At 45.0% G+C, this 576716-nt stretch overlaps 6 protein-coding genes and 2 long non-coding RNA genes across 50 annotated transcripts; 5 read left to right on the top strand and 3 right to left on the bottom strand.

Annotated features, from left to right (window-relative positions):
- The first annotated feature begins 148472 nt into the window (after nt 1–148472).
- LOC102089571 (sodium/calcium exchanger 1) lies at nt 148473–304288 on the top strand. Of its 12 annotated transcripts, none has more exons than XM_065058894.1 (11): nt 148473–148493; nt 180739–182574; nt 277026–277132; nt 279756–279776; nt 280580–280597; nt 280706–280720; nt 281418–281486; nt 282327–282457; nt 283610–283709; nt 288920–289195; nt 291603–304288. In XM_065058894.1, the coding sequence occupies exons 2-11, from the start codon at nt 180776–180778 to the stop codon at nt 291977–291979; spliced, it is 2913 nt and encodes a 970-aa protein (XP_064914966.1). In that variant the 5' UTR covers nt 148473–148493; nt 180739–180775; the 3' UTR covers nt 291980–304288. The 12 variants fall into 12 exon arrangements, with proteins under 12 accessions (XP_064914966.1, XP_064914959.1, XP_005508855.2 ...); XM_065058887.1 differs by lacking the exons at nt 148473–148493; nt 277026–277132 and adding exons at nt 148504–148568; nt 277460–277563; XM_005508798.3 differs by lacking the exon at nt 148473–148493 and adding an exon at nt 148504–148568.
- Nucleotides 304289–306618: 2330 nt separating this feature from the next.
- On the top strand, nt 306619–328140 carry GINS1 (GINS complex subunit 1). Of its 8 annotated transcripts, none has more exons than XM_065058917.1 (7): nt 306725–306877; nt 306957–307021; nt 307122–307217; nt 307617–307707; nt 308229–308345; nt 309237–309311; nt 309392–309566. In XM_065058917.1, the coding sequence occupies exons 1-7, from the start codon at nt 306803–306805 to the stop codon at nt 309509–309511; spliced, it is 639 nt and encodes a 212-aa protein (XP_064914989.1). In that variant the 5' UTR covers nt 306725–306802; the 3' UTR covers nt 309512–309566. The 8 variants fall into 8 exon arrangements, with proteins under 8 accessions (XP_064914994.1, XP_064914995.1, XP_064914989.1 ...); XM_065058918.1 differs by having other exon boundaries at nt 309384–309566; XM_065058921.1 differs by lacking the exon at nt 309392–309566 and adding an exon at nt 328114–328140 and having other exon boundaries at nt 306726–306877.
- On the bottom strand, nt 308686–327030 carry LOC102094490 (ninein-like protein). 17 transcript variants are annotated; one of them, XR_010471696.1, is made up of 18 exons: nt 326860–327030; nt 326460–326596; nt 326239–326376; nt 326019–326162; nt 325801–325939; nt 325010–325120; nt 324302–324391; nt 322406–322502; nt 321794–321936; nt 320595–320731; nt 316565–316672; nt 315792–315861; nt 314348–314590; nt 313219–313431; nt 312309–312425; nt 311967–312215; nt 311310–311496; nt 308686–309290 (listed from the first exon to the last, which is right to left on the bottom strand). XR_010471696.1 is itself a non-coding variant. In XM_065058899.1 (16 exons), the coding sequence occupies exons 1-16, from the start codon at nt 326917–326919 to the stop codon at nt 312027–312029; spliced, it is 2136 nt and encodes a 711-aa protein (XP_064914971.1). In that variant the 5' UTR covers nt 326920–327030; the 3' UTR covers nt 311571–312026. The 17 variants fall into 17 exon arrangements, 7 of the variants coding, with proteins under 7 accessions (XP_064914971.1, XP_064914973.1, XP_064914975.1 ...); XR_010471697.1 differs by having other exon boundaries at nt 311981–312215; XR_010471699.1 differs by lacking the exon at nt 316565–316672.
- A 2588-nt stretch (nt 328141–330728) lies between the features above and the next one.
- On the top strand, nt 330729–338045 carry EIF4A3 (eukaryotic translation initiation factor 4A3). Its single transcript, XM_065058914.1, has 12 exons — nt 330729–331042; nt 331199–331271; nt 331943–332009; nt 333020–333082; nt 333541–333673; nt 334759–334839; nt 335257–335398; nt 335976–336114; nt 336616–336731; nt 337294–337401; nt 337488–337615; nt 337843–338045. The coding sequence occupies exons 1-12, from the start codon at nt 330871–330873 to the stop codon at nt 337857–337859; spliced, it is 1239 nt and encodes a 412-aa protein (XP_064914986.1). The 5' UTR covers nt 330729–330870; the 3' UTR covers nt 337860–338045.
- A 2079-nt stretch (nt 338046–340124) lies between these two features.
- On the bottom strand, nt 340125–377802 carry ATL2 (atlastin GTPase 2). Of its 6 annotated transcripts, none has more exons than XM_065058908.1 (14): nt 377607–377802; nt 362478–362758; nt 357818–357952; nt 356317–356421; nt 355428–355478; nt 353312–353368; nt 352166–352258; nt 351748–351886; nt 350717–350844; nt 348504–348560; nt 347197–347268; nt 344170–344601; nt 342741–342755; nt 340125–342639 (listed from the first exon to the last, which is right to left on the bottom strand). In XM_065058908.1, the coding sequence occupies exons 1-14, from the start codon at nt 377665–377667 to the stop codon at nt 342532–342534; spliced, it is 1734 nt and encodes a 577-aa protein (XP_064914980.1). In that variant the 5' UTR covers nt 377668–377802; the 3' UTR covers nt 340125–342531. The 6 variants fall into 6 exon arrangements, with proteins under 6 accessions (XP_064914980.1, XP_064914983.1, XP_064914984.1 ...); XM_065058911.1 differs by lacking the exon at nt 342741–342755 and adding an exon at nt 372400–372490 and having other exon boundaries at nt 340125–342111; nt 377607–377735; XM_065058912.1 differs by lacking the exon at nt 377607–377802 and adding an exon at nt 370085–370233.
- A 35307-nt stretch (nt 377803–413109) lies between these two features.
- Nucleotides 413110–492619, bottom strand: SYNDIG1 (synapse differentiation inducing 1). 3 transcript variants are annotated; one of them, XM_005508800.3, is made up of 4 exons: nt 492179–492574; nt 477918–478486; nt 467333–467470; nt 413110–413667 (listed from the first exon to the last, which is right to left on the bottom strand). In XM_005508800.3, the coding sequence occupies exons 2-4, from the start codon at nt 478395–478397 to the stop codon at nt 413509–413511; spliced, it is 777 nt and encodes a 258-aa protein (XP_005508857.2). In that variant the 5' UTR covers nt 478398–478486; nt 492179–492574; the 3' UTR covers nt 413110–413508. The 3 variants fall into 3 exon arrangements, with proteins under 3 accessions (XP_005508857.2, XP_021152007.2, XP_064914987.1); XM_065058915.1 differs by lacking the exon at nt 413110–413667 and adding an exon at nt 443564–444647 and having other exon boundaries at nt 492179–492614; XM_021296332.2 differs by lacking the exon at nt 467333–467470 and having other exon boundaries at nt 492179–492619.
- LOC135579160 (uncharacterized) lies at nt 492391–501464 on the top strand. The gene is made up of 3 exons (XR_010471705.1): nt 492391–492521; nt 492860–492939; nt 501231–501464. It is a non-coding gene; the product is annotated as an uncharacterized LOC135579160 (long non-coding RNA).
- A 23309-nt stretch (nt 501465–524773) lies between these two features.
- LOC135579159 (uncharacterized) lies at nt 524774–574726 on the top strand. Of its 2 annotated transcripts, XR_010471695.1 has the most exons (5): nt 524774–525042; nt 530533–530642; nt 538374–560165; nt 564518–564581; nt 574263–574726. It is a non-coding gene; the product is annotated as an uncharacterized LOC135579159 (long non-coding RNA). The 2 variants fall into 2 exon arrangements; XR_010471694.1 differs by lacking the exon at nt 538374–560165 and having other exon boundaries at nt 524889–525042.
- The last annotated feature ends 1990 nt before the right edge of the window (nt 574727–576716 follow it).

Raw genomic sequence — 576716 nt, 5'->3', positions numbered from 1 at the left:
CTGATGTGCTGGTGACATCTCGGGGAGCAGAGGCAGCCTGGTCCAGAGCAGTGGGCGCTACCCAGGCTCTGGGAGGCCTGTGTCTGCTCCTGATTCTGTTGCCCACCCCAGCCCAGGAGGCTTTCATTTGTCTGTTCCCCAGATTTTAAACTAAGCAAACAGTGACACCCTAGTTTGTAACCACATTGTCATCAGGTTATTACTTTTCTTCAGAAAAAGAATGCCTAGCATAAGGCTCAAAAGATCACAGAATCACAGAATCAGCTGGGTTGGAAAAGACCTCAGAGATCATTGAGTCCAACCCTTGGTCTAACTCTAGTCCGTTTACTAGATCATGGCACTAAGTGCCATGTCCAATCTCAGTTTAAAAACCTCCAGGGATGGTGAGTCCACTACCTCCCTGGGCAGGCCATTCAAATGCCTGACCACTCTCTCTGTAAAGAATTTCTTTCTAATATCCAGCCTAAATTTCCCCTAGCAGAGTTTAAGCCCATGCCCCCTTGTCCTATTGCTAACTGCCTGGTAGAAGAGACCAATCCCCACCTGGCTATAACTTCCCTTCAGGTAGTTATAGAGAGTGATGAGGTCACCTCTAAGCCTCCTCTTCTCTAGACTAAACAACCCCAGCTCCCTCAGCCTCTCCTGATAGGTCTTATGTTAAAGTCCCTTCACCAGTCGTGTTGCTCTTCTCTGGACCCGCTCCAGCACTTCAATGTCTTTCCTGAACTGAGGGGCCCAGAACTGAACACAGTACTCCAGGTGTGGCCTCACCAATGCAGAGTACAGGGGAAGGATCACTTCCCTTGTCCTGCTGACCACGCTATTTTTGATACAGGACAGGATACTGTTGGCCTTCTTGGCCACCTGGGCACACTGTTGGCTCATGTTGAGCTTCCTGTCAATTAGTACCCCCAGGTCCCTTTCTGTCTGACTGCTCTCCAGCCACTCTGTGCCCAGCCTGTAGCGCTGCAGGGGGTTGTTGTGACCAAAGTGCAGCACCCGGCATTTGGCCTTATTGAACTTCATCCCATTGGAATCAGCCCATTTTTCCAGTCTATCCAGATCCTTCTGCAGAGCCCTCCTGCCTTCCAGCAGGTCGACTCTCCCTCCCAACTTGGTGTCATCAGCAAATTTGCTGATGATGGTCTCAATCCCCTCATCTAAATCATCAATAAAGATGTTAAACAGGACTGGACCCAACACTGACCCCTGGGGAACACCACTAGTGACTGGCCGCCAGCTAGATGCAACCCCATTCACCAGCACTCTCTGGGCCCGGCCCTCCAGCCAGTTCTTAACCCAGCGTAGAGTACACTTGTCCAAGCCATGGGCTACCAGCTTTTGCAGGAGTATATTATGGGAGACAGCGTCAAAGGCCTTGCTGAAGTCCAGATAGACCACATCCACGGCTTTCCCCTCATCCACCAGGTGAGTCACCTGATCATAAAAGGAGATCAGGTTGGTCAGACAGGACCTGCCCCTCCTAAACCCATGCTGGCTGGGTCTGAACCCTTGTCCATCCTGAAGGTGCTGTGTGATTCCATTCAGGATGATCTGCTCCATAACCCTGCCAGGCACCGAAGTCAGGCTGACAGGCCTGTAGTTGCCAGGGTCAGCTCTGCAGCCCTTTTTGTGGACTGGGGTAACATTGGCCAATTTCCAATCATATGGGACCTCCCCAGTGAGCCAGGACTGTTGGAAGATGATGGAGAGCGGCTTGGCAAGTTCTTCTGCTAGCTCCCTCATCACCCTAGGATGGATCTCATCTGGTCCCATAGACTTGTGAGGATCCAGATGGCTCAGTAAATCACCAACTATTTCCTCCTGGAATACAAGGGGCCTATTTGGCTTCCTATCTCTGTCAACCACCTCCAGAGATGAGTTGTCCTGAGGGCCACCTGTCTTACTGGTAAAAACTGAGGCAAAGTAGGTATTAAGTACTTCAGCTTTCTCCTCATCTTTGTTAACTATATATCCCTCAGAGTCCAATAGAGAATGGAGGTTTTCCTTGGCCCTCCTTTTGTTATTAACATATTTGAAGAAGGACTTTTTATTATCCCTGACAGAATTGGCCAAATTAACTTCAAATTGCACTTTTGTTTCCCTGATTTTTTTTTCTGCATGATCTAGCTATTTCCATAAATTCTTCATAAGTAGCCAGCCCTTTTTTCCACAGTCGGTAAAGCCTCTTTTTATTTCTGATTTCATTCAGAATCTCCCTGTTTAGCCAAGCCGGTTGTCTTCCCCGCCGGCTAGCCTTTCGGCACACTGGTATAGCCTGTTCCTGTGCACTGAAAACCACCTGCTTGAAACATGTCCAGCCCTCCTGGGCCCCCTTGTTTTTAAGCATTGTTTCCCAGGGTATGCTCTGAACTAGACTTCTGAATAGGCAAAAATCTGCCCTCCGGAAGTCCAGCGTAGAGGTTTTGTTAATGGTTCTCCCTGCATCTCTGAGTATTGAAAATTCTATTATTTCATGGTCGCTATGCCCCAGGCGGCCTCCAACCACTACATCTCCCACCAGCCCTTCTCTGTTTGTAAACAGTAGGTCCAGCGGGGCCTTACCCCTGGTGGGCTCATTTACCAGCTGATGGAGGAAATTGTCCTCTGTACACTCTAGGAAATACCTAGACTGCCTCTTCTGTGCAGTATTGAGCTCCCAGCAGATATCCGGCAGGTTAAAGTCACCCACAAGAACAAGGGCCGTCGATTTTGAGACATCTGCCAGCTGCTTGTAGAATAATTCATCTCCTTCATCGTCCTGGTTGGGCGGTCTATAACACACACCCACGAGGATGTCAGCCTTGTTGGACTTCCCTCTGATTCTGGTCCACAGGCACTCAACCTTGTCACTGCTGACCTCAAGTTTAACAGAGTCGAGTGACTCTCTAACATATAAAGCCACCCCTCCACCTCTCCTACCCTGCCTATCTTTTCTGAAGAGCTTGTAGTCACACATAGCAGCACTCCAGTCATATGAGTCATCCCACCATGTTTCTGTGATGGCAATTATGTCATAGCTTTCCTGCTGCACGATGGCTTCCAGCTCCTCTTGTTTATTGCCCATACTGCATGCATTAGTGTACATGCACTTCAAGTGGGCTGCTGATTTCCCTCTTAATTCAGGCTTTCCATCCTTAGGCTGATCTTTGGAGAGCCCAGTTTCAATCCCTTCCCCCTTCAAACCTAGTTTAAAGCCCTCCTGATCAGCCCTGCCAACTTATGGGCTATAGTCCTCTTGCTCTCCCTAGAAGGATGAAGCCCATCTGATTTGAGGAGACTGGGTACCACGGAGCTTGGCCCATGGTCAAAAAACCCAAAATTTTGACGGTGACATCAATCCTTAAGCCACCTGTTGATGAGATGGGCTTTTCTGCTCCTCTCTTTATTTAGTTCCTCATCCATCCCAGCTAGCACAGGAACTGAGGCAAATATCACTTGTGCTCCCGTCCCATGAACTGACCGACCCAGTGCTTTAAAGTCTTTTTTAATTATCTTGGTACTTCTTCTGTTGAAGTCCTCGCTGCCAGCTTGGACTATTAACAGGGAATAGTAGTCCGAGGGCTGAATCAGGTCCGGAAGTCTTCTATTAATGTCCCTCACCCTTGCCCCAGGAAGGCAGCAGACCTCCCTGTGGGATGGGTCTGGGCGACATATAGGGCCCTCTGTTCCCCTCAGAAGGGAGTCGCCGACTACTACCACTACTACCACTCTTCTTTTTTTTTTTCTTCTTACAGCTGCAGTTGTAATTCTTTTTGTTGATGAGGTCCATCCAGAGGGGTCTCCAGGTGGATCTTCTTGGCTGTCCTCTGCCTGATTTTCAGGGTCCAGGGCCTCATATCTATTTGTCAGGGGCACCAAGGGTGGTGATGGGGTTCGAGAGAGGGCTCTTTTACCTCTCTGATCAGGGACCTGTTTCCATTCCCCCCCATCAATTAGATCTGCTGTATTCGCCTTATGGCAGGAGGGACAAGGCTTTGCCATCTCCTGTTGCACACCCTTAGGAGTCAAAAGAGCCTGACCCCACCAGTCTATTTCTTCTTCACTCTCCCTAATGCTCCTTAGTCTCTCCACATCTTCCTTAAGCTCCGCCACTAGGCACAGTAAGTCATTGACCTGGTCACATCGTACACAGGTGCCTCCCATACCATTCTCTGGTACTAATGCCAGGCACAGACACTCTGCGCAGCCAGAAGCCTGGGTGGCTGCATCCTTCTTGGCAGGTAGTGTCTGTGTAGACACACTCTTTGTATTAACGGCAGCAACAGCTTTCCTTTTTCTAGAAACCATTACTACCCTTAGTTAAATTGGGGACAAGAAAACAAAATGAAACCCTGGGCAAACTCACCTACAAGAGCTAGTTGTGTCCAGTCTACCTGCCCTGCCACCTCCTAGTCTGTGTCACCAGAAACAAGTGAGAGGTCTAACAAGTGAGAGGTCTAACAGCGAGGAGTGACAGAACCTCTGAGCCCTACTGCACGAGCAGCCCCAGTCGCTGCTGCAGCGCCGTGTGGGTAGTGCTCACCTGCCTCACAACCACGTTCACCTCCCAGCACCTGGCGGGCAGCGACTCGTCGCTGCCCTACCGGAGGCTTTTTCAAAGCAAGGGGGAGGGGTGTGACTCGCGTCACCGTGGTAACGGCCGCGCCACGTCAGCCGGTTCCGCAAGGGCTGCCGGGGACTCCCCGGGTAGTGGAATCGAAAACGCGACCAGAAACCCTTCTCTTTACCCTCTCTTACCTCTGTAGCTTCGAGATTTCGCTCCCGGCTCCGGCCGAGCTGGCTGCAGTAGCTGATCCGAGGAACTGAGATGAGTCAAGGAGCTCTTGTCCAGCTGTTCAGACCAGACTAGGAAGACCTAGTGTGGCAGGTTTGCACTACCAACCAGCTAGGTCCTATTTGCTGTTCAGAGAAGCTGGTTGCTTCAGCGACTCCTTGTGCCTCCTGTGCCTGGTAGCAGGAGCAGGGCAGAGCTGCCCTCTTCTACAGCACCTTCTGCTCCAACGCTCAGTGTCCTTGTGTGAAAACAGGGTGGCAGGGGAGGATGCTCCAAGCTACCAGGTGTTTTCAGAGTGAAAGATCCAAATGTCTCCTAGGTCACCTCCAACAGCTGGTCGGAACCACCTGCCCACCAAGAATGCCCCTCGGTCAAAGGCACCTGTGTCTCAGCGCTTTGGGCCAAGCAAATCAAACCAGGCTAGATAAATCTGTTTCAAACTACATGGGATTCAACCCAGATGCTGAAAGTATGCCCCTCTAGAGCAGTCTCTGATGCCCAGCTCCAGTGCTGAGTTTGTCTGCACAGCACTGGTGTAGCTGAGCAGCTGCTGCATCCTCACTGCTCTTGGGAGCCCATCCACAGACAGAAGACAGAGGAAGCCAACAGAAGGACTCATTCAATCTTGGCATGCTTGCTGCAGAGCATGATAGGTCAGAGCTGCATGATGGTATGGAGTCAGTGTGCGAAGTGTTTCCATCTTCTTTCTGTAAAAAGAAAAATTATTAATAATGTATAAGACGTGGAACTCAAGCTCACCAGTGCTGCCATTAAATACAGGGTTGGGACATGTCACCCAGTGCATACAGCACATAGTCTGATATCCTTTCCACAGGCATGATAGTTCTGCCTTAAGGTTCTTTTTTGTTTCTTTTTTTTTCTGACATAGCATTGATTAAAACCCTGACCTGTGATAGCAGGAGCACTTTTCTCCCAAAGGAGGAAGCTAAACAGCTGAGTTAAATTTAGGTCTGCCCTCAACCTTGCTGACCACCAAACAGGGTCAGTGCATATGATATCATTACTGATAACTTGCACAAAACCAACTGCAGATGAAATCAATGGCAACTCATTTTCAAATAGCCTATTTGCAAAGGTTAAATATTACCTTACTGAAATGGACAGCTATAGATTTATTTCTTCTGACCCTTTCAGTCAAGGTTGCCACCCCTCTCGTCTCATGTGTGGGATATATTAAGGCTCTCAACTTCCAAAATACATTTGATTATTGACAAAGAACTACTCAGCAGATGGGGAGAAGAAAAAGAAACGGTAGTATCACTTTTCCCTTTTATGAAGGTGAGAATGCACCTGTCTCATATGCCAAACTTGTTCCTTGTTATTAACTTGGCAAAGAGCTAGGCAACTCTATCCTGACAAAATCTCCCAGCTAGCAAATATCCTTCTTAAGTTAGTGGGAATATTTCCATGTGCTAAATCAGAACACAACTGATGGGACTATATAGTCATACCACTTTCATGTAAAAGGCTCCCCTCTACTCAGAGCAGGACTGTGGTGAGATTGAAGATGTCTTTCTTTCCTGGCTACTTTTGAAGCTTACCCTGCTTTAAGGGAAGAAACCCCCCAGTTTCCTTCCTGCTTAAACTTTAGAATAACTGTTCATGTTTTCATAACTACATTTTCAATGCTGCAGGGTCTTTCTTTCACAATTTCTTTATGTTGCAAGTAGAACTGAAAAGTATTTAAGTTATCTTGCTCAACCCACAATCTTTCCTTCTTCCCCAACCCCCTTCCCACCCTATTAGCACTGTTTTATCTCACCAGAAGTTGGTGGCGTTCACTTACAATGAGCTCAGTTTAGGGGGTTCAGAATCATCTCTTAACAACAAAATTAAATCTTTTGGGTCAGCTAGAACTGACTGATGAATAATAAAGGGTGATTCTCTGCCCTGCTGAGGCACTCACTTTGTTAGCCATAGGTTGGCCCCTGCAGATGTGGTCCTCTTTGCCCTGAATAGCTGCATGCATGCGCCTCTTTGCCCTGAATAGCTGCATGCATGCGCTGGTTCCTCTGGGGGGCACAACCAACGAGTCTCAATTGTGTCAGATGCTCCGAAGTTAGAACAGTCTGCTCCTTTAGGCACAGGTCCTTCAGTCAAAGCTGCTGAAGTGTTTCTGCCATTGAAGAAATCTCCTATGCTGCCACTTCTCCCTTCACACCAGAAGGCTGTTCCTGCAGCATTAATGAAGACAGGAAAGCAGATCCTGTCACTGTGGGAACTGAGGGTCCCTGGATGGACTCGGCTATGCAGTGTATTGATGGCCACATGGAACAGGATCTGCTAAGCACTTCTCAGGCCCACCTCTTCACAGCTTATGAATTAAAAACCTACAGGTCTCTTCATTTCTTAGGTTCGTGATAGCACAACTCGCCCAGCATGTGTGTGTAGTCTTCCCTTTACAGTCTGCCCTCAAAAGCTCACCACTGGTATCATTCACAGTCACTATCTCATTAAAGATGGCAATTATTTATTAACGTCTAATTGGCAGCAAATAGCAAGGAAAATAAACAGAATTATTCCAGTTATTTTGCTTGTTTATCAGCAAACATTTTGAGGAGAGTAACAAATAACTCTAGCCCTGTCACTGAGTCAAAACCTGCTCATGATGTCATTAGTGAGCTCTACTTGTTCTGCTGCTGTCAGTGCAGTGTTTGTGAAATAAATGCATACAGGCTTAGCTAATATCACTGCAGCAACACACTCAGTCAGCTGGGAGGCTGGGGAGAAAATGGGGCAATAATTTACTGAAAGAAATTACTATTTCTGTTCAAAAGCATCCATGCCATGCTTGTGGCTGCTGCACTCTTACCTGAAGGCTTGACTGTCTGATGCGGTTTGGAGTCATGTCAGTTAACTATAAAGTTTAAATAATTGCTATATTTAGAGAGCGCTTTAAGGTTTATCACTGGAAATGTTAATAAAAGCTCAAGACAGAGTCATCCTGCTTTTTTTTTTTTTTTTTTCTCTTGTGGGCTGTTACTCTGTGCAAGAAGCCTTCCCCTGCATGACTCCGATCCCTGAGTAAACAAGGTTAAAGCATGTAAATGAGAGGGTCTTCAAAGGTTTCTGAGAGAATCTGCCTCAGAAACTTCTGGAGATTTCCTGGTTGCTATGAAGCTTCAGGAAACACCTCTGAAGAGGCTCTTACTCCTTCCTTGTGGTTTGCATGCGATGACTCTCGCATGATCCTCTGTGGGCTCAGATGAAATGCAGTCAGCTCGAATTCTGCACTGATATGCCTACAAGCTGAGGAAGAGAGTGGTGTGTCAGTTGGGTCTGTACTGCTTCAGGAGATGCACAGTTCCAGAGGCCCAGGACAGCGTTAAACACAGGATGAAATTTTTCAGGGCACTTAAGAGATCTGGGACCTCAGCTCTCATCACAGTACAAAGATTCGATGATTCACAGTATATGAATTGCCTTGAAACTGCAACCCCTCTTCACTTATGGTTCAGAGGACATGCAAGCCACGGGGGTGGTCTTCCCATTCACATTGCCTTGTTCCCAGCCTCCTCTACTTGCAAAGAAGAGGAAGAAGGAGAGCAGGTGAAATGAGAAGGAGAGAAGGGAAGATGGCCAGGGGAGCCTTCACTTGTCATATGCAAGGGAAGATGTTCCTTATGAGGATCTGAGAAGGAAGAGCCAGCTGGATTTGTCCTGTTGTCATCATGTCCTTGGTGTCTCTTCATACACAACTTAGTCTAGTGAATTTAGGACACAGACATGCTCATCCTACTCTTCAGCCAAGGATCGTGTCACAGTAGGCTCTTGCAGGAGGATGAAGTTGCTAAACTCTCAGCATAGAAATATTTTTTTTTTCCTCTTTGATGATCTGAGCTGAACCCTGCTGTCTTTCTGCATTCTCACCTTGCCATCAGAGCTGGAATGATGTGTCTGCCTCCTTTTTCTTCATCACCATGACTGATTTACACAACCTTGGCTTTACTCTAGTGTCCTGCTAACAAACATTGAGCCAAGTCTTGAGCTGAGGGTGGAAAGGACTTGTGCAAAGAGCAAAGTAAACTGGGGTTACAGGGGAGCCTGTAATAACTGGTGTCAGAAAAAATCCCATGGGGATGGGGATCGCAGCTGCCAGAAGGGCAGCAGAGAGCTGGTAGCCAGACACACACTCCAGGGAATTATGCCTATGGGAATTAAAGGGTAAGCAGAAATAAATGACTGATATACCCTTCACACAAGATCCCTGAATTAGTGTGCCTACTGAGGACTTTTGAGACAAGCTGGATGGGATGGAATGGGATTTTCCAGTTGTGTAGTTTCATCCTAACTCTACTGGTCTAAGACCAAGGTCAAAATGCTATGCCAGGTGATGAGCCGTTTTACATTATAGCCTGTTCTGTCCTGGTACACCCTGTATAAAGGGTTTACGGGTCATCTGAAGACTGTTCCCACAATGACACAACTATACGTTATTACAGGCTCTGGGCTTTCATATAAATCATTTTTGGATTGAAATATAGAGACACTAAGTGATTTGAGAATATAATCTAGCGATGCTGGTTTTGGTTAGAGATGTTGTGCCTTGCAATCAGAGGAAAACTTGCTGATTGAAATTTTGATAGAAAGGGATGACCAGAGAGTGGAAGATGTGGAGAGGTCTCTGCTTTGACAATCCAGAATTAGTGAGAGAGGAAATGTTGCCTCTGTCTTTCGAGTCTGGAAGACTCTCACACTGCATGAAGCCTTAAGTCTCTGTTGAAACTGGACCTCAGCAACACAGTGCTTGCACCTATTTTAATGCAGATCTACTTACCACCAATTAGCCATTTAGAACTGCTTTGATTTCAGGTCAATGTCACTTCATTGAGCACTTGTGAATGTCAGATTGATTTAGCTGCACTGCTCATTTATATATTTCTTTGCAAGAGAAGTTGAAGTACTTAACAAAGCCTTTGGAAAGCCTGTGGAAACTGGAAAAATTACAGAAGTCAGGCTGCAAGATGAGGATCACTGCCTAGCAGGAAGCTGAACATCATCTGTGAGTCACTGTGTGTGCTGAACTGCCAGAGGTTTCAGTCTGCATGTGAGTCATGAGCCTTGGTGCTGGATTTATGTGACCTCCTCACAGGAGCCAGTAATGTAAACTCACCTGCAAGCCCTGGCAAAGCTTTTCCCATAACAGTATTTTACACCCAGGTTTCAGAAAGCTGTGCTTGCTGTCCTTCAGCAAAATAGCACTTAGCTCAAGGAATGAAGAAGTAAATACCTACCTGTAAAAAAGAGGTGAGAATGGCTCTACCTGAATGTTTCCCTGGCCATCTGCTTTCAACTCCTCCCCAGTCTTTCGCTGCTGCTCCACCACTTCTGGTCCCTGGCACTTTCTACTTGCCCAAGGCTCTTAGTGGATCTCTTAGTAGTTTTGGACCAGGATTCATGAGAAAACCTACTTGCTACGAACAATTTGTTTTACTGGGGGAAGTATTAGAAATGCTACAGTGTTTTTAAAAGAACTTACAATATATTAGAAAACAACAACAACAAAAAAACCCCACAAAAAACAAAAAACAAAACAAAACAAAACAAAAAAGCAATCAAAAATGCATTAAATATTAACAGAATCATGAAGAAGATGGCATCTCCCTCCTCAGTACTGCTTATCCTAAGAAACATAAATCAGTATTCATCTAGCTTGGCTACCACTGCAAAGGAAGTATGATCTGGAGAAAGTATGGTCTTCATTTACTTATTTGTTTAGAAATAGTTTTGTTTATTCCCATCTCAATTTAATTTGCTCTCTATATATGTTGGAGCCCTCATCATCCACTTGAATCTGCATCTCTGCAGAAAATTAGAGGATTCAATGGCTGGCCAGCCATTTCAGGCACAAACAACCTTTCACAGCCTGGGTTCAGGAGATGCTCCCTGAGAACAGCTCTTGTGGCCATTTGTCCATGAAAGGGCCATGCAGGATTGTCCCTGGTGCACGGTTCCCAAGATGCTGAATTCAACACAACTTGGACATGATATTGAATTTTATCAAGTCAGATTATGGCGCTGCTTCACACTCACAATCACTGAGTCTGCTCCTCCACATATATGCACCAGAGAAGGCAGAGACCACCACCAGTTCCCTTTAATATTAGCAGTGGAATGTGGTAATTACCCCAAGTAACTGCTCTAAGTTGATATGGCAGCATTGTCTTGCAAGAGCCTTTTCTGCATGTGATGCCATTATAATCTCACTTTTCAGAAGAGAAAAACAAATTGTGAGAGGTCGACCCTCACCACAACTGGTAGGCAACATCAAGACTAACAAGGCTCTTGTTCATGTCACTCCATCTGGGACAACCTTTTCCCCTTCCTCTTTGAGGCTGACTTTCCATCTCACTTTTCTTCACTTCCCTGTCTCCTGAGTCCCAAACTGAAATATCCATCAGTTCTCTGAAAAGCTCATGCAAATTAGAACAGCTTATTGGAAAAATACTACTCCGAGAGATTTCTCAACCCCCCAGTTGCTTCTTCTGTCTTCACAAGAGGCCTTCTCTTGGTGCTTTGTTATTTCTCTTAGGAAGGCAGGATTTCCATCTTACTAGCTGGAAAAATGCTGCTTCAGCCAAGATTTCCACAGTGATGAATAACACAACAAAAACAACAAGCCCTCACATTTTAGAGCAGCACATTAGAAAAATCCATTTTGGTGGAAGAAGGTATTGGGCAAGAGAGTAAAAATCCCTTAGAAACCTCCTTTGTGGATGCAAAATCTGCTTGGTAAGCTGTTTAAAGATCAGCACTTAGTATGTGTCAGCCTCCAAAAATGCTAAGTACCTCATTACAGGCTTTTGCACTGAATTGCAACAGTGACCATGTATTTCCGTTCCCTGCTCAGGCAGTCCTGTGTAGGAGAGCTGAGCAGTGACAGAGATGACACAGATCCAAGCACTGTACTCCTCGTGGTCCCAGTGCTCCAGAGGGGAAGGCAGGGGACCATCCATCTCTGCATCCCACCACATGGGTATAAGCACAGACTGGGTGCAGTGAACCCTATTCCTCCACAGTAAGGCCATACACAGCTGAGCAAATGCACGTACGAAAAAGAGCACCAGTCACCCTAGAAGGAGAGCTGAGCAAGAAAACTCTCACAGGAAAACAAGAGATTGTATATTGTATATTGTATTATTTTAGTCAAAGGAGCAAGGCAAGAAATGAGAGCTTGGACAAATTAGAATTAGAATACCAAACTGGGTCCAATGACAAATACTGCTTTTCCCTGACCTTGATTTTCAGACACACTTGCACCAAAAATGTTGAAACTTCTTATTTAAAGGCATTTACTTGAATGGAAGAAAAAAATCCAGATCGCAGGCACAACAGGCAGGGTTCTCTTCAGATGCCGGCCATGGTCAGAGAGACCGAGACCCTCCTGATCTCCCACTTTCACAGGGAGTATGATGTGTATGGGATGGAATACTTAGTTCGTCTATTTTAGTCACCTGTTCTGTTTGCCCCTCCTTGCAAATATGCCCCTCTCACTTACGGGATGTGAAAAATTTATCAGTAACCTTGGCTGCCATAGCAATAAGTCTAAACCTGGGCCTCTTCTGCATACCCTTGCTAACGTTATCAGCTCCAGAGCGAACAGTGTCTAAAAAAAATGAAGCCAAATTCAGAAAAATGCAGTTGCTTAGAAGAACCTGGCTGAAAGGAAAATTCACTAAAAGAGAAACTCATCTTGTTTTTAACAAAACCAGGACACAGAGTTACTGACTTATTTTTTCTGCTGCTAGGACAGTTATTGGGAAGGGAAATACCAGCTTGCCATGAGAAGTCACTGCACTTCGTCACCAAAAAGACCATCCTGTCTATGCCACCGTAACCATAACACATCAAACTCCGGCAATGTGTAACCTTTTTGGAAAAAAATAAATTTTTTCCCTTCTCTGGAGAAGAATGCAGATTGGTTTGAGTTGAACATTAGTATCAGTTATGAAACACATCCACTGGCAAGGGAGTTGGTGATAATATTCTTAATTTCAGATAACTGTAGTGACCATTAAGACACCTTGCATTTTCTTTTGATAGATTTTTTCTCTTTGCTGATTTAAACTCCTTATTTCCATACGATGCACTGCTCATGGTCATAGGAAAAGTGGTGGTGGTGTTAAGGCAGAGTTTGCTGGAATTCCTGGGCTCCTGTGTTTCGAACTGCTAAGCCGAAAATGAACATCTGCTGCTGAAGTGCTTTTACATTATTTTTTAAAATATATTTCAAGACGTTCCAAGTAACCATCCATTTTCAGCTGTACCAGAAGAAATATTTCTGAAAACATCTGGGAATTGTCAAGATGATACAGAAGTAAGGACATATTTAAGAATCACTAAGCATTTATAATTAACTAGAGCTGTTACTGTGTTCAAAGACCCAATATTTGTTAAAAACAGACATACACACACAAACTCACAGAGGCCTATAACTAACTCATCTCTGTGAATACTCAAAGCCAGGAGGTAAGTTTGCTATAACTCACATTTTCTGCATTCTCTAAGAATACCTTGCTGCCTGTGGGAAACAGGTCCATCAACCTGCTCTGGAGAAGTGCAGGACTCTGCAAAGCTCACAGTGATGGAGCAACACTTGGCATTGGGAGTTCCACCGTGATCACACCACTGGTACAGTCTCTAAGCTGATAGAAGAAAGATGGGACCTGACTCAACTCTGGCAGAAAGACCTTCTCACGTTTTCTGGAATTAATTTTTTTCTGTACAACATATATCTAAAACTCTGAGAAATTTATTTCTCAAATAAAAAGTCCATATCTGATTTTGGCTTCAATCAGCCACAGAACCAGATGGAACTCTATCACATTTTCAGTGAAATGTCCCCATTTAAAAAAAAAAGCAACAACAATGATAACAATTCAGGAAACAGGCAAGCATCAATTCAACCACTTCATTCCAGAGAAGTCCACTGGAGACTCTTAATCCTCCTGTAAGTAGTTAATCACTGCTGACAGCAATTAGCCATAAAACAAGGACTGGAAACATAGAAAAGTAATTAATAAACATGCTGCTGCATCTTCGTTGTATCAGCAGAGAAAACAAGCAATGCCATGAATTTTGTATTTTGTGGACAGGCAATGGGAAACTACTGAAAACACAGGCTGTGTGGAATTCCTTGTGGTGCATTCAGTAGCAATTAGTGGGAATTTTGGTTTGGGTTCAATTTAAAAAGCCTTTTGGCACATCTTTCTCCCTGTGTTTTGTGAGACCAGTGATATAACTGTCTTTGTGTCTTCTTTGATTATTCCTCAGCATCCTTTCCAGGAGGATATCCATCTGAACTTTCCCTAAAGAACTCCTCTTGCTTGGGACTCCCATCTCAGACAACAGGAGAGCCCGAAACATCTCTGCATTTGTGTCCTGGGTCCCTTCAGACAAACCAGCCTACTTAACCACCTTCATTCATTCTTCAGTTCCTACTCACCCCTCCAGGTAATTCAATCAGAAATAAGCTCATGTGATTCAAACTTACTATTTCTCCTGCTTACCAAGTCAAAAATAGCACTGTCTTTGATGGACCTTTAACTTATTGGGAAATAAACCTCTCAGCTCTTGTACTCACTTATCTTTTTTTTTGCCTTCCCACATCCAGGATGTTCACATCTTCCACCACACCTGGCAGGACTCAAGTCCTGAATAAGTGCACAAAACTGCATTTTCCAGAGCAGAATTGAGAGCAGCACCACAGAAGTGTGATCTGGCTAAACTGATGCAAAAGAAAAGCAAAAAGAAAGCAAAATCATAGAATCATAGAAAAGTTTGGGTTGGAAGGGACCATCAAAGGTCACCTAGTCCAACCCCCCTGCAGTGAACAGGGACATCTTCAACTAGATCAGATTGCTCAGAGCCCTGTCCAGCCTGGTCTTGAATGTTTCCAGGGATGGGGCATCTCCCACCTCTATGGGCAACCTGTGCCAGTGTTTCACCACCCTCATTATGAAAAATTTCTTCCTCATATCTAGCCTGAATGTCCCCTCTTTTAGTTTAAAGCCATCACCCCTTGTCCTATCACAACAGGCCCTGCTACAAAGTCTGTTCCCATCTTTCTTATAGGCCCTTTTTAAGTACTGAAAGGTTGCAATAATATCTCCTCAGAGCCTTCTCCAGGCTGAACAACCTCAACTCTCTCAGCCTGTCCTCAGAGGAGAGCTGTTCCATCCCTGATAATTTTTTTCGGTACCTCTGTTAAGAAGCTGTTTCTGCGGCTGGAAATGGCAGGGGCCATGTCTAGATGTGGGTGTTCTGCAGCCTGTACTGTAGACAGAAAGGAAGCAAAGCAGAAGAGCATAAGGCAAGCTTCTATTTGCCAGCCTTGGCTGTGATGGCAATGGACACTGCTGATTCACATGCTTCTCACAGCTGTCTTTTGGCTCCGTCTTGCTCCTGGGAGTGAAGGGAGCTTTCCCTTTGCTGTGAGCTTCGACTGGGCTGGACAGGGCAGCTGGCTTGCAGCCCAGTGATAACTCTGACAATGCTGATGAGGGTTAAGTTTGCAAAAGCTGGTAATGGAGCATGCTAGTTCATAGCAATTACAGGTGTGCTGGTGGGAAGAGGTCTCTGCAGGTCTCCAGTCCAATCTCTTGCTCAGAGGAGGATTATCTCCAGCACTTGGTCAGGTTGGTTGTGTCTTTGACTTGGAAACCTTCAAGGACAGAGATCACTTACATTACTTAAGCCCACACACAGATGCTTTACTGGTTGGGTCTAGAGAGGAAAAAGGACTAGATAAAACCTTTTGTACAGATAGCACAGTGATCCATCACAAAGCACAAGTCCTCCACTGTTATGTGTTGCAATGGAACCCCATGGGGAAAAATCACAGCTGTTTTGATCTTCCTGGAAACCTGTGGTCTCATCTGCTCAAGAACTTATTCATTCTCACCATGGCTAGTGCCTGCGTATCACAAGCAGAGAGGGATCACAGCAAGTCAGTGTCTGTGCCAATTTGCAAGGGAGTTTGTCAGCAGTCTCACAGAGGGCTCCAGCAAGGTTCATTTAAATATGCAGAGCACACAGAGCAGAAGGAGAAGACTGGAAATCTGTCTGTATGAACATCACTGAAAAGGAAGCAACCATCATAATTAGCTGACAGCAAAACTCAAATGCTGTTCTCCTTGCTTAAACTTCAGACTTCGTTGGCAGTTTAACTGATTTTCTGTGTGGGGGTGAGGTGTGTTGACACAGGCTGGATACCAGGTGCCCACCAAAGCCATTCTGCAACTCCCCACCTCAGCTGGACAGGGGAGAAAAAACATGATAAAATGCTGTGGGTTGAGATAAGGACAGGGAGAGATCATTCACAAATTACCATCACAGGCAAAACAGACTTGACTTGGGGAAACTAGTTTAATTTATTGCCAATCAAATCAGTGTTGGATAATAAGAAATGTAATCAAATTTTGAAACACCTTCCCTGCACCCTCCCTTCTTCCTAGGCTTAACTTTACTCCCAATTTTCTCTGCCCCCCCCCGCCCAGCAGCACAGGGGAATGGGGGCTGTGGTCAGTTTATCACATCCTATCTCTGCTGCTTCTTCCTCTTCAGGGAGGACTTCTCACATTCTTTCCCTTCTCCAACCTGGAGTCCCTCCCATGGGAGGCAGTCCTCCACAAACATCTCCAACGTGAGTCCTTTGCATGGGCTGCAGTTCTTCACTAACTGCTCCAGCATGGGTCCCTTCCATGGGGTGCAAGCCCTTCAGGAACAGACTGCTCCTGTGTGGGTCCTCCATGAGGTCACAAGTCCTGCCAGCAAACCTGCTCCAGCATGGGCTTCCCACAGGGTCACAGCCTCCTTCAGGCATGCACCTGCTCCAGAATAGGGTCCTCCCTGGCTGCAAGTGGAGATCTGCTCACTGTGGACTTCCACGGCTGCGGGGGAACAGCTGGCCTCACAATGTTAGGTACTATGGGCTGCAGGGGAAACTCCGCTCCACCACCTGAAGCACCTCCTGCCCCTTGTTCTTCACTGACCTGGATGTCTAAAGAGTTGTTTTTTTCACGTATTCTCACTCCTCTCCTTGACTGAAAGTGCACAGGGTTTTTTTCCCCTTTTTTAAGTATGTCATCCCAGAGGTGCTACCACCATCGCCGATGGACTCGGCCTTGGCCAGCAGTGGGTATGTCTTGAAGCATTCTGCCATTGGCTTTGTTGGACATGGGGGAAGCTTCTGTCATCTTCTGACAGAGGCCACCCCTGTAGCTGCCCTGCTACCAAAACCTTGCCACACAAACCCAAAACAAAGGGCAGTGACCATGGCATATTGATCCCAGTCGGTATTACCAGCACTGCCGGGCAACTCCACGCTGCCTTCCCACTGACAGAGGTATCAAATAGCTGCCAGACAAGCAGATAAGCCTTGTGCATATTCCTTCTGTGCTTGCAAGAAGCACAGGGACCTAAAACTTGTGCCCCACAATAGTCGGGGTCAGCCACCCTCTTTTAAGAGGCAAATTAATTGCCAGTGGAGAGCACAGAAGATTTGTGCCAAAACAGGACTAAGTCATAGTTTAGAGCAGGAGAGGACTGCGTTATCCCACTATGGTTCTTGTTCTTACACAAGAAACGAGCTTGGCTTTCTCTGGTTCTTTGTTAATTCACTTGCCATTTGAGAAGATCCAATTAGTTGCAAATTGCACCAAGCTCCAAGAACACCAGCGGAGTTCAACAGGCTCAGAAGATACACTGCTGTAATACTGGCTGCAGAAGTGAATGCATGCATTAAGGAGCTGAGTATTAAGGGCATTTCCCCATTAAGTGTGCTGGATGCCCCCATCCCTTGGTTTTCAGAAGTAACTAGCACAAAGATTAGACTTGCAGCCATTTGTCCGCAGAGGAAAAGAAGCAGACGTCACCTGGAAATCTGCCATGTGGAAAAGGTTGGAGGAACAAATTGTGCTGCTGAGGACAGCAGGGGAAGCAAGTAGCAGAAACTTCGTGCTCAGACAACTTTGCTTGGCTGTGAAAATCTTACAGGTTTTGGGGAAAATGAATGCTTGCACTGAATTGCACCTTTTCCTTCATTTTAAAACAACAACAACAACAAAAACCTTGCAAACCTTGAGGAAAGACAATCTACTTCAATCACATTTAAAGCTGATGGATTTAAAAAAAAAAAAAATTACACCATTGATGTTTTGCAGGAACTAGGATTTAATGCAGAATGATAGTGGTGTTTGGGTTGCTTAAATTCTGCATGGCCCATGGTTTTGTCCAAGTTCCTCCAGATATCCAGGCCATCAGCTTTTCTTCTCTCATTTCCCTACCTTATTACAGCTGCAGACTAGGGCTTCCATTTTGTGCCAAGCCTAGTGAAGAGGACTTCCTATTAGCAATATGGTGAGAAGAAGCTGTTTCCATCACACGTAAAACTTGCTCCATGGGTTACAGAGTATAGGCAGGAGTGTCCCACTAAGCTCTTTACAAATGACAGATCTCTAGTTTTGACCCCAGAATCAAAGGACGAGGATTTGTGCATTGCTGCTGCTCTTTTTTCTGTCTTTTCTGATTTTATTTTTTACAGAAATCACATGAGTTGGATATGCTTTGTTAGACTTACCGTATAAACAAGCTGACAATTTCCCATTAATTCAATTACCTAGTAATACTTCAAGCCTTTCCCAGCTGCTGAAAAAAACCCCAAAACTAAAGAAATAAATAGTAGGACAAATACAGGGAGGTGACATATGTTGTTTTCAACTCCCTATGCAAAGGAAATTATCTTATTATTTATAACGGCACTAGCTCCCCAGGCCCTGAATGCTTTTTATTTCTTACTAAATTATAGACTAGGACTTACTACTTTTGAAAACTCTGCCTGTACTGTCTCAGCTGACTCACAACACATACCTACCATGTAAAAAGAAATAAAGGAAGAAACAGGATGTAGATAGTGGAAAACCATCAGTTGATCATCAGTTCAGGCGATAATAACTGGAAGGTGTTTGGAAGATAATTCACCAGGAAGTGGTGGTTTCCTTTTACTAGTGCCAAAGGGGAGAGAAGATGGAAAAGAAACTGGAGGAGAAGGAAAGAAAGAAGGCAGGGAAGAGAAATGCTATTTTGAAAATAATAATATTAAGAAGAAAGAAACAAAAAGGTTTTAAGAGATCAAAAAATTGCATGTAAATCTCTGATTATTCCATGCAAATGCTTTAAGGTACTACTAGAAATTTCTTCACAAGGTATTCTTTTTGAGAACAGAGCCAGGTAGAGATATTCTTACATGTCCTAAAAGCAACAGACTAAATGAAACTTTCACAGAGAAGTTATGTGCAGTGCTGTGCCAAGGCAGTTATCATGCATCCAGCTGTGGAGTTGCAGATTTGCTCCTCAGAGATGATCCTACAGAATCAATTATCCACAAGCAAGAATCCATTATTGTTGTTACTGAATATCCAGTGACACAGTCAGTCAGCATGCATGTTTGCTTCTTTCAATAGGATCAAATAATTCAATACGTAGTTAACATTTTATATATTAATAATATTCCCTCCTGCTTTAAGAGGCAGAACAGGAATCTTATTTTTTAATTTATTGAAGGTACTATGAAGTGTAGGTAGAGGGCAGGGGCAGGAGCTTTTTCCTGGGCACAGTATGTGTTGCAATCACCCCAACTCCCCCATGGCATTTATAGGTGGGTTTCCACTAACCTCACTCTGGAAGGACTGGCCCCACAGTCAGATCCTAGCAGCTCTGGGAATTTCCACCCGTCAACTGACCTTTGGGAAAGCTGTCCTGTGTACACCTGCAAGCCTACAGTAAACATGAGCTAACTTCCTCACTTCAGCCCTGATCTCCAGCAATTTGGCTGGGTGCCTCCCCACACAAGGATGATGCTGAAAATCTGTCCTCCAATTGCAGTTCAACCCAAGGTCCAACTCTGAGTTCATGCTCATGGCATGAAGTAGCAGTTATATTTACAGAAGACTTTTCTTTGGCATTTTGTACAGTTGTCCTGAACTATAGTGTTTTGTTTTTCAACTTTCCCTGTGTTTGCCAGGAAGCTGGATCTCAATACTGGCATCACTCTAATTTACAAAATTAGTGAAGCATTTTTAAAGTGACGGGTATGTGGCTGCTCTGTAAATGTCAGATATTAAAGAATTAATTGTTACTCTCACTCCCCTTCTACCGTGTACAGTTCTGTACTTAGAAAATAGCATTTTCTCTAATTTACACTTACTGAAAAAGAGTTCTTAAAATCCTGGCTTTTTCAATGCCAGAAGTCTGGTCCTTGGCTGAGGTTGATTAAGGTCAGGTTCCCTAGCACCCATTAGCTCCCGTGGAAGACTAATACTGCACACAATTTACCTGAGGAGTTTTGATCCTAAACCCAGGTGATCTCAATGGCAGACTAAAGAGCCAAAGCAGCAATATCCTCTGATCATGTGGATATTCGACTGCCAAAAGTGCTCTTGCCCAATGTGAGAGGAGGGTAAACTATTAATGCTTTTCAAGAGGTATCCTCAGGATATGATGGATGTGTGACTGGACCAAAACCTTCTTGATGGTGCATTTTAGAGGAAAGTCAAGCCACCACTGTTAGCTAGAAGAGACACTCCTAGAATCACAGAATAGAATCATAGAATTGTTCCAGTTGGAAAAGACCCTTAGGATCATCTAGTCCAACCATAAACTAAGCTAACTCTCGCACTAAACCATGTCCATAAGAACCTCGTCTAAATGCCTTTTAAACACCGCCAGGGATAGTGACTCCACCACTTCCCTGGGCAGCCTGTTTCAATGCCTGACAACCCTTTCTGTGAAGAATTTTTTTCCTAATATCCAATCTAAACCTCCCCTGGTGCAACTTGAGGCCATTTCCTCTTGTTCTATTTCTTGCTACTGGGGAGAAGAGACCAATTCCCTCCATGCCACAACCTCCTTTCAGGTAGTTGTAGACAGTGATAAGGTCTCCCTTCAACCTTTTCTCCAAGCTAAACAGCCCCAGTTCCCCCAACCACTCCTCATCAGACTTGTGCTCCAGGCCTCTCACCAGCTTTGTCACCCTCCCCTGCACTCTCTCCAGTACCTCAATGTCTTTCTTATGATGAGGGGCCCTCTTACTCCTACTTGCTTCTTTGGTCTCTGTCTTACAGAAGCCTCACAAAATATAGAGACAACAGTGCTGTTTCACCAGCCCAGCCCCAGAACATGAATTCAAGGCACAGAGATTGACCCTTGATTGACCTCGAGGAGGCTCATATGCTGTGGGAGAGCCCCTGGTTGAAGTAGGAGTTTGAATTCTCATCTGCTGCCTTCAGCAGGTTATTCTCTACCCCTAGACTGTGGCTAGAACAAGGGCAATCCAAGACAGTCTAGCATGTGACAGAGTTACCCCAGTTGCAGAGTATGCCCATGGCTTCCTATACTTTTTCCATGTACCTTCGAAAAGAGTCCAGATCTGTTTCCTCTGTACTCTTCTGTTAGGTGGTTGCCAGTGCCAGAACCTTCCCCTCCCCAGGCTGAACAAGCTCAGCTCCCTCTGCCTCTGCTACCACACTGAGTGCTCCAGCTCTGACCAGCTCAATGACTTGATCCAGTACAACAGTGTTGTCCTGTGCTAGGCAGCCCAATACTGAGCACAGCGTCCACATGTGGCCTTGCCAGTCTACAACTTGTTTACCAGGATACTCATCTCTTCCTCCGCAGAGCTGATTTATAATCTGTTAGCTCTGGTTTGTCCTGCTTCCTGCGGTGGTTGGGTTGCAGCTGCAGGGCTTGGCTTTTGCTCTGATTGAACTTCCTGCCAGCCTAATTCCCATCCTGTCTAGGTCTCTCTGGACAGTAGTCCTGTCCTCCAGCATATCATTTGCACCTCCCAGTTGGGTATTATCATGTTTTAGAGCACACTCTGTCCCATCATCCAAATCATCAGTAAACCCCATATTGACCCTCTCAGAAACGTCACTTGGAAGTAATTGCCACTGAATTTCAAGCTGTTGAGCCTGACAAGCTCTCTGAGCCTGACAGACTATTCAGGCCCATAAACTTGCCTAATTCCAGTGCAGAGCAGTCTCATCTACCATGTCTCAACCTACATGTAACCCTTCTCATCAGTCTCTTCAAAACAAAGAAAAATTTGAGTATGTACAACATGAAGAGTTATGTCCCTTTTCTGCACCCTACAAGACCAGTTTTCTTGGCAAGAGTCCCATTCTCTACCAGTAACAGAACTTCAAATGGCAGGCACAAATGTATTGTGTGTATAATTGTGTGTTTACTTCAGTGTGCTCACATACAAAACTAAAACAAATAGAAGATAAAAGTAGGAAATGACCATTCAAAGTTTTGCCCAATTTTTGTCTGTAGATGAGAGATGTTAAAGTTGCATTGAAGGAGACTTGTTTGTTTGTTTGTTGTTTTGTTTTGTTTTGGTTTTGTTTTGGTTTTGTTTTCAAGGAGGAGGTGAGCAGCCTTTCCGTTTAAACAGTCTGACAAGTTTTGCTGTTGGGCAGGAAGGAGAAGAGGCTCTTGCTTCCACATCTTTTTTTTATTCACTAACAGGAGAACACAGAAAAGTTGACATTTTTTTTCTGACAAATCCTTAGAGTTAATCTGTTTTATTTTAGTTGCTGGCATTGGAAAAATTGAATCCCCACCCACTCAGTTCTCGCTTATGCTATATTAATAGTTTAAGACATTTCAAATTTGCTTCATTCCCAACCATAAGCTGAAGAAAAAAGATGTCGGAAAGGAAGTTACAGATTTGAGCTCTTCTGCTGTCAGTTCTCCCACGCACACACCTGTGCCGCACTGCTGGTCTGCAAGTTATTGAAAGGGTCTCCCAGGGAGACTAAACATACATCTAAAAAAGCCCGCTGAGAGATTTTCATCCATTAAGACAAGCAAAAAAAAATCAGTCAGGGAGAAAAATAAAAGTAAGGAGAGGTGGTCCTCTTAGCGAGAAAGCCTGAGAAGCTGTATGGTAAAAATATCAGTGTATGTTCTGGCACCTTTTCCTTTACCAGAATTTAGCTTTTCTGTTTGTTTCCTAACTTCAGTAGTAGTAATGTGCAATTTGAGTTTATTTGACCAGAACTGTAATGAATTCATCCAGCCATTGTCTATTCTGACTGCCGCAAAGCATATAGCTGTTATCTATAGCTGACAACATGCAGGTTGGACAGCCTGAGGATGAGCACTATGGGAAAGAGCTTGGACTAACTTGAAAGGTAAATTGCCTCATCCAGGTGCTGCCAAACCCCAGAATTTTGATTCACTGTTGAATGCTAGGTGCAAAAAAATTGCCTGAATAGTTTGTCAAAAGTAGACTTAGCAGCTGGTCCTATAAACATCCTCAAAAGCCTTTGTAGGAAGTAGATGCTCAGGATGATAAGGAAAAACACTTTTAATTCTGTTTTCCAATCTATGTCTGCTGAGAGCAGGAGAACAACCACCCAGACTGATGCTGGCATCCATCCTTAAATCCCCACTACTAATATCGTATAACTTTTTGCCTCTATCTGCGTTGGAAGGGACATCTGGAGGCCTCCAGACCTACCTTGCCTTTGGAGTAGGATGATTGCCAACACTGGATCAGGTCTGTTATGGTTTTGTCTAGCCAAGTCTTGAAACCTTCCATCACTGGACAGCCCAGCACCTCACCAAGTGCTACAGCTTTTCTAAACACTCAACATAATTTTCAAATAAGACTCAGGGAAGCTGAAAGTGACTACGCCCTAAAAAGGCTAAAAGTGAGAGAGCCCTAACCAAATAAATCTCTTAGAGGTTAGGATGCACATCAATGTATCCAAGTGAATTCCTCCTTATTTTTTTACAGAACAGCCCAATGAATAAGTAACCCAAGAGATGGGAAAGCAAAACATTGCTTTTTAATGGACACTGGAGATGTTTTTCATACATGTCTTCTCTATGAGAAGAATTGAGATGTGATTTAACTGAATAAAATACCTCTCAAAATCTTCCTAGGCTTATTTGAAAAAAATATTCAAAGAAATGAGAAAATTCCTTAGTGGCAGCTAGACTGTTGAAAAGCTGTATTGGGGGAGGGGCAAGGGAAGAAAAGAAGAGAAAAATTTTGGAGAAAATCTTTGAAGTAAAGCTCAAAAAAATACCAGAGATCCTTGTTACAATGGAAGGACACACAGAATGCCAGATGTCTTTCTGTAGCATCTCTGTTTCTTGGTGACTCAGACCAAGAAACAAAAGGTTTGGCTATCAAAATTGAACACAACTGTTGCATTATTTTACTAATTTCAAGGCCTGTCTGATCAATAAATGTGCTCTGAGTTTAACAGAGTTCACTAGAAATAAGTTATGCTACATACCAGAATGAGGTTCATGCTGTAAAACAGTAACGTCATGACCAAAGGGGATATTGCTTAATCAGCTCATTATTTTTTCTCAAAAGCAATGGGAAAATTAGCTGACTGCAGTATGGATACATCTGTGTTTCCAATAGTTACAAGACAAAAATTTTTGAAGTGGTGAAGTTTTCTAGGCTAATAGTTCCTTTTTTATAAAATGACAGTGTATTTTATGCAGTTGATGTAGACTTTTAGAGCTACAAAATCTCTAAAAACAACTTTTGAAGTAAGGGTATGAACCTTTCTAACTCCAGGGCAGAAGCCATGTGACAGAGTCAGGAGGAAGAATGCTTTGGGGAGGGGACAGTTTCCAGAAGGACCTGTCCCAGTGCTGAGCAAGACGAGCTCCTTCATCCAGGGCCACTTAAATCCTAGGAGCACCTCTGTCTGGCATGTTCCTTTGACCATACCAGCACCTTCAGAGAGCAAAGTCAGTAGGATGCAGAGAGTTTCTTGCTGTGGGTAATGGCTGCCTTCTGAAAGTTGGAACATGGCACGTAGTTCAGCAATGCCTGTGTTACTCCAGCAGGTTTTACTTGGCTCTGGCAGGTGTTACCAGAATTAGTGCAATCTGTTTTTGCAGCGAAGAGATTCTTGCCATTAGAAGAATTGCCATTTCCTCCCACTCATGAGGCTTCCTCTGTAGAGTGAGCTGTTAGCAACAGGGCATGGGCTGAGAGTGGTTTTCCAGACATTGTACACCATCTTTCCACATCCCAGTCCAAGGATGGGGGGGACATGACAGCTCCCACTTACTGACACTGAGGGGTGTGCACTTTCCCTACCATTCTTCACTAATTCATCTAGATGTAGAAGGTTAAAAGTGAGTGTGGTTTAGGGCTTCAGTTATTTGTTTTTAAATCAGTGCAATTCCTTAATCCAGTGCCATCCATACTCCTTGTTGGGAGGATGATAAACATTTGAGAATGAATGGAATGCCCTAAAGTTGATAAAACTCAAATACAGATTTTCTGTGGTCCATATTTGCGGCACCATGGACATAAAAACAGTATCTTTGTCTGTAGCCCTAGAGTCCACCAGACAATCTCCTGACCTTTGCATAGCACCAGCTATGATGCTCAGGCCAGTCATTTTAAGGTATAACTCAGCTATTCACATCTGCCTAATGCATTGTTCCCAAACAGCTCTGAGTCTGGACTTGAAGGCATGCACAAAAGGAGATTTTGTTATGCCTACTGGGAGATCACACCAATCCTCCTTCTTGCCAGAAAACAGGCTTTATTTCTCATTTGAACTTTCCTGCCTTTCATTTCCAGACATTGTTTTTGTTCAGGTTTTCACTACTAGATTAATAAGGCCTGTAATACCTGATATTTTCTCCTTGTGAAGTTGTCATACCCTGTAATCAAGCTACTTTTTCATCTTCTTTTCAAAAATCAGACTGAGTTCTTTAAAAATTACTGCAAAGTATCTTTTTTTTTCCCCAGAACCATACCCTAACTTTCCACAGTTGCTTTTAAAGAGCAACAAATATGTTGTGCAATCATCCCACATCCCAGAGAGCAGTCCTATTCAGGAGTCCTCTTAGGTAAAGGCATGACCAGGAAGCACAGTATTCCAAATAAATTTACCTTATTGTTGTGTTAACATTCGAGGGCTTTGACTCGTAATCCCTTTTGGGTTTTACCTGCTATTGTCAAAGGGCTTCCTGTCTCTATCTGTGTGCACCAGCCCTCTGCCACGAACAGCGAGGTTACTGCTTCAGCTACATCAGTTGTCAGCCAGGCACACTGCCATAAGCTTCAACCTTAAGCTGTGAATTTACTCCCAGAATGCCACCCTGTCATAGAGATACCTCCACAAGAAAAGCATTTTGGACAAGGTAGAGCAGTCATCATCTGTACGTTCCAGGTATCCTGAGACTCAGGAACAAAGCAAATTATCACTGTATGAAAGATTAAAGCCTTCAGTGTTGGAAAGTAAAATGTGGGAAAGCAAGATGTGTGGTTCCAGCCACCTGGATGATAAAGGAAGATCAATACTAACATGGCCATCTGGACGGTCAAAGACACAATACTAACATAATAATATATAAAGGGCCTTGGACAGATTATTTTGAAGTACGTTTCTCATAATTGTAAAAAGTTATAGCCCAGACTCATGAGAATGGTATCTTGGGCCGGATAACCGCCCCCAAGTGTATGGGATGTGTGAATGTCCTTGGGCCTGGTCTGTGAATGAGTGGGAACATAACCAAAACAAACATAACATGAGTGTGGTGTGTTTTTAATGACAATTATTGGAAAAACATCTTATGTAAGATCTTAGACCTGGCCCTTATCTGTAAATCCTATAAATTGTCACTGGCTTATAAAGAGAGGGTCTCAGCCTGGCTCAGCTCTCTGCTCGGCCCGGCTCTGCGCTCCTTCCTGAACAAAATCTCTGACTGTACATGCATCTCTGTCTGCGTCCCGGTGTGCGTTGTCCCTAATTGCCGCACTTCAGAGCTTGGATTCAGCAGAGCAATTACAAACACATTTTACTTGTCAATACAAGGCTACTAAACAAAGAGCTCGAGCATTTGGCAAAAGGTGAGCAGAGAAATCATTGCTGAAACCCAGCAAAATTCCCATGTACATTTTTTTCCTAAAACCCTGCAAGCTGACCAATCTATTTTACTCTTGGTTTCAATTTTTCAAGGACTAGGAGAAATACTTCAGAAAGTTGTCTCATGCAGACCAGCGTCATTTAACTGAGAGGGTTAAGTGCAGGATAGGACGTTGTGGCAAAGCTGTCTGTCCAGAACACTCTTGGAACATATTTACTTAGCAAATGCAAGACGCAACTACAATGATCTTTCTCTTAGTGGTTAAAGAGAATTAAACATCTGAGAGAAGAGCAATGCTTTTTACTTTTCTCAACATTTAATAATATGGAAGGGCTAAGAAGCTACAGCAAAGACCATGCTGATCCCAGCACGGTAGACACGGGAGACAATCCATGGGACTCTCCTGGCAAAAGAAAAGAATGCTAGACTGACAGATACGCTACATCTACAACCTAGAGTAGACTTTCATGCAAAAGGTTTAATGGAACAGAAACATGTTTCCTCTTGTGCAGGCACCTTGTAAAGTACCACAGTCCCAAGCATAGTGGTTCATCAAAAAAATGTTGAAGGATGTACTGGAGAAGGAACGGGATGATCCTAGGCCCTGCTACAGCACACAACAGGCCTTTGTTGCTGACACAAGGTCAAGATAACACAAAAGACGGCACCATCTGAGCCATTAAGCTCTTTTCTATGCCAGTGTACTGTTTTATGAGCAACACCACAATTCCTACATTTGGCAGGACACTTCAAAGCCAGCCAACCCGCCAAGAATGAGATTTGTTTCACCCAAAGCAGAGCACTGGTAAATTACCATATGAATCTTATAAATGGCTACTGAAACACTGGAAGAACCTGGATGGGAAAACCTGATTTAAAATCCAGTTTGCAGTCCAATATGTACTTAGATTTTGGCTCTCCAAATATGAGATAGTTGTACTGCCAGATAAAACTTATAGGAGTCTGTCTTCTGCCATAATTGAGTTTTTGCCTAATCATTCAAAAGAAAATTACGGAGCATCACTTATGGGGGGAAAGTGTTGTTTCTCTCTTTGGCCATTTCCTCCAGATCCTCTGTCTCAGGGAAAAAAAAAAAAAAAAAAGAAAAGGAAAGAGGAATTTCTATGCTTGAAATCACTCCAATGTTTTAAAAAATAGTTTTGTCAGAAGTTCAGGATAGTAGTCCAGTATATATCACATCCTTCTAACCAGAGACAAGACATTGTGGGAGATACTGATTGGTGAGTGAGCCCAGACCTGAGAAAATAATGTTATCGCTCTATCTTAATTTTCTGCTTCTTGACAAAACAAATATATGCTGTGGGAAATATTGACTTTTCAAAGAGGTTGCAGTTTCCCTCCCTCAGGAAGGCTGAAGTTTTCCCCAACCAGCTCTGCTCAGAGTAGAATTTATGGCACTATACCTTTTCCACCTGGGTTTATCTATCAAAGCTTTGCCTCTTTCTACACAATTAAAAGCATCTCTTAATTTGTTATGCAAATGTGTGGGGAGGAAAAGAGCTCATATATCCAAGAAGCATCATAAAAAAGATATTTTAAACTCTACCAAATAACTTTTATGTCTTCAAAGCAATATACAGCCCTCCACACTTACATGTTTTTGCTATGTTATGTACACAGGCCTACTAATGACATTTTAATCTCTTGATTAAGAAACCTTTTCCTTCTCATCTACAAAGAAAATACTTTCTCCAAAGTGTTTTGGAACCTTAAATATAAAGGTACAGGGAAAAGGGATATTCAACATAATACTACCAGGTAAGCAAGCTGCAGCTGTTTATACCTTGCCTGAAATGCTGCTCTTCATCTGGGTTTATAATAAACATTTCAGTCCGCTCTGATAATTTAGAGTCCATTTGTTGGTTTCAGCCCAATTTGACAGAGACACGTTTGGTTTTTTGTTGCTGTTGTTAGTTTTGTTGTTGTGGTTTGTTGTTGTTTTTTGTTTTGTTTTGTTTTGTTTTGTTTTTTCTTTGTGTTTTTTGTGTTTTTTTTTTTTTTCTTTTCTAAAACTGCTCTTATCCCAAACCACGAATTTTGCCTTTGTTTTCTGATTCTCCTCTCTGTCCCACTGGGGGTGGGGGGAGGGTGAGCAAGTGGCAAGTAGTTTTAGCTGCTGTCTGGGGGGGATCTGGGGCTAAACTACAACGTACCTGAAAGAAAAATTAATTTCCCTGCCAGACTGCAGGGAGAAACACTCCACAAGGTCCATGTGGGGAGACAGGCATGTCACCGTCACCTGGTTTACTCCCTCGGAGGTAGCAGCTGGTAGTGGCCAGTCCTGGAATAGCCCTGGAATAGCCCTGGCTCTCTCTGCACCAGTACAGCTGTCCCAGAGGCCATGATGGGGAGAGAAGTTTATTGCTGTGGAATAGAAATCATTTTGCAATAGATCTGCTGCTGCCTGCGTAGAGTGAGAAGAGAACTGATGGCCCAAAAGCAGGGTTAACACTCACTGATGAGGACCTGGGAGGAAGGAGGAAAAATCTATGACCAGGGAGATGTAAAACCTTCTGACAGCACCGTTCCAGGATGACGACAGGGAAAGGATGGCAGCTGGTCAGCACAGGAGCAGCACAGAAAAAGGATCCTGATCACCAGCTACCAATCCAGAGTTGTCCATGGGCAATCAGGTCTCTGCTGGACTAAATGAGGTCTGTCCCATGAAGGAAGAGTCCCTTTCTAGCAGAAATGGGCCCTCAGCATGGAAAGGCAACACCTTGGGCACAGAAGATCAGGAGCCCCTTGATTTGGGTTCCAGGAAGTGTGTTAACTCCTCCATTACACAAGGACAATGGAGAACAGAAAGAAATTTCGCTATCCACAAATGCATCAGTTGCTGAGGGATGGTGAGCATGAGCAGACAGCACTTTCAGCAAAGAAGTTGCATTGTCCAGGTATGGCCATTCCAAAAATTCAGGTCCCCTACCACACATACCATTTGCAGCTTTGAAAACATTGTCCATGTTTGCAGGGGATAAAAGGATGCATATTTTTCACTAACAGCTCAGCAGATGTTCTCTCTCAGTCCTGAAATTAGCTGATTACTGTTCAAAAATCTGGGTGAGATGTACCCATCCTTCTAGTCACATGCTGCCAGTTCCTAATGTAAAGCACATATACAAACTGAATTCATCAGAACTGATCCTGTGCTTGTACTTTCACAGATATTTCATCCTTCCTCCAGCCTGTCCACACTTGCCTCTCTCCCACTCCCTCTCCTTCCCAACAACAGTAGGCACAAAATCATAAGAAAAAAAAAACAAGACAACACAACATATAAAACAACAGAGCAACTTAACTGGACCAGATGGCATCCACAAGAAACTGAAATACAAGCAAGCATCAATTACTGCGATATTCAGCCCTCATAAACTTTCAACAAATATGTTCACATAAACAAGATCCTACATGCTGCATCCTAATTAATTTTCACATTTGTACAAAACCTCTTCCAAGAACATGAAAAAATTTTAAAGAACACTTGCTCAAAATGTTTGTTTCCTCGAGTAACTGAAAGAAAATTCTAGTTTGTCTGTTTCAGAAGAATGCTTGAAAAGTCTTCTCAATTTTTGTAATGAATTTGAAGGAAGGCTGATTTTACAGGTGTGACTTTCTCTCTGGAAGGGGGTCCTACACACTTATGTGAGCATAAAATTTGTTTTTGCTTGGCATTACATGTGAATTAATGAAGGAAAAAGAGAATCTGGATGCATCAGCAAGATCCCAAGCCAAACTGCAGAGGAAAAACAGGGTTTTTCAAATAACTGATTCCTTGAGTCAGTAGCTGAAATGAGGAGGTGGGAAGTTGCAAGACTTTCAGGATGAAATCTAGTCTGTTCTGCAAAGCAGAGTGACTTTGGCTAGGCTGAATGCAGCCTTTGCACTGGTGTTGTTTCCTGCCCCAGCTTCAGTTGTTGGCACTCAGCCATTTGTATGTAATTGATATGGAGTAAAATCTTCAGCGAGTATCACAGATGGTATTAACTAGGAAGACACTGTAAAATCACTTGTGAAGAGCTTAGGGCTTTTTCTCACTCTCAACCTAAGTATATATAGATATATATACTTTCCTCTCCAATGGCTGGCTGAAAAGTAGAATCATTGTTTTGCTCTTTAAAAACTTTAGCTATTATCTCTTAGCTGTCTGTCTTTAAGGCAACAAAATTATCTATAAATGTCCCCCTTCACCATCAAAACTTTTCATCTGAAGGTGCTCTGATATTTCTTACTTAAGAGAGTTGCACACAAAGGGCCCTTTTGCCCATGGTCCCAGGAAAAGGGAAGAGGAGGCAACCACTTCAGGGTTATCCTAGCAGTAACTATGTAGCCATGACTATGTAGCTATGACTTTGTGGTTTGGTTCAAAGCACATCACTTTCCCCATCCTGATCACCACTAACAATAAGTCTTTGTTTTACCTAACCAGTTTGGTGCAGTCTGTGGCTTTTCTGTGTAAATCTGATACAATGAATATCTGTGTGCTTCATGGCTGTGTAGGAGTTTGTAAACTTACATACTTCGGCTCCAATAAAGTCTTTTGTTATAGAAATTACCAGAATGGAGCTAAGGGTTGTGAGAGAGACAATGGCTTCTATTTAATACAGCAGAAAGACCATAAACTCTTATTTCTAAGGAGATGGAAAATATGGGTACATCAGTTTAGAGGAGGAATTGTCAAATATGACCTAGCTGTCAAGGAAGATGAAAGCGGACCGGTATGCAACATTCCACGTGAGGGAGACTGACAAAACTGGTATGAGCAACAACTGCAAAATGCCATGTAAGTGATTAGACAACTGTGTTTCTTGGATAATTTAATCTAGGTACTATTGAGCTCCACTTTGAACACTAGAAAGATGTTGGATTAAGAGCTTTGTTGTTTTTTTTTTTTCCCTGACCTGAGTGACACTTGGATTTGCTCTGATACTAGTGGTGCTACAGCCAAGTCATAAAACCAGGCCATGCTTGTTGCAGCTTTTTTCCTTATACATGTGAGAATTCTTCTCAGACCATGCGGTTGGTGAGCTCCTCTCCCCATCTAAGCTGCTGGCAGTCACCCTGTTCAAAATTGGCATACCTACTTTGCAGTAATTTCTCTGACAGCAGAGTTGTGGGGTTTTCTCTCTCCCTTTTTTTTTTAATTTTTATTTTATTTTCTGGTAGTTCTGCCTTTGTGTTTCTTGGGAAACTTCTTCTGTGAGGCTCAGGGCACCAGTTCAAATCACAAGTACACTGGGTCACAGAATCTTGAGCAACCTATGAAGACTTTAATTGCTTCTCCAGAGACTCTTCTCTAAAATGTGACACTTTCCCAAAACAGGTAATAAGTAAATAAATAAGCAACAACAAACCACACAAACAAACAAAACCAAAGTAACTAAAGAAACAAAAGGCAAAAGTCATTGAGATCTGAGTGACACTGCTTATCTTGTTGCTAATCCATCTCCCAAGAAGATGGGAACTCCCACCAGCCTCTAAAGTACCAGCACGTAAAATTAACATGCAGTATTTTAGATAGAAATAGGCAGAATATAGAGTATAACGAGGGGATAATCCAACTAATAGTTAGGGAGAGGCCACAGGTAGCAATGGTCCCCATTGCTGAATCTACAGGGATGGGAACCACAAATCCCTGGGAGATTTGTAATGGCCTACACAGAGATGTCCTCCCTTCACAAACGTTTGGGCTGGAATATGTACTTAAACCAACTGGTGTTCAGGAAACAGTGGCAGACGGAGAGCTGTGAGAGCCAAGGGAAATCTCCCCTGGTACCATTCCTTAAAAGACCTCCTATTCACTTGGAAGAAGGCTAAAAACAAATGGCTATGTTTATTGGCCATGAAATGTCTCCTAAGCATGGACAGTAGATAAGATGGGTCTCCACAGAGGACATAAAGCCATTGTGATTTTTTGAAAAGGGAGCAGGAGAGTAGCACAAGGATGGGATGCAGTGGCTAACAGAAGCTCAGCAGCTTCCTCAGCACAGCTATAGCCAAGCACTCACTTGCATTGCATCAAGCTTGAGTCACCATTCCCGGAGGTGTTTAAAAGGCGTATAGATGAGGTTCTCAGGGACATGGTTTAGTGTAAGAGTTGGTTTATGTTTGGGCTTGATGATCTTGAGGGTCTCTTCCATCCAAAATGATTCTATGAAGCTACACATCTGCTGCGTGAAAAGATTGTGAAGAGCTGTTTCTAGGATGGGAGTGGTATTTGATAATGCCGAGGTGTTACTGTGCATTCCTGTGAAAGAAAAGGAGATGGCAAAAGGCCTTGCAGGCAAAAATACAGAGACTGCAGGCAGCAGATCAGACCCTGTCCTACATGGAAAGATACTGCTTCCTTGCCCATCCCCAGATCCCTGCTGGAGATGCTCCCTCTGTCTGCAAAGCCTCTGCTTCAGATATCGGGTCAAGGTTTCCTCTTCCAACCTCTGCCTTCATGTTCACAGCTGCCAGCACAGGGAATGGAGCTGCAAATATTTTGTCAAAGGCTCACAGGCAGCAAGCACTTTTTTCGATCATCCTCTTTGCCAGCACACCATGAACTGCAGCTGCTTAAGTAAAAATGAACATGTTTCTTCCACAATGGAAAACTCAGCCATACAGCATCCTAATCCTGATAGGCCACACAGCTCAGGGCCTATAGTCACCAGTGTCAGGGCTACCTGTGCATTAGCTCCATTAACTGTCACACAGACACATGGCTAATACATGATAGGTCTTACAGGGATCAGTATTTCTGGGAAGAAAGTGAAATAATTTCTTTCTCAGGTCAACACCTCATCTTTACTTACCGTCAAAGCTTTCGTATTAACCCTCAGTTCAATTCCAACAAGCTGGTAACATACCTAAATAGCCTATACTTCAGGTGCATAGTGGCAACCAGCAGTAACATGAGAGCGTGTATGTTTACTGTGCACGGCAGTGAGTGATGGGGAAATTTCTGCTCTGGATTGTGCTCAGGTGTGTTGACCAAATTAGGTTTACAGCAAGCATTCAGCAGTGTTATAGGTATCCTAGCAGTGCTTGCAGTTAGGGTGTCAGCTGTGCATAAATCTTCTCGTTTGACTACCCAACCAGTGTCACAGCAATGAACAAACAAATTTGGAACTTTCTTGAAGGTAATTCTCATGCATTTTCACACAATACCTGTTTGCAAGCATATGCAAGTTTCAGACTGCTCTGCACTGTAATGCACAGGCACACGATCCAAACGGTGGGTCCTTTGTCGTTCAGGCAGCCCACAGGCTGTAAAAGTTGCCACAGTGGATCAGGATGGCCATATCCATATTTCACTGCCTTGGACTCCACAGCCAAATTTTGGGTTGAATCAGCTGGAAGCAAATCTAAGCGCAGACAGAAGATGTCTTGAAGATGCATAAGTCTGCTAGGCTTCAGGAGAGAGATGAAGGGGACATCAACAGGACAGTTGTCTGCAGATGTAGTTTCTCTGTAGCACACAGCCAAAAGCATTTTGTTTATGACAAGTGCTGCTTTTTGTAGACTGGGGATCTCTTTGGGAAGGCCAAGCAGTAGACCTGCCCAGACTGCTTGGAAAGGACCTGAGAATTATGTTACCTACATTACTTTTGGAGACAGAACCCAGAAAGAGGGACAGTTACAGCCCACAGTGTCTTTGTTTCAACTCCCCTCATCCAAGCAGCATCAGTCAGAAATGCTCTCTGCCTCTCACTTATTTGTCCTTTCAGTGCTATAACTAATGGCTTCTACCTAATCTGGGTGGAATGTCTCATCCCTATCCCAAGGACAGGGACTGCACCACTTAAGTATTGGTCCTCCATACACAGATGAGCACGCTGGACTCCCTTCTTTCAAGACTAAGGCCTGAGCTCTCATGGTCCTGGTTGTCCTTTCCTAAGGACCAGCAAGACAACCCAAGAGATAATAGAAAAATCTCTGCAACTTATGGCTTCTGCCTAGCTCTCCTCTATTCTACCTGTAATTCATTAGCTGAGCAAAGTTGCTCTCCATTTCTTCCCCATCTAAGATCTCAGGCATCCACCTTCCCTTTCCTAGCAGGACCATAGGGGTGCAGGAGATGGCATGAGACACAGCTGGCACTCATCAGGACAGAGAGAGCTCCCAGGCCCATTGCTTTCCAGGCAGAATTTAATCCAGGTTTAAGGTCTATGAATGTGGAACTAAGGTCCCAAAGCTCAATGGGACTTGGGATAAGAGGCTTGCACAAGTATACTGCAACAAGGACTGGAATTTACTTATGAGAAGGTTTTACTTCAGTTCTACTTTTGCCAGGGCTTGGTAATAGTTTGGAAAAGCACACTCACCTAGAGCCAGCCAATGCAATTAGAAATACAAGAAAAGCCTGATTGCTTTTCCACGCATGAAACATTAAGAAAATTAAGGCATTTCTTTCCAGTCCAAGTATTGACTGTAATTACAGATAGCAGGCAGCCTTAGCTGCTATAAAATATTGAAGTGGTTTTATATTGCTACTGCTATAGTTTACTATTTAGGGACAGGAGAAAGGTTCCATTTAATGAAGTGCAGTTTCACAGAACAACGGAAAGGAGGCCTATTACTGTGTAATGCTGCTGCCCTTTCCATTATTAGCCTGAAAGCACTTGTCAGATAAATAGAAACAGGTTTAAACTTGCTTTATTATTTCTAGAATGTTAATTTGCCCTGAGCAGCTCACCCTCTGGGTGATCTCTGCTTGGAAGAGAGATTCCTGTCTGACAAAACTATATTTAGCATATTTTAGTTTCTCAGAATTTCAACTGGCTCTCATGGTATGACCAGGGCAGTCATGGTTCAGGGAAAATATGTTGCCCTGCAAGCGTTTCCTCACTGTTAAGCCTTGTCCTTCAGCTGTTGGCATCAGGCAATAACTAAGAATTCAGCCACTGTCCAAAATCACTATGCTGTCTCCTAGTTTTGCAGGTGAAAGCTAGCCTTGGAGATACTGGCAAATCTGTAACCCTGGAGAGGTCAGATGGCCCAGAAACAAGTGACCAAGGGCACCTAAGGGCACCCAAGAACACAGACCCCAAAAACTTCTGTGGTCCAACTTTCCTAGCTGTGAAACAGCATCCCTTTATTTCATACTTATGAATGAGAGGCACGTTAGCAAAAAACATGGGCTGCTGAGAGGCAAATAATGATAGTCCCGTCACAAAACACAGGCAGGGATTAGTAATATTGAGAGCAGGTGAAATTTCCCAGAAGTCATGTCAAATTCTTTTGCATGTCACAGCAGGTCATGGGCATGACCAAGGAACTGCTGGGCTGAGCGGGTTCTGTCAGAAACGCTTGCCCAAACAACAAAACCAACCAATAAAACAAAAAGAAACAAGAAAAGTAAAAACCAGTCAACTACTACCACCAAAAAACACACAAGCAAACAAAAAAATCCAGGCAAAACCCACTAAAATAATCAGTGACTCAAACTGAAAAGCCACCAAGAAACAATTAGGTTGGTGCAAAAGGAATTGTGGTTTTTGCATTGTTGAAATTCACCATTTGATAATGGAATACATTCTTAAATAAATGTGGTTATGTTATATGCAATTTTAATGTAGTTTTCCCACTTTTTTTTTTTTTTTCTTGCTACTGACTTATTCCTTGCTATTTGTTTTATATTTATTTAAAACTGTGGAAATTATATTAGACAAAAAGGAAATTGAAGCGATTTTCGTATTCGAATTCAAAATGGGTTGTAAAGCAGTGGAGACAACTCGCAACATCAACAATGCATTTGACCAAGAACTGCTAATGAACTTACAGTGCAGTGGTGGTTCAAGAAATTTCACAAAGGAGACAAGAGCAGATCCTCTTACAACTACACGAGAAGTTGTCAAAGAACTGAGAAGCTGCCAAAGAACTAGATGTTGACCATTCTATGGTTGTTTGGCATTTGAAGAATATTGGAAAGGTGAAAAAGCTCTAAAAGTGGGTGGATCATGAGCTGACTGAAAATAAAAAAAGTCGTAATTTTAAAGTGTCATCTTCTCTTATTCTATATGACAACAATGAATCATTTCTTGATCACATTGTGACATGTGGTGAAAAGTGGATTTTATATGACAACCAGCAACAACCAGTTCAGTGGTTGGACCAAGAAGAACCTCCTAAGCACTTCCCAAAGCCAAAGTTGCCCCCCAAAAAGGTCATGGTCACTGTTTGGTGCTCTGCTTCTGGTCTGATCCACTACAGCTTTCTGAATCTCAGCAAAGCCGTTACATCTGAAAAGCATGCTCAGCAAATTGATGAGATGCACCAAAAACTGCAATGCCTGCAACCAGCATTGGTCAACAGAAAGGGCCAAATTCTTCTCCATGACAAGGCCCAACTGCACGTTGCACAACCAAAACTTCTAAAGTTGAATAAATTGGGCCATGAAGTTTTGCCTCATCCATCATATTCACCTGACCTCTTGCCAACCAACTGCCACTTCTTCAAGCATTTTGACCACATTTCGCAGGGAAAATGCTTCCACAGCCAGCAGGATGCAGAAAATGCTTTCAGAGAATTTGTTGAATCCCAAAGGACAGATTTTTTTTTGCCACAGGAATAAACAAACTTATTTCTCATTGGCAAAACTGTATAGATTGTAATGGTTCCCATTTCGATTAATAAAGTTGTGTTTGAGCCTAGTTATAATTATTTAAAATTCATGGTCCAAAACCGCAATTACTTTTGCACTAACCTAGTATGTTTCACTTCTAGGAGGTGTTAAACATGGCAAGGCCTTCCAGCCCTACCCAAGATGACTCGGCCACAGTGTCAGCACTTTCCTGGACCTGCCACCCTGGGCAGCAGTTCCCTTAGGGGAAGGAACCTGCAGTTTCCCTTCCCTCCTTCAGGCTTGTGGGCAAAAGGAGATTGTCAGGCATCTCCTCTGCCCCAGGGAAGGAAGCAGCAAACACCTGGCACTCAAGAACTGCTTGGGGTAGAGACAAGAATAGTCTAGTAGGATACTCCTAGTATCCTAGCGGTAAAATAGCTTACTTACGATACTCCCCAGGTTGCCGTAGCTGCCATGTGAAGAAATATAACAGTTTTCTGGCCCAAATAGGTGTGCACAGGATCACACTGCAGGAATCTCAGACCCAAAGGGAACAAGCCAAATGGTCTGCAGCAGGGGCCAGTCAGCATCCGATTTTTTAATTCAGATTACACTTTTCACTGCATCATGCTCCACTGACTTAGTGAAATTTTTTTTTACTTCCTCAGCTCACAGCATGACTTCAAATGTGAAAGGAAAGTACCAGTTAAAATTCCTCAGAAGCAGTGCTTGCAACTGTATCTCACTACAGCTTTGTATCCATACTGTTAGAGAAAGTGAAGGTCAGCCTCTGGACCTTAGCAGTTTCAAGGCCTATTAGAGAAAATTGCCTAAGCTAAGGTTAAACCTGAATGTAATTAGTTCCAAGCCTTGAAGGAGTAAAACCTAGATACTAGAACAGACTAAAGTAGTATTTAATTACAAGATACCTTTGCTGACAGTCAGATTAGCTTGAAACTGGCTATAGTTATGCTTTTTGCTCTACTAAAATTATTACAAAGAGTCTACTAAATTACTAAAGTCTACTAAAATTATTACAAAGAGTCATATGCAAAAGCAGAAGGCATTACTAATATCCTTTGATTAGCAAAATTAAAGAACTTCTTACAACACAAGTTCTTGTTATGTCTTTTGTACTCACAGCTTCCTGCAATAAGTAAAGCAGACAGCTAGCCAAAATGAACTGGGATTCATTCATGTGTACACTTAACACAGAGCAGATGTATATCCCAAGGGCTATTCAGGGCACTATCTTCCACCATTTCAGCATCTTTACTTACTTTATTCAGGCTACAGTTACCTTAAAAGTCAAAGGTTTCAAAATTTCTACATCCAAATGGTCCAGCGAATACACGAGCATTCTCTTGCAATGACATCCTAATTGCTCAGTCAATAGACATCTCAACAGAAGCAATTAACACATCTCAAGTCTTTATTTCCTTGCTATCCAATTAACAAAACCTAGAAGCTTTTTCTTTGTCAGAAGAAAATTGCTGCTATTTCCCTTAATTCTAAATCAACTTAAAAAAATAACTAAAAAATCAGTGATTGTCACAGCTCTTACAGCTACAGTGTCTCCCTGCTGTTTGAGGTGCCAGATCATCCTTACCATGTCAACAGCCTGGAGTGTGGGGTGGTCTACAGCCCAGTCAATTTAAAAGGGTTAGTCTAGGCAAGCTAAACTTGTACTGGGAAAGTCATTAGAAATAAAGCTCTAGAAGTCTCAAAAGGTCTCTGAAATACAGAGATCAGTGGTTTCAGAAAAATCCCAGGGTTTAAAGAGTGGAACCAGCTTTCAGTGTGGTAAGAAAATTGAGGGTTGTAAAAGTCTGGCTGAGAAGGAGCAGGTCACAGATCTAGATACTTGTAAGAAGTTTTATGACCCATCCCTCTGCCTTTTTCACCAGAACTTTTGAAAATACCTTCCTTTTTTCTACTGCTGATGATATTGATACCTTCCAGACTTTTGAAAGTCCAAGGACCTTTTTTAGAAGTTAGTCAAAGTCTTTGCTGTACCCTTCTTGCTGACCTCAAATGACCTAGTGGCCCAACACCTCTGCATAGATTTTTTTTCTAGAAGAAATGCCATGACCCCTTCTAGAGGATAAATCAAGTTGACTTACAAGTATGTTGGCCCAAAATGGAGGCAGAAAATTATTTTTTGAAGATTATCATCTGAATGAAAAAGCAGTTGTCAGAGCAACTAGGTTTGCCACAGAAAGTGTTAGCTTTTGGAGCAGTTGTCTTCCCTATTAAAGAAGCAGATCTTTTGTAGTCATCAAGAAAACCAAAACCAAAACCAAAACCAAAACCAACCAACCAAACAACCAAACAACACAAAACAAAAAACCCACAACACCCTCTGAAATACCAAAAACATTAATAAAGTAATTTCTACACTCCATTAGGGACGTAGCCATGGTAAATAATGAGTTTATTTTGTTTTCTCCCACTGGCAAATTACCTTTTAAATTTTAATCACTTTTCTAAAGCAGCTGCTATAGTTGTTCTTTTCCTATAATGCATTTATATGCTGTATATTAACTTCATTGCCAGTTTTGATACATATAAAATTGCATTGCACTGAAAATATAAATAAAGCACAGCAGCATGCCTGCTGGAATACAAAACACAGCAATGATTTCATCAGTACATCAGAGGAGATCTCAGAATGCTCTCCTTCCTAGCCAGCATTTCTCCTGAGAATCCAAGGCAGATTTAATCAGAGCTGAGCACAAGGGAAAAGTTTTGGTGCTGGACTTCAAATACATCGTGAAACATATGAAACAGAATTTTCTGCTCTAAAAAGATCTCATGTTGTGCTTTGGGGAATAAAAGACATGCTGATGTGTACAAATGATGAAAACCTGCATAAAAGAATATGTTTACTGCTCTCCTCCATAATAAATGTTCTGCTGATTTAGTTGCTGTTGTAAAGTACATCACAAAAATGATTAGACACTTCTCTGGGTAGCTTGTCTGATAAATCCACCCACAGGCATGTCCTCAGGGTAGCCAAGTAGTTACAAAACTGGCATCACCATCATCATTTGGGTTCGTGATATTTTATTTACTATTATAAACCCTATTTGCAGCAGGTAGTGTGAATAAAGAAGCCCACACATGGGATGGAGATATGTAGCTGTTCAAACGAGCTTTGCAAAGTATGCCAATGAGCACCCATCCCTTGCCGCGATTGAGAGACGGGATGCAGTTTGATGCAAACAAAATGTCCCCTTTATTAGTGTGCTTCACATACATTTATACTTTTCCTCAGCAACATGCTGCAAGCTGATTGGTGTCTCTGTTACCGCGTTACAACTGATTGGTCTACACTGTACAGACTGGCTGGTGCTAGGGCATTTTCCCAAACAGTTACTACCCCAACCAAAACAATCTTCCCTAGACAGAAACAAGAGCCCCTTTTTTACAGGACAACCTTATTAACTTGTGAACCTTGTCTGAACATAAAATCAACACTCTCCACTCCTTCTAATTAAGATTATTGCCTCTATCCTTCCCATGGCCTGTGACCCACAAGCTCCAGCACATCTCCTTTTACCAATTGATAAGTGCTGGGAGTTTTGCTGAGGCCAGCCAAATCCTGTCCCACAATCCCTGACACTCCAAAGGCAGCAGTTCAGCACATAGCTGCTGCCCAGAGACATGGTAGATAGTGTAGAAAGAGATAGGTGGCATTTGTAAGGCAGCATTTGGGCATGGAACAAGGTAGGTCTGCAGAGGCATGTGGCTTAATCAAAAATTGCATCTTTTTCTTAGATTGCTTTTGGCAATGTACACATGCTAAAGAACAGACTTCTTTTTGTTTGTTGTTTGTTTGTTGGTGTTTTTTTTTTTTTGTTCATTTGTTTTTTAAAAAAGCTTCACCACTTATATGTTGAAAGACACTGGCAAAATCTAGAGATATCTGAGCATCCAACTTCACAGTGAGAAATAAGTTGCATCCACAAATGTGCTAGGGTTGAATGCGATTTGAGTCTTGAAGCCCCTTTTACAAATGTTAGTTCATCATGTTTGCCCATCATGGGAACAGCTTCTTTAATCTTGCATGCTTTGCCTGCCAGTCTTTGCAGGACCACGTGTAACAAGTGAGTGTGTTTCCTGACCCAGCAAGAGTTCACCAAGTGGCACACTTTCCTCCTGGTCCCTGGATTAAATTATACAGACATACCTTCCTTGTGGACTTCCCAGTATTAAGTATTTCGACACTGCAGGACAAACCATTCACAGACAGAACCAAAAACCTCAAAGGGCTATACAATAAATGGCAAACATGCTACAGCTGTATTGCCTTCCCCAAGCCAAGAGCAAAATAGCTGAACAGCAGAAAAAAAAAAAAAAAAAAAAAATCAGGAACAGATTTAAAGAAAGAGGAAAAAGAAGAACACTCCCCATGTCTCAAGGCAGTATTGTAAGACCCTGCTGTTAAAGGAGATACTGAAAGTCTTGCAAGGTAGTCAACCAAACATCTGTGTAAATGTCTCTCAATTTGTAGAACAGGTTCTAATACTGACAGCAAACACCATCTAACAGCTGTACCGACTCCCTCTAAGAGGCCTCTGCTTATTGCAAATGGTGACAGGTAAGTGTATTTGGGGAACAAAGGGAAGCCAGGGCCACCAGAGCTCACAGATAAGCAACTGGTGGCTGAGAGGGGAAACAGCAGCACATGGAAAATCTCCTTATGGGAGAGGGTGAAAGTGATGCTTGTCTAAACATAACAGGACAAGGAAAAGAGATAACACAAGAATTTAAGGAAGCTCTGAGTGGGAGAAGAAAAAGGTTGAAGGAGAAAGCATCTGTACTCAATTTTCCACAGAATAACTTCAGCTCCCCAGCATCTGGGAGCCTGGTCACAGTCCTCCATTCCTGATAGCCAGCAGAAAATGTCAGGCTACAAGACTCACAGAAGAAACTGTCACAGTAAAAAAAGCCATGTTAAGACCCTCAGTATTGTCATTCACACTCTGAATTTTGGGGTTGCAAGGACCCATCAAGGTGAAAGCAGTCAGGAAGAAAGCCTATCCCACCACTGAAGGACTCATCCTGCAAATCCTGAGTACAAGAGTCCTTGCCCACCTCCTGGAGTTTAAGCAGAGGTTTCCTCTGAGATAGTGCAATGACAATAGAGACTGCTCACACAGCCTCTACTCCCAGGTAGCTCTGGTGTGTTGCTTGCCTGAGCCCCTGGAGAATCACTGCTGCTTGGATCTTGAACAAGGCAAGACCAACAAGTAGAGGCAAGTTTCACAGTTGAGACGCTTTGAGGCCCTTGGCAAGGTGTCTGGATGTCTTCACCAATGACATAGAGAGTGGGATTGAGTGCACCCTCAGCAAGTTGGTGGATGACACCAAACTCAGTGGTGTGGTTGACGTGTCTGAGGGACAGGATTGCCATCCAGAGGGACCTGGACAAAATTGAGAAGTGAGGCCATGCAAAAGTCATGAGGTTCAACAAGGCCATGGGCAAGGTCCTGCACCTGGGTCAGGGCAACCCCCAGTACCAGTACAGGCTGGGGGATGAAGGGATTGAGAGCAGCCCTGCCAAGAAGGACTTGGGGGTATTGGTGGATGAAAGATTGGACATGAGCCAGAAATATGTGCTTGCAGCCCAGAAGGCCAATCCTATCTCAGGCTGCACCAAAAGGAGTGTGTCCAGCAGGTTGAGGGAGGTGATTCTGCCCCTCTGCTCTGCTCTGCTCTGGTGAGACCCCACCTGGAGTCCTGTGTCCAGCTCTGGAGCCCTCAGTACAGGAAAGACATGGACCTGTTGGAGAAGGGCCAGAGGAGGCCACAAAAATGATCAGAGGGCTGGAACAGCTCTGCCGTGAGACCAGGCTGAGGGAGTTGGGGTTGTTCAGCCTGGAGAAGAGAAGGCTCCAGGGACACCTTATTGCGGCCTTTCAGTACTGAAAAAAGGCCTATTAGAAAGATGGGGACAGATGTTAGTAGGACAAGAGCTAACGGTTTTAAACTAAAGGAGGAGATTCAGGCCGGACATGAGGCATCTTGTCCCTTGAGAGAATCAACAGCAACTCCCAGTTTGGTATCATCAGCAATCCTGCTAATGGTATATTCAAGTCCTGCATCCAGATCATTGACAAATATGTTGAACAGAATTGTCCCTAGAATTGAACCCTGAGGAACACCACTGGTGACTGGTTGCCAGGCAGATGTAGACCCATGTACCACAGCCCTTTGAGCCCTGCCATTCAGCCAATCCTTTACCCAATGCACTGTGAACCCACTCACTCCACAGCTGGACAACTTGTTCAGAAGGATATTATGAGGGACAATATCAAAAGCCTTAAAATCCAGAGAAACTATGAGGGACAATATCAAAAGCCTTAAAATCCAGAGAAACTACGTCCACCACCTTCCCTTCATCAACTAGGCAGGTGACCTTATTGTAGAAGGATATCATATCAGTTAGGCAGGACTTTCACTTTGTGATCCTATGTTGACTGTGCCCTGTGATTGCATTGTTCTTTAAATGCCTTTCAATAGCACCCAATATAACCTTCTCCACAGTTTTTCCAAGTACTGAGGTTAGACTAACAGTCTGTATTCTCCTGTGTATTCCCTTGTGCCCTTCTTGTAACTTGGAATAATACTGGTTAGCTTCCAGTTAGCAGGGACCTCCGTAGACCTCCCATCTTGTCCTCCTGGAGAAGACTCCAGGAATTTGGAAAGGGCCCTTTGTGATCACCTGGACATAGACAAAGGATTGACTCCTCATCTCAGAGCAATTTCAGCACAAGTTTTGAGGAGCGAGAGCATGACCACTTTCAGATCCGGGCCAAGCCAAAGGACCTGGAGTACTTTATACTAAGGTAAGGCCATCTTAAAAACAGTCAAAATGAAGTTGCCTGTGGACATGGGTACACCCAGGGTCTAGAGCAAAGATTTACCACTGCCTGACCAGAGAAAGGTGACCTTGTTCACAGACTTAACTCACACACAAGTGTTTTGCATGATCTGTGCCTCTATCACAGATATTCAGAGTAGAACATGTTACATCTTTGTTTCGTTGGCCTGATCTCCTCTCCAACTGAAGTACTGTCAACACCAACAGAAAACAAGTATTTAACATATGTCTGTTACTTGACGCTAACCCTTTAAGATATGAAGGGATCTTTCCCTCCATGAAGAAAATGAAACTAAATACACCAAGCTTAATCAAGGCACCAGAATCTCTGTCTCTACAAGGTCGGATGGGGTTGCCGTTACATGGTTATAGACTATCTAATGCATGTTTCACTATGTCTGTTGTCCTTTAGTGCAAGAACAAAAAGAATTTAAAACAAAACAAAACAAAACAAAAAACAAATGAACAGAACCAGAACACCAAAAAACCCCACACAACACACATTTCTTAAAGCTGTTTTTTTTCCTTTTGGGGCCAAAGTAAAGCCTAATATAGATCTCAAAGGAAAATGTTTCTTCTTTCCTCTAAGCAAGCAAGTAGACCTAGAATTGCTCCCTGCAAAACTCACATTTTGTAGCTTTTCTGACATATTCATTTCTGGGTTAAAAGAAGCTGAAAAATCAATTGCTAAAATAAAACTTCAATAACATGGTCTCCCGTAGATACATTAGTTTCAGGTCCCTCCTTAAATGGAGTTTCTCTTGAGAGAGATATAGTATCAGACAGAAGAATAAGGTTCATCTTTATTAAGGTATCTGGTGAGCTACAAAGGAGAATACTGAGCTTTCATAGTAAAGATGAATAACGGTAGCAGGAGGTGGCAAAATACTGTATCACACTGTCCTAGTTAATACCAGAATGGACAAATCAACAGGATGATAAATTGCATATTTTCACATCATTCTGCAGCTGCCCATGATTCTATCTAGCTTAATATTTTTGCAAAGAATCTGCCAAAAGGCATGTTCTGCTGGCCTCTACAGCCATGGACTGTGTAATGACCCTAATTAACAACTGCCACCAGTTTGCTTGATGGCATTTCTCTAAAGCTTTTGCACTCTGCAGCCTATGATAGCAGGGGTTATTTGCATTGCTAGTGCACTCAGGAGGAGGATAGAAGAGTAAAAATAAGAGAGTTCTTCTCATCTCACCCAAGAAGTAGGTGGCAAAGACTTAGAAGCTGAATTTAACTAGGCAAGAGCGAATCCAGAGCTCCATAGTGCTGAGCACTAATCAGTTCAGAGAAGCAGTCTCAAACTCCAAGAATTCAAAGCCTGGGCCTGTCAGGCTGTGCGGTTGTCCTGAAGATTTATTTTTATTTGTGGAACCTAAGAAGCAGCAATATTTTGCTGATCATAGAACACTAGAGCTATGCTATAGATCGTGACAAGACTGTCAGCTACCTAAACCATACACCCTAGTTCTCCAAAACATACTTAGTGCCTACTTACATGGCAAGTTCAGGTTGTAGCTACACCTACTCCTCTCCCCTTTGGGTTCATATATGTATGCTTGCAACGCTTAGGGTTAAACTGGCTTGCAGCCAGCATTTTGGTTCATATATTGCACATGATTTAGATAACCCATGTAGCCCCTGTGAAACTTCTGAGTCTCAACTCAAATCTCTTAACACTCACTAAATACTCCATTAGTATCTGGCACGTACAACACACTCCTGCAAGCTGTTCATTTCTTCTTCAACAGGAACAAGCAAAAGAGCCACAGACCGCGTGTTTTCTGTAGCTGTTGTGACTGAGATGTTCACTGGAGCAGTCTGATGGAAGGCACTGAAGTAGCTTTGGACATGCTTGTGGAGGGGCCTCATGCAAGAACTAGTTGGCATTAATGTGTATTTTAAATGGGAAAGAACGGGAAAGTGTGTGGAATAAGGGTCAACAGACTGAAAGCAGATAAGAAACAGCTGATGGTCACAGGCTGAAGGTAAAGATGGGCAAGAGAGAAAGAGGCGTACAGAACAGGTCTAGATAAATCTTCATCAACAGAAGGACAGACAGAGGTATAAGAGGAAAAGAGAGAAGCAGTTGAAGGACATGGGAAAGAAGAGACAGAAGGGTTGTCAGGCATTGGAACAGGCTGCTCAGGGAAGTGGTTGAGTCACCATCCCTGGAGGTGTTTAAAAGACATGGTACTTAGGGACATGGTTTAGTACTAGAGTTAGGTTACATTATGGTTGGACTAGATGATGCTGAAGGTCTCTTCCAACTGAAATGATTCTATGATTCTAAATGATTCTATCATTCTAGACACCAGAGGAGCAACAAGAGAACAGAATGGGAAGCAACAGGGCAGCAGGCAAGGGAACCAAGAAACAGTTCTAAGGGCATCTCAGACAAAGAACAAAGAATTGACATGTGTGGGAGACAACATCAGAAGAGAGGGCAGAACATTGTTTGTGCTCAGTCAGTGGTAAGGTACCTCACTGCCACAGCAGAGATTTCCAGAGGGCTTGGGATTTCTCTTCCCTTTGCAACAGATACCCTCCAAAACATCATTTGATTTTTGCATGGCAAGAGGTGCTATCCAGGCTGGCAATGGGGATGAGAACATTTAGGAGATTCTAGCTTATTTTCCAAACACCCCACCTCCAATAGATGAATCGGGGAGGAAAGTAACTCAACAACATTAGTAAGTGATGGATAACAGTAAAGCTAACACACTGTGCCTAATAAAAAAACCCCTATTGCTGCATTGGCACTATGTGAAACAAGAAAGCCTCCTGCACCCCTGACAGCACAATCTTTTGAAAAACAGCCTTTCTCAACTCTTTGATTTTGTATTTAATTCTACATCCCTATTTTGAGAACAATACCTCACTTTTAAACACTGCACAAAGCAGCTTGTATGTAATTCTCCATATCAAAGATAAAGGCTGAAGGGGTCAGCTTGAGTTCATTGCTTTGGTGCACCAAGGTAAATTTAGTTACCCAAAGAAACTCTGTAGAACAATCAGGAGAAACAACTTTGAGCTGAAGGAGAGTCACCAGGAAATCATTCAGACTGAGAAGCACACACAAAAATGTGGCCCACCTAACCCAGCATGCCTGCATTTCCCAGCCCACCCTGAGAAAGAAAGAGAAGGGAGGCAGCAATTACAACTTCAAGGGAGGCAGCAATTACAATTTTGGCTCCAGTGCTCTGGCACAAATTCCACAATCATTCAGAGCAAGAGGGAAGTATTCAGTGTGCAAGCAGCAACTTCACTGTCATTGCAGCAATAATTTAAGGAACTTGTCCCCTGTGTGTGACCTCCAGCTGTTTTGTTTAAAAATCAGTCTAAGCATTATGGGCCTTGTGCAATAATAGTCTTAAGAGCATGGGTAGAGTGACAATTAGCTGGGCAAAAAAGCATCTTAGGAGCCCCTGTCAGTACTAGTATACCACACCCATGTACTCTGGTAACAACAGGCCTCGAGTGATTAATGCCTTAGAGGGAAATTTAAAGCCTCCCCCCTCCATTTCTAGAAACTACGTTTCACCTAAGCAAAAGCACCCATGCTGGGACCATGAGTAATCAGCAGTGCTTTGGAGTTTGAGATTCAAGCTGAACACCCGGGTAACAAAGCCCAAACATGTAGTTGCAGCCATCCCCGTAGCACCCCCAAGACTCAGACAGACAGCTCAGACCTCTTCAAACGACCAGAGAAAACTCATAGAATCATAGAATGTCCTGAATTAGAAGAGACTCACAAGGATCATTGAGTCCAACTCCTTTTCTTGCATAGGACAACCCCAAAATTCACACCATGTGTCTGAGGGTGTTGTCCAATTGCTTCTTGAACACTGTCAGACTTGGGGCCACGACACCTCCCCAGGGAGCCTGTTCCAGTGCTTCACCACCCTCTGGGTGAACAATCTTTTCCTAATGTCCAACCTAAACCTTCCCTGGCACATCTTTCTGCCCCTCCTCCACACCTTGTAAGGGAAGTGTGGACCACAATAAGGTCTCCCCTCAGTCTCCTCTTCTCCAGGCTGAACAAACCAAGTGACTTTAGCTGCTTCTCATATGGCTTCCCCTCAAAACCATTCGGCAACTTCATGGCTCTTCTCTGGACTTTATAACCTTTTTATACTGTTGCATCCAAAACTGCATACAGTACTCATCTCCATCTCCACTGGGAAAGTGCTGTTTCTGCAGAAGGGGATACATCCCAAGGACAGGTAGTTTCCCCTCTAAACCACGTGTATTCTAAACCTGGAAGTGATAACCTAACTGATAGCATCCTACAGACTCAAGGGAAGTTAGGTATGTGAACGAGAGCACAAGCAACAAAGCCACCACTCAGCATGCCTCACTCCTGTACACACATTCTCATTTTGTCCATAAATATGTCAGTACCTGTGAGTGTGTATAGCAATTTTTTTCAAAAAGATTAGGAGTTGCCTGGCTGGAATAATGGATTGAGTAGAGCTGATTGAGAGAAAGGGCTAAGTCACCCTTGCAGAGGAGGTCTGAGCTGACTGGGTGTGCTATTTTCAGGAGGGGCCCATTGCCTAATCCTGGAGCTCTTTTGAAATCCTCAACTGCCATAAACAGAGATTACCAGCGTGACATTACCAAAACAGAGGTTACTAGTGTGATGTTCGACAGTGCTCAGCATGTGGCCTAGGTTTTCAAACAGACTTTGGCATGTGCCTGGTCACACTTAGTAACACTTCAACACAAGTGAGTCTTTTTGTAATTTTCCAGTTATTTCCATATATGTCCCATATCATATGTACTCCTCAGCAATACCTATCATTAGCTGAAACTCCCTTGGGCCTCACTGTCTGTTTTTCCTTGCAGAAAGATATATTTTGTTGGCTACCTGCTACAAATTTTTGTGCCTCCAAGTTGTGCAGCAGCCTCAAAATACACACTTTCATTCAACAAAAAAACCCTTTGGCAGGAAACAGAACATCAGCTGACTAGTAAAATTTGAAGTTGAATGCAATCAGTGGTCAGGATGGCTGTATCTCTTTATTTGTTCCAAGCAAGCAACAGAAGTGACCAGGTTTTAAGCAACAATGAAGCAGATTCACCATGATAACTCATGCATAACTTTGCATTTCTATTCACATTCCTCCCAGATGCTGTGTCACTTCTCCTTCCACATGTCCTTTCCCAGGAATGTTTCCACATTATCATATGCCCCCAGCCTATTCCCCACAGGATATCAACTGCTGGGAAAGGACCCCCAGAACAGAAGTCACCCTCCTGAGCCTAATGATGCCTTTGTGGTCCCCCCCAGCTCCGTCCAGGTAGAGGTCCCACATATCTCAGCACTAAGAGATGGGCAAATTCCCACCACCCTCTTGCCTGTGCCCTACCTTATGTCAGGTAATCAGGCCAAGTTCACCTCTGTCAGCCTCCCAACATCTGTCTCAGTGGCATACATGCATATACTTATTGAAGACAGCAAAGACAACTGTGCTGAGTCTCCATGCACCAAGCAGCTGCTGTTTGCCTCAGAGGGGCCTGCAGTCTGTCTGTCTTCTCTGGAGCTTGTAGGGACCCTGTGGCTATTTAAACCATGTGGATTTAAGCTTTGTCTCACTGCTGATAAACAGTTCCTAGCAGGTATTCACAAGCATCCCTTTTTAGGGGATGCAGAAGCCTTCACACATCTAGAACAACATCTGTTCCTTTGTCTTAGCAGTGATTCCCTGATTTTGATGGACACTGCCAGACCACCTCTTCAGACCCCTTCTCCTAAGGCGTGCTCCTTCAGCACAAGTTCATTTTAACAGAATTTGGATGTGCTATGAAAGAACAAGGATAGCCACAACAAAACTGGTAGCACAGGTCCAGGTTTCTATTGTGTTTGCATCATCTCTGGTTGTACTGGGCATGTGTGCTGGTGTGAACTGATAGTTGCAAAGTAGAAGCTCTACTCAAGCTGGATGCACAACTTGGAGCCCCTGAACAAGCCAGCCTTCAACCACCATCAAAGTAATGGACCAAGATGAAGTTGCACAGCCACATTTCTGGACTGCTCTTGCTGCCACCATGGATTCATCTTTCTCCCACCAGGCCACCTGATGTGAGTGTCAGCTTTTTTTCAGGTTGTGCACCAGGAACACAGGCAGCAGGTGGAAATGACATACTTGAAGAAAGGACAAGTCACACAGGATAGAGGCCAGCTGTACAACTTCAAAAAGGCTAGAAGATATTTGGACAATGCAGCAACAGGAAAGGTACAAACTTCTATAAGGAATTCTCTTTCCTTTTCTAGTTCCTTAAAAAGCCACCATGCCAATTAGTGGAAGTAATTCCAGCATATTTGCATGCTTTAACTTTTTATTTTCTACTTTTCCCCACTGCAATACTCCCAGCTTCTCTCTGTGTCTCACAAGACATTTGTTGTTGATCTCCCCTTTCAGTTGGAGAGGGTGCAGCCTGCAGCTCACCTTGCTGCTGATCTGGGCAACTGCCAGCTGACCTAACACAGCACTAAGCTTCTGAGTCAATCAGGACTCTTTCTTTGGCCAGTAATTTGCCCAGTATTTGCGGGAAATTCATTAGCTCTGGGAACTCTGCTCATTCATTAGATCAATCAAGTTTGTCAACTACAATCAGGAATTATTGGGAGTGGAAGAAAGACCAGATAGACATAATGATCGTGCAAGCCTTATTTCTTTAGTAAACCAATCTCAAACATAGTACTGCTAAAGCTGGTGAGCTGTTCTAATTAACAATAGCCTATTAATCCTTGTAGCCCCTCTGGACCACTGCTGGAAATCTCAAGGCTTGCTTCTAGCAATGTGCTGGCATGTGTACCCCTGGGTACCTGACTCAGCAGTCCTTCACCCAGGATGTAAATTACAGCACAATCACTAAATTTATTCAAGTTCGTAGAGTGGTGAAGTACCCACTCAGTATCTCTTCTTGCTATCAATCTTGTCACCTTGGCAAGCAGACTCAAAATGGCAGCTATGCTGTCATGAAGTTAAAACAAGAACTGTCGCATCATATCTACCTTCCAGAGGCATATTTTAATAAGGAAAAAACAAAGATGCAGCAGTAGGGGGGTTACAAATCACCCTCTCAAACCAGTGTAGATTGAGTTACCTGTTGAGAGGACATACACTCCACCATAGACACATATCCATGGCTAATGTGGTGATCTTGCACACTGGGTTTAAATCCTTCCATGAAGCCACAGACAGAAGGAGTATGGAGATGGAATAGCCACTCTTCATTGTCCCCAAATTGCCCCTGTCCACTTTTCCCTCATCATCTAAATTTAGAAGCATTTCTAGATAGCAGAGGTGATGAATTGCAGGTTTTCATAAAGAAGATATTTTCATTGTTGTTCTCCCAAAATAGAAAGAATTTCAGACAGTTTTAGGACTTTCACTGAAAATTCAGTTCTGAAAATATTCCCTAAAATGCCAGAGCACCTCCCCCTTCTTTGAAGAGGCAACTGGAAAACCAGATGCCCTTATCCCATAGGTGTAACTGAGACAATGCTCTCCTCAACCACACCGGGTATAATTAGGCTTTTATTCATTATTAGAGAATGATGACTCCCTTTTTAGCCCCAGAAAATGAGATAATGTGTGCCTGGGTGAGAGGGCTAGGATCAGCTCTGGATCCATTTCTAGACAGAGGCTCTGCACAGCAAAGATACTGGGAAGTCAAGGAAACTCAAGACAGATGTATGTAATGCTAACTCTTCTGACCTCCTGCTGTCTCTCTTTGGTCCCCTTCTCCAACCAGACTCATTGCAACCAACAAGACAGATGATAGCGCTCACTGTCCACAGGCCTACAGAGCACCAGGAGCTGTATAGACAGCTGCTACAGCTCTGCATATTAAGGAGTTCCAGACCTACCCCATGGACTTTGTACACTGTGCTGCAGTACAGCAACATCTAGGAGGACAAAACCTCCTCAGAAAGCTCAGAGTCACCATTCCTGAAGGTGTTTAAAAGACATTTAGGTGAGGTTCTTAGGGACATGGTTTAGTGCCAGTGTTAGTTTAATGGTTGGACTCAAAGATCTTTAAAGGTCTTTTCCAACCAGAATGATTCTACAATTCTGTTGCAAACCTTCCTTGAGGAGACCCCGGAAAGGCTGTGCTCCTTAATGGTTATGGTGTTTGCCTGCAATTCTAGACATGTTGCTGCTACAGCCCAGTCCACCATGACCATGTGATTACAGTGTTGGTGAATAAGGGAAGAGAGACTGATATAATCTACCTGGACTTGTATAAAGCATTTGATACTGTCCCACACAACATCCTCATCTGTAAAATGGAGAGACATGGATTCGATGGATTGAGCACTTGGTAGATAAGGAACTGGCTGAATGGTCACACTCAAAGAGTTGCAGTCAATGTCTTGATGTCTTGGTGGAGACCAGTGATGAGTGGGGTCTCTCAGGGGTCTATATTTGGATCAGCATTATTTAACGTCTTTGCTGGGGACATGGGCAGTGGGGTCAAGTGTACTCTCAGCAAGCTTGCAGAAGACACTAAGCTGAGTGGTGTGTTTGATGCTTTAGAAGGAAGGGATGCCATCCAGAGTGACCTTGACAGGCTTGAGAGGTGGGCCCGTGCAAAACTCATGAAGTTCAACAAGGCCAAGTATCCAAGTATAAGGTCCTACACCTGGCTTGCGGCATTCCCAAATATGGATACAGGCTGGGTGATGAGTGGATTGAGAGCAGCCCTGAGGAGAAGGACTTTGGGGTATTGGTGGAAATAAAACTGATCATGACACGGCAGTATACACTTGCAGTGCAGAAGGCTAATCACATCCTGGGCCACATCAAAAGAAATGTGGCCAGCAGGTCAAAGGAAGGGATTCTCCCCCTCTACTTGTCTCACATGAGACCCAACCTGGAATACTGCATCTAGTTCTGGGGACCCCCCCATAAGAAAGACATTGACCTCTTGGAACAAGTCCAGAGGAAAACCACAAAGATGATCAGGGTGCAGAAGTTCCTCCCCTATGAGGACAGGCTGAAAATCCTGGGATTGTTTAGCTCCAGGGAGACCTTATAGCAGCCTTCCAGTACATAAACAGGGAGCCTACAGGAAAGATGGGGAGACACTCTTTATCAGGGAGTGTAGTGACAGGACAAAGCATAATGGTTTTAAACTGAAAGAGGGTAGACTTAGATTAGATATAAAGAAGAAATTATTCACCCTGAGGGTGGTGAAGCACTAGAACAGGCTGCTCAGAGAAGCTGTGGATACCCCATCCCTGGAAGTGTTCAAGGCCAGGCTGGATGAAGCTTTGAGCAACCTGATCTACTGGAAGGTGTCCCTGACCATGGCAGGGGGTTTGGAACTAGCTGATCTTTAAGGTCCCTTCCAACCCAAACCATTCTATGATTCTATCACCCAGGAAGAACTCAGACACACAGCTTCCCCCTCTTCAGCATTGTCTCCTTCAGCATGTTCATCTGGGGGTCCATGTAGTGATACTCCAGCTGACAGCATCAGAAGCCTTCGTGTACATTTTACTGTGGGGAATAATAATAATATAATTAAAATAAAACTGAGTAATTACTTTGTCAGAAGCTTGAGTCCAGCTGTCAGAGTATTCCTGTCCTCTGTTAAACTGGACTTTCATATTTAATAAGAAGTTTATTTACACATTTTTACTGTCACAGTGTGACAGGGAACTTGGGTCCTGGCTGACAACCTCATTTTTCATTTTCAACTATTTCATGCAATTGCAGCAAACTTGAGAAAGAGGCCAAGCCTGTCTAATTCCTACACACAAATTCCACAGCGTTCACTTCTGTTTCTCCTTCATTATTTGTCTCTATTACAGAATTAGATCGGAAAGACGAGTATATCCACTTCCATAACGCTTCAAGTTTGCAAAACATTTCCTATCACATCAGAAAAACTGGAAGATTATTGGAACATTAGATAATTCAACAAAAGACAAGATCTGATTTCCTTCCAGCACTTAAACTCTTGATCTTGCAATAAGTGTTATTTTTTAAAGGTGTTTTTTTGTTTTGTTTTGTTTTGTTTGTTTGTGGGGTTTTTGCTGTTGTTGTTTGTTTGTTTTTAATTATCAATATTTATCACCGTAGTGCACTCCTGCTGGAATGAGTATTATGTATTCTGATACATGTTAGGTTCGCACAATGCATTATGAGGTGACAAAATTAATGTTAAGAAATAATTTAAATTCTAGAAGACAGCCTAGAAGGATGCTTTTGTAATAAGAATATGCAACTGCCCAACAGTAGGAGTGTGTTTTTGGTTTTTGTTTTGTTTGTTTGTTTTTTTAAACCCTGCTCATACTAAATCCATCAGCAAGTAGAACATGCAACTTCTCTACTTACTATTAGCCTGATTTGAGAAAGAAGCAGTCAAAACTGGAAACCAAATTGCAATACAGATTATGAACTACATAACAATCAGAAGTCCCACACCACAACACCACAGCTTTCCCAGACTCATGCTAAACACCTGCACAGAAGCGAGCAGCAGAAGGAGCAGAGAGCTGTGACAGGAACAAGCCTTCCTCAAAGCAGAGAACTTGGCTGCTCCCAACTTCCACAACACCATTTCAAAGCCTCCAACTAAAGACACGGAACCAGCCCAGGTTATCTTTCACTGCTTGCTCTGCTACCACCAAAAAATATTCAGATTTGTTTTCCACAACCTTCCTAAATTCCTGTTCTCTGCAAGTCCCCCAAAGAGTCACCCAAAGGTTGGGAATGTCAGAGCATATGTGTGCTTTAAAAGCATCTTTCTGCAGGTCTGCATGAGAGAAGCAGTTGTACTGCACAACATCTGTTTTGATCCATAGGGGTTTGCAACGCCTTGGTTTGCTCTCCGGGTTTGGCCTGATGCCAGCTGTACCTGACGCAGGTATTTAAGATAAGAATTGTGCAATGACACCTGTCCTATACTCATCCAGATCCCAAAAATGTCCTGGCTTCACGACAGCTTTATGGTTGTTTTTCACAGAACTGATGAGCTGGCAATGAAGCTTATAGACAGGAGAGAGCTTAGTGCCAGGCCTTTGACAGGATAAATCCCCTAAGAAATCTGCTTTCTCAGCCCTAAAATAACATCATCTTCTCAACCCCATTCACAGTCAATGAATTCCTGATTATTAAAAACAGCATCCCCCCCCCCCCCCACCCCTGCTGTTACTCCCCCCTGAGGTAAGGGCTTGGTGCTATTACGGCTCACACCTACTTATTAATAATTAGGATCAAGTGCATAAAGACACACACCTATATCATAGAGATATATAATTTGTTATCAGGGCAATGATCAAATTAAATCATACTGAAACATGCTTCAGTTAAGCTGGAGATCATCAAAACATTTGTAGCTTTGGATGTGTAAACATGACTTATACTTTTAAAAGTCTCTTAGGGCACTTAAAATTGCTGTCTCATTTTTCCTCAAGAGCTAATTTTGCCAATGTGAGCTTTCTGAAGAGAGACCTAATAGGACTAGTTCATTAGTCTATCTGAGCTGCTGGAAAGCTCCCCACTTCCCATTCACCAGTTCCCTGCCTTGCATGAAGACTGTCCTTACCGTGTTTGTGCTGGTCCACGAGGAAGGATACCCTTGCAGAGGATTGGTTATTGGCCAGAGGAGCAGGAGGTGGTCTTCAGAGAAGAACAGGGATGGTGCTTCTCCTCTGCACACTGGGCTGAGGAAGTTTGCCCTGGGAAGGGCAGCAAGGATTCATCTTATTGCAGCTGAGCCAAAGGGATCCTATTATCATTCAACTCATCTTCCAATGCATGGACTACCCTAGCTCCTCACTGGTACTGTGTGGCCTATACTAGGACATCTCCTGAAGATTCAGGAGCAGCTGATACCTCTCTCCAGTCAGGTGGAAAGTGATATTTTAAACAGTCATTGAGCAAGGGACTGAGGAACAGATCTGCTCACTGAGAGTTTCCCTGGAGCATTTGTATCCTGGTCAGTATGGAGCCAAGCCTTTGTCTTGATCCACATAGCCTGTGGACACTCTGCTTCTTGGCCATTCTTGTTTACTGGGCAGTTCCATGTACCTCTGGCAGCAAACATCTGAGTATCAGGTGAATTTCAGTGATGGGAGACAAAAAATGCACCATGGCAAAAACAAAGCAACAACAACAACAACGAAAAAGAGGCTCCTGGAATATGTACATTCTTGGCTTTTCTGCCTGGAGAAGCAGCTGATCAGTCATAGGATTTGGTGGATCAACCCTAAGTAATTTGCATATTCCTAAATCCCCCAAGCCCAGACACTGGCCTGTCCTTCCCAAGGTACTACATGTCTCTACCTCCTAGCTGCCAGGGGGAAGCTGTTCCTGCTGGCAGAACCCTGCGGCTTCCTGAGAGACCCAAGCACTGCCAAGAGGCAGGAATTCTTTCCCTCCCAAGCTTTCTCTGTGCTGCCAATACAGCAGACCAATTGTTTACCCCTTACTCCCAGTCTGAAAAACGTGTTGAGACTAAAGAATTCAATCAGCAGAGCTTGTGGGGTGAAAAAAATTCTACATCTTTGCAAGGACATGTCCCAAAACAAGGAACATGTCTAAATTTATATTTATTTATGCCCTTCTGGGGACAGGCAGAGAAGAGCCATTTTAAGCCAGCCTGCTCCAGCAGGGGGATTGGACTAGGTGATCTTTTGAGGTCCCTTTCAATCCCCAACATTCTCTGATTCTGTGATTCTGTGATTACCCTTTAAAATATTCACAGAAATACAAGATACACAGATTTCTTTTGACCACTTTCCTTAAGTGGTCTGCAATATTTTAGATGTGATCAATCGCTTTTCTTAAGCTCCTTACTAAACTCCTACAGACTTTCTGAAGATCTCTCTATAACATTTTTACACAGAGAAATCTGCCCATTAACATTCAATGCACATTGCTATATTTAGTCTTCAGGAAATATGACACTCGTTCCACAGGAAGACTGGAAAAAAATATAACAGTGGCCTAATTCTTTATTCAAAACCTGTTGCTAAGGCATTTCAATTGATTTTCTTCTATATAATGTATTTCTAAAGCACTGTAGTAATAAATTTATGATCCAAAGCAAGAAGAAAAATAAGTTTTGCTAGCAAACCTGAGTTGGGTCAATCAATCATTATGAAATAAAATAAGAAAAAAAAAAGGTCCTTCTTACTGGCCTGATGAAGTGATGCACTGCAGTTCCTCAGAGCTGTGTAGGCCTCCTGCAAATTAAACAAAATTCATCAGAAAGGCTTGGGACAGGTTTCTTGAGAAGCTAAAACAGTAAGACAGCAAGCATCACTACATCTGCTATTTGCTGATATCACAGGCTTTCCTTCTACCAAGTCATGCATGGGAAGGCCTCACAGTTTGAGGGGCAAGTTTAGAGCAACTTGTTCCTTTTCACCAGGCGCTGGACAGGAGCTTCAAGTTACAGGAGAGGATTCCAGCAGCAAGCCCAGCCTCCCATCACACTTGGCCAAAGCCAGCTCTGCACTCTGCCAAGACTGACCCATAAGCACCTAAGTCCAGGAGCGAGGTCTTTAGGAAAGCTACTCTGATAGAATGGGGCATGGAGGGGAGGCCATCACCTCTTTGCAGATAAGGCTTTTTGTGGATACCAAAACTTATTCAGCAGTCAGACTCTCATAGTTAAAAGCAAGCCTTTCAATATAGGTAAGAGCACCGCTCCAAGGACTCCCTGACATTTCAACATGCAATGTGAATGCTTTTCCACAATTTCCACAGTTCCAATATGCAATGTGAATGCTCACAGATGCAACACGGCACTTAGCAGAGTCACTCTCAGCCTCTGTTCTCTGCTTCTTTATACTTTGTTCCCCACAACCATTCATTTAGTGGCCCTACCAAGAAGGTACACCTGCAGTCCACTTCCAAATCTGAATATACAACAAAAGCAAATGCAGGTGTCCCACCTCATTCACATATAATTTTTAATTTAATCACCTACACTGTTTCAAAACATTCAGAAGTTTAAAAATAAAATTAAACCTACCTTAATGTTACTTGGTGGAGATTAATCATATGTACTACAAGATAACACAGACAGCCTCATTAGTACTGTTTACAGTGCCCACCCATGACATGACAGAGGAAAGACAAGAAAGAATTTATCTCCCATAAACAAAAAAAAATAAGCACGTGTGAGAGTTCAGCACAAAATTCTGACCTATGAAGAAATCTTATTTATAAAAAGTATATAGTGCTACTAGAGAGTGCCCAGAGGGGGGCCACGAAGTTGGTGAAGGTTTTAGAGGGGAAGTCGTATGAGGAGCAGATGAAGTAATTTGGTTTGTTCAGCCTGGAGAAGAACACTGATTGTGGTCCACACTTTCCTCACAAGGGGTGGAGGAGGGGCAGGTGCTGATCTCTTCTCTCTGGTGACAAGTGATAGGACCCAAGAGAATGGCAGGAAGATGTGCCAGAGGAGGTTCAGGTTGGACATTGTGAAAAAGTTCTTTAGTTAGAGGATGATGGTGCACTGGAACAGGCTCCCCAGGGAGGTATCATGGCCCCAAAACTGAGAGTGTTCAAGAAGCATTTGGACAGTGCCCTCAGACACATGGTGTGAACTGTGAGGTTGTCCTATGCAGGGACAGGAGCTGGACTCAATGATCCTTGTGGGTCCCTCCCAAATCAGGACATTCTATGGTGCACCATGACAGAAAGAGACCATTCCACAAATTGCACAAGGTTCAGCTTTCTTAATAGATAATATAATTCCAGCAACTTCACCACTCCCCAGCTAGGTTACACAAGCACAATTCTTCTCCATCTCTATCTGGGGCCATGCTTTTCAACCCCAGCCCAAGGTTTCATAGACTTCTGAGGGACTGCAAGTGGTAACTAATAAAGCACATACATAGGGCCTACATGTATCCAAATACCCCTAAGTGGTCTGACCCTCTTCTTGGACAGATTTAGCATTCCAGAAATCAGGAATATTTGAAAAATCACCTGTCCAAATGGTAAATTATTAGGGTCCGTAACTGTGTCTTACACTGAAAGTGTATAGCAACCCATTTTGTTGACTGTAAAGCAACAAAACAAAATAGGCCCACATCCAGATGCCCAGTCCAAATTCAGCCTTGAATGGTTATCAACAGAGGTAAACAACAACAGCACCCTTCCCTACAGGATTTCCACCCTGAAAGCATCCTTCCATTCCCTTCAAAGCCAGATGGGCAAAGCTGTTAGTCAATACTAACTTAATTATCAAAACATCAGCAAAACAAGAAAATGGGTGGCAGCGGGGGAGTAAGTATGTCAGGTACTATGATTTTTTTGGCCCTCCAAATGGACTTTTCTCCAGCAAAACACTCAGTCTGGGACCAACTAGTTCTGGTTACATTGAAGCCTGTGGAGCCAAACCAGCCCAGCACGAGCAAGTGCCTCACTAAGCCACTTGATTCCAGAGTTTATTTCGACTCTTCATTTATTTTTAGTTACCTGGAGGTTGCACCCTTACTCTCAACTCATGAAATCCTCATAAATAACCCCTTGCTTTAAAGCACCTCATTGAGACCTGGATCTCCTTTTAACTACACTCCTATAAATCAACAGACTCTCTACTACAGTCAATAAACCACATGAGCAGGGTTTAGTTCTTAGCATATGGCTCAAATCCACCTCTGTTTTGGCTAATTGATATCTCTAAGTGAGTAACTGTGTAGAAGTGACCTTTGGTTAGAAGAAAAACTTAAATATCAGAAAAGTGTTCGTGATTTTACTAACTTGGGCAGCTGCCTTCCCAGAAATGTCAGTTTGCCTTCCCAGCATAACAGACAGCAGAGGTATCTTTTGACAACATTATTTTCTGGTTCTCTCTTTTCTACCAAAGCCCATTGGAAGCCAAAAAGGGCTGGATGAAGTTATCTAGAGCTTTTCTTTGAACAAATCTTAGTTACCATCAAGCCTGGAAGTCAGCAGTACCCTGGAGATGACCTTGAAGTGAAATTTCTTTGCTTTGCTTGACTCTGAGCAGAAGTGATTAACACCACCTACACACACCCCAAAAGCTTTGTTAGCAGGCACAACAGAGCTGAGTCCAACAAACACTGCAAAGCCATGTTGGCTTGTTGCAGACATCTATGAACACTATAACACTGCAAGAGCTCCAGCCTCAGCCCTCCTCCATAGATAAGTACAGTAAATTAGACAACGCGTCCTACCCATAGCTATCTTCTTTGTCCCACTCACTGTTTGCAGTATACTAAAGGGCTGTTTCTTACCTCTAGAAAGTACAATAATGAAGAAGGGATCAGCCATCTCCCAGACTAAAAACTCCAAAGACTGGTAGTCTTATCCTTGGAATCACTTCTCTTTCCCCTTCTCAAAATTCCTTCCCACATTTATCCAGACTGTCTGGTCATTGGGTGAATTCTAGCCTCAGACAGGTGGAGTAATTTTATCTTGCCCATTTAATACATTTAATTAAGCCATAATGATTTATTTGCCTCAAAAAATAAATTATTCTCAAATGGATAGAAAGATACTGAAGTCAGTCATATCACTAACACTCAAATGAAACCTTAAACCTGATGTCAAGCTTGGGACTCTTTGAAGATGCCATCTGGTACTAATAGCCCAGGACATCCCACCTGAACCACTACACTGCATGTGCACACCAGCCTGCCCAGCATCACACTGGAAAACTACAACACAGACTGCCTATAAGCTTTTTATCATTTAATAAGAGTCATTTAATAATGACTCATTTCCTAAAATGGCCAGTGGGCTGCCAGTTACCTGACTGCTATTTTTCAGTAGGACAGAATAGAAGAAACACCAGGTACAGGAGCACTTGGTCCAATAGATACAGCTAGAGCCAACATCTACTAGCTACAGTTTCCAGTGAAGGTGGGATCCCTTGTCCCATTGGATCCACTTCAGGGAGTTTTGCTTCTAGCCAAAAAGAGGCTCAGGTTCCCAAGGCAACATGTGACAGCCGGAAGCATCTGAAATTTAAATGTATAAAATACCGTGAATATAAAAAGGAGACCTGGTGTGAAATGAAATAATTCAGATGCAATACTTCATCACAGAGTTGTTAGTATAAAGTGGAGGAAAGCTTATTTGAACCAAAAGCCTAAAAAGTCACACGAAAAGGAATATTTAGGTGTGATTTGTTTATAGGACAGTTTGTCCTGAGCCACATCACATCCCCTGCAAAGAACAGTTTAGCCGTGTTAATTATCAGGTTTCATTAAATGCTTGTGAAATTTTCTGTGCTGAAAGTCCAACCCAGATCCTGATCTTAGCAGAGCTGGCCCAGAAAATGAAGGCTACTGGTGCTCAGCTTTACCATCCCTCCATCATGAGCCACCTGGAAATAGCTACTTCTCAGTGCCTTGAGAAAGGTCAGTGGGATTTCAGGCTGACTCCCAACAGCTCCATGGTGTTCCTCTGCAGGACCACAAAGCAAAAACCTCACTCTTTTCAACTCTGGGGTGCACTGGAAGAGAAGGTAGAGATGGAAGTCATTACTCTCTCGGGAAACACAAGGAAAACACTTGTTACCAACACTGCTAATCAATAATGTTGTTCTTTATGTGTTTGAGGTAGGCTGGTGAATAACTGTTTGAAAACTGCAGCTCATTTTAAAATAGGTGTGTCATAATGAAAGTAACCAAAAAGGAGTCAGAATCTGAAAGACCTTCTGAAAATTAGTTCATTCTTAAGGATACAAGATAGTTGCAAGTTGTACTGTAATGATGCTTTGGCTTTTGATTCAGTGAGATACAAATTTGGGGAAACACAGACAAACAAAAAGGGAAACAAAAATCCTTATTGTAAACAGGGAATGGAATTCCTCTGAGAAAGCCCAAGTGTCATTTACTTACAGTAAAGGTTATATAAAGATTAAAGGAAGAAAAAAGTTTTAAAAACATACATGGACTTCCCAATAATCTCCCTGACGTCTTCTAGCAGCAGCAAGCTGCTTTCTTATATCACCCTAAACCTTCCCTGGTAGCAGAAATACCTGACCATGACATCTCATTTTTTGGAAAGCAAAATCCAACCTGATTTGCCTTACTGTGTTAGATGTGAATATTTGTTTCTTACCTGGTAAATCAACAATGTGATGGCAGAGGGAAGTTACAGGCTCGTTTCTGAATTTACCTTGATTTGCAAGTTCAGTGGTGTCTATTTGGAGGGAGCAAGCAACTATTTTAACACTGTTGACATTCTCAGAAATAATTTCTGGAGAGATTTTCTATTTACATGAGTGTTACTACTCTACATGGTTACTTCCCACGAGAAATATGGACTGTTTTAACAATAAGCCAGTCACCAGTTTTCCACCCAAGAAGCGCTATGCAGTCATTCAAGGCTGATTCCTCTGGACCCATTTATTATTGTATCTGGGTTCCATTCTTCGCACCAGTGTTTCATTTTTCTTCCAGCTGAGCTCCATGTTTCTTCCTGCCACTTCCAAAGATCCTTTTAAAGTATCTTTTTACTGCACAAACTAAAACAGTTTTTAAATCAAAAGCATGTCCAGAACAGTCCCCAGCTATCTCTCTCTTCTACAATTTAGAGATTCCTGAGATGAGGGTAGGGTGGTATTTTGTTGTTGGTTGAGGGCTCAGCCTCCACAGTGTTGGAGTATTGGTATACCTCCTGGTGTATGCCACATCCTCACCACACTCCATGACATCCCTAACCTAGAGCTGGCAGACCCTCTGCCCATTTTATCTCCTGTCTGTGGATCTGTACTGCAACGTCCTTCTCCCTGGGAGGCCCTACTTCTTTAGCTGTCCTGATATCTGCTCCCAAAAGACTTGGTGAGGGATGCTTACCCAAGTCTCCTGCACCCCATGGTCTAAGTTTGCAACTCTATCTGAGGTAGACTTCTTCCTGAATACGGTGTGTCCCAAAAGGACTGCTCAGAGAATGATTCAGGGTGGGACACTGCAAAACCTGGAGGAGTTATATGGATGGCAAGGAGCTGGAGTTCTACCTGGTGACCTGTTTAGCCTTATAGCGCAAAATAGTCTGAGTTTTTCTTTCTCGTCACCTTGGTACTGACTGGAAAACCTCTTCCTGGAAGATACAAGGCAGTAACAGAAAACAGACAAAGGAGACACTGCTAGTCCCAGCTCTCTGCCCTGTGCTCCTGAAGTGGTTGTGAAGGGAAGGAGGGCAATGTTTTGTCATGAAAGAGATGCCTTCTCTGGATCCCTTTCTTTCCCCACGAACTCTCTTCTGTTCCTTGCCTGATCTCTGGGTTCTCAGGCTGAACTGTGCAAATGAAATAACGTGTAGAAACAACCAAGGAAGAGGTGTGAAACAAGGCACTCCACTGTGGCTGATGGCACAGGTGTCTTAGAAGAGCCCTAGAACCACAGAACTCAGTGTGGTAGCATGGACCAGAGTCACAAATGAAGAAATGAGTCTTGAGAGACTCTTTACAGTATGCAGTCATCCTACATTGCATGTAGGCCAAGCAGGTTACTGAGTCTTCTTGTAAAGTTATAAACCAGAGTTTTCCTCTGTCTCTCTTTCATGCAAACACACTCCAAATTCCAAACCAAGAAAACCAAATCACACCCTCCTTAAAACAATCAGAAAGATGGGAAAATAAAAAAGTGAACCCCTAGATCAGAGCATTTATGCTGTTTTCAGCAGGCTGGTTACTATTATAAAATGCAGACAATACAGGTGAGATACATCTTGCTTTCATACTATGGGCTATCTTTAATTCACTGTTACATGGCACAATAGTCCAGCCTCAAAGGAGAAGATTGCTGTGCACATTGTGAGCTCCCACAAACAATAAAACGCTTATTCATCATATCCCCATGAGCTTGACATATTTAAAAAGAATGAAAACACCTGAGACCTCCAAGTCTGAAAGGCTCTGTGCACATAAAAATCACATCTTTTTCAAGAGGGGCTTTGTTCAAAATTAGTGTCTATTATGCATAATAAAAAGTGAAAGCAACAGATCAGTAATAAACAGTGTTTCCTAGCATAGAAAAGTAGGTCACATCTAGAGTAATTTTCTTCCTAAACTTGAAGTGCTTTTGTCCTCCTCCCTTTCTTCTCCAGACCTTCCCATAAATAAACTTGGGAAGACAAAGAGCTCTTTTTCTGCTCCGAATGACAAAAATACCTTACTCAGCCTGCTCTGTATCCCTGCAGTTTGTTCGCGTTCTCCACTGATTGTCATGTATTTGACACTCTTACTGAAAGATTTTCTTCCAACATGAGCAGCAGGAAAAAGCCCCAACTAAAGGCTGAAGAAACTAACGCCAGCTCAGGTCAGCTCAGAATGTCCTGTAGGCTGAATGACTTCAAGAGAAAGCTCTTGGTAACCCTTCCCTGTCTTGCAGAATGCTAATGAAATTCACCAGAGGCCTTTCATATAGCAACTGTGTGTAACCTGGGCAGGGTTACAATGAGCCATTCAGCCTGGCCTGACCTCCGGAGCAGAGTCAGCATTTGGTATGCTGTGAGGAGAGATACGTGACCTCATCATGACTTGGGTGATGACAGTGTCTCATGTCCACGGTATAAGTTTCCCCATTCAAGGATGTGGCTCCCCATTCAGCTCATGTTTCTGTTCCCCTATTTTCGTGCACCTCCCCTCCTCCAACTTGTGGAATATTCTAGAGAAAAATAGCCCTTCCTCTGCACATTAGGACGAAAAGGATTATGTTTGCTATTTGCATTTGTAAATTATTGCCTGCTTTTCCTTATTGCCTCCTGCCTTTGAAGGGAGTGGATCTTCTCCCCAATAGAATCTGGGTTCTGGTTGGATAGTACTTTACTTTGCCCTACTGCAGACCCAGGACCCTTCCAGAAGACACTGTATTTAGGGAATTAGAGATTATTAACAGTCCATGTCTGCCCTACCAGGAGTTGTACACAGGGCCTGAGCAGCCCTAACATTAGCATGAGTGGCTGTTGCAAGGGAATCTGCTGGAATGCCCTGTGATGGCCTGTGCTGTGCACTCATAGGTGTTATGAGAAAGGTGACAGTCCAGGATGTCAGAAGAAGAGAAATGGTTTTGTTTGTTATGCAAAATAAAAGACACCATGACATGGGAGGGAGGTGGAGCCTCTTCATGAAGAGGATTTGCACAGTATGCCATGGGAAAATCCATCCAGGGTCTGTCCCATGCTGCATGAATGTGGGTTTCCCACATTGGAAGGATTCTAAAATTTACTTGATATCTATACTCCTCTTTTTGTTCTATCTTATTGGAACAGCTATTTTATTCCATAATTTCTTGTTGAGGCCTTCTACTGAGATTCGGAAGGAGCCCTGCACTGTCTGCCTTTCACACTCCTGGTGCAGAACACCAGATTACTGCACATAGGGTCTGAAGGCCACCTCTCCTGCTCAGAGTTTGCTGAAACTATCATTTAACAGACTGCCAGATGTGACTTTGAGACATGGAAGTTTCGGTTCCAACTTGCCTCCTTGCAGACACTTGATTTTCCTGTGCTCAGCAGAATGGGGACCAGGGTTTCCAGGAACTATCACAATGGCTGCTCGTCCATTATTTTATGGGTTCCAACAGTCAGCGAATCAGTGGTGATCATCTGGTGGCATGCTAGTGCAGAAGAGTACCAGAGCACTGCAGATCACACATAAGGGCACTGAAATGGCATTTATCCCACTGGCAATTTGCCTCATTGTTCCTGGAGAGTAGTCCTTCTTTTATGATAAGGCTCTTAACATCATGTCATGTTTGTATTTCAGGAGGCTGAGAAAGCACCAGAATGCCAGAGGGCAAGTCCTCACTGAGGAAAGGTGGAGCGAGAAAGACAATATGCTCCGCTGCAGCAGCAGATGTCATGTACAACATACTTCACAAAAGCCTGGAAAGAACTATGCCCATTATTGCTGGCAGGGTACTTAATGGAAATCAACTCTTGTCCACCCTAAACTTCAGCTCTGCAAACAGGCATCTCCATTGCTGAAGAAGGAGGCTCTTGAAGGTGGTGTCATGAGGAAGGCTTCAGCAGAGAGGGCTATACTCTTTCATGGTTTGTTCTTTCACTAAATATAAAGAATGAAGATTTTTTTTGCTTTGTATGAAGACTTTGGTTTCATCTGGGACGCCTTGTTTTGTCTCATGTGTCATGTAGGAGCACCTAGAACTTTGGGATTCCTCCTGGGCACTGCAGCAGTAAAGCCGCAATGGGTAGTTTCTTGCTAGGGACTGAGATGAATGGGAAAGCCTGTCATTTATAAGGTTATGTTAATTTAGAGCCACTAAATCTCTCTGGGGACCAATAATATTGATTTAGGATATTGTTCTGACTACAGCTGAAAGGTGTGAGCTGGAATAATTGTCTGTGCCTTGCCAACTGCTTCCCCCAATTAATGCCTGCAATAACAACCTTGAGTTCCTTCTCTCTTTTCATCTTGACTCTTAAGACAGGGTACTTCTGGGTACTGAGCCGTCTCTCTGTGTTTCCTGCACCAGGACACCCAGTTCCACATTATGGAGTGATGATCCATAGGGGAATTGCCTGCTGTGGGTACCATATTACAGCTCTCGACATGCTCTGAAACCTAAATTTGAACTGCATCTTCAAGTGAAAGTCAGTCCTTATAGAATTGAATATAAAATTACCACCTGGATCCTGCAAAGCAATGTAGATGCTAAATGATGGGGTGGGGGGAAATCAAGAAAACAAACAAACAAACAAACAAACCCCCAAAACAAACAACAAACAAACAAAAGGAAGTAACTGCACGGTGCAGTTTAACCCGATCTAGCAATTCAAAACCATGATAGATGCTTGCTCGCTCTCCCCCACCCCCAGATAGGGGAGAGAATCAAAAGGAAAGGAAGAAACTCATGGACTGAGAGAAACAGAGTTTAATAGAATAATAGAATAATACTAATTTACCACTACTACTACGAATAAGGTATATTAAATTGAAAATAGAACATGAAAGACATTCCGTCCAATTTCTCACAAACTCCATTTACACCAAGCATCCAGTCTCAGGAAGCAGCACCTTGTCCTGAACAGCTGATCCTGGAGAGAGAAGAGAGAAACAAGCAGAAAGGCCCAGAGGCATCTGCAAAATGGCAGGATGGGAAAAGGATGAACAAAAAGAACTCCTGAAGAGAATTCCATTGAAATGGAGCAGAAACAGAAATGTACCTCTGTCTTCTCTCTCAGCCGGAAGAGCCCAACTCTTCTTAAATATGGAACATGATGCTAATGGCATGGAATATTCTTATTGATCAGTCTGGATGTCAGTCAAGGTCTGCCCCATCCATGCCCCTCTTCCTTGCTGCCTCACACCTGTGGGCAGAGCACTTGGAAAAGCCCTTGGTTCCTAGACAACAATTAAAAACATGAACTCTGTCCTGTGGTCTTATCTACTTGTTCTCAAACTAAATCCAAACAACAACTGTGCTAGCTATGAAAAAGAAAGGTTTCTAACTACATGAAGAAAAATTAACTCACTTTTGGTCAAACCAGCACACTGTACAAATTCCCTTTCTCCTCACAGTTAAAGTTCATAGCTGTTCTCCTACTGTTTCTGAACCCAACGGGCATTTTTGGTTCCCACCTGAGCTGAAACAGCACTGCCTTGGCTCCTCTGCATGGCCAGTCCAGATATTAATTGGTGTAAGTGGGATGTCCCACTGGGAAGGTACCTGTGATCAAGCCTAAAATACCAAAACAGCCTCGCTTTCATGGACAAGAATGCCTTTCTGTCATGGTAGTTGTTTTGTATGCCAGAGCATGGTGTTATCCTCTTGTGTTTTAGATTAATGGTTTAATTTGTCCTGTGAAATTGTTGCAGCAGAAAAACTGGACATGACACACCAATTTTCTCTTATAATAGGAAACATCAAAGCTCCTACATTTAATTCTTGGCTTTGTGGGAACCTGTTTGTGAGCAAAAGCTCAGCAGATATACAGCAAAACAAAACAGCATGGACCAGCTACAACCACATGTCCCTGCTGCTTTGCAGTGTTCTGCCTTGTGAAGTACCCCTAAACTGCAGGTAGCTGATCTGACAGCTGATGCATCATCTGAGCAAAAGTAAATACTACACTTTCTGGAAATGGTGTGAGGGCAGGGGGATCTTGATGTTATAAATCTTGTCCTTAGGAATTTTTTAAATTTCAAGTATCTTTTCCCTTCTGAAGCAAGAAAAGCATGGAAATAAGATCCACATTTGATTCTCTGCTGTGTTTGATGCTGTCTACTGCTCTTCCTGAAACTCCAACTCTGCTTTGAAAATAGGAACTGTTCAACCTTTTTGCATAAAAGAAAGTCTTGCAAACACTGACATAAATGTAACTAGTGCAGAGCTACTTGGCTGATTCTGCATAAAACCAGAAGCAATGTCTTGCAGACAATAAGTGCTCCCCTTTCATCTCTACTCAGAGGTCTAAAGCTGATCTCTTTAATACCATCATTGCTGACTGCTTTCTTCCTAAAGAAACTACCTCAGGGAAGAGAGAGATTTCCTTGCACAGTATGCAGCTATAGGGGCACAGACAGCCACCTCTGAACATATTTTGAAAATCTCCCTAGCCAGTTGTGGACAGCACCTCTGATTTTAACAAAAAAAAAAAAAGCTTTTTGCCTTATTCCATTTTGTTTTTTACTGTTTCAGATAAGGATGGACAAAAATTGGTTTAATCTTACCCTGTACAGGATCAATGAGGTCCTACCCCTTCAGACCTTTATCAAACACATCCAAAACACACTGATGGTTACTTAGCCACCTGAATTCGCTGGTGGAAACTGGCTTTTCTCCAGAAACCTCCTCAGAGCTGTACTGTGGTATTGAGAAGGTAACCAGACGGTGATTGTACTGCCTGTGGGAGATGTTATGAAGAACTTTCATGACCAAAAAGACAACATATTTTGTTGCCTTACAGGGCTGATGAGACATCACACAGACTATCAGCTCAGGAGCTCTAAGAAGCCCCAAATCTGTGAGAAAACAGGCATTTGTGTATTTGCTAAGCAAAGAAGAGCTCTTCAGTGTCTGAAAAAAATGCTGGCCAAAGCTTGCGAGACTTCACATCCTTGAAAGCCCAGAAATCTGCTTGGTTCAGCCCAGTGGCTTTGTGGAAACAAGGTACACTTGCCTGATCCTGCTGGACTCTGTATCACATTGCAGGTTTCAGGCTGAAAACAGACACGTTTTACAAGAAGACTTTTTTTATTAAACGTTACACCATCTTTCCCTATGAAGGTACATCTGATCTGGTGTTCATACTTCTGATTTTCATCCCTAATTTGTGCTTAGTTACACAGAGCTGGTACTAAAACTGGTACAGGTGTGCCAGGTCTGTAAGTTTAAGTGTTGTCTCTGATCAGAGTGCTAACATTTGGTAAGCAGAAAGGAGTACAGTGGTGCAGAGAGACTGACTGCACATGAACTTCACTGCAGGGGGAAGGAATTGGCAAATGAAAAGGGGAAACAGCACTGCAAGAATAGCTGGTAGGCTGGGCCCATGGAGAGGAGGTTGAGCTGACTTCTAGGTGTTAAAGGGAAATTGAGAGAAGAAGAACTGAAATACCAACCTAAACTCACAGCAGGCAAGAGTTCCCATCTCCCAAGTTCTCCTCCCAGCCCAGGCTCTGGTTTGTGGGGTCCTACAGTTTAGGATTGAAAGGTAAAGGCAAGCTTCAGTTTTCCTTTGCTGAAGTGCAGAAGGTTGCAGAGTTTTCCCACAAAGCCCCCTTCTTGTTCCACCCTGACTGTCTCCTCATTTCAGAAAAAGAAACTGCAAAGATTAACCACCTAGAACACCTGATGTGTTCTTGCTACTGTCCCTGCCCCAGTTATTGTGCAGCAAACAGATATGTAGTAAGAGCATATACGCTGGAACTGATGTCTTCAGTCTCTGTTTTGGCATCATAGGGTGGCAGGTCTACCTTACCAAGCAGAGTTTTCTCCTGTGAAAAAGCAGAACATTCACCAAAACTTGAGAATCAGTGTGCTTGGGTGTCCTGGTTTTGTTGAAAACAAGTTTCTATTTTAGTGAATTTCCCTGTCCGCTGAAGTCTTACTAACTGCTTTCCTGAAAGCTAGATGCATGTTTTGGTAGACATAGCAATGGTATGCAAGGTCGCTGGACTGATAAGGGTGGATGTACATCCCCCAAGAGGGGCAACGAGAAGTAGTGAACTGAAACTAACCAACTAAGTATTCCATCCCATTCACGTGATACTTCATAGGAAAGTGGTACATCACAAGGATCTCGGCCCTTTCTCCTTATGGTCGACATTAGGAGAGGATCTTGTGAGTTGTCCCTGCAAACTGAGGCCTAGTGACAGACTGAATCCAGCTCCGTTGGCTGCAAAGTCCAGTCCAGTACTTTGGGTGCTGGCCCTACGTCTGCTGGAGCAGTTGCCAGGACTTTTAAGATTGGTTTTGTATATTTTGTATTATTTTCTCTATTTTTGTTAGTAGCATTAGTAAAACATTTTTAATTTTTCCAACTCTTTTGTCTCGGTCCTTCTTTCCCTCCCAATCGCCTGTCCTTAGTGGGAAGGGGGGAGAGGGAGGGGCTAAAGAGGGAGAGGCAGGGGAGGGGGTTAACAATATTTCTGCCATGGTTTATTGTCACTCTGCAATCAAACCTCGATATTGGGTTAACCTGGACCAAAACAAATATAGAGGTTAGATGACAACCCTAACTTTTTGCCTCAGCCTTCTCTCCTGTTTCTTCAGAAAATCCAGTCTCCTTGGGAGACACAATACACATGCCACTGCCTAAACCCAGCATTTTCATCAAAGCTAGAGAGTATTTTCTCTTTTTGCTCCTTGTACTCCATCATCTCAGCATTTTGAGCACTCCAGCACTCTTGAAGCCCTTCACATTGCTCCATGGCTCTGACCATTTCACTGGCTCTCTTGGAAATGATTCTGGCTGTGATTCTTTGGCATAAAATGCATTTAAAGGTCTTTTTGAAGCTGTGGACCTCAGGATTTCACTGTGTAGCAGCAGAGGCAAGATGGCCCATGCCAAACTAGCTTTTAAATCAGTATGAGTGTTAAATCAACCCAAGGAGGGGCAATGACCAAGTCGTCAGGTGTATCTCAGGCAGGACTGCATTCTTTGATAGCATGAAAAATAAGGTAACCTTTCCAATCCTGCACTCCCTTACCATCCACAATATGCTCATATCCAGCCTGAGGTCCCTTCTGTGTCCCGCTAGAAGAGCAGTTCAGAGTCACTGCAAAATTGAAACTGTGCAACTACAAAGCTGAGGAATTATATTATTATCTGGAATATCCCTTTAGGGTACTGTGTCCCTTTGCTTATCATTGTGGTAACTATAGGAGAAAAAGAGGATGTAAATCTCTCTTCACTTAGTTGAAAAAGTTCTGAGTAATTTATTTAGTTTAATGTGGCATGTTGCTGTCTTAGTGTGAGAGGCACAATCACATGTGAGAGGAGGCCATGGAGCAGGATTAAATCAGTGCATGTGATGCCAGAAGGGAAATTAACTATGAAGGATGCATTTCACTTCAGCAATCCCAGTAGAACTGTCTGTATCTTTCAGTCTGTAAATACCACTGGGTATCTAGTGTACGAGCATGTTATACAAGTAAACAGGGGACAGTAGCAGTCTAAAGGTAAGTATTGCAAACCTCAGGAAACTGTGAGACTTCCCTCCTCTGGGATGCAGCCAGCCATCTCTGCTCCCTGGCAGCAGCAAAGTGTGTGAGATACTGATGGAAGTAGTCTTTGCACTATACCCAAATTTAAAGGCTGTCAACCCAGCCATTCAGAGGAACCATAGCTTCTCCATGTTTGCATGAAAGGGGCACAAAGATTTTCCCATGCTTGTGCACAGCAATGGGCATTTTTCAAGTGCAGCCTGCAATGTCCTGAACTCTCGTCTGACTGATAGCTGGCAGCAGTTCCATTGAAGGGGCGGTTGGAGCATACTAGAGCCCCAGAGAAGGAGCAGGTGAGACCTTTGTGGGCCCCTGCTCCTGGGAGCCATAACTTGGTTTACAGCCAGACCTGACAAGACACTCCAGTTGATCATTACCTGACAAGTGTTGGGGATTTTTGTCTGTGACCATTATCCTTTTAATATAAAACAGTGGGGAGACTAAATAACCTTCTGAAAATGCAGCCAGACTTTACTAGGTCTTGGAACAGCCTTTATGGCATTCTGGCCAGCTCTGCTTTTATCCCATTTCCTCCACTGGCAGGCAGCACGGCTGATTGTGCATGCAAGTGTATTCAAAAGTGTGACATAAATTAAATGCACTCAGCTTTATGGGATATATAAGAGCACAGTTGTGACAGGACCTTCAGTCATTTTACAAGGTCTGAAGCAGAGGGAATAGGTGCCAGTCAAAGGCTTTGACTTCTCTCTGTCTCTCATTTTCTCTCTTTTTAGAGATTTCTTGGGAAATGAGGTAAGTGAAACACTGAAACTCCCCCTTGGAGAGTTGGTCAGCTCAAAGTCTGCAAAACCCCAGACAGAGATTCTCCTGCTGACAGCTTTTTTCATCCATGGATGCTTCTCTTCTGAAGCCTGCACAGCAGAGCTGTGCTTTGGCTCTGCTCTGCTCTCCTGGGGCAAAACCTGAGCCCCCTAGGTGTCTCAGCACTGACATGGGGCTATCTGACAAGATTCTTAGCCCTGGCCCCCATCTTTCTGAGAAACAATCTGGCAAGTGTCAGCACTTGCTCAGCTGCTCTGCTGCTTTCTTACGTCTTGCTGATGGATGCAGGTCACCTGCCAATCAATCCAGAATCTAGCCGAGTAATGAAGGGGGAAGGTTAGCTGCCACAATGATCCAAATAGGAAATGTTTAAGCTGAGGTATACTTCCCCAAAGACATTGTACTACTAATGATTTATTCCTTTTTAGTAATCAGGTTTGGTAACAGGCATCCATGGTTCTGAAAATGGTACGACCTATATAAAGCAAGAAGATAGAAAGAGGGGCAGAAAAGCTGCTAATGAGAACTGGCCAAACTTTTATTTACATTAGCAACTACAAGTGAAGTGTCATAACTCGCAGCCCAGCTCATTAGTCCATGCTTGCTGTGCACACTGTACATCAGCAATATTTTAATTCAGGCCCACCATGGAACTTTTTCAAAAGTAACTTCATTTGTTTGTTGTATTTCAGAAGAATACATATGCAACACTGTGCTGCTTCTCTCTGGCAAGAGAAGGTATGTGTGTCAGGTGAACACATATACCAGGGAAACTATAGTACTGGAATATAGAGTGTTTGACATTATAGGCAGTTTCAGTTCTTGTTAACTCTATTGGACACATTTACTTGGTGATCATCTTCTGGATAAAAATTTCAGCTTGGAAGCTGTCATAAAGACAAGAGAAAAGGGTCTATAATGAGAATGACTGCACAGAAAGTGCATTTTTCTCTATATCTGGCCTGCAGGTGAAGATCCATTTTCCCAATTACCTCTTCTATCTTTCCTTATCCCAACTGCTGATCAAATAAGAAGTCAACATCTTTTTCTATCAGATTGCTTGCAGGATCTTGGTTGTGCAACTTGTTGTGAGCAGGAAGGAGTCCATGGCTTTGTGTGCCTAGATATAGGAATAAAACACATCTTTCCCTCACAAAAAAGAACTCAATCTGGAGCTAAGAACAACTGCAGATGAACCTGCATGCCTATTTTCTTCTCTGAACAAACCCAGCATCAATAGTGGGGTCTTGTTCCAGCTGATTCAGTAATGTCCTCTGCTATAATAGCATATCATGGGGAAAAAAACCTAAAACATAGTAACTTACCCCTTAGAGATGATACAGCTGATCATTTGCATGTCCAGATCTTCAGAAATGAAAATAAGAAGCTATATGATAAGTTATCATAATGGCACTTTCCAGAATAGCTGTCATATTGCAGGGTTTGAGTTGAAGTTTTCTTCAGTTTCTGTATTTCCTTACTGTCCTCCCCCTCAACCAAGCATGTTTGTCAGCAGTATTTTTGCACTGGGCTTGTGACAGTAGTTCAAAATTGCTGTACAGCAGGGCAGTTATTTTACCTGTCAATCAAACCTGTGACATTTTTGGTGTGGTAAGCAAGAGGAGATAGCAGTATCAGCTCTGATCTACTTCCTTTTCTCCTACCTCCTGCATTTCCTCTGACATTTTGGTTTCAGTCACTACTTCCTAGCACTTTGCTCTGTGCAAAATTTTTTTTTTTACTAAAAGACCCCCAATCTAAACCTGCTCATGTGGAATAGCTCATGGGAATTTCTGTGGGAACTTCAGCACATTTTTTTCATGTGGCCATTCTCCTCTCTTGGAGTAAACAAGCCCTCCCAGATACATATCAGACAGAAGGACACATTCATCTTGGCATCTTGTATACAGAGTGAAAGAATTAAGGTATCTAGACTTGAAGACCCATGAGTCATGGAGGTAGTTTCTCCAAACCCTTCAATTTCCAAAGCAGCTGGGGTTTGCAAAAATCACTCCAGAAATTTTATTTTTAAAACACATTTTCACTCCTGATTGGTTCTGCAGAGTCCAGCTGATGAAGTGATTTCACTCTGCATGAGTCATGCATGTCTAAGGAGATGCCCTGCAAATCCATGTGAGACATGTGACCTTGCTGCTGTGTCCCTAGTCACAAGGAGAAGACAAATCTGGGAGAGAAAAGTGTTTTAGGAGAGAAAAGTGTAAAACATCTCTGATGTTTTACAGAAGACATTAAACTCTAAGAAGTAAAACACACTCTAAATCATTATTTTAGCAGTTAACTGGCACCAGACGAAACAACAGGAGATGACTACTACCAAGTTTTAAAGTTAGACACATAATTAAACAGAACAGTGAGTATAGCAGTTAGTCCATCTATTCTGTAATGAGAAACGAGAAAAAAGAATTTAGGGGAAAAAAAAGAGTTGTTTTTTAAACTAAGTTCCTACAAGGAACATTTAGCTTATAAAGAGAGATAAATTATAGGTATGCGACTAATGTGTGTTTATGGTTTAGTCCCTAGGAGACAGAAGGAAGAAAAATGATCTCCGTTTTTTTCCATCTTTCCGTCTAAGCTGCATTAGAATGAACAGTCGAGGCTGATTGTCTATAATTCACTGGGAAGTAGTTGTACAGAAAACCTTCTCAACATTTGCAGGCCTGCCACAAAGCTGATGAAGGGAAACACCAGGATCTCCATGGCAGAGTCACTGCCTGAGTGAGACGCAGCAGGAAGGAGATGGCGCATGACAAATTAGCAAGTCCCAAAGTATGTTTGCCTCTAAAACTCACTTTTTTAATTAAAAAATGCTCACAGGACACCTCCCTCTTACAGAGCATTGCAAACTACCTGTAGGTACCATTCACTTCTCAATGGAAGCTGCATACAATAGTTCTGGGTCTGTTTTCATACCAGCCTTACACAGTTGCTGGGGCAAGGTGAAGGTTGAACAGAGAAACACAACCAGTTTGCCATCTGGGGCTCTGTGCCACATTTTCTTTCCAAAACATTTCCAGGAAAAGGCCCTTTGCTGACAATCAAAAAGGCTGACTCCAGCTTCTCCAGTGTACATCTTCCTTTGAGCATGGGCAGATTTCAACATGGTGGCGTCAGAAGCTAGGCTTCTGGTAGGATTTTGATGTACATGCCCTGTACTGTGCAGTGAAGTTGTGGATGGCTACAGTAGTCCCCTGGGAAATACACCTTTACTGTGAAATATCCCGTGAGGAAATCAGTCCCAACCTCCTGTGTTGAGCACAAGTGGCCTCTTCCAGTACCAGGGCACTTCATGTGAACCCCGCCCAGTCTTTTATTGCTATTGATCCTTGCTCACTTGGAGCACAGCAGTTGATAAGAGCATGCACATACACATGTATAGATATATATTCACATATACACACATTCATATGCAGAGCACAAACCAGGGAACCTGGGAATGATGCTTCTTCAGGCATCTCCCTAGTTACTTACAAGATGCCTAAAATGAGGGGATTCCTGCTCCAGTATACAGTATCACCTTCAGCAGGTTTATCTGGCAATACTACAGAAATAATGTAGTGGTTGTTCATTATCAGCAAATGGAGAGGTTTATATGTTAGAAACAATACTTTAAGAGAGATCTATATCTACCAAATCTTCCTGTAAGAATGACAAAATGCTTTGTGGGACAAGAAAGTAAATTGACACATATACCTCCCCTGAATCCGCAGCTGAACTTTGGTGCTTGATTTATTGGTGATCCCTAAAAACGCATGGATTTTACTGTGCTGCAGCTTAGACTTCTTCTGGCTTCTCTTATGGCTTTTCTTTCTGCCCTGAAACTCTGAGTGTCTGGCTAATGAGCTTAGGCATGGCTGTCAGGACAGTAGCTATAGTGCGAAAGAGAGAAAAAGCTCCAGTTTACTTCTAGAACAGACTTTTCTCCCTATGGTAAGAGAAAAAGATGCTTTGGTTTATAGCAAATGAGCCTTTCCAAATGAATTTGGCTGGGCATGCAATGGCATCTTCCTGTCACTGCAAAATAAATTCCCCCTGAAAATATTCCCTTTTGATAAACAACTCTCAAAGTGACTTTGTCAGGTCAGAATTTAAACAAGAAATCTTCTGTCTGCAGCAGGCCGAATAAGCCAGGGAAAAAATAGTGATGGATTCTCTCAGCCATAAGCAGCTGAGTGTTTTCACCCTGGGACCCCTTGTTTCACAGCACAGTGTACTCTCACAGCCAGACACTCTGAGCACATTTCATGGGCAGATGCTGTTGCTGCTCTGGTTAACTGAGTAGAAGGCAAAGGAAAGCTGTGTGGTGAGGGAATCACTAGAGCTGGATCTGTGTGCCAGCTGAGAACAGCCCCTGCAAGAGCCACTCCTTGGAGTCAGAGCAGATATCCTTTTCAAAGAAACTCTCCAGTTTCAATAAATGGGGCCACAGCTTGTCTGGTCCATGGGGAGGGATGTTTCCTCTGCATTAAGAAGGCTGGGTGAAATGCCACGCCCTGTTTGATACAGGATGACAGGGCTTTGCAAGCCATGGCAGGACCTTTGGGCCATCAGTTGAGGAGTCCCACGGCTGGAAAGAGGGTAGGCACATCCTTGAGGACCAAGAGCTGCTCAGCCTAGTGCAGAGTAACACGAATCTTCTCTGTGCCCATGGGTGATGCAGCCTGGCCAAGCAGCAACATTATGTTGCCTATAGTGTACACTGCCTCATAGACACAGACAGTGTCTGTGAAGCCCAAGTGGGTAGGCAAGCTTAAACTTATCACCCCTCTATTTGGGATTTTTCTTTTGACATCTTGATGTATGTTTAAATCTGGTATTCCACAGCCCTTGGACGTACAGATGTTGCTCCTGAGTGGCTGGTGCAGAACAAGAGTCAAGCCCAGATTTCCCTTTGTTCACTACTGACATCCTTGCTACCACCCCTGGTCTCACAGCCTAGTGAGGTCTTCTTAAGCTGTGACCTCCCTGCACACATCCCAGATATGTTAGCTGCCATTGTAATTTTATTCTCAGCTCCCTGAGTCTATCAAAGAAGAGAAATATACCTTTCCAGAATTTCTACCCTTGGAATTAGCAGATTTTTTTTTTTCCCTTTTTGGATGTATCTGTGCAAGTTTGGTCAGGTCAGGAGACTTTTGATCCAGCCTCTGAGTCATGAGGACAACCTATTCATCTACTCTGACTTCTAGAAGAAGAGGACACCAACACGATTGAGGTGTTTCTGTCCTAGATCAAGGGGATCCTTACCAGAGCCCCAGTTTGTGGATAAGTGAACCTTTCTCAAGTCTGAGTGGAACCTGTTGAAAGTTCACTTGTCTCAAAACACTGGTCCACTGCCTAGGTCCCACAGAAGTTAGACCGTTGGCTAGATCAAATGTTCAACATAAATATAACCCACTAATCAAGCTATTCTTTCCCTTCATTTTCCAGTAATCTCCCAAAATGTATCTTCCCAAGGTATTGTTTGCTACCAGTTCACCTAGAATAGATGCTCCATTTCCCTTTAGAAGAAAGGTCTACTCACACTCCATGGCATTGCTGAAGGGCTTCCCAAATCAGGTGGTACTGCTGTGGTCTTCTTTTTCCAAGCTATACGCCTATAGTAGCCCGTTGCAAACTCTTGCTTCAGCTTATAATCAGTTTCAGCTATTTCAAGTGATGGGTATTTTCTTAGTGTTTCTGCAGCCAATAAAACCTCAGAGTGGGAGCTGTGAGCACACAGGTATCCTTATGCAGAGCTCTGCAAGTCTTAGTTGGCCCAGATCTCTTTGCTTCCAGTATTTGCCCTTTCAATCCCATCCATCCATTTAAAACCTTGGTTGTGCAAGTCTTCCTCTGCTTGGCAGGTTGAAACTGTTTTGGCAAAGATTATTTATGGGTCTTGTAGTTCTCTGTTATTCTCTCTCAATCCCCTTTGCTTTATCCCAATCAATATTACACATCTTGTTCCATTTCAATGTGTACTACTCAGCTTTGTGTGCTGTTGTTATCCCTCTCTGACCATATGTTCATGAATGCGATGAGGAGGTTCCAAACCAATATTAGAAATAAAGCTCAATTGTCATCTTTTTGACTAAACAGTGCTGTCAAGTGGGGAGTGAAGTACGGAAGATGCCACCTCTGCCGTCTTCCACTTCTCTGCCTTATTTCAGCTCTGATGGTGGATACACTGCTCTTCCACTCGGGCCTTGTCACTACTGCCGACTTCGCTCCCAGCGTGACTTGATATTTGGTGGTACCTTCCTGACTACTTATGGAGGGCAACTGAGCCAACCATGAGAAGCAAATTTAAGAGAGAGAGACAGGAGATGGAAAGAAAGAAAGGAGGGAAGAAATGAACTAATTAAGGCAGGGGTAGACACAGGGAGAAAGTCTGCAATCCCATGGTGAGACAGACAATCTAAGTCTATGGGAGCCAGGTGAATAATTGATGAAATAATAAAACTTTCAAAGGATTTATGTGCTAATTAATAATGGACTTAATTCTTATCAAGTGGGAAACTCTCTGCTTATGCCACCCAGCACTGCCATGACAAAATTAGCTCTGCTTTTTTCTGCTCCAGGCTGTGCTAAAAGCTCTCAGGGATTATGGCCAGAAGCCACACATGAAAAAAGGTGTTTTCAGATTCCGTCTGCACCTCTTTTCTTATCTATACATCAATCTCAGCAGACAATAAAGGTGAAGGCAGACAATGTAGTATGTTGTCCTGATGTGAAAGTCTTAGTGATGTGGCCACATGCAGTTCAAAAAGATAATAGATGAGAGACTTTAGTTTGCCCAATTAAAAATTGGTTTTGCCTTCACTTTTGAGGTCTGGGGGCTGAAGCTTACAGATGTGGGAAGCATCTAGCAACATGAATCTGTCCAACTCACAGAAGAGACTGCAAGAAATTAGCATCTTTTTGTTTTGAGATAGAAAACTAGATATTGCAGTGACTTTCTTAGAAATGGGGATGGTCTGCGTCACTTGAAATCTTGGATCAGATATCTCATGAAGTGACAGACTAGCTAACATTCTCAGAAGACACAGACCCAGTTTGGAGTGCACAAACCCTTCTTCAGAACTGCAAAGAAAAGCAACAACTTCCAAGAGAAGCTCAGGTTGAAGGTATCTGTTCGGAGGGTACAATGTGTGACACTTTCTCCAGTGTTGAACATGCTTTCACCTGCCTCCAGCTTGCTTGCAAGCAAGGAATTTCTCAAGAGTAGTTGTACAGACACAACCAAGGGACTAGCAAATTGTAAGGTAGGAAAGGACCAAGTTAGTCTGATACCCTGAGATCGGCTAGTTGAAGGAACTTGTAAACCCAGGGTTTAAAGTTTTAAAAACAAGCATCCTTTATTGGCATGTTGGCACACCCACGGGGATTGTTCCTCCTAGTGGGAATCCTGAACAAATCCTGGACACAGGTTGTATCCCCACAGATCATACTTATTCATTACATTTTCAATAAATTCTTTGCATATGCATGACATTCCTTTCTATTCAGCTTCTAACCTGCTTGTGCTGGTCTCACCACCTTATCTTCTGAGAGCAAGGGCATTGTTGCCTACCCTTCTCCTGCTTATCTTAACAAATACCATTCTTTTGACTTAACGCCTAGTAAGTGCCTAAAACCTAACATCTGTGAACCTTGTTCTTATTAACATATTTTATTACTAATCGCTGATTTTAGGTATTAGTCAGGCCAGACTAAAAACTGGTTCCCGCTGGCTTGGCCATCAAAGAAACAAATTGTAAATTAAACTGAACTCTGATCATTGTTTAGATGATTTGAGAGAAGTAGTGTGTGGTAGGTTGACCTTGGCTTGCTGTCAGGTGTCCACCAAGCTGCTCTGTCATTCCCCCTCCTCAACAGGAAGGAAGGAGTAAAAAGGACAGGGATGCAAAACTCATGGGTCAATATGAGAACAGAGATATCACTTACCAATTACTGTCATGGGCAAAACAGACTCAACTTGGGGAAAATTTATTGCCAATTAAGCAGAGTAGGATAACGAGAAATAAGAACAAATCTAAAGCAGCTTCCCTCCACTCCTCCCTCCTGAGTGGAGCAGAGGAACGGGGAATGGGGCTCGCAATCAGTTTATAACATTGTCCCTGCCACTCCTTCCTCCTCATGGTATGTCCCTGCTCCAGCATGGGGTACCCTGCTCCTGTATGTAAGCCATGGGATGCAGTCCTTCATGACCTTCTCCAATGTGAGTCCTTACCATGGGCTGCAGTTCTTCACAAACTGCTCCAGCATGGGTTGCTCCAGCATAGGTTCTTTCCATGGGGTGCAGTCCTTCAGGAACAGACTGCTCCAGCATGGGTCCCCAGTGGGGTCACAGGTCCTGCCAGATGCCTGCTCCAGTGTGGGCCCTTCATGGGGTCACAGCTTCCTTCAGGGCACATTAACCTGCTCTGGCGTGGGGTCCACCATAGGCAGTAGGGTAGGTATTTGCTCCACTGTGGACCTCCATGGGCTGCAGGGGAATGTCTGCTCCGAATCTTGGAGCACCTTCTCCCTGTCCTTCACTGACCTTGGTGTCCGCAAGGCTGTTTCTCTCATGTTTTCTCACTCCTCTCTCCTAGCTGCTGTTGTTCAGCATTTTTTACCCTGTGTTAAATATATTATCACAGAGGTGCTAGCAGCACCACTGATGGGCTCAGCTCTGGCCAGCAGCTGGTTTGTCTTGGAGCTATCTGGAAATGGCTCTGATTGACACGGGGGCAGCTTCTGACATCTTCTTGTGGAAGACACACTGCATCCCCTCCCCACCCCATTACCAAAACCTTGCCATGTAAAGCCAGTACGTGATGTTAGACAGTTTTGGATAAAGTGATACAGATGTTATTTTTGGAATGGACAATTATTCGCAGAATTACACACTCGCAGAAGTGCTGGTCAGAAAGAACCTGCTTGGAGCAGGATTCTTGCCAAGTGCTAGATCAGGGCATCTGTGGTTTTGCCTGAGTGAGTTTTGAAACCCTCTAAGGATGGTGATCCCCCACCTCACCAATGATTGGGGATCTCACCAATGACCACCTTGCTGGGAAAAAGTTTTTCCAATGCCCAGCCCGAACAGCCCAAGCTGCAACTGTGGTTGTTGCCTTTGTTACACCCTCTGGACCTGCTGAGGGGAGTTCAGCTCTGTAATCTTGATTCTTCCCATCCAAGATGTAAGTTGGAATTAGATGTCCCTTTAACTTCCATTTTGCCAGGTTAATCCAGTCCATTGCACTCTACTGCTCTTCGTATTTCACATATGCCAGACCTGGATCATTTTTGTAGAGAGCGAATGGACTGGCAGTCTGTGCAATGATGATGCCATTGTGGAGATGGTGTGTGTCATAAATCCAATACCAGTTTGCAAGCCTGATTTTATGAATTCAGTAATCAGCAGAAAATTTCAAAGGTACGTACAGTTGTTCCGTCCAGGGTCACTACCCCATTGTCAAGCATTTTGTCCATGGTGCGCTTGAAAGGTGATGGGAGTCCAGCACACAGGCTGTGAGAGCCAGATACAGACAGATTTGGAGCAACCCTTCAGTCCATATATGCACCAGGAGAGTCATTGCTGTGCACTGTGGGAAATGATGTGTCTTGCTATGAGGTCAGATATAAATGGAACTTTCTTCTAGATCATGGGATTACAGCAATTGGAGATGTGCAAGTGGCATCACACTCTAGAATGTCATCTGGGATTTAAATTTTACTCTTCAAGAATGAAATTATTTTCCTTTCTGACATTCTCGGTCAAGCAACTGTCTGGTGCTGGTGAGTACTGTGATCTTAAAAGAATTCTGAAATGAGGGCAGCATTTTTTTCTGAAGTGGTGAATCTGCCATACCTCTGATTTCTTTTTATCTATTGTAGAGTAGCCACAAGTCAACAGCAGCGAGAGTTGTTTTCCTGCATTCGCTCCCCAAGTGTTTTGCAAAGGATGACCTATGTTATTCAGTTTTGACTTTATTTTAAAGTTAGCTATGAAGCTTTTGTTTCCTGGAACAAGAGTGAGTAGAAAAGATTAACTCCTCTTGAAATCCCTGGGCTCCTAATCCTTTTAGCACCTCATAAAGAGAATGCGCAGGAGATAGTAAGAGAATCTGGTAAAAAATTAGCAAGAAACAATAATGAAGATTTAAAAAATGGAGCTCTGGTAAGCTGCTTAGAGAAAGACATTTAAATCTTCTTTTTGGAGTTATATATTCACAGATTTATACATTATTACAAAACTAATCAGGGTTCTGCAATGTTTAATATCACCTTTTGTCATTACTCATGGCTGCATAGCCTTTGACATGTGTTACATTCTGTTATTTTTCTTTATCAAGAACTTCACATATTTTTATTTTTAATTTTATGCAGTGCTTTTCTTTACCTCTTGAGTGTTGCAAATGTATTCCATGTTTTATTCACCCACTAGTGAACTTCTTATTTCCTTTGAGAATCCTCTGCATTAAAAAAAGCCCTTATTCATTTAACAAGGAGAGTCCAGATGTCTGCAGCTAAACTGATGCTGCATTTGCAAAAACCTATAAAATCAGGGCATTAAAGGACTCTAATCCCTTCCCCTCAAAGGAATTATATTAATGTCACAGCAGTGTAACCTGATTTGGTTTTATCTCGTTGTCTGCACTCAAGTTTTAAGGTCTCATTCGAATCAGAAGGTCTGGGAAAATATTAGTGGTTAAGGCATTTGGATTGGGATTTTGGAACAGACAGAAGGGAATAGGTACACAGCTCTCATTTCACTCTAATTCTATATGGCCAAGAAAGAGCTGTAGGATAGGATTTCTCTAGAAATGAGAAATACTTGGAATATTCTCACTATCCTCACAAGTATTCAATTTTTCCTTCATGTTCTGGGTTAAAATACATAGTTCATATTCTTTAAGTTGACAGAAACTTCCATGTTAAGGTTGTTATATTCTAGAACAAACAATTTGTCTCTTCTTTTCTGCTTTAAGACTTCTTAGACTTTAATACATTTGGAAGTCAGAATTTGGAATTAGCTATATCCCTCTGACACTAAGCTTAATATGTACATTAAGATACATTTATACATCAGATTTTGTATCTGCAGCACCAAAATTAACTTCCTGCTTCCCCACAGTTATTTCACCCTTATTTTTCTATTTGTTTTCCATCTTTCTTTATACAAACTTTTGCCTTCATAAAGATGCCAGTGAGCAAGATATATGTGGAGCCATGAATCTTAGCTCTGGACAGTGGCCCAATTTATAAATGTAGCTGTCAAACTGGTATGTTTATGTGATTCTATAATCAGCAGTAAGTTAAATCTACTGCTGTTTGTGTGCATATCTGCCCCTCAGCTTCAACAGTTCAAAAAAACAGAAGCCTTACAGAAGGTTCCTAAATCAATATCTGCTCAGTTGTTTTTCAAGTGCCTGCAGCCACATGCACATCCCTGTGGCATAATTAATTGCAGAGACTAAATTCTGTTTGCAGCATTGGTCTGTATCATCTTCACTTTCTCCTATGCACGTTCTAAAGATGGTTAGAACAAAAGTGTTGCTCCATGAGAGGTGACGCAGCTTGCAGATATAATTCAGCACACCCCTTGTATTCATGACCATGTCTGTCCACAAAACCAGCAAGAGCTTGACTATCCCAATGAGTTTTGCAGCCTTTGCATGCAGGTTTTGAATATTTGAGTGGCTGCTGTTTCAGCCGTTCTCCACCTGCACGGAGTGCCGTGGCATGGCCCCTCTCTTCTTGCAGGGCCCTAGAAACAGCTGTGCTGTGGTCCTTCCTGCATGGGGCTGTGGCATGGGAGGGGTACTGGGGCCTTGGCTTGCAGTGAAGAGATGTTTACTGGGACTTTGGGCTCAAAAAGGCCTAGTGAGAAGTCACCTCCGTCAGATACATCCTGTCATTGCGATTCCTTTCTATCCTGTTGCACAAGGTCTGGGACATTGCCCTGTGCATGTACCTCAGAGAAATGACAACTCTGGCGCCAGTGCATGGGAAACACAAGGCTTACTATCACTAATATCTGCAAATCTCATTTTCTGGCCAAGAAGAGCCTCAGCTCAGCTAAGTTGCATTTTTAAACCTCTCTGCAATACCACAGATTTTAAGAAGGTGTCTTGGGCACTACAATGTTTGGAGCAACACTGTAAGCCTGAACAGACACTCTCTGCTACCTTGAAACACAAAGTTGTCTGTTTTTTTTGATTGTTGAAAAACAGACTGAGGAGGTACCAATGAGTTGTCACATAGAGAGGAATCTCTGGACTACTCCTGATGCAGTCTATGCATTTTGGAGGCAGTGCCTTAACATGCTGGGGTTTAGCATGATTTCCTAGGACACAAAGTACAAATGATCATGCTGCCTGTCAGTCAGTTGCACTTCAGAGCTCTTCAGTCTCTTGACCAATCTTGACCAGCTTTGACAATGGTCTGACAGATAAAAAGTCCCTTGAAATCTGGTGAAATTAGGCGAATAGGGATAGAGCAGTCTTCATCATGGCACCAGTGAGAAAGACTGCACTGTTAGATCACCCCATGTGACATCAGATGAAACACATGCTTGGTCTCAGGTGCACTGCTAGGTAGTACAAGCATATTTGGAAGAGAAAAGCCCTTGGAGAACCATGTCATTGGTGACATGAAACTAGGCACTTTCTTCCCCAGATCAGCTGATAGTGGGGTAATCCAGACCTAAAAAAGACTACAGCTTCCCAGAGCTTGTGGCACCTTATGGCAGAGTTGAGAGCCTCTGGGTAAGGATTAAGGTCAGACAAATAAAGCGGATGTCGTTGTGGGTGTCTACTATAGGCCACCCAGCCAGGATGACGACATAGATGAGTTGTTCTTTAAGGAACTAAGTGAAGCCTCAAGTCAACTGCCCTTGTCCTTATGGGGGAATTCAACTTGCCAGATGTCAACTGGGAATATCACACAGCTGGCACTAACAGGTCCAGAAGATTCCTAAAGCATCTGGATGATAACTTCTTGGTGCAGGTAATAAGGGAACCAACCAGGAAAGGCGCCTTTCTAGATTTGATTCTCACGAGCACAGAGGGTCTTGTGGGAGAAGTGGAGACCAGTAGCTCCCTTGGCCACAGCAACCACGAAGCAGTCAGGTTCAAAATCTTTGCTAATAGGAGGAAAAGTGCCAGCAAGATCTTAACACTAGATATGAGGAGAGCAGATTTCAGGCTGCTCAGAGAACTACTTAATAAGATTCCATGGGGAGAAGTTTTTGAAGGCATTGGGGTCCAACAGTGTTGGTCGTTTTTTAAGTACCACCTACAAAAAGCACAGGACCAGGCAATTCCAAAACACAAAAAATCTAGCAGGTGAGGCAAAAAGTCAGCTTGGTTGAGCAGGGATCTTCTTCTTGAAACACAGTGAAAAAAGAAATTACATGGTCAGTGGAAACAAAGTCAGGAAATGTGGGAGGCCTACAGAGATGCTGCTCACCACTGTAGGGAGGAAATTAGTGCTGCCAAAGCTCAATTAGAATTGAAACTGGCCAGTTCTGTGAAGGACAATTAAAAAGGCTTTTTAAAATATATTAATGGCAAAAGGTAAACTAGAAATAACATTGGCCCATTACTTGATGAGCATGATCACTTTCTTAACAGGGACGTAGACAAAGCCGAGACATTTAATACTTTCTTCACCTTAGTCTTCCACACCAATGATGGACTCAGGGGCCCCCATAGCAGCGGGTCAGAGAACCATGCCTGTGAGAATGACAAACTCCCAATCAATCCAGAACTTGTATGCGATTTACTACTCCAGCTACATCCCTACAAGTTGATGGGACCTGACAGGACTCATCCAAGGGTGCTTAAAGAGCTGGCTGAAGTCATAGTGAGACCTCTCCATGATTTTTCAGAGCTCTTGGGAATCTGGAGAGATCCCAGTTGACTGGAAGCTGGCAAACGTTGTCCCAACCTACAAGAAGGGCAACAGGGATGACCTTGGCAACTACAGGCCTGTCAGCCTCATGTCTGTGACTGGAAAAATCATGGAGAAGATTGTTCTGGGAGTTATTGAAAAACATCTGAATGACAATGCAGTCATTGGTCCAGCCAGCACAGGTTCATGAGGGAAAAGCCTCACTTAACAAACTTAATTTCATTCTATAACAAGGTTACCTATCTAGTTGACCAAGGAAAGCCTGTCAGCATGATCTTTTTGGATTTCAGTAAAGCCTTTGATACTGTCTCTCACAGTATCCTCTTGGACAAGAGGGTATCCAACATACAGCTGTATAAACACACAGTGCAGTGGGTGAGCAATTGGCTGACGGGCCGGGCTCAAAGGGTTCTAGTAAATGGGGTTATGGTGGGCTGATGACCAGTCACCAGTGGTGTTCCGCAGGGATCCGTCTTAGGGCCAGGTATTTTTAAATGACTTCAACTCAGGACTCGAGGGATTACTCAGTAAGTTGTCCAACGACACAAAATTGAGAGGATCTGTCTACACTCTCAAGATCAGAGGCCCTGCAGAGGAATGTGGAAAAACTGGAGAACTGGGCCATCACCAACTGCATGAAGTTCAACAAGGGCAAGTGCTGGATTTTGCACCTGGGACACAGCGACCCTGGCTGTACATACAGATGGGGGGACGAGATGCTGGAAAGCAGCTCTGCAGAGAGGGATCTGGGGGTTCTGGTTGACACCAAGTTGAACATGAGCCAACGGTGTGCCCTGGCAGCCAGGAGGGCAACCATGTCCTGGGTGCATCCAGCACAGCATTGCCAGCCAGGCGAGGGAGGTGATTGTCCCGCTTTGCTCTGCACTTGTGCGGCCTCACCTGGGGCACTGTGTGCAGTTCTGGGTGCCACAGGATAAAAAAAAAAGATATTAAGCTACTGGAGAGTGTCCGGAAGAGGATTATGAGGTTGGTGAAGGATTTGGAGAGGAAGCTGTATGAAGAGCAGCTAAAGTCACTTGGTTTGTTCAGTCTGGAGAAGAGATGGAGGGGAGACCTCACCACAGTCTACAGCTTCCTCACAAGGGGAGGAGGAGGAGGGTCAGGTGCCAATCTCTTCTCTCTTGTGACCAATAACAGAACCCAAGGGAACGGCAGGAAAATGTGCCAGGGGAGGTTTAGGTTGGACCTCAGGAAAAGGTTCTTCACCCAGAGGGTGGTGAAACACTGGAGCAGGCTCCCCAGGGAGGTGTCACGGCACCGAACACAACAGTATTAAAGAAGATACTGGACAACGCCCTTGGACACATGGTGTGAACTGTGGAGTTGTCATATGCAGGGACAGGAGCTGGACTCTATGATTCTCATGGGTCCCTTCCAACTCGGGACATTTTATGATTTTATGATTCTATGACCTCCAAGAACAAAGAGTAGTGGAGATCTCCTGGGAGAAGTCTGTGACTATCAGGTGTGTGATGTATGTGGGAGCAGACAAATGGGTTCAGTTGTCCATCTGGGGATTCTTTCTCTTCAGAATACTCCAGGATTTCTGCTTATTAAAGTCACAGGAAGCTCTTCTTGAGTATCCCACACGTATAGAGAATATCAGGTGTGCAGCCTCAGAGTGGTTTTGGACAAGCCCCATGCACTGTCCCATCTGCATTACCTCTGCCTTTTGGATTGCCACCACCCAGGTGCCCCCAGCTCTGCACAGAAACTTGGTGCTGTTTGTTATGGCTCTTCTGGTCCATGCATGGTACAACACATGCTGTAGATGAAGTCTTCCCCTTGTTTCTGCACTTTCTTAGGACAGTGGACTTGTTTTCCTTGCCAGGGAGAGTTTACATTAATTATCTGGCTGGAGTTTTATTTCTTTAATACAGCCAGCTGTCAACAGCGTATGCTACCTCTGTACCTGTTGACAGTGTAATTATCACAGTATCATGGTATGTTTGGGATTGGAAGGAACCTCAAAAGATCATGTAGTCCATTCCCCCTGCTGGAGCAGAAACGCCTAGGTGAGGTCACACAGGAACATCTCCAGGCGGGTTTTGAATGTCTCCAGCGAAGGAGACTCCACAACCCCCTTGGGCAGCCTGTTCCAGTGCTCAGTCACCCTTACTGAGAAGAAGTTTTTTCTCAAATTTAAGTGGAACCTCTTGTGTCCCAGCTTGATCCCATTACCCCTTGTCCTATCATTGCCACCGAGAAGAGCCTGGCTCCATCCTCGTGGCACTCACCCTTTACATATTTATAAACATTAATAAGGTCACCCCTCAGTCTCCTCTTCTCCAAACTAAAAAGACCCAGCTCCCTCAGCCTTTCTTCATAAGGGAGGTGCTCAACTCCCTTAATCATCTTTGTTGCCCTACACTGGACCCTCTCCAGCAGTTCCCTGTACTTCTGGAACTGAGGGGCCCAGAACTGGACACAATATTCCAGATGTGGTCTCACCAGGGCAGAGTAGAGGGGAAGGAGGACCTCTTTCGATCTACTAACCACCCCCCTTGTAATACACCCGAGGATGCCATTGGCCTTCCTGGCTACAAGGGCACAGTGCTAGCTCATGGTCATCCTGTTGTCCACCAGGACCCCCAGGTCCCTTAGGTACTGGTTTTCTCCAACAGTGACCTCCATTCCTCCTCTAAGCCCTGACCAGATAAAACAAGTGCTTTGGATGCCCTGGTACAGCTGCACAACCCAGTTGCAGGTGGGAATAGTGTCAGTTCATTGCCCATAGTGCTTGGCCCCGAGCGAGGGAGCACATCAGTGCTGAAGTCAGAGAGAGCTGGGGAGAAGTGAAAGAGCTCAGTGTGAAGGAAGGGTCCAGAGGAGGTCACAAAAATGATCAGAGGGCTGGAACACCTCTCCTGTGAGGACAGGCTGAGAGAGTTGGAGTTGTTCAGCCTGGAGAAGAGAAGGCTCTGGGGAGACCTTATTGCAGCATTACAGTACTTAAAAGGGGCCTATAAGAAAGGTGGGGACAGACTTTTTAGCAGGACCTGTTGGCATAGGACTAGGGGAAATGGTTTTAAACTGAAGCAGGGAGATTCAGGCTAGACATGAGGAAGAAATTTTTTACAATGAGGGTGGTGAAACATTGGCACAAGTTGCCCAGAGAGGGGGTAGATGCCCCATCCCTGGAAACATTCAAGGCCAGGCTGAATGGAGCCCTGAGCAACCTGATCTAGTTGAACATGTCCATGCTCATTGCAGGGGGGGTGGACTAGATGACCTTTGATGGTCCCTTCCAACCCAAACTATCCTATGATTCTGTGTATACTTAATGTCATCACACAGGGCTGCCTCTGCTGACTGCAAGCTCTGGCATCAGCTAGGCAAGTATGGGAAAGTGGCTGCTCCCTGAGATTATTGGGAGTTAACTGTTTGCTTGATACAGAACATAGCTATAATTAATATAAGTTGGAGGTCTTTTTATGGAGAAAGAACTGGTCCAGGAGTTTTATGTGTCCCAGGAGGGACAGGTGAAGATGTGGTGGAGCCTCTGGCACTGTGTGGCTTTTCTTTGGACAGCGTTCAGCCAAGGGTACTGACAATGACTTTGTACTATTGAATTATTCAGGAGTCTTTCATAGATGACTGCAAGCAAGGGAGAGTGGGAATTCTGGGAAGATGTTCAGGAGGAAATGCTCACTGTTGAAGGAGAAAGTCAAGCATAAGACAGATTTTCACAGGACTTCAGTCCAGTAAAGAGTGGCGGACTCTCCTGACTGGTGCATAATCTATACAAATAAGGCAGTTTCACCTTGTTACTGAAAATCTTTGCTAGTGAAACTTTATGAAAATGAAAAAACTTACCCATAAATTAATGAAATCAAAATGACAAGGTGGAAGAGGGCAAGTTAAACATTGATAAGGTCAACTGAAAGCTACATATTGTGTTGTAGCATTTATGTGGCACCTGTGATAGTGTTATGGGGCAGTTTAGCCACCTCTGAAGAGATGACGTTTCTTTTATTTATCAGTATAGCAATGCTTCCTGTAAGCAAGTTGCAGATTAGACACGTCCCCTCCTTGAGCCATGGGACACATAGTAAAAACGAGGCTAAATTGCCCGTGGTTTTTCTTCTACATGTGTTGAAGAAGTAATAGCAATGTACCAAAGTGACATTCGACCTGCTTCCCAGACAAAGGCTTAGAACTGATGTCCCAAAGAGCTTTTCAGAGGTGTTTTCTTGTTCGGTTTTCCAAGAGCTCACAATATTTTTAAGGCCCAACATCCCTCAAGAGTTGCTGGGATAGTACTTGTGTAGAGACAGTGATGAGGAAACAGTGATTGTGGCCTCCAGAAAACCCATCTTCCCCAGCAGCAGCTCATCATCTTCCTCCTTGAGGGGTGTCCAATCCAGGCAGCTGCATGTGAGCTGCAGTGGCTCACAATTACGACAACCCCACATCAAAAGGTCCTAAGAGATACAGTTCAGCATGACAGCTGGCTGCACTGAATAGCCTAGAAGATTATCTCAGGAGGATATTTTTGTGCCTTTTGTCCCTTCAAGGACAGTTGGCAGATATTTAATGGTAAATCATATGTCAGAGACAACCTACAAGGGAAGCACACAATAGATAAATGATGATCCTATCCATTTACTAGGATGTCTGCTCTCTGCCAGAGGAGACCAGGAAATAATTTTCTTTTCATTCTTTCTTTTCTCCACTATCCTGCTTGGGTTTTTTGCTTACCCCTTTTTCAGCTCTAGTGCACTGTTGGGGGTTAAGATTGCGGGGTGACAATAAAAACCTGGCAGATGTATTGTTAACCTCCTCTCCTCCCACCACTTCCCCCTTTTGCCCCTTCCTCTCCCCACTTCCCACTAAGGACAGGCAATTGGGAGGGAAAGAAGGACAGAGAGAGAAGAGTTGGAAAAATTAAAAAAGTTTTACTAATGCTACTAATAAGAATAGAGAAAATAATACAAAATATACAAAACCAATCTTGAAAGTCTCAGCAACTGCAGAGCTGGCACCCAAAGTCCTGGATTGGACTCTGCAGCCAACCGGAGCTGGATTCAGTCTCTCACGAGGCCTCAGTTCTCAGGGACGACTAGCAAGGTCCTCTCCTAATGTCAGCCATGAGGAAAAAGAGATGACATTCTCGTGATCTCCCACTTTTATATGAAGTACTCACGTGAATGGAATGTTATACACAGTTGGTCAGTTTCTTGGTCACCTGTTTCTCGTTGTCCCTCTCACGAGATGTTCATCCATGTTTATCAATAACTTTTCATTCCATTGCTATTTTTACCAAAATATGTATCTGGTTCTCCAGGAAAATGCAGCTAATATGAAGGCTTTAGCTGACAGGCAAATTCACTAAAAGAGAAACTTGTTTTTAAACAAAACCGGGACATGGACTCAACAAGGTTTAAGAAAAACTGGCTTTAGGGACATTTTGGGTCATCAGGACAGTGAGTAGATGTTGGAGAAGGCAAAACATTCGTTATATTTTCTCTGAGGCTTTCAGGAAAGCAGCAGCTCTGCGTTGCCAGTAGCAGAATTGCAACCTGACAGTGCAGGTGCCAGCAAGGTCTGTCAGGACCCGAAAACTTCAACAAAGTTTTATCTGGTGTGGGATGTGGACGGCCTATTCTTCCTTGAGAAAGAACCACTAAAACACGTTCACACCAGATTTCAGTTTTGATGAACCACAGGTTTGCAGGCAGTAAACACACCATCTGGAAGTCCTCAACCAGCTCTAATTATAATAAATATTATTTTCCTTAAACATCTGGGTTTCTTTGACAGAACATCAAGAAAACTCACCCTATGACAGTGTTCCTGCTGTGATCATAAATGTCCTTCTCATTACCGAGATGACAAGAAGTGTCAAAAATCATGCTGTTGCTCAGTAAGCCACAGAACTGATTTACACTTAATTTCTTTTTCTTCCTCTTCTTCTTCTCCTTCTTCTTCTTCTTCTTCTTCTTCTTCTTCTTCTTCTTTTTTTACTTTTCAATTGAAGTGCAGAGTCCCTACAAATCCTTATCTTGATTATCACTGGCTGTGAGCCAAAGCATACTTTCACAGAATCGTGGAATTATAGAGTGGTTTGGGTTGGAAAGGACCATAAAAGGTCACCTAGTCCAATCCCCCCTGCAGTGAACAGGCACATCTTCAACTAGATCAAGTTGCTCAGAGCCCCATCCAGCCTGGCCCTGAATGTCTCCAGGGATGGGACATCTACCCTGGGTAACCTGTGCCAGTGTTTCACCACCCTTATTGAAAAAGAATTCTTCCTCATGTCTAGCCTGAACTTCCTCTCCTTTAGATTAAAACCATTACCCCTTGTCCTATTGTAACAGGCCCTGCTGAAAATCCACCCAGGTAACCTCACCTACCTACCTATAGACCAGGAATATCACAGCCGAGGATGTCTGTTGCTTTTATTCCAGGAATTCATGGTGCTCTTGCCTCACCTACATGAAGAGGACCCACCAGTAGGGTTTCTGTGGCAGACATATTGTTGTTTCTCTGGCTAGAGAATTATAAATGTGCTTTTCAGATACTCTGCTTCAGTGCTGTTGAGGCACACAATACTGAAGAACAGTGGTGCAGCCACAGGGGCAGAACAAAGCTGATCACACAGCCTGAAAAAAGAAAATTGCAGGCTTCATTTTCAAATAATCACTATTTCATCCTTGGTATTCTTTATTCTTAGGTTTGATGTTAATATTTGATGTCTGGTTATTTCTCCTGACAAAAGCTCTCCAGAAAAACAAACAAACAAACAAACAAACAATCTTGCTCTCTACTATCTTACTAAATTTCATTGGAAATAAGACATAGCTCCTCTGTGGAGTTTGTTTGTCTGGCACAGAATTTTTTGAGTTTGTTTTTAAAGGCAGCTGAACAAGGATTTTGTTGGATTAACTGGCTTTCTCATAATGAAAGCCTTGAGTAGCTCTAATTGTATACTAGGCTTTGTTTACAACAATTATATCAGCTTCTTTTTTCTCTGTAATTTATTTCTCAGTGTTGTTATCCAGCACACGTTTATGTAATTTTCTTTTTTCCAAATGAGCTGATTGTTCTCCAAATGCCCGAAGTTGTTTCTGTGCTAATTCCTTGACTCAGGTTGCTATGTCCTATGCTGCTGTCCTTCTCACACACCTCAGCAAAATAACCGAGAATCAGAGGTGTACCCTTTTCTGGCAATCTAAGTGGCAGGTTGAACACAGCTCAAGGAATGCAGAGGAGGTATTTCCCAGATTCTGTGCTGTGTTACAGAAGTGAAAGTCCATTTTCTCCTGTTGAGATGAAAATGTTTTTCAAACTCTGACAGAGGGTTTCCATGAGTGGAAACCACTGGATACTACCTTGTGTTTCTGTTGAACGACCAATACTGTGGCATTGATTTTAGCCTAGAAGTATGTCTAGAAATATGAAAGCAACACTGGTCTCTTTATCTTGGCATTTCCCTTCCCTTTTCTGGTGAATTCATATTGATGGGTTAAGCTTGAATATATGGATGTTATTTGTGTAGTTAAATGTATGATACAATGTGTATATAGAAAGGGACATCTGTAGATACAGATACTTAAACATATGGTGTATTTTGGGAAGGTGGAAGGAATGAAAATGAAGACATTTTACATTTATTCTCTAATCATAAGAAAACCACAGGCCTATATTTTAATCCTAGTACTCTAGAGAGTGTTGGTTTACTAGAAGAATAAAATTTGATGAGTGTATTTCTGTTCTAAAGTTCAAGACCCCAGGAACACTGAAGGTCTCAGCTCTGATTCAGCTCCTTGTACAATAGATGTCTTAATAACAAATAGCTATTAAAGACTGAGACAGGAGTAGGGAAAAAAAAATATCTGAGAATCAAGCAGTGGACAAACTTCAACAGTCCAGGCCAAAACTACTATCTCGGTATTCAGCTCAACTGAATTTCTGGGTTTTCTCATGTCTTCAATTCCCTCCTTTTGTTCTCTCCCCCACATCATGCTTTTCTTCTGGTCACTTGCTTTCTTTTCCTTGCATTTTTTCTCTTTCAGCAATGGAGTCAGTGTAAGCCCTTGCACTGGCTGAGACATTCTCAGACCTCCGTATGCAGGCTGTGTGCGTGCACCTTTTTCATCCCAGAGACCCTACCCCTGGTGCCCTTGAATGGTGGCTCTTGGATCAGATCTGTCCTGCCTGCCCTCTCTTGACCCTGGCCACACATAACATATACAATTCACGTTTTGAGTTGATTTCTGGTGTTTCTAATAACATGAAAAGAATGCCTCGAGCAACAATCTGGTTTCAGGAACTGATTCTGTGAAGAGCATGTTCAGCAGCCACTGTCATACATCCCATTTTCACAGGCGTTAGAAAGGAAATTGTCCTCCTGTACACTTCAGGTGCCTTTGCAGTCCCACAAAACATAGTGGCTCGTAAGCATGGCCACATGAACAATCTATCTACACAGTCTATCTTTTTTTTCCTACAAAGTTTTTCTTATTAGGTTTGAAAACTTGCCAGATGAACACAAAAGCCATGGGCCGCTGAAGATCTTTTAACACATTCAGTGCTCTTCTCTGTGAAACCAAAATTGTCCTGTAGTGCCTTTGACTAGTCCGGTGCCCAAGTAGATCCACCTTTCCATCCCCATGAGGCAGTCTCTCCTTATCAAACTTGATGTTCCTGATATCTTGTCCTACCCAAGACACAAAGAACCAATAATGGCCCTTCTACAGAAAAAGAACAGTTTTTTTATGAATGTAAGGCTTTTACCATATCTTTCTTCTGTTTTGTCTTTTCTAAAGTGAGCCATCACTGTGCAATTCTTGCACAGACTGTTGTTCTCTGAGATACTGCATCACCATAGCACCTTGATACTTCCCTGCAATTTCATAAAATGCTCCTCACCAGTTTTCAGTTCTGTAATAAATGCAACAGGTGGTGTTTGGAAGCAACTATTTATCTTTGCCCATGCCCTGTTCTCTCCAGCTCTGAGTGCCTATCCAGCCCAGAAGAGCCTTGAAGGTTGAAGAGCTTCCTCTCTTGCACAAGTCAGAGCCTCATTCTCCTAAATACAACTGTCACCCATGTCTCAGACTAAAATGTGCTGCAAGCCACCTCCTGGACTTGTGGAGCTTGAAATGAGAGGGATGGAGTATAAGTCACACCAGATGGCTGGGAAATGATGAAACTCTGACAATTCCTAAGTAGCCAAAGATCCTCTAAGAAAACTGGGGAAACAGCTCATGTTCCTCTGGGGCATTGAATCCTCTTCCAAACCTGCTTCAGCTGATGCTACGTATCTCCTCTTTCTCCTCCATCAGAGCATGCTTTTACCTCATGTAGTCCAGGACCCCCTGTCACAAAGCCTGGAAGATCATGAGCTGCTACAAAACTTTAAATTGAAGATATGTGATACATGGAGACAGCTCAGAGGAAACTCCCTGTGACTATGGCCTTTTGAGATAACAATCTTGCCTGTTAAAATAATTCCAGACCTCCTATCTAATTAGTTCATTTTCTCATGAAGATACATGCATGTGATTTTGGATTATGCATGCACGTGTCACAGTATATTGGAAGGCAAGACAGACTTGAAGCTGGATTCATAGACGTGGATGAAAATTCCAGTCTGGAAAATGGATAAGAGACTGCACTGCTTTTCTCACCTTAGTAGAGTGACAGTTCTGCCTATGGACCACAAGATTCAGTACGTGACGAAGTCCCAGAATTGCAGTCAAGCAAGTCAATATTGCTGTGAAATGTGCTTACATGTAGAGATTGTCCCAGAAAGTGTCAATACCAGCCTGAACTCTCCTGGTAGAAAAAAACGTACAAGTAATCTCTAATTTTCTGGAGAAAGTGGCAGGCGATAAAAATACTCCCAGGTTCACAGCACGCTATAAAAGCTGACAGATAAAAAAATGCAAGCAGCTCTTGTTACAGCAGGGATAAAATATCAAGCACGGGAACTAATACCTCCAGCACTTTGGGAGAAACAGCAAACATGACCAGCAGAAACTTCAATTATTCTACAGTTTGTATTAAATTTGTGGAACTTCGTCAACCACACAAAACACAGGAAAGGACTGAATGAGCAAAGCTGGGCAGAGGGATTGCAGCTTAATTCAGGTCCAAGATGTGCCTGAGCCTTAAAATATTTATGTAGGTTTACCTCTTTGCCTACAAAACTCCTGTGAACAAGTCATGCAGCAGTACCTCCTGCTTTTAACTTTCCTGGCAAGGCTGCAAACATAGTAAAAATTTCCATGTCGGAAGGAAATCCAAAAATTGTGAAGTATGCAAACAAGATAAAAGAACAGTAATTCATAGAATTATCTTTAAGTTCAAGAGTTTATTTTGACTTTTTGGTAACAATTTTGACTATTTCCAATTTATTTGGTCCCAAAACTCACACGGTAGCAGAAATACCAGAATCTAAGTGGGCAAAACTGACCTGGATAGTTTTAAAGGAAAAACTATTCAACTACTATGTTTTGTCAGTCTGGTCACAATCACGTTGTTAGCTGGGGAGCAGGGCAGGGGGGTGTGTTTTGTTTTTTCTTTCTCATCCAGGCTGGGAGGTGATGGGAGGGAACCGTTTTGGAGCAGTCAGGGTCCCCCATACAAACAGTCAGAACTCTGAGCTCAGATCTCAAGGGAGCACCCTCAACAGCAGTTTCCAGGAGGACAGCAGAGGAACGGCACCTCTAACAAGCAAGCACATATTTCCCTGTGGGACAGAGGGGCCGGAGGCTCTGCTAGTTCACATAGACATGCTGGCTGTTCGTATTTGGGTACCCCCTTCTCGTGTAAGCCCCAGCCCGCTGCTCTTAGCTTCAACCCTGTGCCCCAAAGCTCCTGCACTCAAAGGATTTAGTTTCAGTGTGGGGCTGGGAAGGACTTGCTTGGCTGTTCAGGGCTGAACTCACTGAGCAAGGAGAATAGGAACCCAAGTGAAGACTGGGAAAGACACAGTCTCACCCATTAGCTGCAAAAGATGCCACTTCAACCTCTGTAGTGCTCATGAGGCAGACGGTTTTCACCCTTCGTTGCTGGAAACTACCTTTACTCCTTGACATCTCTGTTTAACCTTCATCCTCTCTAAATCTCCTGCCAACCTCATACCCATAAGGGAAGAGCAAGTCCTTCATGCAGTCATCTCTCTAGAAGGCACTGCAATTTCACTTCATTGCTAGGTTCTGTTGTGTATTTATCTCTCACTGCTGATGCATTCGTACGGCCAAGGCAACATGCAAACAGAGCAGCGTTAACCTGCTCTCCTCTCTGCAAGGTGCACATGCCCAGGTGCAAACCACCTCACTTTGTACTCAGCAGAGGAGTGACAATGCTGAACGAAAGGACTCACTGTCTCTCTCTTACATACTGCAACACAGATGATCATAAGAAGGGAAAAGAAATTGAAGTTGGCCTTTTCCAGTCAAAGTGACTGAAGGAAGAGTCTGTTTTGTATTTTACCTTCCATTTGACCAAAAGAGATACTTGCAATCTGCAGAACAAAGGCTAATCACTTGTAAAGCATTGCAATAAGGAGCTGCCTTATTAAATAAGCCTTGGAAAAATCACCTTTTCAGCCAACAGATGAGAAACCGGTATCCAGCCCCAAGAAACTTGCAACATACAATTTTGTCCACAACATCTTAAAAGCCACACACAGTAAAGAAAACACTGGGGAGGAACACGAAGGCCACTGATGATCCAGTTTGACTGCTATGTGAATGACTACTCTGCTGATATTATCAGTGATGCTCACACAGCATGTGCCTCCCGCGGTACCTAAACACTATTATGAGATTGGGCAGCCTACCTTGTCAAGATCTGATGTTGTTTTCTGCTTTCCCGACAGTTTCTCGGCTTTGGTTTCTTTCTATTTTAATTTTATAGCATGTTCACATTAATAACAGTGCCTCAGTTGTGTCTTCTAGTTATGAATGAAAATCTGCTCTCCAAAAAACTAATCAAGCAACACATTCTTGCCTGAAGCAGCATTTTAATGGAAGATTCATGTGCATGTTACTAAATATCTCCTTACAGTTGCATACTGTTTTCATCAGTAGACTTTCCTTACATTTAGCCATGCTAAATGCTATTTTTCATGATAATGAGAAAGTAGGGACATTTTTAATAGGTGTTGGTCTATTTCACATGTCTACAAAATACACTGGAAAACAAAAAAATGAAAATCATTCTATTCCTTACTAACATATTCTTGTCCTTCCACCACAGAACAGTGGATTTCCCTGGCTCACATCCTTACATCTGCAAACCTGTATCCTGATTACCCACCAGAGAAATGTATAGTGATACGGTGATGTTGTCCTCAAAGCTCATGATCTAGAGGGGCTGGCGATCATTTTATGTTGTGAATAGAAATTAATTGATGTCTTCTTCCAGTCTAATCTTCTTGCTTAGCAGTGTAGCTTTATTTATAACCATCCTGTTGTTTGCAATGTGCTGAAAGACAGGAAAAGTCTAAGAGTGAAATACTTAATTCCTGCTATGGAAGCACTGATTTTGTTGCACCCCTTCTTGTTAGAAATGTGAGAGTTGATTCACCCTGACACAGTCAACAAGCTAGACATCTTTCTAATTGTGAGCATGGTTTCTTCTCTCTTCCATGTAAGAAGTGAAGTGGTCCTTGGCTGTGACAGCTAGGCACAGAACAGAAGTGTGAGCTATGACCCAAAGCATCCCATTCTCTCCACCAGCCCTTGGCCCACTCCTAGCCAACAGAGACAGACCAGAGCTAACCCAGGAGGCATTGACAGGGATAAATTTAGAGAAGCAACCTGCAGCAGGACGCAGTGGTGTTCCTGGTACCTGAAATCTAGCTCAGCAGCTGCGGTATGACAATGTTGCTTCTCCCTGTTCCTATAGACAAAGTTATACGCCTCCCGCCCACTGAGTAGATGCATCCGTCTGACCAAGATACCACCTGGGTGCACAAGTCAGGTGGAAAACTGGCTGGCCAGTCAGGCTCAGTGTGAGCAGTATAACCAGATACCTGTCAAACTCTGTTCTGAGTGGCCTTTAGAAAGATAAAATAACTAACTAAGCAGCAGGATTTGATCATCCAGAGGGAAAACTGGATGCCAAGTCAAACAGCAGTAAGTGCAGAGATCACATCGACATCCAGAGGAATTTTGTGTGGCCCCATCTTCCGCATCCCTGAATGTGGCAAAGACATGTCAGCAACGCTTTCCCCTTCAGCCGGGCTAGCCCTCCCCTGCTCTTGCCCAGGAGACTGCATGGAGCTGAGCACAGGACCACCACAGAGGGTCACTGCTCACTGGCCTCCTTCCTCAGCAGAGCCACTTCAATTCTGTAAACACAAGATAATTGGCAGCTCACAAGAAGTGAATGCACTTTTTACTTCCAGTAGCCAATTGCCCAAAATAAAATATACACTGTGTGGTATAGCAAATTACAAAAATGCTTTCTAGAACACTTATTTTGCAGACTTGGTTGTGGCATACAGTTACACTACAACTTTGCCAACTCTCAGATTAGAAATTATGGTTTTACTCTTACTAATGTCACCCTCCCACCTTTTGATGGATGTGTCTTTGCACTAGAAAAACATAAGCTATAAATGTATAGCTGAAAAAATAAATTCTTAATAAGGAGCTGAAAAGTTGTTTTAGCTTTTTAAATGCAACCTGTATATTAAAGAAAATAGGGTGTGAGTAAGGCAAGCAGCTGAGAAGACTACTTGAGCAAGCAAACAAAGCTCAGGAACTGAATGAATGAGAGAGTGCCATATGGCCCTGGAACTTACCTATCTAATGGACAAAATAGCAAAATCCAAGAAGCCTTTACATACCGAGCTCTGAGCTACACTGTATTTGTCATAGGATTAAAAAATTGTGAAACTGGAACTACAGAGTGCAGACAGGAACTCCAGTTCATCTTCTGAAGTCCTTAATTCTCACAGTCTGGTACTTCTTACAAGAAGCATTGTCAGATGGCCAGAAGTAAAATGCTTCACAAGGATGAACTTAGTCACTGTGGATCAATCTGCAAAGGCACACCTGACATGAAAAATATCCTAACCCTTTAAGTTATGCTTAGAAACATTTTAGAACAGTGGTTAGGAAAGTTATGCTTAGAAACATTTTAAACTTCACTCTGTAGCATGAAAAAAAGTATTTGGTTGAGTTGTAGTGAAACTCATCATTCCGCCCACAATCTGTCTTTGATTAATGCACTATGAACTCTGATTTTGTGTGGACATAGGAAGCCTTAAAGCTCTATCCAAAGGAAAGGAAGTGTTTCAGCAGTTGTGGAAACTATTTTCTCAGACAAGACCACTTGCTAAATTCAAGCCACAAATAGTTTCCATCTCCCTGAAATGCCTTTTCTCTGCTAGTTTACTACTTATCTAAGCTTCTCTGCTCAGATGTCCCAAGCTGTCCCACAAGAAGAGGGAAGGAGAAACAAGCTGAGATTCAAACTTGTCCCTGTAAATATGCTCTGCCTTGGGAGTGAAACTGTCAATCTGTGTTGGGCCTGCCAGAAAGTCACCTTAAAAAACCAGTTGAAATGACAAATAGGGGTTAGAGCGGGCACTGGGAAACAGATGGATGTCATTCTTTCCAGTGTGATGCTGCAACACCCTGGGGATCAACAAAGTCGATGGAAATGGGGACTGATACAGGTGAATTCAAAGGCAGATCTTCTTCACCACTCCTCAGCCAGGCCAGGAACTTGCCAGAAAGGAAAACATCCAGCACAACTGACACTGAGTAATATAATTTCTCTCTCTCTTAACTCTTTTGGGCCACAGCAGTCTGAGCAGATACTGGGGGGTGACACTGGAATGTCTATCCATAAGTAACTGTTCCCCTCACCTTGCCTCCTGCTGAGGTGTTATGATGCTGCTCCCTGGGTTTTACAGCCCTGCTTTTCCAGGACTGTGAAACAGCCACCAGGATCAGCAAAAGCCAGTACTGATGAGCCCCTGGGATCTTCAAACACAGGCGCTGACCAGCAAGGAAGCACATCCTTAGGATTTTGAACACTGTGCACCAGTACAAGGTCCCACTTCTCCACTCCAGAGAACAAACATGGGCTCTGATGCTGAACGGCGTGTAAGCCAAGGCTCAAAGCTCAGCGTATGCTTCCCATCCCCTCCTGCCTGCCTGACTGCCCCACTGCATGTATGCTTGACATTTTCTTCCCACGAACGTTTTCCACTTTCTGATGAAGCGATGTTGAAATAGCTATGTTATTTCCCCTCAGTCATTCAGGGCCACTGTTAACATCATGGCTTTCTTCTTGGAGATATGATCTAAAAGGTGCCATGAGTCCATATTCCTGATTCTCCTGGGCACAAAAAACAGAGATCCCCATTTTTTTCTGCATGTTCTGGGTAAACGAACACTCTTCCAGAGAGTTCTTTCTCACATCATTACTTCTTTGTTGAGAAATAAGAGAATGTAATAAAAAGCAGGACTTAGAGGGAGATGTGCTCATGTGACATCACCACATAGCACCAGCAGGCCTGGCACAGCCTCTGGGTTCTTTCAGGAGCATCTGTTTCTCTCATTTCTGAGAAACACACCCTAATCCTGCATCCCCAGCTGAGATGGCTCATGGGACAAGACACTCCAGATTTTGGCTTTGTTTGCTTCACATGGGAAATAAAGTCAGCCAGAAGGACAGTGACAAAGCAGTGCTCCACGTGAAATCTCTTTCCCTGGTATTTGCTGTTTTTGTGATTTCACCTGCTGGCTACATGATAGATGACGATCCTCTCTGTGCAGCCAGAAGAATTACTGAGCAGACTACAAACTCGGTAACATACTTTAATCGCTACAGCCAAAGCAGTTTATCTCAAATATAAATGGGTGATACAAAGGCAGGGAAATGTCAGGAATACTATAATGAAATCATCTGAAGAAACAAAAGCTGCTGCTGCTGCTAAATTTGGTGTAAAAAACACCAACCTACCAAAAAAAAAAACCAAACCAATCCCACAACCATTTTTCAAAAGAGCTAAGGTATCTACTGCAAATAAGATGTAAGAGATAAAGAGGAAAGAACCAGAAGAAATTAACAGTCAATAACCAACTCCTGCCAAAAGCCAAGAAAAAAAACAGCAACAAACCTCAGAGAAAGATTTCCAAAAGGACTATTCAAAAATCTTAATGTTTGAAAACCTAACTAAAACATACACAGATCAATGTATCACACTGAAAAGGTATTCATTTCATATTTCAGTACAGTTAATGTCTTGTCTTTTAAAGGAAAGAAGCTGTCTGAGAAAATCAGTGGTTCTGCAAGCAGAGAAATGAAAGGAGGCTTTGCACAGATTCTCTGATGTCTAATAAGGGCCAAATCTGTTCTCCAGTCTTTTTCTAATAAGGGCCAAATCTGTTCTCCAGTCTTTTCCTTAGTATGAATATTAGTTGGATTTCATCTTTCTATTTAATCATCTATTTTTATTATGCTTGTAGTGCCCTATTGCCTCTTGATCTGCTGCTCCAGTGTCAAATTTCACTGAGAAGGGTCCTCTTCCAAAGTTTTGGCCCTTCCCTACCCACCAAAAAAATTGCCAAATTTCCTCAAAAGACTTTGGGGAGCTGAAACTAATAAGCCTTCAAAATTATCATTAAAATGTATAATGCTATTGTAATAACTGTCCTCTTCTTTCTGATAGCTAACTGCCATTCTTTCAACCTGGACACTTGTAAGAGCATGTGTTTGACTCTACAAATAACTAATGGCCACCCCGCAAGGAAATCCCATTGCTTTGTCATTTATACATGTTCTTTTAAAGAAATGGATAGCAGTTATGTGTTGTTGAACTTAGTATATTAATAGTGCTGGATTAGGCATCGTGCAGTAGAAGGGGTGCTGTTGCCAAAAACAACAGAGAGGAAAGCCAAGACATCAATTAAACTGTCAGTTACTATTATTAGGATCATTCTGATTTAAAGAAATCCTGTCAGAATGTGTTCACTATCATAACCAGCACAAAACAAAAGAAGAAACACAGCTAAAAATCTGGCTGGCTCCTCATTCAATTTGCTGCTCCAAGTACCTTTGGAGCACTTGGAAATACCATTCACTGCAGTTCGAAGAGAAAGCTTAAGTCCAAGTAAGCAAATGTAGAGCTCATCTATGGGTGTTAAAATTATGTATTTTGCTGATTTCCTCCAAGTATGCAACCAGATTTGATGTTGCTTTGTTATTGGCAAGTGACCTTCAAAAATAAAACACAAGTGACTTTTCCAAGTCATTTGTAGTCTCTATAAAGTGGGAGGGTTTGAGATGAATGACTGATAACAGGAGGTTGATTTGGGCACTAAATAAATGTAAGTGGATGGAAAAAAACACAGCAAAATGAAAAGAAAAATGGATTATCAAGGAGCCTGACAGGAACAAGACAATGCCAAGAAAACAAATGAAATGTAATTATGAAATCAAGTTTTGCTTGTGATGCTTCAGCCTGTACCAAAACAAGGTTTTTGTTCTTTGCAGTGCACTGCAAGAGAAGTGCAGCAGTTTGAATAGAGCTGTTTCTTTTTTCTCTGATCTGGCCTTCATCAGAGCATGACAAGGAAGATGTATTTCCTAGAAGTGTGCATCTCCTGCCTGAAGATAAGTACTGGGGATCTTCAAACTTGTTCCTGATCAAAGTTCATTCAAATTTCTCCCCCATCCCCTTACAGGCACAGCAACCAGCCTTGCAGGAGACACCTTGTCGTCTTGGCCAAGAGGAATGGGATGGCAGCTTAGTTGGCACATGCACCTTGGTAGCCCCTAAATGCTCCATCCACCAGCAGCAAACTCTAAGACCACTCTTTCAGAGTACCACACTGCTGCCAAAAGGCCCTGTCTGACTCTCCTTCCACCAAAACACATCCGATGCTAGTGGCAGCCTGAGAAAGAGCTTGCCATTTCAAAGTCAATCCAGGCACTGACATGGCATAAGCAAAGCCATCAAATAAAAGCTCACCTGCAACCAGCCAGCTTCAACATATTACTGGTTTAATCTGTTTTTGCCAGGAGACAGCAAAGGACCGGACAAGTTTGACCAGAACAATCTGCAAAAACATGCTGGTGTGAAAATGCCCAGGAAAAGGCTGACCTTTCAAGGAGCTCTGCAGCAGGGTTTCCAAGCTGAGACACAGAGCTGCAACAGACAAAACTGAGAAGAGCCACAGTTCATAGGCTGGAGATAAGGAACATATTTTAAGTACTGCACTGAAAATCCATGGCCTTGCTGTTGCGAGGAAGTAAGTGCCTGATCTGAACCCCCTCAAATCCAATGGAACAATCTCAGACCTTGTGGGTCATCAAAATGAAGAAAACAACAAGCTTTAGCTGCATTCTTTCTTTGCTCTGCCACTTCAAAGTGCAAGGAGGCTGTGACAAGATACTCTCAGAGATTTTTAATCCTCTTATTTATTCTGTATATGAATGCTTATATATAATACATATGGTTGTTTAATCCTTAGAGGACATGTGACTACTCCATCTAAAACAGGGTGAGCAGGCACACTGTGTTTCAGGGATCACTTTTTTCCTGCAAAAACAATCTCTTGCCTTAGCAAATCAAATGTAAAAAGCTGCATGTCTCTAATTTTATTCAAAGAAATATTTTCATATTTTTTATTCTTTTCAAAATTCAGGTTTGAAGTACTTTTAGTGAGCACTGAGGCACTCCTCTTGTGTAAGTTAAGCTGCCACCTTTTCCAGTTATTTGTCGTGTATATCTGTTTTACATGACAAACAGTTAGGGATCTTTTAGTTAATATTGTCTGTGTCAGCACAGAAAGGAATCTTTAAGCTCTGTGAAATTTTTTTCATAAAGCAAATCTGAGAAGTAGCACTGAAACCTATCTTTGTTTCCTCTGTTGAGGCGAGATGGACACCCTGAACCGAGAGCTTCCCAGTTCTGCTACAGATGCCAGAACAATGATATAGACTGATAAGAGACTTGTCATCCTTCTTGGTACCCTGGATCATGCAATACAAAGCTCATGTGCTTCTTGAGCCTTAAAAAGTCTGAGGTTGTGACACCGGCAGGCACTGATTAACAAGTCCAGCTGCTTCCAGTAAAAGAATATTTTGTTTTGCCTTTTGAAATAATTCAGTAGAAACATCAGTTGTTTTCCAGTAATGTTAGAAAGAGATATGAGGCATTCCTCTTTACATACACAAGGAGGGCTCTCACATCATTCAATTACTTTTGCCAAAATAATGTGGTTTTGACCTAATGTGTTGCAATTAGACGTTAACAACACTTCAGGGACCAACACAGTTAGTTCTTCATCATTTAACATCCAGTATAACTGTATTATTCCCTTTCATCCCAAAGGCACTCCATAAGACAATCCCATGTATTTGTATACTTAGTTTACAAAATGAAACTGGAAAAGTACATATTTCAATTACAATCCTACTCAGAGGAAGAAGGATGTTTTATTTGGCTTCTTAATAAAACAAGACAAATGGGTTTCTGCTTGCTCCACAAGCAAGGGCTGAGAAGCCAAAGACACTTCAGGAATGCTTGAAATTAAACCAAAGAACAGAAGGTACTTCCAAAGGTTTCAGGAAAGGCAGAGGGTTCCAGTGTTATCCAGAAAAACTGACTACAACCAGCATTTTTTTCCGTCTTGGTACAAACCTGCATGTTTTTCATCTGGGTTTGTGAAGACAGGAAAGAAATGTTTGTGACTTGAAAAAACACTTTGTTTATTCAGAACAGTGAGATGTTCAATACTTTTCTAGCTATTAGAGTAGACACTGCAGTGGAAATCAAAGCACAATATGTGTTATGAAGCCTACAGTAATGGAAGGCAGAAACAAAACTGCTTATTGCTTAGCTTTGATGGTTTCTTCCTTGCTACATTATGTATATTAACCAGGAATATCATGTGTTGTGCAACTTAGCATCATGGTTTTGATGAACACATCCTACTGGCATGAAGCTCTCTGAAAAATCTTGGACATGACCATAGGCAGGTTTTCCATGCATATTTTGCAGCTACCAGGCAATTTGCAAAATTAATTTAAAATCAAAATCAAAAAACCCTCTGGATGTTGGATGTGAACCTTGTGAAGCATCTGTACATCCACTGACCTGCATTCATATCAGCGTGGGGCTGACTGCAGAGTGTCATTCTGAAAAAGTGTGTTGTCACATTACTGTATTCTAAGCAAAATTTGCATAGAAAAGTACTCTCATAATAGTTACAAACTCTGACATTTTGCTATAGAAAACAAATGTCACTGCCATTTCAGGAAGTTATGTCTGCCTGAAGTCAAGGACAACTTTTCCATTGAGACTATCAGAAGGATGAGGAATATCCTCTAAGTCCTTAAAACGTGTATGGGACAAACAAATACTAGCCAAACCCAGATGGGTCATCTTAGAGTGCTGTTCAGACAGAACTAAGGACATGAGATGACACTGAGAGCCATACTTGTGGGATGCTCCTTTGGGAACGATGACACTCAGAAGGAATTCTTTACTTGTACTCAAAGTCAGGAAAGCAGCCCATATATCCTGGAAAGGACTTGATTCAAGAAGACGTGCATGTAAACTTTGAAAAGTTTTGTGGCATAGAGCTATACCCAATTTTGATGGTATAGGACACATGGCAGGAACCAGAAGAGAGATTATCTAACCTGGTCAGAAGTCACCAGTTTTGGTGCAGAGGTTAAAACATGCACAAACTTGGTGCTGCATGCAAGCAAACATGCCCCATGAACAGGCAATGATATGCAAGTGGATCAGGTTATGAATTTATGAATGCCTTATACAGCGGAAAAGCTTTAAACAAAGTAAGCCCATCAATTACAAGATGGTATGAGGCAAGGAATTTGCCATCCAGCCATTTAAAAGGAGCAAGTATATTCCATGTAGTCAGTTTTAAATATCACTGCAAATGCAACACACTAAATCACAATGGTTTAGGCTTAATGGTTTATTGTAAGTCTTCCTCTAGATTTTTGATTAACTAACAAAAATAACATTCTCTAATCTTCCAGTGAACATGTTCTTTGCTGTTGCAATAAAGTAAGATAACTTTTTTAACAGGTGCTGCAGGTCACTCACAAGTGAAACTTGCATTTTAGCGAAGTTCAGAACAAGGTGAAGTTATGTAATTCTTGCAGGACATGCATTTAAGATGTTTTCTACAGCAGAAGCAATAAGTGAAAACATTAGTTTAGGTTCTGATTCTTGATCAAAGGATTATGGAATTTAAACTATGTTACATCAAATCTTCTGTAGAGATAAAAAGAGGATAAAGACACAAGTAATCATGCCTGATTGCACATATAATATATCCTTCTTTTCCCTTTTGGCTTGTTTCCTTATAACCATGCTGTTTAAGAGATCACATTGTTCGTGTATCTTTCCATCCTCCACTAATAAATTTTAACTCATTAGCCAATCCCACCAAGCAGTTCATGTTTCCGGGATTTTATATCCCTACAGGTTTTGTGAAGATTGGCATCTGGCCAGAGGAAAGTAGTCCAGAAAGTGTTCTTTCTGTCTGTTATAAACTGTGCTTGGCAGCAGCTGGCAACCCATCAGCACAAGTGTGCTGGCTGGCTAACAAGCATGGATGTACTTCATCATTACCTACAGGCATCATCGATGACAGAACGGAAGCTGCCTATAAAGGAAACAGGACAGGAACCAGGTTTGTTTAGGAAACAAGTCTTAATTCTACTTATTGATCACCTTGTTTTACAGGACGTTGAAATCCTTGTGGTGTGCCTTGTATTGTGTGTCCTGTGTTGTGGTTCTTCTAGCATGAAGCAGCACTGTTCAGAATAAAGAGGAACACACACAATGGCAAGACACTTGGAGTGCAAATGTGAGTCTGTGATATCCAGCTCTAGTGACCAGTTCCTGCAGGATGGGGAATGACCCTTTAATGACAAAATAAGGAAAGAGCTGGCTGCTGTTTGATTTCCAAAGCATTGGTTTTCCTTGAAAGAATGAAATTATATTATGTAAATATGAAAACTACTGAGAGGTCAGATTTTATTCAGTTATTTTGTTTTTTTCTCTAACTAGTGTGTTAGGGTTGTGAGATATTAATACTCACTTATTGCAATAGAAGTCCTGATGACCAGCCATTTGCATAGACAGGAATGCTGATGCTTGCCTGGAATGAAACAGATTGGATGAGTCTCATAGCAGCATAACTGCCCATACAGAGTAGATGTTTCACACTTCATTTGCACACCTGTAGTCCCAGTAGCAAAACTGGAAAAAACATATAACAATAAGTAATCTACCTGTAAATGTGCCAGCCATGGGTCAAAATAAGAGACAGAGCAAATTCACAGAAGGGATTCAAGAACATGTGAAAGAAATAACCAGCTGTAACCGTATTTTCTCTGTGCAAGCAGACACCATATTAAAAAAAAAATAAAATTAACTCAGTGAAACATTAGCTTTCTAGCAAAGGCTTTGGTGTGGGTGGTCAGAAAACCTACCTGTCTTTAGTTATGATTCACTGTAACATCTGATTTAGACATATTTTATTTGCCTTGTGTCCCTGCTCTCTTTAGAGCATCCCCAATCAGAGATTTCCTCCCTTGTGTTTCAATACTGTATCTCAGAAAGAAAATGGGCGAAGTTGCGTCTCAGTAGTGAATCAGATGTGCCTTGGCCCTGAAGCCAAACTGGATGAAATATCTGCATTCACACCAAGCACACTATTTTCCAAAACAGGCTGGCCACATCCAAATTGGCTTTTGAGACAGCAGGGAACTCTTTACTATAATATATCAGCACAATCAGGAACACACCATTCTGTACAGGACAGCAACTACTTTAGTGAATGTCTCTTTACAATAGTAAGTTCAGGGGACCACCAGAGCAAGCAAGCGTCAGTTATGCCACCAGCACTTACTCAACTTACAGAACAGCAAATAATGTCTGTTGCGTGTTTGGATTTTCTTTGGAAGGTCTTCACACATCACCAAAATGTGCAGGGCCAGTGTTGGAGGAGTGTATTTTTTTCCCCGCACACATTAGCAGAAGGTATTATAGCTTTACTTAATTGAAAAAAAACCTACCATGCTTCATTTGCCCTTTTTTTTTTTTTTTTGGTATGTGCCAGGATATTCATTTTGCATATGGTAACACCAGTTTGATCTTTTTTAGGAAGAAAGGCATGTCTACCATCACCATGAAGAAGATTTTGACATTTGCCCATGCAGGTCCAGCAAGCAGATAACGGTTTAATAGTTCACAGTGACCCACAACCCTTGCTGAGACATAAACAGCCAGACAGGATTTTGATGCCCAGAAAAATCACAAGGTCAATTCAAAAACTAGGCACAGACCAAGCCAGAGCAGCCTCTAGCAGGGACAGCAGAACAAGGATGCCCAAAGCTTTGTGGAAGGGAGAAGAGTACCAAGTACCCTACCTACAGCAGAGGCACCTGGACACCTCACTAACCCTTCAAGGAGCACAACTGCTTTGAACATTTGAATGGAAAACCAAATGCCACCCACCTGATAGCAACTCCTTCAGTGACGCAGAGCAGAGGAGTTTGTTAAATCAGAAAGAGCTTAAAAAATAAACACACCAGCAGCCTAATACTGCACCGGATAAAAAACAAAAAACAAAAACAGTGATCTCAAAACACACAGCAAAAGATTAATGAGTTGCACACAAACTAGGGAGGAGGCAGGGAAGCAGAGGGGAGACACAGAAGATGCATGCCACAGGGATGCCAGTGCTACATTTTAAGTGTAGCTCTTGGTGGAGTGCAGGTGGCTCAGGAATGAACTCCAGGGACCCAGATGAAAGGTCTGAAAAGACACAGATGGATTCCAGCTTTGCCATACAAAAACCAAACCAGTGAGCTGCAGTAAGCACCTGCTGGCAATGGACAGACAAGCAGATCCTGCTGCATGGGGATGGTGCATGGACAATCCAAGAGCTTCCACATGTACCTGCTCTGTCTAGCCATGAGGCAGCAAAGACAGTTGGAAACAGTAAGTTCTTGCTCCAAATGTTGAGAAGGCAGCTGCCCATGTTCTTACACCTTGCCAGGCATAAATGATGCTCTGCTTTGCCCAGGGCATCCACCATACAGCACAGGAAAGGGATCCTTCAAGTTCTTCATCTTAGCTCCTGCTTGGAGCAGGACTATCCCCAAACACTAGGTCAGGGAGGCCATGGCTTAATCTGTGACTGCCTTTTGGTTACTGAAGTCTGAACCCACGCAATGCCACAGGGTTTTAGATTCAACCCTTCTATCACAGATAGAGAGCCCTAGAGTGCAAAAGCCATCTATGTAAAACATATTCATAATATCTACATGAAAAAAAAAGTGTATTCATCATATCTATTTGAAAAAAAAAATTGACAGTGGAATCAAAGTGCAAATAAATTATTCTGGAACAAGACTTCACCAAATGGTAGCTTTAAGGAATGGAAGCTTTAAGGAAAGCAAAAGCTGTGCTTGAGCCACAGTGGTGAAGCTCAGTCCTACCACATTCAATGGTGTTGCATTCAAGTCTCCTCTCAGCTCTTTCAGACTTTCCAAAGGTCAAAATCTTCCTGATCATGACAGAAAACAAATAGAGAGAATGAAAGACAGTGCCTGCAAATCACACCTTGAAAAGAAAAGGGTAGGATATGATTGTCATAAGAAAACAAGGCAACATGAAAAACTCTCCAAATTCTATATTTAAGAAAACATATATTTGCATTGAAGGCCAGGCTTTAAGCTGGCTTAAGCAGGCAATGCTGCCCTAGCTTTGATTCATATCAGGCCTGGGTTTAGGCAACCAGCCCAGCTACACCACTGTTAGTACTTCAGGGATGGCTCAAACAAATCTACCTTATACAGAAAAGATGCATATGATACTCAGCCCCTCAGAGGAGCCATTTGAATCCACAATGCAGTTCCAAAAAGACAAGAACAAGAGCACCCAACATGACTATCAGAGGGACAGATGACCCTTTGTCCTGCCTTCTCAGCTGGGCATGCAGGGAAAGTGCAACAAGCTGTGAGATGACATTTAACTTTATTATTTCCCATGTGCCTGCACCTCACGCACTAAGACCAAAATGCATGCTTAAGATCTCCAGGCGCAACTGCAATGTAAATAACAAATTAGCATAACAATTGCAGACAGTGCTTTAGGCTCTAGTCAGCTAATATGGCAAATGTAAATTTTTCATAAGATCACAAATTCCTTCCAGTCTATAACATCCTTTTTTCAGGTTTTTGTTGAAAAGGTAGGAACATCTACAACTCATTTACAATCATCATCACGTTCTGAAGGAGTTTTTATTACCTCTAGTTATGACTCATAAGAGTGGGAAACAAGCTATTCCTACTCCAGACATGAGCAGTAATGGCTTAAAATGCCTTCAGTTTCCGTCTTCTGAACTGTCTCAGTCAATTGGAAGATACCAGAACATATTTACTCTGAAGAATAACAGATGTTTTCATCCTAAGCTAAATTTAAACTCATCATCAGTCTCCCAGAGAGAAATGAGATAACACAGGATCTCTTTCAGTCTTTCAGGTACGCCGAACTATCCCTGAATAAAACAGCTGAATAAAAAAGCTGAGCAGTGGCTGTACCTTGCCAGCTTAACTAAATCCATTTCACTGTGAGACTAGTAGCTATGTGTAGGAAAGTCCCAAAATATTTTTTTTATTTTTTTAAAAATCAGATATTCCCAGACAGATATAGCTCAATTCAAATAATGAGTGTGGGAACAGTGGCTTTCCATTTGTGGACACCAAAATAGTAAGGACCAGCTGTATCAGCTAAATGTTCATAAGTCCATGGGGCCTGATGGGATTCTTCCCAGAGTACTGAAGGAGATAGTAGATGTAATTGGAGGACCCTTCTTGATCATCCACCAAAGATCTTGGCATTCTGGGGAGTTCGCTGACTGGAAGCTAGTCAATGTTATTCCAATACACAAAAAGGGAAGAGCCAGGGAACTACAGCCTATTAGCCTAACCTGAGTGCCTGGAAAAGACATTGAGAAGATTACACTGTGTACTGTTGAAAGGCATTTAAAGAACAATGCAATCCTCAGGTACAATCAACATGGGTTCATGAAGGGAAAGTCCTGTCTAATTGATCTGATATCCTTCTACAATACAGTCACCTGCCTAGTGGATGAAGGGAAGGTGGTGGATGTAATTTTTCTAGATTTTGGTAAGGCTTTTGATATTGTCCTTCACAACATCCTTCTGGGAAAGTGGTCCAGCTGTGGGATGAGTGAGTTCACAGTGAGTGCACTGGATGAAGAACTGGCTGAAAGGCAGAGTTCAAAGGGTTGTGGTGCATGGGCCTACATTTGGCTGGCAATCAGTCACCAATGGTGTTTCTCAGGGCTCAACACTAGGGCCAGTTCTGTTCAATATATTGTATTTATCAACAACCTGGATGCAGGAGTTGAATGTACCATTAACAGGTTTGCTGATGATACCAAACTGGGAGGTACTGTTGACTCTCTCAAGGGACAAGATGACTTGCAGAGGGATCTAGATGTATTGGAGCATTGAGCTATTAATGGGATGGAATTTAACAAGTCCAAATGCCAGATTCTGCATCTGGAATGGAGTGATGCTGGGCACAAGTATAAATTGGAAGAGGAATGGCTGGAGAGCAACCCTGCAGAAAGGGACCTGGCAGTGCTGGTCAGCAGCAGCTCAGTGTGTACCCTGGCAGACAGGAGGGCAAACTGAATCCTGGGGTGCATCAAACACAGCATGAACAGCTGGTCAAAAGAGGTGATTGTCCTGCTATACTCAGCATTGGTGTGGCCCCACCTTGAGTACAGTGTGCAGTTCTGGGCCCCACAGTTTTAAAAGGATGTTAATGTACTCGAATACATCCAGAGGAAGGCAACAAAGCTGGTGACAGGGCTTGAAGGAATGTCCTGAGGATCAACTGAGGACTGTGGATTTGTCTATTTTGGAGGAAGCTGAGGGGTGACTGCATTGCTCTCTACAGGTTCCTGAGGAAGGGACATGGAGAAGGAGGTCCTGATTGAGGGTAGAGAGCAGCTCTGCCTAGAGGAATTGGGGAGTTCTGATCGATGTGAAGTTGAACATGAGCCAACGGTGTGCCCTGGAAGCCAAGAGGGTCAATCGTGTCCTGGGTGCACCCAGCACAGCATTGCCAGCCCAGCGAGGAGGTGATTCTCCTGCTCTGCTCTGCACTGGTGCAGCCTCACTTGGAGCACTGTGTGTGGTTTTAGGAGCCACAGGATAAAAAAGATATAAAGCTACTGGAAAATGTCCAGAGAAAGGCCATGAAGTTGGTGAAGGATTTAGAGGGGAAACCATATAAGGAGCAGCTAAAGTCACTTGGTTTGTTCAACCTGGAGAAAAGGAGACTGAGGAGAGACCTCATTGTGGTCTTCAGCTTCCTCACAAGGGGAGGAGGAGGGACAGACACTGTTCTCTTCTCTCTGGTGACCAATGATAGGGCTTGAGGGAACAGCAGGAAGATATGCCAGGGAAGGTTTAGGTTGGACATTAGGAAAAGGTTTTTCACCCAGAGGGTGGTAGAGCACTGGAACAGGCTCCCCAGGGAGGTGTCATGGCCCCAAGCCTAACAGTGTTCAAGAAGCAATTGGAGAATGTCCTTGGACACATGGTGTGAATTTTGAGGTTGTCCTATGCAGCAACAGGAATTAGACTCGATGATCCTTGTGGGTCTCTTCCAACTCAGGCATTCTATGATTCCGTGGTCTCTTCTCCCTGGAGTCAAAATGTAGAATGCATGGGAATGCTTCAAAGCTGCACTACAGGAGGTTTAGTCTGGATGTTAGGAAGCATTTCTTTGCCAAGAGGTTGCTCAAACACTGGAACAGGCTTTCTAGAGAGGTGGTCAATGCCCCAAACCTGTCAGTGTTTAAGAGGCCTTTGGACAATGCTCTTAATAACATGCCTTACCTTTTGGTCAGCCCTGAATTAATCAGGCAGTTGGACTGGATTACCATTGTAGGTCCCTTCCAATTGAAATATTCTATTCTAGCCAGCATTTTCTCTAAAATACTTGCAAGGACTGAGGATGTCAAACCTCCCAGCCACAACAGGCATAGTCTGGATGTTACCTGCCCATGCCTTGTCCTGCATAAAGCATGAGCATTTCCCCCTCCATCAGCCAGATGAAGGGAATTTGGAGACAATGGCTCTAGGAAGCTGTTGCAAGGAATAAATTCCTGAACCCACATCCTAAGTTTGCTCATGTTTCTATGATTTGTAATTTTGTGAGACAAGATCTCATAAGTTAGCAATGTATAAATAAATGGACAAACTGTAGGATTTGCTCCTGGATGACTTTTTTGAACTGATACACTCTGTCTGACATTACGTGAGTCACAGCTTATCCTATGGATCACGATAAGTGTCCAAGTATCTAGCAAGAACTCATGATTTCTAGCCATAGTGGTTTACCTGAGGCATGCTTCACAATTTTTGCTCTTTGCTACTGTTCAGGCAGTGAGTGAGGATAATGTCACACAACTCAGGTAACGAGCAGCCAGGATGCAAATTGCTGATTTGCATAACACTCACACTTGCAAAATTATTTGTCCAAACCATTTAGCAAATAAAATAATTCAGTAAACAAGCAAGTCAGGTTCACATGTGCAGAAGGAAGATGTCAGCTCTGTCACATTTGCCAAAAACATTATTTCTGAAGACCACCACTTCAAAGCCTACAGAAAAACTGACAATCTGCTACATTTTATTCCTACTGTTGTCTGAACATCTGATGTGTTGTCAAAGTTTTGGATATACTTTAGGAAAAGCTGAAGGATATGCCTGGGAACTGTTGCATGTCATAGTTCAGTTGGTTTATCCAAGTGTTTTCTGTGTGAACACCATTAAGAGCAGGTACTGAGGCCACACATTGAGTTCCTACATTAGCATTTCCCATTTCAGAGCAGGAAACCCAACCTTACACTCTCTGAGCAGCCCATACACACTTTTTTCCTTGCAGAGAAAAAAACAACCAACTAACCAACCAAAAAAAAAACCAACACAAAACCAAAAAACCCTGAATCACCAGGACACCAGGACTTTTTGCTCAACAGGATTTGCAAGGACCACATGAATTTTGAAAGCAGGTTACCTGAAAATCCTCTATTTCAGAAATACTGCAAGCAGGAGACCAGTTTGCTACCTATTCTCCCTTTCATTTCACAAATAATTCCAGCTACTATTCTGCACAGCAGCTGTACAGCAATCTTGTCTTTTCCACCCTGAAATCACTTGCAGCCTTTGCATTCAGTTGCCGGTGTTCTGTAGATGGGTGCACTTTCACATACATGCAGTTTAGGTTAGGGATGATCTCCATCACTAATTCAAATCTTCTTGGTTTCAGCATCTCTTCTTAACTATGCTGAGCTGTTGTTTGGAAATTAATGGTAAAAATTTGAAGACAAGACTTCTGAGCAAGGTAAGAAAGTTGCTTTGCTAAGGTGAACTACTAGCTAGTTTGGCTTAATGCTTCTACATTTCTGGTGGGCTTGGAAAATAACCAGTTTTGCATGCAAAGTGGAGTGAATCAGAGAGAGAAGGAATTCCTGTTGTGATATACTGACTGCAGTAGTGGATTTACACTCATCAGTGACAGCTTGGGTTTCTGTGACCACAGACTCCTCAAAACACTGGTGTGAAGAGGTACATTAACATCTACAGGTCAGAACAGGTGCACTTCTGAGGGAAAGGGCACATATCAGCTTCAGTGGCTTTGCAAATTTCTGTGACCCTAGACATAGTATGAGGATTTGCAAGGAATTGGGGACTGACGTGTTCCTGAAAATCTTGTCAGTTCCACTGAGGGATTGGTTACATAATTCAGATAAATGCCAAGCTTCCTTCTCTGTATTTTTGGGATTAAATGTGTCTGTTCAGTTGTTCAGTCACAACATTTTTTCTTATGTTTTGCCTGTAAGCTAATTGTTTCAAGTAAAGAAATCACTTGCTATAAAGCAAAAAAAATCTCATTTTATTTCAATTTTTTCATTTGCCTTTTTTTTTTTTTTTTTTTTTTGGCTTTAGTATCTTCAGTGTTTGGGGAAAAAAATTACACAGCCCTATAATCAATAATAGTGATTTTCTAACTGCATTTAACCATGCTATGGTAAGATGAAAACTTCCATCAGCAAAAACTTTTTGCAATGTATGTTGGAAATACTCCATTTTAAATTAAGTGCTGGGAGGGGAATAAATTACATGGTGTAGCTATATAATGTATCACCATTCCTTTTGCAAAACCAGAGTGCAAAGATATCTGTGAATGGCACATTCTGGACTGTTTTCAACATGAAAACTAATGTTTCTAGTTTGCCGAGTCTTTCTGGAGTGCAACAGCAAAAGAAGGGTCTGTCCAAGATAGCTTTCCCATGTGCCCTTCACATTCTGTTCCCACAGCCATCAGTCATTACAGGGATGCATGTGTCCTGGTCCTGACCTGGAAACTGCGGCACATCAAGGAGCCAGTGATCCTCATCACAGCTTGCCCTGGTAGGCATAGCCTACGCTGTGCTGCCAGCCCAGCTTGGCCTCCAGGATGTGCCCTCAGCCACAGGACAACCGTCACCAGGTCACAGTGACAGAGGAGCTTGCTGCAATCTCTCACACGGTACCAGCAGCTGTTCACCTGTGTGGTGTTGCCCTTACTTAAAAGTGCAGCAAGAAGTTTGCATGGCAACATCCTTTCTGATTGATGTTCTAAATGATGCATGGAGTTTTCTTGTAAGAAGATCATCTAATAGCTCAAATGAACAAACTAGGGGGGCCTCTCCATGGATGGGGCCTGTACAGCATGCAGTGCACTCATCAGAGACTCACACAGCTAGTGGTTCCCAGTATCAGAAGGGACACAGCATTATCTCTTCTATCCTTTCCTTTACAGTGTTAGCTCTAATAAATAGCATTTAAATTATACTTCACAGGACCTGAATGCCTTTTTCACCAGGATTATCATGAAGCAGTACCTCCTGGTGCATAGCAACATATCAGTCCACAGAGCTCCAGCACGTTTGTCATCGGCATGTCACGCTGCTGCAATCCTGGGTAACCGCAGACTCAGCACTGAGACCTCACAGACAAATGAACTCTCATCCTAGAGAGGTCATCTACTACATTCATGCCTTCCATTCTATGACAAAGCACACTCCAAATTAATAGATAAAATAAGGTATTAAAAATAAATGCAAACAATGTTTTCAGGGATGAAAAAAATATATATTTGGAAACCGTGAAAAAGTTGCCCTGGCAACATTGTTTTCCATTCCTTTTTGCTCACCATTTTCTTCTGTGCCTGTTTCTCTAGCTTATGTTTTTGAGAGTACATGATACAACCAATGCAGTTCTTCAAAGGGATGAAAATCAGCATTCAACCAAATAAAGATCTTTCTTCCCTCTCACACTGTCAGGGTGGAGTAGTCCCATCTATGATTATTACAACTGAATTACAAAAGCTAGTTTAGAAATTTTTGAGACTGAAAATACCTGTTACTCACAAAAAATGTTTTGAATAGCTTCTATGTGATTAATGACCCAGATTATATGGGAGGGACGAGCAATGCTCTTAGCTTTTTTCAGCTGAATATGAGCCCAAAAGGAGCTATTACCTCAGTGTAAATGCCAGTTTTCATTAAGCATACAGGAAGTAATGTAGCAGTTAGGAGGTAGCTGGGGTATAATTTAAGTTGACAGCTTTGAGATCTCTTCACTTCAGTCAGATCTCATTGAATTTGGCAAATGTATTCAAGATCTGTGAGTTTGCAGGTAGACAGGTGAACAGGAAAGAAAAAAAAAAGAACAGTCTTCTTGCACCTCCCACCAGAAACTATGCCAAAAATCTAAAACAGTGTTTAGAAAGGACAACGACCCCTCCCCCAGATTTCTTCAACTTTCTGCATGTGTCATGAAAAACAAGTATTATCGTATTTAAAAGAAAAACATATCTTAGATGTGACTAGAACATTTCTCAAATTAAAAACCAGTCTCTGCACAGTGCTGTCTTCTCCATTACACCTCATGGAGCACACTGACTTCCATCTAATTAATGATGAATATTGATGGTCATAGCACTATAGCACTATATCATTGCAATTACACAGGTGTTTTAGTTAAAAGTTCCATTTTGTCTTCTAGACAACTCTCTCAACTGCAGTTTCATAATCCATTCACCTTGCAAGGCGAGGTGCCGAGGAGCTGCAAGAGGACAGATCTTGGCATCACAAATGCTGAGTCCCTTCCGCTACTTTAGACAAACCACCCAGGCTTCACAATGTAGAAGCAAGCTCTTTGCAAAGCTTCTGTCTTCTTGGATGCACTGTGCTAGTGTGTGATTGGCAGCTGAAGTGTCTGCCAGATTTATATCTTTCCAGGTCAGGAGATGGATTGCCTTTAACAACTTCAGTGCTTTATCCTTCTCCCCTTGATATAACCCACATCTAGGAGTTCAAAAACATTTATTATTCTCTGTAATTACCTACCAAGAGGCAGCTGACAGTGTGTTGACATCATTTTGCCAGAACTAAATCCTTTAGATTTTCTGAGAAAGCATTTAAAACCTTAGTTATTGCTTAGAGATTAGCCAGACTGCCAAATATCCTAGGGTTTCATATATTTAAAACACTATTTTATACAAAGTTTAAGGTGCTGAGTTTCTTTGCCTTGAAATTTTCCAATACCTTCACATGACCTTGCCTCAGGGAAATAAAAAGAAATAGAAAGTTAATTCAAAACAGTCCCAGTCAGTGCAGCTATGTTAATTTCCCTGCTTCCTTTAGCATTGCCAGATCTGGCAAAGTTCTCCATTAGAGCAAATAGAGTCATCACAGGATCTCATTTGTAATGTATGGCTCCAAATTTACTGTAGTACTTATCAGGAGCAGATCATCTGACTGTTCCCATCCAAAGACAGAAAACTTATTCTTACCTTGCAGTGGACTTGACTACTGCAACAGCAAGTTGCAGCCCTGAGGTGGGGATGGATTGCAGAAGGTCTCTAACCCAGCTGCCATTTGATACCTTTTGTAGTACTTGGGTCCCAACAACTACCTAATGGGAAATTACCCTTAGAGATAAGTACAATTCATACCTCAGATGAAACTCTGACAACACTAAGGCAAATAGAAGAGCAATTTGCCTTCAAGAGACGCAAGATTTTGCATATCACATGGCATGTCTGTGACAGGTCAAACTAACAAGACTGTGCTGGGCCTTAGGTCAGACCAATAAAAAGAAAAAGATGGAGGGACAATGGCCAGAGGGATGCAGGTCTAGGTGGACAAGAGCAGAACAAAACACGATGAATAGGAGGAAAAAAGTGTGCAATGTGAGATGTTAAGTAAAAAGTTATGATGGACAGGAGAAATATGTGGAAAACTATGCCTAGTTTCACATCAGCATTTCTGTGCCTTGCTCTCTGATAACCCCTAGGACACTAGCTTTGACAGCCTCTAGTGGAGGAGTTGCAACAACATACCATCTTCATTTTCCAGGCAATGCTGATGGTGATTGCCCTGGAGAATCATAGGTGATCAATATCCCTTCCAGCACTCATTTTTCCTACCGGGGTATGGATGTTACTTTCCCAACTGCCGTTGGGCACATGAGTTGCAAGAAGACTTGTGAACAAACTCAAGTTCTCTAGCTCACCATCTCTGCTGCTCAGATTAATTGGCACTTTTGGAGTTGTTTGTTGTGAGACTTTTCTTGTCCTTGTTAGTACTGCCTCCCTTAAGCTTTCAAATTACAACCTGAAAATCTTCCAGAGTAGATGGTATAAACACATCTTGAGCTACAGTGATGGTTTTGCTTTTGATTAACATTTCTCACTACCCAAAAGCTGACAGGTAGTTTACAACGCATATTTGGTCTCCTTGGAGTGAGCACATTTGTTTTATTTCTAAAACATTTGTGGGTACTTCTGGCTGGCTTTGCAAAGCTCAGGTAGATGTGGATGATTCAGGAGATATTCAGCCTGCTGAGGAACTCTGTGGGTCACAAATGAAAGAGGCATAGCAGGACATCAAAAATGCCTAGCTGGGCACAGTCAAGTCCCTTCCAAGCTGGTATTCTATGATTATATGATTAAGTGATTTGTAGTGAAAAATTGAGTTTTCAGTTAAATGATGTTTTGAAAAAAAGGTCTAGTTTCCAGTTAAACATATCAAATCTTCATCCAAAGTCTAATACCTGAAAACTAAATGGAAACCCCAAAATTGGTAACAAAACATTGAGACTTGTTTTGGTCAGGTTGTACTGTGACTTCATATTAAACCATGACTTTCAGAACCCCAAGAAGAAGGCAATTCAATTGGCTTATGCCAATCAGGGTATAACAAATTGTGAAATTTTATGCCTCCTCAGCAGATTTTTCTCCTTATGTAGGACAGCCGCTCTAGTTGCATCCACTCAATGACCTTATGCTAGAAAGCAGTATCCTATGTGGTGAGGCTTTTCATATATTCAAAGGCATCCATATGATGATCTATCTTGCACTTCGCCCCACCTTCTTCCTCTGAAAGACATTTGTGATGCCTCTGAAGGTATAGACACCTTTTCTCGTCCCACACAACAGAATCATCATGGCGTTGTAAGACTTATCTTCTCTTCATCAGGAAATCTATTTTATCACCTGTCTTGTGGAGATTCCTTCCCTTTACACTTTTACTTCAGGACTTTTGGTGACTGCAAGATCAACAGTCTCAGCAGAGTTCAGAAAGGTCCTGACTGACATCCAGGCATCTGCAGGACTGACAAACCTGTGTGCTTACAAGGAGAACCAGAGCCTGAGGAGACCTGAGCATCCGTCAGAGTCATGGGTGTTTCCAGACTTCAGAGACATTCCTATAGAGAGACATTCTCATAGATGTTTCTGATCTGATCTGTTCACTTTCAGGACTCACTAATTCTATTTCTTGAGGAATTAAATTACAACAGTGCCCAAAAACACTGAAAAATCACCATGTATGAAGCATTTTTTTCCATTTCTCCACTGTTCCCAGGAGCAAAATATTAAACAGAGGTTGTGGAAATGGGATTGGGCTGCTCACTCGAGGAACCAAAAACCATATTCATCTGAAGATTGCCCTTTGCAAACTGGAAGTTGTCATTTTGTGTCTCAATCAGCTCAGATTTCCTTTTCCTGAAGTGTGAACACCCATTACAATTAATTTCTCAGCTTGTGCAGCAGAGGAAAACCCTAAATCAAGGCAAACGACTGTTAGCTGTTTGTATTGGATGTCTTTGCAACTTGATGGACCACAGCAAAAACTGGAGTGACTGCAAGATATATATAGAACAAAAAATTAGATTTTAAGTGATGGAATTTATTATTCAATTTAGGCTGAAAATTATTTATTAGTCATGCAGTCATTTAGTCTCTTGCCTTCAAAAACTGGCATATCTTAGAGCCTCTTAAAAGTCACATTTACCTTTAGCTTAATTCCACATGCTCTAATATCAGTGTTGCTCACTCTGTTGTCAGAGTACCTTTCATTGTCTTCCCCTGCTTCTCCTGCTAGGGAAGAGAGCAGTTCCAACATATGCAAGTACTGTGTTGATGCAACAGACCCAGTTACTGGCTCATTGAGCCATCCTTTACCGTAAAGGAGAAGGTGTTTCTTGCACCTTCTGTCTCCACAGCAGCACAGATTAGTCACAGCCCCTACTACCCCTTAGAACAGCTAAAAACCCTAGGGCATTAAGGCAAAAGTTCCCATTAGATAGCCCAACAGCTGCTGTAGATTAACCTCCAGGAACACATTTTCAGCCTTTTTTAGCAAAGTAGTTAGAATTTTGTATTTTCAAATATCTACAGCTCATTCTGTGAGAACAGGGCAAAAAGGAGGAAAAGGCCTGACTCAAAAAAAAAAAAAAATTTTGCAATGTTTGAAACATATCCAGCTTAAACGAAAATCCAGGATAAATCAGTAATCTTTATGTCTGGTTTAGACAAAATTTAATTACATCACTGACATTTTTCATTCACTGTCACAGAATTGACTTCAAATTTCACCGAGTAGCAACATATAGTCTAGATCATTGGACCACAGAACTGCATGTGCAGAGTGTTTGCTTACACAACTTGAGACTTTGAGCTAAGCATTACTGTCAGTTTTGGGGCTGACCTTTATGAGTAGGAGTCTGAATTTCAACAGTGGTAGAAATAGAAAAACTTCTGGAGGAGGCAACACTCCTCACCCTATCCACAGTGGTGGCCAAACAACACACAGTTTGGAAAAAGTATTACAAGCTGCACCTTAACATTCAGTGAAGAGGCAGAGGAGACATCTAAGAGCTACATGATGGGCAGTTGCAGCAACAATGAGATGCACTCTTGATACAATGCAACAGGGAGCAACAATGGAAAGCTGCAGTCTGGCAGGTTAAGCTTGGGGATTGAGAAAAATGTCTTCCCCAGGATCTGGGTCACCAGAGAGGTTGGATGGGGAGATTCTCCACCACTGGAGGTTTTGTTGCTGAGTTGTGACAAATCTGCAGCCACATTGATCTAGTGTTGATGACAGAAGCTTGAATTACGTATCTGTAGCAGTCCTTCCCATGAATACTGCTGGGAGACTATAAAGCATGTAAAAAAATGGCTTTTCTTAGCACCCTGCACAACTTTCAGCAACCAGCAATTTCAGCACATCCTGTCATGGGATCTCTAGGTATACACTGCATCCTGGACAATGCGAGGGAATCAGAGATGGCAAACTCAAGATAAACTGATTTATTCAAAACAGCACTGTAGAAAAAATCAGTTCCAAGAATAAGAGAGGGCTGTTGGGAACTGGGAACAAGTTTCCAAAGTAATTTTAAACAATGAGGTTTTGTGTTTCTTACAGGCTTTTCTAAACAAAGTCAATGCTTTGTTTAATTGGAAATAGGAAACCTATAAGGTTCACCCTTCAGTGTTTTAAAGCTTTGTAAATGGATTATCTGAGCACAGCAGGCATCATGCTTTTGGTAAGTGGAGGATGATATAAGCCTCAGGGAACTTTTGAAGATAGTTCGTTCAATAATTCATTCACTTCCTTCTAATACTGTGTTGAAGAAAAGTTAAACACTGGCTCTGCTTTAATAAGTGAATGAATACTCCAAATGCACTTTCCTCATAGGATTAATTCAATTTGCTGTCTTCCTCAAAGTAACCTTTTACAAAGCAATATCAGGAAAAAGGGTAAGGAACAAAGTAACACTCATATACCACTAGATAGCTTATCACCAAACTGGCACTAGTCCTTTCTGAAATACACATACTGAGTTTGAAGTGCAGATATTACAGATGGTGACACATTTTAATGGTTTGGCACAGCCTGTGAAGCTCTCTTCTAGACCTCATAATTTGGTGCAGACAACCTCCTGCATAGGAGGGAAGCCTTTTAAAAAGACTTTAATCAAGATTTTTTATTGGGAACGGCTTGAGGAATTCTAGGCAAAATTCAAGAGAATTATGTTAGCTGCAGGAATATAGGGACTTGAGGACAGGACAGTCCACGGTGTTAAGTTTGCAAGCCCCAGTAGAACTCCTCAAAGAAGACAGCAGAGAAAGGGAAGGCATCCCAGGTCCCTGTTCTGGGAAATGGCATGTTGTGCACATAAGACCTGGGGAAGGATATCTGCAAATGACCTGCAAACTAACATAAAAGGATAAGACTGATACTTAGTAGGTAAAATATTTCCAGAATAGCTCCTAAGAAGAGTGCCAAGAAAAAAGTCTTCAACACAAGCCTGCTTCAAGGCCTTTGAAATGGCAGGAGGAAATATATAAACAAATCTGGATTACTCAATAATTTGAAAGTCCTTTTTCCTTTATGGGAGACAAGCTCCAATTTTCAAGAAATTAGGGAAGTGCTCATTTTTACACAGCATGACTTAGAACCTGAATTTATTTGAGATTAATTATGTTGAAAAAGTTGTGTTTTGGGTCATTTAATGGCACTTCTCTTCGGCTTCCTGAAGTGATCAGAGAAGCCATACAGGAAATAGAGGTGTCTAGTTTTCAGAGAAGGAGGAAAGTGTGAAGGGTCCAAGGATGTGACAGGATTAATTTTTCCCTGATCTTCAGAGGCTACTACTTTCTCATTCTTTGCCTGGCTTTGAGGTCTCAGGCATGGCTCATCTTTCACTTCCACACCCCAAACAGACCATTTCCAACCTTGCATAGGTGATCAGACTTCAGCCAATGTCTTTTACTGTGCCGCTGTCCTCTTTTAGTCCCCCAGACATCATGTTTTGGCTGTGTGCTGGTTTGACTGTAAGCAAGTTAGTTTTCTTTATGCATTTAGAAACCTTTATTTTTCATAGCTAGTATTGTTGTTGTTTGGATTTAGTTTGAAAACAAGAATATAACACCCCAAGACAGAGTTAATGTTTTTCTTTGAGTAATTTTCCAGTGTGTTTGAGTTGTAACAAAGTGAATCTAAGAACTTACTGTTGTCTAAGTTATTGTCTGGAAGCCAAGATCTTTTTGAGTGCTCTGCCCACAGGTGTGAGACAGGGAGGAAGTGGGACATGGATGGGGCAGAGCTTGACTGACATCCAGACTGATCAATAAGAGTATTCCATCACATTAGTGTCATGCTTCATATTTAAGGACATTCAGGCTTTCCGGCTAGGCAGAGGGAGGCAGAGATGGAACCCCATTCTATTTACATTCTGTTTCAGTTGAGGCCCATTTGGGAGTTCTTTTAGTTCAAGCTTTTGCCGTTCTGCCATCCTGCAGTGGCCCATGGGCCTTTCTGCCTTTTTGTCTTTTTTTTCCTCTCTTCTGCCAGGATCAGCTGTTTGGGAACAAGGTACTCAGTGCAGACAGAGTTTGTGAGGAATTGCATTGAGTATCTTTTATTTTATTTTATTTTTATTCTATTTTCCATTTAATACATCTGCTTAGTAGTAGTAGTGATACATTATTATTATTATTATTATTTTGTTATTTTATTAAACTGTGTCTATCTCGATCCACAAATTTATACCTCCACTTTTGATTGTCTCCCCTATTTGGGGGTGGAGGGGAGAGAAAGCGAGCAGCTATTGTGGTTTTGATTGCTAGTTGCAGCTAAACTGTGACAGGATGGGCTCAAGCTGTTTCAAAAGCGTGGTGCACTCTGAAGGCATCTGAGCCCTTTCCTGCACTTGCACATATCCAGAAAGAACTGCTGATGTTTCAGGGTATATCCTGCCTTAAAATGAATTTATACATCTTGATTGCTAAGCTGGTATAAATATATCTTTAGGCCTGGAAATCTATCCAGACAGGCTGCACTCTTATGTCTTTACTCTCTACCTCCAAATGCTCTCTTGAGGAGCAAGTGGCATCTTACCATTTTCTGCATAGCCCTGTGGATCATGCAGATGGTCCAACACTGACTTCGGTGAATGCTCGCTGCTTTTAATCCCTGGAGCACATCCTCTGTCTTTTGATTCCATGAGACTTTCAACATTGCATTGATTCAATACATTTTTTCCCCTTTAAAAATAAGATTGGAAATGCTAAGAAGTAAATTAGACAAGCAAAGGTACTTAATATGCTGGCAAGCTCCCACGCCTGCTGAGGTAAGTCCATTAAAGTTCCTGGAGACATAAATGCCACCAAAGGATAGATTTTAGCTCAGCCTTTCCTTCTTGTAGACAGTCTTCAAAGCTTTGGAGGTTTTTGAAGGGTTTGGAATAGAAAAGGCTGAAAGAATAGTAAAGCAGCACATTGTGTGGCACACATCCTGAGATCTGCTCTCAGGCATTTTACAGACCCTGCTGCACAACCTCCAAGAGCTATTTAGAACTATTAAGAAATATTTGTGGGATGTTTATGAGGGAAGACTTTTGATGTCCAAGTCAAACTTTATGTAAGTGGATATTTCTGGGCCAATTTCTTTACCTATGCTGGAAGGCCCAGAAGTAATTCTCTCTTGGGTCCAATTTTGATTTAGCTTTGACAAGTCCATTATCAGACGTAACTCTGCTGACATACAGCTGAATAATGTTTGCTATTAAAGTTAGAATATTCTTTGCTTGCAAGATCTGTGCATCACTTGGAAGCAGGAGTGCTGCTGGTTTTATTCCAGCCACATATTCTGAACTGTCCTTTATGTCCAGAGGTCCATATTCCCTCCCACTGAAGAAGCAGGATTGTGTGCATAAAACACAAGTTTATGATTTCCCCAGCCTAGAACAGAGCTGAACCTGGCTATCTGAGACATCTCCTGGCCTTCTGCTTCACTCCTTCTACTATCCAAAGCAACCATAGGCCACAAAAGAGTTTTTAGGAAAAAATGTTGACTTTAGCTTGAGAGGTTGTTCAGGAATATTTGCAGAATGATTGAGTAACTCAGCTTCTGCTCAAAGCAGGGCAAATTCAAACCAGGTCAGACTGATCATATCCTCATCCAGTCAAGGTTTGAAAATAACCAATGATTACTATTTTCCCCTCTTCCTGCTTTCCCCTTTGTTTTGTTTGAATGCAGCAATTTCTCACTAATACAGTGCAAGTAAGCACAATTGCCTGCAGTTAAGGGGTTCTCATAATTCACAGCCATCTTACTGACCCTGTAAACACTGCTGATTCATTTGTAATTAGCCACATGGTGAACTCATTTCTCAATTTCTAAGACTGTTTATCAAAATGGATGTTAAGAAAACGAGTGTCCAATACAGTTTTCAGTAATGGCAATATTCCGATATAATTAAATATGTGTCAGGTGAGTTTCCAACACCAGAAATCCAGCATGGGTTGGATTCCTTAATAAATATTTCAATGCCACTGATTTTTTTCACAGTGCACTAAGGAGCGCTTCAGGAAGTCTCAATGTCAGACTACTGCACATCACTATGGCGAAAAGACACCTTTTTCTTATTTGTAGTGTCCGTCTAACACCTGAACTCAGAAAGGTGATCCAAGGACAATGGATTCCAGCACAGTTTGCTTTGCAGAGTTTGGCATACAATTAATGAAAAACATCATCACTAAAATAAATCAAATGGTTAAAGCTGTACTAACAAAAGCAAGAAATCTGGTAATTAAGGTCACATCCTCCTGACTTGGTCTCCAATGCCCAATCCCAAACATGCTGTCCAGTAGGATTTTCCCTTTTTATTCCACAGAGAAGAAAGAAATTTCTGGTCTGAATCAAAAGACGGTGTGGCTTTAGCACGAGTGGATACCATTTAGACTCTCCTATTTAGCATTAGTCCTTGTGCAGGAATTTCAGCCGTTTGCAGATATTCAGTGATCAGCTTTAATCACAGAAAACTGTGGAAACAGTGTATGGTGAATAAGCAGTTGTGGTGTGATGCTCCTGGAAACCTGGATGCATCAGGAGAGACAGCCTGTGCAACGTGGTCCCCATCCTTGCTAGTTAGAGGTACTATTACCAGAAGACATATTCTTTGTTTCAGCAGGCTAAAAAACCTTCTGCAAACAGAAAGCTAGAAACAAGCGCTGTCTTTTTTTTTGGTGATTTTCCTTTTCCCTGGCAGTTATAGTGAGTACAGTCAGAGCAATGGACAAATCTACAGTGCTTGGCACCTTCAAAACTACCTGGCATGCCTTGCCAGAGTCAGACAGACCTGTTGCAAAACCAGTAGCTGGCAACAAGATGAATTTTGGTGGCCCATGTTGCATCACATTTTCCTGATGTACACATGACTTTCTTGAGAATTTAAAATAAAAGTAGTACTCTTGTTTCCTGAGTAGGCCTGTCTTCTCTGTCACTGATTCATGCTAGTTCAAATCCTGAAGCACTGCATCTCAAAACACATCCAGATACATTGAGGAGATGGAAGTCATATGAAATATTTTTTTTCCATTATTTGGATAAAGGTGCAATAATACATACCATCCATAAAAATCTAGTAATGTTACTAAAGGACACAGATCTGGGAAATACTGCAGATAGCTCACTAAAGATGTATGCTTGTTGTTCAGAGACAGCAGCATGACAAAGCATCAGGTTAAATATAGTATTTGAGAGAAAAATCTTATAGTGACAAGAATAAGAAATCCATGCCAGCAAAATACAGTCATTAAACTGCACAAGTGCATTGCCAGGGACAGGACGCAGCATCTACCGCCTCCCACTCAGCTTTTCACCAGCCAGTGAAAGGAAAACCTCCCTAGCTGAAGAAAGAGCTTGTTTTTTGTCTTCCACTGGCAACCCAAGGCACCTCACCCACCAAGCACCCAGTTTCCCTCCAGCAGAGGGGAGTGCAGCCTGTACATCAGGAGCTGCCAGAAGCTCCAGGAGAAGGGAAGAGCTTGACATTTTCACCAAGCCTATAACAATTATTTCGTGTTTTCCAAGTATCACTTAGAAACACTGCATTCCTTTTCCTGTAACTCAGCACTGGAGGAAAAGCAATCTGAGGGTAGCAAACTTCCAGAGGTAGTAAAATTTATAAAGAAGTTGGTGATAAATGAGGAAATTGCTACATATCAGTTCCCTGCTCACAGAAATTTACAAAGAACTGATGACATATTTCTCTTCTGCACTAGTTGTTCGCAGCACCAAGTGAATACTTGGAAAATGTGTTTGCAAACTTGTTTGCTGGGTCAGACTCACGGTTCGCTTCTCTGTAAAGTGTCTGCTCTCTACTCTTGCTCACACAAATATTTAGCGAGAAGTTTTTATCTATGTCCCTGTAACACATTCACATCTTCCTCTTTAATACTACTAAATGTGTCCAACAACATTTTCACTTCCTCTAAAAAGATGTCAAACAACAAAATATTCTTTAACTTCCAACCTTTTGATATAAACAAGTAAGCACATCTGTCACCGTACAGTCTTTTGAGGGGGTAAGACTCCACATCACTGTGGTTGAGGTTGCTGCTAAACATTTTACAGAACAAAAGCCAGGCAAAAGTGAGAGACTCAGGCCCAAAGATGTAACACTTGCATGATTGTTCTTGCAATTTTTATTTCAAAAATTGATTTTTAAAATGTATTTGCTTTAGTATTGAGCCATATGTCTTTTTTATTGCCCTTTCAAGGTCACATTTGTCCATATCAATCATGATAATTACTGTACTGTAATGAAACAGAAATCTGCAAAGATTTCATAATTCAGTGCTAGGAAGTTACTAGAACATTAACCAAGTGTAAGAATAGTCTAAAATCCAAATGTGTCTGGGAGTAATTGCCTTCTCCCTTGGGTACATTTCATTCATTACCTCCAAAGGGGAACCGAGGAATCTGTGCCAGTGAGATTGGGCTCTCATTTAATTTATTTTTTTTACCGACCACACAGCATCATGCTTCAGTCCTGCCTTATCCATCTCATGACCTGGGCTCAGCTCTCTGCTTCACAAGGCTCTATATAGACTGCGTAAACCAGTTTGTTCCCAGTGCAATGCAGTGTCAGCAGATTTAGACATCAGCTGTGGTAACTTTAGTTCATTTTGCTCTGAATGATGAGCATCTGATCCAGTGCATAAACATGTTGGCCAGATTTGTTAACTGATGAGGGTAAGAGGAATTGACAGCTCTCATAAGAAATTTATTTCAGCAAAGCAAAGACGTTATTAATATGGAAAAGGTAGAAAAAGTAATAAGCCATATGGAACAGCTACCAGACAGAAATGAGTCCATCAACAGAAAAGCAGAAACAGTACAATTTGTTCCTCTGTCTCCAGGCTCAAGACTTGGTGATAAATTATTGTACCATGAAGATAAGAGATATTTAGATATTCCAGAAGTGTTTAACCTTTCTTTTATCTAAAGCATATTTTCAGTTAAATTTCTGACACAGCTTATGGAAGAGGTGCTACAACTCTTGGCGTCTCTCCCAGTTCAAAGTACAGCTGAAAAAGTCCCTAGAAATGAATCTGCAAGTCTGTCAATCACTAAGTCACCACCTCTTGTGTGTAGAGGACGGGTCTGGGGTTTTTTTTAATATAAAATATTTATTTTGTCCTCAGGATTTTTGTCTTGTTCAGATCAGACAGATGAAGGTCTCTCATCTAGTTTAAAATTCAACATTCTGCATCATCCACACTTTTAGATGCTACTTATCACACAGAACAAAGCCTACTTTGCAGGCAAATTTACTCATTCCCCCAGCTCTAGAGCTTGTCATTGTAGTCCTTCACCTCGCAAACACACCTGTCTTTACCCCACCACTACTAACCAAGATGACATTATTCCCATTTTATCAAATGGAAGCTATGATAGGGATTTGGCTCCAGAGAGTGAAACAAGGACTCCTGGCTCATCTGCCACTCATCACTAAGAGCAGTCTGGGTGGCATCCTTAACATATTCACTGGACGCTGATCCATGGGAGTTTATTTCATACTCACAAATACCAACTGTACAGGAATATAGCAGAAGAATGGCAAAGAGGTTGCTTAAATGTAAATACACTCAAGTGACTTGCAGCTGTCTGTAGAAAAAGCACATATCACACTAATTGTTTTACTAACCTTGTATGCTTAATGAGTAGAACTTCTATGTGGGAACAGCAGGTTGTGCGGTTCCAGCTAAATAGCCTTAGCCAGGTTATACAGAAGTATGTTTTTTATGAGTGTAAGGAGTGATAGCCCAGGCCAGTGAGAATGATATCTCGGGTTGGAAAACCACCCCCCTATGTATGACATGTGAATGTTGGGCCTGGGTGTGTGAATGAGTGGTTTGGGACACTGCCCACAAGATACGCATGGGAATGTGACTGAAAACAGTCACAACGTGAACGTGGTGTGTTTGAAATAACATTTTTTTGAAAAAACACGGTGTCTAACCTCTTGGTCCAGTCCTGTATCTGTAAACCTATAAACTGAGAACTGTTAATAAAAGTGGGCTCAACTCTGCCTAGCTCTGCTCTCACTGCTAACAAGAACTCTGTGCCTGTGCGTGTCTGTCTGCGTCTGTATGAATCGTTCCTCATCGCCACACCTCTGTGTTAGATGACATAGGCCTGTGAGAATCTCTTGGTGTCTGAGATTCCTGCTTTGTTCTGAGAAAGAGTGAGAGGCTGCACCTGCTTGAAGCCTTGAAATACAGGTGAGCTCAGCAGGCCCAGGGGTCTTCCAGCAGGGCTGAACTCACCAGCACCTGCGTCCCTGCTGGTGTCACCTCTGCCTGGGAGCTTAGGTGTGGCTTTGGAGATCCCCCAGTAGAGAGGTAACTAAAATAAAACTTGCTCTTTGCAAATGCATTCGTGGCCTCTGGCTCTTCTTGTGCCTGTGCTCACACCAACATTTAAAACTTCTCAGGTTGAAGGCTAGTAGATATACAAGAGACAAAGTTGTCCTTGTCAGGCAAAGGGATAAAATAAGAGATAATTTTTTTTTCTCCTTTTCACCATATTGGCAGGCGGCAAATGCTCACCAGGTTTGCTTTGCAAGCAAAGCACTTCCTAAACCAGATCCTGAATCTCAGCAATAGTATGGATCATTTCTGAGTAACACATCCCATGAAGAGAGCTCTTTGCAGGGGCTGCACCAGCCAAAACAGGTTTAGCAAGTGATAGAAATAAAACGAAATTTTCACACTTTCACTCTAACAGTGAAAGCAATCACTGCTAGAGTAAGTCACAACGTGCAAAGTGCTTTCGTTATGGAAGATACCCTGGCTCAGGAAAAAATTCACGCAATGGGATCCCACGCCACGAAAATGCCACCACTTTTGACAACAAGCATTGAAACTGTTAAATCACATGTCACACACTTGTTCCAAGCCATTCAGGGGCACATGGAGTATGGTGACTGTAAGACACCTTGTACTTAGGCTCTTGAGATTATTTAGAACAAAGTAGACTTTATTGTCTCAAATATACTGCAAATATCCGAATGTCACTGTCCTTGTATGCTACATTGTCACTATCCCTTGGAGGAATTAAAACGAAGAGTCCAACCAAAACAGGGTTCCAACACCTTTATTCCTGTAAGGTCATATAGAGACACAGCCCCTCTCTGAAAAACCTGAAAACACAATGGCAGGAAGGCAAATAGGCAGGGAGAAAAGTTATTCTTTCAGCAGGTATATAAACCAGACATAGTCATCATACGTCTATCTGTACTTCGTGTGATCACATGCTGTCAGGGACAAATTCTAGGGGAAATACTGCACAAACATCTCTTCCTTGCCATATTTGCCCAGCATCTTAGCTCGCAGCGAAGGCCATGGTACTTATTGTCATGTTAAACAACCTTTGACACTTCAACTCTGCATGAGTTTTCCAATTATGCGTTTTTTAAGCTTCCTCTCATTTAGATTTTTAGTCTGTTCAACACCTTCTGGCAGGGACCTCCACAGCTTCATTATGCACTGAGGAATCCATGCAAAAGGATTCTTCCTTCAGTCTGTTTTAATATTGCTTTTTAAAAAATCGTGGAATCATAGAAAAGTTTGGGTTGGAAGGGACCTTGAAAGGTCATCTAGCCCAACCACCCTGCAATGAGCAGGGACATCTTCAACAAGATCAGGTTACTCTGAGTTCTTTCTGTCCTGATTTTGGAAGGTTTTCAGTTATGAGAAGCACCATCTACTATTTCCCTGCTCTCAGTCTTATTCATGAACTTGATTACAGCCCTTTCAGTTGCTTTGTTTCCAGTCATATTTAAAATCTTCTTAAAGATCACCTGTCCATACCTTCATTCCAAGATCCCCTCTTCTCATCCTTTCATTGCTCCCGTTATATTCTCTGAGACAGAGCGCACAAAACTTCATGTCTTGTGCAAGTCTGAGGCACATGTGGGGTTTATGCAGCAGGATAACAATGTTGTTTATTTTTCTCTGTATATCTCTGCTAATAATTACCCACATCTCATTTGTCTTTTTGACCATGCTGAGCTGTACATAATGTCTCAGAAATCCTCAGACATTCTTTGTAAATGCTACATGATAATTCAGAGAAAAACAGCACATAGGCATATTGAAGACTCCCCCCCACGCATAGACATAATTTTGCAGTTAAATAAAGTTAATTTTATTTGCAAATTCATTCTTCAGCTCAATTAAGTTAATTTTATTTGCAAGTTCATTTTGCAGCTCCTCCGTCAGTTTGGACCATCCAGAACAAGTCTTGGCCACCTTCTCTAAGTTCCCTTTCAAAGACGTGCAGAAGATTCCACAGGCAAGCTCTGACCACAGAGAACATAAACATTTATTACACCGCTACCTTTTAAAACATTTATTAATATGATTTCCTTCTGGCTTCATCACAGTTTCATTTCTTGTTGCCATATGCCTGCTAATTCTGTTCTTTATTGTGATATCTTACTAATGTGCCTGGTGGATACAGTCACCTGCAACATCCAGTGCCACCACTAAGTCTGCAGAACATTTCTGAACTAAACTGAGGACTCTGCAGTCTTTAGAGATCTATGCACCAGCCTAATGTAACTCCATCTAAACTTCCTTCCTCTTTACCAGATAGCACAGTTGCAAATTTAACAACCTGCCAATCCTTAAGGTCTTTCAGAACGTTGTTCTAGTCACTAGTGTTTTAATCCAATTTTCTTCTTAGGCAGGACATGAAAAATCTCATTATTTTCATCAATGAAAGCTTCTGTCTCCTAGGATCTGCCTTTTCCTTCCCCCACAGAAAAGGGAAAATTTAAAAACCTCTCAAAACGTCAAAGTTCTTAATCAAGTGGGGGGAAAAATCATACCATAAAAGTTAACGAGGGAACAGCAAATGAAGTTGCTGTGTTGGAGAACATATGTTCATTCTGTAGAGACACTCCAGCTGATGCCAACAGCACAGTGGCTGCTCCCATGCTTGTCATAGCACCAGTTGACTCATTTCCAGGCAGATAGGAAGCTTTAGCAGGATCACACCACAGTTTAGCTCTGCAAATGGAGTTGAAATTATTAAGAATCTGTCACTGCTTCCAGACACACTGGAAACACAGATATAAAATTTCTTGGAGGTTTTTAAACCAGAATCCTTACATTTCCGGCAACCTTAAGAGCTTAGGCAACTAAGAATAACTCTATGGTCTTGAAAAGACAAGCTTAATCCAAAAGACCTTGCTACTCTTTAAGCTAAGGCTAGAGTTTAGCTAAAAACATAATTCCATTGTGAATAAGTGTAGGGTTTTATGCAGATATATTATTGTCTTGCTAAATCTATGTTTGAAGATATTACATTTCATCTGAACTGGCAAACCTAATGCTGTAGAAGAAACCATGTTTTGTGGTCACTCAGGTTTCCAGGAGGACTAACCTGTTGTCACAAACATGTTGGGCACTACTGGTGGTTCTTTGGTACCTACCCTCCAATCCAATCTGCCTATATGGCACTGAATCAGGAGGTCTCCTTAAGAGATGGCTGATCATCAAATATGTGCTACAATGGGTTGCAACTGAATCTGCTACAGTTCTTGCATGGTATAGGTAGCCATAAGTGCTACAAAGAGATAGACTTAAGAATCCCACGCACTTCGTGTATGTGGTTGAACTCCTCACTAAGGTACCCATTGGACTAGAGATACCACAGGTAACTTCCCACCAGGATATCCAGATGTCCACCTGCACCAACCACCTCATGCTGCACGACAGAGCAGCTAATATACTCCACCTGGCAGACCATCAAGAATTAAATCAGGCTGCTAAACACTGCAAAAAGGTGGCCTTAAAATGACTGAAGTTATCTAAAAGCCAGCTGTTCTGGCTTTTCTAGACAGGCCTCAGTATGTCACTTACTTATTAAACCATGAAAACTAATTCTTTCAATTTTCCTTCTTTGACACACATCCAGGGATCCTCAGGTGCTTGTGCTATTTAATCTCCTCCAAGTCAGGAGATCACACCAAGTAGTCTGTGGCACAACAGCACTGTTAACCAGGAGTAATTGTGGGGAGTGGAAAGTCAGAGACACAAACATCAAATTGCAACTGCTCTGCTAGCAGAGAGCAGAGACAGCAGGGGTATCAGTAAAGATGCCATCTCTGCCAGCCAGGTTTTTCCAGGCTGAACCAGGATTTTTCAGATCATAGCACAAAACCAAGGTTAGAAGAAAAAAAAAAAAAAATAGAATGCTCTGGGGAGATACGGTGGGCCATTTCTAAACGACGATCTAACTTTTATAGAAACGTTTTGTTAATTAACATCACCTTCGTTAGTGGAGACAACACACCCAGGGGAGGGGGCACGGGGATAAGAGCTCATCTAGATAAACCTTCAGGCTGCAGCCCTGATCTACACACACAGGCTGACTTACATATAGCAAAATATATGCCCATTGCCTCCTTTTGCACTACATCAGCACCTATGTTTGCAGCACAAGATCCCTGCCCCATACCCCTCACCTTCTCTTGCCACACAGCAGGCAAACCACATAGTATGGCACCAAGCAAGCATAGCTTTGGAAAGCACCATGTCTTTCCTTCACACCCTTGCCTCATCCATTAGAACATGCAGTCAACCAGGCAGGGAGTGACAGGTCTAGAGACAATGCTTCCTCCTCTCCAGAAAACTCATTGTTTCAAAAGCCTTAGTTAAAAGTTTTTTCAAACGTTGTTAACAGGGCATGCTGAATTGTCAAACAGAAAAAGAAAACCTTTTAATATCAGATGAGTCAATGGTCTGTTCTAGAGAAGCCTAGATATAATATCAATGTCAACAGAGAGACTGTAAGTGTGGCATTAGCATTGTCATCAGATGTATAGTTTCATCATAGCATCACTATTATAAATAAATCACTACTACCATTTCCCTCCTTTGTATCCAAATCTCTTTTTATCCAACCTCAGGAGAGTTGCTGGGATCCCAACATAGCCAAGCCATTCAAATTCAAGGGCATTTGTTGCATGACTCAATACTTATTCTGTGACATTTTCTGCAGCAGCCATCCTGGTGCACCCCCTGTGTGAACCAACACACTCATCCCAGTACCCTGGAGAATGGGCAAGGCTGGCATTTCCCAAGACACAATGGTCACTCACCACTATCACTCTTACTGAACCTGACCTGCCTTTGGGCCACATGATGGTGCAGGCTGAGTCCAGCATTTGATGGATGTTGAATAGCATCAGAGAGCAACTATATGAATAAGGGGTAGCATACATACCATACCAAGTACTACCACAATCTTCAGCAACTTCAAAAAGGCTTTGGTCACAGCTCCCCCTCAGCCAAACGCAGCTGTTTGCAAGGCCTTCTACTGCTGCACATCAGCCAATGTGGAGCTGAAGGTTGTGAGGATCATCAGGCAGCTCAGAGGAGCTTTGGAAAAGTGTTACCTGGTGACCGGCAGAATGTATTGTCCTTGACAATAGCATTTAAAGTGGTCTGTTGCAAGCCTAAATACCAGACTGTCCTACTTAGTGATCAGAACAGGTATAAGAGATTTTTTTCACTTCAAACTTGCTGAGCAGCTCTTTGAGTAAATCAACTAGCTAAGAAGGCACATTCACCTTTCACATTGCTATGTAGCCCTCAGCATCTCTGAGGGTTCAGCCCTAAACTGCCTAAACTTAGCTGCAAGACCACTCATAACAATAGCAAGGAGATGTCCCATCCCCTTGTCCCATCCCCGTCCTGGGGATGATGCCTGGGAAGTGGAACAACCCACAAATGAGAACAGGCATTACCTGTGCAGGGATGGAGTCTTGATCTGGAGCTGTACCACACCACTTCCCATGCAAATCTTTTGAGTTCAGGTTTGATACAATAGTTTTTGCATGCTTGTAAGCCTCCCTCAGCTAGGTCCTTCCAGCTGTGGGTTGTACCCACCTCTTTGGAGAGGAGGACTTTCATGCCACTTTGCAAATGTTATCCCACTGTCTTTGCCATAAGAGGGAGGGGAAAATAATGACTGCTACTGCCCTCTGCACTCTCCCTCCCAAAATATGGCTGTCTAAAGCCCTCCTCAGGCAGAGGCTCAGCATAGAAAATTTTAGCCTCAGAGGTGAATATCCCAGAAAGTTATAGGGAAATGAAAACAAAAGAGAGGTGAACAGAAATTGGTTTGTGACCTCAGTGGCAGTGGTTGCTACTAGACCCCAGACTAGGGATTTCTTGTGACAAGGTGAAAGTAATCTTCCTTACACTACTCACAAAGATTAATCAAAGACCTTGGAAAATTTGATTTATAGATCATATATTCCTAACAAGCATATATTTACTATTATACATCAGAAAACATACATACGGGTGGCACATTGCTAAACTAGATCTGTCAGGTATTTATTTTTGCAGCCACTAGAAGTAATGTTGTTGAACTATACAGACACAGGCTTCAAAAGCAAGAAAAAATAAATTCCAAATGAGTTCAAATGAATGAATTAATAATAATCACTGCTAAAGGATCAAGTGATCAATCTCTGTCTCCACTTCCTTCCGGTCCTGAATATTAAACTAGCAGAAGACAAAACACAGTGTAAAGATTAGGGTGTCTGTCACAAGGCGTAAATCTGGAGGCAGCCTGCTCCCGCGAAAGAAATGCTGGGCTTTGCACCCCTGCCCTTGGCATGCCGGTGGTTAAGTGGCAGTCAACAGTTCCAGGAAACTTTCTCTATTGAACCTTTGGATCTTGGAAATACAGAGAATCACAGAATTGCGGTCAGGCTTGTATGAGGTTGCTCAAGGCCACGGCCATCTGAGGTTTGAGTGGTTCCAAGCATGGGGATGCTGTAGCCTCTCAGGGCTTCCATGCCCATGTTTGACCACCCTAATGAGGAAAAAAGATTTCCTAGTATCTCTTCTTATTTTCCTCTGCTGATGCTGTTGGCATCACCCTTTTTTTTGTACTTTGAGAAAAGAGTGGGAATGTTGGGGGCAGTGCTGTGCCTCACATGATGATGGTCTTCCAGGTATCATTGCTGATGAGCAGTAGTGGGAAGATGAGAGTTGTCTCTGATGACTGAGCTGTTCCTGAAATGTTCTCCCTTAAGCAACTTCTTGCCACTCACAAATGCATGGTTCATGGTGGGTGAGGGGAGCCAATTCTTCACCCAGGAACAGGCAGGTCTCTCTTCTGGGGATCCAGAGGCCACCATCAATTCACACACACAAACAAAGAAGTGGCTGGGGCATGTTTCTGACAATACAAAAGGAAGCAGCAGGCAAAATCATCCCCCTTCCTTCCCTTTCTGCCCTGCAGCTGAGGGCAAAGCAAACATTTTTGGCAGATAGTCTTGAGGAAAGGAAAAAATTTAGAAAACCTAATCATTGATCCGACACACTGTCTAGGACTGCTGCTCTGCCAGCCTGGGGCTTGCTTTCAGACCACTGAGAACATGCAAGAAATTATTAATGATTACCTAGTAAATATATTAATTGTATATTAAAACTGTCCTGTGTTGTATGAACTGCATTAACATTATTAAGTGGCAATGTATGAAGTATAAGCAGTAATACTCAATAGTAAGAAATAATGTTTTCTCCTCTGCTCTCCTCATGCTTTCCAGAGAGATGGTAAAGCACGAAGCCATTCATGGAGGATGAAGCAACTCTCACTCCTCCGGAGTATGGATAGGAGAAAAGAAGCTTGGATGCCACAGAGCTGTGCACTTGCAGCTTTATGGCCCCAGCACTGGCAGTGTGAGCCATTTCATGCTTTCCAGTGGGAAATGATACTTTTAGGCTTTGCATTTCAGTTTTATAGGCCATGAAATACTTCTGAAATGCTACACCCTTGGCAGGTTTATGGGTAAACAGATATTTAGTCACATTCATGCACGAATTACCTGACTGTGGTGACACTAACACTGATGTTACACCCTTTCATCACTCTCTGGATATGAATATTTATCTACTCCAGTTTGTACTGTTGCACCAGGGATTGCAAAGAACTACCCTTTTCCAGCCCCCATAGCTGTAGCTGCTGCCTCCAGCAAGGCTTACAGACATCCAGGAGAGATCACAGCCTGGAGCACAGAGATGGCAGGGGGAAAACAGAGACAGCCCCTTCCTCAGGGAGACCTTTGCAGCCCCACAAATTAAAGCATTAATAGGGGATTTCAGTTTTGCCCTTTGACTTCAAACACATACATGGTCTCCTTGTGCTTGATCACATGCTGCAAGTCTCCAGCATGCTAAATTGGGACATTTTTTTTTGACTGATGTAAAAAGGTAGATGAATAAAGCTGTGAAGGTGTCTCTACCCATCCTTGAATGGCATGGGTCATGGGGCTTCTGGAGTGTGTGATGAAGGGTCAATAGAGCAATGAGCAAGCCAGAGAGTTCAAGAGCAGGAACATGTGGCATGCCCAATGTGGCTGGTTTTGTATAGCAAGAAATTCATGCTTACAAATTGCTGAGAAACACGTCACCATGAATAGAGAGGGGCCAGGCAACGTCTAAGAGGCTGCCAGGGATGGAAGAAGGGCTCAAGCCACCTTAGGAAAAGCCATTCATCCACTAAGGAGTTAATAGTGCCGGGGCAGGTTTAGACTGGATATTAGGAAAAGTTTCTTAGTGGAAAAGGTTGTCAGGCATTGGAACAGGCTGGCAAGGGAAGTGGTGGAATCACCATCCCTGGGAGTGTTTAAAAGAAGCATATAGATCTGTTTCTTAGGAACATGGTTTAGTGCCAGTGTTAGGTTAATGGCTGAACTCGATGATCTTGAGGGTGTCTTCCAACCAAAATGATTCTATGATTCTATGATCTCTGGTGGTGATAAGAGATCAGATAGCAAGGTCAATGGAGTATGTGCACATGGCATCTCTTGTCTCAATGGCATTCAGGTGTCACCCTGAGACTTCTCTTTCTTCCCTGCAAGTGGGACAGTGTCACAGAGAGCCCTGATACATCTATGGACCATACAAGGATGACAACAACCAGGGAGAAACCCCGAACCTTTTCAGTAGGCTGCAGCGTGTGGAATGAAGAGTGCTGCAGCGAGCAGTGGGCAGCTGCCAGTTTTTCCAGCACAATCATCAGCTGGGTTTTCTGTTTCTGGACTGTCTTCCCTCTGGAGACAAAGCTGCTCACAGCAACTGTCTGGTCAGATGACAGTATAAGAGGTAGATCACTGACACACTGAGGAAAGTACCACTGGGGAAATGTGAGGAACATCTTTATGGGGACTCCCACACAGGTGCCACCCCCTGAGACTGCGACTATATCAAGACAGCATGGAGCTAGTGGGTAACAGCAGCTCTGGATCAAAATACGTTTTCCTAGAGAAAGCAATTTTGCTGAATTTAGGCTTTTAATTTTAGCAATACTTCTCAGCATCTCTTCATCCTGATTATAATGTTTGTCTCCAAAAGCACTGTTTCCACAGAAGTGCTGATTAATGTTATCACACCAACAAGCTGATGAACAGAAATGAAAACACTCTGGAGAAATGTTGTCAGAATCCCATCACCCTGACATGACTGCAGAATCAAAGGAGCCCCCGAGCCACACTCCTCCTCCCACAGGATGGAAAACTCCTTCCTAATCCCAGAGGGCTAAAAATGACCTCTGGGATACCGAGGATGATGGACACCTCCAGGTAAAATTCTGTGACCAAGCTCTCTTCAAAAAAAGCACGACTTTTATCTTGGCAGCCCCACTGGCTTGGGGCAACCTGGTCATGGTTTCATGGCAGAGGAAGAAACCAAAAGATGGAATTTCCTGACTATTTAGGACAAAAGAGTATCAGATCATAAGCAAAGTGTAGAGCAGAGAAATTTTTGAAATTTGCAATATTCATCCATTCAGAGCTCAAAAATCCTGTCTGGTTGCAGAACGACTGGCAGAGCTGTGCTAGGGACATTCAGAAAACCTGCCCTTGGGTGCTTGCTCCCAGGTGGGTTGCCATGATCGGAAATGTTCAACTCCATTCTTTTTGCCTTTCCCTTCCTTTCATCAAGCATAAGACTGTGAACATTTTGAAATCTTCAACTGTTGCTTTGCTACACTTCTGTCATGTTTGTTCACATTTTCTGGGACAGATGAATATTTTTGCTGTACCAGTTGTTGCATGTGCCACCTTCTTCACTGGTGAAAAATAAAAATGATTACTTCTCCTAACTGCATTATAGCCATACCTAGAAAACCAGCAGAATAAAACCTTTCTGTTCCAAGTCCCTCCACACCTACAGTAGCAAACAAAATTTGCCACCTAAATCCAAAGTGACACAACAGTGGCAATAAAGTCTTATCATTTCTGTTTTGCATGGGAATTAAACAGAGCAGAGAAAGGCCAAATGAGATAGCCAGCTTCCGCTTGCAAACTGAGCTTCCAGTTGCTAATGCACCTGGCCCAGGTACCTGTGGAGCAATGGGCTGATTTTCATAGGAAACAGCACTGCAACAGAGTAAACCTCTCCCTCCTCTGCCCTTGTTCTGGCTTGAAAAAGGACTGCCGGACTAGCAAACACCTGAGGCTATAAGCAAGGCATGGTTTGTAGGCAGAGACAGTGAGTTGGACTTATCTAGAAATGCAGCAGGAAAAACCACAAAAAAAGAACTTTTCACTTTCCACTTTTGCATCAAGTGCAAGTTGATAAATTATTTTTTTAATTACCTGGACTCATACAATTTGATTGAACTGGGTGGTGTTTGGGCAGCAGAGAGGATCATCAGAGGGGAAGGAGGTGAAGAGTGGCTTAGACCCCAGTGGTGGTTTAGGGAAGGAAAGAAAGTGTGGTGATTCTCTCTGGACTACCAAGGGGCAGCTGGAGAAAATTCCTATGCACCGTAAAACCAGTACCATCTGTTTTCCAGGGTTATCCAGGTTTTCTAGCAGGTATGAACTTTTGCTCCAAGGCTCATCTTTTGACGACATGTTTGGAGACCTCCATTGATGATCAGGATGGGAAGCTGGTGAAGGGCTTGGAGGAAAGGTATGTTTGTACGTATGTTTGACCTGGAGAAGAGGAGACTGAGAGGAGACATCATTGTGGTCTACAGCTTCTTCACAAGGGGAGGAGGAAGGGTAGGCACTGAACTCTTCTCTTTAGTGACCAATGACAGCACCGAGGCAATGGCAGGAACATGTGCCGGGGGAGGTTCAGGTTGGACATTAGGAAAAAGTTCTTCACCCAGAGGGTGGTGGAGCACTGGGACAGGCTCCCCAGGGAGGTGTCACTGCCCCAAGTCTGACAGTATTCAAGAAGAGACTGGACAACGCCCTCAGACACATGGTGTGAACTTTAGGGTTGTCCTGTGCAGGGACAGGAGTCGGACTCGATGATCCTTGTGGGCCCCTTTCAACTCAGGACATTCTATGATTCTATGACAATCAGAAACAAAGCGGATGTTTCATGCAGAATGTTCCCTCACTGGTAACCAAGTGTACTATCCTTTACAGACTGTCTCTGTGCTATTGTACAGAGGTTTCTTGGCTTCCCTTGCATAGTTTCCGTGGTGCGTTGGGTGCATTTGAAGCATATTATATTACATAAAGCAGATCATTTATCGTCGCATGAATTGTGCCATCACCTTCCTGCCCTCTCCTTCAGGGACACAGCAGTTATGTGATATCTGTGAGAGATGTGGCTACCAGAGTGAACTCTGTGTAGACTCATATGGCTTTTATCAAGCAAGTGACAGTGTTATCAGTATTGGGTCTGATCCTGATCTAGCATAAACTGCTGCAGTCACTCACATCAGGATGTTTCCAGGAAAACAAATAAATCAAGAAAGAAAAGGTAGCAGGGATTTTTTCTTCTTTTTTGGCAACCTGCAGTTAATTTTTTTTCCAGCTGTGGTTTTCAAGTTTTAGATGACAATCCAAATATTTTCACTGAAAACAAAACTTTCAGGGAAACCCTCTGTCTCTTACTTTATTTCCAGAGGCAAAACTTTCCTTCAACAAAACTGCTACCATTGTTAAGGTACTGCCTGGATCCTATGCTTGCTTCCACTGGCTGGGAATCTGGCCTGTTGAGACCAGAGGTTTCTAGCAGAGAACGTCAAAATTGTCATATCTCTGATGTTTTAAATAAATATAGGCATCTCTCTGAGCCATATGTCTACCCTAGCCAAAATATCGTTCATTACAAGTGAATTTGTTGCATTATAAATTGTCTACAAGTAATTTAAAAAGCAACAGTGTTTCTTAAATTATCTTATCAAGCTCTTTAAATATTGAAATGCATCAAATATTAATGCTTGGCAATTCAGGGTATTCTTAGTCCTGGTCACTGTCATATTCTGGTCAGCATTAGAATCACGTTCTGTCAGCCTTAGGATCTGAAGAGGTGGCTTGAGCTAAGGAAAGGTCATGTCCACTGCACCCACAGGTGCTCAGCTCCAGGGGTGTACTTTGCAGGAGAGAAATGTGGAAATCCAAAGAGCTAGGATGGTTTCAGCAGGAGTGGAGCAAAGGAGTTAGCAGATACAAGCACAACCAGGAACAAATGTGCAATGATCAATGCACCGTCTAAGCACAATGCTGCTTGCATGTGTGCTCTCCAAGGCTGCAGTGCAGGTCCAGGGTGAACTGATATCAGCAGGCTCCTCCAGTCACCACCACGGAAGTCCAGCACTCATGGGCTTTTCAGTTCCGGTCTTGCCACAGAGCCCTCAAGTGTCAGAAGTTACATGCAGATTGGAGTCCTTGTGGCTATTTCTGAATTTAGGAATATCACAGGGACGAGGCTGGTGCGATCGTCATCTCTTCAGCCTGGGAGGCAACTCTGTAAAAAGGCAGGTCAGATGAAAAAAAGTACTGCATGCAGGTTCTATGTGTTGGGGGTGGAGAAGCTATAACTGTAGAAACCTGAGTTCAAATTAACACAGCTAGTATCAGACCAGCTCCTCCTGCTGTTCTGGTGAAATTCCAGAAAAAATTCAAGTCTCCTCTTTTGGGAACCAAGGAAAAGGTCTGGTTTAACTCACTGAGGTAACTCCTTTGGAAAAGGTGCCACTTTGCACACCTGTTCCCAGGCTTGTGTACTGTGAAAGAGAGCTGGGAAGACAAGTAGGCTCCCTGACTTCTGTATTTACCACTCCCATCCAGGAAACAGGAATTTCCAGGACTTGTCCTCCAGTATGTTGTGTGCATGGCAGATTCCCCACAACTCCAGTGTATAGTGATGCCACAAGGCTTATAGTCAGGCAAGTAAATCGGCGGAGAACGAGCAAGAGGATTTTGATGGATTCCCTCTTTCCCTACTTGCACTCTACCCCACCTCAGCCCACCATGGGCTACTGGGGATTCAGCAGAATTAATTTCTTGTGGAACATTTCAACTTTGACTAATCAGGAGAGTTTCTGACAGAGGAATGTTCCATTGGAAAATTTCTGACCAACACTAATTAGCATTTTTTCTATTAGCTTTGTCCTGAAGGCACAGTAATTTATGCCTTGGTGAAATAAACAATAACTTAATGATCACTAAGAATTGGACACTCCCCAGCTTGGAGGTATATTTGCTTACCCTAAACAGAAAAAGTCTTATTCACTTACAAAGCTTTACATATTTAACACAAGAAGAGAACAGCTGCCTGACGTTTTTGTGCTTTACCTGGGCACAGGCCCAACTGCATTTTAATCACTTTGTTGTTTTTTTTTTTTTTAAAAAGGGGGAAAGAGTGGATTTTCATTTGCAGTGCAGTAAGGTTCAAATAGCATTGGAGACAGGTTGTGCATATGGAATGAGAAATTGACCATGCTCAAGGAGTTTGTAAGTTAGCCACAAAAAACAACAGGAAGGCAGAAAAATACTCAAGTACCCCAGGAGTTCAGATTTCCTTGCTGTTCCTCATATGACTATGTCCTAAACGGAGTTTCTCACTGAATAGTGGGATAATTTGTCTAGTGAGGTCCAGTCCCTGCTCAAAGCTGTGCTGACATCCATATTAGATCAGGTTGCTCAGAGTTGTGTCCAGCTTTCGTAGCACATAATGCTGCTTAAATGCAGCTGAGCAACACATCTGAATGTACAGAAGATGTCAGATGTGGTCTGTACCTCCACCCTTTCTGCCCAGCAAGCCTTTATTTGGAGCCATGTGCAAGCCAAATGCAGAATAAAAAGTCTCTGGCGGTCTTTGGGAAACGGCTGCGAATGCTTGGCATATGGTGCAGCTTTTGCTGCAGTGAGAACACAGCTACAGGGTCTCCCAGGAAAGCAGTCAGCTATATTTAAATCACTCTTGTGAAATTCATATTGATATTCATAAAAGACACTTCTACACCTCTTTGGTGGCTCAAAACTGCAGCACACAGCTTAGGAAAGAGCACTAGTGGCTCTGAAGACTAGGGCCTGACTTCATCTCAAGGCTACAGAATTGACTGTGACAGGCAGAGGATGGATGGCACAAAAAAGCATAACCTCCTGGAACAAAAACCTGGAGATGCAGCACCTGTTTGCTGAATGAGAAGCTGGGAAGGTTTTTCTGCAGAAAAGTGTGCAGCCCTGGGATGAGATCGGGGCAGATGGGGGGATCCCCATGGGGGGCCAGACCTCAGGAGGCAAAGCCCCACCACCCTGGTCTGGCAGAGGCACCAGTCCTGATCCCAGGTCTGCACTCACCAACACTTCTGCAAATTCATCTGGTGCCATGCCAAGCAGAGCTTCTGATGTCCTCCACGTCTCACCTCCAAAGATGTACTTTCTCCCTCCATCCTTCTTGTTTGGGGAGCAGGAGACAAGTCAGTACACATAAAGGGTAATGGTGTTTTATTTCTACCTCCCTGTGGCCCACTTGGTGCTTGGCAACACCGTTGCCTATATTTTCTTTTGCTTTAGGAAAATTTCTTTCACCTTATCACCCACATGCCATGATACAAACTTCACCTCTCCCAGCAGGGACGAATGGAAAAGCTCTTGATGGAAATTATGAGAAGCTCTTTGGCCAGTCTGTGTAGAAAGTGGAGTTCAAAGAGGGTGCTGTCATTCATCCAGAGGGTGACAGGCAGCTGCTGTGCAGAAGGGCAGATCAAAGCCAGAAAACAGCCTAACCCCTTGGCCTTGTGGTTTCCACATCTCTGAGTGTAGCATTATTATGTTATTCTCAAAGCCACTATGTTTTCCTACAGTTACGCACACCTGTGGTTTTCAACATTTCCTTCAGGAAAGAAGGACACACGCAATGGGTTGAAACAACAGTATTTCTTTTCTTAGCCCATTTGGTTAGCCATTAGAGTTTTTAGGAGCAATACATGGAAGTCAAGAGACCCATGAAACACAGATACACTCACATTAGTGCCAAATCTTGTTTGGTTTTTATGCTTCCTTGTGGTAGCTTCATGTCCATATCTGGACAATCTAGTAAAGCATTGAATTAAAATCACATTAATAACTCCAGGGAAGTCAAAAGTGTTATTCAGTATTTAAATTAAGTAGGAATTTAAGTGCTTTGATGAATCATGTTCTGATTTATACTAGAGCATAGACATCCAGAGTCACCAAACATTTCTGAGAGGCGACAGAGACATATTTTTCCGTTCAAGTATCACCCTAGGATGAGCTTGGCTCCTGCTTTTGAAAGGCTGGCGAAACCCCAGGACAGATTTCCAGAAGAGATTTTTCTCTTCCCATTACTTCCCACCACCCCAAATGACAGGCATCAATCATTTGGCTTGCATGGCAGAAATCAGAGGGTCCCCTTCATACTTATTCATCTTTTGAAGTGATTCCTTTGGCTGTCTATTTCATGCTTTCATGGGCCTTCTGCTTTCTCTGGAACACAGGATTGTGCTTGCAGGGCAGCTGTCTTTGTTCTGGATGCTGGATGCTGGAGTCCTCCCAGGATCCCCATCTATACAAACATTCCTCCCCACTGCTCCCTGTCCCCACCTCTAATTTCTGAGACACCAAACAGCAGAAGTCAAATAGGCCATTTGAAGCTGTATCTCTAATTGGACAATTTGTAATAAAATAGTAAAATAAGGTAGTTTATCATTAATTGTAGAGGTAGAGCTAGTAAGCTCTTAAAAAAACCTTCTATTCTGCCAAGTGTTCAACAGATGTTAAGGAAAAATCTCAAACAGTCAAGGTCATTCTTGTGTGGGAATATACAAGGAATTTCCTTCTCCTGCAATGAATCAAAACCACCAAGTTTGAGGATGACATTTTCAATGCAAATCACCTGAATATAGACACCTACATTCAGCCTCAGATATCTAAATGCCTGAATTGTCTTTCACCAGTTTTCTTTTATCCAGGGACCACAGTCTGAAGCAATCAATTAGGCCCCCAATACCTTCTTTGCTCCCAGTTGCCATGATAATTATGGCATATACTTAGTCTTGCCCTTTCACCAGAGCCCTTAACATTCCCATTTGCACAGCAGAGATAACACAGGGCAGAGTTAAAGTTAATTATATGACTACTTTCCTGACCTGTGACACAAGGCTCCCTGTGCATATTTTTGTCTTTTATCAGCCCTTTCTGAAACCTATGAAGTATGGAAAATAGGAAGGAGAATGAGGAGTGATTTATTCACAAATACATCTGCAAGGAGTTTCCAAACTGCAGTTTCCACTTTTCAGTGTTTCAGGCATGTCCCACGGTGGCTACTGTAATATCAGAGGAATGCTTACTCCTGCTACTGCTGCTAATCTGGGAGAAGTCACGTGGCTCTTCTATAATCTTTCTCTCTCCAAAAATTTGACTCTTAACCTTCCCTTGATACAGACATGATGTATATTTCCTTGACATGCTTCCAAGTAGTAATCATGCAAAACCCTGACCTCTAAGCAAAGCAAAGGGAAAAAAAAAATAAATAAAATCTGAGAACAAAATTATGTGAGCCTGAAGGAAAGGCAAAGGAAGAATCTGCCTTGATAATTTCTGTTTGCCTCCACCCAGGAATTACTTTGAAAAAAAACAGCAAAGTCTTACTCTGGGGAGGCAGGGGGGGGTGGTGGTGGGAAGTTTTTCTGAGGTACAAATCAAATAAAAAGGGAGCCAGCAGAAAAGATTATTATTTATTTATTTTTGCTCATTTACGTGTCAGATGAAGCTGAAAGCTGCCAGATAGCTTCTTTTCGACAGCTTGAAGTTACTGTTGGGAACAGATCCATGTATGGAAGCAAAAGCAGAAAAGCATAGATAAGCTGAGATCCAGCTATGCAAACCATCTTTAGAGACACTTAAAGGACAAGCACCCCAGCTTCTTTCTTTCTGGTAAGTTTAGAGACACTATCATATGAGGTCTTTTTTCCATTCTGCTCTACACACAACTGCTGAGACTCGGCTGGGGTAAGTGAAAAGCGATTGAGGCATTTCTTGGGAACACCTAGGTATTCCATTAGCCTGACATCCTGAGAAAAGCCATAAATCTGGGGCTATGGGGTGACTCCGGTTGCTGGATAGCTATTAAGCTCTATGAGTAATGAAGATGATATATAACAGCTTTGCCGCTGGAGGGACAGAAACTTTCCAAGTGTCTGAAAGAGGCAAGAGAAAAATGTTGGGATACAAGCATTTTATCACTCATGAACTGGATTTACAGGCTGACTGATGTTACAGGGGCAGGAGGGATCAGTGGTGGTTTCCAGCGTCTGAGTCTTTCCGGGTTTCTGTGTAGAAAAATTCTTAAAAATATTCAAGGGTTTTTTCTTCTCTGGTCTGTCCTACTTTCGTTTTGAGAAACATCTCATTTCGGTTGAGCTAACTGGACATCAGGAAGAGGCCGTTGTAAATGTCTGTTGTTTTTCTTGGCGCTTGAAAGCAGTTTCTCAATTTTTCTCTGTAGATTTGAGGTTGATTACATCCTGCTCAAGGATTTTTGGTACTGTTTTAACTGCCATTACAGTGTTGTGAAAGTCAACCCCAGTGAAAACAGCTGTGTGCTATTGTGAATATTTCCAAAGCACTGCAGTAGTAGCTCTCCTTCAACCTAGCACTGAAACAGGTTAGCTCTGTGAACTGGGCACTGTCAAAAAGTATAGTATACCCTTGGCAGAAAGCCTTTCTCCATGAAAGTGGTTTGTTAAAATAACACACAAAAAACCTTTTTCTAGCCTTGGTTTAAAATCTTGTTGATTCATGGTGGTACAGTTAAATGTAATGTTTTTCTTTAAATGCTACAGAGTGGCATCTGGGTAACAGTTCATGTGCTTTCAGGTGTTATAATATGGTATTCGTACTTCCATTGCAAAGTGCTTAGGTAAAGCTTTCTCATTTTTCAGGTGGTTAATAGACTGGAAAAAATGTTAGAGCAGGTGAAGTGAAATTATACAGAAAGAATAGAAAATAATATCAGGAATATGACTGAAATTGTAGGAGATTTCCAGAGATACATTGAAGAAGGATTCTGAAGGGAAATTACTAGACCACATATGTCATAAATATTTCCATCCATGAATGAAAATGCTTTCCCTTGTCATTACATAAGAAGAACATAATGCAAGCATTTGCTTGTAACTCTGTAGTAGAGTCTGCAGTCAAGAGGGCTCATGCGTACGTCCCTCATTTCCCCTTATTTAGCTAGCATTTCCATGGATATTCCCACATTCCTCGTTTTTATACTCACTCAAATACAAATCTTCTCTTTTTCTGGTTTCTTCTCAAGTGCTGTAAATAAAATATTCAGAATTTAACTGCAGTTGAAATTTGTCTGTGCTAGGCAAACTTTAATCATATCACTTTAACATATCACCTGTCTATAGAAATGCTAGAACAAAATCTTTAAGTAATTGGGACCAGTAGATAGCTTTTTAAATGCTATTGAGTCATTAACAAATAAAACTTTTTGCTGTTACCGCTATGAAAGAATACTTCTGCATTTCATACTTACTCAGATTGCTTCTGTTTTCTGTTGGATATGGTTCTGTTTTGTAGATTCTGTGAGCCTGCTGACAGATAAAAGCTTTTTTTTTTTTTTAATTTCCATCTCTTTGAGGCTACATGCTTCCCTTTCCCCAGAGACAGACTGGCTGATGTGCCAGGTCCCTGAGCAAGGTATTCCCCAGCAGTTGCGCTGGGCAGGTCATGAAGAGGATGGCAGGATAGAGCTGGAAAGGCTGAGACTTATTTAATCTGATCTCCCCATTTGGCCCATGGTCTGGAGCAAGGTGGCCCAGCAGACAAAGTTCTGGTGGCAGGAGTCATCCCTCATTTCCCAGCCCCAGGGCAGACCTGCGCAGGGACCTTGTGACTGACCCCTCCTTTGTTTCCCCCTCCATCTCTCCCTCTATCAGGAACATTTCCAGGCAGGCTGTGTTATCACTGTTGTTTATTATTCTTATCATTGCACTAGCTATTATGAATATTTACTATTGATTAGCCATGGGTATTGCTAGTGTTTATTTGGTCCCTTTGTGCAAAGCTGATGGGATCTCATTCAGAGACCCTAGACATTAATATAAATAGTCAAATAAAGCATTAGTGATAGTATCACTAACATGTCTTTTATAAGTGACTAGTCATTATGAGTGCAGCAGTCTCTGAGCATCCGCCACGCGGTCCTCCCACGCACGGTTCTTTGCCAGAGAGCAGTGAGGAGAGGGGGAGGGGGAGATCTGCTCTTTCTCATAATCAGACAGAGCCAGGCTGCCGAGCTAAGTCGGGGCAGCACAAAACCCAGGAGTCGAGTAACAGGGTAAAGCTGAGCTCTGGGCTTACTCTCACTAGCCGCAGACAAGGGTAAAGCTGCCCTCGCACTGGTGGCACTTTGAAAAAGAGTATGTTGTGTGTCTCATGCAGGGATCCAAAGGCATACAGGACTTCTATAAGTGTACTGGTGGTTTGCATTCTTAAATCTTACTGGCATTCAAAAACAAAAACAAACCAACACAGCACACTTCATTTTCAGACATCAGGTCTGAAGAAGTCTTTGCACCAGATGTCCACAGCTGGTCACTCAATTCAGACTTCCTTGTGAGAAGGGAAAGCTGCATTTGTGGTTGTGTGCCGAAGAAGAGATCATCCTCAAAGTAAATAACACAGAGGAGAGCTACACCATGAAGCTGCTCAGTGAGGATTTCACAAACTGGCTCTAGTTTGAAGTAAGTCCAATCTGTAGTCTCCTCTGTCAGACAACTGCAATATTTTATGGTGATTCCTGAAGGACGGAGTTTGGACACTGTATCTGTCTTTTCTCTAGTAAGTCAGAAGATTGGAACACATTCTGAGGACACACTGACAGGCTGATCCCCTTCTCTGGCCACATATATTTTATTGCTTATGTTCTAGGGAAATGGGCTTTATGTGATGGCTCTGCCTGTTCCCAGCCTAGAAACCTGTAGGCCCAATTGCCAGTTCACATCTGGTTTGCTCAAGGAATTGAGACCTGAAGAATATGATGCTCCAAAAAAGTCTGAAAATGGACAGCTGTCTTCTCTGGCTTTCTTTCTCCCAAAACATAATCTTCTTATTCTCATCTCTTCAGGATAAGGGACAATGATCTGTCCGGCGAGGGTTTCACCAGGGGATTCACAAAGACAAGCAGTTTTGTAGAAGGAAAGGCATTTTAGGAAAAGTTTGTGATTACAGACTGCAAGCACCACGTGTAAATACTGCAGCACATACCACGGTTCTCGCTGCTTGCCATTTCATTAATAGCAGCACAAATATGTCCAGTATCTTCTATGCATATGTAGCCATAATCCTTTTGAATAAGAGCAGAACTTCAAATTGGAGGTGAAAATAGCCTTTGTTTTAGAGAAACTGTGCTGCCAATTTGTGTTGCTGTGTTAAACTCTGGGCCATCCAGCCTCACAAACTTCCTCTTTATAAAAGTTTTTTGTAGAATAATTGACTGCACAGCATCGAGAGATGAGTAAATAACCCTCAGTGGTCCCAGTTGGTCTAAATCCAGCTGTCATTTTTGATCACTTGCAGACATTAACTACTTCTAAATTTCCATTCCATGATACAAGTTGCCTTGAATGCCATGCTGGAGTCTAGGTCTTACAAAATAGCTCTGGATGATATTAAGCATGTACTCAGCATCTCACTAGCAAACCAAACCATGGTATTGATGCATTGTGCTCACATGGGAGGAATCCCAGTGCTGGGGTTTGCAGAAAAGACATCCAGCAAATGGAGAAAGCCTCTTTACAAATGCAGGAAAAAATAATCTGAATTCAGAGCATGTCTGAAGGACATGTAGGTCACATATGTCGGGGAGAACCTTGACATTACCTCACATTTAATCCTATAAACAAAAAGAGGTTTCATTCTTGCCCCCTCTCATACTCTGGTCTTCCATGTGCTGCTGTGGGAAGAGACAGCAACATGACAGATTTAAGCAATGGTGGTGTTTTCTGCCAATTTACAGGTAAATTGGGCCATTTATGAGTTGACATTCATTTTGGAGTCAATCCCTTAGTAAACTCATGTTTATTCTGGTGACACTTTGAGGAAAAACAGCAACAATACAGTAAATCTGTACTGAGTTTACTCAGTTTATTCTTATCTAGGGCTCCAACCACCAATGTGATCTAATCATAAACGTATTCTTATTGCATGGGGTCACTGCAGGGCAAAGCTGAAGTTGTTTTTATTTCCATACTTCAACATATTTGGATTTCTTTTATATTTAACACTGAACTTCCTCCTGAGTTTGGGATGTTTTTTTTTAGGATCTTTCTTAAATCCTTGGAATGCTGAACTCTGACGTGGCTAACATAAAATGCAGGTTTTGGTTTGTGATCTCTCTAGCTGAACCCTTTCCATAGATGTGAGAGACAAGAAAGGGGAGGGGAGGGGAGGGGAGGGGAGGGGAGGGGAGGGGAGGGGAGGGGAGGGGAGGGGAGGGGAGGGGAGGGGAGGGGAGGGGAGGGGAGGGGAGGGGAGGGGAGGGGAGGGGAGGGGAGGAGAGGAGAGGAGAGGAGAGGAGAGGAGAGGAGAGGAGAGGAGAGGAGAGGAGAGGAGAGGAGAGGAGAGGAGAGGAGAGGAGAGGAGAGGAGAGGAGAGGAGAGGAGAGGAGAGGAGAGGAGAGGAGAGGAGAGGAGAGGAGAGGAGAGGAGAGGAGAGGAGAGGAGAGGAGAGGAGAGGAGAGGAGAGGAGAGGAGAGGAGAGGAGAGGAGAGGAGAGGAGAGGAGAGGAGAGGAGAGGAGAGGAGAGGAGAGGGAGAGGAGAGGAGAGGAGAGGAGAGGAGAGGAGAGGAGAGGAGAGGAGAGGAGAGGAGAGGAGAGGAGAGGAGAGGAGGGGAGAGGATGCATTTCACTCTGGAAAACTCTGCATCACTTTACTTATGAAGAAAGTTGGGCAAAGGTAGAAGGAAGATACTCAGAGAACTGGAATTCTGGAAAATGCTAGGATTTGGGTAAAGGTACAGTGGGAGGACATATGCCCCAGACTATTTTGGGTCTGCTTAGCTTAATTAATTAATTAATTGCCTGTAAATGCCCAAAGCGGACAATGGCTTGAGAACTTCTGCCAAGGAGTGTTGTTCAGGTATAGATTCAGCCTTAGCAGGCTGGGAGATTCAGTGATTGAGTTGTTTTGCTCCCCATGAGAATACACTATATTGTAAAGCCTTTTTCCTACTCTCAGTCTCCCAGTGCTTTCAAGCTCCTCATCTTATCCAGGATGAGTTTCACCAAAACTTTTGTTGCTGGGATGTTTCCCAGGTTGTCCCACAGACTGCACCATGCCCTAGAGATTGCAGACTAATCCTGCGTGACAGCATCACACAGCCTTTGTTGCTTTTCCAGAGAATTGCCCTTCCTTTCATTGGAACATCAAATAGGGTTTTCTTTCCCTCTTATATAAGCAAAAGCGGGAAACTAGAGGAAAATGTGAAAATGGAAAAATGACAAAACATGGAAATTGCAGGAATGTGGCCTGCAAAATCATTGATGCCTGTCTATTCCCCAACAAGGCTTCCATGAGTCCTTCTTGGAAACTTCAGCACATGAAATGGTCCCTTTTTGCTTTCTTCTCTACTTCGAGGTGTATCAGACATGTTGCAGCATGGCTGGACTAAGGTTGTTTCCTTTTTTTCTGCTAGCTGGGTCCCTGAAGGCTGTCTGGACAGCAACATGCAAGGAGACAAATGCTGCCATCCTGGGCTACCTGTATAGCCCCTAACCTGCTGGGAGATGGGCTGGGATCCTTTAATGCAATCTACCTAAAAATGCTCCTCCAGGCAGACAGGTCTTCCAGGATACAGGAAGATCTAACCAGGATGCTTTTAGCTCTAATGTTCAACAAGTATTAGGCAGCAAGGGACAGGGCATGATCTTAGTGGAGGTGGTGGAGGGGCCTGGCGCACAGTGATTTGGGCAGGGCTTCAGCATGCCAAGCCTCAGACAGAAGCGTGAAGAACCCAGCCAAGGGGATATGCTTGTCCACCTGAGGCAGCTGTGACCGCTCTCAGACTTTCTGCAGGGGCCTAGGGCGTGGTGGACCAGTCTTACCTCTTGCCCTACAACTTCTTCACTCACCCATATCAGCTTACTTTGATGCCTGTTTCCAAAAGTAGCAACCATGCATCAATGTTTAGGCTCCAGTGTGGGAACAGGGAGCCCATATCTTTGAAACAGCCCCCTGCCATGCTGATTCCCAGCATCAGCAATTGCCATCTTTGCATACTGGAACAAGGAAGCAAACCCAAGGTGACGTCTACTTTCCCAGTATCTAATTCTCAGCTCATTGCTTTTGTTGCACTTTGGCAAGCATGACATTAGAAATATCCCATGTTATCTTTTTGTCTTACAGAAAGGCTCCAAGCAGAGATCTTGTTCTTCCACCCTAGATGCAGCAATAAACGTTTGGATTTGCTGCTAGCATGTTGAGACTGCCAAGATGTACACAGTAAAAGTAAACCCTTCCTGTGGCCACAGACCACAACATGCTAGTGATCCGTGGTATTATCCTGTTATTTAGTGAGTCATTGTCACTGCTGAGAAATACACACAATCAAATAAGTTGCTAACAATAACACTGGATGTGAGAGACAAGTGTTTGTGTTTCTCTGATGTAACTTATTCCATATGGTTCTTTAAAGCATGTTAAATGTTAAGTCTCTTTGGCCTGCCAACTATTATTTCAAGATGACCTCCCGGATTTAGCCTGCTTCTCAGAGCATAGCTATTTGAAGCAAGGCTCTGAAAGCATCTTCTGTCCAGCATAAATACTCAGTCCAGAAGCAAGACAAATGTTCTGGATTACTCTGTCTTTACATGGATAAGTAGGCCTCCATTTTTATTGATTGTCCAGAACAGTGATGTTTACTGCTGCTTTGCTGCCTGCTATGACACCTTTCAGATGTAAAGCACGTGTTATACCAATGTTCTCACACAGGGCAGGAGGTGTATCCTGACAAAGGAGCTAATATAGGTTTAACTTCTAGCATTTGTCTCCCGTGTGTGTTTTTCCAAGTTGATGAGGAGACAAGTATTTGTGAAAACATGCTAGCAGGTTTTCCAAATCTTCTTAGTAGTGTTAATTCATGGAGAATACTGCAAAAAGAGAGATACACAGCTGTGAAAGGTATCCTCATCACACTCTTTGGCTACGTTACTCAAAGATCTAACACAATGAGCTCCAACACCAGAGTGGACCCTGGTATGATGTCCTGAACTTGTATTCCTGTCATGTTCTGTACTGGGCCTAGTCCACAGCACAGCTTGGAAGGCAAATGCATTTAAAAGTTTCTCTTGTTTTGAAATAAATTTGCCACTGGTTATAGAAAATGATGCTCCAAGAAGCATATTTCTCAGTAACAGAGATTTGCCTTTTGGCAAATCGAGTTGACTCGATCTGATGTTAATTTCTGAGAACAAGAGTAACTGATACCTAGAGCAGTTTAGAGACTTGCTGATAACCCCATCCTTTCCCTGAAGTGTGATATGTCTCCAACTTAATCTCGACAAAAGATTTAACCTTGAATATTCTGTGCTGTGAGTGTGTATGAGGATCTCTGTGATCCTGTGGAGGAGAACAATGTGTAGAGAGTATGCACATTTTCTTATCAAAGAAAATGTTGTACTGCCTGACAGTGAAAATCTGCTTAGTAGGCAATGATTTGTTTGTTCAGTTACCAATCATCAGGTAAGACTAAGGACAAATCATGGGTATTTTAGAAAAAACAGTTGATTTTTTTTCTAGACACTTGAGAATTTCTGTTATAAATAACCAAAGACCCACCTGAAAATCTACAATTCAGTGACAGTCCTCGCATTTTTAGAAAATGGGGTAAACCTGTCTAGGTGTGCAACTTGCTTCATGTGTGCCTGGAAAGTGCCTTAAAGTATTAAAATGCCTAAAGATATACCTCCATAATAATGCATTAGAAAACTTTTGGCCCATGTCCTTTAATTTCAGTGTTCTTACCTTAAAAATAACCTGGCAGACTATTTCAAGCATGCTTTGATGCACAGTCCTAGAGGAATGCTACAAAACAGGACAAGTTTGTAAGCAGTACAAGTTGTGCCACAACTCATGTTTTCTAGATATTTTCTGTCCCAGTTGTTAAAAATGTACCCGATTTTAACATTCTTCTCTTTGAAACAGACAGTTTTATTATCTTGAAATGTGCCTTAATGTATGCAGCCTACAGAAAACTATAGAATAAGACAAGTTTGAAGACTCTAACCTTGGTAAAACTGATGTTTTGCTGGCACAAACTCCCTGACTTTGTCCTGAGTTGTAACTTCATTTCTTGTCTTTGGAGTGGATTTTAATTGACATGTGTCCCATCTTTTGTGGCTGTGACTTGTGCAGAGACTGCACTTCAGCTAGCTCTTTCCCCCAAAAACCATCTACAGGGAGGCGCTAGCTCTTTGAAGAGCTAGATATGTGCTGAACATAGCAGATGTGTGTGGTCTGATTGACTTCAGGTACAGCCATGTGCACATGTGGCTCATTTTTTGCGTGATTACCACTGTAAGTCCTCAGCTACTGAACTCCTACAGTTCCAATGTCTACACTTCAGATGCTCTAAAGAGGAAAGCAGGAGAAACAGGGACTTGGAAGACAGAGTCAGGCGGGAAGGGAAGGGAAGGGAAGGGAAGGGAAGGGAAGGGAAGGGAAGGGAAGGGAAGGGGGAAGGGAAGGGAAGGGAAGGGAAGGGAAGGGAAAGGGAAGGGAAGGAAGGGAAGGGAAGGGAAGGGAAGGGAGGAGGGAAGGGAAGGGAAGGGAAGGGAAGGGAAGGGAAGGGAAGGGAAGGGAAGGAAGGGAAGGGAAGGAAAGGAAAGGAAAGGAAAGGAAAGGAAAGGAAAGGAAAGGAAAGGAAAGGAAAGGAAAGGAAAGGAAAGGAAAGGAAAGGAAAGGAAAGGAAAGGAAAGGAAAGGAAAGGAAAGGAAAGGAAAGGAAAGGAAAGGAAAGGAAAGGAAAGGAAAGGAAAGGAAAGGAAAGGAAAGGAAAGGAAAGGAAAGGAAAGGAAAGGAAAGGAAAGGAAAGGAAAGGAAAGGGTGCTCAGGAATTACTGTTCAGGGGTTTCCTTGCCAGTCACAGGGAGACAGTGCTCATTAATCCCAAAGCACATCAGTCCCTCCTGATCATGAAGGCAAGCTGGACACAAGAAAGGTGGAAACAGCAGGTTGATCGTCCTGCTTCAAACTGTCAAAATTAAGCACAGTGCTGACCAACAGTCCGCAATCTGTCCTGAGTTAATTACTTTACCTTATATTCTGGTTTTGACCTTTTGTTCTTCCCAGGTTCTGCTTCTTTACCAAGACTCTCTCCTCCCAGAGAAGCCATCCACCTGTATTTAGTTTTCCTTCTCTGTCCCCAGGTTTCCTGACATTATACACTTATTTGGTACTCATGATATGGTTGTCTTGGTAATTTCTGCCTCAGTCAACAATTAAGCGAGTACTCTGCATTTATTATGTGCAATGTTTCTCTTTTCTACCATTTTTCATGCTGCTGTCTAGTTAGTGCAACTACTGGTCAGGGAAAGTCAGCTGCATATATGTTACTACTCTTTTTATGGTCTGCAGGTTCTGGTAGCTTCTCATACCCTTACCTCATGTTGTATATTATATAGCCCTAAGTCAGGGTTAACCAATGACATAATTTTGTCCTTGCTATGGAGAGTGCCCTTGTGTTGTTGTCTCATTAGTGTTGCAGTTTGCTCAGGGCAGGCCATTTGTCTGGGTACCTCAACTTACAGTTCACAGTGGGACAGGGACTGCCATGACAGGATGAAGGTTTCCAACATCCCTGTGCCACCAGCTCCTGAGAGCATTTGGGTAAGCTTCAAGGTTCCGACGGCTGAACATGAAAAACTAACAGAAGAAGTTGCTAAGTAAGTTAAATGACTGTGAGCCTGGGTCCTTGGCAGGACAACACCCAAGTGGGATATATCATGGGCTTTGGAGCAGCAACAAGGTCTCTTTCCCAGTGTGCCACTGGCTAAATGGCTCATCTGCCCAGGAAATTGGCTGCCAGCCTGGAATCAGGTTCAAATCTGGTCCCAGGTTACATGAGCTTGGATAGCATTGCCACCTAGATGAGTTCTCCCAGTGTGGCCTAACTTCCAGTGCTCTGACTGTTTTCCTACACAAATATTTGTCTAAAGCCTGGAGGCAGATTTTCTTTCACCGTACTAACAGCAGTAATATTTTGGGGTTTTTTTGTTTGTTTGGGGTTTTGGTTTGTGGGTTTTTTGTTTATTGTTTTTGTTTTGTTTGTTTGTTTGTTTGGGTTTTTGTTTGTTTGGGTTTTTTTTTTTGTTTTTTTGGGGGGTGGGGGGGCGGGGGGGGGTGTTGGTTTTTGTTGTTTGGTTTGGTTTGTTGGGTTTTTTTTATGGTGTGCTGAATGTCTCCTGATTATTCACCTCTCAGATGCAACTTCCTTGTTAAATGATGCTGAGAGACCTAGGTCATCTAAACCTGATCTGAACTCAACAGAGGTTTTCTCATCCTTATCTTAAAACTTTTCCACTACACAGACTTCTCTCTCTTTGCAGATGATCCAGCTGCCTATATAATTATTCCCATGGTTATAAGAAGTTTGTCCTCATGTCAGACTTCAGTCTCCCTGCCTGTAGTTTAGCCTCCTGACTTCTTATCTTATTTACAGTAAGAGTGGGAAACATCTCTTCTTTCAGATTTCTGAGGACATATATCTTCTCTTGACACGACATGTCTGCTTTGCTCCAATGTTTCTTCTTGAATCATGTCTTCTAGACCTCTCAGTTCTCTTATTTCTTCCCATTGGTGGCTCTGCAACTGTTGCCTGCCTTCCTGATGCCCCTGGTTATGTAAATAGAACTACTAACGCTGGAGTCTATGGGTGGCAAACAAAATGCCAGATACTGTTAATGTCCCTGGCACAAATACCAAAATACCAATCTGATGTCTTGAGGTGCAGGGGCCAGCAACCTTCTTAGTTACTGAGGTGCACATGGAAGGGAGATGAATGAAAGAGGAAAGCCTGTATTTCCATCAGCCCTGCTAAGACACTGATCTTCTAATCATACAGCTGCCTACACACCAGTGGACTGGTTCTACTGCCAGATCTCTGCTCTGTCCCCATACGGTCATGCCTTCTCAACCCTGCCACTACACTGTCCGCACTGCTGGAACAGCAGCAGCCGGGGGATGCTTGAATCCCCAGGTTCCTGCTCTGCCCTGTCTCCCTGATCTCCAGCCTACACACACAGAAACACCACAGCAGTCCATGATCCTGGACTGACAGTTGCACTCAGGAAACTATCTCACCCACAGAAGAGATGGGAGCACTCACAGAAGAGCAGGAGTTCATCTGAATAAGCAGAAATGCAGAGGGAAGAAGTCAGAGCTTGCACAATCTGCATCAGGAAACATCTGAATGCATCCACACACACAGACATATCTGTGTCCCTCCTGCTCATACAAGCACAGGGATACAGCCTCATAACCTAAACAGTTTTGCCAGATGCTGGGAACAGCTTCCCGTAAGAGCAGAAGATTTTTATAAGAGACTTGGGGATTTCTAACCACAAGGCAGCTGGCAAAGGAGTATCTTCAATCCTTTTAAAGTACCATCACAATCCAGAAAGCCATGGAAAAGCCATATAGCTCAGAGCAGCTTTCAAACAGGCCATGTTTGAAACTCCAAGGGAGAAACAGACTGGCATGGGACAGCATGTGGAATTTGAAAGGAGAATCTGATCTCACAAATGACAGCTTCCTTTCTCCAAAATCTTCAGGAAAAAAAAAAAAAAATCTACAACCATTAAGTAATGCAGAAGTTAAATCTGGTTTTCTTGTTTCTATCTTTTTTGGTTAAATTCTCTTTACATGCAGAGTTTCAACTACTATCTTTAGGACACAGTATTGGTTACTGCCTCACCCCTGCTTAAGCGTGTAGCACAAAGACACACATTCTTGGTCTATACATCTTTAGAAGTGCAAATAGAGCAAATTGTGCCAAAATAGCAAGACCTATATGTGCACCAGTAGGAGTCCCTGTCCATTGGGCCTATGTCTAAGCTACAGGAAGAGAAGGGAACTGGGATGAGAACCATGCTGCTGCCTTAGCTGTTGCAGGAACAGAGACAGCCAGGAGCAGGGGCACATGCCTTCTCCAAGGTGCCTTGGGGAAGACTGAGGAGCACAGAAATTCCCACTCCCATGGGTTCCTGTGGCTTAATATTGACTACTGCATCCTGACAACAGTGGACAACGTGTTCCTCAGCTCTGCTCTGTCCCCAGGACTCAGGGTCTGATCTCCAGCAGAACTGGTCAGTGCTGGAGGGAGCCAGGCAAGGTCACTTGGAGATGAATCACAGAATAGTTTGGGTTGGAAGGGACATCTAGTCCAACCCCCTGCAATGAGCAGGGACATCTTCAACCAGATTAAGCTGCTCAGAGCCCTGTCCAGCCTGGCCTTGAATGTTTCCAGGGATGGGGCATCTACCATCTCTCTGGGCAACCTGTGCCAGTATTTTAACACCCTCATTGTAAAAAATTTATTCCACATGTCTAGCTTGAACCTCCTCTCCTTTAGTTTAAAACCATTACTCCTTGTCCTGTTGTAACAGGCCCCATTAAAAAGTCTGTCCCCAAAATGGGGCAGACCTGAGCAGAGGTTGGTAAAGCCAAAGCAGTAAGGAGGCAAGGAAGATTTCTGACCACCTGGCAAGGACAGCACAGATTAGAGCTCATTATATTGAAGAAAAGTTTCCCTTTAAGAGAAGTAATTTCACAACCTCTTGCCTCGTGGGCTTGATTTTTACAAGGTGTTTCAGCAGCTTTCTTGACCTGGAATATATAAATATAGTATAAATAAGGTGCTTTGTGCAGCTGAGGTCAGTCACTTTTCGCTTTTAATAAAAAAGTCTATTTTTTCCGGAATATCCAGCCTTGCTCAGGGATGGCAAACAGATGGTGCAGAGGGGGCCAAATTACTTTCACAACCAGAGGCCACAGCCAGAGTCATGCACTACATCCAATTCACCCTGTGTGTCCCACTGGTAGCAATGGGAACCTGCACACAGATTGGATTAGGGATATGGCCTTATGTGACACCAGAGCTGCTGAGGAAACATCACAGTACGCAGTTGACAGGACATGGCTCCCATATCTTGACATGTTACCATGGTATTTACACTTTGGTCTTTCTTAAAGTCCCAGCTCTTGGAGTCATGTGATTACATATCACTACTTCATCTTTCTTATTCTTTAAACTTAGTTCTGGTTACCAAGTATATTGGAAAACACTAAACTTCTAGGTTTCAAAAGCAGAAGTCAGACCCAGAGAACACAACATTTGTTGCTTTACAATTCTGGATTTGGGGGGATTTTTTTTCAGCCAAATTTTTCCAGGCCAGGGCAGCCTTGGGATGGTGGTGAAAAGAGCAGGAGCATCAACTGGAGAGCACTACTGCCTGTTTGGTTGTAGTGCTGCCATGGGGCTGGCACACTGCAGCTCCATGACCCCTTACAGGACACTCGTCAAGAGTCAGTGGACTCCCTGGGCTATTGCTTTCACTGGGAAAGGCATTTCAGTTGACCTTGCATCTACAGTTTTAGTTCCTGTATTCTGCAGTTTTGTAACAGCAAAACAAAGCTTCAATTTTTCTGTTGGGAAAAGATGCTAAGGGACAGGCAGTTCAGCAGGGGACATCTGGTCCTTCATTTTCCAGTGACTCAGGCTAGGAACTGTTTTTTGCCTGTGAAGTGGGGATGGGAGTGAAATGCTAGTATTAGCATGCACTGCTGTTGAGACAAATGACAGCTGTCAGAAGGCTTTTGAGTTTCTAACTCCTTTGAGAAGAGTAAGGAGACAGTTTGCACCTTGTACATCACTTACATTAAGCCCAGGCACTGAAGTCATTCTGCACACATTGAATTTTTCCTGTATAGCCCTGATAAGCAAATAGCATTTTTTTCAAAGAGAAAAATGGGATTCTGAAGCAGAATTTGAAGAGGAGAGTCTTTGGCTTATTTTGCAGACAAGATGTTTGCAAAATACATGCATCTCTCCCCATTTCCAAGCTTCTTAAATTCATGCCCAACACCTATAACTAGTTCTGCTTTCAACCCCTACACGACAGGTGGTTTCCAGTGAAAATATTATTTTGTGTCTGCTACACACATGCAGTGCTTTGAAAAATTTGACGAGTAAATGCTTCTTCCAGGAAAACTCACTCCCAAGCTGTTGAATGCTATGGTCATCAATTAGTGCTCTGGATTTGTTGTTTAAACCTTCATAAAACACAGCATAGAGCAAGCACCTGGGGGAAAGCTCAACAGTAGCACAAGTGTGGTGTTTGCAGTTACCTCTGCAGGCTCCCAAAGCACTGCAATGACAGCAAACCATAGGCTGTTGATTTTTCACAAACATGACAAAACAACCCATTGAGCACTGCCTTCTCCCTGGGGTATAGTCTTTACTCTCAGGTTTCCAAGGTTAGAATACACTTTCCACATCCAAGACTTCTGCCTGGCTGATGGAGAAATGTCATGGGCTCAGACCTCCCTGGGATCATCAGGACTATGACTGTGCCAACTACTTGGAAACAGCTAAGGAGGTGCTGCCTGGAGAGCTCAAAAAGAAGCCCATCACACAGAATTGCCCTTCCTTTTCACTGCTGTGTCCATCTCCATCCGTCACATTTGTAAATGCCTGATTTATCCTACTACCAGCAAAGGCCAATTTGAAGCTGACAGTGAATGTTCAAGTTGCTGGAAACTATGTTTCTGAGCATCTTTTTTAGAAACACCATTCTCAGGGATATCCAGGTCTCTGCCAATAACATGCAGGGAAGAGACAGAGAAGGTTCAGTGCGCACACGCTCAAGTCTGCTGCAATTAGGAACAAAGACAGATGTATGGCAAGCCAGATGTGACATCCCACTGCTCCTGTGGGATCTCTCTGGCATCTCTGAAGGGACTCGAAGAACACCACAATGAGAGACAGCTAATCACTGAGGACTCACTGGTTATCCCCCAGCATTATCTAAACCCACAAAAGCTGAAACAGAGACTGAAGCATCCCATTGAGGAGATGTTTCAGGCTGAGCCAAGAAAGGGTGGCAGGACAGCTGCTCACAGGTGAGGATGCTGTGGCTGAGGGGAAGACTGCCCTTGCGCTGAGCACTTGTCTCTTTTGCAGGGAATATAAGACAGAAATTTTTCAAGCAGGGAATCATGGAATCACAGAATCATAGAATGTTAGGGATTGGAAGGGACCTCAAAAGATCAACTAGTCCAATCCCCCTGCTGAAGCAGGAACACCTACATGAGGCTACACAGGAATGTGTCCAGGCGGGTTTTGAATATCTCCAGAGTGGGAGACTCCACAATCTCCCTGGACAGCCTGTTCCAGGCTCTGTTACCCTCACTGAGAAGAAGTTTCTTCTCAAATTTAAGTGGAACCTCTTGTGTTCCACTTTGAACCCATTACCCCTTGTCTTACCATTTGTTGTCACCAAGAAGAGCCTGGCTCCATCCTTGAGACACTCACCCTTTACATAATTATAAACATTAATAAGGTCACCCCTCAGTCTCCTCTTCTCCAAGCTAAAGAGACACAGATTCCTCAGCCTTTTCTCATAAGGGAGATGCTCCACTCCCTTGATCATCTTCGCTGCCCTGCGCTGGACTATCTCCAGCAGTTCCCTGTCCTTCTGGAAGTGAGGGGCCCAGAACTGGACACAATATTCCAGGTGGGGTCTCACCAGGGCAGAGCAGAGGGGAAGGAGAACCCCTCTCGACCTTCTAATCACCCCCCTTCTTATACACCCCCAGATGCCATTGGCCTTCCTGGCCACAAGGGCACAGTGCTGGTTCATGGTCATCCTGTTGTCCACCAGGAGTCCTAGGTCCCTTTGCCCTACACTGCTCCCTAACAGGTTGTTCCCCAACTTATACTGGGACCTGGGGCTGTTCTTGCACAGATGCAAGACTCTACACTTACCCTTGTTATATTTCATTAAATTTTTCCCCGCCCAACTCTCCAGCCTGTCCAGGTCTCTGGATGGCAGCACAGCCTTCTGGTGTGTCAGCCACTCCTCCCACCTTGGTGTCATCAGCAAACTTGCTGATAGTACACTCTATTCCCTCATCCGAGTAACTGATGAATATATTGAATAATACTGGTCCCAGTACTGACCCTTGATGGACTCCACTAGATACAGGCCTCCAACTGGACTCCGCCCCTCTGACCACGACTGTCTGGCTTCTTTCCTTCAGCCAGTTCACAGTCCACCTCACTAGCCGATCATCCAGTCCACACTTCCTCAGTTTATCAGCAAGGATGCTGTGGGAGACTGTGTCAAATGTTTTACTGAAGTCAAGGTAGACCACATCCACCACTTTTCCATCATCCATCCACCTCGTTATGTCCTCATAGAAGGCTATGAGGTTGGTTAAGCATGACTTCAGCTTGGTGAAGCCATGTTGACTTCCCCTAATGACCCTCTTATCCTTGAAATGCCTTGAGATGACACCAAAGATAATTTGTTCCATCACCTTCCCACGGATGGAGGTGAGGCTGACCAGTCTGTAGTTACCCAGGTCCTCCTTCTTGCCCCTTTTGAAGACTGGAGTGACATTTGCTTTCCTCCAGTCCTCAGGCACCTCTCCCGTTTCCCAAGACTTGGCAAAGGTGATGGAGAGTGGCCTATCAATGACCTCAGCCAGCTCCCTCAGCACCTGTGGGTGCATCCCATCTGGACTCCTGGATTTATGGATGTCCAGATTGCCTAATTGCTACCCAACCCAGTCCTCATCAACTAAGGCAAACTCCTCCATTGTCCTGACTTCCTCTGGGGCCTCAGGGGTACAGGGCTTCTCAGGACAGCCTCCGACAGTATAGACAGAGACAAAGAAGGCATTCAGTAACTCTGCCTTCTCTGTATCTTCTGTCACCAGGGCACCTACCTCATTCATCAGTGGGCCTACATTGTCTCTGGTGTTAGTTTTATCTGCCATGTATTTGAAAAAGCTCTTTCTGTTGTCCTTGACCCCTCTTGCCAGGTTTAATTCTAAGGAGGCCTTAGCTTTCCTAGTTGCCTCCCTAACATCCTCTGACAACAGCCTTATATTCTTCCCAAGTGGCCAGCCCCTCCTTCCATGATCTATAACTCTCCTCTTCCTCTTGAGCTTACCCAGCAGTTCCCTGTTTAACCACACAGGTCTCCTGGCTCCCTTCCTTGACTTCCTACATGTCAGGATGCTCTGATCTTGAGCTTAGTAGCCGCAGTCCTTAAATGCTAACCAACTATCTTGGGCCTCATTTACCTTCAAGCAGCCTTGCTCATGGGATTTCCCCCAGCAATTGCTTGAAAAGGCCAAATTTTGCCCTGCTGAAGTCCAGGGTTGCAATTCTGCTTGCTATTCTGTCCTGCCACACAAGACCCTGAACTTCACCATTTCATGGTTGCTGCAATCAAGACAGCCCTCAGCCTTTACTGCTTCAGCCAGACCCTCCTTGTTAGTGAGAATGAGGTCCAGCAGTGCCCCTCTCCTAGTTGATGACTCCATCATTTGCATCAGAAAGTATTTGTCAATGCACTAAACACCTGAGGGTTTGTGTCCCATCCTCTAAATTGTGCAGTAGCCCAGATGTCTTTCTTCACACCATTCTGCACTGTGCTCAAGGCTCCACTGTCCACTAACCCAATTCTTTGCAGGTAGGAACTGTCTTTCTGCTCTGCATATGTAGACAATATCCAGAAACCTCCTCCAGCAACTGCAGTGAGATGCAGGCTACTGTCAAAGAGAGCTGTGGGTGTGCATGAATGAATGAATGAACCATTCGTTAGCATTGGCATGAGAATCCCCATGGTTTTGAGACTACTAATTAGTGGTTGTAAGTGTGTTTGCAATGGTAGGTGTTCACTTGCATGACTGCAAAAAGAGACAGGGAAGGAAAGGTAGCAGGAGCAAACCGCTGCCTCTTCCAGCACAGCCCAGGCTGCAGTCATGATGAAACATAGGTATGCCCACACCGTGACAAACCTGCTGTGTCAGGACATGAGCAGTCTTGTTGCATTTTTGCCTGGAGGACCAGGCAGAAGACAGGAGCATTTGCTCAGCTTGTCCAGCAGATTTCATAGCCTATGCAGAGCTCTGTGCTGTTATAGCTAGCAGTTCAGCTAGCTTGGCTGAGAAAAAGCAGTGTGAACCGCAGTCACTGCAGTGTGGAGCAAATCGCACACAGTATCTCCTCTCATCAATGAGGCCCACTCTCTTCTCTGCTCTCTGACTTCCACTCTTTCTTTCACAGCCCAGCTCCACCTTTCTTTCAGAGACTGCGAAAGGTGAAGGTCTGACTGTGCCTGGAAGGGGATGTGTGAGTGCCTGGGAAGTGGGGGACATCTACCCTCCTGGCCTTATATCTCTTCTAATCAGTAATTTTTCAAGCAGATGAAAGATGCACTCAGGTGCGTGTGAGATGATAGGGCTTCTCTGCTTCACCTTTTCTGTCCCTGAGCCATTAAGGCTGAGTGATACAAATGGTTCATTTGCATAGACTAATAACCATCACCACAAACACTGAAAAACTCTTGTTTTCTTCAGCTTCCCCCAAATGTCACAAAAACCTCTTACCTGAAGTAGCGTTTCTGAGGATCTCAGCAGGGGGCACAGGGAGACAGTAACATGCACTGCAAGCTGAAGAGAAAGGTGAGCTGGGAGGAACTGGGGATGTGCGAGGCTCATCAGAGAGCCGCTCACCAGTGCATCCCCATTAGCAGAGTTAATGTCTTGGTGCTCCAAAGGAGTTGTGTACCATATTCAGAGAAAGAGCTGGGAAGTAGGTCAGCAACATAACTAAGGGAAACAGGGAGCTTTAGGGAGAACTTCATGGCTGACAGCTAATTAAAATCTGAGTTCCACTGCTTACTGTTGCAATGATTAGATTTCAGTGTGCAGGGTGAAAAGCAACACGAGGGATTGTGTTTGCTGCAACAATGCCAATTTCTTCTGTTCACACTATCCCTTTGCTATGTCAGCTTGTGCAGTGCCTTATGTCCTGCATCTACTGCCAAACCAAGCACCACTGACACACAACCACTGGTCTGCTCAGGTCCTGATCAGAGCACACTACCGTGCATACTGTACACATGTAGTTGTGACCGTTCTATATCAATGGCCCTGCTGAGAGAATTGAGTCCCATATAAGTACCATACATGGCCAGATGCAAGCTTATCCCTCCTGTGAAGAGTTTTAAAACAAAAGAGGTGAGACAGACACAGTTAGCTACTGTACACAAAATAATTTTTTTTTCTAAACCAAATTCTTATTTGGAAATGCCTTTCATCCCATATGTAGACAATAAGCTCTTAAAGTAAAACCAAACCTAAATAATATCAATAACAGCTGCAACACTAATAACAAGTAGCTGGTTTGCTGGTTGGTCAGTTTATCACAAGGTGCTTTACAAAGGAGTTTGGTGACATTGTCCATGTCTCACACCTCATCTGTAACAGAGAAATTTAGTTTTCTGTCTCTGCTGAAGGGTATGCTGATGCAAAAATCTAAAAAATAATTAAAAAAAAAAAAAAGGCAAGAAAAGCACAAATGAAATCCAAAGGCAAAATTCTGGCTTGCCTTCTTGCCAGTGGTGACAAAAATTACAGGCACAGCCAACAAGATAAGTGAGAGAAGCATGCAGGAGCTACCATTATGACTCTGCTTCTCCACAGTTCTTGTTGCACCTGAGGATCTGGGTATATAGGGCTACTCAAGGTCGCTGGGTACTGGCAACTACCAGTGTGAGAGTTATTAGCTATTGTCCTATTTTAAGTTCCCAGAGCCGCAGTTTTGCCTGGAGGGTGGGACAATGGGTTCATCTGCTCCTTGCTGGAGCCAGCAAAGGGTGGAGTCATTCAGGCATGGTGAAAGGGGAACTGCTCACAGAAAGGACACTTGGGTCAGCCTGTGGTGTGGCAAGTCCTTCTGTGCCAGGTTGCTGGCTTCCTGCAGGACCTCCCCAACCCCAATGACCCTCCCTTGGGAACAGGAGGCTCTGCAGGTTCAGGGCCTGGCCTGTACATAGCCAGATGTGGGGACAGTTCCCAGGAGGGCCCTAGACAACTCAGATGTCCCTTTCTTGTCACTCCCATGGCCCCTGCTGTCCTCTGCAAACACAACATTGGTGATATGAGAGGGGAGTGACCCTCAACCCAGGGCCCCTTGGGATGTTCCTGGCCTCCTGCCTCCCCATAGCAGCCATGGGCAGCACTGTGGGGCACCCCCCCATTCTGCTTCCCTTCTCGCCATCTCTCCCAGGCCTCACTCCCTCCTGCAGGGTGCAAATGGGGTCGGGTTTGCCCTGGCAAGTTGCAGGGCGGCCAGGGAGGGTGCGATGAGCCACGGCGGCAGGACTGGGAGCTGACCGGGCCGGGATGGAAAGGCAGGCAGGGCAGGGAGGGCAGAGCAGGGGTCGGGCAGGGCAGGGGGCTGCCCCAGGCAGGGCAGGCAGGACTGCTGGGGGTGTGTCCGCAACCAGCCCTGCCTTTCAAAGTCCCTAGCTCCGAGAAGGAAATCGGGAAATATTTCCAGCAGGAGGAGAAGGAGGGCTGAAGCTGACACCGCGAAGGGGGGACGGCGGGTTTCTCCCTGCCCGCGTAGCTCCGCGGGGGGATGCGGAGGGAGGGGAGGCTGCCTGCGGGGCGGGCCGGCTGAGCGCATCCCCGGGCGCTGCGTGTGTGTGTGTGTGAGTGTGTGTGTGTGTGTGCGCGCGTGTGTGTGTGCGCGCTCCCTCCATCCATCCCTCCCTTCCTCCCTCTTTTCTCCCTCCCTCCCTCCCTCTCTCTCTCCCTCCCGCCCGCCGCCGCGCCGCAGCCGAGCACCGGGGCTCCGCCACCCGCCCCACGACCCGCCGTGATGCCCCTTCGCTGCTGAGCCGGCCCCGGCGGCGCCCGCTCCTGCCCCCCGCCAGGTAGGAACGCGACTGACCGGCCCCCGCCCCGGCCCTAGCCCTAACCACCGTGACGAGTCCCCCGCCGCCCTGACACTGGTTTCTACACCGGGGTCCCCGGTGCCGAGGGAGGATGGGGGGCCCGGAGACGTGTGGGAGCCGATGGAGCGGCGGAGGTAGGATGCTTGCCCCCCGCCCCGGCAATGCTTTTTGCAACCCTGACACGGCACCTTTAGGCAGGCGAGGGGGTCGCCCCCCTCCCCCGCCGGCCATTCATGACATGTCGCGACGGGAGGCGCGGCTGCGGCGGGGGGTTACCTCTCCCCTACCCCAAAGGCCGGGCATTGCCGGGTTATGTGGGGCCGGGGAGGCGGCTGGAGCAAACCGCCTCCTCCCGGAGGGCTTACGGGCATCTTCCCCCGTGCGCGGCGGCGGGGATGCGATGCCTCCGCCCGGCGGGGGTGTTCGTGCCTCTTGGCAGGGCTGCTTTTCCTCCAGCCCCGGGATTTTCTGCCTTGAAATGGTTAGCGAGGTGAGTGGTCCGAGGCACCTGCAGCCACAATGAAGTACCCATTTTCGCCTCGATCGGCATGTGTTACTAAGGGCTGGCATTAAGCAGCGCTCATCACGTAGGCTTTGTCTAGGTGGAAGCATGGCTGGAGCTCTTCCGTCATCTCGAGTTTAATTCTTTAATCGTAGCCTTGTTGCTTCACTCCCCGCCGAGCCATGCTAAGCAACCCCACACTCAGCTCTGTCTCCAGGGCAAAAGCAAACTGCCAAAATGAAGCAAGCACTAGGGAGAACTAGAGTCTAAAAATGAAAGCTGTAGTAAAACCACAAGGTCATAGGCGTGTGGGTGCAAGTATTTGATTTCAGGGCTCCCCTTTGCTTGCACTTCGCAGGAAACAGTACCTCCAATCCCAGATGTTGGAAATCTGCGAGTTGAGCTATGGAAATGGGGGCTGAGGAAAGCTGGGGTTCTCTGTGTACTCTCCTGATGCTTGCCTAGGCATTCATGTGCTTTTCCTACCACCACAAAGAGACGTACTCTTATTTAGAAAAGGGAAGCTGAGGTTCTTGTACGTTGATGTGATGATGACGGCTGGGGAAAAAGAAGCTGTGCTGTATGGCTTTGGCTGAGGCACTGGTCATCACCAAAGAAAGGCATTTGTGTTCCCTTGGGTGCATCTGATAAATATTTCTTCCTCCCCTTTTCGTTCGGATTGGTTCTCCAATAGCAGCATTCCCTCTTTTCCAGCAGAGACATTTAGCCCAAATAGAGAAATAATCTAGCATTTCTAGAGCCATAACCCACCAGCCAAGCCATGAATCCCCACCACCGTTCCCTTGGGAAAGTTGATGCCTTCCCTGACTCGTCTTACACCCCAACAGCTCTGTTTCTCTGGAGGCATAAACTCCTAAGCCAGTGCTGGGGAGCTGTGTTGTTCAAGGGTTTGTCTGTACCAGGGTTTGTGTTCAAGATGTTTGATTGAGGAGATTGCTGCCTAGTGTTCCTGAATGCCGACACCAAGTAGCACAGTTTCAAGCTGCTGAAACTTTGCTCGCTTTTCTCTCTCCTGCTTTCACTGAGCTTTTTGTGATCTTCTGTCTGTGAATTGCTCTTGAGGCTTAAATATTCACTGTCCTACAGCTACCCAGGCTGCACCTAGTTTGCTCTTCTGGCACAGATTAATATGGCGCAGCATCAGCTTGATTTATGTCCTTGCTCTTCACAGCAATTTGCATGATGCCATATAGGCACAGCCATTTGTCTGTCTGTTTGGGCCTTTGATAGCGTCCTGATCTGCTGAGGGCTGTCAAGGTAGCAGTTTTCCAGCATTGCATCCAGAATGAACTTGGTTTTCTGCTGTGTTTTGGGGATCAGGCAGTCCTCCTGGCTTACTGGGGAAAAGTGACTGTTCTCCAGCATCCTAATGAAACTCAGATCTTGTAATAAAGTCCAGTGTTCCCCAAGACATGAGCATCACTGGACAACCAGCCAACAGGTTGGTCATAGACAACACAAACGGCATGCAATACTGGCTCTACTTGCAACTGGTACAGTGAATAAACTGGAGCTCTGTTCAAGCCCAGGGTGCCATGATCTGCATATGCTCTCAGATCACCAACACTGGTGGCTGCAGCTGTGCAAATCTGGGCAGAACCTGGGTGCTCAGGTTGCTGTGTCGTTGCAGCTCTGGCATCCAATATTGAGCTCATTGACCAGTCTTTCCCTTGCTAAGTGTATGAGTGGTATCTCTCCAGCTATTTTCAGGAAGCTTGTAGGAACTTGGCTTGCTCTGCTATCTCTATCCCTCTGGTGATTTTAGCTGAAATTGGGAGGGAGGGGGACAGACAGGCATGGAAACTGTGATTTCATATGCTTGGCTTCCTAAGGAAACCTGGCTACAAATAGAAGCGAGATTTGTTGCTGCAAAGCTCTCCTGGGGAGACAGAGAAAGCGGGGGAGACTGGGGAAAAGGGTGGGATGGAGAGAGTTCAGGGAAGGGCAACGAAGCTAGTGAAGGGTCTGGAGCACAAGTCTTATGAGGGGTAGCTGAGGGAACTGGGGCTGTTTAGCCTGGAGAAAAGGAGACCTGAAACTGCCTGAAAGGCGGTTGTAGCATGGAGGGTGTTGGCCTCTTCTCCCCAGTAGCAAACAATAGGATGAGAAGAAATGGCCTCAAGTTACACCAGGGGACATTTAGACTGGATATAAGGAAAAAAAAATAACAGAAGGGGTTTTCAGGCATTGAAACAGGCTGCCCAGGGAAGTGATGGAGTCACCATCCCTGGAGGTGTTTAAAAGGTGTTTAGACAGGGTTCTTAGGGTTATGTTTTAGTGTCAGTGTTAGGTTAACTGTTGGACTCGATGATCTTGAGGGTCTCTTCCAATCAAAATGATTCTATGGTTAACCTCACATTTGAGGTAAGCAACCAAGGCCTGGCACACATCTGCACTTCTGTTTGCTTTCCTGAGATCTGGTGGTCTAAAAACAGTGTGTCTGCTCAGCACTAGCACTCAGCTCCCTCTAGGATCAGCGGTTCAAGAGAGGTACCTCTGGGGTGACTCTTCTGGGAGGTGTTACTACCATTCACCAGCCATGGCTAGGTATCTAGCTGATGAATGGAGTGTGCCAGGATGGGCCTCCAGCCTAAACTAACCTGCCCAGTTCCTGTCTAGGGCAGTGTCTAAATCGCCCAGGTCCACAGCCCGCAGTCACCTCAGCCTTTCTCCACACACATTCCAGGCGATGTCTCCTACCTCTTCATCCCTGGATGGGTGCAGGGACCTGTGAACTGGGGATTTGCCTCTGCTCCCTTGAAGCTTTCTGCTTCTTCCTGCTGCAGAGTCCAGAAGAGCATCCCACTGTATAGACCCACACAGAGCTGCAAACCCAGTGCAAACATGAGTACAGAGGAAAGAGCAGACACAGGCAGAGAGGAAAGCAACAGGCCTGCTAATTTCTCTCTCCTGGCCCCTGTGGGGCATCTCTGGGCAGATGCTTCCTCTTCAGGCTACCCAGGAGCTTCAGGCTTATTAGCAGTGTTTTATTTTCCCAGCACTCATGGGAGGTGCTCTTCCCATTTTACAGACAGAGATGAAGAGCACAAGTAGGTGAAGGGCTGCCCTGAGATGGCAGAGACAGTCTGTTGGCAAGGCAGCCTCAAAGTCAGCTCGTGGAGACCCGGTGGATAGCACTGTGCTTTAGATCAGGAGGGGAGATCCACAGGAAGAGCAAGGCATTAACGCCGCAGGAGGAATAATGCGGAAGAGGCTGGTGCTACTTGATAAAGAAGAGACCAAAAGCAGGTGACAGGGATAAAGAAATGGTCTGGAAGCAGCAAGTAGGAGGGAAGATGTAAAAAAAACAAACCAAATCAACCAAACAAAAACACACACACAAAAACCCCCAAAAACCAAAAAAACCCACCACCACCACCAACAAAAAACAAACAAACAAACAACACCAAAAAAAAACACCAAAACCCAAAGTCCCAAACAAACAAACACACACAAAAACCCAAACCAAACCAAAACTCAAACAAAACCAACAAATAAACCAAAACAACAACCAACCCAAACAACTCAAGAGAAATGTAGTGTTTCTCCCTTGCTTCTCATTTCCTGGCATTTTCCTTTCTGAGATCTTCAATCATGGGGGAAAGGGCTGATTTGCCACTTGGTCTTCATGTGCTAAAAAGCAAGGCTGGAATCTCCCTGACACACACATGCAAGCTCAGTCTCTACAAGCTGCCATCAAATTCATCCAATCTGGCTGAAATTTTATGTCAGGGTTGTTTTATTTTCTCTATTTGTCGGTTTATTTTGGAAAGTTGCTGTGGAGATTGTGGGAGGCTATTGGATGCTTTATCGAAGAGATAGGGTACTTGGAAAAATCAGTTGCTGACTGATAATTGTTCTAACTTTTTAATGTCCTTTACAGAAAACAGGGTGGCCTGATGTGTGTTTTACTGATTGGTTTCATGGAGGGCCTGTGTCTCTGACTATATTTGGAAAGGTTTTGATATTTTTTTGTACTGATGCAATCAGGATTCTGATGGCCTGGAAATCATTTTCCTAATGTCGAGATCTGGAGGGTCATGACAGGAGATGCCAACAGGCTGTGCCTGTTTTGGAGTGGCAGAACTGGGCGGAAGGGAGAAGGAGCTGGGCAGATCCAGAGCAGGGCTGTGAGCCAAGGTTTTTCTAAGCTGTGTTTAAAGTGCCATCACACTGTGCAGCCCTGAGCGGCAACATGGTGTTTGGACATAGCGACTTTCCTCCATGGGTCCGGATGTACAGCCAGCATGGTGGTAGAGTCCTTTTCCTGCTTTGATGTGTAAAAACCACAGCTGGCAGGAGCTACTTTTTACCAAAGCTGGTCAGCATCAAGACCAGACATGAAGCCAGGGGAGTCTGTGGCTGCCTAGACAAATCTCCAACTGCCCCATACGTTGCAGGGCTATTGGCATCTGTTTTATGTCCCTTAGCTGTAGGAAGCTGGACCTAAGCTCTTGGCTGATGTACTAATTGATGGTCAGAGACCAGACAATTTGTTTGTGCTTTTTCTTTTTTTTTTTTTTCTTGCAGTCTTGTCTTTTCCCTGCATGGGTTTTGCTCGAGCTGCCTTTCTGGGAAGCAGATTGCTGCTTTCAATGAGGCACAGGTGTAGAGGCTTCAGCACAGGCAGGAAGGGTCAGGAGGAGGTAGAGAGGTTTTCTAGCCCTCTGGAGAGAGAGCAATGGGTATGAGTCCTGTCTGTGGCGGCAAGGTATGCAGCACTTTGCCCAGATAAGGCTGGATATTGCTTTCAGTAGGCTCTACTGCAAGAGAAAGTGGGAAAGGGGTGTGATGACTTGGAGATGAGGTCTGATCTTGGGGTAGGAGCACAGGGCACATAACTTGAAATAGTAATTTTTGCTGGGGGGTGGCATTTGTTGGCTTTGAAACCCTGTCCTTTCACTCGGAGCCTTTTTGGGGACTGTTGTCTTTTCACCAGGGACACTTGGCAGAGCAGTGAGTAGCTGGCTTGCTTTGAGGCTCTGTTCTTCTAGCTTGCAGGTTGGTTCTGCAGGTTCTTCTAGCCTTGCAGTAGCAACTAGCTGCTTTTTTGCCAAAGTTTATGGGTCCTCTGGCTGAAGAGTGATAATCTTTATCCTGCGTCTTACACCAGCAAAGGGGGTTTTGAGCTGCCTTCCCACCACCCTGCAGCAGCACACTCTCAGTAGGAAAAGCTCCTTTCTGTCTAGCTCTGACTATGGGATGGGGAACAGCTGTACGGGAATCCCCATGGTGTTGCAACATGCTCCTGTTTGTGTCTCCACAGCATGCCAAAAAGCACCCACTCTCCCGTGAAGAGCAAACTTCTTACTGCCCCTCAGCAAGTGACCAGTCACCCTGTTAGGGGGAGGGTGCTGCTCCCACCTTCTATACACAGTGACACAACTGTGGGGACACCTTCTCCCACACAAGCTGGCAGTAAATTCACAGTAATAATGTTTATTATGAAGCTGATGGCACAGTGAAGTAGGAACTGTCAGGTAGTGGTGACTGTAATGGTGTGAATGCTGCTGTGTTACAGCTGCTCTGTGTTGCAGAGCGTTTTCATTCGAATACTGGGAAAAATTCACTGTGGAAAGCCTCACTCTCTGTCTTTGTGTGGCAACTCATTCTTGGTGAGCCCAGGCCCTTTTCTTCCTTGCCCAGTCCTTCTTCTGTAATGAAAGTGTCCACGCTAGCAGGGTTTTTTCCCTACTCTGAAAAATTATAGTGGCACTAGCTTGTTGCAGATGGTCGTAAACCTGTGTGTGATACAAAGCTGTAGGAAAATAACAGGACGAGTCTTACAGTGGATATTTCAAGGGCGAAGTGCCCAAATGGAGATGGGACTTTTGGGAGGCTGCTGCAAAGAAAAAGCTGTGCTTTGCTGAAACGCAGAGCAGCTTTCAGGCTCACTTTGTATGCAGCAACCAGCCAGCCTGATGGAGCATTGCTGCCAGGGAAAGGTCAGAGTCGAGTCTAAAAAGCAGTTTTCTCCCCATCTGGCAGCTCCTAAACTGGGGTGCTGCAGCACGAGCTGGCAGCAGCAGCTCTATCCTACAGATTAGTGAAAGCTAGAGCTCCCATGTCCAGCAGAGAGGCAAATATCTCTGCAGCCCTCCTAGCCCTGCTGTGGGCAGCAACTGCCCTCCTGGTGTTTCACAACACTAAGGGCTGGAATAAAGGCTGGGCCAACATCTGTTGGTTGGTACCTGCTTCTAAACTGAGCTTGTCTAGAAGGGAGCACAAGGACTTTTGCAGGCTTACTTCATGACTGCGCAAAACCAACAGCTAGTGCCCCGGGGGAGCTTGTCCGCAAAGGGAAGGGGCACAGCTGCCACTTCAGGAGAGCCCGAGTGGGACCTGGCTCTCCTGGTTAGATCCAGCTCCACCTGAAAGCTCTCAGGCAGCGAGTTCCACGGAGCCCAAGGACAGATTCACTCCCTCCGTGATAAAGAGAGCTCCGGGTCCTGCCCCTAGGCATGCGGTAGTGCTTATGGGCAGGGTTGTGCTGGCCTGGGGTGGTGATTTGGAGCTCCTCACCACACATGTATGGCCAGCACCAAGCTTGTGCCTCTGCCCAGCACTGCTGTGATCAGTCTGACTCAAGAGGTGCTGAGGGAGTGAGGCCAGGCCATGAACACCGCAGCAGGAAAGGTTTGTCGGGGCTACTGACCTCGCATGCTGTGAAACTCCTACTGCATTTGCTTTTATTGTGGATGGCCAGAATGGGAAATGCAATTCAGACACCTTAATGAAAAGCTAACAAAGTTGGGTTTGGAGGGAGGGCTGGCATTCTGGTAGCCTTGCTTCTCACTAGAGGAAAATATGAATGATTTGTCTGGGAATATTCTTACCACTCTGCCTGCAGTAGTGAGCGGACCATGTGCTGAGACCCTATGCAAATGCCGAGTAAAAGGGTCTCTGGGGACCAAGCTGTTTATTTTGTATTGTACAAATAAAGAAAATCTGCTAATTTTATAGCAGCTGCTTCACGGAGATATTTTGAGTGTCAGGCTCTGATTGTGTGTGTGTAACCAGAATGTTATGGCCAAGCATTTTCTAGCTCTCCATAATTCCCAAATCTGGTGTTAATAACACTCAATGTGAACCGGTTCAGGTAGAAAAGCTGGTGAGGGTATGTGAATATTTCTTGATGACTGCACCACAAAATGCTAGAGAAGATCCAACATAGAGATGGGGGATACTACTGTCATCAAAGAAAGGTTCTGGTACATTACCAAGGCTGGTGCGTTTTTCTTCCAAAGCTCCAGTCTTTCCTCATCCCTCTGAACTCTCCAGAAAAGTTCCGTGACTCTTATCTCCTGCTGTCTGAGCAAAAAACAATGTTTGTACCTTGAGAGCTGGATGGGAAGGCCAGAAAGCTGGATTGCTCAGATGCAAGCCTCTAGGCCTTTTTTCCTCCTGTTTAACGTAATATGGGACTTGATTAAAAACAAATAAACAAACCAACAAATCACCACAAACTAACAAACCAAACCAAACTTATATTAGGATGTTCTAAAGGGAAGAACATGGTAACAAAGTTTAACTGACTTATTAATCTGATTTTGTGGGTGTCTTTTTTTCTGGCTGGGGCTTCCAGTGCTTGAATCCTTTTAAGACTATAGAACGGGTCCAAAGTGTGATGGGACTCTCCTATTCTTTACGACCTAAATCAGTGACCCAAAGCATAATATTTTCTCTAGAACCATCTGTTTCCTCTTCTTGCCAAGGGGATTTCACAATGCCTGGTTGCTCTGAATAATTGTACATGTGCAAGGATATGACTTGCCACAGGGAGAAAATTAACTGAACAAGGGCAGGTGGATGCTCTTGAGTTTTCTGTTGAAAATACTACTCTTTAGAAGAAGAGGGGGAAGAACCATGCAGCTTAGTAATATTTAATGCCCAAACAAAACTTTTTGAAGCCTACATATTTAAAAAAACTACACTTAGAAGCTATCTGGGATAAACAGAGTACATACCAAGTCAGCCTGTGTTTTGACAGCTCCTTTATCAAATGTCTCCAAGATTTGGGTTAGAGCAGTGTGAAACACAGGAGTACAGATGTTGGCTGACTAATTCGTGCTTAGACTAAACTTTAGTACCCATGAATGTGCATCTGTTTCAAATCAGCTGTCCAGCAAGTGGCCTGCAACAAGGTACTCTTGTTTACCATCACTATGTTTTCAATTTTTTATTTCAAATTTCTAAGTGGTGGTTGCTACAACCTGCATTTTGGGAAGCAGAGGGTATCCAGCAACTGTGATCAGAAGGAGCAATGTTCAGGGCTTCTGGATTGAGCAGTAAGAGCTTTTGGTAGCATTAGCAGGATTTCCAGCACAAAGGTCTCCTTTCTTTTAAGTCTGTCTCCATACAGGAGAATTACTTTTTATTGTTTATCTTATCTGTTCTTATCACCTAGCTCTCCGACTTGCTTACTTCCTGCTCCTCCTTTCTTAATTAGCAAATTGGGAGGTTGGCAGAGGCAGACCAACAATTCCTGGTAAGAAAGTGCCATTTATATTAAACTGTCTTGATAAAGTCTCAGTATTATCCTTCCAGCCCAATAATCCCACTACAGCATACTTAAATAAATGGAGGAGAAGGCTTTGATCCATCATTATGATGTCTCTTTGTGGAGTAGGTCCTGTAACATGGGCCCAGGATGGTACCCATTTCTTCCTTCAGCCAGTTCTTCACTTGCATGCAGCCTTGACTCTGTGTAATGTGCTCCTGCCCTGATGAGAAAGGGTGATTTCTGCATCATGGGGAATAAGGAGATGGGTGGTGGTGATGAGTTGCTTTTCTTCAAGGAGGTTTTAGTGTGTGCCTTTTTAGGGAGATAAATTTGTCTCCACAGGAACACCCACCTGGCTGTACTTTTGCAGTCAGAAATGCAGCATGTGTAGCCTGCTGTGTGGCCGGAGAGCCAGCCTGGTTCCCAGCTGTGCTATGGAACAAGCCCTCTTGCAGGAGGAAGAGGGAAGGTGTGCTTAGCCATCCTGCTTGGGTCATGCTGGCTATGACCAGCCCCAGCTGACACCTGGGATGCTGTCACTGGATGCAGCCTCAGTGTGGATTGGCTGATGTGTGTCCCCAAGTACAGGCAGCTGTGCAGCTGCCAGACGTGGTGTGGTGTTTGCTCAAGACCAAGCAGATGGCACATGGTAGGGTGAGACCTTCCTGGCGTTGCAGAGGCTGGACTTCGGGAGGTATTAAGTGAATCTCCTGCTTGTGTCCCATCTCTGATATTGGCCTGGGAGTACTATCCTTCTCTTAGGAGTTGAAACCTTTCATGGCTGAGCATTTATTTTTTCTTTCTGGGATGTGGATTTTTATGAGCAAAACCAATTTAGCCTTTTGTATTCTCCAGCAAAAGTATTGACATACTCATTTTCCTCTCTTCATTGAAACATTTTTAAGTACCATGTGATTAAATCAACTTGGAATGGAGAAACATAGTATAGCAAAGGCTCTCCTTGAGGAGAAAATATAGCTTTAATAACTAGGACTCTGGCTTTTATTGCCTAGTAAAATTGAGAATGTTACACTGAGCATGCTCAGGTTTTTGCACTGAGCATCTCTATGTACATAGAGGCATCTGTTCTGTCGTTTTATGCACTGTTAACTAACTGCAAACTTCTTTAACAGCTCTTCTACACTGCTGGAAAATTCTGAGGCAGGACAAGGGCAAGAACTGCTGTCATGCCTGATGGTGGATGTAAATGGAGTGAGAAAGGCTCTTGAAGGGGAAGCCGTCAAAACTGACCTAGTGGGAAAAGAGCACAGGCACAGGTTTCCTCTCGAAGCATGCCGAGAGAGCCATGCTTGGCTGCATATGAGGTTCTTTCCAGTTTTGGGAAGGTGCAAAGTGATGCGCTGTGGAAGGAATGGCTCCAAAATCATTAATTAAAGACTACCCTACTGGTGCACCTTATGATCAAGTTACTGTAAAGAACAAGGTTTTGCCAGGGCTTGACATCACTTTGTGCAGATATCTGATGTGGAGTAGGTGCTTGAGAGGACTGTGAGCAAGAAAAGTCTGTGAAATACAGAGTTTACAGTGCAGCCTCAGTGCTCTTAAAGCAGCAAGTATCTCTCTCTCTCTCTCTCTCTCTCTCTCTCTCTCTCTCTCTCTCTCTCTCTATCTATCTATATTTTTTAATTATGAGGGGTTAGTAGATTTCCCTGTCCTGTCCTGCTCTTAGCCTGAACTCCGGTGAGTGGGTGCTCTGTAATTTTGAAATGGGAAACACTTCTGCCAGTTGTGAAGCAGAATGATGGGCTTTAATTAGATGAGAAACCAGAAAATGCAATTGAACTAATAGGCTTTCAGCAAAGAGAAATAAAGTGGCATTAAAAATCATGGTAACTAAAAGGGGTAGATGCTAGCCTACTGTTAGCATCCAAATCCATCCTTCTTCAGATAACTGAGCTGGATAATTTGTACGTGGAACACTGCAGCAATTATAACACAAATGGGCTCATAAGATGGGTCTTCTTGAGTAACAGGGTAGCTTGACTATATGTTTGGGAAAGATAGAAAATAAACAGGGTGCAGAAGAAAATCTTGTTATCCCTAGCTGGCTTCACTTAATGTATGTTTCCTTTCATCTCTGCAGGTTGAGGACATTTGGAGCTCGCTCGGTGGAAGCGGCCATGTCACGAGCAACTCACCCACCTACCTTCCCAGTGAGCTTCCAACTCCTGAGCGTTGTGCTGGTGTTGCTCTTCCATGCAGATGGCATACATGCAGAAAGCCCCAGCGAATTGCCGGTGAATGATACCGAGGAGTGCACTGGCTCATACATCTGCAAAAAGGGTGTGATTTTACCAATATGGGAACCCCAAGACCCCTCATTCGGTGACAAAATTGCTCGGGCAACCGTGTATTTTGTAGCAATGGTGTACATGTTCCTGGGAGTATCTATCATAGCTGACCGCTTCATGTCCTCCATCGAAGTCATCACATCCCAAGAGCGGGAAATAACCATCAAGAAGCCCAATGGTGAGACCAGCAAAACCACGGTGAGGATCTGGAATGAGACCGTTTCTAACCTCACACTGATGGCCTTGGGCTCATCTGCCCCTGAGATCCTCCTGTCTGTTATCGAAGTGTGTGGCCATGGTTTCACGGCGGGGGACTTGGGGCCAAGCACAATTGTGGGGAGTGCTGCGTTTAACATGTTTGTCATCATTGCGATCTGTGTTTACGTTGTTCCAGATGGAGAGATAAGGAAGATCAAGCACCTGAGAGTGTTTTTTGTTACAGCCGCATGGAGCATCTTTGCCTACACTTGGCTTTACATTATTTTATCTGTGTCTTCTCCTGGGATTGTGGAGGTTTGGGAAGGCTTGCTCACCTTCTTCTTCTTCCCCATCTGTGTGGTGTTTGCCTGGATAGCTGACAGGAGGCTTTTATTTTACAAGTACGTCTACAAGAAATATCGAGCTGGCAAGCAGAGAGGCATGATCATTGAGCACGAGGGTGACCGGCCCTCCTCCAAGGCTGATATTGAGATGGATGGAAAGGTTGCTAATTCTCATGTGGAGAACTTTTTGGATGGAACACTGGTGTTAGAGGTGGATGAGAAAGACCAGGACGATGAGGAAGCCAGGAGGGAAATGGCTCGGATCCTGAAGGAGCTGAAACAAAAGCATCCCGACAAGGAAATTGAACAGCTTATAGAGCTGGCCAACTACCAGGTCCTGAGCCAGCAGCAGAAGAGCAGGGCCTTTTACCGCATTCAGGCTACTCGGCTCATGACAGGAGCTGGCAACATCTTGAAGAGACATGCTGCAGACCAGGCCCGCAAAGCTGTCAGCATGCATGAGGTCAACAGTGATGTGGCAGAAAATGATCCCATCAGTAAGCTCTACTTTGAGCAGGGTACCTACCAGTGTCTGGAAAACTGTGGCACTGTCGCCCTGACCATCATTCGCCGTGGAGGAGACTTGACCAACACGGTATATGTTGACTTCCGGACAGAGGATGGGACAGCCAATGCTGGCTCTGACTATGAGTTCACTGAAGGGACAGTGGTCTTCAAGCCTGGAGAAACCCAGAAGGAAATCCGTGTTGGCATAATCGATGATGACATATTTGAGGAGGATGAGAATTTCCTGGTCCATCTCAGCAATGTCCGCGTGAGCACTGAGGCCTCAGATGAGGGCATTCTTGAAGCCAGTCGTGTCTCAACACTTGCCTGCCTGGGATCACCATCTACTGCCACTGTCACCATCTTTGACGATGACCACGCTGGCATCTTCACCTTTGAGGAACCCGTAACACATGTCAGTGAAAGTGTAGGGACCATGGAAGTGAAAGTGTTGAGAACCTCTGGTGCACGAGGAAATGTTATTGTGCCCTACAAAACCATTGAAGGCTCAGCCAAAGGTGGAGGAGAGGACTTTGAAGACACCTGCGGGGAGCTGGAGTTCCAGAATGATGAGATAGTGTAAGTGAAGGTTTTATTTGTTACTTACAGTCTCCATTTCTCATGAAATTAAATGCACATGGCTCCCAGAGCTGCACTGGAGGTGTTGGGTGTCAGCACACTGCAGTAAGTCACAAATGGCTTTATGTACTTTGTGGAGCCTGAAATGCTGTGTCCCTGCCTTGCCAACAGACCAGAGAGTGATGCGTGCTCAGGGGCACTCCACCCTTCCAGCAGCAGGAAGTGGGACTGGTTTGTGAGCTCAGCCTCCCGCACCCTATCCATGTGTCGCACAGATCTCTCTAGCCTCAGGTTTACAGTGGAGGAGTGAACAAAAATGAGCTGGCTGTTACCACCCAGTCATAAGGACCTGTTTTGTGAAGGGCCTAAAATGAGTGTATGAATTGTGGTACCTACTTCCCCTTGCCTGTTGAGTCAGGTCATCCAGGACTGGGCCACAGACTGTTCCACCAGTGCTCTGTTTGGGGCTTTGGTGAAGGTCACTTCACCTCCTCCTCTTCTGAAGGACACAGTCCTGTGTCATTGTACAATGCATGTCCTGAAAATGTTTCGTCATGCAGAGAAGTGTCATGTTTAGGATGCAACTGCAGCCACATTTGACTGCTTGCAAATAAAAAAAAAAAAAGAAGGCTTAAGGCGGTTGGAGGCTGGTCCTGAATGTTGTTGGATGGATGGTAGAAAAAAAATCAGTGCTGTAGCCTTGTTTGCTACGTTATGTGGAGAATATAAAATAGCCCAGTAGAAAATTCTTGGGTATGTCATGAAGACACTTCCTTGACCAGTTGGGGCTCTGGGAGAAGCAAGCTTTGGGAGTTGTGTTGTTCCAGCCTCAGGCTCTTCCTACAGTGAAGTCTGTGACTGTAGATCAGTCCTTGTTAATAGCAGAGTCTGTAGCAAAAAACCGCTGCACAGAACTTGGAGAATTCCCTGATAAATGGCACTGCTGTGTCACGGGAGAGCTGAATGTTAGCTTAGGTGTTGTGTATCATACAACTGGTCTCTTAAGAGCTGAGACAGACCCATGATGAGTGCCAAGAGTGGACCTTTTGTTCTGCCTGTTACTTGTATCTGCTCTCTGTGCACAGGGAGAATGAAGCGAATGGGGAAACCCACAGTTGGGGTTTCGACTTCTCAGTAAAAACTGAGCAAGAACTTCACAGTTCCAGCAGTTTGGAGAGCAGAACATGAATGTTGCTCACACAAGGGTCAAGAGCACACGATATGCCATTGCTCCTGGCTCCTGAATGACAACTTTAGTAGAGAGGAAAGCAGTTACTTCATTCATTTATTTATTTATTTATCTATCTATCTATTTATTTATTTATTTATTTGCCCATTGTGGGAGAAGCATGGGGTTGTCTGCAAGATGCAATGAACTGGGCTATAAGGATATCCCCCAAAGGCTATTTTTAACCAGGTCACTCAGCACTAGCAAAACTGGGCTTCTGGCAGGAAGAATGTGATGTTTAATCTCAGTTCCCCTGGGATGTGACATGTTTACTTAGCAGGCCAAACAAATGCCTGCAGGCTCTGTGACTGTGCTCAGAGGGGCTTGGGATCCCCCCTTGTCTTGGATCCACCACTATGTCCAGGATGTCTGTGCTGTCCTTCATCAAAGACAGATAATCTCACCTGCATCTGCACTGCCTGTTGGAGCTTAACCTGTGAGGTGGGGTTTCACAGTAGGATGGCACTGCCATCTCCTCAGTGTTGTGCTGGGGCCCGCTGTGCTGTCCCTACTCTCCGTGCTGTTGGCCTGTCCTCCACTAAACTCTCTGCTGCTGACTTTTGCCAACAGCCTAGAAACAAGGGGTGTGCTGGAAATGGGCTGACAACATCCTGTGAGAGTTGCTGCCCAGCCTCCCAGGGCATGCTGGTGCACCCTCCCCACAGCAAGCCTCCTTCTGCCTTTTCTTACTGGCTGTCAGTATGCGCACAGCAAGCAAAAAATGGAGGAGAACAGCTTTCTTAGAAGCCTGAGTATGTTTTTTTTTCTGTGGAGATGCCAGAGCATTGCTATCATAGCTCTGTTGCCTTTAAACTCTCTCTCCTTGGAGTTGCAGGAAGGGACAGTATGTGGGAAATATGTGTACATTGGAACAGTGCAGCTAGCAGGACCAGGGCAGTGATCATCCTCCCATACTCGGCAGGATTCCTGGTATCCTGTGTGCAGTTTTGGGCCCCTCACTACAAGAAAGAAATTTCAGTGCTGGAGTGAGTTCAGAGAAGGGCAATGAAGCTGGTGAAGGTTCTAGACCACAAGTCTGGTGGGGAGCAGCTGAGGAAACTGGGGCCATTTAGCCTAGAGAAAAGGAGGCTGAGGGGAGACCTTCTTCTCAACAGCTACCTGAAAGGAGGTTGTAGCAGGGAGAGTGTTGGTCTCTTTTCCCAAGTAGCAAGTGATAGGACAAGGGAAAATGGCCTCAAGTTGCACCAGGGGAAGTTTAGATTGGATATTAGGAAAAAATTCTTCATGGAAAGGGTTGTCAGGCACTGGAACAGGCTGCCCAGGGAAGTATTGGAGTCACCATCCCTGGAGGTGTTTAAAAGACACATAGATGAGGTTCTTAGGGACATGGTTTAGTGCTAGAGTTAGGTTATGGTTGGACTCAATGATCTTGAGGGTCTCTTCCAATCAAAATTATTCTACGATTTTATGTTTTAGAGGTGGACTTAGCAATGTTTACATTGGACTCAATGATCTATCTTAAAGGTCTTTTCCAGCCAAAATGATTCCATTATTCTAAGCATCACCTCAGGAGTTTGCAGCCTGGTACAGATGAGGGCTTGGGAAATCGGGTGGGAGGAGGTGGCAACTACAGGACTATGTGTTGACCAAGGGGCTTGCTCCATTCAAGCGGGAGAGGACATATATGTACCCTATTTTTCAGGGACAGAGATGAAATAGGTTGTACAAATTGCAATCTGTTCACATGCTTGAAAGGCAGTAGGTATTCATCTAAAACTTAGCTGCTACAGTCCATGTTCAGGTGTTGGATGCTACAATCTGACTTGCAAAAGATTTCTGCAGGCCCGTGTTTGCCTGGGCACAAGTTTAGGGCAGCCCTGCAGCACAAAGGCTGTGTGCTCCTGAAGCTCAGGATGCTGCTTATGGGCATCTTTTCTTGGAAGAGTTTGCTCTAATGGGAACAAAGAAGATGTGCTAGTGCAAAATGTGGATTGCAGAGCTTAAGCCTGTTTGCTGTGTTATTGCTGTGCTTCAGCTAAATCACAGCTGTGTAGAATGGTACAATTCCCCAGCATGTTTTGATTCAATAAAGTTCTAAAACTTCGTTTTTTCCCATGCTCTGATGGCCATCAGATGGTTTTGCTGCCCTTTCTAAAGGTCTTCAGTGCCTCTTCAGCTCTGCTATTCTAGGCTGTATAAATCAGCTTGATAAAATCGAGTAAGATGTGTTCTTCTGGGGCACTACCAACAAAGGTAGAGCAGTGCAGGGGGACACAAGGATGAAAGAAAACTGTGTACAAGCATCTATTATTAGAGGTCTGGCTTGTTGGTAAGTCCCAGAAAAATTAGAAAGTGCTGGGAGGGCCCTGATCTTCTGGAGACTTCCTCTGGTTCCCAAAAGGCTCAATTATGTAACATGTTGTTTGTTTGCAGTGTCCAGAGAGACTTTCCCGTTTTGCAATTTGTTGATGTCCCCTTTCCCAGAGCGCACAAAATAGCTGTGTAACTGCTGAAGCCATGCCACTCCTGTGCATTTAAACAAAGATCTCATTCCGATGCTACCAAAAAAGATGTATAACAGAGAAGATGTTGGTCCTCCTATGTAACATTTTATCCCAGCACTGCCTGGTAGCTTCTTGGAGTGATGCTTTTCTGCTCCTTGCTCTTGAAGCACAGCTTGTGTGTTCAATGGGTGCATGTTGCGAAGTGAAAGAAAAGGCATTTAAATATGTTTTGCAAAGGGATTATGTGCATGACAAATTGTTCCAAGCTGTGTGGGAAAGCTAAAGGTGTCTGACTTGGGTCTCAGCAAGGCCAGTCTTAGTGATGTTGGACAGGTACCTGGGTTTCTGAACTGTCAGTGTAGGGCAAGGTGCTATGATTTAAAGTGTAAGAGAGAGCCTTCACTCTGGAGCCATCCTCAACAAGATGACTCCAACTTTGTGTTGTATCTCCATTGATGATTAAAGCTTTCTTGATGAGAACATGGAGAAGATAAGTAGTTGCAGGCTTTTCCTGCCCAGCCATCTACTGCAGCTATTGTGATCATAAAAGAGGCCACTGGTTCATATAGTCTGTGTATTTTTATCTCCTGACCAAATGCCAAATAATTCAAAAGAGGCCCAGCCTCCAATCTTAGAGGAGGAAGCAATCCTTCCCCAGCTGGTGGGATCTCTTCTCCTTACTGTCTGAAAATATCAGGAGGGGCACCTCTTCCAGATGTAACAGTAAATCTGTATGAAAACTGTGTTCTTTCATGTTCAAAAAGTAGTCTTTTTTCCAGAGATAACATTGCAACTAGAGATCTATTACAATCTGCATTCCAGATGTCTGCACCCTCACCCCACAAAAGACAAGTTTTTATTGCATTAATAAGTCAGTGGGGAAGATGATACACACAATTATACAGATAACCAATGAAACTGGTATTTCACCTATGCAGTCACACCTCTAAGTGCATGAAGAATCTTATGTCAGTAGATCTTGCTGTTCATAATATATAGTTTATCTATTTTTATAAAAGGTATCTGCTGCAGGTTTAGGAAGAGACACTCTTGGCTCACTGAATTTGACTTGTCCAAGCCAGGTTTGCCATTTCTCTGGAAGCATAAATCTAGGAGCCAAATACTAAGTGACACAAACATCAGCTAAGTCCTCTGACTTTTAAGGAAAGTGTCCCCAGAGACCACATAGCCTCCCTCCCAAGAGCTCTTTGAAAATGTCAATAAGTATAGATTGTGGCAGTGGGGAACCAAGTGGTACTGCTTTTTTAAGTTCCTCTTTCCTTTTCCAAAAGAAGTTGGGTGAAGTATTTCTGAAGAAACAGCATAAATAAAATCCTGACTCAGCCCTGGGACCTCTGTAGCTCAGTTTTGCATCTGTGGCCTGCAGCTTCAGAGAAAAATATGAAACCTCCATCATGGTCAGCCTTGCAGTAGGATGCAGCTGAAGAGCTGAGAGTTTTCTGATGCAGCAGAGAGACCACTGTAAATCAGGCTGAAGATGAAGCAAGCAAATATTCCCTTTTTCATGTTTCATCATTGAACATATTATCTCTTCCTTTGTCTGTCCCACTTCATGTGGGTCAGTGTGCATTCCCTCCCTTACAACCCCCAGCTTGTATAGGATTAATGTCTGGAGGCGCAGTGTGAGATATCAAAACAGACCAAACAGAGATTAAACTCTTATTCAGCCTGCTTCCTGTGCCCAGCTTGGGTTTTAGAGCATGTTTTCCCCTCACCACTTGCAGTCTCAGCTGGCCCAGTGAAACTTCCAGGCAGTTCAAATATGGCCACCAGGACCTAGGTCTTGAGCCTGTGGCAGGAGCACTCAGTGCCCTGGGTCCATCTCATGGGAGGTGGCCTTGGCCATGGCCCACAGCAAGGAGTTGGACACATGTGTCACATGAGGCTGGGGCATGGCATGGGGGCCTGTTTTGCTTTCCAGAGGAGCTTTGGGGAGAAGTTCCATGGGACTGAAACATATAATTCCTTTGGGTCTTGAAGACAAGTTATAACAGGGTGAGCTAGCTTCTCTTTTTATCCTCTTATTTTGCACTATGTTTAGTCTTTCCCAAACACTCCTAAAATGTTAACCTTAATATCTCCCAGCCATGTGCATCTTTCTTAAACTGCTGTGCTCTTGTCTCGGTTGCACTGAACAACCCTGATGGGAGGGGGGCTTAGGAGATAGCAAGGAAATAAGGCCATGTGATGTTCATAGACCTTTCCCTTTCTCCTGCAACCAAGAGCCTGCAGGTGCTTGCTGTTGTCCTGTGCACACAGACTGGGCACAGAGTGACAGAGGCATGATGTGTACGTATAGGCTGAAAAAATCCTTCCCAAGTCTCACATCAGCTCTCAAGCCTGCAAAGCACATACTCACAATTGTGTCTCTAAGTGTCTTATGGCCTGATTTGGTCCTCTCCTCCCCAGGCTAAAGCCAAGGGCTATGTCATCATGGTGTTGTAGGACAAGTCCTGTCTGTAGCTTGCTTGGGGAGGGTAAGCACGGGATGCAGTCTGTGCTGTTTGCCCAAATAAGTCATGAAATCTAGGAACTTGATTTGATGATGTCTGCTGTGGAGGGGATTAGCCAGTGAGGTTGTTATTGGACGAAGCAAGTTGAGCCAACACATGACTGGGGAGAACGGTGGGAGGGAGAGAAGGGTGAGAACAAGAATGGTTAGCTCTTGCTGAAGAACTGACACAGTTTTTGTCCTTGAAAAACCAATGTTTCCTTATTTGTAATGAGCTGTTGTTGGCAATTTACTGCTGCCAGCTGCATCTCTGTGGTTGATTAAGGGAGCTTGGATCTTAAATATGTAATAACTCTCTGAAAGCCATTGAGAGGCAGTTATTAGCTTCATCAGGGCCTGTGCACACATCCGCTGTACTCCTTTATGAAAAGGCCACCTATTAAATGCATTGTAGTCATTTATAAAACAGAGGATCTGGGCTTGTTTTAAGAAATTAAAGCATCAATCCTAGCAAAGCTTGTTGGTGTGGTTAAGAGTTACTTGGAGTGAAGCGCTGCTCTGCAGGTCCTTGCTAGGGAGTTGAGAGAGGGGGTAGGAGAAGTCCTGTCCCCCTTTTGAAGGATCTGTTATTTCCCTGGAATGTTCTTGAGCATTGCCAGCAGCATCGTTAACACCAGCTGTGATATGCAGGCCTTGTCAGCAGAGCAGGGATCTGTCTTTCTCCCTCCTGTGCACATGGGATCCTTTACTCTAGCAAATCCTTGAGCAGGGAGAGGTAAACAGTTCATACCCAGGACCCTGCTGGAAGTGCTGAGTTTGAGTTGTGCATCTGCCTTGGGAAAAGGCTTCTTTCCTCTGATACTTTGCCTTCAGGTTTGATATCAGTGTATAGTGCTCAGTAGTTTTCTTCCAGCAGCAGGGCTGCATTTCTGGGCTTCAAACGAGAGTGACAGAACAAAAAGCAGACAGCTGACCACAGCTGGCATCCAAGCATCTGTGCAGATGGGCAGAGAAACATCTGCTGTCATCCAAAGCCAAACAGAAAGGAGAAGCTGGACCTGGCAGACAACTGGCTAAGTCAGAAACAGACCCTCCCCAGGGGGAGAGGCTAAGCTCAAAAGCATCATCTGGTGTGTTGCAGGCAGATGGAGTGCTGTCGTCCAGCTCTCGGCTGGCAGGGGTATGTGATGGAGCTCTGCTTTTGGCAGGCAGGCGTACCAGAGGTGATGCATAGTCTTCCATGTCCGAATCCGCCTTGTGTATGTCCCTACTGGATTGGCTCACATCAGGGACAAACTGCATGTTCGTTAGCAAGGACATGCACATCACTGCCATGCAAGGGGTAAGACACGTATACTATCCCTTGTCTCTTCTTCTTGCCCTGTTCTCCAGCACCATAGAATAACTGTGTTAGCTTAACCTTCACTGTCTGGTATTGCTAAACCACCTGTATTGCTACAGTACTCTAAGATGAGGAGCTTTGATTAAAAGTCTTTCACAGCCACAGTGTTTGTGATGGCTGGATACATGGCTTAGCTGCAGGGGTACTAGTGGGTATGTTCTCTGCTTTGTAGGCTCAGGCATGGTTGGAGTTGAGATCAGCCCTCTCCAAGTCATAAATGCATTTAGTTTGAGGACATCTTGGGAGATATCAAAAACTCCACTAATAATGTTTCTGACACTGACATTGGATGCGTTGCTCTGATTTCCAAGAATGGCAATGCTGGATCCTGGGTGACAACAAATAATAACAGCATTCTCTGTTTTAAAAATATCTTAGTGTAAGAGAGAAAATATTCCCACTGCTGTGCAAGTAAGAGGGTGACCAGCATGTGTCTCCTCTGTCCAGTCCCTATATGGTTCCATTTCCATAGTGTCTGGATTCCTTCCTACACAATCAAAGTAACAATAAAATGTGTCTGGCAATAGAAACAGGGCAATAATGAAGAACAGGGGCACAGACTGGATCTCTGGGAACTGAGTGCTAGAAGCAGAATGATGGAGCTGATTGCTTATGCCTGCTCCTCCAGAGCAAAGCCTGTTGAAGGGGAAGGTCCTCTGCTCTCAAATAGCTGAGGACAGGGATGGAGATGGACTGAGTAGAGTCCAATGTGCAGATACTACCTTTTTTTTTTCTAGTGGTGATTTACATCTTATAGCATTGTTGTCAGGAAGTCTCTTTGCTGTTTGAAGTGCTTGTGTCATTGTGCTGGTCTGACTGAAAGTGAGTTAATTTCCTTCATGCAGTTAGCAACTTCAATTTTTTGTAGCTAGCGTGGTCATTGTTTGGATTTAGTTTGAGAGCAAGAAGATAACACCTCGGGACAGAATTTATGTTTTTCTTCAAGTAACTTTCCAGTGTCTTTGAGTTGGAACAAAGAGAATGTAAGAGCTTGCTCTTACCTTAGTTGTTGTCTGAGAACCACAGTCTTTCTCAGCTCTCTGCCTGCAGGTTTGAGGCTGTTAGGAACTGGGGCATGGATGAGGCAGACCTTGACAGACATCCAGGCTGATCAGTGAGAATATTCCATGTAATTAGCGTCATGCTTTATATTTAAGGGAGTCAGGTTTCTGGCTAGTGAGAGGGAGATGGAGACTGTTCTGGTTCTGCTCTGTTTCAGTGGAGTTCCATTTGTGAGTTTCTTTTAGTTCTGCCTTTTCACATCCTGCCATTTTGCAGAGACCTCTGGGCCTTTCTGCCTTTTTCTCTCTTTTCTCTTCAGGATGGGTTGTTTAGGACCAGGGTGCTTATTCTCTTCCCAGGACTGGCTGCTCGGTGCAGATGGAGTTTGTGAGGAACTGAATTGAGTATCTTTTATTGCATATTCTATTTTCTATTTAATACATCTTCTCAGTAGTAGTAGTGGTGGTATATTAGTATTGTTTTGTTATATGTTAAACTGTGTTTATCTCAATCCACAAGTTTCTTCCTTCCTTTTCAATTCTCTCCCCTGTTTGGAGGGGCTGGGACGGAGATTGAGCAAGTGGCTATTGTGGTTGTGATTGCTAGCTGGGGTTAAAACACGACAGTGACTCCTCTGGTTATTTGCTCTTGTTACAACACTGGTGTGCAGTAGTCACACACTGGGCTATTTTGGGGTCATGGGATGTGGCTGTAAATTAATCGCCGGTGCAGTATGCCCTGAGGAGAGCCTTGTCCCAGCGGCCAGATGCACTGTCACCAGGTGACAAAACTGTTGTCTTGCTGGCTGAGATACAAGAAGGACAAAGTTTATTGCTGGGTCCAGAACAAACCAAAACAAAACTTATTGTTTTGCTCTGAGTTCTTTTCCAAGCTCTGTTGCTTGCTTCCAGGAGAACAAAATAGTTATAAATTTGGCTTCTACAAACAATCTAGAGTAGAAATATATCAATCCATTAAAGTGCTCCTCAGCCCCTCAGACTTCCCAGGCAGCCTCTCAGCTTTACAGCGCTGATGGCTCAGCTCCTCAGTCTGTGCCTGTGTTTTCCCAGCTGCTCCTTTTATCCAGCCCTCACGCTCCTGTCTCTGTGCCATTCCCGTGGCCTTGGCTCTGCTGTCACAGAACCATAGAGTCGTTGGAGTTGGAAGGGACCTCTGGAGATCATCTAGTCCAACCCACATGCTAAAGCAGGTTCACCTAGAGCAGATTGCACAGGAATGTGTCCAGGCGGGTTTTGAATGTCTCCAGAGGAGACTCCACAACTTCTCTGGGCAGCCTGTTCCAGTGCTTGGTCACCTTCAAAGTAAAGAAGTTTCTCCTCATGTGTTTAGATGAAGCCTCCTGAGTTTCAGTCTGCACCCGTTTCCCCTCATCCTATCACTGGGCACCATTGAAAAGAGTCTGGTCCCACCCTCTTGACAACCACGCTTAAGATATTTATAAGCATAAATAAGATCTCTAGCCTTCTCCAGGCTGAACAGACCCAGCTGTCTCAGTCTTTCCTCGTAAGAAAGGTGCTCTTGATCCCTGATCATCTCTGTAGCTCTCTACTGGACTTTCTCTGGTAGTTCCTTGTCTTTATTAAACTGGGGAGCCCAGAACTAGAGACAGTACTCTAGATGGGCCTCACCAGGGCAGAGTAGAGGAAGAGGATAACCTCCCTCAACCTGCTCGTCACCCCAGGATACCATTTATCTTCTTGGCCACAAGGGCACATTGCTAGCTCATGGTCAACCTGTTGACTACCAGGACTTCCAGATCCTCTGACCCAAAACCTTACCTGTGCAGCCTGAGTGCTTCTCTTGCCAGGGTTGTGACAGATGACTTATCCTGGCATGCCTTTACACATGAGCAAGAAACATGTGGGTCTGGAGAACATGGACATGTGCTCTGAGGAGTTGTGGGTCCTTAGCTGCAGCCCTCCTTTTCCTCTTGACAATGCCATTCTGCAGCCCAGGCTCTGCTGTCCTAATACTGCACAGCTGTCACATGACTACGCAGCTGTGTCAGAGTACCTGAGGCAGAAAAAAAATTCTGTTCTGCAGGGAATCTGCAATAAATAGGGCTGTGATGAGCAGGGGAGAGACACACTGGTTTCATTGACAATGGGAGGATGGATCTGAGATGAAACCTGTTGCTTTGGCTCATGCAGGTGGGGAGCAGGTTTTACCTGGCACAAGACTCTGCACAAGGCTTTGTATTTGCTTAGTTCAGTGGATTTGCATTCACAATTTAGGTTTGATTATTGAAATTTATATTCATCCTTAGTGACTGTATATGTGATGGGACCTAGGGGCATAAGGTATCAGTCCTGCATATTAATGCACCAGACACAAATGATCCTACCACAGGGGAAAGGGCAGGAAGCATAACAGGAAATTTACCTGACTCATGAGCTCTCCAGTGACCTGAAACTCAAAAAGAATCATACAAAAACCCAAAAATGGGTCAGTTTAGTACGGAGGAGTGTAACAGAGCAGCATGGGAGTGTTGGGTCAGCGTCAGGCTAAGCATGAAATGGACGAGAATTAGAGGGGAAGGAGATGTCCTATCCATGCCTTAGCAGTGCAGAGGGAGAAGGGGAAGGGAACTGAATGACAGATTCCACCAAGAAGCACAACCCTCTGTGGACATCTGTGTTCATGAGGCCTGCAGGTGTAGGATGGAGATAAAGTAAGCCACCTGTCCTCAGACCATGCGAGCATGGTGAAATTAGCTTTGTGTTGTTAAAAGAATGCCTGGGGGGCTCTTAGAGCTACTAGCAGTCCTCCTGGAAGGTTTTCTGGGCAACAGATGAGATCTGCAGGCAAGCTCAGGAGCTGCCTTCAAAAGAAGCTCAGCCAGATTAGATCTGCTTCTGTACCTAAAAGAGCCTAGAATAAATCAACACGTTATTTGTAAGTACTGCAGAGATAACAAGGAGATGAATAACAGCCAGCATAGATTTGTCAAAAACAAATCTTATCAAGCCAACCTAATTTCCTTTTATGCAAGCCTTTTGGGTAAGGGAAAAGCAGTGGTTCTCATATGACTCAGCTTCAGAAGGGCTTTTAATGTTGCCTCATTCAGTACTGCTGCAAGGAAGCACTGGCTAAATGAGCCACTGTCTGGGAAGAGAAATGTGGCACTGGATGGGGGTGAAGAGGTATTCAGCAGATGCTTGTGATGAACTGGAGCTTGTTGGACATGGAAATGAGAAGTTTGGTGTTTAAACTTGTAGATAGAAAGAGTGAAGAGGGTGGAAGTATTACTGAAGGTAGGATGGGTATTTAAAGATATGGGCTGGAAAATAGCCCAAGTGGATGCAGGACACTGTGAAGTGCTTGAGCTAGAATAGTTGTAAGCACAAATTCAAGTGGGAGGGGAAGGACTGAGTCAGGGGGTGCCATTGTGAGCCAGCAGCCAAATCTGAGCTCACAACGTCATGAGACAAACGTCATCCTGAAGATATTCACGAGGAGTGCAGCCATCCTTATGCTCTGCCTAGCTGCGTCCAACTCTGAGCACTCGACTCCAGAAGAAAATGGGAATAGTCTAAAGGAAAGCACAATGACTGGTGGTCTGAGAAATGTGACCTCAGATGAGAGACTGCAAGAAATGGGGCTGTTTAATTTAAAAAGACACAGGCATAGGGAAGGTCTAAGCATTGAGCCATGTAAAAGGCAATAAGATATTATCTGTGTCTGCAGGGTCTTGAGGAAGCAACAGAGGCAATTCAGATCAGATAGGAAGGAAAATTTCCTCCTAGAACAGATGGGTCCACTCAGGAGTAGCTTAGGGGAGTGGATGACCTCTGTCAAAAGCAGGTCAGCTTAAGAGGACAGCTTAGAGACACTGTTCAAAAATTTACTGAAGATATCAGGTGTATTGTTTCTTTTTGAACAAGTTTGGGTCAGATGAGGTCTTGGGAACTCGTCCTCTCCTGTTGTTATGTGCTAGACAGGCAAAAGGATTCATCATGTGAGTTGTACTTCAGTCAGGTGTCCTCTGTCCTACATGGACTTTTGCCACAAATGTGTAAGGGGGTAGCATGCAAAGCAACCTACAGATGAAGCAGAAAGACCAAATGTATGCATACACATGCAACCTTCAGACCTTCCCTGTGGCAATCCAATCTGGGTTCTTTGCTCACAAGGAATATCTGGGACAGGTCCAGTGCTTGCCTGCTGTCTGTCTCCTTTGCTAATAATTAGATGCAATCCAAGCTTCCTTGCAGGAGAGCCCTGTCCCCGTAGGGGAAGAAGCAAGGCTGCACAGATTAAGGAAGCTAATTAGAGGGGAAGAGAGCATTGGTACTGAAGCCCCAACAGTAAACTTTGAAATCTAGATAAGGGAACGGTATTTAATTATATACAATTAAAACACTTCTCATTCCCCTGAGAACTGGCAGTCTTGGAAAGCCCTCACAAAGGTGCTAACGAACAGATCTGATGGCAGCGGTGGCCTAGGGGCTGTGCTTATCAAACTTCACCTGGGCAATACGTCTGAAGAGAAGAGCTAGGAAAACTCCCTTGGACCACCAGTTCCTTATTTCTGCGTGGTGTCCTCCCTCTCCCAGAACAGGTAATGGGAACCCAAAGCTCTGGCACTGAAAGGGAGATTTCTCTGCTCCTCCATGCAGTTGGGCACAAACCATTGCAGACACCTATGCAAGGAGAGGCTATCTTGAAAATGTAGGGGAAGTTGGTGAAGATTCTAAATACTTGCCCTGAGAAAGACAAACAGTCTTTATGCCCTTCTCTCTCAATGCACAGAAAACAAACCTCCTGTCCCTGTGCCTGCCAACCAGGGGCCTCTTGATAACTCCAGGGAACACCTTGCTGGTGTTCCCCTTTGCTCCACAATCCTGCAAAGTTATCTTATGTTATTTTTCCACAAGTTTGCTCTATCCACTGAAGCAGCTACTTCCCTTCCACGCTCCTCTGCCACAGCAAATATATAGCCCCTGACTTCTGATCCTTTAGCCTGCCCTCTCTAAGCCAGGAGGGCAGCTTGCTTTCCCTGTGAAGTGTCTGCCCTGCATTCAAACATTCAGTGTTGCTCTCTGTGCCAGCTGAGCCAGTAAGCTTTATGGACTGCGCAGTAGCTTTTATTCCATAGCTGCTTCTGGGTGTTAATGTAGTAAAACCATGGTGAGGGAAAGCTTGGATGGATTCATATCATCTGACAGAGTAGAAATGCAGAACCAGCCTGAAGTTTTCCAAAATTCCTCTTCCTCAGCAACTTCAAACTCTTAAGGAAGGCTTTAGTTCAGCCTTGGGTACCAAAGGATGTTTTAATTGTAAATATAAAGTGCCAGAGGGCTTCTGCCTCCTCAAGGCAGTAATTTTGAAAAGCATGAGCAAAAGGCTGGAACTTCTTTTCCTTCATCCTTGTCTCCTGGTATTCCTTTTTCAACTGGTCTTTACCCCAACTTTCTTCTAGGTCCATGCGCAGAATCCATGAGTTGCATCTGTGATGTTGTCACAAACAGCTTCCCTGGTGATTTGGCTGCTTAAAATGTTACAAGACCTGAAAGCGATACCAGTGCCACTGAGGTCCGTTTTTTTGCCTGAGCCTTTCTGGTGATGTTTTCCTCTGCTGTGTCAAGGTGAAAATTAAATTTCTTGTTGAATCAGAGAGCCCCAAGAGTTGGGGCTCCAAAGAAATGTTGACTAGCATCTAGAGTGCCCTGTTTGGCCCTTGGTGTGCCAGGGGAGAATTTTACATGCGTTTGGTGGGAGAATTGCTCTCTACAGTCAATCCTGCAGTGCTGAAAGGGAAAGTGGGAGGCTTAAGTTGCTTCTCAAATCAGGTTTTCTTAGACCTAGTATGAATGAGCGTGTTTTTCTCCTGCAAATAAACACAGATTTCTACAAAGCGCTTGTTAATGAACCAAACTGGTAGTTTATCCTTTTAGTGATTTGTGGGGAGTCAGTAAAAGACTCGACCTGTGGAGCTCATTACACTGCTAGATCTATGCATTTTCAGTGGAGATGCTGGGAAGCTGTTAGTTGCTCGCTGTGATGCAGGGCTACAGGCTTGGCAGCTCTGAGAGTAAACTTGTGAGAGGAGATGTCTATCGCCTCCATGGGTGTGAGCACAGGGCTGGGTTGTGACGGGGGCAAGGCAGCCAGGCTGGGCAGGTGGTGCACGAGGCATCGCTTTCCACCTCCAATCACTGTAATCTCATGGATGGGCTGTAGGCACACAGATGTCACGCTGGGGCCCTGTATTGTCAGGTTTTGGGTGCAAAGTGGAGAGGATATGAAGGGATTGAGAGCAGCCCTACGGAGAAGGACTTGGGGGTACTGGTGGATGCAAGATTGAACATGAGCCAGCAATGTGCACTTGCAGACCAGAAGGCAAATTGTATTTTGGGCTGCATCAAAAGGAGCGTGGCCAGCAGGTCAAGGGAGGTGATTCTGCCCCTCTTCTCTGCTCTAGTGAGACCCCACCTGGAGTCCTGTCTCCACCTCTGGAGCCCTGAGTACAGGAAAGACATGGACCTGTTGGAGGGGGGCCAGAGGAGGCCACAAAAATGATCAGAGGGCTCAAACAGCTCTGCTGTGAGGACAGGCTGAGGGAACTGGGGTTGTTCAACCTGGAGAAGGCTCGAGGGACACCTTATTGCAGCCTTTCAGTATTTATAAGAGGCCTATAAGAAAGATGGGGAGAGGTTTTTTAGCTGGGCTTGTTGTGATAGGACAAGGGGTAACGGTTTTAAACTAGAAGAGGGGAGATTCAGGCTAGACATGAGGAAGAAATTCTTTACACTGAGGGTGGTGAAACAGTGGCACAGGTTGCCCAGAGAGGTGGTAGATGCCCCATTCCTGGAAACATTCAAGGCCAGGCTGGAAGGGACTCTGAGCAGTCTGATATAGTTGAAGATGTCTCTGCTCATTGCAGAGGACCTGGACTAGATGACCTTTGAAGGTCCCTTTCAACCCAGACTATTCTATGACTCTATTAGAGGAGAGCAGAGTTGAGCACTAGGGAGAACGGAGAACCACAAGAATCTAGTTTGAAGCTTAGCTAAGTGCATAGTCTAAAACAGAGACTTTCTGGAAAATACAGTCATACACTCGGGGCTTAGAAACCGGGTCCTTAATCCTATACATCAAAGGGAGTGTGGCACTGCTCAGCCACTGCTCTCCTTCATGGGCACAGCACATTTGTCGCCTTCAGCTATTGCACAGCTCAGCTACAGAGCTGATTTGCACCATTGCCCTTTCCTCTTGGCTTGAGTAGAAGAACTTACTCATGCAGCAACTGTAGCCATCTCCAAAAGGGATGCATGAACCTCAAGGTGCCCATATACCCAAGAGTTGCATATGCTTATGCCTCAGCAGAGTAGGTGACAGACTGACCAGGGAGGTGCCTGTATGGGGATGAGGTGGGGTAAGGTAAAAGAGAGGTGAATGCGTGATAAAAAATGGAAAAAAGAGTGCTGGGCCAAAAAATGGAAGAGGGACCAATGTCACAATGATTCATCTGAGTGCTTCTTCATCACTTCAAAGGTGCAACATGCTCAGGGTCATGTTCAGAGGCCTCCAGTCCTATCAAAGTTTAGAGCAAGGTTTGGGCTGCTCAATTTTGCAACAGCTAGTTTGAAAAAGCTGCTTGGCTCTGCTACAGAATGAGTTTGACATTCATGTCTTAAATTGATAGAGCTGATATTGTACAAGTTTCAGCTTCAATGTGCTTGCAGAGAGAGCCCTGGTTTGACTCCAGGCAGCAAGGGTAAAAGCAATGAGTAAAAGAGAGTTCTTCTGGCCTTACCAAGAAAAATCACTGTGCGTGGGAAAGGGAGAACTAAATTGATCTGAATTTTCCTGCTATTGGTCACCATTTTGGTGCCAAGGTAGTCACACTCTGTGTGGATGGGTACATGCATATGAGAGAGAGAAAGAAAAAAGGTAACATGAAGAGCTCCATATTTAATATTGTGTTAATCGCTTCAATTCCAGCTAGACCAGAGGTTTAAAATTCTTTTGCTGCACATGAGGGGAAATGTACTGATCTGTGTGAACATTATTTAATTAGGGAAGAAAGCTTCACCTTTTAGGAAAGTTGCAACTGAATAAATTAATTTGGAAGTCTGAAGAAATTAATTGAAGTTTAGTGTTGTGGTTCGCTTTTTTGGTTTTTATTTTAATTGCTTCACATAAAATTCAAGTCACAGCTTGACCCAAACTTTTCTCCATTAACTCTGGAAATTTAAGCAGGGGATGGGTTTCAGTCCAAGTGTTTTGAAAAATGCTGCTAACAGGAACTGTGGCAGAAGGTGAAGCAAAAACACTTCAGTATTTCAATTTCTCTGTGAAAGCCAGTACATTGAAAAGGCATATATCAAGTCAGGCAACTTGTGCAACAGCTCCTTGCAAGTATGGATTTGCTTCTAGCACCCTACTTACGTGATGGAAAATCCTGGAAAGGAGCAGGTAAGAGTCACAAAGCCATGTGCCAGGTTTGGACCCAGAGCTCAGCATGAGAATGATGATCTCCACCAGCAACCGTGGGGATTGGTGCATAGTGCCTGCCCTCCAGTTCTTGCTGGGGTACAGCACCCTTTGGTTTGTGGCATGAGTTTTATTCATTTATTTCTTTTTTTTTGCTTAGGACTAATTAGAGGAGAACTGGTGAGCTCTGCTAATGTATTTGAACATGGGTAGCTTTAGGCGTGTGTTTGGGTCATTAAAAATGAAGTAAAGTGATGTTCTCTTTGCACCAGTTACTGTGAGCAGAGGTCTTGATTTGGCAGCAGTTATTTCCCCAGCACCACTGCACTAATGACTTCTAACACAGAAAGAACAGCGTTTCATTAATGCAATAGAGTGGTGTGAAGCTACTGAATGAAAAGGAGAGGCTGAGACAGGCTAGTTTATGATGTTTCCAGTGAGCTTGTAACAAACTTGGGACTAACTAGCTGAGTTTAAACCCTTAGAAGGCTGGAAACCAAAACATTTGCTGACCCACGAGGGGAATCCCTTCCTGCACAAACATCCTCCTGCAGATGGGGGCATGCTGCAGGGTGAACAAAGTGGATCTGGAGACATGTCAGCACAAGCATTGGTCTCTCTCCTTCTTCTCCCTTGTTTTCTCCATCAGTCATGTTACAAAACACTTCACACAGCCATGGCACTTGCAAGTGAGGGGGAACCAGTCTAAGGATTTCTCTCTAGGTTTTGCCAGGAGAGGCAAAACCCAGGAGGGTAAAACCCTCCCAGGAAAAACCAGTTTTGTGTCTCCTGAGGGTCTTCTCTGTCTACTGGTGTGTTCAAGCAGCCTAGGTGACCCTGACATTTGAGCAAGGTTTTCTTCATTGTTCCATGGGATATCTTGGCTGGTTGCAGGCAGATTTTGGAGGCCATAGATTTTTAGATGTACATGATTGGTTGTAAAGAAAGACTTCATCTCACAGGTTGTCTAAACCACAAACACAACACAACTATGTATGTCATAGCTGCTAGAGATGGCCTGTAAAGGTCATTTGGCTTACCTTCCTGTGCGATAGAGGTTGTACAGGCTTGCTGGTTGTCATTCACAAAATCACAGAGTGTTAGAGATTGGAAGGGACCTCAAAAGATCATCTAGTCCAACCGCCCTGCTGGAGCAGGAACACTTAGATGAGGTTACACAGGAATGTGTCCAGGCGGGTTTTGAATGTCTCCAGAGAAGGAGACTCCACAAGCCCCTGGGCAGCCTGTTCCAGGCTCTGTTACCCTCACTGAGAAGAAATTTCTTCTCAAATTTAAGTGGAACCTCTTGTGTTTCAGTTTGCACCCATTACCCGTTTTCTTACCATTGGTTGTAACCAAGAAGAGCCTGGCTTCATCCTCCTGACACTCACCCTTTAAATAATTATAAACATCAATGAGACCACCCCTCAGTCTCCTCCAAGCTAAAGAGACCCAGCTCCCTCAGCCTTTCCTCATAAGGGAGATGCTCCACTCCTTTGATCATCTTTTCTGCCCTGCGCTGGACTCTCTCCAGCAGTTCCCTGTCCTTCTGGAACTGAGGGGTCCAGAACTGGACACAATATTCCAGATGTGGTCTCACCAGGGCAGAGTAGAGGGGAAGGAGAACCCCTCTCGACCTACTAACCACCCCCCTTCTAATACACCCCAGGATGCCATTGGCCTTCCTGGCCACAAGGGCACAGTGCTGGTTCATGGTCATCCTGTTGTCCACCAGGAGTCCCAGGTCCCTTTCCCCTACACTGCTCTCTTGTCCTTCCCCAACTTATACTGGGACCTGGGGTTGTTCCTGCCCAGATGCAAGACTCTACACTTGCCCTTGTTATATTTCATTAATTTTTTTCCCTGCCCAACTCTCCAGCCTGTCCAGATCTCACCGGATGGCAGCACAGGTCATTTCAAGAACTGAGCAAATGTTTGATAGAGGGTGTTCTTTCCCAGAAGTAGCTCACTGCCTTTTCTCCTCTCAGTGAAAATGATGGAAGTTGGAAACTCCACAGAAGTGTGCCTGTTTTTCATTTAAAAAGCTGGAGGAGAAGAAGCCGAATAGATTTAGGGGGGAGGTTGGCTTGTTTTTCAGAGAAGACACCTGGGACAAAATAAAAGGTGACCCTTGCCTACTTTGATGACAGAAATCCACATTGCAACAGTAACACTGAGTGACCTGCAGAGATGTACTGTGCTGGGAAGACCCTGGGCCATGATCCTGCTGTAGGGGTACAGTCACATTGTTTGGGATTCGATTGTGATGGACGTGGAGGTTTGCTTGCATACTGTGACAGTGGAAATAGTTCACCTCTCTTGAGCTACAGAACAACATTACTTTTGATTTCTTCTTTTGTTGCTCTGTGCCCTGTAGCAGTGCTATCCAAAGGTAGTTGCAATGCAGGCATAAATAAAATTCTGCATGCAGTGGGAATACACTTACCTGGAGCCATAACGGAACCCTTAATGAGTCAAAACAGAGATTTTATTATCTAATTTCTAGTTATCAACCCGTTTCTTGCATCCCTGTAGGTAACTGATGTGGTGGAGAATATTTCTTACCTTCTGTAATTTGGCTGCCTTTCGAAATGCTCCCATCAGATATGTTTTTCAGTCTTGTATTTCTTAGTCCTCATTATCTTGTACATGGGAACTTTCTGTGTATGTCTTGGCCGAGTAGAGGAAGGAGAATGTATTGGCAGGACACGGGAGGCAGTTTTGTATTTGCCCTGTGGATGTGGGCACTGAGGCCTCAGGAGCAACTCCTGCCAGGTTAAGGGACAATAATTCCCCTTTCTGCCAGAAGAGTTGCAAGAGTGGCTTCAGCCTGGTAGAGGGAAGCCAATGCCTCGAAGCAGGAGGGTTAATCGTCTGGCCACTGTTCCTGTTGGTAGGCTCCACAGATGCTCCTTCAGCAAAGAAACTCTTTTCAAACCTCAAAGCTATTGGCTGTAGGCAAGAGCAGCCCATTTTTAAAGTGTAGAGGAGTATAGAAGACTGAAGATAAATCTCCCCAGCAAATAAACCCCTGGGTTATATCCATTGAAATTGCTGAGAGAAGATCCAACAAAGATTTTTAACACTCGGATTTCTACTAAGGATGCTGCATACTCACCTGAAAGGGTGCATGTGACTCTTCCCTGTCAACTGGGGGGTGTAACTGGCTGATTGCAAATGCGTGAGTCTGCATGCACATACCGCTACTCTGTTTTGGGCTTTGGTCCCTTCCTTTCCAACCTTGTGGCTTGGCACATCTAGTAGATGCACCTTTCTTTTTAGATCTGTCCTTCCACATTTCCTGCTCCATGTTTACAAGCATCAAGTGTTTGGTTGTGGCATGAAGGCAGGGATCAATGCTGACCAGGGGTCAGAGGTAACCTGGCTTCTGAGGTGTGCAGAAAAAATTGACAGCAAAGTGGCTCTGGGGCACGTGAGGAAGTTGAGAAGAGTCAGAAGGCATCAAGGTCTCTGTGGCACTGGTTAGATACACCAAATATGCACTGTGATACAGCCCACATAATAACTACCAGCAAAAGATATTGGGGTTTATATTTCAAACAGCAGTTCTCAAACATGCATCTTCTTCCTTGCCATCACTGTAAAGAGGCTTGTTTTGCCCTGTAAAGTCATCATTTGCTATGGCATAACTAGCTGGCATTACTGTGACTTTGGCACTGACTGAGGCCAAAATTTGTTTGGTTGGTGGTGGTTGTGACCATGCCCTGCTGAGATACAGCATGAGTTACAGAAAGAGAAACAAAAGAGAGTTTGTATTTAAACAGAAATGGTTCTCATGGTTTTGTCACCGCTTATGGCAGGGACATATGCATAAATGAATTTGCTGCTGTTTGCCTAGTAACAATAAGCAGGGTGAGACCGATCTCACAAAAGGAAACATGACTTTTATAATCTCTGCTTTTTAATTCAGATGTTTGCTGCTGTTTTCTTGAAACCGAATTGCAAGTAATGAATTGGGGGTGGGCAAAAAGAAACAAAAAAGAAATGGACTACTCCAGAGGCACATGAGTTCATCTGCCTGTCAGGCTGCTTTATGGGATGTCCTGTGCAGAGGCTGATCTCCTGGTAAGGACCAGGTGGTGTGGACTCCAGCTCAAGGTTTATGTGTGTTGGTGAAGTCACTTGACTGGTTTGTGATTAATGTTATGGGTCAGATGTTAAAAGCCTACATGCAGCAGACTGAGAGCAGGAATGGCAGCTCTTTGCTTTTGAGCATAAGACCATTTCCATCTGGAACAAGTTGCCCAGAGAGATGGTAGATGCCCCATCCCTGGAAACATTCAAGGCCAGGCTGGATGGGGCTCTGAGCAACCTGATCTGTTGAAGATTTCTCTGCTCATTGCAGGGGTTGGACTAGGTGAGCTTTGAAGGACCTTTCCAACACAAACTATTCTATGATTCCATGTTGGAGTGTGTATGCACAGCAGTGTCTTAGAGAAAGAAAGCACTTAATATCATAGGGCCAAAGCTGTTGATTCTTCAGGGGCTATGAACATGTTCTTCCTGGAAGGAAAATATGCCATGCTGGTTTTCAAGCCCATGTGTCTATGACCATAAATCCTTATTCTGTGTCTCACCTAAGAGGAAATGTCCCTGCCCTCCCAAACACATGGCAAAGCCACAAATAGTGATTCTTCCAGTATTACAGTAAATGTGAAAGCAGGGAGGTAGGCAACAGTTTGCAAGCTGAAAAGGAAGGAAGGGAAAGGTTGACATCTGTTGTGTTAGGTTAGCAAACCTTCAGCTAAAAGCAGAGGAGTGTGACAAGAAAACACCATTATCCCAGACAGGCTCCAGCTTCTTAATTCCCTGGTAGTGAAGAGAGACCTTGTGCCAGGCCATGTGCTCTGCACTAGGGAGACAGGCACCCCTGTGCTCTTGCTCTCAGCCAGGGTGACTGGGTGGCTGTGGGGAAATGTGGTGTGTGAAGCGCCTCTCTGAGTAAGGCTCTGCAGCTCATTTCTGCTGTTGTGGAAAGACACATGGAGGGTTCTAAAAAAAAAAAAAAAGTTGACGTTTTAATGGAAAATGTGAACTTTTTGCTATCAAAAGAACTTTTTCACGAAGGGTCAGTTGTAGTCACTACTAGCATCTGAAGCAAAGTGTTTCATTACCTTGTAATTTTCTGGGTCCGTTTTTATGCAGGAGTTGCTTTTGCTCTCATTTCTGCAAGCCTGAATACCAGAAAACACCATTCCCCTGCTGGTCAGTGAGTGTCTCATAAAATGCCCTGCTGCTGCTCAGCAGTGCTTTGCTTTGGGAGTGGAGGAAGTCACCCCATGTCTTTGCAATAGTTAATAGTTTTTTATAATCCAGAACTGCTGCTGCAGACAGGTGAGGCTGGGGGATGTCTGTTGTGCATTTCCAGCATGTTGTGTGCTGTCATACATGTGGCAGTGAGTGCAGCATGCTGAGAAATCCTTGGGAAAGCAGAGCTCTTAATGCAAATGCGTGACAGTCACACTTCAAAGCTGATTGACAATAGTGGCTTGTTAATTTTACAGAGGTTAATGGATCTCGTTGTTGCTGCATGTACAAGGTTTACTTTTTCTCCCCCGTGTAGTTCTTTGCCCATATATAGCCAAGGTATCAACTTACAGGCCTGGGGATTTCATCTTTCTGTTTAGATTTTAGATGAAAGGCTGTAGTTGGAAGTGATTGTTATAAATATTTTCTGCTATCTGGTAGCAGGCTGACTTCAGTCCCTTCTAAGGAATTCACCATAGTTATCCTTTATAACAGCTGCATTGAAAACTCTGTTCCTGGCAAAGGCTGGTGAATGGAGTGTGCAGTCCAGCTGCCCCAGTGGGGTGGGGCTGCACCACCTTTCGGAAGTCTCACGAAGGCTGAAGCCTTAGGTGAAGGCAGAGCTCAGCTGCCAAGCCTGCTGCAGTGCAGTTGGCCCCTGTGCCTGCCACTGCAGCTCTGTTGCTTTGCTATGGGGCCACTGCTAGGGCAACGTAAATGTATGATGTCACGCGCTCCAGCAATGCTTACAAGCCAAAGAAAGTCCATGCAAAGGCCATCGACAATGTTTTTAGACTCTTTGCAAGCACTAAAAGAGAGGAAGCTGCTGTTCCCTTTGCAGGCTCGAACCTGCCTGGATGCTTTCCCCTTCCTGGCAGGGTGCTGCTGACCAGAGTCTGGCCAAGGGGCTGTCTCAGTTTGCAGGAGCTGGAGCTTGAAATGCAGATGAACCTTCTTTTTGACATCCCGAGGCTTACAAAGGAGGTGGAAGTGTTCAATAAAAAGGCCCACCTGCATCATAGAATCATAGAATAGTTTGGGTTGGAAGGGACCTTCAAAGGTCATCTAGTCCCACCTCCTGCAATGAGCAGGGACATCTTCACTCAAATCAGATTACTCAGAGCCCCATCCAGACTGACCTTGAATGTCTTCAGGGGCATCTACCACCTCTCTGGGCAACCTGTGCCAGTGTTTCACCACCCTCAGTCTCCTGCAGTTTTTCCTGGTGAGGCCACACAGGGGATGGGAGGTGGGTCTGGGCATTCTCCATATCATGGCAATCAAGGGGTCACCCAGGCTCTGTTTTCTGCTGACCACCAGCAAAGAGCTCCCTGTGTCTGGGAAAGCAGAGGAAGAAAATGCCATCCTGCACATCACCTGGCTGTCCCTATTGCATGGGGTAATGCACAGCCAGGGGAGGGCATGGGCTGGACATTCCTAGAGGAAGCTTCTGTGGTTTACATTTTTAGGAAAAAGTAATTAATGCAGTAAGCATTTGGGGTTGTTGTCACCCACCTAGAGAAGAACAAGGACTGGAGTCCAGGCAGGTGCTTTCAGCCTCACAGTTGACTGACCAGGTTTCTCCTCCAAATGCTCAGAGTAACAGGGAGGATGAGAGATGACACCCTGCCTAGGACTCTTTCATATTGCCCACTCTCTCTCTTCTATCTTTTAAAATCTCTTCATAGACCAAAAAGCCATGTCAAACAAGCCACAGCTGCTGCTCCATGCAGAAGAGCTAAAAAATAAAATGCAGCATTTAGAAATCCTGACTCCTAGGACCTCTGGACATTTGTGCCACAGAAGTGCTGCACTGCTGTGCAATTTAGTATGTCTAAAGAATAAAGCTGCTTTCAAAAAAATCCATCTGCATATTGCATATATTTATAGTTAGCTGCAAACCTTTCCAGTGAGAACTTTTAGAATTTATTTTAAATTAAAGTGACTAGCGTGACATACCAGTACTTAGCCTTTTATACAAAAAAAAAAAAAAATTTTAGTTGTATAAATACAGTTGCTATTATTAAACTCCAGGGAAAGCCAGCAAGCTGCTTCAAATAACATCCTTCTGGTTTGCCTGCCTGAGCTCTTCTGTTGATACTCAGAACAGAGGCTTTTGAACACCTTGATGGAGACCAGGGGTCCATTTTATTTTCTGCTTCCCTGATGGCTATTGAAGCTTAGTTTAAACTTTTTTCCACTTTCTCTTCTTTTTTACCTCTGTCTTTCCATCATGTTATTCCTCATACATTTTTTCCTTTTCCTTTGAGCCTTTTCAGTAATTTTCCTCCCTCTTTTTCGAGGGAAATCAAATTCCTGGTGGTGCTTCCGGGCCATCTCTCTGAAGGCAGCCAGAAATATGTCTGATAAATCAGTTGCTGGGAATGACTTTAAGAATGGTGGAAGTTGCCCTCTGGGATGGTAGAGAGCAGGATTATTTCTGTGTGTGGAAAAACGCCTGTAGAAAATATCTGTCCATTTGTCCTGTCTGTATTTATACTTTTCAGAAATGCCTAGCAGGGGTGAATTTTGATGCTTCAGAGTAAGTAACACCAAATGTGGCACTGGCAGAGCTGGGTGCAGGTTTCGACTTGTTATCGGTCACCTTTTTGGGGATCTCCTTTCCAAAGAGCTGTCTAGAGGTTAAAAGACAGGCAACCAATGACTGCAGTCAATCCCATGTCCTCCACGCTGGCCCGTGCCGAGTTCCTTTCCAAACAAGAGCTGAGCAGCTCTTCCTCATGCAGCCTTTAAGCCAGTGTGGCTGTGAAGAGAGGGAGGAGGCAATAAATCACCTCAGCCAAAGGCATGGGTTCATCCAGTCAATTAATGAGGGGCTTTCTCCTTATTTGTAACCTTCTTTCAAAGCAAATGAATATGATTGATAATGAAAGGAAATATATGCAATAGTTTAAAAATAGATGTCTCAGGGCAGTGAGGAAAATCTGTACCTCGCTTGTGTGTGGCTTGAGCTGGCATCCAGCATCTCCTTTCTGCCCGAAACTGTGAAAGGGAACCTGTGTGTGCACAAGCTGCTGCCCCAAAAGTCTCCCTCTCAGCTCCATTCCTCCAGCATAGGCAACTTCCAGGGACGACTAGCCAGGTCCCGCTTGTGTTCCTAGGCTAGTCTCAGCAGTGACCCTTTGGGGTTTATCTAGCCCAGCCTTCCCCTCCTCTCTGGGAATCCCCCTGCTTGCCAGACTTCTCGGTGCATGCAGGAAGATTTATACACAGGGTGTTATTGGCTGCCCTCAGGCAGTTTAACCACAATGTGGGTTCCTGAAAGAGCTCAGGGCAGGCGGGTTACCCCTGCATTGTGTCCGATGTCCTTCACCTCCTCTGCAACCCACAGCTGTGCCTTTACCCATCACCACAGAGATCACATCCTTTTGTCCCCCCTCTCCAATGTTTGCAGCATTCTCCTTCCTGTGCACCACCTCTCCACTCACTCTCTCCTAGAACCCACAGCAACTTGTTGCTTCACACAATAGAGCAGTATTTCCATGTCCAAGGACCAAAAGCAGGGCCCTGCCATACCAGCACCTGGTAACAGTTGTTGGAGTCAGCCTCTGGTATCAATACAGGCTGGGTGTTGAAGTGATTGAGAACAGCCCTGCGGAGAAGAACTTGGGGGTACTGGTGGATGAAAGGTTGGACATGAGCCAGCAATGTGCGCTTGCAGACCAGAAGGCAAATGGTATCTTGGGCTGCATCAAAAGGTTTGTGGCCAGCAGGTCAAGGGAGGTGATTCTGCCCCTCTGCTCTGCTCTGGTGAGACCCCACCTGGAGTCCTGTCTCCACCTCTGGAGCCCTCATCAGTACAGGAAAGACATGGACCTGTTGGAGAGGGGCCAGAGGAGGCCACAAAAATGATCAGAGGGCTGGAACCGCTTTGCTGTGAGGACAGGCTGAGGGGGTTGGAGTTGTTCCACCTGGAGAAGAGAAGGCTCGAGGGACACCTTATTGCAGCCTTTCAGTACTTACAAGAGGCCTATAAGAAAGATGGTGACAGGCTATTTAGCAGGGCCTGTTGAGACAGGAGTAAGTATAACAGTTTTAAACTAGAAGAGGGGAGATTCAGGCTAGACATGAGGAAGAAATTTTTTACAATGAGGCTGGTAAAACACTGGCACAGGTTGCCCAGAGAGGTGGTAGATGCCCCATCCCTGGAAACATTCAAGACCAGGCTGGACAGGGCTCTGAGCAACCTGATCTGTTGAAGATGTCCCTGCTCATTGCAAGGGGTTGACTAGATGAGCTTTGAAGGTCCCTTCCAACCCAAACTATTCTATGAGTCTATGATTCTGTCTCAAAACCGCACATGTGTTTTGGGGTAAGCCTTCTGCAATTCAGCATCCCACAGGTGGGACTGAGTCTGCTGGGAGGAGAAAACCAACAGCCGTGTCCTGTCCACAGCCTCTTCTTGCTGGTTTCAATCACTGAGCATCTCTTGAGGGAAAACAACAGACCTTCGTAGGTTTTCTAATATGCTTTAGCTATTGCTTGACTAAAAGGCTGAATTCAGCTCTCCACATTTTACTTTAAACCCGAAGCAGAAGGTCATGGGTTTGGGGCATGTCTTATTCAAAACAATTAATTGAGGTTTTTTTAATCTTGCTTGGCACCTACTTCATAGTCAGTATCTCTCAGTGTGCATTCTGAGGACAAAATGAGGGCAGCTGTTCATGGCTTGGCAGTTTTGAGTCATGTACCCATGAGATGCAGATCTTTCCAAAAACCTATGACCATTGATTTGGTGGTCCACACAAGGGTACATCTGTATCAGGCAGGATGGGCAGTCTGCTGAACAGCAGAAATATATGGTATAATTGACCAAGAGTGTGGGTCCCTGGTGTCCCCTTGCAAAGCCAGGATTTTCTGTTTGTGACACATGCTGGAAGTAGGAAATTCTAAGATTTTAGTTTATATCTTTCACTCCAGCATGGGACACTGAGAGATATAAAGAGGCTTCTGTGAGCATAATTTCTGTTTGCTTTGTCCTTATTCCAGGCTTTATTTTATTTTTCCCCCCCCTCTCTTACTTCAGGCAGTTTAAAGGACTGCATGTATTATGCTTCAGAATTAAAAGCAGACAAACTTATTGAGTTATGCTCTGAAAATAGCTGGAAAATTACAGTTATGGGGCCACAATTCCTTCTGTCACTGTTTGAGCTGGTCACTTCAGTCCCTCTCACCTGTCCTGCCCAAAGCTGCTGCAGGCAGACGTGCTTGTGCTCACCTGCTTCTCTTCTCACCATAAGGAAGGGAGCCTGGCAATGCTACTGCCAGAATGATTAGGGCAGTTCTGTTTGTAAGCCAGAAAAAAGCAAACACTCAAGTAAGTATGGGAGGAAAAAAAAAAACATTTAATCCCTGTGACAATCACTTTATTGTTGGGGTTTTTTTAGCCCTGGAGGTTTTCTGATGGTTCGAGAGATAAAAAATTATTTCTGCCGTATCTGTAGTTTTCAGTAATCGCCCAAGTAATTGCATTGGTTGTAAACTGTGTGGTAATAAGCACGTCTACAGCTGTGATGCAAAAAGCAGAGCTAATCTGGCTGGGGGTGTCAAGCAATACACAGTGCAGGAGTAATGATTATTAATAGTATGTGTTGACTTAGGCTGATAATGCCCCAGAGCTTTCATTCTCCATATCTCACAAATGGTAAATGGACATTTGGTGCAGAAGACAAATACCTTGTAACTAGGAAACTGGCTGCCCCCAGATATCCTGGAGGTAGCATGTTCTTAGGGACAGCGATTCACCGGGATGGAGGCTTTGGGGTGTACCTTGAGCAGAGGGAAACCAAAATACCAGGGCAGGTATGGTGACCTGTGTCTTAGAATTTTCTTTGCACAAAGAATTATGGAACTGTGTTTGTATGTGATTAAATGTGGACACAATGCACTGTGTGGGCAGGAATGATGCAAGTTGCATATGGGGAGGGCTCTTGTCTGAGTTAATTATTCCCAGAACCAGAAATAATTAGTGCTGAGCCCTATTTTTGGAAACGCATGCAAGACAAGCTACAGAAATATTAAACAGGAAAAATTATTACATAGTCTGAAGGGTAGAGCTGGTTAAAGAGGGGAAAAAGTTATTTAATTGAAAAAATATAAAACCTCACAGTGTTGAAATAAGAAAATTATAGATTAATCCAAGAAAAAACCCTAAACCAACCCAAACCCTAGAATCTTCACTTTTTTTTTTCTCTTTCTGGCTCTGATTCCATCTTTCCAAACATGACTAGAGGTGATTGTCAAGTCACAGGGAGAGTTGTGGAAGAAATTATTTAATTTATTTCTTTCTCTCATTCTGCTCTTCATCTGTTCCAGAATTCCCTGGATTTTGGGGAAGAAACTTCTGATATAGCAAATGAAAAGAAAAATCACAGCTATGGTAACTTTGTAGCATTTCAGAATTTCACTAGCTTTACAAAGTCTATTCAGCAAAAAGAAGATAGTAGTTCTTCCTTTTTTCCCTCCCATTTTTGGTAGTTTTAAAAAATTAATGAAGCACTGGAAGGAAAGTCAAAGAAATGGGAGGGAAACGTCAACAGCAAGGACTTGAAGAAATAGTAGGGAAATGGGTATTTCCTGTTATACCATAATAAAATTAATAATACAATAAATATAATATTTATATTAAAATAATATTAAAAATAGACATGGAAAAAGTGGTATTCAGATATTTAGTGTGGAGGATAGAGAGGGCTTGAAATTTTCAGCAAAGAATTGCAAGATAAGTTTTGTGGGGAAAAAAAATTTTTCAACAAGACATTTTTGGACAGTGGTGATAGTAAATATTATTCCTCTCAAGAGAATTGTGGACATTTAAAGGAAAGAGAAAAATTTTTCTTAAGCCAGAGCAGCAAGTCACCCCTATTCAAATGCAGTGATTTACTCTGCTTTGTTTAAGGATCTGTGATCCCTTATATTCAAAAGGAAATCTGGGAAAAACTCCCACCCTAAGGGCAATTAGTACTTCCGAGGTGAAATCTAGAGCCAAACTGTCACAAGAAAAGGTGTTTCTGGTTGTAGGGTGCTACTTCTCACGTCATGTGAGCTGGTGTTACAGCTAAAATGTGAACTATGTTTTTTTAAAAAATTGGTCTTATTGCACAAAATGGAGATTTTTAAGGGGTTGTGCCAAACACCAGGATTTGATTTAGCATCATCAGAGCTCAGGAAATATCAGCTGCAACTCAGAGGCATTGGCATCTTGTTTAGTGAAAGTTTTCATAAGGATTTCTGTGGGATCTACCTCAGCCTGGCTAAGGACTGTGAGAGGCATCCTTTTTTGCAGCTGAGATCTGTTTCTCTTGAGCTTTGCCCTCTTATCCAAGAGTGGGAAAGCTGCAGGTGTGTTGATATGAATCAGAACGTCAGTGAAGAGTTTGCCCCAGATGGAAAGAGAAACTTGGAGTTTCTGCATAGCCATGGGTGATTCCAGCCCAATCTGCTTCTTTCCAGGTTCCTGTTTCTCTGCAGCCGTAAGGTTGTTCCTCCTTGCCCACCAAATGTTTATCTTGATCTATTTTAGGTTGCTTGGAGACTTTGGTCTCCTTTAACCACAAAATTAGGTTATTATCAACTGTAATGTCCCACCTTGCCTTGGGATTGGAGCTTGTTCCACCTATCGTAGGGTGGACCTCCTCAAAGCCATAACCTGGTTAGATTTGAGATGAAGAGTTTACAGGAAGCTTTCCCCTCCACCAAGGGGAAGCTAGCATAGTCTTTGTTCTGCACATTGCCATGGTAGAGACTGATCCAAACAACTTGTTCGCTCTATTCACCAGGAGAAGAACAGCTTATGATACTTTCATAGGTGCCCCAGGCCAGACTGGCCTCTCCCTCCCCACTCACTCAGCTATACCAGTGGTGCCTATGGCACAGGTAGCAAGTTGTATAGATGGCCCTCTGGCTCATGCTGGCCCAGGTCTAGACCACAGCAATGCCTGCAGAGACAGTGGTTGTGCTGGAGAGAGCAGCCTTGTCTTCCTCACTTGAACTTGAGAGAAATGTCCTTGGTCAGGTGTTTCCAGGATGGAAAACCATCAGGGAATCATATTTGCACTCTTCTTTCAGAGCTCAGAGCACACGGATGTGATGACACAGTGATATGCAAGAGATAAATGTAACCCTCACCTTCCTCCTGATTCATCCAGGGTATCTCTGTGTGTCTCCTACCACTAAAGGAACTTTTTTCATTGAAAGACTGGGGGGACCAGGGACCTTGGCAGCTGGAATCTTCCAAACCTTGTCTGTACAAGATGGAGAACACAACTGCGGACCCAGCACAAATGCCCAGGGGCCTATTCCTTTTTGGATATTTAACTAGACCTGACTAAAAAACTGCCTTTGGGAGTGCAGCACTGAATAGTGACAACTACAGTTGTAATGGTGGTGGAGAAGTGGTTTTTTTGTTACTTAAACTTGTGAACAAGCCTCTTGGATCAAAACATGTGTGCGCATGGACAATGGAAATATAGGATCATGTGGGGAGCTTGTGAACAAGTGCATTCTTTTGAGAAACTTTTGCATTTGAGGATAGGTGATTGGTCAAGCATCCATGGATTTCTGTCATGAGAGGCTTTAGGAAGAGATACCATTTGTTTTCTCAAGCTGAAAACAAGCAAAATTGCTTTTGTTGCCGAGTAAGTGCTTTGGATCTCATTTTCCCACTGTATATTGTACTTTGCAGACTAAAAAAGACATGAGAAATAGAAGTGACTGATTTTTCCATTCCTTAAGCCTCTTCCACATGGGTTGATTGCTCAGGGGATTTCAAGGCAGACTGAAACACAGACAAATGCTGGCTTCACGTATGCTCTTAAATATTGCTGTGTTTTGAATTTTATTAGAAACTTGGCAGGCTATTGCTTGAGCTCTAACTTCCTTTTCTGCCTCCAGTTTATCAGCTGCCATAATTTTAGATGTACAATCACAGTGTGCAAGCATAGCACCCAGCACACATGGGCAAGGGGAGCACTCTAAGAACATGTCTGGTTAAAATAATTGTCACATTAGAAGCTGGTACCAAGGGAAAATTAGACCCAAACTGGTACATTACACAAGTGAGGAAGCCTGTTCTCCAGCATGCCTTATGCTATCAACTCTTCTGTGCTTGGACAGAAAGTTTAACTGCCCAGGTAAAGGCCAGGATGAGTCATATCATAGAATCACAGAATCACAGAATGGTTGGGGTTGGAAGGGACCTCTGGAGATCATCTAGTCCAACCCACATGCTAAAGCAGGTTCACCAGAGCAGATTGAACAGGAATGTGTCCAGGCAGGTTTTGAATGTCTCCAGAGAAGGAGACTCCACAACCTCTCTGGGCAGCCTGTTCCAGTGCTGTGTCAACCTCAAAGTAAAGAAGTTTCTCCTCACGTTTAGATGAAACCTCTTGTGTTTCAGGCTGTGCCTGTTGCCCCTCATCCTGTCATTGGGCACCACTGAAAAGAGTCTGGTCCCATCCTCTTGACACCCACCCTTGAGACATTTATAATTATAAATAAGGTCCCCTCTCAGCCTTCTCTTCTCCAGACTGAACAGACCCAGCTGTCTCAGTCTTTCCTCATAAGAAACATGCTCCACTGGACTCTCTCCAACAATTGCTTGTCCTTCTTATACTGGAGAGCTCAGAACTGGACACAGTACTCCAGATGTTGCCTCACCAGGGCAGAGTAGAGTGGGAGGATAACCTCCCTTGACCTGCTGGTCACACTCTTCCTAATGCACCCAATTCTCGGAGTTCTGCCCAAAGATACCTTGGGTCTATATATACTTAAGGACATATATATTCAAGGGACAGGATGTGATAAACCTCTATGTCTGTGACAAAGTAGATACAGCCTCGAGATCTCTCTGAGCTGACTGCAGCTCTAAATCCTGCCAATGAGGTGGCCATAATTCCTTGTGCAAGGCACTGAAGACAGATACACAAATCCTAGTTTAGCATGGGAAGCAGGTATTTTTCCATTGTTTCAAAGAAGGCTTTGACTTGTGAAATCAGTGCCTTTTATTTGGTTTTGCTGCAGCCTGTCCTGTTTAGGGTCCAAAATGCAGGATAGCAGATGCTGCTGGATCTGGCCATGAGCACCTTCGAACTGGCTGATTAAATCTCACAAACCCTTGGGGAAGTGTAAGATATGAGGAAGTCAGGGAGAAGAGATGGGTGCAAAACTGTTGTGGAAGGAAATAAATTCCTTTGGAGAAGCACCAGCCCTCAACACTTTGGTGACCTAGAGACAGGAGAGAAAAAAAGCTGATTGACTACTGATGAAGCTATTAATGTGACAGGATAGTTTCTTGAGCATGGTCCAGACCACAGCATGTTTGGGAGTCATTGGCAGCTTGCCACCTGCAAGGGAGATATTTGTGGTCTCCGTCAGCACAAGAGGGAGAAACTCCGTGCTTTGCTTTTTGCTTCCCACACAAACAGATTCCATGACGGCTGGTGTCAGACTCTCCACTGGTGACTGATTGAGATGCACCTCTCCAAAGCAACTTGATTTTCTATGGGAAAGCTGTCTTTGATCACCATAACTTCCGGTGCTGCAAAATATCTATGACTTGAATTTCTTCCACCAAAGACCAAGCCCTGGTGCCTGCTAAGTATGACTCAAGGAAATGCTGAAGACCAGGGTATGATTGTGACTGGTGGGAAATGTTTTATTGGGCATCCCATATCCTATTCTGAAGAGGTCCTGCATGCTGGAAGGAGTGCTGGTTATGAAATGTAGCAAAAGCTTGTTTATTCTGCAGCACTGAAATGGGGGTCTTAAGTGGAAGAAAAGTCTGTCCTACATCAGTTCTGGCCTTACATGGTGTAATGTCTCAAGACATCCACTTGTAGTAACTGCCCTGGGACTCATCTGCATGATGAGAAGAGGCAGTCCTGCTGACCTGGGTCCATGCTAGCACCAGTTCTTGGTCAGGGTGAAGCCTTACAGGTGGATGGTGTGGATTTGCTCCCAGTTGGGCAGTTTCTTTGTTGGGCACAAGTCTCTTCTGGAGCCTGATTTCTCCATGGCCCTGTGCCACACCTGAAGCAGCAAGTCAGAGGGGCCCACCTGTATCCTCCTTTACCCTGATCCTGATGGCAGGACATCTGGAGAGAGACCTGATGTTTGCTTGGCCTGTGCATGCCAGTGCAAATAGAAATGACCTCAAGGGTGGGGGACACAGTTGTACTTCAGGGCCCTACAACACAGACCTGTCTCAGCGGCAGCAAAGGCTTTGTCTGGCATGGCTGCTGCAGCTCTCTGGAGTGGTTTCATCATGCCACAGAGGAAGCACCAGGGAAATTAGCCAGGCTTCCAATTAGTCTGTCAAAACACCAATGTTGCCCAGTCTCAAGGCAGGTGGAGCAATAATGAAGACAAAGTGGGGAAAAGCAATCTGTACCCAGAGTGGTTTTAATAAGTTAAATTGAAAATAAATCACCTCAGATGCAGTGACTCACACCAGTGCTCATTCATGCTCATTCCCTTGCTCTGCTTCCCTTTCCCTCTGTTAATTGCTCTGTCACAATGCATTATTATCCTGGTTTATTACCCAGCTGGTGCAAGATGGGGTAGTCTCTGAACCTGCCTTGAAGAACAGTTACACTGGAACCACCCAGCCTATGTCTTTGCCTGGTGGAATAAATTATGAAATAAAGAGAACTGGAGAGCCTGACGTATTTGATGCCTGATAGTGTAGGATTAGGTGTACCTACCTGAGCAAACAGCAGAGCCCATGGTGCTCCAGCATACTTGTGTGTCCCTGCCTCCCCTGTGGGCAACTTGAAACTGAAAGCCCACTGTCATTGTGCCAAGAAGCAGTCTCCCAGAAAGGGGGTCTCTGCATAAACACTCTCTCCCCAGGTTCATTCCTGAGAAATTAAAGCAAGTTTTGGGAAAGAAGCCATGTGCTGGAGACCTTGGGAGATACGGCTCAGAATAGAAGCACTCTCCCTCATCACAGCCTTCTTGAAAACCATCTTTCAGCCAGAAAGGGTTTGTTCCACTCACTTTACTGACAAGTCACCAGCTGTAGAATGGGAAAAAGCACAGTTTACACACTAGCCCAGATACTTTTGGGCTTTTCAAGTGAAAGGCAACTGCTTGAACTGTGTTCTTCACCATCAGAGATGTGGATCTTTGTTTTGAACCAGATAGATGAAGGTAGCAAAGTGCGGATGTCTCATGGTCATGAGTTTGGAGGGAAGACTGGACTACACTGTTATTTTGCCATGCTTTGGGAAGCCAGACTGGTATGGCTCAGTGTGCTCCTGGTCTCAAACCCAGCCAGCCTTGCTGACCCAAGTGTACTTGAAATGTCAGCTACAGCACAAGTTCTGCCCAGTCATCTCCCTCACATCACATTCCAGTGCAAACAGACAGACAGCTGCTGCAGGAGCTCCTAACTGCAACCAGCCATGAGCAATGGCAGCCCAGGGTTTAAAAGAAAACAGCATCAGCTCTTTGATTGCTGTGGAGGTTTTTAAATTTTTGGTTGGTTGGTTGGTTTTACCAGAATCACAGAATCACACAATGGTTGAGGTTGGAATGGACCTCTGGAGACCATCTAGTTCAACTCACATGCTAAAGCAGGTTCACCTCGAGCAGATTGAACAGGAATGTGTCCAGGCAGGTTTTGAATGTCTCCAGAGAAGGAGACTCCACAACCTCTCTGGGCAGCCTGGTCCAGTGCTGTGTCAACCTCAAAGTAAAGAAGTTTCTCCTCACGTTTAGATGAAACCTCTTGTGTTTCAGACTATGCCTGTTGCCCCTCATCCTGTCATTGGGCACCACTGAAAAGAGTCTGGTCCCATCCTCTTGACACCCACCCTTGAGACATTTATAATTATAAATAAGGTCCCCTCTCAGCCTTCTCTTCTCCAGACTGAACAGACCCAGCTGTCTCAGTCTTTCCTCGTAAGAAACATGCTCCACTGGACTCTCTCCAGTAACTCATCTTTCTTAAACTGTGGAGCCCAGAACTGGACACAGTATTCCATATGTTGCCTCACCAGAGCAGAGGGGGAGGATAACTTCCCTCGGTCTGCTGGTCACAATCTCATGCACCCCAGAAGCTTGCAAGCACTTCTCTCCTTTGTCATAACAAACCCTTCTCTTCTAGCCACTTGGTGATTTTCAGGGTGTGGTTATATGGCTCTTTGTGGCACTTTGAAAACCAACACTTTAAGGCTTAAAACCAGCTCTGGGTAATGCTGGACTATCTAGAGCAAGAGGTGCTGGAACAGCTGGGCTGCCTGTCATGGTATAGAGAGCTCCACTTTGGGGCTACTGGGGAAATCTGCAGCCAAAAACCTGCCTGCTGCTGCTGAGCATGAACTGAGTGAGCTTGTCGGGGTTGAAGGATGTTACCTGTGCTACGTTGAGCAGCGGAGCACTGTGTGAGAGATGAATGAGTTTCGGGGAATGGCTCTTCTTTGGGTGAACTAGGACTTGTTGTTCCCATGCCTGAGGGCTTTCTCAGGTGGTGGCAGTGGTGCCACTGCACTCAGGGATGTAGAGCAGAGGGTGGATAGGGCAGCTCTTCCTCGGCGCAGTGGACTGAAATGCAAGGCAATGATCTGAAGCATTTCTAAGACATTTTCTGCTGATGTCTTTCCATTTGACATGAACTCATCTTTCTTGGCAAGAGCCCAAAAGTGCATTGTCACTTGATAACATCTAGCAGGACTTGCCTTGCAGGGAATGTGGAGATAAGCTAGCTCGTGCTTGGCTGCCCCCACAGACCCAGGCTCCTCTGCGTGGCAGCTCAGCTCACTGACAGAGCCCATGCCTGGGGACGGAAGCTGCTTGCTGACCCCTCACGCAAGGGGGGAAGAAGGGCATCCATGGGGCTCTGAGCAGCAGAGCCTGGGCTTCACTAGTGAATAAGCTGCACGTGTGTCCTCAACTCAGCACCCTCCAGGAATGCCCAGGCTCCCCTGGCAAGATCAACATACCTATATGTTTTGTTGCAAATGCAATTAGTTAATTAAAGTTGCTTTGATGAGCAACATTTGGAGATGGCTACACTCCAAATGCTTTGTCTCTCTGTATGACTCTCAAGCCGCAGATGTTGTTTCCAGTAGGGGTTCATCTTCCTTCTTGGCTGTCTCTTGGCCAGGTGCTTGGATCAGACTGCAGGAATCTGCTTCTTCCCAGACAGGACCTTCATGATATGCTGTGTCTGTGCAAGCAGAGGACTACTGGGGCTGAAGTCCCAGAGGCCAGTCAGTCCCAGCTAAATGCACACAGCTCACTACTCGCCTAACTGTGCAAGTGGTCTGTGAACACCCAAGTGCCTTTTGGGCACACCAACCTTGCTGAGCATTTGCAGATGAAACCACAAGAAAGCACATGCCTGAGATGTAATGTGTCCTGCACAAGCATGCTGCATATGCAGCAGAAGTTTCCTGGTTGCAAGTAGGTGAAACACTTCAAAAGTGCTAATCCAAATCCTCAGGAGAACAAGGCAAGTTTGCTGTTGGCTTGTCAATGTCTCTGCATGATTCAGGCAATTTGAAGTATGCCGAGAGTAGGTTACTCAGGACTCCTCATGAGAAGCCAGAATGGAGATAGCGTGGTGGAAAATCCTGCGAGAGTAGGAAAGCTGAAGCAGTAGGATCCCCCTGGGCAGACAGCCTGGGAGGCTCTGTCAATGAAGCAGGACTGATGTGTTGAAGGTGGTAGCTATATAGGCTCAGAGAAGTGGGTGCTTGTAGCTTTTGCACATGACGGTATGCAGGCTCACTGTGGGTCCCCCTTGCAGATAGTTTGTTCCCTGAATTTCAACAGTATTGCATGGGGCAGCAATCAGAGCAGCTTTATAATGTGTGAATGCCTCTGGCCAAATCTGGTTTTGAACTTGGGAAAAGCTACCATCCAGCACAACCCGCTTCTTTCATTTTGTTGTGTGTCCATTTAGGGCTTTGCACATCTGTGCATATTGAGTACTCCCCAATTATAGAGATCAGGCATGAAGAATCACTCATCTCTTTCAGGAGCAAGTGAAAAATTTGCCTTGTGTTGCCTGGTTTTAGCAGCTATTCTCACCCTTTTATCTGAAGTCTCTGAGATGTGAGGAACAGGGATGGTTCCTTGCACACTGCAATGGGCTGCTGCATAAGGACAGAAATGAAATTATTTGTCTTGTGTGTTATCCAGAGGCTCAACTGAGTTACTCATCAAGCCCTTTATAAACCACTTTGCAGAGTGCTGCTGCTTATTACTTATGATATCTTACATTGTTTGATGAGTTACAGTGCTTTGCCTGCTGCTTCTTCCACCACTTTGCACTCCTGGGCTGCTTTAGTTTATCAGGTAGCTTCTGCTGGTCCAGTGCAACACAGCCATGCCAACGAGCAGTGAGTGATTTTGAGCTGCATTGTGCAAACCACCGGCATAGGCTTCCATCATATATATGTAGAAATTTTCAGCATGGTGGGGTTTGGATAAGGAATTTTCCCCAGTCTCTGTTCTGGGGCTAAGCACATGTGCATTAGTCATGACGAGGCACAGTCTCTGTCTGATCTGCAGGGTGTTTGGGTCCAATAGGATTTTACATATATTTTCTGAAGCTGTGATTTTCATTTTCTCATGAACAAACACAAGTCTGTGCAGGAATGAAAAGCACTGAAGTGCTGGAGAAGAGTCTGATTGAAGCTACATGGGAGAAGCTTTGATAGGAAAGTGTAAAACTTTGGATTGTCATGGTGTGGTGAGGATAAGGTTATCATCTGAAAGCCTCTTACAGTGTGTGCTGGCTGTTGCTACTGATTTTTTTCTCTTTAGAAGTTGCCAGAAACTGCTCTGTGCAAGGAGAAAATATTGCAGCTGCTTTCTATAAGTCATGCCTCCTATATGGCTTCTGTGTCTGGAAGGCAGGTGGTGAGGTACTTTGAAAACATCGACACAAAAACACCTTAAAGCCATTGTGATCATTTATGTCACAGCTGTCTCTGTTGCGGTGGCACACTGGAAGGCAAGCCTTGCTGGTGGCATGATCCAGGAGCCCACTCTTTGCTTTGGAAGATGACTCCTGCTATCAACATCTTCAAAATAAAGCACTTGGGACTTTCAAAGGTATGACAGAGGCAGCCTGCCAGCCTGGCCTGGAGCATCAGTGTGCTTTTGGACACAGTGGAGATGGGTTTGAGACTCCCCCAGGAGAAAGCTGATGCTAGAGGAAGGGTCTGTCCCATGCTCCCAGCAGTGGCACAAGGATGGTGGGCAGACAGCAATGTTAGCTGATCTGCAAGTTTACTGTAGGCTGCTACAAATTTAGCCAGAGTCTGAACTATTAACTAGTTAAGAGAAATATGTTTTCGTTTTTTTTTTTCTCAAAGAAGCCTTCCCAGGGGTATGGTCTAAGGTTTTTGCAGTTACTTTTAGCTTTAACAGCTCTTGTATTTAATTGACAACCTGGTGCTATTGTGTAACCACTTGAAATGAGAGGGATTTCCAAAGAGATCTGAAGCTTTTCCCACCGTCTATAGCAAGAATCCCTCCCTGCAGCCTTGCAGGCCAGTCCCCCAGCACTCCCACCCTGAAATGCTGAGCTCCACATCTAGCCTTGCTCATACCTTTTCTTTGTTGATACACAGCATTGTCCTATTTTGAAATAATTTATAGTTCCTCTTGCTGCCATCACCGTGTCAGAAATCAGAAAATAGCGAAGGCAGGACAACTCCCCTATGGTGCAGATCAGGAGGGAAGATGAAGAGGCAACCCATAGCAGGAGCAGACCTGGTTTGCAGGAGGAGGTTGGGGAAGAGGCTCAGCCATTGCACTGGTCCAAGGCAGCGCGGCTTGGCTTGGCCATAGCCCTGGGCTTCGCTGCGCCGCTGTGACCTACATAAACCCCTGCTGCCATTGAATGTATTCCCAAAGTTTTAAGAGTTTGTTCCTATTGCCTTTGCTGGGAGGAGCAAGGGAGGTTTTTTGGGGCCAGGCTCAGTGCATCTGCCTTGGAGAGCTCCTTAGCATGCACTTTTTGCTGTGTAAATAATAAATAGTATATTTAATATTAAACAGCCTGTGCACTTACCAGACCTTGTAGCACACATGAAACCTGGCAAATGAAGTGCATGAAGGTAGTTTGTCTTTAAAGCCATGCAGGATTTCTAATGTGCGACCTTCCTTTTTTGGAAGGAGCAAGATTCACTCCCTTGCTCTTCCCTCTGCTCCTCCAGCTGCACCTCAGTGCATTCTCTCAAGTGCTGAGCACAGTCCTTTACCTGTCCTGGAGTTCCTTTGCCTTGGCCATCCTGCCGCTTGCACCATGACCACTTGCTTCTCCTCATCCCTCTGTAGTGAAACCTCAGCTGCCTACCCAGGCACAGCTCAGTGCATGACCCCAGGAGGACCATGGACATGGGGGTAGAGAAAGCCTGAGGGATTCACTTTTTCTGAAGGAGCGGAAATGTTGAGTGTGCAGAGCTTGGTGGAGCTGGGACAAAGTTGCTTTCTGGCAGGGGACTCAGCAGGATGCACAGCAAGTATGATGGACCAAGTAAAAATTAGTCATTTGAGGAGGAAAGACTGTCAGTACAGTGAGTGATGTCTGCCTGGTTAGCTCACAGAATCCCAGGGAGTCACTGGAAACCCAGTCACCAGAGTAATTTAAAGCCCAGCTGTACTCAGCCTTAGGGAGATATCCTGCATCAGCAGCTGGGAGCTTCTGTGTACATGCATGGGTGTATACCTAGGTGAGGTGGTGGACAGCAGTATGATGCAGTTGGTTTTCCCATCCCTGATTTCTATGATTCAATGACCATTGATCATTTCAGAGAGCTAGTCACATTACTGCACAGTTTCAGGTGAATAAGGAGCAGGCATGATCTCTGGGGATCTGACACACTGCAAAGCAGGCATCCATCTGTGAGAGCCTTATTGTATTAGCTGAGCTTTCCTGTTTGTGTTGATACGTGCTCTGCTCTTGTATCGCTGCTGACAAGTGAAGGCTGCACGGAGCAGCACGCAGTGGTGATAAAATGAGGTTGGGCAGCCTGATTAGATTTCATTGTTTGTGTAAGATTCATAGGAGGCAGAGGGAGGGAAAAAATCCAGATGATGATTAAAAATGATGCTGCAGATAAAGGCTAGCAGTGAATATACAGAGCTGGCCTTTATTTCACTCTTCATAGACTGAAAGCAACACACACACTCACACATGCAAAACCCAGGCTGCACATAATGGATTTTGAGAGAATGAGCCCTCAGCTCCCTCCTCCGAGCTTTACTTTTTAAAGAATGCCTTTCCTTCATTTTGGAAATGATTGCATTATCTCAAACTGCTTGTAAATCTTGTTAACCAAGTAATATAGTTTGGACTAAATGTCTGTTCCTACGTGGGCCTTAGGGGAATATGGAAAATAACCAACACAGCCCTGCTGCAAACTCCCACCAGCTCTGTGAAGGAGAGTCCTTTTTTCTGATTAACCTCAGATCCTTTCTTCGGTGAGGTGGAGAGAGAGCAGCAAGAATAATGAAAATTAGGTCTTTTTATTTCAATTTAATGAAAATTAAAGCCAGTGTTATTTTCTAGCTGTGTGTACAGCCTTGCCATAAACTGAACTCATCACCAAATGCAGAATTAATCAAACTGGACTGCAGGCACTTAGCTGCTCCGTGTGCCGGTGCATGTGTGTTTGTACTTGTGTGTATATACTAAGGTGTCTTCATCAGATGCATTTGCAATTGAAAGGAGCAGAGAAACAGAGACAAGATGTTAATTTGCCTATTTATTATTTATGTAGTTGAGAGTTTCCACCCAGCAAAGCTCTTGGAGCTGTGACTGATGAGTTAATTGGACACCACACTGGCATTGCTGGAAGAGACTGCAGAAACCCAGGGACAGAAATAGTAGCTGGGGTTGTGGGAGATCATGTCCAATGTGTGTTGACGTGCTTGGGGATGCAAAGCCATAGCTCCTGATCTTGCTTCAAAGGGAAGGGTCTTGTGATTGTTTGTTTTATTTCACAAAGGACTGCAGTGTAGGGTGAGGGCTTGTATAAGGATCAAGATAGATACCTTATATTTAAATGTCTGATCCCTAGCTTTGGGACAATTGCTGGGGATGTGCTAGAGACAAAACCAGCTGCACTTCTGTACAGCTCAGATGGGTGTCTTGGACTCTCAGCCCTGGCACCTTCCTCCTGTCAGCTGCAGCACCCCCCTTTCCCTGCTTTTCTGGCAGGGTTTTATGGGATGGGGAGAACCCTGCAGCCACTGGTGGCTATGATGTCTCTGCCCATTCTTAGATGTATGACTGTGTGGCTCACCTTCTCTTATAGATGTCTATGTGCCTCCTCTGTCCATGCAAAACCCAAAGCCTTCCTTGTCACTGGTGTCCCAGCTCTGAGTTTCCCTTTACCATGAACCATGCCCAGTCTCTCATCTTGGATCCTCAGGGACCACGGGGCCTCCCCAGGCCCCAGTAATTCACATGTGGACATGTTGTAGCCGTTGTCCTTGTGCCAGTACAGTGGTGGAACCAGGTCTTGGTCAGGCATGATTCCCTTTGCGTGGCCAATGATGAAGCTGGTCCAATACCATTGGGACTGTTTGTCTCAAAATGGCGATGCAAAGTGAGTGAAGGGGCTTGGAGCCTTTTGCATTGCCCCTTGGTGAAACAAACCTGATGGGGGGCAAGGAAGGAAAACCTTCCAGACCCTCTGCAGTAGTGTTTGCCAGCTGCTTTGAGGCTGAAAACCTCTCAACATTTTCTATGAGGTGCCTTCAGAAAAAAAAATCACAATCTTAAATTATCTAAAAGACAGTTTAATCCTATTGATGGCAAACAGGATGAAGAGAGTCTAATGGGAAGAAAGAAAGAATGTACACGTTCTCCACTCCCTCCAGACATCACCTACCTGTGTTGGGGAGCCTGAGCTTTGGTACTGGAGGAGTGGTGGGTTGGTAGGACCAGGGGGCCACGCACCTTCCCCTCCAGGTCTGTCTTGCATAAGTATTTTGTTTTCAGCAGTGCTGAAAAGCCCTTTGCTGGGGTGAATGACTGTGAGCAGCACCAGGCTCTATCAGGTGAAGCTGAGGCACTGTCCCGCCTAGCTGCCCCACACCTGCCTGCAGGAACTGCGGATGGCAAGGATGAGCAGAAGAAAACGTACACTGTGGCTTTCATGCTCAGAAATGGTTAGCAAAGCTATTTGTAAGGATGAACAATGTCTTCATCACATCATGTGTGTGGCACTCACTACACTAAGGCAGGATGGCCTGAGAGGTGATCCCTAAACCAGCTGCAGGCCATGGGGTCATGGTGTAACTCTGGTGGGTGACTGTGCTGGTTCTCCCACAAACAAACCACCTCGCAGAGGGCTGGATCAACCACAGATCTCATCCATCTGGTGAACCTTGCTGCCTTCAAAAACAAAGCAGCAGCTGAAAACCATGCATAGATCCTATCACTCCACTCTTCTCTGAGTATAAAGAGGCTGAAAGGAGATAGCAATGGAGATTTCCTGTGGGCATGTGTGCTCAAGCAGTCCCAGGAGAAGGCTGTTTTTTACACGTCACCCATCTTTTTGCATTGCTCCACAGCAAGCAGAAGAGAACTGGAGATGATGGCACACCAGGGTTGCCAAGGGCAGGGCAGGGGCTGGGAATAGCATTAGGGTCTTTTTCCCCTAGGTGGGACCATTGATAGAGAGCTAGTAGCCAAGTCTAGTGACCAACAAGCCTCTGTGCACCCCTTCTTCTGCTGCAGGCGTCATCTTTTCCAGGTCTTGGCTGCATTTTTTCAGCACCAGACAAAACTCAGTTTTGTTTCTGTGGCTAGGAACTCCCAAACCAGCCACAGTCACTGTTGTTCTTGCTGGAGAGCACACCCGGGACTTTGCAACAAGGAGGTAGCATGGCCTGGTGGGTAGAGCCCACTTAGCACCAAAAGACTCAGTCCTGTGCCCAGCTTAGGTGCCAAGCAGGACCCTGCCAGGGTCGTGCTGTTTCTGTGATGCCTGCCTGTCATCCTAGAGCAGCTCCCAGGCTGTTGATGCTTCTGTGGCACAAGAGAAAAATATTGATGTATCCAAGGGCACGTAAAGCTAAGAAATAAAGCTATTTCACTCTGCAAACATCTTACCACCATAGCCAATGGTTTGCTTTGGCTTGGTCTGTGGATCGTGCTTCACAGCAGCCAGGAACTGGAGTTTTGTTCCCACCAGAAAGCTGAGCCCACCATGGGGAGATCTTGTCCCTTTCTGTATCCCTACCACAGACATGGAGCAGCCATTTTGCTCACATTTTCCCATGAACAGTCACTTTCTGACTCTGAGCAACACCATCAGGGACCCAGAAAGGAGAAAGGAAAAAGCCTTTTGCTCCCTGCAGCAAAGTTATCCTTCCTGGCTAACCCAGCTGGTGAAAATCATCACAGGCATGTGGCTGGGTGATCAGCTTCAGGCTCTGAACCTCTTGGAGAAGTATGTGAGCAGGTTTAGACAGCACTTTCCCATAGGAAAGGCCAGGAGGATATGACCTCTGGAAGCACACCCTGGGCTGCCTGCTCACGCTCTGCATCTTGCAGTGATTTCATTTCCAAACCCATCTTTTCCGACCAAAGCACTCAGTTGTGAAGCACAAGGTTGAGAGGAGTCAAGATAGGAAGAAGGATAGGGAAATAAGGCTGCTGTAGGATAAAAACAGTTGATGGATGAAATCCTGTCTACTGGTAAATTGGGGAAGCCCTGCTCAGGGGTCTATTCTGAATCTTACATGGTTCAGATAAAAGGGCATTAAACTACTCCCCTTATTGAGTAAATTCAACCCTTTTTTCTGTCTGCAGACAGAGATATTTTTTGTTCATCTTACTTACTTGCATGCATTTGCATGTTTCAATGACCATCTGGATTCCTCAGGCTTTTCTTAGCACAAGTGATGCTGTTGGCTATTCAAGTTAGATCAGTACCTCCCAAAGGAACAGAAAAGTGCATCCCAATTCTGAATTTGCTCTGCCAGGTGAGTTTTCCAGACCTCAACTGGACTTCAGCCTTCATCAGGCCCTCCAACAAACATACGAAAAGGTGGGCATAAGAATTAGAAGATATTGCAGTAGTGCAATTGGTGCTGAGCTGTCACATCCCTGACTCCCCGCTGTAAGCCAGCATCTCCCTGTCTATGTACCTGGCTCAGGACACAGAGTGTGGCAGTGAGAGAGCAGCACCAGTTCCAGGGCTACTACTTTAGTGCTACAAGCCTTCCTCCAGCACCTTTGGACCTATTCTTTATTCCTGATTTTTTGAACTGGACTGAAGGAGAAAGCATATTGTTGACACCTCCTCATACAAACACAGGGACTTGCATGCTTTTTTCTATTATTTTTTTTCAGAATTTTTACATTTAAAGTAACTGTATTTTCCACTTAAATATCTGATTTTGTCTTTAATCACACTAATCTTGTGACCTCAACTCATCAGTTAGTGCCACAATTTGTCATGCTTTATGTGAGAATATAAAAATCTTTTTGTTTCTTTTAAATCAGTTACTTTTTCATTTTACCAAGAGATCATTTGTTCTGGTGTCAAGGAAGGATAAATGAGAAGTGTCAGGCACACCTTTTATGTATTCCTTTATCTTTAAGCTAAACAAATCCACTGTGTGCAGACTGGCTTACTATGGAAATCTCTGCATCCCTTTATCAGTTGTCACCCTGTTACTTGATGTTCTCCCTTTCTGAAGTGGAATGACAGAAACTGTGTATGTGCTCTTGCTGTAGATTTACTGAATGTCATCATCCTAGTTTAGTACTGTTTTATTTCAATCTACTGTTTGCATATCCAACGGTTTCTTTCACTTTCTTGGTGTTAGAGCAGAGTTCTTCACTGGGCTGACTGCTGCAAAGTCCTTTCATGAGCAGGTACAGCTGATTTACAATGTAGGGTGTGTAGGAGTAGTTTGGGTTTTTTTACCATTGCTGTGTGTGTTGCTTTGCATTAATTTCTTCAGATTTCATCTTTCCACTCCCTCACCCTTCTTGGGTGCCTTTGAAGATTCTCACAGTTCTCTCTGAACTTGAGTCAAATATGCATATACATATATATATATGTATATTTGTATGTGTGTACATATGTATACATATATGGGGGGGTAGTGGGCTTTTTTTCTCAGACTGTTAAAGAATTTACAAAGCCCTGCATATCCTGCCACGCAACTGTATGGCACCCCACTGGTAAGCTCATTCTCTTGAAAATTGACCATTTATTCTTTCTCCTTGTTTTCCAGTTCTGAGCTATTTTCAAAGCTGCAACCTCTCTTAACTATTGATCGCTGGCTTTCCTTGCCATCCTTTTGTGAGGCCTGGACCAGGCTGCAACCATCTGAACCATACATGAGACAGTGCTGCACAGAGTGCTCTTAGATGGTTATCCCCAAGTTTCCTGCTCTTGACGCCATATGCCTCTGGCTGGTGGCTCACTCTCTTTCCAAATTTAATCTGGTTACTGCACAAAGCCACTTTGTATACTAAAAAAAAGTTTGAAATTTTTGTGCCACATGTGGGCTGGGGGCAGGAGAGGAAGACAAAATGTTGAAGACCTGTTATTGCTCAGATAGCAAACCAATGAGGCTTAGCAGGTCCAGGGCTTACAGCTACACTGCCCATGGGTCTGTCAGCTGTCTGTCCCACGAGCAGCTGCCCCACTCAGTGCACCGAAACTCAAATAAACGTGCACACAACACACAATCAGATCTAATTCCCCTCCAACAACCCACCCAGGAGCAAAGAAGCATCTCCTTATGGGCTGTAAATCACTGCTGCCTGCTGAAGCACTGAAACTCTCTATGGAGGGTCTGGGCCAGATTCAGTTTTCCAGGAGGGCCATGAAGTGATGCCACCACTGCAGATCCAGACAACCTCCATCAGCAGAGGAGGGTTGAAAGCATCTTTGGGAATCCCTAAGGAGGCCAGGAACAACATAACCAAGTTTTACATAAAACAGTAGGATATGTGTCCACTATATGTCCTGAAACAAGATGAGTGGTAGTCCCTTCAGTGAACATGATGAGGGCTGCTGCATTGCTTGCCTTGTGCTGTAGCCTTTCAGCTTTAGATCCACTTTAGAGGAGCCAGATGTCTTCATTTTGTGAAGTTTTCAAAAAAAATTTAAGCTAGCTTCATGTCAGTGAGTCCCTTTATGACAAGCCAAGAGGGGAGTATTTTGCTCTAGAGAGGTCTGGTGTCTCATTCAGCATGAGGAGCCGCTCTCTTAATAATCGTATACATAAAATTCTGGTTCACCATACTGGGAGAAATGGAGTGTATCATGCATGCTGTTACTGAGCCATTGTGAAACGATGTTAAATGGTATGGAGGGGAAAGAGAACATAAAAACAGACTATGAGCTTATTTTATCCCAGAACATCATTGCCATGTGTGTTTTGGGGGTGGAATTCAGAATTCTCACATTTCAATAAAGTCACATTTCACTTCAAAACGGGAAACTGGTTCCAACAAAAAAAGCACTAGGAACCCTGTGAACCATTCATTCACTGAACAGAAATGCCAACAGCAACCTGAAGTGAGCAGTTCTGGTCAAGCTGTGTATTGAAATAACATGTGGAAGTGCTGGTCCAGGCTGCAGACAAATGAAGTCTGGGGACAGCTCTGCATGAAATAGGATCCTGCTCCAAGTACCCTTCAGCCCTGCCTGCCAGAGCTGTATTTGTTTTCTCCGATGGGTGCAGACGGCTTTCCACTACTCCCACAAGTTTCTTTCTCAGTCAGAATAAAAAGAAAGCAAAGACCCTCCTGTGGCTCCTCTTCTGCATTTCTCTCATGGGTACAAATGCCATGCTGCTTTGCAGGGCCACATGGATTTTGCCTTTGAGAGATGACTCCCGGATCGGATCCAAAGTGTATATAAACCCTCGCTATCAGGGCAAAGTCCTAAGGATGTATATTTTCAGAGGATGGTGAAGGCAGTGCCGGTTTATGCTGGCATGTGGTCTTGTTCTTTGTGTTTTTCTTGCTGATTTGGGACCTGAACCAATTCAAGAGTTGGAATGGCTTTGAAACCCAGCTTTTCATGAGTTACCATAAAAATATAGATACATGCATGGACGTACATTGTTCTAATGGCTGCGCTGAGTCTTATGGAGCAAGGGGGTCTCAATCTTGGCCAGCATCACTGGGTGAATTTACTGAGACCCATTCATTTTTTCATCATCCTGACAACTTTTCCAGCTGGAGAAGTGATGAAAGGCCACATCTGCTCCCACAAGACCAGGAAAATAAGGAGAAATCTGTTTGTTCCTGGAGGAGGGTCTCACAAGGCTGAGGTTATGCAAAAGTGAGTCCTGGCAGAGGATGCGATAGCACTGACCTATCAAGTGAAAATGAGGGTGCAAAATCCAGCTCATGGTGAAGGATCCTCCTCCTGCATGATGCTGTGCATCTTCCGTGTCCTCACCGTCATGGGCGAGTTAACACCCCCACCTCTTTGCCCAAGCACTGTAAACAGCTCTGCAAAACTGTGCCTGGCCTCACCACGTCAGGGAGCAGGACCTGACCCATACTTGATTTTTCTTTTGCTGTCAGTGTGGCAGTGGGATTGCTAATATCAACACTAACACTTGGAAGTCTCCTGTGGTTTAAGATCTGGGGCCTGTGGTCTGAATTGCACTGAAATGAAGGACAGATTAAAGGGGAGATCTTCGCCAAGATCCTGATGTGCCTCTGTGTGTGTGCACTTGCAAAAAACAAGTTAAAAAACCAAACCAAACCAAACAAACAAACAAACAAAACCAACAAAAAAAAACCCACACAACCCACACTTGGGTGTGATTCGCCCAAATATTTTGTGGGGGAATCATTTTCCACCAGGGAGATAATTGTTAATTACATGAGCATGAAGCAATTTGATTCACAAAGTTGCGTTCTTTGCAACCTGAGAAACCTAATTTTGCATACACTAAGGTTATGGGTATTTAGGCAATGGAGGTATTGTTGTTTCTGTCAGAGCCCTGAGTTTAAGTTTTCAGGAAAGCTGCTGCCCTTTAAAATAACTTCGCTTTATTTATTAGCTCAAAACTTTCCCAGAGCGAATGACAAATAAAGCCTGTGGTATTTTTCCAGGGCTTATTTTGAGATAAAAGCTATCTGGTATAAAGGGTTCCTCTGGCAGCTGGACAAGAAGACCATAAATCAGCATCAAGAAGCAGGGATAGCTGTCTGATGAATGCAGGACACGTTAGAGGGTTTCTCCACTCCAGATAAATTGGGGTGACAGCTGCTCCAGCCAAAATGGTGCAGAGGTGAAGGTAGCTGCCTCCCACCTTGATGCATTCAGGTGGGGGGCAGAGTGGTGTGGGGTGTGCCCTGGCACCTACCCCAAAGCCATGGGGACTTCCTCCCTGCTGCACCACCAGGACTTGGTAGAGAAATGAAAATGGAGGGATCAGCACAGGAAAAAAATCTCCCTCCTGTGCTCCCCCACCTCCTTCATGGTGGCTACAGCATCAGCAGAGCATCAACCTGATTACGAGCCCACAACGCAATGGCACATCTCCATTCCATGATGGTGGTGGGAGTGGGCCAGGGACTGGTGAGGGTGATGATAGTGTGCCGTCACAGAATGTGGTGTAACCAAACATGGTGATAGCAGGAGTATCTTGGTTACTCCGGCTTCTGGAGCTGATAATTAAAATTAATGAGGTCAAGCAAACACAGCACTTTTCTGTGTGCCTCTATAGAGAAATCATTCTGCTCTTATCAATCCTTTAGTTCTCGCAGCCAAGCCCCTTCAATTTCTCCACACAGCACTGAGAGGTCCTGAGGTGGCTCCCAGCAGGTTTCATTCAGGAAGGGAGAGATGGAAAGGGTTTGGGTTACAAGAGCCAAGAGAAGCTGAATGAATCACTAAAAGCAAGATAGGAACCTAAAAATCTTCACCAAATGCCCTCATTAACGTTGATTTGATTGTTTATGCCACTTGACAGGGATGAAACCAGAGGCAGATGCAACAATAAATATTCAGTCATTTCAGCATCCTGCCTGCAGTGCCTGGCCTTTGCTGGAGACCTCCTTTGTGCATCCAGACACAAGGTTATGTGTTTGGGAGAGCAATTTGATTTCCCCCTTGGGGGCTGCCTGCTGGAGGGTGTGTGGCCATCCAAACATCTGTGGCCAGAGGCCGTGCATAGTTTCTTGTAGACAAGGAGAGTTGCAGTTGGACAGCTCAGGGGCAGCTGTGTTCAGCAGAGAAAGCAGCAAGCTCACCCACCTCCATCCACCAGGCTGGTGACCTCCGGCTGATGGCCAGCATTTTGGGGAACTGCGCGTGTCCCCCAGAGGTTCTAAAGGCTTCCTTCTCCTGCTGCTCCCAAGGAGGCAGATGTGAGAGATCAATGCCATCTATGCTACAGCCTAAGGCTTTATTATGACGGAGCTCTGAGGATGATGAGGCCTGTCCTGACCCCTATAGAAGAAAAGTGTTGGTGATGTCTTGTGTCTCCTCTCTGTATAACAGCGTTGTTCCACCTCAAAGAGTGTGCGATAAAAACATGGAGGTTTTCTAGTGGAAGGCCTGAGCAAACACCAAGGAGCAATATGTTGGGCTCTTTCCTGCTGCATTACTTGGTGTTTGTGCTGCTCTGACACCTTGCCAACACCCGGCACAGCCAGGCTGAAGGCCTTGACAGCAGCCAGGAGCTGTTGCGAACCCGCAGGCTGCGTGCTTCCCACCTGTCTGCTGGCAGCCAGGCAGGGGATCCCTGCCTCCTCTGTCTGTGTTATCCCAGCCTTCAAATCTGCTTTTCTGCAAAGAACCTGGGGCACAGTGACCACCCTGGCCAAGCAACCACCCTGATGCACAGCAGGCATCAGCTGTGAAACCCAGAGGGCTTGCAAGTGTCTCTGCAACCTGCATAGATATCTTGGTTGACAGCCGGCTTAACATGAGCCAGCAGTGTGCCCAGGTGACCAAAAAGGCCAGCAGTATCCTGGCGTGCATCAAGAACAGTGTGGCCAGCAGGACCGGGGCAGTGATTGTTCCCCTGTGCTTGGCACTGGTGAGGCCCCACCTTGAATACTGTGTTCAGTTTTGGGCCCCTCACTATAAGAAAGACATTGAGTTGCTGGAGAGAGTTCAGAGAAAGGCAATGAAGCTGGTGAAGAGTCTGGAGCACAAGTCTCATGAAGGGCAGCTGAGGAACCTGGGGCTGTTTGGCCTGAAGAAAAGGAGGCTAAGGGGAGGCCTTATTGCTCTCTACAACTACCTGAAAGGGGACTGTTGCATGGAGGGTGCTGGTCTCTTCTCCCAAGTAGCAAGTGATAGGATGAGAGGAAATGGCCTCAAGTTGCACCAGGAGAGGTTCAGATTGGATATTAGGAAAAAATTATTCCTGGAAAGGGTTGTCAGGCATTGGAACAGGCTACCCAGGGAAGTGGTTTAGTGCCACTGTCAGGCTAACAGTTGGACTTGATGATCTTGAGGGTTTCTTCCAACCAAAATGATTCTCAGAGGAGAAAAGGAGCCTTTTTCTGACATGATCTTCAGCATGTCCTGTATCTTGCTGTTAGTGGCACATTGAACACTGGCAAACCAAGCTGAATCCATCCCTGACAGCATTGCAAATGAGTTACAGTATAAACTCTATTACGTCTATCCAACTCTTAGCTTGCCTTGGATGGATGGTCTTGCTGCTGAATTAGCCATTTGCTTGCAGTGTCTCAGGATAACTGCAGTTAGCTGCACGTGGATTTTACCCCCTGCAAGCATGTGCCTGTCTCTTTGGCTTCAAGGGCTGATTTCTCGGCATTTTTCGTAACATTGTTCTGTTCTTTGTGCTTCCGCCCATCATTGTAGCAGGACACATTTACCAAGGATAAAAGGCCAGAGCTAAACCAGGCTGAACTCAGAACTGCCGTGTTTGTGAAGTGCAGCCAATCTGGATTTAGATCAGCAGAGCTCCGGTCAGAGCACAAAAATAGACAAAATTCTTCAAGGCATCCTTTAAATGTTAGCAACTATTTAAAAGGAAGCTCTTTCAGTCTGTCTTCCTTACTTTCTCCCTAAAATGCTGCTTGTTGCACAGAATGGGGCCGATTGGTTTCACTGAGAGTGCAGCACCCGGGGACATTCCTGCTGTCTGTTTGAGAAAAGGACCCCTCTGTTCAGATAGATCGTTGGCTCTAGCAAGGCAGGGAATTGTTTCCAGGTCTTCAAATGCCTCAGACTCCAGACTCATTGCTTACCTCAGGAAATATCTTATTGGGAGCAGGCTGTGCACAGTGCTGAGCATGTGTAGTTACAGCCCACCACAGCCAGGAGCTGCAGGAGGCAGAAATTTTCCAGGGGAACCAGCTTTCACAGCTCAGTGCAGGAGTATCAACTCAGGCAGCCCAGGTGCTGCAAGAAACTTCCTGGGTCATAGTATCACAGAATGTCCTGAGTTAGAAGGGACCCACAAGGATCATCAACTCCAACTCCTGTATCCTTGAAGGAGACAGATGGTTCAGTAGCAATGGAGGGCTTTTGTGTTGGCCATGGAAGCTGCTAGGTTTTACTCAGTTCACACTTTCAGTTTTTCCTCTGCAAGTGTATAGAGTGAAGCTTGGTTATGTTTGATGAAAAATTTAGCTGCCAGGCTTGAGACAAGACCTTTGGAAGAGCACAAGACAGCACAACATCAAGCCCTGCAAACAATTGCTCCCTGCAGCATTGGACATTAGAAATTAGTCCCTGCACATCCTGGGCAACATCCTGCACTGAGCATCATTGCTTTTGGCCATGGGTGACCTCTAAGGGGTCTGTGAAGATCACTCCACAAGGGCAAGGAACTTGACTCTGTTACCCTCAAAACGTTGTTTGAAGTTTGAAGCTTCTTCCTTAGGCAAAGAGAAAACATTGTATCGGCTGCTAATGTTGCTCGAGAGGCCATCAGGAGGTCTAAGTACCTTAAAGCTTTGCCATCCTGCATTGGAGGGATCAAGAGACTTTGTTGACCATCCCCTGATTCAAATATGAGATCCCTTGATGTTAATGCCATGCCAGCCCTGATCAGTAAATGCCTGAGTATTGATGGCAAGAGGTGATTGTCTTGAATTAACAGCAGCCACTGTCTAAAGGTCCTTCTCTGCCTGGACTCCACTGGCCCCTGGCGCACTTGCAGGCATGGTGATGAGAGGCTTGAGGCTCAGCATCATGCTTTGTGCCTTGTTTCCCTCACGGCTGAAGCATTGCCTGCTTCATTTTTCTTGTTCTTCCTTTCTTTCTCTTCTTTTTTTTTTTCTTTTTTTGTCTTTCCTGCCCTGTGCATTTTTGATCACATCTCTGGGCAGCTGCAGCGTCCTGGTGTGTTGCAGTTACATGGCTGTGTATCATCCACACGCGGTCTCCTCACAGCTGAAGAAGCTTTTAAAAATAAAAAATCCCTCCCTCACTAGCACCACGCAGATGAAATATGCATTCCTTGGTAAAATATTAAAACAAATCTCTTCCACACAGGTACAGCTCATGAAGATGTCTTCAAAACACACAGGGAGGCACAGATGCGATATTTACAATCTTGAGCAAGGCAATTTATAGTCTGCCTGAGCTCCTTTATGCCATTTGAGCTTTTTTTTTTTTTTTTTTTTCTGGAGTGTATCAGAACAAATTGAGCAACATTTTTATTCCTAACTATATGCAAATGGACTTCCAAAATTTCTGGCTGAAGGTTGTAGCACTAACTGCCCACTGGGCTCATCCAAATGGCTTGGATTTGATAAGCAGGAGAAAGCACCAGACACTTCAGTGAATTTCTAAGGCAAACTGACCAGCCTCTTTCCATTCTGCAATTACTAAAGGTCAGCACAAAATGAACCAAGGAGGCAGAGGGAATCTGATTACTTTTTGCTTTGATACTGGGCTCTCGTTTCTCTTTGTTGGATTGTGGTGGGGCGAAAGAATAGGAGTCAACCTCCCCATCTCTACTTGTACCTTCGTGTGTCCGCTCTGGGCACAGTACTGGCCAGAGACCTCGTCCTGATTGTCACTGCTAGAAGCTCTGTCAGGGCTCACAAGGGTTCTCTTACACTGCTTTCTTCTGCTTGCTGCTCATTTGCACCTCCATGAATTTTCCCGTTAGAAGAAGTATCCATGCAGTGTATTAAAGACGCCACTCCACTTGCACATGAATTCAGCTATCACATGCTGAACCATTTCACATGTCAAAACACAACTCCATGCGCCTGCCAAAAGAATGACTTTTGTTGTTTATATATAAAAAAAAAAAAAAAAAATCTGTCAAAAAAACAAAGTCAAATTTTACTGCTAGGGTGTACCGCAGTTTGAGAGATTACCTCTTGCCACGACACTAGCTGGCTCCTTGCCTTAACGTTGGCCCCTTGAGTATTTTGTCTCTGCATCCCCTGTAACCACTAGTGCTGAAACTGCAGCAGCACAGCAGGGACTGGAGCAAGGTCGTGGCTTTTCCTGGTGGGGTGGTTTGGAAAGGCCTTTCCCTAGCCCCAGCCACCACTCAGGTGTGCATAGCTTCCTGCAGATTTCCTGCCTGTATTTCCTACTGAAGCTGGGAAACACTTTTGCTGCCACAATGAGTCTCCATGCAGGTCTCTGTGATAGCTGCAATGGGGAGAAACACAGGAGAAGTGAGGAGAGGAGCAGAAAGCTCCCCAGGGACACCCAAAACATATCTGTGCATCCCTTGTGCTACCTCATCTTACAGGATACTTGTGACCCTTGTACATGGGTTTTGTCTGTCAGTGGCCTACAGGCTGAAAATACCTTTGCTGACACCAGTGAAGCATTACCATGAGTGTGATGAAGTGGTTTAGCATTGCAAAGTGGCTGTTTACTGCAAACATGCTGCAGGAAAACTAAAACTGTTTTCCACATTTCAGAATCCAACCAGAATCTGGTTGCTAAACTTTAAGACATGCTGTGTATCTTACTGGCTGGTGAGCTGGTGGATCTGGTGAGCTCCAATATCTCATCTTGAGACCCAGAAATGCACGAAGGTATGAGGAGGCAACCCTCTGAACTCCAGATCTGAAACCAGAGTAGACCTGGATGATGACTGTCACATCAGATCAGAGCTTCTGCAGTCAGAGAGGGGCTAGGCTTGTTCTGGAGAAGGTGATACCACCTGCACACCCCCATGGGAGCAGGGAAGTCCTGGTGTAGCTGTAAAGCTTTCGGTACAGAGCAAGCTACTTTACAGAGGTTCAGAGCCTGCTGATCACTGCTGGAGAAAATCAGCTCTTGTGCATACAGCAACTTCCAGCAGGAACTGCTGAGGCCTTTGCACCGAACACATGAAGATGATTCTCTATTTGCCAACTTAAGGTCCCAATGCAGGGCTGAGGACCAAGGTTGTTCCAAGCAGCTCTGTTGTGCATCTGGTAGCCAGAGGAGAAGCTGTACTAGGAAAGATTTGCAGCACTCCTGAGAGATTTGCTCTCCTCCAGTGTCCCAAGGTACTCTAGCAGCAGAGTTTCTCTGGTGATGCACTGGAAAAATCTGACCAAAGCTAAGGCTAAGATCTCAGGCTAGACACGAGGAAGAAATTTTTTCCAATAGGGTGGTAAAATACTGGCACAGGTTGCCCAGAGAGGTGGTAGATGCCCCATCCCTGGAAACATTCAAGACCAGGCTGGACAGGGCTCTGAGCAACCTGATCTGGTTGAAGATGTCCCTGCTTGTTGCAGGGGGTTGGACTAGATGGCCTTTGAAGGTCCCTTCCAACCCAAGCTATTCTATGATTCTGTCTCAAAACAGAGGTGCATGCTGTGCTGATGGATGACAGGCAGAGATGGGTTGCTGTACTGGCCATGCCAATATTGCAAAGGGGCAATGATTTGGCAGTGCCCCTGCTGCAGGAATGGCAGCACACAGTGAACATGGGCAAGTGGAGCCTTTCCAGCCATGGAATTGGGGTTCTGGGGGTTTCATGGCTCTGCTCTTGGAGACTGACAGCTTGTATGGCCTGTTTGGGTGGCTTAGCCCTGGGGTTAGGCTGTGGTTGTTCATCACCAGAGCTCAAGATGCCCCAGTCCAATGGCAGGACACTTGTGTGCAGCTGAGCACCAGGAGAGGTTATTGCTATGTGGGTGAGACAGGGTAGAAGCAGAAGGTCTCTTGAATGGTGTCAGTGTGACTGGGGGTGGGTGGTGAGGATGAATGGCTGGTCCACAGAGGAGCCTGACAGAAAAGCTGCACATGGTAAATGCCTGTTCCACAGCTTCACCCATGCCTATTATGCTATTACCATCCAGTTACACATTTGTTAGCATTTCTTGCAGATAAGGCTTCTGGGTGCTCCTGCAAATGATCCCGCAGCTTTTGAACCTGGCATGCATGGCCTGCAGACCTCAACATTGTTTATGGAGAGCAAAGGGTGAGCAGAGAGCTGTGTTAGAGCAGAAGGGACCTGCCAAACCTTGGGCAGCAGCAGAGTACACAAGAGGGATGGGAAGAATAAAGGTGTTATGTCTGTGGACTGGTGTGCAGCCGACTCATAGCCTCACAAGAGTGTGTGGGGTGGGCTTCCTGGCATAAATTTATCCTTGGTTTCATTGCATTTCCTACAGGAGACAATGGCAACATTATCCCTTCTACACTCAGCTTGAGAAGTGCCACTTTAAAAGGTGCTGATATGGGATGTGAAGTACAGTGTCTAAAGCCTTTATGACAAACAACCCGGGGAGGTAACAAAAGCCTATCCTCCCCATTCAGCAATGGCAGCAGAGGTTAACATTTCTGTTTGCCTGGCCAGCAGAGTTGTGGCATAGGCTTCAGGAGGATGGGGATTTCTCTGAATGCCCTTGGAAGCATGAAGATGTTGCAGCAAAAAGTCCCGGGTGCTTGCCCATGCAGCTGCTGGCACCCCTGCAGTACACTGGGAATGGCAGGGATTGGAGCCTGGTGCTCCGTGCACAGGCAGAGCAAGCAGAGACATGGAGCAGGGGCTGCTGAGACTCCTGAATGCTCCTCAGTGGTGTTGGGAGGACATCAGGCATTGACATGCCTCTACAGAGCCAGCTGGACAGCTGTGGTGTTCCAGATGTTAGCAGAGGGATTTCAGAAGTGTTGAGTAATGCAGTGATGTGGTACTATCCCCAAAATCCTGCACTTGGTGCTTCCAGGAACCCTGTGCTGGGTGCCCAGGCTCCGTGATGATTGGGAAAACCAAGAGGCTGAGCAATTTGGTGAATTATTTATCCGTTATTCATTTACCCATTGTGCATATAATGCTGTGCAGCAAGTGAGCAAGAGCAAAATTAAAAACCAAAATGATGGATGCTGCCTTATGAAGGGCTCTTCATCCCACTCTTGAGACTCATTCAGCTTTAAATATTGATGGCGGATGGCCTGTTGGCAAACAAATATTGTGTAAATCTATCTGTCTCATCTCGCTGCCACAGATCAAGAGGCAGAGGGTTTCTGCAGTTGCAGCCACATGGGCTGAGACATGTGGTCTGTGCTGCCTGGGGTGGAAGGTGGGGCTCAGTGTCCTTTAATTACCTTCTGAAGCTAGCAATTAATCTGTGCTTGAGTACTTACCTACCTGGCAATACATCAGCTAGCTACAGTCTTTAATATGCTGATACTTACACCAGCCCTAAGAAGCATGGGCAATCTCAGCAGGGACTGCTGCAGGTCCTGCAATCACAGAACTGTTGTTACATCTGTGTTACTGTCTGGATAACCAGTGGCTCCAGTTTCTATTGTTTTATTTCAAAACCTGCTAGGCGCATATTAGGATGGAGGATTAGTTAAAAAAAAAAAAAAAAATCCACATCAACAGATCTTTGCTGAGAAAGGTGGTGTAATGCCAGAGGAGCCTGGGGAGTCACTGGGTTGAGGAACTAGCGTGGTGAGGAGCAGTTTCCCCAATCCAGGCTGTGCTGCATGCAGCCCATATGATCTCTCCCCTACCACCCATGCCAGCCACACTCAGTCTTTCCAAAAACACAGACTTGTAGGACCCTGAATTTCCCAGATGAATCCCACCCCTGCCTCTCCAAGGTCGGCTTACCAATGCAACAGTAACTGAATCCCCCAAACCAGCCACAAGCTCAGCAGACCAAGAGGGGCTGCCTGCATGAGGATAAATTCAGAACTGTCCCAGGTGAACCCTAAAGCTGTGGATTTGCTTTTTTTTCTCCCCCAGCTCCATCCTGGCCTCTTGCTGGGTCCCTCCATGCAGCCTGAACTCCTCACAGGAGTCATTCCTGAAATGAGATGGGTGGGTGCTCAGCTCAGCAGGCAGCAGGGTCCATTGCATATGCCAGTCCAAATGTTTAACCCAAAACATGGATTCCAGAAGCAGCAATGTTTGCCTGCTACTTTCTGCCTGTGCAGATCTGGCAATGTGTGAGTTGGCTTGTTGTCCCCAGCTCCTTTAGACCCAGCTGTGGTCTCTTAGGTCCTGATGCACAGTGGTAGCTCTGGCCACAGTCTTCTCTACCCTGTTGGTGCTCCCACCATGTTTCCCCCCATTTTCCCAGCCCTCAGGAATTTGGAGAGGGGAAGGGGGCTGTGCACAAAGGGCTGGGGTTTGCCTGCTCCTTGCCAGTCTGGAGGCACCCTTGAGACTGTGGTGGCAGATGGATGGCCAGGGGGAGCTGCCAGCAAAAGGCATGCTGAGAACTTCTCTGTTGGCTCTCCCGAACTGTAGGCAAGTGGCGAGGTGCCTCTCTGGAAGCGCTGTCCTTGCACGACTCCAAGGCTAACTTCACTATGTGCTGCAGCGTGATGCCCACATGGGCCCTCTCCTGCCCGCTCCTGCCCACTCTGGCAACACTGCACAGGTGGCTTGGTGCATTGCAGGCCTTTCAGGGCAGCAGTGAATGGCTGTTTTTCATGCTGACAGTGTTTTGAGGGGCAAAGCAGCATGGCTTTGGTGTAAAGGCCCAGAGGATATGAAAGCCTGAGAAACAAACGTCATCAACCCCTCTCTTTCTTGCTCTCTTGAAGAAAGACCTGATATTCTTTTCACATTTGAAAAGCCCAAGACAAGTATCTTAAACATGGAGCATGGCCAGTCCAATTACTTCTCTTGGTCCTGTGCCCAGGGTTTATTCCGTGAAACATCTCAGTGACAAATGTTCTTCCTGCAAGAAACTTTCTAGTACTTTTTTTCCATTTCTTGATGCTGTATAAACTTTTGCCAGAGGCTGCCCAAAGCTAAAATGTAATTCTGATCCATCCAGACCTCTGCAAAGTGCAGCTGGAAAATATCTCAGCAAGGTGATAATCATTACAGCCTTGAAAAACAGCTTTGTTTAAATGAACCCAGCTTTTTTTTTTTTTTTTTAATAAACTTCCCTTGGAGGTATGATGTCCTTTTCCTCCTTTAATCTTTTATCTAGGATTTCCATATCAACACCTTAAGGTCCAAGCAGACTGTATTGCTCATTTTCAGTCTGTTTTAGGCATGGATTAATTGCAGATACCTAGCTGTCTTGCTCTAACTAGCCATGCCATATTGTTAAACTAAACAGCTGCCAACCTGAGCACATGAAAGCATGGCTGGATAATGTTTCCACCAAAAAGTCCTAGTGACAATTCAGGTCTAGAGCTTTGCTTTCCAGATGCCAGTACCTCTCTGTTGACCATGATGGAGTTGGCCATTTTATGCCAGCAGAGAGCTGCTGTGTGTCTTATTGCTTGCATACATATTTTTTACATGAATGTTGCAAGAGGATCAGAGAAAGATATGAGCTGCAATCTCAGGAAGTTAAACTCTGGTCTTCACTGTGCTTCTAGAGTGAGAGCAGGCACACGGGCGTCTGGATCACAGCTTGTAAACAGGGAAGAAACGGGGACGCATTTTGGAGGGGCAAGAAGCATGGTAGTGCTGGACTCTGGGGCATGGGTGGGCAGCACCAGACTGAGAGAAGAAGCTTGCAAAGCTTGCTTTTTTTCTGTCCTGGCCCTACTTTGTGTCTCAGTGTCGGGGCTTATTATTCAGTGCAGGACTCTGTGCGGACAAGTTGCCAGCTCTGACCGCTTTAGCCAAATTAATAGTGCCGAGCAGGAACAAGACGTACTGGCGAGCTTCCCTGGGACCAGGCAGATCACGGCTGCCCCCGGTGGGAGCCAGCGACAGTGAGGGCTCCCTTCTCCCAGGCAGAGCTCAGCCCTAATGGCCTCAAGCCCCAGCATTCCTTAAGTTCCACTTCAGTGTCTTTTCGATTTGAAAAAAATTAGGGAGAGGCAGGATGCACAGATGTGCACCTTCTCCATTCCCCCACTACCAGCACTGGGTGGCCTGAGCCCAACAACCATGGCTGTCCTCTGCTCACTCTCACCAGTGCCCTCCGGCTACTTCCAAGCACTGCCGACACAGTAAGTGTCAAAGTGCCCTTTTTTTTTTTTCCTGTAGCTCTTTGTGCCTAGACCAGTGTAAAACTCAAGTGCGCAACCAGTGGCACTGACTACGCACTTCTTTCCTTTGGGAAGCATGAGGCAGAATGGACACTGGGGCTGCGCAGCACACAGCAAAGAAATGGCACTGCATGCAGAAAATCAGTAATATCCGGGACAAAGCAATTACTTGAAGAGCCCTGTGCAGCATGCAGACCAGCTGCTGTGTAATGATGTTACATACCAGCAGGCTGTTTGTCACTTCTTTTTCTTTTATTTCCCCAGAGGTGCACAGTTTTTACTGCTGTGGTTGCTGGATCTTCATAAATCCATCCCTCACCATACCTCTCTTGAGATCTCACTAGAAAGCCTGCTGTCTTTGGCCATCCAAAGGTGCAAACAAAATGGGAATTACCATTTTCAAGCACCCTGAAAGCCCCAGGGTTTGCATACAGACAAGTGTTCACAAGCTTTGTTTGTTGGGCAGAACGCTGACTACAGCTCTGGTCCTCAGCATTTCGCAAGACTTAGTTCACAGAAAGTTCATTTTGGGGATCCCACAAAGCTTCAGACTTGCAGAGAGCTCTGTTTGGTCATTAAAACGTTTGTGGTAGGTGAACAGTATCCTCTACAGCCCACGGTACGGCAGGACCCACCAGACAAATGGAAACCTCAAACGCAAGTCAATAACTGAAACTCAAAGCATGATGTAGATTTTTTTTAACAAAATGCTGTCATTATCCTAAATATAAAAATGTTTGATTCCAAACCATTTTTCATAGTACTATTAGACAAAAGCATCTTGTTCTAAACATATCACTTGCAAGAAAACCAGCATCTTTATGGCTGAGAAGAAATACTTCGAGAATAAATCTCTATGCCAGTACTAGTGATGTCTTTCATTTCATGCTCTAATTGAACATTGGCTTTACAACTTAAAAGCAATCATTCTAAATTGCCTTCTGATAATGTTAATGCTTCAGACAAAGGGTTACAGCCAGATTATAGGCTTGTATATTATTCAGGCAAATCTAGGTTCTTCATACATCACTTTTTAAAAGAAAATTAATTTTTCCATGTGTCAGGAATGAAAAGAGTAGTAATGGATTATATACTTACATCATCCTCTGTTGCTGAGATTGGCAAAAACATCGCCTCTGAACAAAGTGAGTTGTAGCAAGCTTGCATGCCCTCGTGCCAAGCCAAGCACATAGATGAGAACCTCAGAAATGCCGCTACCCATGACTCAGACCTGTGCTTCTTCCAGTAAAGGGTCTAAATCTCACTCCTGCACTGATAAGACAGCAGCATCCCCTTCATCTTTTTAACAGATGTCATCTATTTAAATTCCTCACCTGGCGAGTGACTTTGTGGATTGGCAATGACTCACCACACAAATTGAGCTGAGAGCAGAGCTATAGTTTTGCTCTTCCCCAGGATCTCTGAGCTGAGCCATCCCCAAGGCTCCCCTGTCCCCCTACCCATACTCATCTCATGCACACTGCATCTCCCAGGCCCTATAAATTGCACAGAATCACAGAATAGTTTGGGTTAGAAGGGCCATCTAGTCCAACTGCCTGCAAAGAGCAGGGACATCTTCAACCAGATCAGGTTGCTCAGAGCCCCGTCCAGCCCGACCTTGAATGTCTCCAGGGATGGGGCATCTACCACCTCCCCGGGCAACCTGTGCCAGTGTTTCATCACCGTCGTTGGAAAAAAATGTCCTCCTCATGTCTAGCCTGAACCCCCCCTCTTTCAGTTTAAAACCATTACCACTTGTCCTGTCGCAACAGGCTCTGCTAAAAAGCCTGTCCCCATCTTTCTTATAGGCCCCTTGTAAGTACTGAAAGGCCACTATAAGCCTTCTCTTCTCTGGGCTGAACAACTCCAACTCTCTCAGCCTGTCCTCCTAGCAGAGCTGTTCCATTCCTCTGATCATTTTTGTGGCCCTACAAGCAAGCTTCCTATTGGCAGTGCTGCCCACCTGCCTGCATTTCCCCCTCTGCTTTGGCCTTGGGCAGGCAGCAGAGTGGGGTGAGAGGGCTGCAAGGGGCTGCTCCGTCGCAGCAGCAGTACAGTGCCATACGTCTGTGCACAAGGACAGCCAGTGTATTTCTTGAGACAAGTGACCCTGCAGGGTTCATGCTGGGCTGACCCCGAGTCTGGACAGATGCCAGCCACAGTAGTGAGAGTTCGGCAATGGTCTTCCTATGGGAAATAAACGAAAGCTCAAACCATAGCCCTTTGCTGAAGCTGCAGTTATAGGGCTAGATCGGCCTTTGAAGCATCTGGATTGTCTGCTGGATGGGAATCACTGATGACTTGTACATTTTCCTCCTGCTTCCTTCCAGACCCTCTTGTTTCCAAGCCTAGCTCCCTCGCAGGGATGACAGAGGGTTTGCACGGCAGCCCTGGAGCTGCTGCACCCTCCCACACGCTCTCTGTTTTTTTGGCCATGCCATGGGAATCCCGCTCTTTCCCAGGCGTCATGCTGAGGGGGGTGTATTTTTAGTTGTCGGTGCCAGGGCCGGGTGTCTGTGTGGCAGTGGGGCTCTCGGCTCCCTGGGCACTGCCTGTTCCCACCACATCTGCTGCTCTCCATTTGCAAGCTGCCTCTGCAGTGCTTGGCACGAACAGCAACGTTGTCTCCTCACTGAGCAGCTTCATTAATTCACACCTTGTTTCCTCTTTCAGGAGCGAGCTCTCCTTCCGTCAGTTTTTGGGAGTTGCTTGTGTTTGCCCTGTAGTTCGAAGTTATGTCTGCCTTCTTGCTTGTCTCTGCCATGCTTACCCTCTGGTCCAGTCTTGCAGTTTCAGGGTTTCACTGGCACCTAGACAAAATGGGCACCAACGTCCTGGTATGTATGAAGAATAGCGTGGCCAGCAGGACCAGGACAGTGATTGTTCCTCTGTACTCAGCACTGGTGAGGCCACACCTCAAATACTGTGTTCAGTTTTGGGCCCCTCACTACAAGAAAGACATTGAGGTGCTGGAGAGAGTGCAGAGAAGGGCAACGAAGCTGGTGAGGGGTCTGGAGCACAAGTCTCATGAGGAGTAGCTGAGGGAACTTTGGCTGTTTAGCCTGGAGAAAAGGAGGCTGAGGCGAGACCTTATTGCTGTCTACAGCTACCTGAAAGTAGGTTGTACTGTGGAGGGTGTTTGTCTCTTCTCCCAAGCAGCAAGTGATAGGACAAGAACAAATGTCCTCAAGCTGCATGAAGGGAAGTTTAGATTGGTTATTAGGAAAAACTTCTTCCTGGAAAGGGTTGTCAGTCATTGGAAGAGGCTGCCCAGGGAAGTGGTGGAGCCACCATTCCTGGAGGTGTTTAAAAGACATATAGATGAGGTTCTTATGAACATGGTTTAGTGGCAGCATTGGGTTAACAGTTGGCCTTGATGATCTTAAAGGTCTTTTCCAACTAAAATGATTCTATGATTCTAAATTGTTGGGGGATGTCTTTTGCATCAGCTGGAGCAAGTCCATGTTTGTTGTGAGCTTGGATGCAAGGTGAGATCAGGCTTGGATCAGCCATCACATCATTAGTGCTGAATTGCCTCTTTGCTTTCTGCATGCCCTGGAGGGGTTCTCATGTGTTCCTTGAGTGCCCCTGCATACTGCTCTGCCCCTCATGTGGGGGTTTTGTGGCCCTGGTAATACCGGAGAGAAATGAAGTTCACCCTAAGCTAAAGGGGTCAGGAAGGTGACAGAGGGCACCACGTTCAAACTGTGCTGTCCCATCATGCACTCCTTTTCTTCCTTCCCAGATGTAAAAACAGCTGCCCAGCAGACTGATGGCTCCTTGGGCAGAAGCAGAGTTGAAGGTCCTGTGATTTGCAGATGCATTACCTAGTAAAAATAGCTACCGAGTGAAAAATAGCTGCAGCTGGGAGCTGTGCCTGGCATTGGGGAGTGCAGGCCCAAGAGGGGAAGCAACCCTTTGGGCAGAGGCTGTGATACCACGAGCAGGCGCTTGCAGGATGGAGCAGTCCTTGCCCTCGGTGGGAGCAAAGAGCACACACAGCTCTCCTGTCCTTTCCTTGCAGGAGCTGAGGCTCCAAAGAGAGCTGAGAGGGAATGTATCACAGCTCAGGGCTTTCTTCTTAAGATCAAGATGTCTGGACAAGCAGAGAGTGAAAAGCAGCTGCAACCTCAGGGAACACACTGTGCATAGCCTGGCAAAGGATTTCTCCTTGCTTACAGAGGGGCAGCTGATACTGACAGGACTGAAGTGGTCACACAAGAAATCCAGAGCATATTCAGGGTCCAAAGGCCAAATCCCAACTGGTCATGCTGCTGTCCATGTCCCATACTTAACCCAAGAAAGCAATCAGTATAAATCTGCAGTAGCTCAGCAATTTGCAGCAACATCTAGAGTGTTATCCAGCAGGTTTAGCTAGAAGTCCCCAGATGCTTCACAAAACCCCACTGGTATCATGCTGTCATAGAGGTAGGGGAAACTGAGGCACAGAAAGTTTGAGGCAGAGGTGATGTGTGCTGGACTAGACCACACAGCTGAGTTTTCCAGCATGTGGCTAACAGTCTGAACACTGTTCTGTGGCTGCGAGCAGCACTTCATAAAGACAAACACTTGGGTTTTATCTGCTTTATGTCATTTACGCTGTGGTTGTCAGTCTCCTGTTAAAAGTGGTGCAGTCTGAAAAAGTCTGTTGTTAATAGCTTGTTATCAGGACTGGTGCTGCTATGTACAAGCGTTATCTCCTTGATCCTATCTGTCTCGAGAAACGTGTTTGAGAGGAAAGCGATGATGGAGCTTGGTGGCTGCGGGAGCCTGGAAGAGAGACCTGGGCACCCCACAGGTACACCGTGACCACCTCTGATTCATCTCCACTCAGTGGAGTACTTAAAAATGTCATTGGGGAGCTGCAGTGGCTGTGATTGATTGTGTCTCCACTGCAAGCCAACGGAGGAAAGCAGCTTCAGCAAGAGGAAACCTTGGCTCGTGAGCCTCCCCTTGAAGTCTGGGAATGAATTATGCAAACTAATCTGTCCCTTGGTTCCTCTGGCAGCTGCTGCCTTTCTGACAGCTCCTGCCTTTACCTCTTCCTTTATCTCCAAGCAGGTTTAGAGACATAGAAGCAACACAGCCTTTTGTATGGTGTCCATGTGTGTCCCATGATGCCTGTGGAGGTCAGGGTGACTCATCACCTGTTGTAGGATGTTGTCCCAGACATGATGATAAATTGCTCGACTATCCTTGGCCAGAGCCTAGTGGACTGTTAGGCTGCCCCTGGGCTCTTAAAACAGAGGAGTGAATCATAGCCCATGTTAAAATACAATCGATTTCTGCTGGCAGCTGGCAGAGTTTCAAACACTGCTGTGCACTGATGACACAAAAAGCCTCACTGTACTTCTACAGCCAGCTGCAGAGGTGAGGCAGTGGTGGGGACAGGGTTAGGAGTGCCAGCCCAGCTCAAGCACTGCTTGTGCTGCTAGAGGCTCCCACCCAGGGCAACATCTCATTGCTGCCCAGTACAATCCCAACTCTCACTAGCTGGGAGGCTGGAGGGAACTGTCAGTCTTCTTTTCACTCAACAAACAGTTATTAAGGGCTACTATGCTTATTACAGAATCACAGAATGGTTGGAGTTGGAAGTGACCTCTGGAGATCATCTAGTTCAACCCACCTGCTAAAGCAGGTTCACCAGAGCAGATTGCACAGGAATGTGTCCACATGGGTTTTGAATGTCTCCAGAGAAGGAGACTCCACAACCTCTCTGGGCAGCCTGTTCCAGTACTCTCAAAGTAAAGAAGTTTCTCCTCATGTTTGGATGGAACCTCTTGTGTTTCAGGCTGTGCCTGTTGCCCCTCATCCTGTCATTGGGCACCACTGAAAAGAGTCTGGTCTCATCCTCTTGACACTCACCCTTGAGATATTTATAAGCACAAATAAGGTCCCCTCTCAGCCTTCTCTAGGCTGAACAGACCCAGCTGTCTCAGTCTCTCCTCATAAGAAAGATGCTCCAGATCCCTAATCATCTTTGTAGGTCTCTGCTGGACTCACTCCAGTAATTCCTTGTCCTTCTTAAATAGGAGAGCCCAGAACTGGACACAGTACTCAAGATGGGGCCTCACCAGGGCAGAGTAGAGGGAGAGGATAACCTCCCTTGACCTCCTGGTCACTCTTTTCCTAATACACCCCAGGATACTGTTGGCCTTCTTGGCCACAAGGCTCATGGTCAATGGCTCATGTAGGCTGGGAAAAGGTTATTAAGCTCCCTGACTGAATTGTCCCTGTCTTCAGTGGTGGGGAAAGGGAAAGGTAGGGAGAGAGAAGCAGGGCACTGGAGAAAGACTTCTGCACAAGGGTGTTTGGACAGGATACTGTGTCCATGCCCTTCTGTTGAGGGGATTTTATCCTTGCTTGCCCAAGCTAAGCAGATGTCCCCTCATGCAGATGGCTACTGCTGTGCTGCTTGCCCTAATGTCTTGCTGGGATTCTGGTCCCTAAGAGAGCTGGAAGCTGAGGCGGATAGAGAGGAAGACAGAGATGAGAGAAACAGAAGTGGGATGGAGAGTTGGAAGGACAAGGTTGGACACGGGACCTCTGCCAGCACTGGTACCCTAGTCACCCCTTTGTCGCATCCCTCCTCTTGCTCTGGTGTGATGGCCACCAGCTGCTGGCTGCCAGCACAGGGCAGGAGGCAGGGGCAGCCGCCATTTCCCCAGCTGTCCTCCTGCACCGCTGAAAGCCACATTTTATTTAAAAGTGAATTTGCAAATAGCCTGCCTCGTTTTGATTCAAAATGCTCCCAGACTGGAGAGCCGCAGTGAGCACGTTTTTGGGGGATTAAAATATGAAACATTTTTGTGTTCAAGGTGTTGGTGAAAACAAAAATAAAACAAAAACCAACCATCTAAAATCTCACAGAAACAGCTCCTTTTGCTGCCTGTAAGACAGAAGGGATATCTCCTTTCTCCTGGTCTTTTTCTGCCTTGGCGTGCAGAACAGGGGCAGGCAGGGCTTGGCTTTTATGCTAAGATTATATGTCAGCCAGGAAATGGGGTTTAGTTGTGGCTAAGTCTTGAAAGTGCTGCTGAGCTCAGAACTCTCCCAGTGATGGCAGCTCAATGTGGACATAGTTTTAAAATGAATGTTTCACATGCTCTCTCTCAGGAGCACTCAGGTGTGTGTGTTGCCCCTGTTCCTGTATGCTCAGAACGATTTACACGGGTGGTACCATTACGTTTGGCTGCTGGAGATGTTGTATGTCAATACTGAACTTCAGATGTATGATCAAGTGCATTTCTGCAGAGTTCAGGTTATACGGACAATCTTTGCTTTCCTGCCCATAGGCACTTCTGTGCATGTGTAACTCTTGACGCACATGTCTTCTCAGTGCAATGCAGCTACTGCCAAATCACCAAGAACAGGGTGTGAAATTATCGGGGCTCTTGCTTGAAGCAAGGCAGCACTTGAGAAGGCCATGGGGTCAGGGACAGTGTTGTGTCTCTGTATGGTCACACCACCCTGCTGCTGGGCACCACTTTTGCAGTCAAGGCATTAAATACCCACAAACCACTTTTGCTGGAAATTTGCCAGCAAGTCGATGCTAAGAAGTTGAACCTGCAGAAGAGCTGCTGAGGTGGGTTTAGGTTGTCATTCTTCAGAGCAGCATACTTACGGCTTGCATTTTTGAGATGCATAGTTTTATTTTCTCCTTGCACATCAGCTGTCTCAAGTGCTAAGTCTTTAGCCTGTGAGATAATGAAATCCCATATGATTAGCATTTGTGGTTTGCCACTGTTAGCAGAAGAAAATAATAGCTAACTTAAATACCTATTAGTCACCCATAGCTCTGCATGTCTGCACTGTACATTTAGAAAGTAGATGCAATTTAGCAGGCCAAGGGATTTTTTAAAAGAATCTTTTTAAAGTGCACTTGTGAAAAATCAACTTTCAAATATTGGAAATTTGATATGGCTCGGCAGTTCTTGTTGATTAAAAAGCCAGTGTCCAAACACATTTCTAAAGTGCTAGTAGGAAGCAGAAATATTTCCTAGGGGAGTTTAGAGCCCAGCTGAACACAGCCTTCAGGAAACAGATGCAAAATGCTGTCTGTGGTTTTGTACTGTGTTTTTTTCTAAGGCTAGTTTTGTGTCACTGACCTGGGCAGGTTAGTTAAAAACTCAACATGTTTTTTGTGGATCTCTTACCTTCTCAGCATTCTTTCAGGGTGTTTTACAGATTAAAGCATCTCCCTCTGAGCTAGGGAGTCCCAGAGCTGTTCCCTGTGCCCATGGGATTTCTAGCCATTGCTTTTTGAAGGCTTTGGGGGGGTGGCATGAAATAGCCACAGGGAGCCGGGAAGCATCCTCACTGGTTTTGCCTAGGACAAAATCCCAGCAAGGCAGACCAAGATGCCAGCATCAGAGCAGCCTTGTCACACAGACTGCCTGGCCCAGGAGCCCAAACCCCCTGGCCAGGCATAAAGGTGGGGTAGGTTGGTAGGGAAGATGAATTCAGAAAAGAGGGAGGAACATCTTTATTTGGCATCATCTCATTTCACATGGTTAAGCTGCTTCCTCCACCATTTCACTGTCTGCAAGGGCCTCCTGAGAGATTTCTGGGTGCTGGTCCCACACCTGTGCAGAGGGAAGGCAGGGGAAGCACAGATGTCTTTTCCAGAGTTGTCCTGGCACTATAGCCAGACTGGAAGATAGGACAGCAGCATTTAAGAGGGGATCAGAGATGTCAGCAAGGAATCAGGGTCCATCCAGGGCTCACAGGTTTCCTTGCTCAGGCCAATTTGGGTCTCAGGCCAATTTGGGGCTCAGGGCAGCCTGGTTGCAGCCACGGAGGAGCCTGGGGATCCCAGTGGGTTGTGGTAGAGAGCACCAGCTGTGATGGGCTGAGCAAGCACTGCTGCCCTTGTGCAGGGAGCATCCCCAATGGATAGTCATGCTGGAGCAAACATGGGCCTCACAGCACAGCTTTTGCTACCAGGATTTTTCATCCCTTTGCAGCTGCAGAGCAGGGAAAGGCTTCTTCTGTTGTAAACCAGGACTCAATGATCTTGAAGGTCTTTTCCAACCAAAATGATTCTATAATTCTATGATTCTATGATTCTATGATTCTGTTCAACCCACCATACATGCTGGAGTGCCTGCGTCAGCCTGGAAATATCCTAGAGAAGCAATAGACCCTTCTCCCTAAGCCCTTTCTTGCAGGAAGAGATGATGTGGGTTGCTTCACTGCTGATAAAATTCTACCCTAAGAGGCAGAAAGGAGCTGAGCAGATATTCCTACTTCAGGAGCTGAATCCACCTTGCAGCCATTCCCTCTGCCAGAGAGACCATGGCAGAGATGCACAAGCCTCTACTCGTGTTCCTTGTCTTCACTCAAAGCACCAGCTCAGTGTGCAGGGCTCTGGGGCTGGGCTGGGTTGAAAACTAGGGTGAATCTGATTTCAGATTGCTGATCCCCTCTGGCACTGGTCTGGAGAGCAATGAATGCCCTTGCTACTCAGACCCAGGAAAAGTTGTTACTAATGGGTATTGATCAGAGGAGAAAGAAGATCTGTGGGCACAAATTTATGTGTGAGCTTGAAAGAAGTATGTTCCCTAAAAGGGGAACAGTGTGAATAATCAAGCTTTGAGACAAATGCTAATCAGCATTACATTTTGCTGCTGAGTCTCTAGACAGAGTGTTTAATCTCTGGAATTAAATATTTCCCTGGTGAGAACTTAGACAACTTCAAGAGGCTCCTGTATGAAAAATTGAGCTTGGTGTACATTGGTTTTAGATAGGTCTGATTGTGTGGAGTTTAGTCTGTCCAGAAGCTGGCCAGCCTCCAGGCCTTTTAGCAAAGCATAAAAACATTAATTTCTTCCCTGCTTTATTGAGAGATCAACAGAGAAACACATATTAATCAAAGGCTACCAAGGATGGGTTTCAATCAGATATAAAGGCTCAGAGCTTTACACATGAGAGCCGTGACACAAACATTTTCTCACTGTGAAACATTTCATCAAAGATTCAAGCGCAGATGTTCATTATCTGGAAAAGTATCTGCTACAAGTTGCATCTTCTTTTTTGTAGTTCCAGGGACTACACAGCATTGAATACAGGAGCCGAGCTATAGGAGAGAATGGATTTACGGAGATGTGAGTTGGACATCTGACAACCGTAGGTTCAGGGAGTTGGTTAATCAATAAGTGGTATCCATCCCAGTTTTTCATTGCACTTGTGATATCTCATTTAAAGCAGTCTCAGATGGATTAACCTGTTACTATGTGCTCTGAGCTTGCTTCTGAGATTCTAGAAAGTGTCCCAGATATGTGTGTGTGCACATGCACACCTCTATAGAGCTATATATGACCACCCTGCCCCAGCTGTGAAATTGGTCTTTCTTTCAGACTTCAGGAGAGGCTATATGAGCTTTCCCAAATGTTATGAGCCCATATATGCAGAGAAATGTATGGGATACTTAACTGCAACAAAATAAGCTGAATCGAGCCACAAAGAAGCTTCAAAAAGAAACAAGAAGAAAAATTTTACCTTGCTAATAAAAATATATATTTTTTTTTAAATATATAAGGAGGGAAGATATTTATTTGTTCCTCTTAGGAATAAGAGCTCTGGTATTACAGTACTTATTTTGGAAATTTCATGACAGTGATTTCATCCTTTGTAGCCACTTGTGGCTCAGTACATTTTTACCATGGTTGCCAAGTAACGATCACTAAGCATTTGTGTCTAGATCAGTAAAGTGGAGTGGAAGGAATGGATAAAATCTATTTTCAGAGGCATAATCATTGGTGGCTCTTTGTAGGTTAACGGTCAAGTTCACTCATCAGCAACAGCGTTTTGCTGAAGGCCTTGGGATTTACAAACAGGAAAACAGAAAGCAGAAGAGACTAAAGAGGGGGTTTTATCATTATTATTATTATTATTATTATTATTCTTTCAGAGCAGAGTGGCTTATGAGTGATTAAGGAGGCATTAACTATGTTGGACGTCAAGTGCTGCATGCAACAGGCATATTATAATCCCCCCATCAGGGCCAGGCTGCGGCATGTTTGTTTCTCCCCAGATTTCACTGTGCCAAAACCTCTCAGCACCACAGACCCCACTCTGGCCTCATTTTACTTGCGGGGCAGCTGACAACTGATGCAGGCAGATAAGAGGTTTCCTTTGCTGCAGAGAAGAACAGAGCAATAGGAAAAAACCAGGGAGAAGAGCTGGGAGATGTGGCGAGGAGTAACTCTCATGGTCCCCACTGCATGGCAGCGCTTCTCTAGCCCACAGGGTCGTGGAAACCAGCCTGACCTGCTTCTGTGCCACCAGTGCCACCACCTCCCCTGCCTGACAGACTGGGTATTTTTGACCTGATAACATGAGTTTTTCTCAGGAAAACTTTCCTTTTCCGTTACTGGCCTCTCCTGAGCTTTTTAAACATCTTCTAACATATCTCAAGGTCACCTTCATCTTTCCAAAGGTATCATACCATGGATGTAGCATTCAGGGTGGGCCTGGAGAAAAACAGCTGTATTCCATGTCATCTTCCAGATATCAGTTCTCTACACATCCCTGAGCACTGTCCCCCTTCCCTATTACTGCAGAAATAACTCACAGTGATTCGCAACAGCTCCTCTACCCTTGGCATCCTTGTCTAAAGAGCTACTGCCAGCCAGGTATTTCCATTGCCCTGATGATGTTGCACATTCCCCAAAACCAAAGCCATGCCTTGGGGAAGGACTGGGGCAGAGGGGAGAGGCAACTGCACCTCACAGCACGTGTTTCAGGCACCTCCTGATATTGCAGCCTAGTGGGAAATGAAGGCTGGGAATGATGTTGTTCTCTGCCCCACCAGCCTGGGCTGAAGGCTGCCTCTTCCTGTTGCTGGGCTCCAGGAATGTCTCTGGGATTGTGGGGATGAGAAAGGGATCATAAACACATGTTCTAATTGAGGGGATGAGCATTCTGTAAGATGACTGATCCTGCATGCTCAGGGGAAAAAATGCCCAGGTCTGCTGAAGCCTGAGCCACCCATGGGTGCTGAACATGCCCTGGCTAAAGAGACTGCACCCCTGGGGCTGGAGTGCAGTGCAAGGACAGGGACAGCAGCCTCAGTGTGGCTGCTTTTGAGATAAAATGAACAGCCCAACGATGTGGGTCCATTTGATGGGAGAGTCTGCAAGGAAGGACTTGGGAGAAATGGGCAAGGGACAAAGTGCTGCTGCATCTGGCAGCATCAGCACATTTCCCACAGGCTTCACAGGGGCATTGAGATTTCTGCCTGATCTCCCCAAACCTCCTGGGTGCAATTCTCTATCCGCCACATAGAAGCTCGGACATTAGCAGAAAGCAGACAGGAATGGCTACTCAGGGAAGAAAAAGGGATTTGCAAAGTCTTTTTGCAGGTTCCTTGGAGATGGCGAGCAAAGAGGGATCCATCTCACACACATTCTCTCCATGACAGGTGACCCCATGCAGGAAGGAGAAGTTTCAGTTTAATTGTGCAATGTGAGATTGCTGTTTCATAATGCTGAACAGGCTGAAAACTGAGCATGACCAGACTAAAATGTGCCAGAGCAGAAATACTGTCACTTTCCCACCCTGGTCCTCCCCCTTGTAAAGCAGTGGTAATTTTAGGCTATTGGTCTTATCATGGAGCTGAAGTCATGATGTCTATCTAATGGGATTGCAAGTCCATCTGCAGTTAGCTAGAGTGATGTAAGCAGGATGGAATTGGGCCCCATCTGCCTGGAAGCCGTAGTGAGTGGTGTAACACAAATGGGAGTCACATAGTCTGCCTTTGACATGGGGAAAGGCATTTGAGCTCTGTTATTTGGGCCAGAAGGCCAGACTGCTTTTGTGATCTGCTAGACTGTTGGACTGATGTGTGAGAGGTAAGGCTATCTTGATTTAGGGCAGTGAGGTTGCTTTCGTACAAGAAGAGCGAGCTTGAGCCATTTCAGCAAGTTATGATGAGGGTGTTTGTAGGGGCACTGTGGCCGCTATGTTATGAACGTAGAAAATAAGATTGTAAATTAATTAACATCTAACTAATAGCATAAGGTAATGCTAAATGGATCCTAGGACATAGAGCACTGCTAAACTATACATTTCGGGTCATAAAGAGCATATTTGAGAAATGGGTATGTGGTCATCTGCCCTCCTTCAGCATCTTGTTCCTCCAGAGAAGGAGAGTTTTGAGGATGGGGAGGTAACAGAGACAGTCCAGCCTCAAGTATCAGCTGAAGTCTCTTGTGCTTCCAAACCCCTCGAGGGCCGGCAGCAGGCAATGCCACTGCTGCCAGGCTGAGCCAAAACCAAAGCTGATCTACTCCGCGTGCAGCCATCCTCCCTGCCATTGCTTGTGGGTGGCCTGCTGATGACCACAGTCCTCAGCAACACAGGACCAGATGTGTCTATGGGTGGTGTGGGCTGTGTATTGCTGTGTATTGCTGCTGTGTATTGCTGCTGATTAGGAGGTTAAAGAAAGCAGCTTCCTGCAAACTGTGATGCAGATAAGGCTTAACACTCACATCTGCACAACGGCGCCCCATCTGTGTTCTAGGAAATATTTACCTTCAATAAATTTTCATCTGACTTCTGACAAAAAAAAAAAAGTCTCTCTGAACTGCAGTGGAAAAAGCTTTTCCTTGTAAAATCATGTAATTTGAAAGGAGCAGCTCCTAGTTGAGCAGAATTTGTACCTCGCATTGAAGGAGTTTGAGGTAAGGCTGAGTGTGGTTTTTTTTCAAGTAGATTTTGATTCTCTGATCCAAACTTAATTGTCCTCTTCTGGTAGTCTGAGATTCAGGAAACAATAGAGCCAGGCCACTAATAATTGCCTACGCTTTTAAAGACTTTGCATTCCTCTGAGAATCACCAGTGGGGGGAAAAACCCATGACTTTTTTTTTCAGAGCTTTATCTGGCTGCATTTCATGGAGCAGGACAGATAAGGAGTTCTGCAGGACCTCCATTTTTAAGCATGAGCTCAGCACTGGATTTCACACCTCAGTATCAGTAAGTTTCTGCCTGTTCAGTGCCTTACCTATCTGGGAAGAGGCATATGGCATTTCTGCCTGACGTGCCAGCACTCAGCCCTGGAGGTGATAAAAGAAAGGCAGCTGGGGCTGTATCTGTTTGGCTTCTACCCAGCAAGACATCACTTGTTTGGTGTGCTTCAAGCAGATCTGGATGTCCTGATGCACAAGCAGCTCTCCCTGTGCCACCTGCTGGCTGGGACATTTCAGCTGGCACCTACCAAGGCTGCTCGATCAAAGCCGACATGGCTAAGCCATTTCTGTCTCAGCCAGTTTGGCCCCATTGGATCTCCCTTTCCTAAAGATACTGAGTGATTTTTGGTACATGAACTCAAACGGCTGCTGCTTCCAGAGCTGTGTTTTGTCAGTGGCAAAATGAACCTGAGAGGCAGTGCATGTACCAGTTTGTTACGTTAGCAAAGCTCCTGAGTCTCAGAGGAGATGCCACATGCATATTCAGATGGTTTTGCTGGGAAGCAACCTGCTGAATGTGGCAGCCTGGTTGCTCCAAGGCAGCTCCTGAGGAAACGGTCTGCCAACGCTTGGACACACCAACTTGTTCAAGTGGATTGAAATACAGCCAGAAGTGAGCGTGATGTGGAAAGAGGTGGAAGATCAACACCTCAAGGACACTTGAAATGAGTAGCAGATACAGGGACACTTGTGTCAAATCAGTTTCTGAGTTGAATCGAGCTGAAAGGGTTCATAGGCAGAGGGTGTAGGACAGCACATGGTGAGACTGTTTTTGGAAGCTAAAAATAGCAGCAGAGTGGAGTCAGTTCTTGGGTAATCTGGGTTTGTTAAGGCCAGACATCCAGATCCAGTTCAGTACTTTCTTTAAAAAGGCTGTATTTACAGAGCTGCCAAACTGGCCCCTTGCCCACTTGGGTGACACTGGCCACTAGGCATAGGGCCAGTTTTGACTGGGTGATTTCAGTATTGTCCTCCAAAGGCTGTCCTGAAATGTTGGCCTGGCTTGTTCTCCTGAGACCTCATACAATGGGTCACGAGCAGAGCTGGGATTTCTCTGCTGAATATCTCAGCCCCAGGCTCACAAAGGTCCACTTCTGTCCTCAGGAAACCCAGTCACACCGGACTTGCCAAGAAATTTCCTCTTTCGATCAGAGCTTCCTGTCTTTTGTCTTGACCCATCAGCAAACATTTAAAAGATGAATTGAACAGGTTTGCCTATTTTTGAGAGATTCAGGAAGGAAAACCAGCCGTTCTGTATGTGCTGGTATGAATGAGGCTCAGCTTGGGATCTGACTGATCAGTGAGGCTTGGTTTGCCCATGGCTGACAGATGTCTCAAGTGAATTAAAATGGAGGCTGGAGTAGCTCAACCCCATATGAGACAACTGCAAACTCACACAGGAGCAAGACATCAGGCATGACCCTGCTGCATAAAAAGCTGCATGTGGAGTTTGCACGTGATTAGCAGCAGGAAGCCTGCTGGCAGGGTATAGCTTTCTAATGTCTAATAAGCACACTATGCCAAAACACATTTTTGGATGTGGCTAAAAACATCCAAGAAGTCATGGACTTCCCAAAAAGAGGGAAGGGAAGGAGACAGGGCAGGGAAATGGGTGTGCTTTCGTGATGCTGTAAGCCTCACCCTCCCAGCAAGCAGGCTACTACCTCCCTGGAGACATCCCACAGTGCAGGTCCTAAAGCATCATCTTCTCTGAGGGTACAGGGGCAGAGCTGTGCAGGTGCTGGCTGTGTGGCTGATATCCCCGGTGTCAGCAAAAGCCATCTTTCCTGACTTTGCTCACCTCCCACTGCCATAGCAGAATGGAGATTTTTTCCGCAGTGCCGAGCAACAGGAAGAGAGACGTAAATCACTGCTAGATTATTTCTTTCTGGTAAGAAAGCTTTTAAAATAGCTATCCAAAAAGTAGCTGGCTTTGTAAGGGGTACATGCATTACTCTGACAACCTCTGCAGCTCGATAGACAGGCCCAGTTACTGCCCTGGAATCACTGCAATGTGCTGCCCATTGGGTGATGGGCACCCGTTTTTATCCTCCTCAAGTAGCTCCTTGTGGCAGTGATCCCCTTTTCCTTGCCCATCCAAGGGCACAGCACTTTGTGAGCTGCCCAGGTTTTCACATGGCATCTTTTGAAAGCCACATTCAGGTTTTAGAAAGAGCTGAAGTGCAAAACAAAAACCGGAAAAACGATGGGTCAGGAATAGAAGCTGCTGGTGCTCCTGCAGAGCCGAGTGCTAGTGAACTGCTCATCCCCAGGTGTGAAAGCAGATTTCTCCACAATGTTTGGCTTCCTGATAGACTGTCCCCTGGAGTTATCTATCGGTCCAGTGATGGAGGGGGTTGCTGAGAACAAAATCAGTTTTAGCAAGGCTGGCATGAGTCCTGTGCTTCGATGTCTCCAGCCTCTGCTTGCAAGCATGAGCTTTGGGATTCTGGTATGTGCTTGACAGTAGCAACAGCATGGGTAGCACAGAGCATCACAGCACTTTCCTAGAAGAAATCAGGGCTGCCAGGGAGAGGAAAGCAGAGGAGAGTGGATGGGCAGGGCATGGGGTCCTGATGTCCCTGGGCTGGTGGCCTGGCTTGCTTGGGAAAAGCCTGGGCCATCTGAGCAGCAACAGACCTCACTTCTGATGGTGTGACAGGAGATTTGCCGGCTCCAATTTGTGAGAGAGATTACTTTGTTTGCCCACAGTCAGCTGATTAAAATGGTATTTTCCACATATTTGTGCAGTGATTAGTGATGGAATGCAAATCATATGCAAATTGGTTCAAATGGCTGGTGTGCACAGCCAACTCCAAAGTCAGGCACTTTCATTTCCTCTGAGGCATTTGGGCTCTTTCAGCACCCACATGGAGGAACAGGACGAACCCACTTGTAATCTGAGCACACAGCTGAAGCAAACAGTGTTGAGAGAATGGGAAAAAATCAGCCACTGCCTGGATGCACTTACCAAGGTGGCATCTGTTTTTGTTGCATTGATACATGGAATCCAGCTTATGCACAGATCCTTATTAAATAAAGAGCTACAAACCACAGAAACAAGCATTCCACATACCTCCCTTCCCAGCCTTGTTTCTCTTGTTTACCAGGGACTGGCTAGAGTCCTCTTTGTGGGATAGCCAGTCACACCACAAATCAAAAAGTTACAAAGGTTACTGGATATAGTAACAAAACATGTTTTTCTAACTATCATATTTGGAAAGAGGGTCTATAAACACAAAGAAAGCAACCAAACAAATTCCAAAACCGTTGCCACAAAGAATAATTGCAAACATATATACATATATATGTATGCAGACTTTCAACTTGGCTTCTGTTCTTCCTTGGCTTGCAGACCTCAGAGCGTTGCTCCAGTCTGAAATTCAGTGAGGCTGTGTTTCCTTGATTCCAGGCAGCTTTGTGGGTACGGCGGGGCCAAGATAAATAAATAAATAAGGGCTTGCAGAGTGAAATATTGTATTTAATAAGGCTGATGAGTCCTCCTGAAACCCAGTTGTGAAAACTTTAAAAAGTGTCTGTTTCCTGTAGCTATCAACATACTAGAAAAAGGGAAGCCCTACAGGCTGGTCACATTTTTCCCAACAGCTGCAGTGACTTTCACAGCTGGTCTTGATTTGCCTGGATATTGCTTATTTCCATAATGCTCGTAACGGTCGTGGAATGGAAATCCTGGATCCTCTGGCACTGGGTGCATCCCCATGGGGTGCTGGCGGGTGAAGAGCACCAGCCCCAAAATTATTCATCCAATGAGCTCTTGGAAATTATTCATCCCGATTAGCCCTTGGCTTCCCCTGCAGTTTGAGGAAATGAGGGTGGATTCATGAATAATAGAGTGCGTACATGAGGCCTAATAAAGGACAAAATTCATGGTGAATATAACTCCTGTGATGCCAGCAAACAGGTCTGTGCTGCTTGCGGCATTACCCCCGCTTCTTGACACATTGTGTTTACAGGGTTTTTATGTGCCCATCCGCTGGGAAACCTGTGGCTGGCTGGCGATTGTGAGCAGGAGTAGCAGAAGGTAAACAGGGCGGCTCTGAACTTTAAAAGACACAAACAACACAAGGCAGCACTGAGGCTGAGGGTGTCTGCAGCTGCTGCAGCTCTGCCTGCGTGCCTCAGGGCTGTGCCTGTATGTGCCAGTGCCTATTAAATATACATGGCCTTGCACTTTGTGGGACACCATATGTGTACCAGGGAAGTCACCAGGCTGTTGTGTGACTTGTTCTGCTTCTTAGGAAACACAGAAGAATCGGTGTCTATACCTAGATCTTGTGTGAATGGGATATAAATCTCTATTATATTCAACTTTCAAACCAGCCTCCCTCTGATATCTTTTAGTGCACACCTGATTCTGTTGGTAAACAACAGCATTTTCTGGCCCCAGGAAAAGCTCTACCCTCATGCCTGAGCATGCTGCCCAACCCAAGAATATGGTGCAAGGTCCTCTTTGCTCTTCAAATGCAGATTGGTTTTGTTTGCAAACTTAACTTAAATTGTCATCCACTTGGAATATACCTTGGGCATTTTTATCTGGGTTTCTGGGAACTTGGAAGCACACTTTTCTGCCTATCTGCTAAGGGCTTTGACATGAAACTCTTTATTTGAGGTGTAGAAATGGAAAGCTCATCTTCACAAGTCACCCAGGAATTTCCCTCCAAAGATCAGTGAAAGCAATCATTATTACGGGGCATCATTTATAGCTCTGTGCAAAATAATCTTTCAGGCTCTCTGGCATCTATGAATTGGAAAACAATAAAAAACATTACTAGAGGGTTCTTTAAAAACAATGCATTTTCTTTGATGCATATTGTAGTGCTCAGAAAAGGAGGCAGCAAATTAAAAATCTCTCTCAGCAAATGCATGCAGCACCGTTACAAATCCCTAAGCTTTTTCTTTCTTTTTCCTTTCCTTTCCTTTTCTTTTTGTTTATTTTCCTTTTTTCTTTTCCTTTTTCTTCTTATTTTCCTTTTTCCCATCTCTTTCTTTTTCTTTTTTATTTTCTTTTTAATTTTCTTTTTAATTTTCTTTTTCATTTTCTTTTTCATTTTCTTTTTCATTTTCTTTTTCATTTTCTTTTTCTATGCCCTGACATCTTCCCTGAGTAGTGCCAATAAAAACTGGAGACTTTTGCTAATATGCTCTGCAAAAGTTCCTCTGGGGAAAGAGCAACCACAAACAAATGTTCACCTCCACAGAGGGCTCCCAAGACCAGGGCTGCAGCAGCTGCTCTTGGGCACCTTGGCTCAGCCGAGCATCTGAGCCCTGTGCCCGCTGAGCTGGGGCTCACCCTGGCTCTCCTGATGCTGCCTTCCTCTGAGCACTTCTGGAGGTTCGTTTTCTGCTTGCTGCCTGGATTTTCCCCATTTGTTTTGAAATGCAGTCAAAGCATGCTGAAAAGTGCAGGGATGTAAATTTCACTTTATTGTGCGGCCTCATGGCCCTTCTCTACAGATTTGATCCAGGTCCTCATGCATTTTGCTACACATGGTGGTACCACCAGCTGAGTCTTTGAGATGGTGCTGCCACAGGTGTTCTTGCAGTTTCCGGATGGTCAGGCTCAGGCTGGAGACTGCAGGCACATTGCCAGAAACCCTGACCATGCTTAAGCCCTGCTACAGCTATTGTGGTTAGGGTTTAAATTAACCTTAAACACCTAAATCACTTTAAAAATGTGAGCACTGGTGAGAAAATAGAACTGCAACTATGTGTTGCAGAGAATCTCTAGCTGGCTGTAATAAATAAACAGGTTCATGGTCAGCTCGTCATCTTGATAGTCAAAAAACCAGGCACCGTGTTGAGATGGTGTGAATTGGTGTGATGAATGACAGTGGTGGGGGCTGCACGGAGTAGCATTTGGAAGGGTACCTCAGCCAGTTCCAAACAGGCTCTTTGAATGGAGTCTCCTGCTGGGATTTCATTCTCTTTTTTGAAAGCACTAATATCCCCACAACAGCATCTATCCATGCTTGAAGGAAAAGCTAATGAGTTTCAGAGAGGAAAAGGGGCAGAATACAAAAGGCAGACTTTATTTCCTGGCTGGTTGTTTTGGTCAATTTGTTTTCCTCTTTCTACCCTTCAGTACAGTTTACTTGAATCCTGGCAGACAGTGTCTTTACAACACTTCTTAAAAACACCTGTTTTCTCAACGCTGCAATTACTATCACCAGCTTGGCTTTCTAGAGCCAAAGGCAAATGTTAGCTCTGTTTCTCTTTCTTCCCCTCCCAGGCTTTGCACTGGGAGGGCTCTCCAAGTAGCCCTTGTTCCCCCAGCATCCCTTCTGCCTTCCCTCCACCTGACAGCTCCAAAACCATTCCTGTGGTCCTCACCAGGCCCAGGCTAGGGACAAACTCCCAAGGACAGTACTTATGTGTGTTTCTACGTCTTTGTGCTTTAAATGCTTCCAAGTCTTCTAGTTTTAAATTGCTTTACCCAGTAGCAGCAGGGTTTTTTCTGTAGCATCACTCCATCTGCAGACAGCCAACGCAATGAGCAAGTTGGAGCATGGTCCTACCAAGCCAAGTGCTTTGCCCAGAGTGTGTGAATTCATAGTGTGAATTTTGAGGTTGTCATATGCAGGGACAGGAGTTGGACTTGATGATCCTTGCGGCTCCCTTCCAACTCGGGACATTCCACGATTCTGTGATTCTATGATTCTAGATAAACTCTAGCTATGTGTCTCTGGCTTTCCCCAACAGGCCTGGCTCACTAAGCTGAGCTCAGGATCAAGACAGCTAAAAAAGGAGAATCATCCCCTGCCAATCTCAGGCTGAGTACAAGGAGGCAAAGATAGATGCCCTAGCAAGCATCATTGCTTACCTAGCACAAGTTGATGAGAAGGGCTATGAAAATTACTGCGGAGATCCTGTCATCCTCACAGCAAGTGTGAGCCCATGTGCTTGGAGATACTGATAGCCCAGAGCTCCCAGTTCCCCAGCCACTCCCAGACATTGGGAAAGCCCTGGCTGAGGGCACAGCCCATGTAAAGGCAGGTTGGGCACTGGTAGAATATGGAGAATTTCCAGAGCAGATGAAATACTCCAAGACCTTGAGCTGCCAGTTTGAAGAAGCCTACACATTTTACAAGTTACTAGAGTATGGCAAAGTATCAAGCAATTGAAACAGACTCTAAAAATAATAGAAAGTCATGGGCAAGTTTAATGACAGGTGCTTTGACATGCTCTGCTTTTAACTCAAATCTCTAAGAGCATCAGGCATCTGTAACATGCGGAGGATCAGCTGGAGAAAAAATGTCTGGAAACCTTTAGCTCTTGTTATCTGAACTAAGGATTGCAGAGAGATGGAAACCAGCTTCCAGGCTTCAGGCTTTATGTGGGAATCGCTGCTTCCACATAACATCAGCAGTTTTCAGCATGACAGCAATGTGCAGACAAAGCTGGGGTAGCCCCTGTGCAGCCCCTGACATGGGGTGTGTGGCCTGTGGGGCTTGAGAGAGCCCTGTCCTTACAAACAATCTGGTGAGCTTTGTCTTCTTACCTTTGATTGTCACAGGAGCAAATCCAGCATGTGCGTGTTCATGGGGCTCTGCAGTAGGATATTCCATCCATCATTTTATACATCCACCAGTCCTCCAAGAGACAGGGACAGAAGCTGCTGAGCTGGTGACAAAGGGGAGTCATTTTTAGCCCCATGTATAGCTGGATTTAGTTCGCTCCCATAGGGGGGTGTCCTCTAATGGCCTGTGCTCACAAAGATCTAGGCTGAGGGCATCAAATGCTGCATCCTGCTGCCGTGGTTGCCATAAATGCAACTGACACTCAACTGAGGTCTCTGTGAGCAGAGATTTTTCCATATTGCTGTTTTTAAATGCTCCTTGCCATTTTCACTCAGGTGCATGCAAACTGAAATATGGACTTTTTTCCCGAGGAAGAGAAGACCTGCTGGCCAAGGCTGAGCCCATCACAGGGACCCTGCCCAGGTTGTAATGCAGCAAGCTGACAGAAAGCACTTGAGTGCTCTTCTATGTTCACATTTCTCTCAATCACTCTGTTCCTCTTGTTTGTTTAAACAATGCCCTTGCTAACTGGAGACAGAAGCAGAATTTTTTCATCCTCCTTATAGGGTTGGTTTGCTGCTTATCTCAGCACTGGGAGGAATCCTTAGCAAATAAGCATTTGCTTTTGTGCTCCCACCATAGGCTTTAACCCATATCACTGGGGATTTCAGTAAACCTGGTGTCTCTTTCAAAGGGTTTTTATGCAGACAGTTTCAGTTGAGAGGGCCATATTCCACAGTTTAATTTATTTGGCAGTAAACAGACAGCATGTCAGTCACACACTGTGAACCATGGCTCTTGAAATTGCTTAGATGTTCTTGATCTCACATGTGTCCATCATCAGGGGGACCCCACTGAAGTGGCCTGTATCAAGATGCTGCAGCTACTGGAGTGGCAAAACCCTTAGGCAGGGACAGGGAACAGATCCTTGCTGTGGCAGCACCCTCCCCCTGGGTACCACAGCCCCACACATCTTCTAGCACCTGCCTCTGCCAGGACACAGCAGCTCAAGGACATTCAGTTCCTCTGGTCTTATTGGGGCAGTGTCAGAAAGGTCTCTGCAAGGGGATGGGCATTAATCACTGGCAGCTCCTGAAGACCTGAAAGTGTTTGAAAAGGCAGGGAAAAAAAACCATCTCTGCTGGAACATTTGTTTCCTCTGCCCTCTGGAGTGGCGACTCATTGGAAAGGCAGAGGAGGAGAAAAAAAAAATAAAACAAAAATAACTCTCGAACTGTCTGAAGCTTCACTGTGTTTCCAGCCAGGGGAGGTAAAATCAGCTCTTGTGCTCACTCCCTCTTTCTGAAAACAAGTAGTGTCCAGAGACACAAATTTCAGAGGCAGATCAGCTTTCTCCATTGCTCTGCCATGTTAGGCGCCAAGACCTGGGGCCAAGTTTATCCCCTCCCTGTAAAGTCTTGCTGGGCTCAGGGCAGAAAGGAACTCCACTGTTGGCGCTCAACCCCAGCACATGCTCTTTCTTGGACAGAGCCATCCCCAAAGGATGTAAAAGGACATATAAAAGGCTATAAAGCTACTGGAGAGTGTCCAGAGGAGGGCCACAAAGTTGGTGAAGGGTTTAGAAGGGAAACCATATGAGGAGTGGCCAAAGTCACTTGGTTTGTTCAGCCTGGAGAAGAGGAGACTGAGGGAAGACCTCATCACAGTCTACAGCTTCCTCACAAGGGGAGGAGGAGGGGCAGGCACCGAACTCTTCTCTTTAGCAATCAATGACAGAACCCAAGGAAATGGCAGGAAGATGAGTCAGGGGAGGTTCATGTTAGACCTTATGAAAAGTTTCTTCACTGAGAGGATCGTGGAGCACTCTAACAAGCTTCCCAGGGAGGTGTCACGGCCCCAAGCCTGACAGTGTTCAAGAAGCATTTGGACAATATTCTCAGACACATGGTGGGAACTGTGGAGTTGTCATATGCAGGGACAGAAGCTGGACTTGATGTACCGTGTGGGTCCCTTGCAACTCAGGACATTCTATGATTTTATGAAAGGATGGAAACAACAGTGTGAAAGTACCAAGCAGCACCTTTAGGGCAGGACTTAGAGCTGAGATTTTGGGGTCATTTGTTGACTTAATGCTCCAAATATTGTCACTGTTTAAGGCAGCATTGCTGTAGCAGCAGCCTCTCTCTGGGGGTAACTGCACAGGACTTTATAGGGTCTGTTCTGGGTTTGCTGGCCTTATCCCTGGGCAGCTCTGCATCGCATCGCTCGCAGGGCTTGCCTGGTGGCATAGCAACAGCATGGCATAGCACTGGGGCGTAGTTCATGGCTTGGGTTATGGTCTTCAGAAATGAGCATCCCTGATGCTTCAAGTCTGTATAACAACAGCATTTCATATGCTGGTACCCAGAGGCTTCATGACTTCTATAGATTCAGGTAAGCCCTGACACTAGTCCAGAACAGGTGACTTGCCAAAGAGAGTCTGGACCAGGAGTGAACTCTGCAGACAGTTATTTAAATTGCTGAAATGCGAGCATTGCACTTGACGCTCATTTGACAGTATATTACTTACAATTTCTAATAAAAGTTCAGCGTGACACTTAGCAACATGCTCATAAAAGATCAAAAGGCTTTGCTGTAGCTTAGGAGTCCATCAGCATCAGTGGGGTCCCAGCAGGGAGAGCAGGTAGGATGTTTGCTGCGTGCTGTGCTTGCAAATACAGATCACATCTGCACAAATGCCCACATTGTGTGTCGAGGCAGATGTCATTTTGTTCAGCAGTTTGACTGCAACTTGTGTGCGTGTATGTGCATGCACACGTGTTTTGCTAAGTTGACACAGAAGCTGTTGAGAGCAGCAGGACACATCAGTGTGAGCAACGCAGCACAAAATGGTTCCGTTATGGGTGTTTTCTGAGGCTTGAAGTCAGTCACTTGCATCACTGGGCAAAGGATGATAAATGTAGTGATGGTGAAGGGTTTATTTCTGCCCATTATTTCTACCATTGAGAGACCCTGATCCTGCATTTGGCTCACCATTCCAAGAGTTTTGTGGGAGCGTCTTGAAAAGAAGGGGCTGATCTTTGGGGCTATCCAGCAGATAACAGGAGTCAGAGGTATCTCTGACTGAGCATGGAGTTTAAATGCAGTTGGATACTGCTCCTGAAAGGGAGCCTGCACAGTTACTATTGATGTTTGCCCTTTGAATTGCTGTGGCATGCCCTCTGCTGTTGCTGAGCATCTCCTTGTTGTCTCCTTCTTTTCCCACGTACAGCTGTTTTTCCAGCAGCAGAGCCACCTGCCCCTTGTCCAATGTCTTCCCAAACAACAAGAGAAATTCTCCCTTGCCCTGAAACCGAGGCAAGAGGGATTTGAATTATGTTTTTCCCTGAGACACAAGCACTGCTATGATTGATACAAAATTTTGCTGCAGTGACAGTGCTGGAGCAACTGATGCACAGCAGATGTATCTTGAGCTTCCTTGAATCCTGATTCCTGATGCTGAAGCCACACTATTAGACACGGTCCTATTATTTTGCATGGTCTCTACTGTTTTGTTTAGTCAGCTTTAACTCAGCAAAGTTTGCTAAATGATTTACAGGGCTGCAGAAATGTCTGCTGGCAGTTGCTTGTTTAAATTCATTTTGGGAGTGCCAAAGCCATTTCAATAAGTGTGATGTCTCCTGTTTGAGGAACATTGTCATGGCACCTATGCCAGGTACACACGGGGAAGTGCAATGCATACTTATTTGAAAGGTTAGAGCAATTGTTGTCATAAGGGGGGATCTTGGCTATAAAGAAAAGCCACATACGTATGTGGGTGCATAGAAAAGAAGCACTTGTATGAGTTTCCATTTGCTTTCCTTGGGGATGGGGTAGTTGACCTAGAGGTCCTCTCCCACCCAAACTGCTCCATTATTTTATTCCTCACTGTGCTTGTTTTCCACTTCAAATTTTCCAGCAGGTTTTTAAAATCTAGCCTTGACACCTTCTCAGTTCAGCACACATCTCTTCCCTGCAACATGCCACCCAAGGCACTCTGTGCCCTGTGAACCGGGACATATCTTGCTTATGGAGCATGATGAAACGTTGGAGCGAGGTTTCTGTCCCCTTTGTTACCTGCATTACCCACAGACCTGACTGACCAGCCAGGCACAAGGAGAAAATCCCAGAAAGGCAGAATAGGGAGAAATGCCAGATTTTGGCTCTGAAGCCTGCAGTCTTAGAAATGAGATTTGCAGGGTTTTATACTGAGCAAGGATATTGGGTTGGGCTGAGCCCTGGGCTATCAATCCCTTGCTTGCAGAACAGGCTGAATTTTTAGAGGTTAATGGTAGTTTTTAGCTGGCATGGGCAGGGTTATGCAAAGCCAGGGGATAAGTTATTTCTGCTCTGTCAGCTTTCCTGGGTGCCTTAAGCAATTGCTGCTAGGGGTGTTTTTGATCAAATTCACATCAAACGTGTTTTCTCTCCTAGTCATTGTCACATGTATTGCACTGTTTGACATGCTGTCCTTGGAGATCCAGATACAGATCGAGGTGGAGTCTCTCCTGTTTGATCCCCCAGTGATCCTGACTCCAGCAAGCACTCTGGGACCTGTAAGGGCTGTGGATCACTATCACTAGACATATATGTCAATGGGATTGGGAAAGAACAGCAAAGCACTGCTTTGTCCTGGTGTTACTGCATCCGGAGCCATGGGAAGTGGGACACCACAACTTCAACTGTCCCAGGACAGAGAAACATTTAAGCATGACCTAGGGCTCAGGCCCTGTTTTGGGGCAGATCAAGAGATTGCCGTACATCTTTGCCCAGCTGACCTCTTGAGAAATGTGATATTGACTGATGAATGAGGAAGTGCATTAGTCAGTGTTCAAAATTCACAATCAGATCAGAACAAACATTGGGGATTCTTCAGAAAAGTATTTCTGGTCTGACAGATCCTGCCCAATATGGTCATCTTTTTAAGAAGAGAGTGAAGTAGCATTTGGTCTAGCATGTGAAGTTGTCCTGCCTGGCAATTGTCACTCCTGAAAAATACTTTGTGAGGCACTGAGCATCAGCTATGCCTCTTATCTCCCAGCTATTCAAGCAGCAACACCTCTCAGTCCTCCTGTGTCTGCAAACCACCTTCCACATCTTGTATCTCCACGAGGCCAAAGAAGAGCAGGCTGGACCCTTTTCTAGGATTTTCCTGGTAATGATGCTCTGGAACAGGTCAGAGTTAGGTATTTGAGCCATACGTTGTCACTTAAACTTCATTCATCCAGAGGCCAGGGGAGTGATTGGTTTTTGTAGCCACAGAAATGATAACACAGCCCTGTGGTGTTACAAAGATTGATTCAGCAAGCCTTGGAAAAAGAGGTGGAGGGCAACCAAGAAATTAAGAGCAGCCAGATGAATTTTGGCTGCAGAGGTGAAGGGAGGATAGAGGGACTGTTAGCAATAGGACAAGGGGGCATGGGCTTAAACTCTACCAGGGGAAATTTAGGCTGGATATTAGAAAGAAATTCTTTACAGAGAGAGTGATCAGGCATTGGAATGGCCTGCCCAGGGAGGTAGTGGACTCGCCGTCCCTAGAGGTTTTTAAACTGAGATTGGACATGGCACTTAGTGCCATGATCTAGTAAACGGACTAGAGTTGGACCAAGGGTTGGACTCGATGATCTCTGAGGTCTCTTCCAACCCAGTCGATTCTGTGATTCTGTGTGATTCTGTGACTGGTTCGCTGTCCCTTTGTTTGCAGTGCCCAGGCTAGTGTGCTTGATCACAGTTTGGTAGGTACTGTACTGTGCAGCCCCACAAAGATCTGGGCCGCTGGACCAGCAAACCAAGATGCCACATCAGATCAGCTCACATCCACACTTCCCAAAGCATGCATCAGGCTCCCCATCATGTTTGCAGCACACTTCAGGCAAAATGTATATTACGTACAGACATTTCGTGTCAGCAAGGCTTGGTTCTACAAAGGACCCTGCATGGCTGTCTCATGGGGCATCTTAGAAAGACAGGATCACATCAGCAGGGACAGAAACCCTAATGAACCCACACATCTGTCGCAGACCAGTGGGTAACAGCTAAAATCGTGTGTGACACAAGACCATTCACATAATCTGGCCCGTTTCTGCAAATCTTCTGTCCCTCAGGAAGGTGTGTCTCTGCTCTGCCTGGTCAGGTGTTGCATTGCCCTCTCATGTGTCTCCCCAACAAGCCTCGTTCCCTGTGGCTGGGACAGACACCTTCACCACAGACCTGGGTCTCTCTCTGCATGCAAGGCTGTCACCTCCTCACCATCAGGTGCAATTTTATTGTCAACTTGTGGAAGAAAAGCCTGATCTGCTCTTTTCCCTTTGCACTAACAAGACAACTTCCCTCCTGGAGTAGCTGTCAGAATGTTGAGCAATGAAGCTGCTAAGTGCATAAAAGCACTCACTGATGCCCCAATCAGAAGAGTTTCATGCAGCAGACACAGACACTGGAGCAGCTAGGTCTCTTTGCATCTCTAACAGCACAGACAGGGCCTCAAGACCCTGCAGCCTCCAAGGAGGCTCACCAAGTGGAGGAGGACAGCAAAGCATAGTGAAGGAGGGGATGGAGGAGAAAGAGGTGCCTTGCTCTCAGTGGTTGGCTCCCACCATGCCCTGGAGTCTGGTCCAGGCTGCTCACTGTGACCACAGCCAGTTTACATGGCCTTGGCTGGTGGCTCTGATGATGTCCAGCCCTGATGATGATTTGGGAGCTTTCTCCCCCGTGGCACCTGATCCCCTACAGCAGCCCACTTGCCCCTCTGCACAGGTACTGCCCAGTGCTCAACACTCACATGAGCTGCTTGAGGCTGGGAGTTTCCCAAGCTATGTGCCTGTCTCTCATGGCAATCTTTAACTTCAGCTAATTAAGTGACTGGCTGACAAGCAGACATATGAGAAATCACTGTTGCAGCTTTCTGTAGGAGTCTGAGAAGACATGCTGGGATGGGCAACACCAATGGATTTGGCTTTGAAATGTCATCTCCAGAATATGCGTCCCTCGTGGTTATCCTCTCACCATGATCGCTGACCTTCTGAGTGGGAAGTGTCTCGCTGTTGTGGGCTCAGGCCTGGCAGCACCAGGTTCAGGCAATGGAACTCTACTCCCAACTGCCTACCCTGAATGTTGTAACTGTGGAACTGCAGCTGAAAGTCCTCCAAGCTATTCATATAGCTCTTCTGGGTGATCAGTGGAAGCTGGATGGGTGACAAGCTGCATAAGAGGATTATTCCCTCTATCGATTCAGAAATAAGTGTTTGTCTGTCCAGGCAGCAACAGCATGCTCTACTCTCATGGGCAAACTAGTTACTGGTCGCTGTAATGGTCGTTTGGTTATGTGTTTAGAGATGATCATTTTCCTGGCCCACTGGAGACACCATTATTGGCTGTGTGCAGTATATCTTGGCTCTTCCAGCTCCAGCTCATGGATGATCTGAGCACAGTGATGCTTTCTTAACTGTGAGATCTCTGACCTAGGTGCATAGCACGGTTGAGATGGGCAAGGTCTCTGGATTGGAAGGTCTCTGGATTAAAAGGTCTTTGGTCCAACCTCTTCTCAGAAGGCCAATGTCAAAGCTAAAAGAAGTTGCTCAGGTGAGCTTTGAAAATCTCCAAGGATGGAGCTAGCTGCAGTCTCTCACTTGGAAAAAAAAATAAAATAAGATAAAGCAGTGTTTAAATGGCGTAACTACCATTCTGAAAGAGAGCTAATAGATGCGTTATGCAGCAATGAAAACCACCTTTCCCTGTGCTGAACTTGAACAGCAGTAGGAAGTAAGTTCTGGACTTGACACAACTCTGCTCCTGGACATCCGATCCTGTCAGGAAGTGCCCGCGGGGATGTCCCCACTCCCCCAGCATGTCCTACCTGGATTTCTCTGGAGCTGACTGCTGATGCCCTGGAAACAGCAAGCTCTCTTGGTCCATGCAGTGCTAGTTGCTTGTCCAAGTCATGAAAGGGGTTTCTGCTATTTCATGTAACTAAGAAGTATAGTATAGATTGGGAATGGCAGAATTTTGGCGAGTCTATTGAGGATGTAAATCCATGGCACTGGTGTGCTGTGACTGTGCAGATATACAGGTTCAAAAGGAATGCAAAGGTCCATGCAGGTTGTCACCAGCCATTCTTCATGCCATCTGATCCCAGAAGAGAGAAAAGTCTGGTGGAGATAGAAGAGTTAGGAGACCCAGCTCCTTGCACCTCTGCCCAATGTAGCCCCCATTTAGCTAAATACATAGAAACCTGGTCTGGCTAGGAAACCCCTGAGACATAAATACATAGGGTCTTGGAGAGCATCAGTTGGAAATAGCGTTGATATGCCCATTCTACTCTTACATCCTTCTACTCCAAGGTGCTCTTGGCAGCTGTCAGAAGAAGAGGCTGTGCTGAATGGCTATTGGGTGCCATCACATATAGCAGTTCTTCCCATGGTGCACCATCCTTAGAGCATCATCAGCCAAGAGGACTTTTCCATGGGCTATTGTCACTAAGGGTTGTGGAGGAATGCTCTGTTAAAAGACCTTTACAGTTTGGATGAAATAGCATGATTTGAAACAAAAACTAAATAATAATGGAGAGCACTGGGCAGAGATTTTTATGCCATGATCACGAAGATAGCATCCTTCTCTTGTTGCTGCAGGGCGTCAGCAAGAGGAGAAAAGCTGGAGTTGCAATTCTGCAAGATTTGTTTTATTCTTTGATTTCTGGTACATGGAAATAAGATGAAACTCATTCCCTCAGCAATTGCCTTGGCTACAGACTCAGAGAAGAGCAATTTCTGGTACAGAAATGCAGACAGCTGGATGTGCTGTGGATGCCCCTAGCCTTCATGCCAGAGCAGGGCTCTTCAGCTCAGGCAAGATGGACTCAACACCAACGAAAGGAAAATGCCAGCAGCAGTGGTGGTTTGCTGCAAACTTGCCCCATGGTTTCACTGAGAGTCCCTGTAGCAGGCAAGGAGGAGGACAGAAGATGTGCCAAGCATGGTGGTTCAGGCCAATGCACAGCCTGGCTCAGCAGAGAAACCTCTAGCCCCATGCACTTGAATCTGTTGAAGAGATGCTCCAGAAATTTCTCTTTCCCACTAGTAGTGTGATCAAGAGACAAGGCAGGAAAAAATGTATTCCAGCTTTTTCAAGGGCTGTGGTGTTGCACACTCATGGGGTCTTGAGTGTTTGGCTTAAATACTCAGCTCCTAGAGATGCTAGATTATGGCAGAAACACCACTTTCATCCTCAAATCAAAGCACATTCTAGACCTCTGTGAGAATTTGAGGAACAACTTGGAAACACCATCTAGATTGACACCAGATTCACGTGAGGTGAAGAAAATGTGTAATGTTTTAGAGGCTGCTTTAATCTTCTGGTTTTCTCTACTGTTTCTTTCTCCCTCTGGTGGATTTGGGACTCCTGGTTTCTGGCCTTGCAGTGACTCAGCAGTGGGGGTTTCAGGGTGCTGTACAGTGTCCCTTTTGTTTTCTGTTTACACAAGCACTATCACCTCTTTTGCTGAAAGAACCTATGAACCACAGGAGAGATTTTAAATGCAAATTTCAGTATGTACTTGCACTGTCAGGATTTTGTGTCTCAGCATACTTCATCCCACTGTGTCTAGCTGGGGAAACCAAGGGGCAGACATCTCAGCTGCTGCACTCAGTGCTGCAGACCACATCGCTCCCTGAGCCTCAGCAAACTGTCCTGGCTCTGCCCAGTGGCCCTGCTCTGCCTCATTCACACCATGTATTTTAATGCAAGAAAATCAGCCTTTCACAGTATGTGTACGGCTGAAAAAAAAAAAAAGACTGCAGGCAACAGGCTTGCAAACTTTGCTAAGCTGGACACTGAATGCAGCAGAAGCACAGGACTAGGTGAGACCACCAGGAAAATGGGCTGCAATCCACAGCTTGCTTGGACAGCCACATGCCAGCTGGGTGCTGCTCACATTGTCACTGCCAGTACTACCCAGAAAACCTCTGCCTAGGAGAGGAGTGAGAAGTAGAGACCATGTCAGAGGATCCAGCAAGAACAGAGTGTCATCAGTGCACAGCCCAGATTCCTGTAGGAAGCAACCCTTACTCTAATGCACAATAAACGTCGCAGTTGCGTGACCTTCCTTCTCTGCTGGTCAAACCCTGCCGCATGGCAATGTGCATGGGAGACCCTGCGGAGGGGCTTTGCAGTGGGCAAAAGGCAGGGCAATGGAGATCAGGCATGCTCTAAGGACAGCCTGTGCTATCCTCACGTACTTGCTGTTTCTCAGATGTCATCTCAGACATCACAAGGGAGAAAATTTTGTCTGGGATTGGAGCCTCATCCCAGGGACAAGTTTGCCTCAGTAGTTCTTGCTGATTGTAGCTTCATCCATAGAGCAGAGTTGCCATTTCATTTGTTCCTCTCACCCTTTTTCCCAAGAGCCTTGTACAGCAGAAACAGCAGCAGTGCATATGTCTACCCAACACAGAGCACTTGCTCGCACCCTGGAATGATCACTTGAAAAAGTGCATAACAGCAGCAGCTGCTGGCAGCGGCACTTTAAGCCCCAAGGAATTCCTATTAGTCTTGGGTATAAACATTAGGAACAGTTTTTTTAATTGGCACCCAGGTGTCTTTTTGTGAGAAAGAATAATTTTGTGGGGCTTTGAGGAATGCCACACACAGCAAGCCAGAGCACACCCTTAGGAAGTTTACATCTTGGTATCTCTACTGCCTTCACAATTTATGAAGGCAGCTTTTAAAATTAATTTTTCTGATAATGGCTTTTTTTCATACATGGGGGGGTGTGGTGTAAATTTTAATGGCAGTTTTCAGGAAAAATATTGATTTTATTAGTAATGCTTTTGAAATTGTGCCATTCTGTTAATTCTGTCAGGTCCTCTTTGATAGCTTGGCTCAGAGCATTTTTGTATCCTTCATTAACTCATCAAAACAAGATCAACTGTGTGCTTGGTAACCGTTTTTCCTATATGCAAACTATTGCAGCAATAATTATAAACAGAACAAATTATTACAGATATTCATTATCAAATACAATTACACTGAGCCATAGAATCATAGACTCATAAAATAGTCTGGGTGCTGCATTGTTACACTTTTCACAGCCATTGCTTGCTCTTGAGTAAATGGTTTCATTATAGGCATGAAGGGCAAACTTAATACACTTCTGACTCAAAGCAAACAGCACAAGAAATCATCCTGGCTGTTCCTCCAAGTGCTTGGCAGTGTTTGCTCTGAATGAGAATAAAATGTCCACTCTGCTGCCAAATACTTCTCAGCTTAACAGAGGGGCTCTGGGTGGCAGTACATATGTGCAAGAAGGGGAGAAAGCCAGAAATTATGGCAGCATGTCCTGAATTTCACTCCCCTAGTGAGTGGCTTTCTTCCATGTTGATGGGTTTTCAGTGCTGGGACCTGCCAGGAACAGCAGATCCTCCTTAATTATACATTAGAGCAGCCTCGGGGCTGCTCCAATTTGTGCTGGCTGCCCATGGAAAGCACAGAGGAACCAGCGATGGGACAAGAGGTGTTTCTTCAAAGGATGGGACAGACAGGCTTGGGCAGGAGGAGAGTGACTGGGAAGCTTATTTAAGCAAGAGTATTCACAGAAGGGTAATCATGGAGGAAGAGCAAACCCAGCCAGAAGGTCGGCAGCAAGCAGAGGGCTACAGATAGTCACTGCATTGCCATTTTATTTCTTGTTATTATTGCTTTCCTATTTCTCCAGGGAGACCTTATAGCAGCTTTCTGGTACCCAAACCAGGGCTACAAGAAAGCTGGAGAGAAACTTTTTACAAGGGCATGTAGTGATAGGACAAGGGTTTATGGCTTTAAACTGAATGAGGGTAGATTTAGATTAGATATTAGGAAGAAATTCTTCACTAAGAGGGTGGTGAGACATCGAAACAGGTTGCCCTGGAAGTGTTGAGGGCCAGACTGGATGGGGCTCTGAGCAACATGGCCTAGTGGAAGGCGTCCCCATGCACGGCAGAGGGGTTGGAATTAGATGCCCTTTAAGGTCCCTTCCAACCCAAACCATTCTATAGTACTATGATTCTTTGATTCACGTATGGGACAAGGTCAGAGCCAGTAGGTTGTCCAGTCCTGGCAGCAATGCCAGGCATATGTGACAGTGAGCAGGATGCTCCAGGTGGGAGCAGGGGTTGCTAGATTTCTGCCTCCCTATCTTTTCTTTCAAGGGCTTTGCACTGTAGGAAAAAATGCAGCAGTCCTCCTGACATGCTGGAGCACCTTGTACCCCAGGGGTTTGGTCACCTTCTGGCAAGCAGCTTCCAGCTGGGTGTTTCTGGGCTACTTACGTGAGACCCTGAAAAGAACTGGAAAACTTCCGTGCTATTTTTTGTCCTTGCAAAGCAATTCATTCATTCAATTTTCACCATATTGGGTGCCCCAAGGAACAAATCTCTATGCTGCTGGCCACAGCCTCCTGCAAGATTTTCACCCTTCATGGTGCATTCTTTGTGGCTGTGCTCTGAGCAGGGGCTCTGCCTTTGGACCTGCCCTGCTAATGCCACAGTGGCAATTCAGTAACCCTGGGCCATGTGAGAAGAGAGACTTGCTACATGACTCTTAAACATTTGAGGCTTGGGAAAGGATGTGCTGCTTGCAAAGGAAAATTTAAAAGTCAAATGTCACCATCAGTGAAGCTTTCCTTCAACCTGTCCTGACGAGAAAGACTGTTGCTCCTTTATGTTCCCCCTCCACAAAGTTCTACAACTAGCAACCCTTTCGAGCTTGTAAACTGGAGCCTCCAAAGACCAAACTGAGCAGCTGATCATGATGTGCATGGATCTGCTGTGCCTGGTGAGACAGAGCCTTCTCCACGTGCAGAGGCAGGTTTAAGCAGTGTGTTGGGCTTTCAGGGCCTTGGTGGTTCCCAGTGCTTGTGCTGGGAGCCTGTGAGGTGTGTGCAAGCTGCTAAGGGGTTGTTCTGCACCCTGGGTTTTTGGAAAGGGTCATGTCTTGCTGACCCCAAGCTGAGGCACCTCTGAGGGAGGCTGGTCCAGGCTACGCCATGTCCAGCCATGGTCTCTGTCTATGTGGAGGACAATGGCATCCTGCGAGCTGCTGACTCTCTGACCCTGTGGCCCATGCTCACTCTGAGGCAATCTCAACCCGTCAGCTCCTGCCATTTGCTTTCAGCTGTGCTGCCTCTCCAGCCTGTGCTACTAAATCCACTGTTTTCTGTCCACAGTCTCCTTCTCCTGCCATTTCTCCCCTCCTCCTCTCCCTGTCTCCCCTCCTCCCTTTCCCCCCCTTACTCTTGAATCTCTATTTCTTCTTCTCTGTTCCAGCAAAACGATATCAATCAAGGTGATAGATGATGAGGAGTATGAGAAAAACAAGACCTTCTACCTAGAGATTGGGGAGCCCCGACTGGTGGAGATGAGTGAGAAGAAAGGTGGGGGATGTGCTCTGGGGCTGAGCCCAGCCTGTGTGTCCCTGTCTGGCTCACTCATGCCTAGCACCTGCAACACTGAGCTCACATCTCCAATGCCTATGGAAAAGGGCAGGCGGGAGGAGACTTCCCATCCCCCCTGAAATCAGTCTTTCCCCAACCCACCAAGGGTGGTGGAGATTCTCCTGCCCTTCCCCATATGCGCCAGGGGGGATGTGCAGCCTCTTCCCCCCACCTGACCATCTCCAGCACCACGGCATCCGGGTGGATGTGAACTGCATGCATGTGTGATGCCAATCATGTGTTTGCCTTTGTCTTGTGTTCCCACAGGAAATTCATTACCCTTAGAGTACTTGACCGTGAGGAGTATGAGAAAGAGTGCAGTTTCTTCCTTGTGCTTGGGGACCCGGTGTGGCTACGACGAGGAGTGAAAGGTGTGAGAGTAAAACCAGACCAGCTCTTGAGACGCTTCCGTCTGCTTTCTCTGTGTCTCTCTACTCTCACACTCCTTTCTCCTCGCACTTTGGCTCCTGGCCATTTTGCCCTCCCTCCTTCAAAGCTTGGCCACTGCACCTTTTTTGCTCTGTTTTCTTTCCTGTTTCATTTTGGGAGGACTCTTTCTCACTCACAAGGGCCCCCCGGGAGCAAGATATGCTCCCAGGAAGGCCCTGGAGTACCTGGGCAGGGGACATTAAGTATCACCAGCCCCCAGAAACATTTCAAGAGTGCTGCCCTGCCAGACTGCAGCTGCACCTTCATTTAATAGAGTAGAAAATGCAGTCTCGGGAAGTAAAAAGGTGACGCTGCATCATTTTTATTGTAAGATAAACCAGACTTCACTGAAATAAAAGGCATGGCCAGAGCAGTAATTTTGGCCTTTTTATACTGGCAAAAGGCTCTGAAAATAGCTGAGAATCATGGCATAAGCAGGTAATACTATGAGATGCAATCAATCTAGGAGAAATCAGGTTATACTCAAATAGTTTCATGGCTCTGCACTGGGTAATAGCTTCTCATAGGAATAATAAAAACAATTTCATCTTTCATCACATAAAATAAAAACATTTCTAAACCAACTGCAAACCTTCCAAAAAAAGATAAAGTTCACTTATTTTTCCATGCATTCTTTCTGCTAGGAAATTAAGTGAAAATTAATGGCAACAGCTAATTCTGAACACTATTAGTGACTGAGCAAGAAGCAGTTTCAGAGTTACTTAAGATAATTAGTTGCCCTACAACAGACCCTTATTAAAGCCTCTGTAAAAAATTGGCAGCAGTACTCGGTCTGTCTGCCTTGGAGCTGCTTTCTAATTTCTGGGACATAAGCTCTCCCTTCAGCAGGCATGGGTTGTAATATATTATTTGTTCAGGACAGAGAGGCCCCCCAGAGGTCCCCCATGCTAAGCAAGGACATGCTCTTGTATTTCAGGCTGAAAACACATCAGGCAGCGATGCTATGTTCCCCTTCACTACAGGTCAGCTGCATTGTCCCCTCCATTGGATTTACTGTCAGTTTATGTGACTAAGTAGCAGAAGCAGGGATGAAAAATCAGACACACTGGCATGTCCCAAGCTCTGCAGGTAGGATTTGTACCATGAAACAGTGCTGGTGGCATCTATGGAGCATAGCTGGTGTTGCTAGGATAAAGTGACACATAGACAACTCCACTCAGCAGCTCTGGCTTTGGCCAGTGTCACAGGGACTAATGAGGGCTCAGTCTTGCAAGTCTGGCGAAAACAAACATGCTTTCCAGGAGCCAAGGTTGAGAATCGTGATACCAACTCATAAGACCCCAGCTGAAATTTTTTATTAAAAATAAAAGGAAAAGGAAAGAAATTTCTTAGTCTTCCTGGTCACAAAGATAATTGAGGAGACTCAAAAGAAGCTCAACTTTGTAAATTCACTAGCTGGAAGGCAAGTCTGTTTGCTGTTTTGGCCATGCAATGATTTTTTTAAACACAGTTTTTGTGCTTAGTTTTGTACAAGAGGCAGTGAGGTGGGGTGAGAAGTATGCTTAGCACCCTGGAGACAAGATCATCTCTGAAATGTCACCCTTGGGCCATGTAGCCTTGGTGTGATCCATGCCGTGGGGGCCAGAGACCCACCAGTGCTCTAAGGGAGTGGCTTTTTATTTTATTTTGGAGACCTAAAATTTTGAACAAGATCCTTGAGCCAAGCCTTGCCACAGACTTTTCTACTCCGATTGCATAGGCCAGAAGAGCAGCTGTCTGCTGGAGCTATTGCTCCTCATTAGGCAGCTGGAGGAGGTCAAAGCCAGTAGCCGCTGCACATATTGTGTCCTCCCCGGGGCAGAACTGCCTCCGAGACCAATGGAAGATCTTGCACATAAAATTCAAAGGGGAAAAATGAATTTTTGGTGTGTGATTTTTAATCCCATGTCCACCCCACATTTGCAATAGTTTTTATTTTAAGTCCACCGTCCCATTAAATGTTTCTGTTCCTTTATTTTTAGTGCCTTTCTCTAAACACTAATAGTGTCCTGCAGCTTTACAGATCTGAAATCTCTGTCCTGGGATCTGGAGTCTTTCTGTGGATATCCCTTTTGATTTAATTATTCATTTACTTTTCTTCTTCTGTGTTTGTCTCTGTCTGTCTCCTTCACAGCCCTGTTGTTGAATGAGCTTGGTAAGCGCGCATTCATTTTTCTTTTCCATTTTTCCAGTTTGTCTATGAGACAATTGATTTTGTTTGACATTTTTCTTTGCTCACAGCATTCTCTTTTAAGGTGGTCAGCACTATTTATGTAAGATCAGGTATCTAATGCCACATCTTACCTCGGAGTAGGGTCCCAAAGTCACTAACGTTAATGAGTGCCCTCTGTGCCGAGGAGCATTTATCGGGAGCAGCACTGTTACAGCCATAGTAAACCCGCCAACACCCCGAGTTTCAAACCTGCACCCTGCAAATTAACCCATCGCCTCTTACTCTGGCGTGGCAGAAATAGTATTCCTTGGTGACTTAAGGATGCTTGTGGCTGGACAGGAAAGCTGGCCAACACTTTTTGAAGATGCTGTTCAAACTTTGCCTTTGGTCTTGGGAAGATTTAGAGACCACCTGGCCTCTGAATTTCTTTGCTGGCCACCTCCAGGATAGGGTGGCCAGGGAGGGAAGCAAAACTACCCTCATTCCCCAAAGCAGCCCCAGGGCAGGCCTACACTGGTTTCACGCACTCCACAGCATATATTAGATACTGTGGGGTTGGCAGCTTGCAGATGTGAGTTGAAAAGTCTGTGTTCATGTCTCTCTGCACTGTCCCTGGGGTGCGTGTCAGGGAGCCGCCCTCCATGCCCATGCCCACAGTCCCTGGCCGGGGAGCAGGAAAGGACCACCGCTTTCCTGTGTGCTGCAGGCTGCCCCTGTTGCTGCGCTGATGCTAACCCTCTCTCTCTCTTTCTCTCTCTCTCTCTGTCATTTTTGGTTTCATCTAGGTGACTTCACCATCACAGGTATGGATTTCTGCTCTCCCCCCTCCCCCCCTTCCCTCCTCTTAATGGCCATATGCTCACCCCGCTCTTTCCTTTTGGTTTCCTCTTTGCTTTTGTTCTGTCCTGGAGGGAAACTCTGGAAGGGTAAGAAGGCGCCGTGCCGTGGCCCCACTGCCCCAGTCAGTCACACTAATGCCGTGTACTCTCACAGAGTGCTCTGCCTGCTGCACACACCTAACACCCTTCCCAGGGAGGATGAGCTGTCACCCCTGATGTGGTAGGCAGGCCCACTCCATCTCTTGGAGCAGGACGGGCTTCTGAACTTGCTCCAGCCGTCCCCTCCCTGCTGCCCACATGGGAGGTGGTCACAGGGCTGTGCAGAGAACAAGGGACCTGTTCCCACTCCCCAGGCAGCAGCCTGAGCACTGCAGGAGCTGCAGGACCCTGTGGCTGCTTCAGGCACACAGGCCTTGTCCTTCCCACCAGCAAGACCTGTCAGCAGGGTTTGCTCACCCGTCATTAGCCAGCTGAGAACCTGTCATTAGGCTGAGCGCTGCAGGGGGAGAAAGTCCCAGGTCCCGCATGTTGCAGAGCAGCCCCTCAGGAGCCCTGGAAACAATAATTCAGACTAATGAAGCTCTGACCACAAGACTTGTCCCTTTGACCAACAGTAGAAGAAGGGCTTTTCTACAGTGTGCTGCTGCCTGTGCAGACAAGGAGCAGCTGGCAAGGGAGCAACACTAACCCTGTGTGAAGTAGGAGTAGTTTACTAACCGCACAGCAGCAGTTTGCACAGGGCATATGTTCCCTCCTGCTGATCTCCTGCTGATCACTTTGATAGGCAAACCTCTCTTCAGGAAGGTCCAGGCTAGAGATCATCCTCTTCCTCGCACGATGGTCACCATCCAAGGTACCTTCAGCATGATGCCCAAGGGCTGTTGTGAGGTCTAACACAAACTGACAGGGGTGTTTGGCTACTGACAGTTTAACTCCTGTCTCCCATGAATCCAGCCCTTCCTGGCCCCGGTGTCCTTCTGCTCATCCCTGGGGTAGACCAGTTCAATAGGGGTCTGTGCAGGGACAGTAACAAAAACCAGGCTGCCTGGGGCCCCCAGGCCCCAAAGGTTGCGTGAATGACAGTGGAAGTGCAGACCTTCTCCATTGCTCTTGTAGTCCCTTCACTGCCTCCTCTCTCAGGTCATGCCCTGTGGATGGCTCCTTGTACCTGTGTGGCCCAGAACTATTTCCTCCAGCCTTACCATCCCAGCAGGACTATCATGTTTTCTGGCTGCCAGCCCCCTCTCCAAGGTAAAGTCCTTCTCAGAAGGAGGCAGAGCCGAGATTTCATACTCATCTCAGCCCTGGGGCTGCTGGCAGCTCTCTCTGGTTGTAACACACTGATGGAAATGTCCTGACCATGACCCGATGCAGAGCTGGAGAATTGGGAAATGGAACAGCCTTAGCAATGATCTGTCCCCTCCCAGCATCCCTGCGGCAGCAGGTACAAGGCAGTAAGCTACTCCCCAGCCATGAGGGTAAACTGGACTCCTGAGGTTGGATGAGTTGTAGAGCTCTTGCTAGCTTTTCCCAGCAAAACTACCTTATCTACTGCTACATGACCTCCTCCTTCTCAGCTGCTCTGTCACCCATGCTCCCACCTGGAGGATTCCTGACCTCCCTTCTGATGGGAAGACAGCTCTAGAGAGTGACCACCTGGGCCTGTCTCACCAACGGGCTCTTTGCTTTGCAGAAGACAACGAAGAAAAGCAGCCATTGACCAGCAAGGAGGAGGAAGAGCGTCGAATTGCAGAGATGGGGCGCCCAGTCCTGGGGGAGCACACTAAGCTTGAAATCATCATTGAGGAATCCTATGAGTTCAAGGTACTGCCCACATCATCTGCCCCTGTTCTTCTTCCCCTCTGGCTGGGGACCCTCCTTTTGGGCTTGCCCAGCATTGACAAGCACATACTAGTGATATCACAGCAAAGCAAGGCAGCTCCCGGCATCACAAGGTCTCAGTGCAGGACTCAGGGAGGCTTTTTGAAAGATGGCTGAGCCAAGGCATAATGAAAGGGTAATGGTGGTGGGTTAAAATACAGTCTGCATTCTCGCTCTGTCTATTAGCCCACAGCCATGGTCTTCGGGGGATGATCCCAGACTTTCTGTCCCACTCACAGGCTGTTTGTGGTTATTATTATATTAGCACATCAATCTGGTGAGACTAGGAGCTGATTGGGCTCCAAAATGCTGCAGGTTGCTTCAAAATATAAGCTCATTCTCACAGTGATGTGCTACACCAAGGTCCTACTTACAGACAGTATTGAGTGAGGCCCAAGTCTGGGGCTACCAGTATAAAGGGCTGATACCCTAAACACAAGAAATGGATGTGAAACTAAACTGCCATGAATGCATGTGCCAGACCAAGAACTGAAAATTGTCCATTTCATTATCTTTTCTATTTTTCTATAGTATCAATAATAACAGATCACCCTTACTGTGTCACAGCAGTGGCTGCCTCCCTCCCATGGTTTTGCTGTGTGTTTTTTGTGCATTTGAGCCATTGCAGCATGGGGACAGCCCTCAGGCTGCCTGCTCAGGAGAATCTCCTGCCCACAGCACCTTCCCTGCTGGCACTGAGCTCTGTCCTCTGAGCAGCACAGAGAGGTAAAGCCCAGTTCTGTGAATGGCCTCTGGTCAAGTCCCAGTTAGTACTTCTGAAGCAGTCCAGTAAAAATTCTTCCCAAGACATTGGGAACAGGAGCTGTGGCATCTCAGCACTATTTGCTGTTAAACTTCTGCTGAGATGGTTCAAAATCTCATCATGAGCAGGTTTCAAAAGGTCCCTTTGAGCAGCAGTGAGGGGAATTACAAGTACTTACATTTGCTTTCACTGCTGGGGCTCTTGACCTGAGCTTAAAATCCACTAAGTTTTCAATATGAGTGCATGGCTGCAAACACCAGCGCTGGTAGGTTTTAGCCCAGCATCTCCAGCCCAATAGCCCCTAATTCTCTCCTCTGTGTCTCCATCCACAGAATACAGTGGACAAGCTCATTAAGAAGACAAACCTGGCCCTGGTGGTTGGCACAAACAGCTGGAGGGAGCAGTTTATCGAGGCTATTACTGTCAGCGCAGGTGAGTTTGGACCAGGTGAATTACGATCAACCTCTCTTGTGTCTCAGCTTGGCTGTATCAATAATATAGAATGTAGTGGAGCAGCATGAGGCAAAACAGGTGGCAGAGTTATTTACAGCTACTGCATAAATAAGACAGCTGATTAAACCTTTTTGTGAGATCAAATTGTCTGATGTGTAGGAAACCTCCTGCATTAAGTGTGCCTTTAGCACCTGGCAGAGGAACACCCTGACTGACCCCCTTCCTTCAGGAATTCCTGCTGCTCCAGCCAGCTGTGGCTGGAGATTTTGGCTCAGCAGCCCAGTAGCTGCAGCAGCACATGAAATCTGTGGTCATATCAGATCATATTTGATCGTGTCTTCCCCCTCTTGGAAAACTGCATTTCCCTCAGAAATGTCCTGTTGTACCATTCTCACAGGCGCCAGTGCCATGTTTACCAGTATGCCCAGTATAGAATATATTAGCATTCTGACATCTGTAGGAGGTGAAAGAAAGGCTCCTTTAGATGTGGTTTTAACAGCTGAAGACACTGTAATTCACTGGCTGGATGTTACAACCTCACAGTCCAGCCCAGGCTGCCTGTGTGCACACATTAGGGCAAAATCAACCAGCTTTTAGATTAAATTACTGAGGAAGGCAATTTGAGTTCATCTGGCCAACTGTGCATTGAAATGTATGGAGGAACACTCACACTTCCTACTTTGAGCGCTGCTGTACAGAGTAAACTCTGCCCAGCACAAAGTAATTAAAAGTGATAGCCATACCATTCACTCTCCATCTCTGAAAATTAGGACAGGACATTGTGCAGCAGCTATCTCCTCAAATTGTGATCCTTCCTCTTGTAGCATAGTTACTCTTAGAGCCTCCAGCCAAAAGCTTCCCATTATTTTGGATACAGCATGAACATACCATGCAAGACAATCCTTGCTGCAGGTTTTATAGCTAATACCACTAAATTAATCTATGCCAGAATCAATTATTTAATTGCATCCCATATTAAAGCAAATATTACCTCTGGTATTTGGATCCCATCTCTGTGACACACGTAAAGACTGCAGTTATCTGAAGGCCCTGTTGCGACTGTGTCTTGAATGTACAGCCACCACCAGTGCCAACAGGATGATTAAAAACTATTCAATAAATGTGGCATATTTTGGTGAACATGAGCTGTTCCTTGCAGCTGCGGAATAGTAGTTTGTCTTTGAGTTCTCAACCTACTTTTTTGGCAGGATTTAGCTACTCAAGCTTTGTGCTGAGCAAGTTAAAATGCCTTAAACACTGGAATTTGGGTTTGACTTTTTCCATGCAGCCCACCACAGAAAGCAGGTGAAAGTCACACATTCCCACTTCAAAATGTAACATACCTGCTAAGAAAAGAAACATTAAAGTGCGGTTTCCCACCCAATGAGCAACTGACAGCAATGTTGGCAGGCAGGCTGAGCTATGGAGCAGGAGGAGGACAGGGCTGCAGAAGGGTAGTGCAGGTGAAGGCAAGACCGTGCCACACCACGCTGGGCACCCCATGCTATCTGTGAGGCTGAGCTGAAGCCTCTCACCCACAGCTGTCTTCAGTGTGTGACCAACAGCCCAGAAAGTTCCTTTCACAGCAAAAACATCCTGAACCTTGTGAGCCTGTACCTGAATGCAACACTTCATCACCATGACCAAGAAGGCCACCAGCATCCTGGCTTGTATCAAGAATAGTATTGCCAGCAGGACCAGGGAAGTGATTGTCCTCCTGTACTTGGCACTGGTGAGGCCAAACTTCAAATCCCGTGTTCAGTTTTGGGCCCCTCACTACAAGAAAGACATCGAGGTGCTGGAGAGAGTGCAGGGAAGGGCAACAAAGTTGGTGAAGGGTCTGGAGCACAAGCCTTATGAGGAGCAGCAGAGGGAACTGGGAGAAAAGGAGGCTGAGGGGAGACCTGAAAGGAGGTTGCAGCATGGAGGTTGTTGGTCTCTTCTCCCAAGTATAACAGCAAGTGATAGCACAGGAGGAAATGGCCTCAAGTTGCACAAAGGGAGGTTTAGATTGGATATTAGGAAAAGTTTCTTCCTGGAAAGGGTTGTCAGGCGTCGGAACGGGCTGCCCAGGAAAGTGGTGGAGTCACCATCCCGGGAGTGTTTAAAAGATGTGTAGATGAGGTTCTTATGCACATAGTTTAGTGGTGGACTTGACAGTGTTGGGTTAATGGTTGGACTTGATCTTAAAGGTCTTTTCCAACCACAATGATTCTATGATTCTGTGATCCAATCTCACTCTGCACTTTAACTCACCTTCACAGGATCTGGACGGCTTTTCAAAAGAGAGACATTACTGCTGCTTAACAAAATGATAGACAGATCTGGATGAGTGTTATGACAGTGGCACTCATTCATTTTTCAGTCTGTTTTATCATCTCAATGAAGAGAACCATGACAGTGCTGCTGCCACCATACAGCTAGGGAGAGGATTACAGTGTGAGCACAGCACAGTGTATCCTGCCAGTATCAGCCTTTGTTCAAAAAGCAAAAAAAGACAGGCCAGCATAGAGTTCCCAGTCTGAAAAACTGTTCCTTATCTCCATGACAACGAACAGAAATAGGGTATTTATATCTGCCAAAATAACAACACCATGCCGTTTCTGCCAGAGTGAGTTTGAAGCTTTAAAGCCAAGCAACACATGCTTTTCCACCAAGTTTTTGTAGAGACATCAAGTTTCCCACTGCCTTTATCTTATGTGTTGTTCTTGATCTGCAAAGGTGATTTGAAGACAAACAATGAGTGCGAAGTTGTACCCCAACAGGGTGCTGAGTTTTACTTTTGCCTGGTTAGTCATGGTTTTATTTAGCTGAATATTGAAAAACTCCAAAGACTATGTCCCTCAGCCAGGGTATATATACCAGAGCTGCACTACTCTCCTAGAGAAGATGTTTCTCCTGATGTAAACATCCAACCTGCAGTTTGTGGCTGTTGCCCCTTGTTGTATTATTTGTCAGTGCAGGAGCAAGTTTCAGTCCATCCTCTGTACCTGCCCTCCAAGTCACAGTAGGCTGTTGCTTGGTCCACTCCAACCTCCTCCAAGAGAGCTCCTTCCACCTCTCCCCATACGCAACATCCTCCAGGCTCCAATCACCTTGATGGCCCCACTGAATCCCCTCCAGGTTCACCCCAGCCCTCATGTGGAATGCCACATCCCTTATGTACAAAGAAATAACTGTATCAGAGGCTCCCTCTTGCCATGCTTTCACTACCTCCATTACTACCCTCTCCCTTGCAGCTGCATCTCTGCTGAGAGCCCCAAGGATGCCAGCAGAGTGCAAGGTTTACATGTACTGGAGCTGAGCCAAATCAAGAGCCATCTGACTTTTCAGTGGTGCCCAAAGACAGGATTAGGGGCAACAGGCACAGACTGAAACATAGGAGGTTCCATCTGATCTTGAAGATAAAGTCTGATGAGGAGCAGCTGTTTAGCCTGGAGAAAAGGAGGCTGAGGGGAGACCTTATCGCTGTCTACAACTACCTGAAAGGAGGTTATAGCATGGAGGGTGTTGGCCTCTTCTCCCAAGTAGCAAGTGATAGGACAAGAGCAAATGGCCTCAAGCTGCATGAAGGGAGGTTTAGATTGGATATTAGGAAAAACTTCTTCCTGGAAAGGGTTGTCAGGCATTGAAACAGGCTGCCCAAGGAAGTGGTAGAGTCACCGTTCCTGGAGGTGTTTAAAAGACACATAGATGAGGTTCTTAGGGACATGGTGTAGTGCCAGCGTTGGGTTAACGGATGGACTCAATGATCTTAAAGGTCTTTTCCAACCAAAATGATTCTATGATTCTGTGTCCCTGTTCATTGCAGAGTGATTGGACCTTTAAAGGTCCCTTCCAACCCAAATTATTCTATGATTCTAAGATGTGTTGGGGCAGTGCCAGGGGAAAGGGTCAAGGAAGCAGGGGAGGGGGTCAGGACAAACCAACATCTGCTGAGCTCTTTCCCTGTCACCCACAAGGCAGCTTCTGCGCACAAGCCAGCCTGCATGTTCAGGGGACATGACTGCGGATGCACAACTCCCTGAGAGCCTTTGGGGACACGCAGCATCTGGCACTCAGGGTCTGAGAGCCCCCAGTACATCAGGCAGGATGGGCACAAGGACTCACATCCCCAACTCCCTGTTTGTGCTGGAGACCCAGGTCTTGCAAGTGCTGCGGGGACCACAGCCATGAGCAGCAGTGCACTGTGCAGGGCTGAGTGCTCAGCACAGCACGAGGAAAGCCAGGCTCTGACCTACACAATGTGCCTGGTGAGCAAGGATGGGACCAGGACTGCTGACAGGCTCATGCTGGGAAAACGACCCCTGCAAGGCATTAGCAACAAATTGGTGAGAAGTGAAGCACTGACCTGGATCAGGGACAGAAAATAAAGAGAAGGAGGAAAGAGTATTTTTGTTGTGACAAATGATGCCCCATGGCTGGCTTACGGCCTGGGGTGCTTGACAGCTACCTGGAAAGAGTGCAAATGGAAAAGCGTTTTCATGTGCAGGGGGTGCCCAGTGATCTGGGTCAGACCAGACCAAAAGCAACGGGCAGTCAGAGATCATAGGGAGGCATATGAAGGGGCAGATAAATTCAACAGTGGAGGATAATCAGCAGTGATGGACCAGGGAGGTTTTAGGGTAAGTATTCTTCATGGCAGAAAAGGTAAAGCGCCAGAGGTAACAGCTCAGCAGCCACCAAAACCAGTTGTCTTTCCAGAGACCTGAAAGCAATCACTGGTACTTGTGAAAAGCAGCTCAAAAAGGGCTTCCTTAGAGGAGTCTCCATGAAGCACATGTTGCTCTTGGTGGGTTTATCCACCCTGATCAGCTCCAGCCAGCATGAGGCTGGTCATTTTCCACATCTCACAGGGAAATGGTTCCTGAGCAGGGGCTGAGTCACAGGAAGCATCTGGTAGTTAAACCCAGGTAGAGGTGCTGATGTGAGGCTCTGCATTTTCTGAAGTGCAGGTTGGTTTTCGAGATCAATACCTTTCAAGGGTCTCTCTGTGCCATGGGAAGGGGCCATGAAAGGTCATTGAGACCCTCTGGTGATTGCCCAGAAAATAAGATATTTGGAAGTCAAGGCCTTCTAGGGCCCAAATCGTGAGAGATGGCATTTAGTGGGCTGCAGTATGCATGGGAACTTTGCCTAACCTCCCCTAGGATGGGTGAGTCTAATCAGGCACTGGTGGTTTTCTCCAGGGGAAGATGACGATGACGATGAATGTGGGGAGGAGAAGCTGCCCTCCTGCTTCGACTATGTGATGCACTTTCTGACTGTCTTCTGGAAGGTCCTCTTTGCCTTCGTGCCCCCAACAGACTACTGGAATGGCTGGGCTTGCTTTGTTGTCTCCATCCTCATGATCGGCCTCCTGACAGCTTTCATTGGTGACCTGGCCTCCCATTTTGGCTGCACCATTGGCTTGAAGGACTCAGTTACTGCAGTCGTGTTTGTTGCACTGGGGACATCAGTGCCAGGTAAGGACAACAGCAGGTTTTGTTCTAGAAGTCCATCTCTGCCCAGTCTGGGTTTAAGTTTGGGCTGGTAAAGGTGGGTACAGTGAGGTCCTCAGCTGTGCTCTGCAGGACACCTGAGGACAGATTTGAGGTGTATGTGGAAGTTGTTTTTCAGTCTCAGATGGGCCAGGAGGACTGAACCAGGATGTGGATTCAGTCCCCTGGAAATTATTTCAAGGATCTTCCCCTTGCAAAGACCATGAAGTAACTATTACTGTGGACTGCCTCCATGGCATCCACTCTCAGAGTTGGAAATTTGTCTTTGATTAAAATGCCACCTGTGTTAGCAGTCCTGTGTTTTCTTTCTGAGCATCTGCTCCTTTAACCTTGCCTCCCAGATGAGTTAGGTGCAAGTCCATAATCAAAGTGCTCTGCCCAGCATGGACACCTTTGTGTAAGACCACATTCAGCTCTGGTTCATATGGATTGAGGTGAGGTTGCTGATCTGGGGGACCTGCTTGAAATGTGACTTGTGAAGCCCCAGGAAGGCCCCAGCCCCACAAATGGTTGGAGGCGTATTTCTGATCAATCAGTCACCCAGCCTCAGAAGAGAGCAGAGACTGAGGACTGACCAGGGAGAGAAATAAAAAAGGAGTTTCCATACCTATATGCCACTTTGCCCTGCCAATCCACATTTCCTTGCTGCAACCCAGCTTCCTTTTCTGATAGCACAGCAAAGGGTCTCTCTTAGGGGTGAACCCATGCACTGGAGAGGATGACAGGGTTGCTCTGGGAAGTCCCATGTCATCTTGTGTGACAGGACCTGTGCCTTTTACACACATTCTTCCATGGGCTGTGCTGGCCAGGCAGGGCCTGGTTCCCAGACGAGGAGCTCTAACGCAACCCAACTACTCCCCATGTCAGTCACACTTACCCTCACCATCCCCAGACTTCCAGTAATCAGCACTTGGGTGCTCAAAGATCTTGAAATTGTCTTAATGCCATCAGAGCTCAAAAAAGAAGCAGCAGAACCAAAAGAAAGAACAGATTTGGGCAAGGAACAGAAGAAGTAGCATTTTTAGACCTCTGGCATTTGTAGGCATGAGGTTTGTAGGGCTGTCTCACACCCTTGACAGTGAAAAATCTTCCTTCCTGCTTTTGTCGACATAAGGTGGCATTTAAGATGTTCTTTTTCGGATACATTTGGCTACTCTTGTTTGAACTAGCAGATGCTGCCAGACCGTGTCGTGTTAGCTGGGTGCTCGTCAGGCTCCCCCGCACCAGGGAGGTGCAGAGTGCTTTGCAGGAGACAGACCAGCATCAGATGAATGTGCAGTGAAATCAAGATTGCCAGAAACCTTTCCTGCATTAAAAGCACAACTCAAGCTTGCAGAAGTGCATGTGGTTGTTTCCATACCCTGGCAGGTGCTGGCAGGGTGCCCCAGATGTGCCCCAGATCTTCACCAGATGTTCCCCATCCCTCCTCTCCCAGTGGGAGCAGCAGTGCCACAGAGACATCAGCACTGTCCCACAGCCCTGTTACTGTACCAAGGCTTCCTTTCCTGAACGGTCAGATTCATTTCGATGGGAGCTTTTTTTTTTTTTTTTAAATAAAGCTGTTTTTATTTCTTTGCTGCAAATGGCCCCTCTCACTGCTTATAGGTGCCCAGTCCCTCCTGTTACATGAAACTGGGTCTTCGTGCCAGGTTCACTGGCTCACCTTGAAGCCTTGCTGGGAAGGATTCTAAAGGAAACTCTGTAGAACTAAAAAAACATAAAATCTGACCTCATAATTTTCTTTTTCTCTTTTGCTACAAGTATTAAAACTGGTGAAGCACCTGGGCAAGCGTACACCCACCTGCATGGTTTTTCCCCATAAGGGGTGAAAGATGATCACTTGTTTACCAAAGTGTCAGGGTCTGCACAAGACACTGGACATTAGTGAGACAAAAGGTTCTGGAGAGACATCATTAAAGCAAACACAGAAACACAAATACAAAACTTCAGGGAACCTGAAGGACAGACACAAACTATTGTGGCTCCCACAAAACTTTTCCAACCTTTTCAGCACTTTTGCAAGTCAACAAACTAGTGGATGTGGAGAAGGGGCCAACACAGTGCAGTACTGGCAAGTGTTGTCTCTTGCTTGAAGCACTGTGGGGCATCTAGGTCCATAATGGCGGATGTCCCATATTTCTGGATGTTGAGATTTCCCTCCTGGGCATTTTTGAACTTTGATTGTCACTCTGACTCCAGCCAGATGTGCCCTTCCTTGGCAGTGCCCACAAAGAGTGCTGTACCCTGTCCCCTTACCCTCTATCTTCATTCCCCAAGTAGTGCCATTGACATTTGTCCACAAGCCTTGCCTGGTGCTGTCCCTCCTTATCAGCCTGTTTCCTGAGGGTTTTTCTCCACCTTTCCTTTGCAGACACATTTGCCAGCAAAGTAGCAGCGACGCAGGACCAGTACGCAGATGCCTCCATTGGGAACGTCACCGGGAGCAATGCTGTGAACGTTTTCCTGGGCATTGGGGTAGCCTGGTCCATCGCAGCTATCTACCACGCGGCGCACGGACAAGCCTTCCAAGTCTCACCTGGCACTCTGGCCTTCTCCGTCACCCTCTTCACCATTTTTGCTTTTATCAGTGTGGGTGTGCTGCTCTACCGGCGGAGACCGGAGATTGGAGGTGAGCTGGGCGGGCCGCGGACTTCCAAGCTGCTCACATCCTCACTCTTTATTCTCCTCTGGCTCTTGTACATATTCTTCTCATCTCTGGAAGCCTACTGCCACATAAAGGGCTTCTAAAGGGACAATCAGAGATAGTAAATATATATATATCTATATGTATCTATATAGAGTGATATATAGGTATAGATATAGATATAACGCTGTGTATAATGAACAGAAAAAAGAATAAAAGAGATTTGCCATGTTCACACACCTGCTGACGGAAAGCGGCTTTGGAGCATCCTTTGAACTAGGAGGCAGGACCCCAAAGCCAGCAGGACCCCTCCCCAGGCAGCAGCCCTGGCAGGAGCTCCACAGCAGGCCCCTTTCTGCAACTCTACTGACAAGAGCGGCTGATTGATAGCCATCAAGCCCTTCCCCATCGCTCCTTCCCACCCACCGGCCCCCCCAGGAGGATGGATGCAGAGGCGACCAGGGAGCATCCATACAGGGAAGGGCCAGAGTAGCTGGTGAGAAGCAGAGCAGTGGGCAAGGGAAGGAGAGGAAAGCGAGGGTCCTCGTCTCCGACCACCGTCCGCCTGCCTTCGCCACTTGGGACTGTTCCCTCTGGCCCTGTTGGAGAGAAGCGAGAGACCGGACTGAAAACAAGGGGAAATTGGGAGCTTTCTAAAGGATAGAACACAAACCGTTTTCGTCATTGATTTGGGGTTGGTTTTTGTTTTGTTTTGTTTTGGCGTGTGTACAACTAGCATTTCCCTCCCCCGACATGCCTCTCCCTTTCCTCTTCCACACTTCGGGGATGCGCAGCTGCAGCCTCGTGTCCAGTGTCCTAAGCCAAGGCTGTGCAGAGTGGCGAGGGCTTTCCTCCCGCCTCAGCCACCTCCTCGGGCATGCTGTCGTGGTACTTGTAACATTTGCATGAATGAAATGAACCCTACCTGTATATAGCATTCTATAGCGATAGTCCTTCCAGCCGTGTGGGTTGATCATTGCAGATACAAGTGTTTTCTTTTCACTGCAATTTTATTTATTTTGGTTAGTTTAGTTTTGCCATAGGGTTTTTGTAAGTTTGCTTGTTTCCTCTTAGTGGGGGTAAAAGGAGGAAAATATGTCCCTGTTTATTGCTCTGCACGTGGGTCCACGAGAAGCAATAACAGCCACATAGATGTAGATTTTCAGGGGAGGAAAACCCACATCCCAGAAACTGCAGGCTCGTCCTCCCATGTGGACGGGGTCCCCATCACAGTGGCCAGTCCATGACATGCTGAAGTTGGTGTGAAGCCTCCAGCATCCGCAGGTTTCACACAAGGTCTCAGGGAGCCCAAGGTGGATGAGCACAGCACCTCGCCTGCCTCTGCCTCTGTAGCCTGTGGCTGCCTCAAAACCCCCTTGGCTCCCTGCTGTTCCCTGTGTCCCCAAGGTCTAGTGACAGCTTCTGCTTCTGAGCGCTAAGCCATCAGGATCAGTCCACAAAGCTGGTCCTTTCCCACAGCCATTTGGAGGTAGAATAATTCAGCATAAGGGCTGAAGGGCCATAAGAAGATCTCCCACATTGCTGAGCGTAACTGGGAAACATCCCCCAAGGAAAAAGGCCACATTTTGCCCTGTCCAAATCTGAAATTGAGGGAAAGGATGAGTGAGACAGTGAGGTGTAACTCAGCATCACCTCCCAACACCCACTGAGTGTGGATGCAGAGCTCCCCGGGGTGCAGCACAGGGGTGACATTGTGCACTTGAAGCTGAGAGATGTCCTTATGCCCTTTGTCCCAGCCAGGCACATGCCCAGCCTGCACATCCACTGACAAGCTCTTCCAACTCAGCTGAAAACCACATCTGATGCTTGTACCATATCCAATTGGCTGGGGGTATTTGTACTCATTTGAACAATCTGTGGAATTTTTAATTAATCTGTTTTAAGATTTTCTCTCAGAGTATGAAGTTGTGGCATTTTTTTTTTTTTTCCTTCTCAAGCATTTTTTTCATTTTGGATGTGTTTTGGGGTCTCCTTGTTTTGGGGAAAGAATCAAACACAGGTGCAGGTTGTTCAGGTTTATGATTATCTTTATGTACAATTATTTCATTTTCATCTGTTTGGCTTCATTGATTTTTCTTTGTGTGTATTGCCCACCACTATAGTCAGTGAGTCCACTAATTGTGATGATCCTTATCAATGGTACACAATGCACAGACAAATAAAGTTTGTAATGATTCCTGATGGAACCAGTAGTGCTCCTGCATATTCTCTATGGAAAACCCTTCCCTACCCTCCTGTTGTCTCTCTTTACGTTGTATCCATCTCTCCTTTACTCATTGTTTTGCCTTCTCTGTGTTTCTGCCACTGATGGGGGGCAATGGTGTCTCCACATGCCCGCTTTGCCCCATCTCACGGCTTTCTTCCTGCTCCATCTCCATCATGTGTGGGCTCAGTGTGCTGCAGTACAGCTGGGGCTGGCAGCCTACCCAGCTCTCACGGGGATGCAGGAAACCCCCCAGGGACAAAGCTGCAGTGCAAACCTTCTGGGGCCAGGATATGCTCCTGTACTGGGCCCACCATCAGTGCTAGCTTGCCCTAGGCTCGGGGACAGCTGTGCATAGGCCCCCAAGGTACTTAGAACTCTTTGTGCTTACGTCCTCTAGTTATATGGAACTGTTTCTGCTCTTGTTCCAGCCTCACAGAATCAGAATAGTTTGGGTTGGAAGGGACCTTCAAAGGTCATCTAGTCCAACCCCCTGCAATGAGCAGGGACATCTCCAACCAGATCAGGTTGCTCAGAACCCTGTCCAGCCTGGCCTTGAATGTCTCCAAGAATGGGGCATCTACCACATCTCTGGGTAACCTGTTCCAGTGTTTCACCACTCTCACTGTAAACAGTTTCTTCCTCATGTCTGGCCTGAATCTCCCCTCCTTTAGTTCAAAACCATTAGCCCTTGTCCTATCTCAACAGGCCCTGCTAATAAGTTTGTCTCCATCTTTCTTACAGGACCCTTTTGAGTATGGAAAGGTGACTTGCGCTAGGTTAAGCCACTAGCTAACGATAAGTGGGAATGCAAGAGATGCATTGCTGGGGCAGAGTCCATGAGTGCCAAAGCAGATCTGAGACACCCCACAAGTTTGCTGAGCAAACTCAGAGCTCGGGCTGCTCTGGGTGCCATGGTGCATTTCTGATCCATGTGGCTCAGACAGCATTGAGGAGGATAAGAGTCTCTACATACCCAGGAATGTTGCTCCTCCTTGTGTTTCATCCAGCATCTGTTGAGCTGTCCCCAAATAAACCCTCCCCACTGCGCTTCCAAGGTCCTGCTCTGACAGCTGAACTCAAACACCAGATCCAGAGATGAGTCCCAGGCAAACGCTGCCTTTGTTTGGCAGGGTCTGCCTGCTACTCCCGGTGAGGCACTGCCAGGGTCCTGCTGGTGCTCCTGCCTGTCTGATGTGCAGAGTCACAGCCCATCAGGCTGGCAGCAGCAGTAGCGGCTGGCCTTTGAACTCCAGGCTAGAAACATGCCACCAAGCAAAGAGAGAGAGCATAGGAGGTCATTGATTTTGCAGCATGACTGCGTCTGCAGAGCCCCAGAGGCAGTGGAATTCCTGTCTGCTGAGGTAAGGGATGTGTGGCAGAGCAGGTAACTCACACATCCCAGCAGCCAGAGGATTTAACATGATCTCTGGGCTGCTCTCATACAAACTGGTCCTTCCCCACACCCTACGCTGCTTTTTGTTATCTGTGCCGCTGGTCTCACTCTCCCTGTGGGTGCTCAGCACCCTCCAGGATGGGTGCAGGTCAAGCTTCAATGTCCATCATGCTCCAGACAATGGCAGCTGGTCATGCCTGTGTGCTTTTCCCACGCAGTGAATTAAGAAAGCGAAACAGCTCTCCTGACCCAGTAATTACATCTACTGAAAGGTGATGTTGTTATTTCATTCTCATAATTTGCTTCTTCAGAATGAATTGCAGTCACTGAAGTCATTAACAAGCTGGACAAGATGTGTGTAGCAGCTCAGTTTAACAGGCAATAAATAACGGTTCTGCTCACAGAAATTTCCAAAGGGAATGATGGAGCATTGTTTGTGGAGGACAAGGCCTAAACCACATAGTAAACACCAGCCTTGTTTATGCAATTATTCTCGGCTAGCTGCCTGCTTTTTGGCATCTTTAATGAGCTTATGCAAAGCATGATGTTGTATTTGCCCAGCTGCTTATGGAGGAGCCATGGATGAGCAGCAAGCCTTTTACCTGGTTGCTGCCTGGTTATGCCAAGGAGGGGAAGGACCGCTCTACTAAGCCCCAGCCACCTGTCTGTGTTCCCAAGGGTGTCATGCCTGCTCTTCTGCAACAACAACTTTAAACCAAACCCTCAAAGGCAAAAGCAAATTGTGTGCTGCCAGGAGGGAGGACCGGCCCCAGTGTGGGCACATCTTGCCCTCGCACCCATGGATTCCCCCGTCTGGTGCCAGTGCTGTCCTATCTTCTCTTCCTCCCCAGCCTCACTCACAAGGGAAGGGCATCAAGCATCTCTGATAAAGCCCTGGACTTAAGGAAGTTTCCAGAAACACCACTTCAAAGCCTTGGCCTCCATCTATCCACCTGCCCTGGCTACTCTCACCTCCTGTCATCACCCCACTAGCCAAAGGCAAATCTTTCCATAGAAAAGGATGAAGCACGGTGCAAAGGATGTTCAGAGATGGACATCCAAATAACTCAAAAGGCCACTGCAAGGCACTTGGGGACAAATGAAGGAGTGCATGGAGCAGGGACAGGCCTGACCATCTTAGCAAAACCCTGTCTCCAGCTCTTCAGACGCCAATGGGAAGGGAAGAAAATGCCAGCCACAACCTGAACATGTGGAAAAGGTGCAAAGGAGCCAAGGACTCTGCAGGTCCCTGGTGCCAGCGGGAGCCACAAACCTGCAGCATCTCATGGCTGAGCCTGCCTGAACTCGCTCCAGAGATGCAAACTGGTTGTCTCCAAACAACACGCCCACTCTCGTGTCACCCGTTCCCAGGCAGCCTGTGGTGGCTCTGGGTTGAAGGGAGACTGCAAGAGTAATTTGTACATCTTCTTCCCCACTTTCATCTCTTGGTTAAAGGACAAAAGGGAAAAGGGAGGCTTTGAGCCCATTCTGGTCACGAGTCTGAATGTAGTTTATAAACTCACCATGTAATTTCTGCTATGGGCAACGAGGGGAGAACCAGAGCCTGTGTGTTATTGTTACAGCTATTTTTAAATGCTTGGGTAAGAATCAAGTGCAACGGTACTGGGGGCCATGTACATACCTAAGGAGAAGGTTCAGCTGCATTCCTGGCGGGGCAAAGCTGGGCATAGCCAGAAAGTGACAGAGAAAAAGAAAAAAGGGAAAACTTAATGCCACAGGGTGTTATTCTGGGAGAAACCCCTGCATTGTTTTTCAATAGGCTTTGTCATTCTGAACAATCTGGGGAAGCGTGTTTGCAGTGCACCAGGAACCTTTCTGGCCTCTCTGAGCATGTGATGACCAACCATACACACGCATACAAGTGCACAGCTGCAGAAAAGCCTGTTTATCTTGTAAAAAAAAAACCCTGACTTGTGCAGGAAAGTATCCAGAGGCATCTGTATTCTTGCAAAAAGCACCAAGGGACAATAAATACAATGACATTCCTCGCCTTTTAAGGACTTAAGCTTTCCTCCTTTTGGAACTGGAGGTGCTGAGAGCCTCTTGCCAGCCAGCAACACCCTTCACACATAGGGAAGGGACGCTGTGAAGGAAAGGGGCCTATCAGGTCAAGCAGGAGCTGTTGGCAGCAAAGACAGCCAGAAGATTGCTGTTAGCAGCAGGATTTGCTGTCTACGGTATGTCCCTGAGAGCATCCAAGGGGTCTCCGCAGGGTCTTGCTCTCTCTCTGGAGCATCCCAAGAATGGCCAGCCCTGAACCTGAGCACTCAGTGCCCCAGGGTGGCTCATCACTCTCTCCTTCAGGCCCTGTAGCCTCCCTTGGCTCCTTCCCACCCTCCCAAGGTGAACACCAGCTTGGGGCTCCCCACCCCAGAAGTGTGAAAGAGGGCACTGGGATGCACGTCCTTTCCAGAGTGGGTGCTGTGGACCACTGCTGGGAGGCAGAGCTGGGTGCTGCTGGTGGGATGTCCAGCATCACAAGAGAAGAGAGAAGTGCTGTCAAGTCCCACCTAGGCCTGGAAGCCCTCTTTTAGGCACAGCATGTCCCCCTGACCCAATTGTCATGACTGTGGACATGCATCTTGATTTTTGCAGAGCCTCCAGCTTTTTTGGCTGTCTGTGGGCAGCAGCCCCAGGCACTATTTTTATCTATTTAATTCAAAATAGCCCTTGCTCTGTTGTAGTGCACTATGACAGCACTCCATCCCTCCCAGCACAGCTCCACCCCCAACAGCGTGCAGGTCTAGGTAGTGGTGGGAAGCAATGCATCAGGAGTGTGTGCTACCTGATGGTGGAGTCCTCCAGCACCCACCTTGAGCCACCTCAAGGCCTTGGAACGTTCATCTGCACTCAGTGATTACCCAGCTTGGGGCCTGAACTGTGCTTGTCCCCCCTGTGGAGCCTCTTCGCATGCCCTTGTCCTTCAGCATCCCTGCAGAGGAGCCTTCTCTGTCTCTCTTGCCCCACAACTGGGCGCTTGCTATGTGGGACAAGTCTCCTCTCTCACTGGACTAAACAGCTTGTTAGCTCAGGCTTGCTGTCTGTATCTCAGGGCAAAGACTTACCACTCCAAAAGATGTCCTGGACTTAAACCCCTGCAAGCAAAGGACCATGCAAGTTTCCACGCAGCAAACGTCAGTATGCTGAACCCTTCCTGCTCATCACCAGGCACCATTGCAGCCACGTTCCATTGTACTGCTGTCCTTCACTCATGAGGTTTTTGAAGATTAAACATTTCTGCTGAATTTCCACCATTATCAAGTCCAACAGATGCTACAACTCCACCACCCCTCCACCCCAACCCTGTCTCTACAGTTCCAGAGCATACTAAATGTTTTAAGTGGGGATTCAAGGTTCACCTCAGCTCCTTTATTTCAAAATGGAGCCTGTTCCTGGTGCTCTAAACATTCTAAAACTTATCTACTTGCCTACAAAACTTTCCTGCCCCTGCTTAAGATGTGGAGAGTTTAAGTCAAGCAAGTTGCGATTGCTTGGGATGCTTACCCTCGAGCTCCTAAAACCCTTGCAGGACATGAAGGACTGCTACCAGGCTCTGTCCCTGCAGCTCTTGACATCTCTGTTGAGGCTGGATTTATTTCTTCTCCTTTATTTCTAACTCAGAGTAGTCCCAGATAGATGAGGCAGGGTGAGATCTGCATGTTTTCTTGAGGAAAATGGCCATGGCAGTCCACGGCACTGTCATCACCAGAAGCGTGTGTCCCTCCGCCCCAGCCCACAGCTCCTGGCAGGCTCCTTGCTTACAGAAATGTGACTTTCTGGCAGATGAGCTTCTTTGCAGAGATGCTTAGAAACACAGAGGGTTGCTGAGTGACTGTAAAACTGCTATACTACCACAGGATAGATTTGATCCTGCTGGTATAAATGTGTCCCAGCTTGCTGTTGGGCTTATTTGGGAGCTACAATGAAAGCTTTTGCAAACTAGTGGCTTTGTGACTCCTGGGAATGCAGGTGCACAACGAGATTCCTCCTTGTTTGGTGTAAACCTGAGATGGCTTCCATACCCCTTGCTTTCAGCCATAGCCCTGTGCATTGCTCTGCTCTTGCAATAAGAGCTGTGATTAGCTGTCCCTTGGTTGAGCTCCCCCTGTACAGATGAAAATAAACCGATGCCTGTTGTGTCTTCATTTGTTTGCCCCATGTTGCTTCCTTCATCTTCCAAGCTCTTCAGAAAATGTGCTCACACAGTGAGCCATGCAGGAGACCTGCTTGTCTGGCTCTTAATCAGGAAACATGCACCGCTTCTAGTAGCTCTAGAGTGCAAAAGATTGCAATAATACCTTTTACATTATAGTCACTATGTTAGCAAGAAATAAAATGTTCCTTATTTTTTCCCCTGATGACAACTTAGCTTCTGACAACACTTGTCCAGCTTCTTTTTTCCATAATGCATTAAGCATTAGGAGGCACAGCTCTGCAAATAACACAGCTTTCAAGACTACCCGTTGAGGACATTTGCAATCCAGAAAAATGGTTTTATTTGTGGATAGAGGGAACAACTTGGTGAATTCTTCTAAGCTTCTGAGCTCTTGCTGGAAGAAACACATACATGCTGGTAAAAGCCACAAAATGCTGAGTTTGGTACAACGCAACCTTCTGTACCTTGGGTCTCTGTGCCAAAGAGACACGGCATGAGGTTGTAAAAGCAAAACCATGACTTCTTGAAGACCACTCGGCAGTGATGGGCAACTTCACACCTACCACTGTCCCTAGGATATGGCATTTATGAGGTGTGAACATCACTGTTAGTTAAGCAAGAAGAACACAGAGGACACCATGTACTATCTTCCCCAGCCCCAACAAACAAGCCCACCGGATATTCCCAGTGGCCACACTGCCAGGGAGCAAAGCTGTTGTTGGGAAAGCTCACATGTCTTAAAGGCAGCAGGTTTGCTGTAGGACACTCTCCGTGCTGCTCCCTGCATTGCTGCCACAGGCGGCAGAGCCACTCGTCGCTCAGCATCCTGCAGGCAGAGACAAAGGGGAGGCCTGGGCTGCCCATGCTTGTGCATGTGAGCATCAGGCTTGACTTTAGCCAGAGAGGCCTGCAGGGAGTGCCCATAATATTCTGAAGAGAGAAATGTGATGGGAATTAGTAAAAAAAAAAATGACAGTAGCAGTAAATTTAGAACCATTACTAATGTGGTGCTGGGACACAGGGAACGCCGTGCCTGGGTAGTAGCTGGGGATGGCACTGCTGAGGCAAGGTTGTCCTCTGGTGTTTTTGATGTGCTGACGTGCTCCAAAAATGATGGCTCCCACTTTCCTGCTTTCATCTGACAGCAGCCACTGTCCCCCTGCTCAGCAGCCTGAGGGGGGCTCCCCATGGCCCCAGGAGCTGCACAGGAGGAACAGGCAGGGAGGAGGCTGTGACCACCCTTCCTGATGCACCCAAAGCACCGGTCAGCCACTCGCCATGGTCACCCCCCACATGCTGTGTCACCCACCATCCTGTGTGTCCTCCCCTTCACAGACGCAGGGCACTCTAGGGCAAGGCAGACAGACGTCTTGTGCAAACCCCGAGAAAGAGAGAGAGAGAGGGAGATGGAGGGGGGCTCTGACAGTCCAATGTGCCACCCGGTGCCCTTGCCAGGGATGGGTCAGGCAGACCCCAGCTGGGCAGAGCCAAATTTTTCCAAAGCGGGGCTGAAAAGGAGAGTTTGCAGAAGAACTGGCTTGCCTGGAGACATAAACCAGAGTATGGGTCATAAATTCAAATCCACCTTCCCTCTGCTGCCCGTGTGAAGCCCCCGCACTGGTGGGGCAAAGCTGAGGGTCCCCCTGGGCTCTGCAGCTGAAGCCTCCCAATCTCCCTGTCTCTCTCGTGGTTCCTTCTAAGTTCAGTGGCACAATGCAGCTACACTATTTGAAAAGCCATAATATTTGTTGGTACGACTCTTTTATTACCTTCAATTTATATATATTTGTTGATAAATGAGGTCATCTTGGGAGACACTTGTAGTCTACTGGGAAATAAGTATCCGATGCTGTATATTCTGTACATGCTGTATAAAAAAGGTGAAATATTTAAATCTATATGTTCAGTGGACTCGGTGGCACATGCTGAGAGAGGAGGTTTGGAACAGGCGAGCCCCCACCTTGGCCCGCCACGGCTCAGGCTCAGGGGTGCCCGGCAGAGTCACCACCCTGCTGGAGTCCTGGCCAAGGCTCGGGGCAGGACCTGGCTACGGTGCAAGGGCAGAGCCAGTGGCTCCCTGGGTGCTTTTCCCCTCACAAAGGTGAAAGCAGGCAACTTTGTGGGCAAAAGTGGACACACTTGTTCTTCCCAGGGGCAAAGCCCAGGACCAGGTTCAGCTTTGTTTGTCAGAAACTCTCAGCACGGCGAGCCCAGTGTTGCCCACCCACTGCCCTCCTCTCCTGCCCAGGGTGGAAACCCTCCAGCTGCCACCCAGCATGACATCTCTAAGCCTTACGGTCAGAGAGAGACAATTCCCCGTGGAGTGATGTCCGACGGCGGCAGAGACCAGCTCTGAGCATCCAGCTCCTCCGACTTGTTTCCACACTAATCCTGTGCAACACCACCAGCCGCCCTCCCTGGCGGGTTTTACAACAGTGAAGAGCTGTGATCTTCTAACCTGATACATGCTGTTAGAAATACCTGTTTCATATTTTCTGTGGTATCAATCTACAACTTTTGAAACCGTTGGAAACAGTTGTGGTAGCCTAAAAGTTGTGCTGAGCTCATATATTTTTATATTTGTGGTGTTTTCCTATTAATAGAGAGTGGTGAACCAGTAACCCTATAGCTGAAAGTGAACTATTCAAAATAAATATACAACTGCAGAAAATATTTGTAAAAATAATTTATTTGAAATATTCTGCCAAAGATAGCTCTCTAATGATCTGTAAAATGTCGTTTCTCTATTTTTGCTCTGAATGTCATTGTGAAAGCACCTTTCTCCCCACTATCTTTTGAAGATTTGCTTTTTTGTATCTTTAAGGGCAAAGAAATATGCCAATTATTTTTTTCAATTGGAGTAGTACATAGAGTAGTAGAGAGGCATGAGACAACTTTATAATGGTGATGAACAGGATCCAGTAAAAACCACTCTGAAAATCTGTTTTCTCCTGTGGTGTGTCCCGCAGACAGGTGGGTTTTGAAGCCCAGGACAGTTCTCTAAGCAGTAAGGTCTCAGCTGCGGCTGTGGTTGCTGCTGTGTGGCTCACCTGCAGGAGAGAAATCTCTCAGCCACCTATTTGCAGGCTCGGGGCATTTGAACCTCCTCACACGTAACTTCTGCCTCTTCGTTATTGATAAGCATGATACCTTTATGAGTCCTTAATAGGCCCTGTGGCGTGTGGGTGACCCTCACTCAGGGCTTTGCGGGCTCCAGCCTGATGAAGTCTGGCCCCTTCCAAAGCCATTCCCCAGCAGCCCTGACCTGGCAGCAAAACAGATCCTGCTGACACCTGGATCTGTTCCCTTCCCTGCATGGGGACAGGGGCAGGACAGACCCAGGCACCGCGGGACGTGATACCTCAGCAAGAGGATCAGTTTCTGCAGGTACACAGTTAAACAGGGGGACGTACAGCCCCTTACCAGGGAGAGGCTGCCCAGATTAGTCTGTTCAGAAATTGCAAATCTTCATTTTTAATAGGGAAAAAATCTTATTTCCCTTCTTTTTATTTTTTCCTCTTGAAAGAACTCTTCAATTATAGGAAAAGCCTCCATTGTCTTCTGTGATTCCCAAGTCTGTTGCAGTGGAAATACATCCTCAGGCATGTCTGTTAAGCTCTGTCGTATCAGAGAGATATTTGGCTCAGGTTTGTTTTTTGTTTTTTTTTTCTTTCTGCGCAGGTTCACACTTTCTTAAATTTATTGGTCATAAAGATCCAGAAGAATTAATTGCTAATAAAGAAATGAGGGCCCTGTTACAGTGAACAGGTTTCCATGTGCAGTTCAACTTTTGACTCCCCAAAGGTCAGGCACGTGTGTAAAGCGCTTTATTGGACAGAAATGGGGAAGTGAAATGCAGCTTACACACCACGGGGAGCGTACGGGTGTGAGGGGAGCACTGCCATCCATCAGGTACTGGTGTCACGACGAAGCAGGTGGCACAGGCTGCAGCCACGGGAACCCTGTGCTGGGGAATTTGTGTTCCTCTGTGCAAGGAGCTCTCTGAATCCAGGGTTACGCAGCTGCTGCGTCACAGGGAAACACGAGTGAGCCAGGGAAGACAATTGTGAGAAGAGTTTTGTTTCTGATCACTGTGCATTTTGTTAATTAGTGAATTAAAATAGTTTTATTTTTACCAAAACCAGATAATCTTTATTCCAGTAAAGACAACTGTTGACTTGATGTATATATATATATTATTTGAATGGTTTATATCCTTTTGCTCTAACTACATAAAATGGAAACATGTTGCAAGTTCTGTCATTCCAATGTACAAAATAAATTACTTTTCCCTGCATGCTGCCTGGGTATGTTGTGATTTGAATTAAGAGTTATATTTGAATTGCCTTATTCAAGAGGTTGTATGTTACCTAACTGGGGAATGACCTGGCACTGTTCATCGCATTACATGTGTACTTGATGCTGTGTTATGTCAAATTCAGATGAGTTGTCTGTCATCTATGTATTCTGTGGGAGACCTTTTATCTTGTTAAGCCGTGATATGTAAACTTCTCATTGCCTGAAATAGTCAGACTTGTATAAATCAGTGTCTTCAGCTGTTTTCCTGATTTTATCACATTTCCCAACACAAAATATAGATGTTTGTAAATTCTTCATTCATTTTGTCTGTTTTTATGTATGAGGCTTTTTTAATCTGGCAAAGAATTAAGATAAGGCAGCTTCCCCTGAATTTTTCAATCAAGGCTCAGTTACATTTCTATCCCTCAGCGCAATGCAACAACCAATTTTCAGCAGCTACAATTGGAATTAGGGATGTATGTTTATTGCTATTATCTTTTCTGGCTCAGATGGGCCATTATCATTGCAGAATACAATGATTAATCACAAGCCACCTGTGATGCTTCTGTAGTGACAGCCCTCCGGGGACCAGGCGTTTTACAGCAGCTTCTTCAGGCCCCACACCTCCACCACACTGCGAGTCAAGTGGGAAGGGAGAGGGCAGATATCTCCACCACAGCCAGACAGCTGAGAGAGAGATCCTGCTTACTAACCCTGGCTCCAAGGTGCTTTTTATCCTTACACAAGGGACCCCAAAACAGTGCCATCTGCCTCCCGGCCACAAAACTGCATCTTGTCCATTCATTAACCCCACAGCTGCAGCACATCTCTGAAGATCAACATCCCGTCCTGACACCGTGTTGTGCAAAATCCCCTGCGATGGCAGCTCCCACAGTGTCTGCTGAAGCAGCGTGTGGGTTTTTTTCCAGCTTTGGTTTCCAGCCATGGGATCGCGCTATTCCACAGCTGGCTAACAGCAATGTGCTCCCCATCTAGACACCAGTATACCACATACCAGTCGGATACTTTGGAAAGCACTGTTGAAAGAAGCAGTACAAGGTAGGCACAAATCTGTTTCAGTGGTGGCACAAGAGGTGACCCAATACCCCCCTGCAGTGGGGTTCACTAGCTCTGCTGTGTCACCCCGCTTTTTCCCCTCAGACACAGCTATGTCTCTTGGCTGCAGCACCATGCAGCCAATAAACAGATCTGTTTGCAGGACCGACCCCCAGAAGTCCTTCTCCAGCTCTCAGCTGACAGGGGTATTTCTGGGCATTTTCACTTGATGCATAAAATGTAAATTAAAACAGTTGTTGTGAGCATTAAAACACTCTTGCCAGAGCCAGCCACCGTCCCTGCTCAGTCGTACAGGTGCCACATCATCCTAAACACGAGCAGCGTAAATGTTTCAGGCATACGAAACCACACTGAGGTGTCTCACTCGTGGGTAAAAGCCCCCCTGTGCTCTGCCCACTCCTCCAGTATTTGACTATGGCTGCATAACTGTGATGCATGAAACGAGATATTTTTTATCTCTAGTAACCATAGAAACACATGGTCAGGGAAGTAAATGCCTGGAGCAGGACGAGCCATGGTCCAGGGTTATTGATTCCCTTTCTAGGACTTTGAGGGCTAAAAATTTCCTGTCCCATCCAGAAACGCACCTCACTTATTTTATTTTCCCTTCTTTAGCTTTGGCAAGCTTCAGGTTTGAAGGATGCTGCTGGCAAAAGGGAGGTGGACTGGGAAGGACTAGGGTAGTGCAGAGAGACAGCTCTGTGCAGCACCTCAGAGAAGATCAAAAAAAGAGGAATGGTGAAATCAGTTTTGCTACAGGCACCTCTTTTTATTTTTTAAAGAGGGTAAAAATGCTAATTTTTACCTTATCCACTCACGGGCTCTCAGCGTGACCCCTAAAGTGTTGTGGTAACACCTCCCGTTCCTTGCTCTCATTGCTGCTGCTGGAAGGCACCACCTGGAAGTCACAGGCTCAGTCCCAGCAGCAGGAGAGGAAAAGACCCCACGGCTTTTGGTAAGGCCCTCGCAGTATCCCGCCGCTCCCTCAGCCCCGCTCTCCTCATCTCAACCTGCCTCGTCCTTGGGTCTGCTGGCACAGCTCGCACCGCACGAGTGAGTTGCCCCTGCAGGGTGCTGTGTGGCCCCGAGTGTGCACGGGGACATCCCCAGGTGTGCAAAGGGACATCATCGCCGGGCGTGTGAGGGGACATCCCGAGGGATGGGGTGTCCCTGCAGCTGACCTGACCAGGCACGGGTGTGGCCGTGCCCCAAGCCAAGGCTGGGCTGGGCCCCTCCCTTGCTGCTCCTGTCACTCTTGGCCTAGAGGGGCTACCTTGGGGTTGGGGGGCCAACCAAAAAACAGGAAAAGTGAAAATTCAAAATAAGCCTCAAGATTGGGGTGGATGAGTTGGGCTTGTCCTGCCCCGGTGCAGAGCTGGCTCTTCCCGCTGCCCGTGAGGGTCTGCAGGCCGGGGCGCGGCCGCCGGTGCTCGGCCGGGTGCCGAAGGGCGGGGGCGCTGCCGGCCCTGCCTGGGACAGGGGTGCTGAGGGCGGGCTCAGTACCGTGGGGCTCACCGCTGTAAAGCACCGGGTCGGGCCAGTTACGCCCCGCCGCGGTCTTCCCAGGCCAGGGGTGGGAGCCTGCCCTGCCTGTGCCCCCCGTGTTCGCAGACCTGAGGCCGCGCACAGCCCGCTGCACGTAACCCGGCGGGTCGGGCCCGGGGGAGGCACAGCCCCGCCCCCTCGCGTCGCGAGGCCCCGCCGCCGCTCTCTATTGGCTGCGGAGCGGCCGCGTTTCCCGCGCGCGCGGCGGCATGGCGGGGGAGCGGGCGGCGGGGCTGGTGCGGGAGCTGCACCGCGCTGCCGGCGGGCACCTGCCGCCCTTCCGGGTGAGCGGGGCTGCGGGGCCGGGGCGGCGGGACGGGCCCAGGGGCGGCCTGCTCTCGCTGACCGTGCCCGGTATTGCAGGTGGAGGAGCTGCGGCAGGCGCTGGAAGAGATGCGGGCGCTGTACGAGCAGAACCAGGCGGACGTGTGAGTGTCGCGGCCAGTCCCGGGACGGCGCGTCCCGCAGAGCCCTGGCAGTGCCCACCAGCCGCCCCGCATCTCTGTAACGCGGCTCTTCCTCTGCCAGATCCGAAGCGAAGGCGGGACGGACGGACTTGATTTTCCTCATCCGGTTTCGGCACTGCTGCCTGCTCCGAAACCAGCGCTGCATCCTGGCCTACCTGTGAGTGCCGCGGGGGCTGCCGGGGCCCCGGAGCGCAGGTTCATCCCCGCCGGCACAGGGAGGGTCCCCAAACACTGGTCGGTGGGACTCCAGGCCCAGGAGAGTGGTTCCCCAGTGAGGTGCATTTAGCAGGGCAGCAGCGGGGCTGGCTCCCTTGGTGTTCATTGCTGGTACCACTGAACGCCACCACAAAGACAAGGGCCTGTTTCCTCCATGTCTTTAAAAGTTTCAGTCACTGGCTAGGCCAAAAATCTCATATTTTAAAGGAAGGAGGGTGGAATGACCCAAGTTTATCCTCTCTGAGAGCAGGCTGGGGCATCAGTGTTGCCCGGGGATACTGCCAGCGCTCACATCAGCAAAGATGCTGAGTTTGCCCCTTCTTCTTTTTTCTTTCCCCAGGTACGACCGGTTGCTGCGGATCCGAGCACTAAGGTGGGAGTATGGCAGTGTCCTGCCAAACACCATCCAGTTCCACATGTCAGCTGAGGAAGTGAGTCAGCCTTGCCCTAAACTCTTGCCCTCTTTCAGCATACTCCTCCTGATGGATTATCTATTTAGTAGTCAAAATAGGGTAGACTAGTGTTCCCTGACTACGAACATGACAGTGTGCCTTCCTGTAAATACTGATTTGTTCATTCATTGTCTATGAGTAGAACCCTAAAAGGATAATGACTGAAACTGACACTTGGTGCTTTTAAGGATCAGGTGGTCTTCACTAGATCAGCCTTGTAGCCAGCAGACCTAGGTCTTCACACACTGCTTTCAAATGCTACCTCAAGACCAATGTACAGAGCTGCTAACATTAGCAACATGTGTCCTACCCTGAATCCAGATTGCTCCACCTCTGGGACAGTTTTTCCCTTTAGAACAGCTTGCATTCACCTTTGACTGGCATGACCCTGCTTGGGAACAGTGGTCCGACAGCACAAATAAAGATCTCGCTCACTGGGGTCCTGTCTTTCAGCACTGGCTGTTCAGCTTTGCCTGAGCGATCACTGTTAATGTCTGCAGGTGGAGTGGTTCAGTCGCTACAAAAAGTCTCTGGCTACCTACATGAGGTCAGTAGGAGGAGAGGAGGGGTTGGACCTTACACAGGACATAAAACCTCCTAAAAGCCTGTATATCGAAGTAAGTACAAATCGGCTGTTTCTGTCTGTGAACAAACATTTTGCCCAACCATCTTTTTTTAGAGAATTTCACCCCAATCCCAAAATAGAAGGTCATTGAGCAAAGCCTTCAAGAGCACCAAACCTTCTACAAGCTCCTGCATTTTATTCCTTATACTCTGCCTGCCACTGTTTTACTTCCTCTTGTACTGAGGGCTCCAAGTAGGGTGAAAGATGGCATTTCTAGTCCACAGGGAACTGGTGTGGTGGGGTGATTGATATGAATCCCAGAGAGAAGTTTTTGCAGCATTTTGCAGAAACTTAACAAACCCTCAGATCAACTAGAAACCTTGTTCCTCACGTTAAGGATTGTTAACTAGTTTTCTTTGTTGTTATTTTAAATGGATTCTGATAGTTGAGACTATAAATCATTTTATACAATTGATACAACAAAGCAAGAGAAATCAGAGCCTGTAGCCAAAGTGCTCTGTTCTGATGTTCTCTTTAAAAGAACACATAATGGCAATCAGCCTGCTCGTTAACACAGTTAGAGTGTTAACAGATTGTCATTTTCTGGTATGTGGGGGTGGAGGTTCTCCTGGAAGTGCTGCTGCTGTTCCCCAGGCCCTGTCTCTCGTGCTGCTCTTCCTCTAGTCTCTGTGGAGGACTGGGCTGATCTGCTCACTGGTGCTTCTTGCTCCAGACAGAGGCAGGAAGAGAACGTCAGGGAGAGTCCACAGACTGTGGGATCAGTGCGGTTCTGCATTTCCAGGTCTGCTCTATATTAAGGCTCCTGCAGGCGGGTAGGAATGTGTCCATACTTAGAGTTGTAGGGCACATGTTGTAAGTCAGCAGTGATATCTAGTTTTCTATGGGAGATCTGATGATCTGAAAGCTGCATTTTTCATTGTAGGTGCGGTGTTTAAGAGACTATGGAGAATTTGAGATCGATGATGGTACCACTGTCCTGTTGAAGAAGAATAGCCAGGTACTTGTGTCAAGAGTGTGGTCTGTTCTCTTTCTTCCTTTCTCTCCCATGACATCCCTCTGCTTATCCCAGTTTTGCAGCACATCACAGGTCCTGCCTGTAAAGCTCCTTGCACACATTGCAAACTGTCTGCATGGCTCAGGACTGCAGTTCAGCTCTGCCTGATCTCATACCAGGATGCAGCAGACAAACAGAGCTAGTTGTGTGCAGCAACAAATCTAGTCTGCCTGGGTTTCAAGGAAGATTTTTGTTTCTGTGCAGCATTTTTTACCCCGCTGGAAATGTGAGCAGCTAATCCGACAAGGAGTCCTCGAGCACATCCTGTCCTAAGTGTGCAGGATGGACAACCCTTGCTTGGTGGCCTGCCCACAACAGGGACTGAACTCCTCAGCTTTTCTGCAGTGGACACCCTGCCCACTCTTAATGGCCTTTGATACCTGACATGAAGATCAGCCCTCAGTTTATAAAGTATGCAAACCACACTGGCCAGCTCTTCATGACCAAAGGATGCATACTGGTAATGTAGTCATCCTGGGAATCCAGCATAGTGGGAGGCGAGGGGTGGGGAAGGGGCATTATTCAAGCCCCACAGCTACAAGTAGGTTTTGTGAATTCCTTTTTGTTTAGAGAAGTTTTTTCACACTGTGCATGTGCGACTAAAAGACCAACAGGCTGGGCTCTGGAAGGCAGGAGAGCTCTATGGTTGCAAAATAAAGAACTGCTTCAGCCTTCAATTTAATGTTTTTCAGGAGTTAATGTTGTGTCCATTAAACACGCTGACCTGGCTCTCTGATCCAACCCATCCTGACCCTGCAGGGTAATAATCAACTGGTTATTTAGGTGTCTCAGTGGAGCTGCTCTTCCAAGTGTCAGACAAGGGTGCGTGAGCTTCTTTCTAGGATTAGACATGAAGCCTTGTCTCCTACCAGAGGCCTGTAAATGTTGTTTCTCAAGGTGCTGAGTGAATGAGCATTGCAATCTCAATCATGAGCCTGGCCAGGGTTGCTCCCAGCACATTTGGGCTGTGCCTCTGTCCCTGTATGAAGAGCCTCCTTCCCAGCAGAGGTCTGGCAGGGCATAGGGAACATTTGGAGTAGGGGTGGGAAAGGGAGGAAAGGGTTTTAAGGATTCCAGTTAGCACAAAACTAGAGCAAAGCTGAAGAGCTGCTCTCCTTGTTTGCTTTTTCTAATAGAGCTGTTCACTCTTGAGTAGTGGCTGAGAGATAACACATCCAAAAATATAAGTCCTAGGTAAGACTAGAGGTTTGTCTAGCCCCTCTCTCTGACAGGAGCCAAAAAGCAAATACTTACAGAAGAATAGAAGAACAGGATAAATGCCTGAGGTGCTACTACATTGCTCTCCCAGCCAAGGAAACTCCCTGCCTTAGCCCACACCCTCTGAGGGGCTTCCCTCATGGCCCTTGTCAAGGGACCCCAAGGCAAAGAAACAGGAGCCTCAGCTGCCTTCCAGCAGGACAGAAAAAGCATGTTTAGAACAAAGAGCCATCTCCTGTCACAGTCCCAGAGCAGGGAACCCCTCTGCCCTGGCAGGCTGGGACTTAAAAGGCAGTGGCTAAGTTTTAGCTCATAGCCAATTTATCTCCTTTTATTCTTGAACCAATGACAGCTTAAGCCCTCTTCTTAGTGGTGACTTTGTCCAGCTTCTGCTTTGCTACCCTGATCCCATCAGGCTTATCTAGTGTCTCTTGTGCAGTAGTCTCCAGAGCCCCCAAAATCCTAGGAGTCCTTTCACAGCTAATGGCAACCATAGCCCCCATGTAAACACCCTCTGCTCTGCACAGAGCAAGGCAGGGACACTGTGACAATGATGCATCCTCCATGCAGAGGGTAACACCCTGGGTAAATAGATAAATTGAGTATTTGCTGGTGTGAATGCTTGGTTTTGTGGCCTTTTAGATAACCTATTTTGGCAAGAGCAGTACTCACTGCCAGTGTGTGAAGGCCAACAAGGAAGGCAAGATGACACAGTTCACTTACCATGCGTCCTGATCTCCTTTGAAGAAGTGCAGTGCTGAATAGGGATCACCAGTGCTGCCCCAAGGCCTTGGAGGCTCTTCCCTCAGCCCATCCTGCTCATCGCAGGTGCAACAATCTGGCAACAGGTTGGTTTGGATCCTAGGCTCAGGCTTTAGGAGAGCCAAAGTCTCCTAGAGCCCAGAAGGAACTGTAGGGAATAAAAATTCAGCAACAGCTGGGGTAGGCTACTGAAATACAGAGCAGACAGGAGATGGCAGGAAGTGCTGTAGTATCGCAAACATTTTAATGCCACAATGCAGCTTTCCTGCTTGGAGTGAGCTTGATGCAAGAAAAGGCAAGTCCTCCTGCCCTGGCATTCTAGCCATAAGTGTGGCCCCATCAGCAACCCTCACAGGGAGGGAACATCCACACCACCAACAACCATGCTGCCAGAGCGCGTAAAGCTCCTGTGGGATGGCTGCCCTGAGACACACCTGAGTTACAACAGCACACTGCCACTGAGAAAGGCACCAAAGCTGGTGCTTTCTGTAGGACAATTCAGCTGTCCACAGAACTAATTTCCTTAAAGGACTCTGGTTTCTCTGTTTTCTACTTTCTACCCAGGAAAATCCTGGCAAACCCAAGGAGGATGAGGCTGATTTCCCAACCCAGCCATACCTTCCCTTCCGCACCTGACAAACCCCAGAAAAGGACAGGGTTGCCACAGTGGGTGCCCCATCACCCACTCAGGGATGCTGGTGTGATTTTTCTGATGAGCTGCTTCAGAGCTGCAGCTTGTTCCTCTAACACCTGGTTCTTCTCCTCAGTGCTCTTCTGCTTCAGCTCAGCTGCCTGCAGCGCCATTGCAAACCCCCTCTTCTCCTCACAGAGGTCTTTGATGAGCAGTTTATTCCTGGAGAGTTGGGCCTACAGCAGGGACAGGAGGTGTAAGGTATAGCATTCCCACGCAGGGGCCCCAGCCAGGCAGGGACACACACCACTAACCCCTCTTGCACTCACCTGGGCATCTTTGAGCTGAGTCGCTTTCTCTACTAGCGCAGCTTCAGCACTACTCAGATTCTGCTCCAGCCCCTCTGCCTGCTCCACAGCCGCCTGCAGCAGATGCTCATGTTCCTCCTGTAGCAGGCAACAAAACCTAACGTTGGGTTGTCCCAGCACTCACATGGCCCCTGGCAATCCTGGACCATGCATTTCTCCAGGGCTCTGCTTACATTCCCTGAACGAGAGCAGGGGGAATCAGCAGAGGTGATGCAGGATGCAAAGAGCAGTGAGACAAGTTTCTAGAGCAGTACAACCTTGACTACGTCAGCACCAACCATTAAGACAAGGCACATAATTCCCAGCAATGTCTTCTATAAAAACAAGCCAATGGCCTCCCCTCTCTCAGCCATGTCCATAAAAACCCAGGGAGAGACATAGTTTCCTTGGCTGCAGTTTTTGTATCAGCTCATTTTAATTCCTTAGGTTATAATTTGCTCCATCTTCATCCAGGTTAGTTCAATTGAATCACAGTATCCTGAAACAAAGGACATACTCGCAAAAGCCCAACACCTTCTTGCCCAGTCCCCTAGAGATAAAACCAGCCCACTATGTGCAGGCTACATCTCCACAGAAAGGGCTCAAACTTTCTTTCCCCAGCCTGAGACAACACTGTCTCCCTGGATAACTCCTGTTCCTCTAGGCAGAAGGTCTGGGGTAGGTGGATTAAAGCGGGGAGAGCAGGACAGTGACTGGGTTAATGAGGAATGAAAATTTCACCTGAAGAAGATCAAGTGCATTTGCCACAGGGGTGCTTGATATATAACATCTTATGTCCAAACCTCTGGTGGCTTTGACCACAGCTACCTTCCAGGCTGGAAGTGCTCCCTCCCTGGCACTGCTGACTGAGTTCCTGCAGTTCCCTGCTTACCTGAGTCCTTGCCAGCTGCCTGCACATCTGCTCAGCCTGCTGGTGGAGGTTTTCCTGGAGCTTCTGGGCCTTGCACTGTTCCTCTCTCAAGCTTGTCTGCAGCTGCTCAAACTGTTTCTTTGGCACCATGTTGTTCATCTGGGCCTTGGCCTCCTGCAACTGCAGAGCATGCAGAGCCTGGGTCCTGCTCAGGCTTGCTTTGGCTTCTAAGAGCTGTAACACAAAGACCAACAGCTGGTTACAGCTTTGTGCCAGCAATGGGACAGGCCCAGGGTGTGCTGCGGATGATGGGAGAGATTAGGAAACACCCTCAGCCCCCACCTTGGCTCTCACACCAGCACAGCTACAGCAGGAGCTGCTGGAGGGATCCTCCAGGAGGGAGTTCTAGCACCAATGGCCACAATGGCAGAAATCAGAGGTGGCTGTTCACCTGGATTTGGTCTTAGATACATCCCAGGCAAGCTGGGCTTCAATCCCTGCCTCTACTACATGTCCTCTGCCTCCTGCCACCAGCAAAGGGCAAACCTGGTACTGGGAAGCTGGTCTGTCCAGCTTTGCCCTAGGGCTACCTACAGCTGTACCTAGAGCCAGTCCCTGAGTCTGTCCCCAGGGTACAAGGCAGGAGAAGGATAATAACACATTTGGATGTTCCTCATATTGGCTTTTCTCTCTCTTTTTGATCCTTGTTCTCCTGCTCCTATCACCTAATTTCCCTCCCCTCAGACACGGCCTGCTTGGCCCCTGTCATTCCTGCTCAGCCCCTACTTGACCCTGCCACTCTACTGCTCCTCTGCCAGCTGAGCTATGGGGAACCATACACAGCGCCTGGCACTCCTGCATGAGCCACCTCCACTCAGCCTCCATCTCCTCTGCCCAGCCAGCCTGCACAAGACAAGGACAAAGGAGACACCACAAGGGCAGCTGCAAGCAAGGACCTATCCCAAACTCCTCCTGAACTGTCTTCAGACATATCTGAGCAGGAGAGCAAATCAGTTGTCCTCCACAAAGAGGAAAAGGACAGTCTTTTCTGGCTGGGGAAGGTTCCAATACAACCCCAATCAGGGCAATACCAACTTCACAGGGACCACTCAGCAGCCTGCCACCTTGCCACTAACTTAATAATACCCACCTTCTTCTGCGAGGCCTTGAGCTGCTGTTGGAGCATCTCCATCTCCATCCAACATGCTGCATGCTGCTGGTGGTGCTCCAGCCTTGCGGCAATCTCTGTTCCTCGTAGCTGCTCAGCCTCTGCAAGCCTTTGGCTCCGCAGCCAGACAGTGCCAGGGCCAGTGCAGTGGCCAGCCTTGTGTTCAGCCAGTTCACGGCTCAGCTTGACATCCAGGTGGGAGATCTCGCCCTTGCTCTTCTCACTCTGGAAAAGGTTGAAAAAAAAAAAAAAAAACCAAACCCAAACAACAAAACATTTAATGCACAGAGGTTTGGGATGGGAAGAGAGACAACAGAAACATAACCTGTTCCACAGTATTCCTGCTGGGTTCCCACTCAGAACACCGCTGTCGCTGCAGGGCCTTGCGGGCACTCAGGACAAGTGCCCTTGTTTCCCAGCCTGACCAAATCCCAGTGTCTGGGTTCAGGCACTGTTTTATTGGGTAAGAAAACCCACACAGATAGGAGGTCACTAGGGAATGCAGGGGAGAGAGGGATCGGGCAGCGGGGCAACTGTGCAGATGTGTAACAAATATTAAGATTGGTAAGAATAGAGTATGAATGGAAATATGTCTCTGTGCACATGTGAAAACAACAGATGAAGGAGCAGATAAGGGCTGAAAGAACGGCCTACATCACCCCTAAATGGTACCATGCCCCAGACATTTCTCCTAGGACACCATGCCCAGCAGCAATGCTGAGCAAGGTGCAGTTTTTGGTCCATGCTCTGACCAGACCACAGCACAGGTCAGCAGAAAACCTGCATCTAACAGCCAGGTGGCAACACACCCCAAATCCAATTCCCCTGCTAGCCTCCCAGGAAATGGGAAACCAACACAGCTTTCCTCCAGAGGAAGAAAAGCAGACAATGGGCAGCAGGTTTGTGGCTGAAAGAAGCTGAAGCCAGTAAGGGCCAGCAAAGGCCACCCTGCTGCAGCCGATGGCTCCAAAGAGTACAAAAGACACATCCAAAAATCAGAGGGTGGTTCCCAGTCATGAGGAATCCCAAGGACAAGGTGAAGAATTAACAGCCTGCAACCCTCGTCCATGTTGCATACAAGCAATCCTGGCCAGGCCTTGTGTCCACACATGTCCAAGAGCTTGTGAGCATGTGGTTTTGAGACTGGGAGTGAGCAAAGTGTCTGGGAGAAAGACTGCAACTACACAAAGTCAACCACATTAGAGATTTTGCAGTAACATCCATCTTCCCTTCTGTAAGACCTCAACTAGCTTTTGTCACACAAATTTTCCCTACTTGACAAGGTATAAAATGAAGCTGGTTCTTCAAAGCAAGGCTGGGTTTGAATGTTTGAAACAAACATTCCTGTTCCTCTCTATAAGCACGTGCAGTTTCTGTCCTCCTAAATCCCTTAACCAAGAGCCTGTTAGTGTTAACGGCTTCTTACCGATGCTGTTAATTCTCCTATTTCAGCCAGCTCCCCCACCTTCTCTCCGCTGAACTCGCTCACATGTTTCCTGTCAGGGAGAAGGGTACGATCAGCTTCAGGCCAGAGAGCAGCAAACCACAGCCCCCTAGGGAAAGGCCCCATTTTGGGGAGCCACACAGCTGGTTTTGGCCTGCAACAAGATGCCAAAACAGATACAGTCCTGAATTGATTCAGGAGCGGGTCAGGCGTCTCTGCGCCAACAGGTGACTCAGCCCAGACCAGGGCAGACAGCTGGGGACATCCAAAGTCCTCCAGTATTGTCAGAGGCCTAAAAAGCAGGGGATGAAGAACAGTGGGAGAACCAGCTTAGCAGACTGTTTGTGACCATCTGCACCAGAAACCTAGCTCTCTTTGGATTTATGGCTCAGTGGGTGACCCCAATACCTATCTCAAGCTTCCCAAAGCAGCAGCAGGCTACTGGCCAAAAGGTCTGTGGAGCAAAGAAGCCCATCCTTTCCTCCCTCAGCATGCCCATCCCCACAGTCTTCCCCAAATCCAGCTCCAGACCCTGTGCTCTGGCCTGCCCAAGCCTTTGTCTGGCCAAGCCTGCCCCAGCATTGGCTGTCTTTGCAGGGAGTGAAGGGTGTGAGAGTTCTGGCTTGCTCAGAAACAAGAAAATAAAAGGCAGGTGAGCCAGCTAGATTTTGGTAAATGCACCTGAGTGGCTGTTCCTTTTACTCGCACTAGCTATCCACCATTTGCCAGCCTCCCACAGCTGGCTCCTCTCTTACTCATCGTGTTTGCTGCCCTTCTCCTTTGCCTGCCTCAGCTCTCGCTGGAGTCTCCCAAGTTGACTTTTCAGCAAGCTGTTCTCCTCCAGCAGCTGGCACAGCTCTCCCCTGCAGGAAGACACAGCACAGTGAGAAAACCATGTGGTAAGGAATGGACTGCCTTAGCTTATTGAATTATTGGGTATACTGCTTATGTAGAATTTACTTAGCATAAGTAAGTTTGCTTAGCATAACTTCTGCAAGCTGTGAACCTTTGAACTTTCTGCTTTGTTAAGTAAAAAATACCACAGAGTCTTCAAGCTAGAAGATAAGGGGAGTTGTGTCCTTTGAGATAAGTAAAGGAACAGAACTGCAACTAGCAGAATAATGTTTTGGCAGTTACCAAGAACTTATTTTCTCCAGCTGCAGGTGCAAAATAGCAACTGAAGGTCAGAACTTTAATTGACAGCCCACCTGACAAAAATGAAGAGATACAATGAGGAATGCGGAGACCCCAGACTCTAATTTTACAAGTGGCCCAGAGTGATGCATGGGGGTGGGGGCTTGAATTGTGGGAGTATAATCATCCAAGTTTTTTCCTGCTGAGGGTCTCTCTTCAGGAGGGACACAGCTCAAGCTGCTCTATGCAGTATCTTGTGAATAAATTACTTATTTTAGAAGAATTTCTGGAATCCATGCTCGAGCCTCTGCTATGGGAAACCTAGGGAAAAGGAACTTCTCTAATACATGCAAAAGCCCAGTTTGCTCTTGGCATTCCACACTGGCTCCCTGCTCCATTCCTGCTTGGTTTTCAAAGACAGCAAGAACTAAAGAAATCTGAGAAACAACCATCCAACAACTCACACAAAACATGTGGGGACAATCAACAGTCCTGGTAGAGAAGAATCAGGTCTTCAAGGGAAGGGAAATAAAGGGGAACAAGGGCAAACAGCATCAGACCCTGAATTTCTGTGGCTTTCAGCTGGCTGAAATTATTTTGTAAGCCTGCAAAGAAGTGGAAACAAAGTGATTTGGCTCATCAAGACACACCAGTACTTCACTACAGGATAACCAGGTGGTGAGCCCAACCCATCAACTGCAATAGAGCCACATCTGGAGAAGTCAGCTTGCTTGAGGCCTCTGTGATTTTACTGTGCTGGCTACAACAGCTACGACCCCAAATCCAAGGCAGCCTCTCTGCCTCATTATCCTTCCATTCCCACTGGTACTCCCAGTCTCCCATGAGTCAACGAATACTGGCACTTGTGGGAAGGAAGCTCAGTTTTGTGTTGAACAGACGGACCTATCCAATAGCTACTGCTAAACCCTAGGTCCTCACAGGACTCAACTGCCTCAGGTAAGAGCACAAAGGAACAGACTGTCCATCCTGGTGGGGAGGACAGTATTGCAATTTGTGGCACTGCATGGGCAAGGCAGAGGAGCTGAATGGGGAAGTTCCTCCTTTCCAAACAAGCGAGAGGACTAGTGCCTGGGCTCTATGGTGTTTGCTCCCCTTGCTTGGCAGAACACTCACAGCAGCTGCTTTCAGAGTCAGTTTTACATCAGGATTCACATGCTGAGCTTCCTGTGGCATCTCTGACGCCCACGTGCAGCTGTACAAGGCAGAGGAGACCAATGCGTAGTCAGCTTCAGCCATGTGAGCACATCCCAGTTCTCTGACCACACTCCCACAGTTAGTAAAAGACAAGCAGGGGACAGCATGACAGAACGTAGCTACTGTTAGAGTGTCAAGAGAAAACACAGCTGCTGCTAGAGTGTCTTGGACCATCATGTTGTTAAGCAGCCTTGTGTTTCACAAGGCATCTGCTTTTCTTGCAGCAGCAGCACTGTGTTGTTAGTTCTACAAACTGCCTTTGTGCTCAAACCTGCAAATCTCTTGAGTTCTGGGTTCATTTTTTAGCCAGTACGTGACATATTTGAGCTGCATCAGTTCCAGTTTTACCCTGTCCCTTTCCATATCCAGCTCCATTTTGACAGCCTGAATGTCATGTTTCTTCCTACGCTGCTGTGCCACTCTGTCTCCCAGGGCTTTTTTTCCCTTCTTCTTGTCCTCCAGATCAAGTCTGTCTCTGTCCTGACATGATGCTGTGTCTGCTGTCTGCAGGCAAACCATTTAACTTTACTCTCTCTGCATCCTTCCCAAGCACATCCCCTTGTCTATCAAGATTTCATTTTTCACTGACCAATGCTTTCAGCTTTGGCTCCAGCAGAGCAGACCATTCACTGCAACAGATGTCTGCACAGGTTCATCAATTACACAATTTTTCATTTATTCTCTGTTTCTTCGGTGCTGAGGTTGCAGCAGATCTTGGTCTACCTGCTCATCTGAGTCTTGGCAACCTGCTCCCTTCCCTTGAGATGGCAGTTCTTCAGACACTTTTTTCCCTTCCAACACCAGAGCCCTTGGCCCCACAATCTCTGCATTATTCCCATTTCATCCTGGTGGGTTTTTTTCTCTTTTTCTTCTCAACAGCCAGCATCTCACACATCATGACTTGTTCCCTCTTAACCTTCTCTTCCAACTTTATCTGCCTCTTTTTCCACAGAGGGACCGTGTCCTTTTACTTCCGCTGCTTCCTCTCCCAGGCATGCTGCTCTTGAAAGTCTCCACTTGGAGCCTTTATCATTGGGAAAACACCTCCTCCCACATCAGTGCTGCTGCAACAAAGCCTTACAGCTGTCCTCACGCTGGCATTCACTGCATAACAACTCTTGATTCCGCTCAGTCCCTGCAACTTTCCTAAAGATAAAAACCATTTTGGTGACCTGGATTTGATAACACAGCTTGTAAACCTCAGCCAGCCTCAGAACATACTTTTGCTGGAGAGGTAATGCAAAGTTTTCTTTTGGTTACAAAGTCAAGGCAATCACTTAAATATTACAGAAAGTTCCCACACCATTTCACACATCTCAAAGACTCATCCATCAGATGTTTTCCAACAACTCTGAAAGCTCCCCACTACAGCCAGTCCCTCTACCATTCACCAGAGATGGTGGTAACATATCTCAAATGCCTTGTATTCCTGTTATTTGAGTTTATTCCCCTGGTCTGCCATAGACTTCGGCCAAGTCACATCCTTCCTCCCACACCTACCACATATCTCAGCTTCTCAGCCCTAAAACTGAGATAATGACCCAGCAAAATCCTCTGTTTGCATACAGCCATAAGGGACTCTACTCTACTCCTGAAGGGAGTCATAGCAGGGAAGAGGCAGAAGGAAAGCCTGAGGGCAGTGGTTGGGTGTGCTGGGAAGCAGGAGGGGGAAAGCATGGACAGGCAACAGTTTCCTGTCCAATTCCTCTCCAGTCTCCTCTGCAAGGCCATTCTGGTCTCTGGGGAGAGTGCACAACTGGCTCCACAAGCACAGGAAGAGACGATAAACAGCCATTTAGCAACAGCCTTACTCTCCCATAAGCCAGTCTTTTTTGGCTATACAGAGAAATTTAAGCCATTTTTTGCTGCTTTTACAACAGAAGGTTGTGATGATCTAGCAAGTGGAGCCAGGTTTGCTGAAGGACCATGAGAGAGATAATAAGAAAACACTGAAGAAAGCTCTCATTTCTCCCACTGTTTTGAGATACAATCTTTGCTGAGCACTGTCTCTGACATAAGCTTGTAGAACATGCAGGGAAACTTAAAGTCTTCATATAAAACCACTCAAATAAGGGGAGTTTATACATCTTACCTCAAACGTCTGCAGCCCTGCAGTGCTGCCCAGATTTTCTTCCAAACTAAAGCAGCTCTCCAGCCCTATGAGAAATCAGCCCAACCTACTCTGGTATGAGCAGGGGATGCACGATAAGTTTCCTGCTTAGCCCCAGAGAGAGACTGGTGCCAGACCTCAGGTTGTCTCTGTTCCTGGGCTGCATCCTCAGCTCTTATCTTTGCTGGTCCAGCTGCTGCCCTGGATGGCAGAAGTCTTCAATGTGCTGTTGTCCCACCCCAGCCTGCTCCATCTCAAACCTCCCCCCCAGCTCCAGGCTCCATACACATTTTTGCTCCTTCAGGCTATCAATTAAAACCCAGTACTTGGCAACTGTTTCTTCCAGGTCTCTCTTCTGGTCTTCCATCTTGCGTGTCTCAGCCTTGAAGCTTTCCTCGCTGTCCTTACTCTCTCTCTCAAAGTTTTTCCTCATTAACTCGATTTCTTCCTCATAATAGTTTATCTGTTGGGATGAGACAGGATTTGGATATTAGCACCATGCTCCTGAGAGCTCCCCTCTGTTCCAATAACTCTGACTCAGATCAACCTACTGGTCACTCTCAACAGGCAGTTCTGGTCCCTACTGAACTTAAAGCAATAATCAGTCTCACACATCAGTCTCTAATAAGCAGATATCAGTGGGTCCCAGCTCTTCACAGCAAGCAGTGCAGCTCTCCCCTTCCTCCTTGTTTGCAAGGGACCCCAGAGAGATGGGAGAGGCCAGGGCATCATCCACCGCTGTTCCTCATATCCTTCCTCCACTCCACAGAGTGGTCCCTTGTCCTAGATGTGGTGATGAGTAGCTGCTGCCCCCCACAACTCCCCTGTAAATTATGCTAAGAGCTCCAAGATTTGATGAGCACAAATGCAAGACTGTGAAGCAGGCAGAAGATCTGCAAGCAGCTTTGTGCTCCTTGAACTATTCCTCGCCTGTGTGACAGTTTAGGATTTACTCTTGCAGTGCAGTGGAAACCAAACCAGCATTCCTGACCTCTCAGTTCAGCAGCAAAAGGGAGAGTAAAGGTGAAAATTGAAGCCTCTCGCATGAGCACTCACTGCTGTCTAAAAGGAGGGCTGGGCTCACACTGTCCCTTTAGACCAAGTAGATTTAAAGTGTGCTGCAAGCCCAGGGAGACAGGGCTCCGATACCTCCCTATGCCTCCAGGAGACACCTGGCTGCTTCTCCTCTTGGTCCTGTTGCTGGTTTTACTACAATAGCAACACTGATCAGAATTAATCTCTGGTTCCCCATAAGGAGCAAGACCCACACGAACATTTTACAAGCTGACAGAGATTTTCACAAAGCCTTTGCCAGCCAGCGAGAGCTCCAAACCCTCATACCAGCTAAGATGGGCTGGGGAAGGACATGCAATAACCCCAGCAGAGAAAGAAGGTACCACCCTGCTCCCCAGCTTGAACTCTCCAGAAAGCCTCCCAGAACAGATGCCCCATCAGCCATGCTGTAGTAGGGTGCTTACCAAACACTGGTACCACGAAGGCAGGACATCTCCCCCCACCCCCTCACCTTGGTTTCCAGCTGCACCTTCAGGTCACAGAGCTGCTCTTGGAGCTGCTCCATTGGGAGTGACATCTCTGTGCACACAGAAGTGGGAACCAGAGGGCAGGGAGAGCGGCACACTGGCAGAGAGGAGCCCTCTGAGGACAGGCCTACAAGACACAACAGGATGGCTGCAGCTTCATCCAGTCAAGTCCATATAGCCCCAAAAGATGGAGATCCCACACCTATTTGGCAACTACCCCAGTGCTGCATCACCCCTCTGGGCCAGGAGTTTTTTCCTAATGCTCAAAATTAATCTCCCAATCCACCATTTGGGGCTACTTCCTCTCTGTTTCCTCAACAACCTCAAAAGTGAAAATCTTCCTGTTCATTCCCAGCTGCCTAGTCCACAGGTCACCATCACTCGCTTTCAAGATGGAAGAGCCTCCTTTCCTCCATGTCCCTCCTTCTCACCACCCAACATGCCCTTCCTTCCTTTCCATGGCTGCATAGTACCAGAACTGGCAGCAAGAGCTCAGGCACAACGAGCTGACCCATATTCCCATGGGAACTCTGATCTGGAGGGAACCCTGTGGTTGCTGAGAAGACGGACAGACACTGAACCCTCCTGCATTTTACCTCCTGCTGGCAGCCCTCGCACAGCCCTGCTCTCTTGTAGCTGGAGACGCAGCCCTTCCAGCTCCCTTTGCAGCACTCTGTTCTGGTTCCACAGCACCTGAAGCAGAGACTGGTCATGATGCAGCTACAAAGCTCACCAGGGCTGCAGGGGGCTGAGCGTCCACAGCTCCCAGCAGCCATGTGTACTCAGGATCTCTTGCAGCATGAAGAGCAGAGCCTGCTCTCCAGCACAGTCAAAGAATAAGGCATTTTCTTCCCACACAAGCAGAGATGAGAGATTTTGGAAGAGCCAAAGAAGAAATACAAGCCCAGAATACCATGACCACCACCACTAGACACCATAACGCACAAAAAGCCACAAGCAACTGCCCCTGCATGCAAAAGCACACAATACCAGGGGTTTTTGCAGACACCTTGGAGGTTTGAACCTCCTGAGATGCCTCCTGACCTAAGTACAACTATTGCTAGGGACCAACACACAAGAAACACTATTATCTCCGTACAATCCCTCACACAGCCCAGAGGTTTGCATTTACATTTTGAGGATGCTCCTGTGAATCTCTGGGCTAGCCAACAAGCACTGCTGTATGCAGATAAAGCAACAGCAGGATTTATGGTGAAGCAAGCTCCACAGGGCTCTGGAAAGGAACATCTCCAGATTGCAGAGGAATAAAGCGAGGTGAGGAGGTACTGATCCCATGGGAAGTACAGCATGAGGCACGTCCTGCCTCAGAGGCAAGCACAGGAGTTTATCCCATCTCAGTGCCAACATCAGCCCGGAGCAGGGAGTTCTATGGCTGGTGTTGCTTATTTGCTGTGAGCCACCACATCAGTGCAATGAGCCACTTCCATGCAGGTGTCATGAGCTGGGCAACTGCGTGTTTCACTTCACACCCTTCAGTCCACACCAGAAGCAACGGCATACAAGGCATCCTGCCTCCCTCTGGACTGTCCACTTCGAGCAGACATCAGTTTATATCGCAGCACCAAGCATCTTCAACCCTCTGGTGCCACCTGCAGCAATGCTGCGCCAGAAAGTGCTCTGGCATGTTTGCCTCCAAGTACAAGAAGGGCTATTTGCTGCATCCGTGAAACAGTGTTGCTTAAAATGCATGTTTCAGTCCCTGCTGAGAGGATTAGATAAGTCATTGTCTCTACTCAGCGGTGTTCACCAGCCACACACGGCACATGGAAACAAACAGGCAATGCGATGAGCACAGAACTCAGGAGCCAAGGCACAGAGCACGCAGCAACACACAACAAGCAAGACACACAAGTCACTTAAAAATGAGAGAAGGGAAACAGGCTGTGCTCACGTCCCGGAGAGCCCAAAGGCCTGGACAGGAGCACAGCACCCTGCAAGATGTACAACACACACAACACCAATGCCTGGACCACACACACACTAGGTACCTGGACATGCTCACCTTGACTCTCTAGCAGAGTCCAGCAGCAACAAGTTTTTTAGAGGTTGTTAAAGTGGGGGCAAGAAGGAGGAAGGGAAAAGCAAAAAGAATTCAGCTAGTAACATGCTTTCCAAAGAAGAATGCAACAGAGCCCAGAGTGGCCTGTCCTTATACACAGAGCTACATGGTTCCCAAACAAAATAGCCTGTGGCTACAGGGTGCCAGGAAGGGAAGAATTTATAAACCACCCCTACTCCTCCCTGCCAGTATCCCAGCAAGGGAACCAACTGCAGAAGCAAGGAGACAGGTTGCTTTACTGGGGGCACAACTGTGTCCTGCCAAAGGACACTGAGCAAGGCAAGAGGGATCACCCCTCTGTGCTCTGATCAGGACTGCCTCCTTCCTCTCCACCAGGACAAAGTGCCCAAGAGATGAGCCAGTGAGAGCTGTACTTCCACAACAGCATCGCTGGAGAGCTGCCCACCCGTACCTGGCACTGCCGCTCGTACTCCAGGACAATCTCGGCAAAGAGCTCACTCTGGTTCGGGAGCTCTGGGCTGTGGGGCTCCACCTGACGCAGCTGCACAAGCAGAGGGAAACACTTCTCAGCAAGGAAATCATCACCTCTCCAAACGGAGAGGCAAAAGCTCTACTAAATCACCGGAGTCATGGTGCTACACCCACAGATTCAATGGAAGGGTTCCTATTGACACCTGCAGGATGGGTCAGATGCAGAAAGAGGAGGAAAAACATTTTTCTTCATGTGTGAGAGACACCAAACTACAGGCGTGCTAGCTTTCCCAAACTAGCTAACCAGATCACAGGCTCATGTCTTTCCCCAGATCCATTTTACCAGGTGCCTAAGTGGAGTGGAAGACACTAAAACTAACCTTTTACTTCAATACTTGTGAAAAAGAAAGCTTTACTTTTCTGGAAACCAGATTCTAAAGTTCTCACTTGCAGACTGTAGATTCATAGAATTTTCTATAATTGCAAACTTTTCTCATCCTTTTTTTTTCAAACTTTGAAAGGCCTAAATTAAAAGCCAGTACTTTTCCTTTCCAGGAGAGTTCAAAGGGGGTGGAACCAGACCAACTGAACCAAAATTAAAAAAAAAAAAATCACAGAAAAGGTTCAATTTTTTTTTATGGGTTCCTGAGAAGTTCATGTTTAACCATAACAGAGAAAGAAAGGCTACCTTGTCCTTCACAATGCAGTTGAGATCCTTCTGCAGCTGCAAAACCAGCTTCTCAGAGGCCGCCAGTTTCTCAGCCATGTCCGCAACCTTGTTTTTCAGCTCTGTGTTCTCCTGCAAACAAAAGGGAGAAGATTCTCTTGATGTTGTGGGTCCTCGCATGACAGCATGAGTTCATCAGCCATGGGCCTTTATCAGGAAGCTGTAAAACAACTGGCTCATCAGCATGCCAAATGCAGCACAGCTCGCAGGAGACCCTGCTTTGGACAACCATGCTGCTAATAGACACCACAGGGGCTGGGGTTTGACTCATGTCTCCAAAGGACAGATGTAGGAGTGGGTTTTGCAGAATCAGAGCTAGGCAGCCCCACAGGCTCATCTCTACCTCTGCTTCACAAAACTATGGTTTCCCTCACAGCCAACAAAGGCAGCAAGGCCTGAGCTATCTCTGTCTGTACTTCTACACTGAACAGCACTGGGAAAATTCCAGGCACGCGGACACCACCATCTCTGTTTTTGGAATGGTCCCCGGCACAATTTTACCCGCAGCCACCAAGTGTTCAGGTGTAACCAAGGGCCAAACTGTTCAGAACAGACAACATGGGGGTTTAATAATGTCAAGGCAAGGGAACAGGCTCTTTATTTAATTTAATAGTATGGATGTGGCTGATGATTTTTCTGCATAGAACTCCTGTCCTTCCCAGCAAGAGTGACACAAACCATCCATCTTTGCTACCACCTCTGCTTTGCCTCCTCTGAAGTGAAAATTTCTCATCCAGGGCAGTTTTACTTACCCTCACTGTGTGGTTCAGTCCCCCTTGCAGGAAGTCCTCTTTGCCCTGAAGAAACTGCGTACTGGCCTCCAGTGTTGCTTGGTGTTTGATTGCTTGCTGCAAAAGCAGCTCTTTTGCCTCTGTTTCTGCCTGAGCATCCCTGTGAAAGAGAAGCAACATGGCTGGGGCACCCAGCTCGTGTTCTCAGATGGCCATGTGTTCCAGACACCCCCTCTCACCAGGCACAAAGCAGGAGATGAAAGCTTAGTTGGAGGGATGCTGGGACTGTGGGGAGAGGCTGGGGAGAGGGGCAGGTGGGATCTTCAGGGACTTCTCTGCCACTGACACAATGGCAAATCACGTGGGAGATTCTTAAAGGGAGACTGGGACAGGAGAAAGATGCTGTGGGCACCCACAGGAAAACCACTTTCCCTGCCCCACCAAAAGGACCTCTCCTACTTGAGCTTGCTCTGGGTGTGCTCGAGAGCGACGTAGAGCTCATCCAACTCCCTGTCAAGCTCTAGGCAGTGTCTCTCCACTTTCTCCAAGTCCAGCCTTGCCTTGTCCCTCTCCCTGGCAATCTGCCTGACCTGGATCCTGCAGGCACAGCAAGCAGCACATTAAGAGACATCTCACGCATCCCACAGAAGGGCCCACCGCACAGGGAGCAGTACCCTTACCTGAGGCACTGCAGTTTGTGACTGTAGGAGGTGATGGCTGCATGCTGAAGCCCACTCCTGGGAACCATGACTGTGTTGTCCAAAGCTGCAGGCAGCTCTGCCAGGTTCACCTGCTCCTCTGTGCTGCCACTCAGCCTCTGCAAGCACAGTGCAGACTGAAATCACTTTCTCCCTCTTCTAACAGTTCCAAGAGCACTTCTGTTGCTATACCATCTGACCCCCTGCCAGTCTTTCAGAGATCCACTCCCATCTCATAGACAGGCTTAGGTCACACCCACCCCAGATTTGCCCCAGCCCTGGGGTGGCCACACTCTGCCACCTCATCATGAACCTGACCACAAGTGCTTCTTCCACTCCAGACAGCTGCTTGCTGAAAGGCCTTGCTGCTCACTTCACTCACCACTACACAAGGCAGTACCAGAGACCTTGAGGATCTACTCAAAGTTCTCCCAGGGCTCATACGGCAATGACAAGTTTGGCAAATCTAGTGCCATTCAATGCTGGAGAATAGATGTGGGCCCACATAGCTCAGGCAGAAGGATCAACTGCTTCCCTGTGCACGCTCCTCTGACACTGTGGAAAAAAGCAGTGGAGGTGAGTCAGTGGGTTAAAACTGGCAGAGAAAAACTGACAGCTTTCCATATTGAAAGGAAACTCCAGGGATCCCTTCAATGTTGGAGAACATTCTAAAAACAACACCAAGCTGCCAGGAAGATGATGTTCTGAGCTGCCTCTAAGGAGCAGGATGACAGGCACAGACCATGCACTTTGGTCTCCCTACTAACCCATGAAAATTCAGTATCCACAGAAAGAACAACGTGGAAAGTTATATAGCATCAGAGGGTCTAGTGAAAACTGTCATATGGGGACTGTCATCCCACATTTTGTTTGATCTAGAAGTTAAAATTGGGCTGAGGCCAGCTTCAAAGGTAAATGAGATTCAGCCAAGCTGAACCAAAAAGCAGAAGCCAGAAAGCTGATACAGAACTGGTAATGTCTCCAAGAGTACCAATTTCACACCGGGTTTGGAGGGAGCCTATCCTCAGAGAACTGTTACCTCAAAGTCTTAAGCAAAAAGAACTTGAAACAATTACTTTTTTCTTATTTTTCTTTTTTGGAGTTGTTTTACTCAGGATCCTGGATGGAGCTGTCCTGGCTGTCAGAGTAATCAGCTATTCACTTCTAACTTAATGCATTAAAGCACAGTTACTTCAAAAACATTTGCAAATGCCTTGTCAGTCCTTGGAATTAAAAGCACTAAGGAAAAAGGAGTATTTCACATCAAACAAAAAAAAATGTGCATGAAGCTTGCTTCATGCACTTGTTAAACCACAGCAGCACTAAAAAAGGGACATCCTGAGTCACAAGAGGTGCAGACATGTCAGTGGTTCTGAAGCCAATGAACTGGGGTGCTCTTTTTCTTCTGCTAGGATATGCATCCCTCTCTCTCCTGTAAAAAGATGAGGCCCGGCAGCCCTCTCTTTTTCTGTATTACCATCCTACTCTACCTGCACAGGGTTTGCTCCTACTCAGGCAGCTCCCAAGGGAGCCTTTTGGTCACCAAGCAGTGGGTGAAGTCCAGATCACAACCAAACAGTGACTGACAAGTAGAAAGCCAGGATCCTTTTTACAAAGAAATCTTTCTGCCTTTCAGCTCAGCCCATGAAGTTATGACAGTCTTGGCTGCTTGAGAGACATTGACGTACCCTGGAAAAAGGTGGTCATGTGGCTGAACAAGCCAAACTGCAACCCCAAAGCTCACTCTTCCATCTCCATCCTTCTCCAGTTTAGTGAATAAATCTTTGAGCTCCTAAAAAATGAATACAGGGAAACTCACCAGCTGCAGGAGCACAGCTCAAAGCATCCAAACAGCTTCTTAAAATAAATCCACCTTTTTTACAGTGCAAATAGAACACAATTAAAAAACTTTTCTTGAAAACTAAAATGTTGCTCTATTTCCAGGCACACACAAAGAAACAAACTCCTCTCCACAAAGTCTGAAATGTGAGTTCGAGTAGTGGATGCGGACAGGTATAAAAGCCACTTGAATCCTGCTTCAGGTTTGGGAGAGAAGGAGAGATCCCATGCCTAATCTGGGACCCTGAAGAGATACAGTTACTAGCCCAGATGCCTCCAGAGTTCCCTTCCCACCTAACCCTGACTCAGTCAGGCACTACAGACCAGGTTCTCTCCATGAGAAGTCATCTGTGTCTCCAAGGAAATGCAGCCATGCTGGAGTATTCCAGCTCAGGACCAGATCCTGTGGTCAAGGAAAAGCCAAGCTTACTTTTGATAGTCATGTCCTTTGACTCTACAGATTCACTGCCCAGAACACACTGCCTACCCCTCTCTCTATAAGCCAGCCCCCAGCCTTTCCCTGCTCACCTCCTTCAGCTAAATGCTGGCTGAGGAAAGCCTTCCCCTCCTGCACCTGCCTCCTCTGGGTGGGCCTGGGCATGAGCCTCAGCCACATCCAAGGAAGGGCTGGGCACCTGCCAGGAGCTGCAGGCTAGGTCAGGCTTCTGCATAAAAACACAGCACACATCAGCCATCCTAAAAACAGCCTCCTCACAACTATTTGTGTAAAAAGAACTGTAAGGACCAAGCCCCCTGTATCTGTATTCACCCCTGTAAGGACAAAGAGTGCAGCAAATTTCACCGACACAACAAGGATGCCTGGGAACCAAGCAGCATGGCTGCCCTGTCATAAACTCGAAGCAGGCCTGCTAGCACCATGCCACACTCCTACACTCCCCCACAAATCCCAGAGGATCCGCACCGTGTCCTCTTCTTTTGGCTTCCTAATACATTACACACAGGGAGAAGGAAGGCATCATACCTTGTGCCTCCAGCGTTGCGTTCACAAGAGCTTGTTTGCCTTCAGGTTCTATAACAAGAAAAATGAGGAAAGAGGACCAGTCACAGCCTGCCTCAGGGCAAGGGTCACACACCCCAAACCTGCTGGCTCCACTCAGACTTGCAGCTCTTGACATACTTGCTCACAACCAGAATGGGAACAACCGATGTGAAGCACTCAGCCTGACCCATTCAGGCACTCTCAGGCACACTGGGACTGGAAATATTTGTGGGTTTTGTAACAACTTCATTTTACCATATAAAATATTTTAGCTCAGAAGAGTGCCTACCAGGCAGGAGAGAGCCTTCCCCAACAGAAGTGTAAGGGTTTGTTCAGAGATCAGTTAAGTATTCAGGATACCTGTGGTGGGAGGACAACTAAATCTGCCCTCTCTTCAAGGATTAAAAAAAAAAATGTAGGAAGAGAAGAAAAAGGGGAAAAGATGGAAGAAGCAAATCCTGCTGAAATCCCAGATGGGAATGGAGGATAAGAGGGTGCAGCACGCCCTCAGTGAAACCCTCTGCCCCAAAAGCAAATCCAGAGATCCAGCTCTGCGAAAACTGGGTCTCAGTGCTTCCATGACATTGACAGAGAAATGGAAAAGGTGATGAAAAGTAAAGCAAAACATGGGTCCTATTCCTTTGTTCTCTGTTGAGAATCAGTGCTTCCATGACATTGACAGAGAAATGGAAAAGGTGATGAAAAGTAAAGCAAAACATGGGTCCTATTCCTTTGTTCTCTGTTGAGAACCTCTAAATTTTGTTTAACTGCCTGGTCTGATTTAAGGTTTTATAAATGAATCCTTGATACCCCCAGGCTTGCAGAAAAGGTGATATAGTCCAACAGCCAGCCCAAAAGTGCCTGGGGTGTTCCTGGGTCTGGACACCGGCCTTTTACACGGGGAGACAGGCTGTACCTACAGACATCAGCCCTTATGGCTTCCCAAAGGGGGCCACATGACCACACAACCAGAGACCAGGGCCCATCCCCCTCATCGTAAGCAGGGAAGTGAACTCGCATTCCCCAGGCGTAACCTCCATCTCCCTCTTCGCGGCTTTTCAAGAAGGATCTACATCCTCACAGGAGGCGAACAAGGGCCGGCAGCCCAGCGCACTCTGCAGACACTTTGCAGGCCGCACGCCGCGCCTCGCCAGGAGGGGTGGTACAGGTGCTCCCCCTCACCTTGCGCAGGCCCTTGGGCGCCGGGGGGGAGGCCGCGTCGTGCCGATACCGGCACGACGCGGCCTCCCCCCCGGCGCCCAAGGGCCCACGGTGACCAAAGCGCGGGGCACACCTGCCCCTCTGCCCGCGGCCCGCACTCACCGCGCCGCCGCGCATGCGCATGCCGCGCCAACCTTCCCGCCCACGCCCCCTGCGCATGCGCACGCCGCAACTGCCGTCCTTCCCACAGCCCTGGCGCATGCGCACGCCGCGTCCCCTGCCTCACACGCAACTCCGCGCATGCGCAATCCGGCGGTGTCTCGGTGCGCGGCGGCGGCGCCATTGAACGGTGCGTGAGGGGGTGGGCGGTGGGAGAAGGGAAAGGAGTCAACCATGTCGGGGTCGTCGGGATCTGGCGGGACGGGCAGCTCGGCGCGGAAGCGGCTGATGAAGGAGGAGGACATGACGAAAGTGGAGTTCGAGACGAGCGAGGAGGTGGACGTGACGCCCACCTTCGACACCATGGGGCTGCGGGAGGACCTGCTGCGCGGCATCTACGCCTACGGTGCGCGGGGGAGCGGCGGCGCGGGGGAGAGGGAGTGGGGGGTTCGTGGTCGGTGGCGGCGGCCGGATGCGGGGCCGTGCGCCTGCGCGGTGCTGCCGCCGCCTGCTCGGTGGCGGGGCCGCCCCGGCGCGCTGAGGGTAACGACTGCCTCCGCAGGGTTTGAGAAGCCGTCGGCCATCCAGCAGCGAGCCATCAAGCAGATCATCAAGGGGAGAGACGTGATCGCACAGTAAGCGGGGCCGTGCCCTGAGGGGGCTGCGGGCCCGGGAGAGGGGGGCGGGCGGGCGGGCTGGTCACACTCGCTGCCTCAAGCGAGATCTGTCACCCAAGGTCCTGGGCTGCTGCTTGTCAGGATTAGGGAAATCACGTCACGAGCGATACGGGGTGAAATGGGTTAACTTGCACATAGACTGTGATGCTAAGTGTTGTTAATGTCAGATTTATTAGGTTTAGGCATGTCACTGTAATGAAAGTTCTGCTGAGATATTGTGTGTTCTCAGCGAATACGGCTCTGAGACTCTTGGGAATGTTTTCCAGTGAAACCAGAGAAGTATTGGGATAACTTTAGTCTCAATCAAGGAGAAGAGTAAGCAGAAGAAAATCAACTGTATAATAGTCTCTAGAAACAAAAGATATGCATTCCACTGCAGGAAGTGAAAACGCTTGTTGGATAAGGAGTGAATATGCCAGAGCTTGGGACCCTGCAACAGAGTGCTCTGTCCCTGATATTGCAGTTCTCAAAGTTGCCTGTCTGCAGATCACACTGTGTCAGATACGCTGTTGGTAATACTGACTTTCTTGCAGTGAAAGAATGGCAAAGAACAGAGGGTGGAATATACTGAAATTGCTTCTGTTGTTTGTCCAGACATCCATAGTATTCACCAAACATCTGTTTCTCAGGTCACAGTCAGGAACAGGGAAGACAGCAACGTTCTCCATCTCTGTACTGCAGTGCCTGGATATACAGGTAATGTCATAGCACATACTAAAAACATTTTTTATCTAAATTGGTAGAGTGTTCATCTTAAAAACCTTCGTTTTTAGAGTGAGTAAATGAAGCTGTACATTGAGATCTTTTTAAACATGAGCAGTGAACTTCATACACATTTCTGATAAATAATTTCACCTGATTCTACTCTGTAGTAATTTATCTGTTAAACCCACCTTCAGATAAAGTCCTGTAATCATAAAGTTAGCTTAAACAGCTGACCTCACATACTTATTAGAGGGCTAAATTAATCTCTCAGCAGGCAGAATTGTCCTCAGTCTTAACAGCATCAGCAATATGTCTGAAGAGTTGGCGCACATTGCACAGAATCAAACCTAGATGTTTGACTGACAGATGTTTGTGATAGGTGCATTGTGTCCATTCAATTTTTTTTTTAAGTATAACTTGAGTGTGTAGATGCTGTTGTGTAAAATGATGATTTTCTGTGGGCCAGTATCCTCCTAAATAAAGCTTAGATTGTTCACCTGTAACTGCCTGGGGACATAGAAATAAATGTTCCATGTTCTAAATGAAAAGTCACCCTCATTTCTGTAAAGTGCTCATAACATCTTTCAAATGTGACACTTTAAAATGTGATCTTGGAATTCTTGTGCAATGCCAGGTTTTCATCTGAACTGAACATACCAACTTGAAGTGATTTAAATTTGTTTCTAATCTTTTGCACGAAAATTACACACTTTTAGAATTGTTTTCAGAAATTAGGTTGGACTAAAAAATGAGCTTTCAACTGCTTAAGTGCTGTTTCGTCAAAAGTAACTTAATTAAGAGGCTGTTAATGTGTAAATGCTCTGTGTCAGAAGAGCTTTCTAGGTGTACTCACCCTTGCAAACACTAGGTTTTAGCACAAAATTCTATAATTAATCCTTCAGATGTGACATTTCAGAGAACTGGAGGATCCGTAATCTCTGTTATGCTTGGATGGTAGCTGCCCTGTGATTAACTGCCATGTGATCTCTTGTCGTAATCAGGTTCGTGAGACCCAGGCATTGATCTTGGCACCAACTCGGGAGCTGGCTGTGCAGATTCAAAAGGTAGGAGCATTTAAATCGCTATCTGTAAAGCAGTTGCAAGGCTTGGGACTGGTTCTCAGGTGTTCTCTGGCATGGCTGAAAGCACAGCTTCCGCTTTTTTGTCCTGTTCCTGAAAGGAATAAAGAATTTTGATAAAGGGCTGTTTTTCTCTGCTGCTTTATATCTGTTCTTGTTTACCTTTGACTGCTAGCCAATGTAGTCATGTTTTACACATTCCTAACTGAATTTTTAAGGACAGCACTTTTAAAGCAGTTGTGATCCCTGTGGAATTGAGTTCCCAGTGTTTGAAAGCCTGCTGTTGAGGGGGTTTGGGCAATGGACATAAAAAAATTCCTCTAACTGCTTGTGCTTACATTTCTTTTAAAAAACACTGCATGGCTTTGCAGACATGCATCTCTTTACAAATACAAGCTTCATGAGAGCTCAGTTAATTAAGCCATTCCTGTGTATTAACACAGGGTCTTCTTGCTCTGGGAGACTACATGAATGTCCAGTGTCATGCCTGCATTGGAGGGACCAACGTGGGTGAAGATATCCGAAAACTGGATTATGGGCAGCATGTTGTTGCTGGCACTCCAGGCCGTGTGTTCGGTAAGATGTGGGAGGCTATGTCACCTCCAGGTTCAGACCTGATTTGGGCCATGGGAACCTCCTGCAACTTCTGTGCACTTAAATTTGAAATAGACAGCATTAATGTAATCTCAATGTGAAGTGTAACAAGGTAACAACTCACTGTGGTAATAGCTGGCAGAAGTTAGAGGGATGTCAATGGGGATAGTATTTGGATTTTCTCTGTTTAAATTTTCCTTTTCATTGTTGAAGTGTTTCTTTATATGTTGGTGTGCGAACAAAGAGTATTTTTTTAAGGAGAAATATTACAATCCCAGGAAATACTTCAGAATCCTGAAAGAGACAAGAGTTGGGTCTATTTGAATGTCAAAGTTCAGTCCACATTTTCTGTTCGCTGGCCATCACTCTCTCTTTATTAAATCAGGTTCACCTGCAGCTGGTACTTTCTGGTTACGTTACATGAAAATTTCTATATTTATTGTTCATGGCAGTTAACACAGTGCTAGTGTCATCCCTCAAGCACACATCTTCTGGATCTCTGAGAAACAGGCAGTAGTTTCTTACACAAGCACCCATCACTGGAAGAACATAGAGCTAGTCTTCACAAGCAAGAGAAAGAAGAAGGAAAAAAAAGGCAGCTGCCAAACTGGGCTGGCTTGGAACAGCACACTTAATAGCAAATACTTTCCTATCATGGTGTTAAGGGATTCCACAAAGCCATGTGCTCTTTCAAACAGGATGTAGATTTGACCAATCTGTTGACAAAAAGTTCATATAGCATTTGGCATTTCTCACATCCAGCTACAGTTGCTGTGGAAGACTGGGTCATCTGTCCTGTGCAAGTAGCAAATAGTTTCCCACAGCTTGGACTTGTAGAGCTTCCCTGCAGTCAGTCCTGCCTTAGCCAGGCCACAGAGACATCTCCCTAGGCTGCAGGGTGCAGTGGGCATGCTGTGGCCCTTGGGTGTGCCTTCTGTCACCAGTCTCTGTTGGCAACAGGGGAAGTGCCTGCCTCTCCTCCACCAAAATGCTCTGGCAGTGGCCAGGAGCAGTGTAGGCTTGCTTGCTTTCAGAGCCTTTTCATCTTACAAGGTGAAATCTTACAGATATGATTCGTCGACGAAGTTTAAGGACTCGTGCCATCAAAATGCTGGTTTTGGATGAAGCAGATGAAATGCTTAATAAAGGTAAAATATTTGTCTCCCTTTTACTTCCATTCTCTGCACCTCTTTGTGATTCTGTGGTGTCCCAGATGGCAGTCCCACTTCTAGAAATAATTGTTTTTGTCAAAGCTAGACCATTATATTCATTGTAGGCTGTAATAGGTTAAAATAATATGTCTTCTCTGATTTAGTTGTAGTGTACTTTTTGATAGTTACAAATTTTAGAGGGGCTGCGGGAGGACCTGCTGCATACTTTACTGTGGATGTTTGGGAAAATTAGGAAGGTGTGAGCAATATGTGACACTGGCTTTGAGTTACTGATTCACTCATTAATGTTCATCTTGTAGTGTAGGCCTAATACTGAATTCCAGATCAAATTGTGAAAGAGCAGCATATTTGGAGATCTGCTAATTGTTCTGTGCTACTTGATTTGCTTTTCAGGTTTTAAGGAGCAGATTTATGATGTGTACAGATACTTGCCTCCAGCTACACAGGTGGTTCTGATCAGTGCCACGTTACCTCATGAAATTCTGGAGATGACCAACAAATTCATGACAGACCCCATTCGCATTTTAGTGAAACGGTGAGTTTCCTTGGGAAAAACAGAAGCTCTAAAGTTGGTCTAGCCCTGGGTGTTTCACAGTATTAACTGATTTAAATGTGCAGAGTCTCTCTCTTGTTCCTTCTCACTGTTGCAGTTTACCTAGGTGTTTGCAGACATCCTCATGTCCTGTTTTCCAGCAGAGGCCAATTCGTCTTTATCCTTGTGTAGCTCTGTTTGCTGCTGCTCAGCCTGACTGCCCTTTTGCCCTCTCATCCTCCCTATGCGGTCTCTTCTGGAAATTTACTTTTCACACCTACCTAATTCCCATGCTTCTCCAGAGGATTTTTCTAGGCCTTGTCCATTGATTTCCTATCATATTGCAAACCAAAAAAGCCTTTAGCTGACTGATCCTGAAAACTCTCGGAGGTATAGCTTATGTCTGGTGGTGTCACAGGTCCTCATGCACTGGAACTCAGCAGAAGTCAGGACAAATAGACCCAGCAACCCTCAGCATGTGGGGTGGAGGTGTGATCTCTGCTGAAGCACACCCAGCCCTTCTAACTGTGTTGTGTGTGCACCTACTTGTGGTATGGTACAGCTGTTTTTCTTCCTACAGTGATGAGTTGACCCTTGAAGGAATCAAGCAGTTTTTTGTGGCTGTGGAGAGAGAAGAATGGAAGTTTGACACCTTGTGCGATCTCTACGACACGCTCACAATCACCCAGGCTGTCATCTTCTGTAACACCAAAAGAAAGGTACAGCAGCAGCCATCAGATGGGCATTTACTTTCAGAGCGTGACTCAGGAGAATGCTAAGACAAATCCACTTAAGAGGGTTGGGTTGCTTCCCCTTTTGGGAATAGTTTAGTAAGAAGAGAAGTTAAACATCTGTCTTTGGGATGTGCCTAGCTTAAACAACTTGATGTAGGCAGACATGATATAGTTGGCAGGGGTTGCCTTTTTAGAGAAGTAGAACTTCTTATTCTTCTCATTGCTTGTAACCCCTGAAAGAAAGCCAGACTTTCTGAATAAATGCTCTTCAGTCCTTTCCTTTCAGGGCTTTTGTAGCCCTGTATCATGTAGCTGATACTTTGTAAGGATTATTTACTTCATCTGGCTCCAGAATGCTTGTTAAAGTGTCTTTCAGTCCTTAACAGCAAACGTTCTCCAGTTTCTGCAAACATTCTCGAAGCCCAAGTCATGCATTTGGCTATGCTGAGCAAAGTGCTAACCCAGGCTGCTTGGTTGTGTGCACAGGTAGACTGGCTCACAGAGAAGATGAGAGAAGCCAACTTCACAGTTTCATCCATGCATGGGGACATGCCACAAAAGGAGAGAGAGTCCATCATGAAAGAGTTCAGATCTGGCGCAAGGTAAATGCCTTCAACAGTGTTGCTTACAGCATTGCTACCTCAGGGCAGGATTTCTTCTAGTGTCTGAAGGGAACAGGCCTCAGAAACCCATAACAACCTCTCTTCTGAAGGCCTTGTTCAGGTCAAATTAGGAAGAAGTCTGAATCCCCTCTATCCCTTTCTGGTGTTGCAGGGTTGGGAGGTTGCCACTTTCCAAGGAGGGATGCTTATACTTCAAGGCATAGAATTACTCAGGTTTATGTTGCTGAAGAGGTTGGGAATTGCTGCATTTGAAATAAGGGAAAAAATATTTGGGCTCTGTCCTCTGTATTTTAAACTTAAGAGCATCATATTCTTTCTGAAAGATCAACACTGTCTTGGTACAATCTGTGTTCACTGAAGTTTAGTCATTCTGCTTGGGACAACTTTTCTTGCAGCAAAAATGTGAATGATGCCATTGTGCTGTGGACAGGGAGAAGTGCAGAATAGCAGGGCATGCCCTGTGCTGGTCACCACAACTTCTCAGCTCTCACACCCACCTCAGCAGGGTGGAACAGCCGTAACTGTCCTCTTCTCTTTGCAGCCGAGTCCTTATTTCAACAGATGTTTGGGCTAGAGGCCTGGATGTGCCTCAGGTGTCCCTGATCATCAACTATGACTTACCCAACAACAGAGAACTCTACATACACAGGTAAGCTTGGCCTTCACATGTGGCAGTGTGGCTGGGTTACCCAGTCCCAAGGTGGCTCCATTCTCTCTTTCTTTCTGCCTCCACAGAATTGGCCGGTCAGGCAGATATGGCCGAAAAGGTGTAGCAATCAACTTTGTGAAGAATGATGACATCCGCATCCTGCGAGACATCGAGCAGTACTACTCCACCCAGATAGACGAGATGCCCATGAATGGTGAGTGCGGGCCAGGCCCGACGAGGCTGCTGCCCTCCTCCTTGTGCTGCATTGGAAGAGAAATGCCAGATGCTTTGTTTTGCCCCATGTCTCATTGCCAAGCCTGACCCATCCTTGTTTCCCCTGGGGAAGAACCTTGGAACAGCAGTAGGTGCGCTGTACTGCTGGGCTGTGGCTCTCTGCACACATGGTGCTTATTTACGTTCTCTCATTTTCTCTTATTGCAGTTGCTGATCTTATCTGAAGATCCGTGTTTGTACTGTTGGGAGTTGTACTATTTGGTAGCCTCCATAATTCTGTTTTGGACCCACATATTTTTACCATATTGCTGGTTGTATGTTCTTGAGTTGAGCTGCACTTGGGAACTTGTGTAAATAATGTCTTTATTCCTGCCCATGTTTTTCAATTAAAAAAGTAAGTTTTACCATAACCTGTGCTTAATTACTTTAATCCAAAATAACAACAGGCAGGGAGTTCTGAGGTACTGCCATACTTGGCTAACACAATTAAAAAAATATTGGACACTCACTATACCTAGGCTCATAAAATACAGGGCTTCCTGTTCTCCACTCTTTAATTGTTGCTGTGCTACCTGCTGTATGTTTTTAGTTTCATTAACTTAACTTTAAGGATCAGCCATCTACAGGAAAAATCTGTGGCCTGTCCCTAGCCTGCCCTAAGAAAACTGAGTTACAAGATAGCCAGAAGTTTCCTATTGTTTGTGCTCTTCTGGACCACAAGTCACATCACTTGTTGCCCTGCATGAGTATTTCCCCTCCCAAGGAACCCAGGGACTTGAGCAAGATGTTTGTGAGGGTGAGTGTCTCTTTAACTTGATGCCAGCTGGAGAAATACATTCTGATCAGCATTTCCTGAAGTAACAGAAAGAGCAAGTATCTTTTGTCATCTTCACCCTTTTGTGATGCTGTAGCTTGTTACATCTTCCAAGTCATCTCTCCTCATTTGTCTCCCTGCAGCAGTATGCTATACTTTGCCAGCCAAAGGATCTTGCGTGTAGCCTTCCTACCTAGCTCTGCTGTGTTCTTTTTGAGGGAAGAGTTGGCCAGAGCTATAGTGCTGGTGTGTTATCATGGTTTACTCTATGCTTTTTCTGTTTTTTGCTTGCTTGGGGAAGACAGGGGAAGCAAGGCCCCAGTATACCCACCAGGTTTCTCAGAACTGGAGCAGCTCTCAGAGCCCCTTTCCTGAGTCAGTAGCAGAGTAGCCCTAGGTAGAGAAAATGTCTGTCATCTCCTTTATGCCCCTTTTCTGTTTCCCTAGTGAAGTTCCTCTGTTATTCTGCACAAGTCTGGTGTTCTTAACAGTACATAGGCAAATGCTGAGAAATACTAACCTTATCTTACAAGCAATACTAATTGTGAGCCAGCGTTCCTCATGTGCACACATACAGTGTGTGCTTGCACCACCCATACAAGGCAGCGGTCAGTGCTTGCACAAATAGCACCACTTCTGTCCTATTCTTCTCTGGCTGATCAGGATGGTCTTTTAGTGAGAAGTACACACACACAAGCTGTTGATCCCTCCAGCAGCTGAGCAGGGAGGCTCTGTTTACCCAGTAGTGCTGAATCCACTCCAGTAGCCAGTTCAGCCCACCCTTGCACACACCTGCTGTGGATGCCCTCAGACCCAAGTCTATCCTGTAACTGGCCTTTGGAGTCTCCTGTGTTTTTGCTTGCTCCCTTAGAGGGAGGCACACACGTACAAACAGGGCTCAGTTCAACCCCAGACACACCAGCCTGCACCTCCTGGCTCCTCCAGTTGCCTCATGCAGTAATTGCTGCACATTCCACCCAGACTTAGGACTGCTTTGATAGCTGTCTCCCAGGCCCGTTATCTTGCTGGCTAGAGCTGGCCATAATGCTCACACGCTGGCATACCACCTCACTCTGCAGTTGCTGGCACTTTGCTTTCCACTCCTCCAGCCTGCTGCCAGTGCAAACATGGAGCCCCTGTGACCCCAGGTCTCACTCCAGTTGCTGGTGCTTAGACCTCCACGCACATGGAGGAGGATGAGAAGTGGAGTTAATGGAGAAAACAGGACAATGTCAGACAAGAACACACACCAGCAATCTGTTGCCACATGACCAGCCTGTTTTGTCCTATTAATTCTGTTTCCCCACACATGCTCCTCCCAAAAATCACCCTGGCCCCACCTTTGATTGCACCCACAAAGTTGGGGTGTTTTTTTCACATTAATTCTGCAACTTCTTGGCAGCATTCAGGAACCCTCCTCCCCCACACACCTCCTGTTTCAGTCCTCTACTAGAAGGGTAGAGTGTGGATAAAACCTTCCAGCTTCACTGTCCCCATTCTGGACAGAGTTTTCCTGTCCTCATCACTGTTGGGTAAGCAGGGCACGGCCCAGCCTCAAATCTGACTCATACATTCTTGGGGAGCACAAGAAGCAAAGGCAAGCACAGCCTTCCAACCCCCTATGTGACATAGACCCCTATCATTTGACTAATAAAAGAGATTCATCACCAAAGCATTAGATTGTTTAAATAACTGTATTTAATCTGTACAGTTTGAGAGAAGATACCAATAAAATGCAACATTCCTTCCTCATCTTCAGCATCGTTCCCCTGGAGCTGAGCCCTCATCTCCAGAGGGCAGGTAACTACCACTCCCCTGCAGTTCTTTATGGTACAAAAGTCACAGTGTAATTGCTGTAGTCCTGGACAGATGATTTCCCTCACTCATGAGAGGGGAGACTGATAAAGCTCAAATGTTGATGGAAATTGTTACCATTTAGGAATGAAAAAAAAAAAAACCAACCCAAAACCTCAGCTATTGCACACAGTCATTTCCAGCAGAAACTACAGCAGTTAATTATTTAGCTGCCTTTACACTCCCCACATCTGAAAACGCCTTAATTGATACTGATTCAGTCAAGAGTGAAAATAGAACCTGTAACAAGATTTCAGAATGATACAGTTGTTGGAGGGCAGAAGCTGACAAGCAACTCCACAAGTCAAGCAGCATGCTTTAGAATACCAGGAAGTTCTCCTACACAGGGAGGGGACAGGAGCTAGACGTCATCTTTCAGAGACAGGCATGAGAGGAACATCAGCTTCAACAGAAAGCTATGAAGTACAATAGACAATTTGTTCATATAATTGTCAGGATAAGTATTTGACATAGTTTATGTAGTAGAATACATATCTGAACATTTTTTAAAAATAAGCACTAATTTCGTTTCATATGTACACAACTGATTTTAATCATGTACTGAAAATAAATTACAGGAAATAACTTTAAAATGCAACAGAAGACAAGAGTTTCACAACAAACATTCCCACTGATTTTCCCAAAGGGGTGAGAGATTGCAGTGCTCAAGGCAGGTAAATATCACAAATATATCAAAAAACTTCAAATTGTTGATGCATTCACACATTTACATGAGCCACAAACATTCCTTTACAGGGACTGCACTTAGCTACCACAGAACCAGGTTTTGCCATAAACTACAAAACTTTGATACAAAATCGTATTTATATATTTATATTTCATATACATGCCCTATCTGTGATTTTTTTTAAAAAATAAAAACTAAACACACTGTACAGACAATCCTAACTCATTGCTTGGTAGCTGTAGGCAACATTTTTGGATGGAATTTCTCCCCCAGTAGAATTAATGGCAATATTACATACATGAAGGCTAAACTGCAGAAAAAGACAGCTCAGTTCTGATATGCACCTCCCTTGGGACCAGGTCTGCGAGTTCAAGGCAAGATACCAAATGCTCTGACCCACTGCCCCCCGACAAGTCAGTTCTGCATCAGCGGCGTGATGAACCAAACATGCATTTGTGTAACACTGGTATAAAAGGCAATAAAGCAAGATACACATTGTAATGTAGTGGCTTTAACAGCTTCGCCAGCTCAATAGACAGAAACACTCATTAGAGGTGGCGAGGGGATGGTGCAGAGCTCGGTACGTTTGGTGAGGGTACACCTTACATGGGGCTGCTCACTGTACTTCCCTGAAATAACCCCCTGCAGGGGACAGATTCCCACTGTAAGCCAGAGACTGCATCAACTCAGACACCGGCGGAAGATCCCACGCACCCCCCCCACACACATGCAGGGTTCACCGGGACTACAGGTAACACAGACTCCCTCCCTCCCACCCCCAGCAGTCTCCATGGCACCAGTTTGTCTTAGAAGCAGAGCACTGACAAACTTACTCTTCCCAAGTGATGGCAGCAATCTGTGAAGCCAGTCACACTAAACTACTTCTACAGCTGATTGTAAACTTTGGTTTATTTTTATTTATTTTTCATTATTACTGAGTTCTCATGGTACAGCAAGCATGTCTAGGATGAGAGGGCAGAATTGAAGAGGAGATGAACTGTCAGTCTGTCTTTAGTCTGGCATGGTGAGACACCTGCTCGGTCAGGCCTGCTTTGATAGAGTTTTTTACAGACTGCCTCATATGATCCTCCATCAAATTATCACTCATGGGCTTCAACACCTGTGGAATGAGAAACGTGCAAAAGAAACAAAAAAATGAGGTAACCAAGGAAAATAAAATATAAAAACATACAAAAATATGAGACTTGAAATAATGAAAAAAAAAAAAACTTAGAATGCTGAAGTCTGACACGAACTGGAATGAACTGAAAGAGAAATGAGTTTTGCTGCTACAGTAATGAGGTTAAATCAGTCACATGCTATGAACACAAGTGATATCCCTCCTATACAGCAGTACTTCACTGAATTCAAACCATTTTACAGTTCCTAGAAGATGGATGTGCAATTCCATACCCTATATGCAGCATCAGTCTGGTATGGTTACAGCATTATATGCAGACCGGCCCAGACAGTCCAGCTTATTGTCCTACATGTGTAAGTGTGAACACTTCAGATACAGACAGTAAGTTAAAAATACTGGCTAGTTTTTCTTCTTGTTATTGTTGGATGAGAGTCGCTGTCGCGGCACTGATGTAAGAGCATGGCGAATCGTTCGGCGTCTAAGGACTTCAAAGAGTTTGGAAAACACCTAAAACATGAATTCAGCTGTTAGGAAAAGTAGCTCTTAGAAGGCAGCAGAAAAAGTCAATCAAGTTCAGAAAAGGAAACTGATTGCCAGTAACTTCTCACCTTCCTGGGACTCCTCTGAAGCAAGGAGGGAAAAAAAGGCAGAGATTCAGAAAAGAACAATAACAAGAACATGGTTTATCATCAGAGTGATTCAGACAGGACCTGCAGGTGCTTTGCATATCGTTGGTGATGTGCAACTGTAGCAACACCACCAGAAAGCTCTTCTGGAGACCACTTTCCTCTAGCCCCCAAAAGGCAATCTCCTGCTAGCATAAGCCAAATTGTCCTCCTTCCAGGCAAGGTCAGGAGTCAAATCAAGCCCTGTGTTTTCCAGGTATCCTACAGCAGCAGCTGCACTCAGTTCTACACATAGAACTGGCATCTGCTTTTCTCACAGTGCTCTTTAGATCCATGTTCCAAAACAAGAAGCTATGGTGGTACAAGAGAGCCTCAGTTTTAATTGCTAGTTAGGGTTGTAACTCAAAATTTAGTACCCTGATGCTCATTTTCCTCTTGTTACTAGAAATCCACTTTTTCAACTGCAGTGTAACTCATAACCTTACCTGGTTGCTCAGATAGGTCTAGCATACCACCAGCTACTACAAGCCTCAAACAGAGTAATTTTTCAGCTCTTGTTCTTTTTCAGCCTCTGTACAGAAGGCTCCAGTTAGGTATGTGGTTGTGCCTTGTAGATGACAATTTAATGTCATCTCAGGTAAGTTCAGTGAGCCCTTTGTTTCAAGTAACAAGAGCACCAGAGTGTTTCCTTTCTGCTGGTACTAGACACAGCTACTCTGACTGCTCCAAATCATACTTGTAAGAGCTGGTCAGGAATTCTTCACATCGGCTTTACTGGTACAACTGTATCAACTGGATTCAGGCAACAAAATCTCTGTACAGAAAGCTTTCTCCTCCATCTTTCATACTCTTACACTCACATTGTCTTTTCTTTCAGGAATTAAGTCTGTCTGGTATTTCTCACAACAGTTGTACCAACTGAAGTTGTCACAGACAACACAAGAAGTCACCAGGCAGTTCTTTCTGAAGTCTAAGTAGCCCTCCAGTGTCACACCATCAGGTGAGGTGAGAGGGCAACAATGTTTTTCACCTTTCCCATTTCTTGTACCACCTGAGATATTTTATGCACCACATCCACAGTGCAAGTTTATCACTTCAAATGTAGCTTTAAAAGCAGAATTCCTCACTCTGAAAACATAAGATTTTTAAAGAGTCCCTTCACTCTTTACTGTCCAAGCACCTATTAAGGCCTTTAAGTAACACTTTTTTGATAATATCTTAAGTTTAACATTCTTTGTGCATGGCATCTCTTACTGGAGAGAACAGTCACATTTCTGAGCTGATTTTCCCTTTGGCAGCACTAGCATTCTCCATTAGGTCTAGACCAGCTTTTCACTCACAGCACCAAACAGAAACTGTTCGATATGTCTGCTGAAAAAAGAAAGATTTTGCATTAAAAACAGATACCCACCTGTTCCCATATAGCTTCAGCGATCTGATCAATGGCTGTTCCAACTTCTCTGAATTCCCCAGAGTACTTAACATATGCCCAAGTACAAAACGATATAAGAGCCATCCCCAGCACAAGATTACACAGGGTAGCTATGGAGTTCATACCAAGGAACCCAGTCAGTCCTGAGGTTATATACATGGCAAACATGACTGCAAATAGAGTGGCAGGGGTACGAGCAGCATAAAAGATGTTTTTGCCATCGTTGTGCTTCACAAAGTTTGCATAGATCTCATCGATTTCCACTTCAAGCTGTTCCTGGTAGCGCCGACAGAACTCCTCCCCTCCCATCTTCTTCACTGAGCGGAATTGCCTGACAGCTGACTCTCTGAAATCCTGGTGCTTCCGCTCAAGGTCCGATGGGGCAATGTAAGGCTTATCTCCCCCACAAACCTGTTAGAGCAAGCAGAGATGAGGTCAGCACACCCTGAGTATTTCTGCTGTACAGAAAGCAAACCTGCTCCTTGCTGGCCCCCTCTTAAGCCAGCAGACTACCTCCTGCAGCTTTCTCGGCTCTGTAAGCTCTAGAGTCCTGTCTAAAAGTACTTTGCATCATGGCACAGCAAGCATCTTATCTGTCTGATCACACGCAGAGCTACAGCATACGGCTGAAGTCATACATTTAACCATTCCCTTTGGGCAAGCCCAGAAGGACAGGACATCCACCACACATACATTCCTGTTATGAAAATGAACACCAAGAGGCAGAGAAAGCTTGGTTTGAGGAAGGTTAAGGAGAACTCCTCAAGCCCTCCTCCTCAGCTTTTGACTCCTGGTCACCATCTCAGCAAGAGGGTCAGTACAGAACTTGGACAGAGCAGATTTTGTGCACTCAGTAAGTGTGTTCCTGTTCATGGCTGCCACTAGCAGGCACCACAGAACTCACCAGGCGATATGAATTAACAAGAACTAGCTGCCGACATCTTTAGCCTGTTCTTTCCTAGACTGTCCTCCAGGCTTCATTCTGATCAAATTGTGAGGGCATGTTTCTGGTGAAGGGATGAGACCATGGACTCAGATGGATACCTGTGATATGGACAAGTAACATCTTCCTCTCCTTGAATCAGCATGGGTATGAAAATGGTTAGACTCCAAGGACTCCTATTCTAAGACTGACTTCTGACCTCTTGAGGACTAGGATTAGGGATTACATAGGCCATTAGAGTCATATATATGGTAAATCAGCTCCAACTCCCCCAGACCCTCACAGTTAGACTCTAAAAATTGAAGATTCTTTCCATATGATGTCAAACAACAGCCTTCCCTCTGCTACCTGAAGGTATCCTTATTGCAGTGCTTGTCATCTCATGTCTTGAATGCAGCAACAACTTTAACTGTCTCTTGCTGTTATACCTTCAGCAGGACACACTGAAGGCCACTTTATCAGAGTACAGCATGCCCTTTCTGCCTCACACAATGTACAGCTTCACTGGCTAGCTTCTTCGAGGCAAACCTCACTGTTGAGATGCTGACATCCCCACTCTACCCGTTGCTCAAGTTTAACAAGCACCTGCTTATTCCTTACTGAAGTCTTCCACATCTGGCACAACTCCCTGGAAAATGGCTACTAGTCTCATCCTCCAAAATGGTCTTTCACATTGCCCTGACAACATTAAACACTAGGAGATGCTGATGCACTGAGATGACCACACAAATAAATGCCACTGTTTCCTTATACTGTGTGCCTGCACCTGTTGGTCCTTACACTCACGGTTATTGGGGACAGCATTTTGGTTAGACACACTCAGCGAAGGAGGGCCTTTGTTCATGAGAACTCCGAAGCTACAGTAAGATCTTTACATAATCCAGTCTTAAACCCAAAGAGCTCCCACTTCTGTTCCTAAAAATAGATATTTCAGAGCTGTGTCACATTAAGAACATCATCTGAGACATCTGGAAAAAAATATTTTGTGTGTATTTGTGTGTCTTTCTACAGTGATATAAAAATATAGAGTACTGGGGAACATTACTATGGAAACAAAGTCTGTTTAATAGAACATCTGTTCCTGTTTATTCCTTGCTCCAAGTAATAAACCTTACAATTGCAGTATCTCAACAGCCATTATAGATTCAAGGTAGGAAGGCAGACTTGACATTTATTATAAACAACCCATTTACTATTTGAAGAGATTTTCCAAAATGGAAACAAACAAAGGAGTTCCTCTACACCAGCAGAGCATTCTCAAAACAGCCTGCTAAAAACTGGAACTGCCTGGTCTGCCGCTAGCATAGGTCTTGCTCTAATTTCAGAATGGAAAGCTACTTCAGCGATTAAGACCAGAATTAGCCTAGTTAATGAGAAGCTATGTAACACGTTATCATACCTACTGGTCTTTTCCTGCTGTATTCTTTCACAATAAGCATAGTCCTGTTAAGCTTTACGAGATACGTAACTGTTCTCAGAATTTCCTATGATAAAACCTTGCATAACACTACACTGAATTGACTACATTGACTTCATAAGTCCATCCAGCCATTCATCTTGAAGTGGCATAAGTCACTAACCTTCAAGAGAAGCAGCAAGTATGAAATTACATATATAGCTTTTTCAGACAAGATAATTCTTGTATTTCAAGGGGTTTTTAAGAACTTTAGAATAATTTTAATATTTGTATTTTAAAGCTAACTAATGACCACAATTCAGAAACGTGAGACTATAATACTAGAGTTTTACCCTTGCACGACGCTGGCCCACCAAATGTCTCCTCACCTGTTTGCTCACTTCATGTCACAGGATTTTAAGATGCCAGTTGAGAGCAGCAGGGGGAACTAACAGCTGGTATTTCCCATACCTCCCTAGCAAATTCTGTCTCAAAGAATCCTAGTTTTGCTGCATCAGACATCTAAACTCTAGGCACAGTGCAGAAAACACACAAATACTGTCCTTAAGCTGCTGTTCCCCATTAACATGCACACAACCAACACAGAGTACAACAAGAAAACTGTCTGGAATTGCACAGACAGTTAGAAAAAGCTGTGTCATCATACCTGCTCCATGCCTTTACTGTACAAGTCTTTTGCTCCTGCCACAGCAGCAAGATTGTTTGCCTCGGCTGTTGCCTAGAAAACATTGAGCACCATGTGTCATCACAGCATTGCCAGCTAGTTACATACATGTAGTTACACTGCCCAACATGTCCCCACAGCCTCCAAAGCTTCCGATTGCCAAGAAAATGCCCCACAAAACAAGTAAAGGTTAGCAATATACATTAAAAACAGACTACTGACTAGGAGAATGTTTTCTTGAGCTCTCTAGTACAGCTGCAGACAAACTCCCATATGCTTGTACAGATTTTTCATCATGAGCAATCTCTTACAAATGCTCTGTAGTTAATAAGCAAATAAGGATCACTAAACTACTAAATGTTGAACCTGAAACATCACTATACCTGTGACAGATAAAAAAAAAAATAATAATCAAGCTGGTATTCTGCATTATATATGTGCATTTTTAGTCCTTATTACAAATTCTGACACTATTTTCGACCTGTGTTATGTCAGGGATAGTTATGTTAGTTACTGCTGCAAGATGACATCTTCTGTATCTCCCAGACAAATTTAAGGCATGCTAAGTAGAGGAAATGACATCAGCTTTAGTTTCATTGTGAAGAGTTTTCTGAACTCCCCTAAAGGTCTAAAGATTTGGTTCCTTGAAAGACAAGAAAAACACCCATGCCTTCATGAAGTAACACAGGAAGCCTAAAAAAGCGTTTAAAACTGACCCTAAAGGCCACAGTTTGGTGAAAGCTCTTCATCTCAAACAATTCAAGGGTTCACCATACAGCTTTACACAATTGGTTCGTGTTCAGATTGCTTTAAAGCTGATTACATCCTCTTTGGATCAACCCAGAAAAGAAAGCTCAATGCAGTTATCCATTCTAACAAGCCCACATAGAGCAGCACAACAGTGCTAGATAGTGGTGATATTACTATCGGCCTTCTCCATTTTATCTGCTACATCTGACACTAAAAACCCTCTGAATACAGTCTGAAAGATACTGACAAAATAGCAGGTTACAGGAAACACATGCTTAGAAATTGAAGCAGCCAAAAAAAAAAAAAAAAGCCCAACCAACCAGATATACCCCTGCTCCATTTGGTAGATGGAACTGAGGGAAAACACAAACGTGTACCAAGGCTACACAGCTCAGGCAGCTTTCAAAGTACACAGCTCCCTCAGCAACTACAGCTCTGTGCACAGGAGCTTCAGACCCACAGTATTCATGACCTTCAACTGCAAAGAACTTATGAAATACACATCATCTATCAGATTATTTGAAAGAAAACTAAAATACCTGCAGCATAGATTTTGGATGAGGTAGCTCCTCTCCTTGATAGATTTTAATATAAGCCTAAACAGGAGAAAGAAAAAAAAAAAAAGAGTTTTTACTAAACATTTATGATTGAGGAGAAGGAGAGAACAGGGATGATATACAGAGCTCACAGAATATTTCTTTGTAATAACACTAAATATTTAATCAAACAAATTTCTTCATACAAGTCTCACATTCCCACTGTTATCTCTAGTGCTTTAATCCCTTTACTTTCCCAGGGGAGCAGAGCACACTGAGGAGACATGGCCACTGTCTCAAGAAGTGATAGGCTTGACAGCAAGTTTCTGCTCCCTCAAATACTTAAGAAAGTCTTTGCTAGGCAGAGAATTTCCACCCTAAACAAATGAGTGAGGACAACCATCTCACACAGCCTTTCTGGCAAGAGGTCTGTTGAAACACACTCCAGTGCTGGGAGAATCAGTACTTACATTCCCCCTTGCTCCCTCAAAGTGTGGGAGGAAAAGAAAAATAACAGATCAGAGCACTAATGCAGAGAGAGCTGAGCTGCCAAAATACTTCTGAAAGTCAAACAGGCAGCCTACCCCTCTGGTCCCCACCCCACCAATCCTCAAATGTCTTTTCTTTCACTAGGGGTTCAGAAGGCTGGAAGAGAACACATCCTTCACGTCGTCTTCTCCAGCCCACAAGAGGGCCCATGGCACAGCTCTTCGGGATGGATTAGTGGAGGGGTGCAGTGGGCACTAGTAGCCATTTCAGCACTTTGGACAAGCTGTACAAGTTAGACCAACAAGGCCACTCTCAGCCCTTTCCAGGCCAGAAGGCTATTCCTCTTCACGCTACTACTGCTCTCCCCACCCAGCTTGTCTACGAGCCTCTGCCCTGAGGATTTTTCTCTCTAAAGGATGAGAGAACAAGGTTATCCGGGTCCTTATACACCCACTGCTCTAGGTTGTAGGACAACCTACAAAAATGTATAGAGTTATACAGGACTCTGTTCCCTCGACACCCTCCTTGCTTCTGTAGCTATTTCCTCCAAGCAAAAGCCCTCCAGTTTCCAACTCAGGCTTCACGATCTCAGCATTAGATGCACCATCCCCAGAGAGCAGTCCTCTTTAGTTACATAAGCACCGTGCTCCTGCAGCACCCTGTGCTACTGCTCCCAGGCTAGGTACAAGGAGTCAGTAACACAGCTTGCCAACAGGGGAGGTTTTACACTCAGTTTTCAGGGTGCAGTCCTTTCTGAACTGCTCTTGAACGCACACTCCCTATACTCTATAGGGTCAGGCGTTACTAGAGGAGAAATTGGAATAAAAAGCAACATGCAACTATGTAATACAGAGACTAAACATACGAGCTCCAAAGTGTTCATTTTACGCTTGTCAGAGCAGCCATGACTTCTGTATCCCATATCATGTCTTTCCTTTATAAAAAATTTCTTCATTTCACAAGCGCTAAGAGTTCTGGTCTCTGATACCTCCCTCGCATAGCTTCTTTCTTAACATCAGTCCAACTCTGTTCTATCTTTAACATGCATACTCAAAACTAGTAGTGCAAAATTGATCGCTTCTGGAATGTGTGCCGCTTTCTCCTACCAAGCCAACTGTCTAAGTCATTCCAATACAAAAAAAGGTTACACACCAGACCAATTCCTGGTGATGCAGGGATTATGTTATCACATTTCTGCTGGTGTCACCATGATACCAAAACAGCTCAAGAGTCTAACAGCTGCAAGTATCACACACAAATATTTCAGAGCATACAGTGGCACTGCACATTCAAGTGTTTCAAACGCATCTTCCTTGCATGATAAAAATCCAGAGGGGGATATCTGAAATTTTCACTGCTTACCCATAAGTTTAAGAGCTGTTTTTCTATCTGTACAATCTACATGCAACTTTTTTTTTTTTTTAAAAAGGCCACATATCCAGACAAACTAGGACTTAAAAGCAGGAAAAGATCTCTAATACAGTATTTCAGCCTATTTACAAACTAAAAAATACCAACACAACTTTGCCAATAGTAACTTGCTAAGAGCTACACTGTTAGGAAGTTTTGAGCCAGTTCTGGAAAGTCAGTGTAATGAAATGAAAATAAAAGTCAGTTGATCAGTGAGTGTCAACCTAGATATCTTATCTTCTCTGGGAACAACATGCCCTAAAATTAGAATACTCTTTTAAGCCATTAACAGAAATAATTAGTATGAGTTTGCTTACCTTGAAGTATTCTACAAGATCTCTACAAGTCACCTTGGATCCACTAATCTCTTTTTCTACCAAGTTTTCAGGGGCAAGCAGTAATGGTACCAAATTCCGCAGTTCTTTTTTAAAATCCTCATCTATATCTAATAAAAATCAACCAATTAAAAAAAAAAGTGGTTAGCTCTTTTTTGTTTGTTTGCTTGGTTGGTTTTTGTTTTGTTTTGGGGGGGGTTGTTTGCTTGTTTGTTTTCAATGTTACATTTCCTAAAGGAACACTGATAACCTGTGACCCTTCAAAATCCATAGCATCTAAATTCTTGACTACATTTCTAAGATACTTAAAGACTTAAATACATAGTACAGATGCAGTAAATTCTACCCACTCCTTAGTCTTAAATTCAGACCGAGAGAACAGGGTTCCATAGTCCTTGTAATATTTAAGGTATATTTACCCAATTATACCAGCAATCCCACAGGTCTGTGTTCTAGGCACAGAAGCGGTTGGCATGGCACTATCACAAACCCACTTTTTTAGCCTTTGCCATTCTGATACACTCCCTCTGACGCATGACAAGCAGCAATTGGAGGAATCCTGACTGCCTCTCATTCTGCAGTAGCAGAAGTCTGCAGCTTCTATTTTAAAGTCATTCCAGTTCTGATCTTTGTTTAGCAAGTTCTTAGAGAAAAGCCTTTCAATTTTAAGAAAGGCAAGTCTTCAGTTTTGTGAATTCTTCCCTCTGGAATCCTTATTTATCTTCAGAATAATTAAAGACCTTTCAGGTATGTCTCAAGTTATCAGATTACAATCAAAAGCTAGACACATAACTATATATGCATTCTGTCTGCCTGCTTAACTTTTTTACATTTAAACTACTAAAAAGAATACACAATGCACGGTTCCAAAGATTCCACAGTCCTACCTTTTAGCCCTACATTCTTCCAATCAAGGATTTTAATAGCCAACCATTTCAGTGTTTAACTTCCGTTACGAAAGAAAACTAATTCAGTTATTTGAATCAAGAAACACACAATGGAAAGCTTCCTACCATTTAACCTCCCATCAAAATTTGGATTTGTTGCAACTTTAAGACCAGGGTGGGGCAACAGGAAACAGCCAAGATTACTGAAACAGGAGTGAATATGCTTCCGTACATTCTGTAGCTCTTCATGTTGATTTTGCTTTACCTGAAGAAAAAATAACGGCAGTAAGAACTGCTATTAGTCTTGCACTACTGAAATCAAGATTAAATATCAGCTTAAAAGTAGTAAGAGCACAAAAATGCATTTAATCTTTCATCCTGAACCTAAAAATACCAAGTTCTAAACCCCAGAACTCCACACGACTGGGAACATCACAAACGTATCTTATTAGCACAAAGAGCCTGCTTATTTTGCATCTTTATATTAACGGCAAGTTGTCAATTGAGCTAAAAGACCACACTAGGACTACTGGAGATAACTTACCTGCAATCTTTTCTCTAGGAACTTTTTTCCTCCTTCCAAGCCATAAGCATGTTCATAAGGATAACTCCAATCTCTAATTAAGAACATTAGTGTCTGTAACAGGAAGAACAGCAGTGAATGGTTTGCATCATTACAAAGGTCAAAAAACACTATCACACATGATTATTTTAAGTAAAAGAAATGTCTAAGCTTGGCTGCTCTAAATGAAGTAGCCTTGTAGTTTTGTGGTGCAAGTGTTTGCTTGTTAAAAAAAAAAAAAAAAGGCAAAAAACCGACAAAAAACCCAAACAACCAAACCCACACAAACAACACAAATACAACTCACTCCTTATCTGAAAGGAAGTACCCAAGAGTCTCAAAAAGATAGCTTCCCTGTTCCATGGGTTTGCCTTTTGCTATCCCACAGGGATTACACTGTCCTTTCTCCCATCAGCTGAAGACAGAAAACAAACCTTGACATTACTCTTATATCAGACGAGGTGCTTTACAAAGAATGCATCATGCCTGCACCAATTGCAAGAACATCAGGGACTCACACAGGTTGTATATTCTAGAGACACAGGAGTCTTAAAACTCACCACTAACAGCAGTCAACTAGTACTCTATAGGTTAAGGAGGATACTTCAAGATTGAAAAGATCTCATTCTTTGTCTCCACCACACGGAAGAAGCTTCAAACCCTTCTCTGGCCCAGCAAACAGTCAGGAAAAGCTGGTAATTTTGAGACTTAATGGTAAAGCCAGTCATGCTTCAAGTAAATGAAACACAACATCCCCCTCCTCAATGCTATTTCTTAGAGGCCACATGACCTTTACTCAGAACCATGAATCACCAAAGACCAGCCATATTTCAAAGAGTAATGCATAAGAAGGCAGTGCAAAACTTCCCCTTAATGTCTGCACATCACCTGACACTTCCTTTCATTTTATACCTTGTCACTCAGGCAAAAAGTTGCACTTGCCCAAAATGCAATCCTCTTCAGCATTTTTCCATTGTGTTTTTGTCAAGAAATGTGGTGACAGGAAAGGAAAATCAGTCTTGTAAAGAACAGGCTAGCTTCAGCCCAACTAATTTCTCTTGATAGATTATCTTGAGCTCATTTTCTACACATTCAATTGTTTAAGATCCATTTAACACAGACAGTTACCTGAAAGGGCTTTTGGTAGATTTCTTCCATAGCTAGTCTTCCATATTCTGTAAACAACTGATAAAAAGAAGAGTAAGGGTGTCACATATAAAATATGGTTTTCTACTGTAGAAAATAAAGCATTTGTTCTTAAATCCTATTATGGTATGAGAATGACCAATACACCTCAAGAACGAGTATACAGATCCTCAGTAAAATTCAGAAAGGAGACACGATTTCCACTGGTTTCACAGTGCCATAACTGTTCACATATAACAGCCCTAAGTGGGTGGCCTGTGGGGTCTTCTCAGAGGAAAGATGGCTGTGTCTCTCAGCAAACCAGTTTCTAACACTTGTTTCCTAGGCTAAGGAGGTAAGCCTTTTTAACATTTGCCCCTTACTTCCAACAAAAGAATTATTCCTGGAAATCTCAAGGAAGTTGGCTAGAGCAAATGTATCAGGCATTTAAATACAAGCCAACTTCAGCAGTTTCCTACTTCAGCCCCTGACCTTAACTGATAATTGTTCTTTCCATCCTGTATAAAGGCAAGTGTCAGCTGTCTTCTCATTGCTTTCACTACCTTTAATACCAGCAGAAGCATTCTTCACTGGACTGAGTGCACCAGACAGCCCACAAGAACATGAATTATGGACTGTGCTGGCTGTTTCAGCAGAAATCAATGCTGTCAGGTGTTGACCCATGCTAGCCTCCTTACAGATCCTGGAGGTCAAGGAGGAAGCACATCAGTATCCTCTAGTACCAGGCAGCTGTTCTTTTGCATCAAAATTAACTCTTTGAACATCTCAGCTAAATTTTATGGCTAAAAGGACAGCTCCCTCTATGTTGATCACAAGAGCATCTGAGAACTTACAAGACTAATGTAACACAAATGAACTTCCACGTCCTTGTCACCCTAAGCAAAAGAAGCTCTGAAGTGGCCATGTAACCTTTGATTCTAACTCCCTACCCCATTCACTCGCCTGCTACACAGAAAAGGCAGCCAGAGAGGCTACTAGTATTCCAGAATAACAGAAATTTCCTTTTCCCTCAGCCCTTCCCTTCCTTGCCCCAACTTTAAATGCATGGGTGGCCCCTCCCAATGCTTATACTTATTACCTTTCTCTTCCCTTAAATCTCACCTTCCAGCGTAACAGAAAGGGATTGCTCTATTCAGACTGCACTGAGGCTGTCAAAGGACTGAAGTCATGAGGGAAGTCTGGCTTTCAAAAACTAGCCCAGTTTTTTTCTGTTTGTGGTGCTTAATTGGGTTTTGGGGGGTGGGGCTGCTGTTGGCCCAGTGATACAACACTGTTAACTGAGAACAGCATCACAAGACTATGTTTAGTTAGTGCTCTTCTACTTCCAGTATTGGCAGCCAGTCTTTTGCAGCACTCACCAAGACAGAAGGCCTTTCAATCAGAAGACATGTAAAACAGTTTTAAGCTGTGACAAGGTCATGGCCTGAGCACAGGCAAGCATTTGTTAATACACAAACTAGCCTTCCAAGCTATAGGTTTTAAGTTAAGGAGCTAAGGTTCTTGCACCATTCATGTGAAGCCAGAATCCACTGGCTTTTGACCACAATGCTCCATTAGAGGATGAAAAGAGCGGACAACCCTTTCCTGCTTTTGTTTCTAAGAAATAAAACTCTGAAGAAGTTTCTCAGTTGAAAAACTGGAAAAGGCTTCTATGTGGAAGATACTTTTTCTGCTCTAACTCAAGCTCCCACATTTTCTTAGAAGCTGGTTACAAAAGATCAGCCATTTTCCTGTTTTAGGGAAAAAGGAGAAACACTGGAATATTCTCAGAAAGTACTTCCATAAACCATTTTCCTGTCTCATCCTTTTTTGAATTTCAGAACTTACCATATAGAGAACAGACTTTAGAAAGATAAGACTTAGCCAGATTAGAAGCCTGTATTGTTTTACCCCTGCATTGGCACAGCAGAAGCATCAGAGTTGATGCAAATAACGTTGTCATTACAGGTAGTACTAGTTTTAGCATCAGGTCAGCTTCAGTGTTTCATATGAAGTAGCAGGCAGCTCCCAAATCACAGTTACATTAATACTGCTCTCAAGAACAATATCAAGACTATCAGTTCAGAAGCAGCTTAATATAAATTCAGCATATTCCTACCTGCAAATGTTGAAGGTCATCTTCCTGAATATTCTGGGACAAGTTGTATACCTGCAAGGGACAGTAAAAGAATTACAGTGTAACATGAAACCATTATCTCCATGTAATCTCTTAGATAACTTGAGTATTTTTATATTTTATATTTCTCCAACATAAATGACTGGGTAGTTAGTTTGCCAGATTTTTTTTCCTTTAAAATTCTTCTCAGAGAAATCTGTTTTTATCCAGGGAGCTTGTGACTGTTTCAATAGCACAAATACTGGACAGCAGTATACTCAAAAGATACATCAATAACGCACAACTCATCCTAACCACAGGGGGAAGAAAAAAAAAAAAAAAAGAAAAAAAAAGGCAACAAAAAACCCACCATACACACCAAAAACAAGCCCACAAGACAAAAGTTGTGTTCTACATATTCCTGTTACTTTCGTGTCATTTGTCATCCCTCAAAAACCTGCTCACTTTTGGCACATTTAAGGCACAAGCTTAAAAGTAGTTTTGAGTATAGTGCAAGAGAATTGTCAGAATTTCAACAGTATCAGCAACTGTAAGTTTAGCTGATCAGTGTAATTTCACCCCAAGCTGCATCTAAAGTCTTAAAGATTGCATAACACATCTGTATAGAAGTGGTTGCTACTTTGACTTTTTTTTTTTAGACTTCCCAGTTTAGTCAGCAATTTAACTCAGCTTGGTCTTTGATACCTTGATTCCACAGAGAAACTTATGTAGTATACTATACTGAAAATAAGGCCTTAAGTACAAAAGCTTGCATCGTAGTTGGAGGAAGATATGCAGGTCAACTTTCAAAGCATGGTTAGAGAGATTCTTTGCATGTTCAGGCTAGAGTATTCCTATAGCTGCCATTATTTGTCAGCACAGGTATTCTCACCTGGACAGAACTCGTCATGGTGCTCAGAGCAAAAACCGTCGCACAGTCTTTGATAGTGGATTGGCTATCAAAGGCACCTTGGGTATCCATGAGTAGTACAGCAACCTGGAGAGTTTTATAGAGTAGCAATAGTTAACCAAATTGTTACACTTTCAAAGTCCAGGCCATTGGGATAAATTGTTTCAAGCTGAGGAAGTCCCTATACCTACTTAAACCTCAACCAGCTCCCTGTGCACATGCCTATGCACACCTACAGCTTAGTAAGCAACAACTGCAGAGCCACATCATGAGGCTTAAAACCTTGTACTTGCTACACTAGTTACTTTCTCACACAGAAATAGCCTCCCCAGCCCAAAGCAGGTACAGTGCAGAGTAACAGACAATTTTCACTCCCCAAAGAACTTTGATCTCAGCTGATAATCCAGCATTGTTCATTAGAACTAAGAGTAAGATGGTTACTTAAAAACAAACAAACAAAACTATCTTAAATTGATCATTTTCAGAATAAAGCAAGATAATTGATCCTGACTGTCTGCTAGAATAATAAGGAATGAACTCATCTTAATGACAGAAGTTCATCTGTCCAATTTGTGTCTTTGGTATCAACTACAATTCCCTTCTCTTTCAGTTAGAGATGACTGATAAGCAAGAAAAAGTGAGTGATTTTTTTTCCCCCAGAGCACTGTTTTTCAGCCAGAGAAATATGAAATGTTAGCTATAAAATTTGATAAAACTTCCTGCACACTCCTAAGCCACTGTTTAAGATAAGTGTCCCATATTAATTGGCCATCAGATGTTTCCTTCGCAAATACAAAGGGTATGAAAGTTAATTATTTAAGTCATGGTTCAAGAAAACATTAATAGTTCAAGATACACCACTAATACTATGGAATAAACACTTATTAACAACATCAACACTTTTCAGCATGAAGATATAACTCTAAAGTTTGGTTGCAGGTGAACTGACTTACAGCTGAAAAAAGTGCACCAGTTTTGATTAGTTAGTGCCTTTTATCCCACTGTTAGGACTGTTAGTCCTCCTTTTTATGGACTAGCAGTTAACCATATGGAAAGACCAGCTTCTAGACACTGAACTTGTTCCCGGTACTTATAGCTGTGTGTTACATTTCTCTTGAACACAGCTACAACCTAGAACACATTCTTACCTCTCAAAAAACAGTTTGTTCTCACAGCATTTATCTATATATGTTACTTATAGACATTACAGTTTTACAGCATCCACAGTATAACCCACCCATCAGCCTGGACAGATTAGACTTTACCGAAACAAAGTACTCTCAAAATGGGACTATTGCCAGAGACTGAATCTTACAGCCAAGCAGGAGAACTTGTGCTTCCACTGCTAAAAGGTTTAAAAAAATATTACATGGATATTGAATGCAAAGGAAAGCTATTGATGTTTGAACTGCCTCCATGAAACCCATGGTATTAGAACAGAGGCAAAAATCCTTATAGGTACCTATTTAAGCCAAGCACTTACCTTTGTCCCATTTGGTTTATCAATTACAAACACTTCACTCCAAATCTGAATGCCAGTGGTTTCCCGCTCACATCCACCTCTCCACGTAAACCCAGTCAGTGGCTCAGTGTTTCCACCTATCCAGCAAGGAGAAGTCTAAAAAACAAGAAGAGAAGCTTATTTAAAAATAAGCTAGAGACTTTTATATTTTTAACATACTATGTTTTAGCAGACTTCCACATTATTCTCTCATTTTCCTCAGAACCAATTGACAACACTACACAAAATATTAAAACGCAACACTGCTCTGCTGTGTTTCAAGGACCATCCACAAAGTGTTGTGGAAGTCTACCATATTTCAGCATCTGCACAATTCCTCAGCCCCTGAAGAGTATATGTGTACAGTTGCACCCACTCAGAGCTAATGAGTTTTGTCCATCAATTCCACTTCACACTCATGCTCTTCTCTCACAGCTGAGAAATACAACTCAAGCAAAGTTGTAAGTAGCATGTATTTTAACTATGGGAACAGCTAAACCTCTAAAAGGAACAAAAAACTGATCTTGGCTTAATTATACATGTCAATCAACCCATCCATATTAAAATTTCATTGGCAGATCACCCACTTCAGAAAAGGTTATCAGAGAGTCAAGTACAGTTTGCAGCTAACATTTCTGGGTGACAGTACTGTAACGAGGTCTTCGGTCCTCAGTGACAGCCAATACACAAAGCAGGAGCTCATGAAGAAAAATCCAGCCAACATATGAGCACATTTGACCTGGAAATGTACTTTATATACTGGGCAAGTAATGTGCACAAACAGGTGCCCTGAAGAAGTTTCACTGTCATAGGTCTAAGTACACTGAAATCCTATAAGAGAGAAGTGATAGATAGACAATAGTTTAACTGATGATGGGGCTTCAAGAAAAACCTTTCACAGATTAGAACACACCATGCTGGCAGAACAGAAAGATGTTTAATGAATTTGCCTCTGACTGCCCAGAGAAGATCACCAGCCAGGAAAGTGCTCTTTGAGAAGGTCAAAGGGGAGACTTCTCAACTAGACTATGGTCTCTACCTTGCAGACTCAGCACTAGCTGTTTTCAGAAAAGAGCTCAGACACATCTCAGAAAACAGCAAGAGCACCCAGGGGCTGTACAGAATAGAAATACTTACTGCAAATAAGTAGAACTGTTTATTTCTAAAGGTGAATGGGAAAAACAAAAAAAAAAACACAACACACAAAACCTGCACACATTCCTCATGCCTAGCAGCATGCAGAGAAAACCACACTAAGAGGGAAAGATAAACAAGCAGCTCTGCACAAGCGTTCTCCCGAATGATAAGTGCATGCCATTCAGCTCTGCTATTTGGATCAGACCTGGCAAAAGTACATGAGACGAGCAGATAAAAATTCAGAAAGTAAACTCGGGTATCCAGATGAAGAGAACCACAGCTCTTTACAGGTAGGTTGGTAGAGGTTTTTTTTGTTTGGGGGTGAGGTTTTTCTGGTTGTTTTAGGTTTGTTTGTTTTGCATGCACATACACCCCTGTCAGAGAGATTAGGCAAAACCAGAACAGCTTTACCCTGGAGTGTTTTATCCTAGAAGATGCTATACATCCACTGACCACCCTAAAAACCAAAGCTCCAGGCCTGCTTTGGGCTTTAGTACACTCCAGGATACAGTTCTGAAATGCTGAACCAAATTTTGCAGGTGTATGTCAATGTAGCTTTTCTTTTTTTTCAAAATAATCTGTTGCGTTATTCAACAATATGTTTCATTCATACAAGAATCCTTTTCCTCAGTTTGGTTCAGCAATTATCCTTGTTTGTAGCAATTCAGACTAAAAGCATACAAATGTTTTGACAAATCCCTCAGTGAACACTAGACAGGACCACATTTGATTTTATATGTGATTCATGTCACAGAAAACCTTGGTGACTTAACAGGTACAAGTAGATAATGCACTTAAGCCTGTCTCTGACCTTTGCATCGGTCTGAAGCACTCCTAGTTTGTTACCTCCATCTTTCCATAGTAAAAACTCAGTACTTTAACACTTCTCACCCATCAAGTTGGCTTGAAAGATACTCAAGACATGGGAGGAGGGAAAAAAAGACTTTGTAGTCCAACTTCTAGCTTGATTTAATGTAAGAACAATTTTGTATCGGTCACCTAAAAGATAACCTCTCTAAATACATTCCATACTAAGGAAAGGACCAATGCAGCTTTATTTGCATAGTGCCATTAGTACACCACGCACCCCACAGATTAATACAAGCTAAGAAGGTCACTCCCCTGTAAAAAAAAAAAAAAATAAAAAATCTAAGTTTACTGGTATTATTGCACCCAACTACTAATAAGGCTTAAACTGCAACAAAGATCACAGGATCCCCCCAGCAGCTTGCTGAGTACACAACCAGTGTTGTTTTGCAACAGATTACTCTGTTCCTTTTCAAATGAGCCACTGTAATACTAAGTATCAGTGCATGAAATGAGATGGCCCCTCCCTGAAGTTAGTGACCAGTCTCAGCCATGCCAAAATCCTACCTGTGACTTAACTGGCACAGTGAGATTTTTAGAACGGCAACTTTATACATGACCTCCAGCTCTTGGTTTAAGAAAATGCGATTCCAAAGTATCCTGGCAAGTTTTTCATCATGTGTCAATATCCACAGGGGAGGATATCCAAAAATTGCTTGATTAATGTACAAACTGAATGCAGACACTTTAGTATTTTGTGCGGGATCCAATAATTATTTCACAGAAAATACAGACTCGTAATTAAGCCTGACTGAAGATGGAGTGATCAGACTACACAGTACTATGAAACTACACCAAGGCCTCCCCTCCTGTACTGAAATTTGCATAAGCACAGAGGATACAACTTGATTTGATACAATCCAGAAGTGCTCAAAAGGGGTGGTGTTGCAAATGGAGCAGTGCTCAAAAGAAGAGGTGTTGCACTTATCTTCTCTCATCCCCAACTCCCATCAATCAGTTTGCAACAGCTCTGATGCTTGTCAAACTCTTTCCCTAAGCCAGTTTATGTCACTTAGCTGGCAGGAAAGCAACTGGGCACAGTGTAGTGTCTTCTGATGCATCATTGAGTTTGATCAGCTCAGATCATTACAGCTTCAGAAGGCAAATGTCAGGCCTGCAGCAGTACATGGAGAACAAGACCTCTCCACTTTTTGTAAGAGATAGTTGGTTACAATAGCTGGTCAAGTTTGCCTTCATCTTCAGTTTAACTTAAATAGTATTTTGAAGGACACCTATAGAAAACTGAAAGTAGTGATTGCACAATAAAGGGAACGGAAAGGCATGATAATAAACAAGGCTGAAGCAGCATTTAAATCCATTTTACTTTATGAACTTTTGTTTTATTTCACATTCTGAAAGCTAAAGAGTATTTGTTTATAGCCCACCCTTTCCATTTCTGGAAGGAACTACCAGCTGCCATCTAGCTCAGATGGCTACACTTCTTGGGAGTTCAGGTTTTTTGTTTGTGTTTTCTTAGTTTTGGCTTGTTTGTTTAATATAAACAGGACACTACAGAAGGTTTATACACACACACACAAAAGGCCAACCATGGAACAGTTATGTCAATTAAACATTTATTCCTTCCTAGGTTAGAGTCTTAAGAAGCTGGGAGCACCAGCTTGCTACTCTGTATTCCTCCTACCACATCCTCAGCATCTTTCTTACAGAGCTCTCAGCAAATCAGCGAGAGGAATTCAACAGCAGGCACTACTGGGAGTGAAAGAAAGGTTCCCTTCATCTGCCAACTACCAGCAGCCTCTTTGCAATATTCCCTATTTCCTGTAATTGCAGGCTTCACTTTTATTCCTTGAGCCAGCTAGCACAGAAATAAAATAGATGGCAGTTGTGGTTAGTTTCTGCTACCGTGAATTCCAACTCTGAAGAACAGTGACCGAAAAAAGAATCAATTTTGTTTTTTAAGAGCTTCAAAAAGCAACAGAACAGTGAATTATCAATATTCACTATGCAGATTCAAAGAAACACAACCTGTGACAGGCAGATGTATATAGTCACAGGAGACCCTATCGCACCTTCACCATATCAGCCAAGAGTTCAAACTACAGTAGACACAAGACAACACCAGTGAAAAGCTACAAACTAAGAAAATAAACTAAATTTTTGATAAGGCATTCATTAACCAATGTCTTTAAAGGATTTTAAAAGTTCCTGTGTTATGTTCAGAGACATACTCCAAGCAGCAAACAGGAGACTTTCTCCCTTTTGCCACACCTCAGATTTAAGCAGATTTAGTCCTCCACCAGCTACAAGGCTCTTGTTTTTGCAACAAAGGGTAAGCTAGTGCTACAATATGATTTCAGGCCATTAAGTCAAAGCAAGATTCCTCCAAACCACCACATGGACAAGCCCTTCTCAAAGCTCAACTAGAAGGCCACCATGCTCCCTCATTCAAATTCTTCTTATGCTCACTTACACTGGGAAACAAATAACTTCCCTTGGTAACTGCAGAAAAATTTATATTGAAAAAGTGTCACTTAAGCATAATTCTTCACAGAGTAGAACCAGTAGCTGGCTTCCCCACCCCAAAACAAGTAAGCAAAAACTGATCTGCAATATTTGTGCTCAAGTCAACAAATACAAAGGTACTTTTTTTCCTGCAGGAAAAAAACAAATTACTCACCCTGTTATACATATATCTAAGCATGAAGTCCAGCAGAAAAGATTTTCCTTTGCGGAAAGCGCCCGCTACAGACACAACTACTATGTTAAGATCTTTGATGTGTTCCTGAAGCAAGATTTTTTCCAATGCATCTTCATCTAATTCAAAGTTATGGTCATCTTCATGAGCAAGAACAATCTGTATGGGGCGTGGCTTATCCAAATCCACCTCGTCATCTGAGTCCAGCAGGGCATCTGAGTCAGGTAAGGCATCCTCCTCTTCTTCTTCCTCATAATGCTTACCTGCAAATTGACAGGTTACAATACATTAGTAAGTCAGAGCTTAGGGCACCAGACATTTCTTTGAAGTGAAGCCTTGAGCTGTGCATTCATCCCCAGCAGTAAGAGTGATGTTCTTGGGAATGCACATGTGCAGACTATGACATCAACAGCAGTTCCATGTTTTCATCAGCTTTGAATATGGTCTATATTTCACATCTTCAGCATTCTCTGTTTCAATAAACCACAAAACAAAACTGGTTTTCAGCACCAAAACCCCTTTTAGGGGCTTCTTAAGTATAACTTCCATCAAAAATCAAGGTTCTTTTCTCTCTTATCTGCCAAAAATTAGTACAAAATAAGCTCCAAAGAGGGCCAAAACCATTTTTAGATCACCACTTTCTTATACTATTGTAAGAAAAAAACAAACAAACAAAAAACAAAACAAAACCCCACAGTGTTTTCTGACAGTATTGTTTACCAACACATACAAGCAAGACCACTGATCTAGTATGTAACCCCAAGAATACATACATCAGTAAATGGCTAAGCTCCTCTCTAATTCCAACTCATTACACCTGTTTCAATTTTCAATACAGCACAGACTTCAGAGTGCCTCTTCACTGCTTTCAAGATAATAAACTCCTGAGCATGTATGTGCGAGGCCTAACAGTTTTGAGATAAGAAAAACAAAAAACATTGAAGTACCTTCTGGCTTCATACTCTTTCTATGACACATTATTAAGAAAGGTTTAATGATGGTAAGTACCAACTCTTTCAAAAAGAGTTAAGGGAATATTTTATACAGAATTTAAGAATCCATACCCTTTCATGATCAATCAGTAGCTGGAAGAACTATAACTCAGATAAGATTTAAGTTACTAATTAATGAAAAATTGAGGTAAAAGGGCCCTTCAGACATATAGCACAATAGTACCAATACCCTATCTTCCTGACTCACAGAATTCAGCAGTTACTGGGTTAGAGGCCTAAAAGAAAACCCAACAAACTGGCCTGAACATGATGCAAGTCTCTTGTTCAAGTACCACAACACTCAAGTTTGCCCCATAGCAGAAATGAACTCTACCACTGGCCTGATTTCACTTTTCCTATCGAGCATATGGAAGTGGTTTTGTGCTTCCAGAATTGCCTCTAACTCCAGATTTACATTTGCCATATTCTATCAGAATCCCATGTGCACAAACCTGATTGAGGCTCCTTCCTAGCAGTTACTTATCTCTGAACATCACTGTATGAATTTCAGTACACTGGACTGTTAGTCATGCTTGCATTTCCAAACATCACTTTAACAAAGCAGCAGCCATCTCCAGTTACTTGATGCACTGCACGCAGGATGTTACACAGCCCCCATGCTTCTTGCATGAGGAGCTCAGAAGCAGCATTCTCTTGCAGGATGTGTGATGAGGCATCCTGGAACGCACCACAGTTTAATTCATCCATGGCAGAGACCCTGCCAATACCCACAGGACCTGCCAAGTCATTCCTGCCAGATTTTGCATCCTAGATACCATCCTCAGCAAAAGATTTATGAACAGTGCTCCAACACAACACATTGTGGATATAATGAGACATTTGAGTTATTACCACAAACCTGAAAAACTGGTAACATGGTGACCCTGGAGTTTTTCCATTAACTGTCTCTTTAGCTGGTTCTGACATTTCACTTCATTGCAAATCAGAGAGGACACTGCAATTTCCAAGCATCAAATCTGTGCTGCCCTCAAAGGCCAGTGACACTAAATCTTAAAAAAAAAAAACACCCAACAGGTTTGAATGTATCAAGCTAGTGTAGGACCTGGTTTGAACAGGAAGTAAACTTGAATGCTTAAATTCTAAGCAGCAGAAATTGGAAAGTCAATTCCAAAGCATCAAGTTGGGCTTTTTGTTTGGTTTGGGTTGGTTCGTTGGAGTTTTGGGGGGGTTTTTTGAACTAGCCAACCTAACATTTCCGAACACTCCCAACCAACCTTCAGAAAAGACCACTATTGCCATAAATCAAGCATATTAGAGGGTGGAGAACTTCAGTGTTGACAGCTGTGAAGGAAACCTGATCCATCCAGAAGAGCTGGTTTGATAACCTCATGCTCAAGTTGCAGAGAACGCCCTTGTCTTCAAGAGATTTTGTACTACTTAGCAATTATCAGGGCAGACATTGCACAAATTAAGCATGTCAACTTTAGAACAAGTGCTACTGCTCATCCCAGCAGCATAATCAGCATATGCTAATCTGTCATGTGCTCCTGGGCAGATGCCACAACCTTTTTGGTCCTTTATATCACCTTCTGGTTGCTTAAACCTGTTATTTCAGCTAATTAGTGTCTCAGGCAGCACTGGAGCACTTCAGAAGCCTTTCTGGAAGGCTTCAGCACCCTGGTTAGAAGGATCACATTACACTTCCAAGAACTACTTTCAGAGCAGTCTCTCAAAACAAGATGATCCACTTCACAGTCCAGTTTTCTGCAAAAGCCTTGTGGTAAGTTCTGCAAGTAGTTCGTAAAATAAGCATGCTGATAGCACTGTCAAGTCAAGTCAGGCCAAAAGTTAAAAATTCAGAACATGAAGCCCTACTTCTTACTTCCCCCACCTGCACTGGCATGGCCAAACTGAAACTTGAAACTCACAATTTAAGTGGATTTGTCCTAAAGCCCACTCAAAAGGACTACAAACTGCGCTAGGTTCTTGCAATAGTCCAGTCCCAGCAAATTAAGTATAGGAATGGATGACGACTAACTTTGGAAGAGGTGGTGTTCACAGTATGACCACTCCTACACTGAGGTGTTTCTAGCCAACCCGACAGTAATCTGGACTTGCAGAGCTCATGGCAGCCTCCCATGACAACACATTCAGTACTGCTAGAAAGGCAATCAAAGCAACAGATTTTAGTTGTATTGGAGGTTTTTTGTTGTGTTAGTTTTCTTGTTCTGTTTTTATAGCATGTCTTTTAACACTCTGAGAAGTCTAGTTCCATCCCAGTAATGGGGTTACAGACCCTGCACATCCAGCCCATACATTCACACTCCGAGAGTGGTTGTTTCAGAGGCACAGATGATGGTTCCTTGCACAGCATGCAGAACAGCCAGGCAATGCTGCCTCCTGTCAGAGTACTCAAGACAGGCTGGTAGATTCATCCAACTCACAGGGCTGGTCTCAATACAGTTGGCAAACCCCACATGCACAGAAGACTAGACCTTAGGCTTTTAGTACATAGAGAAAAGCTCTCTTCAAAGTACATGGCGCTATAGCTTGTAGCACAGTGTTGCAGGCCCAGAAAGCCATAGCTATCTTTTTCTTTTGTCAGGATGTTCATCTGACCTTCCAAGCTTCTGCACTACTGAACTAACATGCTCCAGACTACAGTCATATCTACCACTCTGGCTGGAGCCTCTGAAGTCTGCCATCCATTCAGGCCATTATTGTGTCTGTTCACTAGTCAGTCCCTACTCTATTTTGGCTTCTTCCAACCTGAATCATTCAGTGAGAGCACATGAGCTAATGTACAGAGCCACTCAACTGTGCAGAGCCACTTCCTAACCCATGTCAAACAGGCTAGGAGATACAAGTGCAATACTGTACAAGACACAGCAGACAAACTTGAATGGAAGCAAATACAGCCAAGAGAAGATACAACCACCCAGTTTCATATAAGCTCTTCACCCAGCTACAGCAGGACTGCTAGTAACACTCATCAGCTAAGTATCCAGAACAAACACCACTTGTTGAAATGCTAAGCCAGATTTTGAGAACAGTAGCTTCTTGTGTATGCACAGACAATATTTCAACAGAACAAACTCAACTAATTAACCCGTTTCTTAAAGTATGAGTTAAAATGAACAAAAGCTAATTCCCTTAAGTACAGAGCTAGCAGCTGATGACCTATTTGCCCTGCAGCATAAGAGCATGGGAGTGAGAACAGTCAGCTCAATTTGCATACTATGAAAACAAAAAGAGACAGCCTGCTTTAAATGCAGGTTCCTCCTTTCAAGCACATTAATTGAAATAAAGTACCAATAAGGTTGCCTTTAAGTTTCAACTCAAGTACACCTTGAGCTCATTAAACACATCATTCACATTCTTTCATGACAAAAAAAGCACACACTAATTGCTAAACTCATACTGCCTCTAAACCCAATTAGATTTCTGATCAACAAGCACTAAATGAAAACCAGTAATTCTTCTCTGGACAGTGGGTTGGACACAGACAACTGCACATAGATGCAGCACAACATTAAAGTAAATTTAAATCTAATCTGCTTTTTAGTGGCTTAAGATTTCAATGAAGAACAAAATCTAAAGAAGTTACTTTTACTAGTCTTGCTGGCTCTCATGAGTACTCCTTCCGCTTGCTCACAAGGAGTGACAAAGACTTCTAAGTCTGTACACCTTCAGGCTGGTGGTCTTAATATCTTGTTTTTACAGAAACCTGCACTTTGCTAGAAGTCCAACTTTAAATCAAAATTTCTAGTACCCCAAGCCACTTCAGCTCTGAGCATCCCTGAACAATTTTTCCTGGTGTTCTACAGACACCACAAGTTTGTGTCCATACAAAAGTGGTTTAAATCTCCCCTTCACAGTTCAATACAGATGCACGAAACATTCCCTCACATACCTGAACAGTAAAGTAAGCTGAAGTGGGCTACACTAACCTCAAACCATCTGCCTTGAAATCCTGTTCTACCTCCACAGCCTGAGGGAGTTCACAGCTTGAATCAAAAGCTTAAAATAAGTTACCATGAGGAAACTGCTGTACTCCATTTAAATGTAAGGCATTCTCTCAGAGAATACCTAGGAACTTTTCATTAGAGAGAAAGCAGACAAACTGTTTCAACATTTCTTGTTTTGGTGTAGTGAACTGAGGGAAATGTAGGCATGTGTGAACTGAGTTCCAGAGCACAGAAAAATAGGTTAACCTTCAAACCTTATTTGGACAAAGTAAAACATTGTGGCACACCTACTAAAAAAAAAAAATCATTAGATTTAAGTCACAAAATTGTCCTCCTCTTTATACAGCAGTCCTACCCGATGCAATAAACTCACAGCAAGGCCCACATGAAAGCTATGAGGCTGCCACAGACCTTAATGCATCATTGCTTTCCTATTGCTGACTAGCAAATACTGCCAAGTAGCTCATTTTAAGGCCAGAAATAATTAAATGTTTTCAATATTTCAGCTATAAATAGGACTGATGAGCTAAGTTCCAAAGACTTGTTTGGATATCCAATAAGACTGACACAGGAGTAGGGGAGGGGGGAAAGATGCATTTAACTCTTTCTGTTCCTTCAGGAAAATGGGATGTTAAGGGACAGATCTGGAACTGTCACATAAATTGTGAGCAAAAGTGACAAGTACCTAAAGCTACAATTCTGCCAGAGAAGGGAAAAAAAGATATTCTGATGACCTAGATACCTATGAATCCTATGATCACAGTTAATCAAACAATAGGCCTGCTTATTCCTAAATGCTTAAAAAAAAAAAAAAAAATCACTTTTCTGTTGAATGGTCTGGATGCATGCAGGAACAGACAGCTCTTCCATAGCTATGCCAAGTACTGATAAGCTGGTATTTTGCATGCTTCATTTAAGGGGACAGAAAAGCTAGAAGGAGACTTCATTATAATGAAGAGCTGCAGCAAAAAGAATCAACTCTCAAATTCAGCTATTTTCAAATGCATGCAAGTAAGAGAATACCAATAAGAAGAGACTAAGAAGCAGCACAAACCCTGACACAAGCTAGTAAGTAGCAAAAAAAACCCAAAAAAAACAAAAAACACCCAAACAAACAAGACCCCACACAACAACAAAACTCGTATATTAAAAAGGATTTATTTTCTGAAAATACAGCATGAACTTAAGAAAGATGTTTCTCTATAACTGCAAGGAAAAACTTGGAGAGTAGGGATAGTGACAAAGTATGCTTCTCATCCTTCTTTCACTCTGCCTAAAACCCAGAGCTATTATTAGCACACTCACTAAAGGACCTAACAGGATCTCTACCCACAGTAAGGTTTACCAGTATTTTTCCAGCCCCCTCAAAGAATACTGCTTTAGAATACTAAGACTAAAGCAGATGAAAGCACTAAAATGCCTCTTCCTCGCCTTTTCCTACCCATCCCCCAGGTTCTTGAGAACAGGAATGAGAACACACAGGATCTGACAGTGCCCTAGTTCACCATGGGCTCTCGAAATGGCAAGTGAAATCTCATTGTGAACACTGCAGTCTAACCAGATCCTTGCAGGCCACACAGATTGAAATTTGGCAGACTTCTGCTTGTATTTCAGGGTGATTTTATTTAAGGTTGTTGCTCACTGAAGAAGATTCAGTCAGTATTTTGTAATTGGTTTAGACCACAACTACATTTTACATACCTTGTATGTATGCCTCGTGTCAGCAGCTGATAAATTTAAACAATCAGCTAACCCAAACCAAGATTTTGAGTGACAAGGACAGGGAGAAAAGAATAAGTGAGAGATGCCAACTGCAATTACCCCACGTTTGATCTTTAGATTAGCAGCCAGAACAGGTTTAGTCACTCAGCTGCATCTGTACCATGGCCACAGAGGAGCTCAGCAAAGCAAGCACTCACTTTTGCTGTACAGGGAGGTATGTTAAAGGGCCCATTTTCATACTCATTTCCAGGATATGCAACCTGTCAGTCAGTACAGCAAGAAGTTTAAGGAAACAGAGCAAGCCAAAGAAGCTTTAATTTTTTCTTTTTGATCACACCATGCTTCTTACAATCTCAAGTGCCTAAGCAATAGCCATCTTTTAGCACAACCTCCAGTTTACACTCTGCTTTCCACCTCCCTTTATGCTCCTACAGCTAAGAAAGCCTCCCATCCAGCTTGTCCAGCATTGAACTCCGTAATTCTGTTTTCACAAGAAGTTCTACCTTTCATTTCAAAAAAACAAACAGCAGTACAGGGGGAGACTGGGTTTACCTTAAGAAACTGCCTTCTCTATATCAGGTAGCTAGCAAAACTGATACAAGTGACAAGCCCCACACAAGTCACATTTAGGGAGAATGGAAAAAATGCCAAACAAACAAAAAATAACAACAAAAAAAACCCACCACACAAACAAAACCAACCAAACAAAAAAAAACGCAAGCAAAACAAACACACAACACACACCCCCATTTTGCATGTGGTCACTTTACCTGCACTAGAAGACTTTTTCTTACACAACTACAATAAAAGTAGTTTTCATCATAGTCCCTGCTGCTGACTACATGGATAAAGATACCTGGGCTACCATATCACCTTCCTATAATGAACCCATAATAACTGATACAGCACCTATCTATGTCCACGTACTTCAGAGCCCCACACCTACCTTACACAACTTCTGAGTCTCTGCCAGGCATCATTGCTACTGCTGCACAAAAGTCCCTTGCTAAGGCAACATCTCAAAGTACATTTATTCTGTCAACAGGACAGTGCCAGTAACTGCTGCTGCTTCTTCCTCCTCCATCCTCTGTTGCCTCTTCAAGCCTGTTGCAGTAGCACAGCTGAGTCTTAACCACCCACTCGCACAATGGCTCTCCCACCCTTTCCCATTTCCAGCACCATGCAGTACAAACTGCCTTTCCTGCTCAATTTGCCACATATCCAGCGCTGCTGAGAGTCAAGTCAGCTAAACAAACAAAACCAGCAGAAAAAGCCAACCAATACAAATAGTTTTCTGCAAACTGCATCACCTCAGTAAGAGCCCAATGAGCACTAGAACTCAAGACAGACAAAAAGCACTGCCATGTAGCTTCATCTGCAGGGCACAGGGTCAGTCCAGCTGCACTGGTGAACAGTACAGGACTTCTGCCCTCTGTGTTGGCACCACTGTCCCAGGTCCAAGCACAAACTTATCTTGAACAAACAAGGTGTTGTGCTGTGCACTCTACAGCCTCCAAAACAGCTGCACCAGCACAATTGAGGAGGAGGTGCAAGCTGCTTGACCAGGCCCTGGTGCCAAAATAAAAGTTCAGCTTTGTGACTACAAGCTAGTTAAGCTCAAACTTCTCCAGACTCAGAAGTACGGTTAAGAAGCATGTTCACGTGGAGACTGACTTAGTGATATGTGATAATACTGCAAAGATGGGTAGACAACTGGGCTGTAACTGGATCGGACTGCATGTTGCCAAGGATGTGTCCAGATCTAAAAGAGTTCAGATTTAGGCTGGGCTAGCAAACACATTTGTTAACCTTCACTTAACAACAAGGTTTCCTTCCTTCACAAATGGAGGTTAACACTAGTTTCAGTTTTGTCAACACCACAGGCTAGGATGTGTAACTGATGAGAAGACCTTGAGCTTGGCATAATCCTTCCTGCACTAGAGGTGCCTTCCCTTGAACATTCACTACTGAATATACTGTACTGCTAAGAACTCTCTCTACTAAACAGTAGATTAGAAGAATTTCTATTTCAAAATCACCACAGTTGTCACAAGGATGCAGTAAAATGCTTACAGTTTAATAGCGAAGTTCCACGTAACAATCACCTTGGTATCAGTTCAAAGGGCTGATGACTTACCTACTTACCTAAGCTTCTTTAATGTCATTCACAATACTTGCTACCACAGAAACCTCAGCCACCACTAGCAAAACAATGGCCTTAACAACAGAAACAGTTTTCATTTTTAAACAGCATTTTCCTGGAATGGCAAATGGCATTGTTATGTGTATGCTAAGGGCTGCTGGCCAGTCAAGCCTAGTGGTGAGTATATAGCACTGAGGGGTAAAATAAGAGAGTAATCCCAGAGGTAAAGCAAGCCACACCATCCTCCTGAAATGAATAAACACAGAAGGGGAGTTGGTTACTACATCTCTTTACATCAAGTTCTTGGACTAGTCTGAATACATCTAAACAATCTAACTGCTTTTCTATAGGACATTATACCATACCACATGTTGAGACTACAAATGGTTTAATGTCCATCTTTCACTTCAGTGGAGAAGGAAGAGGGAAATATAACTGTCTGAAGACCGTATGTTTAACACCTCCAAACAACAGTTTAGCCTTCGTAGCTCATATTTTTTGCTTCCTTTTGTGGATCCATGAGATCTTTCCTTAGATCATACAGAGGACAAACACTGAGCAGAGAAGTCCAGGAACCCAGAGATAGCAGTGTGCTGCTCTTTAAAGTTCACAACAGCTTAATCTTAGTTCTAATGCTCTACAGAAATAAGAAGTCAACAGCACTTTAGACTACAGAACAGCTCAGTTTGATATTCCTTAGTTCAGAATTACGAAGTATTTAAGAAATTATTTCTCTTAAAAGCAAGATGACTTCTTGTTTTAAGAAAGTAATTTGATTATATCAAGAACTCTACTTTTCTACAGCAGTCATTTTCACTATTTTATGTCTAAGCAATACATAAAGGAAGCCAAGCTTCTGCCTCCACACCTAGCAGTTCATGTGCTTCAAGTGACTGTTCCTCCCCTGAAACTAGTACTGTGGTGATTTCTGTATTAGGCAGAGGATTAACAGAGGGCCCTTTTCTTTTCCCAGTTTTTTAAGGTTTCCCAAGTAGATCATACCACACAGACCAAGATAAATGAACAACCACAAGAAAAAGTCAGAAGACCCTTTCTTACATTCACCTAAGGAGCTGAAAATACAGAGGGGTTGAGGAGGGGAGAGGAATAAGACATACCATGCATGCTTGCAGGCAGTAGTATCATAGGATTTGGCTTACAGAGTCAGTTAAAATAACTGCGCTTATTCTTCCACTCAGCAGTACCACCCTGTTTGAGAAGATAAGAGGTGAGAACAACTTTTCCAAGCACGCACAACATACAAGAATTAGTCCTAACATGTCAGTACAAGCAGTTGACACATTCTCCAACAGGTTTCTGTAATTTTCAATCCAAGCAAAAAAAGTCTTGATGTCCTGGCATGATCATACAACATGTTGCGCAAAAGACACTTCAAATACTTTACCAAGACCCATAAGAACTTGAAATTCAATATGACTATCTCTGAGACAATGGTGAAAAAATGTGTCATACTTCGACACTAACTACAGACTGCAATCTGATTCTGATCTCACTTAAACAACAACTGCATAAGAAAAAATTAAGTTCTACTCTCAAATATCAATTTACTGGAAATTACATTCTACAATCCATGTTTGTAATATGTACATTTCATTAGTTCAAGTCTTCAACTCCTCTGCCTTCCATGTTTTGGCTTCTATTGCAGTCTCTTAAGAGAAACCTGCCAAGACTTGCAGTAGCACACAAACCCCACCTTGCCACACAGAAATCACTGGTATGTAGTGCTGAAAATGCAATCAGTCATTTGCTTATTGTCTGCACTGAAAATAAAGCTGTAAATACATCTAGAACAAGAAAAAAAAAAATAGATGAGACATGTCCTCTCCTCTCAAAATATTCCTCATACCGTATACAAACCGTAAATAGAGGCCGAGTGATCAAGCTGTAAGCCAAGTCCTTTCCCATAACGCACTTTGTGCAGTCTTATAGCTTTGACAGCTCTCTTATCTATTCCTCCAGGATACAGAAGAGCATTAAAAGAGGCTGGTCTTTATAAATCATTTCTGCAGAGGCCCAAATGGACTTCTATTTCACATTACATTTGATTTTCTATTAGTCTTGCTCATGAGTTCATCAAGCTGGCATCAAACGCCACTTCCAATGCCTAGTTTACCTGCATTAACTCAGTTAACTTTTATAAGACTGCCTTGGATGATATATGGCTCAGTAATGCCATGTTTGATGGCAAACATCCTGCTTTACATTTTTCCAATCTTAAAGAGAAGCCAAATACTAAGCATTATAAAATTACTACAAGTATTTTTTTCTATTTAATTAATGGGAAAGGCAGAATATATTTATTTAGCTTCACAGACCACACTGAGCACAAAGATCTACTACTCTCACACTCCTCAAGGAATAACATCCCCATGGAAGAGCTGGAAGTGTCAGTGACAGACTCCAGGCAAACTAACTAGATGGCTTTAGGATATCTAAGTGCACAAACAAACTTCTACAGAAGTATTTCATTAAGTGAATTTACCAGCTATGGCACTATAATAACATGTGTACACTCCCTCACAAAGAGGGAGGGTAAGCTACTTGCTTTGTTGCAGAATGACAACTCCAGTTAAACACCAACAGGTAGTTACTTGCCTAGCACTAATTTATAGCCTAGATTTTCTCCACGTAACTCATTTGTACAGTTACAGAATACAATCAGTGCTACCTTCAAGTCTTAGGAGATAAATTCAGTCAAATAAGAATTAACAGTGGGGGAGGAAAGATGTGTCTTCAAATGCCTCAGATTTCATTCCAGGTTTCTTAAAAGAGCAGAGGATCAACTTCCTAATTTAAATGCCTTCTTACTTCCTCTGATTTTTGCATGGTTTTTGTTTCAAAAAGTATGCTTAGCAAGCACAAAATCTTGCTTTTCTGGAAATAAGCACTACACAAAATATATTAATTTATTTCAGAAATGAACAGAAGTCAAAAGGTCAGACAAGTTAGCTACCAATGCTCTCAGAACATTGGTCCCTATTATGTATTAATTCGCTGCTAGAAATGACTTTATTATGACCCTTAACCTAATAGAAATCATTCATTTCATATCAGTCATTTTTTTTTAAGTCTGCAATTTCAGTTAACTGCAATCTGAACAAAGTTTTCACATATATTTCAAACTTGTTTATCTGTTTGTTTCCTTGTTTCAGATACAAATCCCAGCCCCACAAATTTATTCACGTAAATCCAGTCCCTACACAGCACTATTACCTCAAAATGAGATATAGGATGAGATAACAACTTTCATGTCAAGAACAACCTTCCAAAACCAAAGAAATCTACTTTCATCTTTCCTCATGGACATCTCAAGAAGTTCAAGTTGCTGAATATGTTTCGATAAAGAGACCCAGTCATACTACAGTAAGAGTACTTATACATATATAAGTACTTCTGAAAACTTCCACTTGTTCACAAATGACAAATGCAGCCAGCCTGCCTATGCAGAAGCTTAGAAAATATTTTTGTGCCTTGTTCACCTTAGATAGTTGAGATTAAAGACAAAACTTGAAAATACTAATTATTAGTATAGTAAGTTTGAGAAGTGAATGCAGGACTTAGAAAAAAAGTTAGAAAACTGCACTCAAACTGGCAGCCTGCAGATCACATTGTAGGCAAAGTATGCAGCAACAGTAAAAACAAGAACACAATGCAGTCTGGTTTTAAAGTTTAAAACCTCCCATTTGAAGACTGCCATGCCAGGATATTAAAAATCATCCCCAGGAAAGGGCCTGTTCATGACTGCAGTGCAGTAACAAAAGCAACTTCAAACTTTGCCTTACATAGAAAAGTTAGATTTAAGTGAGAGTTGGCAGTTTTCCTTATGAACGTCCTTGGAATAGTTAGAGACTTTCACAGACTGTGCCAAGACGTACAACAGTCTACTGACAACAGGCACAAAGTTAAAACTAGTTTTATCATAGCGCTGAAGTGAAACCTGCAATCCAGCTTGCACTGGAGACTAACAATGCTGCAGTTCACTACCAAAGCAAGAAGAACACAGAATTTAACTTACCTGCATTTCTATCTGCTTATTACATCTGTTTTTGCAGCTGAGCAAAACTCAAAGTTGCAAAGGATGTGATACCACCACAAGGAGATAAGTGCTCCTCTGTCGCATTGGAGGAAAATCCCCAGACCTCCTCCCAACAGACCCACTCTTATCCAGTCTAGCCAGCTTGAGGTAGCATCCTTATTCTTATTAGGACAAGAAGGAAAAACAATCCCCCATCCATCACAGTATCTTGCTCCAGTCAGTGGTACTTTTATTAGTCTAGTCAGCAAGCAAACAGCAATCACCAATATATAACCAAAACACAGGGACTGTAGTTGGCAAAAGGTACTTGAGAAGTATCAGCACTCCTGCAAGACCTGGTTCAAGCACACCTGTCTATCCAATATGAACAACAGCAGCTTGGCCTCCCAAATAAGGAGAGGCTACGATATTTAAATAAATGTTTTTACGATAGTTCAAGCAAAATGATTCTGTGCTACAAGTATTTCAGCAATGTCATTAAGTTGCAGGCAGGTGAACATGGAAAGGAAAGAATACAGCCTTACTCAACCCCCTCCATACTTTCAAGGATTACTAGTTGAAACACTGCAGAACTACTGCTATTACTTGAGGAGGAACATCATTAGTGACTGTAGGGTAAGCTAGAACATAACAGCTGTTAAGGAACACTTAGTAATGGTACAGAAGGAGTTATCAGACTGTCCCGTTACATCTCTTTTCTTGTAATTATTCTAATGTATGACTCTTTTGTATTTCATTGTACAGAAAGCTCATCTGCAGGCAGGCACAGACCATCCACGGCTGCACATGCAGGCCCTATCAATTAAGTTGTTCCATCCTAAAGCATGCAAGCAACTTAACAGCTACATGGGCATGTTTCCACTGCTAATGATGACACAGCTACCTTAAAGGCCGTTTATAAGAAGAGTGCTGGCACTTTTATGACCCTGAGAAAGTTACGCAATAGCCTAATGCTTTGAGATTATTCAGCTACATAGTGCTGAAAACACAAAGAACCATCAAAGAAAATTTGGCAGTACTGGAGGGGAGGGGGAACCAGCACCCAAACAATAAAACAGTATCATTTCCTCAATTTCAATCTCTGGACTCTTAAGTTATTAAAATCATAATGCTGCCAAACACAATCAAACATTTCCACATGCTCAGAAGCCCGCCTTTCCTGCTGTATAAAAAAAAAATGAGCAGAGTAGCCACTCCGCACCTACCAGTTTATAGTGGTTAGATTTCCCAGTCTTTAGTTAGCTTGCAAATGAAGCAATGAAATCAATAGCGGCACATGACATCTGCTAGATTTCGTTTAATCGTGCCCAGTCCAATCATTCTGCTTCCAAATGAAGCAAGAGTTATACAACAAAGATGTTAAAATAGTTCAGTATTCAAGTGCAATGCTAAAAACCTCAAAGGATTCAACTGAGTGTTCAAGCCAGTACAGTACTCACAAGTCTCAGGTTCCCCCCTCACAGAGTACAGCAGAGAGAGGGTTACAAGTTCTCAGCTTTTAAACTATTATTGAGAAACAACCGTATTTAAAAAAATGAAAAAATAAAAAAAAGCCACACATAGTGCGCAGACTCCAGCACATAGGAGGCTAAACATCAAGCCAGAGACATGTCCCGTCACCGCCAGAGGATCTATCACACCCAAGACCAGCGCTGACAGTGGAGTGCGCTGGGGTCCATATGGAGGACGGGCCAACGTGGACCAGCCACCTCCTTCCCGCGCCGCCCGCGGCTGCTCCCTCCGCAGCCAGACGTGGCTCCGAGGACGCAGAAGCCCTCCGGGCCGCGTCGCTCCGGCCTCGGGAGCGGGCCGGGCTAGGCCAGCGCCCCGCGGCCCGGCAGCCCGCCGGGCGACACCAGCCGCATTCCGGGGCCTGCAGCCCCCGCTCCTCACGTGATGTACACAGGGGCGGGCGGCCCGGACACGCCGCAGCGGGGAATAAGGTCACCGACCGCCGGCTCCAGAGCCGCACTCACGGCGCCCCGCGCTCCCGTATGGGCCGCCGCCCGCACGGCGAGATGCCCTGGCCGTGCAGGGAGATCGGGGTGACCCCGCTCGCGAGCGAGGTGCAGCCCAAGCGGAAGGGCCGCCGCGCCGGTTCCCCCGCCGCCCCTCGAAGGCAGGCGTCGGGGCTGGCGGCCGCCCCCGCCATTTTGACGAGGGGGGAGACACCGGGGCCTCCCCCCACGCCGCCCGTCGCCAGGTCCCACCGCACAGCCCCGCGCCTCCCGCGGGCAGCGCCGCCGCCCGCCCCGGGGGGCGCGTTACCTGCCGGGTCGGGCCGTTGGCGGGCCGGACCCGCGCGCCGCGCCGCGTCCCTTTCCGCCATCTTGTCCGGGTTTAAAATTAACTCGCTGTGACGTCAGAGCTCCGCCGCGAGACCTTTATCGCCCGCCGGCGGCGGCGGCGCGCGGGCAGGGGCGGGTCCTAGCGCCCCCGGCTGCCCGCCCGGAGAGGGGTGGGGCTGCGCAGGCGCAGTCCGCGCCCCGCTGCCCGTCGGGGCGGCGCATGCGCGGCCATTCGCCACCCGTGGCGCGAGAATTAACGGCCGCTTCACCGCCCCCACCACGGCGGGGGAAACACAGTTCCTGCGCCTGAGGGGTGTCGCTGCTGCGGGAGGCAGACGTATCCCCCACCCGTCCCCCGGCTGACCAGGGGGCAGGTGTCTCAAGGCTCCGCACGCTGCTGTCGAAGTGACACGGAGCGCGCGGGGCTTCGGCGCGCTGGGCGAGGGCGGCCTCGGCGGCTGGGAGGGCAGCAGGGTGTTTGGGGCGAGGGGATGAAGGTGGCGCGGCAGGTGAGGCAAGTGGCACAAAATACCTCAGGGTGGGCGTCCTTCGGGAGCCTGCACGCCCTCAGCTCACCCGTCCCGCCACAGCAGCCAGCCCCGCACCAGTGCCACCCGGCCCAGCCCTGAAGGCCACCTGATGGCGTCCAGATATACCTGCACTGCACTGTCACCCCGCTGGAGCCTTGCTTCCCTTTGCCACAGGGACAGCCAGGAAAGCAACCCAAGCACTCTGCATTTCTGGGAGTAACACCAGCTCCTCACTCTCTCACTCGAGGTGCCACTGGTGCTGCATTTGGGCTGGAAACACACAAAAGGACAGTTCTGAATCAGAACAAGCCACACAAGTTCCCAAGGGACCAAACATTCCTGCTGTTTCTGGGTTTTGTAAGTCTTTTTTCTCTAAACCCAAACGGACATTACTGCGTCCTTTTAAAAGGCCAACTGTTAAAGCTCTCTGCCTTTGCTGCACAAGGGGTTTAGGTCTCTGAGGTGTCTATTGCTAAAGATCATGTAAGCCTTCACAATTAAATTGTTTGGTGTCAGCTTGTTATAACAACACATCTGTCTGATAAATCTGCATGTAATGTGGGCAACACCTTTGCAAAAACCTACCCCAGCGTGGTAATGCCCTTTTTAGAAACCATTTTTCTCAAAGTCTTGAGCTACGCTAACTAACTTGGTTCTGGAGGTGCAACTTTTGAGTGACAACAATCTTAAAAACAAGCAGAGTTTGGTTCTGCCTAAACAGAGGTGGAGGAAAAGGTCAGAAGAGATCTTTAAAGCAAAAACCATTGGGCTGTCTTGGCACCTGGAAGTGGTTTCCAAACCTTCTCCAAACCCCACTTCCTGTCCTTTAGTACTGAGGTGGCACATTAAAGTCTTCCTAACATTGTTGCTATGCTTACAGTGGCAGTCCTTGCCACAGAGAGTGCAATGTTAAAAACACATTAAAAATACATTTAAATGTCTAAAAAATGCCATAATCACAGCAAGTGAGAACTGCACAAAGATGCAATGATAAAACTAATATTATATATTCAATTCTAGTTATGCCACTTGTCATAGTAAAATATGCAAAGCTGTAAAACTATCAAGAACTTTATTATTCTTGATTTACATCAGCATAAATGGAAGCAGGATTCAACCCCTTTGTGCAGAAGTGTTGGTATGAATGCTAGGAAAAACACTGCCATTGGCTTTTTGCAATGTAATACCCTCTACTTATTTGGGGAAAATGAGCGTGTCATTGCCTGTCCTTCTAACCGCAGCCCAACTCAAGAGGAAAACCTTTCCTGCCATCAGAAAGAAGCCAGACCACACTCTACGTGTGGAGGTATTTCAGAGATACACAGAAAATGAGGCAAAGGAAGATACCTTGAAGTAAAATTAATTGAAACACTGTTAACTGACAGACTGAAGCTTTAGCAGCTCAATATGAAAACTAAAAAACTGGGGAAAAAAGTTCTAAAGAGGTTTCCTAGTTCTGTTGTTAGGAACCAGCCTTATTTCTGACCAAGTCTGGAACAGTTTACAAGGAAAAGCATTTAAAATAGTGCATATACAGACAGATTTGTGCTCCATGCAACAGGATTTGCTGCTGCTGTAATGTGACAACAGAAGTTGAGAACTTAGAGGTCAGAAAGCTGCGCAACCTTAATTCTGTCTTTCATATGCTTGCAGGAAGGAAGGAGATGTTTTCTGAGCTGAGGATTTTGCTATCAACATGTTGTCTCCTGGCTGCAAAGGTCCCCCATCTCCACCACACTTTCCTCTGAGACAGGCTAAGGAAGGAATTCGCACTGAAACTGCTTAAGCCAGCCGTGGTTCTGAAAGGAGCTTGGGAGCAGCTGCACAAACCACTGGCAGGCTGTGCTGGGAAGAAACCACTGGAGCAGGAGGAAATGTCTTACTCGCAAGTGCATGTTGGGTCAGTAGTCCCCTCATCCAGCAAAGGCACAGTTTTGTGCTACAGACAGCATCTTCTGCATTTGGCCATGCTGGTTTAAAAAAGTCTGCTGTCCCAAGCTTATCTCAAACCCACTTTGGGCCAGGCAACACAACCACTATCATCATCGCACTGAGCCAGCTCTGCCAATGGCAGGGGCGGCCCAGCCACTCTGCTGGGAGAGCTGTCCCCTCCTGCAGCTGGGAGTCAGTTCCACCACAATGTTCCCTGGCTTTCAGGCAGCATGGCACAGCAGGGGACAGGACAGCTTCTGATCCACGCAGGCAGAGGCTCCCACTAGACACTAGGCCAGATCAGGCACAGACTCTTTTTGCCTTCCTGTGTAAAATGCTTCCCTGCCATCTAACCTGTGTGGTGCTGCTGTTTTTATTTAAGGTGACCTTCATGAGCGAAATCCATGAGCCAAACACCCTCCACTGAATATGAATGCAAGCTGAATACCACTCCTGGCCTGGGGAACAGAGCAGTCTCCCATCCTGAAGAGCTGAGGGTGCTGGGGTGAGCTGGAGAGGTGTCTCTTGGTGGTACCACACTTATCAATGTCTTTTCTCATCTGCTTAAGGCTAAAGAGTTCAAACTAGTGACAGCGATTCTCAAGTCTTCCCTTCAGGCTATGCAGCATTGCAGGTAGCTGAGAGACGAGGACAGACAGCCATGAGATAAAGGCAGTTCTGGCAGCCCCCACTGTCCACAGCACTGAGGTGCCTCTGACTCCTGGATGCAGTCCTCAGGGCCCCTTGCTTCCCAAGGGATCAGCCCTGCAGTGGTGAACCAGCACGAGCACTGTGACCAGCCAGGGCAGAGGACTGTCAGCTGCCCTCCCACCACACATCACCATGGGAACTCCATCATTCAAACAAGCCTGAGATTTCCTAACAGCTTCTCATGGGGAAATCTGCCTGGATCTCAGGCTTGCTCCCAGAGGCAAACTTACACCCCCCCAGGGGCACCTTATTTTGTTTTAATCTGAGAAGCACCCAGGCACCATGGGCTTCATCTATTCACAGCTTCCCACCTCTGCCAGCTGGAGCCCTTCTCCCCCCTGCACAGTACCAGTAGGTGTTGGAGGCTGTGCTTCCCACCCAGCTCCTGCATTCTCTGCAGCTGGATCCTCCCCTTTATTTCACCTTCTCACCACTAATCCCCACACACTGCCCACATGCAGAAACATGCTGCTTGGTCCTGCCTGGGCTGGCTGGTGTTGCCTCACCACCTCTGCGAGGATCTCAGCCCCATAAGCAGGCAAGCTTGCTTTCCTACGCATATTTTCTGATGTTTGCCATTCCCCAAGAGCATCTCCCTCAGATTCAGGGGTGCCTTCTTGTCGCATAGGTGATCTAAAAGTTACCATGTGTCACTAGAGAGTGCCCAGCACCGCCCTGAGTTTCTAGCCACCTGTGTGTGTTTCCACGACCTAGGGCTCACTCAAGCAAATCCAATGTGGGACTCAGCATGGATCCAAACCTGCTTCTCCTGCAGGCTTTCCTGCAGAGAGTTGGATGCAGAGAAGCTGTTGGGAGCAGAAAGCAAGTTGTAAATGAAGAGAAAAGACAGTTTACCAATCTCCTGAACTTGCAGCTGTCCCACATGCTGAGGGGAGATGTCTTTTCAGCTGGCAGCATGCATGCTCAAGAGAGCGTCTCCTTGCATACCACTCATTTAGAGCAAGCTCAGTGGGAGACGTGTCCTATTCTCCCCTCGTGATGACTCAAGAGCTGCTCCTCTGGGGAGGAAGGATGAAATAACGTTGAGTTTTAGCTGTTGTCAGAGCAGCTCAAAGCATGTTGCTAGGCACCAGCTGCAGGAATTGCCTGCAGGTGCTTTCACAGGAGAGGTTGGGCCAGTTTACTGGGCTCTCCCAGTGCAGCCCCAGTGCCAAATACCTTTGAAACCAGCATAATCTATTCTCAGCCTGAAGGAGCTATTGCACAATCTCCCCAGGATTTAAATTGGGTGGCAGTGGGCAGATTCTGGAGGCATGCTTGCCTGTGCTGTATGTCTGAGCGGGGCTCTCTGGGGTACACAGCCTGCCTGTGGAAGCTGCAGTCTTGCAGGTGTGAATGGGAGCATTCTACCCCATCCTGCCCTGTCTTCCCTTATCAGGGTGATTGAAGTCTTCAAAGGATCAGATGGCTACATGGTTTTCTTAGGCTCCTGTAAATGAAGCTCTGTAGCCAGCTGAAGCTTTCATACGCAAGTGTTCTCTCAAACAAGCTCCTGTCATTTGAGCCTGTATAAACACAGTGTGATTTCCATCTCACTCCTATGCAAGAGCACAACAAGATGAGGCTGCTTTTAAAGCCTGGGCTAGATACTGACTACCGTGGAGGCTGCTGTGCTGCTTAGGGTGCCAAAACACCTGCAGAGCCTAGGGCTGCCCTACTGCAGAGGTGACTCTGCCTACAGCCAGCACGCTGCCTCCAGCCTCACCCAGAGGATGTCTGCCTACCTGCTGCCTGTTCTGCAGTCATTTTTGACCTGCCTCTCTAAAAATGAGACCAGCTTTGCTAGTGGGGAGTACGCATGCACATTTTAAATGCCAGTATGGTGAAATGAGTTTCCATGCAGGCTTTAAACTGCTTTTTCTTACCTGAACTGTGTCCCCTTGGTGGTATTTCCCAATGGCTCCTTAGGCTGTTAAGGCCATCACAGAGGAAGAACTTTTCCACACGCCCAAGCTCTAGCACCCAAAGATCTTGTCCTACAAAAGAGGAATTGTTCCAGTTGTCACCGTGATGCCTATCAAATGTCTTTCGGAGATAATCACACCAGCCACTGAACCTGCACAGCCTCTCTGCAAGACACAGAGCTGTGTCTGCCTTGCTGGTACAAACAGCAAGGTACTTGGCTCAAGGGAGAAGCAGTCCCCGGCATTGCCGACACCATCAGTGATACCAGGCTTCAATCTACACTACTAGTGCTTCTTCTGGATGGTGTGGTATGCAACCATCAGGTTACCAGAGACAATTTGGGATGAAAGAAAATACTCCACCATCACAGAGGCATCAGCGTCAATTCAGAGTCTCACTTGGAAAATTACTGTGTAAACATTTTACTTTTTAATGTAACAAAACAAAACATTGCTTAGTGTGCTGTGGGTATCTACCAGGAAACACTCCTATCAGCACTGGCTGCAGCTTTCAGAAGAGGACATTTGTCCTTGCAGCTTAACTGATCTTTCATATTGCAAGCTAAGTCCTCCTCTACAGGGCAAAGCATCGTTGTGTGATACTGATTTGAGTGAAGATGTGCAGCTTTACACCTGGGGAGGATATTTTGCATTGAGCCCTGTGGGGGCAGACCTGACTCCTGGCAGCATGGGAATTAAGTATGATTGCCCTGGCATACCAAGGGTGCTAATTACACAGTGGAGTTCATTTACATCCTACATGACTCTGGGTCTTCTGGGATTTACAGGCCCTCACAAGGAGGCAGGTGGTTTATGACCATGGTTTCACATGACTTCTTCCCATTCAAGTCCAGACTAGCTGCTGAGGGATGAGTTGTGCTTAAAAGAGGGATTCTGCTGCGAATTCCCACAGCATCAGAGAAGATGAGTTGCAGCTCTCATTGTCCTTTCCTGGAAGGCAAACCCCCTCCAACACAGCGTCCCCCACACACCCTTGGGTGAGGCTGCATCAGTGCATATCTCCATCAGGATGGGTTTGGATGCAATTTAGCCACACAGTCACAGCCCACCCTGCCTAGCTCAGAAGAAGTTTTGGACTATCGCAGGCTACCTTGCCAAGGAGTCAGTACCTCAAAGACATGACAGCTGTCAGCAGGAGCTGGTGTGAGACCCACTGATAGCAGCACTTGCAGGAAGCCCCAGGTCAGATGTGGACCTGAGCTTCTCCCACCAGTGCTGTGGGTTTACAAGAGGGCACCAGGGCCAGCAGCACCCTGCAGGGCCAGGATGACTGCTACGCTCTGCTGTGAACCAGGTCTGTGGCATGATCCTTAACACCCTGATGAAACTGTCTGGATCCAATCTCTGGCATCAAATTGAAGCCTGGGACTGAGTCTGGGCATGAAGGACTGGACCAGCTTCACTACCTGCATTTTCAGATTCAGTCAGGCCCCTGGGCCAAGCTAAGGACACAAAGAAGAATGTGCTATTTAATCTGGCTGGATTATCATGTGAATTTAATTAGATTTAATCTACTCCCAATAAAATGTAAAACACAGTTTAGAAAAATAATGTTTAATCTTTCTCCAAGCCTCTACCTATTCATCCGAGCAGGGGTCCTGCAGCTTAGCCATGAGCAATTGCAACAAAATGAGAAGCCACCTTTTAGCAGCACCCAGAGGATGGGGCTAAGATCAGTGTTCTGTCCTCTTCAGATTTGCACCAGTCTGATTCAGAGATTCTTCTGCCACAAAACCTCTCTGTGTGACAGAGATGAGTATGGCAAAGGCAGAAGAAAGTGAGGAAGGAATGGTCATGGGGGCTGGTACCTGCTAGCCGCAGCCCTGCTTCTGGCCTTGCTCGAGAGGCAGCAGGGCTGATGTTGATGATGTCCTCATGTTCATCTCAGTGTCCTCAGGGAATGTAGAGGCCTATGCTGCTCTGCAGGCTCCAGGGCAGTTCCAGCAGCTGCAGGTCTCCCCTATGGGCCAGGCAAGTGCATCAAAATAAAGGCAGCCATTCTGATGCCACCAAAGTGAAGCGCATGTATCCTTTGGGAAAAGCATGGTGGCAGGTTGCTGCTGGGGACTGGTCATCGTGAGCATGGCTAGGTCCTCCAGGAAGAATGTACAGACAGGAAAAGCACAGTGTTGCACTAGCTTTGACTACATCTAGATAGTTTGACAAAAGAAGGCTCAAGTGGCTCATCACAAAGCAAAACATAAAATGATTTGGAAATATTTATCAGGAGGATATCACCTATTTTGTGCAGTTCAAGTAACATTAACTTGCAAGAAAGAAAGAAAGAAATAGCAAGAGAAGGAGAGGGAGAAGGCATTTTATTCCTTTCCTGATTTTCCCTGCCCTGGATAAACACAGCCTGGCTGCAGCAGAGGGCTGGAGGGTTAGCTGCCCAAACCAAAGGCAAATTCATTTGACATCCAGGGATCATCATCATACCATCATTTGATCTCAGATTAAACAGCGGATTAGCACCACAAAGGATAGATTAAAACATTTGGAAAGGTGTTAAGGAAAATCAAGCAGGATTAAATCACAAAATAGCTGCATTAAGCTAGAATGCTTCCCCAGATCCCAGGAAGCCAGGCACCGAAGAGCCTGCCAGCAGGGACAGGCAAACACACTCAGTGCCAGGGCTCTGCAGCATCTGGGGATTAAGCGACTGAGTATGGGAAGAGCAGGACAGGGTCCCATCTGGGGCAGGTGAGCTGTGTGTGTGATCTGGCAGAGCTGGCATCCCACCCCAGCCTCACCAGTCTCTCAGGATGGCACAAGGATAGCTTGGAGTCCCCACTGTCCTTGAGCAGCCTCAGGGATGGAGCAGAAGAGACCACAGGGGACCTGTCTCATGACGCCTGCTGGCTTTACAAACAGCATTTTGTGAGGAGAGAAGCACCAGGGCTGCCATGTGGCTGTCACTCCAGATGAGGGACATGTGGCAGGTGCATGAAGCATTTCACATCATCCCAGGCCCCCAGTGCTCCCACACCAGCACTGGCCTCTGACTGCAAGTTCTTGCCACAGCCTCATTGTTTGCGGTACCTTGACCTGTGTGCAGGAGATGCAGAGCAAACCCCAGAAGCCCAGAACATATTTCCTCCACCACCACAGGGCCATGCTGACGCCCTGCCTGCTCTGCCAGCACAGCATTCAGGGAGGGATAACTTGAGCTTCTTCAGTGCTGTCAGCCATTCCCCAGCTTTTCTATTTCCCACTCACCCTCTGAGTGGAAAACAACAGGAACTTGCCCTGCCCCACATCAGTTTGTAGCTCTCCCTTACATTAAGGGGAACATGGCCACCTGTCAAAAATCCTTTTTAGGAAGAACCTACCCAGTATAAATAGGTGAGCTAGCTGTAAATGCATACTTGAGGATGCCAAACCCAGGGCAGCAAGGCGTGGGCTCTGAGCACAGTGTGGCTACTTCCTAGCCTTGCTTTGGGAGCTTTTGGGAGCTTTCCTCACCCTCATGGTTTCTTTTCCTGGACTCAGCATGTATTTCCTAGGACAAATCACCCAGCTCCCGCCAGCAACTGCTCGTTTGCAGCCAGCACTGGTCATCACTAGCCCTTACCAAAGGTCTCCCAATATCCTCCACATGCCTATTTTGGCTACTTGGTTCTGCAGCACCTGTTAAATGGGTGTCAGTTCCAGATAGGCAGAACCACCCAAAATTATTGCCTGGTTACTGTGGCACTAACCTGACCCCTATGTGCTGGTAGCTGCTGCATGGGATCTCAGCTCCACCTTTTGCTCCACTGTGGCTTTATGGAATGCAGAGAACAGCTGTGAGGCTGAAGGACACAGAACTGTGCTGGTTGGACACCAGGTCTCCACCAGGTATGGGCAAGGTACCTCAGGAATTGGCAGCCATCAGCTCCTGCTGCACCTTGCCCAGACCCAGCGGAGACTCAATACCCCAGTGACAGGCTTGTTCCCATCAAGCCACAGCATTCTTCTTTTTCTCACAGTGGCCAAAGCCACCTCCCCACTGTGAACATCAGGCCACCAGCTTTACAAATAAGTTGTGCCCTTGCAAGGCTGGTGTCTGTCACCAAAAAGCACCTTGCAACAAGGAACCCCAAAGCAGCTGCTGTGAAGGGTGCAACTGCCCAAAAGCACGTAAGTGTTTTTCTTTCTTGTTCTTCTTGTCCAGGGGACAGTGGTCTTGCAAACTACAACCTGTTTTCCAGACAGCCCCACCACCAGCCGCAGCCACCTGGCAGATGCAGTGACCCCAAGTGATCATTTAACAGCGGATTGTATAACAGAACAGGGCAGCCGTTACATTTCTGTCCCTGACCTCAGCCCTGGGACATCTCCCACCCAGAAAACTTCCAGTCTAATCTTTCAGACCTTGAGGAAGCCGCCTTGGGCATCTGACGCTATCCTTCAGAGAGGAGTGATCAGTGGAGACTAGGTAGCTCTGGGCAGGAATGTGCTGCCCAACACATTCCAGTCCTGCAGAGGCAAAAAGAGGAGAGACCCTAATGCCCCACCAAGGGATCAGGTCTGGAGCCCAGACCTTGCTGAAATGCCCAGGTTGACCCTGCAAAGCCCCTCTGCTCCCTGGTATCCATCTAAATAAAGCACCACACTCACCTCTCCCTCTCAGGATGAGCTGTGCTGGTAAGGTGGAGATGGATGAGATGGCCTTGGGCAGGGCGAGCCAGCTCCAACAGCTCCCCTGGGTCCAGCCACACTGTCTCTGGGGTCTGGGAGCAGCTGAGCCCCCTGGGTCTGCCCCAGCAGAGGTGGGCAGTGTCCAGGTGACAGTGGAGAAGTGCCCGCTGCTCTGCAAAGCCCCACATAGTCTGAGGCTCAGGGTATGTCAGCCTTGTGCTGGTATTGTCCCCAAACTGTGTTTCTCCCAGGAAGATGCTCTTTCACGTGGTTGAGCAGAGGAGATGGCTCAGGGCATTGCCCTATGGCCTTCAGAAGGATGCTGCGATGTTGCAAGGAGACAGGCATGGGCAGGCCTTGCTTATCACTGCTGGGCAATTGCCACCTTGTTCAGATCCATCTCATTCAGAAATCAATCAAAACCAAGTTTTCCTGAAGCATTGATTGAGCAGATGCAACAAGGAGCTTGTTTCTGAGCTTGACTTCATCCTGCCCTGGCTCTAAGGATCCCCTTTCAGCCAGTCTCAGTGGCTATGAACAACCCCTCCAGGATGAGCATGGATCTGCTGGGAAGCTGGAAAGGACCCAGCAGGGCCACCTCACTGGTTGAAGTCAGGAGTCGCTGCCTACAGGGAGACGTGGAGATAGCTGCCTGGGTTAGATGGGAAGGAGAGGAGATTGGGGTGATTTAGCAGCAGCCTACAGTGACTCAGAAGGCAGATACAGGGAGGATGCAGCCAAAGTCCTTCCAGTAGGTCAAGACAATTTAACATGAAGCAAGAGGCAGAGATTGCAGCCTGGCTGGTTCGGGTAGGGTGTTGGGAAAAACTCCTTCCCCAGAAGAGTGGTGCAGCCATGTGACAGGTACCCAGACAAGAGGAGTCTCCATCCATGGAAGTTTTTCACCCTTAGCTCTGTGGAGCCTCAACTGCACTGACCCAGCATTGGCAACAGTCCTGTCCAGACCTCCAGAGGCCACTTCCCACCAGCACTTTTATGAGTCCATGATAACTTGGGTGGCAATTCTACACCAAACTGAGCTGAAATCAGCCTCCTGCCCTCAGCCATACATGCTGACTTAGATCAAACACCGCGCTGTGCAATTTACAAAGAGGTACCTGCTTAGGGATACAGCAGCCCATAGAGGATTTTGCAGCATCCTGAGCTCAGGAATGCACAGTTTATCAACAGCCTCAGCAAAAACAAGTTCAAAGGTCAAGATCAGAAAATATAATGTATAAATCCACGACTCTTTCCACAGATGGGTCAGAAAACCAGCTGCTGCAATGTAATTAAGTCTAACCATTAACCAGGGAGCTACAGAGGTGTGATGCTCTCTGAGCAACAGGGTGCCACTTTACTGAGCCTGAGGTTTGTGTGTAGCAGAGCTGGAAGGTGACATGCAGCGAGGCACAGGGACGCTCCTGCAATGCCCAGAGGGCAGCACAGAGGAATGCTTACTCTGTGAGCTGCTACCATGCCTGACTCCTCTGCACCCTGCAGCAGCAACCGTCTGTCAGAGCTCACCTGAAACCACATCTTACCAATTTCTTTTGCATAAAAGAAAAGAATACAAGGATAAATGGAGGTCTTTTTAATAGGTTACATAAACAATGAACTCCAAAGTTGCCTTATAAATATGTGGCACAAGCTGTCAGTACTTCCACTGAAGGGTAAGCTGGGTCTTTAGTGCAGAAAACATTTTGGCTGTTTCAAAGGCAAACTGCCCTCCCCTTGAGTGAGTCAAATCTCATCTGGAGAAAGCAGCTTTGACTTGTTAGGAATATTTTGATTTTGCAAAGCTAGTCTGCTTCATTTACAGACAACGGAGAATTTCTTTGGAGCTGGTCCTTGAATCTTATACATCTTGCGTGCATGCCTGGTGCTTTACAGATCAAAGCGGGTTTAGGCTGTATCGTGTTGTGGACCTGGGGGCTGCACAGCCTCCCTGGGGTGCAAGAGCTCTGCTCCAGCTGGGAGGCAAGGTCTCTGGCTCAGATCAGCTTCCAAAAGAGCCAGTCCAAGCAAGGACACGGTTTGAATGCAGTAACACTACAGGAACACACTCACTGTGGCTGAAGCTGCCATGGCTATGCCTGGTTTTGCTGCAAGCAAGTAAAGTAGTGCTGCAGCACCTGCTCATGCTGAGAGTTAGGGGTGTTCAGCCTGGAGAAGGCTCCAGGGAGACCTTATTGCAGCCTTTCAATACTTAAAATGAGCCTATAAGAAAGATGGGGACAGGCTTTTTAGCAGGGCCTGTTCCGATAGGACAAGGGGTGATGGTTTTAAATTAAAGGAGGTGAAATCCAGGCTAGACATGAGGAAGAAATTTTTTACAATTAGGGTGATGAAACACTGGCACAGGTTTTCCAGAGAGGTGGTAGATGCCCCATCGCTGGAGACATTCAAGGCCAGGCTGGATGGGGCTCTGAGCAACATGATCTAGGTGAAGATGTCTCTGCTTATTGCAGGGGGATTGGACTAAATGAGCTTCGAAGATCCCTCCCAACCCAAACTATTCTATGATTCTATGCTCCTGGGGCTGGCAGTGCTCCTGCTGGCAGGGACAGCCCCTGCCTTGCTGTCACCCTGTCACCCCCTCCAATATGATGTAAGAAATGCATTTGCACTTTGCCTCCATAGCAAACCAGAGCTGGCAGCAAACCCCTAAGGAAGGCAGCTTGGGGTCACATGGCAAGCACAGGAGGCTGGGGGTTCAGGATGGCAGCATGCTCACCATATGGCAGGATATTTAACAGCTCTGGGCAAAGGGTTTTCCCAAGAGGCATGTCTGGTGTGAGCGCTGCCTTAGCATATATTCACATGGTTGTGTTTATCAGGCCGCTTCTCAGGCTTTCTGTGAGCTGGCATTTCTACCCTGTTCAAAGGGCAGAAGCTCACAGTTGCTTTTGCTATCTCATCATGCTGATCCAGCAATGCTTCAGCCCTTAAGGACAACCTGCCATACTGCATGGCAGGGGGTGTTCCGAGGGTCACAAGTATTGGAGGAGTCCTGACACAGAAAAGATCGAGACCCCAGACCCTGTGTCTCACCCAGGCCAGCAGGACAAATGTCAGCCTGTTCCCCACTTGTTACAGCTGACTGGAGAGCAGGGATGCTGCCAGCAGCCCCGCAGCACTTGTGCAAGAGAGACAGAGCCAGGGCCTCTCACGGGGCAGAGGCAGAGGGTTGCTAGAGATGCCAAACGGAGGCTGGTTCTTTTCCCCTGAGAGTTAAAAAATCCAAGGCCAAGGTTAAACATCGAAGAGACTGTGACCTCTTGGCTCTGGGCTGACCTTTGAAAAACATATGCCCAGGCCTGAAAGGAGCACAGACGAAAGGAAAACCAAAAAATAGCAAATACAGAAGGAAAGCAAATCAGGAGTGAGCTCAGGCTGAAGCCAAGAAGGGAGGGCAAAGGAACAGCTTTCCAATGGGTGCAGTTATTCACAGCACTATGCAGCTGCTGTATGACTGATGCACCATTCTTGTTCTGAAACCCTGTTTAAAGCCTATTTTTGTTACATGTAATGAGGATGGAAAACAAAAAGAAGGTGGAAATTCCCCCCAAAATCACCAACATGGTTGACTTTGTATCAAAAAAACTACTGTTTTATTTTGGGTATAAGCAATCTGGCTCCAAATGTGAAGCTGGCCCTGTTCTTTGCCAGGAGTGAAGGCAGTGCCAGGGAACCCCGAAAAGCAGACAGAGCTTGACAGCACATGCTGGTGGGACCAAGCCTTTGGCTTCTGCTCTGGCCCAAGGCAGCCTCCACCTGTTAATGCTTCTCCCTCACCTGCACCTTCCTTCTGCAGCCCATCATTACGACACAGATCTCTCCACCAGAGAGCTCCTCAGGCATGCAACCAGAGGGAAAGGGAATGGGACTCTGTCCCATCACCTCCAGGTAAACCTGCAGGTTCCCTGCATCCCTTTTGTCACCCTTTGAGGCAGATGCCTTGCCCCACAGGGGACCCTGATCTATTCTGGTCTCTGCTTGTACCACTGTGACAGGCAGTTTTCTCGTGTCTCTCACTACGCCTCTTTGCATTTATTTAACATACACTCCTCAGAGGTCCCAGGCCGCTGTAGGCACTGCTCATGCCTTGGTTGTTGGATCCTTTTCCATCTCTTCCCAGTGGAAGCAATCACATTTCTCTTGCAAGATTTGTTCTTCCTTAGCCAGGCTGCCATTTCTCCATTATTATTGAAGTATCAAGGGCATTTGTGCATGTTTGGAAGCACATCAGCTCCCTCAAGGAAGAGGGATGAAGTATCCTCCCCTGCCTGATAAATTAAATTGCTTGCACAAGTGGAAATAAATCCAGGTTTCTGGGTTATTCAGTAGAGCTCTTTTGCAATGCTGCTCTTAGGAGAGGGGTTGCAGAAATGTCTTAGCTCACACCTCAGAGCTTGCAAGACTGCAGGAGGGATTCACACATCAAGTTTACCAACTTGGACATTTCTGGGTAACGCAGGGAGGATTCCCAAGGCAAGGATGGGTTTCTGCAGAAACAACCTTATACACTACCCTCTCCAAAGCATAGCTGTGTTCAGCAACATACGTGCTTGCTGGCCTTGGCATGCTCTACAGTCTCTCCCCTCTCCCACAGATGTCTTGGCAAATTGCCCCACACAAGCTGGAGCAGACATCTTGGTGAATAAGAGTCCAAACTCAAGCATCATGGGCAACCATGTCCAGCAGCTGCTGCTGAGGGGGTGTCCTTGCTCCTCCAGCAGATGTCCTCCCTTGGGGTGCCACACCTGCATGGGGATACTCGACAGACAGGTAAGCACAGCTTCTCCAGGCTCCAGCCCAGGAGAGGGGACTCATGTGCTTGGCCCTTGAGACAGAACTGAGGCAGTAGCACCTCGAGTGTTCAGCACTGTCAAAAGGGTCCCAAAGGCTCAGCTCTCTCCTGCTGAAGCATGATGGGCACCTATGTCCTCTGGGCAAAGGGCAGCAGAAGCATACCTGGTTATGCAGACATGCTGGATCAGGAGAAGGCCCAACTTGCCTTTCTCTCTAAAACTCACTTGGCAAGCAGTCAAGTTCCCCTCCATTTCCAAATGGGGCTGGCTCAGGCCCTTGCTTGGGATGAGCCCACAAGAACCAGGCTGCACTGAGAGAGCAATGCTGCAGCAGAAAGGGCCACCAGTGAGCTGCCACCAGCACCCTATGCATGTCAGAGCTGAGACCCTCTGCCCCTCTGGGCTCTCTGCCCCAAGGTTTCCTCCCAGCACCATAAGTGAAGATGTCCTGGCTTTCATTATTGGCTCCCCAACCATCTCCACCCTCCAAGTTGCACTGCGGGACCCTCCCTCCCCTTCCACACTAGCTCACCCCACATCCCAGCACAGGTGAAAGGCAGCCATTCTCACCTCTGCCTGGTTCTCCACCAGCCTCTCCAGGCTCCTGGCACTCAATGTCCCGCACTGGGCAAGAGAGGAAGAGGGGAAGAAGGTGATCAGCCATGCCTTTGCTTCTCAGCTGCGGGAGCAGTGCTCGTGGACAGAGCCCAGATCAGAGATACAGGGCATGGTGATGGCTCAGATTCTTCTGCAGGTGTTTGATGGGTGGGAGACAACTCTTTTGGGGTCTCCTGGCTCCTTCTGCTGTCATGTGCACCAGGAAGGGACAGGGAGAGAGCTGGGTGAGCCCCAAGCTGCCTCTTCTCTCTTGTCAGGCAGCTCTGCCTGAGAGCTGCCCACAGCCACGGGGGCACTTCTTTCCAGTTGGAGAGCTGCGTTCCCCCAGCTGGCTGTACCTGAAGCATCCCCCTGCTTGCCCCAGTAGTGTGCCCACCCACAGTTCCTTCATCACCCGTGAGCTGCAGAAAGACAGGAGAAAACAGCATCAGGGGCCAGCTGCCTCCATAGCCCATGGGCATAGGCAGGCACTGGCACAACCCTGCCCCGTGGGGAAGGACACAGGGGCAGGATGAAGCCTGGTGGGGCTGGACAGACTTGCTGCCCAAGCCCTGGCTCCCTCTGTCCTGCCAGAGCAGATGCTAGTGTCCTTCATTTCTGTGGACCAAAATGTGACCAGGGGGTACAGGGATGGGATAAGCCATCTCAGAGCTTCCAGGTTTTTGTCACGGCTCACATCCCAGTGAAAGAGGACCTATCTCTATCCATCAGGATCATATCCCCTGTCCTGACAACTCTTCTGCCCAGAAAGAAAACATCTTGCCTTTGTCATTAGCTAAAGAGAAATTACCCTCTGGGGCAAAATAGGAGCACTCATGTAGAAAGCCGCACGTGGTAATTAAAAGAAGGAAATGAAGTCGATACTCTCACCACCAACACCTTCCCACCTTCCTACCAAGAGAAGAACTGGTAAGATTATTTCAACAGCTGTGTCTTGCACCACATTCACACCTTTGTCCAATGACTTTGTGTCAGCACAACCTGAGACATCCAAAAGCTCAAGACAGGGGGACACTCAGGTGCAAGCTGTCAGCGCACACAAACACACATACCTCAAGTGGTGGCTTTGGTACTGCTGTGCCATTGCTGTGCAGAACACTGTCAGGAGATGCAGGAGGACAGTTGCTTGGCTGTGGAGATGCCCAAAAGGGGCTGGGACCAGAAGCATGTTCTGGCAGTGCAGAGCATTCAGGCCAGCTCTCCCACACCCTGCCCTGCCCTGTCTGCAGTGTGGTGCTGAGCAGTGTGGTGCTGAGCAGTGCAGCAGGACAGGCAGGGAGCTGGCAGCTGGAGTCATGGCTCCAGCTCAGTGGCTCTGGCTCAGACATTCCTGAGCAGCAGAGGCCTTGGGACCCTTTTGACAGTGCTGAGCAGTTAAGGTGCTGCTGCCTCAGTTCTGTCTCAAGGGCTGGACAGATGGGTCGCCTCTCCTGGGCCAGAGCTTAGAGAAGCTGTGCTTACCTGTCCCGTGAATGTCCCCATGCAGGTGTGGCACCCCAAGGAAGGACATCTGCTGGAAGAGTAAGGACACCTGCTGGGCAGTGGCTGCTGGATGTGGTTCTGTGGGGACATGGAGCCTCTGCTGCTGCCCACAGCTTGGAGGAGGGCAGGGCAAGGGCTGTCCCAGGCTGTCTCGGTGGCACATGGGCTCCCAGGCTCCGGACCAGCAGTGGGGACTCATTTGGGACACCCATGCATATGGGCACCTCAGTCCCAGTTTCTCGGTGAAGTTAGGGGTGAGGTTAGGTAAAGGGTTAGGGTTCTGAGAGCCACAAATCCTACAGCTCCAGGGACATCTGGGCTGCAAAAAGCATGTTAAAGAGAGCACAGCATTGCAGCAACATTGCTCCCTCCATCTTTCTCAGCTGGGCCACCCATGCCAGCCCAAGGACCATGCTGCTATTAGCTAAATGGTTAGGTTTAGTGTTAGAGTTCCAAGAGCCACAAATCCTACAGCTCCAAGGACACCAGAGCTGCAAAAGGCATGCCAAGGAGAGCATGGCACTGCACAAACTTTGCTTCCTGCACACCTTTCTCATTTGGACCACCAATGCATGTGAGGACCTGATTGCAGGGCCCCGGCTGCCCTTAGGCTTATGCTTTTAGAGTTAAGTCTCCCCTTAGTGTTCCAAGTCCTACAAAGCCTACAGCTCCAAGGACACTGGGGCCACAAAAGGCATGCTAAGGTGAGCATGGCACTGTACCAACATTGCTTCCTCCACACCTTTCTCATATGGGCCACCTATGCATGTGGGTACCTGAGTTCCAGTTGCTGGGTGCAATTAGGGTTAGAGTTAGGGTTCCCAGAGCCACAAAGCCTACAGCTCCAGATACATGGGCTGCAAAAGGTATGCTAAGGTGAGCATGCTCTGTGATGCCACCTGCATAGTACTAAATTCTTTAGGGCTGCTCAAGGCCTGTGTATGCACAATGCCACTCTTTGAACATGCTCTGTGCTGCTGTCTGGTGATTAAAATTAGGTGCTGGCGCCCGAAAGCCGCGCATGCTCAGTGGAGATCGTTGAACACGCTGTGTGCTGCCGCCTGGACGAAAACTTCGTTGCTGAAGCTCAAGAACGGCCCGCGCACAACGGCACCGATTTCCGTGCTCTGTGCAGCCGCTCGTTGCGTAAATTCGGGTACTGCACCAGGAACACGGCTCAAGCGCAGTGGCACTCCGAAACGTGCCATGTGCTGCCCTCTGGTGACGAGACATCATACTGCAGCGCAGGAACGGCACATAGATCCTAGCCCTCTGTGAATGTGATCTGTGCTGCCTCCTTGTGACTAACATTAGGTACAGCAGCTTGAAAACCGTGCATTGCACCCCGTGACGGGCTCAGCTCCACACAGGCTTGAGTTGCCCAGCTGAGAAAGGTGTGGAGAAAGCAATGTTGGTGCAGTGCTGTGCCCTCCTTGGCATGCCTTTTGCAGCCCCAGTGTTCCTGGAGCTGTGGCTTTTGTCTTTCTGGCTCTTGGAATCCTAATCCTAATTGCACACAGCAATTTGTGCAAGGTCCCCACATGCACAGGTATTTGAGACGAAAAAGGTGTGGAGAGACCACTGTCATTTCAGTGCTGTGCCCCCCCATAGCATGCCTTTTACAGCCCCAGTGTCTCTGGAGATGTAGGCTTTTGTGGCTTTCAGAACCCTAACTATAAACCTAACTGCAGTGAGTGACTTGCTGTTAGGTGCCCACATAAGTGGGTAGCCCGAAGAAGAAAGGTGTGGAGGGAGCAGAGTTAGTGCAGTACCTTTTTCTCCTTGACATGCCTTTTGCAGCCACAGTTTCCCTGAATGGGGGAACACAGCTCCCCAGCTGGAAATAAGTGCCCCCATGGCTGTGTGCAGCTCTCAGGCAGAGATGCCTGACAAGAGAGAAGAGGCAGCTTGGGGCTCACCCAGCTCTCTCCCTGTCCCTTCCTGGTGTGCACAACAGCAGGAGGAGCCAGGAGACCCCAAGAGAGTCATCTTCCACCCATCAAACACCTGCAGAAAGATCCGAGCCATCATCGCACCCTGTATCTCTGGTCTGGGCTCTGTCTGCAAGCACTGCTCCTCCAGCCAAGAAGCAGAGGCATGGCTGCTCACCTTCTTCCCTTCTTTCTCTCTTGCCCAGTGCAGGACATTGAGTGCCAGGAGCCTGGAGAGGCTGGTGGAGAGCCAGGCAGAGGTGAGAATGGCTGCCTTTCACCTCCCTCTGTCTGTGCTGGGATGTGGGGTGAGTGGGGTGAGCTTGCATGTGAGGGAGGGTCCCGCAGTGCCACTATGGGATTGGAGAGGGTTGGGAAGCCACCAGGAAAGCCATCGCAGCTAAGGCATTGGGAGGAAACATGCCATGTGGGGCAGAGAGCCCAGGAGTGCAAAGGATCTCAGCTTTGACATGCTCAGACTGCTGGTGCCTGTGGCAGCTCACTGGTGGCCCTTTCTGCTGCAGCATTGCTCTCTGAGCACATCCTGGTTCTTGCAGGCTGATCCCAAGCAAGGGCCTCCCCTGGCATCATCTGGCAATGGAAGGGGACTTTGCCACTCGTCAGCTGTGTTTTGGAAAGAAAGGCAAGGAGGTCCGATATGTCTGCAAAACTGAGGGTGCTCCTGCTGCCCTTTGCCCAAAGGATGTCAGTGCCCATCACGCAGCAGCCGGAGAAAGCTGAGCCCTCAGGACGCTTTTGACGGTGCTGAGCGCTTAAGGTGCTGCTGCCTCAGTTCTGTCTCAAGGGCTGGACAGATGGGTCCCCTCTCTTGGGCCAGAGCTTTGAGAAGCTGTGCTTACCTGTCCCATGAATGTCCCCATGCAGGTGTGGCACCCCAAGGAAGGACATCTGCTGGAAGAATAAGGACACCTGCTGGGCAGTGGCTGCTGGATGTGGTTCTGTGGGGACATGGAGCCTCTGCTGCTGCCCACAGCTTGGAGGAGGGCAGGGCAAGGGCTGTCCCAGGCTGTCTTGGTGGCACATGGGCTCTCAGGAGCATCTGAGCCAGAGCCACTGAGCTGGAGCCCTGACTCCAGCTGCCAGCTCTCTGCTGTCCTGCTGCACCACTCAGCACTGCACTGCAGGCAGGACAAGCAGGGCAGGGCAGGCTCTGAGAGTGCTGGCCTGGTGGTCTCCATTGACGGGCTCTTGCTCTGTTTTCCTTTGCATCAGGAAGGAGGAGCAAGAGGAGGAGGCTGCCCTGGCCCTTTGCTCTGCGGCACAGCCCGACCACTGCCCGGGTGCCAGGGAAGGTGGGCTCCAGCTGCAACAGGGTGCTCTTTGGCCAGCCCCTGGCAGCCCCCTGCAGGTAGGATGGCACACTGCTCCAGCCCATCCAGATAACCAGCCTGGCCCGCTGTCCTGGATCTCCAGCCCTCCCTCTGGCTGCTCTGGAGATGTGGTGGGTGTCTCCCAGGAGCTCTGGGGAGGGGATTGGGCTTTTCACTCCCAGAACACATTTCTGGTCAGAGTCCCTTTTGGGGGAAAGAAGCTGCATGTGGGGCAGAGCTCTGGCCACCACCGTGGGACGGAACCTCGTCAGCCAAGCAACTGTCCTGCCACTCCTGCAGAAGCTCCTGGCTGTCCTGTAGTGGGAAGAGCCAACAATGGAGGGGATATTCCACAGAGCTGCCAATGGGTCTGAGTTCTGGGAGCTGTGGGAGGCCCTGGACTGTGGAACAGGTGTCAACCTGGGGAGCCAGGCTGTGCTGCTTTTGGCTGTCATCTTGAGTGCTTCTGACGTGCAGCTGGAGGAGCTCCTGGCTGGCCTGGAGTGTTCAGAGGCTCACCTGGAGCCTTTGTAATTGCAGGACTTCCTCTGAAGCATCCCTGCTGGGCTCTTCCCAACTCACCTCTACAAGGACTGGAGGGCAGTGATGCAGAAAAGAAGCCAGGAGGAGAAGATTGAGGAGCTGAAAGTGTAAGCGTGGGCAGCAGCCAGCCTGTCCAGCAGAAGCCTTGACTGCTGACAGAGAGCGCCTGGAAAAGCTACACAACACAGCCAACCTACCTTAGGCAAACCTGGGGGATGACTGTGGGCAGCATCTGCTTTATTAACCTTGTGTTCCTGTTCCCTCAAGATGGCCAAAAAGTTGCCTGCAGCCAATCTCCTGCTCCTGAAGTGGCTGCTGTCCCTCCTTCAGCACATGGGCCACAACAAGTTCACCAGCAGGATGAGCTACAGCAACCTGGCCATCTGCATTGGACCATCTGCTGAGACCAGCCAATGAGGAGCTGCTCCCACTGGAGGCCGTGCTGGAGGTGGTTCCACTACCAAAAAATAATGTTTTAGGCCTCCATTGCTTTGCCTCCACCATCCCTGAGACCATGCCAGATAACCTGGGATGAACAGAAGAAATAAAGAGCCTTTGAGAGGAAAGAAGGTAAAATAAGTCACCTTTGTTTAAATCTAGAACTGATTCCCATTGATCCTGGCTTTACCTGTCTAATAATACTGTGGGATGGAAAGGTTTGCAGGCATCTCCCAGGAAACTGAAAACCAAATAAAAAGAAAGAGAAAAGAGGCTTGGGCAGAGGAGTGGGAATGCCAACAAGAATAGAAATGAAGAGAGAAAAAGATGCAAGAAGCCCAGGAAGCCCAGGTGTGTACCAGGTTATGCTGCCCATATTTCCCTGCTCTCAACACTGCTCTAATCAGTCCAACTTGCTGTCAAGGACAGCAAGGGATGCTGCTGTGGAGAGTTTGGAAATAACTTCACAGCAGCTCCCCAGGGGCTCCTGGTGGAGCCCTGCTGTGTGGCACAGGGGCACTGGGCATCTCTGCTCATGCACGGGTCTCTCAGGGCATCACCCATGGGGAGAAGGTGCCAGAATCAGCTTGTAGTCAATGCCAGCAATAGCTCTCTCTTTCTGGGCCATGAACAATTCCTTGTAAATGATGGTCCCCAAAGAAAGGAGAACCAAGTTCTGCCCATTCCTGCCTTTGTGGGTTTATCAGAGCTCTCTGTCTCTGTCATTGTAGGTGCCAATTTCTTGTTACTGGCTGCACCTCTGTGACTCGTGGGCTCTCATGTTTAGTATACATAATAAAATTATATTTTCTCTCTTCTCACTGTGTCTGTCATATGATATTCTGGACTAGGTAGATGATGTTTAGTGATGAATGGTGCTGAAGGAGTTTGGATAGTCCTTTATCCCAGCATCCTTTCCCTCAGGAATTGGGGTTGAATTCAAACCAAAGCACAGAATCACACAGAATGGCTGAGCTTGGGAGGGACCTGTGGACATTGCGTGGTCCAACCCCTTTGCTCAAGCAGGGTCACCTAGAGCAGGTTGCCAAGGACTGTGTGCCCTTGGGTTTTTAATATCTCCAGGGATGGAGACTCCACAATTTCCCTGGACAATCCATTCCAGTGTTTGAATTCCCCAACAGTAAGTAGTTGTTTTATTGTTTTCAGCTGGAATACTATGTGTTTTAATTTGTGCATGTTACCTCTGGTCCTCTCAGTTGCCACTCTTGAGAAAACCTGGCTACTTCATCTTCATTCCCTCCCAGCAGGTTTATGTATATACATATATAGACAGATAAGACACACACCACTCCAAGTGGTGCAGAAAGAATAAGCTAATTGGTCTAGATCTTTTCGGCTGGGAAAAAAAAAAAAAAAGGCTGACAGAAGACATACCAAGGATATGATGAAGACTGATGAATGGCAATGAGAGGCCATAAAGGGACTGGCTTACATTTCTACTTGCAGCAAAAGACCCTGCTCTTTTCTAGGTTGGAGTGAATACAAAGAGGTGGTTCTTCATAGAGTTAGTTAAACTAAGTGCTACTAGACACTGTAGAACTTAAATGGTGTACAATCACAGGGGTTATTTTTGTTAAAAATCCTTCTGGAAAGAATTCTTCATAAAGGTAACTACATCTGGGAACTGTGAGCCCCCTTCCTCCACCTGATTTGGTAGAACTGTGTGTCCCTCACTGTACCAGCCTGGAGCAACAGCTTTTTTTCTCCTCCAAGCCTGGGAGCTCATACAACTGAAAATCGAAAATGGGCTCATATTAAAACGTGAACATTTTAATTGATGCATCTGATTTATATTATGTTGTAATTAAATTATATTCCCATGGTGTGTATAACATCAGGTTGTGGTAATACAAATAATTAGCAATTAACTCTAATCAGATCAGTTAGCAAATGGCAGATTCCAGGTGAATAAGCTGGTGAAATTCATTTTCCAGAGAACTCTTCTGCCAAAGAAAACAGTAATGCAATCTTAAATATCCTTTAGGCAATAGTCATCACCCTGCAGTGCAGTTCTTTGAAGATACTTCACTTGGACCTGTCACACCCTGCCATGAGTCCCTTCCAAATGCTCATGCTTCTTACTATGCCTTAGTGCTGAATTAAATGAAGGGCCAGTACAGCAGCATATAGAGAATACCTTCAGCCAAAGGGACCTTCCTGAGCTGCCCCTCAGCTGACAATGCCTTGATTATGACAAGGGATAATGGCACTTCTGTGCCTTACTCGGTGTACCAGTGGCACCTTGGCTCAGGAATTTAGGAATGGGTTCCTAAGCAGTCGCTCCCACTAATCTCCAGGTATCTTCAGAGCTGCAGAGGCAACTTGGAGCTTCAGAAACAGCTGGAATAGGAAGGTACATGCATATGTGGTGGGAAAAGCAGTCTGAAAACACTCCTAGGTCCTTAGGAAGGACTACAGCACAGGTCATAGGAGAGTCAGTATCTTGGTGGTGTTGCAGATGCACAGAGCCAAACTTGAACACACTAGAGTATGTTTCCCAAGGCTTCTTCTCTAGCCAGCAGAGAATCACATCCCTCCAACATGTATTATAATGCAGAGCATTAATCTTTTGTTCTGAATTTCCCTCAGGAGGCATTGATTTCTCTCTATTAACAACTGCAGGAGTCAGCAGAAACTAGCCCTACTGGGATGAATCTGGTTCTCAGGAATCCCTTTCCTTGAATGAGTCCAAAAAGGAGTTCAATGTTCTGCTGCAGTACAAGCTCCAGAGATAACAGGCATGATCTTCATCTCAGCTCTAAAAATGCTGAACTAGTTCCTGATCAACATGACAGCTTAGCAAATAGTTGCAAGTCTTCGGAGTTTAGGGTCTGGCAAGATCCCAAAGCTTGATGACATTGTGTCTAACCTTCAGAAGAAGACTGATGTCAGGACTGGATGGGAGCCTGTGCTGGTTTGACTGAAAATGAGTTAATCTTCTTCATGCAGTTAGAAAGCTTTCTTTTTCATAGCTAGCACAGTCATTATTTGGACTTAGTTTGAGAACAAGAGATAACACCCCAGCACAGAGCTAATGTTCTTATTTGCTCTGGTCTGAGAGCCAAGGACATTCTGAGTGCTCTGCCCACAGGTGTGAGGCATCGAGGAAGGGGGACAGAGATGGGGTAGAGCTTGACTGACATCCAGACTGATCAATAAGAATATTCCATCCAATTAGCATCATGCTTCATATTTAAGTAGAGTTGGGATCTTCTGGTCTCTCTCTTGGGCACTCTTGCTCTCTCTTGCCTTCTTTCTTCATTCTTTTTGTTGGAGCCGGGGAAGTTTGGTTTGGGACATTTAGTTGGGCCTTTTGCTGTTTTGCAGAGGCCTCTGGGCCTTTCTGCCTTTTTTCTTTTTTTCTTTCTTCAGGATCAGCTGTTCAGGACCAGGTGCTGCTTCCTGGGGCTGGCTGCTTGGTGTGGATGCACTTTGTGAGGAATTCCCTTGAATATTTTTTATTCTATATTCTATATTCTATATTCTATATTCTATATTCTATATTCTATATTCTATATTCTATATTCTATATTCTATATTCTATTTCTATATGTATTTCCTAGTAGTGTTTGGTGTTTTGTTATTTTATTAAATTGTGTTTATCTCAATCCAAGTTTCTCCCTTCCCTCTTGATTCTCTACCCTATTTGGGGGCTGGGAAGAGGGAGTGAGTGAGCAGCTATTGTGGTTGTATTGCTAGCTCGGGTTAAGCCACGTCAGAGCCTTCAAAGCTGGCCATAGCAGAAACCCAGCTCCACCTCTGTGCTGAATAGGGGCACACAGCACACCCAAGGTCTGGCATAGATGATGTTGCACATTCACTGCTTTCTTGTTTGTGCAGACTTGTCTGTGTTGGTTCAACATCTTTTACTTGTCTTCTTTCTGCCTGACTATAGCAGGAGGGTATCTGTGCATCAGTCTGCTAGAATGTTCAATGCTTCATCTTCAACATCATGACCTTCACTGCAGAAAAAAAGCAGAGTATGTGTTTCCTCAATGCAGAAAGCTTAGGACAATTCTTCATGGGACCAGGGAGAATTTTTCTACAGACCAATGAAGTATGAAAGATCTGAGAGTGGGACTTCCTATGTGCCAAGTAATACTACAATCTCAGCAACTGTTTCTGGCTTGAAACAGAGCAGAATATCACATTTTTGCAGTGCCCTTAACAGAAATAAACAACCAAAATATTTTTAACAATTTCAGTTTGTATCTGTCAAACAAAGTTTCAATTAAAATAAAATTCAAGATGTGCTCTTGCCAGCTGGGTTGCAGTTTGATCAATATCAAATAGAGACACAGAATTTCAAAAGAAAATAGTCTGTGTTCCATCTCAAAAAGGTCAGTTTGAAAAATTCTGACATTGTGAAAGGGTTTAGCTTTTTATTTTCTAAATTATAAAATGTCCTTGAAACAGACATCTTCAAGAAGCAAAGCTTTTATTTTGATTAGATGGCATTTTCTGATGGAAAATGTTTTAAGCAAACACAAAATGATTAGAAAATGTGACCAGTTCTAATTGCTGCTGTATCTAGAGTATGCCAGCCTGTCCTTTCTTGGAGGGCAGCAGGAAAAGGGAGGTTGCCTGGGCTCATTTTATCAGATGATTTAGCATGTCACTGGCTGCATGAAAGTTACTGGTAAGAATTCACAGGCAAGGCTCCAGAAATGTTCAAGCGAACGAATTAATCAAATGAAATAATAAAGGAAGGTAAGGATAGTTTGTAATGAGTAGACTAATTTCAGTTCTTTTCCAGAATCTTATAAAAATATGAAGAAATGGGAGAAAGAGATATGTTAGTGTGTAGCATATAGGCTATGAGCAATGCTCTACAGGCCGATATAACACCAGTGACAGTGGTTATCAAGGCATTTGCCAACACTCTGAAATGGAAAAGAGCCTTGTAACTATATGTATATGTGTATTGCTCTACCTGAACATGTAAAAGTTTATTGAGCAATTTGCTGAAACAAGGGCTGCCTGTATTTTCATGCCTGTCTCCTTTCTTGATTAGAGAGGTTCTCCACAGCTTTGATGTGATGAGGAAAGTTGGCATAACAAGAATTTGCAGTACCCCAGTCTGCACCAGATTCAATGTCAATCATTGTTCTCAAGGCTCAGGTCACCTAATTACTTTCAGATATGACTTTTTCTGCATCTTCTACTTGACTGACTGACTGTTTTCAGAAGTGCCACTGTTATATGTCATCTTAAAAGTTATTTTCCTCTTGCATGCAAAAAAAGTGTTCAGTTCTCATGGCATGTTTTAGGTCACTTATTTAATGGTTCAGTTTTGTGGGTTGCCTTTGCATACCTGTGACACAGAAGTGTCTTGGGGCTGCTGGAACTGGAATCACTCCTCAGGAGCACAGGGAACTGGGACTTGGGCTTCCCAGCCTTCTGACTGAAATCCAACAGCTCAACCCCTTCTGGTTTTCCAGTACTTCACAGAGGAGTAGAAACCAACAGTAATGACAAAAAGTTCCTGGGATCATCCTTTCCACAGGAATGCTGGTAGATTATTGCCTTAACCACACGACAGAAGATCCTGAGGAAAGAGAGTGGTGCAATAGTCCATACTTAAGAGAAACTCTGATTAGATGTAAGGAAAGCATTTTTTGTCATGGGAGTGGTCAAACACCTGTGGGATCTCTGTCCCTGGAAATATTCAAAATTCCATTGGACAACGTGATCTATTTGGCCTTGTCTTGAACAGAAGTCTGGAGTCAGAAGTTCTCTGCAACCTGAGTTGTTCTATGGTCTTACATCCAGACCACCATCTCCAGTTTCTAGAGATTTCAGATGACAGGATGACTAGAGAGTTGGTAGACAGCTCTGGTGAGCTGCCGGTTCCTGGAGGGCAGTGCAGACTGTATTAAGGCTTAGCTAAACACATAGAGGAAATCCACGCCCAAGCTAGATCAAGACACCCATTCCTAGGGGCTGGGTCCTTTCTGCTGCAGATTAGTGGGCAGCATGCTGCTAAGGATGTGCCAGTACCACCTCCATGCATGATCATCATCTTGCTCCCACTCAATGCTAGCAACAGATGCATTGGGCAAAGGTGGCAGGGAGGAAAAGCAGCAAACAGCTGACTCAAAAGCATATAGTAGAGAAGTAGCGAAACCTTGCTCTCATGATCCATTTTGTAGATGATTATTGATCAGTATTGTTGGGGTTTCTTTCTGTTGAAATCCATTGCAGCATTCTCCTTGATGGAGAAGAAGTCAATTGATTTCTGTCTGTCTCTGTGTTCAGTATCGCACAGATACATCTGTGCCAGATAAGTACATGCACATGTATGCATATGCATGCATGTATATATGTATGTATATGTATGTATGCACACGTATGTGCACATATATGGCACTAAAAATTGCATGAGTCTGAAAAAGGTGCAACACCTCTGAGTTTCCTGGAAAGACAAATTGAATTGGAGAGGTATGCAAATACTTGACCTTATGCTGGGAAGGCTACTGTGACTGACCTGGTGCATCACTTCAGATGCTTTACCTTCACACAAATACTGTTACTGGTCAGAAAAGTCTGTAGAGGGAGGGTTCTAGCCACAGGAAAACAGCCCACTGTAGATTTAACAGCCAAGAGAAGGTGGCTTTCTCCCCAAGCACATGGCACTGTCATGTGCAATCATAGTTTGCATGTAGTAAATTACAGGCTCTCTCCTATCTACCACCTTATAAAAATCTGTGTTCCAGAGCCCCTTCCCATCCCTCTGCTTCTATCCACAGACAGCTCTACCCTGAAATATCTAGAGCAGCCTGTCATAAGTACACTTGGACATGTCCAAAGAAGCCAATGTGATGTCATGGACTAGCACCTACCACCTGACCACTGAATGCAGCAAGGGCACCAGAGCTGGTGCCCACATCTATAAATGTGAGACATATGTTGTCTTCACCATACCAACACAAAATACAGCAGCATTGGTAGCTCCTGCTTTCATTCCCTTGACATGATCCTCTTGTCTGCAACACTGAGTACTGCCCATGATGTCTGATGCTTCCAGGCAGCCCTGCCATGCCCTCTTCTTGCCTCAGCAGGGAGCTCTTGCAAAGTAGTCATACGATGGGTGTTGCACGGAAGATGGGAAAAAATAATTTCAGACTGACAGAGCAGTAAAAAATGCTCAGGCTAGCAAGGTTCCCAAATGAAGGCACTGAGAATCAATGTAGAATCAGGGGATCATCAAATGCAATCAGATGGCAGATGTAATGTATAATTAGTCTCTGACCCAACTGAGAGTCTCCTTGTTCCCTTGAGATTTGAAATGTTCACAAAGAGGATTTTTTTTCTTCCCTCTCAGTGAGTCTCCAGCACTCCCTATGCATCTTTTGAGGTTAATCCACAATGACATTCTACATTATACCATTAAGTTGGAGCCTTCCAATCCTGGACTTTACAACTTGGTATTTTTCCTTGTAGTAAAACTTAGTTGTCTCTAGACCTTCTCATCTGGTAAAGATATCAGTGCTACTTCTTTTACACCTTCTGATTGAGCAAATATGGGATGAAGGTCTCAATTCAGAAAGGGAGGGAAGAGTGAGGCAGCTGGAGTCTTTCAGAAACTGTCTTATCTCCTCTCTCTCTAGGGCGGCCCATATCTTTCATAAACGAAATAGGATCTCCCTGCATCCATACACAGGAGAGCAGAGCTCTCTGCTATGCCAAAAGGGATGTTTGTCAAAAATAAAGTTGCCTTTAAGCCTGGAGAGAACATAAAAGGACCAATGGCTTCTGAACAACAGGGAAAGCTCAGGCAAGATCAGGAAGTTGTGGCTGGATGAATGGATGGTGTGACGGGTCATGAACCGGCTGGATGGCAGAGCTCAGAGGGTTGTGACCAACAGTGCAGAGTCTGTTTGGAGGCCTGTAGTTAGTGGGGCTCCCCAGAGGTCAATATTGAGTCCTCTTCAACCTGTTCATCAATGACCTGGATGAAGAGACTGAGTGCACCCTCAGCAAGTTTGCTGATGATCCCAAACTGGGAGGAAGGGCTGACACACCAGAAGGCTGTGCTGCCACTCAGCGAGACCTGAACAGGCTGGAGGACTGGGCAGGGAAGAACCTAATGAAGTTCAACAAGGGCAAGTGCAGGGTCCTGCACCTGGGGAGGAATAACCCCAGGCACCAGTACAGGCTAGGGGCAGACCTGCTGGAAATCAGCACTGCAGAGAAGGACTTGGGAGTTCTTGTTGCCAATAAATTGACCATGAGTCAACAATGTGCCCTTATGGCCAAGAAGGTGTGCATTAGGAAGAGTGTGACCAGCAAGTTGAAGGAGGTTATCCTCCCCCTCTACTCTGCCTGAGTGAGGCCCATCTGGAGTATTGTGTCCAGTTCTGGCCTCCCCAGTTTAAGAAAGACAAGGAATTACTGGAGAGAGCCCAGCGGAGAGCTACAAAGATGACTAGGGGTCTGGAGCATCTTTCTTATGAGGAAAGACTGAGAGAGCTGAGCCTCTTTAGCCTGGAGAAGGCTGAGAGGGGATCTTATCCATGTTTATAAATATCTCCAGGGTTAATGTCAAGAGAATGGGACCAGACTCCTTTCAGTGGTGCCCAACTATAGGATGAGGTGCAATGGGCACAGACTGAACCATAGGAGGTTCCATCTAAATATGAGGAATATCTTCTTTACTTTGAGGGTGACAGAGCACTGGAACAGGCTGCCCAGAGAGGTTGTGGAGTCTCTTTCTCTGGAGACATTCAAAACCCACCTGGACACATTCCTGTGAAATCTACTCTAGATGTACCTGCTTTAGAAGGTGGATTAGACTAGATGTTCTCCAGAGGTCCCTTTCAACCCTAACCATTCTGTGATTCTGTAAGTTAAAGGGGAGGTTCAACCTAAAGTGAATGACAGATAGTTAACTCAGTGTCAGAAAGCACCCTTGAAAAAGGAAAGTGCTTGTCAGGCCATGGCCTGCAGCAGATTGGAGCTGGTCGTCAGGAGACAAAAGCTGGATGTGGTTTCTGTGCAGCATGTGTCACACAGGCTATTCTCGGTGAATAAAATGACATGAATCTCATGTGGCTGTCAGTTTCAGAGCTGTGTTTTTGAGCTTAAGCAACAGGGACTTGTGATTTCATTCGCACATAGACCCTCCTCCCTTCCACTGCTGAAAATGGTTAGAAATCTCCCCAGGTGTTTGAAAAGCTGTTTCCTTACTTTGGTAGTTTAAGGTTTTCATCAACATCAAACAATGTCACAGGTAGCCCAAGGCATCATTCTTACCTTTGTTTCTTGCTGTTCATCTTGCTCTCAGATATCTTATGAGAGTACAAACCATGGTTCTCGCAGCTCTTTCTAGCTGGGCCCATCAGGATGGCAGAACTTTATGCATCTCCCAAGTTGATGCAGAAAGAAGTACTGGTATGCAGTAGACAAATTTATTTCTTTCAGGAGTATCACTGCAGATAGTGAGATATATACACATCGAAAATCAGGGTGAGCCTTTTCTTTTCTTCAGAGAGGCCATGTATACATGCAAACCTGAAAACATTTGATGTTTCCTGTGTGTGTGTGTGAATGTGCAGTGACTTCTTGTGAAACCGTATGTCTTTGCAAGGTCACCCCAGTCACTTGCTCTGTTCCTCCAGTTCTGTGAGGGTCAAGCCCCTCTCTTCTAGGATGGCCCTACTGATATTCTGACTGGAGGCTCCTGGCCCAGCACTCACCATAAACCTACAAGGAGATTTGTTTCAGGTGCACAGGTAAAGCAAAGATATCTCCTAAATTCTGCCTCTGCAACAGGCTGCTTCAGTGTCTCAGATAGGTGGTAGGTTATAGCTGCCTCCTCATCCTGGTGCAATGAGGTGATGTGGACAGGCAGCAGCTGAAACGCTGGATCAGCTCCTCCCACCCCTCTGCACACTGAGCTGAAGATGCCCTTGCAGGAAGGTGATCTTCCTGGGTGAATGCGTCCTCCTGCAAGCTGTGAGACAGTACCAGTGCCTCCCATGTGGTCCTCCTCACATAGTCCTTGCTCTTGCAACAGCTGTCCTTACTCAGAGGCAGTTTCTCTGTTTCAGCCACATCACAGCATGTGGCAACCCCAAAACCTGAGCTGAGGAAACCCTGAGTCAAATGCTACCTGTACAGCATTTCCTTCAAATTTTTCCTTCCTTCATTAGAACATTCCTGATGTTGAACAGCAAACTTGTCCCATCCAGCTTCAGAAGTCCTTCCTCAGCAGAAGCTCAGACTGTAACGTGATGTCAGTGGCACTTAATACCATAATCTTAATAATAATATCTTTAGAGGGTTGTACCTGTTCTGCTGGCCAGAGATGCTGTATCAGGCCATGCCAACCTCACTTACTCTGAGCGCCTGGTCAGCTCCTGGCTGACCCACAGCCCTGGCTAAATAACCATGCTGGTTATTCAGCAAACTGGAACGATGCTAAGGCATGAAAACTATCAACAGGAGCTTTATCCCCACTTTGAGCTGCAGTAAGGCCCAGGTCTACCTCCCCAGGATGCAAGCCCCTTTTCTGTTCCCTGCTTGCTTCCATGACCTGCCATGCCATGTGCATGCCCCATGTCGCATGGTGGGTTGCTCCAGCATGTGCAGCACAGAGGCACAACCTCAGCTTTCAGCCAGGCGATGCTGTCTGCAGTACTCTTGCTAGGCAAGTCTTTCCCACTGTGTTGCTCCTGTTTTCTGTCCCCTGGGGGATCCTGGAGAGGTGCAGGACTGCAATCCCCAGTTTGGCATGTTGTTTTTAGGGCTAGATGTGAAAGCTTTTAAGGCATTTTTCAGACTGCCCATCTGGGAAGGTTTCTTCTAGCTGCAGAGCTGGCTTTTGCTTCTCAGGTCAACATTCAGCCTGCCAACTAACATCAAAAATTGTAAGGAAAATCCCTCAACTACAAGATTGTTTTAAAAATGGCATTATTATGATTATGATTATGATTATTACTATTAGGCATGTATAATGACCTTGGAGTCTCTGTATTTGCTTTCTAATTTTTTGAACTCCAGGTTAAATTCAAATCAGCACTAGGAAATATTAGTTCCTTTATTTTTAAATGAAAAATCCGAGTCTCTTCTTCAATACCATGTGCCCCAAAATTCAGATTTTGAGAGAAAAAGCTAATTCCCCACAAATCATGCTGACATAAGGGAAGAGCACATTATACATGGCAATTCATTTCCTTGGCTGCACGGTTCTTCAGGCTGCTGTGAGTATCAGGGGCAAAGCACAGGAGCCCATGGTGAAAGCCAAGTCCTAACCCAAATGTGTCTGCTTGCCCAAATTCAAGCTCACCAGGCACCTGCATGTTGCAAAAGTGAACATGTGTGCTCACAGGTTTCATTGTTTATCTCACATGCTTCAGCATTTAGGGCCTTTACAAAGAGGTAGAGTGGTGTCTTGGGAGAGCTAGCTTGAACCCAAATCATCGCTTTCTTTTCTTGTGATGAACCACATCCCAACACACTTAAATCTGAGTTATTTAGCAAACAGACTAGTTGTTTACTAGTTGTTTATGGTGCTCAGCTTTGGGGTCTTGGGTTGGGCTTATATGGTCCTCAAAGATTCCCAAGGTGGTGAAGGATGAACAGGTGGGTTGTCACTCATGGGCCGAGTGAGACGAGAGCTCTTCTGGCAAAGCATGGGCCTTTTGCTGTGAGATGGTCCCTCTCACTGTATATGTAGCTCCCAAGGACCTCCAGCCATGCATATCACCTACCCATCTGACCAGCACAGGAGTCGCCATGTGGAAGGGCTGCATCTCTGCCCTGTAACAGTACGGGACCTTGGCCTGACTGCTGAGCAACATGAGGCAGAGGGAGATACCCACACTTGAATGCACAGAACCAGCCAGGTCTGCTGAAACACGCTGGACCCGGAATGGGTCCTGTGCTGTACCCCAGATGAGACAACCATGGCAGTACTGCTAGGAGTACAGCTGAGGGCGATGTGCCCCATAGTGCTGTACTTCCTTTCCCCCAAGTCTTCATGAGTATTTTAGATTAAAAACAAATGTGGAAAGGCCCAGATGGAAATGTCTCAATTTAAGTTAAATAAATAGTCAGTATTTTCAGTCCTTGTATTTTCTTGTCACATAAGGGCCTTCCTAGCCTTCGATAAGGACTTCCTAGCCTCAGACAAGGTTTTCTCTCAGACAAGGCATTACTACACTATGAACTGAGGCAAAATAAGACCTGGACTGAGATACAAATTTGACTATGTCCAGGCTTTGCATACATGACCTTGTTATCATCCAAGTCTAGCAATACTTCACCCTTAAAAACAACCAAGAAAGAAGCTTCCCATTCTTCCTGAATGGGAAGAATAGTTTGAAATGGGGCAAATGTGAAACAAAACGGTTTCAGCCACCTAATTTCCAGGGAGAAGTGAGGCAAGGACTGCAACACACATCCCAGGTTGGTTTTTAAAGCCATGACACACCGTGTTAGAAAGCCTGCTGAAAGCACCGTAGCTAGAAATCCTGTGCATCCTCCTGGAAAGATAAAGAGGTAGTAAATCACGCCCTTGTGCCTCACCTACCCAAAACCAGATACTGCCCACTAGGGCAAATACAGACTCTAATTTGCCCACTCACTACTGCCTTGCTTTAAAGGGAAGGGGCTTCCGTGACAGTTGTTAGAAAAAAAAGTTGAAGGGGAAGAACCACAGAATTGACTTTACTGTAATAGATCAACCTGGACAAAGAGCTGCATTCAGTAGGCCCTCAGTTTTAGCAGTGGCTGAGAAGTGATGAAGATGACTACAAGTACATTGCTAATCTCCAGGCTTAGTCTGAAGCCCAACAAATCAAGGCAGAAGATGAATTGTCAGTGACTGCAATAGGCTTTTGGGTCAGTACGGGATGGTCCATACGGATACTTCTCCAGTTACCTGAAGTCAGGGTACTGGGGCAATTTTCACTCAGTGTAACCCTTTACATCTGTCCAAAGAAAGTGTCACACAGAGTATCAGCAGCTGCACACCATGTGTTTTAATAAACTTTATAACGGGCAGGAAAATAGTTTTGGATGTGTTTGTCCTCCTCCCCCCTAAAATTAAAAAAACCCTCAAATTAAAACCAAAATAGTGCCAATCTGAAAACAGAAGGAAAAAACTGTCCCAGAGCAAAGCTGACACACAATACAGAGTTGTAAAAAAAGGCCTATGATGACAGTTTAGGGTAAAGAAATAATGTTTGTAAAACACAGGGTAGTGAATAATAAAATGCTTATTGTTTTGATCAGTTTCTCTCTCTCTGTATGTATATATGTAGGTACATATATATCTATGTTGATATACCCTTGTTGGGATGGAATGGTACATCTGTAATACACCAAAAATAAAAGGGTGACTGCGGGAAGGAGTAAAGAAGAAAATAAGTGTATCATTTCAGTTAGTGAAGTAAGGACAATGCTCAATTCCCTTACAATGTACCATTGCACTGCTCGTTGAGGGACATGCTTGTCTCTCCATGGCTATGCTGTGTCCCTCATCCATGGATGAGCTGTGAACTTGTAATGTAAGTGGTCTCCTTGACTGCTCTGTGTATGAGCAGTACCCATGTATGAAGCATTCCTTTCCCTGGTTAATTCCCATGCTTTACCACATTTTTTAACTTAAAACTGGTTAGTATCTCAGTTTGCAGGTTTCTTGCATTGACTGCTCTGCAGGTTTCCACAGTAAGGCAGAGCAACCCAGATGAGCAATATGCCATGGGAATGTGCCCTTATCATGATGTGACAGGATAGAGGACTTAATTTTACAGCGGATCCCATGCTACTTTGACCTCACAGTCTGCAGAGCCAAGTCATGCAGTGACCTCAGCTGTTCTGCATTGGGTGGGCCTGTGGGTCACATCTTAATCCAAAAACAAGGATAGGAAAGAAAAAAAATTTATTTCTTTTTCTCCTTCCATTAAAACCTATCCATATAAGAAAAGTAGGCAATACCATTCTACACTGAGGTCTCTGCTTCACTCTTAGGCAAATGAGTCCTGCATTCAAAAAAAACACATATTCTTCCTCCTATTGTTATATTGCTCTTTGAGAGAACCAGCTACTGTCCATGCTTTCCCAGATTTCAGTGCTGTGCTTAACAAGCAAACTAAGCACAAGCTCATGCTGGCTGCAAAGTTCAGGTGACCAAGAAGGTATTAAGAAAACAGCTCAGTTTGCCAGCTTGTAAACACCACACCACAAAGAAGGCAAAGGCTAAACATCCCTCTCCACACCTCCCCCAACTGCCTTCCTTCTTTTTTTTTTCCCCTTTTCTTTCTTCTTTCTTTTCTTTTCTTTTCTTTTCTTTTCTTTTCTTTTCTTTTCTTTTCTTTTCTTTTCTTTTCTTTTCTTTTCTTTTCTTTTCTTTTCTTTTCTTTTCTTTTCTTTTCTTTTCTTTTCTTTTCTTTTCTTTTCTTTCTTTTTTTTCCTTTTCTTTTCTTTTCCTTTTCTTTTCTTTTCTTTTCTTTTCCTTTTCTTTTCTTTTCCTTTTCTTTTCCTTTTCTTTTCCTTTTCTTTTCCTTTTCTTTTCCTTTTCTTTCTTTTCCTTTTCTTTTCTTTCTTTTCTTTTCTCTTTTCTTTCTTTTCTCTTTTCTTCTTTTCTCTTCTTTTCTCTTCTTTTCTCTTCTTTTTCTTTCCTTCTTTCCTTTCTTTTTTCTTTTCTTTTTCTCCTCTTTCTTTCTTCCCTTTTTTTTTTTTTTTTTTTTCACTTTCTTTTTCTCTCTATCCTTCTTTCTTTCTTGTACAGGGGTTCATGAAGAGAAGCAAGACTTGTGCATCACAAATGATGGAACTATCCCCACCCCAGCCAATTTCTCACCCTACAATAACGTACAGGTCTATCTTATCCTGTACCTGCCCCCAAAAGGTGTTTGTTTGTCTCTTGATCTTTTTGGAAAATAATGCAGTCTGATCTGCTGGGGAGCTCTGCAGTGTGGTTGCCAGGTGGCTGGTTCTCTCCATTTCCTGAAGCTCATAAGTGATTGTTTTTGGACAGGTAGGCGATAAGAGCCACAGCCACCCCAACGTAGATGCCAGTTCCAATTGTGATGGACAGGACAGCCAGGAAGAGTGCTCGCCGGGAGCTGGAGCTTGCGTGGTGGAAGTCCCCCTTGGCTATTGCTTTGTTAGTCTGCAAGATATACAACAACAACAACGCAATATATTTATTTTTTTCATTTGGAAATGAAGATGTGATGTTCGTTTCTTGACTGAAACATGGTCCTGGAATATGACAGTTGGAAATCAAATACTTTTTCGTTAAATTAGGTTATTTGAATAATTAGGATGATGATGGAACCGATGGCATCTCAAGTAGTACTTTTAAGTGCCTTTAAGCTTAAACATATCCTAGGATTTAATATAATGCATCATACTGACTCCTGAGGTGGCTCAGCCTTCCCTGAGAACATGGACAGATGGGCTGTGAGCCAAGGGTCTTCCATCTCCCTTTCAGACACAACTACAGCCCTGCTTCCATGGGGTGGTTGGATTCCGGCCTGGCTGGGAAAGGTAACAAAGGAAAAGACGTTTAAACATGAGACTTGCAAAAAAATGTGCTTCCAAGTCAGCTCAAATGGTTGATCTATTCTTACCTGGACAAAGACATGAAGGGCTGAATTTTTCCTTCTAGTGCAGTGCTTTTGAGCACACTGACTAGGTGGAATGATTGGCCCAAATTCACCACTCCAGAGAGGTCAGACACCACCAGTTACCTTGCAGCCACTTTAGGTCTGAGCTTTAGTGCAGGACAAACACCAAGGAAAACAGAGCTAGTAGACACTCTTTTGGCCTTGATTCAGGTGAGCACTTATGCATATGAGCAGGGCAGTTCCCTTGATCATCAGAAGGATGCTTAATGGGGCCATTGGTGTTGGGGCCATGGTCTTCTCTGTTGGAGGTAGTGCATTCAGCTGAATATGTCAATTGGAGGAAGGGTTTCATTTTGATGGTGTTAAAGTGGCTTTTGTGTTTCTTGCTATTGTTCCCAGTAGCTCAGAAGACTAATCCAAAGTTCTGGTAATGGTATCACATCTTCATGTATCTTTGAGCACCCAAGCAGGTACCTTGAATTTAACCTCATCAGCTGGAGTTCCCAAAGTTATATGCAAGATATTTAGGCTTGAGCACAATGAACCTCACAAAGTTTCAGCTTATTAGTACAGCTGTCAATAATGAACACAGAAAGCAGAATCACAGCTGGATGGGGATCTCCTGTGATGATCCCACAGTTGCACTTGACATCAATGGAATAGTCTCTCCAGAAAGCTATATCTGGAGTTTGAGAAGTATTCAAATACTGGTTCTTCTAATAGGCCTTCCAAGCACCTTCAAGCCCAGGAGCCAAGACAACACAAAATCCTTGTTCAAAGAGGTAAAAGAAAGCTAAAATTGGACAAGACTGATCTACCCATTGATAAGACCACCTAATACCATTTCAGGAGGTATCAGTCTTCCAGCATGATGAAAGGATGATGCCGTTTTTATAGACCATGTAATGATATCAGCAGGGTTACCCAGCAGCCAGTAACAAAACTGTCACCAACAAGAAAGATCTTGTAGAAGTATATGATCTCCATAAGTTCTTTGACAGATTTTGTTTCCTTGTTGCAATGAATACAGAATTCGTAATGCCTTAGTTGTATTTCTGTACAAATGCTCAATTTGCTGGGACCCTTTCTGCTTCAGTGTCATCTATTGCTCTATTTTTAGTGTGGGTTTTGTTTGTTTGTTTTTACTATCTTGCTACTTAGAGCAATTAACAGCAGCCAAATGACAAGCTTCCGTGATGAAAAAAGAGTCTTCTGGCCTTTTCTGTCAATGACTTTATTAGGGAAACCATCTCTTCTCATTCATCAACCTAATTTTTTAAGCATAATGCCTTATAAATATTTCAGGCAGAAGCAATGTCAAACAATGCACATGAAAAGAGAGAGACACTACTCTGCAGACAGGAGGAAAATTATTGTTTCAGAACAGCAACATATGAACAACTTCCAGGTTTGCACCTAGTGTAATGTACTTTAGTTTAGATGGAGAAACCATCCTACTCGTTTTGCAAAGCATGTCCTGCCAGGCCTCTCTGCAGGATGACGAGGGATTTCATGAGCTTCTTGTCTGGGCCCTCCAAACAGTCAAAAGAACGACCTTTTCCAGAAAAGGGGTTTTGGGGATCATGGAAATATTTCTTAGGGTCACTTAAAAGTCTCAGCAGGGAAAGCAAAGAAAGCAGCAACTCTTCAGAAGGAGTTGGTCATTCAGTTCTCCTCAAATATTTTATTCAAGCATCTGCTGCCTATCACAGCATTAATAAAGACTTGAACAGAGAGGCTTCTGTTCACTGAATTTAGGTTGGATTTGTCAGGCAAAGGTAAATGCACAGCAACTGAAGTAATTTGAGCCTTTGGATGAACAGAGGCAAAGAGCTTCAACCCCTAAAATGGAGGCAGAGTTTGAAAATGCTGGCACGCTTCAATTTGATGTGGCTCAAATGTCACAGCATGTTATGGAAAATTCTGCAATATTTTGGGCTGATCTCTTTTAAATGAAACTTTGTACACTTTCAAAACTTTTTTTTTTTTTATTCACTTAAAAATAGATGGAAGCTCAAAGGGAAAAGAAACAACCAAAACGTTAAATAATCTGCAAACCTGACAATATTTCTTGACTGGATTCAATAAAAGAGGTCATAACTAGCCAAAATGAGGTGATAAGCGACCCAAAGGGATTCAGAAGGCTGATTTGTTGAGCACTAATAGCCTTTTTTCTGACAGGATCTTCAACCTAGTGACAAGCCTCCTCACAAAGAACACCTTATTTTCTTGCTGAGCTCTTTGGGGACATCTCTGACTGTTGTGAAAGGATTGCACCTGTGGTGAAAACCCAACTTCCCTTTACAATTTTCAGCCCAGCCAAAACCAGATGTCTTGTATCAGTCACATGCTGCCATAGAGTTGCTGAATTTTGCAGCTCCCATCATTACAACAGAGCTTGATTTTGCTTGGAGAATAGGTATGTACTTTCACAGAAGTTCTAGTTTCCAACAGATTACCTAATCCAAGTGGGTTTTGTTCTCTTAACCTAGTGCATGCTTTGTGACTTCGCAAAATCAAATCCCTCTTATGTAAAATTCTGAATGTAGAGTACATAGGTATGGGCACATGGGAAGGACAATTTTATACTCCTCCTTTAATCCATTCAGAAAGGTTTCCGTTTATATGAAGCAATCACCAACACAGAAACCATCCCCCATAAGTGCAAGACTAGTTTGAAAGGATTTGCTTATCACTAAGAAAATTCTTTGTTGGTATTTCCTAATTAGCAAAACAATTCCATGACTCTCCAGTGTCACTGTATGCAAATTACAGCATTTCTGCATGTTTAAGCTAAACAGGTCTCGAAAATCCAATTGAGGTCAATTTTAATAGGTTAGCATCTGGCAACTAATAAGCATTTTTTCTTGAACTTTTTTTAAAAAGTGTATCAGACCTTTGGAAACTGTGCATTTTGAGGACCTCCTTTGGTTTTGGTACTGAGCAAGCAGCTTACAACCTTTGATCCCTGACACAGTGACACTCTGGAGGCTTCCACATCAGGAATGCCTGTACTCTGGCAAACTCCATATGGCAAATTAGGACAAAAAATGTCTCGTATAGATCAGAGACCCCAGTGAGACCCAGTCTCACAGGCGTTTCCTTGTTGTGGCAGAAAAGGTAAAAAAAGTGGTCATTAAACCTAAAAAGAAAACAAGACATCTAAAAGCAGACAATGGCCAGGATGTTCACTTGTCTTCACAGTGTCTGTATCTTGTGTACTGGTAGCTTAAAGATAAAGCTTTTCTACTTAGACAAGTCCAGTCTCTACTTAGGTCTGGCCACCTATACCCTGTGATCAAACATCACAGAAGAAGTAGATGCAGTGGTTCAAGTCTCAAGAACCAAAATAGGTGCAAGTACAGAGAGCGATATCTGTTGTGAACCCTTCTTAGTAATTCTGTCAACCATAATACTGGCACCTCAGACATCAAAATACCTCAGTCTTCCTTTACAATACATGTGTTTGGGTCAAACAATAAATGCTTTCACAATGCCACTGTGGTTAAAATTGCTCAAAAAAATGAATCGATTTTAGCTAATTAAAAAAAAATGAGATAAAAATATTGAGGAAGGAAAATACTCCACAAAATTTTGCTTAGAAATAGGATCACATTTATGGCATGCTAGTCTGCAATCTAGTGGGAAGCAGGACATTTTAGACTGATGGTGTCTCCACTTTCACTAAACAGCCCCATCCTGGATGGGATGGATATGTTTTGTGCATCCCTGCGTGCCACAGACATCCAGTCTACTGAAAAGCCTGGCCTGAAATGACAAAGCCCTCCATCCATCCAGGCATTTCTGCTCAATTAGAGGTGGGTGGGGATGGTGTAACGTGCACCACCAGGGCACTCGCTCAACCCCTGGAGCTGGTGTGTCAAACGGTACAGAGGCACCATTTGTCCAGCCATACATGTCCATCTTGGAAGTGGATTTCTGCGGGCCCCTCTTGACAGATTCAGCTCCAGCCTCACTAAAGCAATCTTTGCTTTTGCTACTTCTTTCCCCTGAAAAGTAAAGCCCCAGCTATGAATACTACTCTGCTGAATACTTAGCTGGTATTAATCAATCCATCATGCTGGACTCTGAGAGTAATGGAGACAGGACTGGTGCAAGAATGAAGATTTGAATGCCCTACTAACAAAGAGCCTGATTCACTACAGCCTCTTCAAGCTTAATATAAGTAGTAAGGAATACAAACAGTTATTCTAACAGGCTTCAAAGTTGCTGCAGAACTAAGCACTTTTCCTAATCAGAATGATATTATCTGTGGAGTTTTACGGTACTTCTATCCAATTATTTCCAGTCTTCCCTGGTAAGACTGTGGCTGGCAGCCAGATGATTGATGAACCAATTTAATACAGTCTTTGGGAAAGAGCCAGACCAACAGGTTTGATAAACAGAACAGAGGATGAGTGCAAGACGAGATGAATTATGAGTGGGGGATAATGTATCACATAGCATCAGGCAAATTCCCTCACTGCACAGCCAGTAGATATGTTTCTTGCAAAGGGTTTGTACTGCTGGAATATCCACGTCTCTTTGTTTTCCTTTGGTCTGTGTCCTCTGGATGCTCATATGTGACTATCAACTTGCCAGCTTCTGGCTGGATACTCCAAAGCTAGAAACAGGCTCTTGAAAAAATACCAGACTCAAATTTCTCTTTAGAAGATTTGAAAGTAAGCCAAGAAAGTAAGGAGAGGAGAGGCGAGAAGGGTTAAGGAGATCTGGATAGTTTATCTCACTTTGTTTAACTAACAAAATGAATGTCTTGTTGTTTAGAAACACTTTCAAGGAACTTCCCTGGAGTTTCCACTTCAGCTTCTGCAAAACATATTAATCTTGTCTCTGGGCTGCATGTTTTATAGGCTGAGAGAAGATGAATACTGTACCTCCACAGCTGCAAGGCCAAAAAATTCAGCTGCATCTCACAGTGGCCCATATATCATACTCACAAAATACCTCCTGGTATGCTGTATCTGGAAACAAGAAACCCACTGATCACAATTATTAATTATGCCTCATCTCCCTGAAGCTGGACAGCAGAAATGGCTCCCTGTAGGAGGAGAAGAGAGTATCCTGATCCCTTTGGTGAGGTGATGGGAGGATTTATTTTCACTTCATGGGAAGAAATGGCCAGCAGGGAGCAGGGATGCACAGCCTCCATGAAGCTAGTGGCCAGACCCTGAGTCTTACTTCTTTAAGTGGCATGCAAAAAAATGCTAGAGAATGAGGAGTAACTCATGCAGAAAATGTTCCTGTATCTTCTCCTATCTCTCTTCTAGTCAAAAGCTCTGGCTACTGCTTTTAACTTGCCCAATTTGTACATCTGCTGATCTCAAATTTCTGGGTAATATCTTCCACCCTCAGGCTTATACCACTTTTTTTCACCGGTGGTGAGAAAAAGGCTCCAGAGCCTATGCTAAGGGTACAGATGGGAAAAGAGTGAAGTCAGAATTTGCCTCTGAACCATGAATGATAGCAGAGAGGTGCCAGTCAGCCGGGGAAAGCATGGGACTGGCAGACACCCAGTGCCGGGGTTGGGCTATGGCAGGAGAGTTTTCAGTCCCGAGAAAAGCATGAAAGGGACTATGAAGTCCCATCAAACAGCTCCACAGGCAGAAATGGTGATCCAAATAAGTGACAAATGATTTTTTGCTCCATTAGGCATTTGCAAATTCCATTGTGCCCATAGTATAGTAGAAACTTTAGCCCATGGCTGTCAGGGACCATATTTTGAGTTAAGTGTCTCAAAGTTTGTTTGCTCCTGTCTCTGCTGTGAATGATGATGTCACTCCCCAGAAGTCTGCCCAGCTATGAGCCGCAGGAAACCTACCTAGCTACAGGCAACAGGGGACCTGTCCCACAGGGAACCTGTCCCACAGGGAACCTGCCTGGCTGCAAGCAATGGGAGACTTGCCTGGCCACAAGCAAATCACCTGCCTTACCAAAGTATGCATGGTACTACATGGGACTGGCATGCCAGGACCGAGAGCCTGAGCAAAGGCGCAAACCAGGCAGTATGTGCTGTTGCCAGGGGAAACCACATCCCAGAATATACCCCAATGCCTTTTAAAGCACCGTACAACCACACAGCATGCACGACCTGGAGATCCGCAAGCCACCAACCAGTGCCATGTGTGGACCTCTCAGTGAGGTAACAAGCTGCCTTCCTGAGACACACCACCCCACCTGCTGAAGCCCATTGGATCCTGGATGGTGGTAAAATTTCTCTTGCAAATGTGTTCCTACTGCTTTCCTGCCTTTTTCTCCCTGTCCTATCACTATCTTCTTCACAAGTGTTCAATAAAGCTCCCTAGTTAAGTGACATCTGACCTTGTTTGTGTCTTAATCTCACTTCAGGCAATATTAAAGAATATCTCCGGCTCAGGGCTTCCCAGACCAGACCCCAGCAATGGCAACTTGCCTTTCAGGTACCAAAGAGCTCTTCTGGAGGTTTCCACCATTTCTGCTGGGAAGTTAGCCCAGAAAATGGACGTGAGTTTCAAGCAGCCATTCCCTGTCTGAAACTTGCTGTGGAAACAGTTGGGAGCAGGTGTCACCTGAAATGCAGGCACTTCTAAACAGATATACAAAACTCTTAGACTCAATGCTGGACTTAATCTCTACTGATGCTTAAATTTCTTTTCTTCTTCAAAGGAAGGCATCCAACCTAGACTATTCTAGTCTTCAGACTGCAGTGTCCAAAACCAATTGCTGAATCATCTTCAGGAAATCCCCATCCACACTCCAGTGTTGATAGGTAGACACTAGATCACTTGCTTGCAATTGATGTCTTTCCTTCAGTGAGGGATCAACCCTATCCTGAGCATTAAGGAGATAAAAAACATAAGATCTTGACCATAACCTGCTCTCTTACTGTCTGGTAGCACTGGGATCCAGTTGGGATGGCTGTTAAGGACCTTGAGACAGTAAATGCCGAGCTCACATGGAACTTCCCCTGCAGAAATGCTGAGATAGTATGGGTATTTGGGTAGCCGTGACAAAACGATGATACAAGGATATCACCAGAATTTCATTAACACACAGAGAAGGGATGAACTGGCATTTGCAGCTGGTGCTGCTGCTTTGCTCAAGGCTTTGCCAGATGTCCTAAGTGTTCTGCTGTACCTCAGAGTGACAAAACAAAATCCAGTGTGAAAACTTAGCCCTGAAGGATTTATTTCAACAATGAATCCTCATTCTAGCAAACAGGCTTGTGCCGTCAGTGGCCCAGGTATAGCTCTGTCCAATGTGAGTGCATTGTAGTAGACACTTGCTGCTTCCCATCTACAGCCTCACTGTCCTGCCTCACTCCCATCCTTACTATGACTGTTCAGGAAGGCAATGAAAGAAATAGGCTCATCACAGTGGAGGAAGGAACAGCCACCTGTGTGCAGGCAGTGAAAAGGACAGGCTGGTGGCCATCCTGTGTCTAGAGTAATCTCTTGTATTGCACTTCAAGGACAAGTGTAGTTCCTGAGAGCAGACCTGCAGAGAAAGGACTTACGAGTACTGGTGGACGAAAGGTTGGACATGAGCCAGCAATGTGCGTTAGCAGACCAGAAGGCAAATTGTATCTTGGGCTGCGTCAAAAATAGCGTGGCCAGCAGGTCGAGGGAGTTGATTCTGCCCCTCTGCTCTGGTGAGACCCCACCTGGAGTCCTGTGTCCAGCTCTGGAGCCCTCAGTACAGGAAAGACATGGACCTGTTGGAGAGGGGCCAGAGGAGGCCACAAAAATGATCAGAGGGATGAAAAACCTCTGCTATGAGGACAGGCTGAGAGAGTTTGAGTTGTTTGGTCTGGAGAAGTGAAGGCTCTGGAGAGACCTTACAGTTTCCTTTCAGTACCTAAAAGGAGCCTATAAGAAAGATGGGGGCAGACTTTTTAGCATGGCCTGTTGGCATAGGTCAGGGGGTAATGGTTTTAAACTAAAAGAGGGAAGATTCAGGCTAGACATGAGGAAGAAATTTTTTCCAATGAGGGTGGTGATACACTGGCACAGATTGCCCAGAGAGGTGGTAGATGCTCCATCCCTGGAAACATTCAAAGCCAGGCTGGACAGGGCTCTGAGCAACCTGATCTGATTGAAGATGTCCCTGCTCATTGCAGAGGGTTGGACTAGATGACCTTTGAAGGTCCCTTCCAACCCAAACCATTCTATGATTCTGTGATACTATAATTCTATGACTCTATCCAAATATTACTCCAGCAAGCCCTTCAAGTGGCATTTACTTCTTTGTGAGCATCACCTTCTTTGTTCTGCAACAGCATAAGGACCTCTAGCCTGGACAAATTTACAACAAGATCCTAAACAGTGATGAGGCAGATTAAAACAACTGGCCTGAGTAAAGGGATTTCTACTGCCAACAAATTAAATGGTGGTGTGTTGGTGGACAGAGATGTACTGGGAACAATATTTACTCCTGAAAGCCCATGAAAGGCTCAGGAGAAGAGAGTGTGAATGGACACCAGCATGAGTCTGCTGCTTGTATTTGATTAACTTTCATAACAGCTGGGTTTGAGCCATTGCATCATTTTGGTATCAATGTTTTCTGCTGGAATTTGAAAACATGTAGACGAGTATGTGATTCAGCCCCAGGCTGGTGCTGCCTGTGGTGTTTGATTGTGTATTCAAGTGCAGATAAAATAATAAAACTATGAAAGTCCGAGTGAGCTTTTCGCACTTGGAAAAACAAGAGCATAATAATGTGAACAGCAAGTGTAAAAGGCCTGAATGAACAGAATGCAGAGAGATGTTTTTAGACAAGCTCCACAGCAGCAGCAGTTCCTTTAATTGCACTTGAGAGAATGAGACCTCAGCCTCCAACATGAGGGCAATTCTGTTTTCCTGGCATATACAGGAATTTATATGTTTGTGGTGAAGGTGATTTTGCCCCTCCAAATAATTTCTAGCCCTCAAGCAGATGTTGCCATTTTGTGATGAAAGAGAAGAAAACTTGGGAAAAGTGACGTGTGGTGAAGCCTAGTTTACACACACACACATATGTGCCCACACACACACACAGAGCTGACTATTTGTTTGTGTCACCAAGAGGCTGTGGAGTCTCAATTCTTGAAGATATTCATAACCCCACTGGACATGGTCCTGAGCAACCTGCTCTATCTGATCCTGCCTGAGCTGGGAGTACCGTCTAAATGACCTCCAGAGGCCATTTCCAACCTCAACCGTTCTGCGATTCTGTGATTTTGTGGAGACTTGACAGCTGTACAAAGTTGTGCAAGGTGTTATTCAACTGTCAATTTGTTTATACACAAATATGCCTGTAGAAATTCCTCTCTCTGTTTCACAGGCAATAGCAGGGCTTTTAAAGCCCTGTGACGTCTTTGTTAGGGCTTTGTTGAAGGACCTGCTGGAGATTATACATTTTGGAAAAAGCTGCATTCATATCTTTCTACCTCTATATTGTTATATAAGGTTGGTGTAGAGACTGAATTTCACATCCAACTCTACTGCCCCATGATCCTCCAGTTCCATTTGTGGTCCCAACCTGGGTAGTTGTGGACCTTAGACCTCACCATTGGGACTTTATCTATCCATGAGGATAGTCACATGACTTCACACCAAGCCATGTGGGTATGTGTCTCACGTAAAAGTGGTATCAATCCCCAGTTCCAAGTTCATCATTTTGGCCCAATTTGCTATCCCTTGGAGTAGATGAGCAGGCCATTATGTAGTATCATTGGAATTCAAAATGTCCACAGTACCAAGCTCAAGGAACTTGGTGAAGCACCAACTTTGTGCCATTTGGCATGACCTGACTTTCTTTTGCTTTGGTTTCTTCTATCTGTCCCTGTTCTTCTTCCTCATTAGTGACGGGAGGAAGACCATGTCAGTGGGTACTTTACATTCACTGCAGTGGCCCTGATCTCTCTTCCCTCCAACATGAGTCACACTGCAGAGTAAAGGGTGAAAGATTCTGCTCGGTGCTGCCAGAGAGGATCTCAGGTCTGGACACCCACCTCCCACCCTGGGAATAGACAGGAAAAGGGTTCTGGGGCAGGTACATGATGGGGCTTTCTGTCTCAGGCACTCCAAGTCACATTTGGCAGAGGACAAGATTGGGGGAAGAGCATTAGAGACACTGCAAGTTTGAAGTTGTCTCTGAGATTTCTTCTCCTTACAGGAACAGATTTGATCAGAGAATGAGTTCTACCCATCCTGAACCCTCATTTTTTTCACCTGCAAATGCCCCTATTTGAGTTGAAACTGAAACTCTGGGTTTTAAGTGAAAGATACAGTCTCCTAAATCATCAAGGACCTTTTGAGGTAAGATTAAGAACTCTTAAGAAGATATTCACCCTCGTTTATTGATATCAGTAGCTTTCTCAGCTTTGTGTCACAATCACCCATGATTTCTCTATATGTAAATTCTGTTACACTGTTCTTCATCTACTCTCAATTTCATGTGTTGAGGACACTCAGATTAGCTCTTTCTGGTCAGTTGTTGGCAGACCCTGGTTTCCTCAGGACAGTTGGGTTTTTTTTTCCCCAGCACTTGGGGTAGACATCACATCAGTTACATGGAAGTGTTTCCTGAGGATTGTTTCTTGGGGTGTCATTTGTCAGTCCAACCTGCAAACTCTGCAAATCTCTGATTCCCACCGATGCTGTGGTGGCATCTTTCTAGGCAGGAGACACAATCCAGGCTATTTCTGAGAAATGTTTTGTCATTTGATATGTTAACTACCGGGGTAAAAAGTTATCAGGCACGATGAGCTCTGCAGCATCTGACAGTGAATGTGAGGTAACTTACTTCTCTTTCTTCAAGGGGCATGCATATTTGCCTTGAACAAACTCAACTTTTTGACAGGGTACTTCAGGCACATCCGTAAAGTCACCAGAGATCAAATTATGAAGACTATCCCTTTCACGTGACAAGGCTCTTTTTCCTATTTCCATTCCTTCTGCTTTCTTGAAGCTCACAATAAACACAGCATTGGGAACAAAACCAAAAAAATGTATTTTTTCTTGCATCACTTGTTTGTTCTCTTTAAAACTTAATGCTTTTTTCTCCCCTCCCCGTGGAGAGGCAACATAAGTGATGCAACTGGCTTTACCAGACAGACACAAGGGACTGCATGAGAGAGGGTTGATTAATATGGAGCAAAAACCTTCTGCTCCAAGGTGCTCCATGGATTGTGTTGAGTGGGATATGAGGAAAACAACTGACAAGCACATGCTGCGAGAAAGCTCTTTGTGGGTTCCCATCACATTTAATTCAACAGACAAAATCCTGGGGCCTACCAAGACCACAGGCTGTGTGTGTTTTAATATACCATCTCTTCAGCATGTCAGAAAGTTTAGGGGATTTCCTTTATAACTGGAGACAATAGCAAGTAATTAATTTTCTGATGATCCAGTAGCACTCTTGCAAAGAGAATAACTGTAGTGGGGATATACCCCTCTTAAAGTCCAGTCTGAATAAAGCATCAGAAGTTTGCCTTTACTTTCTTTCTGGACAGGAAAGAGACTGAAATGAGTTTCCTGCCAACACCAATAGGCCAGGTTCCTTTAATTTCTTTCTGGACAGGAATGAGACCGAACTGAAAGAGTGTCCTGCCAACACCAGTAGGCCAGGTTCTCAGTCCTTTGGAGACACTGGAAAGATTCATCTTGATCCAATGTGTTTACAAAACATCGCCCAAAATTACGATGTTTCTGAGCTTGCAAGATCCTCTGGAGAGACAGCTGTGTCTTTTGCATACCTCTCATTGGAAAATGCTATTTTATCCTTAGGAACAAATGCCCACCAAGGTCAGCTCAGTAGGGCTGCTGTGATCTGTGGTGGCTGAGGATTTGCATCTCAGTTGGTGGATGGTAAAGCTTGATATCAAGGAGATATGGAAATTCAACCTTGCTTGTGCTGTGGAGTGCCTCAGATGAGCAGACACAGAGCATACTGCTGCATGGAGCCTGGATCACCAGTGTCTCTCCAACCTCTCCATTCTTCACTCTGGTCCTTTGGTTTAAATTAAATTAAAGAATAATGTCCAGTTTTCATTCAGATTTTTAAATCAGCCAAACCAACTTAATTGAAAAACAAGGAAACAGAGGCAGGGAGGGAGAAGTGGGGTGATCCTACAATCTCAGGCTTCTGAAAGGTATCCTGATGACACTAAGCTTCTTTTATTTTAACATCAATCAGAAAGAAATCTAACTAAATCACAAAGGTTTCAGAGAACATCTGCATAGAATATTTGCTGGTTTAATTTTATTGCTTTAAGAAGCAAATCAGTTTACATTCCCAGAGCCTTTTGTATCAGCCAGCTCTGCAGTAAGTTAATGTCCACCGTATGAAGGAAGCTGTTCTTCCCTGTGAAGAAAGACTTTGTTTTTGAAAAGAGGAAAGTAGCTTCATTCTAGAAGCCCCCGGAGGAAAATGACTCAATTAATGTGGGGTCTGCTGATGGTGGGAAACCCTGAAGGGACCGTGCTCAGACTTACCTCATAAGCAAAACCGGACAATGTATTGAAAAGTTGACAGTGAGGGCTGGTGGACAGATGGACAGGGAGACAGGTAGTTACAAAAGCCACAAGCAATTAATATAAGCTGTGAATTTCCCTAGTGTATGGGTTATGCCTGTATGGTACCAGCAAGGAAATGCCTAGCCTTGATTTGTTATTGATTGCATTGGGAATGCCCTCGCAGATGACAGAGCTGCAAGACAACTAAAGAGCAGTGAGCTGGAAATTCAGTTCCTGCAAACTGCTGGTGGTCTGCTTTCCCAAGTTCAAGCAGAAAATGCCAGGCATGGCCCTGCAGAGCCCAGGGGAAAAAAAGCATGACCCAAACTTCAATCCCTTCTCCTTCTACCCACCACCATTCCCCGACACTAGCAGCAGCTCTCTATTCTCATAGTCAGCACTTTCCCGCCTCCTGATTCTGCCTCCAAGCCCAGATGACAGCAGCAAACCCAGCAGAGTGTCATGGAAGTCTTGTTCCAGGTATCTCAAAGCTCTGGGATCCCCTATGAGCTCTGCAGAGAATGGCCTTGGGAAAATCAACTCATTCTGGCAGACACATAGGTGTCTGCCAGGTGTCATTGAAAAAAATCAATGTGTTACCTTTCTCTTCTGTTAAAATGATTAACATTTCCTCTCTGCATAAAGCAAAATCTCTTGGTTTGGTCAAGTAAAACATTTCATTTAATTTCATGGGTTGGCTTTTTGGTAGTGTTTTTTTGTTTCTTTGTTTTGTTTTTTGTTTTGTTTTGTTTTTAATGCTTGATTCCCTGAAAAATGTTGAAGAAGAACATAAAGAACTCTGTAATCTCCGTATACTGCTACCTTTGACACTGGAGATGTGAAACTGAGTTTATTGTATTTTTTTTGCCTTTTGAACTCAGCAGCAAAGTGCTTTCTTTCAAGAAACTGTCTCAAAGGGGAAATTCTAATAGATGCTGTACTCCTGAATTCATCATTAAAATTTTATCAATGAACAGATCATGGATATTATTTGGAAAAACATCAGAAGTACATGCTTGCTCTGTTCTTAAAACCCTCTCTTCCTATCTGCTTACACCACCAGAGAAAGGTTACTGGGTCAGATGGACCCCTGGTCAACCCAGAATTTTCATCTGTTCTTAGGAGGGTTCAGCTTTGTTGGTTTATCATGCAGAGTGATACATTGAGTTAATCCATTATGCTAATATGCTTTTTCTATATTTATTTAACAAAGGACTATTGATTTTGATGACAGTAAAATTGTACTTGTTTAGTAGAAGAGCTAAAGTCCCCACATTTTGATCAAAAAGATCTGTTTATTCCTGATTGAAATACATCAAAACCACTGTGAACTAGTGGGTCCCTTAAGCTTTCTGCTCAGATTTCTGTTCCCATTTTTACTGTAAACTTCTGAGCTGTTAAGAAGCTCAGGGAATAAGGCAGTGGATTTTGGCCTTTTTGGTAGACATACTTCTCCAAAATAAAAAATGTAATGAATTCCTCTCCTCTCCTCTCCTCTCCTCTCCTCTCCTCTCCTCTCCTCTCCTCTCCTCTCCTCTCCTCTCCTCTCCTCTCCTCTCCTCTCCTCTCCTCTCCTCTCCTCTCCTCTCCTCTCCTCTCCTCTCCTCTCCTCTCCTCTCCTCTCCTCTCCTCTCCTCTCCTCTCCTCTCCTCTCCTCTCCTCTCCTCTCCTCTCCTCTCCTCTCCTCTCCTCTCCTCTCCTCTCCTCTCCTCTCCTCTCCTCTCCTCTCCTCTCCTCTCCTCTCCTCTCCTCTCCTCTCCTCTCCTCTCCTCTCCTCTCCTCTCCTCTCCTCTCCTCTCCTCTCCTCTCCTCTCCTCTCCTCTCCTCTCCTCTCCTCTCCTCTCCTCTCCTCTCCTCTCCTCTCCTCTCCTCTCCTCTCCTCTCCTCTCCTCTCCTCTCCCCTCCCCTCCCCTCCCCTCCCCTCCCCTCCCCTCCCCTCCCCTCCCCTCCCCTCCCCTCCCCTCCCCTCCCCTCCCCTCCCCTCCCCTCCCCTCCCCTCCCCTCCCCTCCCCTCCCCTCCCCTCCCCTCCCCTCCTGTCTTTTTTTTTTTTTTTCTCTTTTAATGTTATCACTGCTTTTACAATACATTCTATATTTGCATGGCAAAAAAGGTTGACTGAAGTCCTGTCAAAAATACAGCTGTGACATTCCAGAAGATAGAACCTCAGGAGGAAGGTTTTAAAATCTCCAGAGGAGAAGAAAGTTAGGAGAGATCTTTTAATAATTTTAAAACAACTCAAACCGTATTCAAGATTGAACTGAGATATAGGCAAGGGACTGAGCATGAAAAGTGATAGAAATAAGGGCAGAAAACATTGTCAAAAGTGTGTTGAATACAAATGTGTGCTATCAGGTTTTTTTTAAAAAAATCATGGAAATTAATTTAAGTACTTTATATACATAGTTTTGAAATACTTCATGTTGGTTTTGAGCCTTTTTTTTTGTTATTTTTTCTATATTTATACATTAAGCAAGCCTTTCAGATGAAATATTTCTTTCCAGTTGAAAAAAAGGGATTTGTTTTGTTCTCCTCAGAAATGTATTGATATGGAATGCTCCAACCTTTTCAAAATGTTTTTGAAAACCTTCTGAGACAACACATTTCTCAAAACAAGTATTTTCTGAAATACATACAGTATGTATGTATGCACACACAATCTTAACAAATCAACAGAACTTTGCTGCATAAATTCTCATTTGGTTCCGATATTGGTCATTATGTATCCAATTTTTAATTGCTTTTCAGTAACCAACATGCATTGCTTCTTCATAAATATGACCTTTTCTTAGGAAGCTGCTCCTCTTGTTGAGGCTGGAATGCCCTGTGGAGTAGTGATGTTCCTGAAAAGAGATGATTTGGATTTACGGTATATTTTGCCCCTTCTGCTGGATGTAGACCTGAAGCTGCCTTGGAAAACACCTAAGAAGGGGATACTAAGGAAATTATTCCTGGCTAGGCTGCTTGCTTTGTGGGAGAGACCTGGAAACTGCAGTTGGCAGGTGGCATTATCACTGCAGTACATAGAAGATAATATCCATCCTTTGTGCCTAGCCCCCAAAACTGTCTTTGGATGGGAAAAGAATGAATAAGGAGAAAAAGATATGCTATAAGGCAGGCATCCTACCTAAACACCCACCAGCATCTACTAATGCCAGCAACACCTCTGCACAGACTGAAGAAACTGGAGGGCATGTTCATCTCTTGACTCAATTCCATACTCAGTAGAGGAGGACCCAAGAAGATCTCATTTTTTACTGTGGGGAAAGTTCATCCACTGACCTGGAACAATTAATTTGTATTTGTCACCATTGTTGTTGGTATGGAAACAGAAGGTCTAACCTTGTATTAAGGTGTCAACACCCTGAAATAACTGCTCTTTCCTGTGACTCAGCATTTGCAAGACAAGAAGTCCATGTTCTTCAGCAATAACACATCACAGTGTTGTCATGTCAGCAGATATCAGCCCCTAATTTCTTGTGTACATAAGTCCTCTCTCCTACAACTACAGTACTTCCAGGCAGGTGGCTCTGTGCAGGGCCTGTATGTGTGGGGATTCTATCAAAGGGCTTTGTCTCAGCCCTTGCTCTTCTCCTGTAGGCTTCTTTCCCCTTGATCTCCTCCTGTAAGTAATTTCTGCTCCTCTTGTTGCCCTTCTGCTCCTAGTTCACCCTCTCTTTCTCTTATACAAACAGAAACCCTGCCTTTGTGTTTTGTGGACACTATTTCAAGCCTTTAAAAGGGTGCAGGATGTCTGAAGGGTGGAAGGTGTGGTATAGTGCATTCTTACGCTGAGTGTTTCAGCAGGAAAAGAGCTCTCTGCAGAGCTGGGACATAGGAGTAGAGAAGACATCCAGAAAGCAGCACCACCTTTCCAGGGGTGGGCAGCTGGATGGAGCCCAGCAACAGCAAGAGTGAGCTAGAAAAGCTTTGCTCATCCTTCTGCTGCACAGTGAGCAAGGCAGAAGGAGAGATCAGGGGAACTCTCCAGAAAAGCTGCTGCTGAGGAGTGAGTCACCTGCCTGAGCATGAATAACAGCCTTTACCAACCCAGTTTGTCTGCTGACATCACAGAAAGACCAGCAAGCTCCCACACGTGCTGTGTCTTTAGCAAAAGAGTGAGAGACCCTTGCAGGTCTTGCAACCCAGAACTGCTGTTTTCACCTCCATGATGCAAAGAGCATCCTGCTAAAATGTACTTTCATTGTGCCTGAGCCAGCTCTTATTCCTGCCCTTGGGAAGAAAGCAAACTGGCTTGAGACATGCATCCCCAAGGATTCTCTAGCTTTGTTACTCTCTCTTGATCCAGCATCTTACTAACACCTGCAATAACTACCTTATAATATTGCTTTCTTGCTGTGGGCTTGCACCCTTAATCTCCTATTGCCATACTAAGAGAAAGGAACAGGATGAAGCAGAACTGCAGCAATTCTTCCATTGGTGTGCTGGGACCATTTTATTTTTTATTCTTGGGGCCCTCAGCCAGAATATTTGCTGCTTTGACGACAACTGGTGGAAGGAAGAGGCCATCCCAAAGTTCTCTCCTCCCTTTAACAAACTACTTCACAGGGCTAGGACTCTTCCTCAGTGGAAATATGTTAGCATACAAACATAAGTCCTGATTGTCCAACAGGGAAAGTAAAGGTTGCTAAGGATCCTTCTTAGTGGCTCTGAGGGGTCATCAACAACCTGGCTAAGTTTTTTAATATCAAATTATACTAGAGTGTACAAAAAACCACAAAGTGTTATTCTTTTCTCTTTCCATCTCCTTCATTCTGTTGCATAGGTGGAGAAAGTACCTCACTCTGCATTTGGTGCTGCTGTGTCTGCCAAAAGTAATGAAAATCTAAAAGCTCCCCTCTCCAGCTAGTTGGCTTGTTTAGCAACAGGTGGGTCAAGCCTGAACAGCGGTTGCTGGGGATGCCCGGTCCCCATCAGCAGGAGGGTGGTGTATTTTTGTGCAAGTCCCTGTCTGCTTGTTCTCCACTGAGTGGGACCACTGCAGAGAGGCAGGGAATGCACAAACACATTTACTGGGGAAGGATGCGATCAATATACCACACTCTTTCTGTGAAGGGGGATAAAAGCCTTGGCAGGATGCCCTGGTTGAACACAGGACTCTTTCTGTGAAATGCAGACCTCAGGAGTCAGACCAGGCTCCTTTTGATTTGAAAGGACTTTACTTCTTGCTCTCCAGTCCCTTCCCTTTAAGGTACTGGGAGCAGAGTGTGCTACCTTGGACATCTGGCAGTATGGCAACGGCTATGTAGAAAATTCCTTTCACATGTAAGTCCCTTTAGGTTGGTCGTCTCGTGTTACCTTGTGGTTCCTTGTGCAAACAGCAGCACCGTATGCAAAACTTTCAGAGATGGGAAATCTCTCTCACAAGGCACAGCTCCACCACTGCTGATGGGACTGTGTCCTGGATGACTTTGTCCCTGACTGCCTCAGCAAATGCCTCTGCGACATTTCAAACCTCCAGCTGAGACAGATTTAAGATGTGCTGTGTGGTGTCTGCATGCTGGAGGGTGATCAGAAGTTGAGAGAAGTATCAACTTGAAGGAACCATTTCAGTGGATGTGAGCAGATATGTCCCACAGGCTGGTACTGGGCAGAAAGAGACATCGGGCATGATGGGGAAGGACTGAAATGCCAGAGAATGGGAGATTTGGAAGCCATAAGGCCTCCTGACATCTCTGGAAAGTGGTGTGGAACAGTCACAACTGTGATTTTGACAGCCTTTGGCAGCAGGACAGATAGCTAGTGGTGTGCACACCACTAGAGATGCCTTGGTCTGTGTTGGGCTCTAGAGTGGATGTGGCCCCTACCTCTCCAATGTGCTGTCTGCCCTCTTGGGCAGGACCAAAGACAGAAACTTCCCTTCTGCAGTTCAGGGTCAGGTAACACAGTGAAGAGCGCTGGGCAGGGGAAAGGGGATGTTGTGGAGACTGATGACAGCAACCTGCAGAAAAAATATTCTGTATAGCTGTTTCTTCAGTGCCTAGCACAAGGGGGTCCTAAGCCCAGGAGTGAAATATCAATGAGGTCAGGTCCCTACTGTGACCAGATGACTTTCACGTGCCCATAGCTGGCCTAGGTAGACAAGGATGATGAGGGCCCACCAGTTCATTTGATAGGAAATGAATAATCACAGTCAAGCAGGGGCTGCCCTGCTGAGCAGGACAATATGTGTCTGCAAATGTGATTTTACTGCACAGTGCAGAAGGAGCTGGGTAAAGGAGAACAGCATCAAGCTTTGAAGCATAACTTTGCAAGAAAGGGAACTTGGTCTCTTTCCCAGTGCTCTGTCCTGGCTCAGACGCACCAGAACTCCTTGCTCAAGTTCTGTGGTGCTTTTAATTTGGGCTAGCTGGTGGAGCTGCTAAACTGTCCATGGGAGAGTGCTAACAACATTTCTATTGTTTCTTCTCCTGAGAAGGCCCAGCGTGAGTAATACTTTCCATGGTGGGAAAGACACACCTGGAGCTTGACCTTAGTGGAGCACAAAGGAATGCTCTCTAGGCTCCTGGGGATGCTGACAGGAGACTCAGCCCCAGACAAGGCCAGGGGTGTAGTGATGGACATGAGTGATCAAGGTCCATATAATAACGTCTTCTGCTAGATGAAAACCTGGATAAGATATTGGGCATGCAGGGTCTTCGTGGGGAATAAGAGGATGAATGCGTGGTTTTGTGGATCAGCCAGGCAGCAAAGGTACACTGCTAAGCTGTTCACTGGGTGATGAGTGTCAAACAGGACAACTTTAACCTGATGTATGTACAAACGAGGGGAGCTGCTTTCTGACACATCTAGGTGGGCTTTTCTATGGCAATCACCACTTCTGGGCTGGACAATGTTTGAACTGTGAACCAGCTGAGATGCATGGCTCCTCAGAAGGAAAAACATCCATGCTGGAAATAGAAGCATCTGTGTCACCAAGCTGGAATGAGTCCCCTTTCAAATGAGCCCTTCACTAGGGAGAAAGAGTGGTTTTATTATTTGCAAGTATGTGGCTTAGAGCAAAGCACCAGGTCGCAACAGCAATATTGAGCATGTTTCAGTTACCATCACTGCTGCTGGAGGAATTAGACTGAGTTACTTCAGTGCTCTTTAAAAATTATCTTGTTTCCTCTTTAACATCATGTGAGAGAGAACCAAGATTCTGGCCCTTGCTCGCAGTAAGGAAAGTAATGAAATGTATGTCTGCAGCAATCTGAGGCTACCTTACTCTCTGCATTCAGATTCCCAGTGCTTTTGGAGAGCTTTAAATTATTTCCACAGGAAAACACTGCCTTTCTGAAACACTGGAGTGCCAGTGCGAGGGTATAGCTTCTCAGACAGTTCTTTGCTTTGTTTCTTCCTCTCTCTTTGGTCCCTAAAGGTTTTGATTTTTCAGAAATGCCATTAGGAGTGTAAAGCAAAGGAGCTGTGCTTATCTGAGTGGAACAAGGCTGATTTACATCCATTGTTGTATTGTCTCCCTTCTTTTCATGCAGCAGCGCTTGACACTTCTGTGACACTCCTGCACACAAGTGGGATGGAGAGATGTGAATCACCAGTCCCACAGCCTTTGAGGGATGGTTGCTCTTTGATACTTGCCAGCAACAAGGCTTGTGAGGTCTACTGACTGGCTTCAAGTGGGGTCCCAATCTCATGCCTTTTCTCCTGGATGTCCTGATCAGTTCTGGCTTTGCTGGGGTCTGATCTGAAGCTGAGTGAAATGGATGGGACTCTTCCTAGTGGTTTAAGAAACTTTGAACAGGTTCCTTAGAGAAGCCCTTTAAATCTGATTCTTTAAAGAAGTCCTTTATATCTTAATTCCTTTGTAGGTTTGTGCCAGTTTTGGGGCCAGATCTTTCAGTATCTCCCAGCTTCAGTCTGGAGAATCACTGTTTAATCTGGCTGTGTGGCAGAGAGGAGCTGGCTGAGTGTACATAGGAAACGATAATCCTCTTGAAGCTGTCCATGTGTGACTTCTTACAGTCTAGGATTATACGTTGATGAAAATGCCTTTGGTCTTTAGCTCTAATGCTAATTTCTCCCTTATTCACTTCAGCTGCTTCTTTCTAACACTGCATTTCCTACTTCAGCAACTGCAAAGGCAGACCGACTAAGTCAATTACAGACAAGAGTAGTGCTCAATTTTCCCCTTTCTACTTGTGCTTGCAATTTCCAATGAAATTCTGAAGTTTTCAATGTCTTGTCTAAAGAACAGAGATGTTTGAGGAATATGGTGGGCTGGGAAGGGGAGATCTAACACTTAGATGAACACCTCCATATACTAAGTCCCAGTGAGCACTTTTTCTGTGATGTACAGGCAGATGAGATGGGACATGCATGGGATACTGCGCAGGATGGGAAGCAAAGTGGAGCGATGCCTACAGTGAAGTATAAAAGCTGAAATGTATTTCATGAGGTCCTGTTAGCACTTAGAAAATTAATATATATTTAAAAGAGAATGTGATAAGTACAGAATATTGGACATGGGCATTGCTGAAATCATTGAAATCCAAGCAAACAAGGTTATAAAGACATGTGCAAACCCAAAAGTGGTAGGTGACAGTAGTGACCTTTATGGCCCACGGTCCCACCTACTAGCATACCTGTCCCTCTTGCACTAGGTACTCTGTAGAGCAGAGAGATACTCTGTCCTTGGAGAACTTCTTGTCAACAACCATCAGTTTAATCTTGCTGCAAGAAAGGCAGGAATGTGTTCATGCCTGAACTTCTAAGGGCCAGAGTAATTTCATATTTGGAAGAAAGCCCCGGTGTTATCCAGATCTGATGCAAGCTTGGTTTTTATGGGGATGCAAATGCAGGAGACCACTAGCACACCCAACATAGACTAAGGGCAGGTGAAAAGTAAACTAGGTTTCATAAGACAATTATAGAAGCTAATTTTCAAACAATGTGCACCGAAGTGTGCCACTCTTGACCTTGAATAAAGCATCCATATTAACATTCTGTATCAGTGCAAGTCTATGTGCTTTTAATATGATTCAAATTAAGCAGGGAAAACTTCTCCTATAAGAAAAGAAACTATCCTCTCAGTGCTGCCATCCGAAAGCTGGGTGGCAAAACATCATTTTCCACATGTTGCAGGATGGGGATGGTCTTGGAAAAAGCATCTGCACAATAGTTTACTGAAACATACTGAGCAGCCAAAATATGGCCACTAATACTGGGCAATATTTAAATATATGTTGTGGTTTAACCTCAGCCAGCAGCTAAGCCAAATATTTGCAAAATCAGGACTTGTTTATGTGTTCTTTTAACTGACGGTTACCAGCATTCTGTGGCTGGCTGAAAGTTAAGACTATTTCTGCAGTTTTGACATACAGACTGATCACTGGTGTAGAAACACGAGTTTTAAAAGCAGCATTTTTTAAGAAGACAAGAGCGCTCATGATTCAAATTACAGTGAGTGGTTGGAATTTCAATAATTTATTTTATCCTTTTCTCCAGTTTTTACAACATACATGCATTTGTATAGTTGTGGCTTTCAAGGGCAGAAGGTGTTTTTAACCAATGCTGGGCTCCAAATGGTAGAAAAACTACATTTCATAGAGTACTGAATTCAGGCCAGCTATACATAAGAGTAATGTCTGGAACATTCCTAGGTCAGTATCTTACTTAACAGTCTCAGTTTTTACACTCACTTGCAATACATCAAAATGAATAATGTATCTATGGAAAGAAGGAACAGTTTAGATTCCTTTAAAGACAATGCCTGTCTTCAAGTGAATGGATGAGTGACAGATATATCAGCAGTGTAAAACTGGTGTCATTGTAAATATTGGGCCATAGCTTTAATAATACAGTTGGTTAATAACACATATTGGTTTCCTTATTGAGAAGGATATATTTAAGTTGCAACTTTTGCTAAAATTTTTAATTATTTTAATTGACTTATTAATTCCAGGCAAGCTCTTGTGTAGCTTGTAAAGGGCCAGAGCACAAGATGTACTTTTCTTTACACGCTAGAGGAGGACAGGTGAGCAAGAAAGCAAGCTCTTGGAAGGGTTCTCCAGAGTCTAAAGATGCACAATCTGCCAGATTTCAACATTTCTGCTATTAAAAATAATTCAAAATTACCTCAGTAATATAATTTCTTTTGGCATGCCAGGTGCTGCAAGATTGCTGAGGAATATAAAGTAAGTGGCATTTTTGGAAAATGCATGCCCTCCTCCTCTCTCAGCAAGTCAGGCTTTTCATCAGCTTCCGAAAGCACGGCTGTATGACAGCTATAAAGTCATGCTTCAGCAGCACAGCCTGACTATGTGGAGCCAGCCTGAGCATCCAGGACATATGGCTGCAAACCAAAATCATGTGAAGGTCCCCCAAGGAAATTCAGGGATGTATAGGCTAGAAATCAAGGCTGATATCCTGGTGTGAGAAAGCAGAGTATTTTTCTATTACCAGAGATTCTACTTTTGAAATCCAGTGGATGAGTTAATATGGTGGATGGGTGACAGTTACTGCATTGGATCACAGGCTTGAACCCAAAGATGTTTAAAACCTGTTGCCTTACAGGCATTGTGAAGCTTTTTCTGCTGCATAGGAATACCTGTCTAGCTCTAAAGCAGAAAGATGGGTGACTGAAAAGTAGCCTATTCACAACAATGTGAATAATCAGTCATACAGATCTCTTCATTGCTAGTCCCTGAGTGGATATGGGTTTATCTGTCTCAATGTGCCAAACCTGGATATCGCCCCTTGCAAGCAGAGTTGAAAGGAGAAGCTGGAAATCTTGCTGACAGACATCCCACTAACTTGTTGGTTGGCTTGTGCTGTTTACTCCACTATTCTGGAACAAACAGGGACTGCAGCTGCTGAGTGTCTGGGAGAAGAGACACCAAGCAAGAGAATTCAAGGATGTTCCCTGAAGACTAAGCTTGCATTTATACCAGTTATTCAGGTCAGTGATATTTACCGTCCACATGCAGACTCAACAGTTTGGCCATCACTGATCTCATGGGCAGAGTGATCTGGGATACTCAGGACACGGCCTGCATGCAAAGTTCACAATCACATCAAATTTGTAAGTGTGGATAACTTCCTTCAGATACTCCTGTGCTTGACTCTTCAGAGTGGGTCATGGGACACATCCAACCCTTGCTTGAATTAATTGCAAGGGCACATCTTGGGTGTATATGAACCTACACACGCTTGGACACACACATAATCTCTGATGTAAACAAAACTACTGTAAATCAGATGCCACCTTTGAAAAGAGTTCTAAACACTTTGGATCAAGTTTTGAGTGAGGATCATTCATGTTTTTAGGGAAGAAAGTACATCTTTCCTGCCACTGTCAGCTGATGTCTGTGCCAAGTCGGGGCAGCATTCGTGTTTTGCAAATGGGTCTGGGCTATTTGCAAGGAGCTGTAGCTTTTCTCACTGCTGTCAAGCTTCCTTTGAAACCTTCTGAAACACTGTTTTTACACTCGCCCACACAGAGAATGACACACTCCCAAAGCTGTTTGGGGAACTTAGCAACACACTTCTGCTGGGAAGCCACACCAGCAGCAGCAGCTGATCTGAAACGCCTCTTGGTGTCTGCACCAGCTCTTCCCCCCACCTTCCCTTAGACAACTCTAAGGATACTAATGTGCCTCATCAGGGGTCTTGCCTCAAAGAACAGGATCTATCTGTGGCATCAGCCATCTTAGAGTGCACTGCATGGAAGGATTGGAAAGCAAAATCTCAGATCACACAGCAGAACCAAGAACAGCCTTGTCTGCCTCAGTCCCAAGCTTGAGCTGGGTGGCTTGCTCTTTCTCTGGTTCGTGTTTAAGCATAAATTGGTGGAAATGGCAGCTCCTTGGAACAAGCATACTTGGTGATGAGGCACATCTGCAGCTGGGAACAGTGCAAATATGGTAAAGCACCAGCCTAACCTGCACTGGAGCTTGACCGTGTCTTCAGTGCACAAAGCAGAGATGCACATGGAGAGTTTATCAAGCTCCTTCTATGCACACAGAGGTCAGGACAGTCTTCTGCAGAAGGGGAAGGCAAGTGGAAGGCCAAAGTGCAGCCAAGTCTTTCAAGAGGTCTGACAAAGTGTGACTCAAAACAAATTAAGATCCCCTATGAGCTTAAGCAACATTGGCAGCCACATACAGAGGATGGCCATTTCATGGTCCCTGCTAAGGGAAAGCAAAAGTTGAGTTCTTATGGGATAATAGAAAACCTACAAGAGGCTGGGGGAAGACAGAGGGAGGAGAGGCAGACAGACTTTGCAGGTGAACCAACCATGACAAAACTTACTCTTTCCCCAGGCTCTCCTCTGGCATCCCTCACCCATTCTGCATAGCTGGTAGAGTGAGTGCCTCTTTAAAGCAGCAGTCTCCCAGAGAACTCTGCCAGTGCCCCCTCAGTTTCTCCAGTGGTACAACAAAGATGTGCCATCTGTGGGGCAGGCTTGAGGTGGCCCAAGGACAGGACACATCCAGGCAAGTTTGATTTTGTGTTCCCATCTTACAAAACAAACCCCAAAGATTACTCTGGCTATTTTTTTGGTACCCAAGAACCCAAGTGAGCCTTGAATGTAGTGATCTCATTTCATATGTGTTGATCTGAATGCATCTGAATCCTTGGGAATCTCATCTATAATGCTGCCAGGTTTGGAGGAGAGACTGCTCTTTGACACACAAAAAAGCTGGAGGTCACTGCTTACTCCATCAACAGTACTGCTGTCCCTCAGCAAGTCTGAACCAGGAAAAACTAAGAGCTTGCATAACATGAAATAGCAGACACAACAAGTAAGGCAAGGCTCCCCTAATCCTGGTCTCCAGCAGTGGGATCCCCTGGAAAGTGTAAAAGGGCAGGGCAAGGACATGCTATTTCCCCTAAACCAACCTCTAACATTTAAGGAAGTTTGGCAGGGAACAGCAGTGATTTAGAGATCTTAGATCCCTTTGTTCATTTTGTTCCTTTATTCACTTCTTGTTGCAGTGAAGATCTCAGCAGAAGCATCACCCTGGCTAATACAGTGACTGACAGATCTTAAACAGTAATAAACATATCTGCTTTCTGTAATTTGAAGCAACGTTCCTGGTAGAGGTGCTGCAAAAGCAGCTGTTTGCTTGCATGATCTAGTTGAAGAGGATGTGCACGTCAAAAGGGACAGATGCAGAATGCAGAATTTGCGAAAGAGGGTTATGAAAATAGCTGTGACTGCTAGTGGAGCACACAGTAGCAGTGCTCCTGTTGTAAATGGGTAAGTTGCAATGGAGGAGATAGGTGTCAGCTGACATAGATATATAGCCCAAACAGCCCAGAAGAGCAGACCCCTGAGGGGGAATTTGTCATGGCCCTTTCTTCACCAATAAACTTGCAAAGCCTAGATTTACAGAAGCAAACAGCAGGGTCTGTCTGGGAATTTTCTCTCAATTTATTTTATGTTTGTTTGCCTGTATATGGAATTTGACAGAACATGACTGTTCTCTCCGAAGATTTTCTGTATTTGTAAAAAAGTGCTGAGAAAAGGCAAATACTTCAGCTGCAATACTCTGATGCTGTGCTACTCCAAGGCAGCTGCAGTTTGCCTGCTGAATATCTCACTCTCATCTGAGGACCAGTGTCCCCACTGGGACCGCCATGACGCACTGGGACCAGGAAGCACCAGGATGCTCCTACAGGGAGTCCTGTTAACACTCAAGAACATGAATACAAAGCAAGATAGTAATTCTGTATGGAGACATGTAGTCTTTTAGCTGCAAACTTGGGTTTTCTTTTGTTTTGCTTTGCCTAATGCATTCTCATAAAAATATTTTTCTTGTTGGACGAGCCACCAAAGCTTTTTTGATGGCCGTAAATATATCAACACAGCCTGCTGGTATGAATTGATAACTATTTTTAGTCATCCAGTATGTGTTTACTGAATATTAAGAAAGCCACATGACAAACAGTTTTCTTCCTGCTGGAGGAAACTATCTTTTCTTTTCAGAGTGTAGGGGGTTAATGTCATAGAGCACCAAATAAGTAAATGTTACTCAAAAAATACAGTTTTGAACTCAGCAATCCTGCAAAAGCAGTTAGCTCATCATCTAGGAAAGCTGCCAAAACAGTACATCATATGTAGTTTCTTTATGACATCTGACCAAGATCCAAGCAAGTTACAGATGTGACAGAACTCTCTTGTCAGTTCAGTGGGGTTACCTTCACAATCAAAGGACATAAAAGCTGCAGGAAGAAGTGAGGCATAAGAGTACCATGCAAAGGTGAAACAGGGAATTAAACAAAGTCTGACTGTATAAATGGCACAAAGAGCACCTCACAGATAACCAGAATAATTCAGAAGCAACCAGCCCAGATTCCTGATCTGTCCCATTGCTCAGAAATTGAGTATAGAACTTAAATTGGAAACGAAACCCTAGAATCTTAAATGCACTTTTTAAAGGCAAATGGAGAACTGTTGCCTGGTAAGACAGGGTCTCCACATCTGCAAACTGTTTTTTAACCATCAGACCCACCTCTTTCCAATCTCTTATTGAAAAGCATTGAAAGTTCAGAACTAGAATTTAATGCTAAGGCATATTTTGGTAGTCTTGAAAGACCTCTCAGAATTATTGGTTTTTTTAGCTCTAGTTGATGGCAAAGTTACTGTTTGGACAAGGCAGGCACCAGGTCTTTACTGCAAACTCTACCTTGATCCTTGAAGAAACAAGTTACTTTTCAGTCCCATTCACCTGCTTCTGTGGCTTGAAAGAGTGCTGGCATTATGCTTTCTAACAAAGTTGAGAGGCAATCTTGACATGATTAGTAGCCCACACCAACATTTGTAAATAGGCTAGTTCCAAAAAGGCTGCAGGTGCACCAGTTACAGAATCACACAATTACAGAATCACAGAATGGCTGGGGTTGGAAGGGACCTCTGGAGATCATCTAGGCCAACCCACCTGCTAAAGCAGGTTCACCTAGAGTAGATTGAACGGGAATGCGTCCACCTGGGTTTTGAATGTCTCCAGAGAAGAAGACTCCACAACCTCCCTGGGTTGCCTGTTCCAGGGCTCTGGCAGCCTCAAAGTAAAGAAGTTTCTCCTCATATTTGGATGGAATGTCCTATACTTCAGTATATGCCCATTGCCCCTCATCCTATCATTGGACACCACTGAAAAGGGTCTGGTCCCGTCCTCTTGACATCCATCCTTGAGATATTTATAAACATTTATAAGATCCCCTCTCAGCCTTCTCTTCTTCAGGCTGAACAGACTCGGCTGTCTCAGCCCCTCCTCATAAGAAAAATGCACTAGGCCTCTAATCATCTTTGTAGCTCTCTGCTGGACTCCCTCTAGTAATTCCTTGTCCACCCTAAACTGGGGAGCCCGGAACTGGACACCGTACTCCAGATGTTGCCTCACCAGGGTGAAGTAAATGGGGAGGATAACCTTCCTTGTCCTGCTGGTCACACTCTTCTTAATGCACCCCAGGATACCATTGGCCTTCTTGGCCACAAAGGCACATTGTTGACTCATGGTCAATCTGTTGGTGACTAGAACTCCCAGGTCCTTCTCTGCAGTGCTGATTTCCAGCAAGTCCACTCCTAACTTGTACTGGTGCCTGTGGCTATTCCTCCCCAGGTGCAGGACCCTACACTTGGCCCTTGTTGAACTCCATCAGGTTCTTCTCTGCCCAGTCCTCCAGCCTGTCCAGGTCTCGCTGAGTGGCAGCACAGCCTTCTGGTGTGTCAGCCCTTCCTCCCAGTTTGGGATCATCAGCAAACTTGCTGAGGGTGCACCCAGTCTCTTAATCCAGGTCATTGATGAACATTGATGAAGAGGTTGAACAAGACTGGACCTAATACTGGCCCCAGGGAGCCCCACTAACTACAGACCTCCAACCAGACTCTGCAAGTAGCCAATAAACCAATCCAAGACTGAGAGGGATTGCTACAGTGTGAAATTAAACATTATTATGCTTTTTTTTTCACTGAAGTTAGATATAACAGAGCAGAGGCGCATTAATAAATCAGTTCCACTGTGATCAAACCAGCATCAGAGAGGATTTTAGTAAAAGTAATAATAAGCTTGTAGAAATCTTAAGCTCTGCCTATTAAAACTGCAAAGCCATTCCTTACTGTTTATCTAAACTGTTCTCCATCCTCTGCCCACGTGAACTGATATTGTATTTCCTCTTCTTTACCTCTAGAAAGCTTTTTCTAAAGCTGAATCCAGACCCACCTCACTGCAATCTGGTGTTGTCATTACCACCTAACAGAATGAAACTTGTCTGCAATTGCTAACCTACAGATACGTAAACCCTTTCAGTTTTAGGTCAGTCCACTCATCTAACAAAGACTTGCAAAATACCTAATCAGAGAGACTGACCTTGCAGCTTTAGATATTCTGAAGCCCACACAATTAGTTGAGTCTTGCTTTTACACACATCTCAAGACTATGGGATGAAGTGTCCTTTAGCTGAACATCGCTTATTATACACTAAAAGGATGATGTAATGCAATATGCAAATTTGCAACCAATGGGCTCTTTAGGGTGTGAATGTAGTGATAAGATTTTTTAAATAATGACTGTTTATTTTTCTTTCTGGCATGCAGGCTTTATTCTAGCACCCAGGCCTGTGGAAGTTTGTAATAAACAATTTCTTGTCTCTTTGTACTACAATTTGGCTTTTTTGCACACTAGGTGACAGAACCCTGGTTTTGGAACAACACTAGGGCTGAGGTTTTTTAGCTATCCTGGAGTGGATATGAAAAAGTTTATCTCTCCCCATTTGCATCTGCCTATCACACACCTCACATGTTTCTGCGTTTCTTCTGTTCACTTCTTCTCCAGGCTTTTCCTCTGCTCTGATCTATAGCAGAAAGAGCCTTAGCTAGCATTCAGGAGCTGATAATACTGCTATACACTGCAAATATGTGCAACAGCAAGAAGGAAAGGCTGGCACAGGCAGAGATAATAATATGTATTATGCTGAATTTTATGTCATGACCAGAAGGCTCTTTATTACATAATTTTCTTCTTTACAGCTCCCAACAGAGCAGCAAATGCATATATTGTAAACCTCTACAATGAAATCTATGTAAATCACAAATATAGAGCCATGTAATGGTTCCCTCATGGTGATCCAACATCAGCATCATCAGCACTGTCAAAGCCAAGGGGGATGCATTATTTCCTTTGCTGGCTTGTCTTCACTAGCAGAGAGAACAGAAAGGATTTCTCCCTTGCTTGGGTTGCATCCCTCAACCCAAGTGGCCTAAACAGCCACTGCTGACTAAGTGACCAGCAGCTCATTATGTTGCAGAGACACTGGCATGAACGCTGACTCATAGAACTGTGCAAACAAGGCCCTGCAAAGTCATCTCTGAAGTTCCTCTGTTGTCACTTGGTGGAGGTGCCTGGGAACTGGAGAGTGGGAATCCCAAGTGCTTGTGTGGAAGCCCCAAATGCTTGCAGAATGGCTAGCCAGTGGTTACTGCTTGGAAATTTCCTTGCTGTCAGGAGAAACTGAAAGGCAATTCAGTAAAAGGGATTTTCTGAGGATGGGGAATAACTAGTGGAAGGAACCAGGGATATCTCCTGGCACAGCCATTCCTAATACAAGTAGACTTAATCAAGAAATTTTATAAGATGAACAAAGGAAGTGCAAGACAAGGGTTCCCCTTGAGTTGGGAGTGAAGGCATAACACAATGTGTTTAATGATCCCAGAGGACTCACCTTTATTCCTAGCTGGGGTTTTGCACCAGAAATGAGTTCCCTGCTCCTAACCTGTACACAAACTGCCCAGTGCTGCTGTGTCAACACCACCGGGGAGGAACAGCTGGTGGAGTTTGTCACTGTGTGTCAATGGCTTCCCCTCTGAGGCGGCAGGTCATTGTAAAACAGTCTTGAGTTTTGGGAGACCCTAAACTGGCCTTCAGCCCATTTCTTGTCCGTTTTCCCACCTGGAACTTGAAAGGAGGTGTGGAGGAGGCAAAACAGAGGTGTATATACCATTGCATGGGAACGCTTGCAATACAGGATACAAGTGGCATGCTGGGAATGTTTGTGTCTCTTGCAGCACCTGCAGGGAAAATATTCACAGACAACTCTTAGTTTCATGCTCACCTCTGAGGAAGCAGATTCACTTGGTGTTTGAAGATGTTTCACTAGAGGAAATCTGGCCTGTGAACCAATCAAGAGACCTGGCTGCTGAAATGAACAGTGGCACGTAATTTCATGTTAAGAGACATTTGCTTCCTGAGGGCCATGTTAATGGAGTCTGACTGGGTGTTAATTTGGTTATCCTTTGCTGATAGGTATACAAATATCACTTTCCACAGGCAGGGAGGCTGCATGTTAATGGTCCTCCCTTGCAGGGGCACAGAAGCAGCAAGCTCTCACAGAAATCCCTGGCACAGACAGCTCATCAGAGAGTCGTGGCATCCTCGTGAGGGAGGCTCAGTGGGATGCCGGCTGTCCCAGTCACTCCTGGTACAGAAGGAAGGCTTGGAACATGACAACATGCTGCTGAGGCCACAGTAGAAGTGATCCTGGGAGCTGAGGAGTGAACTCATCAAGCGTCCTGAGAGCAGAATTGATGCACATCATCAGATATGTATTAGGTCTTCAGATGTTGTCCTGTGGATAACAATGTCCAGTGGGTTCTCTTGATGTTAGAGAACACATGTGGTCAGAAAACAAGTGAGGTAAAAATGTAACTGTCTAAATGTACATACTGGCATTTGCTGATGCAAAGCCATATTGCCAGCTCCTGCAAAAATGCTCTCAGGATAGCAGCCGGAGGAACTAGGCTCACAGTCAAACAGGAACAGCAGCGATGTCAGAATAGCAATAGTGAATGAGTAAGGAGGAGATGCAGAGGGTATGACTGATTGGCTTGTGTGTGATTACGTTAGACACAAGGAAGAAAATGTTACAATTATGGTGATGAAACACTGGCACAGGTTGCCCAGAGAGGTGGTAGATGCCCCATCCCTGGAAACATTCAAGGCCAGGCTGGGCGGGGCTCTGAGCAACCTGATCTAGTTGAAGATGTCCCTGCTCATTGCAGGGGGGTTGCACTAGATGACCTTTGAAGGTCCCTCCTGACCTAAACTATTCTATGTTTCTATAATTTCAGCTCCTAACTGAGAGGTACTGCTGCAATGCACCTGCTGAATAAATATACCACTTGTCTGTACTGCACATAGGAGGCCCAGATGTGAGTTGGTATGCCACAAGGCCATAGCCCTGAAGGATGGTCTCTGCCCCACCCAAAGGCAATGGTGTGCAGGGATTTGACACGTGTCCCTCAGCCTTGTCTCAGGGGCACCAGGGTCCAGGTATGCCAGGTTCTGTACAAAAGTATGATAACAGACCCTTTCTCCTGCACCAGCTTTTGTTTCCAGGCTTGTCTCTCGTAACTCTGGATTTCCAGCAGATTGCCTTTCTTTCTAGAAGCTGTATTTTTGACTACTGAACCTGGGATATCTCCAGTCACAGATGCCCCCTGCCCCCATATGGGATGCTCTGGGGCTTTATTGTTCCCAATGAGTTCAACCAGTGGTTAAAGCAAACCAGTAGCTCTGAAAATTAAACACTAAATCTAAAAGGAAGTCACCAAAAGAGGCATATGACAAAACAATGGTGGGAAGTGATGTAAGCAAGAAGACACAAATGGAGGAATGGGTAAGGATGGAAACAAGCTCTTCCCCTGTGGAAAGTCTCTTTCAGCCCAGAAATTTGCTTCAGTCTCATTTGATGCCATGTGGTGTTGACTTCATTTGCATTGACTTCACGGTCTCTGGTCTCAGACCCAGGGTGGTATACACAAATGACCAAAGAATATCTTAGTACTCCCGTTCTTTAAGAGAACATTGTGTCTGTCTCCAATGTGATTTTCTTGTTTACCATTCTAAATAATAACCCAGTGTTGGCAGACAGATGGGGAAGATGCACTTAAAAGTCTTTGCCGTGCCTAATATCTAGGATTTTGTGAGTCATTTCAGTCAGAAAAAGAGGAGATTTAATGTTTGATTGACATGACATCATGGTTCTTTTTCCTTTATTTGGAATTAGTAATAAACTGAATTATGGTCAGCCACTTATCATTAACAAAAAATCTTTAACCTACTTTATGCAAAATACATTTCCCCTCTCTCCTAAATCAATTCACCAGAGAAAAGCAAGAGTCTTTCTCTTGTATATGCAAAGTTGAACAATTTGGTCCTTGAGCAAGCAATAGAATTTCATGCATCACAAGCAAATCAGCAATGTCTTGGCCACATGTACATCCAAACAGCAACTGAAATACCTAACTGCGGCCCTTAGCAGCACTTTTTGTTCTGGCTGCTTAGTTGAACATCCTGTCCTGCTGTGCTGGCTAAAATGCCATAGTGAGATCCTCTTGGCATGGCTCTTTATGCCTTTCAGAGTACTGCTCTCTTTAGCTTATTTCATTTTAAAGTGAGAAGTCAGGATTTTCCTCAGTGGAATTTATGGCACAGTGAAACTCTCAGTGACTGGTGACCAATGATAGGATCCTAGGGAATGGCAGGAAGATGTGCCAGGTTTAGGTCAGATATTAGGAAAAGGTTCTTCAGCCAGAGGGTGGTAGAGCACTGGAACAGGCACCCCAGGGAGGTGTCATGGCCCCAAGCCTGACAGTGTTCAAGAAGCAATTGGACAACACGCTCAGACACATGGTGTGAATTTTGGGGTTTTCCTATGCAAGGACAGGAGTTGGACTCTGTGATCTCTGTGGGGCCCTTCCAACTCAGGATTTTATGATTCTATAATAATTTTGCATTAAGTATTTTATGATTCTGTGATTCTAAGTGATGTTCACCTGCAAAGGGGCCTGAGCTGGATCAAGGACTCCATATCATTCATAAACGTTAGATGAACATGGACTCACCTCTCTCCCAGCATGAGCTTCTCTCCACCTCATTGGAGCACAGGAACCCTTCCTCCCAGCACAGCCTCCTCTGTCCTGATACCTCCTAACCCCAGCCCTGCCCCAGGTCTTTGCTGCAGAAAAGGAGGATCACAACCTGCCAATCTTCTGCTTCTCCCATGCCCCTACACTGGTTGAATCACTGCCTGGTTACAAGAAGGACTTTGAGACAAAGACACAACAGCAGATGATGGCAACCAGCTAATGAGATGCAGTTTCATCTGTAAATGCTTGCTGTGACTGTACAGGTATATTGGAGTAAAATTCACCTTCTCTTGAGAGACTATCCCTTCACTTCTGACAGCCCAGTGACCTTGGGACTTTACATGAGGGAAGAGGAGATGGAGCCTCACAATGCAAGCACAGGTTGTGTTAGCTGACTTGCCTCTTTTATAGTGAGTAAAATGCTGGTAATGAGGAAAGAACTTTCAGCTCGCGTCAACATTGCTGTTTGATTTTTCTTCTTTGCTTGTCTCCCAATACAGACTCCATGGTTCTGCAGTGTGCACCATGCAGACACTAAATAAAAATAGAAACTATACATAACACAGTATTTGCTTCTGCAACTGCAGGACTGTAAAACCAGCCCAGAGATGTCATACCTGAACATTACATCTTACCCAGTCTTCCTGTCTTCCCTACAATGCCAGAGCTTCCTAATCAAAATGGACAGAAATCCCCTCCCCACACATGATCAGATTTTCCTTTTCTCCTTAGAGAATTCTCCCTTTGTCCTTGCTGCTTTGCACCACTCACACCAATGCCCTTCACACCCTTTCAGCACTGTCCCTTGTCGTTCAGTTGTTGCACAGCCTGACCCCATCTCTCCCAGGTTTTCTACCACAAACTCTATTGCTCAAGCTAAAAAAGCAATTTATTTTCAGGTATTCACAAGAACAGGTTGAAATTAAAAAGCAGACACCAAACTCTGCAAGGCATCATATTAATCTACCTCTGTGACCAAGTATGAGGATATACCAAAGTGGCAATATAACAAGCAAGTCTCCTGTTTAAAGGAATAGATGGCTATTTGCTCCTGCTGCTGAATAACTTTCCTGAACTATGTAGACCATATAGGTTTAGGGTCTTATAATATATGTCATCTTGTAAAAGTCCAGACTTTACAATTCACCTTATCTGTACCCCCCTACACACAGGAGTGCCTTCCCAAATCAGTGAACCATGTCTCCAAGGGACCTCATGCTCCAAATATAATTTCTTTAGTCTCTGCAAAGGTAGAAGGGTAGGTATCTGTTGTCAGGGCTTTGAATGGAGCAACAGGCTCTACTGTAGAGCTGTGCTGAGGTCCCGTGGGACTGCTCCCTGTGATGATGAGGACACTGCCCTGCCACTCTATCAACCCCAGGCTCCCTGTTCCCCTTCTCTTGTGGGGCGGCCCTGATCTTGCTGCTCCCTGCTGCCTCTGAGCAAGCAAGATAATCTAGAAACTGTTTTCATGGGATGAATGGAAATTTCTGTGGAAAAAAGGTATTATATAGCCTACCAAAGTTTTACCTCAGATTTATCTATGTTTGTGGTATCAGTTTGAGATTATTCTCAGTGTTGATATTAGTTGATATTATTCCTTGCTCTGTCTGGTCACCCTAAAATAAAAGCTCTGGGATCCCTAACCTGGATGCCCCAGAAAGACCTGAACTAGACAACATTTCCATCTTTGTTTAGTAAAAGAAATACCAGGCATGGTATCTGGTTGTCACCCCTTGTAGTAGCACCGCTGCCTTCAGTGTCTCAATCCTCTCCTGATTAATCACGCAATCACACCCAGGCAGTGGTACAGAGCCACATCCCTGCAGGAGCAGTGAAAGTACACATCCTCCCAACTGTTATATCAGATGTCCTCAGACAGCACACCTAATAGGATAAGCAGATCACAGATTTGTCAGGGTTTACAAATGGTGGCCTTTCTACATTTCACCCTTGATCTTCAACATAGCAATTGGTAGGAAGAATGATCTTTCTTGCTTTGCTAACAGATGCAAGCACATATGGTGAAGACTCCAGGTTGGTGAGTTATGGGCTGATAGACTAAAAGAGAAGCTAAACATACTGGAAGGGTGATTTAATACTGACAATACTGTCACCACCCTGTGCTTATACTGGAGATGGCAGATGATGCACATTCTGCCAAAGAGATTTCACAGAGGTTGTGATTTTCCTTTGCACAGAGCTATGACAGCAATCTTGCAACTTAATTAGCCATTGCCAAAATATGTCACACTTGGTAGGAGGTAAATTATTTTGGCCTTGTCAAATCGTTTTCAAACATGCTGTTTCCTTAGTGGTCACAAGAACATTACAGCCTCAAATCCCCAAGGGACCTGCTACATAGGGGAAGGAAAAAAGTTTTTGTGATAATAGGGCTCTGAAACAACCAGTGAATACAAGGAAACAGGTTTCACTATGACATTGCTGACTGAGAGATTGTTTAGGTCTGGCTGATTTCCCAAAATGAGTGGAAGCAGCTGTTTCCCCCAAATCACGTTATGGAAAGCAACAAGTCAACTTAATATTCACACATCCTATTTCAAAAGCAAAACAGTACCTCCCCAGCTCCAACTGGAGCTGCAAGTCTGATCTGCAACATTGAGAGCAGTTCAGATTCCCACCACCTAACCCTTTTTTTTTCCAAAGACATCTTGCATTTCCCCAAAGACATCTTTGTTGTCAAATTGTGACATTTTTAACTTCTAAAGCTACAAAGGTAAGATATCACTGACACCTGCGTTGGCAAGCCTGGCCTGCCCTGTACAGAGGAGATGACTGTTTATCTTCCTTCCCGGTGTTCACCCCTTGGCTTTTTTAAGAACTAACTTGGACTTTTGGTCATTGCATTCTCATGAATGACCCGTTTGAATGCCTTGATTGACTTTGCTATGCAGAAACCTTCCTGAATCCCTGTTAAACACCACACCACTGACTGATCCTTTCCTCTTTCTTTTCTAGGGGGCCCTCTCTGATGGGCCAGGTCCTCAGAGAGAACAAATATCTCTGACCTTCAGTGGGTTTGCTTTGGACACTGTTTGCCTATGAAGTAGCTAATGAATACAGAGTTGCTTTTCCAGTGCTGATGGATAACTCAGCATCTAGAATCCCACTGGCTTTCAATCTGATCCATATTCCTCTGCTTCTCTGGGGTTTAAAGATAAACAGGATGGTCCCTGGCACCAAATGGCATAAAATCATAGAAACATTTTGGTTGCAAGAGACCCTCAAGATCATTGACTCCAACCATTAACCATTAACCTAACACTGGCACTAAACTATGTCCCTAAGAACCTCATCTAGGTGTCCTTTTAAACACCTCCAGGGAGGGTGACTTAATCGTGTTCCTGTGCAACCTGTTCCAATGGCTGACAACCCTTTCTGTGAAGAAATTTTTCTGAATATCCGATCTACACATGCACTGGTCTCAGCACTGCAAGCAGCATACTTCCATTGATGTTCCCTGCCATGCCTGCTCCTCACATGGTGCTTCAGCTCCACAGGGCTGTTCTGCTCATTTTCCCTGAAAAAAACATCTTCCTGTGTGCAACACATCATTAAAGGCAGGTTTATGTCCTCTCTGACACCTCTATACTCCAGTGTCTCCATTCCAGCTCTTCCAGCACTGCCCTTTATACAGTTCTCACCCATCACCCCATCAGCATCCAGGATGTCACAAGGGAAAAGTTCAACCTACAGCTTGGCAGTGGTATAACTGCACCCAGTAGGACACTGTTTTCTCTTTTGAGCTAATTGTAGCAGAGTGTGCCAGTATATTTGTGCTTCCTGCAGGACAGATTACTCCCTTCTACACATTCTCTTTTATCTGGGAGATGTTTTCTGGGGTAAAGGAGTTTGATACTAAACCTGCATTACAGGGATGGGCTGCCTGAAGTGTGCTGCTTTAATTAAAAAAGTATAACTTCTATTTGTAATTAATCCCTAATGGGTTTTGAAGATTGAATCATTCATTTATCCTGGGCCACAGAAAATGGGAAATCTCCAATTCAAGGATCATAGGACCCAGGGCGGGGGACAGGGCAATGTCAAAGTGTTCAGAGCCTGACTGCAAGGGCAGTAACACAGGGAAAGTGAGGCTCTACCATGGCCAGAGTGTCTTAGTCATGGTCCCCTTCCAAAGTCAACCTGTACATGCCCTTCCTCTTATCATCTGCAAATGGAGAGGAAGCAAGACTCAGGCTCAGCCCTTTTTGAGGCAAAGCTATGCCACAAGGTACTACCATATCAAATCTAGCAGAGTCATGGGCAGCCTTCAAATGTACTTACTGTTGCTTTATGTACTGACATATAAAAGAAACACAACTGAAACCTGTGCCATTATTAAATGTATTACAGGTCAAATCACCATATAAATTCAGGAGAGTACAGATACTTCCAATAGCAAGTGAGTGCTGTTACTGCAGTATTCTTACCACAGCTTGTTTCTGCTACCAGGAGGAGCAATGTCCCCTCTCAGCATGTTTGAAAAACTGCTTGATGAGATAAGGAATCTCCAGTAATAATGAACATTGCAGAAATTCACTTGTTTTACTCAGCTGCTTCTTCCTGAATACCAGAAGTGGTTATCTGCCCAAGCATGGGGTGTCCATGGTACCCAGTGGTTATGGGTGCAGAGGATCCTAGATAAAAGCATCATCCGCAGAGGGCTGCAATATCAGGAGATGCAGGAATGCTTTTATAACCTTCCCAAGATGAAGGCCTTTCTGCTCCTGAGACCGCAGTTCCCTCAGTGAGGGGGAGTCACTGTTAAGCCCCATTTAGACATAGAACATATGGAGCAAGGGCTGAGTTTGGTCTCATGTTCACACAGGAATATAGGAACCCTAAACTCTCATCCCGTGCCACAATGAGGAGTTGCTCCTGGACCTTACCTTGAATTTTGCTTAAATGCCACTTCATTCTTCTCTGTTTTCTACATTTCTGCTAAGCAACTTTGAGAAATGTATGGAGAACATGAACGTCCACTTGCAGTTAATGAGCAAAAACCAGGCAAATAATGTTATCACTTTCTCAGGCTGAATTCAACACCCTGAAATAAATTGAAGTTCCTTGCTGTTAACAAAGAAATGAAGGGGAACTGAGGCTGCTCATTCCTTTTCCAGCCAGAGTGCACACATGAGCTGGAAATATCTATGATGATCTGTTTTCTAATCAGCAGATATATAAAGTGTGTATTACGGTTTTGTTGTTATATATACAACAGAAAAGTTATTAGAAATGAGGGGAGGCATAAGGCATCACTTCTATGACACATTTAGAATATCTGAAAGCTTGAAAAAAATGTTGACGGGGGAAAATGCTAAAGTGTTGACAGAACAAAGTGAGATACAGAAGAATAAAAGCCAATGCCCATGTGATTTAAATATTCAGTACCATCATGGAAATACTGAAAGCCCTGGGAAACAAGAAATTTGTGTTCACCACAACTTCGGGAAGTAACTGAGTGTTACAGGACAAGATGGTCTTCACCAGGAAAGAAGAAAATCTTTTAAATATAAGTGAGACATTGTGAAAACACATAAGGAAAGGCTCAGATGATGTTCAGGTTGAGTCCAGCTTAAGCTGAGTTGACCTGTCACAGATGTGGTTCAAACTGAGACTAGGTGGATGCACTGAAACTTAAGCAAAGACAACTTGGACAGTCTTTGGACCAGCTCTGTGGCAAGGTCCCATAAGGTCACTGAATTTATTGCTTTAGAATAGCTTTGGTGTAAGTGCAAGCTCCTAATTAATTCCTTAATTAGTTGTAGTCTGTAGAAACCTGTCTAGAACAATGCCATCTGTGCAACAAGGTCAAGCAATGAGGACACATTCAGCATAATTACTAAGTATGGTGTCTTGAATGAAATCCAGAAAACCCAGGCTGGGACAATTACTATTTAAATTAGTTCAGAGGCCTGCATGTGTCTGGACATCACATTCCATTTCCTCAGTTATCATACCTGGGAGGATTTAGAAGTTACTCTGCCATTATCAGCCCAAGGACCACCTTCGGTTTTTGTAGCATGTCCTTGCCATAGCAAAGGGAAGTGCTGTGAGCAACTACTGGGCTCTGGAACATGGACAGGGAATTCTCCACCACCTTTGGTCCCCATTGTGAAGAGAGGACATGATGCCTTCCAGAGATCCCCCATCAGATGACTGAGCAACAAGAAGTCCAAATCATAGCCAGAGGTGGCTGCCTGAACAGACCTGAGAAGAAAAGATTTGGTCTTTCCTGCTCCCACCATCACATTTCTACACCTCTTGCCAGAGACAGTAGTTGTGAGGAGAGGTCCCTCATGGCAATACACCTCATGATGCTGGGATGGATGTTACCATCCATTGACCACCTGGGAATTCTGGCTAACAGCTGGCTTGAATTGCATTGTTTCTCCTGGAGTTCATGATGGCAAACTACTCACTCCAAGGAAGGCAAGATGAGGAATGTGGCTGAGGAGGGACTGCCAATTCCATCTCCTCTGCTCAATGCTGTGACCTCTCCTCTTTTATCCCTGGCCTCCCTCACCGTCTTGGAGGAAGCTGTGTCCCTCTGTGAACATGCGTGGACTTGTTTTCACCCAAGCAACCATGACTCTTTCACACTTCTTGGAAATAATACAAGCAATGCCAAGATGTGGGAATGTCATTCATAACTCATTGCGCATCATGTGCCATAATGAGTGCATTTTAATACTAAAGTTGCACGGGGGAAGGGAGAAGAAAGGTTTTCATTATATGAAAAAGTTGATGTTTCCCCCCCCAGCACATAAAATACTGCATTAGTTTTATTTCCAACAGTACATTAAGATCATGTGTCTTGATAGATGCATTTTAATGTCCGGTCTACCTCTATGGATACAAGTGGAGGCAAAGCATCCAGCAAATGCTATTGTTTAGAGTAGTAAATGATGTTTGGGAACAATGTTATAATATTAGATGATCAACTAATCTTTTACTTCTTAAAGAAAGATTTCAAACATTTTAGGTTGAAACAATGGCTGGAAACAGGGTACCACAGAGATTGGTAAGAGTTAGGGTGAAGATCATTACAGGTGGACACCAGAGTTATTGAAGGGGGAGAGTGCCTGTATATCGGAATGCCCCCAGCAGCCTGAATTTCTAGTGCTTGCCTCAGGGAAGTTGTTCCTGCTGGACTCAGTATTTTGTCCAGAGTCATGGGAACAGAGTGCAATGTCTCCCATATACTTTCATGGGACAGGTTTATTTCTTGCTGGTCTTGTTGGCTTTCTAGCTTTTTGGCTGGTACAGAACTTAACTTTACAGAGGTCTCCCTGGACACTGTTGCTAACAACAGAAAACTGATTTTTACTATGTTGCCTTCCAGGACCCCATGACATGACTTCCTTGTATGTTTTAGTCTCCACTTGAAGAAACCTTTGCGCTCAGCAGGAAGGTCTGTAAGCTCATTGTTGGGACAGCCGTAGTGACCATTTGCCCTGCGGGAAAACCTCAGCACATAGCCACTGGGGTGCTCAGGAACAACAGCTGAAAATGGAGAGTCTTCTCCCTTCTTGTCTCAGATATTGTATCAGTTTATACAACAACTGCCTTCCTTTCCCAGGTTCTACCATGCAGTGAGTCCTAAGACTCATCTATTTTGATACAATGGATAATCCAATATTTATTTTAGGCTGCAGAGCATAGTTGTTACTAGTGAAAATGCAGTGCCCACTTTTAGATAGAAATTGCACAGCTGCAGGTGTATCGTAGTCCCCTCCTTTTTAGCTGGTTCTTGTAGTTCATCCCAAAATAAATACATAAAAACTGTATTTATTTTCACTGCTGGGAAGTCAGTCAATTCAATGAGGAGTTACAATTGTCTGGCAAGGATCTTTGGGTGCCAAGCTCAGTAAACTCGAGTCTTCACTTCAAAGTGTTTTTCTGCAGCCCATTTAAAAGAGATATGTAGACTGTAATCAGAAGTGATCAATTCACTTTACTGTGCATCCAAACAAAGTAGTAATTCAGTAGCCCTAACCAGAACAACTGGTGAGAGATAGCAAGCTGCATATTCAATCTTAGAATATAGCCCTGGGTCTCTGGTATATGATACTGATCTCTGAGAAGAAAAAAAAATACCTGGGTATTCTGCAGACTGATAAAAGTTTAACCTCAGGTGTTTGCTGTTGAAAACATCCATTAATTTACTGCTGCATACATTAAACATCAGATGTGAGTTCTTCTTTAATTTGTTTTTGTTTTGGAAAAGGGTGCTGTCACAACATGAGACAAAAGAAAAGGTCTCATATAAATGGCACCCAAAGAACTGCTCTAGACACACACTCCATCCTCCTTGCCACAGGAGAATTCAAGGGAGATCATTTACTACCTTGGATGTGAAGAGCTCCATCACACCATCAGGGTTCTGCAGCAGCCATAGAAGAAGCATCCAAAGCTTTTTGAGTTTTCTGACAACTGAAGTAGATGTTGGGATGGCAAGAACAAGCGGACCATGCTCCATTCCCACATCTGCAAAGAGTCTCATCTCATGCTTCCTTCAGCAGGGCAACCTAGCAGGGAGGTGCAAAATCATGTGCCCTGTTTTCACCCTTGGATTGGGAGCATGCTCCTTCTGTGTCCTCTCCTGGACTGTAATCCACCTTGGACACTTCACCTTCGCAGAAGTGAAAAATCAAGTATTTAGCTGGCACATGTGATGATTGCTAACAAAACTCCCTCCATGTCCCTGCTAACAAAATGCATCCTCACTATCTAAGCTCAAAAACACAAAAATACCCACTTCCTAAGACTGAAAAGTTGTTTAAACTTAGTGAGAGTCACCTAAATGTCAGGGGGCCTGAACCCCCTGATCAATTGCTGTGGAAGATTTATTACCTTGCTCTTCAAATGCATTCACCAGACAGGCCTCTAAGTGATTTTGTGAATACTACAGTCACACCAAACTTAGTGGCAAGTGTGCAAATAAGCTGCTGAAGATGCAATATGGTGTGCTGAGACAATCCTTACTGTCTCGTAGGCCTGTGAAATAATGAGCCAATAGACTAGCGACAAAAAGCAGCAACAGGACAAAAAGAAGGAGCCAGGAGGGAATAATGCTTTATACCCTTGGAGCATGACTATATTGATACATCTCTGGGCTCTGGCTGGCTCAGTGTAATGTGTGAGGCATAAATGTCTGGCACAGAACGATTAACGTACAAGTTTGCCATTGTACAGGGTGTTCTTGCTAATAAAAGAGGACCCTCATCTCCTCAAACATTTTGAGTTGGTCTCTCTTCTGTCCCCAAGCTTCCTTGTAATTAAACACGTGCCTAATGAATGAAAGTCTCCAGAGAATGTTATTTGCGAGCTACCTTTACAATTATTTAAAATTAGCCTAAGGGCAAAAGCAATTAGGTCATTCATTAATCTAATCCTGTTTTGTAGCTGTAGTTTGTGACTTGGAAACGTGACCACAAGATCAAAAGGACAAAGATGAATGAAGAGGAAATTATACAAGACACTTACAAAGTTCCCTGACCCACAGCTCACTGAAATCAGCAGCTGCCGACACACAACACACTCTAAATGGCCATTTTCTTGTGTGCACACACATATCTCTTCTCAGGGTACGTGTACCCAGAAGGGAAAAGTTGATATGAGCAAAGTTTGCCCACACTCAAACCACTGGCTGGGAGCCAGCTTCTGCTTGGGAAGCAGAGAATTAGAGATCCTGGTAGTTAATAAACCCCACTTCAGAGCAGCTGTCATGGTCTGAGGCAGACCCTGAGGAATCAAAGGGCCACGAGACATTCTCTGCCACTCTGCCCAGGACTAGGCTTTCCATCTCCTCTGAAAGGAGCAGAATATACAGAATCATGTGACCAGATTTTTGCAAAGCCAAGGGATGTCACCCAAATCCCTAACCAGGGCCCAGGGACATCCATTTCACAGAATCACAGAATGTCAGGGATTGGAAGGGACCTCAAAAGATCATCTAGTCCAATCCCCCTGCCGGAGCAAGAACACCTAGATGAGGTTACACAGGAATGTCTCCAGGTGGGTTTTGAACGTCTCCAGACGAGAAGACTCCATAACCTCCCTGGGCAGCCTGTTCCAGTGTTCTGTTACCCTCACTGAGAGGAAGTTTCTGCTCATATTGAAGTGGAACCTCCAGTGTTCCAGTTTGCACCCATTGCCCCTTGTATTATCATTGGTTGTCACCGAGAAGAGGCTGGCTCCATCCTGGTGACACTTACCCTTTATATATTTATAAACATAAATGAGGTCACCCCTCAGTCTCTTCTGCTCCAAGCTAAAGAGACCCAGCTCCCTCATCCTGTTGCTTCCGTCAGGAGGATGACAGAGGATAGTAATGAATACTGAACGGCATGGCCTCAGGACAGCCTCCAGCAGAGTAGACAGAGACAAAGAAGGCCTTCTCTGTATGTTCTGTCACCAGGGCACCAACCTCATTCATCAGTGGGCCTACATTGCCTCTGGTGTTAGTTTTATCTGCCATATATTTGAAGAAGCTCTTTCTGTTGTCCTTGACCCCTCTCGCAAGGTTTAATTCTAAGGAGGCCTTAGTTTTCCTAGTTGCCTCCCTACATCCTCTGACAACAGCCTTATATTCTTCCCAAATGTTCTTCCAAGAACAAGAGACCCGGCACTCTCACACAGCGACACATGTTCCTGGCTATCTCAGCAAGTAGTTTCTCTCTGTATCACAGCTGAGAACAGCAGCCATGTAATTTTATGTTGGCATAGGCCATGCTGTTCAGTATTCACTACTATCCTCTGTCATCCTCCTGACGGAAGCAACAGGATGAGTGTGGACAGGCAGGCAACAGCAACCTTCTGCAGACCAGCTCTTGTGATTACAGCCTTGTATGTGCCCAGGTCATGCCCTTGTTGTGCCAAAAACAGGGTTCTGTCACCAGTGTGCAAAAAAAAGCCAAACTGTAGCACACAGAGATGAGATATTGTTTATTACAGGGTTGTGCAAGTCTGGATGCTGGAATAAAGCCAGTACACCAGAAAGAAAAGTAACAGCCATTATATACAAAACCTTATTGCTACATTGACACCCTCATGGCAAGTTCTAAGACCCAATTGGTTGCACATTTGCATATCGTTTACATAATCACTTTACCTCTATGCATGCTTGGTGAGAAAGGGTCCCAGTCTGGGACTGGGTCTCCCGTCCTAGGAGTGTGTATTTTAGTACTATAATGAGCGTATAATGAGCAAAGTTCAGCTAAAGGACACTGTATCTAACAGTTTTGAGATACATGCTAAAATAAGACTCAACTAATTGTGCTGGCTCCAGAGAGTCTGCACTGCAAGGATGGTATTCTTTGTAGTTTGTGATAAAGCATTTTGCAAGTTACTCTTACATTTGTTAGAGGAACAGACTGACCAAAACTGAGAGGATTTACATATCTTTAGGTTAGCATTTGTTGGTAAGATTCATTCTTTTAAGTGATAATGACTACACATCTGCTCTGCTTGATGGGGCCATTATCCCTGAGGCTTTGCATTTCACTCTAAGCCTGCAGAGATACTTGGTGTCAAGGGAGAGCTCCAGTCCCCCACAAAACTGTCTAGTTAGGACAGAGATTATCACACCAAACAATTTAGTGCCCGCAGCTGCAGCTACTTGCCCGGTGAACATGCTCACTTGTAAGTCACAGTAGGCAGAGAAAGCCACTTGCAGTATTCATGCAGTCCTACATTTAATCCTTCTTAACAGGGGAATTCTCTTAACCCGCCTTTATTCAAGCAAGACCTACCTGGAGAAGTAAGTTGGCACTACCCAAGCTATCACATCTCATGCTATGGTCCCAAATTAACTCTGCTCGTCAGAGTCTCTCTCCCACTCTCAGTTTCCCCATACAACACATCCTATTTCCTGCTCCTTGATGCCCTGTATTCCTCCCTAGAAAGGCTGAGGGATCCTCAGTCTCACTAGTGGGCAGACTGGGTACCTGAGCCCAGGTACTGGATCGATCCACGTTGCACAGATGTGTGTATATATGTGTGTGTGTATATCTATCTATCTATTGATATATATTCTCACTAGTGGACCTCCATCCTGCTCAGACAGATGGAGAAGCAGGATGAGGTTGGTGGTGGTGTCTGTGTTTGAGGGCTCTGAGTGTCTTTCTATGATCAGTGTGGCCAGCCTGTATATATGTAAATTCATGGTGTACACGGTGTATACCTGTGCTCTGTGTGTGCATGCCTGTGTGCTGGTTCGACTGAAAATGAGTTAATTTTCTTCATGCAGTTAGAAAGCTTTCTTTTTCATAGCTAGCACAGTCATTATTTCAACTTAGTTTGAGAACAGGAGATAACACCCCAGCACAGAGTTAATGTTTTTAATTGCTCTGGTCTGAGTGCCAAGGACACTCTGAGCACTCTGCCCACAGGTGTGAGGCATCAAGGAAGTGGGGCATGGATGGGGCAGAGCTTGACTGACATCCAGACTGATCAATAAGAGTATTCCATCCTATTAGCATCACCATATTTAAGGAGAGTCGGGATCTTCCAGTCTCTGTTTTGGGTGCTCTTGCTCTTTCTCCTGTTATTCTTCACTCTTTTTGTCAGAGCTGGGGGAGTTCTGTTCAGGACGTTTAGTTTGGCCTCTTGCCATTTTGCAGAGGCCTTTGGGCCTTTCTGCCTTTTTTCTCTCTCTGGGATCAACTGTTTGGGACCAGGTGGTGTTTCCTGGGAGTGGCTGCTCAATGTGGACAGAGTTCATGAGGTATTGCATTGAGTATCTTTTATTTTACATTCTATTTCTATTTTATATGTATATTTACTAGTAGCATATTAATATTTTGTTATTTTATTAAACTGCGCATATCTCAATCCGAGTTTCTCCCTTCCCTTTTGTTTCTCTCCCCTACTAGGGGAAAGTTGAGTGAGCGACTATCATGGTTGTATTGCCATCTTGGGTTTAAACCACAACACCCTGTCCAGAGTGCATCTTCAGCCTTGCTGCTGGTTGGACCTGCAGGCATGGAGTGGCAGCAGCTTCACCCCTGGATCTGGCATGACATATTTTGCTCTAGCAGCTTCTACCTCTGTGTCTAATGAACATGCATGGTCAGCAGTTTACTGGGCTTGTGTCTGTTGCTCATGCACCAACTGGTGCTGCTCAGCCCAGGGAGACCAGAGTGTGCAGCACTGCTCCCTCCCCCAGGGACAGACCCACCTCCAGGTTAGTATCGGTCATGTACACAGACCTGTCAAGGGCAAGATGTCTGCGACATACAAACCCCTGAGTGTACAAGGTAGGCAAGGGGTAAAAGCCATCAATGAATCTATAGTCCATAGGAACCTAGAGGTAAAGGCATGTAAGCATGGGCTGTCCTAGCATTGGTCAGGCAACCTGACCCCCTGGATGAGTACCTGGCTTAGCCCCCTCCTCGATAGGACAGAGTTGGCAAAGACAGATCTTCCACACAAAGTGAGTGGAGAGGGGGTGACTTCTACCAGCTGAAGAGCTGGCATGTTAAGAAATAATAAATATTAGCTAAACAGAATCTGTATTTATCAGCTATTAAGACTGAAATAGGCTCAGAGGAACCCATAAGTTACAGTGTCTGCCATTCACCTTGCAACTGGGACACAGCTCGGGGAGTGGTGGACCTCCCAGGGCCGGGGCTCTTGTGCAAGAACAGCAGCCATACCATTAGCCCATGGCCACCTCAGCAAGACAGTGGAATACATTCACGTGTGCTGAGCACCTAATCTCTGTTCTCCACTAAAGGTTTAAGTTCATACTGTCTTCTCCCTCCCAGCAGAGATACAAACATTATCACCCTTTACACCAGTGACCACTGAAAGGTGTCAAAAAGCAGTTTTTTCAAAGCCTCTACCTTCAAAAACTGAATAGAAAGTAAAAAAAAAAAAAAGGTTCAGAAGTTATTATGAAGAAAGACAAGCTGCTTCTTTGCCTGATGATGTATGCCTCATGTTTGTATGAAAACTGTAAAAAATCCTTTTACCCAGTGTGCAGTCTCTACCTTTCTTTAAAGATAATCCAGGTGATGGCATGTGGAGCTGTGCCTGCTCAAGCAATCCGTGGGCTGGGAAAATAATTACAGAGCTGTGCATCCCTTGATCACCATGTGAGGGAGGTAATTATGGTGCGGGGTAAGCGCAGCAGATGGGAAGTGATTGCTCTTGTATGCCTGGATTGCAGTCTGCTGCCTGGCAGGTCCCACATGCTGCTGGGGAGGAAAGTGGGTTTGAAGGCTATTTGAGAACCTAAGCATGCCGAGAAGTGTCCAGTGCGATTTTTATGCCAGCCTGATGGAGGTTGCATGGAAGCTGGATAGAGAAGTGTTGTACATACTCTTGTTTCTCTCTAGCACGGCCGGATGCTTTGGTGGAGATTTACCAGGGGTGAAGGGCTCCACATAGAATCATAGAATCATTTTGGTTGGAAAAGACCCTTAAGACCAGAGAGCCCAACCATTAACAAAAAATCACTGTCAAGTCCACCTCTAAATCATGTCCCTAAGAACCTAATCTACGCATCTTTTTAACACCTCCAGGGACGGTGTAACAACCACTTTCCTGGGCAGCCTGTTCCAACGCTTGACAAACTTTTCTGCAAAAAAAAATTCCTAATATCCAATCTAAACCTCTTCTGGTGCAACTTGGGGCCATTTCCTCTTGTTCTGTCCCTTGCCACTTGGGAGAAGAGACCAACACCCTCTATACTACAACCTCCTTTCAGGTAGTTGTAGACAGTGATAAGGTCTCCCCTCAGGCTTTTCTCCAGGCTAAACAGCCCCAGTTCCCTCAGCTGCTCCTCATAAGGCTTGCCCTCCAGACACTTCACCAACTTCATTGCCCTTCTCTGAACTCACTCCAGCACCTTAATGTCTTTCTTGTAGTGTGGGGCCCAACGCTAAACACATTATTCGAGGTGCAGCCTCACCAGTGCCAAGAACAGGGGGACGATCACTTCCCTAGTCCTGCTGGCAACACGTCACAAGACAGCAGGTACAAAGTGAAGCTCATTCACACCAGCACAGACTTTCTGATGATGAATTTCTTTTTACAGAGGGAAGGAAATATATGCCATTGTATTGCTCTCTTTCATAAAAATAAATGCAGAGAGAAAAAGAAGATTCAGACAAAAAGATCTTGCAGGATTGTCAAACCCCACCAAGCAGAAATCCTGACAGGCCACAACAAATCATCTTATAGGTTTAATGGTAAATTTGAGAAGACAAAAAGATTTTTTAAAAATTTATTTCTCTGGCTTACAAAGCTTCAGATTTCCCTGCAATCTAGAAAGCTAAAAACTTCTATGAAAATTAAGCTGAGGTACCTGCATGACTCCAGAGGATGGAGATTGATGAAAAAATAAACATAATGAGGTAATTTTTTTTATCAGAAACTGTTTGTGGAGAAGAGTTTTATGGTGAAAGGTGTAGGAAATCTACATGTTCCTCTGCAAAGGTTTCCCTGCAAAATGCACAAAAATCTCTCTGAGCCATTCAGACTCAGCTAAGGAAGCAGATAAACCAAAACATTGCAAGCATAAAAACTCATATAACCTGTTTGTAGACAAGTGGAAAATTAGCCGATAAGCACTGTCTACTATTAAAAATCAGGTACTCTGAGACGTTACACCTCCTGAGAGGTGACCCTAAAGCAGTGACCTCTGGACAGGTCACCTGAATGGCTCATGTGTGCATGTACACATGTACATGCTGTAGCTCAGCTATGACAGTTCAGGCGAGAGGGCTATCTGGATACCATTTAGCTTGAGGCCAGTGTGACCAGGTGGGCACCGCATGCCATGTGGCAATGGGAGCCACGTCCTGATCCCACAGTCTGAAGAAGCAAGCATTCTGCTCTGCTGAGGCCCCACCCGTAGTACTGTGTCCATCCCTGAAGCCCGCAGTACAGGAAAGACATGGACATGTTGGAGACAGTCCAGAAGGGGGCCACAAAAATGATCAGAGGAATGGAACACCTCTGATGAAAGGTTGAGAGGGTTGGGGTTGTTCAGCCTGCAGAAGAGAAGGCTCCAGGGAAACCTTATTGTGGCCTTTCAGTACTTAAAAAGGGGACTATAAAAAAGATGGGGACAGACTTTTTAGCATGGCCTGTTGTGATAGGACAAGGGATAATGGTTTTAAACTGAAAAAGGGTAGACTGAGATTAGATAGAACAAAGAAATTTTTACAATGAGGGTGGTGAAACACTGGCCCAGGTTGCCCAGAGAGGTGGTAGCTGCCCTATCCCTGGAGACATTGAAGGCTGGGCTGGACGGGGCTCTGAGCAACCTGATCTGGTTGAAGATGTCCCTGCTCATTGCAGGGGTTTGGCCTAGACGATCTTTGAAGGACCCTTCCAACCCAAACTATTCTATGATTCTGTGGTGAAAGATCGGATACATGGGAAAGAAAATGTCCCAGTCCTGACAGTAATTTACTGGTACCTGACAGAGAGAGCAGGACTGGGCAGCCATGAGTGGTGCATGTGTCTTGTGTGAAGAAAAACACAGATTAAAATAGAAGCAAGTAAATGAGCAAGTGATACACAGTGATAGCCTTGAGCTGTTTTACTGAGAGAAGATGAAAACTACCAACTCTGAGTGTTGCTTGGGACAAGACGGTCACCAGGTGATGCCTTATTCATGAAAATCAGATATCTCAATGGAAAATAACTCCTTCTGCTTTCATAAAGCGCATTTCTAAATCCACTGCTCCTCCCTCCTAGTTTAACTAAATGTGATGTACATTGTCATTTCCACCGTCCAGGCAGATTCTGCTCGGCTGCATTGCTTGATACAGGTGGCCTACAAGAAGCCCTAAATCAGCAGCACATCGGCAAGAGCCTTGGTGGGAAAACTAAGTCACATACACAGCAGAAACAGCCCCTGCAAGGAAGCACATTGCTTTTATGGACCACAGGGAAAACTAATCTATTTGTAAAGAGCATCTCTGAAAACTTGCAACACTGATCTTTGTATAATTCTTTTGCTCCATCACATGGACATATACAACGTAAACGTACTGCCAGGTGCTACAGGAATAATCTGAGAGCACCCGTCCCTTTGGAGTGAGCTGTGTTGTAAGTATAATTTTTGCAAATCAGGCCTTCATCTGTAAATGCATTGCATGCTTACAGGAAACCAGCTTTTTAAAAAATGTTCACCGCAAGTGATAAATTCCAGCACAATGAATCCATCCCCTGCCTTTAAGTTCCTGTGTGTTACAATTTTTACCGGACTGGGCCTTTTTAGTATAACTACCCAGGAGATTTTTGAAAACATGAAATTTTCAATAACTCAGGCAACTGAAAAAGAAGGTTTGAATGCAAGTGTCAAGTTTTGATCTTTAGTTATAGTTCTGACTTTTGACAAAGGACAGGGAATATTAACAAGACATCTCAAATGTTTTTCAGGAGTTTAAACTAAAAAGCGTATAAAAATAGATATCACATGCTAATAGGACATAATGTTTTACTATCTCATATATAAAACATCATTCTGAATGGTTTATGCTCCAAAGTCTGAGTTGATAACACTGTTGATATTAGCTTAGGTGCAGGTTTTCAGTGGTTTATAGCACCTATTTTAGTCAGTTCTTAGTCACAGAAGGTTTTGGCCTTAATTTGAGCTTAATTTTTCCACCAGAATGTGCCAATTTGTTGGACATGGGGTTTTGAAGAAGTGCCACTTTCAGTGAAGGCGGGTGATGAACCTTCTGGAGAAGAAGGCAGGCAGCAATGGTACCTGCCTTGGAACTCAGGGAACAGACAGACTGACATGCCTGTGTTGGACTGGGACGACCAGAGACTTGAACATCTTTCTGTGAGAAATATGGGGAAAGGAGTTCTCAGCTGATTCAGCTGTTGGAGAGAGCTATGAGGAGAAATGGGAGGAAAGTATCATGCAGGGGTGACATTATTATTACGTTTCTTTTAGTGAGGAAAGAAGAAAAAAATTCTACTTCCGATGCAAATACAAAAGCAGAAGTCAAAATTCCTCAGACAGTCTTTCTTCTGGCTGGGTTTAGCCACAACTTGCCTTAGTGAATCCAAAGGGTCAATTAACAAAGATTAATTTACCACCTTTCAACATAATAAAACAAAAACACCTGCCTGACCTTTCTTGCTGGCAGCTCCTGGTTTTAGGCAGTCACATCCAGCAGTTCCTCATCATTATGTTAAACAAAACCAACACTCAGATCTCCATTCTTCAGGGCCTAAATCCTTCAGCACAATATCATCATCTTTCACTGCCTTCCTGTGACCTTTTCCACCTTCCTAAAGCTCCTATTGAGGTGGTAGGGTCTTATGGGATCAGTTCACAGCTCATGTGGATGCCATGTCCTTCACATACTGGCTCTCAGCACATTTAACTTCTCAGCCTTACTGGTTTTTAGTACTTAATTATGCTGTTTGTTTTATATTTATTGGACTGTGCTGTGCTTTCATTTCTTAGAGAAAACTGGCTTGCAACCCCCAGGCCTCCTGAAGCAATGTTACTGCAGGAAATTAATGAATGCACTATTTTCTCCAGCACAAAGCTAACACATTGCCACTGGTAACAAACTCTCAACCCTTCCTTGGCTGCAGCATTGGTGAAAAATCCTGCTTATTTCATGTATGTGAAGAGATATGACCATTAAAACTGCTAATGAACAGCCCTGCCTGAAGGAGGAAATGGCAGGACGCTAAAGCACATGTGGATCCTACCCAGTGTTTTACTTTCTGCTGTCATTGTCATCAGGCAAATCTCTTGACCCAAACTTCCTAAATCAATAACACTCAAACAAGGAAACTTGTTATTTTCAACTGGACAAACTTTAATTGTCCCAGATGCCTTCAAGTTCAATGACAGACACTTCATTTAAAGCAAAAAACAGTAGTGCTATGTCTCCTTCTTTGACGTTGAAGACAAGGATTCTTCAGATCTGAAGTGCCTGCTCTGGCTTGACAAATACCTAGCACTGGTAGATGTTTAGAGGAGGCAGGGGAGAGGGTGAATGATTTTGGTGCTGTGGAGTACAAACAGTAGCTTGCAATTCGTACTGCTACCACCAGTAGAAAGAAATATAAGCGACTGTTTCCTTGCAGTCACAGATGAGACTTTCAGTGTGACTCAGTCTGTCATGTTACATTATCTGCCATGCTGGGAAACTCAATAATTACTCTGCAGGCACTTACAAAGACCTACTTGTTGAAACAAATGATGAAGCATGAGGTGATTGTTTGGCACAGGCTGGAAACCAGCAATCCGAAACACTGTCGCTTATCTGGTAAAAAATATCTTTGTTTTAAAATTGGACAAGAAGAACAGACTAAGCAATTTTTTCAGGAGAAAAGGAAATGGTTCATGGAAAACAAATTCACTCTGGCGGGACAGAAATTATTTTTCTGCTCCTGGAAGGATATTAACTGGTCTGCTTTCACAGATGATCAGCTTAGGAACCAATAGATCAGTTATCCCAACAGGAAATCCAAATGTTTGAGGTAGCAAACGTGTTTTCCATTCAGAACTCATGGCTACAGAAAATTGCTAGCTGGACATTGTATAACCTAATGTGGAACTTGACCATTACCAGATAAATCCTAAGATATTTTGTAGATTCCTCCCTCAGCAAAGTATGTCACAAGACAACGACCACTACCACAAAAACATTCTGAGGTGGGGAACACACTACCCTGTTTAACCACCTCCCACTACCCTGGAGAGTGTCTCGTCCACATTTGTGTCTTGGTGAACTTTCCTTTATGGTGTGGGGTGATGGCTACTCCATGGATGTAAAGCTCTGAATTAGCAGGAGATGTTTTACGATTACCTCATGAGACAGGTAAAAGGCAGCAATTCCCAATGGCCAGAAGCAGCAGAGCATGGAGAACACAGTGAGGCCAAGATGATCTCTTGGTGGCATCATCAGGAAATTGTCTTCACTTTCAGTGTCACTTGAGTAATCGCTCTGGAATAGCAAGGGAGAGAGAAATGCAGAAGTGCTGGTTAATGATATCACTATTTCTCCCCTGCCATGGGTCAAGGTTGTGATCATCTGCCCATAAAACTCCTCCCAGTTATGCAAGGGCAATTCCACAACATCAACATAGGCCTCCAGCACTCATGGTGGAAGGCTTCTGATAACCTACCCTGGGGTCTCTAGCATACAGAAATCTCTAGTCAGGGGTAAGTCTGGGGGCACTTGCACCCTATTCATCAGGGCCCATGCACCCTTTCTGCTCTGCTGAGGCACCACAGTGATGGGACCACAGGAGTTACCCTGCCCTCCTGCAGTGTTCACATGAGCCAGTGGCATCCTTCAGGAGGACTTCAGGATTGGGACTATGGCCATTGCATATCTCCCTCCCTTCCCTGCTGAAAGTATCACCAGGACACTAACCCCCTGTTTAGCAGCACCCCGAGGCAAAGCTGAGAAACCCAAACCCCTATGTCTACACCAAAATCAAACAGGAGAGAAGTGGGAGCAGAGCTTAGTGTCAGGGTGTTATCTCTGCAAGTGACAGGTTGGGACTGCAGCTGCCTTGTTGTCACCAATGCTTGGCGAAGCCACCTCAGAAGGCAACTCAAAGTCAGCATCTTTTTCTTTCCTACTACGTGCACAGGACTGGCTATCAGATGTTCTCCTTACAAGCACCAGGGGAATCTCTATTCACCAACTATGTCACAGCCTCCATTGCTGTCACATGAACTTGAAAGCAAGAAATGAGAAATCATAATCATAGAATACTTTGGGTTGGAAGGGACCTTCAAAGGTCATCTAGTCCAACCCCCCTGCAATGAGCAGGGACATCTTCAGCCAGATCATGTTGCTCAGAGCCCCGTCCAGCCTGGCCTTGAATGTTTCCAGGGGTGGGGCATCTACCACTTTTCTGGGCAAGCTGTGCCAGTGTTTCATCACCCTCATTGTAAAAAATTTCTTCCTCACATCTAGCTTGAATCTCTCCTCTTTTAGTTTAAAACCATTACCCCTTGTCCTATGCCTACAGGCCCTGCTAAAATGTTTGTCCTTGTCTTTCTTATAGAAGTCTCTACAGGGAGCTGAAAAGTGCCCATTTTATGTGCTCTTCTTTTGTGAATGAAAGAAAGTGAGTCTATAGCCAGATGAACCAGGGTGAACCTGGGTGGGCTGGCACTTCAGAAACATAATGTCACATATCTAGTGCATAAGTAGTTGTAGGCATCAGGTGCTCTGCATCTCCCAACTCAAATGCTAGTCTTCTGCAAGGTCACTGTACAAGTGCCAGGAGAAGAATGTCAGCCAGACCATACCCAATGGGGACAAGGTGACAAATGTGGTGCAAACCCAAGCATAAGGAACCAAAGTGACAATAGCTGAAAGAGAAAAAAAAACATGAGTTGCTCCAGCAGCAATGGGATACTGAGAGATTAAGTGTGCAGGCAGAAGCACCTGCCCAGGCATATTTCTTAGATATCCCATGGTAAAGTTTCAGCAACCCTGACCCAGCAGAAGTTTCTTTTATGGCAATTGCTAGGACTGGTCCACAGGGAAACTGACTACCTTGCAGCTGTAAGTGCCTGCATGAGTAGATAATTTCTGATCAGAGACAGCTCTTTCATTTGGCAGAAAAGCAGAAGAAACCCCAGTGACTAAAAGCAGAACAGATGAAGAGCAGACACAAGGTGAAGGTTTTTAACAGAGATGGTGATGAACACTTTCCTGCAGCTGTAATGGATTTTCTATTACACAAAGCCCTTTCCTAAATTGAGGCTAGCTATCCCTAAAAGCTATGTGCTTTCCTTCAATGGAGACATTATGAGTGAACAGAAGCTCTGCAGGCAGCCTGCTGTGGGCTGCCTGTGACATACTGGAGGCTGGACTTGATGGCCACATAGTCCCTTCCAGTATTAAAATGCTAGACACATTGGAGAAATCAGACAACAAGGTCTCCTGTGAACCAAAGCTGAAAGCAACCTCAGATGGATATTCAGAAAACAACCCTTTTGGTATTACTCCTTTTTTCCATCAAAGAGACCAGCAACACACATACACTGCATACAAAACTGATTTCTGGTATGGCCCTGTGCAATCTGCTTCAAATCCAGATGGCCCAGTGGTCTGCTTTTGACAATGACCAACACATGATGCAACTACAAGATAATATATGTTCTGTTTCCCTCCATACAATGCCTGTTTCAGTAACGCAGTTAGACACAATGCCCTACTCTTACCAGCAGTCTTTGTTCTTCTGTAAGCAGTCTAAGTTCATCTAAATGCAGCAGACAACGAAGGCAGCATGCTGGATGGTAGCTGTCTCACTAAGGGCTGTAACTTATCACTGTACTGCCACTTGCCACTGAACAGCATCTGGTTGATTCTTGCTTAAGAGGTGATGTCTCTCAAACCTGTTGCCATCATGGATTCTTTGTTCTGGTGATGTTTCATATATTTGTTTTTGCCTTTTTTAAAAATGATTTTGAGTTTTGTAGTTTCTCCCCTTTGATTTTAAGGTATTCATAACCCATTAACCCTGACCTGTCCATCTCCTCTTGTTTCCCCAGCTCCCAGTCTAAATTACCTTGCAGAACAGGCTCACAGAGGTTCCTCCTTTCTTAGAAAGCTTTTCATATATAAACTTGCAAAACCAAAATGGATCAGGGCCAGAACTCCTGGAGGTAGCTGTCCAAGACCATTCTTCCCTGGATTTTGATCATCTCCCTTGTGATGTTTTCTGGATGCCCACGGACAGTTTACCTATAGCTCATCAGTAACTTGCATTCTGCACGTTGCCACTGTAAGGGAATTACTGCAGTCAGCAATAAAAAGATCTATGCTAAAACAGACCAGCTGCCAGAGTCTCCTAAATCACATGGCCATAAAGTATAATAAATATCCCTAATTTCTGTGTGAGTGACAGGAGCTCCCACCAGCCCTTTGCGTTCATGGGAGGGCCCATGTGTATCACAGCATGCTCATGCCTTTGCAGGTGGGTCAGCAGCCACTGCAGAGAAGTGGCTCTCAGCAGCTTACGGTTGTTGACAAGGGTAAAGCTGCAGTGAACGCAATGCACTTCATCAATGTTCATGGCACAGGGCATCACTATAGGGCCCCCATTCAGGAAGACCTCTACAGTCTGCAGACACAAAGGTTCTGCCAGGAGGAGCAGAGCAGGTGGTCCATGCAGAGCAGACCATCTTAACACTGCCTGTTGAGGAAGATGAGGAAGATACCTCTCCACGGAGACACTTCACAGGAAGACTAGCAGTACACACTTAAGCTAGGGGAGTGGCCCTTCATGATTGTTCTCCTTGTGCTTTAGAGCTGACAGAGCTTCCTATGTGGTCCAGTCCTCAACGAAGCATGCCCCATCTCCGCCTTCTGCAAATGACAGTGTGCAGCTCCTCCAGAGCCCCTGCTGCCTACAGGTTAGGTGGCAGGGTCCTCACTGCATAACGTCAGTCTAAAAACTCAGGGAAGTGATGATGAGAAAGGGAATTGCTCTGGGCCCTGGCTGCTATTAAACAAGATTCATAGAAAGGCACTTGGAGACTGCTGAAGGTGACATCCCAGCCATGCTCCCTTCACCTAGGGCTGACTAATAAAGGTTAATATCCCTTGTCAGGGCTCAGTATCTCCAGACTCCTGTGGCTTCTCCTTTAATGGAGATAAATAAATTGAATGCGAATGAAGTGTAATCACTCTTGTAACCTGTTAGTAATGTGTCCAGGGACATAAAGTGTGTCCTATGGGGTCAGACCAGTGGTTCATTGAGCCCTGTGCTGCCTCTGACAGCAGCAGCAGCATGTGACATAAACCTGTACACTTTGCAGTCCATCGCTTGTGCTCCCCCAGCACTCACAACTGTTGTGTTAGAAAGAAATCTTTGCCAATTCCTCTTAACATGTTCATGGATTCCTCCCCCATGTCTGGTCCCTTTTGAACTTGCCAATTTACCATAACCTCTTGTGGCAGCAAGTCAGCAAGTGTTCACTACCCCAATTGTGAAGAACGATTTTCTGTTACCTGTGTTAAGCCAAACTCTTACTAGCTCCTCCAAGTGTCCCCTGCTATTGTAGGTTTGGCAAACCTGTTGTAGGTTTGGCAGCTCTGCATTCACCTCATCCTTCACCTTCATATCTTGTGCAACTGTCTCATACACCCCTTGGCCTTCTTCTCAACAAAGTGGAAAGTCTTAACCTTTTTCACTGTTTCTTGTAAGGAGGCTGCTACTTCCTCTTGATCGTTTTCTTTGTCCTTTTCTCTCTTCACTATGTCCATAAAAAGTGGGGACCACAATTGCCCACGCCATTTAAGAAAGTGTGTAGCACCAAGTTTCAATACAGTGACAAAATGTTGCTGGTGCCTTGTCTTGTTCTCAAAAACATACTTTAAGATATCCAGCGTTATGCTGACATATCGGCTTGCCCTGCACACTGTTCTGTGGGACTTCACAGCCTGACAATGATTTCTCCACGGTTGTAGCTCACAGTTAAAAGCTTAATGTTGAGTTCACATGGATTAGATTATTTTTCCACAAATGTACCAGTTTATATTTATTTACATTGAAATGCATTTGCCACCATTTTGCCAATCAGTTCTGTGAAGTCCTTCCAGAGTTCTCCACTGCCATACCACCTGAGTATTCAGAAGAAATTAACACAATCCACAAATTTGAATGGGTCTAAGTGTTTCCAGAAAGAAGAGTCCAAATGGCTTCATCTTTCCCTGTGACCTTATTTCACATCCTTGTTTTCTTCTGGGCATGTGCCACAGGACAAAAGAAACAAAAATGATATTCCCAGATCCACAACACATCCCTAGGCGAGCTTGAGCGAGACATTTTTTGCACCATTTTCTTCAGTTCCGCAGGTGCAGAATGGAGAAAATACTGTTTAAACACCGTGCAAGAGTGCTAGAGTGACCACTCAATTCCTCAGTGAAAAGAAGGTGCAAGACTCTGAAGTAAAATGGCCAGATAATCAAGTACCTAAAGCATGCAAGACCTGCCTCAGATGTCATCCATACTGCAGCCTCCCACATTTGCACTAGACTGCCTCTTCACCCATGCTGCAGAGCTCTCTGGAAGGGGAACCCCACTGTGCTCAGCTCTCCAAGGTGGTGTCCAAATATGCTTTCTGGACCCTCACTCCCAGGGGAGGCTCAGGACACAGCAGCTCAGCTTTTCTGACCAAAATACAGGACAGTCCAAGTCTGTGCAAGCTGGCCATATTGAGAGAAAGCAAGCATGTTGTGTGGCTTGACATGCATAAACCCCCTTCAGGTCCTTCTCTTTACATTTCAGAACAGACATGGCCAGGAGGTGCTTGGAAATGGTGAGAAGAGGGGTTAGATGGAATAGGATGTGGGTTAGGATCCACATTCTGCCTCTAGACTTTTATGGTTACATTGAAGGGATGAGTTTCACAGCAGCATCCAGCAATTTGTAGGGGAAAAAGAAAAAAAAAGAAGGGAGGTTTAGCTTGAAAGCACTACATTTCCTTTCTTCTTTCACTCCCCAGAACATTCTATTTATTTCATTTTCAGACACTGCTTCAGACATTGCTGGGAAAAAGAAAAAAGGGGTTTTAAGAGAGAGCTCAGACATATTCTTTTATGAGACATATGAATAATTCAATTTGCTGCCATCAATAGCTTGCGTTTCTCTAAATAAGCCATCTATCTAGGGGTTAGGAGGAAAACTAGCAGGAGTGTAATATGACAAATGATGTTTCTGGATAAAAGATGGCACTGCATTTACACATGAACTCTAACAGGAGGGTATCTCAGCAAGCAACTTGTAATATTTCACTGTGGCCACATTTGACAAGTTGTCTGTCCATTAGTTGTGGCATAAAGAACTCATAAGATATTTATAAGCATTCCAGAGATACCTAAATAGGGAATCATTTGATTTCAGGGTTGGGTACTGAGAAGAGAAGTATAAAGGTTTGACAGAATGCACGGATTTCTGCTTTCATGGCTGGTAACTGCTGGAGCAAAGTGGGGTTGTATATGCTAATGAGAGCTGTTTCAGAAATGTTTTTCCCTCCAGACAATTATGATTTTCATAGGCAGTCTGAATAACATTACAACAGGACCTGAGAAACACTGCTAGTTTTAAAAAAGAAAAAAAAGTTAAACACGTACATGTTGTTGCAGTGATGTGCAGGACACCTGGTTAGGATGTTTCCTGCTCCTCTGCCAGATCTCCCAGGTTCTTTAGAGTCCCCAGGCTTGGGGAGGGAAGAAGATGCCTGCTTCAAGGCAACTTTTCAGAGGTATTGGTGAGCTGGACAGACCCATTCTTAAGAGCATGGCAAACAATGGAGCAGCAACCCCTACAGCCTGGCTGGGTCAGCTCTTTAAACTAAAACCAAGTCACTGTTGGCCCAAATAGCTAGTATTTTTCAAAAAATTTCTCTGCAGCAAAGTTTTCTACAGGAAAACAACAGCCTTTCTGGTTAGCAAGAGCCAAACTCCCTTCAAAAATGAAACCCTGGCAGAAGTACACCGACCAGCAGGGTCCATAAAAGCTATTTTCTACACGTGTCCATGGACCCCTGCGAGGGTTGAATGGAGGCAGTCACTACGAAGGAGTGAGTCAGATTTTTCTGCATTTCTAATAAACTAAATACCCAGTCCTGAAAACCACTAGGCAGGCACTTTGCAATAACACAGGCAGTACCAGAGAGATGTGGGTGAAGAGAAATGACTCACAACCCCAGGGTTGTTCTGTCCCCCAGAAGGCATTTTACTGAGATGCCTTAGTTGGGAATCTGCTTGCCTTGCCCTGACACATAGAAAACAGGTAGTAACTCCCAGCTTTCAAGAGACAACAGCTCTTCTGCACAAATCTTCCCTCTTTGTTCATGTTTGCATCAAGGGGATATGTTCAGAGTTTTCTCCCAGAAAGAAGTGCCAAAGCAGATAGGTTACAACAAAAAAAAACCCTTACAAGAACTGAGCCCTGATGTGCTCTTATACTACGCAGGTCCTGCCAGATGAACTGTAGCATGACAGTCAATGTGGCAAGATACCCAGCAATGTGCTGTGCATCCTCGATGACAGAATCAAATCCTTCAAGCTTTTCTCACAGTGTGGAAGCAAAACCTTGCACCTCTGTTGTATCAGCCCCTATCACTATTCTGCTCCCAGTCCTGGTACTAACCCTTTCCATCCTACTTTGTGTCTATTAGTAATTTAAAAAAACATTCGCTTCTTGTCAGTAACTGGTGAAAAAACACATTTTAGTGGCCCAGACTTGCACTGCATGATTCGGGTGCTATTTTTCTCATTTGGACAGACAGACAAGATTTTATATAGTTTACAACTCAGCATGGATCACTCCCCTATTCAGTGACTGCTGTCCTCAAATACTTTTCTTTCATTCCTGAAGTCTCAACACATTAAGCTATGTTCCTAATGCACCTTTGTACTGGCCAAGCCCAGGAGGCCTTCAGGCATTTGGCCACACAGACAGAGCATCTGTTCACGTGGGAACCAGAACACCACAACACTGCAGTCACTTTTTTTGCTGGTCTTCTGCTGTTAAATGAATCTCTCCTCTCCTCCCATCTTTTTTTGCATGACCAGCTGCATCTGCAGAGTCTGGATCTTTCTGTGATGGAAGTCCCCATGCTGAGACCCCTCATGCTGAGTACAGCTGCTCAACAGGTTGGTCAGAGGAGTATGAAAATTGCAACAGTCCACTGGGCTGGCCAAGTAGTACAGTGACGGAGACTAATACTGGGCTAGAAGCAGAGGCTTCTAGCAATGCATGTGTTTCCAGTCAGGTAGATCCTTCCCCAGACCTTGCCTCATGTTCTTCTTCATTTCTCCAGTCTACTCATGGAGAAGAAGCCCCAATACAGAACACAGGATTATGCACAGGTGTGTACTTAGAATCATAGAATAGTTTGGGTTGGAAGGGACCTTCAAAGGTCATCTAGTCCAACCCTCTGCAATGAGCAGGGACATCTTCAACTAGATCAGGTTGCTCAGAGCCCCATCCAGCCTGGTCTTGAATGTTTCCAGGGATGGGGCATCTACCACCTCTCTGGGCAATCTGGGCCAGTGTTTCATGACCCTCATTGTAAAAAATTTCTTCCTCACGTCTAGACTGAATCTCCTCTCTTTTAGTTTAAAACCATTACCCCTTGTCCTATGCCAAGAGGTCCTGCTAAAATGTCTGTCCCCATTTTTCCTATAGGCCCCTTTAACGTACTGAAAGGCCACAATATGGCCTCCCGTAGCCTTCCCTTCTCCAGGCCAAACAACTCAAACTCTCTCAGCCTGTCCTCATAGCAGAAGTGTTCCAACCCCCTGATCAATTTTGCAGCCTCCCCTGGCCCCTCTCTAACAGGTCTGTGTCTTTCCTGTACTGGGAGTTCCAGAGCTGGATGCAGGACTCCAGGTGGGGCCTCAACAGAGCAGAGCACTTTATGAATGCTGTCCTCCTCTCAGCACTTCGTATGTGTAGGTCAGGGCAGCTGTCCATACACCTCCCTGTTTGTTAGCACAGTAGCACCTTTCAGGATTCAGTGGGACTAGGAATCCCATGGTGCCAGATGTAGTACATTCACAAGAAGGGAAGTGTATGACCTCACGAGGCTGTAGTCCAGAGAAACAGGTCAGAAATAAGGAGGAGACAGCAAAAATTATGCACACACTGTCACAGCATGGTATAAAAATTTGCAACGACACAAGTAAAGAGACTCTCTCTCCCTTTGAGATCTGGGGAAGGGAAGGATGAAATTCCTTTCACCAGAGCTTCAGTTTTACAGATGGTTTTCTAGAAACATTCTCTACAAAGAGCAGATCAAGCTCCTGTGGTACAACTTTGAAGAGACACCCTAATTGAGGGCCTTCCATGGCAAAGGAACCTTAAAAATCCCACAAGAAAAGGGAAAATACTTTTGGTATAATTTTTTTTTTTCTTTGTCCTGCATATTTTCCTGGCCTTTTTTTTTGCCTATTCTCCAACAGCTGGCTAAAGAAAGTCTTCCTGGATGTGGATTGACAAGAGGAAGATTTTTTTTTTCTGCTTAAATGTCAGGTCAGATGTGTCAATAGCACCATTAGGCAAACACATGCCTGCTGCAGTCACTTGCATCCCTACTGCATGAGAGAAACTAGGGCAAAAAGGCAGCAACTAGGGATTCTGTTTTTATTAGGAAAATAAGACTTCCCACAGCCAATTTTGAAATGCTGTATAAGGGTGTAATTTGAGCTAACACCCTTACATGCCTCAGAGAGAAAATTTTTGCCTCCCTGCAGATGCATTGAATACTGCATTAGTGACACACATTGGGAAAAGCACCTTTCTCTCCCTACCCTATCAATATAGAGACAAAAGAGAATATAAGAGGTTGGGCTCTTGTTGGGCTGTCCTCGTGCTGATCACAGGGTGAGAAACTGGTATTACAGGAGGTAAAAATAGGAGGTTTAGGACTTGTTAGGTCTCAGTGGAGAAAACTCCTGCAACAGACACCAAAAAATCGTATGATGCCTTGATAGCAGACATTCAAGTAAAAATTGTGCCTTTGCTCCATATAGCCAGTCTTTGCTAGGGTAGGAGTCTGTGATCAAGACTGGAGAAAGTTTTGGGATCAGTAGCACTATGCTCACTCTCCATTCCCACACACACTGGCAAACACAAATCTGTGCCACACTAGGGCAGCTGGTTTCAGCCAAAACCAAAAGATTTTTTAAAAGCAAAAAATGCATTATTTAAAGAAGAAATAAGTTGATTCCCACAGTCTGCCCCATTTGGAGAACAAAATATATCTTACTTTACTGTGAACAATCAATGCAGCATAGGAACCTAAAAGAAAACATTTCATTTGGGATCTAATGAAGTGTTTCGCTCCATCAGAAAAAAGTAAAATCAGTGACATGGGATTCATTGCAGCTTGAAACTCAAAGGCTTTTGGGTTTGTGTTCATTCACAGACAGAAATGTTTTGTGTTTGTGCCAGGATGCAAAACAATCTGCTTTGTGCCCAGCTTGAGTCAAGGGAAAACAGAGATGGTGTTGGCCTGCTGAGCAAGACAAGCTTCATGTACAGGGACAGATGCTCCTGGCCCCAACATTACACAGGATTTAAGCACGTGTGTCATCTTCAGTTTCTGACCAGCCCTTTTAGGAAATGGGAGGGAGGGACTAACTTCATACAGCAGGAGGGAAATGCTGATTCCTGTTGGGGCCAGTGGGAATTTCACCATTAGTATCCACAGGGTTGGGACTTTACCCAACACATGAAGATGATCAATCACTCACTGTCCTGGCCAGAGGAGTGAGTGATAAAGCTGATACCATGCAGACCAGCTTCCAAAGCAGCTGATCCCATGCAGACCAGCTCTTGGAAGCTGTACACTTAAGGCAAATATGCCCTTTTACCCCCAGCCCTCCCCACATACCCCAAATGACATCTGACCTCCAGCTCCTGGAAATCCTCCTCTTCCTCCACATCATAGGAGAGAGTGTGAATCTTGATGTCATCCACTGTGAGATCAATGAACTTGCTGTCCGGGTACTCCAGGCTGTCTTTGGTGGGGGAATGGTCCTCTATGAAGGTGGTTTCACAGCACTCTGGGCCAATGCTGTCGCCCCAGGAGTGCAGCACATTCTCCGAGTACAGGATGATGTTGGGCCGATAGTGAGACTCCACTGTCTGCTGCAGCATGTTGGGGTCCAGGAGCTGCTGCACAGGGTCGTTTCTGCCATTCTCCAGGCAGTTTGGAGAGGAAAGGCTGCTTGCTCGGTGGCTCTGGTACTGGGGAGTAGGATACACAGAGACTAGACCATCTCGGCTCTCTGCCACTAAGTTCCTTGTATTAATTAAACCATTCCTTTTCCCGGCTTCAGCGATCTTATTGTGCATTAGCACACTGTTTTTCTCAACCAAGCCATCCATACTTGGAGGTGTTTGAGGGAGTAGGATGAGTGGTCTTTATTTTGTTGTACCTTAGAGTGGGTCACACTGGGACAGCAGCTCTCATTTTCCTGATGAATAAAGGAAATAAGATACCAAGCTGAAGACACAGGCAATGAATAACACATTAAAATACACATCAGCTCGTCTTTGGTATCATCTCATGAGAAAATATAGCCCCACATATGTGCACACCCTGCTCTAACTGTCAAAATGTGTCCCCACTTGGAGAGGCAAAAAACCTGACCCCAAATCCATGGAGACAACAGCAATTCAGAACAATGTGTGGTGAGAACAGAACAATGTGTGGTGTTCAGGAGAACAGAACAATGTGTGGTGACAGAGGACTTCCTGAGATGTCTTGGTAATGGTGTACCCTGTCAGAGAAGAGCTATGATGCTGCTTCTATCCTGCCAGAGTTATGCCACTGTCGTTCTGGGGACAATGTCCCTTTCCTCTAAATGTTCTGATAAGAGAGGTAGGGGGAAAAATAGAAAAGAACCATTTTCAGTTCACAGAAATCTGCAGTTACAAAAGGCACACAGCTGGTGTGTTCAGCTGTCAGTCTCTACAGCTACCCTTCCCCCTTGGGAAGTGCTTTACTACACTTCGAAAACCAGATGAAGGAAAAGAAGCAGGCAGCACTCTTTAAAACAACTGAAAAAACGTCACCTGAAGACAAGATCAGATCTGACCCAGAAGAATTAAATCTTCTCAGGATGAGGTCCCAACTTCCCTGTGTTGCTCTGGATGCCCTATTTCGTCCAATGCCTCCAAGGCTGCCCCAGGGAAACAGACTGAAGGGCGGTGATGAGGCTTGTCAGTGTGTCCATCCCCATCCAGATTCACCTGGCAGGCACAGAGGCACAGTCACTTGAACTCCAGGAGCTGGTTGTCTCCTTTTGCACAGGAACAGCCATGCTTTGTCCAACCAGATCACCAGCCTGGTTCCATTTTGTGTGGATTGCACAAAGGTGTGAGAAATCAAAGGGACAGTTCTGAAGGCCAACAGTACCTTTTTCTAGCCCAAACAGTTTCACACCAGAACACTAAGTTTTGTTTAGGTGCAGCCAAAGGAAAATGCTCTTTGAAATGCAGGTGAATCCATGGTAGCATCAATGAGCTCAGGGTTTTGTTTAAGGGCCTGACCATAGAAATCACAGAAATATGCCTGGCTTCAAAGAGCTTCATATTAGATCCTAAGGCCAAACTCCTAAGATAGTACCTGTACCCAGTGTGCTGCATAGAGGAAAACAAGAATTAAACATACATGATGGTGACACGATGGATCCTTACATGCTTAATTGGCCTCCTTAGAATTACAGCTGGCGAGAGGGGTCAAGGACAGCAAAAAGAACTTTTTCAAATACGTAGCAGATAAAACTAACACCAGAGGCAATGTAGGCCCACTGACGAATGGGGTGGGTGCCCTGGTGGCAGAGGATACAGAGAAGGCAGAGTTACTGAATGCCTTCTTTGCCTCTGTCTACTCTGCTGGAGGCTGTCCTGGGGAGCCCTGTACCCCTGAGACCCTGGATGAAGCCAAGTCAATGGAGGAGTTTGCTTTAGTCGATGAGGACTGGGTTAGGGAGCAATTAAGTACTCTGGACATCCATAAATCCATGGGTCCAGATGGGATGCATCCGCGGGTGCTGAGGGAGCTGGCTGAAGTCATTGCTAGACTGCTCTCCATCATCTTTGCCAAGTCTTGGGAAACGGGATTGGTGTCCGAGGACTGGAGGAAAGCAAATGTCACTCCAGTCTTCAAAAAGGGCAAGAAGGAGGACCCAGGTAATTATAGACTGGTCAGCCTCACCTCTGTCCCTGGGAAAGTAACAGAACAGCTTCTCCTTGGTGCCATCTCAAGGCATATCAAGGATAAGAGGGTTATTAGGGGCAGTCAGCATGGCTTTACCAAGGGTAAGTCATGCTTGACCAACCTCATAGCCTTTTATGAGAATGTAACAAGGTGGATGGATGATGGCAGAGCGGTGGATGTGGTCTACCTTGACTTCAGTAAAGCCTTTGACACAGTCTCCCACAGCATCCTCACAGCTAAATTGAGGAGGTGTGGTCTAGACAACAGAGTAGTGAGGTGGGTTGCAAACTGGCTTAAGGAGAGAAGCCAGAGAGTGGTAGCCAATGGTGTGGAGTCTAGTTGGAGGCCAGTATCTAGTGGAGTGCCTCAGGGGTCAGTACTGGGGCCAATATTATTCAATATATTCATTGACGATTTAGACAAGGGAATAGAGTGTACTATCAGCAAGTTTGCTGATGACACTAAGCTGGGAGGAGTGGCTGACATGCCAGAAGGCTGTGCTGCCATCCAGCGGGACCTGGACAGGCTGGAGAGTTGGGCGGGGAATAACCTGATGAAATTTAACAAGGGAAAGTGTAGAGTCCTGCATCTGGGCAGGAACAACCCCAGGTTCCAGTATAGGTTGGGAAATTACATATTAGAGAGCAGTGTAGGGGAAAGGGACCTGGGGGTCCTGGTGGACAACAGGATGACCATGAGCCAGCACTGAGCCCTTGTGGCCAGGAAGGCCAATGGCATCCTGGGGTGTATTAGGAGGGGGGTGGCTAGTAGATCGAGAGAGGTCCTCCTTCCCCTCTACTCCGCCCTGGTGAGACCACATCTGGAATATTGTGTCCAGTTCTGGGCCCCTCAGTTCAAGGACAGGGAACTGCTGAAGAGGGTCCAGCGTAGGGCAATGAAGATGATTAAGGGAGTGGAGCACCTCCCTTATGAAGAAAGGCTGAGGGAGCTGGGTCTCTTTAGTTTGGAGAAGAGGAGACTGAGGGGTGACCTTATTAATGTTTATAAATATATAAAGGGTGAGTGCCATGAGGATGGAGCCAGGCTCTTCTCGGTGGCAAACAATGATAGAACAAGGGGTAATGGGATCAAGCTGGAACACAAGAGGTTCCACTTAAATTTGAGAAAAAACTTCTTCTCAGTGAGGGTGACAGAGCACTGGAACAGGCTGTCCAGGGAGGTTGTGGAGTCTCCTTCTCTGGAGACATTCAAAACCCACCTGGACCTGTTCCTGTGCAACCTCACATAGGTGTTCCTGCTCCAGCAAGGGGATTGGACTAGATGATCTTTTGAGGTCCCTTCCAATCCCAAACATACTGTGATACTGTGATACTGTGATACTGTGATACTGTGATACTGTGATACTGTGATACTGTGATACTAGATAGGAAGGAACCTGTGGTGTTGCTCAGTCCTACCACAGATTTAAGCATCTATCTGGCCGGTGCTTACCTGCTGTACATTTAAATCAGCCTTGTGCACCAATCTTGCAGACTCCAAGCAACAGTTTTCCCCTTGGGATGGGGGAGGTGGGAAGGAAAACATCCCAAATGAGGCAAGGACAGCACAGGAAGCATCCTTCCCACACACAAGAGCTCCTCCAGTAATGGGACTAATGCATTGCTCAAGACATCCTCTCTGGAGTCCCACATAACAGTGCTGTTCACACGCTTAAGGGAAGGTCAGCAGATGCGGATGGCAGCATGTAATCAAGGAAAATTGTTTAACCCTAGAGTCATTTCAATCTGTAGCTAGCTGGCTACCTTACCAGAGCTAGACCCAATGTTCTTGACCCTCCAAGTGTATTGCTTAACGGTAAGGAGCTGGCAAGACCCTTAGGCCTTTTCATTACAATACTTTAACAAACAATAATAACAATAACAATAATAATAATAATAATAATAATAATTCTAGTAATAATAATAAGGTGGCATCGATTTTTCTTTTCTAGGTGAAATTCCTGAGTGGCTGGCCATTTGGGTTAAATCAATAGCGCCTTAATTGCCAATGCATTTTGATTAATAGCTGAAGCAAGGTCAATTGCTGTCTAGGGAAACTAAGAAACAGTTAAGGTACCCAGAGATTCTTCATCAATAAAAAGGCAGGAATCAGTGTTGTCAACCACAAATGAAATTTCATGTTCTCATGGATAAAAGAGAACCTTTCTTCTTCCCATCCACTGGCTGAATGGAGTTACATCAGATTTTCAAGGCCTTTATATCCTGCTGCTACCTCAGTGGTGGTGGGAGAATTGGACTCAAAGGACTTCATTTCACTTATACTGAAGATGCCCAAGGATGTTTCTTGAAATGAATCAATCTCAGTTATGAAACATGGACAGGACCAGTGGACTCAGTTTCCCTTTGAAGTAACAACACCCCTGTAAAATACAGAGGGGAGACCATCTTAGCGTAATGCTAACCTGCAGAGGAGTGAAGCAGGTGAAATGATTCTCCCAGGTCCAGATGGAGGAGCAACGGACAGTGGCACGTGGCCGTAAGTGATGCTTAGGGACAAAAGCCCCAGCTTTAGCCTTAATTCTGGAGCCCTCAGTAAAAGAAAGACATTGGCTTGTTGGAGTGGGTCCAGAGGAGGCCACAAAAATGATCAGAGGGATGGAACACCTCTCCTATGAGGACAGGCTGAGTTGGGGTTGTTCAATCTGGAGAAGAGAAAGCTTCAGGGGCACCTTATGGTTGCCTTTCAGTACATTAAAGGGGCCTATAAGAAAGACAGGGACAGACTTTTTAGCAGGGCCTGCTGGTATAGGATGAGGGGTAATGGTTTTAAACTAAAAGAGGGGAGGTTCAGGCTAGACATGAGGAAGAAGTTTTTTACAATTAGGGTGGTAAAATACTGGCAACCAAAAAAAGGTTGCCCAGAGAGGTGGTAGATGCCCCATCCCTGTTCAAGGTCAGGCTTGACAGGACTCAGAACAACCTGATCTTGTTGAAGATGTCCTTGCTTATTGCAGGGGGGTTGAATTAGATGATCTTTGAAGGTCCCTTCCAACACAAACTATTCTATGATTTCTCATTTCTTGCTTCCAAGTTCATGCGACAGTGATGGAGGCTGTGACAGAGTGAATAGAGATTCCCCTGATGCTCGTAAGAAGGACATCTGTTAGCCTGTGCTGTGTATGCAGTAGGAAAGAAAAAGAGGCTGACTTTGTGATGCTATCTGAGGTGGCTTCACCAAGCATTAGTGATGAGAAGGCAGCTGCAGTCCCAACCTGCCTCTTGCAGAGATAACACCCTGCAACCTTTGAAAGTCCCTTCCAACTCAAACTATTATATGGTTCTTTGAAAAGGCAGCAAGTGCTTATGTAATAACTCAGGGCCATTGCTTGCAGGGATGTCTTGGAGGTGGATTCAGTCCCCATCCTTTCATTAAGGGCTTTCACTAACCTGACCTGGGCCAGGATAACATATCCGCAACTCACAGGCAGGTCCTAAAATTTAGATTGCCCCAGTTTGCAGCCCAGGGGATCTCAGATGGCAGCGGGACTGAGCAGATAACATCTGATAGACTAGCTGAGGCAAATGGAGGATGCAGGGAATGAACAGGCCAAATGGAGGATGCAGGGAATGAACAGGCCAAAAAGAGCCACTTGTATTACCTAGGACAGCAGTGAGGTTTCAGAATTATGCTGACAGGAAAATGAAACTCATCAGAGCCCTTTAATAACTAAACTGTTAAGTCTGCTCCAAGATGCAGAGTTGATTTAACTGGTTTGATTCAGGTTTCATTTGTCTTTGCACAGTTTGAATTTCTCCCCACAAATCACTCACTGGTACTCAGGCTAACTAGAAATAATTCTGCACTTTCAGACTTGGGACTGGAACCAGAAGGGAAAACCACTTCAGTCTATTGGGAAATAGTAGATCAAACTTCAGTCTAATTTTTACCTTGCAGATTAGACATTTTTACCCAGGTATCTGGTATTAAACGTGAAGCCATTAATTATTATAACCTTAATTCTTTCAAATTTCTTTATTTTTTTTTCTCTCCCTCTTTATTATTTTACTAAGAAGCTTCAACCTGTGCCAAGACATTTAGTCTGCAATGCTGTGGTTTGTTCAGCTATCACTTGTGCTGCAGGAGAGCCCAGCGACAGTAGCTGCAATGAGAGCTATGCTCTGCTGGGTGTTCTGCAGGCTCCTGCTATGGTGACAGTGGCTGACAACCTAATTAAGCAAAGGGTGTGAGACAGAATTGCAAGCTGGAGAGAGGGCAAGGAGAGAAAGTTGAACACTGTGCTCCGGGCTCTGGCAGACAAGGAGTAGAAGGCAGCTCTGTCCCTGCCCACCATCCTGAAACTCCTTGGCTCTTCTGTGAGCCGGCAGGATGCTGTTGTCCTCCTGCCTCCGTGGGTTTCTCCACTCTTCACATCTCTAGCACAGCCTAGGGGTGTTTCAGCCTTCTGGAGACCCCTGCCAGGTACCACAAGTCCTGTGTGAACAAGCAATTCAGTTGCCTCTGAAACACCAGGCTATGGTTGCAAAGCCCCAGCCCTTTCATCACAACAGATCAGAAAGACCTTCATCCAAGCAGACCAGACACCACCAGCCCTAAGGCTTGTTTTATTGGCAGGAAAACTTGGAGATGAAGGCCAGCCATGTTGAGACTCAAGGCAGAGTTCCCATCTGCTATGATGCCATAGCCACTGCCATTCCCTGCAGATCTTGCAGAGCATCAGCCAGGAGAAAGTGCTCAAAGAGCTCATGTGCCTCTACATGGGGGTCTTGGATATAAGAGGAAATCTTTGCCACGTGAAGACAGTCAAGCATTGGAAAAGGTTGTCTAGGGATACTGTGCAGTTTCCAGCCTTGGAGGTTTTTAAGACTCATCTGGATGAAGCTCTGAACAACTTGGTGTGACCCTATTGTTTACCCTGCTTTGAGTATGAGGTTGGACTAGACTTCCCGAGGTTTCTTCACCTTGAGTTATCCTGTGGTCCAAATCTCTGCTCCTAACAGATTCTCACCTGTCACCCATGCTCCCAACAAGACATTCACTGCTCCCACATCCTTCTGCCAACCCCTTAGCGACTCTAAACCTAACCGCAGCATGGCAAGAAAGGACAATTACCACCCTTTGTAAGGCTGTGCCACCAGCAGAACATAATGCAGCCTCACAACTACCAGACTCAACAAAGTGCTGCTAGGTTTGATGCCGGATCCCCCACTGTCAGCACACAGAAAGCAGAGAGGAGAACTCTGTCTTGAAGAGAAGGCAAGCCAAATGGTGAGAGCTGCAGCATGAAAAAAAGCACACTTGTAAGATATTTGGAGGCTACAATTTTCCTGGTGCAAGCTTTCAGGTATGAGGGAGTTTTTAATACATAATGCAGTAGGCGTCAACATGGTTTAAGGTATTTGAAACATCTAGAAAGTGTAACAACATATATGGACCTTTAGCATGAGAAAAATCACAGGCAATGTATGGATCTAGAGAGCTGATTACAGAGTGAAATATTTAAGGAAAGGAAGGGAAAAACCTTCCCCACTTGTATTTTTGTGCTTTGATTTATCTGGGCTCATTAAAACAGGTTTTGTTTTAAGGGAATGCTGCTATTTCAGCAGCCGAAATTTGTTTTGACCTATTAAGTAAACTACAGGGAGTTTCATAAGGCAATACAACTAACTCACACAGGGAGAATTAGGAAAGCACGCATTAGTGATATCTAAATGTTTAATTGCTAACAGTGGAAGTAAAAAGACCTCTATGCTATTTTAGTATTACCAATATGTAGAAAATCCAGTGTGAGACATGGGCCTGTCCTGTCCTGCCATGAAAAGGAGGGACTCAGGGTACAGTGAAATTCCCAAGGTCACATCAGACACAGTAGCAGAGCTGGAAATAAAATCCAGGTCTCTTGATTGCCTGTCCAGAGGTATATTTAAATGTGGAAACAATTACCATATGCGTATTAGGTCTGCCTGAATAATTGATTGCTTGATTCAGTAGCTGAACCAAAGAATGGGGAGGAGAAAGGCAAAACTACCTTGTGGTGACCTAAAATATAAAATGTTATCCCTACAACAAAATATTTTCTTTTGAGCAGATGGAAGCCTCTTGCCTGAGCCAAAATGAAATGTAATGTTTCATTTCTTTATTTTTAATTGAATGAAGTAGCTTTTAGTTCAATTTGCCTCAAGTTGCCTCCAATTAAAAAAATGACACTTTCAGGCTTTTATAGCAGTCTTCCTTTCCAAATAATTCTGACAGCCTCAATTCTTTGTTGAGTTCAGTCCAGATTCACAACTTTTTTTCATTTAATGACAAAACTGCACTTTCTAGTTAATAAATAACTGACCTGAATAACAACACCTGGCTGTAATGTAAATAACCCTGGCTGTTGTGGAAGGCACCAGTATAAAAACACCTTGCCATCTTCGCAACTCATGTCAATTACTTTGCAAAGTGAAAGCAGTCAAAAATCAGGCTCTGTGCCTTTTACGTGGGAAATTCATTTCACCAATGCCAGTGTCAGAAAGCTATTATCAGTCACCTAACTGCATCTGGACACAAAGATGTTGTGGATCAACCTTGGCCAAGTGCCTGGTCATCTCAGTGCAAACCTGTAGAACAGCTGGATCCTGTCCTAACTCTGCAGCCCCACATGAGCAAAGTCTTTCGTGCATATGCCCGACACATGCTTCTCTCATGCCTTCTCCTTCTCTCCTGTCTGCAAACACGCACCCTGCACTCTGGGCCTGACTATATGGTAGCATGCACAGCAAAGGATGCCTTTGTACCAGCCTGTATCCCTGTGTCCTTTGCAGAGTTGCTGTTCAGAGGGACCCCAATACCACAGGACTGGACCATCTGGCAACTCAAAAGGTACCCAGCCTCATCATACCTCTCTGAGTCCCTCACTCTCATTTCAAACTGGGAAGATGATGTCACCAGGAGTGATTCTGTTTTTAAAAGCTGTATCTCTCCCAACAGAAGGCCAAACTGACATTTCTTCTACCTCCATCCATCCCAAAAAGCTGTTCTGTAAAACTTTCTGATTATGTCCAGCACAATAAAACTAAACTTCATGACATAATAAATAGACAGACACATAATGAAGTAGTTCAGGTCACTGCCTTCAGCAGTGTGGTCAGGCTGAAGGATCTGTTTGCCAACTTGAAGAGCAGAAAATTGTGCTGCCTTTCACTTCTGAAGCAACTTAATGCAGCTGTTCTCTTGTGTGTATAATTGCATCCTTAATTGTTCAGAGTTCCTTCACCAAGGAAAGCTTCATCCAAAGAGAGTCCCACGACTCTCCTGTAAGGCTCTGCCCAAGAGCTGCTCCAGCTTCTGGAGAAAACTTGACTCAGATGCACACTTTTCGTGCTAAGTTTGGTGCCAGAACTATTGCTCTTGTATGTTTAACCATGACCTATGTTTTTTTAACACACAGCTGAACTGCTTTTTTGACTGCTTGTTTACTTGATAGACAAGCTGCATGCTCAGGTGAAAAGATGTGATGCTTCAGTTCTCTTGGTCCCTACACCATAGAGCCTGGATAGTTTTGGAGTATCAATATAAGATTTAAAGGTCGTGAAAGGACTTAGCTACCACCAAAAAAACCCTCTCTCTAATATTAGTGATGCCTGGTGTTGCAACAGAATTAAAACTCTCCAGCCTAGAAGAAGCTATCTGATGCTCTGCCCTGCAGAAACCTGCAGCAAAGCAAAGTCCGTGCTGCACACAACAAAGCATCTAAATGAACCCCATGAGGCTCATCCAGGAGTATCAACATCACAGCATCATCTGTCCCTCTTTGCCTTAAAATCCCTGGTAAACTGTGTTTATAACCAGGCTGGACTACAGACAGAAACACCCAGAGGTGGCTCCAGGACTGGAGGCAGACGTTTTAGCAGGGCCTGTTATGACAGGACAAGGGGTAATAGTTTTAAACTGAAGGAGGGAAGATTCAGGCTAGACATGAGGAAGAAATTTTTTTACAATGAGGGTGGTGACACACTGGCCCAGGTTGCCCAGAGAGGTGGTACTTGCCCTGGAAACGTCCAAGGCCAGGCTGGATAGGGCTCTGAGCAACCTGATCTGGTTGAAGATGTCCCTGCTCACTGCAGGGTGCTGGACTAGATGATTTTTGAAGGTCCCTTCCAACCCAAACTATTCTATGATTTTATAATTCTAACTCAAGTCTCACTCTTGTTGGGCAGCCAAGCACCCATAGAGCCTGGTCCTTGTGTACACCCTGCTCATCTGGCTCTACTCACATTTATTTCCTACATTGTATGCATGAAGCAAAGCAGAATAAGACACCTGTCTCACACTTGTTCTGCATGTAACACACCAATGCTATGCTCTATGCTGGTATTTGAGATATTCCTGAAGGAATGATAAATAAAGAGAGGACAGAAGAGTAACAGCCTAGTGGTGCAGACCTGGTGCAAAAATGAAGGCTTCCGTATCTCCTTCCCCAAGCAAAACACCCCAGGGTTGTAAGTCACTTTGCTAGAAAAATGTTTCTGTGATACTGTAAAATTGCTAGTGCCAGTTCATCAGGGCGAGGATGATTAGATTAAACAGCCACTGCTGGGGCAATAAAATCAGTGTTGCTTCATCAGGCTCTAGAAGAATTGCAGAGCCAGGAAAATGCTGTGGGACAAGAGCTTTACAGAATAAGTCATTCAGACATAGTGAGACTGGTAGCTGGAGGCAGACAGGGCAGTCAGGGAAACACCAAAAAGTAGCGTCAGTGGATGTAGATTGACCTCTACAGATCTTTCTTAACCCTATGCTTATCCCCCCCTGTAGAAATCAGATTTGAAACAAAAAATGGGGCCCATTAAACTCAGGGCATTGCCAGAGCCTGAAGAAAAATCCTATACCCTCTTCCCTCTGGGAGGAAAAGGAAGATAAGAGCTAGATTTCTGTATGGGAGACACAGGCATTTGACTGGCAGAATATCAACTCAACATGCCTCTGTGATCTTGCAAGCCACATACAGTGGGGAGAAGGGACATTATTTTGTTGCGGAGAGCACAATAGGAACTGGAAGGTGGGTGTGTAGTGTGGGGACACCAGGCACTGGGAGAGAACTGTATCAGCCATTGCATGCAGCAGACAGCATACTGAGCACAGCTGTCCTGCAGGACCTGACAGCAGGCTGGAAGTTTCCTGGGACCTAGGATGGGCAGGTCTCACCTCCAGGAGCTGAACTGTTTGATTATGCCATAATTGTCTCCCCAGAAAATTATCCAGTTGCAAGCACCATTTCAGAGATTTTCATTCTCCCTGAAGATTTTTAAGGAGTCTGAGCACTCAATCAAAACACATAAACCCCATTAAACCACTGTTTGAATTAGGCCAAACTGATATGAACAGTCAGTTCATTGTTCTTGTGCCTCAGTGAACTAAAGTCTCAGAGCTTAAGGACAGAAATACTTTACAACACAGATTTGGGTGGGTGGTTAATGAGGGAACTTTGCCCATTCAGGTCTTATACATATACATATACATACATATACAGGTCTTATACATATACACAGATACACATCTATAGGGATGCCATGTATAAAATTGGGAGTGCTAAAGGCATGCAGGGACTCACACCTCTCATGTAGTGCACCACTATTTTAAAATGCAGTCTTTGCTGGTGCAATGAAAATAACCAGAGTTCGTCTCTCTTCCAATAGTACATCACCAAATTCAAAGCACTAAATATTTAGATTCTTAGGTACTATAAGTAGGACCAGCTCCACCCGAATCCACAGTGTCACAGACACTGACATTTGCTGAGGAGCATCATTGCTCGACGTAGTTTCCAACTTTTACTAGAGAAAGAATATTCAGGAACATTTGATTTGATGGCCAGAGGATGGGTATTCAGACATGACCAAATACACACTCGCACACTTAAACACACACACAGTTCATTCACATTGAAAAGTCACTGAACATAAAAAGTATTTTCCTCCTGTTTAAATCTCTGTAATTCTTTTTCACTTTTTTTCCCAATGACACTGTACAAACAATAACCTGTAAAATGTCCAGTCTTCAAATTGAAGAAAAAAAATTTGGAAGTCACAGTATGTTATTTGCAATCTTAATAACCACATAGGAATGACTAAAAACTTTCCTGAACAAAAAGGTTTGTAACTGTCTGCAGATATTAATTTACACTTGAGAGAAAGACAAAAAACCTTATCCAACCATGTTGCACTTTTTCTCTAATACTATCCTTACAAGTGAAAGCATTTTAAATCCAGAAAGAAGCTTAAATGCGTTGTGGTGGGGCCTATATACACTAGTGCTGCATTACATCTGCATTTGTATAATGAAAAACCTTCCTATGCGTGTGAGATTTATTCTAGAGCATACAGCACCAGTCATGTGAGATGTCTGCTTGCCCACTTAATAAAAGGAAGCTTCATTTAATTCCTACAAATGCATTCATCCTACCTACACCTTGGCATGACCTGTAGTTACCAAACTGCCAATAAAATGTCACCTTAGTCAGTAAAATCAGAAGTGGCTTATTCTTTGGAGTGAGGTAATTTGAAACTAATATGGAAAGCATCTAAATGCAGCTACTTTTAAGATGATAGCTCATTAACTATAATTAAGAGCAAGTCATTTAAATACATGAATGTAGAAAAGTGCATTCTCTGCTCTGACTGCATTTCATAATACACAATAATCCCCCTGAAAGTACCAGTTAACTCATCTTCTCTGTTTTAAGAATATCAAAGCATCTTTTAATTGTTGTTAATGCCCTGTTTATGAGGGATTAATGTCTAATTATTAGTGATTTGAACATTTAATCTGCCTGGAAAGTTTAGATCTTTTTTGGGGGCTTCTTTCTTTCTCTCTTTCTTCCTTTCTCATTACACACTGCAGCCTCCCTCCAGTTATTTGGAATACACAGTTCAACAGATTGCTCTTCAGAGCAACTCCTGCCACTAGGTAGCTCCATGTTTTTATCGTGGGAGAAAACCCACCACCACTGCCAGTCCCTGCATAGACCCTTGCACCTCTCCTCCTGCAGTGTACTCTGGACCAGTGAGCACTTCCAGTCCTGTTCCAGCACTCATGTAGTGCCATTTCCGGAATGGTCTCAATGCATTTGTGAGCCTCTTCCAACCGAAGGGTTCTCCTTGATCCCTTGATGGATGCTTTAGTGATATCCGACCCAGAAGGAAGAGTCAGGCATGGGGGACTTGCCCAAGGTCACCCCTTTCTGCCACTGATTTACAGAGATCACCACTATCTTCTCACCTTAATCATCCCTGTCTCCAACTTAGCTGTCACTGTCTGCAAACTAAAGGAGGGGAGGGAAAAGAAATTCAATCCGGCGCCTCTTGAGCAGGGTCGTGAGAGGGCAGCTGTGGCTGCAAGGAGCCCAGCCTCCTTGATGCCCGCCCCCCGGGTCAGGGTCTGCCCCGGTGCCCTGAACGGAGCCGTGCATCACCGCACAGCCCCTCTCCGCTACCCGGCGCAGAGGCTGCCCTGGACTGGCAGGATGGCCGGGTGCTGTGAGGGAAAGATGCTCTGCCACAGTGAGCTGGAGGGACTTCTCCTGGGGAAGGGAAGGCAAAAGGAGGACCCCACGCACAGTGCTCCAAATCCAAACCTTGCTACAGCACTGGAAAAGCCTGATCCCTTCCCTGACCCCCGCCAGGCGCGCCGTGCAAGACCGGGCATGCTAATTTCGGCTCTCATCAGGGCGCCAGGGAAGCACCGCTGCGGGCGTCCCCCCGTTGCCTGGAGGGGGCAGGATCCCAACCGCGCCGGCCTGGGGGCAGCCCCGAGTCCCTGCGCTCCCCGGTGCTTCCCCCGGAGACATTCCGCCGCGGCGACTGCGGGAACCGCGGTACCCCCCACACCCGCTCCGTGCCCGGCGGCCCCGCTCCGGAGGATGGGGGCTGGAATTTGGTGCATCGCTCGCCGGAGGGGATGGGATGGGGGGGTCACTCACCTCCTTGCAAGGTGAACCGCAGCGCGATGCTCCCGCCGAGAGCTGCAGGAGGGGTGGTGGTGCTGCGGCTTAGCGACCGGGCGCAGCGCCCGGCAGCATCCCGGCGGCCGTGGCGACCACGGGGGGCTGCGTGGGACCGGGGCCGGCAGCCGGGCAGGGCGAGCGGCCGGCGGGACTGCGCCGTCTGCACCGCCTGGGTGCACTGTGCGCTCAACTCGCGGGAAGAGGAGGAAGAGGGAGGAGAGAGAGAGAGGGAGGCAGGCGGAGGGGGGCAGAAGAACCAGCCCTGCGTGGTAGCGCGGCCAACTTTCCTCCTGCAGCAGGAACGGCATCACATCCCCCGGTGCGTAATCCCCAGGAGAGGGCATGGCAAAACCCTCCCCTCTCTGACTCCCACCTCTTCCTTCTCCTCCCTGGACCTTCCTCCTAGCCAGGGGTCTCCGCTGCTCCCCACTAACCCGGAGCTCAGCCCCCCTCCCCGGGACACCAGGTCCTCTCGCCTTCCTCCCCCGGGTGCCAGGCTGCCTCCCGCACCTTGCCCTGCCGCAAAGGCACCCTGTACAGCTCCCCCAGCCGCACAGGGACCTGCAAGCACAGAGCTTGACACAGCAACTCTCCAAGGCACTGGGGAAGCTCCAGCAGGTCTGAAGAACTTTATTTTATTTGTGTTCTATTTTTCAGCATGGTGAAGAGCACACCCCCTGCATGCTGCAGCATTGAGGAGGTGTTCCCTGCTTTCCTAATAAATGTACATAATATGGGTAAGCAGGGTTCGTTCATTTCTCTTCCCATCCCTAGCATGCCTGCTAGCCCAGTCATTTGCCTAACAGCTTCTCTGTCACCACTTCTTTCTAGATGCTTCAGCATCTATGGCTCAAAACGCTGCTGGAAGATCACGTGCCCAGTTTAGATCACTTCTTTCCTTTGCCACTGCAGGGAGGGAGACACGAAGCCTTATGGCACCTGTGCATTTTTGTTGCCTCCACCTCTCTGCTTGGGTTCAGGCTGTTTTCTCTCCCTGCTTGCTTACTGCTTGTTGTTATTCATGCTCCCAAAATAGCCCGTGCCAAGTCTTTGATGAAAGAGAATGTTCAAGATTCAAAACACACATTAGCTAACTTGAGCCTGTCTTGGGGATCACAGAATTGTTTAGATTGGAAAACATGTTTAAGATCCTCAAGTCCAACTGTTAACCTAGCACTGCAAAGTCCACCACTAAACCGTATCCCTAAATGCCACATCTACACACGTCTTTTAAACACCTCCAGGGATGGTGACTCAACCACTTCACTGGACAGCCTGTTCCAAAGCCTGAGAACCCTTTCAGTTAATAAATCTTTCCTAATATCCAATTTAAATCTCCACTGGTACAACCTGAAGCCATTTCCTCTTGTCCTATCACTCATTCCTTGGGAAAAGAGACCATCATCCCTCCCACTACAACCTCCTTTCAGGTAATTGTAGAGAGGGATAAGGTCTCCCCTCAGCCTCCTTTTCTCAAGGCTAAACAGCCCCAGTTCCCTCAGCCGCTCCTCATAAGACTTGTGACCCAGATGCTTCACCAGCTTCGTTGCCCTTTTCTGAATTTACTCCATCATGACATCTTTCTTGACGTGAGGGGCCCAAAATGGAACACAGTATTCAAGGTGAGGCTTCACCACTGCCAAGTACAGGACAGTCCTGTTGGCGACTTTGTTTATGATACAAGCCAGGATGCTGTTGGCCTTTTTGGCCACCTGGGCACACTGCTGGCTCATATTCAGCTGTCTGTCAACCAACACCCCCAGGTCCTTTTCCTTCAGGCAGCTTTCCATCCACTCTTCTCTGAGCCTGTACTGTCACATGCAGTTGTTGTGACCCAAGTGCAGGACCTGACACTTGGCCTTGTTGAACTTCATTGGGCCTCAGCCCAATGATCCAGCTGGTCCAGATCTCTCTGTAGAGCCTTTCTACCCTCAAACAGATCAACACTCCCATGCAACTTCTTGTTGTGTGCAACTCACTGAGGGTACACTTGATCCCCACATCCAGATGATTGATAGTGATAACAAAGAGAAATGACTCCAACACTGAGCCTTGGGGAACACCACTTGTGACCGGTTTCCAACTGGATTGGGCTCCTTTCACTACAACTCTTTGAGCCTGGCCAGCCAGCCAGTTCTTTACCCAGAGAAGAGTACACACATCCAGATCATGAGCTGCCAACTTCTCCAGGAGAATGCTGTGGGATATGGTGTCAAAGGCTTTACTGAAGTCTAAGTACCAAATATCCACAGCCTTTCCCTCATTCACTAAGTGTGTTCACTTTTTCATAGAAGGAGATCATCAAGTTAGTCAAGTAGGATCTGCCTTTCATAAACTCATGATGACTGGGCCTGATTGGTTGATCTCAGGATGATCTGCTTTATAACCTTCCCTGGCACCGAGGTCAGAGTGACAGCCCTGTAATTCCCCAGATCCTTCTTGTGGTCTTTCTTGTAGATGGGCATCATATTTCCTAACTTCCAGTCAACTGGAATCTCCCCAGTTAGCCAGGACTGCTGATGAATAATTGAAAGTGGCTTGGTGATCACCTCTGGCTCTCTCAGCAGCCTTGGGTGGATCCCATTCGGCCCATAGACTTGTGTGTGTCTAAGTGGTGTAGCAGGTTGCTAATAATTTCCCCTTGGATTATGCGGGCTTCATTCTGCTCCCGATCCCTGTCTTCCAGCTCAGGGTGCTGCGTACATGGAGAACAACTGGTCTTACTATCAAAGAGTGAGGTGAAGAAGGCATTAAGTACCTCGACTGTTTCCTTTGTCACTATATTTATCCCTGCATTCAGTAAAGGATGGAGATTCTCCTTAGCCCTCCTTCTGTTGCTGATGTATTTACAAAAGCCTTTTTTTGTTTTCTTTTACAGCAGTAGCCATGTTCAGTTCTAGTTGGGCTTTGGCCTTTCTAATTTTCTCCATGCATAACTTCAAGGCAACCTTGTAGTCATCCTGGCTGGAGATTTTCAGGAGAAAATCCCTCCAGTCACATTTTCTCCTCTCTCACAACATTTTAATTCTGTTCCAAATTCTAACCTTGTTTTCAGTATGTCCTAGCATTACTCACAGAATATTTTTCTCTTCATCTAAATTTCTGGTCCCTTGTTCATTCCCAACTTGCTCCAGACTTCATGGAGAGTTTATGTCTTACAGAAAACCATATCTTCCTTCATGTAATAGGTACTAGGAGAGAACAAATATGTAATCAGCAGGGAAAATAGCCCCAAATTATGATCACCCTGATTCTCCAAAGTGCTTTTCACCTTTCCTTTCTTGGGAATGAAAGCCTGTAAACCACATTCTTTATGCCTTTACCGAGTAAGACTTTTAAGAAAAAGATTGCCTTTCTGTTCTGCCTGTACAGGAACAAAACTGTAGGGGATCTGGCTTGCAACAAAATGCCTTCTAGCTGCTACAGTGCAAATCCTTGTCATCAGCCGTTACTACTACTGACTGGAGATACCAGCTGTCTCTGTTGACTGTTGAATTCCTGGTTGTCCTGGTTTTGTTAAAAACAAGACCAGTTTCTCTTTTAGTGAATTTTCCTTCCAGCTAGGTTCTTCTTAGTAACTGCACTTTTCTGAATTTTTGCCTGCATGTTTTTTGGACACCATGCTCCAAAGACTCATAAGATGACCAACAGAATGCTGAAGAAGCTCGTATTTAGGTTTATTGCTATGACGGCCAAGAAGACTGATAAGATTCCATACATCCCATAATTGAGAGGGGTGTCTTTACAGGAGGGGCAGACAGGACAGGTGACTAAAATCGGCCAGCTGAGTATTCCATCCCGTAATCGTCACACACCCTATAAAAGAGGGAGATCATGAGAGTCTCGCTCTCTTTGACCATTTAGAGAGGACCTTGCCTGTCTGCCTGCGACCTTAGGCCTTGATCCAGACCCTGCATCCCTGAAGCCAGTATCCAGTTTTGCTGTGAAGTCCCACCCATGACTTCTGGGTGCTTGCCCTGCAGCTGCTGGAGCCACGCCAGCTCCCAGCTCCGCTGCTGCTGGAGCGACATCAACTCCATATCAGACATTCAAGATTGGGTTTTATATATTTTGTATAATTTTCTCTATTTATTAGTAGCAATAGTAAAGCCTTTAAAACCCTTCCAACTTAAAAGACTCTCTTTCTTATTCCTTACTTATCATCTTTCTTGTCAGGAGAGGGTATGTGAGGGATAAACAGAGAGCATATGCCATGGTTTATTGCCGCCTTGCTTTAAACTGTGACACTGGTGAAATACAATTTCTTAGTGACCACAAATATTTGTGAAATAGGAGGAAATGTGGCAAGGTTTCCAAAAGGATTTGTTAGATTTTTCCTTGGAAGGAAATAATGGCATTTATACAGAAAGAGCAGGCAAGGGATTTCTGGGTCACCAAGTCAAATTTTCCGGCATCTAGGCAACCATACCATGTGATCCTATTTGTTTCCTTCTGACACTTCCAAAATGCAGTGTTTTCCATGTTGTTATCAAGGTGATGTTCAGTGACATCAGGGAAGTAATCCTTCTAACACTATTCCTCCACCTGTCCCATTTTCCCTGCACCAAACTGAGCCCATTCTTCATTCAGTTTGGGAAACACATGGGCCTTTGTGTAGATGAGGAAATCAGGCCCAATTTGGTTTACTTGAGTTTTGCAGCAGAACCAAGAAAATCTAAGTGGTGGAGCAATCACAATCCAACAACTACAGTGGTTATAACTTGTGGTACAGACCAGGACGTACTCACTTTCTGTTGTCTTGCAGCCTCTTATCTTGCCAAAAAACACCCAGTAAGGAGTTTGCCAGTGCTCTGACTAGTGCTAATCATGCCACTTCCCTCTTTGCATGAAGCCTGCCATAAATCGGCCTATTCCTTATGCTGGTAAGCAAACAATTATGCTTGATCTGATTTTGATCTTTGTAGCTTTCACTGTGCACATGGTACCCTGCATTTTGACAGTGCATCTTGCATTACTCTTGCCACCTTTGGAGAAGGGTTTTCGAAGACCAACCTGTGAGGTGAAATGCAGCAGACTTGTTTGTGATTTGGATGTATCTCTTCAGGTCTAGCAGCATTGCTGAGAATCCCCTTCAACCCCAGGCAAACATGCACAGAGCATCCTTCATGCATTGTGCCAACACATTTCACAGCTTCTTGGCAAGAGCTGTGGGTGGGAAGAAGTTGGGAAGATTCATGCTATGCTTTTAGCAATGGTCACTAACCCTTTCTTTCTGTTTCTGGAGGCATTTTTCATCCCTCCAGGGCTGATGCAGATGTATGTCTGTAGGAAAGATTCTGTGTAGACAGAAACACAAAGCACTGCATTGACATAGAGGACCATGAAGAGAGATTTGAAGGAGCAAGGCAAGAGAGGAAGAAAAGTTCACCTCCCTTAGGTCTGATGACTGTTGGAGGTTTACTGCAGCTGCTTGCTATTCTAAGTTTATGCCAGCAACCTCCTAGGACAAACTACATAGCACCTAGGAACTTAATCTTGTTTTGAGAACAGGGATCTGTTCTCAAAGTGCTACCCAGGGCTTCTGGTGAGGGCTCAGCCGTGGTCTGAACTCCTGAGAAGCTACCATTCAAATACCTGAGCAAGAATAATCCTTGCAAAGAGGAAGAGTGGGAGGCAAGCCCACTTAGAGCAGAGGTAGAGATGGGAGCCTCCATGGGTCCTTTGGTCTCCTGCTGTCTATGAGGAGCTAGGGATTTGGGAGCCATCAAGGCAGGATGTAAAGAGAAAATGCCACCTGGAAGCAGAAATTACCAGAGATATACAAACAGCTTTTCTTGAAACACAGTGTTTTGTAGAAGGTAAGGAAGGGATGAGACTTTACAGGCATATATGGTTATAGCTCCAAGGAAGTAATTTCACCACTTCTTGTTCTGATCAGGGCTGTTACAAGGACTTACATTGACCAAGCATTTGAACACTGGCTTTAGCTGAAGCACCCTGAGTAACACCACCTGGCTGGAGAGACACACAGTCCTGATCAACTGCCTTCTCTTTGCTCCTCTGGATGCTCTGCACTGCTGTTAGCAGTCAGTCCATGGGTGCCCTGGGAGACATCATTGCCCTGAAAGCCTCTTGGCACAAAACCACCTGAGAGGCATTATAACACGGGAGCAGGAAAGGGCCTTTGTCTGGAAACCACATGTCAAATGCTGAAGGAAGTGAGGGCAACTTTTGTGGTGGCCATGAGGATCTGGGGAAGGTCATTAGCTCTGTTGGTACCTCTGCTGGTGTGCTAAAAAGCTCATGGGAGCTGGTGAGGGAAACGTTAGGCTGTGGTTTTCAGCTGTCCGAGCACACGTGAAGGTGTCCAGTATGGCGTATACTCTCACAGGCCCAGGACACCCCAAGTAGGAATGCAGAAAGACTGCAAGTACATCTCTGGTCTCCAGGAAGAGCAGCAGCACCACCTATCACCAAAGAAGGAAGAAGGATGAAGGACAAGAAAAATTTTGCTTCTTCTCACTGTTCCTAGTACAAAACTGGACCCCAGACCTTCTAGATGACCAAAGAGAAACTTCCTTCTTCCAGCAGAAGAACCTGGCTTAAATCTTTCCCTGCAGACTTTCTGCTGAAGACTCCTACTGGCTCTGTGGATAGCTTCTTACTTATCTATGATCTTCACTGTAAAGGAAACAAAATGCCAGTTAATGCCTCTACAGCAACCACTGGGTGGTAGACTGTCCCCTGAGGTCACTTCAACTCAACAGGAACAGAACCCGGTTAGCAGCAATGCGCGTGTGCTTAAGTGAGGTAGCCCAGCCAATAAGCTCAGTATTAACACTCCGGAGTGTGGTTGTGGAGTGATACCACTGTGGTGCAGAGCTAGCAGAGGGAGATGGAGGGTATGAAAAGGAGAAGATCTGGGAGAGAAGTCCTGAGGGCTGGTATGTACAGTGATAGTTAGACAAGAAGTCTACAAGACTGCAAGAATTGTTCATTGTTTCAAGGACACAACTAGGCTCTAGGGCACTGTGCTCCAAAGCATGTAGTACTTTTGGCTTGCAGGTCAGCATATAAGGGCTCAGTCTATTGAAAATCCTGGCACCATAGGGACTGGTGTGGTCTGAACCACATTTCATTTGATTATAATTCAGAGCGATGGTACAGAGCAATCGGGAAGTAGCCCAAAATCTGTCGTCTCTTCCTGCCAAAGGCAAGAGGAATCTTTCCATTTAATTGGATTGGACCCCAAAGGTATAGCCAGGAGTGCTTTTCATTTTATGAGAAAGAAAAAAGCTTTAGCTGAGATGACTGAGCTGTATGGGTGCTGAAGTCTGTATTGGTTTGTTTGCTGGTAGTTCTGAAACCAGAATAAAAATGAAAGCTTGGGTTAACCCAAGCTGAGCATTTTTTCTTATTCTATATTTATGGCAAATGGAAAAGTAAAATATATAATTTTTTGGCTGAGTGAACCATGTAGCTTAGAACAAAATCATATGTTTCATTGCTTTGAACTCTTCTTTACTCTTTTATAAACTGGATATGCACACTTAATTGCAACAGAGGAAGAATGTAAACACAGTCACTGCCACTCTTTGCCTAACCTGCATCAAGAAACTGTGGCTGATGGAGACCATCTGCTAGGTGGATGAAGTAACAGGGTGTAGGACTTTACATCTGGCACTAAATTATTTTTAAAGGAGCTGTTAGCAACAGTGGGGCAGGGCCATCTTTTTACACACACGGGTCTTCAGCCCAGACTCTGAAAGAGATTTTCTGTATCTTCTTTGCTCTAGACAAGTTACAGGAATTCAGCTGAAGTGGCAGTTTCTCATATGCCCAGGAGCTGAGAGAGTCAGAAGCTCAGGGGAAAAAAAAAAAAAAAAGTCATGGTGCTTTTATTTTGCCATCTGTACCTCATCTCACTGCATGCAGTTCTCGTGTTTGAAATTTTTGGGGTTCTTTCGGGAAGCCATAGATCAAGCACTGGCACCAACACTTCCCTGTTCATAAGGCAGCTCCATGACCACTGTGGATGGCTCCAGGGGAGAGGGGACTGTACCATCTCTGTGCTTTCTTACGTTGCTGTCCTTCCAAGACAGACAGGAAAGGCATAGGTTAGTGCTGATGGAGATGTGGCCATCTGTCAGACAGGAAACATGCCAAAGCTACCTTTTGTTTTTTTATAAGGGAAAGAACCAGTCATTGGTGACAATATTTAGGTGCTACAGACCGTGAACAGAGTCAGACAGATATCTAAGAAGATAAAGGCTCCCCTTGTATATTATTAGGCATCTCCTGAGTTGTTCAGCATCTCATATTAAATGTCATTTTATCCACCATGAAACTGCAACATAACCGCTTTATTTAAGTCAGACACTTCTTTGGAGCTGAGTGACATGAAAACTGACTTATTATTTGTCTTATGGTATTGCTCAGGCTCCTGGTATGTAAGGACATGTATAGAAACACAGTAAGACTCTTTCCTCAAAGATCTGGTACTTCAAGCAGCCAGAACAGGAAAATGGGGGGAGAAGGCAGGATACCCACCAGAACTCTTAGAGGTAGATTTATATGGGCATGTTGATGCCTACCTGGGAAGACTTCAAGTTAGATTAAATGAATTGCAGAAGGTCACATTGAGTTGGATCAGTCCCTTGAAGAAATATGTTAAGGCCTAAGCTCTGTGTCATCCAGGTAGGATCAGTGGACTCAGTGTGGGACATCAGGGAGAGCTGTACCTCTCTGGAGCAGTGGCTGGAGACAGGAGGATGCCCCAAGACTTAGGGAGCTCAGCTGAGCCCTGTAGGCATGCTTTCCACCTTGGCAATTGTAATTTAAGGAGAGTGCCAGACCCCTTTCTTGCTGCCTGCAGCCTACATAGTGCAGATCAAACCTCATAGCTTAGTACCCTCAGCAGCAGATGTGTCTAAAGGACAGGATAATTTACAAATTCTCCATGATCCTGCAGATTTAAACTATTTAGGGCCTGGACTGTAACATTAGGAAAGTGCTTTGGGGTTGGCAAGAAACAAATGAAAAAGCCTTTTCTTTTCTACACTAACAGGTCATGAAAATAAAGAGGAGTTCAGATTCCCATCTCTGGTCTCCTGCTGCAAGTCCTGTGGCAAGGATGCAGTCCCACTGCTCTGCAGGATGCCTGCCAAGAGCTTGCCGAGGATGATACATTCTAGGCATGCAGGTAGGTGACAGGACCTGGCCTCAGGTTTGTCTGCCTGGACAGACAAAGGGAAACTGCTGGACATGACAAGAGAAGATACTAGACTTGAGAAATAACTGAGTGAGAAGCTGGTGAAAGTTACAGATGGCTCCATGAGAAATGGTCAGGTTTCACAGATGGGGAGGAGAACAACATTGACATGAAAACTCATGGAAGGGCAAACTTGAGGAGACAGGCCAAAATGGAAATGGTTTAGTGGTAGCCTTGGCAGTGTTAGGTTAACAGTTGGACTCTACGATCTTAAAGATCCTTTCTAACAAAAACGGTTCTATGATTGTCCTGAGCTAGCCAATGCTTTCATGCTCGGGGCACCTGGAGATGGGTTTGGATGTGCACAGGGAAGTTGCTCAGGAAGTCTGGACCCTGAAAGATCCTTCTCAAGGGAAAAAAAAAGCATCATCTTGAAAAAAAAAGACAACTTTTTATCTCCTGTCCTTCCTGCCCATGGGAAGAGGTCTGGACCCCAAACTGCATGTCCTTTTCACTTTGCTCATCAGTGGCCCCAACATCAGATCTTTGTTCCCCCATCACAGTGCGGTGATCACCTATAGCTTATGGTTCTCTGCTGATCTCTTTCTATGTTCTTATGGGCAAACAGAGTTTTGAGATTCCTTCTCACAAAAGACATCTATAGTGAAAAAGGAAGGCATTTTCCATGTAAAGACAATATTAAAGGTAGTCAGGGACAGATCAGGCCTTTGGTGTTCAAGAAAAATATCTAACTGAAATTAACAAATAGTTGTGCTTCCGAATTAATTGCATGCTTCTGTCCTTAGCATCTGGGCATGGAATCAAAAGTGATGAGCCAACAAAGCAGCACTGAGCTACTCCTGTGAACAGTCACCATCAATAATGAGAAATACTAGGAGAAGTACTCTTTGAAATTCAAATCACAGGGAGCATCATTTAAAAGGCAACTCAGGAGAAACAGAAATACCACGTACCACACATTAATTGTCATGCATGCGACAAAATCCTCTGTATTGCTGTTACTTGGCAGCATTAAATTTATTCCCATATTATTAATGCCATACCTGGGATGAAGTAATTAAACTGGCAGCCCATTTCTTCTGGACTAGAGGCCAGGCTTTCAGCTGGTGTAAATCAGAATAGCTCCACTGCAGAGACTTGGATTTACAACTGGTTGGAGAGCTGAGCCATTGTTTCTAAAAAGGGAGAGCTGAAAATGAAGTCAGACCCATCGTCACTATATGTTGTTCCTTCTGTTCCAGAGTATGGAGCTAAAGCCCCTGCTGAACTGGAACTGCTCCCAAAGCACACTGCAAACAATCTGGAAACCCCTCCCAGCAGATTTAACAAATTAAATTTGGAAGGTTAAATATTTAATAACATGCTAGTGATTTCTTCCAAATGGGCACACTTAGTCTCTGCTATATTCTATTCCTTTTATAACCAAATTCATCAGAAATACTTACAAACCTGTTTTGACAGAAATGCTATATTATATGTGCAGGAAAAGAGCTGATGTGGAGTTCATCACCTTCCTCTTCCCTTTCAAGTCTTCCAGCCACAGCTGTCTTTTGCCACCTTCCAGCCTGGCTCCCAACATGCTTATATCTCTGCAACAGGAGGACAACTCCACCTGCATCCACAGCACCTTTCACATCATGACCCCAAATGGCAGGTCTAGCCTGCAGACAGGAGAAGTAGTCAAGAGGATGACTGCAGTGACAGCATGGCCCTTTCAAATTGTGTGTCTTCTGATGCCAGACACATCATTATTCAGTGGATGGCACCTTGCAGAGCCTAAGAGATTTGGAGAAAGCCAGAATCTCACCTAGGCAATCTAAGGCCTGTTTGAAAAATCCACCAAAGCTGAAGGAAGGAGATTACTGGGAGAAGGACTGCATTTCTAGTGTTTGCCCTTCTTGTGTATGAAGGGAATAAAATATGCCTTTATGTGGACACATGGAAGAAAAGGAAAGATACACTGATTAAGCTCTCCAGACAAGAGAGGAGCAGGAGAAGGTACGTTTTGGCATATAATTAGGCTGATTTCTGATTACCATAGCTAACATCAAATGAAGATAAGAAGTGCCAACGTTCCAAAGAAACAGAGGGAATGGGTTCCCTGCACATGTTGCAGATCCGTGGAACATCTCGCTGAAAGACACTGCAGATAGAACAGCTTACATGGGTACAGAAGGGCATAGGACAGGTTTACGGAAGAGCTGACCAGGGAAGTGGTGGAGTCATCATCCCAGCAGGTATTTAAAACATGTAGAAGTGGCACTTAGGGACATGGGTTAGTGGTGGACTGGGTAGTGTTAAGTTTATAGTTGGACTTCGGAATCTTAAATGTCTTTTTCCAATCTAAATGATTCTATAGTTCTATAAGAGGTTCAGAGAGAGATATTGAATAGATAAAGATTATGTCTCATTTGGAAAAGGCTGGGGCTGCAAAGGGCTGGGTGCTAAGATGTTCTTGTAGCTTTCCCTCTGCAACTGCTTTTGCTCACTGTTGGAGAAAGACCTTTGATCTGATCCAGGATGGCCGTTCTTAAGTTTCTGTGACATTCCAACCTGTCAGAGTTACTAGACATGCATTGTCTTGTACGGGTGCAAAAAAATGTGTATGCATTTTCAACAGCCAGCTGACTTTTTTGTGCTTTTTTGCATTTCTAAGGTAGAATTTTATGAGGGTTATATACAGTTATATACAGTTTTACAGGCACCATCTGGCCATCAATTAAAAATGGTAAAATTTTCCATCAAAACTACTTTTCAGTGGAAATTGTTTGAGGGGTTGGGGGGTTTTCGTTTGGTTTGGTTTGGTTTTGGTTTCTCTTCAGTGGGTGTTTGTTATCCTTGAGAACTTTTGCTTTTAAAAGGAAAATTGAGCTTCTCTCCACAGTGCTTAGGTGTTTCAATTTTTCACATCTTCATTAATGGAAAAAAGCAGTGCTCAAGATTTGGGGCATATTTTTGGAAGAAATGTCACAACTTCTGATGAAGAACCCTTCCATATTTCAGGGCTCTTCTGTATTGTGTACAGTAAGATAGTGATGCAAATGAAAAAAATCTTGGTTCAATTTGAAAATATGTTCCAGGTATGTGGGTTTTTTATTATAAAAAAAAGAAGCTGCCTTGGATGTTTATACAAGGTTTCCTGTTGATCTGAGTGGTGTTGGTGTCCAAATCTCTTAGAGAGCTTTGAAATTCATTCCCAGGCATTTTGGCCTAAATAAAACTACACAAGTCTCTTAATCGTATTGCTCCTTAATGTACTAGGAAAAATTTGCCCTGGATTTGCCTCGTATGCATCTACTTCAAAATAGCAGCTTTTTCCCACATTCTTGGGGCTATTCACTTACAGGTGCTTTGGATTGATAACACAATATTTTTGAACTTTGGATGTCTGACTTTATCTGAACTTCAACTAGTGATCACTGGAAATCTTTTTCTTTCTGCTTCTACTGACAAAATACCGATACATTACGCTGGTTTTTATGGGTGTCTTGTAAATTTTTCTTTGATTAGTAGAGATTCTTTCTTACAGAATAACTTGTCTCCATTAAATGCCTCTTGCTTCCAAACAGTTAGTCTGCCAGCTTTATCCACCTCTTGTAATCTACCTGTTCTATAAATTACTGGAATCACTGAGACAGTAACACTCCTCGGTCTTACATTTCTGTGTAACACTTACCAGGAAGGAGGCAGAGAAAGTTGAAACTTTGGGGTTTATAGCAGTCATTGCTTCATACATAACGAATCATAATAACATATGAACAGTTACTAGGAAAATGTAGAGCAGGGTCCCATAGGGACATTTTCTACTGATCAGCAAGAGGAAAACTTACAGCAGACTATGCTGAGCATACAAAATGCAGAAATCACTGTCTGCTCAAGACAGTTGACAAAGCAGAGTTAGTGTAACCAAAGTGGTACAACTGCAGCTCTAACTTCAGAACTGGTCAGTCAAAGCTTCCTGAGGTGTGCTGGTGCTGTCATTTCAAGCTATTGTAGCTTCTAACTGTAACTCACCTATAGGTAACTCAAGGAAGAAGACATTTGCACTTCATGTAAAACACCTTCATCTGAGGTGAATTGGCACTGCTGATGAAATTAGGCTGGTTTTCATCAGGAAATACTCAAAGGATCCTACGGCCCATGATTTTATCCTCCCACTACTTTTTGAAAAGAGTAAAAAGAGTTGTCTTCATATTTATACAGAATGCAGATATATGTCTATATTCTCCTTGTTTCATATGCCAAAAGACTTGGATGCAGACTGTAAAGACTGTGATTTCAGGTGGTTTAGCAAGGGTTTATCTTTTGTCCATCTTTCTCTTCTGTCTGAACACCTTCTCTCCCATCACCGTCATGACATCATGTCTTCCTGGAGGCACTTGTGGAATGTCAGTGGGATAATTCTCTGGGATGCACTGAAAACCAAACTAGCTCATTTTTAGCCCTGGTCAGAAAGGTGCTATGAGGAGGTACTCAAATATCTTGCAGAAATACTGAGAAAATCCTAATCTTTCATACCTGTGAACATCTGAAGCTTCAAGAAAAATGTTCACTGAAAAGGCAAATTTAAAAAACACTGGGGTGTTCACACTATGGTGGAGTGTGCACCTTTAGTGTCTGTGAGAGGGCCTTTCTCCTCCTACTACTCCTTTGCTGCTAGTGAATGTCACACCTTGACTTCTTCAAACACAAATTTCCCAAGTGTCTCAAGTACCGGCTAGAGTATTCTCCAAAAATCACTCTCTAGCACTCCTCGTTAGTAAGGACACAGTCCTTCTCTCCCTGAGTGCAGTGGAAAAGCAGGATAATGAGCTTCTTTAATTCCCATGGATCTGGGATTCTGCAGTTTTCTCTGCAATGACCCTTGAGTATAGTTTTGTTCCAAATGTAATTATTGAGGGAGACAAATTGTTGTCTGCTTGATATAACCAAGATATAGAGAGGTAACCATGAGGTCCCTGCTATTGGTTAGAACATCTCTTTGGACTGGTGCTGTTGGTGAGCTTCAGAGATCTGGAAGCAGGACTGGATAAGTGCGTATCATCCAGAAATGTGAGCTGCTCTCTGCTCAACATTTCAAACTGTTCAAGTCTTGCTGTCAGGTTTGCAATTTGGTTAAGTACTGTTGTGCTGCTTTATAACTGGCAAATACTATTAGTAACTTCCATGGGTAGTCTCCAGCCTAATCCAGTTGCTCCTCTGACATTTCAGTGTCTTGAATCCACGTAATCACACTGGGAGGATAACATCTAATAGATCTCCATGTGTGATGCCCAGCTGCAATGTATGTTCTATGTACCTTCTGCTGGGAGTCTGGACATAGCAACCATTCAGAGCCTTTCTGGCAGATATTTGCCCAGGAAATATTGTTTGAGGTTAATATAAGTATTTTCCCAAATAGAACTTGAACAAATTCTGCATTAATTTTTCTTGTACACCAACTTTTTAACCTTGGTCTGAGTTCAAGAAAGAGACCAAATGAGACACATCCGTGATAACAAGGCCATTTGTATGTGGATTCCAGATGCTGTGCCAAATTGTCAGAGAAATCTGCATCATTTGCACATTTTATGAGATCATACTGACACTGACAATTCTTGGGTTACTTGATATCTATTCTAAACCCAGGCCATTGTTGCAAAGACTATCCTCAAGTCCAAGATACACCCTGCCTGTGTTCCTGTTGTGATGATGAGCCTAATGGGAAATCTTCCTTTCTTGCTGTCATATCCATGTGAAGGTCATACATCACATGAAGGAGGTTATTTAGACTGCTGCTGTCTTGTGCACCGCCTCTCTGCCAGTGGAACAAAAAGCAAGTTTCCTATCTGTGAAGGCAGCATGTGAAGCACAGCTGAGTCACTGGTGTCTCTCTGCCAATAGCTGTAGGACATACAGCACCCATGGCTGATCAACCAGAAGTGAAACTGGATTTTTCTGGGTGCTGTTTGCGAGTCAGCAGCAGCAGCTGAATTGTGGCCAGGAGAAACTGGGCATTGCTTTCCCAGGAGCACACACAGCTGCAACTGGAGACCAGCTGCTGCAGTCTGAGAGAAGACCTTTGCCCACTCTGCTGGGGTCTTGCCAGATACCTTGCCTCTCCAAAGCAGCTCACAAAGTGTGACTGCAGCTGTTTCAACAGCTTGGGCTTGTAGATCTGCTAAAACAAAGTCATATTCCATTGTTCAACAAAACTGGAATTTCTGCAACATAACCTTTCACACCAGTGGATACATTTATGTAGCTTCTGCAGTGAAGGAGATTTGTTATGTGCAAAATGTACTTGGTCCATCTTCAGGTGCCACTTCAACACACGAGTGGGCATAAAACCATATGGCTTGTGTACTGATATGGAGCCACTGCCAGCAAATGACAGAGGTGGCTATCGTCTACAAGTCAGCTGAAAGACATGATGAACATGAGTGCTATCAAGCAGTCTTTTGCAGAAAACTTACGTGCTTCACTTAGCTTTTGCTTTGTAGCCTTGGTGGAAACTTGATTTCAGCCCTGTTCTTGTCATTGTGCCTTTTTGTTCTAATGCATTGGTCAAGCATAGCTACTTCATGAGATTTCTGAGCCTTGCAAGTTCATCTGTGGAAGTTAACATTAGGACACAGCATTGCATTCTTCAGCATCACAGGTTGAAGTACTAGGGCCAGTACACACTCCTGAATTGGATAGCTCTTATGTCTTCTGGGTCCCCAAGGTGAGCAGGAATTTATTTTGATGCTTGCTTCAAGAAGACCTATTTAAAATGCCAGGGCCATGGCAGGTACAAGTATGGTTGATGTTCCACTGATGATCACACGATCCTTCTCTATCGGGCTGTAATTCAACAGCTGTCTCCACCAGGGCAAGTCTACCTTTCCGAGCTAGGAACATGTGGTAAGAAACCTGTGCAAGAAATGCAGGAGAGCAAATGTTCTTTGCAGCTGGTGCTCCTGTTGTTTTTTGCCAAGTACTTGTACAGCTGGGTAAACAAGGATTATACCTCCTGGGTAGCAACTCTGAGCAGGATGTTCAGGACAAGCCATGGCCTCAGTTAGGCTATTGCCTCCACCAGCTCTGTGATGAAAATGTGCATTAGGCAATGAGTGTAACAGTGTGTATGTAAGTAAGTAAGAGGCAATATCTGATCCCACCACCTCTGCCTGTTTGCCAGGTTCTTTGCCTTTTCCACAACCCCTCTGTGATTCGTCCCAGACCTCAGTTATGGGGCTGAATGGAAGTAATTATAAACCTGAGCTGCCTCCTCAGCCTGCAACTTGCTACTGGTGTTACTGGAATGTGCAATAATGGGAGGTAAAAGTGAATCATACTGGTTAAATGGCACAGTTAATGCAAAATTCATCAAGGGAGGTAAGATAATTTAAAACTCTCTATATTTTAATCTTTCCAGATCTTGGCTGTAGTCAGATTCTCACAGAATCATAGAACAGTTTGGGTTGAAAGGGACCTTCAAAGGTCATCTAGTCCAACCCCCTGCAATGAGCAGGAACATCTTCAACCAAATCAGGTTGTTCAGAGCCCTGTCCAGCCTGGCCCTAAATGTTTCCAGGGATGGGGCATCTACCCCCTCTCTGGGCAACCTGGGACAGTGTTTCACCACCCTCATCATAAAAACGTTCCTCCTTATATCTAGTCTGAATCTACCTTCTTTCAGGGTAGATTTCTTCAGAGCTTTATGCTTCCCCAGGAAGCAAGTGTAAAAATCACCTCATTGCTAACACAGACCTGATGTGTGCAGGTCAGTTTTTGAGGAGCCTCGGGTCCAGCTGAGATACTTCTGCATCTTGCCAACAGACAGCTGGAGGGAAGGTATTACTGTAGCAATTAATTTGTCCCCTGAGCAGACTGCAGTATACAAGGCTGGCACCAGTCTGTTCCAGGCTAAGAGATTATTTCCACTGAGAGCAGAAGTTCCATGGAAACCCTACATTTGGGCCCAGGAATCATGTGGGGGCACAGAAGAGCAGTGCTTACAACATTGTAACTACGGTCACAGCAGTTTGGCATGTGTATGGACTTGTCCTCACTGCTGCATGAAGTCAAGCTGAATGCTGAGGGTGAAAGTCCAGTTCATCCCTGGAGTTGGGACAGTGCTGGCTAAGGATGGTGAGGCTGTGTGAAAGTGTTACCTTGCTCTTCCTCATCCTTTCCACAGGTCCCATGTCTGTCCCAGGACAGACAAACAGAAACATGAAGCCAAGCACTATGGTTTAAAGGTATTGCCTGATTGATTTTAAATCATGCTTACTTAGCAACATGCCTCTCAGGACTTGTTATATAAGATTAGAGATGTTTCCTCTTAATGCGGCACTCTGGCTTGTAAACCCATTGTGCGTTGATAACAGCTTAAAAGCCTATATTTAAAAGCAGAGAGGCAGTAGTATCTGCTTCCCACACCACCAGCTCTGCATCTCCATCCTCATGGCCTGTGATGGGACAATGCTGTCCACAGCAGTAAATTGTCACAGTGTGCACTGGCCAAGCCTCAACTACTCAGCTGCCATCTTCCCCCTGGCTTGAGCAAGTACAGAGAAGGGACATCCATGCATCCATGTTACTCAGTCAATGATAAGTTACAGCAGCAGATACGGAGAATCCGTGGGAGATTTAAACGCTGTGAAGCGACAACCACAGCAGCAGCTACGGTACAAGCTGAGGCTGGGCATGGATTGAGGAGACAAGGAGGGAATCCCAGAGCCAGGGAAACCTGTAGTCCTGAAGAAAGAATCACCATGAACTAGCTGATCTTGAGAGAGGGACTGAAGTGGAGGGGGCATTGCCAGGAAAACACAAGGGAGTTTCAAAAGGCTTCCTATGGAGCACAGCAAACAGAATCGGAAAACAGGTTGAGGCAGTTAGCACAGCAGTCTGCGCAGGCAGGGTGAGCTGGGAAACTCTGCTAGCTCAAGTGATTAGCTCAATTGGTTGTTATCACCCCGCCCCCCGTCCCCCCTTCACCCCCCGGAAGGAGCCGACTATGGTTATCTAATCTGCACTCAACAGGAAAGAGGCAGCAACTCAGACAGAGCTGCCACAGGAACATGCAGCCACCCAGATCTCAGGCTGCAGAGAATGCCAGAACCTTTCACTGGTATGGAATAGCAGTAGAGAAAACAATTGTATGAGGTGTGAGCAGGTGGATGACCTGCTCAGCCTGGTGGTAGAGGCGAAAAAGGAAGTTAAAAGGTTGAGAAGTACTCCCACCCCCAGGTATGAGTGGGTGGGAGAAGTGACTCAGGTTCATGGATCCCCTTTAGTTGGAAAACAGTACACACAGTACGTAAGGTCCACATACAAAAGGCTTTTATTTTGCAGCTTGGCCCAAATGGTATATGATTCGGTGGCAGAAGGATTTACATTATTGTAGGTTCGGTGTTCGGTAAACATAAAAAGTTTGCGGCATAAGCAGGGTTGTAAATCTTATGTTTCTATATTACTTATAAAAGGGAAAACAAAAAAGGTAGAAGTATAGGAAAGAAAGAAAAAGAAAGAAAGAGAGGAAGAGCAGAAGGAAGAGAAGGAAGAGGAGGAGGAAGGAAGAGAAGGAAGAGGAGGAGGAAGAAAAGGAGGAAGAGGAGGAGGAAGAGGAAGGAAGGAAGGAAGGAAGAAAGAAAGAAAGGAAGGAAATAGACTGGTGGGATCAAGCTCTGGCCCCCCAGAGACAGGAAAAACCACCAGCAAGAAGCCAAAATCAAGGGAGTCCTGTATCCTCGCTTCATCTGACCAAAGACAGTAGGTCAAGCAAAAGGGATTAAAGGAAGCAAGTCCACACTCATGGTGGCAGGAGAAACACCCCCTTGCCCATCCCACCCTCCCAGATGCCTCTGTTCAACAGTCATGAGGCTCTGAATATGGAATGTAGCGACTCAAGGGACAAGGGCCAATGGCAGCATGTTGCTGCCTGGCATAGAAGGAGGGTCCCTGATGCAGCTACCTCACCTTCCCAGGTTCCCTTGCAAAACAGGTATGAGGCTTTACAAGTGGAACCAAACAACAACACTGAGGAAGGTGGTTCATCTAAGTTGGAGGTGCTGCAGAGGATAAGTCACCCTGCACTGATAGAGTGAACTAATACTTAAAGAGTTAACCATATAGCAGTTGCCTAGCTTAGAGTTTTGTGTAACTTATTGTGTGAGAAACAGGAACGTGCTGACGACTTCACAGGCCTTGCAGAGGTAAAAACACAGCTGCATCCTTGGGTGGACAAGATAATGGGAGTCTTGGGCACCAAAGAAGAAGATAATCTGGCTGTAACCAGCTCATCAATTTGAGCTTTGGCCAACTCAGCATACCAAGCCAAAGGTAAAAAGTGCACAGCGAGGCAGATGAGCAGCCTTCATCCAAAGACCCCGGCCCATGACCACCAGGAGGCACTGAGCAGGCATAACCAGGAGGACCTGAAGGTGGAGACTATGGAAATTATTTCCTGGAAGTCATTGTAATATGAACTGCCTTTTAGGGGAAAAGTTATGAATATGTATAGCTGTTCCTAGAATTTTTTATTAATATGTAACATTTTGTAGCATTTAATGAAGTTTGCGGCCACTGGGCATTCACACATGCTTTGGAGGAATTATTCCAGTGTGTGCCTACTGCTGAATAAACATACCCTCTTTATAACCTCACAGGTTGTAAAGTTCTTTCTGCACATCAGCACCCTCCATCAAAACAGCTCTCACAAAGAAAAAAAGGCTGATCATGGTCACAGGAGACTCCCATCTAAAGGGAACAGAGGGCTCTATCTGCAAGCCAGACCCACTTCTTAGTGGAGGTAGGGGATGGAGAGTGGTGCAGTAGAAAATACACGAGGGTTCTAGATGTTATAAATCTATTAGAAACCATGGAAACCTCCGAGAATGGTCACAAAGGAGTCAGGGCTTCTCACTGCAAAAAGGTGGTGGGATCAATGGCCCAGCTGAAGTGCATCTATACGAATGCACACAGCATGGGCAACAAACAGCAGGAGCTGGAAGCTTTAGTACAGCAGAAAAACTATAATATAGTTGCCATCACAGAAACGTGGTGGCATAACTCTCAGAACTGGAGTGCTGCATTGGATGGCTATAAACTCTTCAGAAGGGATCAGCGAGGAAGGAGAATGGAGTAGCCATGTATGTTAGGGAGTGTTTTGATTATCTGGAGCTTGGTGAGGGTGATGATAGGGTTGAGTGTTTATGAGTAAGAATGAAGAGGAAGGGCAATAAGCTGGACATCCTGGTGGGAGTCTGTTACAGACCACCCAACAAGGATGAAGAGGCAGGTGAAATATGCTGCAGGCAGCTGGGAGAAGTCTCTCAGTCTCTAGCCCTTGTTCTCATAAGGAACTTCAACTTACCAGATGTCTGCTGGAAATACAAAACAGCAGAGAGGAAACAGTCAAGGAGGTTCTGGGAGTGTATGGGAGACAACTGCCTGACACAGCTGGTTAGTGAACCCACTAGGGAAGGCGCTCCACTGGACTTGTTTTTCATGAACAGAGAAGGACTTGTGGGTAATGTGTTGGCTGGAGGTCACCTTAGCTATGGTGATCATGAAATCATCAAGTTTTCTATCTTGGAGAACTTAGAAAGGTGGTCAGCAGAACCGCTACTTAGGCTTTCTTAACAGCAGACTTTGACCTGTTTAGGAGGCAGGTTGGCAAAGTCCCTTGGGAGGCAGTCCTGAAAGGCAAAGGAGTCCAGGAAGACTGGTCGCTCTTTCAAGAAGGAGATCTTAGAGGTGCATAAGCAGTCTGTCCTTGTGTGTTGGAAGGCGAGCTGGAGGGGAAGAAGACTGGCCCAGCTGAATAGAGAGCTGCGCCTGGAAGTTAGGAATAGAAAGAGAATTTATAACCTTTGGAAAATGGGACGGGCTACTCAAGAGAAATACAAGAATGTCATGAAGTTATGCAGCTAGAAAATTAGAATGTGCAAAGCCCAACTAGAGCTGAACCTGGCTGCTGCTGTAAAAGAGAACAAAAAAGGCTTTTGTAAATACATCAGCAACAAAAAGAGGGCTAAGGAGAATCTCCACCCTCTGGTGGCTGCAGGGGGAAACATAGTGATGGAGGATGAGGAAAGGCTCAGCTTCTAAATGCCTTCTTCACTGCATTCTTTAATAGTAAGACCAGTTGTGCTCTAGGAACCCAGCCCCATGAGCCACAAGATAGGAACTGTGAGCAGGAGGGAGTCCCAAAAATCCAAGGAGAAATGGTTAGTGACCTGCTACACCACTTAGACACCCACCATTCTATGGGGCCAGATGGGGTCCATCCAAGTGTACAGAGGGAGTTGACTGAGGTGATCATCAATACACTTTAAATTATTTATCTGCAATCCTGAAAAACTAGAGTGGTGTCAGTTGACTGGAAATGGGCAAATGTGATGCTCATCTACAAGAAGGACAACAAGTAGAATCCAGGGAATTACAGGCCTGTTAGTCTGACCTTGGTGCCAGCGAAGGTCATGGAACAGATCATCCTTAGTGACATCACACGGCACATAGAAGACAACTAAGTGATCAGGCCCAGTCAGCATGGGTTTATGAACGGCAGGTCCTGTTTGACCAACTTGGTCTCCTTCTATGACAAGATGACCCACTTAGTGGATGAGGGAAAGGCTGTGGATGTTGCATACTTAGACTTCAGTAAAGCCTTTGACATGGTTTCCCACAGCATCCTCCTGGAGAAACTGGCAGCTTGGATGGGTGCACTCTTCCCTGTGAAGAACTGGCTGGATGGCTGGGCTCAGCGAGTTGTGGTGAATGGACCCAAATCCATTTGATGATTGGTCATGAGTGGTGTTCCTAGTGCTCCGTGTGGGGCCAGTTCTGTTTAATCTCTTTATCAATGATCTGGACAACGGAATTGAGTGCACCCTCAGTAAGCTCCTCACTTTGAGGTGCTGGTGCTCACTTGCTTTTAAAGTGGCAGGTGCTCTAGTCCACTAGGACCGTTACTGGGTGGGATTGCAGGATGCCTCTTGAGATGGAAGATACTTGCTGTTAGCAGTAAGTTTGTAGACAACACCAAATTGGGTGGGAGTGTTGATCTGCTTGATGGTAGGAAAGCTCTACAGACACATCTGGACCATCTGGATTGTTGGGCTGAGGCCAATTGTATGAGGTTCAACAATGCCAAGTGCCAAGTCCTGCACTTGGGTCATAACAACCATATGCAATGCTACAGGCTCGGGAAAAAGTGGCTGGAAAGCTGCCTGGAGGAGAAGGAACTGGTGGTGTTGATTGACAGACATCTGAACATGAACCAGCAGTGTGGCCAAGAAGGCAAACAGCATCCTAACATGCATCAAGAATAATATAGCTTGCAGAACTAAGGAAGTGGTCATTCCACTGTACTTGGTGCTGGTGAGGTCCCACGTTGAATGTTGTGTTTGGTTTTGGGCCACTCACTATAGGAAAGAGACTGAAATACTAGAGAGAGTTCAGAGGAGGGTGATGAGGCTGGTGAGGGGTCTGAAACACAAGTCTGATGAGGAACAGTTGAGGCAGCTGGGGCTGTTTGGCCTGGAGAAAAGGAGGCTGAGGGGAGACCTTGTTGCTGTCTACATCTACCTGAAAGGAGATTGTAGCATGGAGGAGGCTGGTCTCTTCCCCCAAGTAGCAAGTGATAGGACAAGAGGAAATGGCCTCAAGTTGCACCAGGGAAGCTTCATATTGGATATTAGGAAAAAATTATTAATGGAAAGGGTTGTGCACCATTGGAACAGGTTGCCCAGGGAAGTGTCTGAGTCACCATCCCTGGAGGCGGTCAAAAGACGCATAGATGAGGTTCTTAGGGACATGGTTTGGTTACAGTTAGGTTATATCTGGACTCAATGATCCTGAGGGTCTCTTTGAGATAGAATGATTCTATGATTCTATGTGTTTATGTCAGGGGCCTCTCAGTGTCTTCTCAGTTGTTGCCCCACTTTGAGGAGCTGGTGCTCACTTGCTTTTAAAGTGGCAGGTGCTCTAGTCCACTAGGACCGTTACTGGGTGGGATTGCAGGATGCTCCTTGAGATGGAAGAGACTTGCTGTTACCAGTCTTCAAAATCATCCTTACATGTGCTGAGTGTTTCAGTGTTTCAGTGTGTAATTAAAGTTATGTTCAACTGTGAAAAAAATCCAGGTGAAGAAATAAAAACAACCATTCCTTGTCAACATCACATAACTGCCAGTAAATTTTTCTAAGTTATCTACAATAGTTACAGATACTTTTTAATTCAGCATGGAAGGAGAGGAATAAAACTATGTAACTGTGATGAGACTGGTTGTTGTCTTGCCAGATTTTTAGAAGCAACCTTTGAGGATACTCAGAAAGGAGAAAGAATGTCATAGCAAACGTGACTGAGTGGCAAACAGCAGCTTTGTCGTGTGAGATGGGAAGAGCTCATTTCTTCTAGAAAATAATGTGCTTTTTATTGTACTTCTTGACAGTCCATTCAAAATGTAAAGGACCATCCGTTATCCTCAACTGTGTCTGCCAGCATCTCAGCTGTGATAGACATCAGAGTCTCTCTGTCAGGTCTCAGAGAACAGACCTTTGCTGTTCTCAGCATCATGCCAGAAGAAGTGCCCTGGCCAGGCAGAGGTGTTGGCAGTGGAGTGCAAGGAGGAAATAACCCCATCTTCCCCAGCCCTTGTAGTGTATAACACTGTCTAGGAAATTCTTTCACATTTCTCTCTCTGGGAAGTCAAGTTTGTGGTAGATAGAAACTTGAAGCAAAGGAAGTTTTGCTGCTGACCTGCCCATCCACCCTTTGCCACTGTTGGTCTGCCTGTATACTGAGGGTCACATCAAAGAATAAATGTTTCCTGCTGGTGGCGTGACATTGCCTTTAATTTGAGCAATGTATTAGGGCTGGAGTTTGGAGTTCCCTGGCACACTTTCCATTCGTAATTGGCTGTTATCTCTAAGGGGAGCCTCACTGGGAATTTGCAATCTGATGACACTATCTAGAGGGAGAATCACAGAATTCCAGAATGGTTGGGGTTGGAAGGGACCTCTGGAAATCATCTAGTCCAACCCACCTGCTAAAGCAGGTTTGCCTAGAGCAGATTGCACAGAAATATGTCCAATCTGGTCTTGAATGTCTCCAGAGGAGACTCCACAACCTCTCTGGGCTGCCTGTCCCATTGCTCTGTCACCCTCAAAGTAAAGATTCTTCTCATCACATTCAGATGGAACCTCCTACGGACTAACTAATTTTCTTTTGGTGAATGAGGCTTGGTTTTGTAAACTTTTCTCATTAGTTCATTTCAGTGGTTAAGGCTGGTGCTGGCTCCATGTTTAAGCAGACCAGCAAGCTCAGCTCTATATGCCACCAAATATCTTACAAAAGGGAAGAAGATGAGCTAGCCTGGAGATAGTAAATCTTACTAGAAACAAAAATGGGAGCTTCTCCTTTTTGCATATACTGAGATGTGATTTGTGAGTACAATGGGACTTGATGACTGTACATGATCTAGGTAAGTTGATGTGAACTTCCCAGCCCTCTTGTGTATAGTGCATCTAGCCAAAGAGTGCTTCTGGGGCCCTTTTCAGCCTTGCTCTATTAGGATTTAAGGTGGATTATGAGTCTATTCTGCCTTACTATCTCCAGGACAGCAAAAGAAACTCCCTCCTGCACAGTCCTCTCACCACTGAGTTGTTATCAGGAAGCCTGACGGAGCAGTGGAAGCAGCCACAAGAGCAAAAAAGACAATTATTTTAAAAACATGTCTTACTCACATGGGTCCCTTCAGGTCTAAAAAGGACTGAGATCAAGGTTGGAACTGTTATTTCTGCTTTCTTTCACTCCCACTCTATTCTTCAGCCACTGAAGTGTTTCTTTCTCCAGCGCAGCATTATATTAAGCATTAGCTTCAGGGGACTGCAGTTATGCATCTGGTTAAGAAGCAACACTCTAAATAAAAGGCATTGGGAGAGAGTCTTGTTCATATCAGGCAGTCTTTTCTGAGTTGTCTCAGCATGGGAAGCAGGGCTGGGCAAAACATATCTGTTGAAACTTTTTACTAGGCAGAAAAGTAATTTTTGGACAAGATGAAACTTGCCCCTCCCATATTTGTGTTACTCTTTTTAAATTTTATTTTATTTTTACACAATATACTGTATTCAGCAATCAATATTTTCAGTTAAGTTATTTCCTAATCAGTTTCTTGTAAGATTTACTCTTTATGGGGCTCAATCTTTCGGCTCTCTTTGTCTCTAGCTCGTAGCTGAGGATCAAGGGGCAGTAGAGTCTTTAGCACTTCTTTGGGAGGCGATTACCCCCATGCAAAAAAACCTGTTGCTTAGAAGTGACCTGGAGCCCACCATAAAAAGACTTAAGATTTAAAATAACTGAGTTGTACTAACTGGGAGATCTGGTGACGCCTTCTGCTCCCCAGGGGAAATCTGGCTCAGCCATGTCCATCTCTGTGTAGTAGTCCACTCAGTAGAAGACAGGATGTCTCCTTGGGCCCTGCAGGCATGGGGGTAGCAATTTCTGTGCAGCCCAAAACCTGCTGTGAATTATCCTCCAGACACCAAGGTGGGTTTGGCTTGGCTCCCTCAGTACCAGCCTAGGAAGGCTCTTCCAGCTGTTTTTTGACTCCTGGGTCCTCCCAATCTTTGGAGAGATGAGAAGGAAAGAAAAACAATTAGCTTAAACCTATGAACTCTTTCCTTCACATTCAGGTTTTTATTAGACAGACAATGTCAGTTATTTTAGCATTAAGAAATAAGAGTATTTTGAAAAGCTATTCAGACAAAAGGAAGAATTTGGAATAAAAAGTCTGCAAAGAGTGCCTTTTGCATGCTTTCCACAAAGACAGTGGAGTTTGTATTCAGCTGCAGGAGCTGACTGGCATTGCCTCCAGCAGTGACTGCCCCAGGTAAATGCCTGAAGCCTGAGCTACCTGACTGACAGGAGCCACCAGGAGAGCTGGAGAGGGTGCTGCAACTGCTAGTGCTGGCCATGGCACCCAGCTGGCTTGCTGAGCTGAGCCAAGCCACTGGCCAAGGTGGTGGGAGCCATCAGCATGTCTGACAGGTGAGGCACAGAGGTGGCAGGTGACCCTGAAGTGAGTGACTGAGTGCCCAACCTGAGGTGCAGCTGCCTGCTGAAGGCTTCAGACAAGCGGGGAACCTCTGAGAACAAAGCTGATAACTGAAGCAAGCCAGTGCCATGGGGTAAGCAGTGTCATCTGAAACAGTTCTAGATGTTTCTAGATTATGTTTCTAGATTAACTATATTCGTTAAGTATGAAGGGGTCATTTACTGTTGTGTTTTTTTTTCTTTCCATATTTCAGACAAAAGATCTGCAAGGAAAAGTACCTGTGTGCAACACTCATGGTACGTGCCCAGTCCACCCCATGCATCAGCAGGCCACTGGTACACACGAGTGACTGGGCTAAGTGCTCAGCATGACTCATGGAAAGAGAAAACAGTTGTGCCCAACTGGAACAAAACCCTGAGGTCCCTGATAGAGGCATCTCACTCACACAGTGGCTGCGGCATCTGATTGATACCCCTACCAAAGGAGAATTGCCAAAACTTCAGATGACACAGAATTACCTAGGATGGTGATTGTGATTAAGTGAAGAGTGGTAGAAGTATCTGTTGAGTTAATGGTTTGCAAAATGGCAAAGGAAATTCAATGTCAACTGGATAGAAATTATAACATGGGAAAGTAATCCTTACAATATATGGTTGCTGGCACTAATGGTCCACTATCTATTCACATTCACAATGTAGATTTGGAGTTGCTCTGAACAATATGGTTCTCTGAAAATACTGGAGAGATAGATGGATACATCTGCATTGCTTTCTCCATGACCTGGGTTAGTGTACTCCAGTCTGCTTCAGCCCCAAGTATGGGTGGTGGGCTCAGTACCAGGGTCTGGGAGCTCAGCAGTGAGCTCAATTTTGTACACTCTGCTGTAGCTGGGGAGAGTCATGTACAAGCTACTGCTCAGGTGTTTGGTGCTTTTTTTCCACCGAACATGATGAACTAACTCAGTCTGTTGTGGGAGAAGATATTGAGAAGAGTGGATCAGACTGCACATCTCTGCATTGCTCACTTGCTTCTCTCTGCCTCTCCACACTCAGTAGGAATTTTATCAGTTGCCGTGCTTCTGTGCTGTTCGCTGTTCAGGACCCACTACATTCCTTTTCTGCACCAATCGACAGAAAATATAAGCTCTCTCATCCTTTCAGTACTGAGACCTGACCTCCTCAGCCTGAGCTGTCAGCCCATGTGTTTTAGTTCTACAAGTCCTTGTCTTGATTTTTAATATGTTATGAAGGAAAAAAACCTTCCAAAACAGGGAGGTAACCAGCATGAAAAGAACGTTTTGTCCATAGCACTGCACACTGTGAATGACACTTGGTTTTGAGAAGTTGAACCAAGAAGAAATAAAGTTTGGGCATTAGAAAGAACCAAAAATTAATTAAGATATTTCTTTGCTTCCTCCTGCTGCTCTCATGTCTTCTTCTGACTTTCAACTCCCTTCTCTTCAGCACCCAGAGCCTCCTAAGAAACACAAATGCTAAGACACAGCCAACTTACATCAAGACAACATGACCTGGAAGAGCTACTGCCTTCCTCAACTTCAGATGTCTTCCCTATCCATCAGTCTTGTATTTTGAAAGACCTGAGGTCTTACAAAGCCAAATTCCAATTTTCATTCCCCAGCATAAAATCCTGAGACACCGTAGTCTTGCCTTTACGGATACCTTTATACCTGCTAAAATTATTCAGGTTTTCCCTTTGTTTCTTACAATCCCATGTGTCCCATGGAACAGGTTCTTCAAAAGGCAAAGAAAGGCCCAGAGTCAAGGAGCATCCAGCCTTTTATCAAAAACCTTTCTTTTATGTGGAGGCCTTGTATACACCTCATCAACAGCGACAAAAGGAACATCCTATTCTACACTCTGGCTTTTATTTTCACTTAATTTCCTGTGATCCTACAGTTTCTCTCTTATTTCTGGTCCTTATTTCTTGTAGAGCATCCTTTGTACATAAGTTTTGTCAGTGCATCCTGCTCATGTATCTCACAATCAGACATCTTTGCCCTAAAGAGTCTCATGTTCACAGCTTGTTTCTTGTAGTACCAATTAAACAAACAAACAAAGACAAACAAACAAAACGCAAAACCCTCACCACCCAAACAAACAAATAAACAAAATAACCCACCACCACCAACAACAAAAGCAAAACCCAAAACAAACCCAAAGCAATAAACAAAAAAAAACCCAACCAAACAACCTCTGCAGCCTTCCTTTGAGAAGTCATTTGTGGTTTTCCATCTTCTTCTTAAGAACTAAAGAAATAAGGGGAAAAAGTGCCACATTCTCCATATGACAATCTCTATGTCCAGCAGTTCTTCACTACCTACCTCATTTGTTGTGTTTCTAATGTATCTTTTCAGCAGGACTATGCTTCTTCACCAAAGTTTTGGCCTGTCTGTTCTCTACTGTTTATATAATTATCATTAAATATTCCTGTCATACCATCCTTGCTGTATTTTTTATCTTTGTCTTTCCCAGCAATAGGTAACCTGCTTGAGTATGTGGTCATTAGCATACACAGCATGGCTGCTGCTGTTGTTATTTCCATAATGGCTGAGGCCAGAAGAAAGAAACAGCTTTAGGCATTGTACAAACACAGACAACCCCAGACACAAAGAAAAAGCTCTAGTGTTGCTCAGAATAATTTCAGAATAATTCTGAAAACATTCCTGTGAATGTCCTACTCTCCCTTTAAAATACTCATTTTTACCCGTTGGAAAACCACTACCAAATTGGATGTGTTCAACCCTCCATTTTTTTCACTGATTTGACTATTTGCATTAGTTCTTTCTCACCACCTGACTTTCTAGCTAGTTTTAGTGACCATGTATCAGCTACAGCAGGTGAATCTCCACAAGACTTCATTTGCCAGAGGTTTCCGATGTGCTTTGGGGAATCCAGCCATGTATTAAGTACTGCAGTGACAACATATGGGTTCAAGGCCTTTTGAAAAACTTAGCCTTCATTTCATAGTTGTACAATCATCCATCCTCCTTGCCCACCCCCACCCAAGAAAAAGAGCCCTGCTGGATTGGCTTTTGTTTTATCAACATTTTGGTCTTCAAATCAGATCTTCACTTTGGAAACACATTCGCTCCCATCCAGCCACCATTGGACAGTGTTGCACAATAAATCAGCAAGTTGAAGTCATGCACTTGTTTTGTTCAATCCACTGTCAGCATAGTTTTGTTCAATCCACTGACATAGCACCCAGCCCCAACAAACAGGATGTAGTTTGTATTTTGACATAGTGCCAGCACTCATCTCCATAGGAGATCAAAGACACTGGCTGAAACACACTCACGGCTTGCAATCAATCAGGCTGTGCTCATTAATACTGATTGATCACATTGTTTTCTTTCTGCTTAATTCATTTGGGAGATTATCCATATTGAGCCATCCTATAGAAGCATGAATGGGCTACCATGCCATAGACAAACATGGTTTTGAGCCTTAGATGGTAATATAACATCAGGCTGGCATGCAGGACAGATGTGAAAGCAGCATGAACAGGCTTACAGTGTAAGTAATAAAGCATTAATTATGGATGGGGCATGATTTCTAAGCTTGGAGGTTAGAGGCAGAAATGCAGATGAGGGCTCCCTGGCTTATTTCCAGGGGACCAGGGTCTATTGGTCCTTCGGTTTACATTGGATATTGGGAAAAGTTTGGAGGGATTGTCAGGCATTGGAACAGGCTGCCCAGGGAAGTGGTTAAGTCACCATCCCTGGAGGTGTTTAAAAGACACATAGATGAGGTTCTTAGGGACATGGTTTTGTGCCATGTTAGGTTAATAGTTAGACTTGGTGATCTTGAGGGCCTCTTCCACCCAAATGATTCTGTCATTCTATGATCCATGACTGTACTTTCCACAAGGGCTGGCTTCATCCAAATGAGGTGTCTCATCCTCACTCTGCAATGCATCTCCCACCTACAGAGCAGGCCAAGGAAGTCTTTGCATTGCAGGAGCAGGACAAGAAAAGGCATTCAGATACAGACAGCCTAGGAGAGAAGCATAACATCATCCCATCCTAACAGGAGGGCTGGAGAGTTGTATGGACAGGATACAATAAGGCACACTTGTGAGATTAGTGATTATAGTGGACATTCAGGAAGGTCCCCACCCTGTTCTGCCTCATGGTAACTTTTCTGGGAAGTCACTGTGGTAATGCTGTTTGAGTTTATTGTCCTACATTATAACATTTTTTGACTTGGTCTGGAAGAAAGGGAGGATGCCAGGATGGGCAAACCTTGGATGTGGAGTCTCCAAAACCTGGACTCTGTCCCTGGCTGTGGAAGTATTATCTGGCCAAGATGCCGCTTTTCATATCTGTGATAATATTCCTAGCTAATAGAGGAAGGCTTGATTGATTAGTATATGGAAGACACTATGTTAATGCAATGCTATCATCCCTGGAAAATAAGGGAAGGCTAAAAATAGTGTAGTACATCTTGACAGAGCTTTTGTTATTTTCTTTTTATGTTCAGTTCCTTTGAGTCTGTCTTCTTCCTTGTTAGGAAATCCTAATTAACATTTTCATTTCATTACCAGCTCAGGTTTTCATACTCTGTAGGCAGCCGCTAATGATTCAGTCCCCAAATGAGATGAAAGTTTCTCTGTGCGGGGGGCACTACAGATACAGAAGAAATAGACCCTGCCTTCAGTACCCTGGATGGAGGCAGTGGAGGGGAACTGACCTGTCTGTAGTCAGACTGAATACAGGTCAACAGGAGTCCAGTTTCCTATTCCCTCTTATAATACATATGCCTATCTGGTGGAGAAGAGACAAAAATGTACATGCAGACACACTCTCACTGGGACCTGGCATGGAAACAGCTGAAAGATCCCAGCCAGACTTTTTGTGCCTGTGGCAAGGCAGAGCTCTAGGATTGTTCCCCATAAAGTGAGGCACAGGCTTTCTGAGATAGTATTCCCAGATTTTTTTATACTATCTATTCAGACCAAAGTTCTTAAACTGCTTAGGCTTTCTATTCAGGGAACCCTGGGGTTGAAAAAGTGTGCTGATCTCTCTGCCCCAAACCTCTGAGTTCCCCACCCCAGGGGTTCCCACGCTGGTGTGGCCAATGGAGTAGCTGTGTGGGGGCAGGGAAGGAGCAGACAGAACAAATTTGGCCTCTGAGTGCTCCTCCATGAAACACAAGAATAATCAGTTGTATGGGGTCAAGACAAAACATCAAGCTCTGTACCCTGCCTCCAACAGTGCTGACATTTGGTATTCATGGCAGGGTATAGATGGGGCAAATATAGAGCTATACTTGCCCAGTACGTTAATTTTACATAAAATGTTTCTGAAGATTTTTGTATAAAAAGTTACTGTGGGAGAGGGGGTGAAGGAGGAAGAATACCTCACCCTGCCAGCTTGATTTCCATGTCCCTTCTCCACAGACAGGCTGCAAGTATGGGGCACACCTAACACCTTGCTAACCCTGCTTGTGTCCCTACCAAGCTTGAACTTAAGGTGGTTGGCTTGGAAGTTAGGAGGCTTAACACATGGTCTGGCTCCCCTCCTCAAGCTCAGGGGGCAAGTCACCATGAGTCAGGGAAAAGAGACCTGGGGGTCCTGGTGGACAGCAGGATGACCGGGAGCCAGCACTGTGCCCAAGAAAGCTGATGGCATCCTGGGGTGTATTAGAAGGGATGTGGTGTTCCTGCTCCGGCAGGGGGATTGGATTAGATGGTCTTTCAAGGTCCCTTCCAACCCCTAACATTCTGTGATTCTGTGATGATGGGGTAGAGATAACAGTTAAATCTAAATTAGTAAAGCTAGAACAGAGTCTCAAGCACTGTACTCCAGTCATCAGCATTAGCACTTCACCTGTCATGGCTTTGATGTTTTTACAACCAGCAGCATGAGGGATACCACCCCATGTTGGAGGAAGAGAAAATTTAGCAGTATGGACAGGGACTATGAAGTGCCACTAATGCTTTGGGCATGTCCCCTGTTTATTTACAATGAAGATGTAGCCCTAGGGGCTCCCAGGAGCATAAAAATGGTCAGACTCGAAAGACAGTCTTCGTTGCAGAATTTGAGACAACCTCTCCAAAATGTATTACAGCAAGTACCTCACTTTGAAGTGCCAAACAGAGCTTTGGGCAAGACCTTGATTTGAAGGAGGTTCAGGGGTGTTTTCTTTTCAATGTTGCAAAATGACAGACTTGGACATGAAAGCTGTTAGCACTTGCATGAATGACCTGTCTTCCTCAGACAGACTCCAACACCAAAGTTTTAACAATACCATTAATAATTGTATGTGGGCTGACTGATATGGGAGCCTCCCACCTTGCATACCCTCTGCCAAAGGAGATATGTGATGCAGGGTTGTCTGCAAATGAATAAGTTACAGTGTGAATCTCTGTGGCTGAGCTTTATTCTGCATGTGGTAGTGCACACTATCTGCATACTGAAAGGCTAAAAACTTTGCTCCCTCCCCTCCAAAGTCTTGCAACTCGTTTGGCAATAGGGGAGAATATTAATGCAGTGCTCAACTGTCAGCTGGTATTCCTGACACATCTGCGGACTCATACTGCAGTACAGACCTCTTCAGGGAGGAGATGGATGAATGGGCAGATAAAAACGATCAGGTAATGTGTAATTCACATGTTTGCTTGTGATTTGAAGCAGGGTTCTCATTTTTCTCACTTTATTCTCTGCTAGACATTTGTAAGGATACTGAATTCTTTCTGAAAATGAAACCTGCTTTGAAGTTTCTGAAAGGTCCCTTGTCCAGAGCTTGTTCTGTTCGTTGGCTTTTAGAGGTGACACAACTATGGTACAAGCAAATAAAACCTCACAGATCTAGAGATGTTTCCAGTGACCTGAGCTTGAAGCCTAAAAGCTCTTTGAATCAAATATAAATGCTTTTGTCTTAACCGAAAATTGGCTTCTACAAGAACAACAGAAGATAAACTGGTTCTCCAAACCCAGGTGTATTTTATAGTGATGATATAAATTAGTTGTTAGCACTCTTCTGACTCTAATAATCACTCAAGCTCAAGCTGGAGCTGAGTGTGGTCCACATGAATCAGATGGTGTGTTTCTCAGACCTTATCTCTGCAATGGCAAACAGTGCTTTGCTCAATTCCTTTAGCTCTGTAACATCCAGTACTCAGTTAGACAAACCGAGCAGGAGAACAGTTGTTCCAGCCTAAGTCAGTTCTCCAGGCTCTCAGAATTTGACTTGATTCTGTTTTTAACTCAACCCAGGGGTGAAACCAGATAAACTGCTCAGCTTTTCCAGAGCATAAATTGAGTAACAGGGTGGAGAACACTATTGCAAAGGCAGTGTCAGTTTTTGAAAAGCAGCAATTATTCTAGTGGGTTTGGCTTTTTCTTCTTGTGTGTGTTTATTTGTTGTTTATCTAGGTTCTACTTTGTTTTCTAATTGTCTTCTATCATCATAGCTAAGGATTTCCTTTGGGTAGTATGTTGCTGACGGCTGGATTTCTGGGGTTGTTGGTTTGTGTTATTTGTGCATAACTGCTGTTTCCCAGGTTTGACAGAGAAATGGTTGACATAGCTCCTGCAAAGCTTGCAAGATGTCTGACTTAATGGTTAAATAGGTGCAAGTGTGCGGCACTTTGCATTACAGCAATAACTGCGTGTACTGAAGAGTACATTATTTTACTCTAGGCTTGCAATACAGGTGGTTTCTGAGAGCAATAGCCAGATACTCTTTGAGTTACTGCCCTCAAAATAAAGCCTAGCTTTCCAAAAATGGGAACACGGACTAGTTCCTAGAGTGTGGTTTTCACCCTTGACCGTCAGAGCTGGTCTTAACCTCTGTGGCAGTGATTGATTAGATTTTGATATATGCAGGATCAAACACAAAAGAAAGATGATGGAAAAAAAAATGTTTAGACTATCTTTTGCATAATAGAGTCTTCTAGTACACCTCCCTCCCAGTAGCCTGGATGCTTTAACAGAGCAGTGAATTGAAGCAGAACTGAGTGAATGGAAGTGAATGTGGCGTTTACCAGCCTCTGGCAATGGAAGCAACAGGTTCTGTATTTCTATTGATTACAGTGTTCTCTGCATCCTGGGAGGGGGTATTCAAGGCTAATGGTGGGTGTATTTGTTACATCTGGTTCAGAATTCAGAATGAATAAATGATAAGCAGTGGAATGCAATTAGACTGCTAACAACTTATTTTGACTTGCTTACATGCGAGGGAAGGGGAGAGGGAGCCAAGCTGGGTTGTGAGCTCTGCAGAGAAGATGAGGACTCAGTGAAGAGCACACTGGACCTTGTCACAAGACCTGTCAGCAGGTCACCGAGCAGCTGGATGAATAGATATCCTTGCAAATCCTGCATATAGTCTCCACCCTTCAGAGAGCACTGATACACTCAGGGGCTTGGCCTGATGGGGACGCAGAGCTGAACTGACCTCACGTGTGTCCAGACATGGTGGCCTCACACCATATTCATTTATTCTTGCTCAATACAAGTAGTGCATTAAAGTGAATAAGAGGGCAACAAATGGGAAAAGAGACCTTTGCCTATTGGGAATTACCAAAATCATGCCAACTTAGCTCTCCTCAGTTCACCATTTCCTTACGAATATATTTCTCTGTCCATACTAGGGGTGCTACTGAAGCCAACCCTCAAGGCAGAGCTTGCCTCCCTCACAGAGGTGTTTGGTGCCCAAAGAGCCTCTCAGACCTGATACTATCTGACGTGGCACAGCCATGTCTTGCTGGTGGCTCCTGTTGTAAAGGTCCCCTGCAGCCTTTCCAGTGCTTCTTGATGAGCACCCACTTAACTAGCAGAAAAGTGCGGTAGCTTGGCCGCTGCTTAAGCCTGGGTGGGTGAACACCTGAAGAGTCCATCACCATGTCAGTGAGGACTCTCCTCAGCTATAAAGCTGAAAATCTTTACCCTTACCTTCTTCCATTCCTCTAGCATGAGCACCTCTGGCATGTCTCTTCCCTGCCTGAATACAGGACCAAGTCTGGTTGGACATTTTACTGACTTCATGTAGACTTCCTTCAGTATTATTATTATTATTTGCCAGTGTAATGAATAATTAAGACTCTGGACTCATGGGAAGCCTTGGTAATTATTTTTATTAGTTTTTGTTTGTTTTGTTTTGGCATCTTTTCCCCAGGAAAATAAATTGTAAATCATTTGTCAATACAGGAAATTTGGAAAGGGATCAAAAATTTTTTTTTTACTAGTTTGCCTAACAAGAGGGAAAAAAGCCCTTCCATTTGGATCACAGACACAATACCTATTCTTTCATTCTGCTGTAGAAGTATCTGCTTGGGGAACACAAAATATTATATACCTACTGCTTGTGATAAATTTAATCCTGTCCCCAGCAGCAACATTAGGAGCCTAATTTGCACTTACAACGAAGCCTAGATAGCAATTCTTTTACTGCAGCAGCATAAATAAGCTTCTCATGTGAACAAGAATCAGGCCCAGTGTGTCCCCATGGATATCAGAGGATACTTGTCAGAACTAAGAATTTAATTCACTTACATCTTCATTTTCTTAAGGGTGTGTGGTGTTGTTCTTGTCACATCTGAATCTGGAAAGAAGACCCTCAGAACACTTCAACCCAAAATCAGAGACCGGTAAGGTCAATTGAGGTTTCTAGAGTCCCAGGACTCTTCCAGGGCATAGGAGGTAATGGCTTTTCTCCATGGCTACTGAGGGTAGACTGGAAGAAAGGGGTCCTATTTGTATCTGGGGTAATTAAAGCAGACATAAAGTATACATGGGAATGAGAATGCATTGGAAGAGGAGGTCCCAGGGCACTTCAATGGATCTGGCAGGACAAACTTATTCTGGGATGGTCCAGATAGATTGGATTTCCCTCAGAGCAGGAGGAAGAATAGACCATTTCCTGGGGTCTCCTGGAACCTGACATTTCCATTTTTCTGAGATTCTCTCTCTTTCTTAATCCTCAGCAAACCTTCCTTCCCCAAAATCTGATCTGGTATTCTTCATTCTCTGCAGGTCCCAGTGATCTCCAGGCACAACCTAGGCTGCACAAGGGCTAGGTTTCCTCCTCTGGCCATTTTACAGGGGCTTTGGGACCTTCACTCTTGTTGCCATAGGTCTGATCTCCTCTTTCCTTCATACAAGAGAGGCTCTCACCTCCAGGGAACAGGGTCCATCACTCAAGAGACAGGCCCATGACTGCCTGATGAAGATGCCTGAACTGGAAACAATCTTGTTGTAGGCTGGGACTCAGTGTGTCTCAGCTTAGCAAACAGGCAAAGATGTCCAGTCCCATAAAGATATCATGTGTGATGATTTTCCTATGCAAGAGTAGGATCCTGAGTTTATATTCAATTATGAGATCTGAAATATCTTAGTAAGATTTTTTTCCGTGGTCCCAAAACCCTAATCTGGAAGTGCTCCAAATCCATTGGACACACCTTATAATCAGTTAAGATCCCTGTCCCACACCCAGATGCTTTTAGTGGATCTCAGAGCTAAGGTCTGCGGGGAAATTGCAGCTTCCAGGAGAAAAAGAACTTTTTTGAAATGTACAGTGACATCGCCATGGGATGTGCCAGCTCCTTTCTAAATATGTGGAAAATCCCACAGGCCAGCATGCTTGAAAACTCAGTTGTGACCAAAAGCAGCATAGAAAACCTGTGCCATGTTTATGGTCTAACAACAGCATGCACCAGGACATCACCTGAGCTGATGGTCTGAATTACTGCAGATCAACTGCAGCCTGTCAAACCCGCCGTAAGCACCTCCTGCCTTCTAGGTAGGAGCGAATAATGTATGTTGACCTCCAGGCTACATGTAGGCAGGAGTGGAGACTTAAAACTGTTTGTTGCTGCTCTTCGCAACAATACCCTCAGCTAGATGGCAAGTGTTGCAAAGGCTCTGACTCTGTCCTTGTGTATCGGCTCTGACTTGGGGAAACTCCTTTCCCCACTGGTGAAAAAACAGCATGGGCTTTGTGACCTCCCTGATCCTACATGTGGCAGGCCCAGTGACTGCAGTGGTATCCCTACCTGTTTGTCTAACCTCAGGGAGTCACACAGTTGGGTGACAGCCATGGATTTTACTCCTTTTCGGCATTATATTTCTAGCTTGCTTGGCTGCAGGCAACCATTTGACACAAAAGCCCTAAGGAAAATAAGAAAACACCGACATTTGTTCTGTCTTTCAAACTCCTGTTTTTCAGCTAATTGAATTTTGGAGAGCTTACTTAGGGGTTTTCAGCTCTTGAGGGTAGTAACTTCATGAAAGCCTCTGTGGCTTGCTTGTCAGCCAATGTCCTTCAGTAGAGCTCCCTCCAAGACAGAGTGATGAAAGCCAGTGCTAAGGGACAGCCTGATTCCAAGCCCCAAAGCATCCTGGAATGCACCTTTCTCATTGAGGAAAGGTTTTGGGAGAAGGTGATTACATGCAGTAGGCCTTAGATACCCATATAAAGCACTGCAAGGTCAGCATGGGCTTGGTGTTCATTTGCAGACCTGCAGAAGGTGGCAGACCATTGTAATTGTCAGCAGTTTCACAGAATCATAAAACAGTTTGAGTTAGAAGGGAACTTCAAAGGTCATCTAGTCCGACCCTCTGCAATGAGCAGGGACATCTTCAAACAGATCAGGTTGCTCAGAGCCCTGTCCCACCTGTCCCTGAATGTCTCAAGGGATAGGGCATCCACCACCTCTCTGGGCAACCTGTGCCTGTGTTTCATCACCCTCACTGTGAAAAATTTCTTCCTCATATCTAGCCTGAATCTCCCCTCTTTTAGTTTAAAACCATTATTCCTTGTCCTGTTGTAATAGGTCCTGCTAAAAAGTCTGTCCCCATCTTTCTTATATGCCCCTTTAATGTACTGAAAGATCGCAGTAAGATCTCCCCATATATGCATAGATGAAATAAGTTTTAAAAGGGGCTGATGGTTTCGTCTGCCATCAGCATCAGACTTCTTTACTTGCACCCTTTCTCTCTCATTCTCTCTGGAAAAGGAAAAAAACAAACAAACAAAATCCAAACAAAACAAAAACCAAAAACACACCTCCGTCCATCTGTTATAATTGCTTCATATAGAACATTTTCTGCTTTGACTTTGTATCATTTTTGCTCATAACTTACAGAAAGTGAATCACTCTGAGAAAGCTGGAGAGAGGCCAGGGACAGGCCAGGGAGGGGATGTGAATGCTGTTTTCCCTGCTGTGGCAGATCCCTTAGGCTGTGCTGCTGGCAGGTAAGTGTTGCTCTTGGCTCTCACACTAAGCCGTATGGTGGGAAGTAGGTGAGAAAAGCTGAAGAGAAGTCCTCTTCTGTTTTGTGCACTCAGGGCGTGGTTCCCATGCATGCTGCAACTTTCCTCTCCTCCAAGATGAGCCAGAGTGCCTGGACTTGGCTGCAGGGTTGCTCTATATGGGAGAAAACCAGCACTCCCATTAGAAGTTTTGTTTACAAAGTCTCTGGTACAAAAAGGGAAAGTGGATACTTGAAGGTTTGGGCTTATATGACCACCAGTTTATGCTGGTTTAACTGCATCAGTCTTATAGACCAGCAAATAGAAACTCTCTGACCTCTGGAGCAAAAGCCAGATGCTACATTTTGTAGGAGAGTCTCAGTTTAGTCCTGCAAGGAGACAGCAGCAGGCTGTACATCTCCATAGCCCTGCTTTATGCACAGTAGGGCATAGGGAGGGATAAGGAAGGGCAGTCCATCTCCTTATATGCTGGAAGCATTTTTGCTCATCGTTGCTGCATGAGTCAGGAAAGGATCAAACCCTGAGCTCTGTGCTGCTGTGCTAGGAGTATCTGGGCTCCAAGAAGGTGCTGGAGGCAAGATTTGTCAGGATAGGAAATATTTTTTTATGGGAGCAAATCACAGAGGTGGATAAAAGGGACAAGCTTTAGAGCTCCCAGGTCCTTCTTCATGTACGAAATAGGAGCAGCAAGAGACAAGCTGAAGAACTGAAATCCATAACTCTGGACACTAAACATCATGGGCTCTATAGAGATATTGGTTTTACAGCACTTCATAATTCTTATCCCCTCCTCTCAGCTAACAACTTATTGTTCCACTAGCAATAAATTACCTGTCACTCTCGTTTTCTCTCTCCCTCTCTCTTTCCCAGAGGACTGAATGACTTTTTTACCTCTCCTCATGCTAAAAATGTCCCTCCTCCACTCACTGGGTACCAACTACCATTTCTCACCCAAGGTGTCACAAAGTTAATTAATTGAATTAAACCCTGAGCAGTTCTCAGTTTGTACTTGGCACTGCAGCTCTCCCATCTATCCCAAACCCAAACACAGGTGTGTGTGCCTGAAAAGCAGCTTGTTTCACACTGAATACATCAATTGCTTTAAAAAAAAGATACTCTGCTTAATTTGACTTGGTGCCACCAAATAAAACAGGCATAATTCCTGTGGGTACAGTGAATTGACTGTCGTATTGGGATGTTTTTCTGGCATACAGAGCTGCTGTACAATGTTTGCACTGAAGACTTTTGGTAAAGGTGATTTCTGTAACCCCCAGCTGGCTGTCAGTTAGTCCCGCATTGCCAACAGCATGTGCATGGGGGCTCGTTTCCATACCTGAGCACTTTGAACTGCAAAATGTAACATCCGCTGCTCGATCCACTCCATTATCACTTCAGGGGGTCAGTCACTGGGCACAGACAAATGAAACACAGAGCGTCTCTCAGCTCTTCCCACTGATAAGCCTGGGAACAGGAGAGGGAGGCTCAGTGCTCAGCCACCCCCCAGCCTATCTGGAAGGATCTCTTTTTCTTTGTTAGGCACCTAGAGTTTAAATAGTGTGAATCTGGGCCTCACATGTACTAAAAACAAGACCGATTACACAGCCAAGTGAATGCTAGAGGATCATTGGAGACTTTTCCATCAAAGGAACAGCAACAGTGACATTTCCCAACCTCCAGCCCTAGCCAGCAGCACCCTTAGCCCATCTGGACATCCTAGGATGCCTCCTGCCCCTTGTGAGGATATAGTTTTCACAGGGTATGGCAGACAAATATGACCTAGCATTTGCAAATGCGATCAAATGCAATGTGCTTCTGCGGCTTTTGTAGAAGCCTAATGGGCTATGGGTGCTGAGCAGTCTCTGCAGTGGGTGCCTGTCTCCATGGGTGGTTCTGTCCGAGTTAGTCACCTCAGTAGTGGCTGGACAAGGCAGGGTTCTTGCTAGATCTCTGAGTCCCTCAGCCATTGACTCCATGGACTCCATCAGGGGGAAGAGAGGATGAGTGAGAAGAGCAGATAGAAATAAATCATGTTAAACGATGAAATGAACATTTTTGGCACCAAAATGAGTTAGACAGTCATAAAGCCATTGCTACATCTCCTTATACTGATACAAGCCCGTGGGCAGCACCCGCTGTGCTTCCCAGTACATCCATGACTGTACTTTCCATGAGGGCCACAGCCATGAGCTGGCTTCATCTAAATGAGGGTCTTGCCTCTGAGATTTTCTTGGCCCTGGTAACACTTGTTTTGCCAAATGTGGTGAATGTCAGCTGAGGACAAACGGAATGTGCTGTTTTGTCTGGAATAAAGTTAAATTTCTTCACCTTGTATGAGGCTAAGTTTTCAATTTGTGCTGAAAACAGTGTTGATAATATAGAGATGTTTTAATTACTGCTTAGCAGGGCTAACACAGAGTCCAAGCCTTTTCTGCTTCTCACATCACCCCACCAACGAGTGAGCTGGGAGTGCACAAGAAGGTGGGAGGGGACACAGATGAGACAGCTGACCCAAATTGACCAAAGGGACATTCCATACCATATAGAATCATAGAATCATTTTCATTGGAAAAGACCTTCAAGATCATCAAGTCCAACAATAACCTAACTCCAGCACTAAACCATGTCCCTAAGAACCTCATCTATATGTCTTTTAAACACCTCCAGGCCACTTCCTCCAGCACCTCAACGTCTTTCCTGAAGTGACAGACCCAAAACTGAACACAGGATCCAAGGTGGGGCCTCACCAGCACCAAGTACAGTGGCACGATCATTTCTCTAGTCCTGCTGGCCACACTATTCCTGATACAAGCCAGGATGCTGTTGGCCTTTTTGGCCACCTGGGCACACTGCTGGCTCATCTTCAGCCACTGTCAATCAACACCCGAAGATCCTTTTCCTCCAGGCAGCTTTCCAGCCACTCTTCCCCAAGCCTGTAGCACTGCCTGGGGTTGTTGTGACCCAAGCGCAGGACCCGATGCTTGGCCTTGTTGAACTTCATACAATTGGCCTCAGCCTGTTCAGATCCCTCTGTAGAGCCTTCCTACCCTCAAGCAGATCAACGCTCCCACCCAATTTGGTGTTGTCTGCAAACTTACTAAGGGTGCACCCAATCCCCTCATCCAGATCATTGATAAAGACATTAAACAGAACTGGCCCAAACACGGAGCATTGGGATACACCACTTGTGACTGGCCTCCAACTGGATTTTACTCCATTCACCACAACTCTTTGGGCCCAGCCAGCCAGCCAGCCAGTTCTTCACAGCAAAGAGTATGCCCATCCAAGCTGCCAGTTTCTCCAGGAGAATGCTGTGGGAAATCATGTCAAAGGCCTTACTGAAGTCTAAGTACACAACATCCACAGCCTTTCGCTCATCCACTAAGTGAGTCACCTTGTCATAAAGGAAATCAGGCTGGTCAAGCAGGACCTGCCTTTCATAAACCCATTCTGACTGGGCCTGATCACTTGGTTGTCTTGTATGTACCGCATGATGGCACTCTGGATGATCTGTTCCACGGCCTTCTCCAGCACCAAGGTCAGACTAACAGGATCCCTGGATTCTCCTTCCAGCCCTCCTTGTAGATGGGCATCACGTTTGCCCATTTCCAGTCATCTGGGACCACACTGGTTAGCCAGGATTGCTCATAAATAATTGAAAGTGTGTTGGTGATCACCTCCGCCAGCTCCCTCAGCAGCCTTGGATGGATACCATCCGGCCCCATAGATTTGTGGGTGTCTAAGTGGTGTAGCAGTTCACTAACCATTTCCTCTTGGATTATTGGGACTTCAGTTTGCTCCCCATCCCTGTTTTCCAGGTCAGGGTCTGTTTACCTGGACCACAACTGGTCTTACTATTAAAGAATGAGGTGAAGAAGGCATTTGGTACCTCAGCCTTTCCTCGTCCTCTGTCACTATGTTTCCCCTTGTCCTATCATTTCATGATCACCATGGCCAAGGTGGCCTCCAGCTGACACATTGCCCATGAGTCCTCCTCTGTTCACAAAAAACAAGTCCAGTGGAGCACCTTCCCTAGTGGGTTCACTAACCAGCTGTGTCAGGCAGTTGTCTTCCATACACTCCCAGAGCCTCCTCGACTGCTTTCTCTCTGCTGCGTTTTATTTCCAGCAGACATGTGGTAAGTTGAAGTCCCCTATGAGAACAAAGGCTAGGTACAGAGATACTTCTCCCAGTTGCCTGCAGCATATTTCATCTGCCCCCTCATCCTTGTTGGGTGGTCTGTAACAGACCCCCACCAGGATGTCCACCTTATTGCCCCTCCTCTTGATTCTCACCCATAGACATTCAACCCTATCATCACCCTCATCAAGCTCCAGATAATCAAAACACTCCCTAACACACATGGCTACCCCACCTCCTCTTCTTCCTCACTTATCCCTTCTGAAGAGTTTATAGTCATCCAATGTAGCACTCCAGTTATGGGAGTTACCCCACCATGTTTCTGTGATGGCAACTACATTGTAGTTTTTCTGTTGCACAATGGCTTCCAGCTCCTGCTGTTTGTTGCTCATACTGTGTGCATTCATATAGATGCACTTCAGCTGGGCTATCGATCCCACCACCTTTTTGCAGTGAGGAATCCTGACTCCTTTGTGACCTTTCTCAGGTGCTTCTGTGGTTTCTAACAGATTTATAACATCTATAACCCTTGTGTCTTTTCAACTGCACAGCTCTCCATCCCCTACCTCCACTGTGGCGGCAGACCAACAGGCTCGCTAGCACCCCATCCCTCAAATGTCGGCATGTTGCCCTTGGGATTGTGTGTGCTGTACACGGTTTTCTCCCCCTCCATTTCAAATCTAGTTTAAAGCTCTTTTAACGAGCTCTGCTAACTCCTGCCCCAGGATCCTTTTTCCCCTTTGAGACAGGTGTGTCTCATTTGTTGCTAGCACACCAGGAGTCACACAAATCAACCCATGATCGAAAATCCAAAAATTCTACCAGTGACACCAGTGTCACAGCCAGGTATTGATCTGCTGGGTCTTCCTTTATCTTTCCTCATCATACCCTGCAACTGGGGGGACAGAAGAAAACACTACTTGTGGTCCTGATCCATTAACCAGTCATCTCAAGGCCCTGATGTTCCTCTTGATAGCCTTTGGATTTCGTTTTTCCTGGTCATTGCTGCCCACCTGAAAAATTAGTAGAGGATAATAATCTGAGGGCCTAATCTGGGCACAAAATTTTCTTTTCATGTGTTTAACCCTGGTCCCAGGGAGGCAGCAGACTTCCCTAAAAAGTGGGTCCGGTCTGCATATAGAACCTTCTCTTCCTTTTAGAAGGGAGTCTCCTATGACCATGACCAGTCTTTTTTTCTTTGTAGCCATTGTTTTGACAGAGGGTGCAGACTGACATCCTCTGCAGCACCTTCAACTTAGTTGAACCACCTTCCTCAATATTGTTGTTTGGCTCTACTTGCAGAGACTCATACCTTTTTGCAAGGGAACCTGGGAAGGTGAGGTAGTCACAGCGGAGACCTTCCTCCTTCTGCACTGGGCAGAAATATGCTGCCATTGCCCCCTATCCTTTCCACCATGCAGAGAAAGGGTAGGGAGTTCTCTCTACTGTGTGCCCTGTCTACTTGCTAGGCCTGTCCCAGGGAAAGTAGGGTGCAACTCCAGAGATTTATCTCCCTCTTGAACTCCCTGTTATTCCTCAACCTACTCACCTCCTCACAGAGCTCTGTCATTAAGTGGAGGAGTTCGTCTACCTGGGCACACCTCCCACAGCTGTGCTGGCTGCTGCCGTCTGGTATTGGTGTAAGAGCAGGGCACACACTGCAGCCTGAACCTGGGTGGCGTCTTCCTAGTGGGTCTTGGTCTGGGCAGCTGCATCACTTGTGGTGGGTGCCAACCTTACGGATGCCATGGCTTTCTCCTGGGTGGACACCATACTCCCTGGTCCAGCTGGCAGAGCTTCTTGGCCCTTCCTGCGCAGCCTTCCACATGAACCGCTGCACAAAACTGCCTCATCCCGCTCTATTTGCCCCCTCAGGTTGCTGGTGCTCCCTAGGCTGCTTTTTATAGACATGGTTGCTGTTGCTCCGGCAATGCCCAGGTATCTTCAGCGACTCTCACAAGAGCTGACAGCACCTAGCACTGCCCTGGTGGTCCCCTGGCTTGGGAAAACCCTGCCTGTGCCAAAAATCTGCTGCTCTTGCTGCTGCTTAGCTACAGATTGGAACAGCTCCACAGCAGCTCCCCTCAGTGACTGACATCATGCTCAGCATATAAAGTTGGTGGAAGAAGAAGGAATTGAGGCACATGCAGAGTTATGATGTTTGTCTCCCAAGTAACTGTTTCCTGTGATGGAACCCTGCTTTCCTGGAGATGGCTGAACACCTGCCTGCCAACAGGAAGGAGTGAATGAATCTCTTGTTCTGCTTTGCTTGCATGTACAGCTTTTGCTTTACCTAGTAAAGTGTCTTTATCTCAACCCACTAGTTTTCTCACTTTTACACTACTCATTTTCTGCCCCATCCTATTTGTGTGGAGTGGGTGAACAGCTGCATGGTGCTTAGTTGCTGGCTGGTGTTATACCAAGACATGGGGGAAGTTTGCGAAAGTATTTTTACGACATGATTTCTGCATCACATTAAAACAGTAGAGGTGATTGCTCTGTAAGGAAGGACTTCTGGAGGAATAACATGTCATGGTTTCAAGTAGTCCCTGTAACTTAATTCGTTTCTCCTCCCACCCCTTTCACCCCTTGCTCTACACACCTTCTGTTTGTAGCCAGTTCTGGAATACCTTTGCAAAAGTGTTTCATGGAGATGTCAGCCACAGCTGCATGGTCGTTGTTTTGGACAAGCTCATTCGACTGCCAGGGGATGCCAGTCAGGAGTGGTGATATTAAGTGTGAATTTGGTGAAAATATTAAGCCAGAAAATGGAGAAATAAATAGGACAGCAGAATTGTTAATCGACCACTTATTTTAAGATATATGTTTTTGGTTTTCCCTTCAAAACAACCTTTTAAGGAGAAGTTGAAATCTGTGTGTTTAAAATAAATAAAGATAAATTAAAGTGGAGAGTCACCATCTTATTTTGGTTAAATCAAATGTTTCAACTCACTGAAAATATTTGAGTAAGCCTGAAATTTCATCTCAGACAACTTAAATATCTTTATACAATTATTATTATTTTGGTTGAGCTACTGAACTGAAAAAGGATTTATTTGCAGAGCTCTGATTAAGGCAGGGAAAAATTTATTTAAACACTTTGATTAATTATGCCTCTATTCCCAGCTAAGCAGAAGTGGGAATTTCAAGTCAAAGGAAAGTATTGCTTCTCTTTTCTTCATTACTTTGGTAAACGGCTTTGAAAATGCATGTATTCCCTTTCACTAGGGTGGGACTTCTGCGTGCTGCTAGGAGCCACTTCATGACATAAGAATCATTTACTTTTTGTCTGTACCATGCGTATTGTTGCATGGGATTGTCAAGGTTTAAGTAATAATGACAGTGTTGCTTTTCCATATTCACCCCATTGTTTTCCATGTGTCTTACTCTCATTCCTAAAAGTTTTATTGGTGATGCACTATCTGGGGGTCTGGAAGAAGGGAAGAGGGAATAAAAGAAGGGCACTAATTTGAATACTGATAGAATTTCAGCTGAAGATTGCAATGTTTTGATTAATAACTGATGTATTCCTACTTGGAAACATGTGCTGTTCTGTTCTCTCTGCCGTGATTGCAGGTCCTCTGCTGCACCTTCTTTTCTTCTCTGCCCAAGGAGCAGCAGGGAATCTCCCCAAGGAGCACAGCACACACAGGATGGGAGCCTGGACCAGAGGGAGCTTGGGCCAGGGGGAGCCTCTGAGGAAACCAAGTTACGACTCTTTAGAAGCACTAATGTAACCACAACGGGAGAAAACAACAACTGCTGCAGAAAGTGGTTGGGGTGGGGCAAGAGGGGACAGGAATCAAAATGTTTAATTCCAGAAATATGGATGGACGCCCTCTGTCCAGCACAGCTGGTCATACTGCCAGTTGTTCTGTGTGCAGGTACTGGGGTTCATCAGAGGAACAGGCATTCATTTCCCATACACAAGCATTAAGGCTACCTCTTTCTCCTCTGCTTTCTTTAAAATGCATTTCATATGATAAACAGCCAATCAATACAGACATGACTTTCTATTTTTTTGCTCAAAACATTGATCAATAGATGTTGCAGCTGTCTGCTGTCAAAGATTTGATTCACCATGAATATTACAAAAGCTGAATCGTTCTGAAGGCATTTCCATTCTCCTAAAATTGTGTTTGAATTTGCCTTGAAACAGCTGCTCGATGCTGCCCAGGGCTTGAACATTTCTCACAATCAGAGTTTTCTCCAATAAGAAAGAAAAGCATCTTAAAGCTCTGCACTCCTTCCTGTCCCCAATTTCAGCTGTATCCCTACGTGTGCATAATTCCACGTTTTTAGAGACTGGCTCCAGAAGAGCAGCCTGTTGTCATGGAGAGCTGAGAGTGAGCAGAGAGTGATCATGGAGAGCAACACATTATCCTGGCTTTTGTTTTCAACACTGACTACATGAAACATTTTTGGCTGGCATGAAAGAGCATCACCAGCTCCTTACACACTTCAGTGCCTCTGGGACGTTGTCAGGAGAGAAAATTCCCTGCTTACTGTCAAGCAATTTGCTGCTTACACACTTACAGGAGCAGGAATGTGTAGTTTTCCTTGAGGGTCTTGAAAATAGGCATCGCTGAGTACTTTGTAAAAAAAATACAGCATTATTTTCTGGACATGATTGTTAGAGGGTGACTAAAACAAGCCTCACCTCTCCTCGAAGAGAGCTGTCCTGACACTTCGAAAATGTGGTGAAATAAAGGCAACAAAGTGGTGGAGGCAGCCATTAACACATCCCATGTGAGCAACTCACAAATCCTCCTGATCCATCCTTTTCACCTGTCTGTCGTATTACTATTATAAGGCACCCGGTCAATAAGACGTTTTGTGACACCGAGGACCTTTAAACCTTGTCTCAGGAAGAGGAGCAAAAACACCTGCAGGCTCACAGGAGTCCATTGCATCCCTTGCAGGGCTGTGGCCCCACACTTCTGTCCTCTCTTCCAGAAAGAAAGTGAGATGCTGTGTTTGCAGCTGAGCAGCCCAGGAAACAGGGCTTTGTGGATTTAGCAACTAATATCCCATGGGAAAAGAGGATCTGTTATTTACACTAAAAAGCTTCCCACTAGACCCAAGTCCCTTTCTTCCCCACTCTCTCTGTGCAATGCAGACAGGGAGGAAATAATTATAGGATTAGATGGAGGGAGTGGCTGGGTATAAATGGACAAACAGCTGAGAGAATGGGCCCATGCGGTACCTTTTTCTAATACACAGTGGTCCTGGACATTGTTGAAACAATGTGTTTTAGCAATTTCCTTGTACATCATGAAGTTTTCAACAACTACAGTGATGCTCTGATGATTTGTAGCATTTTATACCACTCAAGAGCAGGCTGATCCCAGTCTGAAGATGCACTTCCTGCCTCAGACCTGGGAGAGCAGGCTGAAAGCATGAACAGACACATAGTGTTGAACTCTGTACTGATCCCTCTGGGTCCTTGTTCTTATGATCCACAGATGGGCTGATAGACAATTTCAGGTTCAGTACTGATCTCTGCAGACTTTCATCACCTAGACAGACAGATAAATAATTTCAGTTCCTCTGCTGATCCCTCTGGGTAAACATATATTTTCAGATTCTGGCTCAGTCCCTCTAGCAGGTCAGCAGATAAGCAAACAGAGGGTCAAGTCAGGTCCTGCTTCGAACTCTCATGTCCTTCCAAATTTGGATTAGCAAGACGTTCCTCATCTCTCTTCTTCACCCCTTCTTCCTGCCTCTTGCCTGGCTTCTGGTTTCCCATGCAGCCTCAGAAAGGGTGCACTGCAGCTGAAAACAGTAGTGAAACCTCAGGACTAGACAGACGTACGTTCTCTGTGCTACCTGACTGTGACTCAGTGCGACAAACATTTGGAATTAATTAGAAGAGAGACTATGAGTGGGAAGACTAGACACAGATGCAAGCACCCCTTCCCTTTCCTTTGGCACTGTGCAGACACTCCCTGGCTCTGCCTCTTACCCCAACCTGTCTCCACAGTCCCAGCTCACATAAATCTACCTCCTTGTCCTCGAGACCTTGGCTCAGGACTCCTGGTATGGCATGTGGTGCACACACTTCTCCAGGGACTTCAATACTCTCTTTCAGAGCAGAGCCTGCAGAATAGCAGTGCAGCCACAGGTTGGGACTGATGAGTCCCAGCAGACTCAGGCTTTCAGGTGCCACACAGGCCATCCTGTGCTGAGGATCTGCGACTCAAAGTCACATCCATCTAAGAACCATGTGGCCATCTTATGTGATGAACATCTCCCTCAGCCCTCTCTGTCTTTGCATTCTGGATTACAGGCTCCAGTGCTCACAGCGTATTTCTTACATGATTATTTTAGCATCTTCTGCAAGTGGTTTGCAAGCATGGACATATTTCCTGCTCACTTCACACTGCTTCCTTGCCAGGGCCTGGTGGAGAACTGAGGCACCCTGGCTCCCAGTCCTTCCCCTCTTTCGCTATTAAGCCCCAGTGCCTGGAACTGAGGTCTCACGGTCTTCACAAGCCAACTTTTCCATGAGATGGGAGGTGAACCAATGTACCCTGACTCCCAGGTCTTGCTGCCCATGGTGGGCCCTGTTACTTTTGGTTTGCTGTTTAGCTGGAGAAATGTTGTAAGGAGTGGATTTAGGGATGTTGGGAGAGAGGGTTAATGCTACTCCTTTCTGTCAGCGAGGAAATCTCAAAAGCCTAGGGTTTTTTTTTTTTACATTCACAGAATCACAGAATAGTTGGAGTTGAAAGTGACCTCTGGAGAGTCCAACCCACCTGCTAAAGCAGGTTCACCCAGAGCAGGTTGCAGAGGCAGGTTTTGAATATCTCCAGATAAAGAGATTCCACAACCTCTCTGGACAACCTCTTACAGTGCTTTGTCACCCTTAAATAAATTTCTCCTCATATTCAAATGAAAATTCCCGTGTTTCAGTCTATGCCTATTGCCCTTTATCCTTTCATTGGGCACCACTGAAAAGAGTCTGGTCCCATCTTCTTGACAACCACCTTTAAGATGCTGATAAGCACAAATAAGATCCACTCTCAAATAAGATCCAGGCTGAACAGACCCAGGTCTCTCAACCTTTCGTCATAAGAAAGATCCTTCAGACCCCTAATCATCTTTGTATGCTCTCCAGTAATTCCTTCTCCTTCTTAAACTGGGTAGCCCAGAACTGGATACAGCCTCATCAGGGCAGAGTAGAGGGAGAGGAAGTCACAGGGGCACCCCAAAAGTTTATTTTAGGTGGTCAACAAGTTCCAAAACAGACTTGACTCTAGACAAAAAAGTGTAGCAAATAAACCATCTAGAAACAGGGTTATACAATTATTTAGCACTCAGACAACATAAAATACACATTCGAATATCATTTGAGGAGATTATTTGGGTATGACAACATAAGAATAATGTGGATCCACAATGTGCACGCATACACTCACAAGAAAAAAAAACAGAGGCCCCTCACTCCAGGGTACCCACAAGAAAATAATCACTCACCTAGGTTAGGGGAGGACTCATTCAAGGGTGTATGCAGTAAATAACCACTCACTCAAACAAGTAGGTGAGGTGCTCTCAATCCCAGGAAGTCTCCTTAGACTGTGTTCCAGTCCAAGGGGAGGGCTCCAGTTCACAGATCTGCTCCAAGAAGACCACTCAAAGGGGGTCTTCAGCAGGGACTTCATTTTATATCCTGGTCACATCTGGCTGTGAGCATTACAACGTAGTCCAGAATCTTCTCAGCTACTCTGGGCACCTTCTTTGTCAAGGACCCTGTCAATTGACTGAGAGTCCCACTCCTCCTGCCCCCTCAGCTGGGTGGAGGTGAAATCTTCCTGCCCTGGAGTACGGGAGGATTTGACTGTCAGCACCTTGGTACCACCCTAGGTGTGTAGTTGGGGACAGGCATAGTGGGGCACAAAAGGTGCTGAAGAGCCATCAACTACCTCGTTGAAGGCTCGGGATCTCAGAGGGATGTGCAACTGCCACAAAGGATAACCTCCCTTGACCTTCTAGCCATGCTCCTCCTAATGCACCCCAGAATACTGTTGGCTTTCTTGGGCATTCCTTTAAGACTGGTTGCACAATTCCTTTTCAAAAAGTTTTATTGAGGTAGCACACATCTTTTTTTTCTAAGGGGATAAATCTACATGACATTTTTTGCTAGGACCACTGACGAATGCAGTGGCCCCCAGGAACTGTGATTCACTTCTGCTGTCCCATTCTTTTCTCTTGTATATTTTCATAAAGAGTATCTATTCCCTTTTAAAATAACTGTAATGAAAAAAAATGGTGAAAGAAAATCAGGATTATTCTGGCCCAGGACTGTGGTATAGTGACCAGTGGAAACTGTAATTTGGCCTAATGCTCCTTCCTTTTTTCCTCTTGGGGAATTCCCTGCTATGTCACAAATCTACATACATATAACAGCATATCCTTTAGGATGGAGAATAATAAGCAACACAGAGGTGAAGTACTTAGCACTTTCTGGGTTATTTCCAGAGATCTTGACTGAGAAGGTCTGCATTCAAGAGCCATTGCGGCTTCTGGTTTTGGCCTGGTCCTTCAGGTTATTTCAGAGCTTTGTACAGGTTTTAGTGTCAGCCTGTGTTCTGTTTATGGCTTCAGTTTATGGCTCCCTCCAAATAAGCACAGAGCTCTCCTAAGCTTCCTGGAGTACTCGTAACCCAACAATAATACGTTAGACTCCTAACTAGTATGATTAACTTAGGCAGTTATGAATTGCAAAATAAATATATAGAAAAGCCGAGGTCTTTTATGCATTGTCTGGATTTGTGACATCCAAGGAACCTCCTTTTCATGCCTGATTGCCTAGCCAGAGGCTGGGAACACATTATTTGGTTAAAAAAAGTTGAATTAGTTCTGTCACATCTTGACTCTAAGGACTGGGTCCTTATGAGAGAGACTAACAATCAGATGAGTTTATTACATGCCAGTGATGCAGTGAAATTCAATTAATTTGTTTGCTGTGCTTCCCAGAATGAGAAATAGACATGCCATAAATGTGAACAATGCCATCAGTCTGGTTGTGTGTCAGTAAACAAATGTAATCCGATGATGTTTTGGAGTCTCACTGTCCTTCCTTACACACCCCTGGTTTCCCAGAGGCTCCAAGGAAAATGGAAGGACATGACACGAACACACTTTATCTAGCACAGTGTTTCAGACCCCTGCTTTTGCATTGTGACCACCTTTGACCCTACTGGGAACAATGGGATAGTATGTAGGGAAGAAGTCCTTGTCTGGTCTGTTGCCTTCCCAATTACTGCATTTCCATGAACACAGGAGCCAAATGGGACATCTGCAAGAAGTCAGACAAACCTCCCTAGGCAAAAAATGTTCTCCAAAGTTGGTAAAATAATTAATTCAAAGGACTAAGCTTGGAGGAACACTCAGCCTGAATGACTTCATCTCCTTCTCCCCTAAAGCAGCTTTTTGGGACTCAAGGCATGGATCAAAACACCTATGGGTCCTCAAGAACTTTGTCCCTTGGCCTTGACCTAGGCTTTGGGTCTGCTCTTCTTGGATGGAGAGGTGGTCCCCATCCATGTTGCCAGATAAACTGCAGAAATGAGTGAGGGAGCACAGACTGGACACTCAGAAAGTTGCCATGTCCTTGGCTGAGGATTTTGTTGGGCTCAGCTGGAACAGGCCCTGCCTGGTAATGTAGGACTGGTGTCTTACTGATATGAGGATGCAGACAGATGGAAAGCTCAAAAGGAAAATTCCTAGGAGGAATCATGAAAACAGGAAATGTTTATACTCCTTCTGCCAAACAATCATCAGGAAAAAAATATCTTTTTTTGCAGAGGAGTGGAAAGCTCTGTCCTCATATTCATCCTAAAGGGCATAACAGAGAAATCCTTAATAGCTTTGAGAATTGGCAGGTCATGACTTGAAGGTAAAAATTGAAAATAAAAAATTGAAATAATACGTCCATCTGCAGTCCATGAAGTGCCACACATCTGGAAGTCAGTCCAAGGTAAATGTTCTCTTTCTTTTTTGTTTAAGTCTTTTTGATAAAAGAGGCTTAGCTACAGGACCTAAAGTAGGAGATGTGTATCAAGTAGCTGAAGGACAAAATTACAGGAGTGAGGAGACTTTAGCAGGCATTCCCTTCCCTACAGTTCATTGCAAGTGGGGACTTACAGTATCCCAGGGCCAGTCAAACTCATGCAAGGACTTCAGCACAGTCAGTTCAGTCCTGAGCACGGTGCTGGGTAGTAGCTTCAGACACAACCCAGAAAAGGTATCCTCTCAGCCCAACAGCTTTGTGTGTACCATTGAGGTTTATCCTGAATCAAAATATCCCAAAAAGAAAAAGCAGCACACCTGATTCACCTGTGGATATATGACCTAGGAACCAGTAGTGTTTCTTGTTAAAAAAGCAACAGGAATAGTTGGCTAAACTTTTGTCCCTGACTGGGCATGGTTAGGTTATATGATAAGGAGTTTTGTGTCTTCACACACACAAGAAAGCACAGAGCAATGACAGGAGGGGAAGCACAAGTATTACCCCATCCCAGCTCCCTTCAGCCCTAATACAGGGGACATCAGCCTATCAAAAGCCTATCAAAAGCCTATCTGCACAAGCATGCCAGAGCAGAGAGGCCCAAAAACAGGGGGAAGTCCAAATTACAGACTCAGAGAAGGCAACACCGTGTCTGGTCTGCTCTCAGGACTGTCCTGGCAGACCTTCAGCCCCATCCTGGGAAGTCCATGGCAGAAGCTCTCTGAAGCATCCTGTGGACTGAGTTGGGTTACAAGACACATTATGGCATTAAATTCTATTTATAGCTACTTTCAGTGAGGCGGGGGTGCTCCCTATTCTGTGTACATGTGTGTGTATGGGAATCTGAGTGCAGCAACATCAGAGTTGGAGGATCTGTGTGTCCACGGTGCAGCAACCAGATCAAGTGTGGGTGTGCAGGTGAATGATCCCTAGTGAAGCTCAAGCTTCAAACTAGCCAGTGAGGTGGCCTGGGAGAATAGCATGGGTCTATGTCACTGGGTGTGAGACTATGGGAGGAGCTAGTCACAGGGAGACCAGAGGGTTCTGGCCAAGTGGTGGAGAGACTGTGGGGCCCAGGGGTTGATTAGGAGACTTGTATGTGTGTGCATGCATGTGAGGCAACAGGGCAGAATGAGGATCCAGACTGTGTGTCTAAGTCCAGCTACTAGGGGCTCCACATACACAACTGTTTCTTTGTTTCTTTCTCTATATATGTATTTTCCACTAAGAGACCTCCATCCTGATGAGCTGGAGGGGGATGAGTTCAGGCTGGTGGTGCTATTTGTGTTTGCATGGGTGCTAAGTAGCTCTGTCTGTGTGATCAGCCAAGTTCATAGTATATGTGTGCTGTACATGTGTGTGTGCCTGCTGGAAATAGCTGCTCAGCCTCACCAACAGCTGGACCTGGGGATTCAGAGCTGCAGCAGCCTCGCCTCTATCAGGCTGCCAGATTAGGCAACTGCCCAGGTGATATACCAAGAAATTAGGTTTCAAGCATTCCTCTTGAAGGGGATGGAAAGGCTTTGGAGTGTCAATACCATCCTCACACTACTGTCTCATTCCTGGACATCTGGGCTGCTAGAGAGAACAAGCCAGTTCACTGAAAGAGAAAATATGCTGTGGGAATCCAGGCAGCAGGGAAGGCTGTTGCTTTATATTCATTTGAAGAGTGAATAATTGCAGGGGTTTTCACACAATTTCCATAATATAAACTCTGTGTGAGGAGCTGTGTGCTTGCCAGGGTGCTCTGCGCAAGGATGCTGTCTTAGTCCTAAATCCAGGGCTCTGCATGCAGTTCTCCCTCATCCTGGGAAAAATACAGAGTGAAGTTTTTGGAAGGAATAAAGAAATGTGTTCCATTCAGGGGTGGAGTATGATGTGTGGGTATATTAAAGAAAAGTGAGAAGACCTGCTTTTGATCTGTGCCATGACTCATGAGAAGCAACCTGGGGAAGGGGATGCTTTGCAGCACTGTTAATGCAGAGATGCTGGGCGATCTATCACAAGCTTCTCAAAGAGCATTTTTTTTAGTGCAGGCTGGTAACTACTTCAGTGTCTTATAGCCAATTCCTCTGAGATTTCAGGTCATTTGTCCCTGTGGATTAGGCTGTACCCATTGTCCTCTGTTCTCTCACAGATACTGGCCTGGGAATTTGCTCCAGTTCCCTAGCTTCCCATCACATTTGCTTTTTTGTCTGTTTTCCCTTCTCTTTCTCTATCCCACACATCACAGACCTTTGCTGATCAGTGATCCCTCATCTTTGTCCCTTGTCCCTAGGTAAAACCCTTTATCCACAAAAGCGGGCGTACTCACTGCAGTTTGTGACTGTCCTCACTTTTTGGACTGTCCACAACGCTCGGTATCTCCCATCTGCTTTCAGCAAGGCATACACTACTGATTTTCCACATCCTCATCTGCAAAAAGGAAGCTGGGGCCCTACCTCTGTACATTAGGGACTTGCTGCTCCACGTTTTTTCTCCTGAAATAACAATAAGATTACAGTATCTGGATGTCTTTGTTTTTGGAGCAGGCTGTGAGATACGGTGGTTTGAGAATAGGTGACAAGGAGCTAGGACCTCAGTGTTCTCTTTCTGCTATTCCATTTATCACAGAGGAAATGAAGCTGTGACTTATAGCCCAAAACTGCCATAAATACTGTCTTACAGGGAATCCAACAGGATGGAGAAGTGGCCCAGCAGGAGCCTCACCAAGTTCAACAGAGGCAAATGCAAAGTTCTGCACTCCTGGTGGAATAACTGGCAGCAGGATAGGCTGGAACTGACAGGTCAGAAAGCAGCTTTGCAGAAAAACCCCTGCAGGTTCTGTTGTATAACATGGTGATCCTGCCACAGCTGTATTCACTGGCAGCAAAGCAAGCCAACCACATTCTGCACTGTATTAGCATGGGTGCAGCCAGCCCTTCAGCTTGGCACTGGTGAGACCACATCTGGACATTGTGTCTAGTTTGGGGTCCCCATTACAAGACAGGCATGAACGCACTGGAGCAAGTGGGGCAGAAGTGCCCAGATGGTCAGGGGCTGGAGCACAGCAGCTGAGGGAAGTGAGCTTGTTCAGCCTGGAGAAGGGGAGGAAAAAGGGGGACTTCATTGCTGTCTACCACTGCCTAATGGGAGGTTACAGATAGAATGAAGCCAGGTTCTTCTTGGAGATGCAAAGACACAAGCTGGAACATGAGAAAATACAAGGGGAAATATTTCACCACTGTGGGAGTGAAATACTAGGGCAGGAGAGTAAATGGATGAGTAGGATCCCCATCCTTGAACATATTCAAAAGGCATCTGACCAAAGCCTGGAACAACCTGCTCTGAACTGACTCTACTTTGATCTGTGGTTAGGCTGGAGACTTCCAGATTTCCCTTCTAAACTGAATTATTCTGTGTGTTTATGGTTGTTTTTGAGACCCTGGGCAGATTCCTTTCCTGAGTGTATCCTCCTTGAGGAATTCAACACAGAATTACAGACTGAGAGAGCAGGATCTGTTCTAAGGACCAACAGAATTTCTAGTTTCTTTCTCTAACATCCTGTGGAATAGAGTTCACTGTTTACAACACATGCCTTTGAAGTAACTGTGGTGTAACTGCAGATCTTAAAGTGTATGTCTTCTCTCCTGGACTCTGGATAAGAAGTGAGGAGCCATGATCTCCAGCCCTTTCCTTCTTGTACCACTATGCCAGCTCTGCACTGAAGCTTGTTACAGGTCTCAGAAGGTCTAAGCCCCATTCTCAACTTTGCTTTAGGTACATATTTACCACTATTTCCAGGTGAGAGTACTCTACCGAAGGACTGGAAGCTGAGAAATGTTTCCCAAGGTGTTCTGTAGTACATTTCTGCCCTGATAGATCACCAAAGGATACCCAGTTGTGTGAACCACTGCTTGTAGGTGTGGACTGATCAGAAGATCTCTTCTGCACTCCAATCTGGGACTGCACCTTCTTATGGTCACTCAAATAAACAATCTTTCTCTGGACCTTCATCCTTGTGCAGCACCAGGGAGATCTGCTGGGCATAACACCCCCTTTCTTGTCTATTTCCTCCAGATTATCCTGTTTAGTGCTGGGTACAGGGATCTCTTAAAATATTCCTAGACATTTCAAAGTCATATATCAGACCCCAAGCTTGTAGGATTGGCCTAAAACATACTAGTTTGTGGGGGAGAATGGGGTGGGTGAGTTTTTTTGTTTCTTTTTCACAGGCAACCTGTGGAATCTGTCTTCTTGTCTTGTAGGATTTGAGCCTTCAGCAATCCTGTTTTCAAACTTTCCTTTTCAAGGCACAGAAGGATAGAAGTTTATTTCTGATTTAAGAAAGTTGAAATGCCCTGTCAGTTCTTGAAAAATGATTGATAACAAAGCAGCGTTGCTTTGAAATTCAGATAATATACCTGTTGAGTTTTCTAGATTCAGCTATGCACAGACCATAGCACCTTAAAGCATTTGAGAATGTACAAAGATGTCTCTGAGATTTCTTTATCTCCAAAAGGATGCAAAGGGTGAGAGTTACAGAGCTGGGGACAGAGGAGGGCTTGAAGGTCCTGGAATTTTGTACATTGGGTATAAAGTTATTTCCAGAATAATTCTAATCTCAAAACTGAAACTTGGAAAAAAAAAAAAAAAAAAAAAAAAGGTGGTGTTTGCTCCAAGAGAAACACTGAAAGAAAGACAAATGGGTTAGAAAATATTTCATCCATAGTCACCTTTCACTTGGCCTCAAGCTCCCTGGAAGTGGGAGACAGCCCATCCCAGCTTCTACCTCAGCAGTGTCACCTCAATGTCTGATCTCTTCTTCAGCCGGCACAGAGCCTTTATTGCTAAAATATTTGCATTCATTATCAGTAGGTAATGGTGGCTTTTTCAGGCTGGAAGAAATGTCATAGGGATGGGAGCAGAGAGCGACAGAGACCTGGCAGGTCATGAAAGTGTGAGTAGGGATTGCCTGAATTTTCCTTCATTTTCAAATTGGAAAAGAAGCCACAAATGAAGCTAAAAGGAGTTAGATTCAAAAGCTAGCAGGACATGAACCTCATCCAACATGCACCTGGTTGGTGAAGCTCGAGCTACAGGATGTTGCAAAAGCCATGTGCCTGCATGGTTTCAGGGGGAGACTAAGCAAGTGGATGGAAAATAAATAATTTCAGGGTAAATAAATACGCCCATAAATATGGGCCAGGAGCTCATCTTAAGGGAGCCTGAGATGGAGCCTCAGTAAAACTATAACAGTTTGGAATATAACGGAAGGAAATCTTTGGGTATTGTCTACAGATGTAGGGCTCACCTGTCAGAAGACGGGAAAAGTGGGCAGTAAAATTTGTTGTTCCTGGAAGACTTGCCAACACTGATTTCAGAGAGGCCTTTTGTGACTTTTAGACCACAGAAAAAATTTAACAGTAAAATGTACTGAGAATGTAATAGACTAGTGGGAGAGAGGACTGAACTGCTGTGATTTAACCTATCCAGGAACTTAACTTACTGTAGACACTACAGCTGACTGTTCCAGGAAAGCTGCCAGAAAGTAATAAAAGCAAATAGGGATTTTGTAAAAAAAAAAAAAAAAAGTAAATTCTCTGTTATCTGAAAGAGGAAATGCAATCAGTTTAGAAAAGAATGACAGAAAATCTTTTTATATCTAACCTCTAAAAGCCCTGAAGTATATTAGCTGAGGAAGATTTAATTGTGTGCAAGCAGCACTGTTGGTGGAGAATTAAGAACTTTCACCTGGAGTTAGGGAAACTTTTATAACAGGTTAAAGATAAAGGATTTAGGATAATAAGAGAAAAAGTAAAAGAGAAAAATATTTAAAAGTACCTTTCTGACACTGTGTTTCTGGAATGGAACACAAAGAACCACTATGAATCTCCTGTGCTTTAATCAAATTACAATAAACAGTATTAATTTTGTAGAGTAAGTAGATAAGAATCGGGATTGCCTAAATTGCTGGAGTTAGAAGTTCAGGCTATATTTCGTGACTCACCAACCAAGAGTAAACTACCAGTAGTGACAATCCAAAAAGCAGTACAGATGATTACATTTGCTTTAATTAGTTTCAAGGAAACTTGATTAAAATTAACTGAAGTGCTGTGAACTAGCTGTTGTGCTGTCTTGGAAAGCAGAATGGTTTTCATAGTGTTTTAAAACTGACAGGGCAGGGAGACCCTGCCAGCTGAGCCTGTTTGATGGCTTCATTCAAACCGAAGGCAGACTTTATGCAAGCTGAAATCCAAGCAGTGACTCTCAGACTGAACCTAGGGCATTCCTTAAAGAGGGAAAACTGATATGAATTTGTTGATGTCAAGATACATCTTAAGGACTTTGTTTCACTAAACACAGCCAAAAACTGGCATCAGTTCTACAGAAAAGCACAAGCACCAGCTTCCTGCCCAACATTCTTGATTTGGGCCAGAAAGTTGTACTTGATTCAAAAGAAGCTGAACCTGCCCACAGTACACTCTGATCTTTCTATGTGAAAAAAAAAAAAATAATCTGAAAATAATCTGTTATTGATGAGGTGGAGAAATGATCTCTATATGGGGAGGAAACACTTGAACACGTGCTTGGGAAATAAAATGAACACAGAACAGCGCCCAGAAAGATGCTGGACTTACTTGCAAAGCAAATTATAGAATCATGGAATAGTTTGGCTTGGAAGGGACCTTCGAAGTTCATCTAGTCCAACCCCCCTGCAATGAGCAGGGACATCTTCAACAGATCAGGTTGCTCAGAGCCCTGTCCAGCCTGGCCTTGAATGTCTCCAGGGGTGGGGCATCTACCACCTCTCTGGGCAACCTGGGCCAGTGTTTCACCACCCTCATTGTAAAAAATACAAGATCATCCTTAAAAGAAATCCATTGAAGGAGATAACATGGGCATCAAAAGGAAACCAGCACTGATTCAATCAGAGGTGCAAAATCATGACTTGGTGTGTTAAAAACACTGACCCCACAGGCATTGAAAGCAGTGATAATGATATTAAGCAGATCACATTCAGCAACCACAGAGAGCAAAGTGTAACATGTGATGGTGGTATCTGTGAATAAGTTATTGGATGTGAGTGATGTTAGAAGATGGGAGCAACACTGCTGGTGATAGTGTGCAAGGAAGATTGCAGAAGAGAACAGGAGTCTCTCCAGCATGGAGAAAGCAAAGGCAAAGCTGGGAGCACTGCAAATGATGAGCTGGTTTTTTGTCATTTAAATAGGAAATTAGAGTAGGTAACTTACTTGGAAAAAGAAACTTAGCATAGTGTTTTCTCAGTAAAACAAAAGCTTACGGCTTTCATAAAGCATTGTGACAAAGTATTCGTGGTCTTGAATCATGATATTGATCAGTCAACAGAAGCAGTTATAGGAAATAAAAGGTGTGCTTGATCTTAAAGGTGGCACTGGAATGCAAATCTATTGGCAAAGGAATGAGGTAAGTCCAGTTTCAACTAAGTAAAAATAGTGATGTCTTGAATGTTCCCCTAGCAATCCAGCTACACAAAGAACTGGATCATTAGCTGTGGTATTACTAAGGAGAGATGAAAGCCACTGTAGCATTCACTTATCAGTACGGTGATATCTCAGTTCATTTAAAAGCAGTATTTGCACTTTCCATTATGCTGCCGAGGTAAAAGTGGAAGTGCTCATTACCTTCCCTGGGAATCAGATGCTCCTTCTGGACAAATATGCTTGTCACGGCTTCACCAGATCATTATATTATAAGGGTATGAGCTATCCTGGCAAATTTGCAGCAGCTTAAATTAGAAATCACTGTGGATATTGAAGATACTAAACTTTTACAAGTGAAATCATTGTGGAAAGCAAGGCACAATTGTTGAAGGGTCATGGGCTTAGCTGGCAGGCAGAAGGGTGATCTGTGAGCAGAAGGGGTGATCTGCTCCTCTTGGAGCCATGAATGACAAACTGATCATCAGACAAAAAAAGGAGGTAGCCTGGCAGGCACACAACAAGGCCCAGAGATGATGGAAATGCAGTGCAGATCTGCAGCTGGTTTTTAGCTAAACAGACAGCAGTCAATCCAGACCAAAACACTGGCTTCTTGATATTCTAAACCTCATGTACAGAGGGAGAAGTATTTATAATGTGCAGATGGTTTACAAAATTAAGATCTCCAAATAGTGGGCTGTCTAAGAAGCAACAGTAATCTGCATCTAGACACAGCACTGGGAGAAAATGGAGAAAAACTGCTGAGAGGCAGTCATCCCTCAGTAATACAGGTGGGAATGGCTGAGGTTTCTACCCTTAGAGGAGAGGGAGATGCTGCCATAGTGGAGCCATGGCTGAAAACGGTTGCAGTGCTCCTTCAATATGTCACAAAAATGTTATAGCTGGATTACTTTATCAGGTCTGGGAGGATGCCATGGAGAAACTTGGAGGTAGCTGAAGGCAGCTGGAGATACCAGTAGTGGGAAAGTGGGAAATGCAGCTGTGTGAAAGAACTATTCTTCCTTTTGCAAAGAAACCATCAAGCTCCAGCAGATAGTTTAGCTTTCTCCTAGGATCATTCCCTGAGAGGATGACTGTCAAATGGGAATGGGTATATTGGATTTCAGAAAACACAATCAAAAGGTGGGGTCAGGACTCTGGAGAAACTGCATCTCAAGAGTTGGTTATTTTTTTGCAATGTTATTAGATAGCTTTTGGCAAGCTCATGACCTCCAAGTATAGTCACAAATGAAAATTAATTGGTTTTTTCCTCCCCTTCCATTTATCATGTATGTAAATCTTCTGCTAAAAGATCAGACTTACTTCTGCACCAAGCAAAAAATATTAAAATCATAGTAACTGATAACTGGTGAAGAATCCAACCCCTGTAAGTATTCTTGATATTGCTGATAAAGCTGGAGTTTCCAGCTTTGAATGGACAGAATTACATGATTAATTTTGTTTAGTGGAATCCTTTGTGCTTTGTAGGTGTTCCAATATGTGAACTGGTTTCTTCAAGTTTGCAGAGGTAATGTCACAGTGCACTGCATTTAACTGATGTTTTTAAAAGGTAATTATCAAGGAAAATGGAAATGGAGGTGGAAGAAATGGGAGTGTGAGTTTCTTAGAATACCTCTTATCGTAAACCAGCAGAATTAATTGATCTTGATCGAGACTGCTTTAAAATCACTGTATAGTCCTTGTTTGCTTTTAAAAAAGGCAGCAAAGAATTTGGCAGAGTAACTATTGGCCTCAGTTCTTTGTACATGTGGACATTAAATATAAAGCTTGTTTCTTGACAAGGGCCATCCATATATGAAAATATCCTATTATTAAATTGTTTTTAAAAATTGTTCCACAAAGACTTAAAACATTATAGATTTGTTTCATGGTTAAGATGCCTGCTCAAATGCAGTTATTATAATTCGATAAAAAGAAAAATCGATGCATTGTCTCAAACTACTGTGTCAGTTAAGAGCTATATGAAGAAATGGGAGGTAAAATCTTGCAAGTACTGCAACACGAGTCCCTGCGTGGATTTGTAGGGAAGTGGGACTCTCTCATCTCAAGCTCTGCTGGGTTTTTGCAGCACCGTGGGTTGCCCAAGCTGCCTCAAGGGCTGCTCTGGGGTCTGTGTTCAGCAGACATGAGGCAGCCATGGCTGCTTCGCACTGATCTGTGCATCCCAACACAGCATTACTTGGGACAGAAGGGTGCAGGTTAGTAAGCGTGTATACCCATATTATCTAGTTTTACAAGAAAAAGGAAGCACCTCTTGAGCTGTGAAGCAAACTGTTTCCTTAAGAGGGCGGCAGCTTGTTTATATTTTTCTCAGGTGAAACACATTGATTTTGATGAAGGTGGATTTTTGTTTGGTTGGTTTTTTGCAACAATGTATCTAAGAAGATAATATCTCCTGCTGTCTGAATCCCACTCAGGGATATGGAGGAAACCATCCTGCACATCTTGTTTCTATGGAAACTAATGCATTTTGCATGGGGTGCGGCAAGGGAAGAACAGGGCAAAGGAAAATAAAACTAGAACAAGTAGGTCTATACCTTTTTTTGTCATTTGTCTTTGAAGATTTTATCTCATTGTGGTCTGTCTCACCCTTGACTGTAAGGCAGTCTCCCTAAATCCTAAAGGAAAGAAGGCTTTAATATGATGTTAGACTCATGAGGTGCTTTGTAAAGACTGCTGAGTGATAATTGTCCTTGCTCCAGTGACTTCAAGAGCATCAGATTGGAGCCTATAATTCCTAACATGCCCATAACACTAAATATTGTTGAAATTCTGGGACTGAGTCTGCTACGAAGTACAACATCACTTAATTTCCTTGATTCCATTGGGAACATTTGTGAATCTGAGCACTTTTTCTTCTAGGAAAGAATGCTAGGACCTGGTACTGTAAATACACATTTTTGTATCTCTTCATTTTGTGTAGAAATCCTGGTTTGCAGAGCAACTTTACCATCAGGTCCAAAGAGTCTGATTGGCCAAAAATCTCTTTTCAGTAATTAGATAAGGTTCTATACAGCTGATTTTTGGATCATTGAGAATGCTGTAAAATGCAGGAAAACTTCTTGAGATACCCAAAAGACACCCATAGATTAGACAGCAATTGCTACATCTGGTCCTTCTGGACACCCCAAATGCCTAAGGGTGCAGCTCTAGCTGCACCTTTAGGCATTTCAAAACCTTTCCAAGTTGTTTCATAGATCAGTTTTGAAAATGGGACTTGGACATCTAATATCCCATTTCAAAAAAATTGCAGTGTTTCCTAGATAAACCAAGTAGCAGAAAAACAAACAAAAACACCCTCTGACATTCTTCCCATCTCCTACTTAAATGCACACTGCAGCACATCGTGCTTTGCCTACAGGTCTGTGTGATGAAATAAAGCAATCAAATGCAATGTATAATAATGATAGCTGTTTCCAGAACTGTCAAGACTCTGCAGTGTCTGGGCCAAACACCCCCAAAAACCTTTATTCAGCTATTTTTCCTCCATACACTGCACAGATTTATTACCTTTATTGACATTCCAAATGTTTACACTTTGAACATTCATCTGTTAAAGCTGCTTGCTGCATCTGTAATCAATCTCTGTGGTTTCAGTGTCATGGACAGCAATACAAAAGCCTTGTTTTAAAGATCACCTAAACCTTGCGTTAGTCATTGTTGCTACATAAGTGAAGCTGGAATAATCTACCCAGACTGTGTGTTCAAAATTGTGTCAGAGAACCTGATTAGTGTGAGTTAATGTCACAAAGGACAAAAGCAACTTTACTTTCCATAGCACCTCCAACAAGGCTTGAAACACTTCAGAATAGGGCAACTGAGGCTTAAATTGCTGAATACTCCCCCAGTTCAACTAACAATCCTGTCAGCAGTTTATCCTATGGGAAATCTTCCAGTGTCTTGGCAAATTTCCTCCAGGCTTAGGAACAAAAAAGCAGATAATTGGCTTTTAGCTGAGAGAAGGCAAGCCACCTTCTCACTGTGAACACCTTTGGAAATAAACCAGTGTGCATTCAGCTATATTGTGAACTCTGACTGGGATGTGAGGGCCACCAGTCACTGTCTTTCCAGAATTCACAAGCTGTATACCCAGCCAGAGAAAAATATGTTCTGGGTTCCTTGTGACATGATGCACTTGAGTGAAGGCTGCTTGTTTTATAAAAACTCTGTGTTATTTTTGGTTTTCATTTCAGCCAACAGTTTCATGCATTTGTACATCTCATCCCCCAAGTGCCTGAGAAACTCACAACCTCCTAGGAATCTCCTCTCAGACATCCTTTCAAGGGGTGGCAGCCTGAACAACCTTTGACTTATGGATGGCCCAGATTCAGGCCATCAAATTTCCAAGAGCCCAGTCCCAGGTAAAGAGAGGCACAGGGACTCGGGTGGATTTCAGGTCATGCAGTCTCTTCAGCCCTGAATCATGGCCTAGATTTACCACAGTGTTTGCACCCTTCAAGTCCAGTTTCTGCAGGCAGACAGGTGGCCTTTCATCATGCTGGACTGTGCACAAGGGCTTTGTGGCAGAGCAAGAAGTTGAACTGATATCCAGTGATGGATGGAAGATAGTTTTTCCATTTCAACAGTAAGGCATTGACAGACCGACCCTCTGCAACATGAGCTTGGCATCACCCTCCCTGCTAGCATGGGGACTACTGGCCTCCTGCTCTGCCCAGCCAGAGGTGTATCATTCGCTGGTTTTGCTGCTCTTTAAGGCTGTAGATTAAAGATTCTTCTTGGGAACTAAGCCCACTCAATTGTGAATGAAAGAATATCTTCAGTTTGTCTGTGTCCTATCTTATGGTCCACGTCCATCCGTTTTCCATCAATACTCCTACTTGCTGCTTTTGTGGCACACTGATGATAACAGCTCCCATTGATAAAGCACAGGCACTAACTTTGAGGTTAGCATGTCTTTGCCCATCAACCTGTTTATACATCTGCTCACTTTTTCCCCTATGCTGTTGATCAGGATCTGTTATAAAATATTGTCACATATACAAGGGTCCTCAACCACAGCCATCCCACCAAATGAATGGAAAATAGACAGCATCATTTAAAGCACAATAACATTACCAAGCGACATTTCTCTTCCCATTGCCTCAGGTGCCAAGGGATTTGCCAGTCTGGCCCTTGTTCAGCTGGACTTTGCTTGGGTATTTTTGGAGTGAGGTGCTGTTCCAAGCCCTTCGTGAATATCCTGCATCTGGATGCCCCTTTCTTCTCTAAAGAAGATGAGCAGAGAACCACACTCACAGCAATGGCATTCCAAGAAAAGGTGGATACCCAAGTGGTAAAAATAGCTTTGGAAGAGCTCTCCTTGCCCACTCCACTTCACCCAAGCTCTAGTTCATTTTTCGCCTTCAGCTTCACTGCCTTCTGTTCATGGGCTAAGGAAAACAGAAGCCGAGCTTCTTTTGGATAACAAAGTTCTTTCTTTTGGGAGAAGAAAGTTCTTTTTTTCAGAAGAAGAAAGTTCCTGCATTGCCCATGCAGCCATGGAAAGAACTGACTTCTCCAACCAACTACCTAACCCAAAGCACCGTAGCAAGTATTCAGAATTGTCAGCTCGAGCCCCAGGCTGAGCCCCATCTCTGATGTCATCGGACTTTGCAACAGTCTGACACCACTGCTGCTTTTCTCAAAGACAACTATAGTCTGGATTTCTTCTTCCCTTCACACTGACCCAAGTGCTTGCATGCTGCAAGGGCAGATTCACACTTAAGACTGGAAGCTGCTGATGTTGGTGACACTTCCAGGATCTTGTGAGTGACATGTCCAGGAGGGAAGGCCAAGCTGTTGGCACTGATGCTGGACCACTCTATCAAGCAACAGAGAAACTGCTTTCCGAGCCCCACAGCTGTTTCTGGTGTTTGCCATAGAGATGCTTCTCCCGCCTAAAGGACTGGTGCTTGCTGCAGGTTAGAAGAGACCCTCAAGATCATTGAGTCCAACCATTAACCTAACTCTGGCACTAAATGACATCCCTAAGAACCTCATCTATACATCTTTTAAACATCTCCAGGGATGGTGGCTCAGCCACTTCCCTGGGCAGCCCGTTCCAATACATAATCACCCTTTCTGTGAAGAATTTTTCCTAATATTCAACCTAAACCTCCTACAGTGCAAGTTGAGGCCATTTCTTCTTGTCCTATCACTTGCTCCTTGGGAAAAGAGACCAACACCCTCCATGCTACAACCTCCTTTCAGGTAGATCTTGAAGGTCTGTTCCAACCAAAATGATTCTATGATTCTATGCCAGCTCCTTGGTGTCATGACAGTTCAGAGCTGGTTGTTTTCTGGAGCATAATGAGACCTTTTTATAGAAGACCAATCCAGACATTCAGCTATTTGGTTACTGGACAATCAGAGCCAAAGCAGAACAGCCCCGAATTTACAAAAAATTGAAATTTAATTCTCTCCCCACTCCTCCCTTCATCAAAAACCTGTGAAACCACCCATCAGGAGATATTATTAATGCCAAGAATGTAATAGGAGACAAAGCCACATTAGTTGCTTTTATGGCTAGGGAGAGGGTGCTGAGTTGCAGCAGTGAAAATTTAGTTAGCAGGTTTTTGCAAAGGTTAGAAATACACATCTCCCAGCCTTAGAGCAGCTGCTAGTTGGTGGAAGTTGGGGACCAATTTTGTTTTGGACAGATTTCTGTTTTCTAAGGGGTTTTCTGCCTTCCCAGTGGCAAAAGGTTATGAGCAGTTATTCAATCCTGTCTAGAAATTCTGTTTTTATTGGCATTACGTACTCTACACTGATTTCCAACTGTAGTCACTGAAGTCCTGGGGACTCATATTGCTTAATCACCTAGCATTATGCTAAAATTCCTATTTGGCCAAACAGGTACATTATGCAAAACCAAAGATCATTTATGTTTCCAGTACTTTTCCTAATACTCTCACTGGTACTAAACCTTTGAGCAGTTCCAGTCTCTCTGCCCCCCCTCGGCAGGTAACTGAGAGGAGTAATGGCTCCTCATGGCCACAATAAATACATTTTTCTTTAGCTGTTATTCACAGAATATTCTCTGTTCCAGGCAGTTTTGAGAAGTTATTTTGCCTGAACAAATGAATCTTTGCTTTAGATCCTGTGGGATGTGTTTTCATGAATACTTTATTTTGCAGTGTAATTAATGCTATTAGTGTTAATGAGATTCATATCTTCAAATCCCTGCACATCCTGCTGCCATTGTGCCCCTGTGTGCCTTACCTGGAATATGTATACAAGTGAAGCAAGAAACAGAAAGAGAACAACCAAAGCCAGAAGCTGAGAAATCAAAGGCTTTAAATGAAGGATACAGCTGCACAGGGAAACATTCACTTAGATGGGTGCCTTTCTTGGGGTAATCTTGCTGGCAGCACCAAGGGTTTATTCCCAAACGTGGTTGTGCCCATCAGAGAAAGTATTCTTCTGGAAGAAGTGAACATGGAGACAAGGAGGTGGACAGCCATTGACAGAGCTCTGTATCTTGAATCCTTCTCTATAATTTTCTCTGTGAAGCTTCCTCCACCTGAATTCCCATGCAATAAGATGGCTTTGGCACTATGGCATGAGCCTACCATCTCATGCTGGACTGGCCCTCAGCCATGCAACCTGACAGTAACACATCATGACAGCAAGATCGCTGCTAGCAGCTGGTGGCTGATGCCTTTGCATCTTTGCCTGTGCCGTAGTCCTGGAAAACAAAATTGGCTGCCGTTCATGCTGCAAGGTAGCTTGGGAAGAGAGGGCATCTCCCAGTGGGAAGCAGATGGGACTTGCAGGGCAGTGCTTACCAACAGTCACACCGCTGTATCCTTAGCCTGTCTTCAGAAGAGCCCAAGATTCCACTTCTTGCTGCCCAAAGGAAGAAGCCACGTGCTGCAGATCTCAAAAATGCAGGTAATTTCTGTGCATCAGTCAGAGCTTCTCTAAGACCCCACCACAGCCTGTCAGAGTTAATAGAGCACACAGAGTTCTGCCAGGACCGATCATCCCCACTGGGAGATGTAGTGGAGTCACCCCCTTCCTTCACCTCCTGGGACCAGTGCCAAGCTCTCCTTGCAGTTCCAGAACCTCCTGGCATGGTGCTATGCTATGTCGTCCATCTACCATGTGCTTCACCAGTTTTCCCATTGTCACAGGGTTCACCAAGAGCTACCACAGCAGAAGCACCCAAAATCATAGTCCATAGGGCATGCCTGGCACATCATATGGCTTCTTCCTGATGTTTTTTTCCCTCACCTGAGACTCCCGGGCACGGCTGGGATATGGCTTCAGAGGTGGTATGGTGAAATCAGAGCCAAACATGGTCACATCATTAACTATGCACCCAACACATCCTTGCATTACAGTCTTGCCCCTGGTGGTGTTACTGGCACCATGTGGGATTACTAACCATGTATCTGTGAAGGGTTTGGGATATGAGATTGAGTTTTTCCACAACCAGGTCCACCAGCCCTGCAGAGACAGTGCAGGCCAGCATCAGCAGACGGCCTGAGGTCCCTGTGCATCCAGCTGGATGCAGGGCAGCACTCGTCCCACCTGGGGGCAGCAGGAGACACTAATCCCCCTATTTAGACAGGATTTTTATGAATTCTCTATCTCTGTGTCTCATTCTTGTTGCTCAGCTCTAACACATATCAACAGGAACCAGCTGCAGACAACATGAGGCTGAAGGCAAGCAGAAGTTCACTAACTTGTATAAAGGCTTATTTCCTATGCTTAATTAAACAAATAAGTTGTCTTTGATGAATAACAGACATTCGGCTTAGTGCCTGAAACAGAAGATGCACAAAATAATTAAGCTTATAATGGATTTATTTTGCTCAATCTCAAATGGAAATGTTCGCTTGGCTTTAGGCTTACTTAACAGCTTTTCAACCCAGATTATTTCTATTCTGTTCTTCCCAACCCTTGCCGCCCACCGGACAATTCTGTGCTACAAATGTCATTTGGAAGTGAACAGCATTTGACACAGTAGAAATGATACTGTTAAATGAAAATATTTTCATAGCTTAAAATATTTTCCCACATTTTCTGCTAGTCAATTCATAAACAGATTTTTGTCCCTGAACTCTTTTGTGTTTTGGTGAAAATTCATTGTTTTAAAAACAAAACAAAAGCCCCTCCACCAGTTCACTTGTTTCTAGTTCAGTGGGTGTAGTACACCCATGTGTAGGGAATCTCACAACAAGTTTGTTCATTTGAGTTTTCTTAAAATAAACATACAGAGAAGGGTGAAAACTGTAAGTAGGCATTTACATTAAATACCCACCAACTTAAAAACTGAGAAAAATTAACTTGCTTAGCAAAAGGATGTGCCTCATAAAGCCAGTATTGGATTTTTCCAGGGGAGATATATTGGTACATTAATAGGAACCCATGTGGGAAAACGTATTTATTTATGTGAACGCGAGAGAAAATTGTTTCTCGATTAAAATCTCCCAAATTACATATTCAAATATTAATTTGTCTAACATTTTACCTTCAGAAAAGTCTTACCACAGCATCGGAGAAAATACAGCATTACCAAGTCCACTGCACTCTGCATTAACCTCTGCAGAAAATGTTTGTGTAAGACAAACACTGAAACTCAACAGTACTCTCAAGAAAGAACATGCAATATCTTGAAACCCTGGAGCTTGCATGACAATTTTCATCATAGCCTGGAGCAGATCAGGAACTGATTTACCTCTAAAGCTGTTCCCACCAGGCTGCAAGTCCCAGAAATGGGTTTTGATGCAAACTATTTTCCCTACTTCCCTCTTTTTTGAAGGGGCCAGAAGGAAATCTGCTATTCCTGGAAGGACATGATTCATATATCTCCCTTCCTCATCCCACACCTTGCACTTGGGTGACTACCATAGTATTTTCAACTGTATCTCTTACTGTCCCAGACGATCAAGAAGCAAGAGAAATGGCCCACCTTCTGGCCAGGAGGGAGGCATAGGTGAGACATCTAGTCATTTAGGCTGATCAAGTGTAGAGTTAGATCAAGGCTGGGTGTTCAGCAAATGCCTCTGGGTTTTGGTTTGGAAAAGACAGTTTTGCCTTCTGATAACTTATTTTCATGCTCAGAGCTACTTTTCCCACACACACACACAGAAAATACAAAAATAACTTATTTGTTTGGACCTCTGGACCCATCCCTTAGCAGGAGCAGAGCAGGTGCTTTCATGAGAAAGAAGCGTCTCGCTGCCATCAACACAGGCTTTTTACAAGAGGAGCTTGCACAAATAAGTTAATTTGCTACAGTCTTTAAAAAGCAGGCAACTTATCATATCCAGCCATGCAGCAGGCACTGGGCAGGGAAGATAAATTTCTTCATTTTTTACAGTTAAATCTTGCTAATTAATACCACATTGCTGCTTGCTAGAGAGAATTTCCACTGATACCTAATATTTCCCACATGTACTCACCAGAAGGGAATGTCTCTCTAAAACACAGGCATTAACTTTCCCTGCTTCTCCAGAGCATCAGTTTTGAGAAATGGACCTTTTATTAGTGCTGTGTGAAGGGTCTTGGTAGACCTCCTTTTTGGAGAAATATTTCTCCTGTGTAGTTATTTATAGGCAGATCCAGTCAGAGTTGTGGCCAGCTCACCATCTGAGAGCAGAGATTTCATGAGGGCACAGGAGAGTTAAGTAGAAGACTCTGACCTTGTCTTAAGACACTTAACTAATATGTACATGGGACTGCAGGTCCCCTGGGAGATTATTAATGGTTGCAAATTGAGAGAAGCTGAAATCCTCTCTTCCAACTAGTCCACCAGGACAGGAGACGTTTTTCAGTCCAGAGGTTTAAAAATGCTAAGGGTAAGATTGCAACTTTCCTTCTGTACTTGCTGGCTGACATCTCCTTACTTGGTGATTCAGAAGAGCTTTGCATCTGAAGCTTCGATTCTGAGGAACCTTTCTTATAATGCCTAGCAAGTGACTCGGTGCAGGAGGAAAGGACTTGGGAAAGGGAAGAAAAGGAAGAAAGGAAAAATGCTCTCACCTAAGTGACTTGCCTGTATGGATACCCTGATACTGCCTACCACCGAGGTCATAAAGCAAGATAAAGCACACATCTCCCATGTGTCACTTTCCAGCTGGGTAGAGGACATATATAAAGAGGTCTGCACCCAGGGAGTTGGGAGGAAAGCAATGTCCCCACCAGACTGAAACAGCTGAGGAAACCATGCATCTGGGACTAGCTCTCAGCTGGGTGATGTCTTCTCGCATGGTTCCATATTCTGGAGATTCCCCATGGAACTATGTCCCACTCATGCTGGGCCCTACCTAGCCGTAAAAGTGCCCTAAAAGCAACTCCTTATTCTTGGCTTTCTCATCACAACAGCACTGTTGCTTCTCTGCTCTGACAGTAGAAAACAACTTAGCTGGCAGGGACAAGAAGTGAGCTAAGGAAGTGATAAGGAAGGCTTGGACAACAGAACAGGTGCATACTAGAAATCCATGTTAAATAATTATCAATATGCTAATTGATTGAGGACTTTTGAATATAAAACCATTAGCATGTGTAGGTAAAATTAGATCTTTCAACACACTGCAGGTTCTGATGTTTCCAAACACTGCTTTAATTCCTAAATGGAATAAACAATTTAAAAGGTTGAGATTTTACTGCAAAATCCCTCTTTCCCAAACTCTCAGCTTAGCAGAGTACTGCTCAAACACATAATCTAAACTTTATGATAATGTTTATTGAGGTTTACATCAGTAATGCCAAAGCAACCCACAATAAAGTAGGCAGCACACATTTGGCTTTAAAAATGCTGAAGCCAAAACACTAACGCTGCAAGTGGCAAGGTCCATTAAAAAGAAAATGAAGGTTAATATGTTTGTGTAAAGCCAAAACGGAATTTAACAGAGAAAGTCGTGAAGCAGCATTTTCTGTCACTGGAACAAATCACCAGGAGGACTGAAATGCACTGTCTTGACATTATTAGAATGATCTGGGCAAGGTGAAAAGATTTGTCTTGACACATATTCATGAGTGGATAATTTTGCTGAATGGATTTTCTGAGGAAAAGCTTTTTTTACTTTTTTTTTTTTTTTTTGATGGTTCTACTTAATAAGCCAGTAAGAAAGACCAGTGAAGGGCACTAAAGCAAGCCTCAAGATGCTGAGCCTCCACTACTCTACTGTCTCTGGCAGCAACATTGGTATTATTGTTAGTTTATTCCATTTGATTATGAGCCTTGTCATTTTTCAGTTTTTTGAGATTTTTCCTTAAATTTTCTTGTTTTGGAGTTTTCACAGGCCAGGAGAATTCCAAGATGCTGCTGCAGATGAAGAAATCCATTATTTAAAATAGGTAGGTGACTCCTTTCTCAAAACATTCCACAAATCACAGGTTTTTCCACAGGAGGTGAATTTTATGGCAATTGTCCTGGTTTTGTTAAAAACAAGACCAGTTTCTCTTTCAGTGAATTTTCCTCTCAGCTAAGTGCCTTCTAAGCAACTGTACTTTTCTGAATTTTTTGCCTGCATTTTTTTTCGGACACAGTGCTTGGTGCTGATATCACCAAGGTCAAGACCAATGGAATGCTGAAGAAGCCTCATGTTTAGATTTATTGCTATGACAGCCAAGAATTCCACACATCCCATAACTGAGAGGGGCGTGTTTGAGGAGAGGCAGACAGGACAGGTGACTAAAACTGACCAACTGAGTATTCCATCCCATAATCATCATACCTACAATATAAGAGGGTCTAGCTCTCTTCGACCATGGCAGACATCTAGAGAGGACCCTGTGACCCAGTGCCTGTGATGCCCGAGGCCCTGCATCCCTGCAACCAGGTTCCGGTTTGCTGTGAGGTTCCACCCATGACTTCTGGGGGCCTGAGCTGCACCTGCTGGAGCCACCAGCTCTGCACACCCAGCTCCTGCTGCTGGAGTGATGCCAACTCCTTATCGAGAATTCGAGATTGCTTTTGTATATTTTGTATATATATTATCTATTTATTAGTAACGTTAGTAAAACCCTTTAAAACTCTCCAACTTGAAGTCTAAGTCTCTCTTCCTTCGCTCTTATCTTCCTTATCATCTTTACAATCTAAAGGAGGGGGTGGAGGGAACGTGACAGGCTAACAGAGAGTGTCTGCCACGGTTTATTGTCGCCTTGCTTTAAACCTTGACAGCAAGAGAATGTGTGGTTTCCCATCCTCTGGCTGCTGCTAAGTTCTCTAATTATTAATAACTTTGGTAATTACAGCATTGGGCTGAACTTCAGTGAAGACAAATGGTTACAAGTTCTACAGCCATAGGTCAGGGGATGTCACTGATGTGTAGTTCTGCACAAAGTGGTCATGCGAGCTGCTGCACTTGGGGCAGGGAAATGTGGGTTCAAACCTGGAGTCTGCAAGGAGGCCAGTGCTGGATAAATCTCTTTTTCCTTCTCCTAGGAGAGCAGTGCTTACCAGTGAGCTATGTGAGGCAGGTCACATCCTCTGGCTGCAGATATATGGCAGGTGCCGCAAGGTCAGTGCCCTCAGAGGTGGCTAGCAACTGGAAAAAAAGGCAGCCAGAGAGCAGGAAGAGATGAACATCTGTCATTTAGTGGAAATGAAGATGAGTAAAGGCTACTCAAGACAAGAAGGGCAGAGAAAAACACGTAGAGGTGAACACAGGCAGATGATGAAATACAAGCTCTTCAAATGGGCAATTTGCAAGAAGTCTTCAGGTTGATGAGTCTTTCAACCTTGCTCGGTGCAGCCACGGTGAGGAGTGAAGCAGGCTGTTGTTGTTGATCTGGGACGTGCAGGTGATGAACTGGCCCTCTTCTGCAAGGCGATGGACCGTAATACCTGGGTCTCAGAGTGCCGCACTCTGAGCTTGCACTTGGAGCTGTTGTTATGCCTTCCTTGAAGAAAACTCCTAAAATCCTGTCTGCTCCACCATGGGAGGCTTCGAGCCTAAATAAAGTGGCAGGGAATTTTAGGCTTGGTCGACACATGTGCACACTGAGTTTACTCTTCCAGCGTTACAACAGTCTAACTCCTGCACTGCATCGCTCACCCTAGAGAAGGTCAGGACCACTGTAACCACTGCACTAACAGAGAACAGAAAAACAGTTTTGTGTAAGTCATCCTCAGACTCCAACACTGCAGAGTCTGGGAAGCACACGAGTACTTCTGTGGACACCAGTGCTGCTTTCTGGGCTTCAGTATTGCCCTGGGCTTCAGACTACACATGTGCCATAAGTAGAGCCAGAAGGTAAATCCAGACCTTGTGTGCTTTAGAGCTGGGGTAATTAATAAAGTGAGAGTGCAACTGAAGCGTTTCAGTAAAGCTGATAGCAGACAAATCTCTGCTGGACCTATTCTCCGAAGCAAATCTGCAGAGAACCTCTAAGGGGCCATTACGGCTTGGCAGCCTTCTCAGTAGGAAAGCAGGTGGGAACCAATCTCTGAAAGCATGCCTCAGGAAATCTCCTCTCAGCTCCTACAGAGACCTCCACTCCCTGCTGCTTCTGCTTGACATTTACCAACAGATCTTCCCAGGCAGCCTCCTACCTGCTCAGCTTTTTTGGAAATCTGGCCACTAAAGGGGAATTCAGCTCCTTCAGAAAACCTGCTATGAAGGGAGTGTAATGTAAATGTGCAGACACCCATGGGAAGGTCCTTGCTGGTTCCAGTGAGCTTTGGTCCATACTGATTCATTTCTCTTCTCTATTCTTGGCAAAATGTCATGGTTCTAGAGATCAAGGTAAAACAGGGTCATGCACTTCACCACTGATGTAGCACAAAGAAAATACATGCAGTCCAAAGAATGATTGAAGTCACACTCTTGGTTCTTAACGTACTTTAATTGAAGATATCAAAGAAGAATAAATTTTGTTATCAGACTCAGCAGGAAAAGCTAAGTTGGAAGGAGGTGGTTCTTTATTAATTCACATGGCTGTATATCACACATAATGTCTGGTGGAAAATGAAGTGTTTTAACTTGGAGAGAAATATTAATTATAGCTGAAAATAAACAGTGTCTGCTATTCTCACACCAACATTTTTTCAGCAATATGTCTTAGAATCTTAAAGGAAACATTCTAATTGTTAACTTCAAAGTAATTGAACTGTTACAATTTCTGAGGAGGAGCATGTTTTCAACCATACACACAAAATAAAATCCCCACATTTCAGAGAGAAACCCAGCAGACTGGATCCCATTGCATTTGGTGTGAACAATGGGATGGTGCTAAATCTGCTAAGAGCTCACCACTGAACCCAGAATTGGCAAAGCCCTGTTCTTGTAGCATTTTGGATCATTAAACACCTTGATCTTTCCAAGCTAATGTGCTCTAACATTTGGCAAGGACACTGAGCACGGAAAATATAAATGTCTGAGGACATAGGACTGAAGGAACAGGCCTACCCTGGGTGTGATCAACTGACCCTGAGCCATGCATCAACACAGGGATGGTCTAGTCCCAAAGACCTACAGACTCAAACTTATGTCTCTGAATTGGTCATGAGGTCCCTTCAGAATTACATTGCTGCTTCTTGAGTTGAAAAACCAGAGAAAGAAATTGCTCTGAGAGAAAGGCTAGAAAAAAAGCATGAATCCAGCTGTCTCAGCACAGGCTGGGGTCTTCACAATTGCCAATGGCAAGGACCTCCAAGGTGCAACCACATGCTGGGTGCGATGACAATAGAAACAAGATTTCTTGGTGTCCCTCCCTCTTTTGTCCCTATGCAAAGAGTATATTTTCAAGCTGGAAGAGCTGTGATGTGCTGAGCTGTTACTGAAAGCCAGAAACTCTCTTTTCCTCTTACTGTCCTGATGAGCCAATGGTGCTACTGCAGTTCTGGGTAAGCTTCCAACACCTGTGAAAAGTTAAGTGTCGTCTTCTTCCTGCTTTTCATTTCTTACTGATTTTGTTATTTCTTTACTTCTGCTTCCAGGAGAATGACTTGCAAGCTCTACCTGGGCTACTACCAGGTAGCATGCATTAGTTAGGTGACTGGTTAGAGGTGTCAGAGCTGAAATGTTAAGGTAATTTGTATTCATTGGGCCTTTCCAAAAGACAAGGTAATTTGGGGGATGATTGAAGCTGTGGACAATTCATTAGATGCACATCTTAAAGGAAAATGTGCCAGACATGAGAATCTGATATGCTTCTGAATACCCGGAATTTATGTAATATTACTATGGAAAAAAATATCTTTCACGGTTATGTATTTTGGAAGATTTGCCTTTGGCTGTGGGAAATTGGTACCTGGTCTGGGTCATGGTGGATCTGACACTCAGTTAGATGAGTTGGCACGGGTGTACTAGGAACTGAAAATCTAAGTCCTGTTTCCACCAAAGTATACCATGAAATTTGGAATATATCTTCTAATTGTATATTAATTCTTGTTATACTAAGAAATGCAAAACAAGATGGTATTAATTCAGATAGTTTATTTTCTCAAATATCAAGGACAAATTAAGGTTCCCACCAGTGTCACGCAGTGAGATACGTTTGCATCTGACATTGAGAAAAGCCTGCCTTGTGCATGCAGCTTTCTCTTTGAAGGGCATTTTACCAATTCTCGCAGTAAGAAACAGAGTTCCACAAAACATGAGACCTCTGAGGCATCTTAGCCTCTCTTGTACATGACAGCACCTCTAATTCATGAGAAGGATGATGCACGTCCATTACAGACCACTGATGCCTTCTGGCAGACCAAGCCAAACTCATCATCTCCAGGTGGTGAAGAAATCTGGCACTCTGAAATACACTCAGCTCTGACACCATCCTATCAGAAACATGAACTGGAACAAACCGTGAAATGCATCACTGCAGGTTGACAGAGGTATAGTGCTTTGATGGAATCAAAACTCCCCTGTGGGGTCAACTGGCTAGGTTGCAAGAAAGTGCAAGAAGTACTTGTGAAAATGAGAAGTTTCTGCTGATTGTTCTTCTTTTTCTCCTCCTAGCTCAAACAAAGAGCAACTATCCTCTTATCACTTCACTACCACCTTTTACCTACTAAAAAAATCATTGAAAGTCTCTGCTCAGTCTCTTCTTTCCTAGGATAACCAGTTTTTCCACACCTACTGGATGTTACAGATAGTCCCTCTTTCTTGCTCTTCTGTGCTGGACTTTTTTAACTGCCTCTAAGTAGTTCTTGAAGCACAACTTCAAAATCGGGCACAACACAAGTCAAGACATTGCCAGTTCCAAGGTAACTGGAGCAACAGCACTGTCTTTCAAGTTGCACTCCGGTTTGCACCTCTCCAAATCAGGTCTTTTTCCTAGAGCATCCTCCATACCCAAAGGTTTGTCCTTTGCATCCCCACACCCAACATCTTTGTGCTTCTCCATGTCATATCCACATCTTCATTTTTAGGCTGCTGAATTTCCTGCCTTGTGTGTCTTTAACAATTGTCACTTGAGGGACTGCAAACCATTTCCCTTGTTCACCCAGGCCAGCCTAACCAAATCCTGTCCCCTCAGTGTCACCCTCAATCTCTCAAACTTTGTCTGGGCCATGTCAGTTAATAATTTCTGTATTTAGTAAATTTATTAATTAGAATCAACAACTGCTAGTGCTTCCTGGTGACTTCACTCAAACTGTATTTACTTGCTTTTTGGTGGCAGCATCAGAAGACTTCATTCATGTCAACTGGTACCCTCCCTGGTATCCACCACTTTCCCCTTCCCCTTCAAGCAGGTCACCCAGGCAAAGAAATGCCATCACTTTGTTCTGGCATGACTTGTTCTTGATAAATGCAAGTTGACTGCTTTTACCCCTCCAATTAGTCTTCATTAAGGACTTATGTAAGAAATGAGTGGATGTCAGTGCCGTCCTGGGTGTCATAGCTCGGCCGATGAATGTAGGAGTCTCTAACTCTTTCCTTTCAAAATAAGCGTATCTCCAGTGCTGTGGGCTTGCAGGCATGCCCCAGGAGATCTCAGAGATAACAGGTTCAGAAAGGAACACTTGATTTTTTTTTCTTCCATTCTTGTTTCAAAAACAAATTTCCTTTGAAATTAATGCATTCAGATGTAGCCTATTTTTGTGAAATAGCATTTTCAAGGAGAAACATGTCCTGTCACACACTCTATCCCTAACTCATCTGAAGAATAATGCAACATTTTTCTTTCTGTTTTGTTTGGTAAAGCTTAGGTGAAGAAGATTGCTTGTATTTCCCCCACTCATGATATCTGGTATGTTGATGAAGTGCTGTTCTCTGGCTGTGAAAGAGTTTGGTCTCAATGGATCTTAAAATACTTAACATAAGCATCTTAATTGATCTTGGGTGGAACTAAACTTGGGTAATTTCATCATTGTCTTTGCTGAGAGCAGAGTTAGACTGGAAAATGTTTGAACTTGGCACAAATCAAGTGAATCAAGAGCCTTTCAATACTTGGTGATAAAATCTGAATGCCTGATCAGCTGCAAAGTCTCAGCTGTCCTGCCTCCTTCCAAGGTCTGGGTATAAGATGTTTAATTTAAAAAGTTCTTGTTAAATGGCAGCTTTTAGGTCAATGCTCAGCTTGGGATAATAAACACATCTTTCTAGTCGTCTCTGGGGGACTAATTAGATCTTCAGTCAAGTGAAGTGTTTGTCTGCCCACAGGCCAGGGCTGTGTTGGTATCTGGCAGTTTTTACAACACCAAAGCACTTGGCTGTTGGCAAGGAGTGGATGGGCGATGACCTCCTGTGAACTATGGATTTCCTTTGACATAGACAGAATGAAAGAGCTGGAGGTGATGGAAAGAACCTTTACCCAAAGGGAAGATGGCACACCATGACCAAAGCAACTAATCTCCTCCTCAGCCTGCAGACTGACTCGAGACAACAAACTCTCAAGAACGCAAAAGAAGGAGATTAAAGACAAGATTAACTGTCCTGGTGCCCAAGGATGTGGGATGAGCATCTGGATAAAAAGTCAGTCTACATCTGAAAGGAGACCCCAGAGAGTGACAAGAGGGCAGAACGGAGGAGAACTCAGCTGTCCTGCCAGTCTCAGTGTATTGCCTCTTGACTCAGTGTGTTCAGACAGGAACATGGTTGAGTCCCCTGACTTAAGGCTTCTCCTGTTATCAGAGATTCCTCAGAGCATCCTTGCTGGCCAGGTGACCTCCTACTCCCAGCAGCTAAGTTAGTGCATCAGAGACTCACCCAGCAGGCTGCAAGTCACAAGCAAGGTCTGCACCAGGGCTGCTTCTGCCAAGCAACCTCAGTGTCAGTGTACCCACTCGTAACAAAGTGGGGGAAAGCCAGCAGAGGAAGCCTTGACACAGTTTTTCAATACATCTGATTGTGTCTGTCCCACTGTCCCAGTGTTTTCCATCCTTTTGACCCACTGCAAAGACCATCTTCATTAACAGCATTTCACTGAGAGGTCTGGCTCCTAGCCAGAGGACTACATTGCTGGCTGGCTGCTATTAGCATGGAAGGGATTTTTTACCACACTGTGAACCTTCTCTGTACAGCTTTCCAGGACAAACTCCCTTGTAATGCCTTTTCAGACACAGTTTTCAGGAGAAAGGACAATTAGATCCATGTTAGGTGAACTTCTGCATGAGTGCAGTCCGTCTCTCCCTGTACATCAAGTTTCTCATCTGTAGATTTCCCCCATGTGAAGGTTTTTTAGTAGACCAACACAGCAGGTTGGTATACTGAAAAAATAGAGGCTTTTTCTCAGCAGATTAGGCCTAACAGGCCCTCAGGACCTAGAGACCCTGATAATCACTTGGTTAGGCACTCTGGTTATATGGGAAAAATATGAGATGACAGGATATATCATATTAATATGCTTCAACTCCCTACATTCCTACTGCATGGACCTCTGAAAACTAGGAAATGTTCCACATACTGAAATAAAATATTTTCATTTCTTTTCCTATCGAAAACTATTTGCTGATCCAGACTTTTGCCAGATTTTTTAATCTGCTTCACCTTACTGCTAACTGTGACTTAAGGACAATTTATGATTCAAGTCAAGAACTTGATTACATTTAGTTTACTGGTGACAGAATCAATTCATTCTGGGTAGGAAGAATGATGCATTGCTTGTCAGCCCCATACTGGTCCATGGATTATTGAGAAACCTAGTGAGTGTTCTTGTATGTTTTGAAGTCATGGGTTTTCTGCTTAAATAGCTTCATAATTACTGAAATTCAATATTCCTATCCTCATTGGAGGCTGTGGGAATTCTCACACAGAGGAATGGAGTGAACATATCCTGGCTTGCAAAGTTCTAGTACATAGATCACAAGAGGACATACATATGACTGTTCAGGTTTCTGCAGTAGGAATAACACTTCAGTACAGCAAAGGAGGAGACTGTGTGGTGGGCTGGTGAGACAGGAACATCTGGACCGTCACTCCTCTGTGAATTGCCTTTGATCCCCAACTTCTCATGACTGTCTCTCAGACACAGGCATCCTGAACGGGCATCCTGTGGAGTCTCCTTCTCTGGAGACATTCAAAACCCGCCTGGACTTGTTCCTGTGCGACCTCACCTAGGCGTTCCTGCTCCAGCAGGGGGATTGGACTAGATGATCTTTTGAGGTCCCTTCCAATCCCAAACATACTGTGATACTGTGATACGGTGATACTGTGATACTGAACAGCATCCTGCTCTACCACCACTTGTCAGGAAGAGCCTTAGCTGGGTGAAAGTATGGCAGTAAACCATCATCCCCCATGGCTTCTACCTTCCTCCTGGCCTATCTCCCACTGCAGGAGGTGTCTTCCCAGTAATGAGGCTGCCTGGTGGCTCAAACCCATCATCCCTTTCCAGGGTAATGGCGGTGAAAATGGACTTGGGCAGAGGCCATGTTGGTAACCAAGCAGAATCACCCTTGATCAGAAACTGAGCTTTTGATGTGATGTAAATACCAGCTATAGCAGAGAGTGGGGAGGACTCAGAGCAGGGAAATAAGTTGTTTTGAGAAAGTTTTAGAAGCAATATGGGTTGAAGCTTTTCCAGTACAACAGTCTTCCTCCAGAACAAGGCATTTCCCTCTCATTTTCTCAGAAGTATATGTCTTGATGAAACTAAAGACTAGAACAAGGGAGGTACAGAAAAAAAATCTTGGTAGGTTTCTCTTGGTAATACTAAGTCATCTCATCCTGCTGAGGTAAAGTAAATAAATTCCTCTTCCAACTCACCGATTTTCATTCATTTCACTTGAACTTTTAGGATAATATAAAATACTAATTTTAATATTATATTTCAGTGATGGTTTTAATATTTGCTGGTATAATGCTTTGTTATTATAGAATAAAAATGTGTGTACCTTATGGAAATAGAGCATATAGGTATTGTTGAAACAAAATTATTTGATGTCATCAAGAAGATCCAATTTGTTTATTCTCATTAGACATTTCTGGAGGAGGGAGAAGGAAGAGCATTTTATGTTGAAATTTGATTTAAAACAAAAACTACTTCTGAAATGTTAGGATTTTATCACTGGCTAAAAGCACTGGTATCTGGCAGGTGTTTCTGCCAAGAAATAACAAAACTAGGTGCAAAATGAAAAGGAATAAGGAGACGGCCAGTTGCCCATTGTCCTGTCCGGGGCTGCAGAGGTTACCTTGCCGGCCTGTAGATGTAACAGAGCTACTGCAGAAAACTGTCAGAAAATCAGTGTATTCAGGTCTACAAACTAAAAGTCTCAGCTTCATCTCTGAACCTCTTACTGTTGCTTTTTTCTCACCCTCCGCTAATGGCACTGCTTGAGTTCCTCTTGCTGCCCCAAGAGAGAGGATTAGGAGAGTGTTCTCTCCTTCCTTCTAGCTAGAAGCCTGTTCAACATTTTGCACATCATTGAGTGGGTCAGGGTGAAGGATGGCCTTGTCCAGACATAAGCTTCTGTCCCCATAAGCAGCCAAATTGAATGTGCACATAGGACTGAGACAATGGGCTGTAACTGAGCAGACTTTAGGCTGTGTCTGTGGAGATCTGTAAATATATAACCACATCGTGTGGACCTGAAGTTATGTTTGACTAGTTACATCCCATGGAAAGTTAATTCCTGTGCTGTCTATCTTTCAGGCACAACCCACATACATTCCCAGCGAAGACACAGCCTAAGGCTGAAAGAAATGTAACTCGAAAGTGCCCTAAACAGCAGAGCTGGATGAAGTTGGCATATGGATGAGGGAGGCTGGATGACCTTCACTCCCTAATGGATTCACTCCTGAGCTAAATACATCGAAGGCTTTGGCTGTATCTATTCATCAAACTAATGGTGTGATGGTAGATGCACTTATTGGATTAAATCAACACTAAGGCATAGGTTTAAGTTAACAAACAGTGAGTTCCCCAAAGTCCCTGAAGTATGTGATGTCTGCTGGCTGATCCTCCAAAACCAACGGGCATTGTGTCAGAAGATGTATCATAAAATGTCATAAAGACTTTTTAATGTATTATAAAAAAATTAGATAAAAGGCTTACTCAATGATGACCTTCACCTAAATAAATGCATACCAGAGTCTCAGACACAGAATCATAGAGTTGTTTTTGTTGTAAAAGACTTTTAAGATCATTGAGTCTAACCATTAACCTAACACCACTGGGAAGAGCCTGTCCCCATCCCTTTGATCCTGTCCACATAGGCACTGGGGTGTGCTGGGAGGTGCCCCAAATAATTCTCTGCTCCATGCTGAACCAGCCACAACCCCACAGACCCTCCTCTCGGAGTGAGAACTTCAGTCCTGTCTGAGACCCCAAAGAGGACATAGTGCCCAGGTGAGGCCTAATAGGTACTGAGCAGAGGCCGTCACCCCTGCCTGCCTCTTCCTACCCTGCATAGGAGAGAAAATAGGAGAAGACCCACAAGAGTGAGCCAAGTGCTGCCTGTGACGCCTCCATGGGAGGAAGGAGGGGAGCCCAGAGAGCTGGCCAGCAGGGCTGGGCTGTGAGGACAGCTTGTGGGACTTGGTTCTGAAACCTCTCAGTGGGGTGTGAGGTGCTACCGAGTGAACCCTCTTGCCATATGTGCCTGGAGATGCCTCTCACAGCCAGAGTGACCTGACAGGCCCCTGAGGAGATGTAGCCAAGGCTTCAGTGACTAGTGTGAAACACTGAAGCCGAGCACAAGATAAGAGATGGGGGGATGGAGTGGGCAGTGGCAATGTAGTAACACTGGACACATATGCTGGGGCAAGCACCATGGGTGAGGATCACCCATTGGAATGCCTCCTAGCAATGGACTATGATGGCCCCCAAGCGATGGATTGTGACTACATGTCCCCTGCTGCTTATATCCGGGCGCTGAGTCTCATCCAGCCCACAGTCCCACTGAGTGACTTCACAAGGTTTGGAGTGTTGAATGGGGTTGGTGGTGGTGCTAGTGTTGTGCTCGATGAGTTGTACCTTGCAGCTCTTCATCAGAGGATTTTCCCTGGCCCTGCCAGGTTCTGGCAGTCAAGGCACCCAGGAAACAGCTTGTAGCACCAGAGGTGAGCTGGGAGGGGACATCTCACCCTGGGGAACTGGGAAGGTTTCCCTCTGAAGGCACCTCGGCCTTTCTTCTACCTCTTCCCAGGCCAGCTAATGACTGTGGCCTCTCTTCCTTTGCTAGTGTGACACTGGCTGCTGCAGCACCAGAGGGAGTGGTTGCACATTCCCAGCTCGCCAGCTCCCCCCAGCCCACCACAACACATGGACAGCATGGCCACGGAGCTGGACAACCAATGCCATGCCTACACCAATTCTGCTACCTGTGCATCATGCCCAAGAACTCACCCTGTAAGAGGAGGGTGACCACCATCTTGCACTCAGTGCAGGGAGACAATGACTTTGAGGAGCAGGTCATCACACCATCTGCAGCACCATCAGTCACCACGCACTTGACAGGATCTTCTGGACACCCAGACACCCACAATCTCCATGGCCCTGCAACATCCCAGCTATCAGCTGCAGGGCTGGTGCCCAGGGCTGCTGTGTTTGGCCTCCATCCTCACATCTAGGTGCTGCTCTTCTGACAGCACGCAGTTCTGTTCCTGCCCATGATGCTCTGGCTGCAAGAGCAGCTGGGGCTAATGTTCAAGTGTGGCCACTGGGAAGCATCAGTGCACAGGCTCATCATGACCAACCTGTGCAACTTTGGCCTGGATGAGGAAACCCTGTGCCAGCTGCTATGGGCTGCCCTGGGCCTGTACACTAGCAGCTTTGTGCACTGGCTGATTGACACCGTTCTGGAGCAGTGCAGTGGGCAATTCTGATGGTGGACAGGCCTGGGGGACAATCATGCTGCTGAGGAGCGAGAGAGAAGCCCTGAAGCTGCCCCTGGCTCTGCTGCCTCCCAAAAAGGATCTCCTGGCCCCAGCTCAGCCCCCTTCAGTAACCCTGACAGATTTGAGGCAGAAGAGCTCCCCTTTGTGGGGGTCCAAGCAGCACTTGCTCTGCTCCCATTCCCACCCACAGGGAGCAAGAGGAGCTGCAGGAGGACTCAGAAGAGGCTAGGCTAGCACCATCCACATTCACCATGGCAGGGAATGCTCC

This window comes from Columba livia, chromosome 3 (genome assembly GCF_036013475.1).
Source record: "Columba livia isolate bColLiv1 breed racing homer chromosome 3, bColLiv1.pat.W.v2, whole genome shotgun sequence".
Classification (NCBI taxonomy): Eukaryota; Metazoa; Chordata; class Aves; order Columbiformes; family Columbidae; genus Columba; species Columba livia.
This window is presented reverse-complemented; position numbering and strand designations above follow the sequence as displayed.

What these genes read in the sequence shown, in the direction of transcription:
- GINS1 (XM_065058917.1), top strand. Translation starts at nt 306,803, where the DNA reads ATGGCGGGGGAGCGGGCGGCGGGGCTGGTGCGGGAGCTGCACCGCGCT. An exon ending in GAGCAGAACCAGGCGGACGT is followed by an intron (nt 307,022 to 307,121) that starts GTGAGTGTCGCG and finishes TTCCTCTGCCAG; the next exon opens with ATCCGAAGCGAAGGCGGGAC. An exon ending in TGTTGAAGAAGAATAGCCAG is followed by an intron (nt 309,312 to 309,391) that starts GTACTTGTGTCA and finishes CCAGTTTTGCAG; the next exon opens with CACATCACAGGTCCTGCCTG.
- LOC102094490 (XM_065058899.1), bottom strand. Translation starts at nt 326,919, where the DNA reads ATGAGCCCTGGGAGAACTTTGAGTAGATCCTCAAGGTCTCTGGTACTG. An exon ending in TCAAGGCCTCGCAGAAGAAG is followed by an intron (nt 313,432 to 314,347) that starts GTGGGTATTATT and finishes TTTGTGTTACAG; the next exon opens with CTCTTAGAAGCCAAAGCAAG. An exon ending in GGCAGCTGGCAAGGACTCAG is followed by an intron (nt 312,426 to 313,218) that starts GTAAGCAGGGAA and finishes TGCCTGCTACAG; the next exon opens with GAGGAACATGAGCATCTGCT.
- EIF4A3 (XM_065058914.1), top strand. Translation starts at nt 330,871, where the DNA reads ATGTCGGGGTCGTCGGGATCTGGCGGGACGGGCAGCTCGGCGCGGAAG. An exon ending in AGATGAAATGCTTAATAAAG is followed by an intron (nt 334,840 to 335,256) that starts GTAAAATATTTG and finishes TTTGCTTTTCAG; the next exon opens with GTTTTAAGGAGCAGATTTAT. An exon ending in AGAGAACTCTACATACACAG is followed by an intron (nt 337,402 to 337,487) that starts GTAAGCTTGGCC and finishes CTGCCTCCACAG; the next exon opens with AATTGGCCGGTCAGGCAGAT.
- SYNDIG1 (XM_005508800.3), bottom strand. Translation starts at nt 478,397, where the DNA reads ATGGATGGCTTGGTTGAGAAAAACAGTGTGCTAATGCACAATAAGATC. An exon ending in AGGATTTCCAGGAGCTGGAG is followed by an intron (nt 467,471 to 477,917) that starts GTCAGATGTCAT and finishes TTGCTATTCCAG; the next exon opens with AGCGATTACTCAAGTGACAC. An exon ending in CCTTTTACCTGTCTCATGAG is followed by an intron (nt 413,668 to 467,332) that starts GTAATCGTAAAA and finishes TATATCTTGCAG; the next exon opens with ACTAACAAAGCAATAGCCAA.
- ATL2 (XM_065058908.1), bottom strand. Translation starts at nt 377,667, where the DNA reads ATGGCGGAAAGGGACGCGGCGCGGCGCGCGGGTCCGGCCCGCCAACGG. An exon ending in ATAAACCAAATGGGACAAAG is followed by an intron (nt 356,422 to 357,817) that starts GTAAGTGCTTGG and finishes AAAACTCTCCAG; the next exon opens with GTTGCTGTACTACTCATGGA. An exon ending in TCCTAGAGAAAAGATTGCAG is followed by an intron (nt 351,887 to 352,165) that starts GTAAGTTATCTC and finishes TTTTTTCTTCAG; the next exon opens with GTAAAGCAAAATCAACATGA.
- LOC102089571 (XM_005508798.3), top strand. Translation starts at nt 148,516, where the DNA reads ATGAGGTCTTTTTTCCATTCTGCTCTACACACAACTGCTGAGACTCGG. An exon ending in GGAGATGAGTGAGAAGAAAG is followed by an intron (nt 277,133 to 279,755) that starts GTGGGGGATGTG and finishes TCTCCTTCACAG; the next exon opens with CCCTGTTGTTGAATGAGCTT. An exon ending in GGCTATTACTGTCAGCGCAG is followed by an intron (nt 283,710 to 288,919) that starts GTGAGTTTGGAC and finishes GGTTTTCTCCAG; the next exon opens with GGGAAGATGACGATGACGAT.